The sequence below is a fragment of the Orcinus orca genome, chromosome 3, assembly GCF_937001465.1.
Source record: "Orcinus orca chromosome 3, mOrcOrc1.1, whole genome shotgun sequence".
Lineage (NCBI taxonomy): Eukaryota > Metazoa > Chordata > Mammalia > Artiodactyla > Delphinidae > Orcinus > Orcinus orca.
In genome coordinates, this window is record NC_064561.1 from 140069125 (window position 1) to 140645840 (window position 576716).

Genomic DNA, 576716 nt, shown 5'->3' on the forward strand with positions numbered 1-576716 from the left:
AGATCCTGAGGCCAGAAATTATATTCAAAAGAACTAAAAGGACAGCAGAGAGGCTGGATATATAGTAGGCAAGAGAGAGAGTGGAAGGAAATGAAGGAAGACAGGGCTAGGGGGTGCAGGTCTGGTAAGTACAACGGCTTTTATTTAAAAGCTCATTGGAACATTTCCAACAATTGAGAGAATGCTCTGTGGGGAACATATTAGCCTGGGGTTATGGTGAAGCCAGACACAGGAGTACCCGTAGTGCCTAGGCAAGAGATAATGGTGGTTTGGGTAAACATGACAACAGTGAAGATGCAGAGGAATGGATGGTTTCAAGATATATTTTGGAGATAACAATGTGAATGATGTGAGTGCTTGCTGGCAAAAAGAAAGGAGAGGGAGCTGATGACCCCCCATTTCTATAAGGGATGATAAAGAGATGAGTATTTGTGCCCACAGGGAGGCTTTGCAAGTCCCAGTTGGTCATCCCCCAAGTAGTGTGAGGAGTTTTGTTTAGGGGTAAGGGTGTGGCAAAGTTGGCTCTTGCACTGTGACACCAAACATCTTGGGATGGTAGCAGAGAGATTTCACCTCCCCTTCAGATTTCCACTGATTCTTGCCCACGCCCAATCTTTGTTTCCCTAACCCATTTCCTTCTGCCCTGCGTGTAAAGTGCTTATTTCCCCATTGTGATTTCCATGTTGTCGTGAAGCAGTGTGTTGTATATTTGATCGCTGGATTTTCTCATGTTATGGAATTTTTGAAACACTAAGGTTGTTCTTATACGACTGCAGAAATGTTGGACCAGGCCCAAGGAATGTGCTTTGTTTTCATGCAAAATGAGTGAGGGACTCTGATGTCCTACAGAAGAATGTTGTGCTGAGGTTTTATATATACCTTGACTAATTCTCGAAAAGGATTAGAGGTACATGGTTAATTGACAAGGACCTGTTTAAGAAAACATCAATGAGGCCAACAGGACAACTTTTTTAAGGGTCTGTGGCTACTACTGTGGTTCATACTCAAATATTAAGTGATATGTGTTGAATTATGTCCCTCTAAAAAAAAAAAAAGATATGCTGAGTTTTAACCCTCAGTACCTCAGAATGTGACCTTATATGGAGATAAGATTTTTACAGAGGTAATTAAGTTAAAATGAGGTCATTAGGAAGGACCCTAGTCCAATATGACTGGTGTCCTCATAAGAAGAAGAAATTTGAGCACAGGCATGCATAGAGAGAAAACGAGGTAAAGAGACAGAGGGAGAAGACTGCCGTCTACAAACCAAGAAGAGAGGCCAGGAACAGTTCTTCCCTCACAGCTCTCAGAGAGGGACTACCCTGATGACACCTTGATCTTGAACATCTGGCCTCTAAACCATGAGACAATAAATTTCAGTTATCTAAGGCACCCAGTTTGTGGTACTTTATTAAGGCAGCCCTAGCAGACTGATTTTGTTATGTCTGTATACTAAACATTCTAAAAGATAGGCCAACACTTGGGTAAATCAAATTCAGCCTCTTTAACCTAGTATATCTAGATCATTGCTAATATATAAAAGAAATGAGTTCACAGTGTTATTTTGCTGAATGAAATGAATCTAGATAAATAACTCACAGATTTTTATAAAACTAAGTGTTTATGTCTATTTGTCCTTTTGTCAGGGAACTGTGTTAATATGTGGGTGTGTCTCAGTCAGATAAGCCTTTCCTATTGTTTTGAGGAGCTTGGTTTCATCTAATGTAAAATTAATATATAATCACTATGTATGACTAAGTATATTTCTGGATATTCTATATTGTCATACAGATCATACAGTCAACATACTATATTGTTTTAATGTTTGTTACCTTATACTATTAAGATGAGTTTCTTCTTTTTATTTTTCTTTCTCATATTATTGTTTGATACAGCCTAGTGCCGTGGCTAAGTGTTCAGTCTTTATGTATACTGATTAGCCCTGCGAACTTAGGCAAATTCCTTAATCTCTTCATTCTTTGTCCTCCTTGAAGGGTTGCTATGAAGAAAAATAAATAAATGTAAAGTGATAAGAGCAAAGCCTCATGCATGATCATCACCCAGTCAATGTTACCTATTATTGTTGCTATGAGCCAAGCATTATTCTAAGGTCTTCAACTCTAATGGATGGTACAAATAAAAAACCTGTTTACAGATGGGGCAGCTGAAGCCACAGAGAGGCACAGTAATGAGCAAGTGGGGATCCAGAATTCACCTGAGTTGTTCAAAGGCCACTATCCTCACCCAAATACAGTAAGTGCTCGTGTGAAAAGTCTATTTTCTAGAGTTCCAAAATGTCCTGGTTGAATTTCTATTGGTAGAGCTTTAAATTCAAAAATTAACTTGGAAAGTTTATTTTGTATTTCTCTTATTATGAGTGAGGTTGAACACATTTTTCTCTGTTTTTGTTTTGTTTGCCACATGGACTTCTTTTTCTGTGAGCTCTTTTATGTTCATTTTTGCTCATTTTGCTATTAATTTATTAGTGTTTCCCCAAAAGTTACCATTATCTTTTGAGTGCACACCATGTAGTCCTTTGTTTCCATCATTCCACCAATTAAAAGTACCTGTTGCCTTCATGTAGCTAAAATCGGTGGTTATTTCCTAGACCTCATCTTATTTGCGCTCTCTGGACACAGCTGACCATTCCCTCCTACTAGCACTGACTCAGCCTCGCTCCCAGAAAGGGTTCAGCCAATCTCAAGGCCTTCAATACCATCTATAGGTTGATGAGTCTCCAATGTAGACCCTCTCTACCCTGAACTCCACTTCCACGAGCCAGCTGCTCACTATCTCATCTGGATGGTCAATCGGCATCTCAAAATCAATGTCTAAAATCCATCTTCCCTCGATACCCGTGCCTCTCAAGTTTTTTTTCTATTCTTCTAATTATGCGAGCAAACAATTTGGATTCGTGTTTGATTACTTTCTTTCTCTCAAAGTCTATATCTGATCTCTCAGCAAAACTCATTGAGTATTTCTTCCAATTATATCCAAAATATGACTTTTTTAATGATCATCTGTCTCCTGGGTTATTGCAAAATCATCTTAACTGGTCTTCTAACTTCCACCCTTGCTGCCTTTATACGTTATTCCAACATGGCAGCCAGAATGATCCTTTTAAAACATAAGTCGTTACGTCCCTTCTCTGCTCAAAACATTGCCGTAGCTTCCCATTTTATTTCCAATAGAAGGTCAATGTTTACAGTGGCTACAGATCTTATTGGATCACCCCTGGGCCTCCGCCTGGGCCCCATCTCACCCTCCTGGTTTGATTCTGGTTTACTTCACTCCAGCCGCACCACCCTGTGCTGTAATCCAACACACTGAGTATGTTTTCCCTCAAGGGGGTTTGGCTTGCTATTTTTCTGGAATGTTCTTATCCTTCACTTTCTTCACATATCTCTTCAACTATCCATTTATCAGTAATGCTTTCCTAGATTACCTTATTTAAACACAAACCCATCTGCCCCTACCTCCTCTAGATGGTAATGCTAGTTCCCATTCTCCATTTTTCTCTGTAGTGCTTGCAACTACCTAACATACTATATACTTTACCTGTTTATTCGTTTATTATCCCATGTGCCCACTTGAATATAAACTCCATGATGGCAAGAGTTCTCATTTTGTTCATTGCTGCATTCTCAGCGCCTCAAAACAGTGATGGGCTCCAAGTAGCTGCTCAAATATTCGTTGAACAAACCACTATGTGCACAAAGTGTTATCCTCATTTTCAACTTAGGAGATTGGGGCTTAGACAGTTCAAGTAACTTTCGCAAGGTCTTGCAAATGAACTCAGGATCCACGCTCAGGCACAGCAGACTCCAAAGCGCTCCCTCCTTGTTTGGTACTGTGCAGCCTCCCAGGAGGAGGGCTTTGTATTTACATTTTAATTTTGAGGAAATAGAGGACAGGGTAAATCTTCAGAGAATCTGGGTTCTGGTCCTAGCTTGGCCACTAAATGATGGTGAGATCCTGGGGAATAAATTTAAGTTTTTTTCATTCTCAATGATCACTTTAGTCATGAGTGGTCTGAAGATAAGAAAAGTGTCTATAATCACCAAAGTTTTTTCAAGCAAGCACAGCCTATGACCTGTGAGACTTACACCAGGCTTAACTGGATGATATACCCAATTCTGCTTTAGTTCTTAAGGTAAAAAACACAGAGAGATCCTAGGTTAGTTTTGTTTTCTTTGGTTTATCTCCTTTTGCTAAATGAGATGGTAACATTCCACAAAGGTTTCACTGTTTTTCTCTGCAGCTCGAGATACAACTTAAAAAAAAAATAACTTGTTCCAAATCCTTGCCAATGTTTGATAGGGTGGGTCTCTCTCTCTCTCTCTCTCTCTCTCTCTCTCTCTCTCTTTCTCTCTCTCTCTCTCTCTGAAACAAGACATAATTTCACATCACTGGCCTCAACAAAATTGCTGCATGTTTTAGAAAATCTGCAAATAATATATCATGGCTCGTCAAAAGAAAAAAGAGGTCTTTTAAAAAATTTGTTTAAAATCCAGGCATGCAAGCACAGCCCAGTAATTATAACTTGAAAACTTCTTTAAGAACGTTGTGGAAGTATAAAAAAACTGTAAGGGTGACTCATGTAGCAACAGATTAGTTGGTCTCTCAGCAGTTACTAGATTCTTCCTCTGTCCCCAGGTCTCCACTCTGCTAGTTAAAAACAAAGAGACTCTCACAGAGAAATCTGGGAACTGACAAGCTGGTTCCTGCCGCCTCTGGAGAGTGGCACTTGGAATATATTAGGTGAGTTATAAAGGAAATAAATCTCACCTGTAGTCTCTCCAGTCCTTTAATTAGAAAAGAAAAAGCAAAAGCAGAACAAGCTGTCCTAGGCCCCATGAACTATAGCTGGCAGAAACTAATGTTTGCTCTTGGAGCCTGTGCAAATGCTCAGGGGCCAGGTACGAAGCCAGATACAAATGAACACACACAGGATTACATAGCATCAAAGATCCTGCTGCAGTTATCACATTTTACCCCCAGAAACGTGGCTTCTTGTTCACTCTTTCCTATAGTCGATAGGGCCAAATGGGAGGCCCATTCCTCACTTCATTTTCTAGATTCTCTTTTGTGAGATTTATCCAGGGTAGGATTTCAGTTCTAGAATAATTTCTGGATGAACCTGCAGAGAAAATCCTCTCACTTGTCCACTCCAGGGACCCAGTAGGGTAGGGGGATACACACCACTTAAAATTAGGTTCTAAGCTTCTATTTACTCCCTGAAATTGTCACTGCTATCAATAACACAGAAGCTAAGGGTGCCAATAGTGTAGTTTTGTGGATAATTGGTCAATTCCTTTTGTTTTCTAGTGCATCAGGATCACTGGTTCACATCTTCAAAGTTCAGATTCGTAGGCATGCCCCTCAGAAAGTATGAGATATTTAGTCTTGTACAAGGCTCAGGAATCTGCAGTTACACAAGCTATCTAGGGGCTAGAGATCAAACCGGATGCACCCTTCTCCCAGACCCTGTGTTGGGTTGGAGGAGGGGGCGAGAATCACTAAAAACAAATCAAGAAGTCCCTCTCAGGCCTTTCTGAAGTTCAGTCTAGGTCCTCTCTCAAGAATATATGTCCCTGGGCTTCCCTGGTGGTGCAGTGGTTGAGAGTCCGCCTGCCGATGCTGGGGACGCGGGTTCGTGCCCCAGTCCAGGAGGATCCCACATTCCGCGGAGCGGCTGGGCCCATGAGCCATGGCCGCTGAGCCTGCGCGTCCGGAGCCTGTGCTCCACGACGGGAGAGGCCACAGCAGTGAGAGGCCCGCGTATCGCAAAAAAGAATATATCTCCCTGATCTTTCTTTTTTCTTGACTGGTACTTCCAACATTTGGGCACTTGCAATTTTTATCTCTGTCCCTTTCTCCACACCCAGCACTTCTGCAGAATGGGACAGACACCCCCAATTCCCCTTGCACCATCAAGACAAGCAAACATATTCTTTCCATTGTAAGACTTTTATTGAAAATTCTTATGGAGAACAAACTGGACACAGATGCAGGGAAATGAAAAACATCCTGAATTTTATCAAAGACCTTGTATGTCTTATAAAGCTCTAAGTCTGTTTGCCATCTGAAGGAACTGAAGAAACTTGGAGTTTTAGCCTTTAACTCTTATTCCTGAAACTAGAAATCCCCAGCCTTCCCTTCCTTCCTGCCCGACTTCTTGCTCCAACTTCGGTAAAGGCCTCGAGATCTCCAGTGTCTCATGGACCCCTGCCACCTGAATCCGTCATTCTCTTTGTTTCAACTGTTTGAGCAGTAAGACAAATACAACTAATGTTCATTTTCTTAGGAGACAAATTTCCTTAGCCAGAGGAGATTTTAAGTATTGGAAAAATAAGAACTACTGGGAAAAGATAATTTCTTTCAGAAACTGACCATTTCTGACAACTAGCACTTCTCTATATGGTTGTGAGCACAAGACCTCATGGGGACAGACCTTTATCTTCCCTACAAATTCTAACAGGTCCAGATTTTTTAAAGTTAACTCATTATTTCAAAGCTCAAACACACCCAGGGGGTTTAAACTGCCAGTTACTTGTTATGCCATACTGACCTCCTTCCTTCCTTCCACTCACAATTTTATTACTTTTTTTTTTGCATTCACATTGTGTCAGGCCCCAGAGGAACAGAGCTGAACAGGACAGAAAGGGTTCCTAACTTAATGGACAATTTAAAAATATACATAATTAAATACACAAAATATTTTTCATAATTATATGTACTTGAAAAAATAGGAAAATGGGATGGAGAGCGATTGACATACCACTTAACTAAGATATGCAGAAAGTAGAGTTTTAATTGGGAAATACTTATTTTAGAGCAAGGGCACTGCTAGAGAAGAGAAACCTGGGAATAGTTATAAAATGCAGGTAAAGACTTGTGGAAGTGGGGCTCATGGGAGGGAGAGGTGAGGGAGGGGAGAGAGGAGAAAAGATGTGGAATGAAACTCTCTCTTTTTTTAAACTTTCTTTTGCTTGGTTTGCAATGTCTCTTAGATTCCTGGTGATCATAATCTCATTCCCTCTGTAAATAAGCATCAAGCCCCAAATGATCAGCTCTTTAGTCTGGATTCTCCAGACTCCCAGCTCCATGTCCCCAGTGAAGAATGTCCACTGAGCTCTGCCCGGGGTCTGCTTACTCAGCTGTGCCCTGGTAACTCTCTCCAGATGATTAACTGGGTCAATTGTACGGTTCCCTGATTTATTTCCCCTCCATAACGGTTCACTGTCCTTTACCAACTGATATTCAATGTCTGAACATTATTATTTCACATGCTGTTCCTATTTTAAAAATTATTTCAGGCAGCAGAATAAATCTGGTCCATTGTGGCCATGAATAAAAATGAGTCCTCATATTAGTGTCAGGAGCCACAGACCTACTTTGCGCCTGGTCACACACAACTGATTCCACTTGAGATCTGTTCCCAAGCCTAGGATAGCATCTATGGGCTGGCTAGGGAACAAGGACTAATGTCTCTTACACTTTCCTTTATGGGGACAATAAATATAAAACATTCAAAAAGACCATGGTAGCAGAAGGATCAGAAGACATGGGCACTGAAATAACCCAAAAGCCAAGAGACACAAAGAAGGTGGCAATCAGAAACCATGTGGGAGAAGAAGTTACAGGTAAGAAAGAAGCATGGAAGAGAAAAGGGGAAAGAGAGCTGGCAGAGGGTAGCTTGAGTAGAAGCAGAGATAGAAACCAAACTGGAGGGAAGAGTCACAGGGTAGGCAGATTAGAGATTCTATTGTGTTCTACATGACCTTCCCATTTTCTATAAAGCTTGGCTATACTGCTTATGAGATCTTCCAATCCTCCCTTACTTTCTTCTGAATTTTGCCAGTAATGGTCATCACTTGAGGTAAACTGACCCCCAACTCTTAAACTCAAAAGAGTTTGAAGTCACCTGTTGGATTGCTGGTAATGGCAGTTGGTTGAAACATGAGGCAGGGTACCAGGTATGTATACACACTGGTTACCTGTTATAAAGCCATATAGTGGGGATCTGTGTAATGGGAGATATAAATACATGCCACTTCATTTCATTAATCATCCCTCCTTAGATCATTAATCATCCCTTTCTTTGATAATTCTATCAAAGAAAGAAAGAAAAAGCTGTTTCAGGACAAATAACAGGATATGATACTCAAAGTACATTCATTCTTCAGATGACAGCTTAAGCGTCCGTTCCTCAGAGATGCTTCACCTGATCCCTCACTCTAGGTCGGGTATCCTGTGATGTACTCTTACAGCACTCTATCCCTTTCCTCTGTGCACTTGTGACACTACGTAACTAGTATGTCTCTCCCCAACTAGACTGTAAGCAATAGAGGATAGGGAATCCATAAACACACTGAATTAACGAATGGATATTTTAGTGCTGTGGGAAAAGAGAATCCATGTAACAGAAACTGTTAGTTTTTACAAAAATCCATTTTGGTTTTTATCCTGGAGACAACTAACTATATATCTCAGGCTCCCTTTCCCATAGAAGTGGCCATGTGAGTGAGAGAAAGGGAAGTGGTCATTTCCAGGCATGGTCTATTAATGTCTCCCACATGCACTCTCTTCCCGATATTTTCTCCTCTTGAATGATTTTGATAATAATCCCTGACCTCCCTCCATTACTTTCCTTCCCTGTCCCCTCCCCTAGGGAATCCCCGGGAGCCACAAGGTGAAGATGGTGGAACCACAGTATGAAAGCAGCTTTGGTATCTGAATCACCACATGGAATGGAGTTACCACATGGTAAGAAGAACTGATTCTCAAGTGGAATCAGTTGTGTGTGACCAGGCACAAGGTAGGTCACATGTTGCTGTGATGTGCTTGACCTGCCCTTCACAGTTGTGTTTGAGTCTATGTACACTTGGGGAGCTATTTATTATAGCCTAGCCTACCCTATCACAATCCATATGCACAAAGGTAATGGAGAGATATTAGGATGAAAAATGCATCAAACATGGAAAGCAGGAATGCCCTTCCATAAGGAAACATTTGGAATTAGAAATTAGAGATGCCAAGGTCCAGGCAATGCCTGGATAGTAAGTTACAGACTCGCCAATGTCCAAGGGCTTTGAAACACCATCTTGCAGGGTACAGGTGAATCAATCTGGTGATTTCTTGAAGTTCCTTACAGCTTTATTATTCGATGTCTATCTACCATGGCTACTTGGAGGAAAATAATTCATCCTTGTTTACAAAGGGGTACATTGTTACAGCATCGAGAAATATGGCATCAGGCTCTCTGGAATAATTGAGCAATGTATTATCCTGTTGGATGAAGTTCTAGATTCCATGCCAACAGAGCTCTGTGGGGCTGACTTCATAAAAACAAGAGAAAAAAATACCCATGCATATCCCTCAAATATGTTTTCAAAACTAGCTTTGATAAAAATTCTTATGGTTTGAAGGACATAGGAGTCCACCAATCAAATAGGAAAGATCCATTCGATCTACCTGTGTCCAAATAAACCTTCATTTTATGTCAAACTTATTTGATGTCACTATGGAGTAAAATAATATACCATGCTCTGCTTTGGGAAACAAAAGGCCTATTCAGCCATTATTTATTCTTAGCAAGCAAATGACGAAATGCCTATGTATGTGATCTTTTAAAAACTACAAAACAACAAAAACAGCCTAAAAACTCTTGATGTCTGTCCTTTACATTAATTACTTAATTTAATTTGCCAATCTATTTTTCAGATCATGAAACCTTTTATTAGAGAAAGTAATGTCTTATGTTTAAAAAATACATGCTTTAAATTTGAAAAGGAATGGATGCTTGCATGGGTATAACTAAATCCCTTTGCTGTACACCTGTAGCTAACACATCATTGTTAATCAACTATACTCCAATATAAAAGAAAAATTAAAAAAAAACTACAGAACCTAAAAAAAAAAATACACGCTTTATATCAGGCAGTCAACAAATATCTCTAGCACAGCACACTGTGACCCCGTAGGCAAATGGGACATGGTCCCTGCCCTCACATAGTTTATAATCCTGTCACAGAAATGAATTATGAATCTAAAAACAGATAAGTGATGTTTAACTTGCAAATTAGAGGTAAGTATAAAATGAATAATATAAGAATTCAAAGGAAGGAAAGATAGATCCTGACCCAACTGAAAAAAGAGTTGCAGAGAGGACATTTTAAAAGATTTGGGATTTGAGATGGACTTTGACTTTGGATACATTATTTTATTGGTTAAGATTTAATTTTAGCTGCATGTAACAGAAAATTTAAATAAAGTAGCTTCAATAAGATAGTTTTTTCCTTCTCCCACATTAAGCAATATGGAGATAGGTAATCCAGGTCTGACAGTAGCCCAAGAATGTGTCAGTGCTAATGTTGCTGTGATGCGCTTGACCTGCCCTTCACAGTTGCAATGCATACGCTGCAGCTCCAGCCACCTTTTCCTCAGTGATAGGTCACTCACTGGGTATTTGGGTCAGTCTTATAAGGCCGGTATTATCATCTTTTTTAAAATGTACATTGGAAAATACCATGGGGTAGTTAAATATTTTTCTCAAGAAAATACAGAGTGCAGCAGCAGCCTTGGGAATCACACTGACGTAGTTTGCTTTCAGACACCATGCTGTTAACCATTGCACTATATAGTCCTCCTAGGTACTAGCCTTGGCAAAGATGACATGGGCCCAAGGTGGTAGTGAGGGTAGAAGGTAGACTGAGGTAGAAACAGAAGTTTCCACTAAAGTTTCTACTTTTAACAGAAACATTGCCTAAAGGAGAAGTTTATAGTGCTTGTAATTAAACAAACAAAAAAAATCACACTGAGTTAAAAACCAGACCAGGAAGTAGTTGAAATACGATGTTCATTTACTTCAAAGCAAAAGAGGAAAATGGTAAAGAGGAGGAGGGGGAAAAACTGTGCAGGATACTCAAACTGTAGACCAAACACCTTTGCCATGTGGTTTAAATTTTCTCTGCAAGTTTCTTCTATCTGTCCCACCCAGTTCATAAGTATTCATCACCAAAAGTTTGGCCTTTGATTTTTTTTAATCATTGCTCTTTTCTTTTTTTCCCAGTTTATCCTGGATCTCAGGGAATTTCCTTTTGTCCATTTCTTATTTCCGTTTTTTCCTCGTCATCCTTCAACCTAGAGATCTCCCCAGCCTCTGGGAATCTCTTATTTTTATTTAATTAATTAACTTACAATTATTTATCTTATTGAGATATAATCGACATTTAATATGACGTTAGTTTCAGGTGTACAACATAATGATTTGCTATTTGGATATGTTGTGAAATGATCACCACAGTAAAGTCTAGTTAGCGTCTATCACCACACATAGTTACACAATTTTTTTTCTTGTAATGAGAATTTTTAAGATGTACTCTCTTTGCACCTTTCAAATATACGGTACAGCATTGTTAACTATAGTCACATGTTGTGCATTATATCCTCAGAGAATCTGTCTTTGAGCTACTGCAGAATTTGAAGGTTTTAATTTGGGGCTTTACAGCTGAGTAAGTGGCAATGGTTTATCTGTCCTCTAATTACAACCGTGTCTCTTCCCTGTGCATCTACTTGTGTCTTCTCCTGACATTTCTACTGGCAGACCACTGAAGTGCAGTCATTTTATTTTGGGTGGGAGTGGGAAGGCATTTGACTCATCCAGGCCATGAAGTTTGGTATTTTATGTTCTTAGTGTGCATAGGAATACAGGTATAATCTCGTATGTATATGTTTTTGTAGGCTTCAAGAATGTCAAATCCAGACAAGATATATGCTTTATCAGATAATTTCTGTTAGGACTGTTAACTTGTGCTAAAGAAGCTAAAGTTCAGTTTCTTGATTAACATGTCCCTAATATGGCACCCAAAATGCCTCATGATCTTGAACCTGCTTCCCTCTCCAAGTTCATGTTTCAGCATGCTGCTCTCTTCCCGGCCTCCCCAGTTACTACGAACCACTCAGACCAAACTCTAGAGTTGGTTTCTTGAAGGAATCTAGTCTATCTACCCTGTGGCCTTGCACATGCTTGTCTTTGCATCCTGCAATGCCCTTCCTCACCTTATTTTCCTTCCATCCTCTCGGTGATCCATTTCCCTGGACCCCTTGCTTGTCATAACCATTCTGGGTTTGTTGCTGCTTAGTTGAGGCCCTTTGGCATCCTGCCAATTATTTCTATGATGCCATATTGACATTGATTCCATATTTGTTTCCCCAGTAGACTGTAAGCTCTTGGAGGAAGACTGCATTTGAACTTTGTATACCTAATCAAGCATAATGCCTGACACCTGAATGGGCTATGAAGCTGTTAACAATGAAATATGATGGGATGTGTCCATTAGCTGCATGCAGGGGGAGCCCAAGGTGTTGATTTCAAATTTTATTCAGGGATAAAGTTTACTGAATCAAAACATAAGTCTCTTTCAAGAAAAATCCTGAATACCAATGGAAAAAAATACACTTATTCCTATTTCAATTATTTTCAAACTTGATCCTGACAATTTCATCGTCCTTAATCTCATGGAGGAGTCATTTTGATTCTGAAAATCATTATGCTTTGAAGTCAGACCTATCACTGCTTCAAATTCATCTACTGTTATAAAAGAATAGAAAGAAAATTTGGTAAAGTAATAGAAAAAAACCCTCAGACTAACATGCAGTCTTTATATGGCTTTTTGCTAAAGATTACAAAACTCCAAAACTATGTCTTTCTGATAGGAATTCAGCAGTGCATTTGAAGGAAAACTCATACTGAGAGTACTTTCAAAATTCAAATTTGACATTTTTGTGAGATCTAACACCACAAAGAAGAGAGATTCTGTCAAATAAAAAAGCCAATTTGGCTTTTCTATCCTTTTATTCACTATTTTCTAGTCTTCTTTTCTACTTGTCACCTCATTTAACTTATTGAGAAAAGACAGGGCACTTAGCTGAAGAACTGTGCCCTCCAAAATAATTCACAATTTCTACAGCTAGAGTACTTTCTGACCTCAGTAGGAAGCAAAGATCTGTAACTGGGCCATTAAGGGAGATGAATGATTATTTAATGTATTTTAAAGGGTTGCTGGTTGGCAACCTCACATAGATGCTTTCAAAACTGGAGCATTGGCAGACTTGGAGAATAGTAGCTCCAGGTCATAGCAAAATGAAGTTGCTACTGAATTCCCTTGAATCATAGTCTTTTGACACATTTGGAGATGTTACTGTAGCAACAGATTATGTCACCTGAAGTTCAGAACATTTGAAAATGTCAGAAGAAATGAGTAATCCTTACCGGGAGAAGTAAAGCAGGTAGCTACGCCTCTTACCAGAAAGTGACAGTGGTAACTACAGCACTAATTACCCCTGTCTTTTATTAAAGAAATATAAATGGTTATGGCATTTGCTATTAATGAGCACGCATAGACAACCTGTAAGAATCACATTTTAGGCGTTCCTCTCATCTTTATAAAGCACACAGTAAGTCAAATTTGGGCATTCTTCTTTTTTTTAATATTTATTTTTATTTATTTATTTGGTTGCACCAGGTCCTAGTAGCGGCAAATGGGCTCCTTAGTTGTGGCTCCAGGGCTCCTTAGTTGTGGCTCCAGGGCTCCTTAGTTGCAGCTCGCAAACTCCTTAGTTGTGGCATGCGAACTCTTAGCTGTGGCATGCATGTGGGATCTAGTTCCTTGACGACGGATCGAACCCAGCCCCCCTGCATTGGGAGTGTGGAGTCTTATCCAGTGCGCCACCAGGGAAGTCCCTGGACATTCTTCTTACTTTAAAAAATGGCAAGTAATCTTTTTTCTTTTTTTGGTCTCTACTGGATTACTTTTTAAAAACTTGTTTGGCTGCCAAGACATATGCTGTAATTTTAATGTGTCAGTATTTTAAGAGGTGGAAATTATTCTGCAAACTATCTTTTGTTGGAAAGGTAAGGTGTATTAAGATAAATTTCATTAAACTGTGGTGGATGATTTTCACTACAAAGTGTGTAAGATAACTAAAAGGGATGTTTAAAGTGCTATGACAGTCTTAAAAACAAAGTTACTAAAGGTGATAGACATATATATGTATGAATATATACATACACATACACATTTATATACTTATAGACCGAAAAAGGAAAATTTGTTTTCAAAGTAGGTTGCCTTTATTTATGTGAATATGTTCTCTTAAATTCATAGGTTCAAAGCCAATGATGCATTCTTAATGCAATTCTACTTCCGTTTTTTAAGTTTCGTAATCTATCACTTACAGGTAGCTCTCAAATGGAAAGTAGAAATTCAGCTTCTTTGAAAAAGTTGGACTGGTAAGTGCAAGGTATTTCTGGAGGCCACAAAGCAATTGTTCATTAGCACCTAAGGAGAACATCAGTAAGTCTGATCACTAATTGCATATTTTGTCAAGCCAAACTTTTGTCCCAGGGACAAAAATTTTAAACCTGTATATCATTTTTAAGCAATTAAGTCCTAGTTTCCTGGACCATGGTGATTTGTTATGTCTAGACCTGCTTGTAGCATTCTGAATTAAGTGATCACTGCTTTCATGGAAAAATAAGGATACCTGCTGAAAAATGTCCTTCCAGATTTTGACTTAGGCCAACCAGTAAAGACAGAAAGGAGAAAAACATTCCACAGGGTTAGGTTCACATATGACTCAAAAGCTAACAACTTCAGTCTTGGAATCAGATGTGAATAATGCTTGTTGTGTTTTTTCCTGCAGCAAAGCCATTTTCTCCACCCTCTATTGCCAACTTCCCACCCCTAAGACCAGGTTAGTTGTCCCGTCTGTGAGCATTCATAGACCCTTTGCAGGTCTGATGTGGTCTTCTTAACCTGTGCTGTAATTGTCTGATAACTTGCCCCCAGCACGTCCTGGCACTTACGACAATTCAATGATTGATTTATTAAATACCTTATTTCCTCAGTTCTAATATGTACATTTTAATATCACTGATGTGTCTTGAAATCAATGATGTCTTGTCATTGCTGTTGACCTGAGGACCATGATTGTAATTGAAACAAAAGTTGTTTACGCAGAGCAATAGAGTATAATTTGGTTTTAGTGAAACATTTATTCATTGTTTGAGGAATAATCACAATTTTCTCTGTTCTTGCAGAGTAACCGCTGATTGCGTCTATGGCCTTGCTCCTTCAGCATATGGCCTGCAGACAGCAGCACATCATCACCTGAGCGCTTGTGAGGAATGCAGACTCTCAGGCCGCACCCCAGACCTCCTGAATCAGAATCTGCATTTCAAAGAGATCCCAACTACATATGCCCATTAAACTTTGAAAAGCATTGCTTTATGGGACCTATTCTTAGGAAGATATCCACAAGGAGAGGAGGCTGTATCACATGTTTGCTGTAGTGATACATGGAAGAGAATTCTCCCTTCTCCCATGCTGGAAACTGCAGCCAAAGGCAGGGAAATGGCTGCAAGCCCTCAGGTTACAAGGAAGAAAATTCAAAACCAAAATAGGCTGGTATCAGTGATTTATATGTAGAACATGCCTTCCTTTAAGGCACTGCCATACTCTTTAGTTAGAAGCCATGCTTTCTTTTTCAGTGATATTTACATTAATGTTCTATCTTCGAACTCCTGGTTTTGTGCATTTCAGTGACACGTGGTATTTCTTCCCTCTAAAGATCACTTTCTGAGTGTAGGGGCAGGGTCTTGGCTGAGTCCCTGGCCCTATCTCTAACACCCAGTGCCATGTGTCTGGCAAATAGTGAGCACACAATAGCTATTTATAAGAAGGAGAGGAATTTATACTTTTTAAACCTTTTTCTTTCTTTGAAAAAAATGTCATAAATGTTCCTGAGGTTTACTGTTTCAAATCACTCAATCCTGTGAACCAGATGGGTATAATAGTTTGTGTGTCTCAAATATAAACTGGGTCCAGGAGAAACATTAAATAGAATATGATTTGTACAGGTTCAGCATAGGACTTATACGGAGTACGGGACAGAGATCAGAACCTGAGTTACAGTTCTGGGCTCACAACTTTATGCAAAGTTCTACCTGAAGCCTCTTTGATTCCTCATCCTTCTAAGGAATTGGACCACCTGAGGTCTGCAAGATGAGCTCTGTGTCTTTTTCCAGGTCAAGCCCAGGTGGGTTGCTTGGCCTTCTAAAGCTCCCATTGTCCATCCCCATCCTACTTGGTGTGTTTCCTTGTTTGTGCATAAGTTTGAACTCACAGTGAGATAAAAGTATACTTGAGAAGGTAAGGGTCATGTTTTTGTCCATATTGTGTTCAGTAACACCTACAAGCTTGCAGGGCAACTAGTTGAAAATTAAATGCATAACTGAATTGAATAAAATTGAAGAGCTAAATAGAAAATTTGACCCATCTTTTTTGCTCTGTTTCTAAAAGTTTTAATCTTAGCATATTTAGCTTTAAGATTTTTTGATTCTGACACTGAAGAAGGTTTTCTGTCTTTGAACAAGATAGCCTTTCTTTCTTTTTTTTTCTTCTCTGTCTTTTAACTTTTTACAGACTGTGGGAAATAATGACAACTTTATTTCTAGAATTTTCCAAAGATCAAATAGTCCATTTATGCTCATAAAGATGAAGCCGAGCTGGGGAGACATCTGAAAATAATATCAGAATTGAACTTAAGTTTTATTCAGATGAACAAGTCAATATTCCATAAAGATTAGTCATACAGGGCTTCCCTGGTGGTGCAGTGGTTGAGAGTCCGCCTGCTGATGCAGGGGACACGGGTTCGTGCCCCGGTCCGGGAAGATCCCACATACCGCGGAGTGGCTAGGCCCGTGAGCCATGGCCGCTGAGCCTGCGCGTCTGGAGCCTGTGCTCCGCAACGGGAGAGGCCACAACAGTGAGAGGCCCACGTACCCCAACCCACCCCCCAAAAAAAGATTAGTCATACAGGTGTTGGTTATGACTTGAATTCTCCACAACTCTACTTAGTAGTATTTTATGATCATTTTCTTTAAAATGATGACTTCATTTTCATTTGTTTTGTGAATTACATACTTTTCAGTAAATCGATTGGGCTAGAACTGGTATGAAAGGGACTGAAAAATGTACATCTAGAATGAATATAGATAGCAGGCAGAGTCTCCTTCAACTCCCAATTTTGGCTTTGATTCTGTGCTCCCATTTCTGACTTTGATTAGAGCTCAGAGGTGCTGTTTTATTGTCCTCCAGATGTAATTGCCACAGATAAGTTTGGGGCACTCGAAGGAAGTCTAAAGTAATGGGTGTTTCAGGATTGGGTTGAAAACCCCGTTTTAGCTGATTTTTATCCTCACCTTCTTAGAAATTGACTATTAAAACTCTGTTAGTAATTACCCACTATTCATGATAGAATATGTAGGATATGATCTATTTCCAGACAAATGTAAATTAACATGCATTTCGGTATTTTCAAAAGAAGGTTTTCGGAATATGCAAATATCCTTAAAAAACACTGAAGGGCTACAGAGTAGTCAGAGTATTTCATCTTTGCCTCTTCTCTATGCCACTTGTTCATCTGGATTTTTTTTTTCTCACCTCACTCTTTTTTATTTTTATTTATTTTTATTTTTTTGCGGTACGTGGGCCTCTCACTGTTGTGGCCTCTCCCGTTGCGGAGCACAGGCTCCGGACGCGCAGGCTCAGCGGCCATGGCTCACGGGCCCAGCTGCTCCGCGGCATGTGGGATCTTCCCAGACCGAGGCACGAACACATGTCCCCTGCATCGGCAGGCGGACTCTCAACCACTGCGCCACCAGGGAAGCCCTCACCTCACTCTTATTTTAAAAAATGTTATTGGCTTCTTACTTCAGTCTTTTTCCTTTGCTGGGCTTACACTTCTTATTTCTTTGTCAACTAGTTTGCCTAAAGTCTTGTAGCCTAGGCCTGAAAGCATGTGCTCATTGCTAGATAAGTTTCTGTCCTCAGAGAAGTCACTTCTGAAGGCATACTTCTTCTCCAGATACCATCTACTAAAAATTTCAAGAAAGATGTATGAAAAAGAATTAGAAAGGCCAGAGTAGCAGCACTAGAAAGGATCTTAAAAATCAAATAGTCCAGAAGTTGCAAACTGATGACCCTCAGGCCCACACATTATTTTGTTTAAGAGCTTTATTGAAATATGATTTACATACCTTAAAATTCACTTGACCCACATTATTTTCTAAGGGATTTGGTTTCAACGCTCACAGAATCTAAATTTTTGGTTTATGTTGGAAAATTAAAGCATTCAGGAACACAGGGTCTGAATTTGCATAAGAACGAATTGCATTGGCTGGAGTTGAGTTCATTTTTTTTTTTCTAGATGGGACATAAATTCTCCAGTTTGACAGTTTCCTCTGTGCCTTTTTGTCTTATACTCAGTGTGCTTCATTCGTTAAGTAGCCATCAGGATTCTGTGGGCACTACTCCTGTGACACTGGTAGGTTTAGTCCAATCCCCATTTAATAAATAAATGCACTTGGGCAAGAGAGGTAAAGGGAGTTGCCCAAGTAAACTAAAAACAGTTTATCCATTTGGCACCTACCATAAGTTACTTTAGAAATATTTAGTTCAACAGGTTTTAATTATAATTCTTCTGACAAAAAAGAATTCATGTAAATTGCTTTCAAGAACCACTAATGAATTTCAATCTGCAGTCTGAAAAACATTGCCCAAAATAATGCCAAGGTATCTGAATTCATCACAACAGATCCTCAAAATATTCTAATAAACGTAAGTCTTTAAGGATTAATTTGGGGTCAAAGGTAGGTAGTATATGAGTAATAATAGCATAACAACTAACATTTATAGAGTACCTATTATGTGTAAGACATGACTAAGAGGTGAGATTAAGGGAGAAGACTTGAAAAGAGTACATAACAAGATAGGATTAAAAAGTCACCCTATTATATTTGTGTGATTTAATTTTTAGGACATTAATAGAAAAGTGGGCTCTTTATTTGGCTTAAATTTGCATGGAAATTAAAACTTCCAGAACTGGGCTGTCCAATATCTTAGTCACTAGCCATATGTAGCTATTTAAATTTTTATTTAAATTAATCAAAATCAAATAAAATTAAAAATTCATTTTCTTTGTCACACTGGCCACATTTCAAATACCCAACAAGCTGTGTGTGGCTAGTAGCTATCATTTGGACAATACAAATATAAAGCTTTTCCATTATCACAGAAAGTTGTTTTGGACAGCACTGCTCTAGAACAGTAATATCTTTTGAGGCATTTGAATCATGTTTGGGCAAAGATTTAAATTGCCACGTGCCACTATTTACAATAACCAAGACATGGAAGCAACCTAAATGTCCATCGACAGAGGAATAGATAAAGAAGATGCAGTACATATATACAATGGAATACTACTCAGCCATTAAAAAGAATGAAATAATTGTCACTTGCAGCAACGTGGATAGACCTAGAGATTATCATACTAAGTGAAGTAAGTCAGACAGAGAAAGACAAATATCATATGCTATCACTCATATGTGGAATCTAATTTTTTAAAAAGATGAAACAAATGAACTTGTTTGCAAAACAGAAACAGACTTACAGATATTGAAAACAAACTGATGGTTACCAAAGGGGAAATGTCGTGGCGGGGCAGCGGGGGGATATAAATCAGGAGCTTGGTATGAACATACACACACTACTGTATATAAGATAGATAACCAACAAGAACCTACTGTATAGCACAGGGAACTCTACTCAATATTCTGTAATAATTTATATGGGATAAGAATCTGAAAAAGAATAAATATGTATATGTATAACTGAATCACTTTGCTGTACACCTGAAACTAACACAACGTTCTAAATCAACTATATGCCAATAAAATTTAAATTAAAAAATAAAAATTGCCATGTGCCAGCTGTATACAAATTAACCCATGCATGTTCTATAGTCTTTTATAAAATCCAGTAAGTGGTAGCTGTCATCAGCCAGCCAATATCCATTTCCTTTAGAGAAGTTTAAAAGGAAACTAATGTGCACTATGAGTTGGCTGTGGAGTTATCTTAAATTGGTTTCTTTAAGCCTATATTTCAATCTTTCTTCCACCTTAAATGCAAGCGTTTGACATGACTAACATTAATGTCAAGCAATTCTCATTTCATGAGAAGTAATTAGGGCAAAGTCAAGTGTTGATAACTTTCATGGAATTTTCCCATGAAGCTTAATATATAATCTGCAAGACAATGCAAGCCTCTCTGTCTATCAAAATACTGAATCTCTTGCAGTAGGTTCTGAAGGTGAAAGATAAAGTGGCAGGTAGATACATGCCTGTCTCACTGTGATTTTCAAGTCCCCATTGGCTTGCTAAAGGAGAAAACACTACTTTGGCGCTAAAGTCAGGAACTGAAGAAATGATCTTATAGCTACTCTAATTCATCTACCTAACGCAAGTGACACAGGACAACTGATCCATCTTACCATCTTATCCCTAGTATGTTATCCTGATTTGGAGAACAAGGAGCTAGATGTTCTTAAATTCTGCAAAGTTTCTCTGACTCCGACTTCAGACTCAAAGCCTTTTCTCTCTTCATCCCCACTGGAATCTAGTCAGAACTCACAGCCCCAGACCAATGTTTTCTGCCTTTCTGACTACAGCTCGCAGAAAGAAATACCTCCTACTTTGGGATCAAGCAAAAGCACACACCTGGAGCAGCAGTTTCACAAACAATATTTATCTTTAATACTGAGTGCCTTCTGATATTTTCTATTTTTTCTACTTGGTGTTATTATTTTAAATGACACCATAAATTGCTTTCTGGTTGAGACCCATAAATTGCTTTCGTGACCACTAACGGGTTGCCAGCTGCAGTTTAAAAAATATTGCCCTGAGCAATGCTGGAATCGTCTTTATCCATTCCTGGATATGAAGCCTCCTTGAAATTTGGCTAAACTATGCATAAACGTGATAGCTCATGCAGATAGGTTGGTCTTTCTGAAACATGAATGGAAATACTTTTTTGCTGCTGCACTTTTGACCTGAGCTTTCCCCAATGATTTGTTGGGGCTGATGTGTCCACCTGCCAGAAGTTCAAAAGCTCTTCTCAAAATGGGCTTATTAATGTTTCCACTTGCCAGAAGCAAGTTCACAGGCCTTTCCCGAACTAGCTCATTATGACTTGGGAGATAAATGGGTTCACCTTTCGTAGAGAGCTATTACCATGAATTATTTTTTTCTCTCCTTATAATCTCTTCCAGTACAGTTGTGGTAAAATTATAAAAACAAAAGTTGATTTTTTTTTTTACAGGCATGGGAAACATACCATCTGAAAGATTCTGTAGAATATGATGCAAGGAAAATATACTAGCTGAATGATTTTAGGGAATAAAATTCTTTCTACAATCATTTGTATTCCAATACTCTGTAGCAAAAAATATATTGATTTAATAACAATATCCATATTAAAATTATTCCCAAAGCTCAGTCACTGTCTGGTTTATTTCCAATAATTTTTACAACAAATTTTCAACAAAGAAAAATGTTTTACAGGTCTTTGTATTTCTCTATTATATTGTTACCTTATTTGTCTATAGTACCTCGTGGTCTATAACATCTCTTTCTTATTATGTTGATTAATATTACCAATTCATAATAATAATAGTCTTACAACAACCCCAAGGCCTCAAAGGGCAGGTGTTTTTGTTTCTATCATGGAGTAGAAGAAAGTCAGGGATTGACCACAGCAAATAAAGTTCCTAAACTTTGCTAATTACCAGGTGGGTGATCCTGGACAAGTTACTTGATTTCCCTGTTAAATATGCAGGATGTTCTATAATTTAAAGGACATAATTTAAATTAAATTGCCAAGCTCTGCAATGGGAGCATGGTAGGTCCTGAGATGTTTGTTGTGTTAAATCTGAATGTGGGGCAAGTGTGTTTTTAAAGCTTCACAGCCTGCTGTCTTTCCCTTTTTCAAGACGGCCTCTATCTTCTTTAAGTGGAATTTGTAACATACTTAATTTAATGAAGAAAGAAAATCCAGAAACCTAAGTCAACATATAAGTTAAGAAAATGAGAAATCAATAAAAACTCTACATTAGGAAGTAGGAGAAGTTAAGAAAGATTATTTCCTCAGTCTCCATTGTTTTGGGTGATGTGGTTTTCGAGTTTACTGAACTCAGATTGGCTTCGAACTGTTGTCTTGGTTTGCATTCTACTGAGAATAGATGGCCAAGAGAGCCAGGAACGAGGATCATGGAAAGAAAAATAACATGTCTATTGCTTCCCCAAATATATCATTGATTCCTGAACAAAGAAAAAGGAAAGTATATCTCATTAAAATAAAAGCCCAGGGCTTCCCTGGTGGTGCAGTGGTTGAGAATCTGCCTGCCAATGCAGGGGACACGGGTTCGAGCCCTGGTCTGGGAGGATCCCACATGCCGCGGAGCAACTAGGCCCCTGAGCCACAACTACTGAGCCTGCGTGTCTGGAGCCTGTCCTCCACAACAAGAGAGGCCATGACAGTGAGAGGCCCGCGCACCGCGATGAAGAGTGGCCCCCGCTAGCCGCAGCTAGAGAAAGCCCACGCACAGAAACGAAGACCCAGCACAGCCAAAAATAAATTAAAACAAACAAATAAACAAACCCAGATGGGGTTTTTAACAAATTAACGTGTACCTACTTCATCCTGGGCACGTTGCTATGTGCTCTTACATAATGGTGATGGTGATTATGAAGGTGATGGTGGATGCAACTAATAGTTATTGAGTTATTACTATATCCCAGGCAGTCTCCTAAATGCGTATGATATTAAATAAGTTAAATTCCCCCAATAATTTATGAATGGCCACTATTTTTATCCCATTTTACTGATGAGCAAATTGAGGCAGAGAAAAGTTAAGTATCTTGTCCAAGTTACAGACGTATATTTGTACTAGTGTATTTATATGTCTATATTCACTGGTAGGACACAGAAGAAACTTAAATAATGAGGCGAATGGAATGTTTCCTTCTGTAATTGAAGAACTTAATAATTCTATTTTCATACCTCTTTCATTAGGATGTAGTTTTGTTCATTTCTGAGAGATAGGACTTTTTAGAGTCAGGAAAAAAGGTACATTTTTTTTTTTTTCTGCTCTTGATCTTAATATCTTACAACCAAAACTCTGAGACACGCTTTATCATGCCTAGGCTAAAGACATCAAATACATTTTAAAATATCCTTGAATAATAAAATAGTTGTCTTTTTGACAGTTTTATCACAATTCAGGTCTCAGTTAAGCTACTCTGATTTAATTGATCCCCTTCCTATAATTCAAAGTAATAAAGGCAAACATTTGGCTTTTGTCTTTTACACACTGCATATTGCTGACATCCATGATACTGAATATAAAGCTCTTCACTTAGCACTATTGTCTTAAGAGATCAGACACAGCCAAATCCAACATCCAGATATGAACATGTTGCATAAAATCATAAGACATATTTTGTTTCTAGAAGTTTGTCTGTGAAATGGAATGAACTTATATAAAAGAACAAAGAAGACATAGTATAGATAACCCCTCCCTCACCCGTAAATATTTTCTGAAGGAGATTGATTTCTAGTCAAATACGTTCAGCTCCTTTCACTGCCTCACCGTCTTTTTTGTCTTAGATCTTTCTCTTAACTTCTCCTTAAACTTCCTTGCCTCAAAAATTTAGCACTTGACATGCGATAGTGATCACGCTGGCAGAAATGACTGGTGTGCTGAAAAAATGTCATGAAGGACATGATGGGGTGCTCATCTGAGGGATGGATTTTAACCTTTTTGTTGAGACGTTCTTTCTAATCACCGGTGAGGATAGAGGGAAAATGATATTAAGAGATTCATCATTTGTTTTTCTGCTTAGGAATGTTCACAGAGTGAAAGCTGTCTTGCCTCCCAGTTTACTTCTTCCTGATAGGATCAGTGTCCTTAGGGAGAGGCCAGAGGAGGGTGTGATCTCTTGGCAATCATGTTATCTGTCTGGAAAACCTCTTTTCCCTTTGCTTCACTTCCAACTTTACTTTGTTAAGACAACTGTGTGAAGTGACCACTGGACTATTTTACAGCTCTTCCTAAGACTTGAAACAGGTTCAGTTTTCCTTGGAGTCAGCTTTGTTTGGAGCAAGTACACAGGGAAATTTTTGTTAAGTAGCTGTCAAATCCAGTGAATTAGACTGACCCTCTAGTTGAGAACACAAGAATTGGTTGACTGTCTCATTCAGATGAATACCTAAATTCACAGGGAAGTCTAGCTATTGTACAACTAAATTAATTAATCTAATAATGGTCAAGGAACTATCTTTCTACTTCCCTCCCTTCCTTCTTTCCCTCCTTCTTTCTAATCAATAGTCAGAGCAGGGTGGAATATGGCTAATGAGAGAAATTGGCACAGAGTTGAGAAGACAAGATTGATAGACTCTTAGGTATTAATTTTGTAATGGAGCTTTAAAATTATCTTATTTTAACTTCACCAGGGTGATCATAGCCATCGTCCTCTGACTTGAAAGAAATAAATTTTCTTTCCCCAGGAATATACCAAATTAAATTCTGGTAAATCAGAAGCATATGCTAACACAGCTGATCATATTTTGAATAATTAAATGCAAAACTTGAATAAATATTAAAAGTTAAGTGACATGACACCAGTTTCCCTAGGCTTAAGTGAAATGATATCCTAGTGGATATAATAAAATGTGTTGTTACTTGTCAAAAAAGCTAAGAAAAAAAGAAAAGAAAAATACAAAATAACCTCTAAAATTTATCCTCTAATCTAAAATTTCTCTCTTTTCTCTGTAGCCTGTAGAAGAATGAAATAGATCTGTATGCAGAAAAATATTCATATAAATAATTAATAAATGAAAAAAGTGAGCCAGACAGTATACATAGTGTCAATTCAGCTTTTTAATAAAAACAAATACATGTTTGAATATCTATAAATAGTGTATAGAAGGATTCCTCATCAGACATGTCTCATGTAAGAATTCAGGTCCTCTCAGCCTCACTCATCTCTTGTTCTAGGTTCTGCTGGATGGATGTCCTGAGATGCAGTTTATAAGGCTTTTTAGAGGATGATCCTGAGAGATTAGCAATCAGCAACACTTAGCTGCCCCCAAGGAGATAATGCCCTCCTGTGAGAAATCCCTCTTTCCCAACTTTGTCCTCATTCCTGTCCCATGGACCGCACACCTTAATAAAGAAGAATGCATGCACCCTTGTCTAAGACACATACACAAACACACACACACAACCTTAGGAGTGGCTACGTAGAAGAATGAGATTAGGGGTGAGGGATTTTGCACCTTTCTTTTTCTGTACTATTTTCACTTTTGTTTTGATGAGCAGATACTACTTTCCTTTTTCTTAGAAGCTTAACATACATGTATTATCTCATTGTCCCCATGAGTCAGGAGTATGGGCACAGCTTAACTAAGTCCTGGGCAATCAAGACGTCCTGGACTTTGTCCTGTCTGGAGCTTGGGGTCTTCTTCCAAGCTCACATGACTGACGGCAAAATTCAACAGAGCTCAGGTCCTGTTTTCTTGCTGACTGTCACCTATCTGGGGTTCAATCTCAGCTCCTAGAGGCTGCCTGCATTTCCTCCATATGTGGCCCTTTCCACATGTGAAACTTTCCAAGTTCATCAGATAAAGGAGGTTTTAAGGGAAACTATTTTCTATTTCTAAACATATTCCTGGATTAAGAAAAACTTCCATGCTAATATTGCTCATTTTGTATGTTATTCAATGGTTTTCAAATGTCATCACCCAACCCAATCTACTTCTTATTGCCCTTAGCCAAAACAGACTTAAAAAAAAAAAAATCACAGGAGCCTGTATCTACTCCTTGACCTGCCTTTATAGTCAGTGACTTAGGACATATATAAAAATGAACGATTGTTCTTGAAGCTTGAAACTATACCAGGAAAAAGAAACAGAAACAGGTAAAAAATGTCATCATTTTGGTCTAGTTTCCTTTTGTTGAAATGAAATAGTTTTATTAGATCTTTCCTGGCTCCTATTGGATCAGTGGTTGGTAGTGACTCCAAACTTTGAAGCAAAGGGAAAATTCTATGAGTACTTTCCACATCTTCCAAAACTTAAATGTCTCCAAATGTGAATAAATCTTATGAAACATAGTCAATTACTATCCTTTAAACCTTGTCTTGATCATCATTAAATATCTCTAGGCTTTATGAACTAAAATGATCCTTTGATTCTGTCATCAACTATTGGAAAGCAATCATTTTCAAAACTCTTTGTTAGTAAGAGATTCCAGGAAAAGAATTTTACTTACCATATGTCACCCAGACACATGGGTGTTCTCTATCATTTAGAGCCACACTGTCCAATAGAGTCTCTGTAATGATGGAAATGTTCTATATCTGCCCAGTGCGTTACAGGAGCCCCTAGCCACCTAGACTACCGAGCACCTGAGGTATGCAAATGAAAATTTTTTTTTTTTTTTTTTTTTTTTTTGCGGTACGCGGGCCTCTCACTGTTGTGGCCTCTCCCGTTGCGGAGCACAGGCTCCGGACGCGCAGGCTCAGCGGCCATGGCTCACGGGCCCAGCTGCTCCGCGGCCTGTGGGATCTTCCCGGACCGGGGCACGAACCCGTGTGCCCTGCATCGGCAGGCGGACTCTCAACCACTGTGTCACCAGGGAAGCCCAAGTGAAATAAATTTTAAATTTTATTTAATTTTATTTAAATTTAGAGAGCCACATATGGCAACTGGCTACCATATTGGATAGCGCAAACTTAAAGCAATAGTTTTCAAACTGTGTACCCCATTTGGTTTGGGCTCATAGGTTATTTTAAAAGTCCATAAATCCATAAATGCAGTGAACACACTATTAAGTGTATAGGCTTAGAATAGTGAGGCAAACATTATGACCTTGGGCAAATTACTTAGCCTTTCTGGGCCTCAATTCTACTTTTACTAAATTTGGAATAACAATAAAGATGCCAATTCATAGAAATGTTGTGAAATTAATTAGATAATACTTGTGAACACTTAACATAGTGACTAGATTTTAAGAAAGAACTGATGAAGCCAAAGTGGTGAAAAAACTTTTGGGATGCATGTAAATTTGTTTTGAATTTTAAGAATTTTCATTTAAAAGAGTTACTGATCTACAAAAGATTTTTGTCAATTTGTATTTTCTCCATCGATAAATATAATAACTAAAACTTCTAGGTATAGGGACATTTTTTTAATATTAAAGTTGTAATTATAAGGAATGAATATACTGAAAAAATGCACTGTCTAGAGATTTTTATGTTGGAAAATAACAAAAAGTCAGGTCTTTTTTTTTTTTTTTAATGATTGTAAATATGTCACTGACTTTGGGGCATTGAAACAGACCTAAGAACAAACATAAGATTCAATTAATTTTATTGGCACATTTTCTGTTGATTGTCCAGTTGATACACATAAATCTCTGAGATAAAAGGTAAGTCAAAAATGTATAGTTTTCAACTTCCTTCTGTTAAGTGTGTAATTCTTTTTTATATATTGTTGGATTTGACTTGCTAGTATATATTATTGAGGACTTTTGCATCTATGTTCATGAAACATATTGGTCTGTTATTTTCCTTTCTTGTGATGTCATTGTCTGGTTTTGATATTGTGGTAATGTTGGCCTCATGGAATGAGTTATGATGTATTCCCTTTACTTCTGTCTTCTGGAAGACATAGTAGAGAACTGGTATAATTTCTTCCTTAAATGTTGATAGAATTCACCAGTGAACCAATCTGGGCTTTGTGGTTTTTGAAGGTTATTAATTGTCATTTCAATTTCTTTAATAGATACAGGCCTATCAGATTGTCTATTTCTTCTTGCATGAGTTTTGGCAGACTGACTTTTAAGGAATTGGCCAATTTTACCTAGGATATAAAATCTGTGCACAGAATTGTTCACAAAATTCCTTTTTATCCTTTTAACGTCCATGAGATCTGTAGTGATATTCCCTCTTTCATTTCTGATACTAGTAATTTGTGTTTGCTCTTTTTTTTTCGTGGTTAGTTTGGCTATAATCTTATCAAAATTGCTGGTGAAATCACTGGTCTTTTCTTTTTTTCTTTTCTAATATATGCATACATGTTATTCTATTATATACATTTAATATCATCAGTGTCCCTCTATACAGTGTTTCACTGCATCTCACAAATTTTGATAAATAATATTTTATTTTCATTTAGTTCAAAATATTTAAAAATTTCTCTTGAGAATTCTTCTTTGATCTGTTATTTTAAAGTGCATTTTTTTAATCTCCAATATTTGGGAATTTCCCAGCTATCTTTCTGTTATTGATCTAGTTTAACTCCACTGTCGTCTGAGAGCAGACATTGTATGATTTCTATTCTTTTAAATTTGTTAAGGTGTATCTTATGGCACAGAATGTGGTCTATCTTGGTGAATGTTGCAAGTGAGCTTGACAAGAATGTATATTCTGTTGTTGTATGAATGGATGTCTATTGTACCTAGTTATTGATGGTGTTGTTGAGTTCAACGATGTCCTTGCTGATTTTCTGTTGGCTCGTTCTGTCCATTTTTGACAGAGGGGTGTTGAAATTTCCAACCATAATAGTGGATTCATCTGTTTCTTCTTGTAGTTCTAGCAGTTTTTGCCTCACATGTTTTGACACTCTGTTTTTAGTTACAGACACAATAAAAATTGTTATGCCTCCTTGGAAAATTGAACCCTTTATCATTATGTAATGTCCCTCCTTATCCCTGATAACTTTCTTTGCTCTGAAGTCTGCTCTGTCTGAAATTAGTATAGTTACTCCTGTTTTCTTTTGATTATTGTTAGCATGATATATCTATCTCCACCCATTTATTTTTAACCTATGTGTATCTTTATATCTAAAGTGGGTTTTCTTGTAGATCACATAGAGGTGTGTCTTGCTTTTTGATCGACTCTGACAATCTCTGTCTTTTAATCAGTATATAAAGACCATTAATGTTTGAAGTGATTATTGATATAGTTGGATAAATATCCTTTTGTTACTGTTTTCTATTTGTTGTCCTTTATTTTCCCTATTTTTGTCTTCTACTTTTCTTCTGTCTTTTGTGGTTTTAAGTGAGCATTTTATATGATTCTGTTTTCTTTTCTTAGTGTATTAGTTATACCTCTTTTTAACTTTTTTTAGAACCCTAGAGTTTACAATGTATATTTACAACTATTCCAAGTCTACTTTCAAATAACACCATACCACTTTACAGGTAGTGCTATTATTTTGAACAAACATTTATCGGTTAGATCAATTAAGAATAAGAAAAATAGAAGTTTTATGTCACCTTCATTTATTCTTTCTTTGATACTCTTCCTTTATGTATTTCTGGGTTTCTGACCTATATCATTTTCCTTCTCTCTGAAGAACTTCTTTAAACATTTCTTGCAAGATAGGTCTACACTAGCAACAAATTGTTTCAAATTTTTGTTTATCTGAGAAAATTTTTATTTCTCTTTCACTTTTGAATGATAATTTCACAGGGTGCAGAATTCTAGGTTGGTGGGTTTTTTTCTCTCAGTACTTTAAATACTTCATTCTACCCTCTTCGTGCTTACATGGTTTCTGAGGAGAAATTGGATGTAAATTTTTATCTTTGCTCCTCTGTTGATAAGGTGACTGAGTCCTCCCAGAGTTTTTAACTCTCAGAATTGTCTACACTGAGCCGCCAGGTATTTGTCAATTACAGGGTAGGTTTTCTTGCCCTGACACTGGTTTCCAATGAAGGTTTCTGCTCATGAGTTTCTGCTCCAGCAAGTTGTGATTCTCTGTATTCACCTGTCTTCCCAATTCTGTGAGCAGCAGTTTATCTTGTGACCTTATGTCTCTGATGGACCTAAAAAGAGTTGTTGATTTTTTAGTTTGTTCAGATTTTTACTTGTTAAAATGGAGTGATTGCTTCTAAGCTCCTTACATTCCGGACTGGAAAACCATGATTTCTTTTTAATTAACTAATTTTATTTTATTTTGGCTGTATTGGGTCTTCGTTTCTGTGCGAGGGCTTTCTCTAGTTGCGGGAAGCGGGGGCCACTCTTCATCGCGGTACGCGGGCCTCTCACTATCGCGGCCTCGTTTGTTGCGGAGCACAGGCTCCAGACGCGCAGGCTCAGTAGTTGTGGCTCACGGGCCCAGTTGCTCCGCAGCATGTGGGATCCTCCCAGACCAGGGCCTGAACCCGTGTCCCCTGCATTAGCAGGCAGATTCTCAATCACTGCGCCACCAGGGAAGCCCTCTTTTTAATTTTTTACTTCCACAATTTCCAAACAGATTGTAAGTTCTCTGTCAGGAATTTAATAGATTTCATTCACAGCTGTATCCCATGAACCTGGAGGAGTGTGTGGCACATAATATATTCTCAATAAATATTTATTGGATTAATGAATGAATGGATGATTGAATGAACAGTGGCAAATCTTCTACTGTCTTTATATATCTACTCTAACCCATTTCACAAAGAGTATTCAACACGTTTGTTGTTCTATATTTTATTATGAGATGTACTTGCTTCTAGCATCTAATCAGACTTAAATCCCTTAAAAGTTTTTATAGTTATTTTTTCACTGCTTGTATCTGTCTTCCCTCACACTTGTCTTCCTTTTATATATGCCTTTTAATGGATTTTATCCACCACTTTCCATATTCTACTTTCTCTGCATATTTCTTAGAGTATATTCATATTTCATCTATCACATTTCCACACTTAAAAATATTTTTTTCGGGCTTCCCTGGTGGCGCAGTGGTTGAGAGTCCGCAAGCCGATGCAGGGGACGCAGGTTCGTGCCCCGGTCTGGGAGGATCCCACATGCTGCGGAGCGGCTGGGCCCGTGAGCCATGGCCACTGAGCCTGTGCGTCCGGAGCCTGTGCTCCGCGGCGGGAGAGGCCACAGCAGTGAGAGGCCCGCATACCGCAAAAAAAAAAAAAAAAAAAAAAAAAAAATTTTTTTCCACTGTTCATCTCACATAACTCTAGAAAAAAATCCTTTGGTAGTCTGAAAGAGTACACATTCGAATATATTGGGACTGCTTCTTGGGGGGGTGTCAAAGTGAGACACTAAGTATCCGGTAAGAGTTTCCTTCTGAGTTAAGCCATCAGTCACACATGGAACTCCCTGACATCAATGCATTATATGACTAGGAAAGCACCCACCACCCTGCACACACATAAAGGAATATAAAGCAGTAAATTGTTTTGAAATTCTCTTAATAGTCAATGACTTACACCAATTTTCCATCCAGAGGATACTCTGTCTCTTGACTCTAGATAGCTAAATAAGTGAAAAGGCTCTATACATTCCAGAAAAGGTAATCTTTATCTTTGACATGGTAGACTACTAAATAGCAGCTTGTCATTTGAAACTTTTAAATCTCAAATGTGCTAAACATTATGTAATACAGGTTTCAGTTTCATTTTATAATTAACTTTTCCTTTAAGTAGTTATTCAAGTTTAAGGTTGTCAGATTTAGCAAATAAAATCATGGGAGTACTCAGTTACATTTGAATTTCAGAGAAACAATAAATAGTTTTTTAGTATATTTATGTCCGATGCAATATTTGGTACAAACATATACTAAGAAAGATTAATTGTTGTTTTCTCTGGAATACAGATTTACCTCGGTGTCCTGTATTTTATCTTGTAGATCTACTCAAGTTATGCATATGGTAGGTAGATGTTTGGGGAATTGATGCTCTTTGTTTTGTTTAGATCAAGAGTTTGATTCCATTTGTGTTAAGAATATTGTTGATGAAAGGATGAGATAAATTACACGGAAGCCAAAGAAATAAGTCAGAATTGCAGCAAGAAGAATTTTAATTAGGCTTAAGGAAATCTATTTTTGACTCAACAGATACTCGGTTTTGGATATCTTGGAATAGAAACTTTTTCTCAACCTAACTTTTTCAAGATCCCAGATCCTCTGAAACATTACTGACTGTAAACTCTAAGACATCTTAGGAAAGCAGATTGAATCTGTATGAAAACTTTAGATTGTTAATAATTTACTGCTTATGTCTCAGAGGAATAAATAGTTGAAAGAAACTGAAAGCAGCTTTCAGTAATCTTTGTTTATAGCTGAAGACCCTAAAAGAAGTGTTCAAGAGAAAATGGCTCAATAATTAGAAAATAATTTTGAATTTAGGATTTCACCAGATGGTTTTCCATTTGAAAGTAGACTGTAAGCTTCCAGATGGCAGGTCTTTATCTTCTGCACCTTTGAATCACCCATAGTACCTTGCAAAGCAGGTGCTCAGCAAATACTTTCCAACTGAGAGATTAAAATCCAAAATTTATATGGAAGGAAGCATCTACCCTTGATCACAATGTGTGCCGTAATAGCAGATCTTCCAGCAATAAATATGGATAGTTTGGTACCCTATTTGTAGTACTGATGAGCTGTCAAATCATCTTAGAACTTCTTTTGTTGGTATGTCCCAAGTTTTATTGTCTTTTCACTGATGTCATCTAACAGCCTTGTTTTTCTGGTACTTCTTTGAACACTTTGATATCCTCCTGCTTTCCTCTAGCTGTTTCCACCATTCATTATGTTCCTTTTGCCTTTCTGATTTATCACTCCCATTTCCTGCTTGTGTTCCCAGAGTAGTGTTTACTCCATTAGAGGGATTTCCTTGTGGACGGCTCTGCCCAGAATATGTGATGCAATATGTACAATGGAGAGAGTTTGTTCAACAGGTCACATATCTTTTTTCCTGTACCTTCAATTAAACATATTTATTACCAACTAGTGTTTCTTAAGTACTCCCATGCTCAGCACATTTTATCAGTAACTGAACTGGTCAAAGTAAGACAGTCTTTCCAGAATCTTATGTTGCTTACAAAAGACTACTTTGACAGTTAATCTTTAAAGAGGTATTTCCTTTGTTTCTTTCTTCCACCAACTCTCTCCTTAAAGCACAAAGCCTTAACCCTCCCCTCAAATCTTTTTATAAATTTTATTTATATCTTTGAACAGGTAATGCAAGTGTATGTTATAAAATTCAAAAGGTGCAGATAATTTGGAGAAAAAGTAAGTACCCAGCCCCCAGTCCAGCCACTGTGCAAATCACCTGGCAAGGAAACACTGTTAGTATGGGAATCCTTCCATAGATGAGCTACACTCATACAAGTATAAGAATTTTTTAAGGCAAAATGTAGTACGCTTTAAACACTGTATTGACAATTGCTTTTAAAAATAATATTTATGAGGAATATAATCCATTTTAGTACATATCAAGCTTTCCCTTTTTAAAAACGACTGTGTAATATCCCATTTTATAGCTATATAGTGATTTATTTTACCAGGCTCCTGTTGATGAATATTTAGAATATTTTCCCCAACTTTTGCTATTACATACAATGCTGCAGTAAATACCCTTAAACCTATGGTATTTCACATATGCTTAATAGTTAAAGGATACATTCCCAGATGTTAAAATGTTGGGTCAAAGTCAAAATCTCAACTAGACTGCTTTAGTCGTTATTGTGCAAGAATATTCTCAAATCAGTTTTGGTTGTTGTCATTGATCACAAATTCGTGACGTAGACTATCTCTATATACTGATCCTTCCCACCTGGTGCACCTTATTGTGGCTATTATTTACATTCCAAATACCTGTAGAATTCAATCAAAATTTACATGTTCTGAGAAAGCTTACCATTCAAAGGAAACGTAAGGTGAACTTGTATGGAAATGTAAAGAGTGACAGGCAAGTTGTTTTCTTTTAATTTTTGATTTACTGAAATTTACAAATTGAAAATTTTATGTAAAGGGTTTGCCTTAAATGAGAATTTTATGCAAAGATTTTTTTTTCATAGGGACCCTTGAAGAGGTCACTTGGAAGGTATTTTAGACTCTGAGATGTAGAACCTCAGAGATCGATTACAAATCACATTTGGGCAGGTCAGTCCTAACACTGCTTCAAAATACACAGCCATATAAATCCTTTAATCCCATTACAAGGAGAAATTCTCATTTTGTTTCTCTTTTTGCCTCTCTTTGTGAATGGCTTGCCCAATTCACAGAGGCCTCCCTAGGTGCTGCAGAGAATCTTTTCTCCCTTGTATTCTGAGGATTGTTTAGATCCTTGACCTACAGCTTAGACTCTCCTACCACTCAGATAAATCAGCCCTGTGCCGACTTCCAGCAGTGAAACAGGAATGGAAACATTTTACGTGAATGATTCTCCATAAGCGAGATTGCATTAATCCAGGCAAAACATCATTTCTCTCTTTCCATGCTCAGGGAATGGATAGGAGGCAAGACTTTGTATTACCCACGTTTAAGCCTATTCTCTAGATTTTGATTTACAGTATTCAATTGAAGTAGGTCCTCTGGGGGCTCAGAGCTTCCTCGTGACATTTCCTAAGTGCGTGTGTCATGTGATTAAAAAATTATAGGCCCAAAGTGTGACTGGTTTCACAAAGTTGTACTAGTTGCTGTCACAGGCCTCTCGTGCTGATATTCGCATATCACGTGCAGATAGAAATATGATGAAACTTACACTAAGACTTCCTCTTCAAGGGAAATCCAAATTTGCGTAAGTTTGGTGGCTTCCAGAAGGCCAAAGACTGAGAAGCACCTCATTTGCTCTCACTCAGAATGAAAGAGATATTGAGCCACTCTCAGTTATGTGGTCTTACTGGATGAACTTTTGGGGAAATGGGAACAGGTGATTATGCAGTCTTCAAAGGGCATTACTATGGAATATGGCAATAGATATACCTCAGAAGATACAAGCTCAGTTGCCCAAATAACTCCCAATAACACTCCTTTACTCTTTCCCTTAGAAATCTTCATCATTGTAATTTGCAAAAATTACTGAGTTTAGAATTGACACCTTCATATTCATGCACAGTTCTGGCTAAGGAAATATAATTAACTGAGACTACCTGGTAACTGAGACATCGTCAACATCCATCAGGTAGCATTCCTTCACTTACTCAGATTATTGGCTATAGAGCCACTCATTGAGGTAATTCTAGACAGTTTACCTAAAATATGCTTTGTATCAAATACAGTACTGACTTCTTAGGATTGTTTGGAAGATTAAATGAGATAGCATGTTGCTAAAGCTTTTAGATTCACAGAGCTGTCCAATACAAATATAATGCTAGTCACAAATGTGAGCTGCATAGATAATTTCAAAGTTTCTTGTAGTTCAGTTTAAAAAGTATGAAGGAACAATTGAAAATAATTTCAATAATATTTTCCTTAATCTAATGTACCAAAAACATTATCAATTTGACACTTAATCATTATAAATTTTTTCTAACATCTTTATTGGAGGATAATTGCTTTGCAATGTTGTGTTAGTTTCTGCTGTTTAACAAAGTGAATCAGCTATATGTATACATATATCCCCATATCTCATCCCTCTTGCGTCTTCCTACCACCCTCCCTATCCCACCCCTCTAGGTGGTCACAAAGCACCGAGCTGATCTCCCTGTGCTATGAGGCTGCTTCCCACTAGCTATCTATTTTACATCTGGTAGTTTATATATGTCCATGCCACTCTCTCACTTCATCCCAGCTTACCCTTCCCCCTCCCTATGTCCTCAAGTCTCTACGTCTGTGTCATTATTCCTGTCTTGCCCCTAGGTTCGTTAGAACCCTTTTTTTTTTTTTTTAGTTTCCATATATATGTGTTAGCATACGGTTTTGTTTTTTTTTTTTCTGACTTACTTCACTTTCTACACTCTCTATGACAGAATCTAGGTCCATCCACCTCACTACAAATAACTCAACTTCGTTTCTTTTTATGGCTGAATAATATTCCATTGTATATATATATGTATATATACATATATATATATGTATATATATGTGTGTGTGCCACAACTTCTTTATCCACTCATCTATCGATGGACACTTAGGTTGCTTCCACATCCTGGCTATTGTAAGTAGCCCTGCAGTGAACATTGTGGTACATGACTCTTTTTGAATAATGGTTTTCTCAGGGTATATGCAAAGTAGTGGGATTGCTATGTCATATTCTGGTTCTATTTTTAGTTTTTTAGGGAACCTCCATACTGTTCTCCATAGTGGCTGTATCAATTTACATTCCCCAAAACAGTGCAAGAGGGTTCCCTTTTCTCCACACCCTCTCCAGCAATTATTGTTTGTAGATTTTTTGATGATGCCCATTCTGCCATTCTGACCAGTGTGAGGTGATATCTCATTGTAGTTTTGATTTGCATTTCTCAAATGGTTACTGATGTAGAGCATCCTTTCGTGTGTTTGTTGGCAGTCTGTATATCTTCTTTGGAGAAATGTCTATTTAGGTCTTCTGCCCATTTTTGGATTGGGTTGTTTGTTTTTTTGATATTGAGCTGCATGAGCTGATTGTATACTTTGGAGATTAATCCTTTGTTAGTTGCTTCATTTGCAAATATTTTCTCCCATTCTGAGGGTTGTCTTTTAATCTTGTTTACGGTTTCCTTTGCTGTGCAAAAGCATTTTAGTTTCATTAGGTCCCATTTGTTTATTGTTGTTTTTATTTCCATTTCTCTAGGAGGTGGGTCAAAAAGGATCTTGCTGTGATTTATGTCAGAGTTCTCTGCCTATGTTTTCCTCGAAGAGTTTTATAGTGTCTAGTCTTACATTTAGGTCTTTAATCCATTTTGAGTTTATTTGTGTGTATGGTGTTAGGGAGTGTTCTAATTTCATTCTTTTACATGTAGCTGTCCAGTTTTCCCAACACCACTTATTGAAGAGGCTGTCTTTTCTCCATTGTATATTCTTGCCTCCTTTATCAAAAATAAGGTGACCATAGGTGCATGGGTTTATCTCTGGGCTTTCCATCCTGTTCCATTGATCTATATTTCTGTTTCCTTCATTTCTTTTTCATTTATTTCTGATCTGATCTTTATGATTTCTTTCCTTCTGCTAACTTTGAGACTCTTTATTCTTCTTTCTCTAATTGCTTTAGGTGTAAGGTTAGGTTGTTTATTTGAGATTTTTCCTTTTTTCTTGAGGTAGGATTGTATTGCTATAAACTTCCCTCTCAGAACTGCTTTTACTACATCCCATAGGTTTTGGGTCTTCGTGTTTTCATTGTCATTTATTTCTAGGTAATCTTTGATTTCCTCTTTGATTTCTTCAGTTATCTCTTGGTTATTTAGTAGTGTACTGTTTAGCTGCCATGTGTTTGTATTTTTTACAGTTTTTTTCCTGTAATTGATATCTAGTCTCATAGTGTTGTGGCCAGAAAAGATACTTTATACGATTTCAATTTTCTTAAATTTACCAAGGCTTGATTTGTGACCCAAGATATGATCTCTCCTGGAGAGTTTTCCATGAGCACTTGAGAAGAAAGGGTATTCTGTTGTTTTTGGATGGAGTGTCCTATAAATATCAATCAAGTCACTCTTGTTTAATGTGTCATTTAAAGTTTGTGTTTCCTTATTTATGTTCATTTTGGATGATCTGTCCATTGATGAAAGTGGGGTGTTAAAATCCCCTACTGTGACTTGTGTTACTGTCGATTTCCCCTTTTATGGCCGTTAGCATTTGCCTTATGTTGAGGTGCTCCTATGTTGGGTGCATAAATATTTACAGTTGTTATATCTTCTTCTTGGATTGATCCCTTGATCATTATGTAGTGCCTTTCTTTGTCTCTTGTAATAGTCTTTATTTTTAAAGTCTATTTTGTCTGATATGAGAATTGCTACTCCAGCTTTCTTTTGATTTCCATTTACATGGAATATCTTTTTCCATCCCCTCACTTTCAGTCTGTATGTGTTCCTAGGTCTGAAGTGGGTCTCTTGTAGACAGCATATATAGAGGCCTTGTTTTTGTATCCATTCAGCAAATCTATGTCTTTTGGTTGGAGCATTTAATCCATTTACATTTAATGTAATTATCGATATGTATGTTCCTATTACCTTTTCCTTAATTGTTTTGTGTTTGCTTTTGTAGGTCTTTTCCTTCTTTTGTGTTTCCACCTAGAGAAGTTCCTTTAGCATTTGTTGTAAAGCTGGTTTGGTGGTGCTGAACTCTCTTAACTTTTGCTTGACTTTAAAGGTTTTAATTTCTCCGTTGAACCTGAATGAGATCCTTGCTGTGTAGAGAATTCTTGGTTGTAGGTTCTTCCCATTCATCACTTTAAATATGTCCTGCCACTCCCTTCTTGCTTGCAGAGTTTCTGCTGAAAGATCAGCTGTTAACCTTAGTGGGATTCCCTTGTATGTTATTTGTTGCTTTTCCCTTGCTGCTTTTAATATTTTTTCTTTGTATTTAATTTTGATAGTTTGATTAATACGTGTCTTGGTATGTTCTCCTTGGACTTATCCTGTATGGGACTCTTGGTGCTTCCTGGACTTGACTGACTATTTCCTTTCCCATGGTGGAGAAGTTTTCAACTATAATCTCTTCAAATATTTTCTCAGAGTCTTTTTTCTCTCTTCTTCTTCTGGGACTCTATAATCCAAATGTTGGTGCATTTAATATTGTCCCACAGGTCTGTAAGAATGTCCTCACTTCTTTTCATTCTTTATTTTTCATTCTGCTCTGCATTAGTTATTTCCACTATTTTATCTTCCAGGTCACTTATCCGTTTTTCTGCCTCAGTTATTCTGCTACTGATTCCTTCTAGAGAATTTTTAATTTCATTTATTGTGTTGTTCATCATTGTTCATTTGCTCTTTAGTTCTTCTAGGTCCTTGTTAAATGTTTCTTGTATTTTCTCTATTCTATTTCCAAGATTTTGGTTCATCTTTACTATCATTAGTCTGAATTCTTTTTCAGGTAAACTGCCAATTTCCTCTTCATTTGTTTGTTCTGGTGAGGTTTTTTTTCTTTTTTTTTTTTTTTGTGGTACGTGGGCCTCTCCCTGTTGTGGCCTCTCCCATTGCGGAGCACAGGCTCCGGACATGCAGGCTCAGCGGCCATGGCTCATGGCGGATCTTCCTGGACCAGGGCACGAACCCGTATCCCCTGCATCGGCAGGCGGACTCTCAACCACTGTGCCACCAGGGAAGCCCTAGGTCTGGTGAGTTTTTACCTTGATCCTTCATCTGCTGCATATTTCTGTGTCTTCTCATTTTGTTTAACTTACTGTGTTTGGGGTCTCCTTTTCGCAGGCTGCAGGTTCATAGTTCCTATTGTTTTTGGTGTCTGCCCCCAGTGGGTGTGGTTGGTTCAGTGGTTTTCGTAGGCTCCCTGGTGGAGGGGATTGGTGCCTGTGTTCTGGTGGGTGGAGCTGGATCTTGTCTTTCTGATGGGTGGGGCTGCCTCTGGTGGTGTGTTTTGGGGTGTCTGTGAACTTATTATGATTTTTGGAAGTCTCTCTGCTAATGGGTGGGGTTGCATTCCTGTCTTGCTAGGTGTTTGGCATGGGGTATCCAGCACTGGAACTTGCGGGCCGTTGGGTGGAGTGGTCTTAGCATTGAGACGGGGATCTCTGGGAGAGCTCTCGTCAATTGATATTACATGGGGCCAGGAGGTCTCTGGTCCTGAACTTGGCTCTCCCACCTCAGAGCCTCAGGCCTGATACCAGGCTGGAGCACCAAGACTCTGTCAGCCACATGGCTCAGAAGAAAAGGGAGAAAATAAGAAAGATAAAAAAAAAATTAATAATAAATTTTTAAAAATTATTAAAATAAAAAAATAATAATTAAAAAAGAAGAGAGCAACCAAACCAAAAAAAAAAAAATCCACCAATGATAACAAGCACTAAAAACTATACTAAGATAAACATAAAAATCAGAAACAAATCAGTCAGAGACAGAAACCCCAAGTCTACAGGTGCTCCCAAAGTCCACCACCTCAGTTTTGGGATGATTAGTTGTCTATTCAGGTATTCCACGGATGCAGGTACATCAAGTTGATTGTGGGGATTTAATCCACTGCTCCTGAGGCTGCTGGGAGAGATTTCCCTTTCCTTCTTTGTTCTCACAGCTCCCAGGGGCTCAGCTTTGGATTTGGCCCTGCCTCTGCATGTAGGTCACTGGAGGGCATCTGTTCTTCACACAGACAGGACGGGGTTAAAGGAGCAGCTGATTAGGGGGCTCTTGCTCATTCAGGCCAGGGAGGAGGGAGGCGTACGGCTCTTGCTCGTTCAGCCCGGGGTGGTGGGGGAAGGAGGGGTACGGTAATTATAATTGGAAGGCGGGGCGAGTCTGCATCAGCCGAGATCGGCATTACGTTGCAACAGCCTGAGGTGCACCTTATGTTCTCCCGGGGAGCTTTTCCCTGGATTTCTGGACCCTGGCAGTGGCGGGTCGCACAGGCTGCCAGGGGTGGTGGTGGGGTGGATAGTGAGGTGTGTCTGCACATAGGATTCTTGGTGGCAGCGGCAGCAGCATCAGCGTTTCATGCCTGTCTCTGAGATCCGAGCTGATAGCCACGGCTGGCACTCAACTCTGGAGCTCATTTAGGCGGTGTTCTGCCTTCTGTGTGCAGACAGGGAAGGAATCCCCTCTCCTTGCTCGCCCCGAAACAATGGTCTCTTGACTCTTAGGCAGGTCCAGACCTTTTCCCGGACTCCCTCCCGGCTAGCTGTGGCACACTAGCCCTCTTCAGGGTGTGTTCACGCAGCCAACCCCAGTCCTCTCCCTGGGATCCGACTTCCAAAGCCGGGAGTCTCAGCTCCCTGCCCCCACCCATCCCAGTGGGTGAGCAGACAAGCCTCTCAGGCTGGTGAGTGCTGGTTGGCACTGATCCTCTGTGTGGGAATCTCTTCACTTTGCCCTCTGCACCCCTGTAGCTGTACTCTCCTCTGTGGCTCCGAAGCTTGCCCCCTGCACATCCCCCGTCTCCACCAGTGAAGGGGCTTCCTAGTGTGTGGAAACCTTTCCTCCTTTACAGCTCCCTCCCAGTGGTGCAGGTCCTGTCCCTATTCTTTTGTCTCTGTTTTTTCTTTTTTCTTTTGCCCTACCCAGGTACGTGGGAATTTTCTTGTCTTTTGGAAAGTCTGAGGTCTTCTGCCAGTATTTAGTAGGTGTTCTGTAGGAGTTGTTCCACATGTAGATGTATTTTTGATGTATATGTGGGGAGGAAGGTGATCTCCACATCTTACTCCTCTGCCATCTTGAAGGTCCCCCTCATATTTTCATATTAACACATTACTGACTGGGGGATTTTTTCAGAAACTAACGCCTGTTACCGGCGATTTGTTATGCAAGTGAATATTGAAAGGTCTCTTTTCAATAATGTTCAGGTAACAAAAGACATATTATACATCTCTGGTCAACAATGAGTTAAAAGTTTATTAAATTGTCATTTTTGTAAGATGGCCAACCATGAAAATATTCTAAATCCAAGTTATGGCTTCATATTTCAGAGAGGTAGAACATGGCCATTTTGGCTGTGTCACAATTGTTTCAGCATTTTTGGATTCCCTTAATCAAAAACTTAGGCTTTCATTTAGGCCGCCACAAGGTTGTTGGCTAAGATTGCAGAATTTCTCAGCTGTTCTGTCAGAGTGGAATCCATGAAAAGAAAGGGCCTTTTTTCTCTGCCTTTGTGCTTAATCGAGTTTCCCTTGCTCACAGCGTGCCTCGTGCAGAGACCTCACACCCAGCCCTTCAGCGCAGAGTCCCTGGTGCAAAATGGCTGTGCTGACATCTCCCTTTATAAAATTTTTAATGAAATATTTCACATTCTTTCTTTCATACTAAGTCTTTGAAATCTGGTGGGCATTTTACATTTATGTTACATTTCAATTTAGATTGACTACATTCCAGGAATTCAGTAGCCACATGTGGATAAAGGCTAAGGTATTAAACAGTGCAGTCTTAGAATGATGACCAACATTCCATAAATATTAGCTATTTTAGGTCTTATTAATATCCTTTTTCTCTTCTACTGGATAATTTTTGACTCTACTCAGCATTTATTAACTTCTTTTTTGCATTATATCTACTTTTTTTCCTTCTAGAAAGAATGTTCATTGAAAAGCACTTTTGTTTTCTGTAGAGGTTCATTCAGTGTATATCCATTGAGAATCCACCATATTCTAAGCACCCCGTACTCTATTTTCCAGATTTGCATTTCCCATAATATGTGACAGAGTGTCTTTCCCATGGTAGACACCCAATATATATCTGGTGCAAGAATTTCCTAGTTTTGCATACTCATACACATTTTCTGAGTATTATTTTTCAATAAAATTTATGTTTTTTTATAGATTTTTCTTTTTAATTAATAAACAATGGTCTTAAACGGTGACAGTATTTGCTTTGATTGAGTATGAGAATTTAGTCATAGATCTTTCTTTGTTATTATGCAATCAGAGTGATTGCTGCACTGATGGTTTCTTACAAGTTCTGCATTGCCACTGGGAAGAACAAACGTGACACTAATTTATGAATTTTCTGTTAGAAATAAATAAACAAAATTGGACATTTTTATGTAGTGCTTTAAATGATTAACCAAAATAACATGAAAGTTCTGGACACATTGTAAAAGCCATAAAAATGTTAGATGTTGCTAATATTGTTATTGATGGTCTACAGCAGTTTTTGCCATCTGTTTCATAGAATGTTGACCCATGACTAGATGTTTGGGAGAAACCAATGAGGATGTAGACCCTTCCTACACCATGGGATTTTCTTTGTCATTCTGTCAAGGGTCAGATTGAAACAATCTGTCCTGAAAGTGTGCCCGTAAAGCCAATGGTTTCAACAAATATACTCTCATGGAAGGTTTTCCAAATTGTTATACCACAACCCCAATAATTTAGCTAACCCTTCTATAAAAGCCCCCCAGGATTTAACTTGGCTCCCTCCACCTGCATTTACTCCATATGACAGGTGGAGAAAGAAAAGTATTTGAGCAAAAATCTGAGGACAGATTTGAAGGTGTTTAACAAGAGATGTTGAACAAGATTACAGAAATCACATCTGAGAGGCAACACACTAAATGTGTTTTCAACCTCAGAGTCAAATGGCAACTTGGTTATTTTGCTTGTTATTTAGATAGTTTCTGACCCCCACTTTGGATAATTCAGTTCAGATCTTCACTGGTAAGATTTTAAAGTTTAAATTTTTGAATGCTGGATTTAAAGTTTAAATTTTTGAATGCTGGTGTACAAAGTCTGAAGGAAAAAGAAAATAAATGTTTTAACTCAAATATACTGACATCTTCATGATTTCACAAATGTGCAGAAGAACCAAAATTTTTAAAAAGGTTTTTCTTAATGTCATTTTCATGGATTTTCACAATGTTTAATAGCTATAAATCTCAAAGTAGTAGATATTTTTTGATAAGGCATAATCACTATCTACAGTTTCTTTATGTGATATCTTTTTGTATTATACATGTGCAAAATAGAAGATTTTGATCAGATAAAAGCAGGCAAAAAGGAAAATTACTATGTACTCTTACGAATAAAATATTTTCTCACCATAATACAAATGCTCAAGGAATATCATAATTCTTTTAGTTTACTATGGGGACCTTTAATGTGCTTTTTGTTCTATCCAAGAGCACATGGGGCATTTACCAAAACTGAATACATACTGGACCAGAAATCAAGTCTCAACAAATTATGAAGGATTGAAGTCATAAAGAGTTAATTCTAAGGCATAATAAAGCTAGAAATAGGTAACAATATAATATCTCTCAAATTTAAAAAAATTAAGCAATACACTTTTAAATAATGCATTGGTCAAAGAATAAATACCCCAGAGAAAACTGAAAAATATTTTGAGCTGAATGATAGTGAAGATGTGACATATCAAAAATTGTGAGGGCTTCCCTGGTGGCGCAGTGGTTGAGAGTCCACCTGCTGATGCAGGGGACACGGGTTCGTGCCCTGGTCCGGGAGGATCCCACATGCCGCGGAGTGGCTGGGCCTGTGAGCCATGGCCACTGAGCCTGTGCGTCTGGAGCCTGTGCTCACATCGGAAGAGGCCACAACAGTGAGAGGCCCGCCTCCCACAAAAAAAAAAAAACAAAAAAAAAATTGTGAGATAATGATAAAATACTCTTAGAGGGAAATGTGGAGCCTTAAAAGCATATACTAAAAAAGAAGAGTTAAAGTACCCAAATGTTCTAAATATACAACTCATAAGGATAGAAAAAAAGTAATCGAATTAAGTCCAAAGAAAGTAGAAGGAAGAAAATAATAAACATAAGAACAGAATTGAATGAAAACAAATAAAACTACAATAGAGAAAGTAAAGTTTTTTAAAAATTTAGTTCTTTGAAAAGCTAAAAAAAGTGTAAAAATCTGGCAAGACTGATAGAAAATAAGAAGGAAAGACACAAGAAACATCCTACAAACATTAAAATGTTAGTAAAGGATGTTATGAATGACTTTAACACTTCAACAAAATTTTGAAAATTTAAGTGAAATGGACATATTCCTTAAAAAACAAATTACAAAACTAAAGGAAAGATCATTGAAATAATCTTATAATTATCAAATATGTTAAATACATACTTTAAAATCTCCCAAAGAAAGTCCAGGCTCAGTTGGCTTTACTAGGGAATTATTTTAACATTTAAGAAAGAAGGAATATTTATCTTACACAAACTATTTCTGAGAATATAAAAAGGAATAGTCTCAACTTGTTTTATGATGTAGACAGAGATGCAAAATTCCTAACAAAATATTAGCAACTCAAATTCAATTATATATGCAACAAGTTGGGTTCTTCTCAATGCAAAAAAAAAATTGTTTTAAAATTTAATAACCAGCTGGTATAATTTACCACATTAACAACAAAAGGACAATAATCAGATGGTCATCTGAATAGATGAAAAAAAAAAGCATTTGATAAAATCTAACAGCCGTTCATGATAAAAATAAAAGAAAGCAAAACTCTTAGCATACTTGGAACAGAAGTATCTCTAGAAATCTTGCAGCAAACACCATCCTTGATGTTGAATTATTAAAATCTTTTACCCTATGATAGGGGACAAAACAAGGTACTCATTATTATCACTTCTATTCAGCATTGTATTAGTAGTCCTAACTAGTGTAGTAAAGCTAGGCAAAGAAATAAAAGAAGGAAAAAATAAAAAGTCTTTAGTCACTCTGTGATAGCTGATATCACAGATATATCAGCTATCAGATATCTGAAAATCTATTAAAAATTATGAACATGTATTTCATAACCCGTGTCCCCTCCATCGGCATGCAGACTCTCAACCACTGCACCACCAGGGAAGCCCAGTGCCTTGGTTTTAAATGCAGACTTTCTACTTAGCATTTGTATGACATTAGGAAAGTTCTTGGAAAGTCAAGTTACTCATCAATTAAATCTGGAAATTATATATTATTTACCCTTTTTTTGAGTTAGAATAATGAATGGGAGATACACAGAACTGTACCTGTTATATGTAAATATGGAATAATTATAAAATTTCTTCCTTATTCTTTCCTGTCCATTTGGGTAATCCTTGTAGTCCTAAAAGGTATTTTTCATCCCAGCTCCACTCCTCTTTAATAGCCTTCCTCAGACTCTTCCTCTTTATTAGCTAACTGTGGTAGTTCCCTTCCTTTCAGCTTTTAAAAATTAACATAGATGAAGGGAGTCTATTGTCTGATTGTCTATTTCTTTCAAACTGCTTGTATTAATTTCCCCTTTCACTGAGAAGTAGCTGTATGGTCCTTTAATGTGAAATTCACTTGTTTCCTCATTTTTTTTCTAAAAGTTAACATGGTCCTCCCAAAGCTTTGTGTGATTTTTATCTCCCTTGGTATTTGAGCAGTATTTTCACCAGTTCAGAATGAGTTCTGCTGTTACCTATCTTCCCTTCTACATGGAAGCTCAGTGGGAAAAAAATGTAAGGCTCCTAATTTGACTTTGAAATACCAAATGGCCCCTGACAACCCAGCCACTCATTGTCTCGATGTCTTGATAAGCCTTGTTGTCTCCACTTGAGAATAGACTGACTTCCTTAGACTCATGGTTCCAAGACATATTTCTCACAAATAACCATTCCTCTCAGCAACATGAGTTGGTGGGCAGAGAAAAACATATTGGTTGTGCAATGAGACATCAAAGCAAGAATATTCCAGGTGATTCAGTAAACAGTATATGACAAATGAGTCTTAAGATGACTCTGTATTTTAAAGCTGATCTTCGTAGTGTTTTTAAAAGAGAAATATAGAAGAGAACATTCTTCGCCTAATTATAATTTGTCTGTAGCTTGGTGTTATCGCTGTGGGTGTTTGCAACAATGGATCCACGCTTCCTTTGCTGCCAGCCCCTGGGATATTTGGCTTCTTATACCAAAGCTCTTCTTGAGGACACACAAGTAAAGTGCCTTGAGGAGCACATGCGCCCATTTAAGAAATCCGTGGAAATATTTATTTTTAAGTCAAAATATATTTTGTTCAAATACTCAAACTAGTTATTTTCAAATAAGCAAAATGGAAAAGATAATGGCTACACTTGATTAAGTATGAAAAGCAAAAAAGAAAAGAAAGATGAGCTAAAAATATGAGTTTTAGGAACTGGGATTCATTTCTCAGAGGGATCTGACTCAACTGTTTAATTGTCAAAGAAAAAAAAATTGTATTTAAGTTCGTTTGTCCATATCTGACAGGGATCTTTAAAAGCTGTTTCAAAGTAAACTTTACATTGAGCAAATTTCAGAAACAGTCTTGTGAAATATATTTAAGGAAGTATGGAATGAGGCTATTTTCTTTTGGTGTAAAACAGTACTTTGCTGCCTAAACAAGTGTTATTTTCTGAGATACTGAAAGTTGTCTTGCTTTATCAACAAATACACCTTCATCTGTTTAGCCCTCTTTGAAGTGCAGATGGGAAACACCCCAGAGTGACATTAAAAGACAAAGTCTGCTGCTTGTAAGCAAGGTTTGCATGAGGTAATGGAATAAAAATATAGCTGGGTTGGGGGGCGGGGGGAGAGATCCCAGAGTACCTTGTAACATTGCTTAGTTATTAATAACTGCAATTCTTCAACTTTATAAGTAACATTTCCTGTTCTTCCGATACATCTCTAAGGTAGATATTAGGAATCACAATTTACAGATGAGAAAACTGAGAGACCGAGTAGAAAGATGACTTCCTAGTAAGCATCAGAGGAGGATTTGAACCTAAGACTCGCTGACTCTGATAGGCCTTCTCTTTCCACTCTGCCATGCTTCCTCCATATTATATGCACTATTATATGCAGTAATATACCCTCTGTATCATCTAAATTATTCACAAATTCTTTTAGATAAACGCCTCCCTCTGCTGCCTCCGCAGACCCTAGATCTGGACGGAGCCAATGGAGCTTCTTCAGTGACATAATCAGAGTCGGCCATGTTTGAGGGAAAATGGTCCTCCAGCCTCAGAGGGACAGCAGGGAGGGGGCTTCAGGCAATCAGAAGATGGAGCTCTGCCTGGTCTGGCCATCATTCCTGCTTCAGCTTCTGTTTAGAAAGGAATGGGGAAATGCAAGGGTCACAGTCAGACAGCCAGGCACCAGTATAGCCTTTTGAGTCAGCACAAACCCTGAATGACCATGTGCTTATGTACTCAACTTCCCATAAAGTTCTGCGTGCTCACTTATACATCCGTTGTGTGTGGGCAGTTGCTTTGCTCAAGTTATGTTTTTTACTTGTAGTCAGATTCCATTTGAGTCACCACAGTGCTTTATCTATCCTACCATAATACAACTTTGAATTAATACAACCAATCTTCCAGAAGGCTGCCATCCAAATATTAGAAGGGAAATTGGATTATTGTTGGTTTTCTTCTTTTCTTTTTTTTTTAACTTGAGTGCCAATGGCATACTGACTCTTAAATTCAACAAAAGTACACTCTATATTAGTGATGACTAATTTTTCAAGAGTAACCAGATTTCAGACCTTATTCTATCCTACAGAAATGTTAACAAGAGTCAGATGGAAAATGTTGGCAGGTTTAAAGATTAGTACAAAAAGAGATGCACTGTTGTTTTTAAAAATTCCTTCCCTTAAACACAATTATATCACCAGCAAAATAGTCCAGCAAGTTGTTTGAAAGAGATAAGGAACAGAAGAGGAATATTAATTCAACATAACTTTGAGTCCAAAAATTGAGTGCTGAAGTTTTTCAAATCTTCAGAGAGTAATTTGAGACATCATTAAACTGAGGAATAGAGGCTGCTTCTCTGTCATTTACCTTGTCTCAGTTGCAAGAATTTCCCAATTTATCAGGTCCTACCGCTCATTATATTGATACTTTTCTCATTATTTTAGTTGTGGCTGCCTTGCTTTGGTGAGGTCTTAATTTGAAACAAATGATTTTTTTAATTTGTGAAGTGGGGAGTGCACTCTTGTCTCCCCCTTCAAGTGTTTATTTGTGAATTTATGTTTGCTTTCACTTGGAGATGCAATACTGGGATAACCCCAGTGTTAGAGGGAGAAGTGGAATGAGCAGAACTCAATTGCTATTTCCAGAGCTTCAAGGAAGTGTTTTTTTCTTTTAACTGAGTTCCCATTTTCCATGCAAACTGTAAAAACACACAAAATGTCCAAATAGGAAGGCTTTTCGACTCTTGCATCGAGTCTCAGAGAAAACACTTTGTTAAACTGACTTTCACGACCTGACAATAACAGGTCAAATGACAAAACGACGTCACTCCAAATATAGCTTCTATCAAAATTCTGACCTGATAAGAAGATTCCTGGTTATCACAGATGGCCCACGTGGAGACAGAGAATCAGTCAAGCTTCTCAGAATCTGCTGCTGTAGCATTTGATGCGTTTGCATCTTTAGCAATTATGACCCTGCTAGTGCATCAGTCTTGCCATGAAGAAGTACAGATATCAGTTGTTATGTCCCCACTACCCATTCCCAACCTAATCTTGACACTACTTCAGTAGATCCAGAGCGGGACTTGGAAGACCTGTTTTAAAGACACCTGAAAGTAATTCTGGTCGTCAGCCCGTTTGGATTTTGGCTTGATCTCTCATTAGCCATGTGATTCTGGATTACAGTACTCTCATTTCTTCATCTGGATTACATGTGCTAATGCAGGTTAAGTAATAAATTATTATATTAGCATATGTAAATATAATTTAAAGGTAGCTTTAAACAGTCATTTGGTTTATGATTTTAAAGTCTCATCAACTTTACTCCTAGCATTTGTAGTAACAGTTGCTCTCAGGTTTACAGAATGAGTGTGGTTAGTTATCCTCAGAACTAGGAAAATAATGAACTATTTCCCATCCACAATGTAGTGGAGGGGGAAACTTCTCCAGGGATTTCCGTCTTGTCCCTACACTTAATATCTAATGATGCACAAGATTGCATTTTTCACTAGAGCCCAGTGGTTAAGCACATAGACTAAACTCACGGTGCCTGGGGTTTTGTTCCGATTCTTCCACTCTCTATGTATTGACCTAGTATGAGTTATTTAACCAGATATTCTGCTTGAACAGATACCCTGTATGTACCGTTGTATCCTCAGAAATCATTAAGGTAGCCAAATCTACTGCTTGCTATAAGTCAGTATATTGTAATATCTATTACAGTTAAGACCCAATGGTTAATATTTACTATTAGTTACCATGACAGATATGCTCCTTCTTAATATTTTCCACCATTTAATACAGTTTTCAAGCTCCTTACAGATGATGAGAGTGCTAGTTTTTCTCTCTTTGGCCCCTTCCTGAGTCCCAGCTCTAGCCATTCTTCACCCTTCTCTGTCCTGCCCTGGAGGCTGCCCACTGTAGACTGGATCCCCGTGGCTCCTGTGCCCTCTGCTGCCTTTTAGGTTTGGCCGAAGGGAGGTGTCAGCAGGAAATCAGAGTGTCTCCTGTAGGAGCCACAGCTCTTGTCATGCAGCCACACCCACCTCCCCCATTTCCATCTCTGACAGCATTTGGTAACTGTTTTTCTCATCTAATTGCTTTAGCTCCAGGGCTGGTAATGGCTTCCTGCTGGCTCTAGTTACTGGTTTATTCATCATGTATTACTAGTTCCCTAACCGTACTCACATCTTTGTATATGTTCCTTTCACTAATACGTTGGGATAAACCTTTAGAGTGTGCCACCTGTTTCCTCCTGAGATTGATAAACAACAAACATTGTCTTTTATTCAAAGCACTGGCTTTGCATCCTCCTGGACACAGAAGAGAAGGAGATGCTAGTGCATTTTCCCTTTCTAACTTTGTCTCATCCAGCATAGTCATGTGAGTGGTAGCAACGACAACAGCTTGGGGCAACCTGCCTTACCCGTTCCCCTGGAAACAGCTTCCTTCGAAATGTAAGAACACACAAAATTCGGAGGTGCAGTGGATGGCGTGTGGGTGAGGTAACGGGGGGGAAAATGGTTAATGGATGCTGTAGCTTTCTGTCCACAAAGAGGAGAACTCATCACCTGCCATCTTCCATGACACTTCCATTTCTCACAACGTGACCATCACTGAAACATGAAAGAACCTGCAAAGATATACTTATTGCCATTCTGCAGACATATGTTGATTGGGTCTTCATTCAGAGGAGTATTTTCTCTGTTATCTCCTAAATAAGTCTTGTGTCGTCTCCTATATATTACTATGCTTATAATGTTATGTCAATGTACTGCTTTAGCATCTTTAAAGAATTACTTTTATATACTAATAAAGATTATTTTTTCTGGTAGGGAATTTAAAAGTGAGCTGTCTTTTTCATGTAAATTCTAAAATACCTCAGGCCAGTAATTATGTTTAGGCTATTTTACATGCATTAAAACATATCACAGTGACATAATCTTTATGTATGTTCAATTCCCTTCCAAGTATATATGAGATCTTGTGCTGCATTAGCTGATCCATATGCAAGTGTGTACTTCAGCTCCAGGTGTGGGTGTGGAGGCATAATCCATTCCCAACACAGGGTGAACATCTGCCCATGAAAGTTACGAGTATGAGCATTGCAGCTACAAGAAGTAGCAAGAACAAACCACATGGACAGTTGATGGAAAAATGTTTTTGAGAAATAATAGTATAGGCAAAGAGGACATTAGATATTTGAGGAAAAGTAGTGGGAAAGTTAAAATTAACTAGGACAAACGTATGGACAGATTTGACCGCTGTTCTCTACAGTTTGCAGTAACAAATGTGGTAACAAGTGAGGCCAGCTCTAACAGAGAAATTAGTAACCGGTGTATAACAATCACTACTTATTTCCTTTAGCAAACACATACTGGTGCCTCAAAGAGGCAAAGGAACAACACCAAGAAATTTGATACTGTATTCTTTAGGCAACAGGGAGCTATTAACTGTTTTGGATCAATGGAGCAACAGGATCTGTGTACTTTATAATTATTTGGAATGGTGTGTAGGATTTATTGATCGAGGCTGATGTGGATGGGGAGATCAGTTAGGGAACTGCTGCAGTGATCCAGGCATGAGGTAATGAGTGCCTGAATGAAGCAGTATGGATGAAATTAACTGTAGGGATGAAAAAGGGTGGACCGTGTGAAAGAAGAATTAACCAAATGTGAAGCTGTATGTGGTACCTTGGGTCTACGGAGAGGAAGAGGCCAAAATATTTCTGGGATATTTTAGTCTCTGTGCTTGGAACAATGCACAAAAAAGAAAAAGGAAATGATGAAAAGAGGTTAGGAGAAGGAGGAGATAGTGAAGATGTTTTAAACCAGCTGATTCTGAGAGGTTGGCAATATTTGTTGCCTATGAAACAGTTAGAAGTTCTGATGGGAAATTTGAAAAAGGATTTGGAGCTATAGATGTCAACCTGAGAGTCATATGCCTCGAGGGGATATTTTAAGCCAGAAGTGCTGTTGAAATCACCAGAGAAGAGAATAAGGTACAGGAAAAGAAATGAGGTAAGGGTGGAAGAAAAAACTTTGGAGACTGCTTATCATTTGAGGACTTGAGAAAATGTAAGTGCAAAGAGCTTACATTCCATTTTAAGCTTCAGAAGTGCTTCCTCCTGCATTTCCTAATTTGACCAACAAGATAACCCTGAGAGGGCAAATGGTATTAACCCCGAGAAAGGAATGTCCAGGTATCTGAAGTGACTTGCCTAGGGTTCTCCAGGAAGTAGCAGGCAGAATCAAAACACCAATCCAGGTCTTGCCATGCCACCTTCATCTTAAAAGGGGCTTTTCCTATGGTACTTCTGGAAGCCTCTGGAAGTTGCTGCAAAACTCCATCCTGAAGCCCTTCCTGAGTGGAGGTGGCCTGAGAAGAGAGGAGAATCCAGGGAGGCAGAGCTGGTGCCACTTCAGCCAGGGGAGCTCTGCTTACACACCAAACTTTACCCTAATATTTCATCTGTGTGTGAGGGTCAGCCAAAATCAGAGCAAAAACCACAGGTTCAACTATTCCTCGATGTCAGCGAGCTCTTTCTAAGAGGAACTCACCTCCTCAGTAAGATTCACATTATTCTGTGAAAACTTTTTATTTTACCTCAGGAGAGGTATTCACTGACCAGAAAAAAGAAAAAGAGGAAGGGAATTTTTTGTATTATCTGTGCTTCTTGTATGGTGCTGTTTTAAAGCAGTATTTGGAAGGTGGCTTCACGTCTGAGTGGTAGGATATTAGATTTTTCTTTTTTTCTTTTTTTTTCTTTTTTTCGGTACGCGGGTCTCTCACTGTTGTGGCCTCTCCTGTTGCGGAGCACAGGCTCCGGACGCGCAGGCTCAGCGGTCATGGCTCACGGGCCCAGCCGCTCTGCGGCATGTGGGATCTTCGCGGACCGGGGCACGAACCCGCGTCCCCTGCATCGGCAGGCGGACTCCCAACCACTGCGCCACCAGGGAAGCGCAGGCTATTAGATTTTTCTAAGAGGACATAGCATGGCCTCCTAATATTTGGAAAGAGTTTTCTTGTCCCTTTTAGCACCTAACTTACCAAGCAGCAACTTCAATATTGAAGCAGAGAGAATTTATGGATATAGGCATCATGCATCCCCAAAGGATTTTCAATAGAATAACAAACACAAACACACATAGGATCATTTAAGTCGCTTCCCTGGAATGCATAAAATGCATCTTGAATTTTACCAGATTTGCCACTTTTCCTTTTGTGTGTGTGTGTGCCTTATGCATTCTTAGAATTTAGCTTACTCTTAACTCCTGTGAGGGATGGAGGTGGAACTCTTGTTAATGAATTCAGAAATCAGCATGGGGAGCAAGTTTGGAGTCTATGAAGACCTAGACTTAAAACATATTCCATTGCATTTAAAAGTTAATAGGGCTCTGCTCCACAACGGGAGAGGCTGCAACGGTGAGAGGCCCACGTACTGCAAAAAAAAAAAAAAAAAAAGTAGGGGACTTAGAATTTGATCCTGGATCAACTTTACTACAAACCTGCTATACCAGGTGATATCCAAAGAGAATCTGAGATCGGTGAACACATGGGGAAAAGCATGTCTACTTGATTGTCCTCTGTGTCATTCAGGGTTCGATTAGAGAAGAGCTAGGAGTTGTAATAAGGGGATTATTAGAAGGATTAGATGTAAGTCAGTTGAAGGAGCTTATTTCACAGTCTATGTGAAGCTGTGTCTGGTGCTGAAGCCTAGAGGCTAGAGGGTGGGCAGCAGAGAAGGGCAGAGGGACATGAAGTTGGGGAAGTGAGGTCAAGCTGAGCCTGAACCCACAAGGATGGACTGGAACCTGAGTTAGACTCTTCACCTCCAAGCCTCCAACTTTGATGATCGGGGTGTGCTGCAGGAGCGGCTGTTGACCTTCACAAAGCTGGGCATGAATGAATGTGCATACTGTCAAATAATTCGAACATACATGGTTTATTAGATCACCCTCCCTGACCTTGAAGCAGGAAACTTGGCAGGAGCCGAAGGAGTTGTAAGCCCAGCTGTCCTTGTCTCCTAACCAGAAAAGCTAGCAGGAAGCAACACTAGGGTGCCCTTCTCGGACTTCTTGAGGATAGAGTAAGGTAGCTGCTCCTTTACACGACCTTCCAGATCTCACACAAGACACTCCGTGTGTCTCATGCTAACATGGATCTTGTAGCAACAGGCAAGTAATACAAAGTAGGCTGTGTATTATGTACCATTTCTTGCTCCCTTTCTGGAATGCTATCCCCTTGTTTCTTACAAACACGTTTTAGAACGCAAGTAAGAGTAGAATTATTATATAGGAAGTAAATAGTTTGCAATTATTTGATAGTTCAACTATTTTATTATTCTTATTATTAAAATAGGATGTTTCACAGCTCACCTAGCCTTCCCACCCAAATGAATGTGCATGCTGTCAAACAATTTGAACACATGGTTTATTAGTCAGATCACCCTCCCTAATAAATGCATCCTTCCCCTGTCAATACTAATGTTATGCATTTTTTTAACAACGCAATGTAAAATAATTGTGGAAAACAAAATTGAATGAAAAATCTCAGAAATTCCAGTGGGATAGATTTTACTCAGTTAATCTTCTTTGGAGTCAGTTAATTATCATAGAGCACTAGCCAAATTAATGCCTTCTGTTTACATCTTCCACTATATATTCATTCTTTTGTCTACTTGTTTTTGGTGTGTGTGCCCGTGTCTTTGACTTTTTTGGTTTTAAGGAGGTGAAAAGAATTAGGTTAATCATAAAGTTCAAAAAGCACTATCATCATCTGTCCAGATGTGGCTTTCTTTTCTTCACTTATTTCATTTGTTTATTATTTAATAATTTAAGGAATATCCACAAATCTGCCACTCAAAACAGAAATGAAGACATTACCAATAACATACTTCTACTTACGTCCTCCTTTATCTCATCCTCTGTCTTCCCATCATAGGTATCCATTGCCCTGAATTTTGTATTTGACATTGCCTTAAAAAAGGTAGGTATGTATGTAGGTACTCACACATATATGTCCACATACACTTACATGTTTGTGTATGTGTACAGTCTTGCCACACACCCTCAGACATTGCACACATATACATACCTAAAATATTTTGTTGTGTTTTCCTTATTCTGAACTTTATAAAAATGAAATCATAGTGTCTCCTAGAATGTGCTTTTCTTATACAGTATGTTATTAAAGTTTAACTATGTTGTACAAAAGGCCATGAATTCAGTCATTGTCATTGCTGCATGACATTCCATTGCGTGACTAACCCATACTTCATTTTTCCATGCCCATGCTGGGGTGCATTCCATACAGTTTCTTTTGGGAATATACTTAGCAGTAGACACACCGTGTTACAGAATATGCCACACTTTGACTTTGTAAGATAAATTAAGTTGTTTTTCAAAGTGGTTGTACCATTTTTCACTCCCACCAGGAAAATATCAATATATCAGATTCCCTTATTTACATTCTATCCAACATTTGAAAGAGTCACACTTCATACTTTTTGTCATTTGAATGAATGTGAAATAGTCTGTCATTGTGGTATTTGATATGAGTAATAATGAGGTTAACCATATCTTTACATATATATGTTGCCTTACATAGTTGTTACTTGCTCATGTCTTTTGCCTATTCTGGTATTGGGTAGTTAGTATTTTTGTTATTGAAATGTGTAAGATATTCATGATACTGATCCCTTGATAAGCATAATGAAAATAGCTCTTCCAGTTTATACTTGCATTTTAACTCTAGTTTCACTTTTTCAATGAAGTTTTTAACTTTAATGAAACCATACATACCAATCATTCTATAGTTACTATTTTTGTCTTGTTTCAAAAAAATCATTCCCTACTCCACAGCCAAAAACCTTCTCCTAAAAATTTTAAAGTTTGCATTTGATATCTAAATTCATAATCCACTAGGAAATTATTTCTATGTATTTTTCAGGAAAATAAAGATAAGTAACAGTAGGTGCTGGCAAGCATGTGGTGAAAAGGGAACTCTTATACATTGTTGGTGAGACTGCAAATTGGTCCAATCACAATGGAAAACGATACAGAGATTCCTCAAAAAATTAAAAATAACTCTTCCATATGATTTAGCAATTCCTGTTCTGCATATATACCCCCAAATGAAAACAGGATTTTGATAAGGTGTATCTACTCCATGTTTATCACAGCATCATTCACAATAGCTAAGACACGGAAACAATCCAAATGCCCATCAACAGATGAATAGATAAGAAAAGATGTGGTTACATATACAAATGGAATATTATTTGGCCACCAGAAAGGAAGATATCCTCGCCTTTGTGACATCATGTATGGACCTTGAGCATATTATGCTAATCAAGATAAGTTAGACAAAGACAAGGACTATAAGATGTTACTTACATGTGGAATCTAAAAAAGGTAAACCTGTAGAAAAGAGGACAATGGTGGTCACCAGGGGATGGGGGCGTGAGGAAAAGAGTAATGGAGTTTAAGGGTACAAACTTGTAACAAGTAATAAATGTCATAGAGATCTAATGCACAGTGTAATAAATAGAGACAATAATATAGTACTATAATTACATAATGAGACAAATATTACTACATCAGCAATCATATTGCAGTATATAAATGTATCAAAGTAAAAAAAAGAAAAAAAGCTAAAATTTTCCAGCTTCCCTCTTCATTTATTAATGGTTTCTCCTTTCCCTACTGATCTCTTATGCCATTTTTTTGTATCAAAGTTAAATGTATGTGTCGTTCTGTGGGTCTGTTCTATTCCATTGTTCAGTTTGTGGCTGGTGCAGGTATAGACAAAGTCTTAATCATTATAGCTTCATATTAAGTCTTCTTTAACCAGGATAGCAATTTGTCCTTCCTCCCCCTTCTTCTTCTTTAACAGTGTCTTAGTTAATTTGAATCTTTTGCATTTCAATATAAATAAATCAGCTTTTCAATTTTCACCAGATAAATGAGATTTTTTTTAAACGAGATTGCATCGATTCTCTAATCAGTTTGGAGAGCATTAAAATCTTTATGCAGGTAAGTCTTTGTATCTACAAACAGGAGCTATTGTTTCATTTGCTCAGGTCTTCTTGATATCATTCAGGAAAAAGTATGTATAATTTTCTGCATAGAGATATTTCATATCTTTTGTTAGATTTTAGATATAATTTTTATAATTTTAAGATATTTATAATTTTTGTTTTCTGAATTGTGTGTTTTAAATTACATTTTCTAGTTTATTTGTGAAATGCAATTGACTTAAGATTTGAAAAGTGGATTCTATGCCTTGCATCCTTACCAATCTCATTATTCATAATATTTATAATAATATTCTATTCATTTATCTCTGGATTTATACATAGAGAATTATAATGTTTGTTTTTCTGGTCTTATTGGACTGGTTAGAACTTCCTATAAAATGTTGAATGTAAATGACAATAGTGAGCATTCTCATTTTTGTTCCCAATTTTAAAAGGAATGCTTCTGATATTTTCTTATTTAGAATGAGATCTATTCTAAGTTTTCTATAGATATATATTATCAGGTTAAAGAAATTATCTTAGCTTACTGACTTCTTTTTGAATTAAGAATGGGTATTGAGTTTTGTAAAATCCTTTGTCACTCATCTATTTAGATGATCATATTTTCCTTTAATCTGATAATAGTTTACATAATGCTTATAGATTTTCTAAAAACCATCCTTTTTTCATAGAGTAATCCTAATCTGGATATTATGTATTATCTTTTTATATATTGTTGAGTTCTATTTGTAAATATCTTGTTTAGGAGTTTTGCACCTATATTCATGAGAAACTGGATATTATAATTTTCCTGTCTCATTCTATCCTTATCTCATTTTGTATCAAGGTTATATTGACCTTGTATAGAATAGAATCAGCCAGGGATTCCTCCCTCACTTTTTATTCTCCAGAAAATGTACTCAAATTTGGAATGATTCTTCCTTAAAAGTTTGGTGGAACTTGTAAAACTTTTGGGGTCTCTTTCTTCTATATGTAAATATGTTTTACTACTGGTTCAAGCTTTTAATAGTGGTATGAATATATTTTTCTGAGGTTCTCTTGGCAAGTTATTTTTTAAGATTTCTTTTGCTATTGGTTAAATTTTATAATTTATTGACATGAAAGTTTTGATGCTATATATTTTGATCTTGGCCTTATCCTTTATCATATCCCCTTTAATATCTGGTGTATTATTTATTCATGTTTTTTTCCCCTATATAGCTCTCTCCTTTCTGATCAATCTCAGATAAAGTTTATTTCAAACCAAACTTAGTTCTTTTGACGCTTCCTATTGTACCTTTATATTCTATCTCATTGATACTTGCCCTTATCTGTATTATATCCATCTTCCTGCTGTCTTTGAGTTTATTGGGCTACATTTTTTATAAACTTTAGTTTTAGAAAAAAACTCACGACTTCTCAATTTTTTTTCTTTTGTAATATAATCATTTAAAAGCTAAACAGACCTCAAACTTGCTTTTACTCTTTCCCACAGTTTTAAAAAGTAGATTTTTGGTTGCCCTTCAGTTCTAGGCTTCTTTTTGTTTGTTTTTATTTTTTAATATCCACTAACATTTCTTCTTTGACCCATGGATTAAATAGCAATGTGTTCTCTAAATTCTCAATACATGGCAATATTTTTCATTCGCCTTTTTGTTATTGCTTCTTAATTACACTTACTAGAGAAGCTGTTCTGGGTAATACCTATTCTTTGAAATGAGTTGAGACTTGCTTTATGAGCTCATACACAATCAGTTTAAAAAATACCGTTAAGTCCCCTACATACGAACGAGTTTTGTTCTGGGAACGCGTTGGTAAGTCTAATTTGTTCACAAGACCAACAAAGTTGCTTAGGTACCCAACAAACACAATCAGCTACATAGTACTGTACTGTATTAAGTTTATAATACCTTTCACACACATAATGCATAAAAAAAACACAAAAAATAAAGAAAACATTTTTAATCTTACAGTACAGTACTTTGAAAAGTACATTAGTACTAGTTACATCACCACTGTTTTTTATGCTTTCTTCCTGACATCCTGGGCTTGAAATAAAGATACTGTACTACTGTACTCTATACAGTACTGCACAGTAAAGTACACAAAAGCACAACCACTTGTAGAGGATGCACACACGTGACAATGTACACCAGACACATGACCTAACTTATGTGATTGGACTTGTGAACACACATTCACATCTTGGAAAGTTTGCAACTTGAAGGTTCATATGTCCTTGAGCAGGGCATGTATAGAGCTCTTAGTTCAAGCATGTTACAAGCTTGTCAGATGTGTTCTATTTTTCTTTTTATTGATTTTGTTGCCTGCTTGCTATGAATAATAATTGAGTGGAGCTGTTTTGAGCTCATTTTGTTGATTGATTGGTCAAAATTTCATGTGCTTTTGTTTTTACTACCTACATTTTAAAGCTATTTTGTTATAGCTATTTTTGTTTACACTTGTTTATATCTTCCTAGTGAATTAAGCTTTTATTATTATCATCATTTTATAGTCACCCTCTATATCCCAGTGATTCTACTTTTTTTAAAAAGATATTTGGTCTATGAGTAGTATAGCTACTCCAGCTTACTTTTGGTTATTATTTGCCTGATTTAGCTGTTCACTCTTTGTACTTTGTCCCATTAGTTTCCTTATCCTTTAGTAATATTTTCTATAAACATACAACTGGATTAAAAATCATCCTATCTGGTAATCTTTTAATTTGATAGTTTTATGTTTATAAATATGCTATGTTTATACATGTTGTATTTATGTATGTGTCTCTAATTGGTCATTTTAGGTATATTTATTGTGATTATTGGAAAATCTGGATCATCATTAGCTTTAAGCCCCCTGACCCCCAGCCCCGTCTTTGGCTCCTAGATGTTCCACCTCAGGCTCACTTCCTCCAAAAGTCTTATTTCCTAACACCTAGGAGCAGTCTTCAGCTGCTCTGGGTTCCATTCACATTAGGTTGTTTGTTCCTGACAGGGGAGAGTTTCCTGGCGACCTGTCTCGTATACTGTGAGACAGCAATCATCGCAGAGTCTATCGTGTCCACAACCTAGTTGCTGCAACAGGAGAACCCCCTGGAGCGTCTAGTCATTCATGATAAGAAACCAGAATCCCTGCTTGCTCTTTAAAATATCTGTGAGCCGTTGCCCGTCGCTATAGAAGTCGTAAAATACAATATCCTTTTCTTCTTGAAACTGGTGAGAAGGCAGGTAATCCAGGTTCTGTTTTGAACCAGGTTTGTTTTGCTCCACGGCAGCAGCCAAAACACTGAGACACTGAGGTTTCAGCAAAGAGAAGTTTTATTCATTCCCAAGGCATCCAAGCAAGGGGGAGGCTGCCTGCCCGGAGGAGAAGAGCTGGGGGTATTTATAGAATAAGGAGTAAAGCCGCAGGGCAGTTTGAGGCATTGGTGAGGGGGGGGCGTCAGGGACGTGGAGAAAGGTGATTGGGAAAAAGCAAGATGGGTTCCACCTCTTTTTTTTTTAACATCTTTATTGGAGTATAATTGCTTTACAATGGTGTGTTAGTTTCTGCTTTATAACAAAGTGAATCAGTTATACATATACATATGTTCCCATAGCTCTTCCCTCTTGCGTATCCCTCCCTCCCACCCTCCCTATCCCACCCCTCCAGGCGGTCACAAAGCACCGAGCTGATCTCCCTGTGCTACGCGGCTGCTTCCCACTAGCTAGCTACCTTACGTTTGGTAGTGTATACATGTCCATGCCTCTCTCTCGCTTTGTCACAGCTTACCCTTCCCCCTCCCCATATCCTCAAGTCCGTTCTCTAGTAGGTCTGTGTCTTTATTCCTGTCTTACCCCTAGGTTCTTCATGACCGTTTTTTTTTTTCTTTGATTCCATATATATGTGTTAGCATACGGTATTTGTTTTTCTCTTTCTGACTTACTTCACACTGTATGACAGACTCTAGGTCCATCCACCTCACTACAAATAACTCAATTTCGTTTCTTTTTATGGCTGAGTAATATTCCATTGTATATATGTGCCACATCTTCTTTATCCATTAGGAATGTAAAGCAGAGGAGGAAAATTAGAACTTATAAGTTAGAGAGATCACTGCATTTAGTAAAGATCTGTGAAATTAGCTAGTAAGATGAATTCCTTAGCCTCAAGCTCTGTCTTGTGGCTGCCCCTGATTTCGAACTTTTTATAGATAGAAAACAAAGCTAAACTAACAGAAGATAGTAGAGGGTGGGACTTAATCATAAATGACTTCAGTTGAGCTGCCCATGTTTGAATATAGTATTACATAAAGTAAAATCTATTGAAAACTGTGACAAAAAATTTAATTTATTTGGTTAAGATGCCCTTTCAGAAAGCTTGTTCCCCAGCCAGGTTCATTTTGCCAAAAGGTAGCAGCCAAAATGGTGAGACGCCAAGGTTTGCAATAAAGAAAAAAGAGAGGGTTTATTCGCAAGGCAGCCAAAGGAGGAGACGAGAGAACAAATCTCAAGTTCACCTCCCTGGAGGTGAGGGGCTGCGGGTATTTATCGACTGAGGAGTAAAACTGCAGGGCAGTCTGAGGCGTGGGGAGCATGGGGGGCGTGGGGAAAGGTGATTGGGGAAAGGTGTGATAATCATCCTTCTTGGCAGGTGTAAATAATCTACAGGTCCCCGGCAAGTTCAGAAGGTCATGGAGAGGACACGTGCACATGCCCAGTTGGAGGGTTGGTGGTCCTATCCAGTCTTAACCAGTTCAGCTCAAATTAGACATAGCTAACTCCAAGTTCCTGGAAAATAACTCAGGCAAATGTCTTGTTTAGGCTCCCTGCGGCTTGGAGGACATGCAAGTCTTAAAACAACCTTGATTAGTGAAGACAGGTGAAATGGATTTGACTAATTACAGTTTCAGTTCCCATAAACAAACAAACCCAAGCCAATCTTTGAAAAGAAAGTTAGAGGCACTAGGAAGCAGAAGTTCTGCGGGACGTGTTCTAGCGTACATGGTGGCAGATACCTCTAGGTTCCAGAGATGACATTGCAAGTGATACAGCAAATGTATCCAATGATTGAGGGCAATGGAATTGGAGAAAAAAGTTGGGAATCTCTACTGGGGCAATTCTTTTTTTATTTTTATTTTATTTTATTTTGGCCATGCAACATGTGGGATCTTAGTTCCCTGACCAGGGATCGAACCTGTGCCCCCTGCATTGGGGGTGCAGTGTCTTAACCACTGCGCCTCCAGGGAAGTCCCCACTGGGGCAATTCTATAATATGTTTTGGGCACGGTTTCTGAAGTGTAGCTCCTAACTAATTCTTCAGTCCCAAGAAATCCTTTAGCAACCTAATATTTTTGCATAAATGTCATTTTTAGAGTTGGTTTCTGTTTTTAAAACTTGGACCCTTTCAGATACTATAACGCAGCACCTGTTTATGATCCTCGGCTCTACCACTGATGCAATGAAATAAAGGCTGCGTTCTCACTGGGCATTTCCTCCATCTTGAAGCCATCTGGAAGTTTTTCTTAAGATGAAGACGAGGGCAGGATAGGGGCTATCGGGCCACAGAAAACAGGAAGTGCCGTTGAAGGGGGAAAACGTCTTGATAATATACAACCTTGTCATTTGCTGCTTCATTTCAGGAGTATACTATGATGATTATGATATTTAAAACTTTTCCAGATAATTCTTTTAATGGAATGAAAGAGTAATCATATAGACTAGTAGACAAGTTGCTTAGTTGATACCAAGAATGAGAATTAATTTCAATGGCCTGGTATAAGTTTCCACCTTAACTTCTAATGGCAAAACATTAATTCTTTTTAGCAATAAACATTTGGGATCAAATATAAATAAATAGCTGGTCAAGAATCAGAAAACTATTCAACCAGTTATTTTCAAAATCATTTTTATTATACATGTCTATCTAATTTACTTTTTATTATATGTTCTTTTCCTTTACAAACTTGGAACAGTCCTAGACAGCATTTGATCAAGCCCTGTTTCCCTCTGTTTTACTGCATAACCTGGACCCAGGAAAATTAAATGAATTGTTCCAATACCAGCATCTGGAGCCTCAAAGTATTTTCAGAAATTCCACCTAATTTATTCTCTTATCACTAAAAAAAGCAACATAAAAGTTTATTTTGCTTCCATTTCTCAGATGAAGTGTCCCCATTTAACAATAAACTGTCCCCATTTGTTCATCTTGCCTAATAATTTTCTTGATTTTGGAAAAATATTTTGAATGATTTTAATTTACATTGTTCCTTAGCTTATTACCTATTGTTTCTGCAATCTCTCATTTTTTTCAGAAGCCATTTAAAATCAAGCTCATTGAGCCATGTGCACAGTTAGAGAAGTGATTTACATTTGTTTTCAACTCTGTGGGCCATGCAATTCCACAGAATAGTTTGAAAAAAAGCTAAAAAATATTTGTCCTTAAAAATTTCAAAAAACCCAGGGTCTGTCTAGTTCAATAAACATTTTATTTGACATTCCAAAGCCTTGAAAGTTTTATGGCAGAGCATTTAAAAATTGTGTAAAATGACAAAACGTGTGGACTTTTAAGTTACCACTACCTTTTGGTGGGGGAGGGGTTACGATAGGTATAATATAGCAAAATATTATAATTCTTCTAAACGTTAACATTTTGTATTTTACCTGAAAGAATTAGTTAAATAAAATAACAATGCACGTAATGAGACATGTTTAATAAGCTATAATGAGTTATGATGAGACATGTTTAATTCTCTGAAGCGAATTATGTTTTAAGGCCATTTTGCACCACAGTTACTTGAGGATGACACTTTTACTTTTAACTGCATTCTAAATATATTTTAAAGTTTCAACAAAACCATTTAATCTTATTAAAAATCTTTTTTTTTAAAATACAGACCATCTTCTCTTAGAGTTATATATTACACAGATGATTAAATAATAAACTCTTACAATTTAATTTTAAACAAAATTATTTGAATCAGTTTTGTGCTCTTTTTTTAAAAATTTACTTTATTTATTTATTTTTGGCTGAGTTGGGTCTTCGTTGCTGTGCAAGGGCTTTCTCTAGCTGTGGTGAGCGAGAGCTACTCTTCATTGCGGTGTGCAGGCTTCTCATTGCAGTGGCTTCTCTTGTCGCAGAGCATGGGCTCTAGGTGCGCGGGCTTCAGTAGTTGTGGCTCTCGGGCTCTAGAGAGCAGGCTCAGTAGTTGTGGTGCACGGGCTTAGTTGCTCTGCAGCACGTGGGATCTTCCCGGACCAGGGCTCGAACCTGTGTCCCCTGCATTGGCAGGCGGATTCTTAACCACTGCGCCACCAGGGAAGCCCTGTGCTCTCTTTTATATGTATATACTTTTGACACATTATATTTGGAAGAAATTCTCGACTGCCTGCTAAACTGTCTTCACATCTATTTTTAAGCAAAGTTACCATATCAAGAGTAAGTAGGAATGATTGAAATCCACAAACAATATTCATAACTAGACTTCTGAATTTTCAAATATTGGAAGATTTCCTATTTTCTTTCCCTTGGAATTTTCATTAATGTAGAATTATTTTCTTATGTTAAAGTATCAATTTTGCTAGATTTCTTTCATATAAATAATATTATTATTAGGTTTTGGGGGCTTCCATTATTTCCCAGTAATTTTATATGGAACAGGGCATCACATGAGATCAGTGGAGATTATTTTTAAAAATAAAATAAAAGTAAAATACCTTCATATATAATTATAAAATAAATTATTGTGGAAAGTTTGGAAGAAACAGGAAAGTTTAAAGAATATAAAATCTAATTTAATATAACCATTGTTCATGCTTCTTTTCCTTCTAATATTTATATTATACATAATGGGATATATATGTGTACATATATATCTTTTAATACTATTAGGGTTATATACATGTATATGGGTATATATATACACATTTTCTTTTACACTATTAGGATTATATACATATATTTTTCCACTTCACATATACTCTTGGCATTCATATTATTAGAAATTTCATTAAAACATGATTTTAATGGTCATACTGAATTCCAGAGTATGGCTATTCCAAAATTTATTTGGTTATTTTCCTATTGCTGAACATTTATGTCTTCAGTTTTTGACTCTTTGAAGTAATACTGTGATGCAAGCATTGCATACTTCTCAATATTTTCAGGGTATGGAATCACTGAAGCAAAGCCTATGAATCATTTAAAGACTCGATATACTGCTAAATTGCTTTTGAGAAAGGTTTACTTGTAACAAAGCACGTCATTACTAGGGTAGCTAACATGACACGATGGAGAGGTGAGACATTGAACCAAAGCATCACAAAATGTGTCTCTTTACTGTTGAATCATCCCTTTTGGCCTTGCTATGTCCCATGAATGAGCTGGTTCATCCCCAGGTGGAGACAATAGCTTTCCCTATTTATCTTGCAGAAATAATTAAAGGATTAACTTAGGGAATAAAAGATTCAATTGTAGTAAATGTTCTATCAACACCTGGCATTATAAGTTTTCATATTTTTTCTTATTAGTTTTTCTTCTTAGCAGAGTATAGACTTCACAAAACTTTATTTACTATTGTAGTTGGAATGACAGTAACACGTGATGCCAAAGATCAACTAAAATTATGAAATTGTGTCCAGATTAAAAGTTTTGGCTCCTGAAGTCTTATTTTGCAAGGCAGAGATGGTTAATTACTAATAAATAAATATGTTGGCAATAACTAATGATAAACACATGTGACACAGCAACAAAGGGAATAGAGACATTTTCTGTGGGCTGTTTTCAATAGAATCGTATAATCTGGTTCTGTATGTTTTTGATGTTTTGCCCAAGATGAAAACATGTATTTAGTACTATTGACATCAGACTTTTGAAACACAGCTGCAAGCATAGCATTGTTTATAATTTCAATGAAACCTAAAGTACATTTCCTTTCTGCAAAGGAAGATGGTGAGTGACAAGGGTGGGTTGGGATTTCACTCTTTAGTTTCCCAGATTTCTCTGGGTTCACTCAAAATTGCCAGATAAGCTCTGTGTGTGTGTGTGCGTGTGTGTGTGTGTGTGTGTGTGTGTGTGTGTAAGGGAAACAGGAATTCCTTTCGGAAGAGTGACAATCAATCTTAGTTGAATGCTAGTTTAGGGCAGATGTTCTTAGCAGAAATCTGTTGCAGTAGATTATAAATGCTGTCTGGTTGCCAGAACTCGGGCTCACATTTTTTTTCTTTTTTCTTTTTTTTTTTTTGTCTTAATTTCAAAATGCTGATCCTGTTTCAGAAGGAAAGAAATAAAACCCAGTCTCCCAACCTCTCCCCACTTCCCTTCCTCCCACCCCATCCTTTAGTGAAGAGGGAACAAACTTTATTGTTCTTATTATCCATGAACTTGTGCATTTAGGTGAACTGAGTCTTCTTTAAATCTAATAAAATTTCTTCACAACCACAGTAAATCTTGGAAATCTAATCAAAGCTATGAAAAGTAAGGGATGTCACAAAACCCTTTCAGAAAATGTATGCACTAAGACTGTATATTTAGTTCTGATTTAGCAGGCATGCAAATTTTTTACAATAAAAGCTTTTTAAGGCCCATCTTCCCACCATCAATTTTGTTTTTATATCACTTTTGGACCTTAAAATTAACAGTATGCTGGTGTGGGTATGTGTTTCAGTTTTTGATAAGTCCTTTTCTTTGAAAGAAGTATTTTTATGTCACATGTTTACCCCTAGAATTGAAGTTACTTTGCCATAAGAATGGCTAGCCTCATGCATAGTACACTGTTTAGCTTTTATGATGACTTTATGGAAAAATCATTAAAATTCATTTTTTGAAGCATGTATTTTGATTTGTGGAAGGATTTGATCTAAATAATCGCAGCATCTCCTTTTCTGCACAGGGTAGGAACAAGCCTCTTGAAATTATGATGCATTTTGTGAAAACAAATATGCTTTTTATTTTTGAATCATCTCATTGTTTGAAAATATAAACTGTCATTTTATGTCCTAATATAAAATCTGCAAGGAAATGTTTTGCTTCCGTTTTTAGGCATGGGAAAAATGATGCTATTCTCAGTAGAATAACAGTGAAGTTTTACAGAATATCTCAGCACAGAATTCTATACGTCACTTTTTTTCTTGCAACTCCTCCCACTAAATTGTGAACCAATTGTTACTTCAACAAAAATTTATACTTGAACAAATATACTTCAATTGTGTATCTGTTCAGCCTGAAGAAGTCAGTTAAGTCTCAGGATTCCTGAAGAAGGAAAAGTAGCAGAGTTGTCTTTACAATAATATGTGCAAAAGATTATTTACCAAAAACAAACAAACAAACTTGACAGCGTTTCAGCCTTAATATTATGAAGCATTCTGAGACATTGGAGTTAATTAAATGTAGCTAAATGCTGTTTTCAGATGTTCTTAAGAGAGACGGGAGAGTCTATGGATAGTTTCAGAAATGGAAATGGGTTGTCCCTCTCTCAGATTTTCCATGTGTTGCTTCCAAACATAAGCCAGCAGCAGTATGTGTTGAGTTCCCATTGGAGGGATAGTGAGAGGTAGGGAAACGCTCGTGCAAGACAGTGGTGCGTCTCCTGTGACTTGTAAACCCTGCCAATCAACACCGCCTCATGCTTCAAAGCAAAGAAAACTTTCTCTTCTGTGCATTTCAACTATGGTGCACCATTTACTGTGAAAATAAATACCAAACTTAGCTAGAAATACAGTCAGACTTTCAGCAAGGAGATACTGAAAATCATCTCTACCTCTCAGTATCCCAGGTATTGTCTCTCATGAGGCTAAAAAGTATGCCTCTCTGGTTTTCTGAATATTAAGTCTCAATGTTAAAAATACTGATGAAAAAATTCCTTTATTATGTCATTACATAAAATATGTTAGGTATTTTTTTAGAATAAACATCCACAGAAAATTCTTATTCTAGTATTAACATAAACCAAGCCAGACACACTCTCGAAGTTTGCAGAACTAGAAACTTGATAGGTGTCTGATTGTTACTTGAATATGAAGGAATGAAAGTTCCAATCATGAAATAACCATCAACAAATTGCTATACCAATCACTTTCTTTTTATTTATTTCTTTGGACAGTGAGTTGATTAAAAAGGAGAAAATGCAGTGCTTAGAATATTAGAATAGCCTAAATAGTATAAGTAAGGTTGGGGACTGTGTGATAATTATATATAGTTAAACTACCCTTGGGAATTCCTTTAAATCAACGGTAGGAAGGTTATAAACAGTGACATTCCATTAAAGGAAGAGGGGTGCTCTCCCTAGGAAGCAAGAGGGAATGAGACCCTCTGCAGGTGATGACCGTCCCTCATGTGTTCATTGGGTGGAATGGCCAACTGCATGCCCCACAGTATTTACATTATTTCCTTATTTCAAAAACAATTTTCTTCTAGCCTGTGCAGTTGAGTCTGTGTAAGTCAAGTGTGTTTCTAATGGCAGTCCAGTGAATTACTTTTCATTATAGGTATGTGTTTCCCATCAGCGTGGCTTTTGTCTTTGTTCCTACACTCCTCCAGCTTTCACATTCAGACCCACGCTTTTAGAATGTAGTTTACCTTTAGTTACTTCATTTTGTTAATTTTCTCTTTTTACTTAGATTATAAAGTTCTTATAAGATAGTCTGCATCAGATGTTTCCATAAGGTAGTTTTTGTCCAATAAATGCTGTTTTCCAGGCAGATTAGCCCTCAAATATTTGGTGGGGTACTATTAAGAAAGTATACCTTATTTACCTCTTAAATGCATCTTGCTTTGTTTGGCATTTCAGTATTCTATTATTCCCTTTTCTCTCTCTTTCCTGTCACCACACTTTTCAAATCCCAGAAGTCCCGATCTTAGAGATTCATTCACTCAACAGATATCTACTGAGTGGCTTTTAAGTGTCAGGAACTGTGCAAAGCACTGATCAAGGGGCATAACTAATTATTTTATATTGTTTCCAATGCATGTAATTGTTAAACAATGGTCAGAAAGGTGCCCTTTTGCTTCTTATTTTAGACCTGTAGAATTCATGGAAAATGAGTTAAAGCCTGTGCCAGATTCAGTCCATATGTACCTAAACTCCTGTGGGAAAATCAGGGGTCATCTTTGCACCTCTGCTCACTGGGTGGGTGTGAGGGGAGGAGGGGGGGAAGTTGTTACGAGACATCTGCATCCACAAGGATGGAGAGTTGCCAAATGCGTCGCTGGGTTCCCGCAGAGGCCAAGGTGAGCAGGAAACATGTTGCAAGAGTGACGCAGGGGAAGCGTGCTGGAGCTGCTCAACTCCCTCACTTGACACAGAGCTGCAGAATTAATGGCCAACACCATCAAGATAGAGTTTTAATGACCTTGAGGAACCCTTATAAAGTCAAAGGGATTCTGCCTTCCAGATTGAAACTGTCCTTAGTAAATAGAATCCTCACCCTCCCTGATAGGCTAAGGGTAGAGAAGTGTCAGTCCAGGAGAAGTTGGAATCAAGCCAACCAAACTTTTGATTTATTCTAGTGACTAGCAGAGTTTTCTACTATGAAATATGATTTCAGACATGCAAAGAAGGCCCAAGTCCACCCCCTAACAGTTTGCAAATGAGGAAATTTTACTATCAGGCTGGCCTATGAACTCGTATTTGCCATTTTCATTGTTTAGAGTTCCAATTTGAAATGCAAATATTTATGCACGCATGAGTTACCAGATTTGCTTTCTTTAGGACTGGGAGACCTAGGACTGAGAGGAAATCGAAAGAAAGGAGGAGGGAGAGAAAGGAGAGAGATGTGAGCTAAGAGAGGACAGGAAGGGGAGCTGGAGAACGTTAATGAAGACAAATTCAGACTGCACGAGTTTAAGAAAATCTGTGTCAAGAACAACTTAATGCGGGCTTCCCTGGTGGCGCAGTGGTTGAGAGTCCGTCTGCCGATGCGGGGGACGCGGGTTTGTGCCCCGGTCCGGGAAGATCCCACATGCCGCGGAGTGGCTGGGCCCGTGAGCCATGGCCGCTGAGCCTGCACATCTGGAGCCTGTGCTCTGCAACTGGAGAGGCCACAACAGTGAGGGGCCCGCGTACCGCAAAAAAAAAAAAAAAGAACAACTTAATACAAAGCTATCAAACATGGAAGTGTCACTTTAACCTCCCTTAGCATATGTAAAATAGGTATCTTCATGATTGAGAACATTGTGATTTCAAGTTTCCTTTAAAGTTAAAAATCTTGGAAGCATCACTAACGTAAATGGTAGAGATTTATTGGGACTCAAACTCTCAAGAAGGCCAGAGATGCTGCCAAAAGAAACCCATGTTCCATGCTAACCAATATGCTCAACCAAACAGTCATTGTGATTAGCTTGGTTTAACCCACGTGACACACTCCTTTACCAAATCTTAGCCAGCAATCATTGCTGCAAGTTCTATGCTTTAATTTTTGTGTTTAAAAAATATGTAACCCTAATTGGCATTGGTGTGTAGGGAGGGTTTATTTTACTTGATTATCTCAAATCCGTTATGCCTTTCATTACTGCTACTTTTATTTTGGTGGCTTCACTAAGTACAGTGAAGGTGTAAGGGAGGTAAAGTGATTGCGGGGCTACCATTTACCTTCATTCATTCGTTTACTCATTCAATAATTCATCAAGTATCTTAGTTCACTGTGTGAGATGTCAAGAATTTAATGAGGGGCACATCTAGGCAGACTTGCTCATAAAGTTTGTAGTTGCAGGGGACACTGCATTTAATCAGATAATTATTAACTTAGAACCATCTACAGGGGACTCTTGGCCTCGCTTTGGGGATCAGGTTGATTCTTATATTTCTGTGTCTGCACTCTCAGAAAATGGCAAGTTTTGCTCGGGAACCATCCCCAACTTTTATTTCATTTTTTAGCAAGGCAGTTATTGTAAATAGGAAGAAGAGCCTATCCTGATACTTAAAAGAGTACCATTTATTTCATGTTTTTAATAAAAGCCAGTAGCCCAGCTATATTAATAACTCTGATACAATAAAACAACTTGAATTAAATAAAAACAAACATTGGGGCATAACATTTTTTCCCTTTTGGACACTCTAAGTTTGCATTTCTGTGAATATGTCAGAATGTTCTGGATGCCCTAATTACCACATAGCCACCAATAAACTGATTGGTTTTTTTAAAACATAGAACAAATTTATTCATCAATTCCATAAAAAATTCCGGACCCAACTAGAAATATTTCCTACTGAAGGAGCTGGACTCTGAAGCAGAGAGTTCTTGACATGAGAAATCGTGTTCCTTTAAAAAATAATCTGTGATCACTTTTCCCTTTCTGTGACATTCTGATGCCATTTACTCTTCCATTTCCTTTTGTTCTTTCTCGGCACTATGTGTGACTAGTGCAATTCAGATGGGCCTGTAGCCATGGAAACTATAGAAGGCAGAAATATAAGTCTATTCACTCGGGACCATCGTTCACATCACCCATACCTGTCAATTTCTTGGTCACTGATATACTGAAATATACTTTATCCAAAATTTAAAATGGAAATTGTTGTTTTTTATTTTGTCACCTTCCTGCTTGATTTTTAAAATGGAAAATAGTGGTGTTTTATGAATTATTAATGTACCCAGGCTGCCTCGGGGTTACTAAGGGGAAGATGTCATATTCAGAGATAAATTCAGGTTGTGATTTCCATGAAAATGTTGAAGAACTGCACAAAACATATCTAAGAGTTATATATTTGTGGAACTACTTACTCCTGGGATACAGAGCTGTCTTGGGAAGAGTTCATTTAATAAACACTCTATACAAATTAAAGCACTTGGAAAAGCCATTCATGAGCAGGAGATCATTATCTTTAATGTCATTTGATAATAAGAAATTTACTACCAAGCAGTCACTTTGAAAACTGTTGTTTTAGCTTTCATGGAAACCAAAGGTGTACATTATCAGATAGGAACTCTTCTGTTCTTATTCCATTTTAATTAGATTCTCCTCCCATCTTGGCCAATTATCTTTGTCTCTTTTCTAAAAGAATATTTTTGTTCACTCCCATTGAAAATTGCTTTGATTTCTAGTTTGTAGAGTCATAGAGTATTGGAATCGGAAGGGTCCCACCAATGACCCAATTCAACAAATGCATTGTACGGCAGCGACAGAGCTCTAGCCTCACATGTAACGGCCTCCTCCACGTCTCCTCTTTGATCACAGGCAAGACACACATAATCTGTCCCAGAGTGAACTCTTACATTCTCCAAACCTGCTCCTCCCACAGTGTTTCCAGTCAAAAAACTGTCATGAGCGTGTACTCAATTGCTCAGGCCAAAACTCCTGAGGCCATTCATGACTCTTGTTTTTCCCTCTCAGCCTCACATCCTATCCATCAACCAGTCTCAGTTCAAGTCTCAGCTCCAAACTTGGATGGCGTCCTTAAGGACGCCATTGCTGACTCCCATCCCCCAACTCATTCTCTCTTCACTAGAACCTGTTTTTCTCTGGGGAACTCTTCACCATCTGAAATTGCACTGTATATTAATTGGCTAAATCCCTGTCACTACACTGTATTGCAAAGTCCTTGAGGGCAGGGACTGTGCATACTTGTTCATCACTGTATCTCTAACTGCAGAACTGCTGATGCACAGAATATGCTCAATAAATTATAACTGAAGGACTGAATAATTGCATTAGCCGAGTCATTGAGCAGCTATTTTTTTTTTTTTTTTTTTTTTTTTTTGCGGTACGTGGACCTCTCACTGTTGTGGCCTCTCCTGTTGCGGAGCACAGGCTCCGGAGGCGCAGGGTCAGTGGCCATGGCTCACGGGCCCAGCCACTCTGTGGCATGTGGGATCTTCCCAGACCGGGGCACGAACCCGTGTCCCCTGCACCGGCAGGTGGACTCTCAACCACTGCGCCACCAGGGAAGCCCTGAGCAGCTGTTTTATATGACTATTTAGTAGCAAAGCTGGCAAGAGAATCTCAAAATTCTTTTTTTTCTAATGGTTTCCTCACTCTAACAAGCTGCCTCTCATTGTTCTCTCATTTTGCTCTTACCCCCTCAATATTCTGCTTAAAATATAACTTTTTGCTTTCAAATATAAAGAATAATCATGCATTTATAGAGTTAATCTTATGGAGCTTCACAGATTGCTTGTTTTTTCTGAATGCTACCCTATCTTCACAAGATCTAATGATACCATGTTTTCCTGTTCATATCAAGCCTAGTTATATCCCCTTTCCCTAAAGGGGAATGAATATTTCTGATATTGCAAACCAGTGTCCTTTGTTCTATATCCAGTCCACTGATATATTTTTGGATGGGACAATTAAGATATTGCAAACCAGGGCTGTGTATTATTTTAAGCTTGCAGTCCTCTTCCTTGAGTTCATTCAAGTTATTGGCAGAGTTCAGTTCCTTGTATTGTAGGACTGAGGTCCCTGTTTTCTTGCTAGCTATTGCCTAGGAATTGCCCTCAGCTCTCAGGGGCCAATCGTTTCTATAGTCAGTTCACAACTTTGCTGTTGTGGAATTCCAAGCCACCAGAAGAACATACCCTTGACTTCCTCCTCTGCAACTAGCCTGGAAAAAATCCTCTTTTTTTTTTTTTTTGCGGTACGCAGGCCTCTCACTGCTGTGGCCTCTCCCGTTGCAGAGCACAGGCTCCGGATGTGCAGGCTCAGCGGCCATGGCTCACGGGCCCAGCCACTCTGCGGCATGTGGGATCTTCCCGGACCGGCGCACAAACCCGTGTCCCCTGCATCGGCAGGCAGACTCTCAACCACTGCGCCACCAGGGAAGTCCAAAACCCTCTTTTTTAAAGAGTTCAACTGATTAGGCCAGGCCCACCTTAGATATTTTCCCTCTTGCCCTACAACATAACAATCATGAAAGTCATGCCTCATTATATTCATAGGTTCCTCTCACACTCAGGAGGATTATATGCAACATGTACACCAGGGGTGGGACTCTTAGGGACCATCTTAGAATTCTACCTAAGACTTTACAATTTCCAATAAGAGTCAGAGGTGCTAAGGGTATACAGAGAAATAAATAGGTCAATAGAATCAAAATCCAAGCACTGATCACAATCAAAACCTTTTCAGACTGGGATGTTTCCCTTTCCCTCAGCATTTCCACTAAATATGTCTCATGAGACGCTACTTGATTTAACAAAAACATTCCATGCACCCATTCATTTGGAAAATTTGTAAACTGGTCTTTGTTCTTAATTGCATGACCTTTCAGAGCCTTTCATAGTCCTGCAGAATCTTTAAAAAGAAGCATTTCCCAAACTTATCTGACCAAGGGACATGTTTTCATGCCAGAGTGTTGGTTGATATCTGGTTGGCCTACTGCATGGCTATGCTGGCTGTTTACTGCCAGGATTCTTCCTGATTAATCAAATTTTCTTTCTAACTGGGGGGTGCCTGTAGGGCACCTAAGTGTTTTTAATACCACTCCTGCTCCAGAGCTGTAGTTCTCAACTTCAAATTAGCATCAGCTAGAGAGCTTGTAGAAATAACTAATGCCTGGGTCCTAACTTCAGAAATTGGAATATAGCTCTCTCATATATGTGTAAGCTGAGGCCAATACTCTAGGAATATGTTTTAATGTTTCAAGTATTTAAGAATAATGGTCATACCTATGCTTGTTGAGGATATTCTACATATTAGGTATTATGCTACATGATTTGAATCAATGGCATTTTATTTAATCTTTACCAAAATCCTATGCAGTCAAGATCATTACACTGATTTTACAGAAGAGAAAATTTAAGATTTGAGAAGTTGTTACTTGTCCAAGGTCTCACGGGGTGGGAACAGGATTTGAAACTAGTTTGTCCTGTCTCCAAAACCCATGCATCTATTTAATCATTCTGCTATATTTCTTATAAATTGGGCTTTTGTGAAAAGAACATAATATAAAACGTGCAGCAATTTCAAAAGAGCTCCTCCCTCTCTGGACCTGTGGTTACATGATGACAGGAAAAGAAAAGCACCCTGCCAGAATTTGGCATTATCGCTCATTGAAGCAGGAAGTCCCAGTCTTGCTGAGTTGAGAGCATGGAGCTACCACAGGATAGAGAGAATGGATGGAACTTGGGCCAGGAACTGAGCTTGCCCACTATACATTTCCAACTGGTTCAAGCCTGCTTCCTTCTACTACCATGTTGAGCTAGTACACAGTCACTTTCTAGGCAAATTACATTATGCACCTCCTGCCAGGGAGAGCCAGCTATTCCATTGTCTGTAAAAAGAGTATCTTTTAATTTCTGTCCACTCTATCGCGGGAGGGCACATGCTGATGGAGGTCTGGGGTGTAACCGTTAGGCACTAAGACGTGGCAACATACAAGGCATCAAGGATAAATTAATTTCATGCTTATTGAATTTTTTTCATGTTCCTTTTAAGAGACTTAGTAATTGAACACATCACCAGTTTCAGCAAGCCGAGGCCCAGATACTAGATTAATATTTGTGCTTTGAAAGTGCCTTTCTTTCAGACATCCTTTGGTACGTCACACACATCCTGTCTCAGGAAGATGTAGGGTCCTGAGGCCTCTGAATAACAGGTAATGGTAACAAAATCACAAGCAGTATTTCAGGATGATGGACTGAGAAAAAGAAGCCCTGGACTCCATTCCCGCTGTTTGCAATAATTCACTGTGATCCCTTGAGCAAATACGTAGAATAGAATTACAGTTGTCTTCTACCTTGTAGAAGCATGGTGAACAAAATAGACTGGAGGCGATCTTGGCTAACCTAAAAAAAGTAGGTGTTGGTGATCCAATCAGAATCAACAGGCATTTTGTTGAACATCAGGACACCGTGAGGTTAGTAAAATTAAATAAGAACCGATCTCCATTTCCACGAAACTCAATATCTAGGTCAAGCAAGATAAATAAGTGGGATATCTGGGAGAACTGTATAAACTCTATTATAAAAAAATGCAGATACAAAGTGCGTTGGGGAGGGAGTGTAGTTGATATCAGAGCTTTAAATCCTAAATCCAACATTTACTTGAATGAGTAAATAGTAAATGACTTAACTCAGGTAAGCCTCAGGTAGTATCAATCAATGGGCCATAGTAATATCAATCTTCAGGAATGTAGTAAAGGCAAAGTAAAAAGTAAGCTAAGGAGTGTGAAAAAAATACTCTGGAAAGTGGAAAGCTCTTTATAGATGCTGGTTGTTGCTATAATCATTGATTCTTGGACCTAGAAATGAGGGATTCAGGGAGCCTTCAGATAAGAAGGGATATTGGCAAGATAGATGTCAATATCCCACTGATTATTGTTTGTTGTTTACCTGAAATTCAAATGTAACTAGGTGTTCTCTGTTTTATCTGGCAAGCCTATCTGGAACTTACTTGGGGCCCAGCATTGGGCGAGTCACCCAGGCTGTGTGAGCCAGGCTGCGTGCACTGGGTATTATTCTGTTCCTACCCTCCTACCACTTCCCACTCCATACCCCAGCATCAGGCCAGTTTCTTTTTTAACAGCCTGTATTGCTGACTCATGCTGGGCTTGCAGTCACAGGGCCAATGAGTAGGCAAGAATGTACTTTGTCACTCACTGAGAGAGAGAGCTGCAAATGCCCTTGGAAAGGAGCCTGCACAGCTACCTGGATCACATTCCAAAGGAATTAGCACGGTCCAGTGTGAGTTCCCGCTGAACTTGGGAAAGCCCCTCTGAAGGAATCTGACACTTTAAACTCAGGGTAAACTAAGCTGTTACCTTATCTGGATTATTTGCAAGCAAATTTTGTTACTACCTGAAGCTTGTGACTTTGTTTTGTTTTATGTTTTTTATTCTCTGGATAAAAGTATCAGCCCCAGAAGGTTGGTGTTTTTGTGTGTCTGATTTTTGTTTTAGTTGTGTTTGATTTTACTCTCCAGTTAAAAGTACGGTGTCAGTAACCTCTGGATTTGGGGGAAGATGACCAGAAGCAGTGAAGACACCATCTCTTTATACTGGCGTGGAGGGGCTTGGGTCCAGGCAGCCATTGGTGCACGTGGTCCCAGGGGGACCAGATTTTGGAGCTGCCTGTTTTGGCAATTATGTTGCTTTTATTTAGCTCAGTTGTTACAGAGCAATAAAAACAACCACAAAGTTTCTAAGGATGCTTCCATGCGGGCTGTATATAAGTGTGAGAAAATGACAATTGTCCTCATGACTTTTATTATATTTTTAAATTTGAGGCACAGCATTAAGAGAAGTCTCGATGGAGCCCAATGACGAAAGGCCCCCCTCACTTCACAAAGCCAGCCCTTGATGCTCCCACTGAGAAGAAATGAAGTAACTAAAAGTAACTACAATATGTTCAGTAGCTTTCCCTAACGAACAGCAATCCAGAAGGCCTGACCATTCCCCACAGCGCCACTTCTCCAAATTTGCTGCAAATACCATTAGGAAAGTTCAAAACGGGAACATTGTCTGGAAGAAACTATTTGACACTGCAAAAATCACTTCTTTCAAACTCTGGGAAGTTTCAGGAGATACTGTGTGCTAAGGGAGTTTTATTTGTTGAGCTCTGTAACAATGGGCTCATAATTAAGTGCTTTCTGCCAGACATCTGCCACGGCTGAGAAAACATATCTTAAAAGCATCAGGGTATGTGCCTGTTCTTTCAAGAACAGGAGTCTGAGTGATTTATGCTGGTTGCGACCTTGACCATGAGAACAGTTAGAGAGAAAGCAGCTTAGCCTGGAAAATGGCTCACATCAAAACCCGTGAAGGTCAAGAACATTGTCAACAGCATAAGCTTTTGCAATGTTGTTTTCAAGTCTCTCAGCCTTAGGACTTTAGGGGCAGAGTAGGGTGATGATTTAAACACCGGAAATACAAATTTCACTAATATGCACAGCACTATAGGCTTATAAGGAATTACGAACATGAGTTTACACATTTTAGGTGGTAGCCTAGTTTTAAGTTGGTTAATCTAATGTACTTTATTGAAGTACAGAGAAGGCTTATTTTCCAGATTCCCTTTAGATTGTTTCTGTGCATATGTGAGTGCACGTGCGTGCACTCTCTCACACACACACACACACACACCCCTACCTCTTTTCTAAAAACAAAGTACTAATCAACAAAGGAAACTTTGAAAATGGAAACATGTCTCCAGGGTTCTCGATTTCGTTTGTTCTAACTTTGTTCCCTTAATACTTCACTAAAAATAGGAACATTTAGGTCTAACAATAATAGTGTAGCTTTATCACTGGAAAAAAGTAGGAATCATAGTTAGTCATACCAAAGAGGGGTAGCCTCCCTGCCTCAGTAAGTGTAGGACTAAGTAGATTCTCAACTGTTCTTTCTCTGGAAACCCTAGAAAATTATATGCTTTCTGATACCTTCTATAAAGTGGTTTTTGAGCTTCTGGCCTAAAGCTGGTTCCCTGGAAGGGAAGATAGTAAATACAAGAATAATTACAAGAGTCTGAGTGGAAGGTATGGGGCCAACTGACCCATGACTAATAGGAGGCACAGTCCAAGATACATTTAGGGGCTCAGGAAAATGTTTAATTTTAATTAAAAAAAATCAGAACTAAAAAACGCATATCATCATAATAATAGATACATAATGATGAGTCCAGCTCAGATTACAATTTTCTTTATACCAATGCAGTAATGAAATAGAATTTTTAGGATTTTCGTATGGAGGAAAGAGGCTAACAAGGCAAAAATGCTGAGAGCCCACAGGAGCCATTCAGCAGATCTGGAAAGGCTCCACAGATTAGGAATTGGTCAAACCCTATGGTGGCTTAGAGGAAGGAGGCAATTTATGGCTGGGGAGAAGCAGAAGAGTCTCAACAAGGGAGGTGACAAGGGAACCAGGCTGTGAAGCATGGATAGACCCTTACTTGTGATGACACAGGAAAGACATTCCTGGCAGAAGAAGGATATAAGCAGAGACTTGGAAGTATAGCATGGACCAATAGTTTCTTAGAAAACAGAGTATGCTTCTTTTAATTTTCTTTGAGTACAGAGCATAAAGGGCATTATAAAATGGTGTGTGTGACTTAGTTGGTTTGCTTAGGATGATGTTTCAATTTTTTCCATCTTATTCAGTTCTATCCTTAAATGATGCATCACTAGGCTTAATGCAAAAGTATTCAATCAGGTCTTTGAAAATTTTTCAAATATATTAAACAGGCACCTCCTTTGAACTAGGTGACTAAAGATGCAAAACAAATCAACATGATAGGAAAAAGATTATCCCTTTCCTTGTCCCTCCCCCCATCTTTTGTCTGCTCCTTCTGTTTACTTGATTTTCACAAAACTCAGGTTGTCGATATGACCTTACATTTTTTAATAGCACTAAAACTCACAATATAAGGATAATTTTTAAAAAGATGACTGACAAGAAATGAATTATGGGACTTTCCACGTTAAATCAGAAGTTTATACTCCTTCAGAGCTTGTTTAAACACTTCATTCTACTTTTAAAAAATCTTGGAGTGGGCATTTAGCCAAAAATAATGTATTTCCCTTTATCTTTTGAATGAGGTACTTCTTAGTGGAAATTTACTGTGGATGTACTCCTACTGCCTATATGAGACATCAGGTAATCTTGACAAATGGGAAAAAAGTACCTTTTTTTCCTTTTTCTTTTTTTTTTATTAACTGAGATACCTTCATACCTCAACAGAGAAGTCTTAATAAGCTGGACTCTGAGGGGCTTTACTTCTCTTTGTCCATTCTCCACTCAAATCGTATATTCAGCTGGACACTTATGGGCTGGGTGCACTGCAGAGAGGTAAACCACAGGGGCCAGTGTTTCCCCTACAGGCAAACAGATTCAAATTAATGTTCCAGTTTCTGGCCTATTCTTGGGAAGGAACAAAGAGGTTGGAGGGAGAGGGGCAGAGATGTTTTCTAGAGGCCAAACATCAGAACCATAGCTTAATGTGAGCCTTCTCTGAGCCAAGTACTCTGCTATGAGTTTTACATACATTTCATTTAAATGCTCACCACAAACCTGCAGGATAAATATTGTTGTCTCATTTTTTGGTGGAAGAATGAAAGTATTTGAATTATTGCCAATTAAATGGTACAGAAAATACACACTACAGAAGTTCAGAAGATAGGGAAAAAGTCACTGGAATACGGTTGCCCAGCATGGTCCCAGGGTAGAGCTTGAAATATGTGTATCATTTGGACTAAAGAGAGCAAGAAAGGGGTATTTCAAAATATGAGTTAGGGATCAAAGGGAACCTTGGGGTTCTAATAATCAGGGATTTGGGTTTCTATAGGGGAAAAAATGGAAGAGAAGGCTAGTCAGTTTGGGGACACGTTAAGAGCATGACTTAGGTCAGTTTCTGGAAGCAAAGTCTAAAGCAGGGATTCAGGCCCACGGGTTTTATGAAGGGTGTGCTATCAAGAGGAAGGGAGCAGGGTAGGAGGATTCACCACAGGAAGGCGCTCATCACAAATGTGGCCTTGAGCTTGGAGCCTGGGGAGCACGGGTTTGGCCTCACCTTGAAGCAAACGGCAGCAGCCTTTGCCTCCCTGTACACTTTTCGTTGTGGGCTGCCCTGAGAAGTGGGACCCACTTCTAGGGCTCGCATTGGTCAGAAAGCCATTCTCCAGAGAAGGGGTACCTGCCAACAAGCAGCAGACAGCAAGTACTCAGTAGCTGAGGACGGGCACACAGCTTTCTAACGGGGATTGGGTGGGACCCCAACGATGTTCACTCCGGAGGGACTCAAATGCCACGGTGTGGAGTTTGAGGTTTTCCTCACTGAGCACCAGGAGGCTATTAAAAGAGGCCAAGGGGGAGATTTCCAGGTCACAACACTATTCCGGGATGAGTAATATGGAGTGTTAGGAAGAATGGATTAGAAGGCTGAGTGAATAAAAGGACGAAGACCCTTTCGCAGACAATAATGACGATAATATCTAACATTTATTGATCATCGAGTGCTTTATGTGTATTATCTCAGTTCCCAAAATATTCTCCCAAATCTTACTTTATTGCAGTTGGGGAAAATGAGGTTCTGAAAGGTTAAGTCACTTGCTCAAGTCCCAAGGCTGGTCAGTGGTGGAGCCAGAGTGATCACTGCTTTGCATGGCTTGCCAGTAGGTAGAACTCAGTAACCGTGTGTGAGAAAGGAGGCCATTTATACTAGCTTCCTATGTGCACTGTAACACATTACCACAGATCTGGTGTCCTAAAACAACAGAAAAGTATTCTCTCATAGTTCTAGAGAACAGAAATCAGAAATGAGTATAACTTGTCTAAAATCAAAGCGTCAGCAGGTGGCCCTTTTCAGCCTACCACATTGTGGAAAAAAGTCAAAGATTCTGGAAGTCCTATGACCAGGAGAAGAGTGGCATTAATGAAAAACAAACAAAAAAAAAGAGGACAAGAAAGAGATTGGATTAGAGACAGAAATGGAGGAGTCTGGTTTGGGGTATACTGAGTCTGAAGTGTTGGCAGAGCACCCAAGTAGACAAATCCAAAAGGGAATTAGAAGTCTGTGTCTGGAGCTGGGAGAGCAGAGATGTAGGTTCAGCATCATGAGGAGAAAGGGATGGGTGAGGCTGAGAAAGTCACCATTACCACCCAGAGCACTGCCTGAAGCATGAGGGCTGGCCTCTCTTCTCCATGCAGTGTGCCCTGCCTGCTTGCTTTTCTTCTCATCTAGGTGCAAGACAGCACTTACCCAGGGCTACACTTCAAGTGTTCCTGTATTCCTGCCAATCACTTCTTTCACTTGATTCACAGCTTCGCTATACACAGCACGGATCCATGGCACCTCTTTCTTTCAGATCCCAATCTAGTTCATCTTCGTCCCCTTCCCCTTTCACTGTGCATCCACCTCTGTCATGTCCAATCCTTTCCTTGTCTTTTCTGTTCTTCTTTGTATAATGGCTCTCTAATTATAGGCTTTATTTTCCTTACCTGGTTGCCTATCAAGGAAATGCTGTCTTATCACTTACGCTGTAGAGTTCTTCCCCCATTTCCTGTACCAAAGCTGGAATATGGGTTCATCCATTTCCCACTCCTTGTTCTCTCAGACCATTGAAATACAACTATCACCCAAAAGTTCTTCATTTGAGACCTATAAGGACTATTTGTAGCCTTACCACTCTTTACTTCCACACTCTCTTCTGCTGTGTATGTCTTTCCAGATCTGTCTCCAGCTTCCTCTAGGATTTTAACAGAGAAATTCCACTTGTCCATTCCACCCCAGTGACATTCCTTTTCAACATCACTACTTTGCTTCTTTATTCCTTTCAAAGCATTTCTCATCCATTACATCTCCACTCTCCATTCATGCCAGTACAGATTCCAGTCTTTAAGTGCTGTATCTTACCTACTAAAAACATCTGATTGTATTCGATCTCTACTCAGCTAGAACATAATGATATGAATTACATTCCTTCAGTGGTCCAGATTCAGTATTCAGTACTATGGGATATGAGATGAATCTGACACAGTCCTTGTGTTTAGCAAGTTCACAGCCAAGTAGACAAGTTAAGTACACAAATAACTATCATGTGCATAGAGTATGTTTCAATGAAAAGAGAGGGCTAAATGGTGAGAAACTTCAGAGGATAAATAAATTACGTGAATGAAGGAGACATCAGGGAAGGCTCAAGCGAGAAGGTGGCCTTTGAGTTAGGTAGGATATAGTCATGGAAAGGGAGGGAAAAGGATATTCCAAAGTGAGGAAGTATCATAAAGAAAAGCAAGGATTGCAGCAGGACTCAACTATTTTAGTTTTGCTGGAATCCATGTGCTTAGGCTGCCATAACAAATTACCATAGACTGGGTATCTTACAACAGAAGCTTATTTTCCCACCATTCTGGAGGCTGAGAAGTCCAAGATCAAGGTGCCAGCGGCTTCGGTTCCTGGTGAGGGCCCTCCTTGTGACTTGCCAATGGCTGCCTTCTTGTTACATCTTCACATAGAAGAGAGAGAGAGGGATCTCTCTTTTCCTCTTTTTATAAAGTCACTAATTCCATCACAAGGGCCCCACCCTAATGACCTCATCTAACCTTGATTACCTCCCAAAAACCTCATCACCAAATACCATTACATTGGTAGTTAGGGCTTCAATATATGAATTTTGTGGGAGACACAATTTGTCTCATAGCACCATGGTACAAAAAAGGAAGTAAACTGGAGAAGTAGGAGAGCTAGATTGAGGTTACATTATAGAAAGCATTAAAGTTAAGGCTAAAGAATTTTTCTCTTACTTGATAAGAAATGTGGAATCATTAAGGCTTTTTGAGCAGGGGAGTGCCATTATTCACTCCTCAATTAATTCAGTAAGCACTTATCATGTGCCTGCTATGTTTAAGGTACTAGCCCTAGTACGAATGGCTGCAGCTCTATAATATGATTTTAATTTTAATGAGCTCAATTTTAGTGGAAAGACAGCATATATGTAGAGTTAATATGCAAGTATATATTATTAATGAGAGTTATTAATGAAGTGTAGTTTTACCCTAAGGATGTCAACAGTGCTGAAAAAGTAAGAATCTCTTTCAGAGCTGTGTTTGAAGCATTAATGTGGCAACTGCTGTTAGGAAAGTTTGGAAGGGTCAAAGAATGTAGGCAGAGAGTTAAGTTTGGCTTTTACTAAGCAGTAATCTAGGTGGGAAGTAATCAAGACCCAAAAAAGAGGGATAGCTCTTGTAAATGGCTGTGAGAGACACTGAAGAGACACATGATTTGGCAACTACCTAAATTGAAGTGAGGAGGGAATAACCAATGGAGTTTATAAGATTATTCTGAGGTTTTTCCGGCTGCCTAGTTAACGAATAGTGTCACTAATGGAAATGAGAAGGTTGAAAGCTGGTATTTAGTTTACAAATTGAATTGGGATTTGAACTTGAGTGTGTAGTGACACAGGATATCTAGACATGGGTGTTGAAATGTAGCACTGGAGCTTAGGATAGTAATCAAGACCAGAGGTGCAGATTCAGGAGGTATCATCTAGAAAAGATTGATTAAGCCATGGGAGAAGATGTGATCATGAAGCTAGAACAGGAGTCAAGGGCAGAGCTTGGGAAACACCTACATTTATTGACCTGGAAGAGAAGCCAGAAAGAAATTAGGTAAAAGGCAGCCGAAGAGATAAGAGTGTGTCACAGAGTCATACCTAAAGAGTATGTCACAGAGAGGGGAGCTTTTATATGGAGGGTGATCAAAGGAGAAAGATCGAGATCAAAGAGGTTGAGGACAGAGCATAGGTCGCTGTCTTTGCTTACTTTGTGCTTATGGGTTACCTTTGAAACGATAGTTCCAGCAAGTTGTGATAGATTGTGTTCTGAGGAGTTTCTAAGTGCCAAAAGCTGGAGGAATAAAACTCTCTTCAACATTTTGATAGCAGGAAGGGATGGGTGAGAAAAGATCAAAGCTTGATTTATCTGAGAATAATAATAAAGAGTTGAGTACTTAGAACAGAGCAGACTTTCTTATAAGTGTGTTATATGAATTTTCTCATAGAAGTCTCATTAATTCTATGAGGTAGATTATTTTTGTTACCTCCATATGACTTATCATACAACTGAGAATCAGGGAGGGCAAGCAACTTACCCAAGACAACATAGCTAGTGACTAACTGACAGAGTTGGGGCTCAAGTTCATGTAAGACTTACTCCAAAATTCTGGGTCAGGAGAAAGAATTGTACTCCTGTGCAAACTGTCTAGTATGTCTGCAGATTTAGGGAAAGAGAGAGAAAAGGATTGCGAAAGACAAAGCAGAGAGGATGGTCCCAGAGATGGTTAGCCACTTCCAAGCTGTCTTTATAACAACACAGACTCGGGACTCCCCTGCTTCTTTGACCCCCCTCCATGTCTGCTGTGCCATCTTCCAGTCTGGCATCGCTGCAACTTTCTTGTTTTTCAATTCCCACTTTCCATTTTTTTTGAGAAATTATACAAAACATGCAGACTCCATCCACTGCATAGTCAGGAATTAGCTATTTCCCCTCTATCTTCCAGAAATCTTTCTTGTCATCTCTTGTGGGTTACCTCATTGATTCCCCACAATAGGCACTGAAAAACTTTATTTTCAAGAAAGGAACAAATGTATACTCTCTACCTCATCTAATAAATACCACATACTATTACCAGATTAACTTTCCTAGAGAATAATATCAACACCCTCTTTGGAAACCTGAAACGTTTCCCCATTACCTATGAGATTTCTGTTCAAATTCCTCAGCGTGTCATTTAAAGCCCTCTTAAGTTTGACCTAAATCTTTTTATTCCTTCTATTTACTACTCCCCGCCACATAAACCGTCTAGAATACTCATTATTTCTGGAACTCTGGCTGTTTTTTCTTCTTTGGGTCTTTGATTTTGCCCTTCCCTTAGTCTCGGATGCCGTTCTGTCATTTTCATTCATTGAAATGCTGACTACCCTTCCACTCCAAAGTCAAATGTAACCTCTTTGAGAAGCTTGATTATCTCAATAAGGAAACTATCACTTCCTCTTCTGAGCTCAAAATCTAACAGGCAAAACACAGATATTATTGCCACAGAACTTCCATACCCTTGCCTTTACACTCAGTTGGAATAATAAGCCTGCTTCAAAGGGTCACAGAGAAAGTGACATAGGGTAACATCCAAATGCCCTTACCATTTATATATTCCAAAGTATTTTGAGAGTATATGGTAGGCTTAATTTATTCTTCAATTCCCAGTAGAACTGACCACAGTGACTTGTCATTAGCCAACTCAGTAATGATTTTTTGAATCAAAGAATGAATGATGCGTTTAGATGTAGAGTCATGGTGATGAAAATAATATGGTTATTATTGTTGAGGTTGATTCTGTTTTGGAGTGTGGAGGAATTCCCCCCCACCGACCACCCAAACTGTGTAACACTTTCTACTGTAATGCATGGTAGGGTTTTCTATGAATTCTGCCAATTGCTTGTATATAAGTAGTAACAAGTTATATCAGCATTTATATGATAAAGACATAAGTCACTTGACATGTTTCTGATAAGAAAAATCTAGAGAAAATTTGAACCCCAAACTCAAAAAAGGCCATAATGTCCTATCATGTCAAGGTTTGTAAATTTTAAAAATTCATAAATAGTCATATTTGACTCAAAATTTTATGAACTGTAACATATTGAAAATGAATCTGAATAAAAATACAATAGTTCGGTTTTAATTTTTATCTCCCAAGACCTTTTTTATTCTAAAAGTGGATAACGTTGGTACCTTAAACAAATTAAATTGGGTTTTGCTAATTTCCTTCTACAAAAGTGTGCCAAATGATTTAATTTTGAACCAAAATTATTGTGTAATTACATTCAGTGTTCAAAGTGCATATGGGTGAGTTATATAAATTCCAAGATGATTACTTTATTTCCATCAAATTATTTTTTCCGTGGTCTCTTTAGAGGAAATGAATACAAATGATTAAACTAATTACAATCAAACATCAACTAACTAGAACCTAAAACTGGATAATATTTGCTGCAATCAGCTTTTATGAGAAAGAAGCAAATACCAAGAAAATAGGTTGGGAATAATTTATCCTCCCTGGCCATGCAAATTCCATGGTGTGTCCTGAGTCCTATACCAGTTCCTTCTTTATTGCTGTAATTATTTCATCTTCAATTCTGTTTTCTTCAATAACAAATATTTACTGAAGGCACTCTAGGCCATGTACCATAAATCCATGCTGAAAAATTAGTATTTGTAATAAGCACTCTCAAATACTGCAAGGACCTCAAAAAGACATTAAATTATATTCAGTGTACTATACTTACAAAGGCTAGAATATGGATTGTGGCCAGTGTTAGAAAGCACCGCTCAGCTCGCCGGCTGCACGGAGTGTAATTGACTAATGGCCCCAGCTGCTGCCCCTCTGCATCCACCATGCTTCCCAAAGGCTGCTCCCAGCCAATGACTGAGCATGGCTGGAGTACCAGTGCAAGATCATTCCTGTGAACTTAGGACTCTGTTGGGCATCTTTAGCTCAGGTTTCCCTACGGGTCTCTCTGTAGAATGATGCACTTCCAACATACTCTTCCTTCCTTCTCTCTCTCTTATCCAGGTCAGACTTTAATTGCCGTTTGAGGACTCTTCTGCATTCTCTGGTCCCTCCCTTCTAACCTCCACAGGCTTTTCCGTAAACCTCTTACACATCTCTACCAACTTGGCATCCGAATCACTGGAAACTTGAAATAACACATTGACTGACATGTGTTGAGGCTTTCAAAGCCTTACTACTTCAAGTGCAACAGAACTTCCACTTCCCCTGAGACCTACTGAATTAGAATCTGCCTTTTAGCAAGATATTAGGTAACTCCTATGCACAGTTAAGTTTGAGCAGCATTGGTCTAAAACAATGGGCCAATCCAAACAGGTTAACCATGTAAATGGATTTCCTTATCTTTGTAATACCAACTTGCCATAGGGATATATACATAACCAGAACATGTGTATCATCTGATTTAATTAATATTTGTCACAGAGAATTTGAATGAAGGCAGAAAGATCACACTCTATTTTCTTGTTAAGAATCCAATTCTCAGTTCTACAAGGCCAGATGTGCAGCTTCACTCTGTTAATTTGTCCCTGGTTTTATTTGCAGACTCACCACAAATAGATAATGATCACCGCCAGCTCGTCCTTCAGCATGTTACTTCCATGTGCCAGTATGATACTTCAGAGATTTCTCTATTTTCCGTATATTCATACTAAACTGTGGTAAAGATGATTGGTTGCCTACATCAACACCTACTCTCCCCCTCTTCCTTAAGGACAAAATCCAAATTTTTGCTTCTCACATTGTCATCAGCTAAAAAAAAAACAACCCACAAAAAAGAACACAAACAAAAACAACATTTTGCAATTGTACTGACTGCTGGTATGTGAGGTAAGCGGACGTGTTGTACAGGATTTCCAGAAAGCGTGCTTAAAAGGGAGGGGCAAACCCTACTTCTCATCTTCCTTCTTCCTGCTATCTGGAATGCATATACGATAGCTAGATTTCCAAAAGCTGTCTTGGATTATGAGGCAATGTATCAACAGGAGCAAAATAGGAGGAGCCTGAATTCTCATGACCTTGGAACTGGCCATATCAGCCCTAGACTGCATCCTTAGGAATTTTTAATCTGAGATGAAAATAAATTTCTATTGTTTTAAAACCACTATTACCTTGGTTTTTCTATAACATGCAGTTAATTCTAACATAAATCATACAACTAGTAGCAAGCACATGCAATGACTGAATAGACATTTTACATTTTGCGTTTGAAAAATATAGATGGAAATTTTGGTAAGGGAAGATAGAAAAACAAATAGGGGGCAGTGCTGTGGAATTTAATCGTGTTTTTCTATAACCTTTGTCTTGCTTTAGGGAAAATAAACATGTTTTAATTAATACTTTCTGCTGTAAAATGTCCTGCAGTATCAACAGGAACATTCTCTTATTTAAGTTAGTGTGCATGTGCTCTATTGAAAAATAAATCACCGTAAGAGGAAAGCAATGATTTATATTCATTCGTTCATTTATTTATTCATTAATGTATTCATTTAAACAAACATAAAGTGCCTATTTTGTATCAGGTACTATTCAAAGCATTGCAAATTTGAAAAAATAAATAGGGCAAAGTTCTTTAGGTTTAGGAGATATCTTAGACACATATAGAGATTATTAATACTTTGTGGAAAATGCAGCAACTCTAAATACAAAGACTGTGGATGTGTAGCCTTAGATGCGAGTTAAAGGTATATAGGAATTAGCCAGGAAGACAGGCTAGTCTGAGGGAACAGTATCAATAAGGGACAGAAGTCCTATGTGCAGAGACCTACAAGTATTTTTATGTAATAGATGAAGCTGAAGAGGTCAGCTGGACTGAGTGTTTTTTCTGCCATTCTACAGAAGGTGGACTTTACATCACAGGGAATCAGGAACCCCTGAAAGCCTCTAAATCAGGGAAGTGACACTGTCAGATTTGTGTTTTATTAAAAATGCTCTGTTGTCACATGGTGGCTACGGGTTTGAGGAAGACAGCACTGGAAGCAAGCAGTAAGAGGTTATTATAGTAGTCTAGTCGAAATATAATGATAGTCTGCACCCAGGCAGTGGGGAAAGGGCTGTGGAAATAGGGAACACAGACTGAAGACCTATACAGCAACTGAAATCATCAGGGGTCAGTAACTGATGTGCTGTAGGAGGTGAGGGATGAGGAAGAATTAAGAATCAATCAGTGATTTCTGAATTGAGTGATGGCTAGAGGATGGTGCCTCCAATTGTTAGTTATGAAAAATAAACTCCCAAATCTCTATGTGCAACCCAGGATTTACACCTGAGCACAGGCTCTGTAGCTACCCTTTGAAGGTTAAAATCCTGAGTCTACTCCTTCTGACTATGGGCAAGGTATTTAACCTCTTTGTTTTGTTTTTTCACTTATAAAATGTTTGTTGTAAAATATAAATTGAGTTAATACATGTAAAAGTACTTAGAACAATATCTGGTACAAAGTGCTCCATAAATAGTGGTACAGTAAGAATCTCATGCATCCAGAGTGAACTGGTTACCTAGGAATCTATATAAGGAGAAGTTGTTTTGTGCATAGAATCCTGGAGAAAATCTGTATTTATAGGGTTTCAAGGAAGAAAAGTCCATGCCAGATTTGAAGAAGAAAATTATTAGAGAAAGAGGAGAAAAAACAGAGGGGTTGAGTATAAAGAACCCAAGTAAGTAATCTTCAAGAAGAAAGTGATCTACAATGTCCAATATGGTAGAGAGACCAGTAAGATAGCAATAGGCACATGCTGACTATTGTACAAGAAGGAGATGCATGATGAACTTAAAGCAAGTTTAGGGGAGTGGCAGGGCTGAAACCTGGTGGCAGAGAGTTGAGAATAAAAAAATAAAGAAATAAAAATAGTAAATAGAAACTAGTCTTTTGAGGAGCTGAAGCAGGTAGGAAGTCAACTGAATAAGCAGGATTTGAGGTCAAGGGAGGGCTGTTTTACAGACTAAAGAGAAATAAGGACTCCTGGGAGGGAGAGCAAATTACAGTGGCAGGAGGGTGGGGGAAATAGAATGAAACACGTAGAGGGAGCAGGTCTCTGCAAGAGATACCTCATGTTCTTACAATTAAGGAAAGAAAGAGAAGAAGGGAATACTTTTTGATGCTTCTAGGTGTGAGAGGAGGGCGTCAAGACTGAAGAACTTCATGCCTAATGGCCACGATTCTTTTTCCCTGGTGTAGAATGTAAGTTGCCTGGCCAGCCATCGGTACTTCTATTGCTCGATCACGCAAGACACCCTAACGGAGAACTTAGCGTGTGCTAGATTCTGTTGGAAACACCAACTTTTGCAATGCAAACTGTTGACCTGTGAGGAAATTTTCAATCTAGCTGGTGCCAAGATATGTATGTATAAAAAGTGACCCACCATGGAAGGCAGAATATGACCACTGCCAAGTAAGTCCAGCACGTAGTAAGTACTCCTGAGATTCCGTGGAGAGGAAAATTAATGTGGGCTCCCTTCTTCCTTCCTTCCTTCCTTCTTCCTCCTTCTGTTGGGACTTTGGAAAGTTGATAGGCTTCAGTGAAATAGAAAAGAGGTGAGCTAGGGACAGATGGCAAAAATCAGTGTAAGGAGAAGATGTAGCATTTTCCAAGTAGAAAATTCTTAGAATAATCTGAAAACTATAGTGGAGGCATGAGTATTTTGCAAGAAGACTAAGAAGTTCAGAATGATTCCGAGGAGATGGAGGCTGGCGTGGATATTGCTATGAAGTCAATCCAAGCAGAAAAGGATGCTTAGCAATGGTGTTACCTGAAGGTTCTGATCTCCTAACGCTGTCACTTTAAAGGAAGTGACCGGTCCCTGGAGAGTGACTGATGAAACAGGATATGGTCACTTTTGGTTTGGAGTCCCTTCTGGTGTGTGAGGAAGTCCAGGAAAGGACGGTCGTGTACTACATTCTTAGTTTTCATCAAACCCAGCCATGTTGACTGAGGAAATTCCAGAGTGGAGTTGGGTTCTGTAGCACTGAGCAATCGGCCTTCAAGCATGCAGAAATATTTATATGCACACCCACTCCTCTCATGCTACTATCACCAGCACAGCTACGGACGCCCCAACACAGATGCATTAGAGTGTTAGTGACGCATCAGGGCTCCTGTTAGCTCGTGATCAGGTTTTTTGCCTGTGGATTTGTGCCTCTTGTTTTTCTATCAAAGAAATTTCAAATATCTCCATTCTCAAAGCCAGGGCTACAACTAGTAAATAATAGATGAACATCCATCTGAACAGACAGCAATACACTCTTGATCCCTGAGTCAAGCTTTAGGCTGAGCATAAAGTTGTCATAAGCTCCCAGGGTGTCTCAACCAACTTTAGAGTCCTAGGAGACTGGGCAGGGGGATGAGGACCCCAGTTTCTCTGCAGAATGCTGGCTTCTGGACAGGTGTTTGGGATGGGAGTGAATGAGTGGGTGAGAAAAGGACTTATACCCAGCAAAGATTATTGGTATTGTATTAGTGATACATCAGAGCAGAGGAGGTGGACAGTTCCCTTGTTTTCCATTATTACGTGGGCTTAAGAATTTACTCTGTGTAAAAGAAATGGGCTGCAACAGGAAAAAGCTGCCAGTACAGGAGGTTTTTTAGAAGCTCTATTGAGACATTTATTGGCATTGGTTTTGAATGCAAAATGCCTGAATTATAATTCTAGTTATAGGCAATGCGCTTAACCTCGGGCGTATGCGTCTTTGTGCATATGTGGAGAGTGAGGTTACTCTGGAAGGAGATGTGATTTCCCCAGCCAAGATGGCTCATTTATTTTGATAGCTGCGAACGCTCAAAAGAGAATGGGCATAGCCTCTGGTTGCAGGTGTTCCCAAACCAGAGCAGATTGGCGGGGGCTGGATGATGGAAAACCTGTAGACTTCCTCTCCAAATAGAAGCTGGGAAATCATCCAACACGTCCCACTTTCCTGAGAGGAAGCAAGATGTGGGGACAGGAAGGCTGTGTCAATAAAGCAGTAAGGCAAAGGCTTTTGTGATTGTTTTCGCATCATAGCTATTCTGCAGCCAAGCTTATGAAATTTTGATTCTGACCAATTGTAATGTGCTGATATTCTTCAACGAAATAGAAGAGGAACTGAGCTTGTGGTCCTTTCCCGTGAAATCTTCTGTAAAACAACACAGAAAGGAAACTTCAGAACGGGAGCCGCCCTTGTCACATCAAGAGCGCTAATTAGGGCATCCAAGATCCTGCTGCCACGTCACAACCGCCCAGAGAAAGGAGGATGTGCGCTTCTCAGGAGGGGTTTCCTGCTTGGGCTGGTAGCCTCAGCTCTGCGGCCCTCCTGACCTTGATTTAAGAAATAATCCATTCCACGGTTCCAGAGTTGTGGCCCCAAGCATCATGGAGATGATGCTTCCCAAAGACTCTAAGGTTGGTTGCCTTTACCGTCACCAGCCCAGCCCCTGTTCCCCCAAACACACAATCTCATTTCTGACACGTTCTTTTGGGTGATGATTCAGTTCATTCAGCACAGTCCTTCCCAACTGCATCGTCCCCTCTGCTTCTTCCTCTGATTGTAATACGGCCTCACACATCCCCCACCTCATCATCCCTCTTAGCACAGCTACTAATGGGACCGAGAATTATTCTGCTTCCCACAGCTCCTGCGGCTTAACTCTGGGCCCAGGTCTAAGAGGGGAGACATGTCAGGATGGTGGAAAGAAGGCTCTCGGGCTGGGGACTCAAACCTAATGCAATGATACCTGAATCACTTTGACTAAACCCCTGAATCAAAATAGCCTGGTCTCTGTAGCAAGTTATAGTTCCTTATTTTAAGAATCAAGGATTTAGTGCCATGTTGCTTCAGAAGGAAAGCTTTGTGTGCTGGTAGAAGTATGGAAAAACTGTATAGTCTGTCCACTGCATTAGGCAAAGCTATGGAAGGAACATATTGGGTGAAAACTAAGAAGAAAACTGGTGAAGGGTTTTTAGAGGACTTGTAGAGCTGCCACATCTTTTATTTTCTCCTAGTCCTTCATCTATCAACAAATTTCTATTGCACACAAAGTATATGCCAGACATGGTTCTGAGTAATGGGGATACCAGACAAAGCAATATCAGACCAAAAAAAAAGGGGGTTTGTTAGAATAGAGCTTGTATTCTGGTTCAACACATAGAGCATACACATCCCTATTTTCTAGGGATAGCCCTGGTTTCCTCCTACTGTTTCACATAATTATTACTACTTCACCTTTTCACTCCCAAATTTCTGTTTGTTCAGTAATTTATATGGGCATGCTAAGGCACATGCTGGGAGCTTGTGAAGCACTTCGCCCACGAGATGAGCTGGGCTTGGGGAAAATGCTTAGCAAAGTAAACAAGCACAGAAACAAAGTAATTACCACTCAAAAGTGCTCTAGTAGAAAGTACAAGTTGCTGAGAGCACTTACCTAGATCTTAGAAAAATAGCAGCAGTTGGCTGGAAGATAAGGGGAAAAAGGTAAAGGGGTGGGATGAAAACATATTAGAATTAATTACTATTTTTTTTGCTAAGTGGAATAGACAGAAAACACAGTAAGTGCCACTAAGCAAAAAGCAATGAAGGAAAATGATGTGTTTGGGGAAGTGTATGCAGTGCAAAGCCCAAATAATCTGAATATGACAAGAAACCAGAGTTTGCTAAAAGGATAGCATATGGCTGATTTAAATATATTTTTAATATATGCTTTTAAATATCTTCTGTTCTTTTTCACACTCTGGACCCCATCTCTGCCTTATGTACACTCAGAGCTGAAGAATGGAAATTATAGGTATATGTGTATACATTTTATGCATATGTTTATACATTTTAAGTATATATTCCATATTTATATATATTCCATTCTTCAGCTGTGTGATAATCTAAGGTATGGGATGCTTTATGTAAGAGAGACCCAGAGAGTACGGACTTCTCCTGAGTGCTTTCTGAATGTCCCCCTTTATTTTTATTTTTCCCTTCCCATTTCCTTCCTGATTTACTTTCCTTCTGTAAGAGAATTTTTGTTTTTTCCCGTTTTCAATTAGGAGTATATATTCCTTTAATTTTTAAAATTATTTTTTAATTTGTTTCAGCTTTATTGAGGCTTAATTGACAAAATTGTAAGATATTTAAAGTGTACATCATGGTTATTTTTTATACAACTTTTAAAGGTTACTGTCCATTTACGGTTATTACAAAATATTGGCACATTCCCTGTGTTGTACAGTACAACCTTCAGCCCATCTTACACCCAGTAATTTGCACCTCCCACCTCCCCACCCCTACTTTGCCCCTCCCCCCACTGGTAGCCACTAGTTTGTTCTCCAAATCTGAGTCTGTCTCTTTATTGTTATATTCACTAGCTCATGGTATTTTTTAGATTCCACATATAAGTGATATCATACAGTATTTGTCTCATTTTTTTCTCTTTTTAGAAATAGCTAAACGACATTAACCAGTCCCGTCGCTGATGGAGAAGGCCTTTGTATTGCTTTCCAGACAATGAATGTGAGGGGATTGATATGCAGAATCTCCAAGTCTATGCTCTCAAAACTTTCCCTTAATTGGCCACAGGCTGCTAGCTGGACATGAACTTGGCACAGAGCTCCCCACTTCTCCTTCCTTGACGTGAGGGGAAGAGCAGTGTGACATGTTAAGCCATTGGGATGTAGGGAGCGTTTCTTACAGCAGCCAAATTGATTACTTTAAATCATACCCCTTCACTTCCTCTTCACCTTTTCCAGTGAAGTTCTGCAACATCTGAAAAGGTGCATGTGGACAGTTAGAGATTTATTCTAGTCATTCTCCCATACATTCTTTTCTTACTCTGGAACCGGCCTAGGTAGATGAAGGAGGCCTAGGTCTTCGGTTTGCATTGTTCTTCAGTGTTCAGTTTCAGTTGTGACTCCTCAGCTGACCTGGTCATTCTATCACCCAGGTCTTCTTCCCACATTTGTCAGAGAAACAAAACATCTTGTGCGAAGATAGCAACTTCTACTCCTTCCATATTGTTCGCATTTTATGAGCCCAATTAATGGAAGGAGCAATGAGTTGGAATTTGTTTCTTGGCCTTTCTCACAAATTGGGTGCAGCTTGGGGAGCCCCCTGAATCTCTCTGGTTTGGCTCTACCCACCCCCCTCCCTCCATTACACACTCTCCTACTAAAGATGTCTCTGCTTTGAGGCAGAAGCCAGAATTTGTTCACTTGTTATACAAACTTGGAGCCTCAGAGACCAGAAAATTCTTGGGATCCAGAAATAAATAAAACAAAAATCATTCTCTTTAAGGAGGCTGAAATCTGGTGGCAGAGAAAAACATGTCAACCACATATTATAACAGGTGTTTTGATGGAAATACAGACTGCTAGTAAGACAGAGGGCATGCCTAACTCTATCCAGCGTTCTCAGGAAAGGCTTCACAGAGTACTTGGCATCTCGGCTGGTTTCACAGGATAAGGCTTCAACTGGTGGAACAAGGAGATGAAGAGGGCAAGTTAGGCACGTGACACCTTAAATTCAACGAAAACAGAAACAAGCATGTCACATACAGAGAACTCTGGGGAATGCGTTAATTGTTGGCGCATAATGTCTGTACAGATTGAAGAAATGGGTAGGTCTAGATTGAAAGACTTTGGGAAGCAGCCTAAGGAACCCCAGCTTTATTTGGGGGGCAGGTCTTTACATAGTGCAGCTGTCGCGATAAGCCCATGATTTTGTTTGTAGTCTTGTTATGGTTGACAGCATTTTGTCATTTAAGCTGTGTGTGTCTAGGGCTTTCTGAGGTCCCTTTGAAGCTTCCTTAGCTATGATTTCATGTTTGGTGAGTCAGAGGGAACCAGTAGGATGAGGAAGTACTGAACAATGGGACTGGGGCTAACCATTCTCCCAGGTTGAAGGCAGCTGATAAGGTCAGAGGGTGGGGTCTCCCTCACCATCCTGCACTGGTTGGGCAGAGGCAGGGCTCAGGACAAGCCCTGCTCTTCTTTGGAAGAGCAGCAGTGTTGAAGGCTCTCAGACACAGGGACACTGTCTTCCCCTCTTAATACCATCATCAGAACCAGCATCTACTTAAATGCCATGTACACAGCAGGTGCTCCACATATACGTATTGTTGACAACTACACTGACCTTCCTCAAAACCCTTATTAAAGGAATAAGAAAAAGGTGTAATCTTCACAACTAGGACCCCCCCCCCCCCCGCCCAACCAAAATATGTTAGCATAACATGTGTGTCTGTTAACTTTTAGAGGTATAACAAGTACTTTCTTCTCCAATAATGTACTTGGGTCTATACATTTTGGAAATATATAATAACGGACCTACAACAGAAGAGCTGGAAGGAAGCTGAGAGTTCACCTAATTCCTTATTTTTATAGATAATAAAACAAAACCCCAGAGATATTTTGCCAGGTACTAAAAATCTAATAGGATTTTAACATAGATGAAACTCATTCCGGTAAATTTATATCTGTTTCCAATAAAATCAAAGATTCTTATAGCCACACAGCATTGTTTTACCTTTAAAAATATCGTCAATAAGAATCTCAGGATTCTTCTTGGTTCATTATTATTTTCCTCAGTTAAGAAGTTTTCTACTAGACTGAAGCTCTATCAAAGGAAGACATTTGCTCTTCTGAATAGTATGTAGCACATGGTCTGTGTCCAGAAATTCTTGTCAAATGAGACTTAGTCATACCTTCTCCAATTCCTGCAAAATTCTAATACTTCTATTAGCTAAACATTAGAGATAATCTTGAAGCACGTTATTGAAGGAAGAAACAAGCCATGTCTACAATATCACTATCAAATAACTACTTCAGAAACAATCTTTCACATTGTCTGGAAGCTTTAACCCAGTGGATTATTAAGAGAAACTTCTAGTCTACCTATGCTGATTCTTGTGGACTTTGTCATGCTTTTGCCATGGCTGGTGATCGTTTGCATTTATAGGAAACATTAGGATGACCAGAGAAAGCTGCTTATGGGTTTCTTTCCATTCTGAGTGTTTAGATCCTTTTATGCTGACCCTAGAATGGAAAACAGTTCTCTTAAATAAGCTTGGCCCTCAGGCATTCTATAAAACATTGTAAACGTCCTAAAATCTGTGAGCCAGTGCATCTCAAAGGGGTGGTACCAGAAGATGAAGGATGCTCACTAGTTGGGAGCCATGGCAAATAAGGTTGAGTATAATTTGAAAAATGATATTAAATAAAACACAAAACCTACTAATCTACTGATTTCTGCAATACATACTACAGAAAGTCAAGCTTAAAAGAATCTAGGCTGGTTGGGAGAAGCGAAAATTAGACTAGAGATGGGGGTGGTGGGTGTAGGCAATAGTATGTGAGTCCACTAAAGTCCAGGGTAGGAATTGGCTTCCAGGCAGAGCCCATAGGAGAGATCAAAACTGTCACTCCTATGCTAAGTCTGCTAAGTCTTGTTCGTACCTCCCAGCTCCTGCTGACTGCTATTTATAACAGGTTCAGCTGGAGAATGTGATCCGTCTTCAAGGATAAGATCAGGATGGCTTGGGAAATAGCTGTCGCATTGTTGACTTTCTCATGACCTTCCCTCCCATGTCACCCAGCAGGTGCTTTCAGAAGAGTTAGCCCAGGGAGCAGGGGTTTGGGGGTGGGAAGTCCCCAGACAACAACCGTTAAGTATGATTTTCTCAGTTGATAAACTTGGAACAGGATCTCATGGAAGGAACCCTGCCTTCACGTCCAGGAAATACTGCGTGTCACGTGCTGACCACAACCTCTTGCTCCATCCCTGTTCGAGGAACATGTGAAGCTAAACTCTTGCAAGTTTTCCAGATTCGCAGGGTTCACCTCCAATGACTTAGGTAGAGTAAACGCAAAGCTTTAGGTCAGATACGTCTGTCACAATAACTTTTGTCATTCCACATACTGCAGAAATAATTGGGAAGGGTGGGTGCAGCCCTCACAGGAGAACAGAACAGAAGGCAAAGTCTTGTTTTGGAACCAAAGTTTAAGACTGTTGTTGGGAGGAGCGGTGATGGTGAGAGGTGGGGAACAATGACTTTTTGTTTATAAAACTCATTTTTGTAACTTTGCTGTTTGAGTAGAATAGATTCAAAGTGTTTCCTTTCTGATTAGTACTCCTGAAACCTTGCTGAGTCATTTCTATTAATCATATCACTTTTTTTTCCCCAGGAAATAAAGTAATATCTTGACAAATAAAAAAGCTGCTTGTAAACAAGCATTTGCTAAACAGCACAATGGTATCAAATTCCACCTGGAGTTCACAGAATGTTTTGAATTTTACTTGGGGGTAGGGTCAACCTTCCTTTTTGGTGGAAACTATTATGTAATAATAATATCAGCTATGGTTTATGAAGTTCACACTTTGCACGAGGCACTATGTTAAGCACTTTACATTCTCTAATTAAAGTCTCATAACAAACTTATGAGGAAGGAAATATTATTATTCCCACTTTGCCAATAAAGAAACTAGCTGAGAGAAGTTCTGTAACTTGCTCGATATCATGGAGATATTAAGTGGCTTGGGATGGTGGTGTGCAGAGCAGGTTAGGGGGAGATAAAATCCAAACCCAAACCTATTACTAGACTTTCTACTTTTGATTTACATCCTTCTTGAAGGCGATAATCCCTGGGAGACATAAAATTTTAAGCTGTTATCAGCTTAGTGCGAATGAGTTTCAAATTCTTTTCTGAAGGTTATGAAAAGCAAAAAGGATCCCTAGGAGATCAAGAAGGCAGGGAGGGCACATATAGAGGGAAAATACAGCCTGGAGTTGAGATTTAGGTTGGTGGTGAGAGAGAGGGTACTTGGGGTGGGGAGTTCTCCAAGACAAACTGCTAGCTTGATACCTTTGCTTACAGCCAATGCTTAGTGGATGATTTCTGAGTTTATTGTTGACAGAACCCTAAAAAAATGGATAAAATAAAGTTGCTATGATATGTTTAAACTTATATGCAATTTCTTTGTCCTAAGTAATCATCAGTTTCCTAGTCTAAAATAAATGCCGAATTTTGGAGTACTTAGCTGGTAAGAACAAGTTGCAGAGGCATTGTGGTGAGGGCTAATTTGATTAGTCCACGTTAGGGGGAACTTGCTCCCAGAATTCTGGCATGCAAATTTGTAGGTACATCACTGGTGGTGGAGTTTGATGTGACGTTAGGTAGCATGTGAGCAGACATTTAAAAAAATAGTGATGTACTTTATTGTTATCTTTAGTTTACAACTATGGCAAGCGACCTATATTTGTCAAGTTTTCTTTCAAAGTCAATTTATTTTGGTTAAAATTCCAAGTCAATGTTAACTAAAAAATAGTAAATAAGTTATAGTATAGGTGGTTTGCACCTATGGACCTACGGCAAACAATGTGAATGTGGTATGCAGTAAGCGCATAAAAAATGCTCAGCCAATTCTACTGAATTAAATGTGACTTCCAAGGCCCTATGGATTTGGAACCATGAATAGAAGGTCAACCGTAAAGCTATATATGGATATTCAAACTCACAGGGGTCAGTGCCCCTAACCCCCTCATTATTCAAGGGTCAACTGTATTTCTTTTGACATTATAGAAGTAAGCTTTCTTGTAAAGTCTCTTTGCTTCTACTGAGAGTTTTGAGGAAAACTGGAAGGAAAAATTAATATCAATCCCCAAATAAAAGATACCATGCCTGTTCAAAAGCAGGTTTTGCTATAGAGCAGGAATCAGGAGATAACTGTGGGTGGCAGCTTTGGTGTAGAGGTGTCCTGTCTTCATGAATGAAATTACTTCCAGGTTTAGCTGCTGTAAGGCATCGGCTCCGTGTTTTGGTATGAACTCCTGGCAGACTGTAGTGTTTGGGAGGTCAGGGGCCTGCCGATCTCTCAAAGGATGACTGTGACGTCTACTATTGGAAAAGTCACACAACATTTTGATTTTGATCTTGAATGTCCAGTCTCCCGGGTTGGATTTTAGCCAGTTGAAATCAGGCATATACAGTCTTGGGTTTTGCATGGGAATTACTGTAATGGTTATAAATGAAAACGAAATCATTCAACCGTCTTAAGTCAAACAAAAATAATAATAATAAAAGAAACATACTGGCCTTGGGCAAAAAAAATTACTTTCTGAATCCTTCAAAATTATCTCTAATGAAGTACTCTAAGGTAAACTAATATTTTAAATGAGCCAGATGTATAGTATCAAACATATAATTTGAAAATAAAACAGTACTTTAGCTGTTGGCCTTATTTTTACACGTTTATTTTGCTTTTGCATATTACATAAGCACCAACTAAGAGAAGTCGAATAAGTATGTCATCTGTGTTAAGAGGAATGAAGGTATTTTAAATGCCTGTATCCATTTAATTGCCCACAGTCTCATCTCCAAGGGATCTGGAGCAGTAGATTTTCTCAGGGGGTTATTAAATTTCTGTTTTTTCGTATAATGGTGGTTGCTTCAGAGATGGATATTTTTTGACAGCTCGGAATAATAAACCATCCCAATCCACAGAGGCATAGCATCTCGGACCTGCTTAGCAAGCTCCCCGTACAACCTCTTCAATTTACAGAGGAGGAAACTGAGGCCAGAAACATACCCAAAGGCATTCAGCTAAAACGAAGCAGCTTATTAGCCATGCAATGAACTTTGAAAATTAGAACTGTCATATTGCTGAAATAGAACTCCTTTACTTTGCTGGATTTATTCATCTTCTGAAAAGAAAAAAGAGCCTGGTGAGAAAAGGTAGCCTTCAGAATCCGAGAGAATCCTCTTTCTTGCATATATGGTGTAAGCCTTCCATGCCTCAGTTTCCTGATTCCTGTAGGGATTTTTTAAAAAAATCATAGAATTGAAGACAGGATTGAATGAGTTCACATAAATATATAAAGCTCAGAGCACAGCATCTCTCAAGAAGTTAGTTCTATTTCCTCTGCACTTTTAGGGTGTACATAAGAAAGGATTATTTTTAAGGTCTAAGAAAAGGATTAAGGAGAATTTGGAAAGTGGCTTTCTTTCTTATTGGCAATTAAAACATTATAAGTGAAGGCAATTTTACAAGGAAAAAAATGATCAAATAAATTTTAAAACTCTATCCATAAGCATATTTTCCATAGTTATAATTAATATCACATATTATTTAGTTTTACTTTTTTATACATGACTTTCTATATATTTCCATATTGCCTCCTAGCCACACTTTTCTAGCTTTTGACTGCCCAGGAGAAGAACTGACTGCTCTCTTTGATCCCCTGAACACAATACATGCTTTCATTTTATCATTTTTGTCCTTAGGTACGCATAGGTTAAATGTCTACATTTAGAAGCTCTCCACGGAGGGAGAAAGCCTGATGACAGAGAGAGAAAGCCTGATTTGTTCCTCTACCTCCAGTGATTAGCATACTGCTAAACCTGTATAGGTACCCAATAAGAATTCCTTGACTGAAAGAAAATGTCCAGGGGAGCATACCACGCTACCCTAATTTCTTTTAACTTCTATCATACTTTACATATGAAGATCAAGTTGTCTCAACAGCCTCTTTTAAAGACATGTACCCTCCTCAGTGTTGTGCTAATTCTTGGTTGTCAGTAGGTAAATACTTCTAATATGCTCAACCTATTTCTTCAATCTTCATTCCATCAGTAAAATTTGCTCTTGACATTAATGGGGTGTAGTATTGACCATCACTGAATGTTAATACATTTTTACATGGAAAAGAGCAATGTCTGACATTTTGGAGAGCCTATATTACCCTGTTCCTTGAAGTAAAAAAGTTTTAAGAACTTAGAAAGTTTAAGTGGAACTAAGGTAGAAAACAATAACAGGAAAATTAAGGTGAAAATACAAAGGAAAAAAATTACAACATTAACTCCAACTACAGAAAGTAATCCCACATGGTGAGGACGTACTACATGCTTTAATCTACATTGTCTCATGAATTTCTGATTTCCTGAAGGAAAGACAATCAAGCTATTTTCTCTCTGGACCCATTTAAAAAAAATTATACTTAAAACAGGGACGGGGACAAGCTGCTCTGAAAAGTAGTACAATAATGGTAGATTTCTGTGTTTTGTTATTTGTGAATTTTCAGATGTATAAAGTGAAGTCAAGTCTTCCCTGAAATGGAGAAAATATCATGGGGTCATCAGGAGACAGGGTTGTCCTGGAAACCAATCCTTTTTTAAATTGTGAAACTGACAAACCTAACACGCCAAAGACTAAGTCCTAAATCTGAAGATTGACAGTTTGCAGAGCCATGCAGTATATATTTAGCCACAAGGTCATCTGTTTCCCAGATGACATCAGCAAGAGGTTTGCCTGTTTCAGCTGAGACTGACAAAGATGAATTTACGTCACAATAGCAGGTACAAGTATGAGGAAGTTTGAGGAAATACATGCCTAGTTGTGACAGGATTGCTGAGAAGTCCTGGGCTTAGCCTAAGAGAGGCAAAGACACATGCAGCCCAGTTGGCAAATATCGCATTTATTCCTGGTGATACCGCCACAGATATACAGGAAATCATTATAAAATTAGCAAAAAAAAAAAAAAAAATGTTCTTTAATTGTTTCCATTGGATGTGTGTGCTGAAAACGCCTTGCTTTTCACAACTCAGTGAAAAGGTGTTCATATTCCTTTACTAAACATTTACTAACTACGAATGCCATGGAAACATTTAGGCTGGTTTTCATGATATGGCACAGACTTGATTAGGGGACATTTTATCGAGAGAACTAGAAGCCTCGCTGGGAAAGCAAAGGCATATTATCTCTGTTTCTTTATATAATGTCAACTGACTTGAAAGAGTTTTTCCAGACTTGACAGTTTTTTGTTTTCTTTGCTTGCGTACTTGCTTTGGGGTCATTCTTTTTTGTTTCTACAGAAGGAGGAGACATTTAAGCAAATGATTAAAGTGAGGAAGCAGTGTTTGTGAAAGTGTGCCCTATAATTACTCCAAACAGAGGGACCCATAACAAAGGCCAAAACCCAGAATTGGAGCAAGTTTGAATGTAGTAAGTACTTTATTGAGTGTGATGGGAAACTAACAGGGGATTTTGAGCAAAGGCAAATATTTGAGCAGATATTAAAAAATTTTTGAGCAATATTTCTGAATGTTACCTTTTCTCCCAAATTTCCATTAGTGACTGGGCTAGGCTGGTGAAATTTGGGGATTTGTAAAATGACAAAGTGGTTTGGAAACCTTAGATCTTGATTCTTTTATCTATTTGATGTGGGGGGCTCCTGTCACACTTGTGGGGGCAGCTGCGTGAGGGTCTGAAGCACAGTCATGATATTTGCTCACCAGGGTAACTGAACTGAATTCAACACAATCCCAGAGTCTCAGCAACAAGTTTGTTTCTGGAAACAGTGAGAAGTCTGTCACCTGTGGCCTAGCGTACTCTGCGACAGCAGCTCTTATGAAAGAGCTGCAAGGTTTGGATCACCTTCCTTCTGCACCAAGGGGAAGATGAGCCCCAGAATAAGGGCTCGTCTTTTATTCCTAAAGATATAGACAGAAGCTGCAGCTGTTGCAGCTGGTTTCCTTGCCCAGTGTTGAACCGATGTGCTTGAAAATTGAAGTCTCTGTGAACTGGATTCTAACTGAAATCCAAGAAAACCTGACCTTGGAATAATGTTGTGTTTTATAAAAAAATTTGAAAGCCAGAAGATTTAGAGAGTTGAAGCTGAAAGCTGGTTTGCTGTCCAGTTTCTTGTTTCCAGTGACATTATTTCACACTAATATATTGTTATCATGAGCCATTCTGAAATTTCATTACAGATACAGTACAGTGATTTATAGATATAGAATTCTAATACAGAATATATATTTGTCATGCAGAATATACAGAGTAGAAACAAGCTTTACAATAAAGAATGTCTGTTGATGGGTAAATTTGCGATACAACCCAACTTCCTGTTTAGAACTGTAACTGATGGATTGTGTGAAGGCCTGGTCTTCTACTACCCCGTGATGTGTGGGTATGTGTGTGGCGGGGAAAGGGTGAGGGGAGAATGTTGTCAATGTCCATGCAAGGAGAGGCTGTGACAATCTCACATGGAGTTTGCCTCAGGTCACACTTCCTTGTGCATGATTCTGTTTACTCTTGCAGGCAAAATGGATGTCATTTTGAAATGCCGATTGTGGATGTAAAGTCACATTCAAATGTCTCTCCTATAATAGTTATTCTGCCTTCTAGTTAATACAGTAATAATCTCAACTACAGGACCAGCTGTGTCCCTACTCTTTCCCCCACCCCAAACAGACTCACTTGAGATTGAAGTTATGAAACAGATTGGATTATTTGGTGGGGTAAAGTGGTTTAAAAGACAGGATATGAATGTAGTATAAAGTACAGTATTCTAAGCCAAAATAATTCTGGCTATGTTATGTTCCTTTCAAAGATCTTTCGAAGAGAAATATTGATTTATTCTGCTACAAATTTATGATTTTACCAGTTGTTCTAGTTGAATACTGGCATTTTCATGTTTCAATCTCATACACTGGTCTTAGGGTTTGTGGTCAGAGTGGAGAATGACAAGGAAGCATTATTTAATCTTAAGCTATATAATGCTATAAGAACTTACTATACCTAAGAATATTAAGTTTCATAGCTTTGAGGACAAAAATAGCTACCAAGAAAATATTTTTAAAGTAGAATTTTCATGAGCTTTACTGTCAGGCAAAAACCCTAATACCTGAGATAGATATTTCTAGGTTGAATTCAACCCCTATAAAATGACTAAAGTGAACTTCATGGGATGCTTCTTCAAATGTCTTAAAAGTTAATATTATAGGAATATTACTAATTTTCTGGCTTAAAATTTTCCACAAGTGTTTCTGAAGCAATGTTAGAATAAAGTAAATCAGGGCAAGTTAACTAGCTAAAAATGTACCCATTTTAGCCCTGTATTGACTAAGTGGCCTTGAAATAATCAGTAATCTGTCTTGGTGCATGCAAAGGACTTTTATGCAAGAAAAAGTACTAGTCTGTTTTATTATCCCATATCTAATAGACACAGAGAAAGCATCATTATCACCTCCCTTTGGTGTTATATACAATTGACAACAGAAATTCCATGTGAGTGTGCTTGGACACACACAGATATAGTGTAGACATAGCATACAGTAGGACACACCTGGAGACCATGAAGTCTCATGTGAAGAAGCTATTCCTTAAGCATCTCTGAGGAACTGGTGGGATGAAAAACCATGTGTCTATCAGGAAGACCTGATAGCTCACCAGTGCCCAGCCTTCATCAGAAGCCCTCTATGGTGGCATTCATTCAACCAAGAAGCTCTCCAGCCCCATACCACCCTACATGCACTAACTACTTCTGGCTCTAAGTGACAGCTTTTAGAATAGTCCTGAATCATCGAAGCCCCCAAAGGGCCATTTACTAATCCAGATTTTCCCCAACTGCATATACTATCACTTGGGCCTTTTGGCTTGTAGCCTGACCATTCCCAAGGCTTCCCAGAACCATCTTATTGACAGGCAATAGCAGAACCTGTTATTCTATTTGTGTCTTAGGTGCTAAGAAGGGGACTACTCTAACTGTGAATCAGAGGTCTGAGAGTGAGGAGAAAAAGCCATCTTACCTATTTTTCCCCCCCAGTTATTTTTCTTCAAAATAGAAAGAGCTACCATTTTCCTTATCACAGAATATAAAAATTTTCATCATAAAAAAACAAATCCATAATCCCAATGATAACCATATTTTGCTACATATAACATTTGGTAAATATAACCCTTTTATTTACTTCACTCTGTATGACAGGCTCTAGATGCATCCACGTCTCTACAAATGACCCAAGTTAGTTCCTTTTTATGGCTGAGTAATATTCCATTGTATATATGTACCACATCTTCTTTATCCATTCATCTGTTGATGGGCATTTAGGTTGCTTCCATGACCTGGCTATTATAAATAGTGCTGCAATGAACATTGGGGTGCATGTGTCTTTTTGAACTGTGGTTTTCTCTGGGCATATGCCCAGTAGTGGGATTGCTGGGTCGTATGGTAATTCTAGTTTTAGTTCTTTAAGGAACCTCCACACTGTTCTCCATAGTGGCTGTATCAATTTACATTCCCACTAACAGTGCAAGAGGGTTCTCTTTTCTCCACACCCTCTCCAGCATTTGTTGTTTGTAGATTTTCTGATGATCCCCATTCTAACTTGTGTGAGGTGATACCTCATTGTAGTTTTGATTTGCATTTCCTAATAATTAGTGATGTTGAGCAGCTTTTCATGTGCTTCTTGGCCATCTGTATGTCTTCCTTGGAGAAATGTCTATTTAGGTCTTCTGCCCATTTTTGGATTGGGTTGCTTGTGTTTTTAATATTGACCTGCATGAGCTGTTTATATATTTTGGAAATTAATCCTTTGTTCGATGATTCATTTGCAAATATTTTCTCCCATTCTGAGGGTTGTTTTTTCTCTTGTTTATGGTTTCCTTTGCTGTGCAAAAGCTTTGAAGTCTCATTAGGTCCCATTTGTTTATTTTTGTTTTTATTTCCATTTCTCTAGGAGGTGGATCAAAAAATATCTTGCTGTTATTTATGTCAAAGAGTGTTCTTCCTATGTTTTCCTCTAAGAGTTTTATAGTGCCTGGACTTACATTTAGGTCTCTAATCCATTTTGAGTTTATTTTTGTGTACGGTGTTAGGGAGTGTTCTAATTTCATTCTTTTACATGTAGTTGTCCAGTTTTCCCAGCACCACTTATTGAAGAGACTGTCTTTTCTCCATTGTATATCCTTACCTCCTTTGTCATAGATTAGCCGACCATAGGTGTGTGGGTCTATCTCTGGGCTTTCTATCCTGTTCCATTGATCTATATTTCTGTTTTTGTGCCAGTACCATATTGTCTTGATTACTGTAGCTTTGTAGTATAGTCTGAAGTCAGGGTGTCTGATTCCTCCAGCTCCATTTTTTTCCTCTCAAGACTGCTTTGGCTATTCGGGGTCTTTTGTGTCTCCATACAAATTTTCAGATTTTTTGTTCTAGTTCTGTAAAAACTGCCATTGGTAATTTGATAGGGATTGCATTGAACCTGTAGCTTGCTTTGGGTAGGATAGTCATTTTCACAATATTGATTCTTCCAATGCAAGAACATGGTATGTCTCTCCATCTGTTGGTATCATCTTCAATTTCTTTCATCAGTGTCATAGTTTTCTGCATACAGGTCTTTTGTCTCCCTAGGTAGGTTTATTCCTAGGTATTTTATTCTTTTTGTTGCAATGGTAATGGGAGTATTTCCTTAATTTCTCTTTCAGATTTTTCATCATTAGTGTATAGAAATGCAAAAGATTTCTGTGCATTAATTTTGTATCCTGCAACTTTACCAAATTCATTGATTAGCTCTAGTAGTTTTCTGGTGGCATCTTTAGTATTCACAGATGAACCAGTTTGCAGAGCAGAAATTGAGGCACAGGGCTTCCCTGGTGGTGCAGTGGTTGAGAGTTTGCCTGCCGATGCAGAGGACATGGGTTCGTGCCCTGGTCTGGGAAGATCCCACATGCCGCGGAGAGGCTAGGCCTGTGAGCCATGGCCGCTGAGCCTGCGCATCCGGAGCCTGTGCTCCGCAATGGGAGAGGCCACAACAGTGAGAGGCCTGCATACCACAAAAAAAAAAAAAAAGAAATTGAGGCACAGAAGTAGAAAAAACGAGGGGACACCAAGGGGGGAAATCGGTGGGGGGTGGGGTGGTGGTGTGATGAACTAGGAGACTGGGATTGACATGTATACACTGATGTGTATAAAATGGATAACTAATAAGAAAAAATATATATATATATGTAACCCTTTTAATGTTTTCCTATGCAATTACATTATGTTTATATAATTTAAAAACTTTAATGGCAACGACTCATTTCTATTTAATCATCTTTTAAATTTGGTGGTGTATTATGAGCCCCTTTACATGTCAAGAAAAGTTTACTGGCTACAGAGTGTCCTTCATGGGAATATACCACCATTTATGTAAGAAATTTCTTACTGTTGGGTATTTAGTTGACAGTTTGTATTTTATTTTATTATAAGCAACATTGAAGTGAAAGTTCTAAAAGATCCATGTTTTCAATTGTCTATTTCCTTCCTATATATTCCTAGAAGTGGGTCTCTCTGGTTAAAATATGTTATTTTAAGGCTTTTGAGGTGTATTACAAAATTGCCCTCAAGAAAGGACATGTGTGTTTATCCTCCCACCAATAGTGAATGAGTGTGGGAGGTTCCCTTTTTGAGTCAGCCTTCAACATGTCATGAATTTCTTTCCATTGCGTCATGACAGAATATAAACTCAATGGAGTTAGGGTAGATTTGAGAAGGAAAAAATATTCTCAAGAGAAGTTGGGACTTTTGTGGCCCTCTGTGAGTCACATATGTGAACCTTCCTTCTTTCCTGTGGAAGGAAGGAACCTTCCTTCCTTCCTTCCACAAGAGCAGGCAGTGTTAGGGCCATGTGTGGCATGCTAATGCTGTCTGGCGTATGTTTACAACTTCACTGGGGTTTGATGTGGATCCAGGAGGAAGTAGGTGAGTCCCATAGTGTTTACCAGATGCAGCATGAGAAAATAATCCCCGTCCTGCAAAGTGGGTTCCAATAGTCAAAGCTGTGTGAGAGGGCCAAGGGGATTGAGAATCCTTCCTCTAGCTCATGCTTTAAGGACGTTAAATAAATGCTCTGAGATAGTCTACAAAATAAGGCATGAATAAGCAGGAACTGGCTTCTTGATCTAACGCTCCTTGTCAGTGCTCTAGGAAGAAAAATATATATAAATTGAAAAGGTTAAATGAAAAAAAGAAATGGAAACATATTACACTGTTGGCAGGAATATATTTCCGATAAAATGACAAAATGTGGGAGCTTCATCCTTCTTTGAGTCTCCTGATCAGTAAACATTATAAAATCAAATTCCTGTAATAGGCTAATCATTCTGAGATTTCAGTTTTGCTCCATCATTTATGTTCTCCTGTAACTCCACCGTCGCTGAGTTGAAAATCAGTTAGGAGGAGGCTTGTCAAAGGCAATTGTTCCTACATTCTGTTTCTCATCTTTTTAGAAAGACCTCTGTACAATAGGCTATTTTTCATTTCTGATCGTGGCCAGCTTGACTGGCCTGTTGTGTATGGATCTTACCCTAAGTGTGATGAGAGGCCACTGGAGCATCGCAGGCAGGTACGTCTCTATTGTCCTTTTCTTCTGGGCTGGTGGAAATAGTGCGTCTCTCTCACCTTCATCAGCCCAACATACATGAGGCAACCAGACCCCTTAGAACTTCCCTTGGTAGCTTAAGGAATTAAACTAAACTAAACTAAAATATAGTGACGCAGGTTGATCAAATGTCTAATACTCATTCTGTTGTTTCGCCACCCACAAAGGTTGGGGGGAGGAATCCCACCACTAATATCCACCAAGTGGACCCTCCAGCTCCAGAGCCTGTTCTGAGGTGTCCTTGTCTGGCCTTGCCAATTTCTCATCCAGCTGCCACGATCTGTTCCTATTGTTAATTTCTGTGACTCTTGTTCCTTTTATCTCTTCCTGCTTCCATGGTTTACTACCACATCCTGCTGTTCAAATTCCTATCATTGCTTGGGCCTTTCTATATTATCTCAGATGAGCTGCTTGGCTGCATATATTTTTGGACCCACGGTGAGACCCCCGTTATACATCATTGTGGTGGAAATGCATAACCATAAATTTTTTCTCTCTGGGATAGAATGACATTTATTCTTGTTAACGATTTTACTCTTTGTACTCCTCTCTATTATTTTTGGAGTGTTAAGCAAGGTGAGAATAGTTGTGTATGACCCATTAAATAATAAGATGCAAATAATTTAACACCAAAAAATTGGGGGAGAGAATTTCAATATCTAAAATGAATGATAACTTTTCTATGATGCAGTGCTTTCTCTTCAGATATTAAACATCCTGCTTCACTTTAATACTCAGTAGTAATAATGGGCTGATAGAAATTGATCAGATCCAAAATTGAATCATCTTGTGTTTATCCAAAAGATAAAAAGAAAATATTAATCAATTATACTTATTTGGAACAAGTTCTATTTACATGAACCTCTCACAATGATAGGACACTACTAGCAAAATACTTGCCCATCCCTAGGACCAGGTGCTTAAAGATCTAACCTATGTCAGCAACAGGAAGATAGCAGACCATCTCTTTTTTTAGATCCAGACACTATACTCGAATAGTTAACCAAAAACTATTAAAATGTTTGAGCCCTAGTAATATACCTTCAGAAAAAGGAGGAGTACAGGTGGGGCTAAAAGAGAAAGGATCTTATGTCTATACCGCCTCTGAAAGAGTTTGGAGATATAAAACCAAGTAATTTGAATAGAGCCTCTTTATTTGTAAGATTTACCCAGTAGAATTTACTAAGAAGTAGTATAGTGTCATGACTGAGGGCACAGAGTCTGTAGCCAGACTGTCTCAATTTGAACACAAAGTCAGCCACTTACCTGAGTGATCTTGAACAAATTGTTCAACATTTCCTTGCTTCAGTTTTGTCCACTATACAATGGAAATCACGAGACCTACTTCCTCAGGGCTGTTATGAATATGCAATGAGGAAATGCATCTGAAATGCTTAGAATAATACCTAGACCAGATTGCGTACTTGATAATGGCATCGTTATGATCATCATTACCAGATTTTACCTTAAGAAAGGCATAGGGAGGCCCAAGATATTGTAGAAAAAAATTTTCATCACCTGCCAGAGTAGAGAATTCTTCCTATGGGATTCCAGAACAAGGAAAGGTACTGAAATAATCTATTAAAGTATCTACTATTATTTTTATAATAAACTGTATTTTTTTTAATTATCATAGAGTAAAATGGGTATTTTCTTTTATGAATGTTAACACATGTATAGATTTGTGTAACTGCCACCACAATCAGAAGACAGAACTCTCTTCTGATTATATCACCACAAAACATTCCCCTGTGCTGCCCCTTTGCAACCGAACCCTCCTCCATCCCTAACTCCTGACAACCACTGATCTGTTTCCTATCATAATAGTTTGATTTTGACAATGTCAGATGAGTGAAATCATATATTATGTCAACTTTTGAGATCAACTACTTTCACTCCATATAATGACTTGGAGATTCTTCCATGGTGTTGTGTGTAACAATATTTTGTTCCTTTTTATTGCTGAGTATTCCATGTACCTCAATTTGTATATCCATTCCCCCCTTCAAGGACATTTGTAGACAGAGCTGCTACAAACATTTGTGTACAAGTTTGAGTTAATCTAAGGTTTTATTTCATTTCTGTTGGATCCCGTATTGGCAACTTACACTTTAGTTGGAGGAGTAGAAACCTCAGTAGTCAGAGAAGTGATCCAAGTCAGTAAGTGGATTTCAACCATATTAGTGATACCCCAAAACATACTCCAATAATATAAGAAAATCTGTTAAATTCATGGATATTTTAAATAGAAAAACTTAATTGAAAAGTGGTTATCTGATATTTTTCTTCCTTAATATCATGAAAAGTGTATGTTTATTGTCCATTTTGAGTTGTTTCTTGTTTGTCTTTTCAAACGCAGGATTTTTATCTAGAATTTCTAAAGGTTGAACATTGTATTGAAGTTCTGATTCAGTAATGCAACTGTCTTCTAAGTTTAATAATGCCCTTTTCCTTTTCCAGTTCTGAAAGCAAGACTATTTTTAATGTTTTCACCAGGATCATCAAAATAACCTTTCACAAAAACAACTTTTGACTAAGGTTATTGCTCGTCTCTTTGCTGAGAGTTGAGAAATCAAATAAAATTGTCCGTGTGTTAGGAAACTAAAATTGAATACGACAAGAAGTCCAAATATTAGTGTTTTTTCCTGTTGGGCTAAATAAAGCTCCTGCTGATTCTTCACTGTTTCCTATAACATGTTAGAACCAGAGTTAAACAGTTAAAAACTCTTTCCCCTGATAGGCTGTCAGTTTAGTTTCCATCATTATTCATTCTGCTCTAAAAGAAAATTCATCACAAATTGTTTTAGTCTCTCAGAACATTTTACTGGCAAACGAAGTCAACAGTTAATGGGTTCTCATTCAAAACAGAACAACAGCAATACCAACCAGTGTGTATCTAAAAACAGTAAGAAACACTGTCTAGATTTTGAAGATAAAAACTAGCTAGGAGAAGGCAGGTTGGGAGGTGGGGTAGGCTTGGCCTGCTTTAGAACATCTTCAGTGTCCCCATGGATCTGAGCAGAATTTATCAGACAACTGATAGAAGGAAAACCATTCTGTTTCATAGGTTCAGCTTATGTCCTAACTACCATCCTATCGTGGGAATTTTATTATGTGTAGATGAATTCCCTGGTGGAAGCCATGTCTGATTTGCTCACATAAAGAATTCCTTACAGAAAAATGTAAACAGAAAAAATTAAAAAGGTGCAGGGAAAAGAGATTTTTCTCTAATCCTTTAGGATCTTTTCTACAAATAACCCTGGAAAACTTACTTGATGATGGCAGTTTGCTTTGTGAGCAGTAATTTTCATGGCAAAAGATTTGATTGTCTTTTAGGATATTTTCATCAAGCTGTGATAAACCAGGAAGTTCCCCTTCTCCATGTTAGGAAACTGTCTGGATGGTTATCACGTTGAAATTGCACAGTTATATCACCCGAGGACTTTATTGTTGTATTTCTCTTCCATATTTTGAGTGAGTTCTGTAAACGCTACATTGATAACTAGTTTCTCATCCATAGGAACTCAAAACTGTCTATGTTGCCAAACTTAAATATACAGAAATAGACTGAAAGTGGGCTGTGTAGCACAAATAATCATTAAGGATTGAAAATTGTGGTTTCTTGACTGGGCTGTGCTGTCAGTTTTGGAAACTTGGACCTCAGTTTTCCACAAAGCAAGTTTTAAAGTTAGTTAAACGTTGGTTTCAATCCTACCATTGCCATCTAATAACTGTGATTTGGGGGTAAGTTATTTAACTAATATAATCCTTACTTTCTTTACCTTTGAAATGATGAAAATTGTCCTTAGTATGCCTACCTAATAAAATAGAGGCAATGCATGTGAGAGCACTTAGAGAACTTTCAGGTCCTGTACAAATATATGGTATCGTTTACAACCAAAGCTACGCTGAAAGGGAAGAGACTGACTTGGGCCTTAGCCACACTTCAGTGCTAGGATCTATGGTGATGTCATGGAAATGGCTGACATTTTAGATTGTTGTTATTTGGATACTTCTGCAAATAAACTCTGTTTTTTCTGAAAGCTATGCTCAAGTTCTAGAATCATTTTTGCTGCCAAGTGGTTAGAGACAGCTTGGGACATAAACTCAGCCTTTGGAGGTTGCACTCACTTTTACACGCACAAGTCCATCTTCCACAAATATTGTATACCAAGGTAAGCTTGTTCACAGAGCAGGTTCTGGCCTAATATTTCTTACACCAGAAAATATTTACATTCTCTCTGGCCAGACCAACTCAAGGATCAGCATCTGTGGCCTGCACAATTGAATGGGACCCTTGAGATGAGATGTATGAGGCTTTTGTGTGTGTGTGTGTGGTACGCGGGCCTCTCACTGCTGTGACCTCTCCCGTTGCGGAGCACAGGCTCCGGACGCGCAGGCTCAGCGGCCATGGCTCACGGGCCCAGATGCTCCGCGGCATGTGGGATCCTCCCGGACCAGGGCACGAACCCGTGTCCCCCGCATCGGCAGGCGGACTCTCAACCACTGCACCACCAGGGAAGCCCTATGAGCCTTCTTTATCCTAGTAAGGTGAGCGATTCTTTGTTTGCAATTTGGAGCATGGTTCCTTTTTGTGTCAAGTCCTGAAATCCCTGTAGGACCATGGAAGGACTTCCTAAGCCATTAAGTAAGAAGGCAATGGTAGTCAGACACCAAACAAGCCTGGCTAGAGATGGCCTAGGGTCTGCCCTATTTGGGATTTATCACAGACACAGGGCTATAGGTCAGGGATCGAAAATTAGTGATGTGGAATTCAGGCAGGAGCTCAGGATAAGCTTTCAGCAGGGCCAGGCAGAACACAAGGAATGCTCTGAAGGAGCACTGGTTCTTTTTAATCTTGATAAGTTTAGACATGCTCTCTTGGTCATTTTCCTGAGCGCCACTGCTGGTCTTAACTGATTAAGATCAGCTGGGGCAGACCTGAGTTTCCTAATGGGGTTGGAATATTCTCATTCCCACAAGTTTCCTTGCTCTCTACCAAGAAGACAGACTGTGTTCTCTAGAAGGATTTTGAGCTTTAGATTTTAAGGTTGTCAACTCCCAGGGTGAAGAGTGTGGGTGGTCAGAAGAGACCTCTCCTCGGCTGTGGTCTCCAACTCCATCTCCAGACCTCAACTACATGGCTCTGCTAGAGTCGGGACCATGAGGACCCTAACAATTTCCACAGCAGGTGTAACCATCCTGCTGATGAGAATGCAAATGATGGACTCCTGTCAGCAGGGTCCTTCACTGTATACTCACACTTGCACCATTCACTTCTCATATCTCAGTTTGTTCTGAAGAAAACAACCAGCCTTCATTTCCATTGCTAAAACCTGAAATTAAATAGTTCCCTTTCAAAATATAATGTTCTTCATTTTTGTCTGCCAAATTCACACTCATGGCAGGCACTGAATTCTATATGATTAATTAATTGGAGTTGGAGGTGGGGTGAAAAGATTGCTTGTAGAGAACTCTTCAAAATTCATCCCTGGGTTATACACACTGAGTAATTTTGCCTTTTCTGTATCTAGGTCTAAAGTAGGAAGACTTCAAAGATTTCTTTTCAGTGTGTAGATTATGCAAGTGACTTTTCTTCACTCTTCTTATTAGGTTTATTTTTTCCATTTCTTTTTTCTTGAACCCTAACTTAGTAAGAGGTAAAGGTAATCAAGTAGCAGAGGAAATAAGCCATTCATTTTTCTGTCAGCAGCATTGTGGAAAGTTTTGATAGAGAACAGCAAAACTAACAACTAAGTTTAGATGTTTGAGTTACTTGGGAGTTTTTTTCTTTCTATTTGTTAATGTGATAATTCCACCTAGGGATTAACAGAATGCAAAAATAGCAGTATAAAAATGTACATAGGTGGAACAAATATCTTGATGATGCTAATTGGAATAAAGGGGAAAAAAGATGAAACAATAGCTTGTGCCTGTGTGTGTATTTGAGAAAAACCAATGAGATAAAGTGACAAGGTGATTATATTTGCAGCAAGAAAATTGACATGAGTCCTATCTCTTCCAGTTACTAACAATTTAACCATGGACAAATGAAGACACTTAATTTCTCTAAACCTGAGTTGACTCATAGTAAAATGGAGCCCCCAATCCTTAGCTGTATAACCAGGTTACTGTGAAAACATGGGATAAAATAAATGAAAACATTATTAAAACTCAAAGCCATGAGAACGTGCCTTCAAGCATTGTCATGCCTCTGTAGAAAGTGACTTATCCTATTTAGAGGAAACACACAGGACATATACATGAATAAAACAACATCTCATGTCTATTTTAAATGCTCATCAGCCCCCCTTCACATGATTAGAATTTAACTAACCCCCAATCAATCAATGGACCCTTGGGTTTTACTTCTGACTTTCCCATTAATTCGTTGGGTAAACGTTGGCAAGATTTTTGAACCTTCCCCACCACTCCCCACCCCAGGATTGTTAAGACTGTTTACCCAACATCCCCCAAGTTTTCTGACTCCCAGTCTTGCCTTTAGTGAGTGGGAAGAGTGCTATCAACCACATACAGAACTAGATACCTGTCTTAGACTGTGTTCCCTGAGAAAGCAGATGCTGAGACAAGGACTTGAGCCTAAGTAGCTTCTTTGGAGGGTGATCCCAAATAGGGGGATGGAGAAATGAGACAGAAAAGGGCAAGAAGTCAATACAGAGTGCAGTAATGAGCAGATTAACACTGCAGACAGCTGGGGCTCAATCCCTCTGGGGACATTTGGGACACTGTGGAACATATGGGCAGAGTTGTCCCATTTAAGAAGAGAGGAAAGTGGATTATATTTTTCTCCAAATCTTTTTCTTCATCAGCTGAGGATTATTCTTGAGACAGCACCTCTGAACTGCTGTGCACATTGGTCAAGCATATTGGAGAAATCCTGCAGGGACGCATCACAGGTGTCTACACAAGGGAGTCATCAGTGTGCATGGGGAGGGTGGGTGCCAAGGAGATGTGGGTGGGGCCATGGCAGCACATGCTACATGTAGCCATGTGACTACAATTGCCACATGCCAATCCCTGTGGCAGGCAGGGAGATGCACGGCACAGATCCCCCCAAGGGGGGAAAGCTGCTTAGCTCAGGAATGGCTAGCTAACAGCCTCCTGCTGTTAGTGTCTTCTGGATCTTCCTTAGGTTTAGAGCTGAGTTACTGCTCTGCTTGGGGTGACCCTCCAGCTAATGACTGAGAGTCAACTGGTGGTACAAGGGCCTGTCCATCCTGCCCAAAGTAGGACTCCTCTAATGGGTGATCTTTGCTCCACAGCCCCCCATGGTAGAGGCTTTCTTAGGGTCACTGCAGCCTGACAACTCCCTCTGCCCATCATGCTTCATCCCCTTTTCCTTCTCAGGTGTTACTACCTAGTAAACCTTCTGCTGTCTCATGTTTACTCTATCTTGGTGTCTGCTTCCTGGAGAACCCAACTTGTGACAAATACCTAATTCTAAAGGGAGGTTTGGAAAATGTCAACCTCTGGTCTCAAACCAAAGAAGAATCTACCTTATATAGGTGGACAGGAAAGTTGGACTGAAAAGACTTTCTCTACAGTAGGACTAGACAAGACAAAGATTCTCCCAAGCATATCAGAAGTCAATCAGGCAAAAATAAAGTCAATGAAAACAAGAAAATAATGGACATACAATGAATGGTAGGCAGACTCAGGAGGGTTGGTAGACATTGAATAAATACTTGAAGGGGATGATGGAATTTCCCTGTCTAATCATTTTTAAAAAGAATAGATTGTTTATTCCATTGAGGTGGTTGTCACTTCCAAATCCTTATTATAGATAGTGTTATTTTTATTTTTTTGAAGTTTTGCAGATGACTGTATCTCTTAAAGAAAATAGCAGAAATATTCAGGACTAAATTGCATTAGTCGCTAGATTTATACACATGACATTATAATAGTGGGGAAGACTGGAGCAAAAATCTGTAGTTAGATTTAGCTGCTTGAAAAGAAGGGGAGGAAAGGGAAATCATATGTTTGAGAGTCTTTTGTGTACCAGAAACTCTAGCAGGTGTTTTCTTTATCATTCACCAAATATTTTTTTGAGAACTCTCTTTTTGCCAGGCACAGTTCTAGATATTGAGATACATCAGGAATGAAACTACAATTTCCTGCCACTGAGATGACATTCTGGAGGGAGAGAAATAGATGATAAATATTAAAGTGAAATAAATAGCCATCATCAGAAAATCTACAAACAATAAATGCTGGAGAGGGTGTGGAGAAAAGGGAACCCTCTTGCACTGCTGGTGGGAATGTAAGTTGGTGCAGCCACTATGGAGAACAGTATGGAGGTTCCTTAAAAAACTAAAAGTAGAATTACCATATGACCCAGCAATCCTACTCTTGGGCATATACCCAGAGAAAACCATAATTCAAAAAGATACAAGCACCCCAATGTTCATTGCAGCACTATTTACAGCAGCCAGGGCATGGAAGCAACCTAAGTGTCCATCAACAGAGGAATGGATAAAGAAGATCTGGTACATATACATACAATGGGATATTGCTCAGCAATAAAAAAAAAATGCCATTTGCAGCAACATGGATGGACCTAGAGATTGTCATACTGAGTGAAGTAAGTCAGACACAGAAAGACAAATGTCATATGATATTGCTTATATGCGGAATCTAAAAAAAGGGGGGGTATAAATGAACTTATTTACAAAACAGAAATAGAGTCACAGATGGAGAAAACAAACTTATGGGTACCAGAGGATAAGAGTGTGGAGGGATGAATTGGGAGATTGGGACTGACATATACACACACTACTATATATAAAATAGATAACTAATAATAACCTGCTGTATAGCACAGGGAACTCTACTCAATACACTGTAATGGCCTACATGAGAAAAGGATCTTTAAAAAAAAAAGAGTGGATATATGTATATGAATAACTGATTCACTTTGCTGTATACCTGAAGCTAACACAACATTGTAAATCAACTATATGTCAATACAAATTTTTTTTTAAAAAGTGAAATATATGATAAAGTGTCTCAGAATGTGATACACAATATGTAAAAATAAAAAGAACAGGGAAATCCAGAGTTCCCAGTAGGGTGTGGGTTGCATGTAAATAATGTGGATAGGGTAGGCCTTATTGACAAGATGACATTTGAGCAAAGACTTGAATGAGGTAAGGGAATTAGCCACCTGGATACTTGCAGAAAGAGAATTCTAGGCCCAGGTAGGAGGCAGTGCAAAGCCCTAAACAGTGTCAGAGGGAAACAGAGAGGCCAGGAGAGGAATGGAGGCTTATACAAACCAAATCCCTCTCCAAACTCTCCTAGCCAGTGGCCTCAGGTTCTTATTCAAATCTGTCTGCCTCCCAAACTCATCCTCTGTTGACCCTGCTTCTGACAGTGCGTAAAGGGGAGGAAAACCACCGCACTTCCATCTTTCCAAAGACTAGTCCTTTCCCTTCTAACCACAAACCAGTGCAGTTTGATGAGAAAATTGTCTGGCTGCAACGCATGCTCACACTCACAGAGGTAAATATAGATTGTCTTTGCTATACCAGAATATACATAAATACAGTGAAGCAGATTGGAAAGCGGAGTTTGAAAAGTATCACCGGCAATCACATTGCATTTGTGGTATTATTTGTTCCGTTTTCCTAGAACACTCAGTAAATGGTAAATGGTTAAGCGTGACTTCAGCAGGTCTCTAGGAAACCGAACAGCTTACCTGAGAGTCATTTTTACTGAAACAGTTGGAAGAACTGACTGGTCGTTTTGACATAGTGGAGACCAGCCTAACTCTCAGGACAATCCTCTTGGAGCACCCCAGCTCTGGCAGAATATTTGAAGTGACATATTTCATAATTGCTCCCAGTAAATAAATGTTTACTCCTTCTGTAGAAACCAATTTCAGTGCCTTTTACTGAAACTAGCAACACCTCAGCTTACTTGCTCAGAATTGTTCAAAAGATATACACGTTATTAAGTTTAATTAGAAATACATCGGTTGACCACCCTTATCCGAGTGGAATTTTTATACCAAAATGGACAGCTCCACATCCCCATGCATATCCCACCATCTGACTGTCTTGGACCTCTTTTTGACCATCTCTCATCCTTTTCTTTTTTTCCCCTAAAGAACTCTAGAATGCAATATCTCCTAAAGAACATCTGTAGAATTAGAAATGAATTAGAGGGAGGATGTCAGCAGCTCCTTGCAATGAGAATGACACTGAAAAGCATCTAGTTGTGATCCACATCTTATATAATAGATGCTATGGATTTTTTAAATGAGATTCTTTTATGCATGAAGTGCAATTTTTGGAGTTCCTTAGAAAATAGGTACTGTGTACTTTAAAATTGCACTATGTAATCTATGGAACAAAGATAAAACCATCTAGTGTTTCCAAAGCATTGCTTCCCAGGGATGTTCAAATGTGCTAAAGATATGAACTCATTGATCATCCTACTCTCCTTTTAGTAGTAAGAGTCAGATGTTATTGTCCTGATTTCATAGACAAGGACCCAGTGCCAACCTCTGGCTGTTCAGAGAGAGAGAGGTGTCTAGGGATTAAATCTCTATCACCACACATGTTGATTTCCTTAGTTTTAAATAAAGGCTTGTCTCCTTTACATTTCAACACTGTAATTTCTTTTGTCTTTTGGAAAGCATACAAATACACACATGTTTACACACACAATTTTTTCCTGACTGCAAAACAAAAATTTGCTGTTGAGGTCACTCTCGTGCTGAAACTTAAAACAGTTTTGTAAAAATGAATGAAGGTCATTTTTACCTTGAGCTTTGCAAAAAATTAAAAATTGATAATATCCAGTGCTGACAATGGTATAGGGAAATAGGTACTTCGATCCTTGGTTGATGTGAAAATGAATTGCCACAAAACTTTTGGAAGGTTAACTGGAAGTTCCTATTAAATGAATATATTACTATACTTTTGCTTTGAGGAATCTATTCTACAGAAATAAATGCACCAGATACATGCACAAACATGTTAATTTTAGCATTATTTATAGTGGCCCAAAGCAAACAAACAAACCAAGAAAGCATAGGAAAAATGCAGTTTCTCATCAATGGTTGAATGATTCAATACTTTCTAATTCTAATGAATCTAATGATTCATAGTTTCTAATTAAATAGAATTTTAATGTAACCATTAAAAGAACAAGTTAGTTCTATGAGCATTTACCTGGAGGGAAAGCCATGGAAACTAAATGAAAAAATCAAATTGAGGATAATATATATATAACAATCTGCTTTTAAATCTGAAAAAAATACTCATATATAAGGAAATATGTATTTGTCTACATATTTACATGCATGGAGAAAACTACAGAAGGATAAACCCTAAATAGTTAATAATGACAAGCTTTGTGTATCCTTGTGCTGGTGGAGCTAAGAAGGAGAGGAAGAGTGAATGGGGGGAGCCAGGGAGATTTGGGATTTTATTTTGATCAACCTCTCTGCTTAAGTTGGACTACTTGTGAAGTTTAAAATAAATATCTCACAAAAAAAATTTTAACGAAGAAAGTCATGACACAGAATGATGAGGTAGAAGGATAGAGATCTGAGAGTCAGCCAGATGGCGTTGCCCCTGTTTTGCTACATGCTGCGGTGTAACCTCCAATACATCACTAACTCCTCTGATTATCCATTTCCTCATATGAAATGCAGATAATACGTAAAGCATAAGGCACATTGCAGGCAGGTAGTAGGCACAGAACAGATGTTATCTATTACTACAGAGGAAGAAAGTTTTCCAGGTGGGAGTAGAAAGAAGCAGGGGATAAAGGTTGGGCAGAATGGGAAGTAGATTCTCCTGGGATCTCTAGGTCAATTCACAGAATTAGGACTTTGTTTCTACTGTCTCAAAACAGAGCCCTCTGGGACACACGGACGGACTCATTATTTGTGAATGACTGTGTTTCTCTCAGCAGCCTTAGGATCTCAGGCTGGAAGCTGAGAGGAAGTGATGGATGTTACTTCTTTTTTTTTTTTTTTTTTTTTTTTTTGCGGTACGCGGGCCTCTCACCGTTGTGGCCTCTCCCGTTGCGGAGCACAGGCTCCGGACGCGCAGGCTCAGTAGCCATGGCTCACGGGCCCAGCCGCTCCGCGGCATGTGGGATCTTCCCGGACCGGGGCACAAACCCGTGTCCTCTGCATCGACAGGTGGACTCTCAACCACTGCGCTACCAGGGAAGCCCTGGATGTTACTTCTGAAGGGTCACCTTTTCACCAACCATGAGAATCAAATGGCAAACTGTTAGTCTTTCTGGAAATCAAGACTTACACTGAAAGATTTTTGTCTCTAACTGGAAAGAAGGGACAGTCATGCTGCTTCTAGGATTACAATGCATGTCAGGAAGCAGAGAAAAGAGGGACAAGGGCTGGGGGGATGGGGAGATAGAAATCCTATGTGTCAGCCAACAGAAATGATTAAATTGGGCAAATATCACTGTTAACCAGCTGTGAGTAAATTACTGCGAGAAGAAATGTATTCCAGCCCTGATGGGTCTGCCTTGATGCCTTATAGTTTTATTCTTAAAAGCTACCAGTCTCAAGATAAAACCCAAGGCAGAGATAAAACCAAAGTTTTGGATAAAGAAAATGCAGTGGCCTCACTGCAGAAGTGAAAGGAGTCAGCCTCGAAGAGTAAGCCAGTCCGAGTGAAGGTTACTAGAAGGTAATGCGTCTAAGACTGTACCAGAAGCTAGAAGAGACAAGGAAGTATCTTTCCCTAAGACTTTCAGAGAGAGCATGGCCCTGCCAACACTTGATTTTGGACGTGTAGCCTCCAGAAATGCGAGAGAATAAATTGCTGTTGTTATAAGCCACCCAGTTTGTGGTACTCTGTTAAGAGAGCCCTAAGAAACTCATATAGATTTTGGTGGGACTCCAGGGACTCAAAAACCCTAGATAAGGTGTCCTAATCCACTTGGGCTGCTACAACAGAATACCATAGACTAGGTGGCTTATGAATAACAAATTTATTTCTCATAGTTCTGGAGGTTGGGAAGTCCAAGATCAAGGAGCCAGTATTCCCAGCAGATTCGGTGTCTGGTGAGAGCCCGCTTCCTGGTTCATAGAAAGCTGTCCTCTTGCTGTGTCCTCACATGACAGAAGGGGCCAGGAAGCTCTCTGGGGTCTCTTTTAAAAGAGCACTAATCCCACTCATGAGGGCTGCTATATCTTCATGACCTAATCTCCTCCCAAATGCTACACCTCTAATATCACATTGGGCATTAGGATTTAGCATATTAACTTGAGGGGGACACAAATGTTCAGTCTAGAGCATATCGCCTCTCCTTTTGTGGTAAAATTTTAGGATTTATGTTTGGAGAGGCTGGTTATTGGTTTAAGAAAAACATCAAGATTCCACCGCTTATTCTAGACAGAGCATGGACACCATCATTCTAAAACCCCCTGCACAGAGCAGGTAGGAGAACGGACACTATCATATATTTAAATTCCTGTTTTGTTGATGCTAAGCTGTGGATGGTATGGAATAATTTTCAGTGCATTAACTTATACATTTATATATTTAAATATTGGAGATCACAAGATAAACTTGATTAAGGATCTGGTAATTCTCCCTAGTTGAACTTGGTGTCCTGTGCAGTTCTGTTGACTTTCTTCTGGGTGAGCCATGGAGGTTTCTTGTCTGATGTGGTTCTATGATGGAAGGCATCTGGCTCATGTCAAGGCCTCTAATACTATTTTCAGATAGCTTTTAGTCTTGGGTTCAGTACATACTGAAAATACTTTTTATAAATAGTGTTTATGGAGACGGTGCTTACCTTCAACGTGTTCTGTAAAATATGGCATCTTTCCCTAGTTGCTTATCTTGAGAATGGCATTTTTGTCTTTTCTTGAAGTTTACAGTAGCATAAGTTTTGTGTTTTCTTTGCCTGCTGTGTTCTTTTCCACTAGTTGCCTTTAGATTCTCTTCCTTGACCAAATGCCTCGTGTAGCATCGTGACACTTCCTGTGTGACACCACTAAACACCTTATAGCATCTTCAGCTCAATTCATATTCATATCTACTATACCTATAGTAAAAGACATTCTGGCTTTATTAAGCCATCTTGCCATTCCCCACTGTAATAAATAAACAGAATAACTGTTTGTTCTTATTAAATTGTCAGATATTTTGACTGACCCTTATACCACACATAGAGACTATTATATACTGCATTATTTGTCCATAAGATTAATGCTTTGAATTCCCTTAATTTCCCATGAAATAATGTTTCAGGTAAGCTGAAAACTCTTATTTATTGAAACAGAAATACCTGCAGACGTAAGCCTAACATGTGATCAACTGACAGGGCAGTAAAATGTAACAAAAAATCTTAATATCAACAGGGTTATCAGTCACCCTACATCATAGGGAAAATATGCCTACGCATTTATAACCTATACCTGGAAAATTTTTTCAATAGCAAATTTCCATTTTCCACTTACTGTATAAAATCTTGTTAGCATGTCCTTTTGCCAAGTAAAACTGAGTCATTATTACAAAGTGTTTGTAGTAAAAATGATTTGATGTTTGCAAGGAACAACATTCACGCTTTTTTTTTTAAGTCTTTATTGAATTTGTTACAATATTACTTCTGTTTTATGTTTTGCTTTTTTGGCTGAGAGGCATGTGGGATCTTAGCCCCCCACCAGGGATCAAACCTGCACCTCCTGCATTGGAAGGTGAAGTCTTCACCACTGGACTGCCAGGGAAGTCCCAACATTCAGGCTTTTAGAAAGCAGAGCTACTTAATGAAGTGGGTTTGTTTAAAATCTTTTTAGAATTTATAGTATACTCATAATACCTAAATGTTTAAAGCAATATAGGACAAGACAATGATTAAGGATCAGTATCAATTAGGGAACACTTCCTTAAACAGAATTGAAGCCAAATTTGACAGAAGTGACAAAGTAGTTTGGCAAAGAGGAGAGGAGAAGTCTAAGGAAAAAAGAGACCAGGATTTTCAGCTTAGTGATAATACATTAATAACTTGGGTAACTCACATAAACTATCTGAACCCAGCTTCCCCAGTGAAAAAAATGGATGGGTGGAGTTTATGACTTCTACAGTTTAAACCTGTTGATAGTTTATGGAGATGGACTGAAAGACAAAAGTGGCAAAAATGATTTTACTGGAGAAGTCATTACTATTCATTTTAACCTTTGTCTTGAAAATAGAGGGAAAGATATACATTTTTATTGCTGATGATCAAATATTTAATTTAATAGTATTACAGTTGGTTTATTGTGACAATTTAGCTAAGCTATAATCTTTCCCATAATCTCCTCCCCTGAATTGTTCTAGTTGTATTTGAGTGTTTATTTCCTCACCCAAAAAAGAGAGAAATTTTATGTTTTCTTTCCAGTTCTATTAAAAAAAATGATTATAAAATAATGAGGGGTAGTGCTGGATCACCATTCTACCTTTTGGGGCATTTTCTTATACTTAATTCCAGTGACCTCCCTTACTGACAAAAAAAATAAAGTGTCTCACATGGGCAGCACTGTTTTCTCCCCCTTCCATTCTGCTATGCAGTCCATGTGAGCTAAGAGTGACTTTGGAGGGATAAGTGGAAACACAGCCAACACAATGGAGGAGAGTAAGAGGCCAGAGTGTGAAGCACGTTAGGTTGTTTCCAAGAACAACTAACCCTGAAAATCACTCACATTTTCAATTGCATCTGCTTAATGAGCTGTTAAGCAGATAATATGGGGGAGGTGTCCCAATACTAGGTTAATCCTTTTCTCTCTTTTTCTCTTCTTTTCCTTTTCAATATTTTCCATGGTTGGAGGAAATGTCTTGGTGGCTATAACTCCAAAATTCAAAATTCTGATAATCATGAATTTTTAATATTGCTTTTCACTTTTCTGTCTTTCTCTACTGAGCATGACAATATATTGAATCTTTTAAAGGACAGTCATGGAAATAACTCCTGTGTGGAAAAAAGAACTTTGGAATAGGAAATCTGGTTCATAGACTATGTCTGCCACATTTTCATGTGGGATGCTAAGTATGTCATTTAAATTCTTTGAGCTTCAATTTACTCATCTGTGCATGGATGGTAATAATCCATACTTCATAGGGTTGATGTGGGAAATAACATGATACCATATGTAATAGAAGAGACAGGCATTAAACTCAAAGTAGGTGCTCATCCGTGATGGCTGAATGTCCATCCCAGAGGTCACCTGCAGGTGTATTCTGCTATGTGCAATTTCAGTGGAAGATACATGAATTTCAGAGTAAGCAGTGCCAAGTCACTGATGTATTTCCAACATTTAAATAGAAATGCTAAGTGCTACCTTTAGCAGAGATTTATCAGAAATTGCAAATTTTGTTGTGGAATAAGAATCTGTTCCTATAACTTTAAGATGAAGTCTCCACTTCCGCTCTCCCTAAAGATACAAATATATTTGAGATATTATTGTTCTTCAAGGTCTCAAATGTACAAGTACACCCCAATTAATTCATTGCTTTAAAACCCTGGCATTTTAACTAGTCAATTCTCCTTTTAGTCTCTCATGACCTCAAAGGCACTGAAAGCCTGGATTACTGGAAAGCACTGATCTTTCTCTAGAAATACAACACTACAGCACCATCTGAGGAGGACTGCCCACGTGAGAGTTCTCAGGGCCCTAAGCTCTTGCCTCTCTGAGGTTCTCATGCAGCTCCCCTGAAGGCCTAGGGCCCCCATTTAGCACCTCCTCTGGGAGTCCTCCTCATTACCGTCTGCATTGCCTGACTCTTCTGGCTTTTCATTCCACCCCTGTGTTCCTATCCTCACATCCCAATACATCAGCCCATCAGACACAATAATGACTACTAATGGAAGACTGCAAGGGAAGGGGTTCACGCTCATCATCTGTGTGCTAGAAACCAAGTCAGGTATCCACCTATGTCATTTAATTTCAAGAGTTTAGATATTCATGGACTTCCTGGAAATATGGCTTTATGGCTGTCTAAGAGTGACTGTAAAATACAATTTTGGGCTCAGTGGGGTTGCTTCTGGTTGGGAGAACTTATATGCCACTTGGCATCTCATGGTAGTATGGAAAGATGCTGACTCCACCCAAGGGTGGGCTAGTGCTGGCTAACGTGGTGCCCACTCAAAATGTGGGTGTAGCCTTAAACGACTGAGCCCTCCCTGCCTCTGAATCTACCCACAGCTCCTCACTGCTGTCGCTTGACATGAAAGGTGAAAGGAAGGAATATGCCTAGTGTGGGTACGTAAGGGGAAGAGAATGTTAAATATGGCTTTAATATTGCCTTCTAAGAACTGCTCATAATTATTTAACGTCTTCTCTTAGAAAGTGATTTCTACACACAGAACTGGTCTCTCTAATCCTGTTGCTTCTTGCTGTGTTGTCTGTACCTCACTGACGATCTTAGCATCAATGCTGCATCAATCCACCAGAACAGAACCATGACGGCTAATGGAGGAGAGCACAGGAGAGGATGACGGCATCAACACCAAAACCAAGTCACTTCCATTTGATACAGCCTCTTTCAAGGACTTCAGCACTTTCTGCATAGGTCACCTCACTTGTCTTTACTGCATTCCCAGTGACAGGAGGACAACTACAATTATATAATTCTACCTTAAAAGGAATGCAGCCACAACGCAGAGACTGTGACTTGTTCAAAGTCAGTCAACTTCAGGAATAGAATCCACAGCTTCTGTTTATCGTTGGTGCATATTAAGGTACCTTCTGATGACACAATGAGGACTGTAAGCACTCATATTTAAGGAACAGGAGAACTGAAATAACTTCGATTCCACCCTGACTTGTGTCCAGCCTACAGTCACTTACTTCCCATGTCCTTCCATAACAAAACACAACTTGACCCTGATGATAAAGAACCTAATTATGCCGGGCTGGAAAGGATCCGTGGCTATAATCACATTGGAATAACCCAACTGGGAAAAGGACAGAAAAGCATGTAATAGAGGGCACTATATCAAACAAACAAATTGCAAATGTTTTTAACAATGATGAACTGAGGTCAATGATTTTCAAAGAAAAACACTGAACATGAGCTGCTCAATATATTGATGTCATTGAGACCAAAAGAAAAAAAATGTTCAGAAAATCCTAAAATGTTGTTTTATCTATATCATTAGTCACACTGAACTCTTAGCCTCCCCGAACTTCTGAATTCAGGCATCCCTATTGACCCAAGAGTTAGATTAAGAATAAAGTGTGTTGTTAAAAGTATAGAAACATTCTAAATATTGGAGCTTACCCCTTTAAACATCAAAATGATTGTAAATATATATATATTTTTGGGGGGGATGAAAACTTACCAAAAAGTACAATACAAAAGAGGACACAAAGCAGAATCTCACATCTTCTGGATGAAATTCTATCACTGTTACCAACATATATGACCCTGGCAACAGCAGACAGTGATGCCTTGAGGGGATGTTGCAGTGTGTAGGGTCACCTTCCTTTCTCTGAAATGTCCCAGACTGGAGTGTTTTTAAGTTATTAAATGTGCTTTTTAAATTTCTCCTGCTTGCTCCTGTGCTGTCATTTCATATCACAACCTTCTTGCTACTGTCATCACCTGAATCTAATAATCCCAATCTCTACCTCGTCCACATGCTACCCACCACTACTTCTTGAAAAGTATATGAGCTTTCAGGCGTAAATAATTGGTAGCATAGACAGACGAGAAGACGCTTTATAAAGGCAGCATCCTAAGAATGTGGTTCTTAACATTTGCAAACCATGGAAACATGGGAGAAGCTAAAAAAAGTTGTAAACACTCTCCCCACATTTACATCTGCATGTGATCTGTCAGCAGAGTTTGTGAAATATATCCACAGAAACAGAGTGCATAAACCCAACCTGGAAACATGAAAATTTTCTTAAGCACTTTGTGGGGATTTTTCCACCAAAGGGTGCTCCTACTTACCTATGCTTCTCTGGGCATCAAAATATTTCCTACCTCTAATAATCAGTTTAGACATCACTGGTGGTAGGAAGCAATCAACAAATACCTGTTAAATGAATATTCATCTATAATATTAAGATTAAAATTACTTGATATTAAAAGTTAACATGAGATGTTATAAATGCAATAAAAGAATTGGGCATGTCTGAGCCCACACAATAGAATGAAAAAAAATACACAGCTGACCCAATCATAAACACTTATAAAATAATTGATAGCTATTATGTATGATTTCTGAATTGAATTTTAATTCTATTTGTGGTGAAGGGCTATTGTGATTTGCTCTGGAGTCCTTTTTTCATTCCTCATTCAGATTTGTCTTCCTCCTTCTATCCATGCTTTTTTGGAGTGACCAATTCCTCCTGCAGAGACAATATTGCTTCTACCTGGGACTCACAGTTCTCTGAATCTCCAATTGCTCGGAGGTCAGAGTTAAGTTATAATCTTTGTTACCTACATTTCTAAGATCTAATTGATGAGGCCAAGTGAATGACTTGGAGGGGCTGTCTCAAGGCTTACCAAGGAGTAGGAGAACATGGTGGGCATAATCCAATATGACTGAGGGCAATACGAGTGTTAAGTTGCCTGAAACTTCATTGGCTACAGCAAGTCACAAGACAGTGCCCAAATTCAAAAAGGGTGAATATTGCAGTCCCACCCCATTCTAGGAAGTAAGAGGGCTGGATGATTTGTGAACAGCACAGAAGACCTTAACACAGCTTGGATGCATGGGTGTTCTAATTCCCATTGTGGTTACTCACAGACTTTTTTTTTTTTTTTTTTTTTTTGCCGTACGCGGGCCTCTCACTGCTGTGGCCTCTCCCGTTGCGGAGCACAGGCTCCGGACACGCAGGTTCAGTGGCCATGGCTCACGGGCCCAACCGCTCCGCGGCATGTGGGATCTTCCCGGACCAGGGCGCGAACCCATGTCCCCTGCATCGGCAGGCGGACTCTCAACCACTGCGCCACCAGGGAAGCCCTCTCACAGACCTTTGATTTTTACACTATTTCCTAGATAGAAGAGGTTGCTGGAAAATTGATTTTTGAATAATTAGGTGTTTGTGTGCTTGCTCAACGGGGTCCTGGAGATATCATCTTTGTCATCAGATGTGCTTCTGAAACATTTCACCTGGACATCATAACTGTTTAGGGTCTAACTCCCTCACTTGACAGTTTGTTAAGTCCTATGAATAAATTTTCCCCTTTAACTTTTTCCACATGACAGAAGAGATCATAAATGTCTTTCTTTCTTTTTCCACTCTGCCTAAGAATGTGGTGTCTTGGCGATTTTACTGACTACTTTGTGGAGGTTTTCTGATCCTGTAGTTGCGTCTTTCTTAAGGAGCTTGGTGGTTATTTGGGGAAATAATTGGAGACTTAGGAGACTTTTCTAATGGATGAACCTACGTGGATGACTTGGAGGGGCTGTCTCAAGGCTTACCAATGTGTAGGAGGAGATGGTAGGCATAATCCAATATGACTGAGGGCGATACAAGTATAAGTTGTCTGAAGAACATTTAAAAACAATGATAAAACCAACAAAAATTCTGTCTGTTTTTTACTCTCAGAGCTCACTAGCAAATCTAACCAAAGTCAGTGAAAGCAATATTCTTTTGGACTGGACCCCTTCCACTGCCACACTTCCCCCATATTCCCCCATATGATAATTTAAGTATCAACTTCAGCAACAGTACTGCTTAAAATTTTTGCCTTAATGCTTTCTCACCATTAAGTTTAATATTAACTGTAGGTTTTTAGTTGTTACTAATTTAGGTAATTTCTCTCTATTCCTAGTTTGCTGAGTATTTTTACCATGAATTGGTATCAATGCTTTTCATGCTTTTATTATTATAATGAATGATTTTTCTACTTTAGCCTATTGATGTGATGCATTAATTTTTGTACTTTTTAGATGTGACTAACATTTAACTCAGTTGACTTTGAGTAAAGCAGATTATTCTTCACAGTGTTGGTAGGCCTCACCCAAACAGTTGAAGGTCCTAAGGGAAAAGACTGAGGTCCAGAGAAGAGGAAGGAATTTAGCCTCCAGACTGCCTCTGGACTCAGAACTGTAACAGTACTCCAGCCCACCACTCTGCCATGCTAATTTTGGACTTGCAAGCCCCTATAATCATGTGAGCTAATGTCTTAAAATAAATACCTCCCTCTTTCTCTCTCTCCTGTTAGCTCTATTTGTCTGGAGAACCCTAACTAATACCGATGGATTTGAATAGGCTGAAAATAAGATTACTAGTTCAAAGTTACTGTAATAATTCAGGAAATAATGAGGGCTGGATTATAACATGGTAGTGAGGCTAGAGAACAACAAATAATTTGTAGAGATACATTGAGGTAGAACTGATAGCTCTTCCTGACCTTTTGGCTGTGAGAGTATGAAGGAGATAAAATACTTGAATAATTCTATTATTTGTTTGGGGACTGGTAGTATCTCTAAATGAAATAAAGATAAATGGAGGAGAAGGATAGCTTGGAGGGAGGAAAAAAAACATAAATGCTTTTCAGTTATTTTAAGTTTGAGCTCCCTGTGTAATATCTAGGAAGATATCCTGTAGGAAGATAGGAAGTTTTAGGTTACTTTTAGAAGTATCATTGCCTGGTGATGGTTGAAATTATAGATGAGAATGAGATGACTCAGGAAAACAGACTAAGTGAGAGTAGGATGGGGGCCTGGAGCCTGGAGAATCCATTTTACTTGGCAGAAGTAGAGGAATAATTTCTATTAAGTTTCTGGGCCATGCATTCTATTGCATTGAGATACTTCTCTAGGTATGTTGAGCTGCACATTCCTTGCTCTGTCTTTCTACAAGGACCATGAAGCAAGTGTTGGACAGCCTCTGCATTAGGCTTCAGGAAACTGTCTGTCCCATGACAGTCGTTTGTGAATAGCTACTAACAAAATCAACCCTTGTGCCACCTTGAAAAAGCACTGAGGAAACAATCATAAAGTAAGCACTATTTGTTTTTGTTTCGTGGTTGTTCATAGAAAGAATCTCCCACTAATAAAGCGTTTTAATGGGAGGAGACTGAGGCACATGGCTGCAAGGACACACATTGTTGTGTGTGATTGAAGATGAATGAGGAGGGAGAGGTTTAAGTGAGAATACAATTCATAAAACTTAGCTTCTGCGTAGATAACGCTCATCACATGCCTCAAGATAGTTCCTTGAGGGAGGTCAGAGTGTATGTGACTTCAGTCTTTCTTCAGCTCGGTGTCGATCTAGTTCACTGTCAGGACTATATTCTTGTCGGCAAGCACAAGATGAAAGACTCTCAGAACAGCTTTTATTTCATAGATGCTCATGTCACATAAAATCTCAAACTGACCCAATGTACTCAACAAAGTCATTTATTACCTAAAATGTACTTGTACTGCCTGAAACATAACAAATAAAGCCTGAACATGCCCTAGAAAAATCAGAGTAGCTTAGATCAGGACTAACTGGCTCCAAGGACTTCTTAGTATATTCAACAAGGAGACTTCAACAAACACCTGTACATTCTGAGAAAGAGAGAGGAGAGAGAAAAGGTGACAGAGAGAAGAGTTTTTCTTCACTTAGAAAAATTATTACTAATACTTTTATGAAAACTATGAAAAAATTAAAAATAATTGTAAAAACTTAAAAGCAAAAGAACATTACAATATTTATAAAGATATAACGAATATGTAACTATCATAAAGATTTTGCTGTATGTCACTTAACATTTTTTAAATCAATAAATAGATAGTTTACTAATCATATTAATAACAATGATGGGTCAAAGAATCAGTAATTCAGCCAATCTGGCAAATATGGATGAAAATGAAATGAGGCCTTTTTTCCCCCTCCCTCTCATACCCTAACAGGTTTTTTTCTTTTTTAACATCTTTATCGGAGTATAATTGCTTGACACTGGTGTGTTAGTGTCTGCCTTATAACAAAGTGAATCAGTTATACATATACATATATCCCCATATCTCCTCCCTCTTGTGTCTCCCTCCCACCTTCCCTATCCCTCCCCTCTAGGTGGACACAAAGCACCGAGCTGATCTCCCTGTGCTATGGGGCTGCTTCCCACTAGCTATCTATTATACATTTGGTAGTGTATATATGTCAATGCTACTCTCCCACTTGGTCCGAGCTTACCCTTCCCCCTCCCCGTGTCCTCAAGGCCATTCTCTACATCTGCGTCTTTATTCCTGTCTTGCCCCTAGGTTCATCAGAACCATTTATTTTTTTAGATTCCAAATACATGTGTTAGCATACGGTATTTGTTTTTCTCTTTCTGACTTACTTCACTCTGTATGACAGACTCTAGGTCCATCCACCTCACTACAAATAACTCAATTTCATTTCATTTTATGGCTGAGTAATATTCCATTGTATATATGTGCCACATCTTCTTTATACATTCATCTGTCGATGGACACTTAGGTTGCTTCCATGTCCTGGCTATTGTACATAGTGCTGCAAAGAACATTGTAGTACATGACTCTTTGAATTATTCTTTTCTCAAGGTAGATGCCCAGTAGTGGGATTGCTGGGTCATATGCTAGTTCTATTTTTAGTTTTTTAAGGAACCTCCGTACTGTTCTCCATAGTGGCTGTATCAATTTACTTTCCCACCAACAGTGCAAGAGGGTTCCCTTTTCTCCAAACACTCTCAAGCATTTATTGTTTGTAGATTTTTTAATGATGGTCATTCTGACCAGTGTGAGGTGATACCTCATTGTAGTTTTGATTTGTATTTCTCAAATGATTAGTAATGTTGAGCATTCTTTCAGTGTTTGTTGGCAATCTGTATATCTTCTTTGGAGAAATGTCTATTTAGGTCTTCTGCCCATTTTTGGATTGGGTTGTTTGTTTTTTGGATATTGAACTGCATGGGCTGCTTACATATTTTGGAGATTAATCCTTTGTCAGTTGCTTCATTTGCAAATATTTTCTCGCATTCTGAGGGTTGTCTTTTCATCTTGTTTATGGTTTCCTTTGCTAGGCAAAAGCTTTTAAGTTTCATTAGGTCCCATTTGTTTATTTTTGTTTTTATTTCCATTTCTCTAGGAGGTGGGTCAAAAAGGATCTTGCTGTGATTTATGTCATACAGTGTTCTGCCTCTGTTTCCCTCTAAGAGTTTTATAGTGTCTGGCCTTACATTTAGGTCTTTAATCCATTTTGAGTTTATTTTTGTGTATGGTGTTATGGAGTACTCTAATTTCATTCTTCTACATGTAGCTGTCCAGCTTTCCCAGCACCACTTATTGAAGAGGCTGTCTTTTCTCCATTGTATATTCTTGCCTCCTTTATCAAAGTTAAGGTGACCATAGGTGTGTGGGTTTATCTCTGGGCTTTCTATCCTGTTCCATTGATCTGTATTTCTGTTTTTGTGCTGGTACCATACTGTCTTGATTACTGTAGCTTTGTAGTATAGTCTGAAGTCAGGGAGCCTGATTCCTCTAGCTCCGTTTTTATTTCTCAAGATTGCTTTGGCTATTCAGGGTCTTTTGTGTTTACATACAAATTGTAAAATTTTTTGTTCTAGTTCTGTAAAAAAAGCCATTGGTAGTTTGATAGAGATTGCATTGAATCTGTAGATTGCTTTGGGTAGTATAGTCATTTTCACAACATTGATTCTTCCAATCAAAGAACATGGTATATCTCTCCATCTGTCTCTATCGTCCTTAATTTCTTTTATCAGTGTCTTAGAGTTTTTTGCATACAGGTCTTTTGTCACCTTAGATAGCTTTATTCCTAGGTATTTTATTCTTTTTGTTGCAATGGTAAATGGGAGTATTTCCTTAATTTATCTTTCAGATTTTTCATCATTAGTGTATAGGAATGCCAGAGATTTCTGTGCATTAATTTTGTATCCTGCTACTTTACCAAATTCACTGATTAGCTCTACTAGTTTTCTGGTAGCATCTTTGAGATTCTCTATGTATAGTATCATGTCACCTGCAAACAGTGACAGTTTTACTTCTTTTCTGATTTGGATTCCTTTTATTTCTTTTTCTTCTCCAATTGCTCTGGGTAAAACTTCCAAAACTATGTTGAATTAACAGTGGTGAGAGTAGGCAACCTTGTCTTGTTCCTGATCTTAGTGGAAATGGTTTCAGTTTTTCACCATTGAGAACAATGTTGGCTGCGGTTTGTCATATATGGCCTTTATTATGTTGAGGTAGGTTCCCTCTATGCCTACTTTCTGGAGAGCTTTTATCATAAATAGGTGTTGAATTTTGTCAAAAGCGTTTTTTGCATCTGTTGAGATGATCATATAGTATTTATCCTTCAATTTGTTAATACGGTGTATCCCGTTGATTTGCATATATTTAATAATCCTTGCATTCCTCGGATAAACTCCACCTCATCATGGTGTATGATCCTTTTAATGTGCTGTTGGATTCTGTTTGCTAGTATTTTGTTGAGGATTTTTGCATCTATGTTCATCAGTGATATTGGCCTGTAGTTTTCTTCTTTTGTGACATCTTTGTCTGGTTTTGGTATCAGGGTGATGGTGGCCTCATGGAATGAGTTTGACAGTGTTCCTCCCACTGCTATATTTTAGAAGAGTTTGAGAAGGATAGGTATTAGCTCTTCTCTAAATGTTTGATAGAATTCACCTGGGAAACCATCTGGTCCTGGGCTCTTGTTTGTTTGGAAGATTTTTAGTCACAGTTTCAATTTCAGTGCTTGTGATTCGTCTGTTTACATTTTCTATTTCTTCCTGGTTCAGTCTTGGAAGGTTGTGCTTTTCTAAGAATATGTCCATTTCTTCCAGATTGTCCATTTTATTGGCATATAGTTGCTTGTAGTAATCTCTCATGATCCTTTGTATTTCTGCAGTGTCAGTTGTTACTTCTCTTTCATTTCTAATTCTGTTGATTTGAGTCTTCTCCTTTTTTTTCTTGATGAGTCTGTCTATGGTTTATCAATTTTGTTTATCTTCTCAAAGAACCAGCTTTTAGTTTTACTGATCTTTGCTATTGTTTCCTTCATTTCTTTTTCATTTATTTCTGATCTGATCTTTATGATTTCTTTCCTTCTGCTAAATTTGGGGGTTTTGTTCTTCTTTCTCTAATTGCTTTAGGTGTAAAGTTAGGTTGTTTATTTGAGATTTTTCCTTTTTTCTTGAGGTAGGATTGTATTGCTATAAACTTCCCTCTTAGAACTTCTTTTGCCACATCCCATAGGTTTTGAGTCGTCATGTTTTCATTGTCATTTGTTTCTAGGTATTTCTTGATTTCTTCAGTGATCTCTTAGTTATTTAGTAGCATATTGTTTAACCTCCGTGTGTTTGTATTTTTTACAGTTTTTTTTTCCTGTAATTGATATCTAGTTCATAGCGTTGTGGTTGGAAACGATACTTGATATGATTTCAGTTTTCTTAAATTTACCAAGGCTTTATTTGTGACCCAAGATATGGTCTATCCTGGAGAATCTTCCATGAGCACTTGAGAAGAAAGTGTATTCTGATGTTTTTGGATGGAATGTCCTATAAATACCAACTAAATCCATCTTGTTTAATGTGTCATTTAAAGCTTGTGTTTCCTTATTTATTTTCATTTTGGATGATCTGTCCATAGGTGAAAGTGGGGTGTTAAAGTCCCCTACTATTATTGTGTTACTCTCGATTTCACCTTTTATGGCTGTTAACATTTGCCTTATGTTTTGAGGTGCTCCTGTGTTGAGTGCATAAATATTTACCATTGTTATATCTTCTTTTTGGATTGATCCCTTGATCATTAAGTAGTGTCCTTCTTTGTCTCTTGTAGCATTCTTTATTTTAAAGTCTATTTTGTCTGATATGAGAATTGCTACTCCATCTTTCTTTTGAATTCCATTTGCATGGAATATCTTTTCCCATCCCCTCACTTTCAGTCTGTATGTGTCTCTAGGTCTGAAGTGGGTCTCTTGTAGACAGCATATATACAGGTTTTGCTTTTGTACCCATTCAGCCAGTCTATGTCTTTTGATTGGAGCATTTAATCCACTTAAGTTTAAGGTAATTATCCATACGTATGTTCCTATTACCATTTTCTTCATTGTTTTGGGTTTGTTATTGTTGGTCTTTTCCTTCTCTTGTCTTTCCTGCCTAGAGAAGTTCCTTTAGCATTTATTGTAAAGCTGGTTTGGTGGTGCTGAATTCTCTTTACTTTTGCTTGTCTGTAAAGGTTTTCATTTCTCCATCACGTCTGAATGAGATCCTTGCTGTGTAGAGAATTCTTGGTTGTAGGTTTTTCCCTTTCATCACTTTAAATATGTCCAGCCACTGCCTTCTGGCTTGCAGAGTTTCTGCTGAAAGATCAGCTGTTACCCTTTCGGGGATTCCCTTTTATGTTATTTGTTGCTTTTCCCTTGCTGCATTTAATATTTTTTCTTTTTATTTAATTTTTGATTGTTTGATTAATATATGTCTCAGTGTGTTTCTCTTTGGGCTTATCATGTGTCATATTCTCTGTGCTTCCTGGACTTGATTTACTATTACCTATCTCATGTTAGGGGAGTTTTTGACTGTAATCTCTTCAAATATTTTCTCAGACCCTTTATTTTTCTCTTCTTCTTCTGGGACCCCTACAATTCGAATATTGGTGCATTTAATGTTGTCCTGGAGGTCTCTGAGACTGTCCTCAATTCTTTTTGTTCTTTTTTCTTTATTCTGCTCCCTGGCAGTTATTTCCACCATTTTGTCTTCCAGCTCACTTATCTGTTCTTCTGCCTCAGTTATTCTGCTATTGATTCCTTCTAGAGTATTTTTAATTTCAGTTATTGTGATGTTCATCCCTGTTTGTTTGCTCTTTAGTTCTTCTACATCCTTGTTAAATGTTTCTTGTATTTTCTCCATTCTGTTTCCAAGATTTTGGATCATCTTTACTGTCATTACTCTGAATTCTTTTTCAGGTACGTTGCCTATTTTGTCTTCATTTATTTGGTCTTGTAGGTTTTTACCTTGCTCTTTTGTCTGTAACACATTTGTCTTTTTTTTTTTTTTAATGGGTGATGCTGTATTCCTCTTTTACTTGTTGTTTGGCCTGAGATGTCCAGCACTGTAGTTTGCAGGCAGTTGGATAGAGCTGGGTGTTGGTGCTGAGATGAGGACCTCCTGGAGGTCTCACTCTGATTAATATTCCCTGGGGTCTGAGGTTGTCTGTTAGTCTAGTGGTTTGGACTCGGAGCTCCCACCACAGGATCTCAGGCCTTATCTCCGGCCTGGGAAACAAAATCCCACAGGCTGGTTGCTGGGGGTTCCTCCTATCCCCTTAGGTGTCCATTGTCCCTCACTGGTGCCTGGTAGGTGCCCTAGTTGTGTGGAGACACGAATTCCGTGTCCTCCTAGTCTGCCATCTTGACTCCGCCCTTGTCACTTAATTTTTAATTGAAATATTTTAACACAAGTTATAGATAGCATAAAGTTTTAGTCATAAATATGTCAATTTGCATCCCCCAAATGAGTATTTCTTAACATACCCAGAATACCATTATCACACTTAACAAAATCATAATTTATTTCTACCATCTTATTCCCAGTTCATATTTGATTTCAGATTTCATATTCTCCCATTTTTCTCCAAATTTATTTAATAGCTGCTTTATTTAGACCAGAATCCAATTAAGTACCAAGAGGTACATTTAGCTGTTATCTTTTGACATTAAATTTTTAAAAAATTTTCCAATGATATTAAGAAGTTATTCCCAAATAATATTAAGAAGTAATGGTCTCCAAAAAGAAAAGACTGACTTCCTACAAAAGTTTAAAAGTGACTCTGTGTGAACATTCTTTGGGACCATTAATACATGGATTTGTATAATTGTTTCCAAACCTGGTTTGTCATCACCAGCACCTGAGAAGGTTTGGAAAACTATAGATTCAGGGCTCCAGGACAGATCTACTGAATTAGAATCTCCATGTTAAGCAACCTGTCCATTTAGGGAAAATATTAGTCTAACTCATTTGAAAGAACCAATTCCAGCATGGACTCTTTGTATTATACTTAGGGTTGTAATTCCATTACCAATTACAACTTCCTAATATTTGGTGAACTTTTGTTTATGACATTTTCATAGCCACAGAATATTTGATAAGGAAACAAAGATTAAAATCCAGGGTCTTGTCCAATTGGAATTACCATATTGTTAACTAGAGGAATTTCATATAATATTTTCTATGGCGTGTTGAAATTAATATTGTCACAGTGAAATTTTATTATACTGACTTTATTTCTAAAGGTCATAATGGTTATGTGTTAGAAGTTGGGAATCAGTAAAATAATTTATGATGAAAACATTTGTATAATCCTTTAGAATAAATATAGCTACAATATATGATTACCTGTTCCTCTGCAGTACCATGAAAAATTAATTCAGGTCCTTCATTCTCCAAACTCTTGAAACATTTGACTTTTAGTATGTTTTGATGAATGTCTTGGGAATTTGTGTCTCTTGTTAGGGACAACTCTATTGCTATTCTTCTAGTGTTTTTCTAGAGATCCATTGATTTATCAATTACAGGTATTATATTTTTCCATTCTATTGCATACAGAGAATATTGATTTATAATGTTCTAATAAAAATGATTAATTTTACCACTTCTCCAATACTTCTAGTACTTAACTATTTAATTCTACTTACCTCCTTCCTGCTTTTGTGTTACTGTTGCCATTCATTTTAGTTCAACACGTACTTTAAACTCCACCACACATCATAGTTACTTTTAAAATTGAATATTCATTTATATTTACTCACATATTTACCCTGTCTTCATTTGTTCTGGTATTTCCATGGTTCCATCTTGGGATCATTTTTCTCTTGCCTGAAGAATTCCCATACTGTTTTTTATCCTATTTATCCCCTGCAATGAATTTTCTCAGTTTTTATTTGTCTAAAGTTTGATGTTTTTCACCTTTATTTTAAAATAAAATTTTGCTTGTTATGGAATTCTATGTTGGCGATTAATTTCTTTTAGCACATGAAGACGTATTCTGGTGTCCATCATCTCTTTTGAGGCATCAGCTATCAGTCTTATTTTTGTTTCTTTGAAAATAATGTGTATTTCTTAAGTTCAGTTTTTGGAAAATTCTCTTTCCTGTCAATCTAGGACTTCAGTTATAGATATAATTAATGTTTTAAGTAAGTTATATAAGTATCTTACATTCTTAACCATTTTTTCAATTATTTTTCTCTCTGTGTGTTTTATTTATGTATTTTTCTATTGACCTTTCAGTTCACTAATTGTTTCCATTTCTAATGTGATATTGGACACATCCATTGATTTATCAATTTCAGGTATTCTCCCATTCTACAGAATTCATTAAATATTTTTTTCTTCCTTATTCCTTTGCTTCTTTTTTTCTTCTTTCCTACCCTCCCTTCCTTTTTTTTCTTTTATTATTTATAATTCTCTGGAGAAATTTTCTGTCCTCTACTCTCCTATGTCCATCTTTTCTTCTTGAACATATTACACAAAGTTTTAAAAAGTCCTTGTTTGCTAACTTCATGAATTAGCTAACTCCATGAAAATGAATTGTGCCTGTGTTTGTATGGACACACTTATCTCAAATATTGTTTAACTCTTTTCCACAGGAGTCCTAATCACTAAGTAATTTTTCAAAAGCCTTGAAAACAGAGAGTAAATAAAAACAAGGTGTTTAATTGTCTTAAAAAATATAGTTTGATATACAAAACCTATACAGTAGGGAAGAAATGCAGCCTTCAGTTGAAGTTACTAAATTACATGCTACTCTCTCCCAGGCAGAATTGATTACTATTTTAAAGATTGATGAAGTTTTATGAATTTTCAGAATCACAAGGAGAGTGGCTCTGGTGTTCTCTTATCCACAAGTATCTCACCTGAAAAGTAGTGGTGGAACATTCCCAGCAGAGAGCACAGACAAAACTGGGAGTGAAATGACCAGGTCTAGTAGATAATGAACGTGTCCCTCCAGAGCAAATTGGAGGGAACAGAAAGGAAAACAGTGATTTTAAAAATAAATTTTTTACCCTCTTGGTAAAGCTCAGGCAGAGGATTGGTGATGAGGTAAAAGTGACTGTGTTACTCCCCTACAGCAGTATCAGAATGTCTGGCAGGGAGAGAGAGGCAGCAGGGGTATTTTGATAACAACATCCAATATGACAATAACTTGGATTACTTGTAAACTTGATAGGTGATATATTTCAAAACATCAAATATCACTAAAGAAATGATATTTTATGCATATTAAAATGTATTTTGCAGAGGGTAAGCCCTCCTGTTTTAGTTAATACAGAGGTCAACAGTTTGTAAGTGACCAATCAGTAAGATAGGACAATTATAAAGGCTCCTACAAAAAGTGAGCTATAGTACCACTGGTCTTTTTTTTTTTTTTAATTTTATTTGAGTCTTTTTATTTTCTTAACATGCACACTTTTAATCCACCATACAGCAATTTATGTTAACAGATGACTCTATTAATAAGCCAAAGATAGAGTTGAAGACAATAACCAAGGTAAATTCATTGTAAAAAGAGGTAATGATTTACTGATTATATCTAAAGAAGAAAGTGAAATAAATTAATTGTTCTGCTCATATAATTGTGAAAAACATTTGTTTCTTGAGCATCCTCCTCAATGAATATGACAAAGAGCTTTACAAAAGAGATTGTTTAATTAATTGTATCATATATGAAACATAGTCTCTTCTTTCTCACAGGATAATGCCCATGCATTCTAGAATTGCAAAAAAATGATAAAATGAGATAGGTATGTTATTAAGAATCAATAGCTTCATGACTCATGAGAATAGAAATTCTGATCCTTGTTTAATAAGTGCAGAAGGCTTATCACCCAAAATACTTCACTGTGTAGGCCCACCTGCTTTGAAGTGTAATGTGTGTGTGACCAAATAGGGTTGCATTTGGAGGGGGAAAAAAAAAAAAACAGCAGTTCAGATGATTATGATATATCCCAAACAGTACCCGCCCCAGCTAAGAATCAATGCTATGGGATATTTTTTGTTATCATATTTGAAGTCTAAGGTGTTTGTTTTCTTTAATTGTGCCATTTTGTTATTTCTAACTTCAATTCCCTGTTCTTTTTTTTATTGAAGTATATTTGATTTACAATGTTTTGTTAGTTTCTGGTGTACAGCAAAGCAATTCAGTTATACATATATTCTTTTTCATATTATTTTCCTTTATGAATTATTACAGAATGTTGAGTATAGTTCCCTGTGAATTTCTTGTTAAATCTGTATTTATCATATTCCATACATCAAGAAAATTTCAAAGATCTTTACTTTTTCATCAGCAGTGGCCCTTCTACTTCTACTTTATTGAAACATCCAGAGCTAATGATGAGATGAGTGGATAACCTGGGCTGGTGGGTGACAGTAGAGGGTATAACCTGGGTGATGATTTGTAGCTTACACAACAGAAGACTCTGGACCATGTCTGGCTCACTGCCTGATATTCAGGGCCTCGGCAATGCTCATCATATAAAAGCACCCAATAAATATTTGTTGACTTACATCGATGAACAAATGAATGAGCCTTCAGATTTCAAGACAGGAAAGACATTACTCTCTGAAACAGAATCCATTGAATCAACATAAAACTAATCATATTATCTATTTCTCAATATCTTCCTAGGCTTTGTGCTTCCCACGACAATTATAAGTGTAGTTGTTGAGACAAATTTGACAACCAGGCCTCACCAGTCAGCCTAGGGAAATCTCCCCAGGTTTCATTTAGGAGATCTCATTCTGAAATATAACCAAAATAGGATGAATGATACTGATTAGCTGTCATATATAAATGCAAAGTGTGTTATACTGGTAATCTTTCATGTTGATTAAAAATTCTGAGCAACTTTTCATTCACAGAATACTGAGAGCTTATTATATCCCTGATGCATGCAAGGCACTGACGTTACAAAGATAAGCAGTACTGATAAAGTCCCTGTTGCGTGGAGTTTGTCTGCTGAGTGAAACAAACATTAAACAATCACATAGTAAGTATATGATCGCAAATTGTGATAAATGCTACAAAAGACAATTTTACCCAAAAGAGGAAAAATAATGTCAAAGAGATAAAGCATCATGGTAACTTTGAAACTGATGGGAGGCCAGAGGGATTAGAGAACAGGACCCAGAGGCAGAGAGGAGACAGATGCAAATGGAGAGTTGGGTAGCACAAGCGCTGCCAAAAGGAATGCCAACAGATATTCATAGAGGGAGCATTAGATGGTAGGTCCTGGCTCCTTCCGCTCCTGGCCACCCCTTCCTGAGAGAAACCCAAAGGAGATGCAGGCACAGAACAAAGGCAGGCAAAGGAACACTTTATTGCTTAGCAAGACTGAGTCAAAGAATCATTTCGCCCAGGATAATTCAGTCCTATTGACCTAGAACCAAAATAGATGAAAAAGCCTTTCTATGTATGTTTACCCTAAATGACAAATTTTGATTTCACAGGTTTTACCAATTTAGTGCAAGGAAAACCATTATGACCAAAGAGAAGAAACAAAGGGAACACTAATCTACTTTGAGGTGGGCAATACCCAAGGGTGGTAAGAGCTCTAATCTGCTTCTTTAAAAATCTGTGTCCTCATTTCATTATCATTTATTTCCACAGACAGAATTCCTTTGCAAGCAGCAGAGGGAGAGGAGATAAAATGCATGACTGGGGCAAAGAAGTACCATTTTTCAGATTTAGCATCTCTTTGGGGTAATTTGCTCTGTATTTGAGAAAATTTCTTACAATACCTGTAAAAATGCATTGAACATTAATTGTGGTAAGATACAGTATGTGAATAGGAAAACTATTTTCATGATTAGCAACCAATATTAAGAAGGAGGTAAATAATTATGTAGACATGAAACTGTATCCTATAAAATTTACACTATTATCATTCTGTATGTTTTGTTAACTGTATTTTGTTGCGTCTATACTGTGCTTATGAAAGCATTGTCTATCTTGGCACACATGTAAGAGGAGTTCAAGTAAAATCTACAAATTTTGTCATGCAAGTTGTGTGATAGCTAAAAATCACATTAAATGGCCTGCTGACCTAATAAATCAGCACATGTTTGTGTGTAGCTTTATTCATCTGGGATCACATTTTTCCAGTGTGATTTGTGGGGGAGGGGAAGAAGGATACTCTAGGATGTCCTTCTAGTCTTACTTTCTCTTCATCAACTTTGATCTTCATTACTTCAGTTGAACTTATTAATGATTTGAGGGCTTCCCTGGTGGCGCAGTGGTTGAGAATCTGCCTGCTAATGCAGGGGACATGGGTTCGAGCCCTGGTCTGGGAGGATCCCACATGCCACGGAGCAACTAGGCCCATGAGCCACAACTACTGAGCCTGCGCATCTGGAGCCTGTGCTCCACAACAAGAGAGGCCGCGATAGTGAGAGGCCCATGCACCGCGATGAAGAGTGGCCCCCGCTCGCCGCAACTAGAGAAAAGCCCTCGCACAGAAACGAAGACCCAACGCAGCCAAAAATAAATAAATTAATTAATGATTTGATGCTCGATGTTTAAAGCCTAATTGCTAGCAATTTAAAATAACATGTCCATTAATTAAAGATGCTTCAAAAAATGTCAGTGATTTGTTTCTTTGAAACAATAACTTAAAATAATACCTATAAAATTCTAGAAAAGTGAAATTGGAAATTATTGCCCAACAGAAACTTCATACCTTGGCCTCCTATTATGTGCATCAGGACTATACCAGAATATCTGAGGAGAGGGACTGAGATCCAGTTCTCTCGTTCCTGTTAGTGTTGCCTGTGCCCAGGCTTGGTGTGATTCAAAAGCAGCAAAGGAAGGAGAGACAGTTCTTGCAAGTCTACAGGAATGAAGAATGTCCTATCCTTACTCAGTTCAAGAGGAGTTGGAAGCCCCAGCATGTCACAAAACAAATTCATCCTGAAGTTTGTGTTTACTGCTCTTCTTTTGTGTCCCCAGGGTGATTACTGTGAATGGGCTGTGGCCCTTCCAGGACACTCAGGATTGAGACATTGCCAAAAATATGGCTCCTTTTAATATACAAGGAGATAAGAAACGTGTGTAAACTCACATCCCATTATTCAACAAGACATTCCGTTTCATCAGTTTCAATTTTATGATTCATTATACCAGAGGTTAGCATCTATAAAAGCAGAGTTTTGAATTATCAGTCGGGTTTAGTTCATGCTGCGAGTTTTCTCAACAGCATCCTAGGGGATTCCCCTACAAAACTAGTGTTGTATAGTTCCAAAATTAGACCAGACCAGAAGTTACACTCCAAAGCTAAAACAATGTGGAACAACTATTTTGGATTAAATTGCTTAAAAGTGATCGTCCCACTTCCTTTTTTCTCCTTCTGATAATAATGTTTTGGGGCTACCCCTAAGCTGATGGGAGCTCTTGTCCTCTGAGGCAGCCAAAAATGACATAGCATACAAAGAATGACATAGCAATGTGAGACTCTCCAAAGATTCCGCAGTGTCGCGAGGCATTGGAAATATGAACATTACAGTTGAAAAAACTGTGATGCAAAACCCAAGTTGTTGCAGTCATACTGAAAGTTTTTCAATAACTGCATTCAAATTTAAATTTTAAATGATTCAAATTAAGTGAACAACCCATTTGCTTGGTGCACTGGCACAGTTCAAGTGTTCAATAACTGTCTGCCCAGTTGGTCACCCTTCTGGACAGCGCAGTGGGTGGCACAGAGCCACCAAGGAATGGGATCCAGAGCAATAGTGGAGGCCAAGGGCTGAGGCCCCAGTGCAGCCATGGGAGGAAACCATGGTTGCGTTGGTTGGTAGTGGCGGAACCTGGCAGTGGTGGGTCAAAAGTTGAAGGAAAGGGAGGAAAAGTGGACAAAGCAAATTTCTCGGATATTGAAACTGCAGGGAAGGAGAGACATCATATGGTAGCGACAGTGGCAGTGGGTGCAGTCTTTTCTGAAAGATGAAGTGTGTTAGGAATATTGTCTCAGGGGAAGGAACAGTCCTGGACGAGATTACAGTAAAGGAGATTCACTGATGCCATCTTGGAGGCTGTTTTTCTCTGAAATCTCTGTTTAAAGCCACATGTGATAATGAAGGTCATAGCAATAAAGTTTACTGAGTGTGAAAAAAATAAAAAAGAAAATATGAGTATCATGTTTCCATATAATTCCATACAATTACTATTACGAGGTCATTTATTTTAACCTTAGATTAGGAAAAAGAAAATCGGCATGTAATTTAGCTATTCAATAATAAATTTTTAAAGTAACTTAAGCAGTAAATGAAATCAAATCCTTAAAGAATCACTATAGGTGGGCATCTTAGTCAGCTCAGGCTGCTATAACAAAAGGCCATAAACTGTGTGGTTTGTCGACTGCAGAGGCTGGGATTCTGAGATCATGGTGTCAGCGTGGTTGGGTTCTGGCGAGAGCTCTCTTCCAGGCTGCAGACGGCTGACTTTCCCACGGTGTCTTCACACAGCAGAAAAGGAGCAAACCAGCTCTCTGGCCTCTTCTTATAAGGGCTCTAATCCCATTCGTGAAGGCTCTACCATCACAACCTGATCACCTCCCAAAGACCCCACCTCCAAATACCATCTCATTGGGAATTAGATTTCAACATATGGATCTGGGGAGAGGACACAATTATTCAGTCCCTAATAGTGGAGAAGAAAGCTTTATGCAAGAATATGAACAGTTTAATGAGTCTATTAACTTATTTTTCCCTCACTTTCAATTTTCAACTTATTAGAACCTATGCTAGCTAGCCACCAGTGAACAGCCATAGTCTGAAAGTTCACAAGGCTTTTCGGTTTGATTTCAGTTTTGCCTTGTGCCGTGACTGCCAGGCCAGTGGCCTTCAGTGAGGATAAGCTTTGACTACCAGATCACTTGATACGATTAAGTACATTCCCCTTTCATTCCACAGCGACCATTACTAGGGCGGATGTGAAACTCCCTTTTGATACCTATCACTCTCCTCTGATTAGTTCCACACATTCCCCTCTTGGTAACTCCATTTTCCCATTTGTAAAATGGGGGTAAATAGATCTGGTATGAGGATTGGGTAGAAAAATACCTATAAAGCACTTGGTACTGAGTCTGGCCCTTGATGAGGGCCTGCTGAATACATTGTTCACTTTGCCATATTTATCATTTAGAAAGTTTTTAACTCAAGAAGCTGTAGAAGTTACAGCATAAGAAACACTTCTTTTCCCTCTGGTCCCGTACCCCATCAACCACCACATGAAGTGATGAGACAAGAAACTCAGACCCCACTGTAATGAAAGGGACCCTAGACATTATATCCCAGAAATCTGGGTCCACTTCTGACATGGATACAGCATTAGTATGTGCCAGGTACTGTTCTAAGAACCTAACATACATTAACTCAGCTTGTCACAACGACCCAAGGTAGATGCTATTATTACCCCATCTTACTGATGGGTAAACTGATGCAAAAAATGTTAAGCAATTTGCCACAAATTACACACGTTTGACAAGCTATGGGGTCAGAATTTGAACCCAGACAGACACCTCCAAGTCTGTGCTTCATAGCCTTTTAGCCCTCTTAGCTTCAGTTTTCTCAGTGTTAAAATGAGAGTAATAATCCTGCACTAGAACTGAAAAAGTCTAGACAAATGGAACGGGTAATTGCTAGTAAGCTACTTAGCCAAAGAGCATCACTGTCTGTGCAATGAAACGGTGTGGCTGAAGTAATATCATTAAAGACGTGTTGCTAAGATTATTCCAAGTGCCAAATACCAACAAAAATATTTTTTCAGTGAATCTCAGTATTATGTCCTGAAAGAGAGCTTGAAAATAACTTATCATCTTTTGAAAGGATTATTTGAATACTTACAATCCTTTCCCTTGTCAGTTAGGGGTAATATTTTTTCATGACATATAAGGAAGTCCTCACAAGTTCAAAAATGACTGTAGCAACACATGTTTAAATGGGCGTGTAAAAGTATGTGCTGTTCTCTGAACAGTAAACTCAAATATTAGGGTGAGTTTATTTTGCCTCCTGGGTCAGTGTAATTGCCTATTGATTCTTAGAAGCCCCCTCCCCCAAAAAGAGTGACATTCACTACCTTTGCTCTTCAATTTCTGAACAGAATTATAGCTTAAATGGAAAAATGACTTCGTTTTTCAGTTAGCACCTTTCAGAGACAGGGCCAAGACATTTCCTAATTACTTGTGCATAACTGGTACTCAGTAAACATTTTTGGATGAAAAGCTTAACCCTGTGTAAATAGTTCCTGCTTCATTAGACAGATTTGTATTGCATTCCTGATCAAGCATCTGATAGTCAATATTTGCATTTATATCTTCTTACTTTCCACCACTGATTTTACTAGCTTAACCAAATCATTAATAAATAAGGGAATCCCCAAAAGTCTTGCCATACCTAAAATACTTTTGAGTTGTATCAATATTCTGTAAATCATTGACAAGTCCAGTTAATCCCAGTATAACTCATGACATGTCCGTGTAGCCACTGCCATTTCTGTAGTACTTGGTTGGCATAGTTTCAAGCAAAGATGGTAAAAATCAAATCTGCTTGGGACAGCAAGCATTAATTTAGAGTTTCCTCATCTCTGTTTATCTACTCAGCTCATAGACCGGGTTCTGAGTAGACAAGTAGGTGAAGAAGACCCTCATTCATCTCTTTGTCCCAAACCCAGTTTTATGGACGTTTATGAAAAAGCAATTGATTATCAAGCCCTGCATAGGACTATACACCAACGCCTGTGCTCAGGAGTATGTTTAAAAGATGCATGGAAATAAATCAATCACGTCTATTAGTACAGACATATCTCCTTGAGAAGGGCATGAACATAATTCGTGCAAGCTCTTATGCATGCGCTGCGCACAGCTGCCATTAACGCTTCGCGGCTGCTCTCACCATCACGTGTGTGCTGATACTGTTCAGCTAACCCACATCTATTTAGTTCCTTTTCATGTTTCTCCCTCTAACCATAATTACCTCCTAACTATCTTGTCCTGCTTCCTGGATTATCTCCCTCCCATTTATCCTCCCGAAGGCTGTCGGAAAGAATTTTCCAAACTGTCAATCTGATCATGTCACTTCCAATTAGAATCCTTCAATGGCTGCCCATTTGCCCTCAGGATAAAACCCAAACTCCTTTGCATGATCTGCTGCCTGTCTATTTCTCTGGTCTCATCTCATTCTCTCGCTTACTGTAACTAAACTACAGTATTTGCAACACCTTACCTGGTCCACACACTCCTTAGTGCCTCTGCCATGTTCCTCCCTCAGTCAAAATCATTCTCCTCTTTCTCCACATATTATCTGGCGAATTCTTCATGGTTACCTCGTACCAGAGATCTTCCCTGCTGACCTCCTCCAGCTCTCGAAGGGATCCTAAAGTACCAGCTCTTACCTCCCAGGTCACTTGCAAATCCTGTAATGAAATGATCAATGGGCTTCCCTGGTGGCACCGTGGTTAAGAATACACCTGCCAATGCAGGAGACATGGGTTCGAGCCTTGGTCTGGGAAAAGCCCACATGTCGCAGAGCAACTAAGCCCGTGAGCCACAACTACTGAGCCCGTGTGCCACAAGTACTGAAGCCCGTGTGCCTAGAGCCCGTGCTCCACAAGAGAAGCCACCACAGTGAGAAGCCCGCGCACTGCAATGAAGAGTAGCTTCCACCCACCGCTAGTAAAGAAAGCCCATGGGCAGCAACGAAGACCCAAGGCAGCCAAAAATAAATAAGTTAATTAATTTTTTTAAAAAAAGAAATGATCAGTGTTCATCTCTGAACCTCCCGTTAAATTTTCAGATGCCCGAGGGCAGGTAGGGTTTTCTAATTCCAATGTCTATTACAGACCTGGCACATAGCAAGTGTTTAATAGATTATAAATTAACAAACATTCAAAGTGCTGAGCCCAAATTGCACAACTGCATATCTGAGAAGTACCCAAGCAAAAGGTAAACTATTCTCTCTCTGGAATCCTTAACACTCAAAGCCTAAAACAGCTGATAGTTATTCATCTCCTGTTCCACGTGGTTTCTATAGTCGGTGGGCAGCGTGGACAGACACAGGACTTATCACCAGTTTATCTGTTAGATCCTTACCCTGCAACTTAAATAGTGTTCAGATCAGCTTGGTTTCCTGCCTGTATTGTTTTACACAAGGAAGTACACACACATAAAGTGTGGGCACGACCCATAAATAGTGTGCATTACCAAATGGCCTTTTACATTAAAGAAAAGATCACATTCTTTTCAAAGGTCATGATTATAAGAGCAGTGTTCTAGTTTTCAGGCACTTAACATTATCCATTTAGTTGAATTAGATTCTTTTTGGTGACTCAGATTGGGAGTCTTAATTTTAACTGTTTGCTTAATAGTGTCAGTGCTTCTGTGGTCTCAGCCTGACTTGGGGGTTAATACCTGGACTAAGCAGGTGACTGAATAACGCAGTTGGCAGCCACCACCTCCTGACTCCTGAGGCACCACTAGGGACACACAGGTAGCATTTATGGAAGCTGTCTCTGACTTGTCTTCACAGCTGCAGGCAGATCCAAAACAAATACACAGAAACTACAACTCAGCGGGAGTCTGGACACCAAAGGGGAAGAGGGCAAGGGCCAGTGCTTTGTGCTAGTGACAGTCACACGCCGGAAGTCCTGAGCAACACAGGGCTACGTGATGGCGGAAGTCAGTTGCTCAATAGACACAAGGGCTTCTTAGCCAGTATGTGTGCTTCCTAGAGGGCTGGATCTGCACTATTCCTTTAAGAGTCTGTGGCCTTAAAGATCAGGTATTGGGATTAGACCCAATTTTGTCCTTAAAGAGATATGTGAACATTTTCCAGATGCAGAATGGAGCAATGGTGTGATCTGTTCCCTCTGACTTTGCTAATTACAGTGGACTCACATTTCCCCCCATCTCAGACAATGCAAGGCTAACTTTGAGTTGTACTTCCTGCTCTTTGTCTCCAAAGATTAGGAAACACATAGTGTGCACCAGAAATCAAGCTAATTATTTTCTAGGCAATACTAAGAGAGATCCAGAGTTCTCAGTTTTACATCCAAGAATATCCTTTGCATCTCTACTACTCAAAATAAATGACTTCTCCTCCTGGGGCAAATCCTGTTTCTAGTTTTCTAACTACCGCAAGGTAAACCTTTCTCCCTGGTAGAAACTAAATAAGAGATGTGGCTCCCAAGGAAGTTTGCTTAGAGATTAAAGATAAAGATACGCAAACAGTCACGTTTCTCCAAAATGGAGACTTAGGCTTCCCTGGAAAAAGGTCTCAGCATCTGGCAGGTGAGCTGCTTGCTGACTGATCATTACCATTTAGTCAAAAACAACTTCTGTCGTGGTAAAGCCAGGAGGAGATCTCTGCAGCTGCTTAGTAGTTTTCCTTTCTCTGCCTCATGTTTAATGATGAGTTATGTCTTTTAGATAGTCGGTATTTGTGGGCTGGAAGATATTTGTCCTTTAAGAAGAAGTTTGAGTGCTAAGGACTTTTCTGGTCAAGTTCTGGAAAAACCCTGTTCCCCTGGCTTGACCCCTCCTTAAAGGGGATGGTTCCCTGCCAGATGCTGTCATCCTGGCTCGCCCAGACACCGGCTTCCTGAAGAGGAGCAGGGTGAAAATGACCCCTTCGCTAAAGTTAAAAAAGGGTAAGAAGGCCCTCTAGGGCAGGGGTGGCCGACCCCCGGATCACAGACGGGTAGTGGTCCATGGCCTGTTAGGAGCCAGGCCGCACAGCAGGAGGTGAGCGACAGGCGAGCCAGGGAAGCTTCATCTGTATTTACAGCCGCTCCCCATCGCTCGCATTACCGCCTGAACTCCGCCTCCTGTCAGACGAGCGGCGGCATTAGATTCTCTTAGGAGTGCAATCCCTACTATGAACTGCGCATGCGAGGGATCTAGGTTGCGAGCTCCTGATGAGAATCTAACGCCTGATGATCTGAGGTAGGGCTGAGGCAGTGATGCTAGTGCTGGGGAGCAGCTGCAAATACAGATTATCGTTAGCAGAGAGGTTTGACTGCACAGAGACCATAATAAATCAACTGCTTGCAGACTCACATCAAAACCCTATCAGTGAGTGGCAAGTGACGACAATTAAGTTGCATCTGGTGGCAGGCTTTACAGTGGCAAGTGAGTTGATGTACTTCAGTTGTACAGCTGCCGCTGGTGGCAGGCTTTAAGTCAGAATCCGACACTTATTTTAGCCTGCACACGGCCCACCCATTATTTTATTTACCACTTCCATCTGTACCTCTTTCCTGCACTGTGCACTTGTCTCAGTCACTGTTTTGGTAATCCCACAAGCTAACCCTAGCCAAAATGAGTAAAAAAACAAACGTTGCTGGAGAGCTTCTTTGAAAAGGGGGAAAGACCCAATGATGAAATAGCAGAAGACTCTAAGACTGCCAACAAAAAGAAAGCTGCATTTAAAAGAAAATACCAAGAGTCCTACTTAAATTACAGGTTCATTGAAACAGGTGATTCACATTCTCCAAGCCTGCTTTTTATAATATGTGGCAACCGGCTATCCAACGAAGCCATGGAACCTTCAAAACTGCTTCGCCACATGGAGATGAAGCACCCTGCATTAAAAGACAAGCCTTTGGAGTTTTTCAAAAGAAAAAAACGTCAACACGAAGAGCAGAAGCAATTATCGAAGGCCACCACTTCATCAAACATATCTGCACTGACAGCATCATTCTTAGTGGCTATCCACATTGCTAAAGCTAAGAAGCCCTTTACTATTAGTGAAGAGTTGATCCTGCCTGCTACTAAAGACATTTGTTGTGAACTTTTAGAAGAGGCTGCAGTTCAAAAGGCGGCATGTGTTCCTCTTTCAGCTAGCACCATAAGTAGATGAATTGATGAAACATCAGAAGATACTGAGGTGCGATTGTTAGGATTAATGAGTCACTGTAGTACGCAATCCAGGTTGACGAGTCTACTGATGTTGACAACAAGGCAACAATGCTTGTTTTTGTGCGATATATTTTTCAGGAGGCTGTGCATGAGGATACGTTATGTGCACTTTTGTTGCCAACCAACACCACAGCTGCAGAACTATTCAAGTCTTTGAATGATTACATATCAGGAAAATTGAATTGGTCATTTTGTGTCGGTATATTCATGGACGGAGCAGCTGCCATGACTGGATGGCTTTCTGGTTTCATTACTCGGAACAAAGACGTCGCTTCTGAATGTGGGTCTATGCACTGTGTCATCCATAGAGAAATGCTGGCTAGCCGAAAAATGTCACCTGAACTAAAAAGCGTTTTGCAGGATGTGATTAAAATTATCGACCATGGGCTTCCCTGGTGGCGCAGTGGTTGAGAGTCCACCTGCCGATGCAGGGGACGCAGGTTCGTGCCCTGGTCCGGGAAGATCCCACATGCCTCGGAGCGGCTGGGCCCGTGCGCCATGGCCACTAAGCCTGCACGTCTGGAGCCTGTGCTCCGTGACGGGAGAGGCCACAACAGTGAGAGGCCTGAGTACGGCAAAAATAAATAAATAAATAAATAAAATAAAATAAAATAATAAATAAAATTATCAACCACATTAAAGTACATGCCCTTAACTCAGGTCTGTTCGTGCAGCTCCATGAGGAGATGGACGCAGAGCACACACGTCTTCTCTTATACACAGAAGTGAGGTGGCTTTCTAAAGGTAGGTCACTGGCCAGAGTTTCTGAGTTACAAGAGCTGCTCCAGAGATTTCATTTAGAAAAACAGTCACCACTGGCAGCACATTTCAGTGACACAGAATGGGTCGCAAAACTTGCTTACTTGTGTGACAGATTCAACCTGCTCAACAAACTCAATCTGTCACTTCACGGGAGAACAACAACTGTGTTCAAGTCAGCAGATAACGTGGCTGCATTCAAAGCCAAACTGGAATTATGGGGGAGAAAGGTGAACATTGGGATTTTGACATGTTTCAAACATTAGCAGAGATTTTGAAAGAGACTGAGCCAGGGCATTCTTCCTCCCAGCTGGTGCGTGATCACCTATCTCGGCTTTCAAAAGAGTTTGAGCATTACTCCCCAACTATTACTTTCTAGATCAACCACTAAATTGATCTAGAACTGACAACTTCCCCCGAACTGCGAAGGAATGGATCCGCAACCCATCTGTGAATAAGCCAGGTGAATCAACTTTGTCTGTGCTAGAAGAGGATCAACTGCTTGAGATCGCAAATGACGGTGGCCTTAAAAGTATGTTTGAGACAACTTCAAATCTCCATACGTTCTGGATTCAAGTCAAGGTGGAATATCCTGAGATTGTCGCAAAGGCACTGAAAAGCCTGCTTCCATTTCCAGCATCCTGTCTTTGTGAAGCAGGGTTTTCTGCAGTGACAGCAACCAAAACGAGATCACGGAGTAGACTGGATATAAGCAACGCGCTTCGGGTGTCATTGTCTCCCATCACCCCAGATGGGACCATCTAGTTGTAGGAAAACAAGCTCAGGGCTCCCACTGATTCTGCATTATGGTGAGTTGTATAATTATTTTATTATATATTACAATGTAATAATAATAGAAATGAAGTGCACAATAAATGTAATGTGCTTGAATCATCCCCAAACCATCCCACGCCCCTGGTCTGTGGAACAATTGTCTTCCATGAAACCGGTCCCTGGTGCCAAAAAGGTTGGGGACTGCTGCTCTAGGATACCAAATATAAAACTAAACAAAACTGTGATATTAGCTCCAAAGCCAGCTTATGCTTTCTTTGGACCCAGCAAAGTGGAAGAGTAAGACCAGGGATCCACCAATCAGTACTTGGAATATTGGAATTCCAACACTGAGAGGCCAAAGCAAATCTTTGGGCCATATGTAAGAATAGTTGCAATATTTTTACTAGTTGCTTATAACAGTGTTGTCAAAGAGGTGTTCCTGGCCACTTCTATCAGAACCACTAGAAAAAGTTTATAAAAATACCTGTTGCTGAATCAATCTCTGGGGACAGCATCAGGAAGCAGCATTTTCTGTAATTACATAAGAAATTCTTATGAACAATCTTTCTCCAAAACCCTTATTTATATACCATATACCATTACATTTTTAGTTATGTAAAATAAGCTGCTATAATTTTTTTCCGAGGAAGACATTTTGCAGGATTAGGGTGTGAAACACTGAGACTACATTTACCTAATTCCTCTCAAAATATTAGTTTGTAGTCTTTGAAGCATTTGGGCAATTTTGTCTTGAGACATTTTTCATTTTTATTAGACTTTATGGGGAAAACAAACTACCAAAAAAAAGCTATTTGCTTGTTTATCTAAGGAGAAATTGGTAGTACTAAATTGATCTAGAACTGACAACTTCAGAAAGCACAAATAATAAATATACTGGGCTACCAGTTAAACCCTTGAAATGGTCCCCATGTATAGACTCAGCTAATCATTGGTTATTAAAACACACTGAATCAATAGGACTTATCAATTTTGATATTATATAAACATATATTTGAGATTATATAGGCAGTAACATTAACTATAGCAAAAAAAAAATCAAATATGAAATGATGAATTAGCACTCTATTTAAATGTGGGCTCTCTCTTGATATTTAAATTTACGGGGCTTTTTTTGGGGGTGGAATCTTAAGAATGGTAGGTAAGCAAAGAACTAGTGAATATTGAAAACTAACCATCTTGTCCTCAATTTGGCTCAACTTGAAAGTTATTATCCATAAAATCGTAGATGGCTTAGGGATCACTAATTTCATCTATTACAAGCCAAGAAAATGGAATCATTTGGGAGACCCAAATCTACAGAAGTTTTATTGACTAAGGTCATCGCTGCACTTTGTGTAACAGCAGGGCATATTCTGGGGCAGGCAGACTGCCCAATCCCTTTGCTTAGAATCTGTAAGAATAAACTTCTTCCCCACCACTTAAGATTTTTTTGTTAGGCAAACATTATAAACTAAGGAAGACAGTGAATAAAAGCATATGACATGATCAGAACCAGCTGACAAAAAAACTATGGTTTCCAACAACCTACTGCTTATTCTACAAGATACCAACAATAAGACTGGTTAGTTTTACTGATTTAATTGGTTCCCATCATATAGACACAGCTGAAGTTTAAACCACTAGAACAGTGCCAATCAGGTCTTAGGAAGAAGTAGGAAATTATAGGAGGGGTTGTTCTTTGGATTTTAAGTTAATATAACATATAGATTGAAAAACTGACCTGTGACTATAAATTATACCATATTTAAGGGCATTATATATTATAATAAATATATACCTGTCATATTATACTTAGATCAAGAGAAATTCCCTTATTAAATATGTATCACCTATAGTTTAGTTTTTATCAGCACGACTTGAAGTTGATAAAATATAAAAGAATATCCTCATAAAAGATTTATATGATTCTCCAGACTCAATAAGAATTGATAAGACTCAAGAAGAATTGATTGGTGAGATGGGGAGAAGGAACCTAGCTTAACCCTTTCTGAAGTCTTTTTAAAAGTGTCCTATACTAGGATGAACTTATTTGTCTCTTGCACATAGAGAGGGCAGCTTTTAAAATTTGGGGAAAAGAATTAGTAAACCCATTTGACCACAGATCCATGCCTTGTTCTTATTCAATAAACTCTGTCACTAGTAAAAGTTATATATATATATATATATATATATATATATATATATATATATAAAATAAATATAGATATAGATGTATAATATCTGTCTGACCCTGTCTCCTTCTTCTACGTTGGCTCCGAATTTGGAAGAGAAAGATGGACATGTATTATATTACTCCCTATCCCATCCTATCCTCCACCCTCATGCCAAAATCCATCATAATTGAGTTCTGGAAATTCCAGATCCTCTGCTCAGCTGCTCTAGTACAGAGTTTTCCTGATCTAGATATCCTTACCTCTGGATTCCTTAGATTCTGGCATTCTCTACTTCTAATCTTTGTTCATTCCCTCCTCAGAAGCTCCTATAGCTAGACTACCCTTAGGCTCTATTTCTTTTAGACTCCTGAAACGACTGTCCATACAGGCTTCAACTACACTACCTATTTGAGTAACAAACATCTGGCCTAATAAACCAAATCTCTTTCACCCTTCTCTCCTAGGATCCTAGAATTATTTTGTCACTCCTTGGTGATAAAACTTTACCTCTCTTATACTAATTAATAAAAATCCTTTAACAACAAGTTAAAATGAGGTCCTTAGGGTGAGCACTAATCCAATATGACTGGTGTCCTTATTAAAAAAGGAGAAATTTAAAGACAGACATGAACACAGGGAGAGCACCATATGTATACCGAGGCAGAGATCATGGTGATCTTTCTACAAGTCAAGGAACGCCAAAGATTGCCAGCAAAACACCAGAAGCTAGGGAGAGGCCTGGAACGGCATCTTCCTCATAGCTCACAGAAGGAACCAACCCTGTCAACATCTTGGTCTCAGACTTTTAGCTTCTAAAACTGTGGGACAATATATTTATTTGTTTAAGCCACCTGGTTTGGGATACTTTGTTATGGCAACCTTAGCAAACTAATACGTGTGGACTTTAAGCCTCTTAATCGGATGATTGGTGAGTAATAACTGTGCTCTTTATTGCATGTCATTTAGTGAAAGAATCTATAATGTTATAATATTACTTAATATTTGATAAATCATGGGATCTTAGAGCCAGAAAAGACATGGGAAGAATCTCTCTTTTACCCTATATGCATCCACCAATTCACTCAAACCCATCCACTGAAAAAGCTGTTTGTCTTTAATGTTATTACAGAAAGGACAAAAAAGCCACTTTTTATGTGTCAGTTATGTGCCTGTTATGTGCTATGAATGTTAAATTATTTATTTAACAAATATGTACTGAGCGCTCAGTATATCCCAGCATTGTATTAGACACTGGGGATAGAGCAGGAAACAAGATAGATATTGTCGCTAATTTCATGGAACATATAGTCAGTCTAATGAAGGAATCAAACAATGAATATGCAGATATAAAAATGTATTATCACAGTTGTGAAAAATATTAAGAAAACATTTAGTGTGCTATGATGCAATGTAACAGGAACCTAATTAGGACTTGTGGATCAAGCAAGACATCCTTGAAGTTGTGGCATTGAGCTAGGTTCAGTAGGCGTAGCGAGGGAAAGGGAGTCACTGTAGAAAATGGGAAGTCTTTATAAGGTTAGAAGCAATGAGAAGCTGTGATAAGATTTTGTTTTTAAGAGATATTCTGACTGCTATAATAAGAAAAGCTTTAAAAGGGTCAAGAATGGAAGTAAGAATAGCAAGTTAGGATGCTGTCATGGTATCTAAACAAAGATAATGTCCTGGACAAGGATGGTGGTAATAGTAACAAAGAAGCAGAAGGATTCCACGTATATTTTTGAGGTAGAATCAACATGATTCTCAGTGTGAGAATGAGAAAGAGATATAAAGGATGATATCAAAATTCTAGTAGAAGAAGGGTTGATGGGGGGCCCATCTACTGAAATGGTAAACACTTAAAAGGGACAGATTTTTAAGATAAAAGTTATACTTCATGTTCTATTTTATTTATTTAATCTTCACAGGAGCTCTGAAATTTAGAAATTAGTATCACCTGGTTTATTGATGAAATAGGTACTTCATGATATCCTTGAATAACATATCCCAAAGTCCTATATTCTTCTAGCTCTGTGACTTAAGACCAAATTCATTTATCCAACACTGAGTGAGCATTTATCTTGTGCCAGGTATTCTATAAGAATGTCTCAGCCCCAGCCTTCTAATCGAGGAGACAATATATACATAGACAGAATTATAACTCAGTGTAGTGACTACAATATTAGAGATACACAAGGAATATTTGGAAACTTGGAGAGAATACTTACATTAGCCAAGAAGCAGGAGTGAGAATGAGAGAAAGCTTCCTAGGTTATATCTGTGTTGAGGCTTAAAAGTCATGCTTAGGAATTACATAAAATGATCAGGGCTAGACTAGATGATATAGAGACAGGGATTGAGCAACCAGCATGATTAATAAAATACACAAAATTTTGTAGCTTGGAAAAAAAGATAATTGCTATACCAGGAAGATCTTTTAAGGAATGTGAAAGAGCTTGGAGTTTATCATTTAATGGATGACAAGGGAATATTGCTGGGTTCTCAGCAGAGAAATGCCATTGTCAAACATCCAATTTTAGACATATTCTGTTGGTTGTGTTGAAGATGGACTTGAGCGTACTAAGGCTAGAGAGAGGAAAACCAATTCAGACATGACTACACTAGTAGGTAGAGTGATGATAAGTCCCAATTAGGTTGATGGTTGTTCATATGGAGAGAAGCAAATGGACTGGAATCTAATTAAAAGGCAAAATTGATAGGAAATGTTGATGCACAGGAAATGTTGATGCATAGGAAATATTGAAGACAAGGAAGAGGAGAGAGTTAAGGATGAACCCAGATGTCTAGTGCAGATAGCTAGGTGGCAGTTAAAAGAAGAAAAGCCAAATAGGGAAGAAAACAAGTGTTTAAAATCAAACTTTTTGAGGTCAAAGTTCTAGATGAGATAGAACTAAAAATAGATCTGAGACTTCTAAGATTAGTGATTTTTTTCCTAAAGAAAAGCCTAGAAAATAGCCGTTTGTCCATTTTTAAGGCTCAGCTAAGACTTGTAGTGAATAAGAAAGCAGAATTTCTTTATTTTTTCTTTTTCATGTATTCCTATGAGAGCAGACAGATTGATAAAATTCTGTAGGTGGTTAAATTTTTGGTCCTCCTGTATAAGGTTGAGGGATTTCATTGTATATGACTCATCAACAAAGTTATGAAGTTGATATGTAACAAGAGCTGTCTTTATCTGTGAAAGATAAGATCCTGGAGGAAAATAGATGTTTTCTTCGTTCTCTTCCCAGCAAGAAAATTATTTGGGTGTCCTATCACTTAATCCAGCCAGGAAACAAAGATCTTTCTTTACAACAAATGGATCACATCCTGAGTTTACTCCTTAGTGCCAAAGAGCTTTATAAGATTCTGGAGAACAGACCACAACTCAAAGACAGATGGTCTACAGACCAGACATATTTATAGAATTTTGTCTTTAGAGAAGAAAGAGAGTTGATACAAATCTTATTATGGGCAAACACAAGTGAAAAAATTTAAAAATGATATATTCCAAGTATAATTCTTTCTGTGCAATTACTGTCCAACACATCCAGAATGTTACTAGAAAAATACACAATACAACTTTAAATAAAAAACAGACATTCTCTAGGAAAGTATAGAATACAAGTTAAAATGGAATGTTTTGTGACTTTTATATACAAGGCATGTATTTTTATACAGCATACTGCTTGGAAAAAACTCCACGCCATGTAAAATTGATTTACATAAAAATATTAAAATTGGAATATATGATTCTAGAATCTAGAAAATAAAATATTTTCTAAATATGGCAAAAACCTACTCTGTTTTAAATCTCTTCCATATTAATTAAATAAATTTAGTAATATAAAAGATGCCCTGGATTTGTTAAGAGGGAGGTCATTGAAGTTTTTTGTTGCACCAAGATCCAAGGAGGTACATTGAGATTCATTCTAAGTCAATATTGACTTGAACTTGTTAATGGAAAACTGCTTATTAAGAAAAAAGTCGTGTCTAATTATTTCCCAAGAGTAATATTCAGCCAGCCGACGTGAATAATGGCACTGGCCACTTGTATTTATGGCTTTAGTGATCAAGCCACAGTATACATTACTACACTTCAGTCCTTGATAGGTGGCCAAGAAGAAATTTACACTGCATCAAAGAGATGCTGTACAAAGGACCTGGCACCAGTCCTATATGCTGTTGCTATACATAAGCAATTTGTTAGAGTTTCTAGCTGTATTTCTGGTACGAACTAAATTCAATATCACAGTTTTGTTGTTGCTATTGTTTGATTTTTTGTTATTGCTTTATTTTGTATATTTGTGTGCGTGTTATTTTAAGTAAGGTTGGGATGTCTTCCCCCACAAAAGACAGATTATCTGAAAGAACACAACATGTGGTCGTTTCTTTTGGAGGGAGGGAGTTTGGTTTTTTTTTTCAAAATAACGTAGTAGTCTTCTCCCAGTACCTAATGAATAATGATTAAGCCCCCTGATTTTGCCTACACATTAAGATCAGCTACTGAATTGGTGATTTTCCTAAGACAGATGATACAAATGCTAGTTTATGTGGGCAGCATCTTTCATCACTTTCTTTCAAATTGTATTAGGTTTGGCGAGTTTTGATATTAAAAAAAAATAAGTTGTTTTAATGTAACTAAGTTTTAGCCCTAGCATTTCATTTCCTCTATTTTCCAGTGTCTTTCTTATCAGACTTTGTGTATATACAAAGATGTATTTATATTTTGGTCAGTGCAATAATAGTATAGTAATATGCTGTTAAATGCTATGAATTTCTCCTTTGTAACATACTGATTTACTGATTCCTTATATATTTGGTTGTGATAAAAGACAGTTTCCCGTGGATGTGTGGTATTTATTTGTTTAAATCCAAATAAATTGGAATTTTAAAAAAGGGAAAAACTACAGGTCAATTTATGAAAGAGTTGACACTGTTGGGAAACTTTCCTTTAAAACAAATTATATTTAAGGACCAAATCTAATCTTAAATAAATTATTAGTTCTAATAAATAATAATATTTTTATACTTTATGAAATAGGGGCCATACAAAAATTGATATGGTTGACAGTGTTGGCCTATTTGAGGGTAAAGTACTTTGAGTTTTTACCTTTTTCTGAATTTTTCTTGAACTTGAGCTTAAAATCTAATCTCTTCTGTTCCCTTTTTCTCCTATGTAATTCTATTTCTCAAGTATCTAATAAAGGCTAGTAAGTCTTATGTTTTGAGTAAAAATTAAAATTATTTTACAAGTTCAAATAATTAAAGTGAAACTGAATCCAGAGAGGAAAATATATTTTGCATAAATCTGTTAGTTGATACTACTCTGGGAAACAAAAACCGCACCCCTTCATCTTCAAGCCCTAGACACACACTCACGTGCATGCGCACACCACACCATCTCAACCGCGTGAGACCGGAGAGTTGAGAGAAGCAACAGCACTGGGGAGCTTCTGGAACACGGGCAATATTGCATTTTGCAAACATCTGCCTCTTGAACTTGTGCATGGAAGGTATGATTAGAAATTCATGGTGCTAACTAAAGGTACTGAGGAACTGGAATCTAAGGAAAAAGGTGTGGAGGAAACTGTATCTTTCAGTTTGGGACTTAGGAAGAGTGGTCAAGAGGACACCAATAGTCCAGTTTGCTCGAGCCAGGAAAACCAGTGCTGTGATGAGATGAAAATTGAATACATTTAGAGTCATCTGATTTTACACTTGACTTTCTGTCTAAAAAGAGGGAAAGGAACAGAGGAGATGTTATCTTTGATTTTAAAAACTGTTTGTTTTTTTTTTTTTGAAAGCCTTGGTGTTTACAGTAAAAGACCTTTTTCCTTGGGGTGCCAAATTAAAATCTTATGTCATATGCTAAAAAGTATCCTTCAGACAGAGACCCTAAAACTCCCCTTCCTCAGGCGAATAACTGGAGGTTTTACTTTGACAACAAATACCCCAATGTACCAGACTCCAAAGATGTAGCAGCTGATCCCAGGAAGACAAAGAGCTCGTTAGGAAAGAAATGCTAGAGATAGCCTAGGGTGGAATTGCAGTACCACCTTTTGTCTTAACAGTTAAAGGCTAGGAGGAGTTTCAACCACTTCCCTGTAGAAATTTGGGGAACTCCAGGTTTGCCTAGGGAAAAGACCACCCAACAAAACTTTCATAATTCCATAGCCTCCTCCTTTCTTTTTCTTTTTCTTTTTTTTTTTTGCGGTACGCAGGCCTCTCACTGCTGTGGTCTCTCCCATTGCGGAGCACAGGCTCCAGATGCGGAGGCTCAGCGGCCATGGCTCATGGGCCCAGCCGCTCCGCAGCATGTGGGATCCTCCTGGACCGGGGCACGAACCCGTATCCCCTGCATCGGGGTTCGTATTCCCTGCATCGGCAGGTGGACTCTCAACCACTGCGCCACCAGGGAAGCCCCTTCTCCTTTCTTTATCTACCCTTTTCTGTCTTGAGTACGATCCTCTTCCTTTTAAGGATCAGTCGTTTCTTACATCCTGCGAAAAACAAAAGGACCCTAGAGAGAGGGAAACATAAAAAGGATGGCTTGGGGCCTTGAGTTTTCTAGCCAGTTCAACACAGGTTTAACCGAGATTTGGAGCAGCAAGAAGTCACCTTTTGACATAGTGTACCAGGGCTTTTCAGTCCTAAAGTAGTTTATAAAAGCAAGTCTAGCTAATAAATTCTTGGTGTATAGCTTGGTTCTCTGTGGTAAAGAGTGAGGTAAAAATTATTGTAATCAATAGTTCAACTATTTACTCAAATACTTTCTTTCCTTCTGGGAAATGTTAGGGTGAAGAATAGTCTTGTAGGAAGATTCTGATTCCAGGAATCCCTCTGCTGTTTTTGATAAAGAAGGATGAAGTTGCTCTTCTATGATGTAATTTGTACTAGTGGCTCTTTTCTCTGCAGCTGGGGTAGAAGGGGTTGGAGAGGGTAAGGAAACAGAGACCACGTGTGTATATATATATGTATGTGTGTGTATATATACACGTATATATGTATGGAAAATAATGGAGAAAACAAATGAAACCCCTGTAATGTATCCTAGAGTTTGATTGTAATGCAATTCTCTCCTTCAATTTCAGTAGCTCTATTAGTTTGCTGGGGCTGCTATGCAAATTAGTACAAATTAGGTGGCTTCAACAACAGAAATTTACTGTCTCACACAGTTCTGAAGGCTAGACATTTGAGATCAAGGTGTGGGCAGGATTGGTTCCTTCTGAGAGCTCTGAGGGACAATCTGCTCCATGCCTCTCTCTTGGTTTCTGGGAGCCTCACGTGTTCCTTGGCTTGCAGCTGGTGTTTTCCCCACCTTCACAGTCTCTTCTCCATTGTAGGTCACATTCACAGGTGCTGGGGGTTAGGATTGCGATATCTTTTGGTGGGATACAATTCAACTTGTAACAGTAGTACAGAGATTTTTATTTTACTTTATGCTAATACAAGTATTAAAAATATAAGAGAAATAAGATTCAAAAGGGAGAATATGAACCGAGTCTACCATTGAAATATCCCATCCTGTGTTTTAAAACTCCTAGGAAGTTAAAGGGTATGGTGTCGTTACAAAAAGCCCCATGGGAAAATGAAAAAGCTAAACTAAGACTTACTGGAAACCAAACTCATTCAAAGTAGTAATTGCTGCTTTCTGATTCAAGAGTATATAACATCTATTCCCATCACAAAAGATTGTTCAACCTACTTGCCTCTGCCTTGAGGAGGAGAGCCAGATATTGAGAAAGAAAAGCATTAGGGAGAGAGTTAATGTTATCTCTGTATCTTAGGAAAACTGGGTCCAATGCAATATGAAAGTTTTATTAAAAATCTGTTAATAATTTCAAGATGGTGACAGCAGAGCGTTACACCAAGCATGGGACCACTGTAGACATGAGCACTCTGTGACTGCATGTGGTCCACACCCATGAAGCCAGTCCTGTTTCCTGCTCTGGGGCATGGGTGTATCTGGTGGGTATAGCCTGGAATAGCAAAGTTTCAAGAACTGGGTCAACTCTACTGGAACATAGTGGCTACCTGGAGCATTGGGTTTGAATGCCTAGGAAGCTGAAACATGCACCATAATCCATTAGCAATATCCACCACGAGCATGGGATGTGTTTTCCATCCCTAGAAATGATATCTGACTTTAGGAAGGATATATTTTTAAATCTACTTTATTGATGTATAAATAACATAACAATATATCACACATTTTAAAGGTATCGTTCTCTTACCTTTGACAAACATACCTTTGTATAATCACCGACCCATTCAAGACATAAGAATATTTGCATTTCCCCAGAAAAGTTCCTCATGCCCCTTTGTTTGTAATCAATCTCTCTCTCCACCCCGAGATGACCACTGACCTATTTTTCATCACTTTGAATGATTTTGCCTGGTATAGAATATCATATAAAAACAATCATACAAGCTGTACTGTTCGGTGTGGTTTGGTCAGCATAATTGTGAGATTTATCCGTGTTGTGGCCTGAATTAGTAGTTCATTTTACGTTATTGCTTAATAGAATTTATTGTTAGAATATACCATAATTCGTCTATCCGTTCACCAGTTGTTATACATTTGGGTTATTTCTAATTTGAGGTTATTATGGATAAAGCTGGTATGAACATTTGTGCACACATCTTTTTATTAATATATGTCCCAGTTCTCATGGATTAATATCAAATAGTAGAACTGCTGGGTAAATGCATGTTTTAACTTTATAAGAAATAGTGGTTGCACCATTTTGTACTCCCACCAGTAATATGTAAATGCTCTAGGTGCTCTGTATTCTTGACAACAATAGATACTGATGGTCTTTTTAATATTAGCCATTGTAGTGGGTATGTAGTGTGGTGTTCCATTGTAGTTTGAATTCCCTGGTAACTAATAATGTGGAGAAATTTTTTCATGTGCCCATTAAGCATTTGTTGTAAAATATCTGTTCAAGTCTTTGACCTAATTTTTTAATATAGACTATGCTTTAGGCTAGTTTTCAGTTCACAGCAAAATAGAGCAGAATGTTGTCACATACGCCCTCTCCGAACACACACAGCCTCCCTCACCATCAACATTCCATACCAGTGTGGTACATTTGTTACAATCAATGAACTAACATTGTCATTATCAACCAGAATCCATAGTTTACTTTAGATTTCACTTTTGATGTTCTATGGGTTGTGCCTTGCTCTGTGGGTTTTCACAAATGTGTAATAACATGTACCCATTAAAGTATCATACAGAATAGTTCTACTGCCCTAAAAATCTGCAGTGCTCCATCTTTTCACCCCTTCCTCCCCACAAACCCCTGGCAACCGCTGATCATTTTCATGTCTCCATAGTTTTGTCCTTTTTCAGAATGTCATATAGTTGGAATCACACAGTAAGTTAAGTACCCATTTCAGAGTGACTTCTTTCACTTAGTAATAGGCATTTAAGGTCCCTCCATGTCTTTTCATGGCTTGACAGCTCATTTCTTCTTAGCACTGAGTAACATTCCATTATATGGATAGACCACAGTCTGGTATAGTTTGAAGAACATCTTGAAGATGTTCTATTGAAGAACACCTTGGTTGCTTCCACATTTTTTTTTTTACATCTTTATTAGATTATAATTGCTTTACAATGGTGTGTTAGTTTCTGCTTTATAACAAAGTGAATCAGTTATACATATGTTCCCATATCTCTTCCCTCTTGCGTCTCCCTCCCTCCCACCCTCCCTATCCCACCCCTCCAGGTGGTCACAAAGCACCGAGCTGATCTCCCTGTGCTATGCGGCTGCTTCCCACTAGCTATCTACCTTACGTTTGGTAGTGTATATATGTCCATGCTTCTCTCTCGCTTTGTCACAGCTTACCCTTCCCCCTCCCCATATCCTCAAGTCCATTTTCTAGTAGGTCTGTGTCTTTATTCCTGTCTTAACCCTAGGTTCTTCATGACATTTTTTTTTCTTAAATTCCATATATATGTGTTAGCATACGGTATTTGTCTTTCTCTTTCTGACTTACTTCACTCTGTATGACAGACTCTAGGTCTATCCACCTCATTACAAATAGCTCAATTTCATTTCTTTTTATGGCTGAGTAATATTCCATTGTATATATGTGCCACATCTTCTTTATCCATTCATCTGATGATGGACACTTAGGTTGCTTCCATCTCCTGGCTATTGTAAATAGAGCTGCAATGAACATTTTGGTACATGACTCTTTTTGAATTATGGTTTTCTCAGGGTATATGCCCACATTTTGGAAATTATGAATAAAGCTGCTATAAGCATCCATGGGCAAGTATTTTTGTGGACATAAGTTTTCAGCTCATTTGGTTTTTATTCATTTAAAAAATTAGGTTGTTTGTCTTTTTACTCAGTTTTACCTAAAAGAAATATTTAACTTGACTTGAAAACTTTTTTCTTATTAACCCTGGTAAGATAAACAGTGATTACAAAAAATCAAATTCAATGAATAACATATGTTAAAAAATTTCTCTAAAGTAACAACGAGTTTCTAATTGCAACTAACAAATTAATGATGACAGCTAGGTATACAATACTCTAGTAATAGGATCCTTTCAGACTCCTGGTGAAATGTGACAAATATTCTTTCCATACTCTACAGCTTAAAGTGTAATTTCTACTTACTAGCCTTCATAGACTCAATATAGAATTTTTAAAATGTAAAAGCTCATGCACTCCTAATAAAATTATTGCTGCACCATGGGGATCAATCAAAGTAGAGATTGGCCTTGGCATGAGAGCAGATTTTTGGAGGACCCCTGCTGTTCTAGTTTTTACCCCTCTAGATCCTGGATTATTGGTATATTATTTACCTATTTCTGTGTAATATTATAAATTATATATAATCTTATAAATGTGCAACAAATGTTTCTACATAAGAAACTATCTCAAAACCAAGTAGCTTAATAACTGTCTATTTAGCTCATAAATCTTAGAGTCAGCAATTTGGGCTAGGCTTAGCTGGATGGTTCTTCTGCTGTTAGCTGGGAGGGCACCTACGTCTTTGGTCAGTTGCCAGTCAGGCTAATCTGAGATGGCCTGAACTGAGATCATCTCAAATCCATTTGGTTTCTCATCCTCCATCAGTGTGTCTTGGACTCGTCCTTATGATTCCAGAGCATGTTTCTGGGAGAGAGAACAGATGTGCATAAGACTTGTTTAGGCCTAGGTTTATAATTTGTATAACATAATTTTTACTGCATTCTATTGCTGAAACCATGTACCAAGGTCAGCCCAAATTCGGGAAGTGAAAAAAAAGAGACTACCTCTTAATTAGAAGGACCACAAGTCATATTGCAAAGGGGTGTGGATGTAGAGAAGAAAGGGTGACCATTTTTGCGCGCAATCTACTATAATGACTAATTCAGGGGGGAAAGGGCCAGGAGAGGCTCTGAGTCAACTCAGGTTCTAGGAGGGTGTTAGGGGAGCTTGAAGCAGCAACTCTTTACCAACTTCTATGGAAATATTTCAGTATTTTAACAAGCAGTATAGCCACATGGGTAAGCACAGACCAGATATTAGCCCTGAAAAGAACATTACAATTTTGTGTTTTAAAAACTGAAAACACAATCAGGTGAATACACGCATTATGTCTACTTTCTTCATTACTTACACCCAGAGAAATCTTAACAGTTGGGCTAGTGACACCTAAACTATTTAACTTCAGTCATGGATCCTAGGAGAAAAGCACCAACCTTTTTAAGATTAATATTGTTAAAGTAAAACTATTAACATAGCTAATATTATATTATTCCAGAAAATGAAATACTGCATCTAGTTACTGTAATCTGCCTGCCACTGGAAATATGGAGCATGAGTGGGAATCATACCACTTGATCAACTTAGTTTACTTATTACTTTGTGGAAATATAAACGTTTAAACCATGATCCAACTCCTAGTTCTGTTTCTTTTAGACAACACAAAGCCATCTGTTCTCAGATAAAAAAAAAAAAAAAAAAAAAAACTTTAGTCTTGTTACTATGTTGGGTTTTTTACTCCAAAATATCATTCTTCCAGTAAGTAACATAGTAATAGAATTCTTCCAAACTGCTGCTGAAATGTGACCCATCTTCTTTCCACACTGTATAGCCTAAAGTATAATTTCTACTTACTGGCTTTTGTGGACTCAGTGCAGAATTTGTTTAATGTAAAAGCTCGTGCTCTTCTCCAAATGAAGGTATTGCTGAAGCAACTTCTCCCCTCCACAGCTCACCTGCACAGGTGTCCCTGACCATCACAATGCTAGACCTGTGTGTAGATAAAGGGAGAGCCAGGGTTGAATAGGTCAATAACTGTGTGGTAATAGAGGCCAATCAATAAGTTTCTCCTCCAGTCGCTAAACCATAATTTGTTCATAGGAATAGACACCTGAAAGTAAAGAAATGGTAACTCTCTAGTTTTTAAGTCTGAACTTTTGGTCCTCACTCACCACTTCCCACCCAGCACAGTACTCTGCATCCGGTAGTGACTAAGCAATGACAGTCAGACTGGTCATATCTACAGCCATGTCCAAAGCAGGAATCTGGCCCACCTGCACAATACAACACCACTGGTAGATTCAGGGTCTCTGAGCTCTTCCCAAATTGGAAATCATCAGATGAAGATAGTACCATGGCACAAGGAGCTAAGGGCCAAAGGGTGTCTTTATACTTTGAATTACACTCAACATACAAACCAAAGATGGCTATTAGCTTAGGGCCAGAGAAGCAGTATCTAAAATATACTTTAAATAGTTTATAAGAAATTAGGCTGCAGGCAACACACATACACACCCATACTTGCTCACGTATACACAGCAAAAGCAATGGAAAATATGAAATTATGACCCACCACACAGGCATTTCATGACGGTCTGAATGGTCAGTGATATTTCCCATGGCAAGTACAGAAAGATGAGTGAAAATATCTCAGGGCAATTGCAGTTTTTGACCTCTCTAAACGCTGTGAGTAAGCCATGTTTGCACACTGCTGCTGACCACTTTTCTCAGATGAAAGTCCCATGGTCAGCGAGGCTCACGTGAGAGGGAATCAAGAGGAACCACTTGCCCAGCACAGCTCCTGTGGTGACCTCACTTGCGGAGATGTGGCCGAGGTGAGGCAAACCCACAGAAGTGTGCAGTCCTATGTTCCAGAGTCAGAGGTCTCCCTGCAGCAGAAACTCAAAGTGAAATTTCTAGTCCCTCAGTATCTTTTCCAGGTGAAAATAGCAACAGGGACATTCCACTCCCATTAAGAATCCTGAGGTTATTTTCTTGTCTTAATCACTAACACAGGATTTCACAGTTAGGAATTTACAGTTATCATAAAGGAACTTGAAGTAGAGGGAGTGGATACTGCATATCATCACATTTACAAAAATTCTAGTGAAAACTTGTTAACTCCTTACAGTTGGGAAACAGTTTTATGGAGTGCCTGTTACGCACGCAGGGGTATGCTAGAGTCTTTGCATACATTATCTTGTTTACTATGTTTACTAGAGTCTGAGGAAGTTGGTACTATTGTCCCAGTCGTTAAATAAGAGGAAAGGAAGCTCAGGTTAAGTAATTTGCTTTGACCGTAGAGCTAATAAGTAGCAGGGTGAAGCTATCACCTGGGTGTGCATGTTGTATCTCTACTCACACTCCACTACCCCTCACTGTTCTCTGCAGGACAGTCTAAGGGTAGGGATAGGTGACTCTGAATTCATTCCACCCCATAAATGTTTCTTTTCCACTTACCGAAAGCCAGTCTCAGAAGATCATCTGAGCAACAAGAATTTTCATTCATCACTGGTGGGAGTGCAAATGGTACAGCCACTTTGAAGACAGTTTGCCAGTTTCTTACAGAATGGAACATACTCACACCATATGAGTCAACATTTGGACCTCTTGGTATTCACCCAAATAAGTTGAAGACTTAGGTCCACGCAAAAACCTGTGCATAGGTGCCTATAGCAGCTTTCTTCATAGTTGCCCAAATGTGGAAGCAATGAAGATGCCTTTCAGTAGGTGAATAGATAAACTGTGGTACATCCAGGCAATGGAATATTATTCAGCATTAAAAAGAAATGAGTTCTCAAGCAATGAAAAGACATGAAGGAAACTTAAATGCACAATGTTAAGTGAAAGATAGTCTGAAAAGGCTACATATTTTATGATTCCAACTATATGACATTCTGGAAAAAAGTAAAACTATAGAGACAAGAAAATGACTAGTGGCCGTCTGGCTTTGGCACATGGGGAGTGGGGAATGGGGGAGGGGGAATGAAGCAGGTGAAGCACTAGAGATTTTTAAGGCAGTGAAACTCTCTGTATGATTCCGTGACATTATATATTGTCAAAGCATATGAAATGTACAACCAGAAGAGTGAATCCTAAGGTGAACCATGGACTTAAATTAATAATTTAAGTATCAATATTTTCTTGTCAATTGCAACAAATATACCATGCTACCAATAGTAGGGGAGACTGGGGAGGGGGGAGGTTGTGGCTGGCAGGAGGAACTATGTACCTTCCAGTTTTTTATAAACCTAAAACTGCTCAAAAACAAATTTTATTAATTCCAAAAAAAAGTGGACTCTCAACCACTGCACCACCAGGAAAGCCCTACAAGTATTTCTTAAAGGCCTCTTATGTGTCAGAATCTGTTGTTAATGGCAGAGAGTCCTGATTATGTCACTGCTCCCAAGTACTTAAAATATAATTGGGAAGATCATGTACACCCATCAAACCGTCAAGTAATAACCCAAGGATTCACACAGTTAAGTGCACAGATGAACGGAATAGATGGAAAATGCTATGACCTTTCAGAGAAGAAAACATTCAGCACGTGGTTAAGAAGGTAAATTTAACTCTCCGCTTAATACTGACTCAAGGAGGAAAGGGGGATGGAGGCTATGCCTGGCTGTGGATAAAGAGAGAGGAGATGAAGAAGAATCATTGTCAGTGGGAGGAGAAACCCCAGCAGTGGGAGTTCATAGAATCTGAGTCAGAGAAACGAAGGTCTGAGTGTGGAGTTTCCAGTGGGAAGTGGTATTTGGGGGCATGGGTATCTTCCTAATCATCATGTTTCTGAACCCCACCTGACTGAAGCTGCCCCTGTCATTCTAGTATGTTCCTGGGCAGAGTCTCCAGTTGACGAAAATAAAAACTAGAACCTTCATAGTCATCGCTTCTGGGAACACCAGCCTGGCTCACTAACCCAGGTGTTGCCTGTTGCAGCTAAGGATGAGTGGCATGAAGGGAGCACTGCATATACTTGCATCTCGGTGTGTCCCTTTGGTCCTCAAACCCCACCTCATGCTCACCCTCCTGAGAAGCCACACAGAAAGAGAGGCAAAGAGAGGGGGACGGAGTAAACACTTGAGTGAGACTTTGGGTGGAACTGTTTATCTACTCTCTCCAACAAAAAACAATCACAGAGCTTCCCTGGTGGCGCAGTGGTTGAGAGTCCGCCTGTTGATGCAGGGGACACGGGTTCGTGCCCCGGTCCGGGAAGATCCCACATGCTGCGGAGCGGCTGGGTCCGTGAGCCACAATTACTGAGCCTGCGAGTCCAGAGCCTGTGCTCCGCAATGGGAGAAGCCACAACAGTTAGAGGCCCACGTACCGCAAAAAAAAAAAAAAAAAAAAAAAAAAAAAAAAAAATTAAAAAAAAAAAATCACAAACAAGTTCTTTTTAATACTGGTCTAGACCAGGTTTTGCAACATTGCAGCTTGCCGATTGCAGTGATAACTGCCTGAGAACAATTAAGCAGACACCAAACATTTCTATCAGGGGAATCTTTTGTCCTAGTCATAAACAGCCATGAGGTTACTTCTTTCTGGAAAAACCTCTTTGGCTGGTTCCATCCCACCTAAGGCGCTAACTTGGTTTGTTCCCACACATTCTGGGTGCGTGAAGCAGCGTGAGCCAGAAGTGGTCCCTCGGATCTCTGAAGGTCCGCAGAGGGGCGTTTTGCAGCTGGCTGCTGTGGTAACTGCGTCCGGTCACTGATTAAAGGCGGTAGCTATGACTCAGCCTGCAAGGCACGGCACCCATCACTCATGATCTGAATTTGCCTTCTGGAAATCCTCTTTTTCCCCAGCTTGGCTATTTGCAGATTGACTCTCTAAATAGCCTTTCTCAGGGGAAGCAATTTCTTCTTAATCTTTAGATCAAAGCACAAATCTGAAAGAGGTCTTATTTTTGAAATCACTAATTTCATATCCTGAATGATCCCTTTATCCACAACAACCCACAATAGTTGTCCAACTGCTCAGCATCTTTCTTTCTGGCTCTTCCATGGTGGATGTATTCATTTAGGAAGGCTTCCTTCAGGCTGGGTCTTCTTGCCCTTCTCTCCTTGCATTCCCATCATCACACCTTAGAATGGTAAGGCTTGCTGTCAGTAAAAGCACTCCCTGTTCCCCCGCATGGCTGAGTCAGTGCAGCCCTGAGAGGAAGCTTGAAGGAGGCTGTTAAAATCTATTCATAGATGAAAGCCACGTTCCTGCCACAGTGAGAGGTTGCTAATGACGCATGTATACAACGGGAGTGACTTAGGAGGAGGGGGAAGCTGGAGGGGGCGGGGGGAGAGCAGAAAGGCCGTGGACATAGGATCCAAGAACCACGGCAAAGCTTGATGTGGGCTCTGTCACCTTTTGGTAAGGACAGAATTCTAAGGATACACATTGCTAGCACTAGCTGCTCTGACACAGATTCCATGTCCTTTGTCAGATTTCTCATGCGGAGCGGTGCCCCCGTATATTTTATACACACACACACACACACACACACACACACAAATACCACTGAACTGCTCAGCTCCATGACAGCTGCGAGATTTCTGACCAGCTACTGAGGACTCCTGTAAGCATGTGCGGATAAAGGAGAGAGGAGGGCACGGAAGGTGGAGAGGGGAAGACAGTCCTTCATCCTTCATCCATTCAGTTGGGATACACTATGTACCAGACTCTGTTCTAGGTGTGAAGAGGTAAATAACACAGTCTGTGTCCCGAAAGAGATTGTAGCATATTAGAATTTAGAGAGTTGTTCAAGATACATTAAAAAACAAAACAAAACAAAAAAACCCTCAGAATGTTACTGCTGATACATGGAAAAAAGATCAGGGCTTCCCTGGTGGCGCCTGGAAGAGTCCGCCTGCCGATGCAGGGGACACGGGTTCGTGCCCCGGTCCGGGAAGATCCCATATACCGTGGAGCGGCTGGGCCCGTGAGCCATGACCGCTGGGCCTGCGCGTCCGGAGCCTGTGCTCCGCAATGGGAGAGGCTACAACAGTGAGAGTCCCGCATACCACAAAAAAAACCAACCAAACAAACAAACAAAAAACCCAAAAAAGATCAAAAACTTTAGGGCTGTTTGCCACATAAGACTAACATCTTGAATAACGCAATATGCAGGAAAATAGTCCATGGAGTTCATGGAAAGGCAGATTCTGTATTATGCCATCCATCATCAACCATTTATTCAGAGCCTACTACTGCCAGCAGTTATGTTAGCTGCTGGTATGTAACAGATGCCAAGTGTCTCTTGCCCCCTCTTCAGAATCTCTGAGAGCACTGGAAGCACCTGTGAGGATATGGAGACCATTGTGGTCTGAGTAGATGAGTTTGCTACACAGAAAAGTCCTGTTTCCTCAAAAGTGACAGATGATGAGTTTCCTTAACTGGGATCCTATAAGCCATGCCAGGAAAACATACCAAGGACTCGGGAAGGCAAAGTAGCAGAAGGCCCACTGACCTTGATCGAGTCGGGTTTTGGTCATAGCTCCATCACGATTAGGATTCATTCAGGGCACTCATTCTCCTCGTCTGGAGATTAGACTTGATAACCTCTAATATCTCTATCCAATTCAAAAGTTATGATTTTATACTAAGTTAAGATTCCTAATTCCCCAATTTAGTAACTCTTTAATACACTATTGAAAGGTAATATAATCCTCACCTGGCACTTTTCCGTGATATTGGCAGCCTCTTCTTCAACTCCCATCACAGTCCTGACTCCACTCCCTTCCTCAAGCCCATTTTTCTAGTATGTCAGGGTTCTGCTGAGGGAGTAGCCCTCTCTTAACTCATGTTAAAGCTTGAAAAAGGAAGATAGTGTGGGATAGTGGCGGAAGTGCCAACTGTAGAACAAGGCCTCGATCCTTCCAACTTTCTCTGTGATTTTGAGAAAGTCAGTTCACTTCTGTGGGCCTCCGTTTCCCTATCTGTGATTTCCCCCACCTACATCCTATACACACATGCCAGTCTGTGTTAGAAACACATGTATCATGAGCAAGAGATAAATCTGCCAGGTTTGGGGATTATTGGCTAAAAATGCCTCCTCTATCTCAATAAATATGAGGTTCAGAAAGATAGCTCAGGGGGGTTAATTCAAATGCAGATTCTAATCCCCATGTTGACTGAATTAGAATTTCAGGGGATAGGGAATTGGCATCATAATTTTAAAAGCTTAGTCAGTAAATCTGATGCACACCAAAAATTAAAAACTTCTGCAGATAGGCATTTGCCTTCATTGATTATATTGGCAGCAATTAACAGTGCCTCTGAATCTTCTCAGGACACTCACAGAAAATGACACCAGTTATGTGACTCGCTGGGGCCAACAGAGAAAGCTGCTGTTCCTAGAAGCTGTATGGGGTAAGGACATAGGAGGGCGTGGCTCCTGTGCCCCAGGCCCTGCCTGTCCCCCAAACTGACGCCCTGACCGTTTCAGACCACCCTTCACGCATTTTCAGGGTGTGCAGAGGCATACGGGTTGGGAAGCCCTGGTGTCACACTGGCGGTGTAGCCAGGGCACGGTGTGGAGGGGATGGGACACAGGAAAATGTGCCAAGTCTCACCCTGGCAGGACTCTGGGAGAGAGCGGACTGGAGGCCAGAGTGGGGGATTCTGCCACATGTGGAAACCGCATCCAGACCCACAGAGCTGGATGGAAAGAGTAAAATAACAAAGTGGGCTGGGTAGACTAGGGTTTAATAAAAACTCTAAAAGCATCACCAACTATAATTCTGCATATTTCTAGCCCCAGTTATATGCCCATTTTATGGGAGGACCCTGTGCCAGTGAGCTGAGAAGCAGCTTCATCCAACCCACAAACACCTACCCTGTGCCAAACACCCTCTTCAGAAACAAAGCAGGATGTTCACACAGGGCAGGAAGTATTCCCACAGGCTTCCTGCATCGCCTGGGGGTTTCTACAGGCCCTATCTTGGCCCAAGGGCCTGCTTTTCAGCAATGGCACCTTCCCTCTTTCCTTCACATTATCTGCTTGTCCAAGTCTGAGCTTGGCCAATTCACCTACAGCAGTCGTATCTGAGGGGCAGCCCACGAATGAGCTCATCATTGCAGTTTCCACAGATTCCAGGAGGGCTTTTGTCTGTTCTTTTGCAACCACATGAACATAAAGTGCATGAATGTCTGAAAAATATGTTTGGGTGCATCTGTGCCCCTCTGGGCAAGGCACAGATTTGGGACACTTTATACTAGAAGATGCTCTGATCTAAGAAATGATATGTTTCTGCATGGCTAAAAAATGCATTATCTGTGTGCACTGAAGAGCCCTTTTTAATCCTTAATTATTATCATTAAACACAAGTGTAAGTGCTCTGGAATTTCATACCAGGATGGGATCTGTGAACTAGCACTTCAATTTCCCTGAAGGGTTGACTGAGGGCAGCAGGGAGCAGGCCCACTGAGACTTGGGCATAACCACAGAGCACTCCTTTGAGAGAAATTATTTGAAATTATTTTAGCACCAACTGGTTGGATATTGAAACTTTGTAAACCCTCTGGTTGCAGGCATTGGTGTTCTTCTGGTTCCATAGGTTTAGCTAGGTGACTCGTTGACCGAGGTTACCATAGTCATCCTTGCAAAACCACTAAAGGGAATTCCCCAAATTTTCCTAACCTACCGGGCATCCTTTAAAGGCATAAAATAAAAGCTGTTGAAATAGGTTCTTTGACTTCTTGTATAATCACTTCACTCATGCAATAAACCAAAGCTGGGGCTGTTTGCATTGCTTATGGCACTATTCTGCTTCAAGTCCATGTTTTTGCCGAACCTGCCATGCCATCCTTGCATTGGACTCCTGCTTTAGGCTTAAGTCTGTGCTAGATGCTGTGGGAGTTTCAGAAAAATAGAGTCCCTACCATGGAGGAGCTTATAGCCTAAGAGCAAAACAAACATTGTCTGGAGCAGTATAGGAAAAGGATCAGAGGCACCAGATTCGTGTCAGGCAGATTGGGTTCAAATTCCTGTTCCCCCACTTTCAGGTTGTCTGAACCTGGGTGCCAGATGTTACCTCCTGAGTTTCTATTTTCTCCACCACAAACTGAGGATAATAATAACTACCTTGAAGGGTAGTTATGAGAATTGAAGTAGTGCTCAAAATGCATTTAGAGCAGAGCCTGATTCCATAGTGGGGGCTCACTACATGGGAGCAAAGATGATGACAATGAAACAACAGTAAACAATAGAGTACTTAGAAGCAAAATAATAAAATATAGACTATAGACTGATAGGAATTTGGAAAAGGGAGAGCCCGTTGGGGTTGAAGCAATCAAAAATGTTTTATGGCGGGCTTCCCTGGTGGCGCAGTGGTTGAGAGTCCGCCTGCCGATGCAGGGGACATGGGTTCGTGCCCCGGTCCGGGAAGATCCCACATGCCGTGGAGCAGCTGGGCCCGTGAGCCATGGCCGCTGAGCCTGCGCTTCCGGAGCCTGTGCTCCGCAACGGGAGAGGCCACGACAGTGAGAGGCCCGCGTACCACAAAAAAAAAAAAAAAAAAAATGTTTTATGGCGGGCTGCCCTGGTGGCGCAGTGGTTGAGAGTCCGCCTGTCGATGCAGGGGACGTGGGTTCGTGCCCTGGTCCGGGATGATCCCACGTGCCGCGGAGTGGCTGGGCCCGTGAGCCATGGCTGCTGAGCCTGCGCATCTGGAGCCTGTGCTCCGCAGCCTGCGCTCCGCAGTGGGAGAGGCCGCAGCAGTGAGAGGCCCGCGTACCGCAAAAAAAAAAAAAAAAAATGTTTTATGGTAAAGATGGACCAAAGTTGAGCCTGAAAGGATATGTAGAATTCAGATGGGAGAGGTTAAAAGAGTTGACACTCCGACTGAGCAAAACAACTATAGCTAATAAAGGCTTTCAAAGTGGTCAGCATGACATGTTGTGGTATTCCAGTCAAGGCTTCCAATTTCAATATATGACTTTGTCGTGTGATTAAGGCAATCCAGATAGCTCCCAAGAATATGTGCCATTGGAGAGGCATCCAGACTTAATTTCCCAGTGGCCTCTCCTAATTGTTTGATTCTATTATGTTTCCAGGGGTAACACCCTCTGATATTGCAAGCAGTACACTTTAAAATTGAAGGATACAGACGGGATTAAGTTTGCTAATCCACTGACTTTAAACTAGGGAGATTCTCATGGGTTATCTAGGTGGGCCCGATGTAATTACAAAAGTTCTTACGTATGAAAGACGGAGGCAGAAGAGGAGGTCAGAGTGTTGTAATGTGAGAAAGACTCAACTCACCATGGCTGACTTTAAAGATGGAGGAAGGGACCCATGTGCCAAGTGATGGGGATGGATTCTAGAAGGATTTTAGAAGCTAGAAAAGGCAAGAAAACTGATCCTCTCCTACAGTCTCCAGAAAGAAGGCTGACAACATTGTGATTTTAGCCTAATGAGACCCTGCTGGACAGCTGGCCTCCAGAACTTTAAAATAAGAAATTTGCGTTGTTTTAAGCTACCAAATTTTGGTAATTTGTTACAGCAGTGATAGAAAATTAATACATCAGGGAAAGGTTATTGATGCAGATAGTACAAATCTTCATTGCATGTTTAAATTTCAGCTACCATATTTAAATTTCTAAGAGCTCTTTCTCATACCAAGAAGTTTTTTGTTTCAAACCATCCTATTCTTGCTTTATCTGTATAATAAAAACCAGACAAAGGGAATACTATCTTTAATTTATTTTAAACAAAATAACCCTCAATCTAGAATTCTATATGCAGTTAAAATACCTTTCAGCATTCAGGGCGAAGCAAACATTTTTGGCAGATACTGGTGGTGTTTACCATTCACAGACCCTGTAAAGTTTAATGAGAATTACTAATAGATATACTTTTTTTTTTTTTTTGCAGTACACGGGCCTCTCACTGCTGTGGTCTCTCCCATTGCGGAGCACAGGCTCCGGACGCGTAGGCTCAGCGGCCATGGCTCACAGGCCCAGCCGCTCCACCGCATGTGGGATCTTCCCGCACCGCGGCACGAACCCGTGTCCCCTGCATCGGCAGGCGGACTCTCAACCACTGCGCCACCAGGGAAGCCCATAGATATACTTTTGAATGAAGGAAATTGAGCACAGAAGCAAATAATGAAGTGCAAATAATAATGGTAATTTTTTTTTAATGGTCAACATGTGGAAAAATCAAAATAATCATTAATTGTTTAAAACCACAAAAATAGTAACAACTAACTTTGGAGGTATAGCTAGAAAGTGGTATGGAAATAGTGGACAACAATATCATGTAATTCAGAAGATAAGTGGTTAAAGCTTTCTAAAATCTCTTACATTATTTGGGAGGAGGGTAGAAGTGTTGATTAGTTTGAGACTAAGTCAAGTATTCATATTAAAATGTGCAGGTAATACTTAAAGGAATAGAACATTACAGTAGTGACAGATCTTCCAATAGTTTTCTGCATCCACCCCTGCTTCAAATGTGCGGTAGTTATTAGACATGCCACTAGGTCTTGTTACTTAATGTATAATAAAGAAATTCATATATTACTGTATTGTTTTTTAAAAATTCTTGATAACTAAATTTCTATACAGTTGGCTTCCTTTGTAATCCTATGTAGATTATTTTATGCATTTAAAAACATCTTTCTGAGAAGAGGTCCATAGGCTTCCTCAGACTATATAGTGCAATTCATGGCACAAAAAGTTACAGAACACTTACATGAGAGCCTCTCATTAGCCTTTTTCATCCAAGCTGCTATCAGAAAAGTAGGGATTCTTTCTTTTTTGCCTTATAAAATTGTAAAGCTTCAATGGCTTAAATCCACATTCACAGAGACTGGCTACTAAAAGAAATAAGAGAGGACTCTTCATATAAGCGATATCACACGATATTTTTTACATATATATATATATATAAAACTGACTCACTTTGCTGTACTGCAGAAAGTAACACAGCATTGTAAATCAAGTATCTTCCAACTAAAAAAAATAAGAAAGGATTTCTCTGGTCAGATTGAGATATCTGCCATGAGCCGTAAGCATAATTAGGCTAATGCTTCTCTTTTTGTCAAATGGAGAAAATCATAACCATATTGTGTCAGAAAATTCAGAGCACACAGTCTTAAAACCTGTTTTTTTTTCTCATCTTATCCAAGATTATATTATCACATAGAGAACTTTAGGGTAATGATTGTAAATGATTTAAAATATGGGCTTTAGATTAAATAGATGAGGACTTGAATCCTGAACTCACTACTTACTAGTTCTGGATGGTTGGGAAGTTATTTTTCAATTCTATCAATGCTCAGTTTTCTCATCTTTAAAATAGTGATAATAAAAATTGCATCACAATTTTGTTGGGCAAATTAAAGGACACTGTATATGTAAAGCATGCAGCACATTACTTGGCTCATAAATATTATTACGTGTATTCATGCAAATTTTGCATTCAAACTAAATAGATATGCAACAAGCTAGTCATGCGTATCTGGGAATAAGTGACCTAACACTAGGCGAATCACAACTAAATAACATTGAGACATTATCCTCCCATTTTTGTTTATTTTCTTCTATTCCTCTGATGGAGTTTAAGTCCTACTAGTGGATTGATATATGAACATCTTAACTTCTGTTTCTGGTTGGTTTTATCATGTTGAATAATGGAGGTTATTTATCTAGTCAATAGAAATGAAGTTGTAAACGTGTTTCTACTTTACCACTCCACTACCTCCATCACCTTGATAGAGTGCTGAAAGCTTCTTCTGAAATGATTTACTTGGTTTTAGGCAGTTTGATAGACACCGGAAACACACTCATTTTCATTTCAAGTTCAGAGGAAATTGTGTCTCTGCTTTGATCCTTTTTTGACTTCATAGATTTAGACAGCTGCTAGGTTAGCCTTTTTATGGTGCAGATGAAGAAGCTAGGACCATGTCAAGCACAGCTTAATTAGCTTTACATATGTTGTCACAAACAATACATTCAATTCAGTAAGACATGAAACCTGGTGGTCTGCCCCCAAAACAATAAAAAAGCCTCTTTATTTAAAAAAATTTTTTTTAAACATCTTTATTGGAGTATAATTGCTTTGCAATAGTGTGTTAGTTTCTACTTTATAACAAAGTGAATCAGCTATACATATACATATATCCCCATATCCCCTCCCTCTTTCATGTCCCTCCCACCCTCCTTATCCCACCCCTCTAGGTGGTCACAAAGCACGAGCTGATCTCCCTGTGCTATGCGGCTGCTTCCCACTAGCTATCGATTTTACATTAGATAGTGTATATATGTCCATGCCACTCTCTCACTTCGTCCCAGCTTACACTTCCCCCTCCCCGTGTCCTCAAATCCATTCTCTATGTCTGCATAAAAAGCCTTCTTTAGATCTACCTTTCATGAAGTAGGCATTAAGGAATAATTTCAAGAGGAGTCTCCAAGTAGACAATGACCATTAGTTTAATAGAAAATTGTACTATCTGCCAGTGATGGACATTAATAACCTTAAAGTTGGAATGATCCTGACAGAAGGTAGAACAACTCCTATTTTTTTTAATGAAGAACAGGATTTATTTGATCAAGAAAGAAGAAATCATGTGTTCCCCCTACTTCATACTTTTCCTCAAAGTTATTTTCCATTTGATGTCAATTGTGATACTCTATTAATTAAATTTCTACTCAAAGACAATTACCAGATGCTATCGTTTTCTGATGAGCTCTCAGTAACAGGAGAACCAGACAGTCGTGAGATTCTGGTCCTTTATTGGTTGGGGCTGTCAGTAGAAGGGAAGTGCAGTATTTACTATTTAAAGTATTTATGTTTGAAAACGTACCTCATATTTCTTAATGAAAAATGACAATAAGCCGTAATAAATACTGACATAGATAAACGAGAGAGGTTGCAGAATTATTTTAAGAGCTCAGTGCTTAAGACAAAAAGACATGCCAATAGACACCTCAAAGTCCTTTTTCTTTTGAGCATCTGTGATTTAGTAAATAAATGCCAGAGAAAAAGCGTTGCAGCTTAATACATACAGCAAAGGCGTTAGCATCTTACTTAGGCTTCCTCCTGTCACCTGATACACTATGCAAAAGCCAGATAAATATTATCCTGTAGTTGTAGAAACAAGAATGAACAGCATGCTTGGGATATCACTTCATAGTCCTCATGGGGATATTGTGTCACCATTGCACCACCTCTCAATCATTTTTTCCTTCTGAATCATTTCAATTCAATTTATGAAAATCACACATGCGTGCAATCTGAAGCAGTGTGCAGCTTTTCACTGTTAAAGCCTTTCCTTGGCAGGGGAGAGACAGCTGCTGATAGTGGCTTTCCAGACAGCTATTCAGCAGCCTTCAACAGCAGGAGGAAATCAAGTTGAGGAACTAAGTGAGACCAATGACTTCAAGCATAGAAATTGAAAGGAATTCAGCAGAGTGATAAGACGCTAACTCTGGGCAGCAATGGAAGTCCATGGGCTGCATTTGATTCTAAGCAGGACTGGTGATTCTGAAGAACACTGAAGAGCAATCTATTGCAGCTGACCTCAGTAAATCCTCTTTCATTTATTTAATTCCCCACGTCTCACAAAGCTGAATTCTTACTCTATTGAAAACTGAGAAAATTCGTAATTCAAAGACTGGCCACAGAAAAGGAGATGCACTGCAGTTAGAGGCACCATTATGGTGAGTGGTAGTAGCAATCAACAGAAGGCAAATATAGAATGTCATGCTCTATGGAGAAATTAGTTCCCTAGTAGCTCATTTCTTGATGTTTTCTATGCATCTTCTGCACCATAGTGACTTTAGGCTAGTAAAGGGATCCTTGGTCTTATTCCTCGCTGAGGAGCCCCGGCTATGGAGGCAACTGGCTTCCATCCCAGATTAAACTTGAATAAACTCTCAAAGCCTTAGTTTTCTCATCTGTAAAAGGAGGATAATAAGGTTATATCTATTTCATTAACTAATCCCCTGGAAGGTGCTTAACACCGTACTGTGTCATTTATAAACATTCAATATATGTTTACTATTACTATAAGTGCTGCTTTGGTGGTGATTATGCCATGCAAAGGAGCAGTAAGAATCAATAATATTTTAGCAGCTATTATGTTTCAGACAGTGAGCTAAGAATTTTACATGCATTGTGTTAGCTCCCTTCAGAACTCATGGCAAAACACAGCAAAATCTGTGTTGAGGGGCTGAGATCTGAGAAAGTCGATCTCCTGCAATTGGTTAGATGCAGTTAATAACCAATGAAATGTGGAAAACTTGCCCATTTTAGAATTACTTTAGGAGCCCATAAAAGGAAAGCTGTTAGAGATGCAACTCTTCCTACCAGGGACCAAGAATAGAATAGGACTACTCAAAAAGGCACAGTTTCATCTTAGAGTTTCAAAAAACAGCAACTTTTAAATGTAAAATATCAGATTAAGGCATTTTAAATCAGAGAAAAGCCAACTTTGAAAGTTGTAGGTTTATCAACAGATCTTGGATTTCTGAAGAATTGCTAGACCAGATGATGAAACTCATTAATAATCAGTTTCTCAAACACATGGGTGTTCATAAAGCACAAAAGGAAAAGTACATGCAGCTCAGCTGAATCTCATTCTTCCTCTGTTCAAGGCATCGTAGCAGTATATAAGCACACAATCAAGACTCAATCTAAGTCAGAGTTAAAAGTCTCTCAGATGCACGTTGGAAAGGTGCTGACCTTTTTTTTTTTTAATGTTGTTTAAATATTGTTATAAGAAAAAGGGGGAAAGAAATGAGAAAAATACTGCCTTGACAAGATTTTTCCATATAGCCCATAAATTATAGGGTTTTATTAGGGGTAACAGATTCCATTTTTTAATGTCAATATCAGTGAGAGACATGTGTCAGTTTTTGCACCTTATTGGTCATTACTTCTTTAGAAAAGATGTTAATATAATTGTGAAAACAGATAGAACTAAGAAAACGGGAAAGTTGAAACCTTTAGGGAAGGTAAAATTGGGTTGGGTTCATCTGTGAGGAGTGAAAATGTTATATAGGGGAATTGAGAGTCTAGAAACTGTACAAAGATAACTTTATAGGAGGTAGGGAAAAGTTTCATGAAAACAAACAAAGGAGTTAAAAGGAGCCAAAAAGAAATGTATCAACTTGCAAATTCTATGTAACAATAATGCTAGTAACCAGGTAAGTTCCTTGCAAAACTACTTTTTGGGTAAGCAGATCCCTAATGATGTGATCTATCATGTGAGTAAGAAACAAATTCAAGTTGAAGCTAAATGTAAGTAGCTTCTGGGCATTCCTTCACCTGCCTGCCCCTTGCTCCAGGGAGCAGGGCTAATGCCACTGGTAGAGGGGGTTTAGGTGGCGTTACTCAATGGTTTCTAGTCAGGGTTCCCGGAGGTAGACTGAGATTGGCATACACAAGAAATTGTGAGAAGCTGCTAGTTGAGATATTACTGATTCTTTATTTTTAAAGTGAAGAACATAGATAACATATTAAGTTAACGTGATTGTACAAGATTCAAATAATACAAAAATATGCAGTATATGTTCCTCACCTCCTACCTCAAACTTAATCCCTTTCCTGAACATACGTGCGAGTTCACAGCTTCGTGTTTTCCTTTTTGATTCCTGGGATTTAGGTAAGGCTTTTCCCACCCAAAGAAAAATAAATTCTCTTATACTGTCTTCTAAAACTTTTATAATTTTATTTGTAAACCTAGGTTTTAATCCATACATGATATATTTTTACATATGGTGTGAGGGAGAACTTTCTTTTTGAACAATCGATAGCCAATTGTTCCAACATAAGTTATAGAATGGTCTGTCTTTTCTCCAATGACGAGAAAGGCCACTTTGATCATTGAAGTAATAATCATAGTTGGGCCTGTTATTGGACTTTATTTTGTTCTCTTGGCCTACTTACCTATTTATGTGCCCTTACCTACGACTCATAGTTATTATAATTTTATCATATGTTTTCCCTCTGTAAGGCAAGTTCCCTTAGTTGCTACTTTTTAGGGGAAACACATATTCTTGTATACCTCTATCAGATGAAATCAAGAAGCACCTTCAAGTTTTATTTTCTAAAAACTCCCATGGAGTTTTTATTAATTTTTTAGATTACTCGTGGTAAATCTGATATTTTATGATTGCTTATTCTCATCAAGTAATGTGGATTCTCCCCAGTACATTCAAGCCTAATTTTTATGCTCTTAAGTGTTATAGATTTTATTGAGTAAAATTTTTTTATTTTTTCTTACCAGACTGCAGTAGGTTTAATAGTGGCCCCAAAAGATATGTCCAAGTTGTAACCCCCGGAACATGCAAAGGTGACCTTCTTTGGAAAAAAAGATCTTTGCACATGTAACTGTGGATCTTGAGATGAGACCACCTTGGATTTAGGGTGGGCCCTACATCCTCCTTATAAAAAGAGGGGAGAAGACCACGTGAAGACAGAGGCAGAGATTCAAGTCCTGCGAGCCACAAGCCAACGACACCAAGCGGCACCAGCAGCCACTAGAAGCAGGGAACGGATTCTCCCTCAGAGCCTCCACACTTCTGGCTTCCAGCACCGTGAACGTAAGTTTATGCTGCTGCAAGCCACCATTTGTGGCGATTTGTTACAGAGGCCCTAGGACACAAATGCACCAAGCAATAGGTGTTTTCCCACAAGCTTCCTTATACTGTCACGGTATCAGAAACTCAACAGGTTGGAGCTTCTGTCAGAGCTGAGAGAGCAGCTCTCCTGGGGGGAGGGGAACAAATCCCCTAGAACCATCCCAGGGTGATGTAGGACACAAGCCACCAAGCATGCCTGTCCTCCTCTCCCAGCACTGGAGCCAGAGGGCAGATGTCAGGAGTTTCTATAACCTGGGTGCCTCAGTTTACCCATCACTGCAACTCAGCACAGAACCCGATCTTCTAGGGCTTACTTGCCCTTATAAAAGCAACAGATAGCCAGAGGCCAAGCAGTGCTTGCTTCTGCCTTCTTGCCACAGAGCGGGCCAGCCATGCTTCTCCACCCTGCAGTCAACCATTAGTTCTGTGGATGTCCTGGAGCCAGCGCAGCACTTCTGACAAGCCAGTGCCTTTCCGGGCACTGATTTCTACGTGGTGGTATTCCGCTTGGCACAGGCAATGAGGTCCAGGAGCCTGATTAACGACTTCATTTCTTCTATGGTCATGTAACAGGGCAGGTCAATTTTATTGAAGAGAATCAGAACCGATGCTTCTTCAAGTTGTTCTGCCGAAAGGAGACCCAGGAGCTGTGCAGAGGATGCGGAGAGCTGGGTGGGGTTAGAGGCATCCACCATGAACAGGAGAGAATGACAGTTTCCATAGTAACTGGACCAGATGGGGCCCATGCACCACCCCCCAGCTCCTGGATGGTGATCTTTCTCTGAGCCGCCATGTCCAGTTAGGTTGGTACCCACCGTGGGCCGCGTCGGGGGAGGATCGCCCAGGTTGCCCTTCCCATCCTGGGAGCTCAGCTGTGTAAGGCAGTCAAGGTCTCCATAGTGAGGTGGATGGACCTATAGTCTGTCACACAGAGTGAGGTAAGTCAGAAAGAGAAAAACAAATACTGTATGCTAACACATATATATGGAATCTAAAAAACAAAAAAAGTTCTGAAGAACCTAGTGGCAGTGCAGGAATAAAGACACAGACGAAGAGAATGGACTTGAGGACACGGGGAGGGGGAAGGGTAAGCTGGGACGAAGTGAGAGAGTGGCATGGACATATATACACTACCAAACGTGAAATAGATAGCTAGTAGGAAGCAGCGGCATAGCACAGGGAGATCAGCTCGGTGCTTTGTGACCACCTAGAGGGGTGGAATAGGGAGGGTGGGAGGGAGGGAGACGCAAGAGGGAGGGGATATGGGGATATATGTATATGTATAACTGATTCACTTTGTTATAAAGCAGAAACTAACACACCATTGTAAAGCAATTATACTCCAATAAAGGTGCTGAAAAAAAAAAAGGTCTCCGAGCGGGGCCAGGGAGTAAGCACTGGTGGACCCCACCCCGGGCGCCCCCCACCCTGCTCACCGCCAGTGCCCCCCGGATCGCTGTACCCCCTACCCTGCACGGAAGGATCGTCTGCAAGCGTTTCACCAACAGCATCTTCCCCAGGCCCATGACACCGAGCCTGCTTATTTTTTTATAATATCCTCTCCAAGGTATTTAGAAGTTCTGCTATTTTAATGGAAATATCTTTATTGAATTTCTTTCATTTTATACATGCATGATGGTTGGTTTTAAAATGTTACACCAATCAAAGAAAATGAATATTCTTAGAATTACATTGTTAATAATTCATTAGTTTACAATAATGTATATTGTAAAACAAGAAGAAAAACAGAAACAAAGATTAAACTTTACAGAATGAAAAACAGCCTCTTGCCTCATCCACTCCCAGTCCAGAAACACTGTCATGTCCCTTTTCAATGTTTGGGTTCTTAGTTTTTCTAGTACTTTCCACCATAACTTTAAGTAATAGGCTTTTGGCTTTGTTTCTTGGCTTACCAACGTTAGACACTACCACACATTACCTCCTGCTTTAAGGATGATATAATTCGGCCTCCTGTTTCATGTGGGTACCTGAGAGCTGGTTCATCTACTGGTGAATGCCTGCTGCTTATAACACTGACTCTGGTGGTGATTATGGCCGGCATAGCATGTCTTGCTGGGGTATTCTGAGGACCCTTCTTCTGGGTGTTGCGGCTTCATTTCTTCCTGGGGTCACTGGCTACCTAGAGCACCAACTCTCCTGTGTCCTCTGCTCATTCTCATTGTTTTAGCCCACGGGAAAGTTCTACTGCTCGTACAAAGACTAACACAAATGATGGTCCTTTCCATCACCCCTGGGAACCCTCCTGCTCTCTTTATTGACTGGATTTTTAATTTGGAGCATTCCCAAAGCCACTGGCCAATCAACCCTTGCAGTGTATTGGGCTATGATGCCCTCCAGTCTTGCATCTCTGTCATTCCAATCCTGTTTGATTTCTCTATTTCAGAAACTTCTTAAGATTACCTAGTATGCTAGGAAGATTATTTTCTAACAGTTCAGTTAATGAGTTTTCCTTTTAAATATATAGATTTTTTTTTCTTTATTCCAAGGTATTTGAGGAGGGAAGAGAATAGATGCATGTACACCCAGACAGCCATCTTAATCCAATCTTAAATAATATTTTAATATTTTTTCCCTTTACAACATGACAGCAGGAGAACCTCTGGAGTCTCCTGAATGGCTGGGATAAGGTGTCAGGAGAACTCTGATGTGTATAACCAGGCCTCAGCTAAACACCTCTGCTTCCATTTACAGTTGTACAGCTTTCAGTGCCCTTTATTCATTGACACTAATGGTTTAGTTTAGACTTACAACTGACCATTGCTGAAAGACAAAAAGCTCAAGAACTTTGATCTTGGAACATAAAAGTTAAGGACAGACATAAAGGTAATACCAATTCTATACATTTGCATCAATGATCTTTGCCTTATCTGTAAGTTAGAACAGACATTTTGTATAATATGAAGATGGCTCTACAACTTCCAAAACACTTTTGTTGTTGTTGTTGTTGCAGTACGCGGGCCTCTCACTGTGGTGGCCTCTCCCGTTGCGGAGCACAGGCTCTGGACGCACAGGCTCAGCGGCCATGGCTCACGGGCCCAGCCGCTCCGCGGCATGTGGGATCTTCCCAGACCGGGGCACGAACCTGCGTCCCCTGCATCGGCAGGCAGACTCTCAACCACTGCGCCACCAGGAAAGCCCCAAAAGACATTTTTAAAGCAAAATATATTATTGTTATATCCAATTTGGGAATAAAGACTAGCCACATCAAAATGGGCTGTATGTAAAGAAATGCTCGCCATGGCACTTTAAAACCTTCTCTCTGATATGGTATTTTAAATACAAAACATAAATATAAACTTCCAAAATTAAAAAAAAAAATTCTCAGTTGATTTCGTAACAGTTATGAAAGCAAATTTTGTCTATTTTTGATTGCTAAAACATGTTAAATTTCAACCTACATTTTCGTACGTATTGTCACTAAACCAACATCATCTGTCATTTGAAAGTTTGTCTGAAATGTATTTTTTATGAAATAATTTATTTCAAGTAAATTAAATTGTGTGCCTTCACATGGTCAGTGTGAAAAGTTGCAATTCGCTTTTTTTCTTCCAGTTTTGTGGAGATATAATTGACATACAGCACTGTGTAAATTTCAGGTTTACAGCATAATTTGACTTACATAAATCATGAAATGATCATCACAATCAGTTTAGTGGGCATCGATCATCTCACGTAGATACAAAATTGAAGAAATAGAAAAAAAATTGTGTGTGATGAGAGCTCTTGGAATTTACTCTCCTAACAACTTTCAAACGTAACATACATCAGTGCTCTCTATGTTTATCACGTTGTACATTACACCCTAGGATTTACTTACAACTGGAAGTTTGTGGTACCTTTGACTGCCTTCCTTCAGTCCCAACTGCCCTGCCTCTAGTAATCACATATCCGATCTATTTTCCTATGAGTTTATTTGTTTTTCGGTTTTGGAGTATAATTGACCCTACAACACTATGTTAATTCCTGTTACACAACGTAGTGATTTTTTTCTGTAGATTTCAGAATGATCACCACAATAATTCTAGTTACGAACTTTACCATACAAAAACATTACTTAGTTGTTGACTATATTCCCCATACTGTATATTTCATCCCCATGATTCATTTATTTTGCAACTGGAAAATAATCCTCAGTCTCCCTTAGCTATTGCTTTCCTCCCCCTAACCCCCTCTCCTCTGGCAACCACCTGTTTATCCTCTGTATTTAAAACTCTATTTCTGTTTTACGTATGTTCATTTGTTTTCTTTTGTAGATTTCACATAAGTGAAAGCCTACAGTGTTTGTCTTTCTCTGACGTATTTCATTGAGCATAATTCCCTCTAGGTCCATCCATGTTGTTGCAAATGGCAATATTTCATTCTTTTTATGGATGAATAATATTCCAGTGTACATATATATGACATCTTCTTTATCCATTCATCTATTGTTGTGCACTTTGGTTGCTTCCATATCTGGGCTATTGTAAATAATGCTGCAGTGAACATAGGGGTGCATATATCCTTTCTAATTAGTGTTTTTGTTTTCTTCAGATAAATACCCAAGAGTGGAAATGTTGGATCATACGGTAATTCTATTTTTAATTTTTTGAGGAATTTCCATTCTGTTTTGTATAGTGGCTGCACCAATTTACATTCCCACCAACAGTACCTGAGGGTTCAGTTCCCTTTTCTTCACATCCTCTTCAACACTTGTTACTTGTTGTCTTTTTGATGCTAGCCATTCTGACAAGTATGAGGTTATATCTGATTGTGGCTTTGATTTGCATTTCCCTGATTATTAGTGATGTTGAGTATCTTTTCACGTGCCTGTTGGCTATCTGTTTGTCTTCTTTGGAAAAATGTCTATTCAGATTCTCTGCCCATTTTCTAATAGAGTTGTTTTTGTTTTTGACGTTCAGTTGTATGAGTTCTTTGTATATTTTGGATATTAGCCACTTATCAGATATATTGTTTGCAAATATCTTCTCTCATTCAGTAGGTGAGCTTTGTTTTGTTGATAGCAATTTGCTTGCATAGAATATGGATATTACTAAAAATTACAGTAAAGTGAAATTTATTTTTTCAGTTATACTTCTGTCTATATCTAAAGTAAAAGATCTTATATCTTTTAATCATATATATTAAGTAAAAGATTTTTCTTAATACCATTTCTTATTCAATACCCTGCAAAAATGATGAAAAGACTAAAAAATGCTAAGAGGGTTCAGAACATTAGACGTTGCCATGAATGTGATTCTTAAGTCAAAAAAGTTGAGAAATGACTCCTTAAAGTAACCCTCAGGAGTATCTTCTACATTAGAGGAGAATAATGAAATTCCATTAGTGGTTGTCATTTGGAGAGGGATGCTCATTACAATGATTTTACTTACTTTACTTTTTTGACATTTAAATTAATCCCACTGGTAAGTACTTTAAAAAATTCACATAAGCTCCTAAATATCTAGTTATGATCAATCTAAACTGACTGGAAAACACATGTAAAATAATAATCAATGACTCAGCATTGACCCAGAAAATATAAAGTTATGTTTAAGTTGTTCTGATGAAAATTTATTGAATTTTACCAACAGTGATGGCTGGTATCTATGAGTTTTTTCTTCTGACAAGTTTGTTAATTTAGTAAAATGCATCCAACACAGTTATGCAGTATTGGTTAGGATAAATTTCTCCCTTTCTGATTACCATAGCCTAGTAACATCATGTAGATACACTTTGTGTTGGTGTAAATTCCATAATGATCATGTAAGAGAGAGAAATAATGTCCTAAAAACAATGCACCAGTCATTCAGGAAATGGAAACCCACGTGAGGCAACTTCTTTCAAAATGGGTAGATTGTGACTAAGAGTTCGAAAGTTGGTCTTATGGAGAGCAGGGGCATTTTTTTTTCTCTATATTTGCAGGGCAGATGACAGTCACATGTGCTAAACACTTCACTGAGCATACCCAAGGTGGTTTGCAACTGTAAGCATGTTAATTATATTTCCAGCTATTTCTATGGCATTCCAGGAAGCATATCAGAATTTAAATGGGTAAGAGTCCTCCTGGATTTTATTACAGGGAGAATTTTAACCAATTCTTATACATAAGAGAAGAAAATTTTAAAAAATATTTTATCACTTCAACTATTATTAATTAGAATAACAATATATACTAAACCTAACCAACCACGGTCATGCACCAGTCTGCTGAGATGCCAGAACAGAGAACAGCAGCCTAGGACACCACAAAGTATGCCCTTGAAGATTTGAGATACTTGATGTTTAGTTCGTCAGGGCTGCTGTTCAAAGTGCCCAAACTAGGTGGCTTAAAGAACAGAACTGTATTGTCTCAGTTCTGGAGGAGGTCCAAAATCAAGGTGTTGGCAGGGTTGCTTCTTTCTGGAGGACTCTGAGGGACAGATCTGTTCTAGGCCTCTCTTGGGGTTGTAGATGGTCTTCTCCCTGTGTCTTTTCACAGCATTTGTCCCTCTATGCATGTCTGTCTTTGTGTCCAAGTTTCCCCTTTTTATAAAGACACCAGTCATTGGATTAGGGCCCATCCTAATGACCTCATTTTAACTTGATTACCTGTGTAAAGATTGTCTCCCAATAAGGCCACATCCTAATGTTCTGGGCATTATGACTCCAACATAATTTTTAGGATGGTCAACCCGTAACATTTGGAGCCAAAAATATGCTTGGAATAATAAAATTAGTCTCTGAGAAGATGGCAACATCTTGACTACACAGCTGTTTGCATCTCCCAGCCAACACCAACCAAGCAAGAGGATGAAGAAGCTTGCACAAGGAATAATTCTCACAGTGAATAGCTGACATTACACACACAATCTCCAATTATGAAAGATCTAGAAATAAATATGGGAATTGGGAGTGAGAAAGTTGGTTTGGGGAAAGATGTTGAAGTCAAACCTTAATCGATTTGATAAATGTAGAGAATTTCCTTAAGTTATTTTTCGATGCCAGGCTCCCTTTGACCCAGGACCTCTCAGTACCCATTCCTCCCCAGACTGCCGCCAAAAGTGTAAATGCTAGCTGCACCTGTGTTTGCATATTTATAACTGCCATTCTTGTAATCTTCACAGTTTTTCATAATGAAAAATAGTTTTCATTCACATGTTTTTTTCCCATGCATTTTCTCTTCACCCTCTAAAACTGGGTGAAGAGAAAATTTTGATTAAAAATAATATAAAATACAGTACATCAAACATAGAAGCTGGTAAATTCAGAAGATTATAGGTTCTAAATATAAGGATACTTCCTTTTGGGAAATACTCTAACACTATTTCTTTTCAAGGATTGCACACACATACACTTTTTTTAAATGGAGGTAGCAAGGCTGTAGCTTGACATGATGTCCAGGAGCAGCTATACAGTTTGTGGGACCCAGTGTGACATGAAAATACAGGGCCCCTCGTTCACAAATTCTTAAGAATGGAAATATCAAAACAGTAGAGCATTAAACCAAGTGCAGGCCCTTCGAAGCACGGGGTCCTCCCTAAGCTCTTATACCCAAAGAATAATTTCACTTCGGTAGACTTTTCTCATTATATAATATAGACGATTATCTTAGAATTTAGGGAGGGACTAATAATTATTAGATAACTTAATGAAAAATTTGAAGCTTACATGAAGGGCAGGATGTGACCTCACGTTTGTACTCTTATCAGCGACTTTACTGTTGCTCTCTGTTTCCTTGTTCTCTCTTGCCTGCTCTCGGTCCTCTTATCTCCCTTCCCCCATCTAGCCACAGTAAGGAGTGGAAGCATGATCTCATGGGTCTGTGTACTTATGAGAGCATTGGTTTGTATTTTATTTTACTTTCTAAAGAAGTTGAGTCAATAAAAGAAAATAAACTCTGTATAGCAGTTCACAGAAATGGGTTTGACATACGTTACGAGCTTTGCTTTAGTCACCTTAAAGATTTTAGACAAAAACAACGTTTCATGAGTAACAATTGTGTCTTTGTACAAGTGAAGTGGGACTTGTTAGTGGGATGGAGATAGGAAGCCAAATGGCTTGGATGATTTTTTGTTTAAATTTATACTTATTTTGTTAACGTCATGATGTTGGGTCACATAGAGATGCAGAGATTTGACCTCTAGAATTCCTTGAGAACTTGTTAAGCTAAACGCAAACCTCTTGGGTCACAGTCAGCCGGTCTGTCACTGTATCTGTTTGCCCTGGGGTCTTCTCTAAGCTGCAGCTCTTATTGGCAGCTGTCCCAAGGGTATTGGGAAAAGACTCTGCCCTTTCCGTGGTGTCACTTTCCTGTGGGATTGTATCTATTTAGCGGATGTGGAATAGCCCTGGAGAGGTAGGTAAAGAGGTGTGGGGAAAAAAAGATTGATGTATATAGTAACTGAATTTTAATAAGACTATTCAATATGAGATATTTGTATGATTTAAGAGTACTCGCATATATGGGTTCAGAAAAGTAAACTAATCTGATTTTGTTTCTATTTCAGGTGATATGAATGAGAATTTCTTTCAAATGTTTACTCTCTGGGACTGCGTTACTATAAAGTGTGCATCTTAGGGAGGAGAGCAGGGAAGAGACTTCTTGCAAAGAGGGGATGGGGAGGTCCCTCTGTTCTCTCTCAAGCTCCGGGTGGTTCCCAGGTGACAGGCACATCTTGAGGATAAGGAATTTGTGACTTCTCTGTCCCTGCTGCAGCATCATCTTCTAACACAGACTACACTGGGCTTTAACTGCCTCAACCAACAAATGAAAAACGTGCTACCTGTCTTGCATGGATCAAACGACAGGATGTATATGAAAGTGATAAATCATCATCTATGTCATAAATACAAATAATGGAATTTTGTTGCATGTAGCTAAATCAAATATTGATAACAACATATAGTACATACCCTAATGGGAAGGTAAGTATTAAAATATTTTCTGATTCTCTGTCAATTTTGGCCCAAGACCTCCGGTACCCTTTCATCCACCAGGCTGCCCTAAGAGCTAAAAATGATAGAAGCGTCACTGTCCCCACATTTATAACTGCCATTCCTGTTGCCTTCAGGATGTGAAACACAATTATACCATGTAAGGTTCACAGTCCTGACTAATTCCATCCCCTCCGAAATCACTGCAAAACATTATTTTATCTTTTTTTAAAATTTTATTTTGTATTAGAGTTGATTTACAACGCTGTGTAGCTACTGAGAAGAGGCCAGCACTTGTCTCTGGTACCATGAACTTAAGCCTGGGTCCTGAGGATGTGGGGAATGGGAGAATGGTGCTGTGATAGATACTGAAAGGATTGTTTCCACCAAACCCTCTGGAAGGGCATTTAGAGCAATGTTTTCCACTCATGTTCTGAAGTTTAAGACCAAAGCTGGAGGAAAGATTCTTTTGTTTTCACATGGAACACAGATTGGATTTAGCCCCTGAAGGACGCCAGCCTTCTCAGCCTCGTCTGCCATCAAGATGACTTTCCAATTTCAGTAGCAGCCAAAACGTGTGGCACAAACGGCCAGAGGCTGGTGGGAGCACACGGTGGACCCGACGTCCCAGCAGACAAGGCCAAAGGGGCGTAAGGCAAGAGGGTACTGTGAGAGGAGCCAGGCCACACAGCCACTGCCAGACCTTGTCCTTGGCCATGTGTGTGAGGATTCAGGGGCTCTCCAAGAAATGCCCTAATGATACCCTGATGCACGCGGAAGTCCCCTGGGAGTGGATGGGAACATCCGCTGAGGTGGAGTTTCTTTCTTTTAGGGTCATAGCATTTACAACCCCTAGGCTTGTGAAACCTGAGGAAGCATGGGTTGTACCCATGTTGTCACTCAGTGAATTAGAGTCCCTTCAGGATTGAAGGGACTCTCCTTTAGTAAATGAGGCTACTTAAGCGAGTTGCACACTTTTAGGCTATTAGTGGGAGGTATCTGGCATGAGGAAGGGCATTGCCCTGTATGTTTCTTTCCGACACCAATTATCCTGTTTTCTCCCGCCAACTTCTGCTCTGTACATGCATCAAAAAAACAATACAAAATGGTCATATATACCTTTTGCCCATTATTTGAAACTAATGTTTCTAACAATCATCACAAGTTGCACATTAACATTTTCTCAAAATATGACTCTGATGAAACTTGTTTTCTTTTGAAGTACTCAACCCACTGATAGAGCTTTGAGTGTTTTGGGATAAAAATAGACAAAAAGATGTTTTTCATCTATGTTATGGGAGCATTTAGGAGACACCTACCCCCAAGAACTTGGGAATAGGGGAAAGAAGACTGCCTTTGGGCTATTAAACTAGTAAAGCCCACACAACCACTTCTGAAAAACAACCCAAGAATTTGTCTGCAATCATGTATCTGTATAACTTAGACTGCAATCAGAATGAGTAGGAAATTTCTCAGGGCTCAGGGATCCAGGGCTACAACAGGAATGTAATTTAATAAGCAACAACCTAACCAATTGTGTCAAACCCCATTTGGGGGAAGACAGCAAACAGCTCTCTAGCTTCCTGAATGTTTAGCCAGCCTTGGGTTTAAAATTCTCTTTTAATTCTTCCAACATCCTGGTTAGGCAGGCATTATCATACCCATTTTACAGATGAGGAGACAAGAGGCTGTGAGAGATTATTTCACTCCCCCAAGTTGCTTTTTCTAAGTGACAGATCCAGAATGTTTTTTTTTTTTCCGGATGCGCAGGCTCAGCAGCCATGGCTCATGGGCCCAGCCGCTCCACGGCATGTGGGATCTTCCCAGACCGGGGCGCGAATCCGCATCCCCTGCATCGGCAGGCGGACTCTCAACCACTGCGCCACCAGGGAAGACCCGATCCAGAATTTTGATTCAAGTCTGTCTAAATCAGAGAACCTGGGTTACCAACTGTTAAGGCTATCTGTATCAGAATCCCCTAAACAAGAATTCTGGGTCACCCCCGTTATAATTCATTTGATCTTGGGGTAGAAAGAACATGGGAGATTAAAGAATTTAACTTTTCAAAGCTCAGTAAGACATTCTGCTGCTCATTAAGGCTTGGGAACCACTAACCCACAGGTTGAAAATATAAACTGTACCCATTCGAGCACGATTTAGGTGAGTAGTACCTGTCCAGCCTGGAAGGGGTCTACATTTGCAACAGATATGAACATTTATAGAGATGTAAATTATGATACCCCCAACACTACGAAACACTCCTGCTCAATTATGAATTCCCTTTGTTCTGCTTTTGGTTCACGAAACGTTATGAAAATGTGACTGCCCAAGTAGTTTGTCTTCCAGGAAAGAGTACTGACCTGCCACTCCAAACATTTCAGCACTTTTATTGAGCTAATCCAGCAGTCTCTCTGAGTGTGGTTATTGTGAATTCCCAATATTCACACAATCTGTGTGACAAAAGATCAGCCTGTAACTTTGAGAGCCAGACCCTGGACCTCAATGCATCCAAAAAAAACAAGTGCCACCTTGAGTGTGTATCTGGGGGCAGCCCTGCTCTCTGAGGGCACGGGCAGGCTTTCCACTTATCCCTGCCACTGCTGGTGTTAGAATTTGGTGGGGAGAAAGGTCATCCACCCTACTGCAAACAAATGAACATAAAGAAATATTTACAAATTGGTAAACACTCAGTAAACTGGATAGCCTTCACTCAAATAAGTGCAGTGCAGTTGATTAAGTTGCTGCGTACTAAAATGCAGTCTTATCTTACTTAGCCTGGCTCCCTGAGTTATCCCCATTGTGACAAGAGTGCTAGATGGGGAGACACAGGCTTACAGAAAAGTTCTTAGTTAATTGTCATAGATGGACGTCACACAGAGTGTGATTTTGTTAGTGTTTTACCAATTTAACTCTAAAATGACTATATTATTTTCTCTATCTTTAAGTTATTGGGCATGGGGTATCTCACCATTGCCTCATGTACTAAAAAATGGTATATTAATGATTTGAGACTATTTGCCCTAACACTAAGAGGTGAAGTCCTACCAACATTAAGTTTTGTAGAAATTTTAACAATATTAAATTGTAGGTGATAAATGGGCTAGAAGGGTAATTGTTAGAAACTGTAGTTATGGGTAGTATTTACCAGGGCTAATGACGAGACCTTTATTCTTGCCTGTCTTTGGTGGAATCACTTAGATATGTTTTGGTGTTGACAACAACAATAACCAAAATCACAAAACCATGTTAAGTGTTTGCAAGTGTGGAAAACCATGTTAAGTGTTTGCAAGTGTGGAAAACCATGTTAAGTGTTTGCAAGTGTGGAAAACCATCAGATCCTTCAGGCAAAGCAAATGCTTCACGAGCAAAGAAGAAACCAATTACATAGTATTTTCAAGAGGTGGTTTCAACTACATACAGAGAGTCGGGATGAGCAGAAGATGCACAAGCAGCTATTTCTTTTCTTGACGCACCTGCTCAGAAGCTTCCCCGGCAACGCACACCTGGGAGGCCAGCTTTGTCCCATGATCCATCCTTGCATTCCTCCCTTGGAGCAAGGTCTTAGGAGCCAGGGTTGTGGAGTTGGTAGGGATGAAGGGGCAGGGTTGGAAGGGAGAGGGAAGCCGAGCATTGACGACTGTCATTGGGAACTAGGGTGACTGCCAAGTACCAAATCACCTGAGATTTTCCCATTTGAATGAGGATTTGGGGGGGATTGGAAGTGTTTTTACTATGCGCCTACCTTCTGCCTTTTTAAAAGAAATCCATGTAGCTAATAGAATTTTTAAAATATATTTCCAGAAAGGAGAAGCTATGATGCACGTTACTTATAGAGCATTAGGATACAATCTCTAGACTCGCATTGTACAGCTGAACATTCTCTCGTCAGTCTAATAAAATGCAGAACATCCAGTAAAGATTTTTTAACTCAGTTTTCCTGATGAATGATATTCTTTTAGTATCACCAAGTTCAAGAAGCATGATATAAAAAATGTTGGCAAACTACTGCCGAGAGGTCCAGGTCTAACCTGTGGCCTACCTTTGTAAATAAAGTTTTATTAGAACACAGCCATGCCTATTTGTTCAATATTGTCTGTGTGGCTGCTTTGTTGCTACAGTGGCAGAGCTGTGAGAAAGACTGTAGGACCCACAACAGTCTGAAGTATTTACTATTTGGCCCTTTATAGAGAACATTAAGTCCTTAATATGAAGAAATTATTTTTAAAAATGGAGGTATGAAATACACCTTCTCCACAAAATCCCACACATTCTTTCTTATCCCTTTTACCATAAAGCTGAAAACAGTATAGCAAGAAATTGTTGCTAGCACTGAAACCTAGGGGCTCAGAAGAAATGCCACACTAATGCAAGGAAGAATTTTAAGATTGTGATGACCAGTTTGTTCTTTTAATTAATTTGTTTCACATTAATTTACAAGGTTGAAGGATTCAAAAATGCTTCATGCTAGTTTTATGGGACACATTTTGAACTCTTAGCTTTACATCCAGTGTTTATTATTTCTAAGAAAGTGTTCAGGAAATTGTAATAAGGGAGCATTCAGGGGATAAAGAAGACACTGGTTAGAAATTGTTCAACTGAGGTATCTGTATTCCCATGTCCATAGCAGCAATATTCACAATAGTCAAGACATAGAAACAGCCTAAGTGTCTGTCAATGGATGAGTGGATAAAGAAGATGTGGTGTATATATATAATGGCATATTATTCAGCCTTAAAAAAGGAAATCCTGTCATTTGCAACAACTTGGATGAAACTGGAGGACGTTATGCTGAGTGAAATGAGCCAGACAGAGAAAGATAAAATACTGCATGGTATCACTTATATGTGGAATTAAAAAAAAAGTCAACTTACATAAATAGAGTGGAAAAGTGGTTGTCAGGGTCTGGGGGTGGTGAAAAGAGGGAGAGGTTTGTAAAGGGCACAAACTTTCAGTTATAAAATGAATAAGGTCTGAGGATCTAACGTATACTATGGAGAGTATCATTGTTAATACTGTATTATATAATTGAGATTTGCTAAAAGAGTAGAACTTAAATGCTTCTCTCTCTCTCTCACACACACACATACAAAAGGTAAATGTGTGAGGTGATGGATGTGTTAATTAACTAGATGGGCGAATCCTTTCACAATGTATATGTATATAAAATCATACTGTACACTTTAAATATCTTATAATTTTATTTGTCAATTATATCTCATTAAAGCTGCCAGTGGAGGAAATTGTTCAACTGATTTTAAAGAAATAGGATTCAAATTCTTATTCCACAAGTGTAAGTACTTCACCTTAAGAATTTAAAAAATAGATTTTTCCTGGTGAATTTGGACCCTTCCATTCTTGATCTAGACTTTAAATGACACCAAAGTCACAGGAGAAAAAATCGCTTTAATAATGTGCAGAGTTTCATTCATTCAACAAAGGTACACTGAGCATCAACGAGGCATCAGGCCCTATCCTGGGCACTTGAGCTGTAACTTCAGGCAGAGACTGTCCCCTGTGAAAAGGGGAAATGCACCTGCCCTATCTGACTGGGAGATGGTCAGGAATTAGCCATGATCTGCAAAGGGATGGCCTGTCAACATACTTTCCTGCTTGTAAGCTCAGATATCTACCACCCAGAAAGATTTTTAAGAGGATCTGTGAGTTAATGTTTACCAACTGCTTTAATATCCTAGGATTAAAAAGGGCACATCAGAAAGAAGTGGCCGTGCTGGAACTTGGAGGGCATTCAAAAATCCAGCCTGGCAAGTCTCATGGTTTGTTTTCAACATTTACTTAACCTCCTTCTGCTATCAAGAAACCCGAGAGTGCTCTGAGGAAGTTTATATCGAAGGAAATGAAGAAAATGTACATTGTTTTTGAGTTGTTTTGTTAAGGCTTCTGGATAGCAAGAGTGTGTGTTTTATAATTATGAACGTTTGCCAGCCTGTAGAGATGTCCTAGGTGTCATTATTTGAGCCAACCAAGATGGGATATCACACAGAGCCTCCTTAGAAAAGTAAATATTGTTAGAACACTTGAAATAATCTTAAGTCTGTCCTTGAAATAGCTATAAATGAACTTGGCCTCTGTTCAACATAGGCCAGTGAAGAGAACATGCCCCGGGGGAAATGTTTTTGTCCACTCTGGAATGGCCAGCTGTCACTGAGTGCACAGAATTGCCGGATCTGTGGGGATAAGCAAACAGTTCTGTTTTCTTCGCAGAAACTCATTTCCCTGTGCTTCATATCAACAATTGTGAGCTATATTTACAAAGGGGTTTGTATGCAAAAGAAGTACCCGCTAGGGGAGGGGCAAGTATTTACACCAGCTTGTCTTGGGAGCCGCCCCCCAAGCTTGCTTTTTATAGAACCAGGTGATAACACAATTCAAAGTGCTGGTTTGAGAGGCAAGTGTCTACTGGCACAAAAATGTTCTTTAATTAGTATTTATCTCAGAGCCAGGGTGACATAAGTTGCTAATTATGCTGATACAAGAACAGATTGAGATATTCTTGTATGTAAAAGAGAGAGGGGTAATAGGCACGCTTTTTGGATTTGGAGTATATGTGGCTTCAGTTGACCCTAAATTAGCTTGGATCCTGTCTGGCCTGCATTTAAAATAACCTTTCTAGTAGTTAAGGAGACTGTGCTAGCTTTGGTCTTGAACAGTAGAAATTTCAAATTGTATGCTACATATCACCTCCGAGCTTCATAAAGGTTGTTTTTTACCCCAACCTTGATTAATGGAACTTTTACACATATCTCAGGAGCTGATTATCTCTATAAGTGCTAAAATAAGTAATTTTTTAAATAAATTCTAAAAGAAATATCTTTTATTTCTACTGGAGTTCAAATAATATTTCATTAGAAATCTCCCTTGTATATTAAATGACTTAAAATATCTGCACTGCGGGCTTCCCTGGTGGTGCAGTGTTTGAGAGTCCGCCTGCCGATGCGGGGGACGCAGGTTCGTGCCCCGGTCTGGGAAGATCCCACATGCCGCGGAGCAGCTGGGCCCGTGAGCCATGGCCGCTGAGCCTGCGCGTCCGGAGCCTGTGCTCCGCAAGAGGAGAGGCCACAACAGTGAGAGGCCCGCGTACCACAAAAAAACAAACAAACAAAAAAAAACACACAAAAAAAATCTGCACTGCTTATAACAGAGTCTGTTACATACTAAGAACTCAATTAGCTATATATACACTTTTTTTCAGATATATAAAGGAGGATTATTTATAATATGGTTTTTAATAAAGGAGAGTCTAGACCACATTGTCAGTTTCTCATGGCCAATAATCATAGCTAATGCTTGCACACCATTTGTTATGTTCTCTTCCCTATTCTAAACACTTACCGTATAGTAATTCATTTAATTCTCAGGCAGCCCTGTGAGGTGGGTACCAGTAGTACCCCCATTTGCTCTGATGGGGACTCAGAGGCACTGAGTGTCGGGGAATGCCTGGGCTCACTAACTAGTAAGCAGCACAGCTGAGATAGGAACCCAGAGTGTCTGGGTCCAGAGTCTGTGCACTTTGTATTTTGTCCTTCCAGTCAACGTATTCAGGTACTAGAATAAAGCCATGCCCTGTAAATTCTCTCTTTTCCAGCACTCTGTTAAACACTTCTTATTGCTTTGATATGATTATGGGAGGTGTTTATTATGGTGAATCCACAGTAAGATCCTGAATGCCATTTCCTGCGTAATATTTACTGTGATATTCGCATTTGAGAGGGTAATCAATAGAGAGCACGATAGAATTGATTTATTAAATGTTTTATGAACTAGGACTCTCTACTCCTTTAGGCATGCCAGATCGTGCTGATATGTTAGGAGAATAGGATAGTTGGGAAGCTCGCTTTCAGACAATTTTAACCTCACAAGGAACACATCAGAGTTGATGACTGCTGACGAGGAATCTTGCTGGCCTCAGTAGTACTGCATGTTTATTCTCAGAACTGTCTGATCATTGGTGTATTTCTGGAATCTTCTCATATAAGAATTCTTTTCCTACTCATTTCTCTCCTATTAAGGACATTTCTGTTTAATTTCTAAAAACTTAGGTGACTGAGACCTGTAACATGTCCACTGATTATTTTGAAGTACGTAACAGATTTTTGTTTGCCATGTTTGCACTGTCTGCACCGTCTATGCATTTTATATTCTTCTCTGCCAACTTCAGAACAGAGTGTATGCCCCAAAACAACACTCATCCAGCCAATTTTTATTATTTGGAGATAAAACTATTGTTTAACAGCAAAGGAGAAAGCTTTCACATTATTTGGTTATTTCTATTTGTAGTTTACTTCAGTTACAAGATTTACTTACAAAGCACCTCAGGGTCAAGTCTCTTTGTACACAAAACGAGGTATGTGCCAGCCATACAATACCAGACTAAGTTGATCTGGTTTCTCAATTTTATATTATTATGGTGGTAGATTAAAATGTTCTAAAAAGGGCAATGAAATGTTATATAGGCTGTGGGAAAGGATTATGTTAGGATAATTAATTACCACTAATTTTAATAGTATTTGTCCTTTTCTGAGTTTAGGATAGACATCTAACCTACACTGCAGATTCATATGCATGGATCTTGGGCCACAAGCTTTTATTTATAAGAACATTTAACATTTCAATTTCTATTTTTAGCCATAATCCCACTGGACTGGCAGGAGTTTTAGACTAAAAGTTCTGTTCATGGATTTCCTCACCTTCATTCCTACTCGAGCACCAACCTGGACACCATGGACAGCCGTTTTATATTAGGGGTCTTCTGTTTCCAGTAGTGCTAAGGGGGAGCCCAAGCAGCCCCTCACCTCAAACTTCCTACTTTTTCCATGACCCTGAGGAGAAGAACCACCTTTTAATTTGATGAGGAAACTATCCTCATTTCTTTGGATCAAGAGATTTCGCACCCCATTTCGCAATCCTTTTTATTTTCAAGAAAATATTTTTCTTTGCAAAACTTTATAAGTATCCAGAAAAGCTTAGCCTTTTGGAAAGCCAAAGTCATTTCCAACTTGAACTGCAGGTGGGGAAGGTGAGGGAAAGGTTATGAATGGAAAGGAGAACGTCCAAGAAAAACAACATGGGATAACATTTCCAATGTTCTGCATGCTGGTGTTGAGTGGAGTGCAAGGGTTCAGAGCATAGACTCCGAAGTTGGACTGTCTGGGTTGAGTCTCAGTTCTTCCACTTATTAATTGAATTGCCTTGAGTAAGTTACTAAAAATCTCTCTGTGCCTCAGTTTCTTCAGCTGTAAAATGGGGATGATGCTAATAGTACCTAGCTTGCACGATTATTGTGATCATTATACGGGAGATAAAAGACTTAAAGTGCTGAGAACAGTGCCTAGCACAAAGTAAGTGGCATAGTGCCATTAACTGCTATTATTATGAACAATATTATTATTAGGAAAAAGTTCTTACTCTTTCCTTGCTCATTATTGCCTACGTAAACAAAACCTCAACATATAAAGGTTGAACTGTGAGTTTGGTGCATGTTACATTTTGTATGCTTTTAAACCATGTGTAAATGGAATATGATTCGTTCTGAGGCTCCAGGAAAATTTAAGGTTCAGGAAACAGCAGGAGCTCTCAGTTGAAGGCTCAAGGCTGTCACATTTGACAAATCTTTAATTCTTCTCATCAAGGAACAGAGAACAGTCTTCTTATTACCTCTCATGAGGAAATGTAGTTTACTGGAAGCAAAGCTTTGAGAAACAAGTCTTCAAGAATAACATCACAATCACATGCACACACTGAGCTTTATTGAATGGACAAGGGCATAAATACATTCCGTCTTATACAAGAATTAGCCAAAGTGATACATTTTGTGTTATTTAATGGACTTGCTTCAATAAAAATTTCAGATATCACTTGAGTATTTTGTGGCTTTTAGGCACAAGGCATTGTAGAAAAGATAATCATTTATTAGGAAAATGATTTTGCTTTATGGCTTTCAATCAGATATTTATAGATTTCTTTTTTCATTAAAATAATTTTATTTATTTTTATATATTTTATAAACACTTCATTGAGTGTTTTTAACAATTCTATTTTTTAATTCTAAAAGTTCTATTTGTTTTATTTTAAAAATTTACCTGCTCATTTTCCCCCCAGTTTTATAGAAATGTAATTGACATAACATTGTATCAGTTTAAGGTGTACTACATAATGATTTGGTATGTATATATTGCAAAATGATTACCCCAGTAAATTTAGTTAACATCCATCACCTCATATGGCTATAATTTTCCCTTGTGATGAGAAATTTTAAGATCTACTCTTAGCAGCTTTTACATATACAGTACAGTGTTGTTAAATATAGTCACCATGCTACATCATCACCATGTACATTACATCCCCAGAACTTATAATTGGAAATTTGTACCTTTTGACTGCCTTCACTGGATTTCCCCCACACTTACCTCCTGCCTGTGGCAACTACCATAAAATTTTCGTATTACTTAATATTTCACAGCATTGTGGGTAAATAGTAGCAAAGCGTTAAAAGCAGAACATAACCAGGAAATCATTTATTGGAAGTCAGAATATTATAAATTAGCCTACCATACAAGTAGGCATGATTGCTTAGCATGAATTGACCGGTCATAAACAGGGAACAAACTGCTAGCTTGTGTAACCGATTAATCCAGCTTCAAGTACAGAGACAATGTCAGGGAGTGTCATAGTAGCCGCCATTTACTGAGCATCTATCACTTCAACAACTTCGCTGCAGCCACCAAACCACCAGCCCGTCTGCCCTGGATTATGACAAAGGATTCTCAACTTGTCGCCAGCAGCCGGAATGACCCTAACAATCAGCTCATGGTCATTTCCGGTGACTCCTCAACTCACTGAAAGTAAGAGCCTAGGCCCTAAGTGATGTGCACCTCCCTCCACAGTGCCTCTGACCTGCCTCTCCACAGGTGCTCCTTCCTCGCAGAAGCCAAGGGCCTGCCCCCCCCACCCCAAGGTGGGACTCGGCCCTTGCTGAGCTTGCCACCTGGGGTGCCCTTTACCTACACATTTACATAGCTCACTGTCTCACTCATCAGGTCTTTCCTCAAATGTCACCTTACATGAGGCCTTCTCCAGCCATCCTATAGGACCCTTTAGACTCCCTTTTCCTATCTACCTTCTGTGCTTTACGTTTTTCTCTGAATACCTACCACGATCTATCATATTTTGTATTTTCAGGGAACCTCCACAGGGATATTTATTTCTCAGTATTGTTCACTCCTGTCTGTCCAGCCCCAGGAATATAGTAGGTACATAATAAATATCTGTCTAATGAATGAATGCTTATTCCACATTTGGGACTGTGTCAAGTCCCTTACAGGGAATATCTTTAATATAACTACAGTCTTAAGAGCTTGGAGTCACGGGAGAAATGCCACAAACAGACTTATGTTTTATTAGGATCGTACCAGGTGCTGGGATAAGTTGGGAAGCTGTTGTAATCATCCAGGGCAAAGAGGTTCGTGGTTTGAAGCAGAGTGGCTGCTGTGGAGGCGGTGAGAAGTGGTCAGATCTCAGTAAAAACTCTTGGGAAACGAGAACTCTGAACTAGAGAAGGTAAACATCTTGTTCAAGTTACCTAGTTACCAATGGCAGATGCTGGGTTTGCATAAGACAAACTGGCTCTTATCCACTGGGCTCGGCTGTTTCTTACACCACAGACTGTGGAAGACAGTGAGGCTTCAGGGTGAATCCCACCTGTGGCAAACAATTCAGTTTAGCACTTGGCTCTCAGCAAAATGTTATTATGTCCAGAATATGTTTGCAGACTAAATGCCATATATGAAGCATCCGTTACATAAGTAGATAGTAGCTGCTTGATAAAATATAGCTACCCAGGCATCAAACATTTTGTGTAGCTATAACCTAGGTTGTCTGTTTTGTTTATACTGAAATAACTTATTAGATGACAGTTTTAAGGTTTGCTTTTTCTTTTTTTTTGCTGGACAGCTCAATGAGAATATTAACACATACATCCCAATCTCTGCCTTAGGAATATTTTAAAGAAAATGAGGAAGAGGGAATTATTAAGAATAAGAGACAACAGATACTATGCTGAGAGTAGCATAAATCTCCATAAATAATTTCTTTAGAATTTTATGTATCTTAACTAAAGGATCTGACTTTCTGGATTCAGTTTGTAATTAATTTGATAACCTGAACCAATCCTGTGAGTTGCCCTGACAACCAATTTTAGTAACATAAAGAAGTGCTAGAGGGCTTCCCTGGTGGCGCAGTGGTTTGAGAGTACGCCTGCCGAAGCAGGGGACACGGGTTCGTGCCCCGGTCCGGGAGGATCCCACATGCCGCGGAGCGGCTGGGCCCGTGAGCCATGGCCGCTGAGCCTGCGCGTCCGGAGCCTGTTGTGCTCCGCAACGGGAGAGGCCACAACAGTGAGACGCCCGCGTACAGCAAAAAAAAAAAAAAAAAAAAGAAGTGCTAGCTGTTAATTGGTATTCAGAGTTAGTAGCTGGTGTCTCTGCTCTGTCTCCATGGCAACCTAGCTGTCATGTTCTCACCTCTAGCAAGGTGGTGAGATTTCATGTGTGTCTTAATCCACATGTCCATAGTCTCTGGCACAGTGTTTTACTTAACATCTATAAATGTGATCACTTTTGAGCTATTAGCGCTATTGTTAAAAAACAGTTGCTCCACTGAATTAATTTCATCCTTCTCCATCCTCCATACCTTCCAAGCTTCTGTTTTGGTGATTGTGTGAATTAGTGTCTGAACAGAGAAAATTCTGCATAACTGCATGTGTGTATGGAATATGGATGTTTTAAATATGTAAAATAGGGCAAACTTGAGTAAATAAAGAATACTTTTTCAAGAGTGTTTAGCTGAGGCTAGGGGTAATGAATACTGATTTGAGGGATAACTGCCAAATTAGAGAAATAAGGTCTAATGTTTTCTGTACTGAGAAAATATTCTCACATTTGTGGTTGGATAATGCAGAGATACCTCATATATCCATTTTCTAGCAATTTCCTATTAAATAGAAAGTAGGGTTCCTCTCCATTTCTCTCCCCATTTTTTTCCTACTTAAACAGCAGCAGTCACCTCTTTTCATTTTTGACTTTCACTAGTTTTTCTTTGCAACCCTCAAAATTAAGTAGAATTATTTCCTAATCATAATTGGTCAGCTAATTAGTCATAGACTTCCTCATCATTACAAATACACTGATACTATGATGGAGGCAAGGAAAATGGTCTGGACAAAATGTATAACAATTAATCTTCTTATAGAGGTATCATACATACTAGAAATAAAGCTAATTAATATTCATTCAACACTGGTTTTAAATTCTGGGTTTTTCTTTTACTGCCCATATGGCCCTTGGGGAAAGCAAAAACAAAAAAAATAAAAATAAAAACAAGTTAAAAAACCTCTTTTTAATTTTTCTTATCTGTAAATTAGGGCCAGTCGTACTCAGTGATGTGCTCATAAGTATTTAGACAACCAGCTCTCTAGGAGAAGGAGGATTTGTAGAATTTAGCAATTTCCATGGTGTAAATAGTCCCACCATGGTTGATTTCGAGCTTCCAGCATGGTGTCATTGAACATGGAACTGGATAGAGATGCTTACAATTGCCACTCACAAGCCAGGGAGTACCAGCCCCAGCATATCACTGTTTCTTCAGCTTGTTATAAGGCTTAAATCACCTATCCTGAGTAAAATACTGGGTATATAACAAGCTCCAAAGATCTTAGTTCTTTCTCCTCTGAATGACGTGCCTTCGTCATTTCTCCCTATTCAAACAAACAAAAATTGAGATACAGTTCACATACCATGCACTTCATTCATTCAATTCTCCGTTTCTTTTAATATGTCTGCTGCTGGCCACCATGTACACCTAACATTTCTTGTGAAAAATCAATTTACATGTGTGGTGGTTTTAAAATATTCCCACAAATTCTTTGATATGTCTCCCTTAAAAATGTGGGATCTAATTCACCTTCCCTTGAGTGTAGACTGTACTTAATGACTCTAAAATATGGTGGAAGTGACAGTAAATGGCTTCCAAGACAAGGTCATAAAAGGCGTTGTGATTTTTCTCCTTGCTCTCTCCTTTGAGACTCTTACCTTGGAAGAAGGTAACTGTCATGCCAATGAGAACACTCAGCCCAGTGCCCTATGCCTATGCCCTATGCCCTGTGGAGATATCTATGTTCCTAGAAACGGAGGCCTCCAGCCAACAACCATGCAGTGAGCCATCCTGGAAATTGATTCTGCAGCCCAAGGCAAATCTTCAAACAATTGAAGTTCTGACTGACATCTGGACTGCAAACTCACAAGAGGTTCTGAGCCAGAATTACCTAAGTAGGCTGCTTCCTAATTCCTGACAGAAACTGTGAGTTAATAAGTGCTTATTGTTTTAAGCTGCTAACTTGAGTAATTTGTTACACAGCAGTAGATAACTAATGCAGCATAATTTATACTTGTCCAGAAGCCTAAGAGTTAAGTTCATTAGCCTTAGGTCTTAATTATAAGGTGTACTGAGCATGTAGGAGAACACGTTAATATTCCAAAGCATTGACAGAAGAGCTTACAATGCCATCAGGAGGGGAGTTGCTATTTAGAGTCACTATTAATGACTTATGTATTGGGTATTAATGGCTCATCACTATTAAGAAGCTTCTGTGATGTGTAGGTATTTCAAGTGGTATTCGTTAATGAGCCATTTGATCAGCCATAATCTGGGAAGCCTGTGGGAAGATGCGCTTATACATATATAACCAGAAGGTGGACTTCATTAGGTTCCTGGAAGCACATGAGGTTAATTAACTGGTGAAATCCATTCAAATTCCTGGAAGCTGAGACAGCAAACTTCAGGACTGTTACTGAGACCATTACAGGGGTCATTTGTGCAAGAAAGATGATATATTCCTTTTGATAAGTATCTCCTTTTATGCTTTTCAATCAATAGTTAAGTGGAAATATCCTTGGTGCACTGTTTCACTTAAAACTTTAAGTGGATTTTTTTTTATAGTAAGACCTAGGAAAAAGAGAGAGAAAATAAAAATTTTAAACAAAGAATATCTGACCTATATATTGAGTCTCATACTTTAGACAGTAGATTATATGCTTCACATATGTTTTACTTTTGAACAGTGCAAGATTGATGGCAAGCCTTCACATAATTACAGAGTGCGAACATTACCTCTTCAGACTTCTGTATTTTAAGTTAATATGACTGAAGTGGCACAGTAGTGGCTCTAATGACCCCAAAGACTGATATTTTGGAAGAAAAATTTCTAATGAGTCCTAATTCTTTGGATCACTAAGTATAGTATGCTAAAGAAATGCTAATTGCACATTATGCATTAAACATATGCAGTGTGAACAGAAGTACACAGATGCACTTGCTAGAGATTTATTCATACTTGGGGGAAAAAAAGAAACAAGAAGACAAAAGACGTTTTACATTTTTTCATGATGTCCTCTTCAGTGTGTTTAGTTCAAAGGTGCTGCACAAATTCCTAATAAAGATAAGATGAATTGAGATGAGATAAAACTAAAAAATTCCTTAGCAAATTAGGTTATTTCTCAACTCTTTGTGGTAGACTGAACAAACCACAAGTAGACTATCTGGTCGTATGACTACTCATATGTAAGGGTGACTTTTTTGAAGTCTGAAGTCAAGTCACTCGTTTTCATTTCCTGCTTTGTTGCAATTTGTTTTAAAAATTGCTGCTAAAAAGCAACAGCTGGTTCTGTTTTCAAACTTTTTAAAAATTGAAACATGAGGACTTAATTCAAGCATTTGTTGTATTGAGGGCTAGGTAACAGCCTGATGAAGAATTATGTTTTTTAAATAAATTAACCAATGAGGAGTTAGATGATAGACATACGAAGCAAAAACTTGCTGGGGATAAACAGGATGCCGACTTCTGGAGGGACAAGCTACTTGAGAGTTACAAAACTAGGGTTACAACCCTCATTCCCTAACTCTGTCTCACTTGCCTTTTCCAAATAGTACATAGCTTCTGTACAACAGAGCACCTGAAGAGACAATTTACCTGGAGGTGATCTTATGGCCGTGTAAGACTACATGAACAAATTGTCTTTTTCCACTATTGCTTTCATCCAGAATACTCTAGACAGACCATTTCTGAAGCTGGTCTAACTTCTCAAACCTTCCAGTCACACTTGCGTGAAGTTCAGTCTTCCCTCATCACCAGCATAAACTGTCCCACTTCTAATACGCTTTGAATATTTCTGATAACTAGAAAGATACAATGTTTTCATTTAACTCCTCTCTGCTGATACTTCATTTCCTTACATGTGCATCTATTTCAGCAAGGTCAATCAAACTATAAAGAAAAAAAAGCCTAAATGAGATAGTTTAAATGGCTACTTTGTGCATAAAATTGTGATGAAATAAAGTTTGTAAACAGTTAATATTAAGGAAAAATAGTCATCTCTGAATTGAAGAACATTTTCAATCTAACATTTTAATTTGTAGAAATATTCTAACCAAGATTATATATTTGACTCAAAATTTTATTTTCACATACTCTTGATTATGATACCCCAAATCATAAAATACCATGAACATTTTTTGGGTGCCCATAGTGTATGTGATAAGGTGGGAATTTCTGTGCAAATATAAAGAAGAGTAGATGCAGTCCTTGAATTCAAGGAGCTCACAGGTTAATAAGCAGTGCAGCCCCTTATTTGAGGGCTGAATGCCTTTTGCTGACAAATAAACCATCTCAAGTTCCTTTTTATAGGAATCTTTTGAACATCTTCCCTATTACTTTTACTTCTTGCTCTGTCTTATACTCTGGAAACACAGAACATTCATACACAAGCTCAATATACATTGACTGCCCACCATGTCTGAGGCACTTGGCTTTGCCCTGGCTTTGGGATGTAAGATATCATTACCTTCCAGGAACTCTCAATCTATTTGTTTCCCAGAATCAGCTTGAGGAGGGACATTTGGCTGTAGCATGTGTTGGGTCCCTGTACACAGACGATGTCCCATAATCCTCAGCATTGTTGGGGGATAGCTAACTAGGGCATGTGATTCTTGAAGGGAAGACAGGCATGTTACTTAGAAAGTTACAGTTTTATAGTAATAATTCTATGAAAGGCAGGTGTAAACTACAGTTAGAGAAAGAAAGAGGAAACTCTAGTTCACCCATGAGGATTTGGTAGAGGGTTTCCAGAGGAGATGAATCACTTTGGGGAAGTGAACAAGAAACGTGGAAGACTTCTGGAGAGATGCTATTTGAGTTGGGACATGAAGGATGAAACACAATTTGCCAAAACGAGAACAGGGGAAAGGATATATCAGGCATATATACATCAAGAGAGGGTACATAAAGTCAGGCATTTAGGTAACAGTGCATCTGAAGAGTAGGAGATGTTCTAGGAACATGACTAGACTGTGAAATTGTCTGTGGGTCATAGAGAGGATTTAATGGGTGGAGGGAAAGGAGCGTTGTTGAAATATAGGGCGTGAACAATACATGGAGATGAGATTATGAAGACATGTGAGCCATATTGTATGATGGCTGTTCAAGATTTTCAGCAGTAGAGTGACATGATCATATTTATTTTTATAGGAAGATACTACATTTGGGTGTAGGTGAGCAGCATCATGGATGGGACCACATTGTGACCTTGCTTTCTGGAGGACCACTTAGGAGATTACAAGCATCTAGATATTTTGCTTCTTTAGTAGAGGTGGCAGAACACATGGCCCCCAAATTGACATGTTACAGATATACACAGATGAATATTTCTCTGGATATGAATGTCAAATTACTTTTGAAGGGACTCTGACTTGCCCAGTTTGAATCCAGTGTCCACTCTTGGAACAATTACTTGTGGCCAAGAAATAGGGTTACATGGTAGGGAAGATGGCAACTGGAATCCTACCTCTGTGGAACAGCAAGGGGGCTCCCAGGGGAGGGGACATTGTAATCTGAGAAGACAACTCAGTAGGTTTCCACTAGGGTGTACAGGTGAAAAATTCAACTTGGGGCAAAATGTCCAAGCTCTTTATGGTTGTTATTTTACCTGGTTTGGCATCAGGTGCAATCAGAACAGACAGACACAGATTGCTTTCAGGTATTTAAAGATGCAGTAGCCTTGGTGATAATGTTTAGCTCCCCATCTAAGGTGAAAGATAATATCTTCTGGAAATAGAGAAATAGATGGTTTCCAGGAAGTTTTCATCCCATAGTTTAAAAAACAATTGTTTTCCTTCTGCTTCTCCTTAGGAGTGAGGGGGTACCCCACCTTCCTCAAAGTATAACTAAAATCTGCAGCTTGGAATAGCCACTGGGAAATAAATTTAAGAGATTTACTTCATAAACTACTAGTTTGTTTTGTTTTGTTTTGTTCTGCGGTACGCGGGCCTCTCACTGTTGTGGCCTCTCCCATTGCGGAGCACAGGCTCTGGACGCGCAGGCTCAGCGGCCATGGTTCACGGGCCCAGCCGCTCCGCCGCACGTGGGATCTTCCCAGACCGGGGCACGAACCCGTGTCCCCTGCATCGGCAGGCGGACTCCCAACCACTGCGCCACCGGGGAAGCCCACTACTAGTTTTTTTATACAGCTTTTTAACGTCTACACAGATATTGAGTTTATGCAGATATCAGGAGCTTGATTTGAGTTGGGTTTGCTTAAAAGTCTACAAACCTAGATTCCTAGAGCCAAAGTGAATACGTCTTAGCTGGGTGTATTGTTCCTTTTATCCTCTGACCCTGCTAAATAGTTCCAGTAATGAGTTTCCCACACAGTTTATCTAGCTTGTGAATTGATGTGGATTATCACTGTATTTTTTAAATCCTAGGTTTATTTCCCTCATTGTCTCAGAGGAATTTTGGTTTGCATCCATTTTACCTTCTTGCACACCTGGGCGATATATTTTGAAAAACAGGCTAAATAAAGACAATTAAGATAAATATTTATCCCATTCCACGCCTAAATAACCACAGAATACATTCCAGAGACAAAATGTGAAAGGTGTTTGGATCCTTGGAAAAACGTCTTAAGCTTTCAGACTTCAGTTTCTTCAAATGAAAATTCACATGTAAAATAAGGAGTTCTAACAATTTAACACAGGTGTAACTTTGGACATTTTAGACAAGACTATGCTCTTCTATGTGTAAATAGCATGGGTGGGTAACCCCTAGCGTACAGGGCGTGAAGGGAATGAAGCTATTTTTGCCTGGTATGCTCTAGAAGACTCCTAAAGCCACAAATGGAGTGTCAGTCATCCCTTATCATAAGAGACTCTCCAGAAAAAAGTTTACACTCTTTCCAGAGACAAGGCCAGAACAAAGAGCACATCGAAGCAGTGACTGTGGAACGACACTGATGTCCAGAGAAAATAAAGAGTCATAGAGCACATAATTAAAGCCCCAGAGCACACAGGAGTCTAGACAGCAAGAGTCAACATTTACAGAAAAGCCTGCAGGAAGCCTGGTGGCACTACCAGTTGGTCGATACTCGGATACTTCCAGACTGTGTTTAAACAAGGGCATAATCAACGTCTGAGACCAAGGAAATCAGAATCAGGCAGGAAGCAGGTGTTCCAATGCAAATAGCATACTCCAGCTAAAACGTGGGACCCAGGCTGGACTAGAATGCTTTCGGCAAGTACTTTACTGGTATTGTAACCCACTGTAAATCTTTATAGTTCATTGGATAGTAGCTTGTAGAGTAACTTGTATAGTGATTCAATTGTAGGATCTAGGCTCAGTGATTCTCCACTAGTCCAATTGCCTTCCTTGAAAATTCACAGGTTAATTTGTAAGGACTTACGAAGGATGACTGGATAAGGAGACTGGCTCACCCCTTGCTTGCATTCTTGCATGTGCTGTGGGCAGAAACAACAACCTTCTGTGCCTAGCGGAGTACCTGGCACTTGTTTGGTGCTCAAGTGAACAGATACAATATTCAATCTCCCTAAACGTTTTTCTAGGTTAGAGAACATTTTTTTTTTTTTTTTTTTACTGCTTCTAGGCTGAGAAGGGCCCATCACCTGCACCTGAGTATTTGGACAGGTGTGATGACCTGAGGATAGATGCAGAGTTGATACTCTAGGAGTTTCAAAGCTCCAGATAGTGAGACATTATTATTTAGAAGCGTGATTAGGGTTGAAAAATGATTGGATTACAGGAAAATCTATGGGAGCTGAAAAACGACAGGTCCCCATGAAACTGAAGGTTAGTTCAGGAAAGTTCTAAGGGCTAAATTTGGAGATGCCTGATAATTGGTGCAGCAGAGGAAATAAGGGTCAATCTGGAGTTAGTGGAAAGGTCTGTTGCCCAGACACACAGAAAGAACATGGCTTGGAGACTGTGAGAGTTGACTGGGTCGCTCTTACAGTGAACACTGTAAGTCCCAGTAAGATTGAGCAAACCAGTAAAGTCAGAGCCAACAAAGGGTCCTCTGATGGGAAGAGTTGGTGGATGGCTGGGGAAGAGAGGGCAGCAAGGAATAAGGAGGCCTGAAGAGAGTAAGCGTCGCCTTGGAGGTCAATCAAGTTATGTTAATGATGAGCTAGAGGCAGTGTGCTGTCAATAGGTGACAGGGATTAACAATAAGGGAAAGTCTGTAGGAGGCACATGTTAACCACTTTATACAATCATTTCATTTAATCCTTACAACAGCTGGAAAAGTATACTAGTACCATGACAGATGAGGCAACTGAGGGGTATCAAGTCCCTAAAAGGTGCAATGTAGAAAGAATAACCCAGAAGAAGTAAGATAAACTATAGCCATTTGGGTCACGTTTGTTAGGGTATATTGATCAAGCTTCTGCCAAGAACCACTCTCAAATGGGGGAAGGTTCAGAGATGTGGACAGACTTTCATGAAACCAATGGAAGATAGTGTGAAACCCTGGAGGGAGCAGCAGAAAGGAGCATTTATCACTCAGAGCCTAAATAGACAAAAGGAGGGTGGGGTTCCTGGAATCTGGACATCTCCTTGTGTGGAGAGGGCTGCCTGAGAGGGGCTCTGGCCTCTGGGAGCATGAGGCAGCCAACCTGCAATGACTGGACAGGAAGGGAGCCTGAGGGCTAAAGACCTTATCCTCACATTTCTCCCTCCTTGATCTCTCGCTAATGCCCCCTGGCCCCAATGCCTGCAATCACCAGGAAGCCCGAGGGCAGGGGAACCTGCTAAAGGAATCCATACATGCATGTCCCTCTCAGGACAGAGAGGGTCTGGAGGAGAAAACCGGAGACACCCAGCCCTGAGAGGAAATCTCTTCTGACAGCATAGGTCCATGGTTAGAAACTTTCCAGAGCATAAGAACAGTCTGAGTTTTTTGTTTTTGTTTTTTAAATGCAGATACCTGGACTTGCTTCCCACTCACCGGAGGTTCTGAATTATTAGGTCTGGGATAGGACTCATGAGTGTGCTTCTTCAACAGTGCAAGGTATTCAGCAGGTATTCATTGGATCACACTGTGAGAAATATCTCCTTAAATAGAGAATGAGGGTCCTGTCTTCGTAAACTGCCTTTGGGAGCCAACTTTCATGTCAAGGTCTTTGCGGGGAATTCCTGGGAGAGTAGACATCCTGTAACATGGTGATCGATCGATCTATCAATCTACCTATGAATAAAGACTTTGCGAATATAGTCACAATCGAGTCTGAGTTCCCACTCCATCACTTAAAGTATATGATCTTATCTTCTCTAAGCCTCAGTTTCCTTATCTCAACAATGGAATGACAGGACCTAATTGATAGTAGCAATGAGAAGTGTGTGATTAAATGTAAAAAAATTAAATAACTTTAGCACAAACTTTGGCACAGAGTGAATATACAACAAATGGTGTCTATGTTATTATTATAAACTGTTTAATTTGTGGTGCTTTGTCAGAATCCATGCTCTACACTAGCGTTAGATACACTATACAGGGTCCAAAGCAGTAGTATGGAACAGGCGACATGCATTTTACTGATGTTTAATAATGCAGATAATGAGTTAGTTTTCGTACCTCACAGCTTTAGATGTAAACCTAAGAGAGAAATGGCAAGATATACACGGAGACCTAGTTCACTTTTCTTTGCTTATTATTTATTCAAAGTCATTGGAAAAACACTCCCAGCAGGCTTTAATAAGTTGGGGAATGGTGAAAAGTCTTTTCAGGGGAAAAAAAAAAAACTTTAAAATTTATTCCTGAAATATTTTGTATTAAAGTTGATTGCTTAACCTAGGAATGCTCAGAACTAGGGTCCTGCTCACATTTGTGTGTGGAAAATAAAACACTGTTTCCCCTTTCTCAGTGAACAATGAGTCTCCTTGTCTTGTTTGAGTTCAGGTGGCCCACACAGTGGAAGTCTTTAAATCTCTTCCAAGCTCCTCCGCAGCACCTCCCCACCAAGCTTCAGTCTCAGAAACTGCTAGAACATCCCTTCAAAGCATCCTTTGGAGCCCCTCCAGCTGGGGAACTGCAGGACACAAAAATCCTAGCTTTGGATAAAGTGTGTGCTACTAGGAGACCTCCCACCCTGAAAGCAGCCCGTGTGTCACAGTGACAAGATGGACAGGAGTACGAAATGAAGGAGCCCTATTTTGAAGGGGAGAGGGCTTTTCTCCCTTTAGAGAGTAGGGCTGAGCAGCCTGGGTTGGGCAATGGACCAGGCAGGGAGGTGGGAATCTATAGGATTCATCACCCATGTAAAGAAAGACAGTAAAAACAAAGTTGTCAAAGATTTGTAACATTTCCAGAGATAAAAGGAAAAATATGGTGTTTAGAAGCTATTGTGAACTAATTTAAGAGGAAAAGAAAAATGAGATTGCAAAGCTGAATTATTTTGTCTTTCGGCCATGATTTAAAGCAATGGTTCTCAACTAGGGGTGAATTTGTTCCTGAAGGGGCATCTGGCAATGTCTGGAGATGTTGGTTCTCAACTTGGCAGGCAAGATGCTATGACATACTGTGCATAGAGGCCAGGGATGCTGCTAAACAGCCTACAGTGCTCAGGACAGCATCCCCCCTCACCCCAACAAAGAACGATCAACTTTACGTTTTCTGTAGGGCTGAGATGGAGAAATACTGATTGAGAGTATTTCTAAGCATTTTAAGTCCATTTCAAGTCTTAGTGAGCTTCAGAATTCTGAGTCTCTAGATAAGTTTTGATTAACGTAGTTACATGTATTAGGAAGAGTATTGTCACGGTTTTGTGTCGCCCAACGTTGAGTTATTTAAGCCATTGTTTACTAACTGCCACGTTATCTAGAGGGAAATTTGCTAGCTAATGTCCAAGTCCATTCTTATAGTAGTATAATTTTAAGAGGAAGAAACGGAAGAAGTTTCACTGGGAGTAGCTAAACTAACTTAGTGTTTAGATTCCTCAGACCCTCTCCTTGTGGGAGGAAGGAGAGCCGTGGTACAATCCTGCAGCACAAACAGGAGAAAACGCTTATTATTTTATTTTTTGTTTAGGTTGGGAACTCTTTTTTATGTCTTTTTTTTTAACATCTTTATTGGAGTATAATTGCTTTAAAATGGTATGTTAGTTTCTGCTGTATAACAAAGTGAATCAGCTATACGTATACATATATCCCCATATCCCCTCCCTCTTGCATCTCCCTCCCACCCTCCCTATCCCACCCCTCTAGGTGGTCACAAAGCACCGAGCTGATCTCCCTGTGCTATGTGGCTGCTTCCCACTAGCTATCTATTTTACATTTGGTAGCGTATACATGTCCATGCCACTGTCTCACTTCATCCCAGCTTACCCTTCCCCCTTCCCGTGTCCTCAAGTCCATTTTCTACATATGCGTCCCTATTCCTGTCCTGCCTGTAGGTTCTTCAGAACCATTTTTTTTTTGTTTTTTGTTTTAGATCCCATATATATGTGTTAGCATATGGTATTTGTTATTCACTTTCTGACTTACTTCACTCTGTATGACAGTCTCTAGGTTCATCCACCTCACTACAGATAACTCAATTTCGTTTCTTTTTATGGCTGAGTAATATTCCATTCTATATATGTGCCACATCTTTATCCATTTATCTGTCGACATACACTTAGGTTGCTTCCATGACCTGGTTATTGTAAATAGAGCTGCAATGAACATTGTGGTACATGACTCTTTTTGAATTATGATTTTCTTAGGGTATACGTCCATTATTGGGATTGCTGGGTCATATGGTAGTTCTATTTTTAGCTTTTTAAGGAACCTCCATACTGTTCTCCATAGTGGCTGTGTCAATTTACATTCCCACCAACAATGCAAGAGGGTTCCCTTTTCTCCACACCCTCTCCAGCATTTATTGTTTGTAGATTTCTTGGTGATGGCCATTCTGACTGGTGTGAGGTGATACAATATTGTAATTTTGATTTGCATTTCTCTAATTATTAGTGATGTTGAGCATCCTTTCATGTGTTTGTTGGCAATCTGTATATCTTCATTAGAGAAATGTCTATTCAGGTCTTCTGCCCATTTTTGGATTGGGTTGTTTGTTTTTTTGATATTGAGCTGCTTGTATATTTTGGAGATTAATCCTTTGTCAGTTACTTCGTTTGCAAACATTTTCTCCCATTCTGAGGGTTGTCTTTTCAACTTGTTTATGGTTTTCTTTGCTGTGCAAAGCTTTTAAGTTTCGTTAGGTCCCATTTGTTTATTTTTGTTTTTATTTCCATTTCTCTAGGAGATGGGTCAAAAAGGATCTTGCTGTGATTTATGTCATAGAGTGTCTGCCTGTGTTTTCCTCTAAGAGTTTGATAGTGTCTGACCTTACATTTAGGTCTTTTTTTTTTTTTTTTTTTTTGCAGTACGCGGGCCTCTCACTGTTTTGGCCTCCCCCGTTGCAGAGCACAGGCTCCAGACACGCAGCCTCAGCGGCCATGGCTCCCAGGCCCAGCCGCTCTGCGGCATGTGGGATCCTCCCAGACCAGGGCAAGAACCTGTGTCCCCTGCATCAGCAGGCGGACTCTCAACCACTGTGCCACCAGGAAAGCCCTACATTTAGGTCTTTAACCCATTTGGAGTTTATTTTGGTATATGGTGTTAGGAAGTGTACTAATTTCATTCTTTTACTTGTAGCTATCCAGTTTTCCCAGCACCATTTACTGAAGAGGCTGTCTTTTCTCCATTGTATATTCTTGCCTCCTTTATGAAAGATAAGGTGACCATATGTGTGGGGGTTTATCTCTGGGCTTTCTGTCCTGTTCCAATGATCTGTATTTCTGTTTTTGTGCAAGTACCATACTGTCTTGATTACTGTAGCTGTGTAGTATAGTCTGAAGTCAGGGAGCGTGATTCCTCCAGCTCTGTTTTTCTTTCTCAAGATTGCTTTGGCTATTCAGGGTCTTTTGTGTTTCCATACATATTGTGAAATTTTTTGTTCTAGTTCTGTGAAAAATGCCATTGGTAGTTTGATAGGGATTGCATTGAATCTGTAGATTGCTTTGGGTAGTAGAGTCATTTTCACAATGTTGATTCCTCTAATCCAAGAACATTGTATATCTCTCCATCTATTTGTATCATCTTTAATTTCTTTCATCAGTGTCTTATAATTTTCTGCATACAGGTCTTTTGTCTCCTTAGGTAGGTTTATTCCTAGATATTTTGTTCTTTTTGTTGCAATGGTAAATGGGAGTGTTTCCTTCATTTCTCTTTCAGATTTTTTACCATTAGTGTATAGGAATGCAAGAGATTTCTGTGCATTAATTTTGTATCCTGCTACTTTACCAAATTCATTGATTAGCTCTAGCAGTTTTCTGGTAGCATCTTTAGGATTCTCTGTATACAGGATCATGTCATCTGCAAACAGTGACAGTTTTACTTCTTCTTTTCCTATTTGGCTTCCTTTTATTAATTTTTCTTCTCTGATTGCTGTGGCTGAAACTTCCAAAACTATGTTGAATAATAGTGGTGAGAGTGGGCAACCTTGTCTTGTTCCTGATCTTAGTGGAAATGGTTTCAGTTTTTCACCATTGAGAAACATGTTGCCTGTGGGTTTGTCATATATGGCCATTATTATGTTGTGGTAAGTTCCCTCAATGTCTACTTTCTGTAGGGTTTTTATCATAAATTGGTGTTGAATTTTGTCGAAAGCTTTTTCTGCATATGTTGAGATGATCATGTGGTATTTATCCTGCAATTTGTTAATATGGTTTATCACATTGATAGATTTGCGTATTTTGAAGAATCCTTGCATTCCTGGGATAAACCCACTTGATCATGGTGTATGATCCTTTTAATGTGCTGTTGGATTCTGTTTGCTAGTATTTTGTTGAGGATTTTCACATCTATGCTCATCAGTGATATTGGTCTGTAGTTTTGTGTGTGTGTGTGACATCTTTGTCTGTTTTTGGTATCAGGGTGATGGTGGCCTCGTAGAATGGGTTTGGTAGCATTCCTCACTCTGCTATACTTTGTAAGAGTTTGAGAAGGATAGGTGTTAGCACTTCTCTAAATGTTTGATAGAATTCAACTGTGAGGACATCTGGCCCTGGGCTTTTGTTTTTTGGAAGATTTTTAATCACAGTTTCACTTTCAGTGCTTCTGATTGGTCTGTTCATATTTTGTATTTCTTCCTATTCAGCCTTGGCAGTTTGTGCATTTCTAAGAAGCTGTCCATTTCTTCCAGGTTGTCCATTTTATTGGCATAGAGTTGCTTGTAGTAATCTCTCATGATCTTTTTTATTTCTGCAGTGTCAGTTGTTACTTCTCCTTTTTCATTTCTAATTCTATTGATTTGAGTCTTCTCCCTTTTTTTCTTGATGAGTCTGACTAATGGTTTATCTATTTTGTTTATCTTCTCAAAGAACCAGATTTTAGTTTTACTGATCTTTACTATTGTTTCCTTCATTTCTTTTTCATTTATTTCTGATCTGATTTTTATGATTTCTTTCCTTCTGCTAACTTTGGGGTTTTTTTGTTCTTCTTTCTCTAATTGCTTTAGGTGCAAGGTAAGGTTGTTTATTCGAGATGATTCCTGCTTCTTAAGGTGGGCTTGTATTGCTATAAACCTCCCTCTTAGAACTGCTTTTGCTGCATCCCATAGGTTTTGGGTCGTTGTGTCTCCATTGTCATTTGTTTCTAGGTATTTTTTGATTTCCTCTTTGATTTCTTCAGTGATCACTTCGTTATTAAGTAGTGTATTGTTTAGCCTCCATGTGTTTGTATTTTTTACAGATCTTTTCCTGTAATTGATATCTAGTCCTATGGCGTTGTGGTCAGAAAAGATACTTGATACAATTTCAATTTTCTTAAATTTACCAAGGCTTGATTTGTGACCGAAGATATGATCTATCCTGGAGGATGTTCCATGAGCACTTGAGAAAAATGTGTATTCTGTTGTTTTTGGATGGAGTGTCCTATAAATATCAAATAAGTCCATCTTGTTTAATGTATCATTTAAAGCTTGGGTTTCCTTATTTATTTTCATTTTGGATGATCTGTCCATTGGTGAAAGTGGGGTGTTTAAGTCCCCTACTATTATTGTGTTACTGTTGACTTCCCCTTTTATGGCTGTTAGCACTTGCCTTATGTATTGAGGTGCTCCTATGTTGGGTGCATAAATATTTACAATTGTTATATCTTCTTCTTGGATTGATCCGTTGATCATTATGTAGTGTCCCTCTTTGTCTCTTGTAATAGTCTTTATTTAAAGTCTATTTTGTCTGATATGAGAATTGTTACTCCCAACTTTCTTGTGAATTCTATTTGCAGGGAATATCTTTTTCCATCCCCTCACTTTCAGTCTGTATGTCACTAGGTCTGAAGTGGGTCTCTTGTAGACAGCAAATATATGGGTCTTGTTTTTGTATCCATTCATCCAGTCTATATCTTTCGGTTGGAGCATTTAATCCATTTACATTTAAGGTAATTATCAATATGTATGTTCATATTACAATTGAGAAAATGCTTAGTTTTAAAATTAATTCTATTTTAAGCACTACATGAGGTCATTTAGAATAACTAAATTAATATTTAATTAGCTTGTTTTTATAACAAGCTAGGGTTATTAAAGTAATCTGTATTGCCAATTCTCTGTAAGGGTAAGATAGGATTCTTTTATAATCAATATTTTGGTTTTCTTTCATAATGTTCTGTAAATGGCTTTTTTTTTCTTCTTGCGGGAAACTTTCCACTTTAGGAAATACTTTCTTATATGAACTTAGTTGAAGTTTACTTACTTTGGCCACTATGCATTCCTTGAGCTATTGACACCACGTTCACATTTTTACACTTGAACTGCACTGCCCCTTGCAGAGTCAAGTTGGTAGGAAAAACCCTCCCAGCCTTTTGATGATATTGTGAATCTTGCAAAATGGGCTCCATCTCTTATTGAAGTATTTGGAGAAAGGAAGGGAAAGCAGAGGAGGAAAATTAGAACTTATTAGAGAGATCACTGAACTTAGTAAAGATCCTTGAAATTAGCTACATAATATGACTTCCTTAACCTCAAGCTCTGTGTTGTGACTGCCCCTGAATTCCAACACTTTAGAAATAGAAAACAAAGCTAAACTAACAAACAGAAGAAAGATAGTAGAGGGTAGGACTTAATTATAAATGACTTCGATTGAGCTGCCCTTACTTGAATATAGTATTACAAAAAGTATCAATATTCTATTGAAAACTGTGAACCAAAAATTTTAATTTACTTGGTTAAGATGCCCTTTTAGAAAGCCTGTTCCCCAGTCACGTTCATTTTGCCGAAAGGTAGCAGCCAAAATGCTGAGATGCCAAGGTTTGCAGCAAAGAGAAAAGAGAGGGTTTATTCTCAAGGCAGCCAAGCAAGGAGACAGGAGAACAAATCTCAAGTCTGCTTCCCTGGAGGCCAGAGGGCTGGGGGTATTTATGGACTAAGGAATAAAGCAGCAGGGCACTCTGAGGCGTAGAGGGCATGGGGAAAGGTGACTGGGGAAAGGTGTGATAATCATCCTTCTGCCCAGGTGTAACTAACCTACAAGCCCCTACACATTCAAAAGGTCACAGAGAGGACACACAAGAATGCCCAGTTGGAGGGTCGGTGGTCCTATTCAGTCTTAACCAGCTCAGCTCAAACTAGACACAGCTGACTCCAAGTTCCTAGAAAATAACTTGGGCAAACATCTTGTTTAGGCTCTGTGCCTCTTGGAGGACATGCAAGTCTTAAAATGACCTTGATTAGTGAAGGCAGGTAAAATGGATTTGACTAATTATAGTTTCAAGCTCTCATCTAGGTAATATGCTCTCCATTCCCCCACTTGGGGAAAATAAAATGTATATACATATACATACATATATATTCATATGCATATTAATGTATATACATTATAATGTATGTATGTATTAATACATATATACACAGATATGTATACACATACATATATATTTAAATTTTTAAACATTCTTTTTACATCTAGATGCTATCCTAATACAAAGCAAATTGGTTGGTTGACCTTTTCAGCTATGTAGAAAGTGACAGACTGACAATCAGAAAAAAAAAGACAAATCCAAAATGGCTAAATCAATTTTTTTTTTGCGCTTTCAATAGACATCGACTGGCTCTAAGTCTTTAAAAGGCAGGACAAGACTGGTGATGAACATGTGGACCTTGGCAGGCTCCCTCTGTGCCCTCTGGGTTTCCAGCAACTCTTCAGGGATTGCATTTTCCTTTTTCCCCATCCTACCCCATTACCTTCTATTTCGAGCTTAAAAGATCAAGCCTGTCTTCTTAGATTTCAAATTTTGCCTGCCTGGGATTCATTTCTTGGCCGTTGTACTCGAGAATTCCATTTCAAAACTTCATCAGTGCTTTTCCTTCTCTTCGCTGACCTTTAAAGAATAATTATGAACTCAACATTCCCTGAGCGTCTCAGGCTATACTGTGGTTTACTCTTTTTCACAAGGATGTGCAGAAAGTGTACACTTGACAAGAGACTTCACACTCACTTCTGAATGCCTTTTTCTGGGGCCTCCTTTGAGAGTGTTTCTCTCAAAAGAACACTCAGTAGTGTCAATTCCAGAATACATGAGAGAAATTGACTCTTTGCTCAAGCACATATGAGCCTCTGGAACATCCCTAGACTAGATTAGAGTAAAACGACTAGTAAAGGATAGTTTTATTACTTGGTGTATTTTTCATATTTTCTACTATATTCATAGAAATGGAAATGAAGCTTAACTTAAGAAAATCAATCACAAACTACCATGAAGAAAAAAAAGTCTATATTTTTTAACTTTTTGTGATTTTAAACCCAGCCTTCCAGAGTAAAGGTGAATTTTCAATTCTATATTGTAGCAATTTAAAAGATTAATTTGATTTTCTGTGGTAACAGGACAAGAAAAAGCATATATAACTAAAATCACGCCTCAGGGCCACACTGTTTTCAAATAACAGAAAAGTAGCAAGACAGTCAGTAGACTAGAATCCGTTTCCCTCCTCTCACTCATCCATTTGTGGGAAAGCTCCAAAAAGATGAAGACATAAAAATCAGGCAGATGAAAAAAAAAAAAAAAAAAAGGAAGAGAAACTAAAAGGAGACCAGGTGATCTATGAACATATTATCTATGGTTCCTCAATAGCTCTGTTGATCGTGGATGTACATAAAGTGTGCAGAGGGAAAACAGAGGGAGTGTGTTCTTTTAAAACACAGTACAGATTGTGTGATGAGAGTTGCCATTAAAAGGAATTATCGTTAATAACTAGGAAGTTGTTATTTACTAGGGAGACACTAAAATGTGGGACGAGTGACACTCCAGACTCTGAGGGGAAAGTGGGTTCTACTGTACCATAAAGCTCCAATTCCCACAACGTAGCCTCCAGCCTTACCCCCTCCCCTACTTGCTTCCTTTCACCAGCTCCGTTCTAAATTCTTTGATACCAAACACTGCATGTCTAGTTGTAGACCTGTTCAGCTGTGTTTCTCCCCCCCCACCACCCCCCATGCTGACATTAGCCTGTTTTCTCCCAGTTCTGAGTTTCATTTAGATTTTCTACTGCATAAAAGATGAGAAAATGATCCACCTGTGGGTTACGTGGAATGAGGCAGATTAGAAATGAATGAACCAGAAACATTTCAAAATAAAATAATAGTAAAGGCTGTACTTTTAACACACATCCAGAAACTCTGAACGTATCATACAACTGAAGAATCACAACAACAGATCAAAAATATGTCCAGAAATCAGAATGTTCTGGTGGACTTTATAGATGATTTGATACAATTGTTCTCAGCCTTTCAGGTCTAAGATCCCTTGGGGAACCTCAGGAAAGACAGGGAAATTCTATTTTAAAGAAAGTGTAAGCATGACAGATGCAATGATGTGCATACAATTTTAGCAGATTAATGGAGGCCTTGAAGCCCATTCAAGGTTCCCAGGATAAGGGCTTCTGAACTCTTCTAACCCCTTCACTCATGTGTGAACGACAAAGGTGCAGTCAAGTCCAACACCAGAGCAAGCTTGTAGCATAAGCAGGCTCCAGATTCCCGATTCAAGTACCTCCACCGTGCCATGAGTCTCTCTATAGAGATCTGAGGTCAGGGGATACTGGTAATTCCTATAGTGGCTGTACTGATAGAATAGTGTGCTCCAAAATTCATGTCTACTTGGAATTTCAGAATGTGATCTTATTTGGAATAAGCATCTCTTCAGCTGTAATTAGTTAAATTAAGATGAAGTCATGACGGCTTAATGAGGGGTCTAAATCTGAACGACAGGTCCTTAAGAGAAAGCCATGTGCAAACAGAGACACACAGGAAAGAAGGACATGTGACGACCGTCACTGCGATCTGGCATGCCATTTAAGGACTGTAGTGAGGCAGAGATACACCAAGGAATGCCTAGTCTTGCTGGCAACCACCAGATGCTAGGACAGAGCCGTAGAATAGATTCTCCCCTAGAACTTCCAGAAGGAACCAATGCTGCTGACACCTTGATTTCAGACTTACAGTCGCCACAACTATAAGAGAATACATTTCTGTTATTTTAAGAAACCAGTTGGTGATCATTTGTTAGGGCAGCCCTAGGAAACCAATACAGTAGCTTACTGCTAGTTGTTTATACCTTTATTAACATTATTTTAAAAAGCCTTCATATTTTGTTCCTGTTACTGACCCACTGAGCCTCTATCCATTCTCTTTTCAGACTAGCTGACCTGGATTCTGACGTTGGACATACCAATGCTCTTCCCTATCCTTCTAAGTTTTCTTCATGAGCCGTGATGAGTTATGCTGAGAAAAATGCTTGGATCTACATTTATATAACGTTGCTCTTGTTGCTTTTCAAAAGTGGACCATGTTTTCCCATGCTGGGATAGCTGCTGTTGACCTTGCAATAGGGTAATAAAAAATCCAATGAGGATTTAAAAGGAAGTTCCATTTAAAGTATGTAGGATAATGGAAGTTTGCTTCACGCAAACAATGAAGAAACCTTAGAAGATAATGTTGTTGACTTCCCATACTCTAAAGTACTCTTTGACTTAGGAAGATAACTCAGACTTTACCAAGGATAAGCTGTCTGGAAATAACTGCCCCAAAAGACCTCTAAAATAAGTGAACTGGCTTAAATCAAACCTTTCCCAATCCCGTTTATTAAATACATTTAGCCGCCATTATAGACTGCTCATGTTGCTAGAACCCTAGATTGATCCACGCTTGGAGATACTGTCTTTATGCTGCTGTCAGAGTATTTTCAGAAATCCAGCCACACTTAGGAAAAAAAGGGTTCACTGCTGTTTTTACCCCTAACTCATTGCCCTCAGCAGACTGTGTACTTAAAGAGAAAAGCTACTTTACTCTTGAGAAATCTCCAGTGCCAGGTTATTGTGAGAAGCAGGCTGAGTGTGTGGTCTGAAATAGTATTTCCAGTTCTGCCTATTTTCATTTCCAAGAAACGCTTGGAAGTAAATACCCTTGATTTTGTTAGGAAGGGGTGACTCTCCAATGTTTTGGGTATCGTGCCTTAATTTTAGGCTGCACATTGAACTAGCTTCTATTTTTGGACCCCCTTCTGATTTCCTGATATGTTTGCTACAAATTGAATAGATCATTCTGAGCCTCTGTTTCTTCACTAGCAAAATGGGAAAGAATAACACATTGATGAATCGTGAGGGTGAGTTGAACATGAATATCCATCGGATTTCTTTTTATAAGCGTCTTGCAAGTTGATAGCAAAAAAAAAAAAAAAAGATTCAGCCCTTTAAAAGGCATCTCATCTCCTTAAGGGGGTACTGGTGAGTTTTAGGAAGAGACTATATAAAATAGTTGGAGTTGTCGGTGTTCAAGTATAAATATGGACTTAGGAAACTAAGACAGGAATCTGTAGAGCTGCACTGAAAGCTCAGCTCTGCACTGCTTAATCATATAGGAAACATGCTCTATGACCCAGAATAGCTTAACACATATGATGCCAGCTGGATAGGGGTGCAGGACAGTGAAACCGGGAGAACTGAATAGAAGGTGGCCTTTTATGGGAAAAATATAAGAGAAAGAGTAAGTCTAGGAATTAAAAATGTGGAGCAGAGGAAAGCTGTGAAAGGAATCATAGATAATCAGACCAAGAAGTCAGGATTACTTGGTAGCAGGCCGTGTTCTGAATGTGCCATGGCGACAAATAATCCCAGAGATGGATGTGTCATAGGCTGGAGAGGGGAGACAGTGAGAAGACAGGATTTCTTTATGGTAGACCTTGGTTTAAATCCCAGGTCTGTGGCTTATTAACTCTGCAATATTTACTCGTCTGAGCCTTGTCTATAAAATGTGGATAATAACTGTCTTTTAGGGCTGCTGTGACTATCTTAGGTAATATATGCATCTAGGTGCCAAGAAGAATGCATTAAGTAAGAGCTGTTAATCCACCTAATAAGGAAATAAAAAGGGGGACAACTAAGAGGAAAAGTTTTCTATTATTTACTTTCAACCCTCTCCTCCAAGGGGCAAAATGATAGGGGAGGGGGTCTCAGTCTGATCGCAGGCACCTAGGTCACATGGACCTATGAGCGTTCCTTACTAGTTTCTAGACGTAGCCTGCCAAAACCTCATAAATAGAGCTGTGTTGTTCAAGACTGTAGCCACTAGCCACATGTGGTTATTTAAACTGGGATTAACTAAAAATAAAAACATATTTCTTTGGTTTTACTAGCTACATTTCAAGTGATCAATAGTGACATGTGGCTATATATTAAAATATATGTAGATATACGTGTGTGTGTGTACTTCCATCATCACAGAGAGTTCTATTGTTTGCACATACTTGATACAGTGGATGATGTGGGCAAAAAGGTGTAACCATAGGAGAAGTCAAAGTCATGGAGAGAAGGAGGGAGAGAAGCTGGAATAGGAAGATAAAGCTTCTGCTGAGAGAAGCCTCACTCTTTTTAAAACCTGTCCGGGTTAAAGGCAGGGAAGCAGGGAAATTAAGATCAATAAGGTGGGTAAACCTTAAGCTGTGATGCCCAAGGCCTAGGATGAAAGGATCTCAGCTACCTTTGAAATCCATCCTAGGAATGGTACTTTGTCCTCTGATACCAAACAAATAGCCTATTCCATGGTGACCTATATGGAGACCTGTTTACCTAGAGTGACTAACGTGGTGTCACCGAGAACTACAGAAGAGTAAAACAGATATAATCATGGCAAATAGATCTTCTTAAACGGATTGTACAATTCAAGGAAGGATAGAAACCAAAAGAACACTGTCAAGAGTGAGGTTTTTCTACGAATCTTAAGTGCGTAAATCAAAGTCCTGAGAGAACAAGAAGAATTCGCTACGAGTTTCCCTAGTACCTAACATGCTGTGAATAAATCTATGAGTAGATGGATGAATGGAAAAACAAATCCCAGAAACCTGAAGCTGGAACCGCAGTAGCATGGCCACACCTGAAAGAGAAATTAAATGTGCTGTGTGTTTTGGGGGTTAGCACTTGTGGTCTGAGGCTGACAGCAACCAGAGTCACAGCTAACATTTGTGAGCACTGACCACATACCAGGCACTGGGCTAGGACCTTGAAAGTACCCTGTCATATTCGGTCCCCACAATCCAGGTGTTATTATCCCCATTTTATAGATTAGAAAACTGAGTCTTAGGAAAGTCTAGCCCTCTGTTAAATTTAAATATAAATGGCCAAATTAAGGTTCTTAGTATTCTCTTTGTAATGGGCAGATATCCAGGTAAGATAAAGATCAATAATGGACCAAGAGTAAAGGAGGAAGGGAAGGGAAAGCAATTTTTTTTTTTTTTTTTTTCCGGTACGCGGGCCTCTCACCGTTGTGGCCTCTCCCGTTGCGGAGCACAGGCTCCGGATGCGCAGGCTCAGCGGCCATGGCTCACGGGCCCAGCCGCTCCACGGCATGTGGGATCTTCCCGGACCGGGGCACGAACCTGCGTACCCTGCATCGGCAGGCGGACTCTCAACCACTGCGCCACCAGGGAAGCCCAGGAAGCAATTTTTAAAATACTGTATATTCCTTCTATCCTCTCTGCTTTACCTTTTATGCAAAAAACTTCAACTAAAAATATATAAATGAAAGATGAAAATGAAGAGAACATGGGCCCTCATTTTCGATGTTTGGGCAGAGCCCCTTGGAGCTGATCTGAGAGTTCAAATCAGTTCCAAGGGTCTTCCAGTCAGATAAGCTGAAAGTAGGAATGTGCCAGATGGGATCCTGAAGTAGAGGTGGTCCTGGAGGCTGTTCCTTTCTGCAGTGACTTATTTGATGATTTTATTCCTTTATGAATGATGTCTTGACAGATGGTTTTTACTGAGTATTGCAGAGGATTATCTTCTCAAAAAGCACAATCTCAGTCCCCAATCTATACTTAACATTTTGTCAAACTACTATCTTCCACGGTTTACAGAATTGAACATATACAGATGAAGCCACATGTTCTGACTCATAAAATAACTTTCTACTTTGATAATTTTCACATACATGCTTACAAACAATATTTTGATAGCACTCCTGAAATGCTGACTGAGTTTTGACAAAGTTTTGTAGCTGGAAAAATAGGGAGGGGGTTGAGAACATATGAAAGATTTCAGCCTAAGCCCCTTATGCAGGGACTTATGTGGAGCCAGGAAAAGGCTGTGAATGGTCCTGGGGATCGTAGAGGTCAAGGATGGAGAATGAGTAAGTGTTGGAGACGAGAGCCAAGGTTGGTCTGATGTGCAGCCCATTCTCTTACTCACTTCCTTAGATCCCTGACATGTGTGGAGAAGAAAGCATTAACTAAAAAGGCCCAAGTAAGAAAGAATGCCTAAACAAATGGAAACTCCTTAAAGGGAAACTTTATAAAAAAAGCTTTCATGACAATTAAGTCACCATAGTTTCACAGAACAGAAATAAGAAAATCCCCAGCAACCACGAATGATGGTGGCTGTACCAGAGCAATGAGCCATTAATAAGAACTTGAAGAAACCTGAAAGTCCTTGGATCTAATAAGACACCTTCAGAGTTTTGGTCTTCGTACCTGTTCAGATATAAGGAGAAAAGGAAAGGGAAGGCAATAAAGCATGCAAGAAGGGAAAATATGGTTGTGTAGTCATGCAAAGTTCTTGAAAGGGGTGTTGATAAAAACCTAGAGCTGAATTCCAATGGGGAACAGAAATGGATCTTGTGCAACCTGTGGTTCCCTACCATCCCTCTGTCTGAACACGCAGCTCTAAGACTAAGAGGATGCTGTCTCCGATGATGTCCCCAGCCTCTGCCTTAGCTCACTTACCTTCCGGAGCAATTCTTCCCTGGGCTTCGCACTTTTGGCTAGAGAATGTAATAACAATAGCAAATATTTACAGTTAAATCACTGTAGGCCAGACACTATGCTAAGGAACTTTACTTGTATGGTCTCATTTAATATCATCACAACAACACTCTGAAATGAATAACCTAATTGTCCACATTTAACAGTCCAGAAGACTGAAGTTCAGAGAGGGTAAGTAAGTTGCCCAAGTTCACACAGCTGGTGGGAAACCTAGGACTTGAATCCAGCCCCCTGCATGATCCTGTAATGCCTGGAAAGAAGTATTTTGTTGCAGAGATGAAAAGTAATGACATATAAACAATTCTTCTGAGACTCTTTTACTCAGTATCCCCTTGCCATGGTCATCCTTCCATGTTGATAGACAACATCATCCATGACTCCAACCATGTCTCCTTCAGTCAGCTGTTCACAGGTTGCATTTAGAACCTTCCAGATGAAGCCTGCCTCTGTTCATAGTAATGATTTAAATTGAAACAAGTACGTCCAGAATCTTCTCTGAAAATTAGCCTTTGGGCATTCTCCTTACTAGTGTCTTCAGTTTTAATTTTTTTAATTTGGAGACCTAACAGCATAAGGACACAGTTCTTAGGATTGGAAATATTCCTCATAGGAGTTCCTTCTGTTGGAGGATGTCCCTGTAAAACTAGGAGCTGATCAGGGCTATGCTCTAGCTCCTGCGTGTCTGTACCATGCTTCTGGGGCAGAGGGGTAGTTTGCTGCCACATTTTGTCTCTTGAAAGGATGGGCGAATGGAGAATTTTGGGAGAGCACTGGGGACTCCATGAGGACAGAAACCCTTTGGTGCTCCCAGCACAGAGGAAGCACTGTTGGTGGCTGCACACTTAGGATGACAGGCCCAGTCCTAGACGCTGAGAGCTCCAACACTGTCCTCGCCCTTGAGAGGCTCCCTGCCTGATGGGGAGTCGTGCTGAGTCCCCACTGCACGAGGGCACTATGTGAGCACCTAGCTCAGGGAAGGCTTCTCAGAAAGTTCCATCCACACTGAGACCTAAGGATTGAGTAAAAGTTACCCAGGGATTATAGGAAAGCACCCTTGAAGACAGCGCTTCTCAAAATTGAAAGCCCCTAGGGAGATTTCAGAAAAAGAATAGTGATGCCTGAGGCCCATGCTTGGAGATTTCTGATGTAATGGGCCTGAGTGTGGGCTGAGCACACACACACACAAAAAAGTGCCCCCACGTGACTTTAACTTGCAGCCAGAGCTGAGCATCTGGCCTGGTGGCTTTCAACACTGGCTGTACTTCTTTAAAGTCACCTGAGAAGATTTCCGAGTCCATCCCCAGAGATTTCCAAGCAGTTTGTCTGGGACACGGTATCTCAAAAGACTCTCCAGGGTTGAGAATCACTGCAGTAGGTATTAGTAGCAGCACGTACAAGGGCCAGAAACAGAACACACGGCTGGTTCTGTGGCTGGGCCATAAGGAGGCGAAGTAGGCTTTACAGGATGGGGAGGGCCTAGATTAGGAAGACACTTGTTAGCCAAACGATGACATTTAACCTTTGGGGGATGATAGGTAGTGAGTGAGAGGTTTAAGAAAGTGACATAAAATTTGCTTTCAAAAGACTAGATGCAAGATGGAAGGCAAGGAGCGCATTTGGTTGGAAGTAATCCACGGGCAGAATGGTGGAGGCGTGGGATGTGGGATACAAGACCCAGATATTTTTGTCTCAAATCTCTTTACTTCCAGAGGGAGATGGAAAAGCAACTTTTCTTTTCTGTTCTTACTCAAATGCTTTACAGAAAAGAAAAGCATCATTCATCAGAATCTACAGAATTGCTACTTGGGGAAGGAGGAGAGAGGGTAAGAAAGAGGCTGTCTGGAAAGTTCCTGAAGATGGGGAGCCCACAGTTCTTCAGAACAGTCCAGTGACCTCTGTGGAGAAATGGACAATCGGACTTCACTCTTCAGACAAGGCAGGGCGAAGACTGCAATTTAGTTGCAGGAACTAAATTCAGGAACTGTATTAATCGTTCCCCTGGTACGTGCTGAGCCCTAATGAATATCCCGGTCCACTCTGGCATTTACTCTTTTATAAACTTGGTTCCTGGTGTTTTTCCTTGGGATTATCTAGGAAAGGAAGAGGCTATGGGGAGAGGATGCTCATGGTCCTTTATCTTTCTCAGGTGACTGTACCTGCTGGGAAAATGGCCCCAAGCCTGGCATGATTCAGAATTCTGAGAAAGGACTAGGCAGCCGCTCATAGGAAAATGATGACTTATCATCACTCAGCAAACATGTCATAAGAATAGAGCCTGAGGAACACCTGCACACATCCTGAACACATCCTTCATGCAGGTGCTCCCTTCCCGGTAAGCCTGCTGAAATCAGCATAAATCAGCACGAGACGCATTGTGAGTTCTCTCCCTCCCTCAAGTTACAGATGAGAAATGTCACAGCAGCTTGGCTCTGACAGTGACTGATGCCACTGAAATGTGCCTTGGGGCTCTTTTAAAGCCCTCTTCCTATGATATTAATATTGAGTAATTAAATATCAAACTATTTCAATAACTAGCTTCTTAAAATTGGGAAATTTTCATCAGTGTGAAGATGATTCTGCAGATAAAAGAATCATTGTGGGGCTTCCCTGGTGGCGCAGTGGTTGAGAGTCCGCCTGCCGATGCAGGGTACACGGGTTCGTGCCCCGGTCTGGGAGGATCCCGCATGCCGCGGAGCGGCTGGGCCCGTGAGCCATGGCCGCTGAGCCTGCGCGTCCAGAGCCTGTGCTCCGCAACGGGAGAGGCCACAACAGTGAGAGGCCCGCGTACAGCAAAAAAAAAAAAAAAAAAAAAAAAAAAAAGAATCATTGTGGCTTTCAGATGTAGGATTCACTGTGGCCTAAGGGAGGTCAATAGAAAATCAAGAAGGACCCTCAGGATATAACTTTAAATAGAGCACAATCTATAAAAACATCAACTCACTAGGTTTTACACCTGAAACTAATATTGTAAATCAACTATATGCAATTGAAATAATAATTTTTTAAAAATATTTCAACAAATGGTTTCTGTCCTCATAGGCTTAACTGTCTGTGTGTACTAATACAACTGTACATAATTTAGCATGTTCTTCAAAATAAAAATAAAATAGTCTTATATAATGGGGAAAAAAAAGAAGGACCCTCAGGGTTCAGAGCATCAGAAATCTAGTCTCCATTTTCCAGATGGGGTAAGACCCACTAGCTCTTTACATTAAACTGTCAGCATGGCTCTTAAGTTTTTACACTTACCTTAAACTCCTTCTATTAGGTCAAAACACAGGGAGGAGTGGCTAGCCCTTTTAGTTTCTCTCTTAAAAATAATTGACGCCATTTACTGAGCTTCTATTTGCCGCGTGCTTTGAAAACATTACTTCAGTGAATCTTTCCAACGGTTCTGCAGAGTGGCAGCATTATTTCCAGTCTTTTTTGCTGTGTGTGAGGCTTGGAGAACTTGAGTGCCTTCCCCAGTGGAGCGTCCCAATTAGTTGCAAAGCTGGGTTGGGAATCCACGTCTACCTGGCTTTCCTCTTTTATCTATTATTCTCCTATAGCACCTCAGTAATTCTTCTCTCCAGGAAACCAAGTCCCTGGAGGCCAAGGCCAGAATACGATTTAAGTCATACTGTACAGTTCACAGAATCAACCCCTTCCCCAGGACCCAGCTTTGTGGGACGAAGTCTCCCACATTCAGTCATCTCTTTTTTTGATTTGTTGGCTATTTAATGACCAACTCTTTAGACCCAAGCACTGGGAGAGAGTGATGAATACATTAGGGTCCCAGCTCTCATGGAGTGTGGTGTCTCATAGGGTAAAAAAGACAATAAAGGAATAAATATTTGCAATACATGCAGAGCGATAAGTGCTGTGAATACAATAGAGGAAGTGGGAATGGTAGAAAGTGATTTGGGTCAGGGGAGGTAAACCGGGTGGTCAGAGAAGGCTTCTCTAATGAGTGATATTTGAGGTGGGAAGAGAATGATGAGAAGGAACGAGTCATGCCAAGATTTGGGGAAAGAGCATTCCAAGCACAAGGAACAGCTTGCACAAAGGCGGGGAGGCTGGAAAGAGCCTATGACCTCACACTCTCCCCTCAGAGAGACAGACATTTCTTGAATACTTAATATAAAGCAGTCATTGTGTTACTGCACAATGATATAGGCTTGCATAATTCTAAACCATTTCCTATGTGAAATCTGCTAAGTTTATCATACTAATAACTATGACATATGAAGGAGTTGGATTCTAGGAAGAAAGTAGACAATTTGTGGCTAGCATTTCTGAGTGATGTCTACATTACTGTCCCTGTTATGTCCCTTTCTATACATTATCTCATTAAGCCTCATTTAATAGTAGTGACCTTTTTTTTTTTATTTTAGAGATGAAGAAATAAGTCTTAGAGAGGTGGTATCAATTTGGTAGGGCTGCCATAACAAAGTCCACAGACTGTGTAGCTTAAGCAACAGAAATGTATTTTCTCATGGTTCTGGAGGCTAGAAGTCTGAGATCAAAGTATTGGCAGAGTTAGTTTCTTCTGAGAACTCTCTTGGGCTTTTAGATGGGCCTTCCTCTGGCTGTATCTTCACATTGTCCTCCTCCATACGTGTCTGTGTCCATATTTCCTCTTCTCATTAGGACACTGCTTATATTGGATTAGGGCTACCCTAATGACCTCATTTTAACTTAGTTACCTCTTTAAGGACCCTGTGTCCAAATATAGTCACATTCTGAGGTACTGGGTGTAAGGACTTCAACATATGAATCTGGGGGTTGGGAGGACATAATTCAGCCCATAGCAGAGGTTAAAATGAGTCTCTCAAGATCAAACAGAGAGTAAGAGATTCATCCAGGATGTGAAGGATGCCTCCTTTCCACTTTGTGAGCCTTAGGATGACTGTATGTAGTAGCACTTGTGCTGCATCCCTGGCTGGTGTCGGTCTTGAACACCTGCTGTGCACGGACTCTGCTGTGGGCACTGAGTGCAAGGGGCCAGCAGAGTTCCTCAGCTCCCTCTCTGGATGAAGCTGCTGTGTCATGGAGGAGAGAGATCACAAACAGGTAAACAAACACACAACAAGATAATTACAAAAATATATCAAGCACCATAAAGGAAACAAACAGGACAATGTGATAAAACATGACTGGGTGGGAGTGGGAATCTCCTTTTGAGAGGAGGGTCACTGACATACTCTCTAAGAAAGTAATCTTGACGCTGAGACCTGACAAGGGAAGGTATCAGCCCCCTGGCAGGTTAGAGATGAGTGGTCCTGAGGCGGAGAGAAGACCTCCTTCTAGGTAGGTCACGTTCCCACGCTGCTTAGCATGGTTACGACAGGAAACTTGTCTTTGCAAAGCAGAGGGTGATGCATTGGAGTAGAAGAAGCTGGGAATGGCTGGAGTAAGAGAGTAGGAATCAGAAGGCCTGGGTTTCAATCTGCTTCGGCACCTACTGCTGTAGGATTTGGAAGGTCACTCTCTCCAGGTGAGCCTCAGCTTCCTCCTATGCGAAGCAGTAACAGCACAGAGCACCCACCCTGCCTAGGCCCAGAGCTTACTGCTATGCACGGGTGAGATCACTCCCACAACGGTGCTCCTCAGACTGAAGAGTACCACGTGAATACACGCAGGGCCCCCGGGAGACCTGCAGCCACAGTTCTAATGTACACACCTATCTGTATATTTTCCCCTCCAACTTTTACCTGAGTGCAATCCCCGCTCAAGTCCTCCTATTGCATGAAGTGATTAAACTCATCTGCCACAGTAGAACACACGCGAAAGTAAGTAGGCACCTCCCTCCATTCATTAAACACTTCGAGTGAAGTTCGTTATTGTCTGGTGATCGAAAGGCTCACAGATTGCGCTGTATTCCCTTTGAGAATTCAAGCATGACCAGGCACACCCTGATCGGCCAGCATGCGGTCTGGCCGGTTTTACTTACAGGAAGGTCCCCAGAGCCAGATGAGAGAAGTGTGAGTGGAGAACTTTCTGTGGGTGTCCACTTTTCAGAGCTAAGACTCCCAAGGTACAGGGAAACAGTTCTCACCCCTTGACAAACTGGGTACTTTTCTATAATGGGGAACTCCAGAACTGGGAGAAAATACATTTCTATTGTGTAAGCCACACAGTCTGCGGACTTTGTAATGGCAGCCCCAGCAAACTGATAACAACCTAAGACTTGTTTCCACATTTCTAAAATAAAATAATAATGGTCTACTATTAAATGAGGATTAACAAGATAATGTATAGAAAGGGACACAACACAGTGACAGTAACATAGACATCACTCAGAAATATTAGCCACAAATTGTCTACTTTCTTCCTAGAATCCAGCTCCTTCATGTGTCACAGTTACCAGTATGATAATCTTAGCATATTTCACATAGGAAATGGCTTAGAATTATTCACACCTATATCATTTTTAAATAACACGACTGCCTTATATTAAGCATTCAAGAAATGTTTATTGTGTGAATAATGAATATATGAACTTATAAGCATAATTGACATACTGATCTCTATCTCTTGGTAAGTAGTTCCTTAACATATAAAGGCATCTATCTAAAGCAGAGGGAAAATCCCATTACAATAGACACAGCAAATCCACATCATCACCTTATATATACATCTAGTTGTGAGCCAAACCATTCATCTATGAGAAGAAATTAATTTCTAATTCCTTTCTGGAGCAAGATTATACCATGAATCAAGTCTTCCTTTGTCTAAATCCTACTTCTTTCTCCCAGGAGAAAATCTCAACCCTTAGATGTTTCAAAGACAGTCCTTCACAAACAGACTAACTAAGAAGCAGGGCATTTCCCATCCCCCTACTTCCAGGAAGAGGTTCCTGCTTTTCAAAGGTTTGCTCCATCTAATGCCAGCAAACCACCTCCAGACACCCATGCCCTGCATTTCCTGTTGGTAATGTCCGTCGGAGTATCTGGTCAACATAGATGAGAGAAAACACACACACACACACAGACACACACTCACACACACACTTGCTCACACGCTCAAATACCTATTTGTCAGTGGAAGGAAACTTGAGGGTTGGAAACGCCCCTTAATTTATGGTAAGCACAAATTGCTATTATTAGCTTATCTTTATCATCATTTGAGAATATTTCCATGGGGCAGTTTCTATCTACCTGGATACCCTACGTCGCCTTATGCACACACCTCTAGATTTAGAAACTCTTTGCCAGTTCCCTGTCTAACTAAAGCAAATTTGAATTTCCTAAAACCACATTAATTAGAAGTACCTGCAAGAGAAGGTGATCAGCTACAATCCGTGTGCTCATAGAACCCCTCCCGACCCTTTTTTTTTCCCATAAGGAGAGGAAGAACTGGCTAGAAGGGAGGAAGTACTTTATTTTTTCTTGGCAATTGACAGCACGTAGGTTTACAGTGTACCCAGCCAAGTTGCTATTTTCTTTCAGTAAATGCTGAAGTTAGATTCCAATGTACTGAAGGAATATAGGAACCATTTGGTTATTTTTTTAATTCCTTATCACACATGATAGCTTTCACATATCGTCCTGCACAGATGTACATATATTCACTGGGCAAGTCATCGTCAGTTCTGAAGATGCAAAAAGCTGGTTTCACTTATTTATTTTGTTTGGTTTGTTGTGTTAGCATCAGATTATTAAAGATACATGTTCTTATTTCCTTTGTTCGTATTTTATTAGAACACTAATGACTATTATTACTATTATTACCACTCTTTATAATAACATCTTCCCTTTAAATGCAGCCTTTCATCCTGAAATATCCCAAAGCTGTTTACAACCTATTAAACAAATTAGACATGGGCCTCACCTCACTCTCCCTGAAAAGGTACCCACTTCCTGCAGTGAAACCCAGCAGCTCTATTAGTACATGCCTAGCCCAGCCTGGGATGGCATTAAAGACAGAAAGGGCAGGAGAAGCAATATTCAAGCCACCCAGCCACTAGCCAAGGCACTAACAGGCCCTAAGAGACAAGCAGAACAAAGGCCATTTCTGAACTGTGGACCTTGACCAAAGGCCTACAGAGCTGAGGAGATGACCTGTCTTATCTTCTGGACGCAGGCCTAAAGGAGTTAAGAGAGACAACTCAGGAAATATGGTATTTCTGCTAATGTTAAAGGGAAAAAAGTTCCCGAAGTTTTATGAGAAAGTATCTTTAAGTTAGAGAGTTAACACTATCCAGGCGTTTAACCTTTGAGATCATCTGAACTGAATCCAAATTCCTGTTTTTTCATGTTCCCTTTATTATTCACCGTCTGTGATGAGAATATTGAGATCTGCTTGAATCCCATCCAATTGTATGTGTTGTTTTTTGTCCCCCAGACTGTTGATCTGACCACCATTAACCTTTTTGACTTTTAAATTCAACCACACTGCCTTTTTTCTGCAAGACCACACACAGAGAGCCTCCTGGACTTGGAAGAATTTTAGTGGAAGGCATGTATATTAATCATCTCTTTCTCCGACATTTCTCTGCTCCTCTGAATTGGGAGAAAAGTGGACTTCTTTGTCACAGATGCATTTTTGAGAGTCTGGGTGGAACGCAGTAGTAATCCATAGCAACCCATCTATGAATATTCTCACTTCTTCCAAGCAAGGCCCCACAGCCTTGGCCCAGCCCGTATCCTACCATCACACGTGACAGACCCAGAGAGGACCAAATCCCCTAGATTCCAAATGATGCTAACCGTGCCCACTCCCTCCATATCCAACTCCTCTTCTGCTCAACCCTTTGTCATGGAACACCTTCTCTAGGGGAGAGGACCTCAGCTAGATTTCAGTTTTCATATCAAGTCTGGGGAAAACTTTTCTGGACTGCATTGATAGTGTAGCTTAGTTGGAATACCATGGATTACGGACCTGAGCTTTACAAAATAAAGCAAGCAACACTCCTTTGAAATCTGATTTATCCTTCCAGTCATCTTTGATAATGACTCTCAATGAAGTCTTCAATCCATTTTGGTATGCTACTAAATGTTTTATAAAACTAGAAAAACACTGACATCAGAATTTGTTCTTTAGGATATTTATTTTTGAGTTGGGGAGGGAAAGTCCAAGGGAAAGCCAATTTAGAGCTGATGAATACACTTTGCACTTAGCTATTTCTACGGAACCTGGAAAGTTCCAGGTAGCCTGATTTTTCTACATGCAAATTAAAAATTAGCTGTCATAAAGAAGAGGTGACTATATCATGCACCAAAATTCAAATTCCTTTTTACATCATTTAATCATGGTATTATCCTGTGTAATATGCAGAATAGTTTAAAGGATTATGTCTGCACAGAAGTCTATGGAAAACTCATTATGAATTTTGAGGGTGACAGTATTAGTGCAGTTAAATATAACTTCAACTGACTTGATTATAGATTGCCGTGGACTATGTTAACGAAACTTTAGAGCTATCCAAGTGTGTTTAGAATCTAAAATCTTTAGGGTTTTATACCAGAGAATTTCTACTTATGAGTTAGATTTGATGATGTGGAAAGATATGCATCTGCATTTGTAATTCTATTTTGCCTGGGAAAAGGAAGGCAATGAAACATTTAAAAATAATTTGCTAATTCTAAGTCCCCCAAAAGCTCCCTCAGATTATAGAGCCCATAGATTGGTATCACTGGACTTTCCATATTCAGAACTCTGGCAGACTAGAAAAAAGTTAGAGGCATCATCCCTTGGTACCTGACACCAAAGTATGGCTTTGATTAGCTGAATGACCCTAGAATCTTCTCTTGGAAATGGAAAATATTCCAAGATTTCTGTTCTTATCCAGATGTTGGAGTGAATATGTGGAGTTGTCAGCCTATAAGAGTAAAACATATTCATGAGTGCTTTTTACCCTACAACTTCCTGGCTTTGCAGTCACAACTGCCGCATCTCATCCATTTGGACAGAGGAAAAGTGTGTAAGCCAGAGCTGGCTGGGCCACAATGCACACACCTTCTCACTTTGTTGACTCAGTGCTACAGGTGTGCTATGATTCTTTCGGCTCTTCACCTGGCTACTCACTTGATTACAGACACCCATGAAGTTGGATGGTAAGGATTCTCCCTGAGGAAAGTTTGCTCTGACAGAAATATGGCATCTGTATAACATCAATTGAGACACTGAAGGTAAAAGGACAAATAATACCAGAGAAAGATGGGAAAGTGCTTGGGAGAAAATGGTGGGATTTAAAATTTTCCCCGAATATGGTGGCTAGGCAGCACTATTTACAATAGCCAGGACATGGAAACAACCTAAATGTCCATCAACAGAAGAATGGATAAAGAAGATGTGGTACATATATACAATGAAATATTACTTAGCCATAAAAAAGACAAAATAATGCCATTTACAGCAACATGGATGGACCTAGAGGTTGTCATACTGAGTGAAGTAAGTCAAACAGAGAAAGACAAATATCATATGATATCACTTATATGTGGAATCTTAAAAAAGGGTACAAATGAACTTATTTACAAAACAGAAGTACAGTCACAGATGTAGAAAACAAACTTATGGTTACCAGGGGATAAGGTGGGGAGGTATAAATTGGGAGATTGGGACTGATATATATACATTACTGTATATAAAATAGATAACTAATAAGAAACCACTGTATAGCACAGGGAACTCTACTCAGTACTCTGTAATGGCCTATATGGGAAAAGAATCTAAAAAAAGAGTGGATATATGTATATGTATAACTGATTCACTTTGCTGTACACCTGAAACTAATACAACGTTGTAAATCAAACTATACTCCAATAAAATATTTTTTTAATTAAAAAAATCAAATATAACCCCCCAAAATAAAAATTTCCCAGAATATTATATTCTCTCTTCCCATTTTTAAATTTAAATAAACATGTATCATCAAAAATTAACAGAGGAAATTAGTTTCAATAGAATAAATTAGATTTTTCTCTGTTTTAAATAGGGGGCAAAATAGAGGGCCTCTTGCCTGTGGTATTCTGTGCTGAAAGATGAGGGAGATTTTAAAGAATCATCTTGGAAAATCTGGGTAGAGTCCCTATCTTGGGTTTCTTTATATGTGATTCATATATAAAATAGGACTACTGGGGTAGCAGAGAGCTGTAGTAAACATCAAATCAACTTGCTAGAGGAAAAACTTTTCAACCAAGCTAGAGAAACAATTCTATCAATCTTCGTTGTACAAACGAAGCTCTGGGCTTTGAGGAAAGTAAGTTATTTTCTGCTAGAAATCAGATGTTTAAATGAGTCCCTAGTGCTGGGAAGGATGGGAGGGATAATGGAACACTCATACTAAAAAGTAAAAGGTAAAAGGTCAGATAGTTTGCGTCAGGATTCAAAGCCAGAACCTAGAAGAACTGGTACTGTAGATTGGGAGTCTGGGATTGACATGTACACACTGACATCTTTAAAATAGGTAACAACAAGGACCTACTGTATAGCACAGGGAACGCTGTTCAATATTCTGTAATAACCTAAATGAGAAAAGAATATGAAAAATAATAGATACATGTATACGTATAACTGAGTCACTTTGCTGTACATTTGAAACTAACAAAACATTGTTAATCAACTATGCTCCAATATAAAATAAAAATTTAAAAAGAAAGAAAGAAAAAAAAAAAGAAAGAATAAATAGGTGAGTTTCCTTGATGGCCTCTCAGGTAGGAAACAGCATCTTGCTTTAACTGCCAGTAAAGCAAGAGGAAGCATAGGTCAGAGGAAATAAATGTGCCTGAGAATCAGAAAGAAGTATAAATGGATGACACAGAAATCCAGAAAACCCTCCGGGGATACGTTATCTGTGTTTCCACATGATCTCAGACTTTGAAATTGGATAAAGACTTAGATTAAGTCATGAGGTAGCTCACGGAGCCATTGATGAAAACATACCTGAGGTAAAAGTGATACACGGAATGTACATGTGAAGAATATTGTCTGGCTGAATGTTGTTATAAGATTCCTTTGAAAACTTTTTAAAATGGTGAAACAGCCAGTACACACAGGTAATGATCATAAACGGAGGAGCAATTGAAGAGTAATTTTTAATTTCTTTATTGTTTTATTTATGGAAAATTGCCAAATAAAAGTGCTGTTACAATTGGTTTCTGGATTGAAAACCAATTATTTTTAGAGAAGAATCTCTGTTCTAAAATAAGCCAAACATTCATTGAGAAAACCATTAAATAAAAACTTGATTTAGTCAAAAGTGTAAAATAAAGCAAATTCCTACCCATTGTTCTTTGAGAATCTAACAAAGTAACCATAAACCTATATACAGATGTTGCAGAATAATATATTAAATGTTTCGTTTTGTAATGAAAATTGGAGTTTATTATTAGATACAAGTTTTCCCCAAATACGTATGTAAAATTAGAATGTCAGTACCCTACACAAAGTTAAGATAAATCATCAAGGTTTTGGGTCCACTATTATAACTGCTTCTTCTGGGTAGAGAAGGTCTAACTGATATTGTAGATGGACACGTAAGATTCTCATGCAAGGAAATGATTTATCCCTATTAATCACCCAGGGCTAAGGGCAGAGGAAATGTCACCTACGATGGGCAGAAGAGGGAGATTGTGTGGGAGTGTGGGGTTTCTAGACTCTATATTATGAGAACAAAGATTTCCTTTTGGTCGAGGAGAGAAAGCTCTACCTACCACCTGGTCTTCGGACAGAAACTCCGAGCCTGACACTAACAGTGTTGAAATTCCAAACTTTCAGTAAAAATATGTTCAACAGCATAGCTGGGCATTTGGATCGTTAAAGGTAGAGATAGCTTCCGTTCTAGGAGCAAGTTGGTACTGATAGAGGACGTATCCAGGAAAAGCCATTTGCCTTACTGCATAAGGTGATCTGGAAATCTCTGGGACCACAGAGTTCTAGAGCCATAATAGCGGTGTGGGATTGATGGGATAATCTACAAGTCATTTTCAGTCCCCCTCCCATACTTTATCCAGGGCTAATCAATACCATTACCCAAACACAACTTCATGGGTCCACCCTTTGCAAGTCCCCTTTGAGTCTCACCTGGATCAGTATCACAGCTCTTAACTGCTCACCCTACTTCCAATCTTGCAGCTGCAATCTGCATTCTACATATAGATGAATCTACATATAGATGAATCCTTAAAGCTATTAATCAAATCATGCCACTTCCCTACTTACAGAGCTCCAGTGATTTCCCATCAAGAGAGCACTAAAACTCAAATTGCCAGCAGGCGCCACAGGACCCATTCCTGCTCTCTCCCTCTCTTTCAGCCTCACTCATGCACTCCAGCCAACATGGCTTTCTTTCTGATCACTCAGACTTCAGCTCAAATACCCTCTGCCCTCAGAAAGCCCTGCCCTGACTACCTTGTCACTGCTCATCACATCACCCGAACAAAATTCTGGCTTAGTGCTTACATTTTCCTTGTCATTTATTTATTTGATGTTTGTTTATTGATCAGTCTGTTGGTTTGTTCGGTTATTGGCTATTTCTCCTAACTGGAAAGCAAGCTCTGTGAAAGCAGGTCATCATCTCTACCCCCAGTTCCTGGAACCATGCCTGGCACGTAGTGAATAAGAGCTCTGTAAATATCAGTTGATATTTACTGTGAGAATTCCTCAGGGATTGCCGGACGTTGCTCCAGAAGAGAAATCCTGCAAGACTCCTGCCATTTTGACAAAGTAGAGGAACCAGAATCATAACTGTTTAAACTCCAAAATAAATGTCTCTTTATTTTGTATTCCAGTCTGATGAAGCGGAACATGCTAGTTAATCATACTATACAAAAATTATTTTCAAATGTTTAAAGTTATAACATTTTTTATTCTCTTTTCCTTGATAGATAATGTGGACCCATCATATCAAATTCCTTTCTACTTAACACTCAAAGCCCTAGTCCATTGTCATCTCTGCCCATATCTCCTTCTGACAAGTAGTCGCTTCCCATTCTGAACTCCTGAAATACTCCATACATTACACTTTTACAGCAATGATTGCAGTACCTTGTACGTGTTTGTTTGCAAGTCTACCTTCCCTATTACCACTGAGTTCATAGAAGGTAGGTGGCCCACACTATTCACATCTATATTCTAGCGCCCAGAATTGAACCCATTACCTGGTAGTTATTTTTTATATGAATTCAAAATGAATCAATAAAGAAAGGAAGACTGATACTTATAACAGGAAATATAAATTTGGGGGCTTTAAACATGTTTTATTTTGAGATCCTCTCAAAAAGGAAGATATAGAGTTTATTAAACTCTTTTGTAGTAGGCTTTGCAAAAGCATTATTCAGAAAATGTATTTTATTTCATATCATTTCATTTTAAATGCAATGTTAACTAACTTGTATATGATTCATTTTATTTACTTGCTCAGTTGCATTTAAATTGGTTAACGTTAATCGAACTAGTTTAATAATATAATTCTGGCCAAATCTGAATATAAAACATTTGAAGCAATGATTCCAATATATTTTGGGAAGAAAATCTGAACAGCAAGGAGCCAGCTAATCCAACAATGTATTTCAGGGAAAAATTTCAGTCTGGCCAGAGATCTGTGCTCTTTCTTTTTATTGTATCATGTATATTCCCAGGAATATTAATCTCTGGAGTCAGTTCTGATTTCAACCATGGACAGAGTTTCAAATCATGAGATTTCTGGAAGAGATTAATTTCTAATTCCTCTAGTCTGGATAGCATGTTGCTAGCAGATTTCAATGACAGACTGATGCACTCTCAGCCTCTTTAGAGGAGCAACTCTAGATGGTTAAAGGTCTCAAGCCCTTTGGAAATTTAACCGTCCCATGTGAATTACTTTTGTTTTTTTTCCTAAAGCAGACTGTCAAATGTACCTAACTCTGGATGGTGATGAGTGAGAAGAAAACCCAAGGTTGGCCAAAAGGAGCAGTTGCTTCTTTCATCTTCCAAGATACCAGCTGTCTCTACTCTTCATTACCAGGAGTGTCCCTAATGCATGTACAACTGCAGCCACCGTGATATCTATGTGCCTCTGTCTCCTTAATTCAACACTGAGCTTTGTGAAGACATACATTATTTCCTAATCACCTCTGTACCCCTAGCTCCTAGCCATGCACGTGGCACACAGCTGATGCCTAAATATATATATATATATTGCACTGAACAAAAGTGGGAGCTGGTGGTCTCCCAAGGTTTCCAGATGTCTCTCTTCCCTGCCACTGCAGGATCCTCTAGTAACATCTCTCATTTCTTCTCTCTCCCCTTGGCTGTTCTTGGGCTTTAGGTAGTTGGAGAGCTCTAACACTTGCTAAAGACTGAGAATAATACCGAGTTATGTGGAGAGAAAAAAAAGCCCACTTGTTAAAAAGGGCCCATCTTTGATGAATAATACAAGAGAAACAGTTATGATAAAAAATAATAGTGACTCAACCAAGAGGTTTGTCTTTTAAATGAGTAGGTACTTGAGCGAGATAAACAAACATTGCCATTGGCAAGAGAGCCTGCTTCCTGTTGCTAGGCAGAAATCAAGTTGGCTTTACTCAGATGGCAGTTTAAGTTTCTTAGCTGCTTCAGATGCTATTCCAGATAAGCTGAAAGAAAAGAGCATGGACTGATGGAGAAGTGGGCCGCCCCCAACACACTTAATATGTCTGCTGTGGTTGTTATCTGATAATCTTGGAGAAACTCTCTTGGAGAAACTGAGTTACCCATAACAGGAAACAAAATGAGATCAAACAGGATAGAGAACCAGAGCAACGGTAAGAAAGAGCTTGATTACATTGTGATTAAACGACTAAGACAGGGTTGACCTGTCAGACAGTGAACAAAGCCGGTAAAGAATGATCAGGGCCATGTGAAGCACAGCCTCATGGCAAACTCAGGCAGGTTCTCCAAGAATAATGAAAGGAAGCACTTAAAGCAACTTAAGAGGCCCTGTGCTTGAGTGGAAAACGGCACTGTTTTGGAATCAGACACACCTATCTTTGGGATCCTAGTTCTATCCAGCTAAGAAGTTTCTTAACTACTCAGGGAAATAATGATTCATTCCTTAACAACCAAAGGCAAGTTCCTTAATCTCTCTTTGCCTTCGTTTTCTCAACTCTAAACAAAAGCTTGGTTATCAACTTTCTTCCTTGAAAAGTGCATACAGTAATATTTTTTGCATGTGCTTCTAAGAGGTTCACTCTGCAGCCCATTTGGAGCCTTGCGAGTAAAAACACCTACTAAAAATATTTTGACCCCGAGATAGATTTTCTATTTCCCAGAACTTTTCTAAATGGAAGCGTGATGATAAGAAATTTGATTATTTATCAGTTGGAATTTTCTTGTAACTAGTGTCTCTATGCTTCAATGCACATTAATAGTTATTATGATGGTAAACTGTCATCAATATTACGCAGAGCATGGTCCCAAATTAATTTTTTGTGTGTCAGAGTTACCGTGGTCGCTTATTTAAAAATCTAGAACTCTACCTTTGGAAATTCTGACCCAGAAGGCTTGGAGAGTATCCAGGAATCTGCATTTTTAACATAATAATCCTGACCTTAGTTCTTATATAAAGTTTAAGAAAAGATAAAATTTTAATTCTAACCCATCTGGGTTTATCATTACAGGCAATACCCATTTGTTTGCTTTTCTGCATTTTACACTCTACTCATTTGAAGTCACATCATAAACCAAAACTTGATGTCCCACCATTTTGACTAGTTCGTTTGAAAGATACCCTTCAATGCCAGAGTAACATATATCATAATGGTATGTGGAACAACTGAATCTAATGTTCTCCAGGCACAAGGTAGTCAAAACATGTGCCTTAATGTTCACGCACCAGAGTTCATATATTTTGTTAGTTGGGGGCTCTTAGAGATCCGCAGAGCACATCAAGAGGTGGGAGCAAAGAATAAAAGCAATAAAGAAGACAGTTTACAAAAGCCACACAAAGACTGTACAAGTCTAGCAGTATGGGACCACTGATATAAGGGCAAATAACCACAAACAGCTCCAGAGTTTCCAAGGCCTCAGTACGTCTATGGCAGAGGAGTATAATCAAAGTCTATGTTGATTACTTAAGTCATTCAAAAGTTGAAAATATGCACAGACTAGTTTGTTCAAGAAGGAAGTCAGGTGCACAATATACTTTAGAAAACTTTCTCTCCAAAATTTGTCAATATAAAACATTTTATTGGGGCTTCCCTGGTGGCGCAGTGGTTGGGAGTCCACCTGCCGATGCAGGGGACACGGGTTCGTGCCCCGGTCCGGGAAGATCCCACATGCCGCGGAGTGGCTGGGCCCGTGAGCCATGGCCGCTGAGCCTGCGCGTCCGGAGTCTGTGCTCCGCAACGGGAGAGGCCACAACAGTGAGAGGCCCGCGTACCGCAAAACAAACAAACAAACAAAAAACATTTTATTGTTCAGCTCTCAAGAAAAATGCTACTTTCTGAAATTATTTGGTTCTTTTTTGTTTTTCTAAATTAATTAATTTATTTTTTTGCGGTACTCGGGCCTCTCACTGTTGTGGCCTCTCCCGTTGCTGAGCACAGGCTCCGGACGCGCAGGCTCAGAGGCCACGGCCCACGGGCCCAGCTGCTCCGCGGCATGCGGGATCCTCCCGGACCGCGGCACGAACCCGCGTCCCCTGCATTAGCAGGCGGAACCCCAAGCACTGCGCCACCAGGGAAGCCCTGAAATTATTTGTTTTCTAAATATGAAAGTATATGTTATTCCTTACCATCAAGACCTAACTGAGGATACTATAACAATTAAGCAGTCTCACTACAAACTCTGGCCCTGCTTTTAAATTGCAGCAGGAAAGATGTAGGAAGCTACCCAGAGAGGTGGATGTTTTTGATGGCAGAAAGCAAAACTAGGAGAGATCCATTTTCATCCTATTTGAAAAAGTAGGTTGTCTTCACCAAATTTTCCTGTCATAAAAATACATATACATAGCCTGCCATGAAGGAAATTTTATAGTAACTGATCAATAAAGAAGCTTTAGACCTAATCCCAATGCAGGAGAATTGACAGAAGCATCAAATAGAAGAACACAGAACTTCAGGGAGAAAAGCAGCAATGAGGAGGAAGAAAACCCCTCCACTTAAGGTTCGGATTCGTTGTAATGGCTCAGTAACTGCCTGCAGTTAATGACAAACTCTGGCTCAGCTTAGGGCAGGTTCAAGGGGAGCAACTTTAGAGTCACTGCAGACACTCGATGGATTCTCTCCACAAGAAACAACGTAAACCCCAGGGATAAACGCTTGATAATTTTTCTAAAGAAAGTGACACCAAAGCTGCCTTCGGGGTCATATATAATTAGTGTGCCATTGAAGAGACTTGAACAAGCCCTACTCAGGAGATTTTCTTTTCTTCACTCTGTGCCCTTGCTTTTGCCTCTTTTCCTTTCACAAAAGCCAAGAACAATGGAGAGATAATGGGTCCCCATTTAAGAAAGTGAAAACAGGAGTTTAATATGCACCCCTCAGGTAATCCTTGAGTACTGGTGCCTTTCCAAACTGCAAAGCAAAGAATGATGGTGGGTAGTAATTACTGCTTCTGTTGGATGATTAAAAGTTCAAACAGAGCACATAAAAAGTAAATATAAGGAATCAGAAAGAGATTATTCTGTACTTGGATCGAATTACCTGCCATTGGCACATGAACTGTGTTTTCTTGTGACATTCATTCTGGCGAAAGCGTGATCTGTGGCTGCCAGCTAGGTGTGCTGGATGGTTCCAAAGGAACAGAAGGCATGAATGAATTTGTTTTTTAGGCCATGGAGGCTAGTGTCTGCTCCGATGCTGCTGTGTTCAAGTGTTCTTCCACACAACATTAAATATGTTATTTAAACACCTAACCTGTGAAACTGGAGGTCTTGGAGGATTTGAGGAGAAACAAATTGAAACAGTCTCAGAAACATTAATAAAACCCAGAAGGGAAGTATAGCCAGTGTGGGGTGAGAAGGAAACATAGACAATAGGAAGAGTGGAAAATGAATGAATTTTCCCATTAAACTCCCCCCAACCAGATCAGGGCTTGATTGAGTTTAAATTTTCACTAAGTATGATTTCACACAGGGTATATCCACCAGACTTTTGACACAATGATCTGAAGATGGCCCTGCTCCAGGGAGGGATGTTAAAACTCTCCTGGCTATTGTGCAGGCATCTGGGAGCTAATTGACATGCAATGGAACCACCACTGTCATCCCCATCTCCTGGTTGTTTTCTTCACTGTGCGGACCTTATGAGCAGACCCCCAAGTAGGAGAGTACATGAACCATAGTGAAATGCCTTCAAATGAAGTACCTGAAGCTAAGAAATTGTTCTTTAATTCTCTGACTCTTTAGGTCCCACCTTCTCACCAGAGCCCTCTGTGGTTCAAGAGACACTCCTTTTAGAGTCCAGACTCTCTCTGATCATGTAACAGAAAAGTGGATTCGTGACAAATTCTTTCATTTTATGCAAATGTTCTTATTTCTAACCTATCATGCCAGCCTGAAAGCCTGCCCACGAAAGGAACTTGCAGAGGAAGAGGAACTGGAAAGTTGTTCTCTGATTCATGACTCCAGCTCCAGCTGTACTTATGATAACGGGTCCAGGCTGAATGCTCTCGGGAAAATGTGTATTTGGGGGAGGAAGATGCCTGGACAGTTTACAGAGATTTCCTGTGCTGCCATGAGCAATTGGTGACTTAATGAACCTATTTATAGGTACATTACAGGTCCTTTGTCATTTCAGAAATCAATGAAGTAATTTCCAAAGGAAGTTAGAGTGGTCTATGGCTATCAGCTGTCCCTACTTAATTTATCAAAAAGAGAAAAAAAGGATTCATCCATTAGGGTAAACTGGAAATGGAACAATTTGCCAGAAGGAAAACTTAGCTTTGATAGGATTGAATGAAAAGTTATATGAAGGAAGACACTACCTAAAACAAAAAAGTATAGGGCTTCTAGTGGTTAAAAGTCTTTTTTAAAAAAAATTATTAAAACATTCTTTATGTCTCTACCATTCTAATGAAAAGAGTTACAATTTATCGAGGACTTGTTGCATTGCCAGACCCCTCTAAATACTTGGTATGCTTTACCTCTTTCAATCTTTATACCCATCCCATATTTTACAGATAAGGAGAATGAGGCTCTAAGAGATGTAATAATTGTAATTATTACAGAGGGGTGAATAACTTGCTCAGTCACATAGCCAGGTAAAGGGGCAGAACTGGCTTGGCACCTAATTCTATCTTACTCCAAACCTGTGCTCTTAATCACTATACCATATTTCCAACAGTCTGTTATTCAACAGCTGGGGTAAATAGGTATGATCTGATCTTCTGATAAATTCATTTCACTCTGTGTTTGAATATAAATTCACATACACACACACCCAATTTACTTATTCATCCCTTCAACCAGATACTTATTCATCACATACCTTGTGTCACACCCATGCTAAGGCCAGGAGACCTAAAGACAAAAACATAAGGACTCTCTTCACACTGAGTTTATAGCAGGGAGACAGAAAAAAAAAACAAAAAAACACCTTTATAACACAGTGTGTGAGGTCATTAAGGAAAGTACAAGGTGAGGAAAGCAGAGGAGAAGTGGGGCGCTATTCTCCAAATACAGCATTGGAAGACTTCCCTGCTCATGTCAAATTACCAATGCTTTTTCCAAAGCTACTGATCTCAGTTCAAATTTAAGATAACAGCAAAGGAATTGAGGTTGTTTATTTAGTTTTAGGAAAACTCCCATCTGGGTTTCTGCAGAGCGCACCGGAAAGGGTGTATTTCAAGACAAGGGAAATCTCCTTCTCCCAAATTTAGAACCTCTAGGAAACTGTGTTCTTAATTTAGAAACCAACTTCAAACTTTGGTGCTTGCAGAGCAGGTGGGTTGAGGTAAAGCACAAGCTTGGAGCCACTCATAGAGTTCATTTTCTTCTTTCCATTTTTTTGGCAATCCTTAGAATTAGGCCCCAAAAGACTTGCAAACAATCATTTTCATATTGTTTGCACATAATAGACTACATGTCTCCTTGGTTGGCAAATGTGAATTTCTCTTCAAAATTAAAGCTTTCAATATAATAAGAAATGACTTTCAAAAGCTGTAATATTCCTTCTGTGAAAGCCCTGTTGAATAGTCTCTGTTCCTGGCTGAAAAAGGAAAAGGTCTTGTAAATAAAATGTGAGAAAAATGGTAAGGATAGATAGCAGGCTAGAAGGGTGAGGTGACTGCTAAATGTTATTAGGATGCACCCTGATACGGGTTGTATATTTTACACCGTGCGTGCATGTATCTCAATCAATCCTCATAAGAGTCTTATGAAATAAGCCGGGTCAGTTTTTCTTCCCTGCCTTCCAGTTGAGGAAGTAGAGCCTCTAAAATTATCATAACCTTCCTGGAGATTGTCTAGCTAATAAAGAGGACCAGAAACTGAACACAGCTCTACCTGAATCTGAGTTCAGTGCTCTCCACTATGTGGTGTGAAAAATTATAACTGGAAATACATGTCTAGCTCCTTGACATTAAAATAAAAATCACTTCTAATGATGTTAATGGGGTAATGTATAAGGGAAGTGTTATATTTTATTCATTTAATAAATATTGATTGAAGGCAGGTCATTGTGCTAGGAGCAATAACAGAAACCCAAAGATGAACAATGCTATACCCCTCCTTTACCCAGGAAGATCATGTGTATGTACCCATGTGTACATGAAAACCCGTCTTCTCTAAATATGGTCTGAAGTGTATTCTGGAACAAAAATTATGAAATACACACAGCTCCCATTCTTGAGATGCTTCAGGCAGCAGATACTAGGCTTAGCCGAACATACTCAGTGATAAAAGATTGATATAGGATCCTGATTACACTTAAGTGTATGACCCTATTCATTGCTTTGAAATAAGCTTTATGTCACAACTGCCTTTAGACTCGCTAGGTCTGGTGGTCAAGGCTGTTGTATTAGACTTTCTAAACTGTGTTCAGTTATCACGCATCAGATTCAGCCAATACTGTCACATCCTGACATTTGCTGTCAAGATGGAGCTCATAATTAAGCTGCTGGAATTGGCAACTTTATAATGAATCTCTTGATGGAACTTTGGTGAATTTGACATTTCATTTTTTGTTTACAGACATGAGCTGTGGTATCAAAATACTAAGTAATACAGAGACAGCTGCAAAATAGAATACTATTCTTACATGTCAGACCACAAAGTGACTGCTTCCCCTCCTTGTGGCTGCAGGTGAAGACTCTCCTTACATACAAGTCTGTAAACCTCTCTCTGTGCTTGCACCTCACTCTACCTGCAGGCTTCACACCAATCCTTGGCCCTAGTTAGAGAATTTGTTCTTTCCTAGTCCCCAGGAACACACAGTTTTTGAACATCTATTTCATTGCCTTTTAAATATGCCCTTTCCTCCTCAGAACACATTTTTCCCCTTGAATTTGTGTTCCTTTGTGGAGTTCAGACATATCCATCATCTTATCAGTCAGAATCTTGTATAGGACTTGAAATATATTCCCCTAGGTAAAATATAATTTGGTGAAAGTGCTTTTTATTATTTCCAGTTTAACAGTTCTGAATTCTCTCCTTGACTTTTAAAACACTCATGCATTTCTAATTCCTTAAAGTTATAGACAGGTACAATTCTCAGATAATCAGTGAGCCATTGTCATCAATCACTTTTAAAATCACCAGAGTAATTATGCAGAATAAAAAAAAAGATTAAAAGGTGGTTTTCTCGTCATCCCTTCTTAAGTTAACCTTACCCTAGCCCTACCCTAAAGATTACTTTATGATAATATGTATTCTATCAAGGTAAGCAACTTATATTCCTATGACCTATCAAATATTAAGACCCTTGTTCAGTCTAAAAGTGATGTCATTTCGTCCATGCCACTTGCAAAGCTTTGTTTTTAAAGAGCTATTGTTGTACTATGAACTATATTGTTTCACACACGGTTCCATTGTCTGGGATATGGACTCCATATCTGTAGGTAAAGACTGAGAAGGAAAAGGGCAAGGCCTATTTATTCTCATTGTGTATAAACTTATGACTCTGGAGAGAAACTGTCACCAGCCCATAGTTACAAAGGGTAAGCAGCTGATCCTCCTACTAGTACTGGGTGGGAAATACATTAAAAAAAATAAAATTATGTACATATATATATGATATCTGTAAAGCTTATCCTATATCCTTCCCAGAGGACATGAAGATGGAATAGAGCTTTGTTTTATTTGAATACAGAAGAGTTCAAAGCAAGTCTTAAAATCTTTCCAGAGAATTGCATCAAGATTATTTGTACTATCTTTGCAAATGTCTTTCAATAGCTAGCATGTGACTCACATTTTCAAACTGAAATATATATATTTAAACATATACATGATATATGTATACAGATATTTAAAAATACATCCATATGTAATTCTTAAAATTAACATACGTTTGAGTGATTATACCAATGGCTAGACTGAGATACCCCTGATATGCATATTCATGATTTTGTTTTCTGTTCTTTAGGGACTGCCAGATTGGTCATTACAGATTACAATGAAATTTTTTTTTTTTTTTTTTTTTTTTCTTTTTGCAGTACGCGGGCCTCTCACTGTTGTGGCCTCTCCTCTTGCGGAGCACAGGCTCCGGACGCGCAGGCTCAGCGGCCATGGCTCACGGGCCCAGCTGCTCCACGGCCTGTGGGATCTTCCCGGACCGGGGCGCGAACCCGTGTCCCCTGCATCGGCAGGCGGACTCTCAACCACTGCGCCACCAGGGAAGCCCTACAATGAACAATTTTTGTGCTTAAAGTTTTGGGTCTTTTATTAATTATTTATTTATTTGATTTGAACCAAAAGAATTATCGGTTCAACATGGTGACTTCCTTTGGGGCTCCCGCTTCAAGCTGCTGTGTCACTTCTCAGTAGAGTTGCAGTGTTTTACACTCCCAGCCTTCTCCCCACCTTCACCTTGCCTGTTACCACGACCTGCAACTGCTACTAAATGCCATGGTCTCCCCACTGAAAGGCCAGTTAAAGTGGATGATACGTGTGTTTTATGACATTTTAATTAAATTAGCATCTGCCTCAATCTAAGCATGTGACACTTCATGAAAGGAACTCTTAATCTTAAGCAGCATGGAGCCCTTTGTAGAGGGAAATACATAGTCCATGAAGAAGGGAAAAAACTGCAGCAGGTTTCAAGCCAGGGAACCTGGGGCCCTGCACCCTTCTGCGTTAGCTGCTGCATTATGCAAGGGGCCCTTATTCTCTTTCTGCCTGGGGACTGACATGGGCAAGATGGAGGGATGACCCTCCTCTGTTATTATTACTAACATGGATATGTCACAGCAGGTCAGTTATACAAAGCCTGCTGAGGGCATTTTCAGACCAGGCCTAACTCCCACAGAGAAGATGATAAGGTGCCTTAAACCAAAATGGATGAACTGCTAGGAAAGAGGTCATTTTAACCTATTTAGATTACCCTGGAAATAAGAGACCAATGTATTTCAAAGACGAATGATATTATTTATCCTCATATTCAATGTGATGTGTTTACTTACATCCACTGAGAATTCATTGGCTAGATTTTCACCTTCCTCATGCAAGAGGTCATAAAAGACAACTTGATAATCTAACTCAGTGACAAATGCCCACAGAATTCTACTCGTCTGGCTAAAACTTCTCTGCAGAGCTCTCGTTTTTGCTCTCAGAAGTACAAATGCAACTGGTCTTCTACCTGTGCATAGGTTGTTGCTATACTTATACTTGTTTTCTCATAGGATGCTCACACAGGCAGAGCGGGAGCTAAATAGGGCTCTGATAGGGCTTCCTCATCCTGAGCCCATTTTCAGAGCACACTGCATTCATAAATAGACTGCAAGGCTTTGGGCTTCTGAGGTCACTGTGCTTCACACAATTGTTCTCTGCAGGGCTACGTGAAAGACAGTGCCTGGGCTGAGGCCTGGAGTTCCTGGAAGCTGGGTTTCTCAGCATTGAAGGGCTATCTCTTCTCAAACAAAAGCACAGCCAGGCTGTGGACGGTGACCTTGGTCATTGTTCTTGGGGCCTATGACTTCAGAAGTGGAGGTTACTCCTGAAATGAAAGGACTGACCTCTGAGCGGATACCATCTTGCTCTCGGGACACTTATATAAAGAGCAAATTGATATGTGTAATGGGCTAAATGCTTGGTAAACTTTCCTCTATTAAAAAGGAATGCAAATTAAAGTATTATCCGAATACCTTTCCCTCCCACTGCCTTGACACTCCTCAGGCTTAATTAATCCTCACAGATGTCAGTGAGAGAAGGTGGGTCAAGTGTAGTGATGACCGGTTGGCAACCAATGTTTTGTAAGATGTGTGGGGAAGGTGAGAACAAAAATCTAATATTCGGCAGTTGGATGAGAAGGTCTGAGGCGGTAACAGGAAGGAAGATGATGAGGAGAGCATTAGGAATTTGCTGATTTGTAGATGTGAATACAGTATGTTGCCATGTGGATATAGGTAAAGAGAGTTTGCTGTGGCAACTAAGAGATAACAGAGCATCTTCAGTGTCACATTAAAAATGTGAGGTTTTTTGGGCTTCCCTGGTGGCACAGTGGTTGAGGGTCCGCCTGCCGATTCAGGGGACACGGGTTCGTGCCCCGGTCCGGGAAGATCCCACGTGCCGCGGAGTGGCTGGGCCCGTGAGCCATGGTCGCTGAGCCTGCATGTCCGGAGCCTGTGCTCCGCAACGGGAGAGGCCACAACAGTGAGAGGCCCGCATATCGAAAAATTAAAAAAAAAAAAAAAAGTGAGGCTTTTTAAAATTGGCTTCCCTTTTATTCTGAATGGCCTACTGCAATTTTATAAAATCCATGAAAATTTTCTGAAATAAATACTCTGAGAGTATTTCCATGGAAGCTATAAGTTAAAAAATAAAAAACCTTTTAAGTGGAAAAAAAGAAAAAAAAACTCCCAAATAAACGATTTCAGTCCTGCTCTCTAGGGCTCAGTAATGTATAGAAACTCTCAAAATGTAGGTAGGTCTCCTTTTGGGAAAGAGTGGACAGGTAGAGGAAACTAAGGATCTGATAAACAATCACTTTAAAAATGGGTACCAATATATTTCAGACTCTTTCTTATCTATGCAGAAGGGCATGAAGGCTTTACAGGCTGTGAAGTACTTAAAGAATTGCCATTAACTATTTCAGATATACAGTGTGATTTAAGGTAATATAATGAATTACTGTGTATCCAACATTCAGACAAGGAATAAGACATTACTATGCTACTTGCTTGCCTCTGCCTCTCTCTGGCTGCATTTCCATCCCTCTTTGCAAAGATATCCACTATGTATTGCTTTTAAATTTATTTGAAGTTAAACCACTAACTAAGCACTATAATGTCCTAAACAGTACCAAATGTTGACAACTTATTTTTTACACAGTTTCTGATGACAGCAGGGATGCTAATATGTCCTCGTTACAGATATAGCTGAATCTACTCTTACCTGCCAAACACAAGAAATGTTTGAAAGCATGATATAATTCAAAGCAATGCTTTTAATATTGTTTTCAATAGATAGTCTTAGGAATATGGGCAGGAAATTAAAAGTATCTATATGGTTGTTTAAATAAGAGTCAATATTTTCATTTGAAAATAATTCTACTGATGTTTGAACTTTTACAAAAAAGGATTTAGGTCACATAGGATTGTAACTGAGTTGCTGTGCTTGCACTGGCCCTGCCTATATTTACACAGAGCCATATTCTTTCTATTACAGTCTCTGTCTCTGCCCTGGGCCACACTGTTGGTATAGAACAGACACACATACATTACTCACACGCAGAGGAAATAACCTCAGAGGCAATATCCTGAATCCTCAAAACCACCTGTCATTTCATTTAAATCAATATCAACTGATTATTTGACTAAACAGACCTAGGATTGGATTAAACTGATAGATCAATGATCAAAATGGACCAACTAGAGTTTCTTGCTCCAACAAAACAGAAACTGATAAAAATGAAAATGATGAAATTGCTAAGGTTATTGTTGTTATTAAGCCAACTCTGACTTCTTCTGGGCTTGGTGTTTATTTCCAAAGCTAAACTAAGGATCTCCTTACTTTACATAACCTATAAGAACCACGCCACCATTTGGCTTTCTGTAACGTTCCACAGTCATATACACATCCCGAAATTTGGGAGCAGTCTTGGGGTTCATCTGAAGATGCTAACGTAGGCCAGAGAAGTTGGAGAGACATTTGAATGAGGTGGGACCTTGGTGCTCCCTGGTATCCTGAAGAGAGCAATTCGCTCCTCTGTTTGTGTCCCCAGGCACCTGGTCTTAGGTCTGGTGCAGTGACTCCTGATATAGTCCTATAACTCGAAGAATTAGCAATCTTCAGCTCTAAAATGACCTAAAATATGTGGAACTGATTTAAAAATTCTAGAGAGGCTCTTGTGCAGCAGTGAAAGTGACAGTGTAGAAGTTACTTGGTAAACTTTCCACTGTTTCCCTTTGCATTCCCCAATACTGGGTCCCCCATCCACTTGAGACTCCTGGTCATCTAGAGAGAAAGTGGAGGGTAGGGGGGCTGCTGGGCAGCACCCAACTTGCAGATCTGGTGGTTGATTTGTCCACCTGGGAAAAAGAGATTTCACAAGGACTGAAGATGCTATTACCTATTTTGGAGTTAAGGAATTATTCTAGATCTTAACCATCCCACCTCATCACAGAAACTTACCCCACTCCTGTCTGAATTTGTGCAGCGGACTGCAGCATAAATATTTTCTAAGAATCCCTTGAGAACCTGCTAAGATACTCCAAGACGCAAGTAATTTAGGTTGTAATGCAAAGTTGAGATACTGATATATAAGAGAGAATACAGGCAGCCACTCAGCCTTTATTCTGCTATGCTTTAAAAAAATGTTCTAGATATATTTCTCACCAGAGTTTATCAGACTTTAGTCTGTCTTAACAACTCAGAGCTCCCATGAGTACCTGACATGTTATATTGGGTTGGGCAAAAAGTTCGTTTGGGTTTTTCCTTAAGACAGGAGTTAAAAAAATAAAATTCTCCTACTTTCCAATAAACTTGAGTCTATTTTTCTATGCTAATTTATTTTAAAATAACGAATCTACCACAATTGGTGGAAACACACTAGGTGGTGACGGTGCTCTGGCTTGCTCAAGGAGAAATCTCATACCAGTCTGGAAGATTGAAGAGAATAAAGAAGCAACTGGACTCTGAGGGAGACGTAAGGCATTCCTACCTCTACCATCTGGGAATGAGGCAGGAGAGAAAAACACAAAAGTAAACAATGACTTGTTCATTCTTACAGGGCTTCAGATCCATTTCTAAAGATCTCTAGAGAGATACAGAGAAATGTTTCCTTCCTAGCAACCTCTCACTACCCTTTCAGACTGGAAGCCTTTCTGCTGAGCTAGCGCAAGGCTCTGCTGTAACATAAAGGCTTCTCTCCCTGCACTGTTCTCCAGGGAAATGGCATAGAGCTGCCCACCTTTCAAGTCATTCCAGGCTAAGGTTAATCAAATACTCAAGTCTTTCTTAGCCAAGTTAATAAATACCTCTTGATATTTGCTGGTTTCTCAAGATGGTCACCCTCCGTTCCCACAATCATCTTCCAAGGTAGGATTTTAGGGACTAAGTAAATTAAAGCCTATGACTCAGAAAAGTCACTTTTATCATTTTGTCATTTATCTCAGGACATTTAAATAGCCCTAGACATACCATGAAGAAGACTGTCTCTTTTCTCTTGATTCCCTTTCCTTGAATAAAGCTTTTTCTCCCTTTGTCTTTGCGGGGCCTCAGAGATGATCATTTTTCGATCCTTCATGTTTTTGCAGCAGTAGTAAATATCAGAGATAATCAAATCAAGCATGCTATGACACAAACCAGATGTTAAACCCACCAAAACCCCTAGATGACTTTTTATCTCCTATTGTTGATGCTATAGATATAGTCCAATCTTTATTTTTATTTCTCTTTTCTTTGGGCTTTATTTTCAAAATTCAGTAAAGCCTTATAATAAATATTCTATTTCATTTTATTATAAAATGATTTTTTAAAAATTACTTGAATTTGGATTAATTTTGTCCATTGCTTGAATTGAGTTGCTAGATTTTATAACGCCTCTTACATTTTAACTTGACCTAACTTATTACTACACTCAGTATATAGATGCCACTTTAAATGTGACCCTAGATCAGGAAAATAAGGTGATTTCCTCAGGGTCAAACCCATACAACCAAATATGATAAATAAGATGAGCCTTCTGCAGAGGTTGTCTTATAGTTTGCATGCATACCACCTAGGCATTTCCTTAAAACCTAGGTTTTCAGGCCCCAAGTCAGAGATTCTAATTTAGAATTTCTGGTGTGCACCTTGTGACTCTACATTTTTTAACAACCACCTCAAATGACTGTGATGATGATATCACATGTGACACAATTTGAGCTAATTCAAGGAATAGGGTGTCCCATTAGACAAAGCAGGAAGAGTAGGAGGTCCCAGAAACCTAACCAAGACTTGAGACGTGAAAGGAGCCATAGCCTAAACAAGGATGAGAAATTAACATACTTGTTCACATGATGGAGAAGCAAACTGTGAGGCAGGCCCTCTGTACGGAGACAATAGGAGAGAAAATCAAAGCACAGGAATTCGTGATCCCACACTGTTCAGAGAGAGAATATCTTGACACCCATGATTTCATGGCGGTTGTCTCCCTATTGTGGAGACATATGCATCCAGCTTTCTGTGGCTTAATGGCAGTCTCCGCTAAATAATCTAGTTTTCTAAGCGAACGTTTGATAATAATTTGGCGACCTGTTTTGACGCTTTACAAGGGAGAGAAAGCCAACACAAATGCCTTGGTCTATTTAACAGTTTTTAAATAATGCATTGACATTTTTACACATTGGTATCTTGTGAATATGATTAGCACAAGTCAGCTCATCTGAGTCTAAACAGCATTAAGCAGAGTAACAATCAAGTTTCTGGCCCTTCAAAAAAGTAGACAGTTAACTCTACACCAGGGTAACTCCATCCATGTGCTCGCCTCCTACACAGACCTGACAGAGTGCAGGGGAATGTCCACTGTCTGAAAGATGGCTCCACCGCTCACTCTGTATCAATAAACCAACCTCTTTGAATGCATGTACCCCTTTTGTAAGTGGAGATAATAATATTCAGTGCAAAAGGTTGTAGAAATAATCAAACAAGCTAATAAATCAGAAGTTATTTTACATAGTATGTTTTAATTTCCATTAAAATTTTTCCTAATATTCCCCCAGCTTAGCAACGAGCTAAGCTTGCACTTTATTACTTTTATGTAATTTAACATTATTAGTTATTATTTAAAACCTCAGATACCATATATGTACCTGAGTGCCTGTGTGTGGGATAAAACAAAAAATTAAAAGTGGTTATCTTGAGTGGTGTATGAAATTTTCTTTTGTTTTTCTGTACTTCTCAAACTGACATATACAATATTTAATGTTTTTAAAATTACCATTAAGTGTCATTAATCTAATTAAATGATTCTTGAACTTGACTGCACACCAGGATCATCTGGGGAGCTTTTAAAAATTCCACTGCCTAGATATCCCCAGAGAAATTAATCAGAAACTCCAATGGCAGGAGCCAGGCATCTGTATGTTTTTAAGGTGATTGCATTTTGCAGCCAAAGTTAAGAACCTCCGATCTATTTCTAATGTACTTATTCCTTATTCAGTTCCTTAAAGAGTCAGGGGATGACACCTTATGAAAGTTTGTCATATCTTGAGATTTAAATATTTTTCCCAAATGTCTTAAAAGTCATTTATTAAATCTTGCTACAAATGAAAATGGCTGAATTCTCCATGATCAATATTTAATATAATTTCCAAATCTCAAGTTTCACTTATTCTGCTTAGCTAATATTTTTTAAAAAGGAATCTGAATCTCTGAAAATATGGATATAGGATGCTATGTCCCACATAGAAATTGAAGAAGCTCAGATGGCCAATTCTTTGGGAGAGCTCCTGAGGACCTACTAAGGTATCAGACTGGATGGTTGATCATATCAGCTTGGAGAGGGAAGGACCCACTAAGACGTCAGAAAGCCTTACGGTGGGAAGATACTTGAAGAGACACCAATAGCAGGTCATTGGCTGAAAAACTGAGAGACAGATGTCATGGCATCAGGAGACTGACAAAATTAAACAATGTTATACAGTTGATTAGCAACAGCAAGAGCCAGCAATGGTCACAGAAGACCTCTCAGAGGAAGGGTAGAAGAGCAAGGTGGGGACTCTATTGGCAGAAAATAGTAAACATCCAGGAATGCAGATGGTTGACTTAGGGAGATTGGAATTGGGTAACCAGAGCAGGACTCCAATATTGGCAAGGAGGATTCTTTGGTCCTGGGTCTCAAGGTATTTTAGAATTTAGTTGTTTTTTTTTTTTTTTTTTTTTTTTGCAATACGCGGGCCTCTCACTGTTGTGGCCTCTCCCATTGCGGAGCACAGGCTCCGGACATGCAGGCTCAGCGGCCATGGGTCACGGGCCCAGCCGCTCTGCAGCATGTGGGATCTTCCCAGACCGGGGCACGAACCCATGTCCCCTGCATCGGCAGGCGGACTTTCAACCACTGCGCCACCAGGGAAGCCCTTTTTTTTTTTTTTTTAAATTCAGGTTTCTAGTTGCTGAAATAGAAAAGACAAAAGCCATGAAAATGGAACGGCTTTACAAGGTTCAGATTGGACTAGAAGCTCCACAGGCTTCTTAAGTTCTGCCTGAAAGAACAAGCCATGCCATCCCTAGGGCAAAGTTCCTCTTCTTATGGAAGCAAAGCAGGCCCCCTCTGGGAATTGTAAGGATACAGAGAAGGCCATTTCAGAATCTATGGAGAGTGCATGCAGCTTGCAAGGATGCTGAACGCGGGAGGAAGGCATTGCTCACCTGCGACCTCCCAGCTGGGACCTTAGAAATCACCCTGGAAGTGGTGTTTTCCCCCAGCGTGTCTGATCAGTCACACCCCATATCAAATCAATCACCAACTTCTGGCAATTCTAACTCAATAGTATTGTTTAAAAATATCCCATTAACTGAATCCCTCTATAATTTCCCTAATTGAGGCTGACCTAATCGCTCGCATTGATTACTACCTCAACCCCTTAATTGGTCTCTCTGCTTCCTCAAATCCATTGTAGGCTAAGAGAGATTTCTGAGCATGACCAGTGTTTTTCTGGTTTCTTTTTTTGCATGCTGTTTATCTCTATTTTCCCATAAACATTTTTCTCAGAGTAGTTCTGGGACCAGGGATGGTCCATATGGGCTCATGAATAAGTCTAGTTGACTTTTGGTTCTGCTATGTGTAGAAAGAAACATGTCTTTCTTCTGCTGTAGCTATCTCCTTGCAAATCACCATGTCTTCTGGATATTACACGTCCCCTCTGGGTACTGCTACATCTGCTGGAACCCGAAGAGTACCCCCAGTTCACTGTTTCTATCTCTTTCCCCAAATATCTGCAGATACCCTGAAGCCTCAAGGCATGGTTGTCTGCACTCAGGGAGGGGTTACAACTTGTGCTAGGGTCAGAGAAAAAATTAATTTAGTAATGCAGAATAGGGTCATTATTCTTTTGCAGTGTTTGCAGACAAAAGTCACAAGTCCAATCCCAAGCTAGTTTCCCTCTTATCCATTACGGCTGCCACCCAAAACTCCCATTCCATTCCCCAGGGAAAGAAGACAGGCACCTCTTTCTGAATATGAGGTAACTACCAGGGCATGGGTGGTGGGCCAATAGGAATCCACAAGCCACCTGGTCAGTGATGACTCTTTGAGACCTTTCACTGCCTGACTTGTTCTAATTTTTTTGTGGGAGCTGTGGGCAGTGGTGGCAAGGTGGTAATTGGAGAAGAAAGTTTCGATTTTCACAGAGCTGGCATGAGAATTTTGAATAGGCACCTGGAGGTTTATCTTATTTATAAATTCCTTTTTTCCCAGATGTAGACATTTTTGAAAATATGAAAATAACCCGGTCCTGGCAGTGGTACATATGTGGTACCCAAAGAGTAGCTCTTAGGCAGGTGGAGGGGGGGAACTCCTGCAGCTTTCCAGATCTTGATCTCATAGGTCTGGATTTCAAAATCCTTATATGTAGCAAAATGTTAAAGACATCCTTGTTTACTTGTGATCAGCCTGGGGGTTAAATAGGGAGGCGTCAATCACTTAATGAACCTCAGGTTGAAAGTTTTAAAAACGCTGTTTCCTAACACAGATTCTTTGGGTTTCTATCCTTTGGTTTATTTCAGTTCACTTCCTTTCGGTTATGCCCTGGTATTTAGTAGAATGTGTTTGGACATTCAACCTAGTCATGGCTCTACTAAGGAATGTTAAGGAAAATGATATCCATAGCTAGAACAGGTTGCTAAAGAAGAATCAATTACCACTCCCCCTAAAAGCCACATCTCTAGGGGGAAAATGGATATTTAAAGACAAAAGGAGGACAGCAAGGGTCAGTGCCCCCTCATACAGGAAGCCATTCCTTCCAGAGCATGAACTCTATTTCATCACAGAAGGTGGTGATTGAGCCTACAGAATTGAAGTCCCTTGGGAAATAGTGACAGAGGTGTGGGGATCGCTGGAAAGTCTCAGAGGGACCTTGAAGATTCTCAGGGCTTTGCGTGGAAGTAGCTGACTGTTATTTGAGCTCAACAGTGCAGTTCCTTCATCTGAAATCAAAGACTGACTCAATCCAACTGCACAGAGTGAGAGAGAAAAATGGAAAGAAGTGACCCAAGAGACTTTACAGCCGTCTCCTGACCTAAGCCATTGATTTATTGTGAGTCTTGGAAAGGGCGTGCAATTCTGTAATCATTCGGGAAATGTTTGATGCATAAACAGTTTCCAGCATCTTCAGGAACAGTCTGATGCTTAGGCCTTGAGAAAAATATCTCCTGTACAACCTTGGAGTTGCCCTCAGGTTGCAGCTGAGTTCACCGGCAGAAAGCCCTTTGATCTGTATCTTGAGAACCGGTATGCCAAATGCACACTGCACTGCTTCCATTTTCTGTCTGGGGCATCTACTGCCTCTTGCTTTCCTTTCTCTTAGGCAGGTGGAGGGGGCCTCATGCCCCCTCGGCCTCATGCAATATGGTGCTATCCACTTGCTTTCTTAGAGGGCTAAATTGTTTCTTATTACTTTGCTTTGAGCACACTCCCAGTGAGATTATAAAGTTTAGAGGAAATAAAATAGTACATGAGAGACCCAAGTGAGTCTGCCCATTCTACGACTATCTCCTCTAAAACAGAATCAAGAGGAGATCCTTCCAAAGGACATAATATACATTTGCGGTTTTTTGTGGGTTTTTTTTTTTTTTTTTTTGCGGTACGCGGGCCTCTCGCCTCTCCCGCTGCAGAGCACAGGCTCCGGACGCGCAGGCTTAGCGGCCATGGCTCACGGGCCCGGCCACTCCGCGGCATGTGGGATCCTCCCGGACCGGGGTACGAACCCGTGTCCCCTGCACCGGCAGGCGGACTCTCAACCACTGCGCCACCAGGGAAGCCCTGTTTTTATTTTTAAATACTTTTTCTAAGTATCTGAGGTATTTTCATACCTATTGCTTCAATTACACTCCAGCAATATTCCCTCTGGATTGTCTACGTCAGCATAAAAATAGACTCATTACTTCCACCTTAAAACAATAATGTGACCCTATTGCCCTTTAATCTATTTCCATTTGCAACGATCCATTCTCTCTTGACCCAATACAGTCTCCTTTCACCCTGACCACACCAAGGCTACCAATGACCTCCATGTTGATGGCTCCAGCGGTCATTTCTCAGTCCTCATCTTACTTGACCTATCAACAGCATGTGGCACTGTGGACCATTCAGTCCTTGAAACACTTTCCTTATGTGGCTTTCAGGATATCATTCATTCTTGATTTTTCTTGTACCTCATGGGTCACTGTTTCTCTGTCACTTTTGCTGCTTCTTCCTCATTTTCCTGACCACCAGATATGGGAGTAAATCAAGACTCAGGCTTCACACTTCTTTTCTGCTTGATTTCATCCAATCTCATGACCTTACTTACCATTCATACAGGATTGATGCCCACACGTCTTTTTCCAGTACTCATCTCCCCCGATTCCTCATTTGTACAGCCAGCTGCTTACTGGATCTCCCGGTTTAAATGTCTAATGAGCATCTCAAACTTATGTCCAAAAGCAAACTTCTGTTTCTAACCACCATATTTTTTTTCTCCAACATCATACCCCATATTGGTAATGGAAATTCCATCTTTCCAGACACTCAGACCAAAGTCCATCAGAAAATTATCTGGCTCTACTTTTCAAAATATGCTCAGAATCCTGCCGTGTCTCACAACCTGTGCTGCTGCCACTCTGGTCCAAGCCATCTTTATCTCTTCCCAGCACTATTGCAATAGTCCCTAACTGACCTCCATGCTTCACTCCTGCCCCCTTACCTTAACATCTATTTTTCAGTTGTGATATAATTCACATATCATACAATTCATCCTTTTAAAGTGTGCAATTCAGTGGCTTTGAGCATATTCTCAAAGTTTTGCAAGAATAACCACTATCTGATTCCAGAACATTTTCATCACTCCAAAAAGAAACCTCCTACCTGTCACTTCCCATACTCCACCCAACCACCAGCCCACAGCAACCACTAATCTACTTTCTGTCCCTATGAGTTTGCCTGCTCTGTTCATTTCATATAAATGGATTCATACCATATGTGCCTTGTATGTCTGGCTTCTTTCACTTACCCCAAATTTTCAACATTCATCCAGGTTGCAGCAGGAATCAATCCTTCATTCCTTTTTCTGGCTAATAGTCCGTTGTATGGATATACCATATTTTACTTATCCATTCTTTGACTGATGGGCGTTTGGCTGTTTCCACTTTTCAGCTATTGGGGATAGCGCTGCTAGAAACATTTGCGTGCAAGTTTTTGCGTGCAAGTATGTTTTCACTTCTCTTAGGTATATACCTAGGAGTGGAATTTCTGGGTCATATGGTAACTCTATGTTTAACCTTTTAATGAACTGTTGAACAACTTTCTAAAGTGACTGCACCATTTTACATTCCCATCAGTAATGTAGGAGGCTACTACTGTAAATTCTTAACACAGCAGCTAGAGCTGTGGTATCCAATAAGGTAGTCACTAGCCATATATGGCTACTGAGCATTTGAAATGTGTGTAGTCCAAATTGTGATATGCATGAAAATACATATGCCTGATTTCTAAGACTCGGTATGAAAAAAGAATGCAAAATAGCTCACTGATGATAGTTCATACTTATTACACATTGAAAGTATAATATTTTGATATACTAGGTTAATTATTCAAATAATTTTACCTGCAATTGTTACTTCTTAGTGTGACTAGTAAAACCTCTAAAGTTACATAAGTAACTCATCATATTTCTATAGTATAGTAATATAGCAGTGAGCTAGAATAATCCTTAAAGCATAGTACGCTTCACTCTTCAACTCAAAACCCTCCAATGGCTTTTCGTCTCACTCAGAATAAAGTCCAAAATCCTCATTACAGTCTGTAAGGCCCTAATGGTCTGGGCTGTTACCATCTCCTACTACTGTCTTCCTCGCTAACTTTCTCTCGCCACACTAGCCTCCTCAGTGCCTTTGCACTTGCGACTTCCTCTGTGTGTCATGTTATTCCCCAAGATATACACTTGGCTTGCATCTATATTTTTGTCAGGATTCAGCAAAAAATATTACCTTGTCAGTGAGGGCTTCCTGGCCACCCTATTATTTATATACCCTATTCCACACTGCCTTCTCTATCCCTTTTCCCTACCTTATTTTTCTTCATATTTGTTTATACCACTTTATAAATATTAATTTATTAATTGATTTTCTTTCCCAAGAATATAATAAGCTCCAGCACAGGGTGTTTGGCACGTTGTTCACTACTGAATCTTCAGCGCTGAAAACAGTATCTGGAACATAATAGATTTTCCAAAGATATCTGTTGTACAAAATATGAATAAGCAATAACTTATACAGTTATATGGAATTAGTGGTTTTCATTATTATGATTTTAGAGATGAAAAACTGAAGCTCCAACAAGTTCAAGTGACTTGTGCAAAACTATCCAGTTTAATTGGATGGGTTTTGGACCAGGAAAATCAAGTCTTGGATTTGCAAATTGATGATCTAATCATTGGACATGATGGGTTCTCATGAATCCTTATAACCTTGAGTCCTGACTGTTTACTACAGCCCAGGTACTATTCTTTTTTTTTTTTTTTTTGTGGTACACAGGCCTCTCACTGTTGTGGCCTCTCCCATTGCAGAGCACAGGCTCCGGATACGCAGGCTCAGAGGCCATGGCTCATGGGCCCAGCCGCTCTGCGGCATGTGGGATCTTCCCGGACCGGGGCACGAACCCCCATCCCCTGCATCGGCAGGCGGACCCCCAACCACCACGCCACCAGGGAGGCCCCAATGTGTGCTTCTTGAATGTTTGTTCTCTATTATTCTAACTCCCCTGACTCCTGAACATTGTCAACAAATGCAACTTAACTCACTTGTAGGTTCAGTTCCACATTAGAATGTGCACTTTGATGTCTGCTCCTAGACGGACTCTGAGGCGGCAACTGTCCCTATGCCAGGTGACATGCTTGCCCCAGTCAAGGTGTTGGAGAGAAAGGGACTTAAACTTCAGAGTGCCCTGAGCTCGGCCAACCAGCAATTGACAGCTAAGACATTAGGCCTGCCCTTACCTTTCAGCTCATTCAAATGCAAACTTTGAAAACGCCTTTGCTGGTTGGTCACAGATGGATGGATCACTCCACAACATGAATGACTTTCTACAAGCTAAAGGTTTGCTTCTGCAAGAGCCTGTACAAGGCAGACTACTCCAGAGAAGGCAGAAAACTTTCCCAAGGCCGTTCAAACAATAGGCGCATTTGCAACTAAAGTTTTTCACCCACCATTTGAACCAAAGGTTTCATAGTCATACTTTCTGGTTTTACTAGGCGCTAGAACACAACACGAAACCTAAGGAGTGTACATCAAATTGAAAAGAGAAAAATTGTAATTCAGGAAAGCAGAATCAAGACTTGAAGAATAAACTGAATTATTAGTATTTTCCCCTACTGTTCATTGAATAGTCAAGTTGACAATACTTATTGTGTCCACAGAGCTTTATTGTAACTAGGGTATTGGGAACTGGGAATGCACGTTATCTTAGAAGCAATCTCACAAATGCTGGCTAGATTCCCAGACATCCACCGAAGCTCATTTAACTCATGATGTAAGTAATTGTGAATGAGGGAAAGTAATGCTGGAGAATATATATTTCTTTTAAATATAATAAAGACTTAAACATCTCCAGAATCTAAAATCTCTGAAACACTGGTAATCTAAATGTTTAAAAGATAAAATCGGTGACAAAACGGTTGAGTTAATGTTTTAGAGTATGGGAGAGATTCTGTTTGGGACACTGGCCACTTCCAAGGACTCTAGAGGCTGAGGTTTTATGTCCTTATTGTACCTGATTTTGCCTCCAATTCAGAAGTATTCTTTCTCTGATAAAAATGTCTCAACCATGAACATTAATCTCTTGTCCATCAGCTATATTAGGTGTTTTCTTCAGGTCTACCCTATCGTTTCTTACTTTGACTTTCAAGATTCCTTTTTCAAGTTCTCAGAATCTGTTGGCTTAGGCTTGAGACCATACTGTAACCAAGGAGTCAGGGATTGAATCACCCTATTTCCTGCTGGTCCCAAGTTTCCTCCCTCCAGCAGGGCCTTCCAGTCGATTACTGTAGTCTTACACTCTTTGGCCCTCACCCCATCAAGGTCAAGGCTAAGCTCTCTTTAGTTCCTGGCCTTAACAAATGAATTTCACTTCTCTGAGCCTCAACAGTCTCATCTGTTAAGAAAGCATTATAAAATGCAACATAATGTTTGTCAAGTCGTGAAAAACTACAGGTACATAGATAGAAGGGGTTCAATAAATGCTAGTTTTCCTCTCTCACCTCTTTCCTAACCTCCACCACGGAAACCCAGGAAACGGAGGAAGCTGACACTCGGGTGGGAAACACTGCCACAGGAAAGAGAGCCTAAGAGGCCTGTTTCCCCAGGAGGGCCCAGGTGCTCTTCCTCCCTCTGCCGGCAGCAGGAGAAAGGTCCTGGGCCTGTGGGTAGGATTCAGCGCTGCCACGTAGGATCGTGCAGATTGACCCATACTAGGATGACTGCCAAGGGGGACAAATGGGTGCTGAAATCTGCTTGCCAGAACCAATATCTTAGCTCAGGACTGCGGTCAGTCTGAAGGAAGGGAAGCCTTTTGTCAAAATGGTTTGCCCGGAAAGATACCTTTTGGCAACTTCTCTGCCTGGAGAGGACATTCTTTTCAAGGACAAAAAGACAGCATGGTCAAGTGTTTAAAGAAGACTTGTGGGAGAAAGGCTGACTGTCACTGGTGCTTGGAACTGTCCCTATCCCACAAGGAAAAAGGAATTTTCACTTTATAGGAGGAGGAAGGATGAGGTCAGTGCTCATTCATCTTTGCTGTGGAATGAATAATTCTATGACAGGTATTTGTAAATAGGGACTAATTAGTATAAATTACCACATATAGGAAGTATTTTTTTAATCAATAGTTATATTTTAAACTCTTGACTTTTCATAAGTTAGATCCAAATTCATAGAAGAAACACTCTATACCATTTCCATACGTAGAACTGGAAGCCACAAGTTTTTTAATTAATCTTTTAATTTTGAGATAACTATAGATTCACGTACACTTGTAAGAAATCATTCAGAGGGACTGTGTGTTATCCTTTACCCAGTTTCCCCCAGTGGTAAACCTTATAAAACTGTACTACAATATCACCATCTGGATGCTGACACTATTAGAGTCAAGATACAGAGCATTTCCATCATCACAAGGACCACTCACCTTGCCACTTAATACCTACACCCTCGCCCCTCCTTAAACTCTAGCAACCACTAATTGTTCTCCATTTCTATAATTTCATCTTTCAAGATTATTATATAAATGGAGTCATACAATATAGGTATTTTGGGATTGGTTTTTGGTTTTGTTTAACTTAGCATAAAGAGATTGATCATGGAATTTGATCAAGGTTGTTGTATTGATCAACAGTTTGTTTCTTTTTATTGCTGAGTAGTATTCCAGGGTATGGACAGACCTCAGATTGACCATTCACCCACTGAAGGGCCTGTGGGCTGTTACCAGGTTTCGGCTATTACAAATAGACATTTGCTGCTAAGAGCATTTGTGTATAGGTTGTTGTGTGAGCATATATCATCATTTCTCTGAGATAAATGCTCAGGAATGCTAGGTCCTATAGTAAGTGCATGTCTGGATTTTTAAGAAACTACCATTCTTTTTTCCAGAGTGGCTTAACTTTCCCACTGAAAATGTATGAGTGATCCACTTTCTCCACACCATTGTCAGCATAAATTTTGTCACTATGTTATGTTTTAGCCTTCTAAAAGGTATGTGGTGATATCTCATGGTGGTTTTAATTTGCATTTCTCTAATGACTAATGACATTTAAGATCCAGGTCCACAAAAGACCTTCCAGGGCAGCCTCCTGTCCAGACAGTAGTTAGTAAAGAAGGCCCAGGCTGTTCAGCATGGGAGATTGTTTGCATAGAAGGTAGGCAATTCTTTGAGATGTTACTCAAATTCATAGATCTCTGGGATCATTATTTATACAATACACTCAGGGTAACCTAGATCTTAAAGTTTAGATTGCAAACACTCTTTATACTGTCAAAACCCTTGGAATTTTCTGAGTTTAAGGAAAAGTTGTTTCAAATATATAAAAGTACTGGAAGCAGAAGCATATGTTATGTTGGCTTTAGTAAGAATTTATTAGTAGTTGTGACGAGAGAGATGATTAGGCTCTTGGGTTTCATACACACTATCTTGGTGGAATGGGTAGTTTATTTCAGAGTTACTAGGACAAGAGGTGATATGTGTCTCTCCCACAAGACTGCAAGTTCCCATAGAGCAGGGGCTGTGTTGCATTCTTCAGGGCCTGACCTATAGTTAATAGTCAATATGTTTGTTGAATAAATCAATAAAAAACAAATGTTTTTGCCCTACAATAACTGATCTCTCCAGAAATTAAACAAAAAGGAAGGCCACTTCCATTGCAGAGACTGGCATTTCTTTAAGAGAATTAAAGAATATACTCAGAATACATCTCTGGGGCACTTCCTAGGAAAGAGTCATTGTCTATTACATCAACTCCTACAGTCAGAATGATTCATCAATAAAGAATTGCAGGCCAGAACTTTCCCTGAAAGTGAAAGGAATGTTGTTTGATAAACATAGATGAAGATCAAGCCAGACTCCTCCTTCTTTAACCACTTTTTCTTTTCCTTTCTTATTGTTGACCCTGGACATTTTCCAGGCCCACAGCTGCACCCTCTACAGAAATGCATTCACATTTCTCACACGGTTATGGATCTATTGATCGGGCCAGCAGAGGCTGGTATGCTGTTCAGGCTCAGCAAATGCCAAGTGCATCCTTTGAGCTTTACCAGGAAACCAAATGCCAGCCGGAGTTTTGGCTGTGAATTTAACAACTGACCCTGCTGGTGGTGGGGGGAAGGGGGAAGAACAGATTGAGAATTTCTATCTGAAGTTCCCTTCTTACACCTCCCCACCCTTACCACACATCATCACTCCTCCTGCTGGGTCCCTGTGTTGCTAGAGGTGATGACGGTAGAATCCATGCCTCTCAAAATGTGCTTACTTTATAAAGGAGAAATTATTCACCAGGTATCCATTGCCCCCATCCTCTAGCAATCCCCTAGAAATTATATGCAAAGTGATAACTATTTGTGCACCTGTAAATTTTCTAAGGATAAGGTCTTGGGAGTTTCATCACATTTTTAAAGGAGCTAAAAATCTATATAAATGTGTTGCACAAGTAGTTGATGTAGAGATAAAGATGGTAGAAAGGGATGGCAATGTTGCCAATGGATCTAAGTCAATCTGGTTCCTCTTGGCAGGTATGAGAAGGCTCCAGTGGTTGGATGCTGAGCTGTTTATAGGTCTTCTTGTCATAATCTTGCTACCGGATGAACAGTATAATAAAAACAAATCTCAAAGAATTTTGCTACACATACAAACATGCATTAACAAGCAGGACTTGAGAAGCCTAGGAAGAATGTGCCATCTTCCAAAAGGAAAGGGCAGGGGAAGAAATGGTTGAGAATCTAATTGGATTGGAAGTGCTTGGAGGGCTATGTGCCAGGCCATAGTACATGCCTAGTGAATACAAACATATGCCTAACCGTGCACCATGTAAAAGGAAGGGGCCAACATCTCAAAAGGACAAAAAGATTCCTCCCTTTTTCCCCTGCACTTTGACCAATATAAAATTTTGTAGCCCAAGTATCAATGAATAATGTTACTCAGAACCCCACAGAGTCCCTATCTACTGATAAGATTAAAAAGTTAAGGCCAGGTGAAATATGGCAGAGATGAAGAGAGGGATTATAAGTGACAGACATATTAAGTCAGAAGAATTTGATTAAGTATAATAGATTGAATTTACAAAACAATCTAGAAGGCAAGATACCTATATTTTACTCTTTCAGTAGCAGGCAAAGTATATATCAAAACACAGCTAAGTGAAAGATGGGCAAAAAAGACGGGAATGCTTCAGTTGATACTGTAAATAGTTTTATTCCAGTGGATAACTTTATGATTGGACAATGACATAATGAAGTTTGGGTGGTATCATGGGACAATGAATTCAGGGGAAGACTTCAAAATCCAGATACTTGGGGCATAAGGATATAAGGTTTGGAAAGACTGGAAGAACCAGAGAGTAGAAGATTCCTCACAGAGGTAATTGTTTGCAGTGAGAGGAGGTTCAGAGACCACATGTCCATAGACATAATGGGCCTTAAAATGAATTTAAAAGGGAGAGGACAGGCCTGCAGTGAGAACATGGAGTTATTCTCTAGGGTGGAGCCTCAGTAATGGAATGTTAAGCTGTGTGGTCCACATTCCTCCAGGCATGATTACCCATACATTAATAGGGGAGGAAAAATAATTGTCCCTCTACCATTCTGAATTCTTAGCTGAGAGCCCTGTAATAAAAGACAGATTAACATGAGAGAAACAGAAGTATATTAACACATATACCTCATGTATACATGGGAGATGCCCAGGGGAAAATGAGTAACTCCCCAAGGTGGCTTAGAATCCAGGCATAAATACCATCTTAATAGGGCAAAGGGAGGGAGGATGTAGGCCTCTTAGAGGGGAGTAAATGATTTTTAGAAAAGATGAATGGGCACTTAGAAGGGCAGATGGGAGATGTGCCAGTTTGTGACCAAGTTTGTCAGGGTGAATGTCCACTTCTAGCCTCCCCTCCTGGGACAAGAGTCAATCTTCCCTGGTTGACGAAACTCCCAGGGAGGAGGTTTATGACAGTTCAGGTTTGTTTGGAGGATCTGTCTTTAGGCAGTTAAGGGAGTTCAGAGAAAGCCTGTTCCTGCATTTGTTGTTTTTCCCACAGCTCAAAATGATCAACATGCCAAAGTGGCGTATTTTAGGGGGGCGTATCTTGAACTTCTACAATCATATTTTGGGGGTGCATATTCGGCTACCCTTCACATTCTCCTTTAGTCCAGACTGATTCAGACCGTGTGTGTTATCACACAAAGGCTCTAATTCAAACCTGAATTTCTGAGAAGGGGAGACTGCATGAGGGTAAAGGCCAGGGAAACTGGGTTGAAGACCCTGATGAGAACTAAGTTCCTCTTGGGCCTGTTGACCTTGCTTAGTGTCGCAGTTAATCTCATCCAGCATAAGAGCATAGAAACCACAAACATAATAGTGTAATTTGTTTTCTATACTCATCTGAATTTGAGCAAGCACAATAGACCTGAAAAGTAGATCAACTCTCCCTGTTCTTTAAGTAACCTCTCAGTGAGCAATGGGATAGACACCGAGTGCTCCTTTTTTTCATCTGTGGCCTTGGAAATACAAAACTAGATTCTGAGCTCAACTTTCACAAAATACTCACAGCATTAAAAAAAAAAAAGTTGGCAAAGCAGGGGAAAAATAAAAGTATTATAATATCTTTCCTTCATATTATGGATCCAGTGGCTGAAAATTATGCATGCATAGTCCTGTGTAGCTGTGTCCCCATGTACAGTCAGGTAATTCTGTATCAACAGTTAGGTTGACTAACAGCAAACAATGCTGAATGTGTAATTAATTAGAAAAAAAACAGAAAATTATTGTTCTAGGAATACATCCTTAGAAAGCATTACAAAAGCTTTTATAAATAAGTTAAGTGTTGTAACACTAGGGATCCTGGAGCAAATTCAAACTTCAGAATTCATTAGAAATTGTTCTTTTATGTTCAACTGGAGAAGAATATTTTGATATCAAGATAATATAGCACAGTCATGATCAATTTATCTCTCACCAGCTCTTTTCTCTCCCAACTTTCCTAATTTTAAAATTCATAAATATTAATACTTCAAGAGGAGGGTAACACATCTGTTTCTTATTCACTTACATTCTATTTGTTGTGATGTTTAATATGAGCTATTAGAAGTTCCAGATTCTTTTAAGCTTTTATGGAGGACATTAAGGTTTCTTTTTTCCTTTGAATAAGGGTGGAGAATTTTACCAAGAATAAAAACAATTCAAATCTCCAAAGATTCTAGTTTAATTTGAAGTTCAAAGTCAAAAACTTCAAGTGGATTTTGCGAGTTGCCACAGTGCATCTTTCCAGCATTCCATTTGAGGACCTCAAGAGGCCCTATTTTCCAGCCCATCGATACATTGTGGTATTTGTTTGTTTTTAATATGAAGATTATGTTTTAATGAACCCTGTGATTTTATTGAACAGTGGCAATCTTTCTAAAATTAAGTCTGAAAACTCAGACCTCAGAGCTAAGTTTTAGAAAGTGACTTCTTGAACCAGTCTGGAGATAAATTAACTTTAACTTTGCAAAAAGTCTAAGTGCTACTGATTCTCAGTGCATTAATCAATGTAAAATGGATTTAGCAACTCTAATGTAACCAACAAAACAAAACAACAAAAAAACAGTGTTGGGCTTCCCTGAGAGTCCGCCTGCCGATGCAGCGGACACGGGTTTGTGCCCCGGTCTGGGAAGATCCCACATGCCATGGAGCGGCTGGGCCCGTGAGCCATGGCCGCTGAGCCTGCCTGTCTGGAGCCTGTGCTCCGCAACGGGAGAGGCCACAGCAGTGAGGGGCCCACGTACCATAAAAACAAAAAACAAAAAACAAAAAACCAGAGTGTATTTTTTGTTTCTAATTTAGGCAAAGCAGAGTAAGTCCTAGGATTGGAGAGCCAAAGGCAAACGTTATCCAACATTTTACTCATTTCTTAAACTGATTCATCATCTTCTAGTCTTTTTACCCCTCAGCCACCAATTGATAGATGACTTATAGGACACTGTCTCATATTTCTTAATAATATTTAAAATTAGCCCACTATTTACACATCAGATGCCCATAAGAAGTTTGAAGAATGAATAGGTAAGTGAATATTAATCTTTTGAAAGTAAGTGGATGTGAATTCAAAGGTAGAATATGTTTCACTGCACTTATATCTCTACTCAAATCTCTTCTTGGTTCAGTCTTCTACGATTATTTCATTAAAATAATGTAGTGATTCATGAACATGCTTTGCCTCTTTTCAAAGGGATACATCTCTTACGTAGAGTCCACCTAGATTCTGTAGAGCTTTGAAGTTGAAGACAGAGTGCTAATAACAAAGTTGTAATGAAGTCAAATGATGGAGAGATGATTTGAGCGGTGGTGCTAATGACTCAGCAGGTGGAAGACTTGGAGAGATGACCTGTACAGAATGGAGGTTGGGAAGTTATGATGGACATAACGGCTAATATGCTTAAGAGTGCTTGTTCTGTGCCAAGCAGTGTTCTAAGTGCTTTACATGTATTAATTTATATAATCTTTACAACAATCCTATGAAGTTACTATTATTATCCTCTATTTCTGATGAATAAACTGAAGCATGGAAAGGTTCATTGACATGTCCAAGGTCATGCAGCCAGCAAAAAGTGGGACTGGAATTAAATCCCAGCAATCTGGGTCAAGGCTCTGCACTTATCCTCTGCACCATGCTACCCCTCATTTGCTACAGGAGAGGTATTTAAGGAAGGAGAAGTTAGATTTGTCAAGTACAGAGAATTCAGTTTTCCAAACGCCTAGGGAAAAAAAGGCAAAGGCAGTTTCCTGTGATCCCTTTCTTTCATGGGCTCTTTCACCAAAAATTCTCTTATATAAATGGACAGACAGAGGGATAGAGTTTATTCAGCCTGTCAAAAATTACATAAAAGTTGATTTTCCAACTTTTATGTAATTTAAGTATTCCAAAAAGCTTAAACACAAAGTCAGTTTTAAACCAAAAGAATTCATTATTCCCAAGTAGCAGCAACAGGATGATAAAGAAAGCTTTATGATGAAACTGCCATAAAAGAAAAACTCCAAACAGATGCTTGTGAGAACAGTGACTACAGTTCCCAATCAACACAACTGCATGAGAAATGAAGTCATTGAAACGATGTCTGTGTATCGTAGGAAATAGGGGAGCTGGCTTTTGTTTTTGATGGGGCTGCTATTTTAGTGTAGTAAAGAGCAATCTGAATTCTGGGGAAATGTCACAGGAACTCCCAAGATGGTCCGGATGTAGCTTCCATCTTGAGGATGGAAGGTAACTGCTCTTCCAGGGACAGAATGGCATCTGTCTGTGCTCTGTCTCCCGCCCTCTATCCTTGTGAAATGATGAACTCAGAGGCAACTAAGCCATACTTTGAATCACCATTTCTTGCCTCATCTAAATTAAGCTTGTCTTGGAGCATTTCTAGAAATAGTCTGGTCATGCTTGGTTTTATTTTTTGGTTCAATGAAAACACAGAATACGTTTGCTTTAAAGGAATGTCCCAGCATAGGCCTCTAGGTAAAGATGCAGGACCCAGTGGGGACATTTGGTAATTCTGTGGCAAATGATTTGGCACCTTGGAATCTAAACAATCCCCACCAGTATTTCCTGTCTGCAGTCAGCAGCCCATACACCGCACCCACCCACTTCCCCAAGTGAAAACTGTCAGAGGTAATCACTTAACTTTCCTCTGGCTCACACTTTCCTGAAGTAAAAGTATGCTATTAATTTCAAGGGTGAGAAAGCATCAGTTCACTGATGCTTTTGAAACAATTACTACACACCTACCTGGATCATGCCCTAAATTGCTGAATGTAATTAAGACAACATCCATTGAAGTGGGCTTGATTCTTATAATCCAATGCTCAAGAAACTAGCAAACTCCTGGTGACATAGCACGGACCAATTGTGCCATTGCTCCCAGCTTGAAAGGTATAAACCCAAATTCATCAAACACATTCTAATAGCATGGATGCAATATGTATTGTTTTCAAGGTCATTCATCCAAGGAAGCATCTGGTATATATTAGAATATTTAGTATGATGTTTTATACAATTCTATGAAAAGGTACATTATTCTAAAAAAAATAATAATCACCCCAAACAAGACTTAAGGACAGCGAAGACAGTAGTATGTATAGAAGGATGCTTTTTATTCCCCCCAAGGACAGAAGCCACACCTTATCCTTCTATATGTTAATGCTCGCTTCCTGTTTTAAAAAGGCATTCATGCCTCATTCCCATTTGCATAATTAAACTACCTTTTGACAAGAATAGTTGGAAAGGGTAATATTCTTTTCCTTGAGATTGTAGTGGAATTTAAAAAATAGAAATTTTAATGGGAGAGAAAATAGAACATTGTAGCCCATAGCAAGTACTTACTGAATGAGTGAATGAGGAAATGGATAAATGAATAGATGAGAAGATGAATAAATGAAGGGTTTTTCAGCACACCGTTGTAAGAGCCTGAGAGAGGACAGGTACAACTTTCCTCAAAGAGAAATCCTTGAGTTAGTTGTGAAGTAGATGGCTTGAGGTACAATCAAGTAAAACTACCCTTAGCAACAAAACCTCCAAAAAGCTACAGCTAAGGTATCTCTCTCGCTCTGGTCTTCATCTATAAAAATGGGAATAAGACCTCAGAAAGTAGTCAGGATCAAATGAGTTCACCGGCTTAAGCCACCTAACACAGAATTGGCACACAGAAGGTAGCCAGTCAAATGAATGACCTTCACACCACACTTTTCCTTCCCCAGCAAGGAGGGGAAGATGCTCTCCAGCAGCTCATCCACAGTTGAGTCAGGAATGGTCAGTTCACCAAGAATGCAGACTCCTGTGGTTTAACCACACCAACTCATTTATCCACTTTCCATTGAGTTTAATGGAAATTAATAGCTAAGTCATCAAAGTGGGTCTCCTCCTTGAAGCTCCAGAAAAGAACATTATGCTTATTTGATGTAACTTATAAATGAGATTTCTGGATTCTTTTAATTCCTCCCTCATGGCAGACCAAAAATAATTGAGCGATCATTTCGTATTCATATCTTCTGATGGTGCTTGCGTGCGGGGAAAGGAGTTATGTGCACAGCTCCATGTGTGCTGTTAAATATACACAGACAACTATATATATAAAATAGATAACTAATAAGCACCTGTAGAGCACAGGGAACTCTAACTCAGTAGTCTATGATAACCTATATGGGAGAAGAGTCTAAAAAAGAGTGGATGTATGTACATGTATAACTGTTTCACTTTGCTGTACACCTGAAGCTAACACAACATTGTACATCGGCTATACTCCAATAAAATTTTTTTAAAAACCCAACAACACTGGAGATCTTTCTGGTTTCTAACATTCACTGTGACATTTCTACTTCAACCATGTTTTCAGTTTTCAGTTCTTCGGGTGAGACCTGTGTATAGTGGCGACCAGGATGATGTGTGTGTATGTGTGAGGAAGGAGAGAGGGAGGGAAGCTGGAGAGTGGATTCTCTGAGCATCATAAACTCGGGCAGATAAGTGGGGGGGGGGGCATCACCACAGGTGAGAGGACCTTGGAGGTCCCTTCTCAAATGCATCTCCCCACTGAATATAAATCAAGTGGACACTTGTTTTTTGTTACTAAGCTTCTTTTTTAAAACGTAAAGCACACCTGCTTTTTGACTTAGCACAACACATGTAAATGCTCTCTTCTCCAGCCCCCTCATTTTACTTGTGAGGAAACAGAGGCCTTGAGAGGCAGAATGCCTTGCCTCTGCCCCACGGCTTATTAGTGGGAAGAGGTTGAACTAGAACTCAGGTATCCTGATTGCCAATCCAGTACTTTGCCACAGCTTCCTCTATGTATGCCAACCTGACCAAATTACTGGCATAATTTGATTCTGTGGCTTCTGAACATAGAGCCAGGCATGCTGAAAGTGGTGGCGAGCATTCCACAAATGATAGCACACACTCCAATTACACACTGCTCTTTTCAAGGCCACCAATGGTCTTCATGTTGCTCAATCCAATGATCAACCTCCATCTCCATCTTAATAGAACTTTCAGCCACAGGGGAACTAACTAGTTGATCACCTCCTCCTTCGGTAAGCATTTTCTGCATCTTGGTTCCAGCACACCACACTCTCCTGACTTACCTGCAACCCCTCAGTCTCTTTTCCTGACTCCCCTTCTGCTTCCTGAGCTCCAAAAGTTGGAGTTCCCCAAGCTTAGTCTTCGACCTCCTCTCTCCTCTGCCTATACTCACTTGCTGATGGTATCATCCAGTCCCATCAACAACTATATATTGATAACTTTCAAATGTATGCCTTCAGCACCAATCTCTCCCTTAAACTCAAGACCTGTATATAACTGTTTATTTGACGTCTCCACTAGGATACTTATTGGGCACATCAGAGTTAAATATCCAAAACTGAAACCTTGACCTGTATCTCTCTCAGTGATCTCTATCTCAGAAATGGTATATTTAGTCAACAGCTCAGATAAAAAAATGTCTGGTGGCCTTGAGCACCTCTAATCGACTCTACCTATCCACACCACCACCCCAAACATCCTGAAACTAACAATGTCTTACACCCTCACCACGGTCAACAGAGGCTGGGCCACCATCATGTCTCCCTGGAACAGAACAATCTTATCTGCCAGGGCTTCCTCTTTCTCACCATGGTTTATTTTTCACATAGCAAAGTGATTCTTTAAAATTCAACTCAAATCATTTCACTTATCTGCTTAAAACTAAACTCTTATACTTTCCCATCACTCCTAGGGAAAACAAAAGACTTTTTTACCACAGCCTGCAATGCTCTACCTTATCAAAACCCTGGCTTCCTCCCTGAGCTCATGAGCTGCACATGTCCTCCTCACCCACCGAGATTCAGTAACATGGGCTGGCTTATTGCTCCTCAAATATGTCAGACATGTTCTCGCCTCATCTTGACAAGAAAGTGCATTATTAAAAATCAACAGTTCAGGTAGGTAGAGGGGGTAAAAATTAGAAATCAAGACAACAGGATTACCCTCAGAGTGCAGTGTTAACAAATTGGCATGATTAGACTTGATGATTAGTTGGATGTGAGGGATAAAGGAAAGAAGGAACCAAAGTGATTCTTGGGTTTGATGTGGTCACCTGGGATGGTGGTCATGCTCAGTCCACCTGCTTGGGTTTAACTAGGCTGAGTAGGAGCTAAGAGCACCCACCAGTCTAAGGAATATTACTAACCACACAGAAGTGTAAATACTGGGAAAATAGTGATCTATTTTCAAATAGTTAAGCAATTTTCAACATTAAGAGCTCGAGCTGCCTTCATTTGTTAGAATATATAAACAGGATTTTTTAATCTCAAAAAAGCGTTTTCAATTTTGCTGAACAAAATTAAGCTATGTTGAATTAAAAAAAAAAGACAATAATAACAAAGGCAAGGCGATTGTGCCTCAGGTGTTTCCATTAGATACAGCTGCTGCTATGCATTTACTGATTTCTGGCAATTGAAGGAAGATTCTAAAGATGTAATTATCTATTCTTTGCTTTACTATTGATGTGGGGGTGGAGAGTAGTTAGTATCTAAAGGAGCCACTTTTCTATCATGAGTCACGGATATGCTTGAGCAAGGACTGAAAAATAAATGTTTATTAAAATCCAAAGTCATCCTTTAGAAACTTTTTTGATGGGTTTGCAGCCTTGAGTATGCTTTGATATCAGTAGACAGTAAAAATGTAATCTTGCAACTGAGAAAGTTTATGAGCAACAGTTTGAAGGGCATGGGTCCAAAAGACCCAGCTGGTAATGGAAATGAGAGTCTTTGGACTATAGTCTAAGTTCTCATCCTGACTTGGGGAGCAGGTGAGGAAAAGCAGGGTTGGGCTGGCAGATCTTCCTGGGCCCTCCTTTAGACCTTCCCCAAAACCACTTTCACCACTTTAGTTTTTCCTTCCTTTGTCCACATCAACACCTAACTGACTGAACTTTCCCTAGGGAATCTGTAATCTTCCTCCCTGCCTCCACCAGACAAGATGAAAAAAGTTCCATCTAAAAAATAAGGGGTGGAGGAGGGATAAATCAGGAGTTTGGGTCTAACATATACACACTACTGTATATAAAATAGATAAGCAACAAGGACCTACTGTAGAGCACAGGGAACTCTAATCAATATTTTTTAATAACCTATAAGGGAAAAGAATCTGAAGAAGTATATACATTCTTTTATATACATATATGTGTGTGTGTATATATATGTATAACTGAATCACTTTGCTGTATACCTGAAACTAACACATTGTAAATCAACTATACTTCAATTAAAAAATTAAAAAAATAAAACTAAAAAATACTGCATTTTTGAAATTCAATGAGTTTTTTATGATAAGGTGAAATTTACACATAGTAAAATGTACACATCTAAAGTGTAAGTCTCTTTTATATATGTGTACACACCTATGGCCAGTATCCAGATCAAGATATAAAGTATTTCTACCATCACCAAAGTTGTCCTTTTGCTATTCCCATTAATATCTCCCTATTTCTGCATTAATTACTATACTAACTTCTATTAGCATAGATTGGTTTCGCCTGTTCCCAAAATGTGCATAAATAAAACCCTATAGTATGCAAGCTTTTTTAGGTCTGCTTCTTTTGCTCAATCTCATTTTTAAGATTAATCCATGTTGCTTCATGCATCTCAATTTCATTCTTTTATTGCTGTCTTATAATTCATTGTAGAATTCTACCACAATTTGTTTCTCCACTTTCCTGTGATAGACATTTGTGTTATTTCAGTTTTGTGAATAAAACTGCTATGAAAATTGTGTCTTTGTGAGAATGTATGTCCTTATTTTCTTGAGGACTAGGATTTCAGCCTAGGTTAAATATTTTGCACATGGACATCTACATTAGTTTCCTATTGCTCTTGTAACAATACCATGAACTTAGTGGCTTAAAACAACACAAACTTATAGTCCTGGAGGTCAGAAGTCTGAGTTGGGTTTTACTGGATGAAAAATCAAGTGTCATCAGGGCTGTGTTTCTTCTGGAGGCCCTGGGTAGAATCTATTTTCTTACCTTTTCTGGCTACTAGAGGCTGCCCACATTCCTATGGTTGTGATCTCATTCTTTCATCTTCAAAGCTAGTCAGACTTTAAAATAAAGACTATTACAAGACACAAAGAAGGCCACTATATACTGATCAAGGGATTAATCCAAGAATAAGATATAACAATTGTAAATAGCTAAGCACGGAACATAGGAGCACCTCAATACATAAGGCAAATTTTAACAGCCATAAAAGGGGAAATCAACAGCAACACAATAACAGTAGGGGACTTTAACACTCCACATATACCAATGAGAAAATAAATCATCCAAAGAGAAAATAAATAAGGAAACACAAGCTTTAAATGACACAATAGACTGGATAGATTTAATTGATATTTATAGAACATTCCACCCGAGAGTGGCAGAATACACTTTCTTCTCAAGTGCACATGGAACGTTTTCCAGGATAGATCACATCTTGGGTCACAAATCAAGCCTCGGTAAATTTAAGAAAATTAAAATCATATCAGGCATCATTTCTGACCACAGTGCTATGAGACTAGATATCCATTACAAGAAAAAAACTGTAACAAATACAAACACATGGAGGCTCAACAATATGCTACTAAACAACCAAGAGATCACTGAAGAAATCAGAGGAAATCAAAAAATACCTAGAAACAAATGACAATGAAAACATGACGCCCCAAAACCTATGGGATGCAGCAAAAGCAGTTCTAAGAGTAAAGTTTATAGCAATACAATCCTACCTCAAGAAACAAGAAAAATCTCAAATAAACAACCTAACCTTACACCTAAAGCAATTAAATAAAGAAGAACAAAAACCCCCCAAAGTCATTAGAAGGAAAGAAACCATAAAGATCAGATGAGAAATAAATGAAAAAGAAACGAAGGAAACAATAGCAAAGATCAATAAAACTAAAAGCTGGTTCTTTGAGAAGATAAATATAATTGATAAACCATTAGCCAGACTCATCAGGAAAAAAAGGGAGAACACTCAACTCAACAGAATTAGAAATGAAAAAGGAGAAGTAACAACTGACACTGCAGAAATGCAAAGGATCATGAGAGAATACTACAAGCAACTATATGCCAATAAAATGGAAAACCTGGAAAAAAAGGACAAAATCTTAGAAAAGCATAACCTTGCAAGACTGAACCAGGAAGAAATAGAAAATATGAACAGACCAATCACAAGCACTGAAACTGGAACTGTGATTAAAAATCTTCCAACAAAAAAAAGCCCAGGGCCAGATGGCTTCACAAGCGAATTCTATCAAACATTTAGAGAGGAACTAACACCTATCCTTCTCAAACTCTTCAAAAATATAGCACAGGGAGAAGCACTCCCAAGCTCACTCTATGAGGCCACCATCACCCTGATACTAAAACCAGACAAAGATGTCACAAAAAAAGAAAATTACAGGTCAATATCACTGATAAACATAGATGCAAAAATCCTCAACAAAATACTAGCAAACAGAATCCAACAGCAAATTAAAAGCATCATACACCATGATCAAGTGGGTTTTATCCCAGCAATGCAAAGATTCTTCAATATATGCAAATCAACCAATGTGATACACCATATTAACAAACTGAAGGATAAAAACCATATGGTAATCTCAATAGATGCAGAAAAAACTTTTGACAAAATTCAACACCAATTTATGATAAAAACTCTCCAGAGAGTGGGCATAGAGGGAACCTACCTCAACATAATAAAAGCCATATATGACAAACCACAGCCAATGTCATTCTCGATAGTGAAAAACTGAAAGCATTTCCTCTAAAATCAGGAACAAGACAAGGTTGCTCACTCTCACCACTATTATTCAACACAGTTTTGGAAGTTTTAGTCACAGCAATGACGAGAAAAAGAAATAAAAGGAATACAAATCAGAAAAGAAGTAGAACTGTCACTGTTTGCAGATGACATGACACTATACATAGGAAATCCTAAAGATGCCACTAGAAAACTACTAGAGCTCATTAATGAATTTGGTAAAGTAGCAGAATACAAAATTAATGCACAGAAATCTCTTGCATTCCTATACATGAATGATGAAAAATGAGAAAGAGAAATCAAGGAAACAATCCCATTTACCATTTCAACAAAAAGAATAAAATACCTAGGAATAAACCTACCTAAGGAGACAAAAGACCTGAATGCAGAAAACTATAAGATACTGATGAAAGAAAGCAAAGACGGTACAAACAGTTGGAAAGATATACCATGTTCTTGGATTAGAAGAATCAACATTGTGAAAATGACTATACTACCCAAAGCAATCTACAGATACAATGCAATCCCCATCAAATTACCAATGGCATTTTTCACAGAACTAGAACCCAAAATTTAACAATTTGTATGGAAACACAAAAGACCCTGAATAGCCAAAGCAATCTTGAGAAAGAAAAATGGAGCTGGAGGAATCAGACTCTCTGACTTCAGACTATACTACAAAGCTACAGTAATCAAGACAGTATGGTACTGTCATAAAAACAGAAATATAGATCAATGGAACAGGATAGAAAGCCCAGAGGTAAACCCACACACATATGGTCACCTTATCTTTTACAAAGGAGGCAGGAATATACAATGGAGAAGAGACACCCTCTTCAATAAGTGGAGTGGGGAAAACTGGACAGTTACATGTAAAAGTATGAAATCAGAACACTTCCTAACACCATACACAAAAATAAACTCAAAATGGATTAAAGACCTGAATATAAGGGCAGACAGTATAAAACTCTTAGAGGAAAACATAGGCAGAACACTCTATGACATAAATCACAGCAAGATCCTTTTTGACCCACCTCCTAGAGTAATGGAAATAAAATAAAAAATAAACAAATGGGACCTAATGAAACTTAAAAGCTTTTGCACAGCAAAGGAAACCATAAACAAGATGAAAAGAAAACCCTCAGAATGGGAGAAAACATTTTCAAACAAAGCAACAGACAAAGGATTAATCTCCAAAATATACAAGCAGCTCATGCAGCTCAGTATCGAAAAAAACAGACAACCCAATCCAAAAATGGATGGAAGACCTAAATAGACATTTCTCCAAAGAAGACATACCGATTCCCAACAAACACATGAAAAGATGCTCAACATCACTAATCATTAGAGAAATGCAAATCAAAACTACAATGAGATAACACCTCACACCAGTCAGAATGGCCATCACCAAAAAATCTACAAACAATAAATTCTGGAGAGGGTGTGGAGAAAAGGAAACCCTGTTGCACTGTTGATGGGAATGTAAATTGATACAGCCAATGTGGAGAGCAGTTGGATGTGCCTTAACAAACTAAAAATAGAACTACCATATGACCCAGCAATCCCACTACTGGGCATATGCCCTGAGAAAACCGTAATTCAAAAAGATACATATACCAAAATGTTCATTGCAGCAGTATTTACAATTGCTAGGACATGGAAGCAACCTAAATGTCCATCAACAGATGAATGGATAAAGAAGATGTGGCACATATATACAATGGAATATTACTCAGCCATAAAAGGAAATGAAATTGAGTTATTTGTAGTGAGGTGGATGGACCTAGAGACTGTCATACAGAGTGAAGTAAGTCAGAAAGCGAAAAACAAATACCATATGCTAACACATATATATGGAATGTAAAAAAAAAAAAAAGGTTCTGAAGAGCCTAGGGGCAGGACAGGAATAAAGATGCAGACATAGAGAATGGACTTGAGGACACAGGGAGGGAGAAGGGTAAGCTGGGAATAAGTGAGAGAGTGGCATGGACATCTATACACTACCAAATGTAAAATGGATGGCTAGTGGGAAACTGCTGCATAACACATGGAGATCAGCTTGATGCTTTGTGACCACCTAGAGGGGTGGGATAGGGAGGATGTGAGGGAGGCTCAAGAGGGAGGGGATATGGGGACATATGTATACTTATAGCTGACTCGCTTTGTTGTACAAGAGAAACTAACACAACACTGTAAAGCAATTATACTCCAATAAAGATATAAAAAATAAATAAGGAAAGAAAATTTAAAAAAACAAAATACTAGTCAAACTAAGTGCTCCTCAGGCTGCTTCTCTCTGGTTCTCCTACTATTGCCTCCCTCTTCTACTTTTAAGGCCCCTTCTGATTACATGGGGCCCACCTGGAGAATCCAGGCTCATCCCCCTTTGCTAATCATGCCAGCTGATTAAGAAACTTAATTCCATCTGTAACCTTAATTGCCCTTTGCAATGGAGCCTAACATATTCACAGGTTTTGGGAATTAAAATATGGACTTTTCTGAAGATCAACAAACTCCACCTACCACAACATCTAATGGTTTCAGCACCATTTGTTGAATACTATCTTTCCTTTATTGAATTGCTTTTGTGCCTCTGAGTCAAAAACAGTTGACTATATTTGCACGAACGTACTAGGATTTTAATTTACATTTTCCTGATAAACAGTAATATAAAAGCACTTTTTCATATGCTTATTGACCATTCAGATATCTTCTTTTGTAAAATACCTGTTCAAGTCTTTTTCTCATTCTTTTTTCCCTTATGGTTGCTTGTCTTTTCCTTACTGATTTATAGGAGTTTTCAACTGATTCTGTATACAAGTTCTTCATTAGGTATTCATATTTAAATACTTTCTTCCAGTCTGTGGCTTGCCCTTTTACTTTTTTAATGATGTCTTCTGATGAGCAGAAGTTTTAATTTTGATGAAGTCGAAGTTTTTTTGTTTGTTTGGGGGTTTTTTTGGCCACGCCGTGCGGCCTTAGGGATCTTACTTCCCCGACCAGGGACTGAACCCGAGCCCTCGGCAGTGAAAGCGTGGAGTCCTAACCACTGGACCACCAGGGAATTCCCCCCAAGATATTTTTTTTTTTCCTATGTGGTTAGTATTTTGTGTAGGTGTGTGTGTATGTCCTGTTTAAGGAATCTTTGCCTTCCTTAAGGACTTGAAGATATTTTCCTATGTTTTCCTCTAGCGCAGTACTGTTCAATAGAACTATAAAGTGAATCACAAACATGAGCTACTATGTGATTTTAAATTTCCTAGTAGTCACATTAAACCAAAGTAAAAAGGAACAGATGAATTAATTTGAATAACTTATTTTGTTTAAACCAACATATCAAAATATTACTTAAAAATCTAATCAATATAAACATTCTTAATGAGCTAGTTTATATTCTTGGTTTGTAGTAAGTCTTTGAAATCTATTTCTAGATTTCACTAGCCACATTTGCAGTGTTCAGTAACTACATGTGATCAGTGGCTGCAGTATTAGATAGCATAATTAGAAGCTTGCTTGTTTTAGCTTTTAAATTAAGGCCTATGATCCACCTTAAAATAAGTTTTGTATATGCTGTGAAAGAGGTGCCAAAATTCACTTTTTAATATAGATAGTTGCTCCAACACCATTTATTGAAAAGACTTTCCTATCCTCATTGAATTACATTGGCTACTTTCCTGAAAATCAAGTCATTGTACATGCTGTATCCTCTATCTTGTGCCTTTGATCGATTTCTCTCTCCTGATGGCAATAGAAGGTCGTTCTTAACTACTTCAGATTACAGTAAATCTTAAAATTGGGTAGTGTAACTCCTCCAATTTCATTCTTCTTCAAGTTTGCCTTAGCTGGCCTATGTCTTTTGCATTTTCACATATACTTTAGAATCAGCTTGTCAGTTTTTACATAAAGCCTTCTCAGATTTTCACTGGCAGGAAACATTATTCTTTGAATTTTGATAATCAGCAATTTATTATTACAATTAATTAGCAATGCAAATTAATTTCATATAACTCCAAATGTCTAAGGACTAAGTATGGAGCTATTTAGAAAAAGAGGGGCAACCTGCACTAGTTGCCCACTGGTCAAAAAGGCATGTAGTTACAGGAATCAAAGGCTTTTTTATGAGTGATCTTAATCAGCTATACTCTTTTGACCTATAATGCCAGAAGAGAACACATGGAGATGATCATTGCCAAAACAAGAGAGAACGAGGATGGAGAAAACGCTCAAAGGAAAGCTGATGTATACCAGATTACATAGGACTTTCAAAACAGTCTTTCAAGAAACTTACATTTTTTCTTCATTTTCAGAAAAGTCATAAAGATAATATTCTATAATAAATATTAACACAAACATTCCCTCCTATATATATTTATATATGTATGAATATATATATATAAATATGCATGTATTATATGTATGTATCACCAATAAGCCTAATTCATTTTATTACCATAGACATTTCATTACCATAGACTCTTAAGTTCTTAGAGGTGAATATATGAAGCATAAGAAAGTAGCTTACATAAATTGCTGTCACAGAAAATAAATGATAGAACTGAAAATAGTTCCTATTGAATAGTAAGCCATTACAGTAAAACATAGTTTATTCTCTATGCTGCCAAATAACACTTTAATTCACTAAGAATCCTATATATTTAGAGAACGATGATAACTCAAAATAATATTGATCTTGAGAGAATAAAGGATCCTTTCATGTGTATATTCATTCATTCAACACACTAAATATCTCTTAAGAGTCAGGCACTTTGCTTGGTTGACTTGCTGCTAAGAAACTGGACATCAGAGGAGGATTCTTGTTAATTCAGTGTCAAGCATATTTGAATTTATTTTCCTTGAAAACTGATAATCCAAGTATGCTACGTATTACTGCTCTGTTACCCAGATTCCTCTAATAACTGCTTGGTTCAGATCACACACCAGAAGAATCTCTCTTTGTGGAAATGAAGGACTTGTTAAGAATTTGTAGAGACTGACTGTATACCTTTGGAAGGCAGGAGCTAAGAATAAGAGGAAAAAAAAATCTTCTCCCTCTCTGATTCTGGCTTAGTTCTAAATCTGAAGTCCAGCCCTGAATGCCACCCCTAGAAGGGAATGTGATTCTCCAAAATCGTGCCTCTCAAAATATATATAACTAAGCATCACCAGATGTTTGTTCACAAGTCTATTCTGGTCTCACTCCCAGAAATTCCTACTCATAAGTCTGGGGTGGGACCCGAGAATCTACATCTTTAATAAATGCTGCTTATGATTCTTTCCCCCAAATTATAAGTCTTCACTGAGTATTGGCTGTGACCAAGATACTGAAGGAACTGGGCCAGGCCAGTGGAGCCACTGGAGTATGATAAGCTCCTTCCTGTCATGGGGCTTATTTCTAGGAGAGGAGACAGGGCAGAGGGGAAGGGGAAGGGCACAACCCTCAGTGTACTGAGCCCCCCTGCTGTGTCAGGGGCTCTGGGCTTGGGGTTCTTATACATGTAGAACTACTACCAAATAGGCAGCAGGCAGAGATGCCTAAAACCAAGGGGCTGGAGCAGGCAGTGAGCGCTGAATCCCAGGAGGAAGAGAGGGTGAGCTCAGAGGGGCAGAGGCAGTAAAAAAAGGATTTCCTGCAGGAGCTGAACTTGGAACTGGCTCCAGATGAACGGTGGAATGGAAAGAATGGACCATCAAGTCAAATTTTACGACACAATTCTGCTTCTCTTTTCCTTCTGCTTTCTCCACAGTTTCCTTTCCCAGCGATGGAACACTCAGGAATGACTTGCTCTGCCCCATTGCTTCTGGTGAATTTAAAAGAGTTTAAGAAATTTTGCAGTAAGTTTTGAGTCAGTGGGCAAGGTGAGTGTCTTGCTCAGGCATAGCACATGGTTTCTCTGGAAATTTTTCCAAAGTTTTTTTTTGCTTTCTGTTTGTTGTTTGTTTGTTTTCCTGAGGGAGGCTGCATAGGAGATCTGCTGTTTGTGCCATGTGAGCCACCAACTTGGAAAGAGAAGGCAAAGTAAGGTAAAAGCAGCGATGCTCGTTTCCTGCAGCTGCAAGAACAGAAACGGCCAGCATTTTTCCAAATAGAAGCAGCTAAGCCTCAGGAGTAGAATGAAGAATTCTTTGTGGTGGGCTTTGCTTGCAAAGAGAGAATAATGCTGAAATAACATTGTGCTCTTGAGAAAAATTTCCACCAGTTGTGAATCCCAACAATTTATAATAGAAGGTATGTGCAACCGCAGAGTGGAAAGAACACACACACACAAATAGTGAAGCTTGCATTGACAAAACCAGTCATACCTTTCTGACTTAGCCTGTGAAATAGCTCCCTGGTAAATGCATTTGTCCTGACAGATTTTATTAAATAATAATAAATGACAGGCACTTGCAGGGTACTGTTTATTTCCAACCTATTTCAGGGAAACCATAAGTCAGGTACCTCTGGGTTAATGTGACATCACCTTTCAGCGATGCCTGGTGCCACAGCTCAATGATAGTTTGAGGTGTATGGACAGAGAAGAGAATGATTGAAGCGGAGTTGCCAGTGTATTTTAAGCAGGCATGTCTAATAACCTCACTGGCATTTTACCAAGGTTGTTTATTCTCCTAATCATTCAGTAACCCAGACATTTGCCTTCTTTTCCTTCTTCCTATATAAACAGTTGTGATGAGAACATTTTTTATGCCTTTCCAACTTCAAAATGAAATGCAGTATTTTAAGTATTAGCCAGGGGTTAAACTTAATGAGTTGGGATAGTTTCTAGCTCCATATTCCTTTACCTCCTCAAGTCTGAGGTCCACGAGTGAGAAGTTTTTCTTTTAAAATCTTTTTAACGCAATGTGACAGTCAGAAATGAGACTGTAGTCATATAAGAAGCTAATTAAAATGGGAAATAGACTGACAGCGTCACATCACGTTTCCCTGTGCTCTCTGCCATCTGGTGGATCTCAAATGACACTGATTAGCATGGCAGTAAAGACTGATCAGTAAAGACTGATCAGTAAAGACTCATCCCTGCCTACCCTGAGCTGCAACTTTAAATCCATATACAGTACAGAGCACAGCAAACTGAAAGGAAAGCAGAGTTCCATTAAGTATCACTAAAAGCTTTAGGCCTGGCACCCATAACGCAAATCTTCCGTGGATCTCACTTTTCTCTGATGTCAAGTGGGCAACATCTTACACACTTAACAACAATCCTGAACCACAATGTCTCTGAGGTACTTCCTACCCATAGAATCATTGTTACAATGGTAGTGAAGATGACAGTCTGTAATCTCACCTCAGTCACCTGACGGCAAAAAAATTTAGTAAGTTCAATCTCCATCAACACCTGCTGTTCTATTTTTACGCTGCACATATGAAATGCAGAGACTATGGAGTACAGTCTTAAGTCAATTGATTGTAGATGTTAATCACAACTACAAAATGTCTTCATGGCAAAATCTAGACTACTCTTTGACCAAACAACTGGGCAGAATAGCCTAGACAAGTTGACACAGAAAATTTAACCGTCATAGACCTGTTGGGACCACCCGAGCAGACTTCAGGGTGCTCATTCCATACAGCCTCCTCATGTCCGGTTCCCCTCTGCACAGCCTCCCCATCTCAGGCACCCTGTCCCTCAATTTCCTGCCACTTCGGCCGCTGCTCTCTCCAGTACCTGCTTCTGGTCAGTGTGGCCTCTGTGTCTGCTCGGTCTTCATCTCCCAGTCCTATGGTTGGAAAGGTAGACAACTGGAATAAACGTAGGAATCACCATGCTTGTTTCCCTTTCTCAGGGATCACAGACATGTCCCATATATTGTCCAATGCCTAAAAACAGCTCATATATTGAACTCAGTTATATAATTGTTTTTTTTTTTTTTGCGGTACGCGGGCCTCTCACTGTTGTGGCCTCTCCCGTTGTGGAGCACAGGCTCCGGACGCGCAGGCTCAGCGGCCATGGCTCACGGGCCCAGCCGCTCCGTGGCATGCGGGACCCCCCCGGACCGGGGCACGAACCCGTGTACCCTGCATCGGCAGGTGGACTCCCAACCACTGCGCCACCAGGGAAGCCCCTGACATTTTCAATTTACTGAGAAGTCCTAATTGGTTTGAAGATAGGAATGTCTGCTACAACTATCCCAACATAGCACAAATGCAATCAAATTGCTGAAAGTTTGGAGATTATTCAATATTATAGGTCTTCTTAGAAATGGTTATCAAAAGAATGAATTAGGAAAATAATGAATAACAACTATTTATGCTGCATAAAAGATTGTATTAGCAGCTCTGGGTAATGTCATGTCTCTAAAAGTTTACAGCATTTCAACAAATGGTGTTCAAACAACTGGACAGCCACAAGCAAAAGAATGAATCTAGACACAGACCTTATTTTTTTACAAAAATTAACTCGAAATGAACCACAGAACTAAATGTAAACACAAAACTATAAAATTTTAGAAGATAACATAGGAGAAAACCTAGATGACCTTGGGTATGACACTGACTTTTTACGTAGAAAACCAAAGGCATAATACATGATATAAATAATTGATAAGCTGGACCTCATTAAAATTAAAACTGCTCTACCAAAGGCAATGTCAAGAGAATAAGACAAGCCATACACAGAGAGAAAAGACACAAGTGATAAAGGACTGTTAGTCAAACTATACAAAGAACTCTTAAAACTCCACACTAAGAAAACAACCCAATTTAAAAAATGGGCCAAAGATTTTAACAGACACCTCACCAAAGAAGATATATAGATGGCAAAAATGCATTTGGAAAGATGCACCACATCCATCTTGTCACTAGAAAAATGCAAACTGAAACCAACTGCAATGAAATACCATTATACACCTACCAGAATGGCCAAAATCTGAAACACTGACTACACTAAATGCTAGTGCGGGTGTGGAGCAACAGGGACTCTCATTTATTGCTTGTGGGAATAAAAAAATAGTATAGCCACCTTGGAAAAAACGGTCTGGCCACTTTGGAAGTTTAACAACTTTTATAAAACTAAACATATCATATGATCCAGCAGTTGTGCTCTTTGGCATTTACCCAAAGGAGCTGAAAACTTATGCCCACACAAAAACTAGTACACAGATGTTTATAGAAGTTTTATTTATAATTCCCAAAACTCGGAAGCAACCAAGATGACCGTCAGTAAATAAATGGACAAACTGTGCTACATCCAGATAATGGAATGTTATTCAGTACTAAAAATAAATGAACTGTCAAGCCGTGAAAAGACATAGAGAAACCTGAAATGTATGTTATTAAGTGAAAGAAGCCAACCTAAAAAGCTACGTACTCTGTGATTCCAACTATATGACATTCTGAAGAGGCAAACTGTGGAGACAGTAAAAAGATCACTGGCTAACAGGGTTTGGGGGTAAGGGGAGGATTTTTAGGGCATAGCACAGAGGATTTTTAGGGCAGTGAAAATACTCTGTATAATATTATAATGATGGATACATGTCATTATATATTTGTCTACACCCACAGAATGCACAACGCCAAGACTGAACCCTAAGGTAAGTTATGGACTTTGAGTGATTATGATGTGTCAATGTAGTTTCATCACTTGCAACAAATGTACCACTCTCTTGGGGGATGCTGATAATGGGGGAGGTTATGCATGTGTGGGGTGAGGACGTATATGAGGAACATCTGTACCGTCCTCTCAATTTTGCTGTGAACCTACAACTGCTCTGAAAAAGTAGTCTTTAAAAAAAAGTTTATAGAGTAAGATAGGAGTCAGGAGATTCAACCGTGCTAAGTGCTATACTCAATTTTACAAAATGTCATACATCAAGCAAACACTGTGTCCTTGTGCTTTTAGAACACCCAAATGTCTTAGAACATAATGCTTGTCCATGGGAGCAGATGCGTATCATATTTCATCAGTGGACAACATTCAGACGGGTTGCGTGAGTTCACATTTTAGCAAGCATTCATATAAAGGAGAATTTAGAAAATCATGGAGATGACTGGTCTAAGCATGGCAAACCTGATAAATAATTATTCAATCTCTTCAAATTGTTTTACTGTGAGTCTTTCCAGGCTCTCTTTGAAGGAGTACCACACTAATATTTAAATAAATTCTATAAAATCCATCCAGGACATGAATTAAAAGGAAAATTTAAAAGGTGGTGGTGGTGGTGGGGAAGCTGTATCTTAAGACCTAATCAGACCTGTTATTTTTACTTGCAATGGACTTTGTTGATTTATTAATTTATTTACAAATCTTTATTAAGTCCTTACTGTTTGCCAGAAACGGGATTGTGGATTGGTGATAAAACAGTAACAAGGTATACAAGGTCAGTTGTGATGAGAAAGGACGTTCAGGGCCTAAAGCTAGTCATCCCATCACCTGCATTGCCACTGAGCCAGAAAGCCTTCAGAGCCAGGTGGTCTGGTTGTATCCGGACAGGACTAGGAAAAAGGGCAATTTCCAGCTGCTGGAGATCCAACATATCCCATAGATATCCCATCTTAAAAACATATGGAATAATAGCTGAAGTCCAATTATTACCTGGGTGGAGAGCTGAGAGAATCAATCCAGTAGTTCATCCAGCTGGAAGGGCAGAAGTTGAGGAATGGCCGATGCAAGGAGGTAAAGTATAGCTGTCTCAGAATCTTGGTATGGAAGATGTTAATAATGCATGTTTGCTCTCCTTTGCTAGGCTAGGCTCATGTTCTTAAAAATAGCAAAACAAACCAATGAAGATAGAGGTTTACCAAAAAAAAATCTTGATTCTACTGCTACAAGGAATAGCAGTCTGGTAGGCAAAGCATGACATCTAGGGCCACAATATCTAAAACACTACTCTTGACAGGTCGTGGTCCAGAACCACCATCTGTATCAAGGATTTGTAAACAAGAGCAGAGGAATTTTCCATAATGCAGTTAGGGATTGTTGACAAGGACTCCAGGATCCAGTGGTCATCAGGGTTGTAGGCTATCGCTATTGAGGATGCCTTTCTTCAGAGAGTAAGACCCCAGACAAGAGTGAATTTTCGGGAACACACTTCGGGCACTGAGGGGATTTCTGCACTGGATACAGTTTCAAAACTAATACTTAAACATAAGAACAAGAAAAGACTATTGTTATAAGAATTGAAACAAGGTGGTATCAAAGTCATAGGAGTATGTCAGAACCAGGCTTCAAGGTCAAAGCTAGGTCTCTGAGCTCCAAGCTGGAACTCTGTAAATACCTCTAGCTATAGGTCAGAGACAGGGAAAGCCAGCAAACTGTCAAATCCAGAGTCAAGAAAACCAGGCTGGTCCTGTCAAAGGATCCTCTTCATTGACTTGGAATTGACTGTTTAATTTAAACGACCAGATTAGTTGACTTAAACATTAATTGATTTTACCAGAATATCTTTGTTCCACACCACCAAGGCTTTGATCTTCAGAGTACCCCCAACAGGGTAAGTTTCAAACATGGTCATCTATTTTACGGTGTTTTTCCAATGAAAGATTCCACCCTTCAGATTTGTGATGAGATATATACTACTACAGATCATTAACTTATAACAACCATGAAGATAAAATTTAGCTCATCATTTTTAGCTCTACTGTCTTAAGGTCCATAGAGAAGACAGCAAAAATTTCCCCAAATGAAAATAACAGGTGTATTAACTGACATGAGAAACTTGTGCCCCTCTGTTCCACCCAGTGTAATTTCTCCTGTTCTAATGTCTTCTCCAATTGTCCCTATTTATCCTACCCCCATCTATTGAGTGCAAGCAAGTGCTTTCTCCTTTCTGCTTTCCCTAAATTCCTGAACACATAGATTAGAGCATTTATTATATTTGAGAATAATAATAACATTAATAATAACCAGTGTTATTATTACGTCAAGCTCTCTCTAGAATGGAATTCTTTGAAAGGAGAGACTTGATCATATTTTTGCATCCTCAGGTTTTAACATTGTGCCAAACGCACAGTTGTTATGTAAGAATGTTTGTCAAACAAATCAATGACTGAATATTCATTTTCTTCCTTAATTTTTCTAAAGAACTGTAGAATACTATTGAAAGAAAAAGTAGAGTATGAACTTATGTTTCCCTTGAACATTGTACTGCCTTTGAATACTTTCCTTTACCCATTGTATCCCTTATCACCAAGGACTCCAGCAGAAATATCATCGTTTGGAGAACAGATCACTGACAACGTTATTCCTCTGCAAAGGAAGAAACTTCTTTAATCTGCAAGAGTTTTACTCTGTACCTTTGATGTGAAAATTTCACCATCTATTTCCGGGAAAGCTTGTTATGTTATATAAGGATATAAAGAAAGAAATGAAGAGAGGCTACGTCTCAACTTTTGCAATCTACAGATTTCAGCTTCAAAGCAAAAACGACAGATTAATTTCTCAAGTCTTGAGTTTGACTTGGAAGAAAAACAACATTCAGATCTTATTTGCATCTGATGGCTCAGTTTTATAAACGGCAAAGCTGTAAGCTCGTGCACAGAACTCCGCCTGGGCCTGACATCTGTGCTCATGCTGCACCCTAAAAGGGTTGAGGAACTTTCTACCTAGATCTGCTATTTGAAAGGTGTCACTCTGAAATGTGTCACCGCATTCTAGCATGTGAATAAACCCTCAGCCAGAACCCTGCAATCCTTTGCTGTCTGGGACAACTCACCCTCTAGTAATTGCAATCTTTGTAATGTTAGTCTCTCTCCTGCATAAGGTCATAGCTCAGAATGATCCGTCTCTTCCTTGATAGCTCCTGATTTGTTCCCTTCCTTAGCACCAGGTAGCCATGCTCTTCTTCATCCTACTGTATTGCATTTTTGCATTCCCTTGTCCTTCCCTGAGCATAACTTGGAGCAAAGTGGATGTAAGGTAATACTGACAGGTGAGAAATCATGCCACCATCTCTCACAGGAATTATACCATTTTGCAACCTGAAAGGTTAAGATTAGGAAAACCAATCATTCCAAGTGACATCTTATATAAAAGACACATCTAATTTTATCATGTTGCCAATTTTTATGCAGATGATTAAATCTGTGAATTTTTCCACTGAAGAATAGACACATTATAACCAGCCCCTTCCATCCAAGTTTCTTCAAATTATGTACATTTCATACAGTATGTGTATTTCATATAGTACATACACATATATAAATCAGATCTCAGACTCTCTCTATCTATCTATCTAGATAGATAGATACACCTCAGATATCAGACTATACAAATATGTAGTCATCATGTAGCTTCTTTACCGTTCCTTGGCAAATATCTTACTCTACAAGTCATATCATTTCTGCTTTAGCATGGGCAAGTTGGGGTTAAGCCTTGACCTAAAACCAGTCACGGACCACTTATTTACTTCTTTTTATCATTCTATCAATGAAAAACAAATAAATTGATTTAGGAGAAAGAAATTCTTCTTATAAAATATTTGATATTTTTGTGATTTTAGGTTGGCTGCTCTAACTTTAATTCATCCTTCAAAAATTTTAATGGGGTTGGTAGGTGAGCCACAGTATAACTGCACAACAACTTCCAAATTTAGAAAATGCACCACAGGTTGAGAAACACACTGGGAGGTTAAGGAAATTGTATGGCATCAAGTAACTACAGAATTAGGATGAAAACTAATGTTTCTTTGTTCTCAAGGCTGAGTCTTTTGGCTAAAGCAGTTCTCAAATGCTGTCCAGCTGACCACCTGCATCAGAATAACTTGGGAGCTTTTAAGAATCAGATTTCTATAGCCAACCACCAAGAGATTTTGCTTCAGAACATCATTTGTGGGGCCTGGAAATCTACATTTTAAAAGTTTTCCAGATGATTCTAATGTGCAGCTAGATTTGGAACCAGTAAGCAGAAACTTGTTGGTTCCATTCATGTAACCTTGCAATAGAAGACACTGCATCGTAGATGTCAGCTACAGATCAGGGATCTTCAGAATTTAGCAAGAAACAGATAAATAGGTTGGTTCCAAGAGTCTCAATGAACAGTAGAAACACCAAGTAATGGTTTTGTCATGGGGGTAATTGACTTAGCCCCTGATAATTTCCACTAAGCCAAAGAAACACACAGTCTAAGTAAAAACATGTTCTTCTTGTGCAAAAGAACCTCACAGGACTAGTTTCCTGACTACTGGCTCCTCCATCCCAGCCCTTTAAGGAGCCCCATGTCTCAGCAGTTAATATATTGAAATTCTGAAGCTTCCATGATCATCCCTGCTATGCTTTTATTTCAGAGTAAACCAACTTAGAGGAATATCAACAATTGGGAAACTATTAGAAAGATAGGGAAGGCTTCACTCAGAACATAGCTATTCAATGTATGTTGAAAATATTGTATATTCTCTAATTGTCAGGTGCATTATGTCCATAAGATGATGTTTGTTAGCCGAATTTCTTAAAGTTTTGGTAACCTTAATAATTCTTTGTCTGTTAAATCTCTCATTTCAAAGAGATATGTTTGAAACCTCCTATTATTACAGAGATTTGTCCATTTTTCTTTGCAATAATCTCAAATTTTGTTTTATATATCTTGAGGATAGGTTGTTCAAAGCACATACATTCAAGAATATTCTGCTTTCTTGGCAACTTGTTTCATGATCATGTAACAAACCTTTCTATCCCTGATAATGTTTTTTCCTTAAGGTCTATCTAAGCATTATTAGTATTTCTTAGAATTGTCTGATGTTTGGGGTTTTTTTTATTTCTCTACTTTTGGTCTTTCTTGGTCATTATATTTTAAGTGTGTGTTTTATAAGTGGTATATGGCTGAATTTATTAAAACCTAATTTTTGTAACTATTGTCTTTTAACTGATGAGTTTAGTTCATTCATGCTTATGATATGAATGGATTTAATTATTTTCATCTTATTTTGTGCCTTTTTCTTTGTGGATTTTCTTTGCCTTTTTCTCCTTTCCTATCTTTTACTAAATTGATCAAGTTTTCTATGTCATTCTTTTTTTCCTCTATTATACATCCCATTCCTATTCTTTGCTGGTTACTTAATACTTCATTTCAGAAAGTTTAAAAATTGCTTTTTGTGTGTGTGTGTGTGTGTGGTATGCGGGCCTCTCACTGTTGTGGCCTCTCCCGTTGCGGAGCACAGGCTCCAGATACGCAGGCTCAGTGGCCATGGCTCATGGGGCCCAGCCACTCCGCGGCATGTGGGATCTTCCCAGACTGGGGCACGAACCCGTGTTCCCTGCATCGGCAGGCGGACTCTCAACCACTGCACCACCAGGGAAGCCCACTATCTTTCTTATGTCCTAAGACTGACAAAGACTTTTTAGAAAGAAAGCCAAGTATCTCCCTGGAGCAAGGTGTTGAATATTCTGATAAGTGAAAGTCACAATATACTGATACAGACAACAGTACTTTAGAATCGAGTCAATTGTGTGCCTTCATTTGATGGTGGTGGAAAAAGAGACAGGGAGATAGATACCTTGGGGACCTTCCAAGTGCAGGAAGGAAAGCACTAGGGGCTTAAGTTTCCGCAGTCTACTTGGGGGGCTCCCTGAAGACTAAGGTTGCTCTCCACATGCCTTAGGTTGGATCTTCCTCCGCCACCCATGCACAGGAAGGGACACTGAAGAAGCACAAGTAACTCTCCATCGACTTCCTGTACATTCCTTAGATCCTGTGAGAGGCGGGCAGGATGGAGGCCCCGGTGGGAACAGACATGGCAGCAAAGTGTGATTTTCTTAAGGCACGAACACACTCTTTTCTCGGAAGTTTGATTATTCTCCACAAAGTCTCCAGCAGGTTCCTCGCCCCCCTGTCAAGTAACTGGACTCACTGTTCTCTTTTGAAATTCATGTTATTTCCAAGTCCTCTGTGTTCTGGTTCTCCTGTAGCTCTTCATTAGTGTTTCACTCAATTTTCCCCCCTGGCTGTCCCTGCCCTGCAGATGGGCCCAGCAGTCTGTCCAGCCTCAGGGATGTGAGCACGTTGATATCTCTGCTGTTCCTGCGGCAGCAGATCCATGATGGTCTCCGCCAGGCACTCTGTCTCCATGGAGCACCGACCTCTGGGAAGGATCCTAACCAGCTGGGTTCTGGTAGCTGGCTGTCTCTGTGAGGTCGAGATAGTAACCAAGTCAGAGTTGGGGATGGGGGACAGAATTCAGGGCTCTCATACGGACTTACTCAAGAGTTTATTAGGATGCCTTCAATTGCAGGAATCAGAAAACCCAGCTAAAAGCGGCATAAGCAAGAAGGGTAGCCATTGATTTGTGGTCTCAAAAAAGTCCCTGGAAGAGCTACTTTCAAGTGATACTTAATCTCTTGGCTTAAAATACATAACAAATACTCAGGGTTTTTTTTTCCCCTCTGTTTAGCTGCAGTTCTTCTGTATTATTTTATTTGGGCAGGACCTCACGTTATGGTCCTGAGATGGCTGCCAACAACTCCCTGAGCTAAATCTTTACCATTTGTATCTGCAGTGGAGAAAGATCATTCTTGACTCAGCAACTCCAAGGAGAAGTTCTGGGGCCGTTAATGTCGCCTGCCCAGTACTGGTTCAATCACTCCAAGCTAGCGGACAGAATGATCGGTTTAGTCCATCAGACGATGCTCCCCTGTACAGTCAACTTCCCTGGAACAACATAGATCCAAATTGCAAGAATCAAGAGATGCTGGGCAGGAAAAAATCTGGTGTTGGCAGAAGCAGCAAAAGGGCCACTCTGCCCAGATATACTTGTCAATCTCTTAGCAACTCTGAGATCTCACAATTCACCTCCTTTTTTTTTTTTTTTGCGGTACGCGGGCCTCTCACTGTTGTGGCCTCTCCCGTTGCGGAGCACAGGCTCCGGACGTGCAGGCTCAGCGGCCATGGCTCACGGGCCCAGTGCTCCGCGGCATGTGGGATCTTCCCGGACCGGGGCACGAACCCGTGTCCCCTGCAGTGGCAGGCGGACTCTCAACAACTGTGCCACCAGGGAAGCCCTCACCTCCTTTTTATTTCTGATTTTTAACCTCAACCAGGCAGACCTCTTTGTGATTTCTCTGAAAAAGTTACCAGCATGACTAAGTCTTTTCAGTCAATGCTTCTCCTCTCTGGCTGCTGTCTCTACCTACTTCTCCAGGAAAAAAGGAGTCACATCAGAAATGGCATGAGATGCCTTTAAATGTATACGCCTTATCAGTGTCTGGGAGGCATTCTTTTGGTCAAAGAGTCTTTATGGGTAAATATATGTGCATTAAAGTTACTGTCTGTGATTTAAGGACTGTAAGATGGCATCTTTGTGTTGTTTAGAATATTTCTTTGATTTAGAGAAAATAGCTTTACTGTTATAACCTTGGGTATGCTTACTAATAAATACTGGAAAAAGATGATACTTCAAATCAAGTAATAGCTTGTACTTCCTAATTGGAGGTTTATAATTTTCTGGAGCATAGAATACTCTAAAAATAATATCCAGGAGCATTCACTCTGTAGTTGTACTATCTTTATGTAAAATAGTTTACAGAGAGAGAGAGAGAGAGCGAGAGAGAGAGAGAGAGACACTGGCAAGAGAGAGATTTTGACTCACGCCTATATAGGTCTTATATTCTCAAACCAAACACGTAAATCTTGCTAGAGTCATTTCAGACTAAATCAGATGAGGTTTAGCGACCATGCAAGCCATAATTCTATCACTAGAGCAAAATATTGCTGATCACCACCTTAGGTTCACGCCATGCACACAGAGAACGAGACCCTTTAATGCAGAAAGCGGCCTCCAGCGCTAGATGACAGTCACACACTGCATGCTGTGGTACCAGTCCCAGAGGGATAAATGTACAGGGTGGGCACAGGGTGAAGGAACTACCAAACCTCTGCAGTCCAGACAATGAATATTCTATAAATCTGAGAGTCCTTTTCTCTATCCACTTGTTTTCAACAGGTGTCAAAATCCCTCTGAGAAGAAAGCATGGCAACATGAACGAAGAGAGATACATGGGAGTAAAACTGGTAAACATCCATCGGCTTGAGTTTACCATGTCTCAAGTGCGTACAACTTCCAAGCACACTTGTACCTCAGCCAAGGCTACCCGAGGCAGAGCCCAGCCCCTTAAGGACTTGTGACACAATCTGTGTCCTTCACTCAGCTCTGGTTCAGCCTTCCCGCTTTATAAATCCTGTGTGCGTGTCATCACAGGAGCTCTGGCTTCCTGCTGGAGAAAGCCCTGGTGACCCCAGCATTCATCAGCTCTCTCTCCTCGCCGGGGCTCTGACTGCTGCCGAGTCTGCAGCTTGGCCCAGACTCAAAGTGTTAGTTCTTTGGAGGGTCTCAGGCCAAAGTCTCAGCTGGAGAGGAAATGTTGAGCAGCGTCTTTTGTCGCAGATAAGATGTAAGGAGTCCAGATGTGTGATTAAAAGAAGCTCACAGGAAGCTGGGCTGGAGCTTTCTGATGATTGTTTAAAAGGCTTTTACTTCGTCATCTGAGTCAAAAAATTAGACACATAAAAAAGTAAAGGACAGCTATGTGACTCAAGTTGTAAAGGCAAGTCCATTGGTTTTGAGGCTGGAGGGCTAGACAAATAGAAGAGGAAAAGGTTGAAGTGGGAATAAAAGATAGTTACTCAGAATGAATTACCCCAGACCCAAGTTGATCCATCAGTCTCTAAGAAGCTCACAACAGCTCTCAGGGAATTCTCTGACATCGTGAGTCCTGTTGCCAAAGATACCACATTTAAAAAGGAAACCCTATACCTTCTTCTTTATATTTTCGGGGGAGGGGGTTTATGATTTAGGCTTAGGGAAATAAACTTCTGAAAAAGGATTAGTCCCTCAAATAGACAAACCAATAAATACACTCTAGCAGGAATTTGAAAATCTAGTAGCAGAAAGTTAGAGTCTAACCCATGGGGAGTTTTACATGAATACATGTAGCCAAAGACTAGAAAAAATTTAATGTTTTTCTTAAATTGTCTGCCAGCAACATAAAAGGCCATAATTCTAAAAGCAATATTTAATGAGTGTAGACTCAGTTTTCTGTGTTGTCATAGGCAGGGTGTGGTGGGAGAACGAGTGAATGTAAAGTCAGGAATCCTGGAATCTGAGGTTGGAGCTACCACTTAGGAGTTGTTAAGTCCTGTGAAAGCCACCTTCCTGCCTGATAATTGTTTTGTTTGTTTGTTTGTTTTTCCACTTGTCAAATAAAGAGTTTGAATTAGATGTTCTTTAAGAAATATTCTGGCTCTAAGTTTTAGCAACTTCAAGAGATCAAGCCAGAACAAATAATTACACTGCAGTTTTTTGTGGTTGGGGAGATTCCCCTGCCAGATTATCTGTACAGACACCAGCTCTTTTAAACATCCCAAATGCGTGATACCTTGAGTAGGGCTTTATTTTGGTAGAATACAACTCTATCATTTCCCACTTCTTGTGCTTTTTGCCTTCTTGCCTCTGTTCTCGTGGCTTTAAACTTGTTCCCACTAAATAGGAATGTAGAGGAGACATGTTATATGCAGCATAAGAAAAACGTAATTGTTGAAATTCTCTAAGGTAAGCTTTATGACTCCCATTTTACAGATGAAGAAACTAAGACCAAAGTTAACTGGCCTAAAGTCACAGTGCTAATAAATGGGAAAGCTGAGGTAGAAACTCAGGAATTGCTTCAAAGTCTATGTCCTCTTCCAGAGACCAGCTGCCCCAGATGAGTGTCCTTAGGAAATGGGCTGTAAGGCGGTTTTAAAATATCGTGATTCCCTGTCTGCTGAGCTACACTCCCGACTCCTGCCTCCACAGCAAGTGCAGGCTAGGCAGTGCAGGCTAACAGGGCTCAGGGTTCTTGGCTACATGATAGGCAAATTGGCTGTCAACCTATAGAGATTTGGGGCAGGGCTGAGTCCCACATATTCCCTTGTGTGAGACCTGAAATACCATTCAAATAAGTCAACCATTTCTTCAGGTATGAATATATATTTTGCTTAGAAATGCAATTTTTGTTCTCTTATTGGCTACTTGCTTACTCGATGTAAGTCAGTTTGCACAGTAGCCAGGTAGAATCTTATGATTGAAATTAACTGCCACCTGGAATCAAATTCTACCTTTTTTTTTTTTTTTGCAGTACGCGGGCCTCTCACTCTCGTGGCCTCTCCTGTTGAGGAGCACAGGCTCCGGACGTGCAGGCTCAGCGGCCATGGCTCATGGGCCCAGCCGCTCCGTGGCATGTGGGATCTTCCCAGACCGGGGCATGAACCCGTGTCCCCTGTATCGGCAGGCAGACTCTCAACCACTACGCCGCCAGGGAAGCCCTCTATTTTTCTTATATTCAGCCATCTCTAGATTTGAAAAACACATCTCTCAGAGTAAGGACACGGTTGCCAGGTGCCTTGTGCAAATTTCCTGGTTGCCTTTCAGTGAATTCCAACTATTTCAGTTCTCAGTGGTGGGGGAGGGAGATGAAGATGAACAAAGTGTGTTTATTACAAGGAAGACCGTCACTTCCTTTAGGCAGGGTCACAGCAGAAGCTCTGCGCCACCTCCAGTGAGGAAATCTAAGCATCTGTGTCACCCGTTGGTTTGCTTTTCTGGATTATCCCCTCCCCCTGCCAAAAAAAAAAGAAGATGCAACAAGGACATGTATGTTAACTCTTTTAAAAAGAATGTGGAGGAAATGTGTACAATGTGGGAAAATAATTTCACCTCCAGAAAAGATAGAAAGACATGGAAAAATTTTGGGATAATCGCTGCTTCAATTTGCATCCCTGTGATAACTGAATTTAATCCTCTGCCTTTTGTCATAAGGGAAAAGCAAGAAACAAAAATAAACATGATTATTAAAGTGACACCTTCCTGATATTAAAGAATAACTGCATTTTCCCAAAAGAAAAAATGGCCTCAGTTATTTAACAGGATATATATTTTAACCTGAAGAGAAACTATAGTTTTAGAAATATAAAGCAATGGCACCTATGTGTGGGTGAAAATTAAATAGACAAGAGTGCCCTGAGACGAAGGCATGGTACCTAAGGACATTCGTTTACTAGTAGCTCCAGTACTTAGGAGGATTGCATGGGGTGAACAGCAAATCTGCTAACACAAAAATCCACTTCCTCACTTGGAGTCAGGAGCCCCATTCAGTTAGTTTCCTCTTCTATGTGATGCAACGATGCCCCAGCCCAGGGCTGCGGAGAAGCATAATTAGATTGTCTCCACCATGGACACTGACATTCTGAGAGGAAGGCATCTCAAGAACAGGGATTATTTCATAATTAGGATAAATCCCAGCATGAAAAACATGGACTTTCAGATAATGCTTTAATGACTGAAAAGAACTGTGGTTCGTTTTCGAAAAGACCTGCAATTGTTAAGCTCGACATTCTGAGCTCTAGAGCAACACTCTCAGAAGGAGTTCTCTCTCCAGCCCACCTGGCTGGAGTTGGCCTCACCATGCTCGCTGGGCCCTGAGATGGCTCTCACGTGGGGCTCTTTGTGTGTTGACTACCCCTTAGAAACATGCTTGTGGGCTGCACCAGGGCTTCCTGCTAGGCAGCTTCCAGAACACCTTTCACAGTCGTATACCAGGAACTTTGGAAATGATGCATCAGGAGCACCTGCTCTATGCAAGACATCCCAGGACCATTAGTGAGCACGGCTGTGGTGACCAGGATAGCTTAGTGCACAAAGGCATAGATCTCCGTACATTAAAATTCACAAATTAATAAAGCCACACATACTTATATTGTTCAGGGTCTGTCTACCTACCTATCCATCTATCTATCTTTGTAGAGTGCAACTCTATCTTTTCCCTCTGCTTATGGTTTTTGCCTTTTTGCCTGTTTCCATGGCTTTAAGCATGATGCTTCCATTAAATGAGACCGTAGAGGGAGGACGTTGATTTATTTGAACTAATCTTTCAGTATCTTTGGGGGATAAATTGGGTGTGCATATTTTACACTGTATGCACACTCAGAGTATTCTTTTCCTCCCTTTCTCTGTGTGTGTGTGTATACACATGGGGGGAGAGGGAGGGTGCAGTGTGGTAACATTTTAATAATGAGGCTGTCTTCAGAGGTAGTAAGTTCCCATTAATTAAGGTTCAAGTGTAAACGAGTTGGTTACTTAGTAAAGATGCTTCAAAGGGAAATTTATTAGCAAGTGAAGTTCATTCATACATGTGTCCACAGCACTTTTTAGTCCTTAATATGTATTAAGTACAAGGTTATATTATGGAGGATGCTGACTAAATTAGTTGACATGTAAGAATTCCAATTCTCTAAGGTATGCCCTGACCCTGTCTCTGTCTCATTTATAATTGTACCTAGTTACAGATATTAATGAAATTAAGGGCTCACATATCCTTATTAATAAGAAAATGAGCATTCAATTCAAATATAGGTATATACAGAGTGTAGTGTCATTATCTAATTTGTAAAGGCACAAAATACATTTAGATTAAAGTTCATGGCTAACATAATTTAATTGTAGTTAAAATCTCTATTTTAAATAGTCTTTATTATTTTTGAAATTTTGATTATCTGCTTATGAAATCTCATTAATTGATGTTTTTGGTTTCAGCTCTGCCATTTTCTGCCCTTCCCCCTTCACAGGCCTGCATTATCAGTATTATCTTAAGTTCCCAGTTGTCTGTTTGCAGTGATTCATTTTGTTACAACTGGATAATACTACCTAGAAACATGTTTAGCTGGGCCCAAGGAAATTGTACTATGTTCCAACATGTGGAAGACAAATGAACAGACGGGATCTGCACTGCCAACCCCTGCAGTGGACCTAGGCTTCCTGCACCTCTCTCCCAATCAGGTGGCTAATGGGCCAGCAACCACGGTAGTCACACAGGTCCAGCTTCTAGAAGGGGCCCACCTGTGGCACAATGCTTTGCTGTTGCAGTCCTGAAATTATTAATAATTTTAACTTTGAACTTGCGTTTTGTCTGCTGCTATTGTGGGTGGGTTTACCTTAAAAAGAAAAAAAGTAAGAGGAAGTGGTTTGGGAATTTTGAGAAGAGATGTAATCATCTCAAAGATTTGGGGCGGGGGGTGGGAGTGAAGGGCACTGGGAATGGATTAGGGCAGTAGAGTAGGGCTGCCTGGCCAGGTCAGGGCTCCTTTGGGATTCGTGATCATAAATTGGTCATTATGTTTGGGTGATTTTTCTCTAGCCATATTCATCCACACAGTTACAAGAGGGAAGCAGTTGAAACCTTAAATTTGAACAGGGTTGAAAGTTTATAGGCAAATATAACAGAGAGCAGCTAGGAGCATGTGAGAGACTATGAAACCTAACTTGCACGAGAAAGAAAGTGATGACCTCATGGGAGGAGGTGAACATGTGATGTGGATTGAGGGCCTGATGGGCTTGAGGAAAGGCTTCAGGCAGCAAAAGCTAGAATAAGTTAGGTGGGAAGACAAGAAATGCTGGTTAAGGGTGAGGGGGAGGGTAGAAAATTGAAATCAAGACTTCAGAGGAGGCACAGCTATCGGTCATCACAAGATCTGGGACGTGGATACATTGCTGGGCTGGAAGAGAGAAATGAATCACAGGTGAAGAGGTCCCGACACAGAGCCCAGGGAGCTGAGGAATGCACTTCCATGAAGTTCCCCTAAAGCAGTGACAGCAGTATTGGAGGAATGAAGAGAGGAGAATTAAAATCTAACATGGGTCATAATAACCAGGAGGAACAGTGGTTGTACATTTCAAAGGAATGTACAACCTGGCTGGCTTGTGCAGAGGGGAACCATCACCCGAACACTGGCACATGTACACAGCGGGCAGAAGTCCCCTTCAGACTGAAACGTGAAAGGAATTTCAGGGAATCCTGGAGTCGGAGGTGGGGGGAGGAGAGTAAATGTTCTTTATCAAGGAATGAGAAGTAAGTGGAAAGGGAAGAAAACTAAAGTCTTTAAAAAGTCATTTTAAATGTCTCATTAATTCCCTCAAAGGTTAGGTCTGTCACAGTACTAGTTACAGTCAGGAAACTATGGGTCCCTCACGTTAGCTTGCTTTGTCAGCCTAACTTGCTTTTCTCCGTATTGTATTCTGTTGAATCACATGTCACCAGGTTGAGATACCATCGGAATCATTAGCAATATGCGATCACTTTACATGCAATAGTTTTAATCTGGTCACATCGTCAGAGTCCAAATGTGAAGAAGAAAAAGGTTGCATTGTGCTCATTTAGCAAAGCATTTCTTGGGTGCCTTCTCTGCGTACAGCACTGACTAAATGATGAGGAATGTGAAAACTGACCAGATACTATTCCTGTCCCAAGAACTTCCTAGAATTTGGATAGTAAAATGGTATCATAGCAACTGGAAGCGCTTGTATCTTCCAAGAGTCCAACAGGGAGAGAAAAGGAGTAGCATTTTTCTGGCAGAAGTTTCTCATGCCCAATCTCTAACTGATCCAGCTCCTCTGATGGGGAAGCCAAAACCCATACCTGTTGGAGTTCATGTGCATCTCAAAGTGGCAAAAATGGCCCCAGTTTGGAGTCTGGTAGAGTTGGGTTTGGATTTCAGAGCCCCAGGTGAGTCTGAGATGATCACAGTTGTCAAGACAACAAGACAATGGTGCCAGCAGACAGATACTGCATTGAGCCAGCCGCTAAGTTTTAAGAGCAAATGGAATGAAGAAAATCTAGGGACTGTCATAGAATGGATCCCGTAGAGAACTGCTTCTTAACACTACCATGCCCAACTTTATGCAAGAATTTAATCCTTCTGTAATTTATAATGCCAAGTCGTTGTATTCCGAGGCTGTGTTCTCATGCATTTGCTTCACTGTGTCTATCTTCAGGACTGATATTCAAACTGAAACTTTAGGCAAGAATCTACATCCTCTGCTAAGACAACCCCAAGAAACACGTCTACCCAGCTGTTCTGGATCACTGGCCACATTGCCGAGATTACCTGCATTTTCTGGAAAAAGTATTTATTTATCTACAACAGATGCCCATTTTTGCTACACAGCATAAAATTGAACCCAATGGACCATTATATAGGGTCACTAAAATATCGAAATATTATAGGTTTATTATTTTTAACTAGCTTCTTTAATAAAATCTCATAATTAACTTAGTTAGGATGCTTTATGCTTTTATTTACAGTTTATCAGAAATGCTTTCCTTCTCTCCCCCAACCTCACTATTAACTGAAATTGATCATAATTATGGATGTTATTTTCATTGAAAAATCATAGATTTAGGGCTAGAAAGAACCTTAGAAATTATGACACTGGACTAAGTGACTTATCAAAATCATGCAGTTCGTGGCAGAACCAGATTTTGAAATATAAGGCTTGGTATAAGAAGAGCCCCCAAATATCCTCTAGGTCATTATTTTTCTTCACTAAATCTCTGATATTAATACCCTTGTATAAACAACCCTTTCACTAAAAATTAAATACAGAAATATATTTCAGACTATTTGGGAGTTCTGATTGGTCACAGAATGTGATCATTTTCCTTTAATTGTATTTGAAGATATTTTTCTGTTCATCTTATTGTTTTTAGTTTTAGCCAGTGTCACTATTTTTTTAAAAACCCCTGAAAGCAAAGTTAGTTTTGGCGGCATTCGGAAAACCAAGGTTGCTTTGAGTTATACGTGGACTTCTTGATGTTTTTATCAATTTAAATAAAAGTCCTACAGCTCCCTTTAGATAACTTTTACGAGGTCATTGTATATGGATGAGTCATCACACTGCTACTAGAAAATGACTTTAGGAATAAGCCATACAGAGATATGAAAGAGCCTTGTGTCTCACTATGACAGTTATGCAAGTGGGAAGAATAGCCTTGAATCCAAAGAAAGGAATAGCATGCACCAGAACATTTCAGCAACCAAACAGAATATTTCTATTAACTATCTAGTTTTGTAATGATATTATTTATTTACTTCCTGGTAAAGAGATTTGCCAAAATAATCTTAATTAATATGAATATGCCCATAGCTACCCAGAATCTTGGCTGTTCGGCCAGTACCATCCCTAATGAGGCAGATGTCAAATTCAGACTCAAATCCCTGTAGCACTTGGCTTTGGAAGTGAGTTTATTATTCAGGACTAAAAGTCCATTTCAGACAATAGGCATACATGGGTAATAGTTTATTTTGTTACTAGATATGTCTCTGGATAATGTATTTTTGTTATTTAGTTTGGGAATATTCAATACCAGAATCCATACACATCAGATTTTCACTGTTGCAGTCATCATTTCTGGGTCATTGAAAAGAACTGGATGCTTTAATAGAACAAAGGACAATGGTTTTATTTTTGTCAAACAATCTATTAAAATTTTTAAAACTGCTGCTTCTCACGTTCTTCTTGGTCAATTTCTTAAACAATGCACCAAAATGAAACTTGAAAAGTCTTTTGTTGGCACTTGATTTCTACGTGATAGAGTCATTTGCCATTGTCATTATGTAAGACAAAGTTTCCACTAGGTTACAGTAAAGGATACTTATAAGATGTCTTATTTGTTGATCAACGCTATGAGTTAGCTAAGGCAGGCTCCTGTCACCTCCATTTCACTGCTAAAGAAAGGAAAGTTCAGGAGTGATGTGATCTGATCTATATGCCATAACTAGTTCATGTCTCTTTAGAATTAAGCCTTATAAAATTTAGACAGTTCATTGATATATGTGAATATTTTGACCTATATCTCTAGAGCTCTATTTATACAAACAAATCAAGAGCTGCAATCTATCTTTATTTTTAACTTCCTAATTTGGTCATCCTCTTGGGAACCGGTATCAAGAGCTCTCAAATACCCCTTAATTCTTAGGAGCATCATTTTATACTTCCAGGGAAGACCTCAAGTTTCAGTGCTATTAACCCTTAACTCCTGGAGGAGAGAATGTCATGGTAACAGGGGTTTAACAGAGCGCTTCCCAAGGAGACAATCAGTTCACAAGGGCTTGAGCAAACTCAAGATCATTCCAAGGACCAGGACCATGATCATGGCATTGCCCTTGTCCTGGATATGATTAATCTATGACCCATTCACAACTTCTTTGAAACCCCTTCAGAGCTCAAGCCTATTATATCACAAGTCCTTAGAAGGTTATTGCCAGAAAGACCTTGGAAGTCATCCAGTCTAACACCATTTTATAAAAGTAGAACTCTAAGATAGACATTGATGGGTAAGAGACATTAAGTCAGCATCTCACAGTGAGTTCTCCTTGACCCCAGGCTGGTTTGCAGGTTCAGCTTCCAGAACTGTAATTTTGTCTTCAGTAATCATAACTAGCCTTGTCAGTGCTCTCATATTAATTTACAGAAAGCTTTGGGCTAGAACCCCATAGTGAACTTGCAAAATGAGTCTCATAATCATTATTTTATGGATGAGGAAACAGAGGCATGGATATTAAAGAATCTACTGGAGGCAACTCAGTCAGTAAATGGTAGAGATAAGCTATGACGTGTTCTTTCCATGTGGCACAATCCATTCCAATTAGTGACTATTGACCATAAACACTAATCTACCTGAAAAAGTCCTTTTTTCAAGATCATGATTCTGATTACAATCATCATCATTCAATCGTTTATTTGGCACTTATTATTGACCAACTAGAGTTCACCCTTGAACAACGCAGGGGTAAGGGGCACTGACCCTCTCTGCAGTCAAAAATTTGCATATAATTTATAGTTGGCCCTCCGAACCCTCTGCATCCATAGATTCAACCAGCTGTGGATTGTGTGGTATTATAGTATTTACTGCTGAAAAATATCCACGTATAAGTATATCCATGCAGTTCAAACCCATGTTGTTCAAGGATCAACTGTTATGCTAAGTATAGATATTCATTAGTTTAGCTTTCATGTTTTAAACTATAAACCTTAAACACAGTTGAGTCTCATTATTCACTGGAGTTATGTTCTATAAAATCTCTACAAACACTGAATTAGCAAATACTGAATCATTGCACCACAGAGGAAATACAGGGTTAGGTTTCCTGCAAGTCTGCTGCTCACATTTTCATCAATAGATCAATACATAACATTATTTTATGTTTGTTTCCATTTAAAGACACCTTATTTAATATAAATTGATTCATTACCATTGAACTCAGCCAAAAGCACCATACTCTTACCTGAATGAAGCTTTTCTAGCGCATGTACCTGTCGTGTAAGGCACAACCCAGCCTTGTTTTCTTAGGGGCCCTAGACAGCACCTCAGCCCCACACCCAGGGACCATTTTAAACAGCAAAACTATCAACAACAACAACAAAAACCCACAAAAACAAAAATTCAAAAACTGTGACCCTAAATAGATCCTAAAAAGGATACTGGTTTATAGTATGAGTGCTGAAACAAGAAGGCATCACCTTGTTTGACCTCAGCTGGGAATGTGTGTATCAAGTGACAACTCTTTTACCATTCTGCACATGTGCACCTCCATGAATGACCCACTGAAGCACTAAGTATTGATTTGAGGGTTATAAATAAACCATAGCACGTGGGTGAGTTCGCAAATATGGAATCCACGAATAATGACGAACAAATGCAATTAAACTATGTATTACATTTACTATAATTATTAAAATAAATAATTAATAAATTCAAATAAAAATACCATAAAAATAAATTTAAAAGAATTGGAGACAGAGTGTAGATTCTCACAAAGTATGTGGAAAATAATAATTAATAAATAAACCTATGATAAGCAAAAAAAAAGAAAAATTTTATCAAATATCCATTTGTTTAAATTATTAAATCTGATCCCTGTCCTTAGGGAGCTTGCAATCTAGTCCGAAAGGTAAAGAGCAAATTGATAAACAAACCAAAAATATATAATTTGTATATAGGAAAAGGCATGAGGGAGTATAACTCAGGGGGCCCTTTTACCCTGGGTGGTCAGCATTAACTGAACTTTTGCCTCCAAACTGGGCACAGGAAGTTACCAATAAGAATGTCAATGCAGGAAACATCTGGAGTTTCTGCTCTGCCACTCTTCCCTCTCTTCCTTATCACCTAGGGAGAAAAGAAGCACCCCATAGCTCATCCTGAAGGAGAACTTCTGCCAGGGATACTTATATATACAGACATCAAGACCCCTGAAATGACCTCGTGTCCTCACCCCTCACTTGCACGCGTAAACACCACTCTATTATAAATGTTCACTCGGGCCATTCACAGGAGGGGCATAGAACAATGTGAAATTCAGTTTTCCATCTATCAAGTAAGAGGTGCTGAAATGGATTTTTACACAAATGAAAAGTACTAATAATCAGGTAAAACTGGTTCAAGGGTTTTCTAAGAAACATCTCAGATCTTTATCACAGAAGCAGTTAATACCCATTAGAGTTGGAATGGGCTTTAGAAATATTTTATTCCAGTCACCTCATCTTAGAGAGATAGGAACTGAAGCACATTTGCTCAGAGTTATAGAGATAATTACTTGCAGAGTCTGGATAAAATAGATCAGTTTTAGATGACAAATTCACTGGAAAGAAGATATATATTTATGTGTGCCAGACTTAATAAATTTTTAGTGTTTGATAAAAGTTGAATTGTTATACCATATATATACATATACATATATATATATGGTATGTTTAAATGTAAAATGAATGTATTTTTAAAACTGAATGCATTTTTTTAAATGTTTAACTGCTGATTCATTCCTTACTAATAAGCAATCTGACACTTTCTATCTACACACACATCTATCTGATGAGAAAGTTTTAATTCAAGCAAAGATCCCTTTACTTACCTAACCTGACTGCCATAGGCCATGCAACTTAAAATTGTATCAGGCTTCCTCAAAATTAACTTTAAGCATAGAGCCAATAATGTACAATAAGGTTAAAAAATTAAACGTCTAAAAAGTCATCTGTATTGGTTTTTATCCTTAATAAAAGTATTTACATTCTCCATGGACTGATTATAGATCAAAACTGTTCAATTTAAGAACTAACGAGCTTAAAATGCTTTAAGCATGGCAATAAATAAATAATTAACCCCTTATAAGCAAATAAAAAGACAAATAAACTGAGAAAAACAATAGCAATAGACCCCAGATGATTAATAGCCCTAGTATAAAAATAACTTCTAGATATGGGAAAGGAGATATACCCATAGAAAAGTGGGCGAGATAGATGAATAAAAAAAAGAAATACAAATGGCTGTTAACCATATGAAAATATGATCATTCTTACCAATAGGAGATAATCAAAATTAAAACTACAATACACTGAGAAACCATTTTCACCTACCAGATTGGCAAAATTTTACGTGTGGGGAAATAGGCACTTTTGAAAATCGTTTGTGGCAATGCAAAATGATAATACCCCTATGGAAGGAAATTTGACAGTGTCTTCCAAAACTACATAGGCATTTACTCTTTGACCAGCAATCTCATTTCTAAGATTCCTTCCTAAGTATTGATACTATGGCAAAAAAAAAAAAAAAAAAAAGGGATGTTTACTAAGCTTTTCATGGCAGCCTTGTTCACAATAGCAAAAGACTAGGAATTACCCAAATGGCTGTCAGTGGGCATACTAGTTTCCTAGTGTTGTCACAACAAATTCCCACAAAGTGGGAGGCTTAAAACAACAGAAACTTACTGTGTCACAGTTCTGGAGGCTAGAAATCTGAAATCAAGGTGTTACCAGGGCCATGCTCCCTCTCAAACCTGTAGGGAGGAATCCTTCCTTGCTTCTTTTAGCTGCTGGTCTTTGACAGCAACCCTTGGTGCTCCTTGGCTTAGAGATACATCAATCCAATCTTTACCTCCATTATCACATGGCCATCTTCTCCCTGTGTGTCCCTCTCCCCCTCTTGTAAGAACACCAGTCATACTGGATTAGAGTCCAAGTAATGTATGAGTATGACCTCATCTTAACTTGATTACCTCTGCAAAGACTATTTCTAAATAAGGTCACATTCACGAGTACCAGGGGTTAGGACTTGAACATATCTTTCTTTTTGTGAGGACACAATTCAACTTATAATAATAATGGATAGATTGAATAAACTCTGGTACATGAACACAATGGAAATCTATATACCTATCATAAGAATGATTAATATAGCTACATACTACTATGGAATATTCTCTAGAATATATTGTTAAGTAAAAATAGCAAAGTGAAAAAAAAGTGTGAAGTCTATGCTACTATTTAACTATGTCAGGATATGCTTATTTAATTAAAACACAAAACAATAATCATAATAATAATAGAGCTATGAGGGAATAATATGAAAGAGAGAGAAATAGAAGCTTCCATGGATATCAGTTGTTTTGTGGATTTGATTTCAGCACCACGTAGATATTTTGCATAATTAAAAAACAAACCCTAAACATCAAAAGCAAAATGTACTAAATGAATCTGCCTTTCCAGTTGGTGGAAGTGACATAGGAACTATTCCAAATAAAACACAGTATTTTGAAAGTACATCTCTTAGCACAAAGAAAAGTGTGAAAAAAAAATCTTAAACTGTTTTTCAGTGACCATACTGTTGATGGTAGTATTAAGCCTGTTAGGTATGTCATATACATAATAAGTAAATAAATTGAGTGACTAGGTGGGTGTTATTGAAAACCAGAATTTAGGTCTGGGAGAAAGGTAATAAAAATAAGATTAAGGTTAAGTAAAAATGTAGTGTGATGACAGTACTGTGGTTACATTTAAAAGAGGGTTTTGGGTTTTTTTTTGCCTTTTAGAGACAAACACTGAAATATATACAGATGAAATAATATCATATCTGGGATTTATTTCAAAACAATCAGGAAGGTGGAAAGGGAAATAGGAGAGAATCAAAATTAAAAATGGGGTATAAAAGAAACAAACGACTACTAGTAGATAATTGTTGAGCTGGGTTATGGGTATGTGGGGAATTCATTATACCGCTGTCTCTACTTTTGTACATATTTGAAATTTTCCAAAATATATTTTCTTATATGTACTGTATTTATTATATATGTAAAACATAAGTATATATGTTATAAATATGAATATGCATATGTTGATTCTAAGTATTTATACATTCATATATACACATAAGTAAATGTACCTAGTAAGAACAATAAAAATGTATAGGTTTTTGATTGATCCAGTTGCCCTGTCATTCAACTTATTGACATTGAATTAGCGTTGCCTTTTGAGCAATCACCACCTGCCCTATGGACAGCAGTGTCAATCATAGTCATCAAATAAAGCACCCTCACCTTCCCTTTGGGACACTTACCTATATATATGGGAATTCCACAGGAAAACAATAGTAACTCTAGCAATTCCCGGTTTTCTAGTTAATTTCTCAGCCCCAACCACTCCAGATCTCCTGATTCCCAGCATGATGTAGATGTGGCAATCACAGCAGTACGTGGATTGTGGGTGTTCTCTTGCTGAATTTGTGCAGCAAAGTTGAAATATGTCACCTTTGACACCAGTTTCTTTCCCAGGCAATACCAGATGCCTTGTAGGTTTGATCTAATTAGATGTTGTATCTTTTTACTTTGATCCTTTACTCACCAGATTAATTTTCACACCAGTGGTAAAGTTCAATGATGCTAAAGTACGATGATGAATCAGATATATCACCCCTTCTCCTCTAGGAAGGGATGAGTAAGGATGTGGAGAAGGAAACTGGGTGTGGGTGTCACTCTAGTGAAAGCCCTTCCATGGTAGACATGAGGCCAGAAATACAGAGGCTCCACCCTCACACTTCTGTAAACCCTCTCACCTCTTTTCTTCAAGGCCAACACTTCGGTTATTACTGAGTCTGCTTTCTCATCTTCAAATTACACTTTTATTTTGTTTTAGATATATGTATGTGTATGTACATTTATGCACATTTATTCATGTCAGGGTCTAGGTGTTTATAAACTTTAGTAGAATGGATATGTTTGTTTTGCCTTGACCTATGTATAAAGGATAAATTCCTGTTGGTTGTTCTCTGCCTTCCATAGGCTTCTCCATTCAGGTTGGTTGTCCTATCCTAGGTTTCCCCCTTGAGCTTCAGAATAGGGCTCTTGAAAGAAAAGAAAAAGCTCCAATCATTATGGCTGCCTTCCTATGAGCCCTTAACATTTATTGTTCTTTCTAAGAGTGTTAATACTAAGAACAGTTTCTTTTAAAAGTTGCATTAAAAATAAAAGAATGGTCAACATGGAAAAAGAAAAAAAGAACAGTTTCTTCTTCTAGTGAGTCTGGGATGCTAAGTTACTGCCAAGACCCTCACCAGGAGAATCTCTGGACCAGAGCCAAGAAGGCCAATGGAATGTACTAGAAAGCAAAAGTAGGTTGTCGGTGTCAGGAACAACCCATTAGGTTTTAAATTTAAAATAAGTGTTTTGTATTTTACACATACCTTCAACAATTTACGTTCTTTGTGGTTAAAATTTTAAACTCTTGGATTTGGTTACTGTGGCACTGAGAGCTTATCCCATGTCCAACTGTGTGAAACAAAGGCTTGGCCAAGTATCCTTCTATAAAACCCACACTGAAGCTGAACGGTTATTAGATTCATATAACTATATTTTCTATTAGAGCTAAGGCATGCCCCAAGTAAATTTGCTTGCAGTACTATGTATAGCAAATGAGAAATTTGCAAGCAAAGCATTGAGGTACTGGATATTTTGTGGCTGTACATTTTAGGACTTAATTCAAGAAAATATTATTCATAATATGATATTTCAATGCTAGGATGCCTGGAAAATATAAAACTGAGAAGCTTTTACATTTATGTTATGTTTAAGCTCAGCACTATTCTGGAAAAATGTCTTTCTCATTTGTCCAAATTCATTTCGATTCTTGTTTACCCTTTGCAGTTGACAAAACTGGGTATTGGCAGCTACTAGAGGTATCTGGTTTGTGTTCCCATTACAAATGGAGTCATCCTGTAAGTCATGAGCAACATGTACGGTTCCCAATAGTGTAAAAATGTTAGGTTCTTGGTTACAGTGTAAAACAATCCATATTATAACTGGGTACTAATTGTGAGATTATAGTCATTCAACTGTAGTAATGTAGATAAACAGCCAGACATTTCAGATTAAAGATTAGAAAGTGGTTCATTCCCTACTTGTGTAACCATTTCTCAGAAAAAAAAGTTATTAGCTTAGAATATTTTGCAAGCTATCTAGAGATGAAAATAAAGATATAGAGATGTATTTACTAAAGATAACAGATATGGAAAAATATAGAGGAGCCCTCAAGTATGATTTTTTTCCAACATATGTCTCCTAAGGCCACTTTTCACATGAATATTCTACAATTCTGAGGTAATTAACTCTTGATTGGGAAGGAGTAAATTTAACAAACAAAATTCACCCGATTTTATCCTTGACCTCTACCTGTAACCCTTCCCATTACAGTTAATATCAATAACAACATAACACTTCAGGCTTAAACGTTGGTGTTATTTGACCCACGTTTTCATTACCCAGTCATCTTATTGGACACTAAGTACTACTGATTCTACATCTACAGTGTCATTCATATCTACTCCGTCTTTTCCAGGTTTATAATCAAGGCCCTAGTCCAAGGGTTCACTGCCTCTCACCTAGCCTTTTGAAGCAGCCTGTCAATTGCTGTCTGTGATTTCCCTTTTGTCCCTGTAGTCTCTGCTTCTCATTGCTGCTGAGTTAATATTCCTAAAAAAGAAACAACTTCAATCTTGCCACGCACATGACCTAAGTAACAGACGGTCTTGGCACTGTCCAACTCCAGAGCCCAGTAAACTAGGCCTTCTCCAATATTATCACTGCCTTTGACAGCTCCTTTTACATTTCTTTAATACACCCAGCTCTTCAGGTACATCAGAGTTACTTCCATCCAAAGAACACATACTGTACTGTCCCGTCTCTGAATCTCAATTCTGTTGCTTTTGGTCTCTTTGAAGCAGCAACTGAAATTCTTAAAAACCATTCTTACTCTTATGCCATCATCCTAATAGGTAGCACTAACCAATATAAGCATCTTTCCTTCTCGCTTAGATCATCTGCTGCTTAGAATCATTCGGGACTTAGGTCCAGAATAAACTACTGTGACTTGATCTGGCACTCGTGATAAAATTATTTGCCTTTTATCAGTTAATAGTTTAATGGAAGTTTGAATTAAAATAGGTGGTGGACATGGACTAGATTTCATTGTGTTTGGGAGGAAAGAAAAATAGAAATTAAGATAAAGTCAAAGACATTTTCCCAACTTATAGAGAACTGAATCTGGTTCCCATACCACAGCGAGAATCTATGTGGACACAGGCATAATCAAATCTATCACATAAAATGTAGAACAAGAAAGATGAATTACTCCCTGGTTGATCAGAGAAGAGAAGAAGAAATGTTGACCTCGACTGTTTGAGGATTCTTGCTCAGCTTTCTTTGGTACCGCACTGTGGTCTGAGAAAAAACACTATCAGTGAATCCAGAAACTGAGGCTCTTGTCCTGGCTCTGTAACTGAGTTAATATGGGATCTCCAGCACATCTTCTCTCTGCATCTTTTTATGAAACAGATGGACCAGCTCTCTGAGTCCTTACCACCCTGATCAGTTGTATTATGATTTATGGGTTCTATAAAAACTGCATCTCCCTTTTATGCAAACACGTTGAATACCACGCAAGACACAAAGAATGTTTACAGACGTTCGTGTTAAAATATCTGACAGGAATTTCCCCTTGATCTCTCTTTCATGACACTGAGTTTAGGCGATCATCAAATGCCTGAGTTATTATGGAAGTGAACAGCAGATTGACAGTTTCTTCCCAGGCCATCCCTCCCCCTTCTCACTCTAATCAGAATCTTTCTCCCACCCTTAGTCATGAAGGGTACAACCCTCTTAAACACCAGTGTATCTGACAAGGAAAATGGTTTTAGCTTGTAGTGTCTAAAATCCAACATTGCTTAGGTACAATATTCGCTACATGTTATTGCAAGTGGGAGGTAATTCAAAAGGCAGATTTTTCTCAGAAACAGAATTTCTGTGCCTTAAAACCAATGGATTTGATAATGCCTTTAGTCCAAGGAAGCTTAAAACACTGGGTTCCCATCAAGCTATTATTACCTACTCTGTTTCCATTTTGCTCTCAGTAGTCTGATAATTGGTATAAAAGGAAAACAACAGGAATACTTAGGACTGAAACCATTCACTCAACCATGGAGGTAATTTCGTAACTTTCACTTAGCAAACACTTTCCACAGTAGCAGTATGTACTCTCATTGTCATTAACAATACCTTACATCCACTGAGTTCCCTAAAGATTGTTAATGACACACTCTCTAGTAATTGCTATACCTATCTACTTTTCATTCAGGTAATGCAGCCTGTTTGTCAGTTTAATTGAATAGGCCCATGAACAACTTTATTTTCTCCCATCTTTTAAAATGTGAAAAGAAAAAAAGAGAAAATATCTATCTGTAGACATCCTAATTACCAAGTGATTCCTAAACCACTGAGAGGAGATTGCTCCCCAGCTTCAATGTTTGCACTTTTGAGCAGGTTTGAATCTCTTTTCTGAAGACTTTGCTGGCTCCACCTGTAGGTGTGCTGTGACTTGCCTCTGTTTAGGTAAAAACATTCAGGGTCCTTGATTTCCAAACAGAAAAACAACACTGCTGCTTCACTGTTGAAAGCACGCGTGTTTCTTTACAGTTAACAATAAACCTCAAAATAGCTGCCCTCAGTCATTCTCCAGAGAACTCCTGTCAAACGTGGATTTCAGATTAATGATATTCAAGAGACATCATTTGAGCAGTATTTATGCCAAGTTCTAATAAGGAATGCACTTGGACTACATTAGCTTAATTCCCTTCCCAACTGCCTCCAGTGCCAACAGACCAGCTGTCTCCTTCAAAGGTTGCTCCTACTGTGCCGCCACCGCATTAGACACCACTGTCGCTTCTAGCAGTGACTACTATCCCCTTCTGGGTATCACCAGCTCCTACTGGGTACCACCCACTCCACTGGGTACTACTGCAGATGCCACCATTGGAAATGCTGATATAACGAAAGTATAACACCAAATGGCACTCTGTGCTTTGGAATCTACTAGATGCCAAAAAGTTTCTTAGATCATCATGAAAACGGTATTCTGATGGATATCTCCCACTCATTTGCCAGACATGTTTCAAAGTCAGCAGTAAATTTCATGTGGGCTCAAACATGCTACACTGTCATTTTAAATGTAAACTACCTCGTCTCCTTTTTTAGAAGCAGAACAATATTATAAATTCAAATATAGGTAAATGTCCATAGTTTTGTTTGTTTTTTTTTTCATTTGCAGGAGAAACGCTGAAGAGGCTTGCTCAGAGTCAAAATAAACAGATTCTTATGCGTGTTATTTGAGAGTATCAATGTATAATTTACAGAAAGTTAAATAAATGACTCTCCTATAAATAGAAAATCTACACATGCAAAAAATTTAATAATGAGGAAAATAGTAATATGGCAAACCTACTCCAAAGGCATTTGAGGAACTGGATATTTATAAACATTTAAAAAAAAAGAAAAGAAAGAAAAAAGGGAAAGAAAAGAGGGGGGAACGGGGGAAGGAGAGAAAGAAAGATGAAGGGAAGGGAAGGGAAAGGAAGGAAGGAATGAAAGGAGAAAGGAAGGAAGGGAGATTGTTGGGTTAAATAAAAACTACTAATGGCCTATAGGGCAAAGACAAAATAAACTTTGAGGTTATCTTTCCTACTGGACATAAATATACAATTAACATGTTTTGGGACCAAATTAAATAGTAAATAACGAGTTAAACACAAGAGCATGCTGCTAGAGAATTAAATAATCACCTGGTAAGCTTGTTAAACAGGGCCCCAGTAACAATGGATATGCCCCCCTCATTTTTTGCCTTAGTTTTAGGTTTTGGATAATATTTATCTAATAGTCTCCCATTTTGGTCATAAATAAGTGACAAAGAGTATTCTTGATTACACACACAAAGAAGGCCAGTCTCATATTTTGGCTATTTCCATATGCAGAGTAAGAAGACTTAATTACTCCTGTGAGCCTCCTTGAATTTGCTCAGCGAAGCTGGAGCTATTTGGTATTGTGCAACTACTGAGGCCAGAGGATTAACTTCTTCCTGGACATTTCTATAAAGAATCTCATATTTGACTTTCAAATACTTCCAGTTATTTGCTCTTCTACCCAAGGAGAGGAAGCCAAGCCCATGAAACGTTTTTCACCTGCTTCCCTTGCCTCAAAGTTCCTAAAAGAAGCCAAGGTCCCTCGCCTACCAGGAAGTGACCTTCCGCATCACCCGTGAAACTGGACCCCTGTGAGCCAGTTACCAGGCCTGTTCTCCTCAGAGGACTTTGTAGGCATTAACTTCATATATCAAAGCAATGCTTATCACTTAATGATGAGCTTCTCATAGCTGATTAAATGAGTATTCCTCTGTAATATGACACACCAACTGTAGCACTTGCACAATCAATTTGTCTATTTATATCCTGGTAAATAGGAGAGCAGATTCTTACTGAACCAAGGAAAATAAATATATTACTGTGAAAAGTAGTGAGGCCCAGAATTTGTTCCAGAATTCTGAGGAATCAGTGAGAATCAGATAGGATTATTTTTTAATGTTTCACTTCAGTTACAAAAGCATGGTCTACTAAATTGAGGATTAGCAATAAATAAAGAAGAAAGGCGAGGTGCTTCCTTATGTACCAATCGGAAAATAGAACATTAAAACAACATCAATAATGTTTAAAGAAATAATCTCAGTTAATTTTTCTCCATCAGTTTATTCAGTTTGATGTGAGTAATTCTTGTTGTGCTAGAGCTTGGGTCAGCAGTCTGTTTTAATGGGATCATTTCTTTCGACTAAAAAAACTCAATTTGCTGGTATGTTCAGAAAGCTATCTTAAAAAATTCAGCCATCAGCTTTAAGCCTATACCCACATTTCTTTTTCACTGAGATATCAATAGTTAGGAATATTAGGTACAGTCCTTTTTACAGGACTCTGAGAGTATCCTATGTGGTTGAAAAACAAATTGTAACCTGAAGCATATAGCAGAGTCTTCAGACAAGCATCAGTGAAAAAGCAGAAACCACTTGTTGATGAGACTGAACGGCTGTAGTTTGTTTGCTACAGTAACTAATGACAATAACATGGAAGAAAGTAAGATTCTCTGCTGGGCTGCAAAGCACAGCTCTCTGATCTGGGCCTGAGCCATATTTCCAGTGAGGAGAACATCACAGACAGTGAGGATAATGTTCCATGGCCCTCCAAATCCATTCTGTAAGGTCTACAATCTTTGGAACATTTATATTAATAATATGTTATCTACAAAATCCATGGCGGGGAAGGCCAAGTTTCTCTTTTGATTTACAGCTCTCCCCATGCAGCTCTTACAATAGTGTTGAGCTAATTAAAAACTATTGAGCCTACCAAACTAGTGATTTTTCTCATCCCTCTTTTTACAGGTGAAATGACAATTCCCTGCAATTTTCCAGGGGCCTGCAGGGAAATATCAAAGACAGTTTTAATGTCAAAGGCTATTTGAGAATTTTACTTTTCCAAATTTAGGATCTGATCTTAGGAAGGCAAAATCAAAATGATTTTGAGAGGATATTTGGTCAGTTGGTTACAATAGAAGGATGGGTACCTGATAACAATAAGTGGTTGTAGCTTAACTACCTGTTAAAATGACAGGATGACATTTTAAAATACACACAGAAAAAGTAACACAATTGTAAATAATTCTAGCTTATTTTAGAATTGAGAAACTTTAGCTATTTATCTTTTTTAATAATTAGGAAGATAAGGCCAACACAAAGTAAGAACATTTCTCTTGAGAATCCTCATCTCTGCTATATAGGCAGATTACACAGTAGGTCAAGTATGGCTTTACCATCCCTTGTTAAGAAAAGACCAAATACTTCCCATTTTAACAAGGAGAAAATCTAACCTATTTTTAATCAATATATTGTTTGACAGTAAAAGATTCACAAGCTTCTTAAAACATTATTTAGCGGAAGAGCCCATCAAAATAGAGCCTGCTTGAACAGAAGTGCCAAAGCTAAACACACCTTTCCTTGTCATTGTGTGTTAAAGTGATGATTCCTGAACTAACTCTGCATAAACACAGGCAGTATTGGCAACTACCTCCTCTTCCCTTCTTACCTGTTCCTCCTTTCTTGAAAGGTCTCCTTGAAGACGTAGTTGGCCTTTGGAAGGTAACTAAATCTCTCCAGGGGTCAGATATGCCCAGTCTCCAGTTTTACAATAGATTTCTCCAAGGTCTAGGGTCTTATAACCCCTGCAAATGTAAACATACAGCTCCAGAATTAGCCTAGGAGTTTATCTCATGATATAACCCCTGTCTCTTGAGGAGATAGGTTACATTATTCTTTCAGAAGGGAACAGTTAACAAAGTAAATGCCTACCTCAATTCCCCATGAACTTTGAATGTGCTTTGTTGTATAAATTGTGTGAAATTTTATAGTTATTTTATCATCTCTTAAGGGCTATGTACTCTGTTATACTTAATAATAAATCAGGTTCTTTCTTTCCATGGTGGTGTGAAGAGATCTCTCTTTGTTGGCAGTATTTTTACTTTTCTAACATTTTGCATGTTCAACTTTTGTCCTTCTCTTTGCTCTTGCATATTCTGGATCAACTTGATATTTTATTCTAACAAAAATTTGCCATCTTTTTCCCTTGATAAACAAAAACAAACATTACCTTACATATACAGCTGAAGGTCTTTACCATTATTATTCCTTGAATAACCTTATCCACTAAGGATACTTAGTACATATATGTAAAATCTTAATATATTAATATATATAATCATATTTAATGTATAAAACATATATTATATATAATCATATATAAAAACTTGAAGGAAAGGCATGTGTGTGTGTATATATAGATTTCAATATTTTAAATTAAATTGGACTAGATGTCATATCAAGATGATCCATTATATAATACTGATATAACTACTATTGATATAAGAATGTTAGACAAAAATTTAAAAGACCAAAATACAAAATAATTTTTAAAAATAGAAAAGAAAATTTAAGGGAAAAATATTTGTTAGACTTATGTATCCTTGAGCAGTGCTATCAATGCCCCAGTATTATATTAAAAGATATGCTCCCCCATCCTACCTCTCTGTCTTACTTCCAAATTTGAGATAATTTTTGTTAATAAGGGTTATCTGTAAAGAATCCTCTTCACCTACCCTGTGTCCAAATTTCCTAGCATCCTTTTGACTCTGCCCAATAGTTAATAACCATATACAGGATCCAGATCACTGTCCCATGGGTAGGGAAGAGGCAATGTAGAGACAATGAAAAGAACATGAATTTCAACACGTTTTGAATTTACAGGAGTGAATCCTTGACACATCCAAGTCTCAGCTTCCTCCTACATAAAAGATCATTTTGATACATACATTTTGATATTTTAATAATTGGCATGGTAGGTGCTCAATAAGTGGAAATCGCTATTCCATATCCCACAATGATGTTTCATCAACATCATTACTATTATGATTGTTATTGTGCAGAGGATGTGGTTATTATCCTTAAGGAGAATACCATTCAGAAGCGGGAAATAAAGCCATTAAATATGTATCACTGATTCTTATAATATATAATAATTGGAGAAGCAGATAAAAGACTAACCAGGGCTCAGAGGAGAGAATAATCATTCTTAAAAGATGGATTTTCCCTTTTAAACAATTATGAGTTTTCAAAAACTTTTTCTTTCATACAGCAAGTGTTGAGGTTGTAAATAAAGGACTAATAAATGTAATAATATTTCGAAGATGAACAGTGGTTTATGGTTGTCTATGAGTAAGACTTTTAATCACTCGACTCCAGCAGTGCTACGCAGGGAAGAGAAAGAGCTAGTGAGGAGGAAAGGACCAAAATGAGCTCCCCTGCACTGCCTGGGAACAGCAGGACAGGAGGATGGCATCAGTGGAGAGCGAGTGGCGTCAGCCCAAGGAGGGAGAGAGAGTCCCTGAAAGGGGAGACATCAGAACAATCCCAGCAGACGTTACCCTCTTTTGCTCAGCAGGTATATATGGAGAGCCCACTGTGCCAGCTCCTTTAATGATGATAAAGCCACTGAAATTCTGGGGGCTAGAGACCTTCCAGCTGTACTGTGTGTGAAACTGACAGTGGACTCTGGTTAAAAATGGGGTCAGTAATAGCAATGGTGGGGGAAATAGAAAATAATATTGAGCACCTATTATTCAGAAACTAGGTCGTCTGTGCTAGAAACTGAAAGGAACAGCATCCCCTCATCCCTGCCTCTGAAGTAACTGGGGAAGGAAGACAGTGCTGGTCCTTGCTAGAGGCACCCTCCAAAGGAGAATGATGGTCTGGCGGAGGCGGCAGAGAAAAGGCATTCCTGGCTGCTTCTGAGATTCAGTGTGAAGAGCTGCCATGTAACGCAAAGAAGCAAGGTGACCTCCCAGTTTTCCATGTCCACTTGGAAGGACTAAAGCGGCCATGCCACAGGTAGGATAACTGCTTTTGCAGAGCGAGGGCTCAGAGGAATTCTCTCTGCCTCTACATAGTGGATCCACATCATGCTGAATATTTTAATAAAACTAGTAATAATAACTGATATTTATTAAACACTATAGGCCAGGCATGGTGGTAAGAATTTTACTGACATTTTTTGTTTTTAATTTTTAACATAATCTTTTGAAATGGACACTTGCTCATCAATGTTAGAGTTATTAAGGCTCAATTTGTTCATGGCCACAGAGCTAAGTCAAAGCCAGAGTGAGAATCCAATTGCACGTATGTTTAACTTTGAAGTCCATGATTTGTGCATGACATTTACTATGGTTTTGTTAAATGAACTTCTCCAAGTAATGCTAGATATTATTTTTCCTCTATTTCAGATATTCCCAAGAAGGAAAGGAAGGTTGTAGGAGAGACTGATGAAGGTACCATGTGGTCCAACAATATTCTATAACACTACATATCTGGGGACTTTCATGAACATTTTTATGAATGGAAGTGCTGCCTATGGCTATTTCTACACACAAGAACAGATATTCACATATACACAGAAGTGAAGCTCATTTATGTAACTCTTCATACAACTTGTGCATTAGGCTATTTATTGACTTTGTATGATTGACCCATGCTTATGTGGTAGGGTTAAAAATTATGATAACAGCTAGAGCCAGGAGTTCTCTTACAGAGGTAACAGGATGTTTTTTAGAAGGGGACACCTTAATAAGGTTCTTGGGACAAAAGTTGGATCATTAGACGACTAGGTACCAAGAGGGAGACCTAAACACTGCTGTGTTAGAAATAAACAAGATTTGGGAGTGAAAAGAAACAAAGAGAAGTACATGAGAGTTAAGAGAAAGAAAATATGCAAATAACATGGTAGAATGCTGAAGGATTTCTCATAACAGGAACAGCTAAGATTCAGTTTTAAGTTACTTTGGTTTGTGGGTCTCAACATCAACCCCTGCACTTTTCTCCCAATTTTCAGTCGAGTCTGCTACCTCCCCTTTGTTGTTCTTGGGCATGTGCGTGCATGTGCGTGTGCATGCGTGTGTTTGTGTACTAGCAAAAGACTGAAGTTCTATGAGATACTCTATAAACTGTATTAACCCAGAGGAAGCAAGAACTCAGCACCACCAATGGTCCTGATAGTGGAGTCCCTGAGAAGCCCAATAATGGAATGAAAATCAGTCAACCTCGTCTTTAGGGTCAGGGTGACTCCTGCTGATAGACTCACAAAGAGATTCATGACAGAGCTGGTAGGCCGAAACAGAAGGCAACAGTGTTGAGTGTTAAGACTTTGCATGAATGAAAAGAGACAGCTGGAAGAAATACAACAGATTTTCATGAGAATAAAATTTATCTTGCAACCTCATCAGTATCCTTCAATATTTAACCAAAAAGTATATTAATTATGAAGGGGAGCAGACTTCTGCGCCTGCATGGGGATATTGATGAAGATCGTCAGGCAATCAACAGCACAGCAAAATAAATCTATACATTTTATGTTCTACATGAGCATGTAAATGTCTTTGATCTGTAGGGCTTCCCTGGTGGCGCAGTGGTTGAGAGTCCGCCTGCCGATGCAGGGGACATGGGTTCGTGCCCTGGGCCGGGAAGATCCCACATGCCGGAGCGGCTGGGCCCGTAAGCCATGGCCGCTGAGCCTGCGCATCCGGAGCCTGTGCTCCGCAACGGGAGAGGCCACAACAGTGAGAGGCCCGCGTATCGCAAAAAAAAAAAAAAAAAAAAAGTCTTTAATCTGTAGCTGATTAACATTTTTGAAGAGAATGGCAGAGTAGAGGCAGTGATGAAGCCATTTGTGGTTCTGGTTTCACTGACATTTGACCTTATTCTAGAATCACAACCTGGCCTGCTTATACCATCACTCACTAGAATAAACACAGGTTGGAAAATTCCATGAAAGCTGGCAACACCCCAAAAACACTTCCCTCACTGTATAGAATGGCAGTTCTATTAAAGATATAAGCAGGACTATGTGGACAGCATAGTTGTGCTGTTTGGATAGCCGTAACTCCAGTAATACAATCGGGCACAAGGCATGGGGCCACTTTTACCATGTTCCCCAACCTTCAGAAATCACTGTGCTCGGTAATCTATAAAGTAGGCCACTTTTCATCAAGCATCGCTTGCTGGTTCCATTATCTAACACATCTAACATGAAGAAGGACCTACCTTGCTTCATTATGGACTTTCCTGCAATATGAAGGTTAAAAGAAGTGACTTGATTTGAACAGTGTGGAACTTAAATATTGTACGTGCACTCAGATTTTTTGGTAATATTTGGGTCTAATTTTTTTTCATTTATCTTTTTAAAAAATTCTTATTAGAGTGTGGTTAATGGGTCTAATGTTTTACGCTAGAGGAATAATAGTTCATTATCTACAATATAGCTGCTCTTATTACATTGTATGTGTTTTATTACTGTTCTGGTGGACACCTTGAATTATGTAAATAGCTCTAAGAATATATTTAGCTGAGAACCACCCATAATTCTTTTTCTCCATCATCGAAACGTCATAATTATGACTTAACAGGGACTTCGATGTCTTTGCTCTAAACTATTACTGACTTTCTGAAAGTGATTCTCTTTGCCCCTCCTCTTTTTCCCTCTCTTTTCATCTTCTTTATCTCCTCTTTCATGAGGGATGACAGTTGAAAGCTGATAACTATTGGATTATACAGAAACAGAGTGTTATTGTTCTTCTCATTTTAAAACTACAAGTATCTTCAGCTCTAATTATCTAAGTCTTTATTTAGAAAGTCTATGACTTATTTTAAGTGGTAACATTTTTTTCATCTACCTTTCTTATGTATCATAATGAAGCAGAGGGTGACTGAGACAGCCTCTGATGGGTGTTTCCTTGCAACTGTGATCTCATTTCTCGATGACACATAGGACATGGTACTCAAATTGTGTACCCCTCACCAACCCACTGGATCAGAATCTGGGGGTAACCTCTGTGCCTTATTTTTTAAATACCATTTTTTCAAAGATTGGAAAAGTTCTACTAAGTAAAGTTGTCATTTCAGAGCCCAAAGCAGCCTGGTGTAGATTCTGAAGTTCTGTGAGCACAGGAGTCTCCTTTTCTGCTAGTCAGTGACTGTCCTTCCCACAGTATGCCAGGGCATATTAACCACTGGCTCTCTGGAGGGAAAAACAATCTAATTTGCTGCATTTGCCAGTTTCCACATGGTAAAGACTATTGACGAGGCTGATTTCAAGCTACCAACATGATGTCACTGAACATGGAACTGGGATCAGTGTGTAGTAACACATCATTATATTTGCCCCACACAGAGACAGTAAGTAGAAATAACCTCAAAAACATAGATAATAGTAAAATGTAGTAAAACAATTAGAAAGGGATGAGTTTTTAGTACTTATTGCCCTTATCTTTAACTTACTTAATTGTAGGTTAATATAGTTCAATTTTTAATTATGAAAGTCTTTAAAAACTGACTCACAAATTCTTGCAAAGTTAACAATTGGTTCTTGCAAGTTGGTGCCAGCCAGCTTCAGCTCACCACTGACTCTCTTCCTCTCTCTCAGTGTCTGTTCTTTCCCAATACTCAGTGACTGAGGATGGGAGAAGGATTAGCAAATAAATATTTATTGGGCACCTAATGTTTGAGGCACTGTGCTTAGTTATTCAGAGATCTTAACAAAAATAGGATGCTATCATTGTGCATTTACTCTAGGCCATGTCCAGCACTAGGCATTTTTTACATATTACCTCATTCCATACTTAAAACATCTATGAAGTGGGTGTTAATAGGCACCTTACTAATAAGGTACCTAAGGCTCATAGAGGAAAGAAACTTCCCTAGGACTATACCATCTAGTAAGCGTGGATTAACCTAATAAATCAGGATTAACATACAGGTGGCTTAGACGTCACATTCTGACTGTGTTATTTACCCTCATAGTAAATTTGTGAGGCAGGTTTTACTATTGCGTTCTACAGGTGAGGTTTAGAAACATTAAGGAATGTTTTCAAGAGCACAAGGAGGACGGTCCCCTTTCAAAGCCCATCATTTGTCCACCACAACGTATTCTCTGCCTCAACCTCAACATGCTCCTCTTGTTGACAATGTAAGTTTTGATTTACTGAGTTCGCTTTAAGTTTCAGAATTAAGGAGTTACCTTCCCAACAAAAGGATCTGTATATTAAAACAAGTCAAAGGCAGTGCTCAAGACAAAACAATAGATCTATAACCATAAATGTCAAGCAACAGTAATGAGCCAGAAGAGATCAGATTTTCAACTGCCTGGTTTGAATAGCATGCCCTTCGCTGGCCAAATCCCAGAATCCAGAGGAATGAAATGGGTCAGGCCTGAGTCACTGCCCTACCTCTGAGGCAGGGACTAAGGAGCTGGTTACTAGGAACGGGTAGGCAAGAGTGGGCAAAGTAACATTATATTTAAAAATGGTAATGGGAAGATTTTCCGAACAGCCCAAAACAATAACTACATGGTCCATTATAATAAATTTTATTCTTTTAATGACTTCAATATTTTTCATGCCTGGTAGCCTGATTATTGGTCAAGCCAGTTACCTTATTTGATACTGTCAAGGCTTTAACCACAGAGAGAATAAAAGTATTAAAACTGGCATACTTCATATGAAGACCACTCTATTATTATATAATTCCCCCTGTATTTCCACAATTTGAAGTTTCAAGTAGAGGATTCATTAATAAGTTAGACAAACAGAAGGACACACTTGGCAGAACCCCTCTCCTAAAGTCCATTTAATGCCTGAGCATAGTGTGTTACCATTACATGTCCACACATGGGAGGGATGATTCTGAAATGCGGAGGGTGGCCTCCAGCTTCCAGACTGAGAGCCTTGAAATAGTCCAAGCACTTTCAGCCATGGTGCCTCTCATAGATCCTCTGAATAGAGACCGGATTAAACTGGAGACTAGGAGGAAAGAACTCTTTGTCCTAAAGGTCCATCAATGCCAAAGAGTGAGACAAATGTTTCCTAGTAATGAGAGTAGGACCAGTAAGAAAATACATACATTCAAACTTACATTCGTCACATAGTATTAATATGATGTAAAATATAGGTATGTACGCTTACCTCACTGGTGTAAAAATAAAGTGCATAAACTCATTCCATTCCTTCAATTAGAAGTATAACCACATCTTTCTCATGGTAACTTCAATAGCTTTTTCACCTACATAGTAACTAGTAGCTTTCTGATCATCATGTAGATAGAAAGTGTGGAAGACAAAACTAGGGAGGAAAACAGAGGACAAGAAAATGGTCCTTCACAGTAAACGGGGTAAGCTCTAATGCCTGGGACCCTTTCCGTGGTGAAAATCTTGACCTCCACTGTCAGCATGTCATAGGTCTTCATTTTGCAGACTTCCCAGGGATTAAAGATGGCAAAAATAGTGCAATTCACACTTAGCACAAAGAACCTAAAAAAATTGTCCTCAATTTCCATCTCTTCCATTGTTATTTACCCCTTTCCTGGTGCTCCTGAACTTGGAAGAAAAAGATAAGCAGAAAAGCCCCACATGGGCTGTGTACACAGCACCTGTAGAGATTCACACCTTTTAGAGGGAGAGGTCACCATCTGTAGGCATGAAGACCAGATGTGACCATACCCATCAGGAAAAAAGGCATAGTACACTGGAGTCAGGATCTTCATTTTTGGTTTGGCCAATCAGATGCACGTGCAGGACATGTTGAAGAGCAAAGTGAGGAAGAGACCACATTCCTGAGGTTCCTGTACTTCTTGCTTCGATACAATCATGGAGGAGCTGGGATTTTTTACAACAATATTAGCAAAGGTCTCAGTAACTAGTATGTAGTCCCATGAGTGTCAAGAGGAGAGGAGAGTATGAGCACCTATTTTTGTCTCAGGAAAGCTCCTTGAAGACTAGAGGATAATTAAGGGGAGATCACAATGTCTAGTGAAGTCTACCTTCGGTTTGAAGGCTCGGCTCATAAGGGTGGTTTCCCTTACCCTCAAAACAACACGTTTGCATGCACATGGTGCATGCACATCTACACACACACACAGACACACACGTCACACTCAGGGTAGAGAGACAGGGATCCCCCTGTTTGTCCCAGAAAGGAGAAGCTCTTTACAAATTCTTTACTCATATAACTGACACTCAGTACAAGTTCATTGCTTGAAAACTTTCCCAAATAGAAGCCAAAATTGTGGCCAAAAGGCTAGAACTGTAAACCACATGTTCCCCTTCCATGAAAGAACTTTTTTTGCATAATTAAAATGGAACGAGGAATTTGAAAATTAAAAAAATTCCTGAAACATAACTGTTTCACAATTATTGGGCATTCTCATATGTTTTGTTTTCACCAACAAAACCCTGGATTTATAAGCTAAACTGAAATTAGATGAGATTCTGAGATCTCAATTTGGGTGGCCACCCCTGTGAGAGATACGTGTACATCTGTGTGGAATGTGTGAAAGGGGCTGGGTGGGCCTATAGAGATTGATTTGATGGACAGGGCAAGTCACTCATTCCTTATGTGTCCCTTGGTGCTATTTGAGTTGAATCAGACTTCCTTGACTCACAATGATGTTTTCAAGGGAGCTATCATTTTAGTGACAGGCTTCAGTAGTTCTTTTCAGTATGGTGAAATTTTGCATGCTTATTAAGCACCAAAGTCTTCTCCAGATTTTTCTTAGGGAGCTAGGACAAACAAACTGGAAATACTTGAAGAAAAAGTTAAGAAAAAAATACTAAAATAAATAGATTTCATATAGTATTATACAATACAGTGTTAATGAACTTTTTATGCTACCCATGAGAGTGATTTTTGTGCTAAGCAAAAAAACGTTCAGAGGTTTAGTTTTGTTTAAAAAATAAATACTTATTAAAGTTTTAGATTTAAAAATCTAGTTATTTCTTAAGCTTTTAAGTTTAGCCAAATGTTATTACTCTATGTCTAGCAAATTTAATAAAAAAACACTTTGAAAGTGTTCCCATTTTAAAAACTTAGTTCAAAAAATTTTAACTGCATTTTATATTTCACTTCCTTTTCAGGTGCTTTCTTCTCTGAAATAAATAAAATTCCCTTGAATATTAAATTTTTCTTATAAATCTAACCAACTTTAAAACATTGTGGAACTTAATTTTTTTATGTCTCAAAACAGTACATAAAATAAGATTTCCTCTTAAGATCACAAATCTTAATTAGTAACTCAATTATGGATTTTAATTTTAATTTACAAGGCTGTTGTTGTAATGGGCCAAAATTCTATTAAAAAGTTGGGCTTGCCTGGTGGTGCAGTGGTTGGGAGTCCACCTGCCAGTGCAGGGGACGTGGGTTCGGGTCCTGGTCTGGGAAGATCCCACAAGCCACAACTACTGAGCCCGCGTGTCGCAACTACTGAAGCCCATGCGCCCGGAGCCCGTGCTCAGTAGCAAGAGAAGCCACCGCAGTGAGAGGCCTGCGCACCGCAATGAGGAGTGGCCCCCGCTCGCCGCAACCGGAGGGAGCCCGCGCACAGCAGTGAGGACCCAATGCAGTCAAAAATAAAATAATAAATAAATAAGTTTAAAAAAAAGTAATTAAAATTATTTATTCATTGTTTTTACACAAAAATATTTATAATGTAGTCTAGATTCTCCTGAACACTTTCATACTCAGTCTTAAATCTTCACGTGGTTGAGAGACAACTCCACGAAGTCAATTAACATCCAAGTTAACAAGGATTACTTTGCACCAATGGTTTTAGCCAACATCTGGGGACATACAGCACAGCTCTTCTCCCTGATCACTGAGGAAACTATGTAAAATCAGGAATCGTCTCCTTAGCAGTACTTGAGGGTATCAACAACCAGAAAGCTTAGCTGGAACAGTGCCTGGAATCTCGTCACCAGCCCTGAACTCTTTGACAGTTACTATGCACTGACTCCATACTTGAAAAGCATGTAAATGGGGCTGCTACACAGCCCACCACCATATATTCAGGTTGTAAACATCAATTAATTCTGATATCAACCAAATGTCAATCTCCAGTTTACGAGGTGTATTTTTTTTGGCTCAAATGACATGTAAATGCCTGACAATGAAGACCCTTGAGTTTAATGGGATTCTGAATTCTCATAAATTAGTTTCCTTAGTGTAGTTTAGTCCTACATGGACAGTATTCTCTGCTAACACAAACCTATTCTAATATATTTCTGGCCTTCTCTTTGACCTTTGGACAAGCCATTTTTACCACTTAGTGACATAATTTCTATCTCTGTGAAGGAGGCATCACTACTCATCACCAACCTCATAGTATTGTTCGAATTAATAAATAATGTCCCAGATAATTCCTATCAAGAGGATTCAATGCAATAATAACATACTGTGAGCTATGTTAACAAGCCTCTTATGTGAAAAGATGCTCAACATCACTAATTATCAGAGAAATGAAAATCAAAGCTCACACTGGTCAGAGTGGCCATCATTAAAAAGTCTACAAATAATAAATGCTAGAGAGTGTGTGGAGAAAAGGGAACCCTAACCCTACACTGTTGGTGGGAATGTAAATTGGTGCAGCCACTATGGAGAACAGTACGGAGGTTCCTTAAAAAACTAAAACTAGAGCTGCCATATGATCTGGCAATCGCACTCTTGGGCATATATCCAGAGAACACCACAATTCGAAAACATACATGCACCCCAGTGTTCATAACAGCACTATTTACAATAGCCAAGACATGGAAGCAACCTAAATATCCATGGACAGATGAATGGATAAAGAAGGTGTGGTATATATGTACAATGGAATACTGCTCAGCCATGAAAAAGAATGAAATAATGGCATTTGCAGCAACATAGGTGATGCTAGAGATTATCAGACTAAGTGAAGTAAGTCAGACAAAGACAAATACCATATGACATCACTTATATGTGGAATCTAAAAAAAACAAAAAAAGATACAAATGAACTTATTTCCAAAATGAAAAGAGATTCACCAACAGAGAAAACAAACTTATGGTTACCAAAGGGAAAAGCGGGGTGGGGAGAGGGATAAATTAGGAGGTTGACATGTATACACTACTATATAAAAAATAGATAACCAACAAGGACTTACTATATAGCAGAAGGCTATTTTATAATAACCTATAAGGGAAAATAACCCAAAAAAAGAATAGACATATATGTGTGTATATATATATATAACTGGATTGCTGTGCTGTATACCTGAAACCAACATGATATTGTAAATCAACTATACTTCAATTTAAAAAAAATTTTTTTAAAAAGCCTCTTGTGAGAGGCTCAAGTCTAATTGGAAGGACACTGGACAGTGTTTGAATCACTGTTCAGCCACTTATTAGTGACGGAACTTGGAAGAGTCCCTTAATTTTTCTGACCTCTTGACCTGGGGGTCACCCGGCCTGCTTCATAGGAATGTTATGAGGATCAGAAGATAGAATGGATGTGAATGGGCTTGTGATGAGTGGAGTGCCATACTAGCGGGTGCTCTATGTTACTAACGATAGTGAACTTGTGCATTCTGCATCTTTATAGATGACTTCCCATAGCATTGGTCCCAGTGCTCCAAATGGGTCTGGAAATGTGTAGTCAGGCCTCTAGATTGTGGTATCAGAAAGATAAATACCATATTCACACGTATTACTAGTCTGCACTTCTTATTTTACTGATGTTTCCAAAAGGTCAAAAATAGAGAATTCCGGTACATACAAGATCACATCTATAGTTCATATTTGTCTTCCCTGGAATAAAAGACTGAGGCAACTTTACAGCTTGTAAGGGAATGTTGTGCACAAGTGTCTGAGCTAACATCTTGTCTTCAAAAAAAAGAAAACAAAAAATAACAGCTCATGTATGCTTAGTTTCTACCCTGATCTCTGATTCAAATCAAGGTTTCAGAGAAAAGATCAAAAGGAAAATGAGAAATGCTAACTAAAATTTAATGTAAAGCCAATAGGAACCTTTTGTTTCTGGGAGCACTTTTTAAAAAAGACAATCTTGGACTAAAGAACATTTAAGTACTAAAAGATAGGAATGAATAAGAGTAACAAAGGCTAATGGTGGAGAATTTTCAAAGGGGCACCAAAGCAGCTGTGTTGAGTGGAAGAAGTCCATGGACATGAATTTGGGTATCCAGCTTGACAGTATGATACATCATAAGAAACTAAATACAGATTCTGCCACTTTACAAAATTATATTTGGGTTGGGTTGTATTTCTTTGATTACAGCATCACTTAAATATTCCCCTAGCAAATCACATTGCCTGAAACAAAATAATATCACGATTAAAACCTGATGGCTCATCTTTGTCATGAAGAGATTTTTAGGTTTTCCATCTATCCCCTTATATTGGTGTGGTCAACAAGATTCACAGTCTGAAATGAGTTTAAAGAGACAGTAATAAAATGCCTAAATTCTAATTCCCAGCTTTAATACTAATGTTCAGGAGAATAAACTTGATTTTTACCAAAACAATAACAGATGATATTCTTAAAAAGAAAACAATCATCCTTTGAATTAACAGATTAAAATCAGCAGGCAAATCAGAATTTTAAAATATGAATACACAAGTACTCAGAAAGTTTATGGGACTCATGTTATTGGCTTCCCAGGATTGTAGCAGAAAATCAAGCATCATGATGCTGACTATAAATTTCAATGCATTACTTAAAGATAATATAACAGGAAGGAGAAATTATTCACTCCTTTAGGCATTATTCAGGACTTAGAGTACTATGTGTTTTGTCTATTTGGGGTCTTACAACTTATAATTTACAAGTACACATAAAAACCAATTAAGGGTCCAAGAAAAAAAAAAGGTAAAAACAATAAAAGGATTAGAAGACAAGCCCCTTAAGTAAACATTTAAGAAATTTTAGTTATTTACCTTGGATACAAAAGAACTGTCTTCAGTTATTTGAATGAAGAAGAGTGACTAGAGGGTTCCATTTCCTCCAGGCCTAAGAAAAAGGAAATAAGGAAGAAAGGGAGGTTAGCTATGAGGAAGAACTATCTGACTATAAATGTTCTTAGACACCAACTAAGATTACCACCACGGGAAGGCGTGGGCTAGGTTCATCAAGGATCTTTACTTTCAGGAAAGAAACCATCTATCAGGGAGTTTATCATGTAAAGCCAGGCCATATTTTTCCTGAAATCTTTTTCCAACTGCATGCATCCTTGAAAGAAATATTGTTCTTTCATAGGAAAATGTTCTTAACCACGCTTCTCCCACTCTTTTACACCACCCACTAAGAAGCTACTTTATAGCCAAATAATGTGTATCAGAGTATGATTAAAGTTTCATGAGTCTTAAATGGTCCCCTCTCTTAGGGATGAATAATCAAAGAAAAAAAGTACTAGTAATGAGTCAGAAACAAACTTCTCCTTGGAAGGATGTTCAGTAAATTTAATCATTTCTAATGCATATAATGAGGCTTTAATTTCCATTTCTAGAATTCAGTTGTTACTAGGAAATTGTCTTGTCTCCTGAATAAACCTCAGCAAGGTAGACATTTTCAAAGGCCACAGGGGAAGCTTGAGAGAAGGAAGGCTGGCAGCATAATTCTGTCATCAAGGCCACAGCCTGTTCTTTGGGATTATGAATGCCAGCTTGATATGACAGTGCACTCCACCCACTCTTAACCATACCAGCCTCCATGTCAATGTTGAACATATGGTCTTTCAGGGGAAGCTGTCTGCTCCGTCCCCAATGCTTCCGCTGTCTCCAAAGAACATCATGTTCTTAGAGAAAAGAAGAAAGTCATTCTTAAATTCTAGTACCCCAAAACGATTAGGCTGTGCTTACAAGCCTGGCACCAGAACCATTCCAAAACCAATCCAGAACTAACTTTTAGTTGGCAGGAGTCTATTTTTGTGGAGGTATCACCAGTAGCTACCCAGAATATCAGTCTCTCCAAATGTGTCACTCAGTCCATGGATCATATATAATTGGATCGACCAAGAGTCACAGTCAGAAAGATTTTAGAAGCATTGTATTGCTGTGTGTGTGTGTGTGTGCGCGCATGTGTGTGTGCATGTAGACACTAAGAATTCAGATAACTATAAATGAATTGTGGGGCTGCATGGCATGGGGCCAATAGGAGCTTTGAATGAGGGCTCTTATATTGAGTGAGAGATAAGGATTTATCTTTAAGAAGTTGGGCAATAAAGGTCAGCCCTTCTCTCCAGAGAGAATACTAGAGGGAATGGATGTATGTTCTAGTTATAGAGAATCAAGGACCACAAGCTTTGCCCAATACTTACTGAAGGTGGAGGAGGGAGGACAGGAAGTAGGGATGGTTAGGAGATTCACCAAAGAGAAATCATTTTGAGAACAGTAAGATGTGCTGTCAGTGAACTGATACTTCTATCCTAGAATGGTGAAATTTATGAACTAAAAAAGCCTAACACACAGAAAAAGAGCTGTATTTCTAAGAGTGAGGTAAAGTCTAAGGATAGGTGAAATGTTATGAAAGACCTGTCACTGGTAATAGATCATAACCTCAGTCAGGTGATTGCTGGAGAGAAGCTGAAGAGCCTTGCCTTAGTATGACAGGAGCAAGTAATACAGGGATGCAGATTCTTCAGGTCACAACTTGGAAATGCAATATACAATGATGGCCTTGATGAGTCAGCAATGCCCTTTCAGAGCACACCTATCATACCCCTGAGGTTTCTTGCTCTGCAAAGAAAAACTATTTAACCTGTTATGAAATTTTTCAAATTTATACAAGATTTTAGAAAATTGTATAATACATTTCCTGCACCAATCACAAAGCCTAAAAGTTCTCTACTCATGGCCAAACTTGTTATATCTATAGCTCCCATCCCTCAACCCACCCTGGATTTTGAAGAAAATTCCAAGCATATTATCCTTTATCCTTTTATCTATAAATATTTCCGTATATATCTCTGAAAAGTAGAGGTTCTTTTTTAATATTTAAAAATATTAACATTTAATGTCACATTTAAAAACATTAACAACAATTGAAGAAGGAGGATTTTGAGGTAAGTGAAAGTAAGCTTCCCCAAAATTCCTGGAAAGGACTGAGCCGGACTATTAAATACGACCATTAGTATGACCTTCTTTTACCCCAGGTTGATGGAGTCTGGGAGTGAGAGTATAGGAAGATTTAGTAAGAGGACTCAGGTGTTTGATTTATGTATCCTGTTCTGAAAATGCATTAGAAGTAACGGAATGAATCCTGTTCTGAAAATGCATTAGAAGTAACGGAATGAATTTATCTTTAATCAAGAAGAAATAGCATCTCTTGGTTTTCCACGTGTAAAAGGAAACCAATTTCTGTTTTTGCTTTAGTATAGAACTTTTTCTATTGGCCCAGTGAGAAATAGAAACTGATAGATAAGCAAGACTGATAGATAAGCAAAGACTGTATTGCCATTATCTATAAAATAATGATAGGTATAATCAGTATTTATGTTTCTGCATATTAATGCAACCCTCTGAAATAAGCTGAGTATGATATACTAAAAAAAATGTGTCCCCATAAGATCACTTAGCTATGTTCATGTTACAGGACCTGTCATATCTGGTAAGTTTGCTGTTCTATTAGGCAGAATGTAATAAACATCAGACCTATGAAAAGTCAACCCAACTGTATTAGCTGGTTTGGGCCGCCATTACAAAATGTCACAGACTGGGTAACTTAAACACAAACATTAATTTTCTCACAGTTCTGGAGGCTGGAAGTCCAAGATCAAGGTGTTGTCAGGGTTGGTTTCTGGTGAGACCACTCTCCTTGGCCTGCAGGTGGCCATCTTCTTGCCCTCACAAGGCCCTTTCTCTTTGGATGTGCATTCTTGGTCTCTTCCTCTTCTAATTAGGGACATCGGTCCTAAGGCCCACCCCCTCCATGACCTCATTTAACTTTAATTACCTCCTTAAAACCCCATCTACAAATACAGTCACTTTGGGGGTCAGGGCTTCAACATATGAACTTTGGAGGGACACAATTCAGTCCATAACACCAGCTAATCCTAAAGCTCTATAGGAAATAATCTGTTTATTATCCCTGTAAAATGATGATCAATCATTCACTTAAAACATGAGATCTAATGCTTTATTTTTCCTCTTGCAGTTTCAACCTCTAATTATATATTTAAATGTTTTCCTTTAAAGTTTTGAGGTTATACTTATGGATTTAGTTATGCATGAATACATTTTATCTACATAATTTAAACACAGATGTTGACTGATATCAAGAAACATTATGTAATCTTAGTACCTCATTTGGCCACACTTTTTCTACCGGTCATAAATTGTTCTCGTTCCCTGTAGGGGCAGCCCTTTGGTATACATGTTTCTTACCAAGTGCTTCCACTTTTCTTTCCCCACCTACCCAGCCCAAGGATAGTCAATCCATAAGTTGGCCAGCAATTTACAAAGAAAATTGGTATGGCAGCATGGTCCCTGGAGCTTCCCTGTCTTTATAATGTGTAATAGGAAACATTGTAAGAATGAGGCAGTTAGCAGAGAAGCTAAGCTAGCAGGGCCTACAGAGCAGAGGCATGAGTCATGTGGCCTTAGGAAGCTGTGAGAAGGCAGATGGAAGACAGAGCACAGGTGCTGTTGAGGAGGGTGAGAAACCCCAGAATAGCTCTAGTTTTTTACACCTTTCCTGTTCAAGTTCCAGATCTGGTATGTTCTTAAATAACACTCTTTTTTTTTTTTTTTTTCTAGAAGTAACTTGAGCAGATCTCTCTTCTTACAATCAGCAGTGTCTAACAGAGAAAGAAACACATCATAAAATATTCTCCTTCCCTAATGGAATATTGAAAAGCCAAATGACTCTTGGCTCTTTTAATCATGTCTGTCATGTGTTTTCCATTTTGCCAGCACAAGCATCCAAAGTCTGCTCTGTCTTTATCCGTGAATATTAAAGGATGCCAATTCACACAGAGCTCCCAAAATGTGAAGTTTGCTTTGGCGGCACCTTCTCCAACCCCTTCACAATCCTCCAGGCTTTTAGTCAGTATTTTCTCCCTGACCCCATCGACCATGCCTGTGGGTTGCCCCCTGTCTACCCAAGGCTTCCATCTTCGGACAAAGATTTAAAATTGGGCTTTTCCTACACTTTAAAGTTCACATATATTTTCTAACAGGGGACTGTTCCCTTCTTAGCTGTGACATGAAAAAATTGACCAAGAAATTCCATTTGTGCTAATTTATAAAAGTTTAAAACTTTTAATACTATACCTCCCCCAAGAATATTATCATTTTTTTCAGGGAAAAAAAGGAATGGGTATGTGGCAGTGAAACCTGAGCCATCCCTCTTCCAAAGACCCAACGGCAGTTCTAGTGAAGCAGGGTTCTAGTAGCCTAGCTGGTAATACATCTATTTGCTGAAATGTCAGAACTTCTTGACCTCTAAGATCCTTCTGAATGTTATGGTTTTATAATGTATATGTTTCTATACATCAGAATAAGGGAAATAAGGAGGGGAAATTTATCTGAGGGTATTTTCCCAATTATCTCCTTTCACTGTAAAAATCGATTTTAGAACTTACAAGAGAGTCAGTTCTTGTGTCAGTTTATCAGGTGTTCAGCTATATTTTGGCCCAAAACAATTTTCTAAATTAGATAATCGTCATCAATAGCTTCATCTCTGTCATCCTTGTTGTCACTGTCATCTCATCACTGAACAGTGTACCACGAACAGGGGGTAGTGGATTGTAGAGGTTCATGGGTTCTGAGAGCCTATTGCGCAGGATTGATTCTGGGCTCTACCACTTACTGTGACCTTGGAAAAATTACTTAGTCTCTCTGTTTTTTCATTTCTATCTATAAAATAGGGATGATTATAATAATATTACCTACTTCATAGGGCTGTTTTAAGGATTAAGCAAGATAATATAAATATAGCATCTAAAAGTGTGCCTGACAGATAATGGATATGGTATGCATTAAGATGTCATCATCATACCATCTTATAATTAATAGTACTTGACAATTTTCAAAGCCTTTTAACATAGATTAAGTGATTTGGTTTTCACAACTCCCCTGGAAGTGGGTAGGAAAATTATAATTATCTTATGGATAAGAAAAACTAAGGCTTGAAGAATCTGTTAGCTGTATCTAAAGCTCCATTTAAAACAGTCCTGTCTCCCAGTATTCCCCAAAGTATGAACCCCTGGAAGGGCTTCAGAAGATCAGCCAGGTGGGCCTGCTATAAGCATTACCATGATTTAGGCAGTGGGGTAATCTTAGAGAAAATGGTCTTTCCCCTCTGGTCTGTTTAATTGCCACTCAGCAACACTTAACGAATCCTAGTGGGCACCACCAGCATTGTGGCCGCTTATCTCCCCCATGGCTACCATCCTCATTTGTCCTGCTTCACCACTTTTTGCAAGGGCTCTAACTGGCTCCCCCTTCCCTTTCCAACAGCAGGATTGTGCTGCCCTGGAAACAGCTGACTGAAAGACTACAAGAGTCCTGTGTTCCAGCCAAAACATTAACATAATTTATACACTTAACACAATTCTATATATTTTTAGAGTGCTCTCCTATTTGTAACCATAACAGAAACAAATCAATTTTAAGCCAGTTTACTCATGGATATCTACTTTCTACTATGTTTATTTTCCAAACATTTTAAATGTTATGTTGCTTTTATTCCCATTGCAAAATGGATTTTTTTTCCCTTTAATGATTTGTTACTAGGGTTTATTATTCTATATATATTTTTTAAATGTAACCAATTACCTTAGGTCAATAATCTAATCCAAGTTAAGTGAAGCAAAGACTTTTATCAGGACCTAAAATGTATACCTGTCCTTAACCATTCAATGCTGCAACTACTCTGACATAATAATGTATCCTTTGGCTTCCTAAAAAAATACTGCAGTATAGCAGTGGTAACTGTATCCTTAATGCTTATTGTAAGTTTTTTACTTGACCTCAGCAAGATTTCATGAGTTGACAGGCTGGTATTAATTTACATAGCTCTTCAAACATCTTTTAAATGTTCATGATGGAAAATTAAAGCAAGTTAAAAATATCACTTTTAAGAAATAATTAGAATTTACACTTAATTTAAGTATGTTTACAGTTCCCAGGAATGTCAGAAGTGCAATACACTTTACACCTGAGTTTGCAATTTGACTAAACTATTCATCTCATCAGTATAATACTCCAGTCACTGGAACGTCAACTCAAACACCACCACACTGGGCAATTCTATAGAACTTGGTGCAGATAGATACCTAAATTTAATGTGCTGCCAGTAAAACCTGCCGTGTTGAATCAACTGTGTTCCTGGGATAATCAACTTCTAGATAATACGTTATAGCCCAATCCAACCAACTCCAGCCAACATGTTTGCCTTGAACATTTTTCTCTTCTGATAGGGCTGAAAGAAAGGAAATAATAAAAATGGAAATCATCAGGAAGCTAAAAGACAGATATTTAAGTATCTGAAGATAACTTTAGAGAAGAGCCCAAAACCAAATAATAAATGTAATCTTACTTAGAGTCAAATGGGCAATCATATTTTCAGGACAGTAAGCAGAGACAGTATGTACTGGGCATCTAATGTACAGCATGGTAAGCATAGTTAACAATACTGTATTATGTACTTGAAAGTTGCTAAGAGAGTAAATCTATAGATCTTAAATGTTCTCACTACGAGGAAAAAAATAGTAGTTACATAACCTTATTATAGTAATCATTTCACAATATACATGTGTTTGAAATTACTATGTTGTACTTAAACTTACACAAAGTTATATGTTAATTATTATATCTCAATAAAACTGGGTGGAAAAAAAAAGAGGTTGTTTATCAAAATGTATGTACTTCTTTGCTAGAAATGGATTCCAGGAGCCTAGGTGGTGGTTTATACTGAAGGTAATTCCAACAGGGAAGTAGAGGAGTGAGATAGGAAAAAAAAAAAAACAGGTGAAAAAGGATTTTCACAAAGCAAGATTCCACTGTTGGTAACTAGAGGTTAACCCTTCTAGAGAAGGCTGTGAGCCAGTGTAGAAACATGCCTCAGACTTATCTCACCTGAGGGTGATGGAGCTGGGTTATTTGTATACCAATCTCTGTCAGTCACAAACCAAAGGCTGTTTCCAGGCAGGACATTAATTCTCTGCCTCTCCCAGCCTAGCCTGTGGGCAGCAAAGTGAGCTCTAGAAAGTGGAAAAAGCCCCTAGGTAGAGAAATGCATTTGAATTTGGTCAGAGTGCACTGAACAGATAAAGGTGAGGGGATATGGGCAGAGTACTGACAGTGTCTAATCGAGTGCCTCTTTTTTTCTTTTTTTAACCTTTTTAAGTTTTTTTTTTATGGAAGTATAGTTATCTACATTATTATATAAGTTACAGGTGTGCAACAGTGTTTCATAATCTTAAAGGTTATACTCTATTTGTATTTATTATAAAATATTGGCTATGTTCCCCATGTTGTACAATATATCCTTGTAGCTTATTTCATACCTAGTAGTTTGGACCTCTTAACCCTCTATATTAGAGCCTCTGCCCTTCCCTCTCCCCGCTGGTAACCATTAGTTTGTTCTCTATATCGGTGAGTCTGCTTCTTTTTTGTTATTGTCACCAGTTATGGTTATTTTGTTTTTGTCACCAGTTTGTTGCATTTTTCAGATTCCACATATTAGTGATATCATTGGAAGGCATTGTGCTAAGCGAAATAATCTAGCATCTTTTTTTTTAATGACACCTTTGAGATAATTCTCTGGCTATTTCCTTCTCGAGAGAGTCACTCCAGTTTCTTGACATTATGACATTTGGTATTACCTAATGCCTCACTGAAAGGCTAGTTTAGTCGCTTTAAAGTTTGCCATAAACTCATAGATATGCTAAAAAGGCACTTTTTGAGTGGAGATATGGGAAGACCCAGATCAGAATCAAAAATGAAGTTTTCCAAACCACATACGACAGCTCTGTTTTGAAAGTAATTTGCACCCTCCCTATATAGGGAAGCAATGTTCTATGTTAAGTCTATTTGCATACTACAGGCAGGTTTAGTCAGGAAGAAGATAAAAATTATTAAAGGGCTCAAATGTAAACAGTCTGTCACAGTTCTAGCCTTAGTGCTGATCAGGGAATATGTGATTTTAGAGCAGTTTCAATTCTATTGTAGTAAACTTGACGTCATTACAAGTTTCAACTAAAGTAGTTATTTTGTTCATAGATGTGGCATAAGCTACCATTCTAAGCAAATTTTTTCTTCATCAATAGAAATACTTTAGTATTTATAAATGGAGCAGTATTGATAGCCTACATATAAAGCCGTGATTTATTTCCAGAGAAATAACTACAGTTCCGAGAGCAACATGCAATAATTCAAGGACATTAGCAACTTAGCGTGGCATTTTGTTTTCATAGTGTTGTCATGGTCTTAAAAACGCTAAAGGCTAAGCATAAGGTACAGAAAGTTGATAAACTTTTAGAAAAACACAAAAAGCCCTAGTATTAAGTTAAAATTTTACTCCTCTTTCTGTATTGAACTTCATAATATACTCTTTTGGCTCTATGTCTATTCAACAGAGGTAAGGGTGCTTGTTAAATGTTTTAAATTTTACTTCCTGACATAATGCATAAACAAACAGGAACATCAAAGACATATACAGCCAAGTGAAAATGCTCTGCTATTTGCTGCAGAGTAAATGGCTTTAAGTGGGAGATCGGATGGCTATAAGACAGGATGGAGGGAAAGAATAAGACAGGATGGAGGGACAGAAAACAATACGACAGGATGGAGGGACAGAAAAGAATCCACTTTTAAATGATTTTATTACTAATCCATTCAGTACCAAGACTAAGGCAGAATCACCAAAAACTTCTAAAATCTCACGTTTACTGGAGTAGATTCTACTGGAAATTCTTGCCTAAAAATATCCTTCCCGAGACAGGCAAGCCAGCATCTTGGCAGAAAGTCATGGTGATGGCGGATGACATACTCCTGCTCTAGAGGCCAGGCTCTCATTCCGTGTGACCTTTGAAGAACTCAGTGCTTCCCGGTTATAAATGTCATTGGGGGAGTTCCATCATGCCAGGCATAGAAACATCTCGGGAAATCTTCTTCTCAAAAGACTTTCTATTGTATTATTTTTATTTTTTGGCTACTCGTAAAATGAACAAGAAAAAAATAATATTATGGTAAAGAAAAGGAGAAATAAAGTGATTCTTGGGATAAATTTAGGTTCGGTACAGGCTTTTTCTTCATCAATAAAAGCACCATCAATTATGAACAGATGATTTTATAAGGCCCATATATATAAACAAAGATGCTTTCCTGTGCACAAAGCTTGCACATAAAAATTTTACTAGCTCAAATTATTTGTCCCGTCGTGTATTCATTTCCTATTGCTACTGTAACAAATTACCACAAACTTAATGGCTTAGAACAATGATTTTATAGTACGGGTGGTCAGAAGCTCAAAATAGATCTCACTGGGCTAAAATCAAGGTGTTGGCATGGCTGGGTTCCTTCTGGAAGTTTTAGGGGAGAATTTGTTCCTCCATCTTCAAAGCCAGAGAGTAGCATCTTTCAATATTTCTAACTCTGATCTACTTGCTTCCAGTCTTGCAATGACCCTTGTGACTACACCCTGATAATCCAGTATAATCATCTCAAGATTCTTAATCTAATTAATCCACAAAGTCCCTTTTGCTTTGTAATTTAACATGTTCATAGGTTCCAAGTATTAGGATGTGGCCATCTTTGGGGGTGCCATTATTCTGTCTACCACACACAGATGCTACATAGAGGAAACGAAGTAAGTCAATGTTTATACAGCCATTATTCCTGCTCTGGCAACCAAAGGATGCAAAATGTAAAATAGAAATAGTAATAACAGCAATATTAATTATCATTTATAGAGTGTCTAATAGAGTGCAGTCATTTTACAATGTCTTATTAATCATCACAGTAGCCTCTTAGAGTAAGGATTATGACACTCTTCTTACAGGTAAAAACGTTAAGCTCAATGAAGTTAAGAGCGTCACAGACCTAGTAATTTTAGGCTAGGATTTTAAATTAAACCACACCAGCACTTTAGTCTGAGTCTTTTCGGCTCCTAAGCCAGGCTTCTCTCTGCAGTTTCCGGTGTGTTTGTATGCAGTTTGTTACTCTACAATCACACTGCAGAGAGGACCACAGCCTGCTTCTTTACTGTGTGGATAAAGGGCTTCTCAGAAGACGTCATCACTCACGCCTACCATGAAATGCTTCCTTCAGCTCATAGTTGCAGTCTACTCTATAGAGCCCAGCACTGTCTGGAAATAGCCGTGATTTGTATGTCTTCTCTAACGATGTCCCTGTTTCTAATGTGACTGGAGAGGTGTGGAGAAGCCACGTCGAGCATAGAGAAGATATAGTTTGCTCTTAATGAACCTGAAATGTAACTCACGTGTCCAAAATATGAACTAGTCCACACCTAAGCTTAAGCAGGAATGGTCCTTGCAAATATTCTTTCACATAAAAGCTCTGACTTTTGGATCTGAGAGCCTGAATTTAGGTCCTGCCTTTGTCACTTTGTCACCCAATTTCTTTTAATTCTGCTCTTTCCCACCTCAGATACATTACACAAGCTGTTTCTTCTGCCTGATATTATTTTCCTCCACTATACACCTGGTCAACTCCTATATATCCGTCAGATCTCAGCACAAACATCACTACTCTCCATTCTCCAACAGACCATGCATCCTTCCCCGCCAGGTCCTGGAACGCCACTCCCTTACCTTTTTGTTAATTACTGATCATCCTTTAAAATTCACCTCAAAAGTCACCTCCATGTTCTATCTTCTCCTAGCATACTGTGCTTCTCTTTAATAGCCCTTACCACAATTCTACTAAATGGTTATCCCCTTTCTTGTGTGGTGTCCAATTTCCCCACTAGAATGAGTGTGCCTTGAGTGGGGAAGCCGCATTCAGTTGTTTGCCCAGCATAATGTTTAGGCAAGCACCAGGGCCCTCATTTAATAATGCTGAATGGATGTTGTACGTAAGCACTTACCATTGTTCTGTCCAGGCTAAGTGCTCAATTTATCACATCTTTTAGAATAATGGATCTTTCTATAAAACTAGCACAATCAACAGAAATCCTTATGTATTAGTCTTTCAATTATTTATCTTGACCAATACTTCTCCACCACTTACTCTGGGCAGGATACCATGCTAAGAAGGGCATCAGGGGGAAAAATAAATGAGAAACAGTCCCACATCCTAGGAGCTTATCAGGAGTGAAAAGACAATGAGTAAATAAATAGCTTTAATCCAAGGTAACGTATGTGAAGAATCGTAAGACAGGTCCAAAATTTACCTGAAAATTTCTTTCTTCTAAGCCTCCAGAAATTACGGAAGCTTAGAAGAAAGGAAATACATGACTTGGGGATGGGAAAGACTTAATGGAAGACGTGGATTTTGGTGGCTAGATAGACATTTTAGGGAGCAAATCAAGTATGAATGTAAGTAATATATTTCAAGAAAAGAGATGAATATGAATAAGGTACAGAGGAATACATGATTTATAACAGCACAGGTAAACTGCATTAATCTATCGGGTGACTGTTTTCCAAAGTATCCAAAATTTGCTGATAGATTATTTGTTAGAATGAGTCTGTCATGTAGATATAAACATTAACCAGAATTATCTCCTTATTGAAATAAATGTATGTACATTCTGAGCATATACATACCATATCCTTAGACAAATCTGTGCTTGACATTTCACCTTTAATTCATAGAGCACCTGGAACATTTCTTATGTTTTCAAATGAGAGAAGAATCCAGAGATTATATGTCCTACCTATCTGGATAGCTTTAGGTTTTGCGGTGGATTAAAGATGACCACATAGTTCTTTGAGACTCTTCTCATTGAATTCTGAGGTTCATGTCCCTGGCCCTTGAATCGAGGTTGGCTCTGTGACTGCTTTTACTCAAAGAATATGGCAGAAGAGATGTTACATCAGTTTCCAGGCCAGGCTTTGTGACACTGGCAACTTCCACTTCTTGCTTCCTGGAAGCCTTGCTTTGGGAAAAGCCAGCCACTGTGTGGGAAATCCAGCTGCTGAGACCATCACATTGTCAAGAAGTTGGACCTGGGTATTTTGAGAGTCCACATGGGGAGAGAAGGCCAGCCAGAGCCAGGCATTCTAGCCATCTCAAGCCAGGTTCTAGACATGTGAGTGAAAAAAAAGCCATCTTGGATGTGGACAAGGCCCAAGGATCACAGCCAGAACTGAGGCCGCAAAGTGCCCTGTCCAAGCCAACTCCAGCCCACTGAGTCACTGGCGGAGGCCCCAGCTCTCATGGGGGTGAGGGTGGAGAGGAGCCTCCCCTGCCATCCCTGCCTGATTTCCTGAGCCACGAAACTGCATCAGCAAACGATTTCCGTTTCCACCACTAAGTTCTGGGGGTAGTTTGTACACAGCAACAGATAACCAGAGATGGGTATTTTCACTGGGGTTAGCTGTAAGATAGATTTGTTTTTTTACAAACACACTAGAACTTACTTTTCAAAATATTAGTATTCAAAGCCATCACTTTGGAAGAATATTTACTTATTTTATGAATTTTCCATGCTGAAAACACTTTTGAAATTTTCTTCACAAAAGCATTTTATGAGCCAAGAAAAAAGAGGATAGGGGTTTCCCTGGTGGCACAGTGGTTGAGAGTCCGCCTGCCGATGCAGGGGACACAGGTTCGTGCCCCGGTCCGGAGCCTGTGCTCCGCAATGGAAGAGACCACAACAGTGAGAGGCCCGCATACCGCAAAAAAAAAAAAAAAAAAGAGGAGACGAGGGGGAGAAGGAGTTGGGGGGAGGCTAAGAGGGAAGAAGGAATGCAGGAAGGGAGGGAGGAAGGGAGGGAAAATCATGCTTGTTATTGGATAATCACATCTCAATTGGAGCTCACGTAAAGCAATTATTACCACATTCTCTAGACTTAGCTCTGGACAACTTTTCCTTCTTTTCCCTTTTTTTCCTGTTTCCTTCACATTTTCAAAACCAGTCCTCAAAGCCCGAAGAGCTGTCACCACTGAAAGTGTTGCAAAGAAAGTGCTAGTTACTCTCAAGGCAATTCAAAGGGACGAGCTGTTGAAATATGTGGCGCATTTTCTGGATGCCAGCATCCCCAAGGTGTCTGTTTTAAAGGACACAGACTCACGTGGAGGCACACGATCCTGCGAGATTAAAGAAAAATCGGTGGCACCATAAAGGGCCGCTAGAGCTGAACACAACGTAACCGGTACGACTATCAGATTGGTTTGCTGAACTCATTCCTGCTGCAACGTCAAAAAGCCTCGGTGCCACCATGCAGCTGATTTATCTTTTACATTTATCCTGAATCTCTTCCACGATTTGCAAAAAGAGAAGATTCAGTTTCACATAGTGAGGCTGTTAGAAATAGTACTGTTCCTTACCAGGTGCTTTTGAGTTTTTATTGTGTAAAGAGAATTCTAATACTCACTGAAAAAGGCCAATCTGTAGAAACGATAAATGTCTTTAAACTACCAAGCATGTAATCGATACATAGCAGGCTCTGAATATCATATATGCTTTCAGACTAATGATCAGCCATGGAAGCCTATTATTACTCTGCTTTTCTGACTGTTCTTGGTTTTTATTTAAGAAAAAGCCATAACCACCTCCTAAATAGCTTGACCTCTTTTACCAGGAGGTCTACAGAACATGTTTACAGGACATATACAAGATGAAACCTAATTGAAACATCAAGGAACTAATTAGAAATTTAGAAAATATTTAAGTTAAAGAGAAATAAAGTTAATTATTATATAGTTTGCCCAAAGAAAATTAAAGGCAGCATCATTTACTTATTGCCTTGTTTGACAGTGGAATAAAAAAGAGAGATATGATATGAAAATAATGCTGCTGGCATGATGAATAAGGCTATAATGTCTAGACTACAGGACAACGGTGCTATGATAAAGTACAGTCATTACTTGGTATTATGAAAATGGCTTTTGGGTAACTTTCTTTATACACCAACATTACAATCATGTCCTAAACAAACTAAATGAACCACTACCAGATATTTCTAGTGCTATCTCCTATTAGGCATGATAAACCAAACTTCTCTCTTTTATATTCTTCCAGAGCACCTGGTTGAGAGCTCTGAACTTGACAAATTCTGTCTCCTCTGAAATTTTAAGTAGCAATAAGCACTTCAGTTATTTTCACAAAAAGACACATATGGCTCTATGCTGAAATCCTGTAGGCAGCCACAGAAAACCTCATATTTTAAAAAAGAAGAAAATTTAAAAGATTAACACAAGGTGATCGCTAACAGTTTAGATCTGGCAATGCCACCTACAAAACTAGGGAAGATTCCCAATGTGCTTTCAACAGCTTCTCCATCTTCTTCATTGTGAGAAGAAAACTTGAAGTCTGTAGAACAGATGCTGCTCACCCTAGGATGCCAGCTATAATTGACCACCAAGGGAACTGTCCAAATGATGGGCCAGCCTGTATTATTAATGTCATTCCCCTTTTCTAGCAAGCAACTCTTTGAAAACAAAGCAATTTCTTCAAGACTACAGATTTTAATAATATAACCCTAGTTCTGCGGCACATAACTCCAGGAGAGTGTTGGCATAGGGCAGCTGGCAATGAAAATGAGGAATTCTGCTGTGTTGTGTGGTTGATAAAATATGTACAACACATGCTTTCTGCTGGCCAGAAGCTTCCCTGACCTATCAGTCAGGAATTTAATAGCTGCTGTAAATGAATTAGCAAATTCGAAACCAAATGTAGGAGTAGCCTTCTGCCAACTCTGGTTCAATCGTTACAATTTGGAAATCTGATAGAGGGAGAAAAAGAATAAAAACAAATGATTTCTTAATCTTCATAAGCCGTACCAATACTTCCCAAAGACATGAATATGAAGCACATACTATGTTCAACACTCCCAAGGGTAGTGAATCTATATCACAGCTTCTCATGTTATCACATGTTGTTGATTACTTTTTAGTACTTTTACCATTTCATTATCTCTTAAGGTGAATATCTTTACTGCTAGAGTTACTCTGTATTTTCACCTCCAGGATTTCACCTTTAGACCTAAGAGATAAAAAACTTAATTTTGAAAAAGAAACTTTGGCAACACTGAGCCCACTTCCCCTCACGGCACTCATTAGTGGTACCGAATACTAGCAGCAAGGGGCAGCGGAGAATGTACATCCCATCTCCACCAACAGAACACTCACTTCCAGTTCACTCATTTTTGCTGCCTGTCTGGCCCTCGAGGCATCTGGGGCCCCGACTCACAAGCTCTCCGATCTTGCTGATGCAAAGAAACAACCAATTTCCATAGTCTTTGGAAACTTTGTGTTTTCATTGTTTCTAAAATAAATTACAAATTAGTACAAGCAGAACAGATTTATAGATTTAACAAAAAGAATTGAAAATAGTTCAACAGTAGCAATCAAAGAAACAAACAAAAATACAATATAGCCACTTAGCATGACTGAAGGAGCAGAAACAAACTCCCTACCTTATCTTTCATGAAAGGAGTGCACTCATATACTGCTACCATCAGTGTAATTTGGAATAATCATTTGGAAAGATATTTTGCATGACAAGAAAAGTTCATTTATTCATTCACTCTTTCACAACTTTGTTGTTGTTGAATTACAACATGCCAGAAACTGTTCCAGGTGTATGGACAACAAAGAGAATTAGGAAATAATTGTCAATCAGAAGTAGCAAACAACAAGAATGAGAAAAAAATTACTAAAAGAAACAAAGTTACATACAAAAGGTTCTAGGGAATTGGGGAAAGCTATACAGAAAAGGTGAGATTTGGGGCTGGGTTGTGTGTTATTTATTCATTCATTTGTGCATTCATTAAGCAAGCATTTCTTGAGTTCCTTCCGTAAGTCAGGAGCTATTGTAGGCACCGGAGTTACATCAGTGAACACAGACAAAAATCCCTACAATAAATAATGTAAATAAGCAACACACGTATAATAGGTTGATAATAATTGTTAAGGGGGAAAAGTAAAGAAGGATGGGGACTGTGAGGAATATGGAGAGGTTGACATTTCAGGCAGGGTGTCCAGGGAAGGCCTCATATTAAGGCCACATTTGATAAAAAGTCTAAAGGAAGTGAAGGATTGAGCCACACAAATCCATCCGGGCAGAACATTCCAGGTCAAAAGGACTGTGTGTGTAAAGGCTCTGAGGGGAGAACGGGCTTGTGGAGGAATGGGAATGAGGTGGAAGCAGGAGCGTACGCAAGCTAGGGGGCAATGGGCAGCCAGGCTACAGTGGTCATGTAAGTACTTTGCTTTTTCTTTGAGTGGGAGGTCTGGTCACTGGAGGGTTTTAGCAGAGGAGTGACAGGTCATGTTTTTGTTTTAATCAGTTTGCTCTGCTCAAAAACAAAGAGGAGTGGAAATAGGGAGAGTGGTTAAGAGTACCAACTAGAAGAGATATAGTAATGGTTCTGACAAGGGTGGAAGCAGTAGAGGAAATGAGCAATGGTCATATTCAGGATAGATTTTGAAAGCAATGCTGACAGAATTTGCCAATGGATGGTGGGGTCAGGGTTCCTCAAGACCACCTCCAGTTTCTATGATTTGCTAGGACTCATAGAACTCAGCAGATAGTTGTACTTGCAGCTGTGAGTTATTACAGCAAAAGGATACAAAACAAAATCAGCAAAGGAAAAAGGCACATGAGAAGAATGGAGGAAACCTGGCGCAAGCTTCCAGAGTCCTTTCCCCGTGGACTCACATGGAAGGTGTTTAATTCTTCCAGCATTGAATTGTGACAATGTGTGTGAAATACTGTCTACCAGGAAGTTCATTAGAGACTCAGTACTCAAAGTTGTTACTGGGGTCTGGCCACATAGGTACCATCTGACTAACTGTACAAAAATTCCAGACTCCCAGAGAAAAGCAAGTGTCCAATATGAATACTATTTGTACAAATAATTTAGGTACAACGAACCACCCTTATTGGTTAGGGAATGGTGGAAAACCTCCAGAAATTTATGTTACTGACACCAGCCAACGGCTAACCATGAAAGCTACCCTTTGAAGGATAGCAGTCACAGGAAGGCTACGTTAATTCTTCTATGCACAGGTAGAATATGAGATGTGAGATAAAGAGCTGTTCAGGAAGAGAAATGGAGAGCATGGGGGTATTCTAGGCAGTGAGAGATGTGATGGAGAAGAAGAGATTTACTTGGTATCTCATCCTTAACTTAAATAGGTACAATAAAATGACCTGGAGATATAACAGTGATTCCAGCAGACAGCTCCCTCTCCTTGTGGAGCTTCTTTGCATTTTAATAGGATAGCCAGATACTAATCATATGATCCTCACATCTCTCATTACCTTACTGACCCAGGAGTAGTCTGCCCAGGAAGAACAGACAGCATCACGACGAAAGACCCGGGGGTGGCAAGTAATATGGTCTTATTCTACACCTGAAAGAAGGCCAGTGAACAAAAGAAGAGTAAACAGGAGGATGGACTTGGAAGGGAGTTGTTCACACTGCCTGAGGTCTTAATTTTGCCAACTGTTGATTAACTATTTATTTATTGACATCTCTGCCAAGGACTGGCCCTTTTTCATTCATTCATTCAATAAGTACATATTGAGCATTTACCAATGCTGGTTATGTGCTTGGCAACGAGAATAGTTCCTGACACCATGGTGTTTGCAGTCCAAGAGAAGAGAGGCTGTCACTTGGCCTTTTTGTCTTCTCATAGATTTGCCCTTCCTCTCCACTCTCATTGCCCTCAACTAAATCTCTCACAAACCTATATCACCGTGGGATCCTCTCAGTGATCTTTACTCCCTCCTAACTCATCCTGTAGTCTAAAACCAGATTAGGTTTCTTAAAATATGATTCCAAGATGATTTCTAATGCTTAAGAATTTTAAATATTTTTTCTACTTCTTAGATAATATTCCAAGATCAAAAAATCAGAAACTAGCATTTAAGACCCTTCTACATGAATGTACACACACACACACTAGACCTCCCCCAAAGAGCTTGCTCATTTCTATCATTCTGCCTTCTTTTTTTTTTACATCTTTATTGGAGTATAACTGTTTACAACGGTGTGTTAGTTTCTGCTGTATAACAAAGTGAATCAGCTATACATATACATATATCACCATATCTCCTCCCTCTTGCATCTCCCTCCCACCCTCCCTATCCCACCCCTCTAGGTGTTCACAAAGCACCCAGCTGATTCCCTTGTGCTATGCGGCTGCTTCCCACTAGCTATCTATTTGACATTTGGTAGTGTATATATGTCCATGCCACTCTCTCACTTCATCCCAGCTTACCCTTCCCCCTCCCCATATCACTCTGCCTTCTAATCACATTCTTCCCACCAGAAAAATTTCTCTTGGGACCATTCATTCAGGTGGTCCTAGGTCTTTTGTGGGACATCTACTGTGCCACTTCCTCCACAAGTCATTAACTGTTTGTTCTACCCTACACTGCCCTTCTCCTTTCTACAACGTATAATATCTGCAAAACACAGGCACTCTTTCTCTGTGCATACTTCCAGCCTAGATCCCTGCCTTATCCATATGTATTAGTTATCTACTACTGCATACAAAATTACCTCAAAAATACTGGCTTAAAATAACAATAAACACTGGTTATCTCTCATAGCTTCTGTGAGTCAGGAAGTTGGGAGCAGCTTAGCTACATGGTTCTGGCTCAGGGTCTTTCATGAGGATACAATCAAAATGTTGGCTGGATTTTCATCTGAAGGCTTGACTGAGGTTGGAGAATCTGCTTCCAACAGGAGGCATTCATTTGGCTGGCAAGTTGGAGCTGGTTAATGGCAGAAGACCTTACTTCCTCCCTCATGAGATTTCCGTGGGGCTACTTGTATGTTCTTATCACACAGCATCTGGATTCCTCCAGAGCAAGTGATGCAGATAGTAAAAGACAGAAGCTACCACACATTTGTGATCTAACCTTACAGAAGTCAGTGTCACTTCCATAATATCCTACTTGTCTCATAGATCAATAATACCCAGTATGGGAAAAGACTACACAAGGGCATGGATACCAGGAAGCAAGAGTTCCTGGGGGCCATCCTGGGGGCCACCACACCATATCTGATTAAATTTTACTGCCTAGGGTTTATTTTCTGTGCAAAAGTGCATTACTTTAAGCAAATCAAACACGAAACAAGTGAAAATGTTAACAAAATGAATAATGACTTCAAGCTTTTACATAAGGACTTATCACTCTTCAAAAGTATGTTTTTACATTGAAAGCACACCAGATTGTCAGGATAGCCTCCACTCCACAGTATTAAGTAGGAATTGTAAGCACCCTTGTTTTCCATCTCTTAGTCCAAAGCCTCAGTTTCTTAATAAAAAGATAACTCCAACCCCTTAGCATCACATACATATTTCTTCTTGCTCTTCTCCTTCACTGATCCTCATATATATCCCCTCCTCTCCCCCACCCTTCCACTTCAGTCCTGACTTTCCAACTCTGAAGAACAGCCTATCGTATGTGTAGGCAGGGCAAGTAGCCTGTGTGGATTAATGAAACTCAGGATCTCCTTCCCCCACTGAAATATTTTCTCCATCTGTTCACTAATGCCTAACATTTTGCAATTAACAGGTTCCTATTTTTTTCCTCTGACATGTGGTTTCTTGTCTCCAGTTTAAAATACCAATATTCTTTGTAAAAGGAATATATTACAACTTTAACAGCTGTCTGCTCATGAGTATGAGTTTTTCTGCATATATCTCCTGAAAACAAGTTTTCAGATGCGGTAAGAAGGAAAAGAACACTCAGGGGAGGCAATCCATCATAGGGCAAAGTCAGGGTAGAGAAAGAGGAACGTCATGGAATGGAAGGACGCACTTCCTCACAATTCTGTCCAGAGCCAACTCTTTGCTGAGACTTTACCAAGGGTAGAAAAGCAAAGACCTCTAACCTCATCCTCATACCAACCAAGCTCACTACATAAAACCATATTTCCTTTGTGTACCATCTGTCAAAGGCCATCAAAATGAGGAAATGGAGATAATCTCTTTAAAAAAAAAAGGAAAAGAAAAAGAAATGACTGGTGAATATAAGCCACAAAGATGACAATGCAGAGCTGGGAATGCACTACTTGCAGGGTGACTGGCTTGTTAAATCTTGAGCTAAAGCTTGTTTATTTTAACAATGACTTTGGTCTGTAAGCCCTTAGCCCTGTTATTTATTCATAACCTTGCAGGGGTCTTGGATTCCTAATTTGCAAGTATAAAAATGAGAAGCAATTTGCACATGCCAGGTGTCTGGACAAATGCTCTCTATTATCTGCATAAACCAGATGCTCCATGATTTGAACCAAGTTGAACAAAACACACACTGTTCATTCCCAAGCCAGCCTCACACTCCTACAGAGACCCTGGGTTGTGCAAAGACTATTCTGTAGCTTTTATCAATTATGGAAAAAACACTGTCAAAAAATAACGGCTTTTCTTGATGATGTGCTTCTGACCGTAATGGTTGGACTGTCTAGTAGAATTTAATGGCCTCAGACGCTTCTTATGATGCTTAATACATGCCTTTAGGAAGACAGACTTAGAATACAGACATCAAAGCCAGGTTTACCCACCACATCAAAACAGACCTTTTCTATTTTATTTGAACTGATTGCCAGGAAAAAGAGAACTAGCAGTTATTAACACACCTGCCATAGAAGAAGGAGCTCAAGGCACGTTATTTCATTTCCACAACTGATTTAGGTGATAAAATATCCAATCTGATTTGATCATGATATTCTATTAACTAAATTAGACTGTGTTTGGCTCATATTTTTATTTAGAAGAATAGGCTGTTCTGACAGCAGAAATTGAAACAGAATTCAGTTCCCCCATGACTGAATGCATTCACAGCCTTACCTTTTTTATAGTGCATTTGCACTCTCACGCTCATCCACAAGAAATAGTGCCTACGGGCCTTAGACCTCTCTGCAGGGCAAGGGATGCTGCAGAGTTGTGAAGGGACACAAGGCAGAGCAAGCCTGGAAGAGAAAGATCAGAAGTGTCTGATTAGTCCCACACACAACACACATGCAGTCACTCCAGCATGGAGGAGAATCCACCGCTGGGTACAGCTAGGGGATACCAACAATTTTCAGAATCTGGAGAGGGGCGCTCAGATGGATATCAAGATGTCCAAGCAGGACAGGAAGGCATGAGAGAAACAGGATAAGAGTATTCAGACCAGATCCCAGCACACTGAGCTCTGGGCCAGACAGGAGGAGCCATGTGAAGAGGCAGGAGTCAGAAAGCCCCTGTGCTGGAGGAGAAGGGTCAAAGCATAAACCAGGAGAGCAGAAATCACCACTGAGAATCTCAAAGACATGAATGACGTCACAGAATAGCCTCTGTCACCCCGACAACACTGATCAACTTGTGTGCCTGTTCAAACAGATCCACCAGTTAGGATGGAGTGGGTGACATGGACCCTCACCACCTTAGAGCCTTCAAATGGAGCTTGGCAATGGTGCTCTGGGAGGTCTGCATCAAATAGAATAAACTTTAAAGAGGGATGTTTCCTAGTGGTAATCACGATTTACTAACACAGAGCTCTCCCGCTGCTGAAGAGTGACGTGTTACAAGTTCATTCTAGGAATACCAACATATTGATGTCCTCCCTGGGCACATCTGGTAAACAGCTGCTTACACCTGTGTCATTTTATTTTATGTCAATGCTGGAACATATGCTGCTCTGGACCAGACCTTCCCAAACTTTAATGTGTCCAGAAATCATTTGAGGTTCTTGGTAAAATCCGGATTCTGGTTCAACAGGTCTGGGTGGACCTGAGTATCCTCATCTCCAACAAACTCTCAAGTGATGCTGATATTGCTAGTCCTGGGACCACACTTTAAATAGCAAGGCCCCAGATTAAGGATAGGGCCCTTAGTTGTTGTTTTCTATCAACACCTGTTACACATAAAAATTCAATAACAAGCCACACAAAAACTGGCATCTGGAAGAACACAGATCCTTATTTTCTTGGTGATTTATATACTTGGATAATTGTTTCCACTAAAATCCTAATTTAAGCCTTCCTTCATATTGCAAGTAAACATTTATCTTTTTGCTTACTCTGGTCATGTCTTCAGATACCAAAATTCTAAGCCTATGCAAAATGGCTAAGAACATAGATTCTAGAACCAGACTGACTACTGCTACCTGCGTGACCTTGGGCAAATTGCTTAACTTCTCTGAGTCTCAGAGTAAAGATAAAATGAAGATAATCATAGTACTTCCAAGGGATGTTATAAAATGTCTTATTCTTAAATGCATTTATAGAAGTGCATGGTACCTGGCAATTATTATTTAGTATTTGTTAAATTAAAATTAATACATATATACAAAATGTAAAACTTAGTATTTGTACAAAATCTACCACATAAATAGCCTGATTTCATGCTTTACATATGATCTTTTAAAAACCCTATAAAGGATTTTTCATCTCCATTTGACATATTGGAAAATGAGAAGAACAGAGAGGTATAAAAAGAGATCCTCGATCCTGGAATCCAGATTACTTGAAATCCTCAGAGGAGAGAATAAGATAGAACTCAACCGGTCGAAGCACAGATACACACTGATAGAGCATCCATGTCCCACAGGGACTAGCATTAAAGGTGGAATAATTTAGACTTTGATTAATTTACTGGAGTCTGACTTGACTAATGACTTTGAACTGTCTTATAGGGACTCTAGGGAGATACCACATCCTTCTGGGCAGAAATGAGGTTTCTCCTAAAGTAAGCAGATGCTGCCACTCTTAATAATCCTAGGAAAATTTGAAACGTAGGGCAGAAATTAAAAACTAGGGAGGCAGGTCCTGAGATGAGGTGGGGAGAAAAACGCTCCTCCTCTTTTTGTAGTTGAGAATCATTATGCTTGGACTCCCACGTCTGGAGAGGCCTGGGGCTCTGCCAGTCTTTCTGAGTGAGCTGTGCCTGGAACACAGAGACAGGCTGGTAGTGAGATAGCGCACCAACCCAGAAAGAGAGCATTATGAGTTATTCTTGGTGTTGAACTTCCTTTCCACTACTGCAAGCCTTTAATAAAGACACACCAATACTTACAGCCTGATCTCTGTCTTACATGAGGAGTCGAGAGGAAGGTTTTACATTCAGGGTTGGGAAATAAGAGGCAAGAGTAATGCTGGCAGCAGCAAGGGTCAGGAGAGAAGAGCCATGTCCCACTGAGAGTGACCTGGTGAGCACAGTGGCAGCTGGTGAAGACACAGGGACATGGCTAGAAGAATACAAAGGTCCACCCTTGGAACCATGCAGACTAGCCAAGGAACGTATTTGTGCAACACTAATTTCCAGCAAAAAAAAAAAAAAAGCCAGAGGTTTATCATTTCATCATGAATTGGGTTAGGCATGCATGAAATCAGGGAAAATATCAGGACTAGACGTTGAGTTTCCCCACCTCCAGGCTCCTACTGTTTCCAGTACATCACAAGACAATCATGTCCTGAAGGATGATCTTACATACATTATCATCTTTATGAAAACTCCCAGAAGTTGTATTGATTTTCCATATTTTAATCTAGATGTTCAGCATAGCCGAGAATTTCAAAGGTTATCAAGCCGTTGTTTTGTTTTGTTTGTATGAGTGTTTGTTTTCAAATACAAGTCACAACCAACGTTGACTAAATTGCTCCTGATCAAAAAGAAAAAGAAACTCATTCTACATAGTTATATGGCCAGGAACCAGTTTTAATGAACAACCAGAGCATTTGTAAATTACTCTGGTGGAATTACATGGGTATCTCAAAGAATATACAAGAATAATTTCTAGTATGACAGGAAAGCACTGGATAAAGCCAAGTAACATCGTCTCAGCTGGCCACTCATTACCTGTGACACCTTGGAAGAGCTATTGATCCTGTCAGAGCCTCTCAAGCTCTTCAAGGGGATAATAAGCCCTGGTTTGTTTACCTCAGGGGGGCCTCTGGCCCATGGCACGCCTCTGTGAGAGTTAGAAGAAGATGTCCCCTCTGAGCTAATCCAGCCTGCTGCAGGCTCACAATTTAGTGTTCATTGTATGGACCAGGTTGGAGGCCCCATATGTCCCCTCAACCAGGGCTCATGTGCTGCAAGCCAACTTGCACATTCATGCACCTTGTCCATGGCCTATCTCACAAGATGATGGTGAGGATGAAATGAAGGTACTTTGCTAAATGTAAAGTGCTCCATAAATGTAAGCGAATGCATAGGCTTAAATGTAATCAAAAGTTGCCTTTCAAACCAGAAATTTAGAAAGATTCCATGCATGAGGATTCCTCAAAAATTCTAAATCAAGAGACACAAATTATAAGGTATGCACCATATATATCAGGAACAGAGCATTTAGCAGGCCTGTGGTTCTTAGCCAGAATGAAGAGCCAGGGGCACCTGAAATCTATTTAAACAGACAGATTCAGGGTCTTACCTCTGGAGGCTTCTGAATCAGGCGGTCTGAGAGTCTTAACATTCTTATGTATAAAGGTCCTTGGATTTTCTTTGATGTGCACCTCTGTTTGAGCATCACAAGCTCAGAGAATTTAAGCCTAGCAGCTAATTCAGGTATTTTAAAGCCACACTCACTTCTTTTTTTGCCTGAATTATCCAGAGAGCTTCAAATGAAAACATATGGCATAAAAAATAATAAACAACTAAAGAAGATGCTATGTTCTCCATCAAAAAAAAAAAATCACTCGGATATTGCTCAGTAAGTTGATGGCTCATAAGATATTTATAGAATGCACATTCCGAAGTACATAGCACATGGCACAAAGTATCTCTGTACTGTCCCATCCACTGCGTTACAAGTGCAAAAATCCCAATCTTGTTCCCCCCATGCTGAGTCTGCTGACATGCAACGGAAATCTCAGACAAGTATGCGCACATCCAGTGAGGTTATCATGAATCAGATCAAAGTAAATAATCAAACGCAAAGGCAATAATTTAAACACAAATATTTCTGTAGTTTGAACCACTGTAAGTTAAATCCTTTATCCTTTTATTTTATTTTGCGTTACGCGGGCCTCTCACTGTTGTGGCCTCTCCCGTTGCGGCGCACAGGCTCTGGACGCGCAGGCTCAGCGGCCATGGCTCACGGGCCCAGCCGCTCCGCGGCATGTGGGATCTTCCCGCACCGGGGCACGAACCTGCGTCCCCTGCATCGGCAGGCAGACTCTCAACCACTGCGCCACCAGGGAAGCCCTAAATCCTTTATTAAAGCACAAACACTTTCTACTTTCCACTTAGATTCTAGTAAGGTACTTAGCCATAGTCTTCCATCTCCTCAGCTGCTCTCTATTCCAGGAATTAAAGAAGAGATAGCACTTAGTACCTCTTTTAAGGTACCGTTAACACCATCGGCAGGGAAAGCTATACAATTCTGCACAAAATTAAAAGAACTCATTTCAATCTACAAAGAATAAGCCAGCGAATTTCCCCAGGCTGACATATTAAAGTATTGCATCTAGGATATAAGTACTCTACTTTTACTAATTCTCTGGAATTATGTTTAATTATCACAGAAAAGTAAAAGGGGGGGGGGAACAGACAAATAGCCAGGGAATCTGGGTTTTGAATTGACATGTCACTGTACCCAACCTCACTAAACAGTCATTGCCTTTAGACTATTGACACACTAATCAACAAAGAAATTAGTTTGGAATCTGATCGTAAAATATTTGAAAAAAAAAGTAATCCATACAAGATTGATTCACTCTGGCATGTGGAGACGTTTTATATAATAGATTTGTAAAGTAACAATTAATAGCCAACGACAAGATTAGAAAAATGATTTTCTGGTTGCCATGACAATTCAGAGAGCGTACTACCACCCACTCTGACAGCAACACTTAAATAATGAACATAAAGATAGATAGTGGAGCCCACATAGAAGTGGGTGTCAAAAGCTAAGAAGTTAAACTGCAGATACTGTAGAGGTGATGGAACCCTTAGTAGAGTGACATAGGAAGTGACCACTGTGTAATGGGAAATTTTCCTGAGGTAGAGCTCAGTCTGCTAAAATCCAGATGGTTCATGAATGCCTACACTCTACCCTAGGCTAGTGAAGACTAAATTGTCATTCCTATGTCAGCAAGCAGTCACAGTTGACAATTTTGCAGAGTGCTTATCAAAGGAGACAGAAAGTTTTAGGCCCTACCCATCATGTAAATGAATAGTAGTAGGTAGGTAGAACACATATTCCAAGCTATTAAAAGAAAAGCTAACAAAAAATGTTCTATTTTAAATTGTAAAATTATTAGAAATGAATATAGTACCTCTTAATGTAATGAAGGGACAGGCCTACCTACCAGGAGCACACAATATACAGGTAAATTAGAGATATAAAGTACCTTTCGTTGAACATAAAAAAATTATTTTAAGGGCTTCCCTGGTGGCGCAGTGGTTGAGAGTCCGCCTGCCGATGCAGGGGACACGGGTTTGTGCCCCGGTGCGGGAAGATCCCACATGCCGCGGAGCGGCTGGGCCCGTGAGCCATGGCCGCTGAGCCTGCGCGTCCGGAGCCTGTGCTCCGCAATGGGAGAGGCCACAACAGTGAGAGGCCCACGTACCGCAAAAAAAAAAAAAAAAATTATTTTAAGATGTATCATTACTTTTATATGAAAAAATACTGCTAGCTGTATCAATTTAAAACATCTAACATCAGATATATTAATTACAGTGTGGAAAATTATATCTTAGAAGTGATGAAACATGGTATATATCACTGCATTCATCTGTAACCATTCTTGTATAGTATAAGTTAGTTCATTCATTCATTCACTTAGTCAATGAATATTTTTAGTACTTCCAACGTGCCAGGTACCTGTGCAAAGTGCCAATTTTATATTATTGGTCAATAGTATGGTTGTTTTTATGAAGCTTGAGAGAAGAATCTCATTGAGTGGACCCCCTGACAACTGTGAAAAAGATCCTGGGGTTCAAAATGAACACATTATGCAAGTAACTCAATAAAGCATGTTTCTGGCTGGTGTGTCATGATACACTTACATGTAATAAGAATAACATATTTTTCAGGTTATAAATGTCAGTGTTAAAGCCTAAGGTTCATATGTACTTATCATTTATCTCCAACTTACATATTATCAGCCAAAAGTTTACTTATAAATTAATGTGTTTCCTATAAAACAATATGACAACTTTGGGATGGGGCTCAGGCCAGGTCATAAATGCCATTTAATTCACAACTAGGTAAATTATCATTCATGCTCTAGTTTCATTTCACACCACAATAGACCCCTCTGACACAGGTCAGCTTCTCCGTCCTCACTATCCCAGAGCATCTGCAGTCCCCTCATAACCTCCTCCTAGTGGTGATGGCCAAACGCCTCCCAGTTGCTTGTGAACATCTTGGAGAAGCTCTAGGGATCCACATTGATGCTTATCAGAGTAACAACAGCGTTTCTTGTGCAGGCTGGAGGTGTCAGTTAAAGCAGATGTAGAGACATCCCAAAGGGGCATCTACTACCAAGTTCAGGATGTTCCTAAATGGGGTGTATATATTTTCAGTGCGAGACAATCCAGATTAAACTGGACAATGAGCTGGATTCTATGTTCAGGCCCATCCCAGGTATAAACACTCTTTGCCTCAACACAAGAAAGGTGGGGAGAATGTAATTCTTCCCTGACCTTGCGAAATGAACACGTACCCTTTTACTGAAAGCCAGAAATATGGAGTCAGAGGACTGAGCAGCTGCGAGGATTCCTAGCAACAGGGCTTCAGGCAAAATCCTTAAACTTTCTGAGCCTAAAATAAAAACGTTAATCTTTATTTTCATAAAAAGTTTTACAATATAATAAGTTGTTATTGGGATAATATAGGTCATGGGAATAGGGGTGTTCACCTTCGCATATGCTTAAAATTTTTCATAATATGCTGTTGGGAAAGAGAGAAAATATGGTTTAAAAAGCTGTGATCCTCTGGCTGGGGTAAGATCTTTACCGCGAAGTATCTCTAGTATCAAGAACTATGAAGGTTCTGAGGTTTTACTTTCCTGCAAGCTAACAGAGCAGGTGCTCACGTCCCCTGGATGCTGTAAGAAGACATGACTCCTGACTCAGAGACTAAAGACTTTATCACCCACAGGGTACCAGCAGGTGTGCCAGCTCCCCAAGCCCCACTGACCACAGGATGACAAAAAGAGGGCCAGGTGATGCCTGCCCAGGCTGCAGGCTATGCTACAGCAGAGGAAGCCCAAGCTCGGAAACCTGACTCTCTTCTAGCAGGCAGTAAGCCCACCTGACTTTTGCCCCAGAGGGAGGCAAGGTCTTCGTTTCAATGGGCTGTGAACATACCTGAGCTTTGCTCCAGCAGGAGACACCATCCCTATCTACCAAGGCTATTTGCTCTGCAACACAGTTGAAGAGCTAGTCTGAAGCAAAGACCTCTGCTTGCAAGCCACGCAGGAACATACTGTCTCCAAATCCTTCGTATATACAAAATAAAGATTAAAAAATCTACTAAGCAGTATAGCAACAGCAGCTTCCATTTAAGCTAGTGCTCACTGCAGACATTGTGTTAGGTGTCTGACACTGATTAGAACGTTTAATTGGCACAAAAAATTCCTAAGAGGCAGCTACTTCTCCTATCCTCATTTTTCAAATGAAGAAAATGAAGCCATAACTCAAGTAAGTCGTGAAACTAGAAGCCATAATATTACTAAACAAGGGAACTAGAATTTGAACACAAACAAGCCCTATGCTTCTAATCGCCATGCTTAACTCTTTTAAAATCTACACTATATATGTCTATCCCTACATATACCTCATCACTTTGCGGTTAATTGTCCATGTGTCTGTCTTCCCCGCTAGACTACATTCTTAAGGTCAGGAGGGACATTTTTGGTTCTTTTATTTTTAAAGCCTAACAGTACATGGCTAGTATATACTAGATATTCAAACAATGATGGTTGAAAAATAAATGTTTTTAATTAACCTTCAGGAAATTATTCTCAGAATAAGGAGAAGGTACTTCTTGTGCTTTTTGGTACTCTATTCTGAGGATAACATGTATTTTCAGATGAATATTCATGATATGCTCTAAAATAAGCAAAACACTTTTATTCTTGAGATAAACTCCAGATTGGGGCATCTATGACATAATTTAAAATGCTCTTTCTGGACAAAATGTTTAAGTCTTATTCTGGAAACATCTTAAGCTAAATTTCTAAGGTATTTAATATGTGAATTTATGACACCTCTATTAGGACAGAGTAGCTGCATATTAGTGCAGCAAGGACACTTGGAAGTCACCTAGTCCACTGCTTAAAAAGAAATGAAGAGAAGAACCATTTTATGCAAATGTTCTAAGAAAGTCCAATATATAAAGGAGATCAAAGTGGAGATTCTAGTTAAAGTAGAAGTAGAAATATAGACCCCACCTAAATATTTTCTCGTTCCCTACTGAGTGGTCTTTGAGGGTTACCAGGGATCCCTAATGTTTCTGAGGGACACAGTTTAGATCAGCTGATCTAGTCCATTCTTCTCATTTTTGAGTTATAATCCTTAAGACCTACAGTAGCTCATCTAAAATCTCTAGTTATGTAGTGGTTGCTCATCTAAAACCTCTAGTTATTTAGTGGCTACTCCCTACCTAAGAATTCAGATTTTCAAACTCTCAGTCTAGTGTTCATTCTACTCCATTGCCCCTTAATTATTACAGAAATTTATTACTATTACAGTCTCAGTTTTACTATAAATAATATTATTATAAATGAAGATAACTAAAGCCAAAGTTACGTTACTGAGCAGAGCCCAGTGGGGCTCCTGAGCACAAAGCCTTTCTCTGTCCCCCATTTCTTTGATTATAGGAAATAGACTTCATTCAGCCTCACTGACCTTCCCTAAGTTCCAAAAGGCAAATTCAAGCAGTTGTTAATTAGAGAAGGGAGGGGATGTGAGACAAAGGAGAAACAAACAGTCAAGAGAAACAGTAGTGCAGCCTTGGGGAAAGGTCCTGGTTCCCCATCAATGGGCACACATGGCAATATCTTTGAGCTGTTTTGCAGATACTGAAACCCTCTCCAGGTAGAAAAAGTTAACGATTAACTACAGTATTCTGCCCACAAGCACGTAGAGCCCAGACCAGTCGGAATCAGAAGCTTGATGATGCTGACTCCCACTTACCTCACCACCAGCCAGTCAGAAAAGTGTCCATGAGCTGATCACAATCTCTTTGAACCATTACTATAAAAACTTCTCACTGCCCTCTACAAGGGGCACAGTTTTTGGAGGTGCTAGCCTGCTGTATTCCCTCTTTGCCTGGCAAAGAAATAAAGCTACTCTTTCTCTTTCCTCCGAAACTGTCTGCATATTTCTGTTCAGCATTGGTGCACAGAGAGCCAAATGCTGACACGAAAACACCAATGCTGAGAGTAGCCTGTACTAACTTACCTTTCAGAAGAAATATGTCAAGAGGCCTACATCCAATCTTCTTTCTCCACTGATATGACATAACGTCTAAAGGTCAGCACCTTTCAGAGATGGGCATTTCCTTTTTTTAGTGCAGGAAGTGGGTTGGTCTACCTTTTTGTCCCCTAAGGTGACTAGAAATTTGATGCCTTTATAGCAAAATTATGAGATTTGCTTTGATAATACTTAGGATGTTAACTCTTGGAAGTGAAATTCCTACTAATGCTGTGACTTTAAAGTAAAGATTTTCATCAGATACAATCTAAACAAGAAAACTGTCTGCCAGCACACCTCTCCCAACCTCTTTCCTCTAAAGGGCTCTTGTTTAAGCCTACAACTGCATTAATCTGTCTGAAAGGGGTAACATCCTTGACCTATCATCAGTCCCAGAGGTAAAGTGTTAATGGTTTGTCTTAATTCAAATTCCCATTCTACCCACCTTTTCTTACAAAATCATGATAAACCTCTAAGAGCTGTGAACACATTAGCACCATTTTTTGGTGACATTACCTCAGAGCTGACTGTGACACACTGAGGTATTGTTGAGAACTGTGGTCCTGGGAATGGATTTCCAAATTTCTCATGGCTACAGAGCCTGAAACCTATGTAGTGACTCAGTGAGTCCCACAAAAAAAAAAAAAAAAATGTGCTTGGATACACATATATAGAAACAATACTCTTGCTTTACTGGACTGAGTACTCAGTCTGCCAAAACATACTCTGCACATTATTTATTTTGTATGGGATTTCCTCAGAAAGGTAAGATCAATATCACTATACCATGTGAGTGAAGAATACGTGACAGTTCAACATGCCTAGAGTAATATCCATACTCTATGATAAATATACATTGCCTTGAATTCAATTGATTTGAATAGGTCCCATCAATATGATCACCACAAAGGCAAAGCAAATCACTTGGCCTCCATTTGTACCCACAGAGTTATTGCCCTTGGAGTACTTTACTCTCATTGATCTATTAAATTAATTGACAAATTTTTTTAAGCCTGTATTATATGTCAGATACTGCCTGGCATGGAGATATTATGGGGAATGAGTCAAATACCAAACTCTTTCCAGAGCCACTGAGAAAGAAAGTCAAGAAAACAGGCATGCAGGGGACACGGGTTCGTGCCCCGGTCCGGGAAGATTCCCACATGCCGCGGAGCAGCTGGGCCCGTGAGCCATGGCTGCTGAGCCTGCGTGTCCGGAGCCTGTGCTCCGCAACGGGAGAGGCCACAACAGTGAGAGGCCCGCATACAGCAAAAAAACAAACAAACAAAAGACAAAAAAAACAGGCAAATACAACATATTTGAGAAAGGAGAAACTACTGATTCTAAGTGCTAACTAAGGAGAACTGATGATTCCTGGGGAGGTGTAAAGAAGGGAGATCTGACTTAGACACGGGAAACCAGGGAAGGCTTCACAGAGAAAATAATCTAAGTTGAGACCAGAATCACCTGATAATCTGGCCTTTGTGCATGTTTCTCCAACTGCCAGCACTCTCTTCTCTTCACTCTTCATTGACCCAGTTTAAATGTCATTTTTTCAGGGGATAATTATTCTCCTAAACTAGCTTCTTGTACTTTCACTTTTAGAACATTACTGACACTTTTCATTATCTCTTCAAGTCTCTCTCTGCAATCAGCCTGGAGATCCATGAGGGTAAGAACTACATTTATTTTGTTGTAAATTATTTAGGTTTGGGGTTGGGCAGTTAAGAGAATGAAAAAGCAGCGGTTCCTTTTTTAGATTGTGGATCTTCAAATTGATAATTCTGCCTTTTACATTTACATTTCCTGAAAGTTAGGGTTGGCTTGTAAAAAGTTGTTAAATAACACGCTAACTGTGAAATGTCAACCCTCACTCTACACTTTCCCTGTTCAGAGCATCACATGAAGACTTCATTGGGTTTTATAGTGGTTTTCTGATTTTGGTAGTCCATTGAAAAGGGGAGTTTGAAAGTTGTGGTATACGGTTAATGATTGCCTGCCCATGTCCTGCCTGAAATACCACGATTGTTTATGAAAAGTATCATTTAAAAAGCTGGATACAGTTTGGCATGGGAAAAAAAAGAGAATTGAGAATATTGGCAAGGAAATGGTTAAGCTGATGGACTAATCTGAATACGAATCCTTCTGCTACCACTACCAGATAGCAATTACTGAGCACTTTAGAGGGCTTATAAACAGGGTAAAAATGAGGGATTGAGAGACTCTAGGTCTCAGTGTTGCTGAAGAACACATGTGGGGAAAGGTGAGTGAACACGAGATCTGGAAGGACATCCTGATGTGTTGAATTTAAAGATGACAGTTAAAGGTAAAGAAGTTAAAAAACAAACCTGGAGCCATAAAAAGCCCCCAGGATAGTCACAGGTGTGGGTTGGCTAAAATGAGGAGGAGGTGAGATAGTAGTGATGTCAGGAAGAGACTGAGAAACTGTATATTGATTGAGTTATCCACTTAGATACAAGTTTGGAAGAGAAGGAATACTGTAAATTAAAGCAAAGAGGAGGGGCATAAAAATCACATAACAAGATGGTATCAGTTTCAAATTAGTAGAGGTTTTGTACAGAACTAAAGGAACACACTGGCTTGAAAGCAAAGCTGGGGTATGAGGACTATACCCAAACCTCCTCTGCTGGGTTGAATGGTGGCCTTCAAAAAGATACGTCCATGTCCTAATTCTCAGAACCTGTATTACCTTATTTGAAAAAGATGTAATTAAGTTAAAAATCTTGAGATGAGATCATCTGGATTATACAAACCAATGAGAAAAAATAGAAATAACCTGGCAGAAAAATAGGCAACACTCATAAACACAAGAGATACAAGAAAGGCCAATAGTTATATTAAAAAGTACTCACATCAATAGAAATGAGATAAATGCAAAGATAATTATATGGCAAAATTAAATATGGCACAATTTTAAAGTCTCATAATTTTGAACATTAGCCAAATGTGGACCATAGAAAATCTTATACTCTGTTGGTGGGAGTATAAATTGGTTAACCACTGGAAAATAATTTGGCTGTATCTTGGGACTTGCCTGCTGGGCCAGTGCTTAAGACTCTGCGTTTCCACTACAGGGGGCATGGGTTTGATCCCTGGTGGGGAAAACTGAGATTCCACATGCCACGTGGTGCAGCCAAAATAATAATAATAATTTTTTTAAGTTGTCTGTATCTAAAGTTAGATATTGCATGCGCTTCTAGAAATTCTTCATAAGCTTCTAGAAATTCTACTTCTAGAGAAACTTGCACATGTCCCAGGAGATAAGGCAAGAACGTTTGTAATATCATAATTAAATAAAGAAGAGAAAGGATTCAATGGTATATCTACACCATTGAATACTACACAGCAGTGAAAGTAAATACACAACTACAAATACTACAACTACACCCATCCATGGGTTGGTTGGTTGTTTGTTTTGCTCAACTGCTACCTTCTTTACAAGGCCCTTCAGGAACAATCCTTCTAAGACTGCCATCTACCTTTACCTCAGCACTCTGGATTCTTCTAATCCTGCTCTATGTTTCCTTATCAGAAATAGAGATTATTTCTTAATATTTAGGTGAGAACCATTTCCTTCCGTTTTTGAGAATAATTCTCTAAACTCATTTGCAGTACTGGCACTCTTCCCCAAATCAAAGTTTTAACAAGGGAGATGCAAGCAGAATAATCATGAAAACACAAAGCAATACAGTAAGATAAGCTTCTAACATTTGATTTAATTTACTTATTTATTACATCTATTGTTTATCACCTGTCTCCTCCCAGTAGAATGTAAGCTCTAGGAGAGGAGGAATCCTTATTTGGTTTGTGTGATGCACACCGGGCACATGGCAGAGGACCTGGCATATAGTCTGCACTCAATAAATATTTGTTGAATGAATGAATGTATGAATATGGGTTGATCTTTGAAATGTAACATTTAGCAAAAAGAATAAAAAAGCAAGTCAAGGAAGAATATCAAATAATTATAATCAAACAAAACTAAATATGTTTTTTGAGAATACAAATTTATGTGGTAAATCTAAAAAGAAAAGCAAGGGTACAATTAAAAGAAATTCAGGAAAGTAGTAATCTCTGTGTACAAGGCAGGGGTTGATACCAAGAAGTACACAGAGGGCTTTCATTATGTTCATAATATTCTAGATGGGAGCAATGGAGTTTGTTTCATTACTATGCTTCACAATGTGTTTATATTATATGTATTCTTTTGAATCTTTCAAGTGATACCTAAGCTTTTTCATACATAAAAGGAAAAAAATAGAAGTTAGCAGTAAAAATGACATGGGGAAGGAAGAGAATAGAACAGAATAGAACATATTAGAGTAAATCATAAGCAAAAAGTCTTAGTAGTAATTATTGTTTGTAATGTTCTCACTTCAGTTGTGTGGGACTTTCAGTTATGTGTGTGCATATGTATTATGTCAGGAGGTAGAACAGACTGTATTTAGCACTGTGGTCAAAAATGTTTAAATCCACTTTTCTAGGGGATCCTAGTCCTATCTGCTTGAGCCTGTCAGCCCGTAGAATTAAACACTGTGTGTGAGGAAAACAGGATATGTCAACTGCTAAGGACTAGCTCTATGCTAGCATGCATCCAGGTATTCATATGGGGAGAAAAACAATCAGTTAGTTAAACTCACTTCCATTAACTGTATAGCTCAAGCTCTGAAATTCAGGGTCTTAGTATTTTGCCCAAGATGTTTCTCAGCTTCTCTGGTAAACCTGCCTTTCCATTGATTTTAATTCAATATTGAGAGAATCAATTGGATCAATCTATCTAAATAAATGTCTTCTTGGTTAGGCTCACTAACTTCTGGTAATAAAAAAAAATTGAGTGCTATTCCACTATCCTCACTGAGAACGATCCCTGAAGAGTTTTATCAGACACTAAACATACACACACACACACACACACACACACACACACACACAAATTAATAAAAATGATTACAGGCAATGTTACCAGCCCAGAACCTGAAAATGGAGAAATGTAGGAAGGATTTCTTAGCTATACACAGAGACTGATATGAAGTCATGGATCTTCACTGATAGAAAAATGATAAAATATTACCTTTTAGCCTTTTGTGTGAATCAGAAAATAGGAGCTACCACATTTCATTATATCCACCACTCCATCAGTTGCAAGATGTACCGTTATAGTATGTATAAACAAAGAAGAAAAACACTGCAATTTAACTATGTAACACCACGTAAGTTACATTCTGATTTTAGAGATTTAAATACAGTAGAAGAAGAATAAACATACATTTCCATCTGTCCTTATTTTTAATCTATCACCCACCCAACATACATTGCCACAGATCATAAAGGAATACCTAGGCTCTAGAATAACCTTAGAGATGATTCTGTCAGTTTTTAAGCTTTCTCAGAGAACAACAGCTGTGGCTAAATCTTACAGGCTCACCAAAACTCCTTAATGGAGTAAAAATTTAATAAAGGTTTCATTATAATCATCACTTAATATTTAGTGAAAAGGGACTACAAGACAATCAGAAGCATGATTTAGGACTAGGTTCTGTTTATCAAAGAATAGTTAGAACTCCGGGGCACTTCTAAAATACTGTAAATCCTGGTATCACAGTGAACAATCCTGAGATGTCCTCATTTCAAATATTCCTAAGTCTTAATGCACCAGTGGTGAGTATAATAAACAAGGCTTTCATCGGTCACATAGTATCTGGGATCTACATAAGCCTGTTTAATTGTAGTAGAGATCTCTTATTTTTATGACTGTATAAGTTACTGTCTCATGTAGCTATGACAGATACTAAATTTTATTCATTTGCATTCAATTTACTAATAGAATGTCCATTTACATAAACATAGGAAAGTAAATGAAGGCTCTGTGGGTTGTAATTTAGTTCAGTACTTTGCACACATTTTTCAAATTAATGCATTAATTTGCTATCTTTTAATCATATTGCCCAAATCTCAGCTGTTTGGGGTTCTTAAAGTAAAAAGTAATCCTTCTGACTAAACATATTTTGGTTTAAACTTTCCTGAGAGGAAATTAGTACGTGACTCACTTCAAAGATAGAGATTACAATAGGGTGGCCCTTAAGTGAGTTGAGCCTTTTCTTCATGTAATAGTTGAAGAGGTCAAAGCTATTAACATTTTTTGTAACTTAAGCCAGGCACATTTGGAAGGGCATCTCAAACTGTTGTCACATTGCTCAAGCAGCAGTTGGAAGCTCAAACGCACTAGAGTTTAAAATCCTTTCTGATCTGTGATCTCTTACAAATCCCAACTATTGAGGAGTCAGCAAAAGACATACCAGAATGCCTTCTTTTTCCCTTCTTTCACTGTCCTGTTCTTTGCCAGAACAAAAGAATGTATGAGACATAAAGAGAACAGTGTACTAGAGGGCCATGTAGAAATACCAAATTTCTGTCACATTTCTAAATATTCAGCTGGTTAGATACGATGAGTTTTTCCTCAGTAAAATCCATTGGTGTACAATCCGAGGAGCAATGAAAAGCAATAAATATACGAAGTGTTAAGAGGTCAAATTTCAATAGCCAAAGACAAGTATGTCAAGTTTTATTTAATGTATTTAATTTATTTAATTCTGACAAGTATGTCAGAATTAATTTGACAGGGCAACTTTGATCTTTTTTTCAAAGTCAGATTGACATTGGGCCAAATTCTCATGAGAGAAATTTATTATAATTTGTTAATGTGTCATCAGATAGCCTGCATGAATTGAAATATGAATTGAAAATATGCTTTTGTTGGGTCATTTGCACTATATTACTTTATTAATAGTTTGCATGCTGGTCTAGATGCCACATTGGAAATGTTGGTCTTTACAAACAAGTTCTTTTGGGGGACTGATCTTAGTTGACAGAGCCAAAAAATAGAATATTTCCCGGACCTGAAATAAATTGTCTTAAAGGCAAATTAAAATTTAAATAAGGTATTAAAGTAATTCGCTCTATTTTTAACTTCATTTTCCTTATTTCATTTTAGAGCATTTTAATTGATATGACTGCTAAATAGTTATGCAATTAAACTAAAATTGGTGTACAAGTTAAAAATTATAATACTTTGCTTTAATAGTTTTCCCAAATTATTTTCATAGCTCCAAGATTATATCTTTTCTTGTTCCTTTCATTCGTATCCAGACCCGACTAGGAAGAAATTACATGGAAATCTTCCACTCCTTTGATAAGTAACTATTGAAATCATTACAATTCTGCTTGAAATCATTACAGTTCTGCCTTAAACCTATTAGAGAAGTATTGTGTGCAGTTCTAATAAATGGTGATGATCTAAGTGAAGAAGTCAAGAATAAATGAGTGCCATAGATGTTTTATCATTAGTGGTTCAAGTTTATTCTATTTATAATATCCACAAAGTATAATATTATATTGCATTATAAACTGCCAGTGAGGGAATATTAACTGTTATGAGAAAATACAAATATACCAGCTCAACTAAAACTGACTGAATAAATACATGCTAGGTTCTATATACATGTGCATACACTTTTATCTTCAGAATATTTCTCTACTTGTACAAATTAAATCTCAAACACTCTTATTTAAAGATGGTTAAATGCAGTCAGTGAGGTCAGGTTGCCAAAAGCAGATATGAAGATGTTAATTCCCAGGAGGGCCTCAGACAGCCCCTTGATTATGTTACCACTGTGAACGTGCACTGTACCACTGAAATTGTTTCAGAGCCTGGCAAATATTCCTGTACTTGGCCATTTAAAATATTTTACTCGGAGAATGCGAAAACAATCTTTTATTCATTCTGTATGCAAACTAGTGCTCATTACAGGATTCTATTCTTTTTAACTTTCAATCAATAGGAAAATAAAAGAAAGAATAAAACGTAAAGTGAATGAAAATTTTACAATTAGGTTTTATAAGAGTATAAGAGCCCTTTTTATTTTAATCTTCCTATTTTTTTTTTTAATGCAATGATCTCTATTCCTATGGAGAAGATACCTGACTACCAAAAAGGAGAAGGAGAAGAAGCAGGGAGAAAGAGAGAGCTCCTCTGTAGTTCCCAGAGGCACCAGGGAAGGAAGGTGGTAGAGTACCAGATTGCCCTGGAGAACTTTGGAAAATGACAGAGACCAGCACACATACCCAACCCCAGAACACTCCAGCTCTGACTGTTCTATCCTGAACTACGGCAAATTAGCTGCTACTGAGGCAAGAGAGAGAGATGCTGTAAAGAAATTCAGATTAATGGTCGTCATCTTACCCACTGATGGCACAAGACAATATGTTCCCAAGTAATTAAACAATAATTTCATTATGATCATATTTTGTTATTTCTTCAGTAAGTAAACATTTTACTTTACACATTGACAAGGTTAGGTTTGGAAGACCTACATAGCTTAATAGAGTCTTATAAAGTTTGAAGAATCTTCATAAAAGCACAATAAAAGGACACAGTAGGCCATCAACGAATATTTTTGATTTTACAGTTTACTTGGAATTAGGTCACATCACACCAGTCAAGTGTTAGGTACGTCTACTGTGAAAAACATCACCTACCCAAAGAAGAGTATTTGGTCAGCTACAGTAAATTGTGTTAATGACCCCAGTGACTCAGGCTTGACTGCAAGCCAAAGGTGAGTAGATTTTCCTCCCAAGCTACTCTGATCAATCCTTTAATTATGGTAATAATGTTATTTATAACATGTCACCACCAAATGACCCTGGGGCTTGGGCATGGTTAAGAACAAGCCTAAAAAAGGACAATAGGCAGTAAATATGTCATCCAGTCTGATAAAATTCCAATCAGGTACTGTGACAAAAGTGCAATAGGGAGAGTAAAACAGTTATTTACAGACTGACATCCGTGAAAGTTGGTGTCTTCAAATGGTGATATGTTCAATGTGAAAGACTGAGCAGGCACACAGTTTAAGCTTCCTAAAAGCCTTCATAGCAATGACTCTAAGTAAAATGACCCAATTCTTCAAAATAGGTAAATACTTTGAAATACATATTTACCTGGTCCAGGATCATGCTAGCAGGAACTTTTACAAAAAAAAAAAAAAAAAAAGGCTGGGCTGGGCTTCCCTGGTGGCACAGTGGTTAAGAATCCGCCTGCCAATGTAGGGGACATGGGTTCAAGCCCTGGTCTGGGAAGATCCCACATGCCTCGGAGCAACTAAGCCTGTGTGCCACAACTACTGAGCCTGCGCTCTAGAGCCCACGAGCCGCAACTACTGAAGCCCGCACGCCTAGAGCCCATGCTCCGCAAAGAGAAGCCACCACAGTGAGAATCCCGCGCACAGCAACAAAGAGTAGCCCCTGCTCGCTGCAACTAGAGAAAGCCACGTGCAGCAACAAACACCCAATGCAGCCAAAAATAAATAATAAATACATTTATAAAAAAAAAATAGGCCAACATCAGTCAGTGTTGTAAATTTCAAGAACTGAAGCACTTAAAAAAATATGAGCACAGTACAATCATGATGATGATGATGATGACACAGACAACACTTTTTTTTTTTTTTTTTTTGTGGTACGCGGGCCTCTCACTGTTGTGGCCTCCCCTGTTGCGGAGCACAGGCTCTGGACGCGCAGGCTCAGCGGCCATGGCTCACCGGCCCAGCCGCTCCGTGGCATGTGGGATCTTCCCGGACCAGGGCACGAACCCGTTCCCCTGCATCAGCAGGCGGACTCTCAAACACTGCGCCACCAGGGAAGCCCCAGACAACACTTATTGAATCTAACTATATGCCAGATACTTTAAATGCCTTACATTCATTATCTCAATTAATTCTGAACCTTCTAATGAGATATATACTATTACTACCCCTGTGGTATTGGTGATGACCCCTGGGCCTAAAGTGAATACGTAGGTTGCCCATAGTTAGTTAGTTTCCACTGAAACCTGCACTCAAAAGCAGATCTATTTCCTTGCGTAGCAATCACACATACAAATTGTGGCACACAAGTTATCAGTAATTATGTTCCCTTTGGTGGTCACTGTGAAATAGTGAACAAGCTCACACCCTTGGTGTTAATTTAGAATATGGCAATTTCCCCTTATCAACCAAGAGTATGAACTAAGTCCCAAGGAACCCAGAGCACTGTGTTAGGCAGGAAAAAATTACAGTGGGAATAGAAGATGGGATTTGCTGTTTTTTAAGTTCTCACAATACAGTCAGAAAAAGAAGTAAGGACCAGCATAAAAATACATGCATTTAATTACCAGTGAGAGAAACAGGAAAATGATGATAAAAATACCAAGACACTAAGAAGAATAAAGAAAGAAGATACCAGAATCATCAGGGGGACTAAAATCAAGGAAGACCAATAAAGCTCTTCTTTATAAAACAGCCTTTAACGATGAATGGATAAAGAATATGTGGTATATATATATACAATGGAATATTACTCAGCCATCAAAAAGAATGAAATAATGCCATTTGCAGCAACATGGATGGACCTAGAGATTATCATACTAAGCGAAGTAAGTCAGGAAGAGAAAGACAAATACCATATGATATCACTTATATATGGAATCTAAATACAATAAAAATCAACATATCTACAAAACAAAAACAGACTCACAGATTTAGAGAACAGACTTGTGGTTGCCGGGAGCAGGGCGGGTGGTGAGGATTGGGAGTTTGGGATTAGCAGAGGCAAACTATTATTTATAGGATGGAAAAACAACACAGGGAATTATATTCAATATCCTGTGACAAACCATAAGGGAACAGATTATGAAAAAGAATATATATATGTATAATGAGTCACTTTTCTCTACAAAGGAAAGTAACACATTGTAAATCAACTATACTTCAATAATTTTTTTTTTTTTTTTTTGTGGTACACGGGCCTCTCACTGCTGTGGCCTCTCCTGTTGTGGAGCACAGGCTCCGGACGCACAGGCTCAACGGCCATGGCTCACGGGCCCAGCCGCTCCGCGGCATGTGGGATCTTCCCGGACCGGGGCACAAACCTGTGTCCCCTGCATCGGCAGGCAGACTCTCAACCACTGCGCCACCAGGGAAGCCCTCAGTAAAATTTTTAAAAAATAAAATAAAATAGCCTTTATTTCCTCTTGATTCCTGCTTTAATTCTTTCAGCTTCTGCATGAAGCCTTGGTGCTTATTCCTGAATCTCTAAATACAAAAGCTTTTCATCATGAAGTCACAAAGACATTCTGATGAGATGAAGAAAGAAAAGAATGGGAGGTTTTTTTTGTTAATATGCCTCTCTATCCCCCTTACCCTGCACTCACCTTTTGTTAAGAGGCTCCTATCAAAACTTACCACTCATTTTGGTACTTATCATTCTCCATTGTTGTAATTCCAGTACCAAAGAAGAGTTGACAACATTATGTAACCAAAATTCTGCCCTTAATTTCACCATTGGATATGGACTTGGATGTGATTTTGTTTAGGCTGGTTCTGTTGGAACTTATTGTCTCCATTGCAAGGAAAGAAATCTGTTTATTCCTCCCACCTCATTTCTCTCTTCTTTGGAGAATCAGTAAAAATCCCTAAACTGTGGTCATTCACTTAAACAAGTGAATATGGAAAGACCCTCTTAACCACTGCGTTACTTTTTACTACATAATTTCTATAGCAACTGGTTTTATTTATGCTGATAGGGCTAAAAACTGTTTAAAAAAAAAGACTAAAATGCTCCATATGCATTTTATAGTCACAAGGCCTCCCCAGATCTAGAACCTTATTACTGAATTTGTAAGTGTTGAGGTCCAATGTTTTACAAAAAAAATGTGGGCTTTATATCTATAGTTGGACCCATAATTTCCAGGATCTCTATTTGACTTCTCAAAACAAAAGAGGAAAGCATTACCACATACCTATCTCAAAGAAAAAAAAAAAATCAATGCTGCTCTTTGATGAAAATTCATGTTATTTATTATGCAATAGTTAAGATCAGGGTGTACCTATAGACATCATTTAATAAACACCCTAAACAATTGGTTTAAACTTCATAGATAAGTGCTCATAATGCTTGGTTTTTGTCCATTTGGTAAGGTCAAGGAGTTTATGGAAGTGCTGTAATGCCGATGTGATTTACTTAATAAAGATGAAACCTATCATTATCCAGGGATCTGCTGCACTGTGGGTGTGGGGAGGGAAGAGCAGAATTGCCTACTGCTTTGTCCTGGCAAGCAGAGTCAGCAGTAAGTAGTGTGCCTGTTTACTGGACATCTTCATTGTGGACCTGGCAGGGCCCAGGCACCTAGTGACAAATGCAGGACTCAGGCTGGATCCTGCCCAAATTTGGGGAATCTTTTGGACCAACTTGCCCTGACAGCTTTCAAGCAATCTCACAGGTTGGACCATCCTCACTGAGCTCACCCTCATTTACTGAATCTCTGCTCAGGGTTGAAATCATGCTTCTGGCCTCCAATGGGCCCTCTAGAAATGCCAAAGTTCTGGCACACTTCAAGGAAAGAGGCAACTCTCTATGAATCTCTGTATTCACTGAAGACAGACTACAAATGACATGATTTGAAGAAAAGAAAGAAAAAAAAAAGAGGAAAAAGACATGGTTTTGAATAACAACATTCAAGGCTAGGTGTGTTGGCCACAAATTCCTGACACCCCTCGCATTGAGAGATGGAATTTATTCCCCCTCCTCTTGAATCTGGGTAGTTTGTGACAAATCTGGCCATCATTCACAGAAGCCCAATCTCGTCACATGGAGAGCCCATGTGCAGAAAGAGATGTCATCATCACCCAGATGTCCCTGCCATTCAGCAGACTTGGGAGCGAGCCATTTAGGCATTCCAGGCTTACTTGCCATCTTACTGCAGCAACATGAGCAGCTCCAAACAAGACCAGCAGAAAAAAAAGGCTCTCATTGTTTTACGCAACAGAGTTTGGGGATGGCTTTTTACAGAGCAAAAGATAACTGAAATAGAGAAGTAGCATCTCTGAAAAACATCTTTCTTCCCTTGCATGGACATACTACTGAAATCATTAAAATGAATTGTTCAACATAATAAATGACAAAGCCAAAGACAAATAAGTCATGGGTCCAATATTTCCTCAGAGTTTGAAGAACCTGAATGTCTCACCAGTAACCCCTTTTGTTGTTGATTATTCTTCTTACATTATATTTTGTTTATTAATCTTGACCTGAGTTTGCAAAAGGACAATTTTGGGCCAAAATTTTTTTTTATTATTGAAAACTAATAATATTTGTTCTCTTTCTTTCAACTTTTCTTCAAATAATAATTTATAAGTTCAATTATCATAATATTTAATATAATTTTATTTTTTGTCGTAAGAAACCATTTTATTTACTTTTTTAACATCTTTATTGGAGTATAATTTACAATGTTGTGTTAGTTTCTGCTGTATAACAAAGTGAATCAGCTATATGTATACATATATCCCCATATCCCCTCCTTCCTGCATCTCCATCCCACCCTCCCTATCCCATCCCTCTAGGTGGTCACAAAGCACCAAGCTGATCTCCCTGTGCTACGCGGCTGCTTCCCACTAGCTATTTATTTTATATTTGGTAGTGTATATATGTCCATGCCACTGTCTTACTTCATCCCAGCTTACCCTTCCTGCTCACCGTGTCCTCAAGTCCATTCTCTACATCTGCATCTTTATTCCTGTCCTGCCCCTAGGTTCGTCAGAACCATTTTTTTTTTTTTGATTCCATATATAGGTGTTAGCATACGGTGTTTGCTTTTCTTTTTCTGACTTACTTCACTCTGTATAACAGACTCTATGGCCGTCCACCTCACTACAAATAATGCAATTTTGCTTCTTTATATGGCTGAGTAATATTCCATTGTATATATGTGCCACATCTTCTTTATCCATTCATCTGGCAATGGACACTTAGGTTACTTCCATGTCCTGGCTATTGTAAATAGTACTGCAATGAACATTGTGGTACATGACTATTTTTTTTTTAACATCTTTTTTGGAGTATCATTGCTTTACAATGGTGAGTTAGTTTCTATCCCACCCCTCTAGGTGGTCACAAAGGACCAAGCTGATCTCCGTGTGCTCTGCAGCTGCTTTCCACTAGCTGTTTTATATTTGGTAGTGTATATATGTCCATGCCACTATCTCACTTCAACCCAGCTTACCCTTCCCCCTCACCGTGTCCTCAAGTCCATTCTATACATCTGCATCTTTATTCCTGTCCTGCCCCTAGGTTCTTCAGAACCATTATTTTTTTCAGATTCCATATATATGTGTTAGCGTATGGTATTTGTTTTTCTCTTTCTGACTTACTTCAATCTGTATGACAGTCTCTAGATCCATCCACATCATTAAAAATAACTCAATTTCCTTTCTTTTTATGGCATTCCATTGTATATATGTGCCATATCTTCTTTAACCATTCATCTGTTGATCTGTTGGTCACTTAGGTTGCTTCCATGTCCTGGCTATTATAAATAGAGCGGCAATGAACATTGTGGTACATGACTCGTTTTCAATTATGGTTTTCTCAGGGGTATATGCCCAGCAGTGGGTTTGCTGGGTTGTATGGTAGTTCTATTTTTAGTTTTTTAAGGAACCTCCATACTGTTCTCCATAGTGACTGTATCAATTTACATTCCCACCAATAGTGCAAGAGGGTTCTCTTTTCTACACTCCCTCTCCAGCATTTATTGTTTGTAGATTTTTTGATGATGGCCATTCTGACCGGTGTGAGGTGATACCTCATTGTAGTTTTGATTTGCATTTCTCTAATGATTAGTGATGTTGAGCATCCTTTCATGTGTTTGTTGGCAATCTATACATCTACTTTGGAGAAATGTCTATTTAGTTCTTCTGCCCATTTTTGGATTGGGTTGTTTGTTTTTTTGATACTGAGCTGCATGAGCTGCTTGTAAATTTTGGAGATTAATCCTTTGTCAGTTGCTTCATTTGCAAATATTTTCTCCCATTCTGAGGTTTGTCTTTTCGTCTTGTTTATGATTTCCTTTGCTGTGCAAAAGTTTTAAGTTTCATTAGGTCCCATTTGTTTATTTTTGTTTTTATTTCCATTTCTCTAGGAGGTGGGTCAAAAGGGATCTTGCTGTGATTTATGTCATAGAGTGTTCTGCCTATGTTTTCCTCTAAGAGTTTTATAGTGTCTGGCCAACATTCAGGTCTTTAATCCATTTTGAGTTTATTTTTGTGTACGGTGTTAGGGAGTGTTGTAATTTCATTCTTTTACATGTAGCTGTCCAGTTTCCCCAGCATCACCTATTGAAGAGGCTCTCTTTTCTCCATTGTATACTCTTGCCTTCTTTATCAAAGATAAGGTGACCATATGTGCATGGGTTTATCTCTGGGCTTTCTATCCTGTTCCATTGAACTATATTTCTGTTTTTGTGCTGGTATCATACTATTTTGATTACTGTAGCTTTGTAGTATAGTCTGAAGTCAGGGAGCCTGATTCCTCCAGCTCCATTTTTCGTTCTCAAGATTGCTTTGGTATTCGGGGTCTTTTGTGTTTCCATACAAATTGCAAAACTTTTTGTTCTAATTCTGTGAAAAATGCCATAGGTAGTTTGATAGGGATTGCATTGAATCTGTAGACTGCTTTGGGTACTATAGCCATTTTCACAATGTTGATTCTTCCAATCCTAGAACATGGTATATCTCTCCATCTGTTTGTATCATCTTTAATTTCTTTCATCAATGCTTATAGTTTTCTGCATACAGGTCTTTTCTCTCCTTAGGTGGGTTTATTCCTAGGTATTTTATTCTTTTTGTTGCAGTGGTAAATGGAAGTGTTTCCTTAATTTCTCTTTCAGATTTTTCATCATTAGTGTGTAGGAATGAAAGAGATTTCTGTGCATTAATTTTGTATCCTGCAACTTTACCAAATTCAATGGTTAGCTCTAGTAGTTTTCTGGTAGCATCTTTAGGATTCTCTATGTATAGTATCATGTCATCTGCAAACAGTGACAGTTTTACTTCTTCTTTTCCGATTTGTATTCCTTTTCTTTTTCTTCTCTGATCACTGTGGTTAAAACTTCCAAAACTATGTTGAATAATAGTGGTGAGAGTGGGCAACCTTGTCTTGTTCCTGATCTTAGTGGAAATGGTTTCAGCTATTCACCATTGAGAACGATGTTGGCTGTGGGTTTGTGATATATGGCCTTTATTATGTTGAGATAGTTTCCCTCTATGTCTACTTTCTGGAGAGTTTTTATCATAAATGGGTGTTGAATTTTGTTGAAAGCTTTTTCTGCATCTATTGAGATTACCATATGGTTTTAATCCTTCAATTTGTTAATATGGTGTTTCACATTGATTGATTTGCATATTCTGAAGAATCCTTGCATTCCTGGGATAAACCCCTCTTGATCATGGTGTGTGTTCCTCTAATGTGCTGTTGGATTCTGTTTGCTAGTATTTTGTTGAGGATTTTTGCATCTATGTTCATAAGTGATATTGGCCTGTAGTTTTCTTTTTTTGTGTCATCTTTTGTTTCAGTTTCAGGTTGATGGTGGCCTCGTAGAACGACTTTGGGAGTGTCCTACCTCTGCTATATTTTGGAAGAGTTTGAGAAGGATAGGTGTTAGCTCTTCTCTAAAAGTTTGATAGAATTCGCCTGTGAAGCCATCTGGTCCTGGGCTTTTGTTTGTTGGAAGACTTTTAATCACTGTCTCAATTTCAGTGCTGTGATTGGTCTGTTTATATTTTCTATTTCTTCATGGTTCAGTCACAGCAGGTTGTGCTTTTCTAAGAATTTGTCCATTTCTTCCAGGTTGTCCATTTTATTGGCATAGAGTTGCTTGTAGTAATCTTTCATGATCCTTTGTATTTTTTCAGTGTCAGTTGTTACTTCTCCTTTTTCATTTCTAATTCTATTGATTTGAGTCTTCTCCCTTTCTTCTTGATGAGTCTGCCTAATGGTTTATCAATTTTGTTTATTTTCTCAAAGAGCCAGCTTTTAGTTTTATTGACCTTTGCTATTGTTTCCTTCATTTCTTTTTCATTTATTTCTGATCTGATCTTTATGATTTCTTTCCTTCTGCTAACTTTGGGGTTTCTTTGTTCTTCTTTCTCTAATTGCTTTAGGTGTAAAGTTAGGTTGTTTATTTGAGATTTTTCCTGTTTCTTCAGGTAGAATTGTATTGCAATAAACTTCCCTCTTAGAACGGCTTTTGCTACATCCCATAGGTTTTGGGTTGTCGTGTTTTCATTGTCATTTGTTTCTAGGTGTTTTTTGATTTCCTGTTTGATTTCTTCAGTGATCTCTTGGCTATTTAGTAGTGTATTGTTTTGCCTCCATGTGTTTGTATTTTTTACAGTTTTTTTTCTGTAATTGATATCTAGTCTCATAGCATTGTGCTCGGAAAAGATACTTGATACAATTTCAATTTTCCTAAAAATACCAAGGCTTGTTTTGTGACTCAAGATATGATCTATCCTGGAAAACGTTCCATGAGTACTTGAAAAGAAAGTGTATTCTGTTGTTTGTGGATGGAATGTCCTTTAAATATCAATTAAGTCCATCTTGTTAATGTATCATTTAAAGCTCGTGTTTCCTTATTTATTTTCATTTGCATGATCTGTCCATTGGTAAAAGTGGGGTGTTATCGTCCCCTACTATGATTGTGTTACTGTCAATATCCCCTTTTAAGGCTCTTAGCATTTGCCTTATGTATTGAGGTGCTCCTATGTTGGATGTGTAAGTTTTTACAATGGTTATATCTTCTTCTTGGATTGATCCCTTGATCATTATGTAGTGCCCTTCTTTGTCTCTTGTAATAGTCTTTATTTTAAAGTCTATTTGGTCTGATATGAGAATTGCTACTCCAGCTTTCTTTTGATCTCCATTTGCATGGAATATCTTTTTCCATTCCCTCACTTTCAGTCTGTACGTGTCTCTAGGTCTGAAGTGGGTCTCCTGTAGACAGCATATATATGGGTCTTGTTTTTGTACCCATTCAGCCAGTCTATGTCTTTTGATTGGAGCATTTAATCCATTTACATTTAAGATAATTATCAATATGTATGTTCCTATTACCATTTTTCTTGTTTTGGGTTTCTTTTTGTAGGTCTTTCCTTCCTTTATGTTTCCTGCCTAGAGAAGCTCCTTTAGCATTTGTTGTAAAGCTGGTTTGGTGGTGCTGAATAATCTTAACTTTTGTTTGTCTGTAAAGGTTTTAATTTCTCCGTCAAATCTGAATGAGATCCTTGCTGGGTAGAGTAATCTTGGCTGTAGGTTTTTCTCCTTCATCACTTTAAATATGTCCTGCCACTCCCTTCTGGCTTGCAGAGTTTCTGCTGAAAGATCAGCTGTTAACCTTATGGGGATTCCCTTGTGTGTTATTCGTTGTTTTTCCCTTGCTGCTTTGAATATGTTTTCTTTGTATTTAATTTTTGACAGTTTGTTTAATATGAGTCTTGGCATGTTTCTCCTTGGATTTATCCTGTATGGGACTCTCTGTGCTTCCTGGACTTGATTGACTATTTCCTTTCCCATGTTAGGGAAGTTTTCAACTATAATCTCTTCAAATATTTCCTCAGACCCTTTCTTTTCCTCTTCTTCTATGGGACCCCTGTAATTCAAACATTGGTGCATTTAATGTTGTCCCAGAGGTCTCTGAGACTGTCCTCAATGCTTTTCATTCTTTTTTCTTTAGTCTGCTCTCTGGCAGTTATTTCCACCATTTTATCTTCCTGTCACTTATCCGTTCTTCTGCCTCAGTTATTCTGCTATTGATTGCTTCTAGAGAATTTTTAATTTCATTTATTGTGTATTCATCATTCATTGTTTACTCTTTAGTTCTTCTAGGTCCTTGTTAAACGTTTCTTGTATTTTCTCCATTCTATTTCCCAGATTTTGGCTCATCTTTACTATCATTACTCTGAATTCTTTTTCAGGTAGACTGCCTATTTCATCTTCATTTGTTTGGTGGGATTTTACCTTGCTCCTTCATCTGCTGCATATTTCTCTGTCTTCCCTTTTTTGTTTAACTTACTGTGTTTGGGGTCTTCTTTTCCCAGGCTGCAGGTTCATAGTTCCATTTGTTTATGCTGTCTGCCCCCAGTGGGTGTGGTTGGTTCAGTAGCTTGTGTAGGCTTCCTGGTAGAGGGGACTGGTGCCTGTCTTCTGGTGGGTGGGGCTGGATCTTGTCTTTCTGTTGGGCAGGGCCACATCCAGTGGTGTGTTTTAGGGTGTCTGTGAACTTAGTATCATTGTAGGCAGCCTCTGTGTGAATGGGTAGGGTCGTGTTCCTGTCTTGCTAGTTTTTTGGCATGGGGCATCCAGCACTGGAGTCTGCTGGCTGTTGGGTGGAGCTGGGCCTTAGTGTTGAGACTGAGATCTCTCGAAGAGGTCTCACCAATTGGTATTATGTGAGACTGTAAGGTCTCTGGTGGTCCAATGTCCTGAACTCACCTCTCCGACCTCAGATGCTCAGGCCTGACACCAGGCCAGAGCACCAAGACCCTGTCAGCCACATGGCTCAGAAGAAAAGGGAGAAAAAAAGAAAGAAAACTAAATAAAATTTTAAAAATAATAAAAAAAAAGAGGAGAGCAACCAAACCAATAAACAAATTCACCACTGAAAACAGGCACTAAAACTATACAATGATAAACATAAAAATCAGAAACAAATCAGTTGCAAACGGCAAACCCCAAGTCTACAGTTGCTTCCAAAGTCCACCACCTCAATTTTGGGATGATTCATTGTCTATTCAGGTACTCCACAGATGCAGGGTACATCAAGTTGATTGTGGAGCTTTAATCCGCTGCTTCTGAGGCTGCTGGGAGAGATTTCCCTTTCTCTTCTTTGTTCTCACAGCTCCCGGGGCTCAGCTTTGGATTTGTCCCCGCCTCTGCGTGTAGGTCATCTGAAGGCATCTGTTCTTCACTCAGACAGGACGGGGTTAAAGTAGCAGCTGATTAGGGGGCTCTGGCTCACTCAGGCCAGGGGGAGGAAGGGGTAATGAAAGTGGGGTGAGCCTGCGGTGGCAGAGGGCAGCATGATGTTGCAACAGCCAGAGGTGTGCCGTGTGTTCTCCCGGGGAAGTTGTCCCTGGATCATGGGACCCTGGCCATGGAGGTCTGCACAGCCTCCTGGGAGGGGAGGTGTGGACAGTGACCTGTGCTCCAAGATAGGCTTCTTGGTGGCTGCAGTAGCAGGCTTAGCGTTTCATGCCTGTCTCTGGTGTCCGCGCTGATAGCCATGGCTCACGCCCGTCTCTGGAACTCATTCAGGTGGTGCTCTGTATCCCCTCTCCTCACGCACGAGGAAACAATGGTCTCTTGCCTCTTTGGCAGCTCCAGACTTTTTCCCGGACTCCCTACGGGCTGTGGCGCACTAGATCCCTTCAGGCTGTGTTCACGCCGCCAACCCCAGTCCTCTCCCTGCGCTCCAACCGAAGCCCGAGCCTCAGCTCCCAGCCCCCGCCCATCCCGGCAGGTGAGCAGACAAGCCTCTCAGCTGGTGAGTGCTGGTCAGCACCGATCCTCTGTGCGGGAATCTCTCCGCTTTGCCCTCCACATCCCTGTTGCTGTGCTCTCCTCTGTGGCTCCGAAGCTTCCCTTCAGCCACCCCCTGTCTCCACCAGTGAAGGAGCTTCCTAGTGTGTGGAAAATTTTCCTCCTTCACAGCTCCCTCCCAGAGGTGCAGGTCCCATCCCTATTCATTTGTGTCTGTTTTTTCTTTCTCCTTTTCCCCTATGCAGGTCTGTGGGGGAGTTTCTTGCCTTTTGGGAAGTCTGATGTCTTCTGCCAGCATTCAGTAGGTGTTCTGTAAGAGTTGTTCCACCTGTAGTTGTATTTCTGATGTATTTGTGGGGAGGAAGGTGATCTCCACGTCTTACTCCTCTGCCATCTTGAAGGTACCCCCTCAGGTTAAAATTTTTTAATAGCTTTTAATCCATTGGACTACTAGGAAACAAAATAGCTATAAATTAGAAAATAAAATTAAAACGTATTTTGGTGATGTCTCAAGAGCTGCACCTCCCTGAAGCAACGTAACTTTTTCTTCAAAAATATACTCTATTGCTTTTGCATACTGTGAAAGGTGAATTGCTTTTAGATATTCACTAGAGGGAAAAGGCACATGTATATATGCAATTTTCTTCTTGAGTGACTCTGCGTTAGATCACGTACTAAAAGGTTGAGCTAGGAACTTTCCTTGGTATATGATCAGACTCAAGAATCCTCTTTGCTCCTTTTCTTCCTGTAGATCTGGGCCTTGTACATGACTCTGCTTCAGGCTTTGAGAGTTCCTAAATAAATTCTATGTATCTAATTTCAGTAACACAGATCTAAATCTGTGGCCCATGTTCACTGTATAATTTAACTCATGTGTATATTTTTTTAACTTTAAATTCAGCATCCTCTTTCAGTAATTCAGAAACTTGAAAATACATGTCAAAATTTTAAAAAATCAATTGAAATCTAAAAGTGTCTCTAAACATTTATATTAGTATATACTCCTAGCACTTGTGATATACGCATTATTTTACCATTGACTATTTATAGATTTAGAGACAGCAGAACTCATTGTGCTGTCACTAAGTAGAACTTATGTTACTCTTCATTTCAGTAGATGGGAGTAGAAGTATTTTTGCTTATGTCCTTGGTCACCATTTCTCCATTTTTTTCATTCCAGCTATATCTTTGGCATCAGATTGTCTAAAGACACCCCAACCCACAGAGCAAGATGCTCTGGAATACCTCTGTGCCTTACCTGGTATATTGCTCAGATGGTTTCCACACAAGCTCTTATATCTGCCCTGGCCTTTTCCAGAGGTTTATGACAACCACAAAAGAGAAGGTAGGTGGTAGTGTTTCTTCTCTCCTCTCATGAAATTGTCCTGTGAAACCAGTTTTGTCCATGAGAAAACAGAAGCTCAGAGTTTAGTTATGTACCAAGATCCCAAAGGTACTAAGTGAGAACTGGGACTTGAACCCATGTCTGCTTGACTCTAAACCCCATTCTACAACAAAAATAATAGCTAGTAACAAACATATCACTTTCCTCATTCCAGCAAGTATTCCAAAAACATGATAGTGTTTTGAGAAGCTGGAGCTACTGACTCTTCAAATACATATTTGGCCTCAAATACATATACCTTTTGGCTTAAGACAATATGAATTGGGTTGCTATCTCTTGCAACCATGAGGATCCTGATTAATACAATAATGAAATCATGATACTGAAGCATCAGGTAAATAAAAAACATACCCATAATAAGACAGTTGAAGCAGCCTGCTATAAAGGATAATGGTTTTATAGGTGCATTGTAGATTGGAAAGCAGCTGGGACAAGAGAATAGCCAAGATATTTTTGGAAATTCTTATTTTCAGCACCGTGGCAACTCAAAGACTCATAAAAACATAGATTTTTGTTATTGTGAAAAATAATATTTTACTATACACTTTCCACCTTTTAAGAGTTACTTGTATATTTCTCAAGTAATTATCCATGGGCATGAAAAAATATGCTCCTAAATTTGAATTGCATTTACTCATAGCTTTTACCTTTATTGTTCTTATTTGTGTAATGTTTTTTTTTTGTTGTTTGTTTGTTTTGTGTGTGGTACGTGGGCCTCTCACTGTTGTGGCCTCTCCCGTTGCAGAGCACAGGCTCCGGACGCACAGGCTCAGCGGCCATGGCTCACGGGCCTAGCCGCTCCGTGGCATGTGGGATCCTCACGGACTGGGGCACGAACCCATGTCCCCTGCATCGGCAGGCAGACTCTCAACCACTGCGCCACCAGGGAAGCCCTGTGTAATGTGTTTTATATTTTTAAAAATCATGCTTTAAAATCTTTTTCCTACTACTTGTCCACATTATATGCATCCTAAAGTTGGAAAAATTGAAGTAGTGTATAGCTTAGAAAATCTGGATTTCAGAGTCAGGAAGCAAACATTGTGTTTCTTTCCTAAGGAATACCTGTTTATTTCTTTTTGTATCATCATATTTGTAAATTTATCTTTTTCTTAAAAGTTAAATCAGTTGGGCGTCAAGCCATTAGTTAGCTCATACAACAATCTATACATTACAAGTAAGGGTGGTCATATTTCAAAATCTGCTCATGATCTGGTGATGGATAAGAATGATGACTTGGACTCAGTTCAATGTTGTTTTACTCTTGTTTACTCCAAAAGTAGCTAATAAAGAATGCAAAGAATGAACAGAGGGCAAAGATGTGAGTAGGTATGAGCCCCATTGCTTCCTTTGTTTTCTCATGGGAGCATGTCCGATGCTGGTGGTCTTGACATCCTAGAGGGAGGCTGTCCTCAAGGTCAGATGAGTACAGCACTGCTCTCCTTTATATCCTGGGCATTTCAACATCCAGACATAACTTAAAAGGTATTAGATCTACTACTTAGCATGCTACCCAGGCTGCATACCCAGGCTCCAAGGCTTGAAATGTTTGCCATGCCAGCACCAGCCAATCTCCCCTTACCTATACCTCAGGGCTCAAGAATGCTTTATTTACGTTTACCAAAGGACTCTGTTATGGGCAGGTCTGGCCAAGACCTTCCATCTCAAATAAGCAGTTATTTCTCCTTCTTCAGATACTGATTATCAAGAAAAAGTAGTAAAAATGGATTACTACAAACTAGAGCATATCAGTTTTCTCTTAAATATTCTTTTGCATTTTGCATCACCCCTAGTATCCTTAACTTGGTGGATATGAAGGCAAACATAAGATTAGATCCCAGGATTCATCAAATAAACAGTAGATATTACTCTATGTTCCCCTTTATTTGATTGGAACATTGCTGTTTCTTTAAATACCAGGTGAAATTGCTTTTTGTCCATAAAAAGATGGAAGGACACATTCTTGTGTTTGCTGCTCAAGAAGGTTTAATGGCAGTGTTTTTAGTAGTAACCACAAAACCTGGACCACAACCCAAAAGATGAAAATGTTTAAGAAGCATTACTTTAGATATATACTATATTCCAAACACAAGGCTCATTTGTCTGGCTTATGAGCAAGGCTCAATATTGAGTTCCTATCCAAGGGAATTTTGCCAAAGACTAGGATTTGGGACTCATAAATCCAGCGGAGCTAACCTACTTAGACTGAAATTCTATCTCTCAGGGCTGAGGGGTTTTGAATAGGTTAATCCAACAAAGCAATTTTCACAAATACCAGCGGTTTCGCTTCAATGTATATAGCTTCATGTGAGTTTGAAACAGTGTCAAACTGTACGTAAATGAAACCGGGTACCAAAACCTGAAATAGGAACATTTTGATCAAATATGATTTAAAGAGTTCATGCAATGAAGAGAAATTTGACATTCAGTTCAATCTTTGAGATGTCCTGAACAATATGTAATTATCACTCCACCACCATATACGAACCTAGCCCGAAAGAACATAATGGAATATAAACACATTTCTAAAACTGTTCATGTGCATACTTGCAATCTAACAGACATTTTGATTGATAACGAACATAAAATCTGCCTTACAAATGAGAACACTGTAACCAGTTCTAGTTTGAATAAGGGAGGTGTATGATCTCCCAGACTTATGGCAAAAATGGTGGTGACTTGAAGCACTATGATTACAGTAGGTGATAAAAATGACCCCTAGATTACTCCTAGGACTAAAACAAATCAGAAAGGTGACACCAATGAAAAAAAGTTAATTGGTCTATTGAGAAAACCATTATGCCTACAGGGGTTGAACTTTATGTGGGAAAGGGAATACAATACATTAGTTACCACCAAATGTTTCTGTCCTTGGATTGATTTTGGAGTAAACAAATACAGGTCCAAATCTCAACTCTACAATTTACAGCTATGTGATCCTCAGAAGTTATCCTCTCTGAGCCAGCACTTCTTCTTGGATATATAAAATGTGCATAGAAATCTGTGGGTTTCGGTAAGGAGTTCATTAGACAGAATATGAAAAGCCTAAATCTGTGCCTGGTCTATTAGAGGTGTTCATTACATAGAAGCTATTATTTCTTTTCTTACTCTTTTATTTTAACCTTGCAGCATTAGACATGATACAAAAGGTAAACAGTGTTCAGGTCAATATATTTTTGTAATCTTATTCTAACTTTGAAAAAATACTATTCAATGATTCCATTTAGAACCTGAGCCTATAAATTAAACTTCAGTCATCCCCACCCAGGCATCCAACCACATAGGTCCTGCACACTTATTCCAAAAATGCTGTCCTTATGGGCTCCTACAGCTCCCTGGACCTTGGAAAATGCCCTATTTATCTCTTCCGTATTCAAACATTCCTCCCAGATCAGTTGCTCTCACCAGAACAAAAGCAGTTTCATTGGGCTTTCTGCCAAATGCCTGAGCAAGCAGGACTTCCCTTCCTAGCGTGAGAGCCAACCACAGGTGAGCAAGCCAAACTCCGCTCAAGGGCCGCGTGATGGTTCTGGATTTTCCACTGCAAATGTCCTACACTTGTCACTGAGGGCATTGCTAGGCTTCATCTCAGCTTACTTACGGGATCAAAATGAAATCTTCAGCTGTCTAAATTATGCTGGGGACAACTTAGTAGAAAATATAATTACAATGCAGCATTTTAAAGTGACACAGACTTAAAGAAATATTGCACAGTTTAGGCTGGATGCTAGGATCTTTTATGGTAATAAATTAATTCTTGAGGATAAGTTATTTTCTATGTGTAAGTTGCTGTGTTCCATGCCAATGGTTATCCATAAGTGAACTATAACAAACTGCACAGTGGAGTCTGACTATCGGGGTTCAGATCCTGCATCCGCTGAATATCATACATGAAATAGGTAAGAAACTTCTTTCCAAATCTGACTTATCATCTATAAAATCAAGATATTAATAGTACTGACCCCTTAGGATTATCGAAGGCATTTAAATGAAATGATATATAGAGAGAGTATTTGGTAGAGTTACCATGCATCAGGAAACATAGGAATTACTTCATACTTCCTTAATAATGTTATTAATTATTATTGGAATAATAATTTAATAAATAGCATCTTAGTACATGAATTTGTACTACAATGTTCAAAGTGCTGCTGCAAACTTAGCCAAGGTGAGTTAAGACTATAAGGATGTACGGACAGAAAGTGTCACTTAAAACAGGAGTTTCTGAAAGGTACTAGGGTTGTGGCACAACCTCACAGACCAAACTACAAACCACACTGTGTTAGCTGCCTTGGGCTGCTATCACAGCACACTGTACATTGAGTGGGTTAAACAACAGACATTTATTTCTCACGGAGGTCCAAGATCAAGGTGCTGGCAAATGTGGTTTTTGGTGAGGGTCAAGAACTTGGTGACTTACAGAGCGCCACTTTCTCACTGTGTCTTCACATGGCAGAAAGTGAGTGAGCTCTGGTCGCTATTCTTCTTAAGCGAACACTAATTCCGTCTTGAAGCCAGAGCCCTCATGATACATTTAAACCTAATTACTTCCCAAAGGCCCCACCTCCAAATACCATCACATGAGGGTTTAGGGCTTCAACATGAAGGAACTTCGGAGGAACACAAACATTCAGCCCATACTACATCTGCTGAAAAGTACATTTTCCCTGAATTTTTTCTGTAGCAACTGTTGGGCAGCAGCAGAGTGAAATAAACAAGCTAAAGAGTTGTTCATCATTTTCTTAAGCTAAGCATGAGGAGTTTACGCAAATAAAATAAAGGTAGATATGGAGACAAAAAGCAACGCTGAAAAAGGGAGAGGGGAAAAAAACACAGCTAGGAGAGAGACTTTTTGTACATTAAGAAACACAGTAGGGGGCTTCCCTGGTGGCGCAGTGGTTGAGAGTCCGCCTGCCGATGCAGGGGACACGGGTTCGTGCCCCGGTCCGGGAAGATCCCACATGCCGCGGAGCGGCTGGGCCCGTGAGCCATGGCCGCTGAGCCTGCGCGCCCGGAGCCTGTGCTCCGCAATGGGAGAGGCCACAACAGTGAGAGGCCCAGGTACCGCAAAAAAAAAAAAAAAAAAGAAAAAAAAAGAAACACAGTAGGCTTCAATATGACTTGCTAGGTAAAAGCTCAGACTTAAAAGAGTCTTTTCGGGCTTCCCTCGTGGCGCAGTGGTTGAGAGTCTGCCTGCTGATGTAGGGGACGTGGGTTCGTGCCCCGATCCGGGAAGATCCCACATGCTGCGGAGCGGCTGGGCCCATGAGCCATGGCCGCTGAGCCTGCGCATCTGGAGCCTGAGCTCCGCAACGGGAGAGGCCACAACAGTGAGAGGCCCCCGTACCGCAAAAAAAATAAAGAAGAGTCCTTTCAGGCAGACACCTCACAGAGTGGGGTGGATAAAATTTGATTTATCCATCGAATGGAGTATCTGAATCCTTTGTTCATTACCTTAGTATCAGATAATTATATTTGGATATTTGTAAAGATACATTTATAACAATTTATAACATTTATAACAATCAAATTAAATACAACGTATCCAAGTCTGACAGATTCCAGAAAGGTTTGCCTCTCCCTTTTCACCAAATCTGATCTGCCTGAAATTCTCTCACATCAGAACTGTTCTACTTAGACAAAGGCTTTAAGCACTGTTAAAGGCACCTTAAGAAATATACTCAAAACCAAGAACCTACTGTATAGCACAGGGAACTCTACTCAATACTCTGTAATGACCTATATGGGAACAGAATCTAAAAAAGAGTGGATATATGTATATGTATAACTGATTCACTTTGCTGTACAGCAGAAACTAACACAACATTGTAAATCAACTACACTCCAATAAAAATTAATTAAAAAAAGAAATATACTCAAACCCAGGTTCTGCCACCTATTGGCTCTGTGACCGGGGACAGTGCACTGAATTGTTTATGCTATGGTGAACTCATCTGCATAATGAGGTTGTGAATACCTACTTCAAAGGGCTGTGAGAATTTCTCAAAATCCATGCATAGAAGACAATCTGCAAACTCTGAAGGGGCACTGGGTTAAGCACAAATGCCTGCAGAATAGCTGATACTTTTAAACTGTTGCCATTCTCTTATGCAGAGGTGATGCCCTACATGGCAGATTCTTCCATCAGAGCAGTTTTCAATTGAATTTGCCAACTTGAGAGGAGAGCAGGAAGCATTAAGAAGCAGGAGGTTAACAAGGGGGAAACAGGGACAAAAGGTCCCATCATGAAAACAAATTTCACTAGTTCAAGGTTGTGAGCTGGTAAAGTATGCTTTGCTCTCACATGTAAACCTGAAACAAACAAGTTGGTGAATAGAGATAATTTCATATACATTCTCTACATTATGGCTTTGTTTTTTTATTGCAGCTTCTAAGGCAAGTTCTCAGTGGGATAGATTAGATTCGAGGATATTTTCCTCTGGGGCTGGATCCTTGTGATAGGTAGAGAAGAAGAAAGAGTGCAGAGAAAAATTAGACTTGGATGAAGTCGAGAGGGGACAAGATGCCATCGAATTTGGAAGGGCACAGAGCTCCCATTAGGGTAATATTTTCAAAATGAATGGCCACCTATTTTTAACTGACTAAATACATCAGGGGAAATCCATGGGTTGTTTCCATTTTTACTTATCACGAACTCAATCCAGATCTAGTTCAAGCTTTATCTTTTGGAAACCTTAAAAAAAATAATGTGGCCCAGTGTGAATTTTTATGTTATCTTCTCCCAGAACCATAAAACACGATTGATATATTGAAATTCATATGAAGTTTATCAGCCTTGGATTGACTTTGAGTGATTTAATTTTATTATTTTTAATGTATTAATTGAAGTTATTATTTTTAAAAATATACTCACAGAAATAATAATAAGTAGAAGGCTCCTGTAGTCTGGGACACAATTATTAAAGTCACTTTGGATCATGATAAAAGTTGTGCGTCTCTCACTACTCCTGGAGTTATTCTTTATTTTCTGTATGTTTTGGAAAATTTAAGCTGCAGAACTAGGTTATTCTTGCATACCATCCTGGACCAGAGAGCATTAGGTCTCCTGCTTACACATTTTCATCAGCTGAGAGGCTTGATTGGAGTAATTGAGATTCAAAAAGCTACGAAATTACATAAAGAATCTGTAGCCCATATGATATATACCACAAAAAGAGGTAAGGGGTGGAACGTGGGGATATAAGGGAGATGATGGAATAAAGTCAGGAATTTTAGGCATTTCCAGAAGAATTATCCATGATAGTGGGCAGGCGATATAAAGTACCATTCCCATCCACCAAAGGAAGTTGGTAATACAGAAGTTCCTATACATAGTAGCATTCCACTTAAGATTTCAATGTATTATCACAAGCATTTACTAAGAATCTTTCTGGCACAATCCAGGGCACTTCAAGAGAGTGGAACACAGCTTCTCAAAATAGCCATGTTGCTAGTTGAAAATACGTACCAATGAAAGTGTTCATGACCAACCACATCACAGATGTATAGGTAGTATAGAGTTAAATTAAAGGACATCATTTTTTTAATTAGCCAAAACTTTCTTTGAACGAACTTGCACTAAGATTTAATGGTAAGAAGAATCTGAGTGTTCTTATTAGGAAGCTGAATACATAGAGGAATTCCCAGCCATAAAATTGCAGCATATATAGGGAATGTTGTTCTTTGGAAGTGCCTGACAGTTATTCCAACCAAAGCAAAGATATTAGGATAGAATGAGCAGTTATCTCTCTTCTGATGTTAAGTATTTAAGACTATGGCAAGGAATTGAACAGAAGAATTTAAGGAGAAGAAAGTTTCTACCACTTGGAACATGGAATATTAAGGAACTAAGTATTAGTGATGATCAACATATTCATGGAAGAGATTTTTAAAGCCTGGCAAGATGAGTAGAGTCAGACGTTGCATCTCACTGCACAGATACAGAGAACAGAAGAGGCTGGAGCCTGTGGGAGCCCAAGGCAAAGTGACCATGACCTCTGTACAAAGGTGCCTTACCTCTTCAGTGGTAGGAGTGGTCAAGAAGCTAAGGGAGCAATGCTATATGGAAGAGGGTGGCTTTTGAGGTGACTAATTCAACTTGGTAGGTGGAGAGTTGCCAGGGATGTGTTAATAGAAACAGACTTGGTGCATGGACTTGGAAATGTGTTAGATTGTTACCACTGATTTAATACCTTAAGGTAAAAATACATATTTGGATAGTCTTACAAAAAGGGGGAACTTCATTGCACATGATTATATGTTATATAGCGCACTTATCTCTTTGATTTTTAAGATTCTCCATGAGACAGCATGACTGCAAGCATATGATGAAAATGTTTTCTGTGGGATGATACAGTTGTTATATTTCTTGGTCAATTTGGAACAAACATACAAGAAATACTCAACAGCAACTACCTCAAGAAAATAGAGGGTGGAGTGAGAGATGAATTTTACTTTTAATCTTTTAATAGAATTGAGTGTTATTTATCATAAGTATAATTTTATTAAAAATTACTTAATTAGGAAACAATTATTTATACGATATCCTTTCAGTTTTGATGCAATATACAAGCACAAGCAATATTCTAAGACAAAATATTTATGTAAATTGCTGTATTTTCCAAATTCTTTGAAATGAACCTTTACTAATTTTATAATCAGAAAAAAAAGTTAATTTTAAGTTATAAAAGAAAGTTCTTTTTCTAAAACCACCTTATTGAGGTATGCTTGATATACAAAAAGCTGCACATATTAAATGTATATAATTTCATGAGTTTAGAAATAAGCATACACCTGTGAAACCATTACCACAATGTATGCCATAAATATATCCATCACCTCCAAAAGTTTTCTCTCATCCTTAAAAGAAAGTTATTGTATCATTTATTCTAATTAGCAGCTATTTATATTTTTTCCATTAATCATTAAAACATACTCCATCTTTGACTTTATTTTGATGTCATACCAATGGAAAGAGTATTTTGATTTTAGATCAATGGCAGAATATTCTGTGAAATAAAAGATGGATTTAAATAACCTATCTTATCCTAATAGAGTTGAAAGTTATTGGAAATAGGCCTTTGATTCTGTGTTTTAAGTATTCCACACCCACTCTCTTTTTAGACATTAAATTCTATTCAAGTTATTCTGCATAAACACAGCTAGAATCTATATGCCAGATTTCATTACAGCTTCCAAGATAGCAGTGTGGGCATAGTGTAAATTCAAGGATACCAGAGAAAATTTCTCCACTGGTTATATAAATAAGCATTAAGGGACATTATTTGGTTTCATTCTCTAATAGATTTAGTACCTTTACATACATTTTTCATATAAATAAATGCATGCATAATTTAAATAAAGTAAACCTCATCATACACAAAAAGCCAAACCAGTATTTGATATCATATTAATAAATATAATTTGATCCTCCCTGATTTTAACCAAGCCCCTTGCTTTCTTTCCTAACTTTACCCAATCTTGCTGATATGTTCCGCCAAGAAGAAGGAATCATCAGGGTTAAGGACTAAAATCTTGAGAATGTTTCCAGGAGCCCAAATTCCTCCTCTAAGGTGTGGTTCAATTCTTCTTTGCATACCTAGGGAGGATTTAATCACTGCATACCTAGGGAGGATTTAATACCTAGGGAGGATTTAATCCCTTGCTGATGACATAATAACAGCTCCCTGAGCACTATTCTATATACTCTGTTGGGTCGGTAAAATCTCTAAGACTTCACTCCACGGGTCAACATCTGGTTTGTTTGCGGTCATGTCTGCACACTGTCCTAAAGTGTAGGACAGCTTACACCCTTCTGAGAAAAACAAAAATTCAAATGTAAACAAAGGTACATCAGTTATACTGTTCTTGGGATCTATGGCCAAGTCCACCTTGCCTTCCCTTTATAAAATGAAATAGGGTCTAGATTAGTCAAGGTCCTCTGAGAAACAGAACCAATAGGAGATAAGTGTATATATATATATATATATATATATATATATATATATATATATATATATCGTATTGAAGAGCCAGACGCTTGGCTAGGTAACTAATTGCCTTTTTACTTTTCAACTAAAAGACTGGAGTAAGAGTTATATCCACCTACTTGTTTTGTTTCTGAAAGTTAGAGAGACTTGCAAATCTCAAGAAAGAAAAATACCTTGCCAACTGCCTTGTCTTAAAGCATAGTGCCTAACAGTATGACCTGGGATTTTGGAGTTTCCCATTATAAAGTTAATTGAATGACTGTCAGTCTTACTCTATAACAGGGCTCTTCATGGCTACTACATCACAACATCCACAAATTAGACTTGGATTCTATAACTGGCATTCTTGCTAGAAAGGTATTTCCGTAACGTGCTATAATGGATGTACAAACTGTTCAAATTTAAGATTAGGAAATACAGCAGAAAGAAGTCTCTTTTAATATGGTTATAGTCTAATTTTTAATATGGAAAAACACAATAACCAGAATTCTTTAATATCTGTGGAATTCCCACAAACAATTGCTCAGTTTAAAGATTTGGGGGAAACAGTGACACAGAACTGCCTTTTTTATTTGAAATAACTCAAGTTGCCAAAGATGTTATCAAAGGACTGCATTTGTTGACTGTTCATTTCTCAGATTATAATACTTGCTGTAGGCATAATTAAAATATATTGAATAAGCTACTTTAAATATAGAAAAAATATTAAATATTGCATTCAACAATGTGCTAGATAAATTTTAAAATATTTATCACCTAGGCCAATCAACCTCCTTCTCATAAAAAGACCTGTGACTTACAATTTATTGTATTATGTCAAATAGTATAATTTATAGATAGATCCTGATAAAGTAATAATTCTCACATTAAAATCTGGATTTGCTTGTACAGTGTGAAACTCATTTACTTTTAAAGATATAATCAGATATCAGTGATACTATCCAGATCAAAGAGAGGACAATTTAATCTTAGCCTCAAATATATCCTGTAAATTTCATATCAAATTCTGTCATTACTGTCAAAATTTAGCACAACTGCAGAAAAATTCAGCTTTGTGACTCCCCAGATAAGCACTATATACCTAATACATTACTCTGGCTCTGCAGAACTAAGTGTCAAAGGACATTTGCAGCTGTTATTTCACTAATAAGTCAATAGCCTCAAGATGATGACATTTAAAACACAGTTGAATTATCAAGATGGAGACTTATCCAGAACGAATGAGATGAACCAAAATGGTTATGGGCTTTGGAGTCAGAAAGACTATGGTTCTCATGCTGGTATCACCACCTTTTTAGCTGCAAGACCTCAAAGGAGTTAATTACATTTTCTGACCACAGCTTCCCTCTTTAGAAAATGAGGAAGCTAACTCTTACTTTGTAGGATGTTGGGAGAGTTAAGTGAAACAAGGCAGGTAATTCACCTCGCACAGAAGCTGGAATTTAGAAGTTCTCAATAGATGGTGACTCTTCTGTGTGGAAGACGATGGAGTGGCTGGCGGTAGTGAGCGAGCAGGCAGCTGGCCAGGTGCAGAATTGGGGCTAGCTCTCCCGCCTCCGTGCGGGGCTCTGTCCCCCACAGTGGGTACTCCACTCACAGTGCGGGTCAGAGCTGCAGAGCAGCAACCTTGTGTTAAGGTCAGGCAGCCCTGCAACCTGGCCCGGCACCAAGCATTGGAGATCTCTTGGATCATGCCACACCAGCCTTGGGGCGTTTCCGTACTGACATGTGCTCTCAGCCATCCGTGGTCAGCCAGGGCATGCCTGTGGAATTCTTATTCCTGTAATAGTTGACTAATGGCAAAGCAGGCTCCATTTGTCAAGCTACAGTGAAAAAAAATGCCAGTCATGCTCCAGCTTGTAGGGTAGCCTCAGACTCCGGAGGTGAGCTGCCCCTCGGGGCACACCGGCTTCCATCTCTTCTCCCTTCCAGCCACCTGGCAAATTCTTACCCATCCTCCATAGGTAACACAAATGCTACCTTCTCTCTACAGCCTTCCCTGACCTCTGCGTCAGGGACACTTGTGCTAACTCCACCCGTGAGCTCATATGATACTGCAAGCAGCTCTATTATATGGCAATTTTCATGCAGTCTTCTAATTATCTGCTTACATAACTGTCAGCCTCTGCAATCGTTATTAACTTTTTTTTTTTTTTACATCAACCTCTTTAAGGATTGTTTTAAATCTTGGCTTTTTCTCACCAGTTAAAGTGTACACACACACACACACACAACCCCTAGGAGAATTAACAGGCATCTTAAAAGAGTCATTCATTCTTAGGAATCTGTGGAGCCAGTGTTAGGAACTCCCATTCAAGTTCTCGTGCATCTTTATTTATGTTCTCCTTGTAAATCACAGTGACTAGCACAATGTAGGCACTTGATAAATGAATGAATGAATGAGTGAACAAATAACAGTCTACCTAAGAGAATGGCAAGATTTTTTCCTAAAAATAGATGCAGAGAATCCACAATTATCTCAGAGAAAAACAGATGTTAGAGAGTCTCTGAAGAAGTTTTGATCAACTCTTGCAAGGCTTTCTAGACCCATTGACCTAATCCTGTTTTGATTCTCTTTCTAATGCTGCTGTATGGTAAAGACCATGGGTAGAGAGCAAAATTAGTTACACTCAGATTCTGAAATATAAGCTACAGCAATTTTTCACAGGGGCACAGGTTAAAGAAGGGAGATTACTTCCCCCTTTGGTCCTCTGTTTCTATTACATACCATTCAAAGGCAAATGGAGATTAATGTGTTTTGCCTTTTTGGAAAAATGGTGAAACTTCATCTGCTAGTCTCTCCTTACAGATGTGTCCCATCTGTTGCTGTTACATGGGATTATAGCTACAGACTCCCACTGAAGGTGGCAAGAACCCAGGAGAAGCCTACCCAGGGGTTGCAGTAAAACGTTGGGGCATGCGGGGATATGGAAGGCATTTAGTTCAGCTTCATAATAACATCCAGTAGCTCACTACCTGTGAACAGAGCTCTTTCTCTCTCACACTGACAGGAGAGGCTCTCAAAGGCTGAGCATTGAACCTGGCTTCCAACTGGAGAAGGGGCTTTTCAACCTAGAAAAAAAAATCCCTCTTTTGGCATTTCTATGGCATTGCTTTAAAGCACAGAATTTCTTTCTTCTTCAGTTTTTCTTTGTCACAACACAGCTGTTTGAATAAGCCTCAATTTGTTTAAGAAAAAAATGAGAAGGAAAGAAAGAGATAATACAGATTTTCCTTTGATGGCGAACTTCCCCTCCTCCCAGGGGCCACTGGCAAACTCTTAACCTCTGCTGCTTCTGGAGGAACGCCCGTTCCTGAGAACGCTCCCCAGCCGTCCTGTGAGCAGCTAGAGGTCTCTAGTGGAAACCTGGAGCAAGCACAGCTTCCATCAGGCAGGGCAGGCTGGGAGGGCTCTGACCCAGCACACTGGCCAAGGAGAACTGATCACAGCAGCCACTTTCCAAAGGCAACAATACATGGGTTGGCTCGAGTTCCATCAGCCACAGGTCCCCAACTTCAAGGATTCTTGAGAATTTCGAGAGTTGATTGGGATCAGACTTTGAAGAGGGAACAAGAGATGTAGCCAATCCTTGCTTCTTTCTCCTTCTTGCCTGCCTAGACACTGTTTCTAGCTAGCAAGGTTAGAGTTCCGAAGAGCCCTGAGTATGTTACAAATGTGAGATGTATTCTGCCATAAACTGGGGGCGGTGTGAGACTATGTAAGTTAGCACAAACTTGTCAAGAGCAGGAGGTCTGTAAATATCCAAGCTCCGTGACAGCAGCATAAGGATGGGAATCGTTCCTCACACACAAGATGCCCAAGGGTTAGAGTCCCCTTCTCAGGCACCACAGCATTTTCAGATCTTTTCCTTTCTCCTTTTTTCACATAGGGGAGAGCTATACATGATTCTTTGCACAGAGAAGAGATAATCAAGGATAGAGAAAACCATTACTGGGCTTCATTTTTTTATATGTTTGTATGAAGAATTTAATTTCAGTGAGAACGGTGCTCCTAATAAATAGTCAGTGGTAGCTTTTAAACCTAGGCAGGCTGTTTGGAAAGACATTCTGTGCTATTGAACAATTTAGGAAACTTTCTGTTTTGCAGCCCTGGGAATAGAATGTGATTTACTGTAGTACAAAATGTAAGCTGGAAACTTTCGCCACACAGGTTTCTGGTAAAGTCACAGTGAGGAAAGCTGGGGTAATTTGGAAAATGGGTGGTTTGATCTTGCCAGTTTCGACTGTGCTCAGCAAATCCAAAACCTGCTCCAGGCAGCTGCCTCTAACAGTGGACGGCTGTGGGCCTCTGAAAGTATGGACGTGGGTTTTTATCACCTCCATTGGCAAGGTTGAGGTGTATCATAATGATGCATACAAAGTCAGCATATTTTAAAGCTTAAAATAGGAAATCAAACAATATGCTGAAATAGGTAAAGGGAAACATTAGTGAAATGGGAAGATTTTTATAGTAACAACAACAACAAATACCTCTAAGGATCGTTTCTAAGCCTCAGAAGGTTCAGATTCTTTTAAGCTGTCCCCTTAGCCACCTCTACAATACTGTGGAGCTCTTTACTTCTGCTGCTAAGAAATCTTGCCATTGCTTATTGAACGTCTATATTTCCTGCTGGAATATATACTCTGTTATGTGTGGGAATGGCAGCCCTTTGTCTGGGATTCCTGGTACAGTGTAACACTTATCAAATATTTGCGAATTACATTCATAATTAACAGATGAATGTAACACAATGATTTGTTTTCAAAAAGGATACCATTCATTACAATACATAGGCCCCAAAGAAATCTGACCAGCTTTCTATATACTAGATTGACGTTGTTTTTTACACTGGTGGAACCTAAGGCTAGAAACAAAAGGAAAATGGGTTAGAGTCAAACTATTTCATGGAAAGAGAAAGAAACTAAAAAGAAAAGCTCCAGGAAATGCCCTCACTCTTTGAACGGTCATATCTCATCTGTTCATCCCAGAGGCCCTCAGAGGGAGATGATTATTATACCCACTTCACAGAAGAGGAAAGGTGAAGGGGTTTTTAAGAAGCAAGGGCAGCTTTCATCCAGCCCCTGGAATCCAAATAACAAACAATCATCAGGCTTCATTTCAGGAGCGGGAGGGGACAGTCTAAATCTGACAACTGTATTCTTAACAGGGAACAGTTGGGGATGGAAGTGTGGAATAAAGTTGTATGGAATAGTGAGGGAATAGAAGGCCTAGTTCCAAGCAAAGAGAAGCATGGAGTGGAATGTGTAAGAGAAGGCAACTGTCCTAAATTTTTGCTTCAGTACAAGATCTCCCTGGCTATACCCCGGAAACCTGTGGGAAACCGCCTCCATATTTAGGAGACTACCTATTGATGGTCCCACCAAATCCCAGTAATCAGCAATTCCAAAACGAATAAAGACCTGTTAAAACATGAAAATAGTTACAAATATATCCTGGTGCTGTTTGAAGGCAGACTTGCCCTTCTCAGGAAGATGCTTCCACAGATAACTCTGGGTCAGAGCCCAGGTGCTGGGAACGAAGCAAAGGCTTTACAGCTCTCAGACCAGAAGACTTGGCCTGGCCAGGACCTACAGGGCCTCACAGGAACTGGCTCCCCTCTGCCTCGTCTCCTCTACTCTTCTCCACATTTGATCTGCTTTAGCCACGCCAGCTTCCCCACTGTTCTTAGAGCTTCCTCATACATCACATCTTCATCCAAATACGCACTTGGCTAACCCCTCTCTTCCAAGAGTTCCCTTCCTGGGGAAGCCTATCTAAAATTGCATGCGCTCACACGTCACGCTGCTTCACTCTCCCTGACCGGAACATTTCATAATCTCTCACCTGCTTTACCGCTTTCTCCTTAGCTCTCATCACTACCTAACGTGAGAAGTTTACTAGTTACATTGATACCGTCTCTCTCCCTTACTGGGGCATAAGCTTATCAGGGCAGGCACTTGTTTCGATTTTATTAGGTGTGTACCTCACACGGTGCCCAGCCCATAGCAAGTACTAAGAGATGCTGTCTGAGCAGGTAGATGGAATGCAGAGGGACTTGTCATCTTTCCTTCTCAAAGTCCAGAGAAGCAGGCATAGAGGCTGAATTATATCATTGTTGTCCTACAGGTTGCAGCAGTCAGGCAGCAATCTTCCCAGGTTCTGAGCCTGGAGGTTTTAAGACAGAGGCTGACACTTCCAGGACAAATGAGAGGGCGCATGAGAAGTGTGTTCTTTGCAGAAACTTCCTTTGTGCAATTCCTCTCTTCAAAGCAGACTCAGGCTCTCTCAGAGAGCTCAGTTATTCTGTCTGGCTGGATTCTTTCTCACAGATGCCACATGTGGCCAGAGAGAGCCCCACAGCTTCTTTCCAGTCCACACCTGCTTCTCAGGAACGGCCACTGCAAGCCCCAGGGTAAGGAGGGTAGGATACGTTCGTGACATTTCCGGTCCCTCTTGGAGGAGGGAAGATATGCAGTGGGCTGGTGCAGTTAGAAGGATGCCTCTCTTGGCAAGGATGGAGTAAGACCACAGACCAGACTGCCTGCCGAGAATAAGAAAACTCTAAGCGTGTGCTCATGTTCTCAGGGAGGCCTCTTCTTTCAGACACGTCTCAAAAACATAACGTCACTTTTACCTTTGAAAGCATACATTTCACCATCTATGTTACCAGCTCACCTCTTTCGAGGGCTTCTGGTGGATAACAGGATCCCAGAGTGACACAACTTTGATATTAATTATCAGCCATTTTCCTATCAATGGATTTCTTTATAGCAGCTTTCGTTTATTTGGAAAAACAAAAAGAAAAAGCCAAAGGTTTTTCAAGGGAAATTGCTATAGTTTAAACGGAGAGACACAGTTATTTATTAGAACACTTTTTCTTAATTCTACTAAATCATACTTAGGCCTAGCCTAGACACTAATTTTTGAAGAAAACAAATGCATGTTTTTCACATTTAAGTCATTCCTTAAATGGTAAGGAACATAAAAGTGATTTTCCTAGCGCCTAGGAATTATTTCCTTTGCAACAAGTGCATGATAAACATTTGCTTAATGCATATATTTTTAAATGCCTAAGTTTACCTCAATACTACAAAGCCTTTCAAAGTTTGAACTTTAGAAAGTTATTCACCCAGCTTCCCGAAATGTGTCCTAATGTCTAGGGGGAGGCGCAAGCCTGGCCCCCCTCAGGCCTCGGTACATACCTGCATGTGGCAACTGGCACACCTTAATGCTCAGTTCCTCTGTGTTCTTCTACACTAGAAGGCAAGCTCCTCAAGTCTCATTTATCAATTCTTCCCCTAGCACCTTGCTTGGTGCCTGGCAAACAGTGCATGCTCAGTAAATTCATTCATTCACTCATTCATTCATTCACCACTTAAGGGCCAGGTACAGGTCAGTCACTCTCCAGACACTGAGGATATAGTGATGGATGGACAAGACTGCTGGCCACTCCTAGGGTCTCCCCTCACAGAGCTCATTGCACAGAGACTGGAGTAGGGGAAAGCAATTAAACAATTATTCACACAATTACCAAAAGGGTGAAGTGAGTTAAGATACACAATTTAGAAGACCAGTGAGGGGAGCGGTGTAGTCTAAGGATCTGGCAAGGCTCCCCAGATGAAGTGACATTTATACTAAGACAGAAAGGATGAATCAGAATTAGCCAGAAACAGCAATGGGGAAGAGTGTTTCAGGCAGAGGAAAAAGCATATGACAAGATCTGGTGTTTGCAAGTTCCTGACACATACTAGGCTTCAAGATTCAGCAATGAGAAATTCAAATCCCCAGAAATTCTCGGGAATTCCCAAATTATATTTTTAAAACAATACTGAGTGACCACAATACTAAGCAGTGAACAATAAACAGTGAATCATTTTTCAGTGATAGAGTTCCAGCTAGTGGTTTCAAAGGCATTCTGTAACTTCATCCCCACAAAGCGGAACAATCTTTGGAGCGCTATACCAACAGGGCTTAATGAAATTTTCAAAGAATACCTTTAAGACATGAGGTCTGCCTGTTGAGAAACAAAAATAAAGAGCGTAAAGAGAGAGAGAGGGACTTGCCAAAGACATCAGTACTACAACTGTCACTAGACTTGAGGTTTCAAATGGCTCCTTGTTAAGCCACTGTACACTTCTCTCTTGAAATAACATTGAGGTGCAACAGGGGCTAAGCAGTTCTGCCACTGACATAAAGTGTCTAATTGAAGAGCACGAGATGAAAACCACCTTAAGTCTAGGTTTTTAAGTCCATTGGTTTGGTGTTTGAAATCATAAAATATTTTGCCAAGTGCTAAAGAAGGACTTCCCAGGAAGCTTCAGATAATGTTCGTGTTTAGGACATTAAAAGGCTGTCTGAATAATTCACCCACTTAGATACTCTCCCAGATAAACAGAAAATGCCCCCACTTTCAAATACTTTTATACAGATTCAGCAAACTCTCTTGGGAAACAATTCTAACAGTTAACAGCCTTTGCTGTGAAGAAATGTGGTATTTATATTAAGTGATATATATGTCACTAAAATTGCAGTCTAAGCCCATTCCACCTATTTGGGCAGGGAGACTAGGGACAAATAAAAGTCCACATCCTGCCAGTGACAGGTAATGGGTTTGGGCCTCAGGGTTGCCTAGTGTTCACTGAGACCCCTGGTCCCCAGTGGCTTCATTTTAAGAGCTGCAAATGAATGAGCCTGGGTCTTAGCCGATATTAATGCCAGTCTAGCAAAGCCATGAGGAGACACGTTAGGACTGACCACACAGTGCTGGAGAGGAAGGCCTTTCCTGACAGCCACTAGCCTGGAGATTGCAGGTAACTCACCCCAAGTGGATGTGGAAATGCCAGCAAACCTTTCTTAGAATCATAAGGGAGAGAATAAATAACAGCACTCTGTTCCTTCCCCATATCCCAGAATTTCTTAGGGATGTTAAGAGAAGAGTAGGAAAAAAATTTAAGTAATGAGGCAAAGCATCTAAGGTGATTCATATGGGTATGTAGGCATGTGTGCACGTGTACATGTGCTTACATAAGTGTGCGTGTGTGTGTGTGTTCATGTGTATTCACATCTGTGTGTATGCATTGGCATATATCATGTGTTTGAGTAATTACGTATCTATATATGGGTACCCGTGCTTGTGTGTGTATATCTGTATGTATAAGTGGTGGTAAGTGTATTTGAGTGTATACATGTTTGTTTATGTATGTGCATATGTGTGTTTGTATGTATGTAATCTGTGTATGTGTATGTATGTGTATATGTATGTACGTTTGGCAGGGAAGCCAAAGATTTGGAATCTGAAAAGGCAAACTAAACAGCACTGACAACAGACCGAACTAACTGAAGGGAAGACTGAGTGATGTAGGCCTCCATGTTCCAGTCCTCAGGAAGAAAGTTTGCAGAATTCTTGGAAGGATATGTGGAGTTACACCATGCAAAGTCTATTTTTCTAGAATAAAGAGCTATTGCTTAATCTCCTTGAACTAAGCAATACAGCCTCTGCCTTCCCCACAGTTAATGACATTGCATTAGCACATGTGGGACCCACCCACTAGACCTTTAACTCCATGGCAGGCGTGAGCGTGATCTGAGATGGAAGAAACTCAGTGCAGGATGCGAAGTCAAAGAATTTCGTAAACTTATCCTCACCACCACAATTCTGAGGAATGTGTATGATTATTTTTACTTTTCCAAATTTCCAAGATAAAAAAGGAGACACAGAATAGCCAAAGATGTTTCATAGATTTATGATTATATTCACTCTTCAATATCAGTAGTAAATGAATGGACTGACCAAGCACATTTTATGTTGAAATTGTATTCCTCTTTGAAGCCAAACATTTTTGGAACTGAGATACACCAAACTGTAATGATACTATATATAATTGCAACTTAATGTTTATCATGGTATCGCTGTTAAAATTCAAATTACTCTACGAAGGGACATGTTAATATAATAGTTATTGAGCACCTACCACATGTTGGGAAGTCCAAGTGTAAACACGGTCCCTGCCCTTAAGGAGACATGGGTCAGGTGAGGACACAGAACAGTGAGTAGAGTATTACTGTGTAACAAGCTGAAGAAGCCTTTTGCTTGTGCAAAGTGCCAGGGGAACAGAAAACAGGAAGTGGGCAAGACTGCTTGGGAGCATGGAGAAGGTGTACAGAAGACGTGCTCTTCCACCCATGTCTTTCTTAAAGAATGGATAAGAAACTTCATAGGCAAAAGGAATGGAGTCTTCTACACAGGGTATCAAAAACATACATATACAATTTCATATATATACATCTCCAATTACATATATATATTCAGTTTTATATATATAACTGGAACTGTTACTATAGAGACAGAGAGAAGGGAAAACAGCTTGATACTATGCAGAAAATCAGTAGTATATATCACATAGAGAGCAATTGATATATATGATATAAATGTATAAAATATATAATACAACTGACATACACACACACACACATATATATGTATCCAATTATTCTTTATAATACTATCTTCTCTTCAATTACAGATATTTCTATGTTGAGTTTCTTCAAGGTTTTTAATTATTCCCCATATCTACCCCTACCCCAAGTTGAGGAGAAAAATAAAATATTAATAGGCTCCTTAGTAATGGGAGTATTCTATACCAAAAATGTTTAGCAGGAACCATAAAGCACTTGTAGCTTTTAAGTTGGTACATCTCAGGGTTACCCACCAAAAAGCCAGCCCCTGCATTTATTTCAAATCTACCAATAAATCTTAACAAACATTTTGTTGAGAACTCAGGTGAACCATTTGTCATTTCTCTGAGTCCCTAAATTGATCTACATATGAAGAGGGAAAGTGTCCTTGCCAAATATTTTGATCTACCTCAAATTAAACTGAACTGCAATCTTTGGGAATTTGAGGGCCACTTCAAGCTGTCAGCAAGCAACATCCTCGTTAAGGAAAAAAAAACAACATAAAAATGCAACTCGCATGTTCGTGGAGAAATAGGGGGCTCAGATTAACAGCAGGGTCTCCCATCTGCCAGATCACATAGAGCACCAAGGAGTCTGGGATGGCTCTGGAGGTAATCAGGTAGCAAGACCGTACAGGTCAAGAAGGGGGCAGATGGGGCGTTTGATGCCTTCACCCTCACACGTTCTCGCTCAGTCTTTGCACTTGAAAATGCAGTACCTTTCACAGTTGGAAAGGAAAGCTATGCCAGTGACAAAACTGGAACACTGAGGGGAAATTAATAACACTTGGCACTTCCAGTTTCCTGGGAGGATGTGCCATCCATATTAAGCAAGCATGACACGATTTAACAGCACAGCCTGGATGAGCTCAGGCTGTTCATTTAAAGTTGCAGGTACTGCAGGGAAGAGTCCATCTGATAGGGAGACCCAGGTAGCCACTGTAAAGGCTGCTGGGAAGAGGGGAGATGGAGGAAGGTGCTCTTTTAAGGAACTCACAGCCTAAAACCAGGAAGGCTTACAAAGATTCTCCCACCATACACTCATGGGAATTTTGAATGTTATTTTTTTTATAGGTCTTTATTGGAGTATAACTGCTTTACAATACTGTGTTAGTTTCTGTTGTACAACAAAGTGAATCAGCCACATGCATACATATATCCCCGCATCCCCTCCCTCTTGAGCCTCCCTCCCACCCTCCCTATCCCACCCCTCTAGGTGTTATTTTATGCCAGGAAATTTTTGCAGAATTGAAATCACATTAGAGGTAGAGCTGTGCTGGAATTAACAGGCCCAGAAAGCACTGAAGTAGGTGATGCTGCTTTGTATAACCTGGGCATTGAGCAAATACACAAGAAGAGCCTTAGGACTCCACGGTGCAACGTGGTTGTTACTCTCACAAGCTTTGATGTGAGGCAGACCTAGGTTTTCCATTTCGGCTCTGTCCCTTGTTAGCTGTGGGAACTTGGGCAAGTTAATTCTTCTCTTTGAACCTCAGTTTCCTCAACCATCAAAAAGAAATTATTACACTTACCTCATAGGGAGGTTGGGAGAATTAAATTGTGCAGCATATATAGAGAACCTGGTCTAGTGGCTGGCAGATGGCAGTGAATGAAAAGTCAAACTAGATGTGTAGCAATAGTCTTCCATTTTGCTGTGTTCAGATTATTTTACTTCTGACGTGATAGCAGATGTACCAGTACTAGAAGTGGTCATAGGAGCAGTACTTACTATTCATAGTATTAACAGTCTAACTGTTACATTACGTACTTACCTATCATATTGAGTACTGACCATACTGAGATGTTGTACACTGTGCTTTATATAAATGATTATTTATACAACCACAAATAATAAGAGGTTACTTTCCCTTTGTGTGTTCGGATGAACTCACAGAGATGAAGGGACTTGTTTGAGGTCACACAGAGCTAGTAAGATGCTGAGCTCAAATTTAAACCCAGGTCTGTCTTACTCTAAAGCCTAGAATTTTCATTATGTGATCCCTAAATAGTAGGTAAACACAGCTTGGGTTAGTATTGCTTCTGACCAAGGGAGCTCAGAAATGTTGTACGAAAGAGACGGTATTTGAGTAGAATCTTAGAGGATGGAGACCTTTGCAAGGTGGGGAAGGGCATCCCAGGCAGAAAGAACTATCTAAGCAACTAACAAAGGCCTGACCATATTTAGCATGGGCCAGCCGTGGAGGTCTGGGCCCATCAGCGGGAGGCGAAACATGGGCCTTCAAAAGAAGTGCCACAGCCAAATGACCATAGAAGAGAATGAAATAATGCCACTTGCAACAACATGAATGGACCTAGAGACTATCATACTGAGTGAAGCAATTCAGACAGAGAAAGACAAGTATCATTGACATCACTTATACGTGCAATCTAAAATATAATACAAATGAATCTATATACAAAACAGAAACAGATTCACAGACATAGAGAACAAACTTATGGTTACCAAAGGGGAAAGGGGGTGTGTGTGGAAGGAGAGATAAATTAGGAGTTTGGGATTAACAGATACACACTACTATATATAAAATAGATAAATATCAATAACAAGGACGTACTGTATAGCACAGGGAACTATATTCAATATCTTTTAATAACATATAATGGAAAAGAATCTGAAAAAGAATATACATATATATATACACATATATAACTGAAGCACTTTGCTGCACACTTGAAACATTGTGAATCAACTATACTTCAATAAGAAAAAAAAAAAATCAAAAAACTGCCACAGCTACCACCAGAGAGTCATGGGATGTTGAATGTTGAATGTAACTCTTTCTGTTGCCCTGGAATTTTGGCAGAGATGCAAAGGCCAAGAACAAAACAGCAGATACCACATATCTGCAAAGTCTAAAGTAGGGTGCTAAGCTATCTCAAAAAGATTAGAAGAGAACTGGCCCCAAGCCAGTGCTACCAGGATCAGGTGATCACTTCCTCCAGCTATATAAAAGATTGAGGTTGAAAAAAATCAACAGAGAAAATTTCTTTGGAAAAAGATGCTGAGTATTTTACTTCTCCTTGGATGAAGGTAGGGAAGAGCTGCAGCCTCACTTCAGACTTAGCTTAACAGGTTGAAAAGTGACTAAAGGGAGAGCTTGACATTCATCTCCAGGATTCTGGGGGACACAGGGACTGGTGTTTGGGGTTTAGAACACATTTAAAGGTGAAAGACTGGACAGTGAAAAAGAGGGAAGAAAGACTTTGCTCTTTCTTAACAAAGAAAAGGAGAGCTGTGTGGGATGGCAGTGTTTCTTCATCTATGACTTGGCAAAGGGGTTTACTTCCCTGTTTCTAGATGTGAATCCCATGGCGGGAAAAGAAAAACATTCTGACTCAATCCAAAACAGACCCTCTCCAAGAGGACATTGTGCTCCCTGTAGTGAGGTGGCCCTTGAGAAGCCCAAGGGATGCGGTAGACAATTGAAAGTGACCAGCAACTGATAATTATTACTCATAAAATTTACTGCAGCCTGAGATCATGAGCAAAGGAACTCCAAGGATCCCACAAATGTATCCCCCAAAGAAAAATTCAACAGTCATGAGTTCCTCATCCACAGGGTAGAAACACAGGTGACGACTAGACTAGCCTCGCTTACCTTCTCTCTACTTGCTAACTGCCCTTTCTGATAACTCCATGGCCAAGACCTCCTTTAAAACTGGACTGAACTCTTTAATTCTTGAAACTAACTGGAGTCTTTTTATTATTTAAGAGTGACTGGGAAAGATATCTCATCCAGGCATGGGGTACAAGGGCTTTACGAAGTCTACATTAAGGAGTGGGTACGAAAGTGTAAAGTTGCTTTCAGGCTTGTATTCTACTGAGACCAGCTAATAGAATAAAAAATCAATTAGAATTGTGGCAGTAACAATAATAACAATAATCATAAGTCCGTGCAAATTCTTAACCTGCCATGTATTCTTCCTCATCTTTCGGCCTCGTCTCTTCATCAAGCTACGTGGGCTCTGGGTTTGACTTTTGTCCTCAGTCTCTTTCTTGTTATGTGCTAGGACCTGGTGTGCCACACAGACTTTCTCCTTCATCACCCCTCAAACTGGTTTGGTTTTGCCACATCAACACTAATGCTGACTGCTTGAATGGCACGAAGTAGGAAGTGTTTTTAGGTGGGGGGATAATCTGTGATCAAATCTGAAACCTAGGTTGGGTGCTTATTTTGAAGGGATACGAATGCCATGGTAATAAGTTCAAACTTTTTTTTTCCTTTGCAGATCTAAGGAGATTCCGAAGGCTTTTAATTTGAGCAATGATACCATCATATTCTGGGATTTTCATCTTTGATCATTTGGGGCAGCAACTGTGATGAATAGATTGAATAAGGAAGAAACTAGAAATAGGAAAACCAATGAAGAGGTAAACCTGAAATAAATAATCTATAGAATTAGTGAGAGAAGAATTAAAATTCTCCAATGACCCACCTAAAGGCAGGTACTGAAGTGCAGTAAGCATGTAAATAGTTAAGGGACAGAATGATAAATCAGGTGGGATAATCACCTGAAAATAAATAAAGATTTTGATGTGAGCTGCAGACTATGTATTGATTGATAAATTAGTATTCTAGTGTTTGTAACTATCACAAATTTCATTTTCATGCATTATTCTGGAATCCTGGATTATAAATTTCAATGAGATTTTCTGTCTCGTGGACTTAATTCAGACTGTATGGATCTTCCTGCAAGGTTAGGAAAAGAGAAAATGGCTTCATGTCTCCTATCTGCTGTCCTTAGACCAAAAGGAAAGCATCTTCCCCTCTCCTTCCCAAGTACTTTTATATCTAAATGGCAAATATGTATTTAATGAATCAGTCTTTTTTTTTATTAAGCGAAAAGCTATTTGTATTTCACTCCCAGCCCCACCTGGAATGATTCTTTATTTTACATTAGCTTTAACTTTGGTCTTATTATTTTCACAAACATTTTCAAAACTTCTTTGAAAATAAAGTTAAATGCTTGAGCCAAGTGCAATTCCCTAGGAAATATCAAAGGAAAAGCTGGACTTACTGAGAACAATTTTCCATTGTAATACCCCAAAGTAACAATAACATTTTTGTGAGAGAAAGAGCACGATAATATTCTGTGCCAATTTATATACCCTGCCTTCTCCTGTAATTAATGTGCCATCCGTTCCTGCTTCAGTCCCTAAGAGCCATCTGGTCACACACTCAACACCTTTTCACCTTGTTTCTCCAGACATAAATGCCGGAGGGTTCAGCTTAGCACCTATTTTATTTTGGACGTACTCTGTCTTTTTATTCTTTCCAAATCTCCATATATAACATCAGTCTTTGTTAGGATCATTTCCTTGTAAATTCAGGGAGTAATTAAAAGACTAGTATTAATATTAACACCATTTACTGATTGCCTATCATATGCCAGGTATCATGTTCAGGATGTTCCTACACTATCTCAATTTATCTGCACAATAAACCCAGGATATAGAAATAGTATTTCCATTTTACAAATGATAAAACAAGCTCAAAGAGATTTAGTAATCTGCCCAATGTCCTACAACTAGTGAGAAACCTAGCCGGGATTAAATCCAAACTAGGACTCTGAAGTACTGAGCTATTTTGCCTCGCTTGCCTACAGAAATCACCAGGATTTTCTGTACTTATGGTGCCGATCTGACCACAGGGATAAATTCAAGTGTCTGGGCTGAAACTGTTCACTCCTAATAAGGATTTTATTAAATGATTCCATAAATTAGACAAGAAAAGTTTTAGAAACTTATTCGTGAGAAGAAAAATGTTGCTACACTTTGAAGAAAAAGTCATTTGAGTTAGAATCTTCAAAACAACCCCAAAGTAACCTAGAGAGGCAGTTCTGAGGTGAGACTGACCCAACCAAACTGAGAAACAGGTGTGACCTAGCTAAGGTTAAGGACTGCAGTCTACCCCAACTCTCTGAGTCAGTTCATAGGATATAGGTTATTAATGCTAGGTAGTCAATTTCTAATTCTTATGATTTAAAGCAAATTAAATCAACACTACAGATTATTCTTTCTCTAGTGATAAAATGCTACTTAGTGTACTAAACCTTTCTGCTACAGCATTGCATGGGGCACAGCAGGATAAGAAAATCAACAGGTAATTCACCCCATCAGGTTAGTACTAACTTTCAACATACGTTCCCACTAGATATTTTTGCTAGGCTAAAGATATTATAACATTAACAAATTTGAGCTTTATAGCCTATGACAAGCTCTATTTTGTTCACTGATGCATGAGTTTGAGAAGCCAGAAAACCTTCCAAAAGTTAAGAACAGAAATCAATGGGAGAACGAAGGCACCAGATAACCTAAGCACTGAAATGCCACTCCTGAATCCTGGGAGTCAGTCATACCTTCCATCTTTGAAATCAGAGCAATAATTAGCTCATTGACTGGGCGTTGGAAACACTAAATCCCCTTCCTGACACTGACTCATTTTGTGTCCTGCACTAGTCACATAACCTTGTTGAACCTCACTTTCTTCACTTGCAAAATGGAAATAATAATATGTATGGTACAGGGGTGTTGTGGAGTTTAATTAGTGTTTCTAAAATACTTTGAGATGATCAGATGAAAGGTGTACTTGAAATTTACAACATTAATTATTATTATTATTATTATTTTTTTAACATCTTTATTGGGGTATAATTGCTTTACAATGGTGTGTTAGTTTCTGCTTTATAACAAAGTGAATCAGTCATACATAAACATATGTTCCCTAATTATTATTTTTATTGTACATAACCATTTCAAAATATAAGAAGCTGGGCTTCCCTGGTGGCGCAGTGGTTGAGAGTCTGCCTGCCAATGCAGGGGACACGGGTTCGTGCCCTGGTCCGGGCGGATCCCACATGCCGCGGAGCGGCTGGGCCCGTGAGCCATGGCCGTTGAGCCTGCGCGTCCGGAGCCTGTGCTCCTCAACGGGAGAGGCCACAGTGGTAAGAGGCCCGCGTATCGCAAAAAAAAAAAAAAAAAAAAAAATACAAGAAGCTATTGGATGTTGTTTTACCATCACTTAACAAATATTATAGCGCAAGCCTGTTTCTGAAAACCATGCTCTTATGGTCGATATGACTTGCTCATTCATAGATTATTCCCAAAGAAATTGAATTGGGAATAATATGCAAAATAGGATAAGTAACAGGAATAGAGAAAGGCATAACAGGTAAGTATTGGCTTGACCAGTTATAGTAGACACACCTGACAGTTGAAGTAAACACAATAGTAGAAGGGATGTTTGAAGGAAACAAAGATATAGCTTGATTTCAAAACAACATAATGGTGCTTGTATCTGAAGTGTGTTTTTCTTCTTAGAAACTCAAAGCAATTTACCAATATTATCTCCTTAATACACATAAGGAAGACAGCAAAGAGGAGTCCAACTTAAAGATGAATAGATGGAGACTTAGTGACTAAGTGGCTTGCCCAAAGTCACCGAGTCCATTGCTAGCAGGAGGATTTAGGCTGTCCTTTTCCTGGACCAGGTCAGAGTTTGCTAGAGATGGGGGCTGAGACTAGAAATCAGATGTTTTGTATCTAATAATTGTCTGATATTACCACTCCTCAAATAAATGGGTATAGTCTGAGGATAAAGGCATCTTACAAAAGAATCCTCTACAATATCTAAATAAAAGCTCTATTAACACTTAGAGGTTCTTAGCAAGGTTGAGTAGGTCTCTCCTAGTTTAACAGTACCTTGTAAAGCATACTTCTTATTCCACTGTTTAATTACTGCAATTTCTATTTCCATCAGGGATGGTGCATATTTCAAAGGAGTTTTATTTTTTAAGGTGCATTTCAGGACACTGGGAAAAATTAGTCTCCTGCAGAGGGTGACTGAACTTTAGAACATGTTTAGTACGTCATTTATTTCATATCAGGAAATTTTCAAAATCTTTGATTCCAGCCTGTCTCAGGAACCATCACTATGTACTCACCTCAGATAATTCAGACCTTAAAACTCTCTTTCCACATATGTCTACTTTTTGGCTTCATAAACATCCTAAATACAATTTTCACCCAAACTTACAGGATATAGAATGTGGGAGAAATACCATTGATATTAGACTTGAGTGTCTTAGAATATCTGAGACCACTCAACTGTCAAAAATGCCATTATCAGTTTTTATTTTATGTTAACTTGACTGGGGTTGTTAGCAGAAGTCTTTTAGGTAATTAGGATCCATCACTTTGCTTATCCATCACTTCGCTTATTAATAACATTTTGATGATATTTCTGCATATTGGGCAAGTATTTCTCACTGATGTGATATTTTTAAGTTTAAGGCATTCCACCCTGCTCTTTCTTTTAATAAAGGCATACTGTAAATTGTTTCCTGTAGAGACTCACAAAATAAACTATAAATACAATGGATGAAAAAAGAGGGGAAGCATAAAGTGCCAACTTATTGAAAACCGACCAGAAAAACAGTATATGAAAAACTTCTCTAATAGGATCAAACACACTTGTTTGAGAAAAAAATTAATTGATGAGGGATTTGATAAGGTCTAAGAAATTGTCACATTAAGGATGTGTTTACACACTTGCAAGTTGATGCAAATAATAACTCTTATAATTCCTTCTATTTAATTATGATTTAATTGGCATTTATTATTGAATAAACCTGTGAATAAAATTGTGTTGAGTGACAATGTCTTTCACCAGGAATCAGTTACAAATTTTTGAATCTTCTTTTTTCGTTTCTTTTCCTTTCTTTGTTTAGCAACTAGATCCAAAATTGTTGTTGTCTTTGATCTAGAACAGTCTTACAGTCCTATTTTACCTGCTTGGCTGTTTGTGACTCACTCCACTTGGATTCACAAGATTCTGATTAAGTAGTGGGGCAAGTTTCTACCCTGCATTATTTATCTCACAACCTCCAGCTTCAAGACTTGCATCAACTCTCTGGGCCAAACAATACAACACACAGAAGCTCGTAAAGAGTTCTTTTCAAATAAACTCAGCTTCAAAATAAACCAGCACCCATGCTAGTCTGCAACAGTCCTTCCTCTAATGCCCAGACACATCATCAAACAGTCTAGTTATGATATAACCCAGAGTTAATAATCCAATAGCTTGATTTCCCTGGAGATAAGTAAAAAGTATCTTCATGTGACTTGGATTTTCCCAGCAATATTCAGGAACCTAGGAAAGGTATAGCATTGTAGGCTTTTAAAACAATGTTTCCATGGATAAATTTTCTTGGCCAAAAGGATAAGACTTAATTGTCAAACACTAAGAATCTTCCTTCCCTCTGCCAATTGGCATTGCTTTGGGTTTTTGTGTAACAATGTCCATGCCAGTTAGATTTCCTTCCCACTCATAATTCCATCTTGGGGTGAGGGAAGAGAGAATGGCAATGCTTATATCTGCAGAGGAAAAATATTATACTTGTGGAGAGACCCAATTTAAAAACACAACTTGTAGGAGAAAAACTAGATGACATTGGGTATGGTGGTGATTTTTTTAGATATTACATCATAGTCATGATTCATGAAAGAAATAATAAGCTGCAAAAACAGTGAGAAAATAAGCCACACACTGGGAAAAAATATTTGCAATAGACACATCTGAAAACTGTTATCCAAAATATACAAAGAACTTTTAAAACTCAACAATAAGAAAACAGAGAACCCAACTGAAAATGCCCCAAATACCTCAACAGACATCTCACCAGAGAAAATATACAGATGACAAATAAGCATATGAAAAGATGCTCTGCATCATACATCATCAGGGAAATGCAAATTAAAGCAATGAGATACCACTAACACTTATTAGGACAGCCAAAATCCGGAACACTGACAACACCAAATGATAGTGAGGATGTGGAGCAACAGGAATGCTCATTCACTGCTCATGGGAATAAAAAATGGTACAGCCACTTTGGAAGACAGTTTTGCAGTTTCTTGTAAAACTAAATATATCTCACCAGACAAACCAGCAATTATGGTTCCTTGGTATTTACCAAAGGAGTTGAAAACTTATATCTACACAAAAACCTACACACACGTTTATAGCAGTTTTATTCATAATTGCCAAAACTTGGAAGCAATTAATATGTCCTTCAATAGGTAAATGGATAAATTAACTGTGGTACATTTCATTCTAGACAAAGGAATATTATTCAGTGCTAAAAAGAAATAAGCTATAAAGCCATGAAAAAGAGGGAACTGAAACGCATATTACTAAACAGAAGAATCCAATTTTAAAAGGCTATCTACTGTATGATTCCAACCATATGACATCCTGGAAAAGGTATAACTATGGAGACAGTGAAAAGGTCAGTGGTTTCCAGGGCTTGTGGGCGAAGGGAGGGATGACTAGGCAGAGCACAGAGGATCTTTAGGGCAGCAAAAATACTCTCTATGCTATTAGAATGAAGAATACATGTCAATATACATTCTGTTTAAACCCCTAAAATGTACACCACCAATACTGAACCCTAAGGTAAACTACAGACTTCAGGTGCTTAGGATGTGTCAACGTAGGTTCATCAGTTGCATTGCTGTATTTGTATGCACTGCTCTGGTGAGGGATATTGATGATAAGGGAGGCGGTGCACGTGTGGAGGAATGGAGTACATGGAAAATCTCCGTACCTTCCTCTCAATTTTGCTGTGAACCTAAAACTGTTCTGAAGAAAACAAGTCTTTAAAAACATACACATCACACACACTCATGTGCATGCACACTTATCCAGTTTAAAGTTAGAGAATCCAGTGGTTGAGAGCAGCATATATAAAAGCCAGAACTCGGGCTTCCCTGGTGGCGCAGTGTTTGGGAGTCCGCCTGCCGATGCAGGGGACACGGGTTCGTGCCCCGGTCCGGGAAGATCCCACATGCCGCGGAGCGGCTGGGGCCATGAGCCATGGCCGCTGAGTCTGCATGTCTGGAGCCTGTGCTCCGCAATGGGAGAGGCCACAATGGTGAGAGGCCCGTGTACCGCAAAAAAAAAAAAAAAGCCAGAACTCAGTCCACAGTTATGATGGTAAGAAACCAAAAAGTGCCATGCTAGATAAAATCAGCACAAGCATGCTGCTGTGTTGGTAAAATCCTTTGTGAAACATGATGTTCTGTTTTATTTATCTGCCTGAAAAAGTTACCCCAATATAATTTTAAGGGCCCTCATGTAAAGTCTTAAACGTGATCTGTTCTACCTGCAAAATGTTGCATGGACTGCTTCTGGGAGCTACAGCTAAGATATTTAAAAGTTATAAGTCAAGAGATCTCTCCTTGCAGGTGATGAAACCTACCATATCGCAGTGTAAGGAGCCAGGGGCTCCTCCTTTCAGGAGGTAGACTGGAATTGCACTGGAATGTGTTTCCATTAAAGAACAATGGTGGATTCCATCCTGGTGGGACCACAGCATGCCCTACAGAGGGGCCTCCTTGGCGCCAGCCCTTGTAGAGTCAATATGGCCCCTCCAGGTCTCTAGGATACAAGTTACATAAAGCTTCATTCTTAGTGTTTCTCTCATTTCTTTAGTTTTCAAACATGAATAGGGCCAGAGTCACAGCATGACTGCCTCTTTAGTTACAAACGTCCCCTTCCTGTTGAGGAGGACTGCTTAGTGGTGCAGGCTGGAGATCACACCCAGGTCTACACTAACTCAGCACCTCAAAAGCCAAGCAGAAGGAATCACAGACCAACCTCTCCTCACTCCCTGTAAATCTGCTTCTTCGGCTCAGCTGGGTATCTGGTGGACTGAGTCATGTAATTACCCCATGGGAAACAGCCCCATGAAGGTGGTACTGCATTTAAATACCATGAATGGATCCTGTAAGCTCCATTATTTATTTTAATAAAACATGGCTGTGCTTATTTAGTGTTTGTATTTGTTTTAACGTAATCAAAATTATATGGACTCTAATTTTCAATGAATGCATCTTAATCATACAGAAAGGTATAATTAATTGGTTAGTCAAGGAAGCCTTCAGTTCTCACACACATTCTGCCCCTCTTGTCTCCCTCATTTCCTCCCACTCTGCTATTTTAGGCCATGAAGGCATTTAAATTATTTTAGGCTTTTTTCTTTTTCTCTCAGCAAATATCAGCTGGGACTTTTATGGTCCTCCTACAAAGGGAGAACAAAGGATTGACCATTCTATCATTTGTACTCAATTAAATACCCTAATATGAAGCTCTCTTGTAAATGTCCATTTAGGTTTATCAAATATAAAATGACAAAGCTTATAGCTCATTCCATCCACACACTGCAGAGGCTTCTTCTAAGACCCGTTGCTGCATGTGTTCATGATTTACTGTTACGTGGGTAGGAGCTTTCACTCTCTGAGGACTTCTTGGCTTTGATATTAAATCATGATCAGACACACACCCTGAGTGACATTTTTCTCTTCTTAATTCCCACATAAAACTCCCACTGAAGTGATGAAGAAGACTCAAGTGTGTGGGAGACTGACTTGGTATTTGCAAAGGTTCTTAACCAACAAGGAGGAATTGCATTTTGTCTGCTCACAATGCACCAATGCGTGTAATCATCTCCCCTCCTGGCATTGACAGCCCAACTTCAGTTCAGAAACTAGAATGATAAGTATTGCACATGCTCCAGAATATAGGCCTTCAGCCTCTATTAAAAGCATTTGGTTCTTCTAGAATTTAACAGCACAACTCTATTCACATAGAGTTAATATGTTAAGCTCAATATGGCAAAATCCTAAGCAGCTTGAAAACTCAGTGGTAGGAGTTGAAGTCAGCCTGCGCAGCTGACAAGTGACTCAATACTGAAGTTTCATTGTCTTTGCTGTTTGCCAGTAACTGGAAGCAGGTACTTATCTGGGCCTCACCACGCTGGTTCACCAGCATTTTTCAGCTGGGAAAGTAACTTCGTGAACTACAGTGGCTGTGCTAGATGAAAATAGGTGTATTATCATTGGCATTTTGGACAAGCCTTTGGCATTTTATTGCCCTGGTATGGCACTCAAGAGCATTATACAGAAAGATCAGCCAAGATGATGAAATGTTGGCCTTCCTCCAAAATTTCAAGTGGTTTACACCCAGTATCGGCTAGGAAGGCATTTGTTCACACATAGGTTGACATTCTCAGCTTAGAAAAGCCTGGGAACTTACCTTCTTTCGCTCACTCACACTCCTATACGCGTTTACAAATGCAAAACTTAACGTCTAAAACACTGTTTCCAACAGGAGTATAAATCATGAACTAAACTCAGACTAAAACTTAGTGATTTATGTGATTGAATAAGATTCAACATTTAAATTTTTAGTCATGAAACACTGGAGGTTTTGCAACATGAGTACCAATGTATTTTTAGTTGAACTCTCAATTTTTCTGTTCTGTCATTAATATTTTAGAACAAATAAAATCCACAGGTAATCACCACAAATTATTATTAGTATTATTTTTTTCTTTTTGCGGTATGCGGGCCTCTCACTGTTGTGGCCTCTCCCGTTGCGGAGCACAGGCTCCGGATGCGCAGGCTCAGTGGCCATGGCTCACGGGCCCAGCTGCTCTGCGGCATGTGGGATCTTCCCAGACCGGGGCACGAACCCGTATCCCCTGCATCGGCAGGCCGACTCTCAACCACTGTGCCACCAGGGAAGCCCCACAAATTATTTTAATCTTTCCACCAACGCTCTCTCCCCACAAGCTCCCTACCAAACCACTAATAGGTAGAAGAATGACTATGTGTTTTACCCCCTTTATTTTTCTCTCCTCCCAATAACTGACTATGAACAGGGAAAGAAACCAGCAGTGAATGGGAGGAGCCCTGAGATAACTGATCACCTGAATAATCAAGAATAAGCAATAGGCCTCAGAAGGAAACAGCTTTCCTGTGGTGAATGAGGAAGATGCTTTGTTCTACACAACCCTCTTGATTAGAAGGACCTCTGTTCTATGAAACAATCAGCCTGGCAACCCATTAAGTGTTACGGTATTGGGGACCACTTCAGGCCATCAGTAGCTTTGGGCAAACCACTTGACATTTTGGAGCTTCAGTTTCTTCACCAGCAAGGGACTCAGTTTATTTATTTTTAAGCACCTAATATACCTGAATTCTTGATCACAACATTTGGCTGCCATTTATACAATGACTTTGCTACGGCACTTCACTGGAAGAGCTGGGGAATTAAATTCTCATATTTTCCTCTTTGATTATCTACTTTTGGGAAAATGTCTTATTTGCAAATCCATTGGTGAAGCAAAGATGGTGCTTATGCCTCCCTATGCCCTTTTCAGAAGGAGAAGCGCACTTTCCTTCCAGTCTTTCCACACTACTGAGTTCCCTCATGGCTTTTAGAATTAGCACAGAATATCTGTAATATCAGAAATACGTAGAAATGTATTTACCGCCACCAATAAATGACTGGATAGCACTGTCATTCCCTACCATTCCAGTGGCATGGCCCTATAGAAACAACCATATATTATGTTTTGATGTGTTTTTTAGTGTGAAGGAAGTCAGGAAGATAATTCTTAGTCTTTACCAACCTAGAAATTCCTTGATGTTCCTTGCTGTGTTCAAGGCTCACAAAGGGAAAAACTGCTTCTATACTAACGGACAAGGAAAGAACCTCTCTACCTACTCTACCTCAGCCTCATTCACAAACAATTCATGACCATCTAACTACTTTTCAAAGCAGTCTTCTTCTTTAACCTGACATTACATTTATCGTACCATTAAACAATGGCCGTCTGGATCCTTTGAAGTCCTGATAAGACATTCTTATCTCCTATCACCAAAGTCTTAACATTTTCAGAATAAATCATATTTCCAGTAAGGAAAGAAAATTCATTGCAGGAGACTATTACCATAACGGAGTTGGTCCCCTGGCACCAAGGATAAGGTACTAACTAATTGGAGCAGATCAGAGGATCTCAGAACTGTAACAGCTGTTACTTATTTACACAAACCTTATGCCTTTAGCTCTGGCCAGCTTATTCTGTGGCCAAATAAAAACAAGTTCTAGACAACACAGGTCGATTCATGTTCAGTGTTCTGGGAGCCTTGGCTTCATTTCTACCTTGACCCTCACACCTACACTGGTCTTGCATTCACCTGACTTGAGGACCCTGGATTTATTACAGAACTTTGGCCCCATACACATACGTATCTCTTGGATACATTCTCTGATGTTAACCCTCACCTCTGGACACAACTGGACACTCAAACTCAAGTTTTATTCTAACTCAGATCACAGAGGAAGTGCCTTTCCTGATCTAATTCCAGCCCCAGAGCCAATGCCAGTGGCATGTCCTTTGTTTTATGCTTTGACGATATCTGACTGGGCCTATTGCAGGGGGATTGGCCCCTGTTCAACGGTCAACAGAATATGAGGCTGATCAGCCCAGAAAGGCTATGGCTGGACATTGGGCTAGACCTACGGAATCAATACAACAGGACCGAAAAAAATGCAGTCTGGCTGGGGATTTATGAACCAGTTCTGTCAATTCACCTAGTGTGCATTTGGCATATTGTTAAAAAGAAGATAGAAGGAAGGGAAGGGAAGGGAAGGGAAGGGAAGGGAAGGGAAGAAGAAAAAAAGAGAAAAGAAAAGGAAAGGAAAGAGAAGCTATCCCAAAGATAAACAGATTCATATCTGCTCCTTTACTCAATATTTACCAATCCAGAAATCATCCCATATTAGTGGTTCTCAACTTTTGTTATACATTGGAATCACCTGAAAAGCTTGAAAAAATACTTAGGCCTGGTCCCCTCCTGCAGATTCTCATTTAATTTTATTTTAGGGAGGGGCCCACATACAGGAATATTTAAATGTTCAGCTTTAGAATTCAGTGCTTCTCGAAATTTAGTGTACATAAGAATTACCTGGTTATTTTGTTAAAATGCAGATACTGGTACAGCAGGTCTCTGGTGGAGCCTGAGACTCTGTGGGTGTAACAAGCTCCCAGGTGTTGCTGATGCTGTTGGTTCATGAACAACACTGAGCAGGAAGATGGAAACTAATCGCTAACACCTGAGAAGCAACTCACCACATTTGCTAAGTTGATTTTTCTACCTGCATTTGGTTAGTGCACAACAAAAGCCAGTGGAGACCTACCTTCTCCATTTCTCATTGCAGTTCTACAAGTTCACTTCAAAGGACGTGCAAGTTGCAATGTTTAGACTCAACCCATCCATAATTACCGATACCTCCCTTCTTCCCAAGAGCCATCCTAAGTGCTCCCCATATCACTAGGCTGAGAAAATCCACAGCAACAAACCCTCTCACAGTTTCTCTACACACAGAAAGTCCATCAAAGCCAAATGGAAACAAACCACACATATTGTGCAAAAGACTATGGGAAAATGCAAAGAAATACAAGGCATTGCCCCATCCTTCCTCCTCACCTGTTGACAAGGTCTGTATAGAAAAACAGAGCCTACAATTCAGAGCAGAAGTGCTCAGGGTCAAATAAGTGGTACTGGAAGGGAGTGCTATACGAGAAGAGAGGTGAAAAAGATGTCCCCGTAGGCTGGGCAATTAGGGATAGGGTGGGGGAGTGTAGGGGTGTCTCATACAGGAGAATTTATACCACTCAAGACAGATGGGGAGGGTGCAAGAGGGGAGGGTTCCAGAACCATTCCAGGGAGAGTTAACGTGGTTCTACCATAGGACAGAGGGAGGAGAACAAAGGTGGGGACCAAGGACAGTGAGAAAACCACTTCAACTAGGACAGAAAGAAAAATCAGAAATTACTAAATTCTAATCATTTGCGGCCAATGAATTCTTTAGACTGGAACTTTGAAACATGATGTCAAGTTGAAGGATAATGGTTGGACCACGAATACTCACAGCTTTTAAGACTATACATATCAGAGTTACTATATAATAGCAATACCTAATAGTCATTATGCACTTCCTGTGTGCCAGGCATGCATGGTTCCAAGTCCTTTACATATAAAGACCTATTTAATTCTCACAACAAATCTACAAAATAGGAACTATTAGCATCATCACTGGAACATAACCTACATAAAAACAGGAGTTTTGTATATTTTGTTCACATTTGTAACTCTCAGTGTCAAAATAGCAACTGAATCAACAAATCCTGGTTCTGCAGATGAGAATTCGGAGCACAGGGAGATTAAATAACGTGTATAAAGTGATAGAGTCAACAGGCAGCAGAGTGGGGACTCAACCTCAGGTGCCTTAGCTTTGGTACCCACGGCTCTACCATCATACAGCAGGCCTCCAGTTTAAGAGAAGACCTCTCAGATTCCATTATCTTTACCAGGTCAAGTCTAGTTCTTGCCTCCATTGGTTAAGCTACAACTAATTTTTTTTAAATGTGATGAGAATTTGAGTGTGGAGGATATCCTATCCGGGTCTAGATAGAAAAAGCAGTGTCCTTGAGCATACATAAGTTGTCTCATTTTTGCAATGACATTGAATGCCAAGTGTAATTGATCCCCTGAAGCTTTAGCAAGGTTCTCCATGGGTCCAAATCACACAGCTAGTACCTCACTTTGAGAACATGAATTCAAGTCCACAGATTCTGCTTCTGGTAATATTTTACCCTAAACTTGTCTCTTTAAGATATAAAGTCTTCTCTCTTTAGTTCCTGATGACTTGCTTATTTACTTAAAACTAAGATACTACATCTTTTCATCCCTCTCTCAGTATACATGTATTGTGTGCCTGTTACCGTTATGAGACATGAGGGAACAGAAAATCCCTAGCCCTAAAGGGCCCAAAGTCTAGGCTGAAGGACAGATATAAAAACAAACAACAACAAATGAGATGGGGGCCCCATAGACCTATACCTGAGGCCCATGGAATAAAAGCAAGAATTCTTCTTGAAGGATCTGGGAAGGTTTTTCAGAAGAAGATCTCATATATAGCATGTCCAATGATGCCTTCATGACAACAATTTGGGGGCCACATGTGGCTGCCCTCTTTTTCTCTGCTCCCTCTACCCTATGTTCTGCTCATACACTTTAGAGTCCTCCAGCTGTCTTACTCCTCAGTGCCTCTGCTCATCCTGGATGCCCTCCAGTTCCTTGCCTGCCTGGATCAGATCTACTCCCTCTTTTACAGACTCATCTTTTACAAACTTCATCTCTTTAATGGAGGCTCTTCTGACCATCACCCATCACTCCTTCCTTTGCATCTGAACTATATTCCATCTCATGCTTATAGCTACAAAATACTTACAATATTTGATTTCTCCTAAATTGCTACATGTTGGTCTCCCTCTAGTAGACTATTAGTTTCCTACAGTCAGAGACCGCATCTTCAGAGACAGTATCTTAATTATCTTTTTAGCCTCTGTGGCTAGACTGTGACTATCCCAGACTGTTCTTTTAGAGGTGATAATTTTCAGTGGCTCATTTGTCCACCAGTTTCCAAATACACATGTGGATCAGTTGTACTTGACTGAAGAGTATGTCATAACAACAGTAAAGAATCTGTGCCTGTGATTAACTACAGGGTTGTAATAGTAAATGAAACATTTATAGGCAGTGAGGTCAGAGGTGAACATAGAGTGATAAAGAGATAAACAGTAATCATTCTTGACATTTATATAGCCATTTTATTACCCAAAATTCTTTCACATATCTTATCTTCCTTTATCTTTATAATAATGATATAAAGTAAAAAGGAAACCTCTACAGTTTATGGAAGGTGAAACTGAGATATAGGAGATTGACATCTATTATCTGTTTATGATCAAATAAAGACTCAAACTGGGTATCTTGACTCTAGATCTATGGCCTTATACTATGACATGAATGACGGTCTGATGCATTTGTGCATTTTTGATGCATTCATTCATTTAATACACATGACATATGAAAGGTACCATACTGGTTCTGGTCCTTGAGTACAAACAAATAAAATAAAAAGTTATAACAGTGCAAGTAAAAATATAAGCAGGTAACTACACAATTACACCTCAGTGTGATGAATGTTAATGTCATGGACTGAATGTTTGTACTCCTCTTGCCACAAAAATTCACATGCTAAAACCTAATCCCCAATGTGATGGTATTTGGAGATGGGGGCTTTGGGGGAGAACTAGGTCATAAGAGTGGAACCTTCAAGAATGGGATTAGTGCCCTTATAAAAAAGGACGAAGAGAGCGCCCTTTCCCCTTCAGCCATGTGAAGACACAGCAAGAAGACAACTGTCTATGAACCAGAAGAGGGCCCTCACTAGACACTGAATCAGCTGGCACCTTGATCTTAGCCTTCCCAACCTACAGAACTGTGAGAAATGAATTTCTGTTGTTTATAAGCCACACAGTCTATGGTATTAATATTACAGCAGTCAAAATGGACTAAGATAGCTACATAAAGGCTTGTTTAAAGTGTCGTAGGGACTCACGGAAGCATTTAATGAGCCAGGGAGTTAGGCAAGGAGACTTGGGATTGGGGGTGGTAAAAGAGGGAATTTGGTCAGCAAAGGCTTCCTTGGGGAAAAAATGCTTGAAGAACATGTCTTAGTTAGCTGAGAAAGGAATTAGGAAGAGGGGGAAGATCATTTGGGACAGAAACAGGAGAATGTGTAAACGTACAGAGTCATAACAAAGAATGGCATAATCTTTCTGTAAGTTACCTCCATAGCTACTGAAATTGCTACTTGCCCCAAAAGATTAACTCTAGTGTCCATATCCTTCTTCACTGGAAGACTTATTGTTCGTGCTGTTTGGAAGTTGTCAGCAGCCAGCTTTTACCTGTGAGCCCCTTCAAGAACTGTCTCAGCTGCAGAGCCCTCTCATCCAAAGTCATGCCATTTTTCCGTGAATACCCACATCCAGTACTGGATCAATGCAGGAATACACAGTCCTGAACATCATGGCCCAACTCAAGATACCTATGAAGGACCATTTTAGCTCCAAGGGTCTCTGTGTTTCTGGCTGAGGCTATAGTTATGCTTGCGTTTCAGCTCAGCTTTTCATTTTGCCCAATCCTGTTTCCTTCCCCATCCCTTCTACAGGTGTCAGTCCATGAGCTCTCATTAATAAATATAGCAAGTTCTAATCTCCATCTCAGAGACTGCTTCCTGGGAAACCTCACCCTGTGATAGTTGGTACCAGGTGTGCTCTAAGAATGTAGGAAGAAAGACAGGGTTTTGGAGCTCGATCACTTACTGCTTTGCTTGACAATGAGAACTTCTTCCCTGATGGCACAGGAAGCACAGACAGCCCTGGTACTAGGTGAAGGAACAACTGTTCATGTTTTCACTGGTGAACTGAGATGGTATAAAGGTGGATGAGATGCACTAGCCAGTGCTATATATTGCATTTGTATAAAAAGGTAATAGAAACTATAAAAACAATGGAATTGTATTGTTATATTCTAAGCTTCTTTTCTGGAAGAAAGATAACAAAAGCTGAGAGAAGTTAACAAGTGATAAAAAGCAATTGTGAACATTCACAGAAAGATAGACAAGATGACAAGCCAGAGGGCTATGTACCAGATGAAGGAACAAGATAAAACCCCAGAAAAACAATTAAATGAAGTGGAGATAGGCAACCTTCCAGAAAAAGAATTCAGAATAATGATAGTGAAGATGATCCAGGACCTCGGAAAAAGAATGGAGGCAAAGATCGAGAAGATGCAAGAAATGTTTAACAAAGATCTAGAAGAATTAAAGAACAAACAAACAGAGATGAACAATACAATAATTGAAATGAAAACTACACTAGAAGGAATCAATAGCAGAATAACTGAGGCAGAAGAACAGATAAGTGACCTGGAAGACAGAAAGGTGGAATTCACTGCTGCAGAACAGAATAAAGAAAAAATGAAAAGAAATGAAGGCAGCCTAAGAGACCACTGGGACAACATTAAATGCAACAACATTCACATTATAGGGGTCCCAGAAGGAGAAGAGAGAGAGAAAGGACCCGAGAAAATATTTGAAGAGATTATAGTTGAAAAATTCCCTGACATGGGAAAGGAAATAGCCACCCAAGTCCAGGAAGTGCAGAGAGTCCCAAACAGGATAAACCCAAGGAGAAACATGCCAAGACACATAGTAATCAAATGGCAAAAATTAAAGACAAAGAAAAATTATTGAAAGCAGCAAGGGAAAAATGACAAATAACATACAAGGGAATTCCCATAAGGTTAACAGCTCATTTCTCAGCAGAAACTCTACAAGCCAGAAGGGAGTGGCATGATATACTTAAAGTGATGAAAGGGAAGAACTTACAACCAAGATTACTCTACCCTGCAAGGATCTCATTCAGATTCAATGGAGAAATCAAAACCTTTACAGACAAGCAAAAGCTAAGAGAATTCAGCACCACCAAACCAGCTCTACAACAAATGCTAAAGGAACTTCTCTAAGTGGGAAACACAAGAGAAGAAAAGGACCTACAAAAACAAACCCAAAACAATTAAGAAAATGGTAATAGGAACATACATATAGATAATTACCTTAAACGTGAATGGATTAAATGCTCCAACCAAGAGACACAGGCTTCCTGAATGGATACAGAAACAACACCCATATATATGCTGTATACAAGAGACCCACTTCACACCTAGAGACACATTCAGACTGAAAGTGAGGGGATGGAAAAAAGATATTCCATGCAAATGGAAATCAAAAGAAAGCTGGAGTAGCAATACTCATATCAAATAAAATAGACTTTAAAATAAAGAATGTTACAAGAGACAAGGAAGGACACTACATAATGATCAAGGGATCAGTCCAAGAAGAAGATACAACAATTATAAATATATATGCACCCATAGGAGCACCTCAATACATAAGGCAATTGCTAACAGCTATAAAACAGGAAATCGACAATAACACAATAAGAGTGGGGGACTTTAACACCTCACGTACACCAATGGACAGATCATCCAAAATGAAAATAAATAAGGAAACAGAAGCTTTAAATAACACAACAGACCGGATAGAGAAAATTGATATTTATAGGACACTCCATCCAAAAGCAGCAGATTACACTTTCTTCTCAAGTGCGCACAGAACATTCTCCAGGATAGATCACATCTTGGGTCACAAATCAGGCCTCAGTAAATTTAAGAAAATTGAAATCATATCAAGCATCTTTTCTGACCACAATGCTATGAGATTAGAAATCAATTACAGGGAAAAAAACGTAAAAGAACACAAACACATGGAGGCTAAACAATAAGTTACAAAATAACCAAGAGATCACTGAAGAAATCAAAGAGGAAATCAAAAAATACCTAGAGACAAATGATAATGAAAACACGACGATCCAAAACCTATGGGATGCAGCAAAAGCAGTTCTAAAAGGGAAGTTGATAGTTATGCAAGCCTACCTCAAGAAACAAGAAACATCTCAAATTAACAGTCTAACCTTACACCTAAAGGAACTAGAGAAAGAAGAACAAACAAAATCCAAGTTAGCAGAAGGAAAGAAATCATAAAGATCAGAGAAGAAATAAATGAAACAGAAACAGAGAAAACAATAGCAAAGATCAATAAAACTAAAAGCTGATTCTTCAAGAAGATAAACAAAATTGATAAACCATTAGCCAGACTCATCACGAAGAAGAGGGAGAGGACTAAAATCAATAAAATTAGAAATGAAAAAGGAGAAGTTACAATAGACACCGCAGAAATACAAAGCATCCTAAGAGACTACTACAAGCAACTCTATGCCAGAAAAATGGACAACCTGGAAGAAATGGACAAATTCTTAGAAAGGTATAACCTTCCAAGACTGAACCAGGAAGAAATAGAAAATATGAACAGACAAACCACAAGGAATGAAATTGAAACTGTTATTAAAAATCTTCCAACAAACAGAAGTCCAGGACCAGATGGCTTCACAGGTGAATTCTATCAAACATTTCGAGACGAGCTAACACCCATCCTTCTCAAACTCTTCCAAAAAATCGCAGAGGAAGGAACACTCCCAAACTCATTCTACAAGGCCACCATCACCCTGATACCAAAACCAGACAAAGATACTACAAAAAAAGAAAATACAGACCAATATCATTGATGAATATAGATGCAAAAATCCTCAACAAAATACTAGCAAACAGAATCCAACAATACATTAAAAGGATCATACACCATGATCAAGTGGGATTTATCCCAGAGATGCAAGGATTCTTCAATATATGCAAATCAATCAATGTGATACACCACATTAACAAACTGAAGAAGAAAAACCACATGATCATCTCAATAGATGCAGAAAAAGCTTTTGATAAAATTCAACACCTATTTATGATAAAAAATCTCCAGAAAGTGGGCACAGAGGGAACCTACCTCAACATAATAAAGGCCATATATGACAAACCCACAGCAAACATCATTCTCAATGGTGAAAAACTGAAAGCATTTCCTCTAAGATCAGGAACAAAACAAGGATGCCCACTCTCGCCGCTATTATTCAACATAGTTTTAGAGGTCCTAGCCATGGCAATCAGAGAAGAACAATAAATAAAAGCAATACAAATTGGAAAAAAAGAAGTAAAACTGTCACTGTTTGCAGATAACATGATACTATACACAGAGAATCCTAAAGATGCTACTAGAAAACTACTAGAGCTAATCAATGAATTTGGTAAAGTTGCAGGATACAAAATTAATGCACAGAAATCTCTTGCATTCCTATACACTAATGATGAAAAATCTGAAAGAGAAATTAAGGAAACACTTCCACTTACCATTGCAACAAAAAGAATAAAATATCTAGGAATAAACCTACCTAGGGAGACAAAAGACCTGTATGCAGAAAACTATGACACTGATGAAAGAAATTAAAGATGATACAAATAGATGGAGAGATATACCATGTTCTTGCATTGGAAGAATCAATATTGTGAAAATGACTCTACTACACAAAGCAATCTACAGATTCAATGCAATCCCTATCAAATTACCAATGGCATTTTTTTACAGAACTAGAACAAAAAATCTTAAAATTTATATGAATACATAAAAGTCTCCGAATAGCCAAAGCAGTCTTCAGGGAAAAAAACGGAGCTGGAGGAATCAGACTCCCTGACTTCAGATGATACTACAAAGCTAGTAATCAAGACAATATGGTACTGGAACAAAAACAGAAATATAGATCAATGGAACAGGATAGAAAACCCAGAGATAAACCCATGCACCTATGTTCAACTAATCTATGACAAAGGAGGCAAGGATATACAATGGAGAAAAGATAGTCTCTTCAATAAGTGGTGCTGGGAAAACTGGACAGCTACATGTAAAAGAATGAAATTAGAACACTCCCTAACACCGTACACAAAAATAAACTCAAAATGGATTAGAGACCTAAATTAAGAGTGGACACCATAAAACGCTTAGAAGAAAACATAGGGAGAACACTCTGACATAAATCTCAGCAAGATGTTTTTTGATCCACTTCCTAGAGTAATGAAATTTAAAACAAAAATAAACAAATGGGACCTAATTAAACTTAAAAGCTTTTGCAAAACAAAGGAAACTACAAACAAGACAAAAAGACAACCCTCAGAATGGGAAACAATATTTGCAAATGAATCAACAGACAAAGGATTAATCTTCAAAATCTTCAAAAACAGCTCATGCAGCTCAATATTAAAAAAACAGACAACCCAATCAAAAAATTGGCAGAAGACCTAAATAGACATTTCTCCAAAGAGGACATACAGATGGGCAAGAAGCACATGAAAAGCTGCTCAACATCACTAATTATTAGAGAAATGCAAATCAAAACTATAATGAGATATCACCTCACACAAGTCAGAATGGCCATCATCAAAAAATCTACAAACAATAAATGCTGGAGAGGGTGTGGAGAAAAGGGAACACTCTTGCACTGCTGGTGGGAATGTAAATTGATACAGCCACTATGGGGAACAGTATGGAGGTTCCTTAAAAAAACTAAAAATAGAATTACCATATGACCCAGCAATCCCACTACTGGGCATATACCCAGAGGAAGCCATAATTCAAAAAGACACATGCCCCCCAATGTTCATTGCAGCACTATTTACAATAGCCAGGTCATGGAAGCAACCTAAATGCCCACTGACAGACGAATGGATAAAGAGGATGTGGTACATATATACAATGGAATATTACTCAGCCATAAAAAAGAACGAAATTGGGTCATTTGTAGAGACGTAGATGAATCTAGAGACTGTCATACAGAGTGAAGTAAGTCAGAAAGAGAAAAATAAATATTGCATATTAATGCATATATGTGGAACCTAGAAAAATGGTACAAATGAACCAGTTTGCAGGGCAGAAATTGGGACACAGATGTAGAGAACAAACGTATGGACACCAAGCAGGGAAAACAGCAGGGGCCTGGGGTGGTGGTGTGATGAATTGGGAGATTGGGATTGACATGTATACACTGATGTGTATAAAATGGATGACTAATAAGAACCTGCTGTATAAAAAAAAAAAATAAAATTTTTTAAAAAGTGCAATTGTGAAAGTAGAGAGCCTTCTTGGTAGCAGACAAAAAGGATCTCATTTTCTGCTGCAGGAAGGCACAGAAATCCGAGGACCAGGTCTAGAATATAATCATCAAAGGAGCCAAACTCTGAACAAGGTTAAACTCCTAATCAAGACAGATCTTCTATGTTAAGATTAGGGCCCTGGCTAGGAAAAATGGGACACTGACACATTGAATAATTATCTAAGTGGATGCCCACAAAAATCCAAAATCCTTAGATTCCCCAAAACCCCATAGACTGCAGAAGTGCCTGTTCCCCACCCACCATCAAAAGCTAACATCCCTCTCCTCTTGCAAGAGGAAAATGCAGAGGCCTTCCCTCTGCAAGACAATGTATGCCTCCCTCAGGATACACACCTGCCTCCCATTCTGGTCAGTTGACTAATAGCTAAGATATTTTTTTAAATTGCCACTTTTATTTGTTTTTCAAGTGAAGTATATTTGATTTACAATATTATATTAATTTCAGGTATACAGTATTTTCATGGATTATACTCCATGAAAAGCTGTTACAAGATAATGGCTATAATTCTCTGTGCTGTACAATATATCCCTGATGCTTATCAATTTTATACACAGTAGTCTGTATCTGTTAATCCCATACCCTTAACTTGTCCCTCTTCCTTTCCCTCTCCCCACTGGTAACCACTGGTCTGTTTTCTATATCTGTGAGTCTGTTTCTATTTTGCTATATACATTTGTGTGCATTACTTTTTAGATTCCACATATAAGTGATATCATACAGTAATTATCTTCCTCTGTCTGACTTATTTCACTAAGCATAATATTCTCTAGGTCCATTTACGTTGCTGCAAATTTCATTCTCTTTTGTGGCTAATATTCCATTATATAAATATACCACATCATCTTTAAGGTTAAGTTGCAGCATAAGCAAGCAAGAGACATATCAAGCCTAATAAGGGAAGAAGGAAAGTATACATTCCCAGCATACAGGATGTAGAATCCTGGCAAGGACTCCAAGAGATAGTGCAGTCTCTCTTCTCTGTACCTGGCCATCTATTTAGTGTAGAAAGAGACGTGGCCCAAAGTTGGAATACATATATGAACTCATGGGCAGTAGCAAATTGCTTGGCTATTAGGGCCTGGAAAGAGAAAAATAGGAAGATCAGAGACAAGGAAATCTAGGGTAGAAGTATGTGAATTAATATGAGAGCATGCACAAATTATAAAAATTTATATCACATGATCACACCCACCAGCAGCATCCAACACAGAGCAAGTACTAAAGAACCATGTGGCCAAAATGACTCAGCTTGTTAACATCAGTCAGCCTTTGTCATTGTCCATCCCAAAGCTCTGTTCATTCTGGGTGTATGAATAGAGTAGCTGAGGTGGTAAGAATGAAGGCTATACATATGTCCAAGAGCATGGATTTCCCCTTACCAAGGCTAATTTAGCTATGGCTGCCACTGAAGGTCCAACCTGCCAGAAACAGAAGACCAATACTGACTCCCGGTTGTGACGTCATCCTTTGAGGAAGCCAACTTGCCACTAGGTTTGCCTTTCTTGCTAGTAGGGGCTTAGCCAGCATCACTATCCAAGGGTTTACGGAGCGTCTGATCCACTGGTGTGGGATTTCGTATAACATTGCATCAGGGGAGCTCATGATAGAGAAAACAGATGTGAAAGTTGGCCCATAATCATAGGATCCTCTGGGTGTATCATATACTTCACTACACAGAAGCTAGTAGCCTGAGAGAGCACTGGAATATCTCTCTGAAGGCACAGCTGAAGTTCCAGCTCAGTGCCAATGATTTATCAGGATGGAGTGTCATCCTCTAGGACTAGTATGCTCTTTGAATCAAAGGGCTTCATATGGTACTATATCCCCAAAAGGAGAAACACATGGTTATAAGAAAAAAAAATAGCTATAAGAAAAATACATGGTTATAGGAAAAAAAGTGGTCCCACCTCTCATCTTTCCCAGTGACCTGCTTGAATAATTTGTTCATCCCTTCTCTGCAGCTCTGGATTCTGTGGGTTTACAGATCCTAGTCTTAAAAAGAGAACATTTTTGCTAATGGTAATAAACCCTCTGACTACAGCTTGGGCATTCAGGCTCCTTGTGGCAAGGAACCATTAAGGTTCCTTGCCACAAGGAGCTGGCAAGAAAAGGAGTCATTGTTTTGGCAGGGCAGCTGACCAGTCATCAGGTAGTAGGGCTGCCATTACACAATGGGGCATGGAGGAATAAGTCTGGCACCCAGGTGATCCAGTTGGGCATCTCTTGGTCCTTCCTTCCCAACTATAATGGCAAATGGACAAGCACAGCAATCCTGATTTGAGAAGGGCATGGTGACTGGGACTGAGACTACTCAAGGCTGAGGGTATCAGTTATGCCATCAGGTAAGCAACTGAGACAGACAGAGATGGAAGATGAGAGAGGAAACTCTAGAATCAATAGTGGAGGAGGGAGGCAATGAGTATAAGTCGTGACCTTGAGACCAGCTGTAGCATTGGGCTATAGTCAGCCCACTAACTTCCTGTCCTCAGTTTACCCCAAGAAAAGTTTAAAAGCATCCTGAAGAGCTGCTTCCTAAACGTATATTGAGAAGTAATCTGAATGGAGCAAAGAGTAGACTGTGGTAGACACCACCCAGATCCATCCAGATATTCCTTCAATAAGAGATTCTTGTCCCAGCCATTTGGAATGCCGCCAGCAGACAGCCGTCAGCTGTCAGCCCCTTCAGGGTTGCCTTAACTGCAGAGAGAGCTCTCACTCGAGGTTATTCCCATGCGAGGTTGCCCACATCTGATGACTGATTGATACAGGAGTACAAAGGCCTGGTCACCTCAGTCAAACTCAGGACAAATCTGAAGGGCCATTCTAGTTCCAGAGATCCCTGTGGAGTTGACCAAGGCTTTTGTTGGGTCTGTGTCTCAGCTTAACATCTTCTTCTTCCCAATCCTGTTCCCTTTCCCAGCCTTCCAGGTGTCTTGGTCCCAAGGACACTCCATAATAAATATTCCATACTCTAAACTCCATCTCAGAGTTTCTCAATGTACCCTAACCTGCAACAGATGAGAATGACTGTAGAGAGAAATAACAAATTCTGAGTCATTTGCCTACTGGAGAAAGAAAATACTTTTTATTTCTGAAAGCAATATGACAGTAGGGTGTTAAGAAGCCAAGAATAGCTTTTTTTTTTTTTTGCGGTAAGCGGGCCTCTCACTGTTGTGGTCTCTCCCGTTGCAGAGCACAGGCTCCGGACACGCAGGCTCAGCGGCCATGGCTCACGGGCCCAGCTGCTCCGCGGCTGTGGGATCTTCCCGGACCGGGGCACGAACCCACGTCCCCTGCATCGGCAGGCGGACTCTCAACCACTGTGCCACCAGGGAAACCCTAAGAATAGCTTTTTAATGGAAGTGAGGAGGGAGTGAAGCTGTCCAAGCTTTGCATTCCTCTCCACTAGAAGTTCTGTCAAGATGTAAGGAATGAGGAGTGGCACGTGGGGTAGCAGGAAAGAGAAGAACCGGCCATGTGACCAGCCCTGTATATGGTGCAGACCTATTTACTGGTTGTCATGAAGAAAGATGCCCTATAATGGTTTCTGGGTTTCTGCTCAACCAAGATCTACATAAAGCTTTTACTTGAGATGGAGGAGAGGCTCAGGGAGGCTACCCTGGGTCAACTCCAGAGCAACCCTGCCATTTAGATAGAAAAGACATAGGCATATCCTTTCCTCCATGCTGACAGCTCTCAGAGGCAGCACGTGACCCCAAAGACCCCAGAGACCCAGAGAATCACAGGATCATGAATAAGCAAACACAGGAAAGAGTGCAGCCACCAATGCCTTAATAGAGATTGTAACTGGCCAAATTTCCAGCTCAAATGACCATAATCTTGGCAGACAAGTAGAATTCTGAGGACAGAAGGAAACCTTCAAATGTTTATGTAATTTTCTACAAGGGAAGAGTTTGCTGATTCTAGGAAGGGCGGGCCCCCCAAGGCTAGCTGTCCAGCTCCGGTGATTACTCTGAGCCTTAACGCTTTGGAAATTCACCTTTAAAATTTCTTGTCTGAGATTTAATGCACAATGGGCAATTCATTCATTTCCTCCCAGAGGACCTAGCACATGTGAGTGTCTCCTGAGAAAGGCAATTATCACCTCAAGGTGGTCTGCCTGAAATGCTTCTCTAATACTGATTTAGAGGAAATCAGCCCATGTGACTGTCTCAGGAGGCTAATCACAAGATTGAGAAACAAGCATCATGAGGAATTTTCACAATATACTTCTCAGTGAAGCACACACAACTTCAAAACCCAGAAAGTGACTTGCTAAATTCTCTGGTTTTCATTTCTTTCCAGTTGCAATTTCCAGACTACCAGAATTTCTATCATTTTGTTATTATCATCTTTAAACTTATTTCTTTGAGGCCTGAAATCTTGTTTACTTTATATCATAAATGCACAGAGCTATCCATACTCAGATGGCTCCTAGAAAAGGCATATTCATGATTTGTAAGATGGTCTCTTTGGAAGCTATATTTATACTGAAAAGGGACACTGAAATGTTGGGTGAGGGATGGAGAGAATATGGCTCCCAGTGTTTTCCTCTCTGGAGGCAGTGATCCTATTGTTGTGTATCCTCTTTCTGCAGGATGTAAGCAATCGGCCTTTACTACAATTTTCCATCTCAAAATTGAATGCTTGCTTTCCAGCTATGTTTTGCAATAGAAATAATATGAAAGATGAAAGTGGTAATGTTTGTGAGATGTTCTAAGGTCATTTTTTAAAAGTCTTCAGATATTGTTTCTTTATGGGGACTAAAGTCAGTTTCTCCTGAAGGACATTTCACATCCATAGAAGCAAATGGAAAGGTGAAGTCATGGGGGAGTTGATATATTGGCGATAAATCAAATAAGGCTGGACTACACATGTTAGGGAAATATCAAAAGCCAGGAGCTTAGCTACAGAAGCTTGTTACATACCTATGTAGGCGGGAAGCACACCAGTAGCAAAGGGCATCCTGGCAGAAAGCAGGAGAGCAGTGTTGAATGTCATGTTATAGAACAAAGGGAAGCACTCAAGTTAAGAAATATAATAATCGTGGAAATGAAAACTGAACAAGGTGAGCCAAGAGCAGTTCTGAGGAAGTTGAGCTGTAGGTGAAAGCATCCAGGTTGGGAAAACAAGAAAAACAAATCTCAGAGAGGAGGAAGAGGTAGAGAGCAGTTTAGGTAAATATTAGTCAAGTCAGGCGAATGAGCTCTGCCTGGGAACAAGGGCTGCTGTTCATCTACCCACGTGCTGAGTTCACGCCAACGAGGATATAATGTGGAAACCTGCCTTTCATGCAAGTCAGCTGCCCACAGCCATTGCAAACAATGCTAAGTCCCAGTGAGGGGCAAAGAAATACCATTCAGCTGTCTTTGGGAAAAAGAGTGGTTATTTTTGTAAAAAAACAAAATCTATAGTGTGAAGTGGTAGAGATGGAAAAAATATGCCTTAACCTGAATTTGACTCCTAGCCAATTATATGAGAGGCAAAAAACCCATGTGATGCTGACACTTCCTGCAAGATGTTATTCAATTGTTTTGTAATTTTCACCTGATGGTATGAATTCTTTCTTTCCCACTGCATCTCACTGCAACTCATATTTCCTCTTATCTATCTTGCTGCCACAACCAGAAATAAGGCTCAGAAAACAGGGGCCCTCATGGTTTCTCCAAATCCTATCTTGTTGCTGTTCTCTTGGGCATCAGAGGCGGCCGACCCGGAAGAAGGCAGCTAAGGACAGGAAAGAGATGCAGTGTTAGAACCTCAAAGGCTCAAACAAAATTCTTCCCATTTTAAATGACTGAGATCTATAAAGACGTAGTAATTTTCCATTGCACCAAGGCTCATGGTAATAAATTGGTGATTACAGAGAGGAACAAAATTAATGATTTTCAACTTTGGGTTCTATATTCTCCTTAGTTAACCCCTGGGCTTGACCTAACTGGAATATCTCTTATGGAAATGAAAGCATGATGAGACTAATGTCAGAGAATACTTGGTATCCACTAAACTAAATCCATTAATGACACATTAGTGTTATAGGTTCAAGGACACTAAGAAAGATATGTTTTTGTTCCAAAACAGTAGTGTCATTGTGCCTTTATATTTTTGTCCAGATTTCTGTTCCATTGTTACCTGGAACAAAGATCATGGTAGGTAAGGTGATTCACAGACTTATAAAGATATTTTGATATGCCTGGGTCAGGAATTTACAAATTAAGTGCTTAAGCTGATTGGTGTAAAGTTTAAAAAAAACAAAAAGTTGAAAACAAAGAATGGCAAAGTCTGGACTCTGAGATTTGTTGTTTCATGTTCTACATGGCATATAAAAGTGATTTTACTTCCCCCTCCTAGATATGGCACCCAGCTGGTCCTGTGTTAAGAATCTTAAGCATGTTAACCAGTCCACACATCAAAGAAATAATTATTCAGTATTACAGAGCTCCTTCCCACTGACTCAGCAAGCTAATCACCACCTCCTATCTCACTACCCAGTTACTACCATGTTAAAGGCAAAGAGATTAAAGAGCAAAGCATCCCAAAAGTTGACCACCAATGATTCCACTCTCTGGAAATATGCCACATAAAAATATGTCAAATGTCACAAGCTTTCTGATCCAATTTCAACAGGTAATAACTTGAGCAGTTTTCGATGAAGTTATGCTCCTTAGTTTTCCAAAATATCTCAGAACAGAGTGTCTCATTAGTTTTGTAGAGTTTTCAAAGATGTATTTTAGTTTTCTGTCTCCTTGAAATTAGAATGGAGTTCTCTCTTAAAAGTCATATCCTTCTTTCTTTATTAAGAAAGCCTAATTATTGCTCAAATCCTTGGATTGAGGATTCACCAGGAATTAATGAAAAACAAAATCCTTCCGCTTAAACCTAAAACCTGATTCTGATTGGGCACCACAATTGCATTCAAAACAATAATCATTCGCGCGTAAAATAAAAGCTTAGTTTTAATCAAGGGATCAGTTTAATGGAGAGTAATTAATTAAACTACCACACGTAGAAGAAAAGGAAAGAATTACTCGGGGTATTGATTTAACCTCAGACCTTACTCTCTATAGCAAAAGGATGGAAAACCAATTGCCAAGGGGAAAACAGAATCATTCTATCTTCAAAACCAATTCTCACTGGCTGAAGTAATCAGCATTACAAGAGAAGTATGTTTGGCTTTACCACTGTATTTCAGCTCCTAAATAGTACATGCTCCACATATTTTGGAAGTCTGGATGTCATTCTAGATGGTCCCTTTGTCAGGATACCAGTTGTATTTATGTTGTAAGTGGTGATATTCCCAAATAATTTATTCATGACTATATATATGTATATATACACACTATATATATATAATATACACACATAATATGTATAGTACATTAATATATATTTATAATATATTTATATATATAAATCTAAAATGACCAAAAGGACTATTATTAGCCTACTGAATTAAATAACAATGAATTATATATATAATATGAATGATCCACTTATTCAACAAATATTTATGTAATATCAGATGTTAGAATCTCTCTATCTTCAGTGATAGATTATACACCTGCCAAGAGCAAAATACATGCAGCTTACAAGGCTGAAGTTAGCACATGTTTTTTTAGTCTTCTGAGATTGAATTTAAAGCAGTTTAACTGTGTTTGAAATGAGATATCTCTGAACAAGGTTTGGTCTCCTCCATGGACCAATGGTTATTAGCAAATTTCTAAATTGAACCTTTGGAGTAAACATTGTAAAGAACATCATCAGAAGGAAAGCTAATGGATTGTGACTCCATTCTCCCAGGAAAGTAGTAAAGGGTCCTGAAAATAACTGTAACCCTCACATTGGGCAAAAATATCTTCCTGGCAGAGACTCAAAGGTTTTCCAATTGGGTCATTAAGAAAATACTTAGATCAAAAGTTGCCACTGAAACTGTTCTTCAGAAGAGTTCTGATGTCAAGCAGAAGAAATGGACCCTGTAATGTTTGATGCTTTGGGACTTAAAAATAGCAAGACTGAAGTACAAGAGCATGTTGCAGGGGAAGAATTCTATAATACGTTTGAACCAGATGACCTGCTATGTCTTCACCGTCTCTCGTTGCTGTGATTCAACTCTACTGCAGTTAAGAACACCATCAAAATAAAGCCATGTGGGAACATGACCAACAGTAACAACAAGAATAATAATACTCTGAGCTCCTTCCTTAGATGAAAGGCTCCACGTTTTTACAAAGCACTTTGCAAACATTATCTTTTTCATTCTCACAACACTCCAGGTGTGTAGAAGGTAAGTATTATTATCCCATTTTGCAAATGGAGAAGCTGAGGTTAATGGAGTTTGACTTGCCCATGGCCACAAAACAAAACAAACCAGCAAGGGAATCTAATCCACCGACACTCTAGCAGTAAGCTGCTAGAAAACCAGACGCCCTGATGAAATACTGGGGATCCAGATAAAGTTTGCCCCCTGTATGTAGCAATGATAAAAACAAGAAAAATGGAATAAAATCACAATTCTATGTAAAGGAATTAGAGCAAGATGATATGAGGTTTAACAAAGGTTAAAACATGTGGAAAGAAAATGAATTAGGGCACCCTCCTGAGTGATGGCTTTATAGAGGATGAAAAGAAGAGGCAAGAAAGAGTCAGGCTTTTGAATTATGTGACATTATTTAGAGAAAGTTAAGAAGAAAATAAACAGAAGGAAAGCCAACTGCCTGCTATTTCATTACGATGTAATCAGACTAACTGGAATTCTATCACTCTAAATATCCGTCTCTATATTTTCAAACAGTAGTCACCGTGCATGATACCAGTTCTGCACTTCAGCCTTAGAGCAAATACCTGCACTATCTAACCACAAAACAAAACAGTTCCTGAACTATAAATGAATGAGCAAATGAATGGATAGATAAAATAATTTTTAAAAGAAAGAACCTATATGGCTCATCCACATCTTTGGGGCGTGATTAAGACTTGCTGATATAGATAATAGCTAAATCAGACTTAATTCATTGTTCAAAAGGACAGGAAAGGACTAATGGAAGAAAAATGTCAAGAATGAAGGGGACTGTCATTGTAGGAGGGCCAACGTTTTCTAGATTGCCTCAGGCAGCAGTATTTCTAAACTGCAGCTAAGCTCGTGCTAGGCATGCACTCCACACTGCAGCTCCCCCTGAACAAATTGAAGGCACTTGTCCTTTCAATCATTGTGAGCATGTTATCCGTACCCTTTGGGCACCAACTATCAAGGCCTGTGCTTCGAGGAGCCACGGAGAGCCTTCGTCCTCTGGATTTAAGACTGTTGAGTCAGAAGCAGGGATGGGCGGAAGGAAGAGATAGCCTGGCAGAGTCTCGTAAGCATCTGTGCACCATCTGTGCACTAAAAGGGACAGCTACATTAGCCTCTCCTTCTTTTCCCCTTGGATGTATGGGGATTCACTGTCTGTGGTTAGATATCTGCCTTCTCAGATGGGAATGGCTAAAATAGGAAAAAGTTGACTAAGTAAACAGAGTAAGGGCCACTGCAATTTCTGAGGAATTAATGTTCATTTTTTTTACGAAAAGTTTTTACCACATGTTGATTTTATATTTTTTTCTGTTTCCACTCATAATGTATTAGTCTTTTTTTTTTTTTTTTTTTTGTGATACGCGGGTCTCTCACTGTTGCGGCCTCTCCCGTTGTGGAGCACAGGCTCCGGACGCGCAGGCTCAGCGGCCATGGCTCACGGGCCCAGCCGCTCCGCGGCATGTGGGATCTTCCCGGACCGGGGCACGAACCCGTGTCCCCCTGCATCGGCAGGCGGACTCTCAACCACTGCGCCACCAGGGAAGCCCTGTATTAGTCTTTAGAATCAGCAAACGTGTAAAAACAAAGACAATAAGCCTAATACCATTCTGTGTACATAGGACACCATCACTCAACAGACCAATGCATTCTTATTATTGGCACAGCAACAGTACATCCTACGGTGGTAAGAAGTGTGAGAGCTTCAAGAAGTCCTGAACCTCTGCTCCCTCTTGGACTTCACACTTTCAATCTGTAGGCACTACATTGCCCAATTTATTAATTCTTTTAAGTCCAGCTTTCATCCTGATCCAGGTAGTTATTGCCTTTACCACTTGTCTATACAATAAATATATATTTTATAATTATATAAACATTTGTTTCTATATTGTATATATTTAGATATTTTACCATGTGTTGTATATCAGCACATATATACATTTATTGTATACACACAGATTTATTAAGAATTACATTTGTCATTGTGGTGAACGCTGTGGTGAATTCTGCTTCTTTGCCCTCTCTTCCTCAGGGCTGATTCCCAAGAGCACTACCTAACGGATGCCCTAAACACTTACCTCCCTCTCAGAACCTGCTTTCCAATGATTTCTCCCAACATGCAACAATGATATTAATCAGTGTTTCACACTGAAAACTCAAAGTGATAAGATAATAAATACATTAGTTCAAAGGCTGGACATAACAAGGATGCCATCGTAATGCCTGGATTTTGAGAGATGTAGGGTGGTCTTAAACCTTCAAAATGAATTCCATATTTTTCAGAAATCAGCACATAGGATTTTAGGGATCCTATTTGGAAATAAACCCAAATGTTATTTTCATGTTCTTGGTAAGAAAACTGAATTCAGTACTAAGTTACTCTTACCTGCACTCCATCATGAGGGTTGCTTACTAACAGATAAAAATGTGGGGTAGTAGAAGAAGACCTAGGCTTAAATACCAATGACTCTACTTGTGACACAACCTTGGGCAAATCATTTAACCTCTCTGAGTCTCATTCCCTCATCTGTCACACAAAAATTTATAACAAAATGGAATACGTTATGTAATCTGTCCAGCTCAATGCTTGGCACATTTATGTTAGCTAAACAAATGTTTGGTTTCTTTTGACCTTGAAGAGTAGCGTTACCTTTTAACTTCACAATAAGGTTCACATTACAGTAAGACTATAGGGGAATACAAAGAAGATTGATATATATGTATGGTGTCACAAGATATTTCTAAAAATCTAGAAGGTATGGAAACTTCATTGAAACTTTGTCAGATGTCCCAGACTCATGCTTTCTACCTTCTATTTGTCCTCACCATATCTTCTAAAACTTGATTATTCCCTAAGAGACTCATGGATGTTAATTTCCTTCTTCATTTTAATCAAGGCCCCATGACAGATAACTAGCTTCTAGTGCCTATCAGAAGTGAGTCCCTCATATTCATTCATTCTGCTAGAGATCTTTTGACTTATGGAATAATTTTAGTAACAATGCTCTGAGAAACATATTTGGACATTGAACTTTATTCTCCTTCAAACATAATCTCAGTTTCTTCAAACTTAACCAACTTGACGGATTTCATTATTAAGCACTCAAATCTCACTGACCCATGCCCCCATTAGCTGATATCCCTTCAAGGCCCTTCCATTTCTCCTCCCATCTGTCTCCCAGGAGCATCTACAGAGAGTCTTACGTGCTCTCACAGGCTCTCTCTACCAGTCCTCTCCTATTCTCCAGGACCCCTCATGGTGGCCCTAGAAGCCTCTTGAGAGTGCCACCTATGACTGCTGTTCCCGCCATCCCCCCATGATAACCTTGACACCTGGGCCAGGGAGCCTCTTCTGAGATCCACAAAGCAAACACTTAAGTAGCCCACACCACCCTGCGTCCCCTGGAGTCTTCAGGGCACTGAAGCTGTGCCATGCTGGGAGCTGTGGAAGATGAGGCTGGAGAGCCGGGCAGGAGGGAGGTCCTGTTTACTCTGCTAAGAAGCTTGGGATGAGCCTGTAGTCAGCAGGGAGTCAGCTAAGGGTTTAGACAGGAGCTTAACGCATATATTTGTATTTTAGCAACATCACTACCCGACATATAGAGGATGAAACGGAGGGAAACCGCAGTTGCTGAGTCAAGAGAATGATTCTGAGGATTCTGTAATGGTACAAGGAAGAGAGAGTGGAGGCCTCAGCCTAGGCAGTGGCAGTGTCCCTGTGCTGTGCAGAAGGAGGGCTAACCTCTCTGGGCTGCGCTTACTAGCCTTCCATGTCGGCTGCTTTCCAATTAGCTTGGGCCACTGGTAGTTACTGTCAGGAGATCGGGAAGCGGGAGGAAAGGAAAATCCGGCGTATTTCACCCTCCCTCTGTGGGTCTCAGGTGACACCTCCAGCAGCTGCTGCATCTCCTCCTTGGCACGTGCACAGGCCCTAATTCTGGCTTCTGCCCAAGGATCCCGCCCTGGGCTCTGGGAACCCCACTTCCTCCTTTTGTCCCTGCAGCCCAGGGTTGATTGTGGCTTCCTGCTGTGGCTAACATCTGAGTTGCTGCTTTGTCTCCTGTTTGGCTTCTCATCTCTTCCACCATCTGTATAACTGATTTGCTGTATAAAACCTCTCTTTTAAAATATCTGGAGAGGTTTTTCTTCTGGTTGAACTCTGACTGATACAGGAGGAGATGCATTTGAGAAATATTTTGGTGGCAGAATCATTGGGACTTTATGAAGATTTCTCATATCACTTAACTCAAAATTGTTCTCACTCTTTTGCACATCCCTGAACTGAAGCTTATTGTATTGATTCCTTAGCTAGCTGGCTATTTGCAGTATGGCAGAGATGGGAAGTGGCCAAACTCCATGTGACAAGAATAAAAGATCAAAAACAACGGGTGCTGCATGGGTAGGGCAGACAAGTCTTCTCAGGGGGCTCACCTTCCACAGGAATCATCCACTGTCTGGTCCCCCAGGCTTCAGACTGCCAGCCTCTACAAATGGGAATGTGAACCCGACCCAACGGGATGCCCCGGACATCAGTACTTGATTTAGAACATGCTACATGAAGACCTAACAGAACAAAGTTAAGGTACTATTTTGTTGGATGGAATCAGGACAAGGAATAGAAGGCACAAATGGCCAGGAAGGAAAAGGGCAAGGTGATGATGGTGAACACAAAGATACCCAGGCTACAGAGGACGGCACAGCGTGAATGAAGACAGTGTCTGGCCTGGCCAGAAAGAGGCCTGGAAACAAGGGGGCACAGATGCCCTGTGTGATGCTGAAGGTGCCGCGTTGCCTACATAGTACAGGAAGGACACCAGAGAGGAGCCACCTCTCTCCTAGAGAACTGGTCAGTTTGCAGCTAATAAAGGCTTGCTGGGGGTTGGCCAGACTGACGGGCATTTTATTTTATTTTTTCATTAAGTAAACTTTTTTATTTCAGAATATTTTCAGGTTTAGAGAGAAGTTGCAAAGAGAGTACAGAGTCCCCATATATCCCTCACCCATTTTCCCCTACTGTCACTGTCTTACGTTACTATGGTACATTTGTCACCAACATTGAAACCGACATTAGTACATGACCACTACTAAACTCTGCAGTTTACTTGAATTTCACTATTCTTTCCTAATATCTGGTCCCCTGCCCCCGAGGATCCTACTATATTACATCTAGGGGCATTTTATTTTTATTTCCAATCTATCTTAATACTTACAGAGAAAAATACTTGCCCTCATTTATTTTATTAAAGGGGTACTCTAATAAACAAACAAACAACAACAGCAACAAATCATTAAAACGTTTCCAAACTTCAGTACACTTCCTCAAAGAGGACTAGGGTCAATTCTCTTCCTTAGGACCGTGTACTTGGGCATAGAACACAGGAGCCAAACTACATGGGTTCAAATTCCAGTCCACCCCTTTCTTTCTGGGCAACCTCTGGAAAGTACATAAGCGATTAATCCTTCTTGGCTCTAGTTTCCTCATCTATAAAATGGAAATAGTGATAATAGAGGTGGGATATGGGAATTAAAGTTAACAGTACCTACACTTACAACAGTGCCCGGGTACAGAGTAAGCACTGACTTGATCTTGGTTGTTATTACTATTGCTATATGATTCCAGAGTATTCTATATATCTCTTTTCTTGACACTCATCTTGCTTTTAATTACGTGTTTCACATCTGCATTTACTTGTAGACTATGATCTTCATGAGTTCAAAGACATTCCTGTCTAACTCAAAGTAGATGCTCAGGAAATAATCACTTAATTGTTTTACATGCTGAATGCAGAGCCATCAACCAACCACATGAAATGTAACAGCTTGAAGGAAGAGAAAGTGAACAAGATAAAGTTAGATAGATAACGGAGACACACACACACACACACACACACACACACGTCAAACGGGGGCAAAATACTAACATTTTGTTTCTTGGCCATTGGTATATGATACCGTGTCCTTGCTCATATTTAAACCCAATTTTTCCTCATGTGCTACAATATACTAAAAGAGAATGTATTTTTCTGAGGTTAACAGTTAAGTTCAGAAGGACACCACCCTTTCGAGCATTGGTAATAAAGAATGGCAGAGGGAATTCTGGATGTAATTCCCAGCTATTGCTTTCTGGTGAAATTGGCATTAGGAGTACACAAGAAATGAACCAGTGTGCTACTCAAATGACTTCAATATTCAAGTTTCTTGACAAATGCCCGGAAAAACTGAGTGTGCTTCATGTACAGATGCACACTTGGGCACTGGGAACCCCGGGCACAGATGTCTGTAAAGCCGTGTATATTTCTGCCATAAATGCAGCTTTAAAATGTGCTCCACCCCTATCCAGACCTCCAGACAAGGAAGTTGTTAAATGCATTTTTTTTCTTTCCTGTAAGTTGCCTTCGCTTTTGAAATATTGCAAAGTGGCTGTCCCACAGGGTGGAGGTGGAATCAGCAGCTGCAGTGCCTCTTACTCCGTCATCTCTTTGGTATGTTGCTTCCTTTCACTCTCATGTTGGGAAAGATCCCACCCATCCTTTGCATTCCTCCTGAGCAAGTTGTGTCAAGGAAAGGCGAGAGAGGAAGCTATTCCCATCCTCCAGGGTGTAATCAAAAAGGAAGGTTTTAATTAGTTTCTCAGGATGTTCTCAGTTTCTGCACAGAACAGCCCTTCCCTTTTTTGCATCAGAGCTCTTCTTGGATTATTCAAGAAACACACACAGACTCACACACATGGAGAACAGGCTTGTGGTTGCCAAAGGGGTGGGGGGAGGGGGAGGGATGAATTGGGAGTTTGAGATTAGCAGATGTAAAGTATTAGACAGAGAATGGATAAACAACAAGGTCCTACTGTATAGCACAGGGAAATATATTCAATATCCTGTGATAAACCATAACGGAAAAGAATATGAAAAAAATGTATATGTATAATTGAATTATAATTGAATCATTTTGCTGTACAGCAGAAATTAACACAACATTGTAAAGCAACTATACTTCAATAAAAATAAATTTTAAAAAAGGAAACACAATGTTTTGCTCTCTCAGGGTTAAACTCTGCGTATATAATGTAACAAAGAGCCATGTAGCCTGTCTTTCCTAGCACTTATCAAGTTGTAATTTGTATAATTAGTTGATTTGTGACCATCTCTCCCATTATGCTGAGGATTCCATGAAAGCAGTGGCATGTCTGATTTTGGTCTCCCTTATATCCTGAGCACAAAGCAGTGTGTCTAGCACATACTAGGCACTCAACAAATGGTTGAACAATAGAGAAAAACCCTATGATCACCTCAATAGATGCAGAGAAAGCTTTCGACAAAATTCGACACCCATTTATGATAAAAATTCTCCAAGAAAGTAGGCATAGAGGGAACTTTCCTCAACGTAATAAAGGCCATATACGACAAACCCACAGCCAACATCATCCTCAATGGTGAAACACGGAAACCATTTCCACCAAGATCAGGAACAAGACAAGATTGTCCACTCTCACGACTATTATTCAACATACTTTTGGAAGTTTTAGCCATAGCAATCAGAGAAGAAAAGAAACAAAAGGAATCCAAACTGGAAAAGAAGAAGTAAAGCTGTCACTGTTTGCAGATGACATGATACTATACATAGAGAATTCTAAAGATACTACCAGAAAATTACTAGACCTAATCAATGAATCTGGTAAAGTTGCAGGATACAAAATTAATGCACAGAAATCTCTGGCATTCCTATATACTAATGATGAAAAATCTGAAAGTGAAATTAAGAAAACACTCCCATCTACCATTGCAACAAAAATAATACAATATCTAGGAATAAACCTACCTAAGGAGACAAAAGACCTATATGCAGAAAATTATAAGACACTGATGAAAGAAATTAAAGATGATACAAATAGATGGAGAGATATACCATGTTCTTGGATTGGAAAAATCAACATTGTGAAAATGACTCTACTACCCAAAGCAATCTACAGATTCAATGCAATCCCTATCAAACTACCACTGGCATTTTTCACAGAACTAGAACAAAAAATTTCACAATTTGTATGGAAACACAAAAGAACCCGAATAGCCAAAGCAATCTTGAGAAAGAAAAACGGAGCTGGAGGAATCAGGCTCCCTGACTTCAGACTATACTACAAAGCTACAGTAATCAAGACAGCATGGCACTGGCACAGAAACAGAAATATAGATCAGTGGAACAGGATAGAAAGCCCAGAGATAAACCCACACACATATGGTCACCTTATCTTTGATAAAGGAGGCAAGAATACATAGTGGAGAAATGACAGCCTCTTCAATAAGTGGTGCTGGGAAAACTGGACAGCTACATGTAAAAGAATGAAATTAGAACACTCCCTAACACCATACACAAAAATAAACTCAAAATGGGTTAAAGACCTAAATGTAAGGCCAGACACCATCAAACTCTTAGAGGAAAACATAGGCAGAGTACTCTATGATATAAATCACAGGAAGGTCCTTTTTGACCCACCTCCTAGAGAAATGGAAACAAAACCAAAAATAAACAGATGGGACCTAATAAAACTTAAAAGCTTTTGCACAGCAAAGGAAACCATAAACAAGACCAAAAGACAATCCTCAGAATGGGAGAAAATATTTGCAAATGAAGCAACTGACAAAGGATTAATCTCCAAAATTTACAAGCAGCTCAACATTAAAAAGACAAACAACCCAATCCAAAAATGGGTAGAAGCCCTAAATAGACATTTCTCCAAAGAAGATATACAGACTGCCAACAGACACATGAAAGAATGCTCAACATCATTAATCATTAGAGAAATGCAAATCAAAACTACAATCAGATATCATCTCACACCAGTCAGAATGGCCATCATCAAGAAATCTACAAACAATAAATGCTGGAGAGGATGTGGAGAAAAGGGAACACTCTTGCACTGCTGGTGGGAATGTAAATCGATATAGCCACTATGGAGAACAGTATGGAAGTTCCTTAAAAAACTACAAATAGAACTACCATATGACCCAGCAATCCCACTACTGGGCATATACCCTGAGAAAACCATAATTCAAAAAGAGTCATGTACCAAAATGTTCATTGCAGCTCTATTTACAATAGCCAGGAGATGGAAGCAACCTAAGTGTCCATCATCAGATGAATGGATAAAGAAGATGTGGCACATATATACAATGGAATATTACTCAGCCATAAAAAGAAACAAAATTGAGTTATTTGTAGTGATGTGGATGGACCTAGAGTCTGTCATACAGAGTGAAGTAAGTCAGAAAGAGAAAAACAAATACCATATGCTAACACATATATATAGAATCTAAGAAAAAAAAAATAAAAAGGTCATGAAGAACCTAGGGGTAAGATGGGAATAAAAACACAGACCTACTAGAGAATGGACTTGAGGTTATGGGGAGGGGGAAGGGTAAGCTGTGACAAAGTGAGAGAGTGGCATGGACATATATACACTACCAAACGTAAAATAGATAGCTAGTGGGAAGCAGCCGCATAGCACAGGGAGATCAGCTCCGTGCTTTGTGACCACCTAGAGGGGTGGGATAGAGCGGGTGGGAGGGAGATGCAAGAGGGAGGAGATGTGGGGATATATATATATGTATAACTGATTCACTTTGTTTTAAAGCAGAAACTAACACACCATTGTAAAGCAATTATACTCCAATAAAGATGTTAAAAAAAAAAGGTTGAAAAATAAAATAATAAACATGTGATTGAAGAAGCTTCCACTAGAGCAAACAAAACAGCCCTGAAGCATACATTGCTCTCAGAGACTGCTTCCTCACAAGGATCCTAGAAGGAGAATGGTTGATGATATAGTCTTTTCCATGTACCAGATACTTTTGTAAGTGCATCACATTTGTTGTATCCAATAAGTCAAATAATTCTCCTAACAATATTATGAGCTAGATTCTGTCATTATCCCCATTTTACAGATGAGAAATCTGATACAGAGAGAGAGAGAGCAGGTGAGTGAAATTTCTCAAGGTCAAACAGCAGCTAGTGCAGAGCCTGGAAGAAAACACAGCCCAGTTGGCTCCAGAAACTATGCACCAACTCTCTATGGGATCTTGCCTCCTGGGACACTCTGTAGACAGTGCTTTGGAGCCACAGAGCACAAGTGGCATAAAGTTATCATAGTTCAAACTGGCAAAAAAAAATCAATTCAGGTCTGGACAGATTTGGATAAATTTATAACCCATCTTCTTCAGTCAGGGCTGTCCACACACTTCAGATTTAACAAGGTGAAAGATTGTGTTATATATATTTTACCACAATAAAAAATATATTTTAAGAATGGATCATAGACATAAAACCTAAATCTGTAAAACTCAAAGAAGAAAACAAAGAAAGCTTAAAAAAAAAAAGGATTGTGCAACATCAATGGCAAAAATAAATAGATGCAAAAATTCTCTCTTGAATGCCTTTAATATCAAGTACACTCACAGATATTTAGTGAGTCAAAAATCTGCCTCTTCTTCCTAAAATATCATCTTAAGAATAGTTATTACGTGAAGATACAAATTAACTGTCTACTTCACTCCGAAGACTCCATGGAATCCCAAATGACCAAAGAATAGAGGTTAAATCCCATCGAATTAAGATTTCTGTATGAGGAAATGTCCACACAGTACTACAAAACATATATTCCAATTCCAAATGGGGTTTCAGACACAAAGAAATGGGCAGGAAAACATTTCTCTCACCTCTGAATTTCCACCACACACCATGCCATTTTTCTTGTTCTTGACATTTCATGCATTGTATTCTAATGGCCATGCACTTGTCTTATCTCCCCGCAAAAACTGTAAAGTCCTTACAACAGGAACTGTGTCTCGCAGTAAAAGGCAATGTGCTGGAAAGAAAAGAACACGATTTTTATTAGTAAGTGAAATTACCATTTACTATTTGTACAACCTTGAGCAAATTATTTAACTTCTCCCATCCTTGTTTTATTCATCTATAAAATGAGGTTAATAATCGCATAGAGAATTATTAGCTAGACTTTTAAAAGGGTATTTGAAGCTTTAGTTAAACATAGCAGATTGTAACATATATGGTTTATTCCAGAAACACATTAAAATTTCAGTGATAAACAAAAACTTCTTAAACTGATAAGGGTAAAGAAAGCAAGGGAAAAGAGATAAGAGAGAGAGAGAAAAAAAGAACATATGTATAGAAAGCAATGGACTGATTTGTGGTAACTGATTAGCCAGACCAGCAAACAGGGAAACTCTTCAGCAAATAAAGTCACTACGAAGGTTCATTTGCACTTCAGGATCTCAGAAGGCTCAGGCTTTGGAGGCAGGAGGAACTCTGCAAGTGAGTGTTGGTGGGGTGAAAACAACACTGATTGGAAGTCTTTGCAAGGAGAGTGAAACCCTGGAAACATTCTGTTCCCCACATACCCAGGTGTCTACCTGGCTTAACTATGAATAATGTTTATGTAAACCTAGCAATGTACAGACTGAATATTAATCTGACCAAAAAGCATAATTTAGATTATAAAAACAGAGAAAGTAGAAGTATGTGTTTGGGGTGAGAGGAGGTATTTAAGGAAATTAAACCATTGTCTTCCATTGTAGAATGTTCATAGGCAATATCTAAATGTGACAAATAAATAAATAGCAGTACAGTGTATAGCATTATGCAAAACTATGGAGGCAAATACCAGAAGATTAAAGGATTAAAAGTGGTTCCCTGCAGGAGATGAGAACTGAGATGGGCTAGGTGAGACAGGGGCTGGTGTTGTGCATTATAAGCCTTGAGGAATGATTTGACTGTTATATCTATGCACATTTTTGTTTTGTTGTTTTAACATTTATTTTTCTTTTATTTTTTTATTAATTTTTATTGGAGTATGGTTGCTTTACAATGTTGTGTTAGCCTCCACTGTACAACAAAATGAGTTAGCCATATACATACAGATATCCCCTCCCTTTTGGACTTCCCTCCCATTTAGGTTACCACAGTGCCGTAGGTAGAGCTCCCTGTGCTATACAGTATGTTCCCATCAGTTGTCTATTTTATCTATGTACATTTTCTAATCATAAAAAGTATTTTTCAAAAAATGAGCGCTGGGGGACTTCCCTGGTTGCTCAGTGGTTAAGAATCCGCCTGCCAATGCAGGGGACACGGGTTCGAGTCCTGGTCCAGGAAGATCCCACATGCCGCAGAGCAACTAAGCCCTCTAGCCACAACTACTGAGGCTGCGCTCTAGAGCCCACGAGCCACAACTACTGAAACCCGTGTGCCTAGAGCCCATGCTCCGCAGCAAGAGAAGCCACTTCATTGAGAAGCCCGCGCACCGCAACGAAGAGCAGCCCCGGCTCGTCGCAACTGGAGAAAGCCCGCGTGCAGCAACAAAGACCCAATGTAGCCAAAAATAAATTAATTAATTAGTTTTTTTTAAAAGTTATATATATTAAAAAAAAGTGAGTGCTGGGCTACAGAAGGCAGTCAATAAACATCAGTGGCAGCTCTCTTAATCCCTGTTCATTTTTCTTTTCCCCACATATTTATTTACGTTCATATTTATTGCCCTGTAGGTTCTCATTCAATGTTTACTAAGGAACTAAGCAAGTACCAAATCACCAACGTACCAAATCACCAAAAAAATCTTCGGAAGGGAATAAAGGATGGCATGCATTCACTGCCTTAGATTTTACAATATACCGTCACCCAGGAACCAAGTGTTCATCAGTTAACGATTAGTCTTCTTACGGGAGGGACAGAGAAAGAAGCTGCTATGTATAAGAAATCAGGTACCTGTTCCAAAGGCGTGGCCTGTGAAATATGAGAATTATGTTCAACTTGAAAAAACTCCTTTAAAATATTATCAGCTACCTAAAACTGACAGGTAGATTAACCTGACAGCGTCAATCCTTAAAACAACCTTCGCTATCACCGCGGTTACTTGGGTCCGCATTTCCCTGCACCCATTCCCCGCCCCCCATAAGCATGGTGCTGATTGGTTTATCACTGGTATTGATCAGGTGACATAATCCCTGAGTCTGGGCATATTTACTCTTGGGAAGCCTGATACACAATAGCATATTCACAGATGTATTCAGAATTTATGCAGCACGAACAAGCAACTATCACTTTTCAGAACCAGTTTCACATTTTGGCTTTGTATTTAGTACTGTCTTCTCTCAGGGGTTTTCCATCCCTGTAGTTCTCTCCTCCAGCATCCTTTCATTAGGATGAATGAGGACAAAGAGATTAGGGTAGAAAGAAAAGCAGAGATCCACATGGGCAAGTCGTTTATTCCCACGGTCCACTCAACTGTTTCATTTATTTCAGGACTCCTGCCTGCCACGGTCACAACTTCTTTACTGAAGCACAGATCAGTGGGGGTCAACGGTCTGGACCTCAACCAAGGAGAAATGCCATGGTACCATTACTTTGTTTGCATGTTTGCTTATTTGTTGAAATGCATGAAAGAAAAATAGCATGAGGAGACCATACAGCAGATCTTTTCTTTTCCAAAAGAATTACTTCTGAAAAATCCAGATGACGTGCACTTTTGAAGAATTTTTCCAGTTTTATTTCCAGTAGTAACAATACATTAAACTCTCACTCCCAACAGCCTCACATGCTGCTTACCAGAGCTGGTGATTTATGATAAAAAAAAAAAAAATTCCCTCAGAAATACAAAACCCAGTCAAACAACAAAGATTCAGATTAAACTCAAGCCAAAACAACAGATGCCTGGCACCACGTACTAAACACCACCAAACAGAGGCTCCCATGGAATGCATGAAGGAGGGAATTCCAGAGACACTGAGTCAGCCAGAGACATGGGAGCCAATTTGCCACTCTTGGGCATGGCAAGGGATATGGGAAAATCCCAGGTGAAGAGTTCAAGTTTTGCCAAATCTATTTTCTTATTGAAAATCTTCAATAATAGAGTGTTTCTAATATTGGCATAATTATCTAAACACTGGGTTATATTGTTTAATAAGAATTAAATGTCCACTTGAAACTAGTATTGTAAATCTACATACTTAAAAAAAATTTTGAAAAAGAGGGTAAGAATGGCAGTCCAAAAGAGACTAGAGGATTTGCAATTATAGAAAAATGTTGGTGGATATGAGCTGTGAATTAACCTAAGCCAATTCTGCTGTTCACAACTGTGAGGTTCTTTTGGGGAGGTATGTCCTATAGTAACAGGTACGTGAGTGTTCTTGGTCTCCTTCCTTCAACCTTGCTACCATGTATGATAGCAAGTCTCAAGCTGAATTCTGCTATACAAACATTAATCATCAAGCAGTCACAAAAAGAATCATCCAACCGGTACTATAAGCATTATATAGTTCCAGCTTTCTAAACTGTTAGGTGCTTGGACCACATCCTGTATGAAAAGTTCCCTAAAACAAATGCAACAGTATTTTAGAGGCAGGATTTAGCTAAATTCAGGCAAATAAGCACTCTGAATCAGCAAGCTAACTGGAGACTGGCAGAGATAAGCCTTGGTACCATGCTGAAGGGCACAGACTACACGGTTCTCTACATTTTTATGTCTCATCCATGCAAGAATGAGGATTGTTTCTTTAATATTTCTAGCCAGTCCACATATCCAAAGACCACTAATTTCATGAATGGAAACCTATTTCTAATATTTGCTATGCCACTTTACAAACTGACATTCGTTGGGCAGCTGACTTTCTTACGACAGCTAACCATGGAGCAGAATCTTCTAATTACAGGCTAACTGATAAACCATGTACTGGGTTGAAGAGTGTCCCTTCAAAATTCATGTCCACCAGAAATTTGTGAATGTGACTTTATTTGGAAACAGGATCTTTGCAGATATAATCAAGTTAAGATGGGGTCATGTTGGATTAGAGCCAACTTATAAGGACTGGTACCCTTATAAGAAGAGGGAAATTTGGAGACAACCACATACAGAGACAAGAACACTTTGTGAAGACTGAGGCAGAGATTAGACTGATGCATCTAGAAGCCAAACAATATCAAGGACTGTGGGCAACCACTCGAAGCCAGTAGGGAGGAAGGGAGTATATTCTCTCTCAGAGCCTCCAGAAGGAATCAGCCTTGCTGACACCTCAGTTTTGGTCTTCTAGCTTCCGGGACTGTAAGAGAATAATTTTCTGCTGTTTTAAGCCTGTGTGTGGCAATTTGTTACAATAGTCTTAGGAAACTAATATACCGTGAAATACGCATTTCCAACAAGGGGTACTAACCACACCAGGGAGCAGATTGAAACTATTATATATATCACATTATATATATCACATTATATATATCACAATGTCAATCATGAAGTATTTCAAAGTAGATTATAGGCAACATCAAATATGCTAGTAGCATTGATATATATTTATATATTTTTATATATAAATATTTTAAATATATATATATTTTTTAAACACTTATATTTTGAACAGCTCTATTAAGCAGCTAAGGGTACACGGAAGATGTGGATCATCTTTACATCCTTAAGCCTCAGATGCATCCATGTCTTCTTAGACTTAGAAGACAGAATGGTTTCTATCTCTTCTTTTCCAAAGAGTGCTGGAGCCTTCATAGGGCGTAGCTCATTCACAGGTATAGTTTGCCATTGATCAACAGACACCATTTGCGCTGCTAAAAGAAGCCAAACCCAATATACAAAACATCACCAGAAGTTCTATTTTTTGAGATGAAAAGATGAAGATTTATTTGAAAAAATCCTTTGTGATATCTTTTCTCTACTGCAGGAACACCATAGAATGAAATAAGCAGCATCAATCCGTGGATAGAAAATGAGGAATACAATTTATTGTAACTTACCTGCATTATTTATAGTTTCTCAGCACATACACATTTTCATTTAAATCCTCCTATTTTTGTGCCAATTCAATCTTTGCTCTTACATCATCCTAAGTATAAGACCCAGTTCTGAAATTTGTTATCTGTATGACCTGGAGAAAGCTGTACGATATCATACAAACAGTGATGATGTGCACCTCCTAAGCTTATCGTGAGGATTCAATGAGACCACGTATGTCATATGTGAATTTCATGCAGCGCACAACGTGAGATAAATATCTGCTTCTTTTCTCCATTGACAGATATCTTAAATTTCTGGTCAGATCTCATTTGTTTCCATATGGAGCCCACCATTTTCTGTTATGGGATCTAAGACAAATGAAGGCATGAGTGAAAGGCACGGAGGCTCACTCTCTCCTTCAGATTTGCCTACAGACTCCACAGCGCTGTGGAGTAAGAATGGGCGAGCCCCCAGCCCTGGAACAGGCAGGGCCCTGCAGGGTGGGAGGGCAGTGCACTGCTTGCTCCCTCGCCTTCCTCTGCAGAGGGACAATGGCTGGAAGAATATTCGGTTGGAATCGCTTCAGGACAAGCTCAGTTCCAACCCTACACCACCACCACCGCAACAGCACGCCCGCACCTCCACTCTTAGGACTAAAACTAGAATGAGCTGAACGTGCCGCAAAAGTGGGGCTCCACAGTGCAAGTTAATGATCACGGCACTACCCTGCTTCAGTGGAGAACGTAGGAACCTGAGAAAATGGGTTGCAATCCAGGAGCTACCTTTTACCACCTGTGTCATCTTAAGAAACACATTTGAAGTTCCTCAGATTCAACTTCTCACCTGAAAAAATGGAGCACTTATTTCCCCTGTTGTTGACTTGCAGAGAAGATTAAAGATAATATGCACAAAGTACTTTGCCCAGTGCCTGACTCATATTTGGCTCTCAACAAGCAATAAATCTCCCCCCTCTCTGACCCGGTACGTACTCTAATCCGTGTGCCTTTCCTCCTCTTCTACTCTCATAGAAATATCATTCTTCACTCAAAGGCTGGCTTCCTACAACTTCTCTGTTTCTTTATCCCTCCTGCTCAGTGAACCCCTCCTACACCACTTCTTCTGGTCTCATCTGTGATGGTATTTAGAGATCCCAGGCTTTTGAGCCTTACTATCTCTAAGATCTCCATAAATGCTCTTAGATTCTCACTGCCACCCTCCAATATACGTCTTACTTTCCTTAGCTTACATTAAAAAAATCAAGGCTAGGAGATATTAAACTTGCCAAGTTAATAAGTGAGTGAATCAAAATTCAAACCCAGTGTGTCTAACTCCACAGTCCCCACACTGCATTGTCTACAAGGCTTACTTTGTCCATACTACCTTTCATGTTACGTCACATTTTAGGTACGTGATCCACATGCCAACTAATAATATGCATGAGGACAGGCTCAGCACAATGTTTAACCCACAGTAAATGCCAAATAAACGCTAATGATTGTTATATATAATCACTAATTAACTAGTTGATGATGATTAAATAATAGTGAATGTATTCATTATCCTATAGACATTTCCAGGCCAAAGAAAATCCTGAAACAAGGAAAGGCTGACTTCCTATTTCTTCAGGAGAGAAGAATTTTTAAAGATTATAGATTAAACCAGAATTGTTATAAAACCAGATGTTTGAAAGAAAACTAGGAAAACATGGGTCCATTCCAGAAGTGTAACAAGGCTCTTCATCAGCATAGCCTTCAGGAATGTTTCTAAAGGTGGTATGTTGATGTGTTGATGTGAGAATTGTTAAGGCTGTGATGAAAAGACATTAAAGGAAGAAGGGTGAAAGCAAGACCATGAGCCAGGTAGAGACGGCACCCCATGTAATCAAGGGGTGGCCCATTTTTATACACTTGCTCACCTCTCCAATCAACAGAGAAGGTCCCGTCCCATCCTCACTAACCGTATGTTAGAATCCAGCTACTGAGTTAGAGTGACACAAGAGTAAATCTGTAGTGATGAGAGTCAGATTCCTTCAACCCTGGTTATAATGAAAGATTTCTTATTATCCATCAATTTCAGCAAGGCTGTTCTGAGCTGACTTTGTTATCTGTATCCTGACAATGTGGCTTCATCTCTGAATGCAAGTAGAGATTGCTAATTTTTCCCCATCGGTTTTAAAGACCAAGTGACCAGCAATGGAGGAAAGTAAGATCTCTGCCTCAGATCTTACAGAGGAGCCCCACTGGGTCAGTGCCCAGGACTCCTGCCATCTCAATTAAGAAAAGCCCGAAGTAGTGTCAATGCTCATGTGAGGAAGGAGCTAGTTACTCTGATAAAAATCTTACCACTGATCTCCTGAGGATGGAAAAGTACGATGTAATGTGGCTGGCAGAGCTACTGATGCTGAGCGCTCGTAGGTGGCCGTTATTGTTTTGTTTCTGCACTGGAGGAGGTAAACGCATGCTTGCCTTTACATCTGGCACTCAGCCCCCTCCCAGGGAAGGACTTATGACTCCTGCCAGCACTGGACTTGCTTCTGACCATATTTTATTAATCTGGATGGTCTTGCATCCAAGTCACAAGTACTTGACTCGGAGAGCTGAGACACAGCCAGGTGCAGGGTGCTCACACACCCACCCTCACTTTGGTGTGTGCTGACCACAGCCTTAAATAGCCTTGACTTTCATCCCATGGGGAGCAATATGCAGCATTCTGTAACGTGGTCACAACTGGAGTTCCCCAGACTTCCAAAGTTCAGAAATCCAATAACATGAAAACTAATTCCTGGCAAGCATGAATGTTAAAAACAAGAAAATGAAATCTCAAAAACCTACCATGACCTAATCACCATCATTTCATAAAATAAGGACATTTTAACAACAAAAAAGGTAGGAAGTTCATGATCTCAGAATAAAGGATAGTCTCTTAAATTACTAATTGAATATTATACCAAAAATAATTTTTAAAAAGGGTTCAGATTACCCTTATGAAACTGCAAACCAGTGAAAATACAAAAACCACAGAGTGGTATGCTTCTCATATTCTGGGAAATCCTTGAATATTATTCAGTGAGTGATCCTGGATGAGGGTATCTTATCCATCACACACATTTAAGGTGTACATATAGGAGTTTTGTTGTGGAGTTCATAAAATTGAGTATTTGGGTTTGTAATGAAACCCTGGAGAGAGATTTGTCTCCTACAGGCTGAGACCACAGCTGACTGCAGCCCTCTCACGTGCCTCCAGCCACAGTGCTCATTTCCGCCTTGAAACTCTCCTGTGGAGCCAGGATTAGCCATACTACTCAGCACCTTGTGCCACCTCTGATATTGGAGGCTTACAGTATTTACCCACTTTGCATTCCATACATATTTTCTGGATGAGTAGAATCTCTGAGATTCTTCTATAAACAAGAGCAAGAAAGTCCCTGGCAAAATATAAGGCTGAAATATAAATATGGCAGCCTCTGTAATATGATTAGTAATTTCAAATACTTACATGGGCAGGAAGATAACATGGATATAGAAATTTTGTATAAGCCAGTCTTTCCACCACCCTTCCACTCAAGCCCTTCTTCCTTTGAAGTCCAGCCTCTGTCGTCAGAAGCCTTTCTGTCTATCCCAACTTTCAGTGATTTTTCCCTCCTCTGAGTTTCTGGAATAGCTACTACCTCTTCTCTTCTCTCTCAAAGCAATAATTTAAGCTTTTTATAGCCACAATGAGAACTAAATAATAGACCTTTTCCCTTCCTGTCTCCATTTCTCTATACACTAAGCAAGATATTCTCACCCCTACCTTCTACATACCAGGAAAATCCTACTCATTCCTCAAGGTCAGATCAGCAGAGTTTCTTCCTCCTTTTTTATACCTGCCTGGTCTCTCTTCCCTTCTATGCCAGTTAATTACTTCCTCCTCCATGCCTCCATGTAAATTTTTCCATGGAGCAAAAATAGCACTTACAGTACTGTGAAACTGTTGAGATTAAAACTCAAATGGGCCACTAATACTGCCTGACATCTTCTTTTGTTGTTCAATCCATTCCACAATAACAAATTAAACTGTCTCCTCTTCCTTCAAATCTCTGAAACAGTCTCGTTCCTTCTGGTATTTAGCATATGAACTTGCCTCTTAGTTTAAAGAGAAGTTAGAGACTACCAGATGAGAATTCCCACACACCCAACAGTTTCCCTAATAGTAAATACACAAAACAACACACACTGAACCCTTACTATCCTCCTGTCTTGTTACAGTGGAGGATGTGCCCCTTCTTCTATCTAAGGTTAATCTCTTTGGATACCATCATTTTTCATCTTCTCATGAGCTATATATATTTGTCATCCCTTTTTTCTTCCCTTGTTTAATCAAACTCTCAATGGGGTTCTTTCATTAGGCTCTTGCTATGGTCTGAATGTTTGTGTCCCCCGCAAAAGTCATATGTTGAAATCCTAATCTCAGTGTGATGGTATTAGGAGGTGGGGCCTTTGGGAGGTGTTTAGGTCATGAGCATGGAATGGACAAAGACAGCTCTTAAACATATATAAATCTCTTCCATTTCAAAAACAAAAATATTGATCCTCGCTCAACCGTTCATTCCTCCATTCCTACCCCAGTTCCTCAGCATCTCTTTCAGACCTTTTACAGCTGAACAGTTACAGGGTTGCCTATACCTGCTGTCACCATTTCCTCATCTCCCACATACTCAATCTACTTCATTCTGGCATGGAGTGGCCTTTCCATACCTCCTTCCCATCACCTTCTAACCATGTGCCCTCTCCGTAGGATTGCAAAATTCAGCAAATAAAACTATAGGATGCCCAGTTAAATTTGAATTTCAGATAAACAATTTTTAGCGGATACTTAGATGTAATATGGGACACACTTACATGAAAAAAGTATTTGTTATTTATCTGAATTTCAAATTAGGTGACCTGTGTTTTACTCAGCAGCCCTACCTCTTCTATATAGTACAAGCTAACCATTCTGGATGTCTTCTGGTCCTTTGAATTTGGAGTGTTTTTCATTGTCACAGGACTTTTACAGTTGTTGGTTGTACTCATTTCCTACAGCTGCTGTAACAAAGACCCACAAACTAGGTGGCTTAAAACAAGAGAAATTGATTGTCTCACAATTCGGGAGGTTAGACGTCTGAAGTCAAGGTATCGGCAAGGTTATGCTCACTCTGGAACCTCTAAGGAAGGATCCTTTATTTTGCATCTTCCTTCTGGTAGCTGCAGATAACCCTTGGCTTGTCGCAGCATAACTTCAATCTCTGGTTCAGTCTTCACATGGCCATCTTCTCTCTCTGTGTCTTCTCCTCTTCTTATAAGGACACCAGTCAGATTGAATTAACAACCCACCCTTCTCCAGTACGACCTCATCTTAATTTAATTAATTCCATTGGCAATGACTATACTTCCAAGTACAATCACATTCTGACATACTGGGGGTTCTGACTTCAACATATATTCTAGGGGGACACACGTCAACCCATTACCCTAGTCCTTCTGTTAGGAATATGCTGTTTTCTCCTATTTCCCTAGGCACACCTACTCACTTCTACTCAATCTTTAGATGTCAATTAACAATTCTGATTTTTTTGACTAAATCTTATCCTCCAATTTTGTACTTTTATAGGACCAGGTACTTCTCTTCACTGCACTTTTAGATTCTATATGATGAGTCTACATGCACCTGGTTGATAATTTGACAAATGTGTATGTTCTCCACTGGACTGTACACTCCACAAAGGCAAGAATGAGGTCTATTTGACTCATTATACATCCTTGGCTCTGAGCATAGTGCCTTATACTGAGTAGGTAGGTGCTTAATGAAGACTTGTCCTATGAATGAAGAAATCAATGCATGAACTATTTTACAGAACAAATGACTTGAGGGCAGAACAGAATCTTTATATTCACAAAGCCTGGTAGAGATCTGACAGGAAATCAGTGTTCAATAAGAGATTTCTGAATAAGTAACTAGTTGCTATCATCCCTACTCTTTTGTTGTTTTTATCCTGAAAAGAATATCAAAAAGACAATTACCCAGCCAAGTCAAAGAATATATGTTTACTAAATGCATAAAATACCTAATTCATTTTCCACTGAATTTGTTTTTTTTAATTGAGGTATAATTGACATATAACATTATGTTAGCTTAGAGTACAACATAATGATTCGATATTTATACACATTATGAAATTTGTATATATTCTGAACTGAGTTTCTTAGATAGATTCAGATTTTGTTCCCAAAAGACCATATTTGACCTGTGTTTGAATACCAAAAGTTGACTCAATTTTGAACATTTATAGGACAACTTATGGCCAAAAAATTAGTTAAAACATGTGTACTAAGCTTTGTAATATTTTTCAATTTTATAAGGTTATACTAAGTTTCTGAAACGGCAAATATAAAAATGTCTCCAGATATCTGGACTTTTACTTTCTCTCTTATAAGTTATGAAATGACAGACAGTGTCAGAGTACCAAAAAGGATACTTCTAAGGCATTCTTAGGACTGTATGGGTGCTTAAAAAAGCAAAACCAGGTCCACAAACTAAGAAGCTTTTGAGATTAGATCCAGAGCAAAGCTTATTCATTGTTTCCATCCTCCTCTGCTAACATCTTAGAGTAGGTAATAGATCTCTATGTCTGAGTCAGTGGAACCTCTTAGCCATATATTTTAATAATGGTGAACAAGAGGAGTTTTCCAAGTCTGCATGGAGAGAGAGGAAGAATATTGAAAACCCACGTAGCGTTAAGATTCCACTAGTTTGGATTTCAGTTTGCTTCCACTGGCTCTTGTGTTCATTAGGAACCTATCCTTCATTGCTTTTTGGGTGGCATAGAACTGAATTAAATTAAAATAGTGTCTTCTAAGAATTTGTGCAGTTTGAGTCAATCTGTGCTAGAAGTTGAACTTGTAAACAGAAGATGTAATCCATTTTTCCCTGAAAGGACTAAAGTAGACTAAATATTTCTAGTGTAGTCTGAGTGTCTAATATGCTCCAGAGCTCTTGATTTCAAGTATGTTTAATAGATACTTCCTAGATTCATGTTATTTATGATAACATGTTATTGCACGCTCAGTAATTTAATGGGTGAGTTGGAAAAACCCCAGTTTTTCCTCCTGTGCTTTTTATTCTTACACTACTACTATATTCACAACACTTCTGACACAAGATGTATGGGTTTTCCCCCCACTATCAAGCAATTCTGTGACACCAGCTGAGTATCCTACAAAGTAACTCAACTCTGATACTATTTACCAGGAGATAGCATCGGATTCCACAGGTTAAGCATGCCATCCCAGGAGACTGCCCCCCACTTCAGATGCCAATCGCAAGCAGTAGGTCCCTAAGTTACCCACAACTTCTGTCTGATTTGGCTACAAATCAGAGGTTCCCATGTCACTCCTCAAGTTTGGTTAATTTGCTCAAGCAGCTCACAAAACTCTGAGAAACACCTATGTTTACCAGCTTATTAAAGGATATAGTAAAGGATACAGATGAAGAACAAGATGAAGATATACATAAGGTGAAGCCTAGGAGGGTCCTGAGTGCAGGAGCTCCTGTCCCTGTGGAGTTGGGGTGCATCACCCTCCCAGACAGTGGATGTGTTCACCAACCTGGAAACTCCTGAATCCATACTTTTGGGATTTTATGGAGGCTTCCTCACATGGGCATGATCAATTATTAACTCCATTTCCAACCCTTCTCCCCTCTCTAGAAACGGAGGTGAAGGTGGGAGAAAGGGCTAAAAATTCCAAGCTTCTAATTTTAGCTTGGTCTTTCTGATGACCGGGCCCCATCCAGGAACCATCCAAGAGCCCACCCAGAGTCCCCTCATTAGAACAAAAGATGCTCCCAGAGCTCATCACTTAGGGATTTACAAGGGTTTTAGGAGCTCTGGGTCCAAAATCATAGGCACAGACCAATATATCCATGTTCTATTACCTCATAATGAAGAAGTAAATTTTAAATGGATCTTCTTATCTAAGTATCTACCCTTATAATGGAATTAGCCCAGTCATTTTATCCCCCTACAAGTATTTTAGTGATGAGTCAGGGTTGCTTTCAAAGGCCTCACTTAAGGAACACTCTAGAATTTGCTTTTTCTAAATGGGTCTTTAAATAATATTCATGCTCTAAAACAAATTTTGTTGCTTTGTCCATAGTTTCAGGCATACTTTTTTATAGTTAATCTAGCTCATTGATTTATAAATGTGTTCAATAAATTCCATGAGTACAAATTGTTTTCAGACAAACAAAATAAGTTACTTCAACCCTGTTTTCCCTTTGTTTATAAACAAGGGGTTTTAACTGTAAAGGCATTTAAAGTTTTAAAATCAGATGAAGTAAACATTATCCAAGCTATATCGACAGGGGAAAAAAGAAATATTCAATGATATTTGTTTTAAAATCTGACTTCTGTCTAGAGAGCCACTGGGTGAAGGCTGGGGTGGTGATGGCTGCTCTCAGCTGGGTATTATTGGTAACCGGCATAGTCCCCCGCAGAGAGCCTGGGCCCAATAAGTATTTGTTGAAAGAATGTGTAAATCAAAGTGCAAATATCAGCAAATGTTAGACCTTCCTGAATTAGAGCCTCTAAGAAGATAAAAACTTTAGCAGACATACAGGCAATACTATTTAATAAGGCCTTCTAAGGAAAGATGATGTCTTCATTTTAAATATTGTTCTACTCATTTCTATTTTTGGATAAAAATAAGAAGTTATTAGGTTGGAGAATAAAAAAGGGTATGACTAATCTCAAGGATGCAGAGATAGTCCTAAAGAGTTTTATGATGAGATCAAGTTGTAAACTCACTTTCTCGGGTTATGTATGCTATCTAAGATAGTATAAAATGCTGCAAATGGATACAGAGCTGAAGACGGCATTCAACTCTTGCCAAGGTGAAGAAAAATGGCAACAAGAACCCAACTAATACCTATTTACCAAAGCATAGTAACCCAGTGCTGTCCAGGACACTAATCTTGCTCACTGTTTTACCAGCATCACAATACAATGACTTCAGGTTAAATTCAAACACAACGAGCATTCCCATCCATGAGCAGTATCAGCAAGCTATGAATGAAGCTAGATCCTCTTCAGATTGTTACAGAAGCCTAGATAAAAGCCTACAGCTACCTGGATAGAACCACTATTCCTCAATTCTCCTCAGACAGGACTCTAGGGAGGGCCTCATGGTTCTCTTAATGCTGACTTTTTCACTAATGCATAAACATGGGCCTCTCACATGAAGCATCTGAAGGTATAGTATGTTTGAACACTAAGCAGAGGCATTGTCTCTGACACAAGACTAATGAATTTGATACAGACATGGGTTTGCTCTCTTGTAGAGATATGAACAGATGACAAGAAAGCTAAGTGGTTATTTGAGAGCCTTCTCTGAAATAAAGGCAGAATTCTCTAGTTTTCTGAGCTCAGATGAAGAAGGCTTCGAACATATGCTTTGCTTCTAACCCTTTAATTTTACTGGAAATATTGATCATTAAATGCTATATTGTTTTAAAGCAGCTATTAGGAAGCAACGTATAGATGAGGTCATCAAGTCTGTGAGTCACAGGATAAACAGAATAGAAAGGAAAGACTGGGGAAGCACTACTGGAATGAGAAAGTGTGGACTAGGCAGTGAAAGAGAATTGGAGTCATGGTTCTACCACTTCCTAGTTCAATGGCCAACAGCTAATTGTTTAACTGTCTGACTTTTCATTTCTGACTTTTCATTTGTATGTCTATCAAATGCAGGTAAAACTACCTACTGAGAGTAGTTACACGGTATAAATAAGGTTAAGTATGCCTGTTGCCTGACATACAGAACAGGGATCTACCCATGCAAAAAGGAATGCTGTTGATGAAGCAGGCAAATGTGCAGTGTTTGTGGACTCAATGTCTGTAACAGTTCCTGAGAATGGAAAGAGTTGTAAAATGAACCATTTCAGCAGATTCACCAGCAACTGGTTTTCAACTTCTAAAAACTATACTTTGTTATGTACTCATGAAAGTTTCTAAAACTATTAGCAAGCCAGCTGGCAACTGTGGGGATGAGGAGTTGGTAAGAAAAGGCTTTTGTATCTACACCTTCATCTTTTTCCAGCTGTTTCGTTACCAGTAACAATGAGTTCCTCATATTCCTTTTGTCTGTGTTTACATTTATCAGTGTTGAACTGACACCAAATGGAGCTGATAGGAGTACGGTTTTTCCTCATACTCTGTCCTATGTGCACAGATACACACAGACACAGACACATAACCCCCTCGGAGACATACAGTCAGACACACACACAGCTGCTACCGATGAGACTGTCTTACCCAACACATAATTTCATTTAAATTATAAGGAGCTACATGCAGCTCAATAACAAAAAAACAAACAAACAAATCCAAAAATAGGCAGAAGACCTAAATAGACATTTCTCCAAAGAAGATATACAGATTGCCAACAAACACATGAAAAGATGCTCAACATCACTAATCATTAGAGAAATGCATATCAAAACTACAGTGGGGTATCACCTCACACCAGTCAGAATGGCCATCATCAAAAATTCTACAAACAACAAATGCTGGAGAGGGTGTGGAGAAAAGGGAACCCTCTTGCACTGCTGGTGGGAATGTCAATTGATACAGCCACTATGGAGAACAGTATGGAGGTTCCTTAAAAAACAAAAAATAGAATTACCATATGACCCAGCAATCCCACTACTGGGCATATACCCAGAGAAAACCATAATTCAAAAAGACACATGCACCCCAATGTTCACTGCAGCACTATTTACAATAGCCAGGTCATGGAAGCAACCTAAATGCCCATTGACAGATGAATGGATAAAGAAGATGTGTTACATATATACAATGGAATACTACTCAGCCATAAAAAGAAATGAAACTGAGTTATTTGTAGTGAGGTGGATGGACCTAGAGACTGTCATACAGAGTGAAGTAAGTCAGAAAGAGAAAAACAAATATCATATATTAACACATATGTGGAACCTAGAAAAATGGTACAGATGAACTGGTTTGCAGGGCAAAAATTGAGACACAGATGTAGAGAACAAACGTATGGACACCAAGGGGGGAAGTGGTGTGATGAATTGGAAGATTGGGATTGACATGTATACACTGATGTGTATAAAATAGATAACTAATAAGAACCTGCTGGATAAAAAAATTAAAAAAAAAGAGTGATGGAAATATCCTACAACTGGATTATAGTGATGTTGCACAATTCTGATTTACCAAAAATCATTGTTTATATGTGGGTGAATTTTATGTTATAAAAATTATGTGTTAAAAAAAAGCCATTATGTTGTATACCTAAAACTAATACAATGTTATATGTCAATTATATCTCAGTTTTAAAAGATTTTTAAAATAAAGTTTTTTTTACCAAAAAAAAAAAGGAATATCAGATATACTTGATTTTAAAAATCTTACAGATCAAATCCTAAAATACATTTATGACAAATTTTTGGTATCCAGATACACTTTTGCTTCTACTTGACATTAGATTTTGCTGCTTTATACACAGATGCACATTAGACATCCTGCAATTTACTTGATTTAACTTAATAATTTTTTTTAGCTATCAGGACTGTCGACATGAAAATGTTCTGTTCAAAACTGGATACTTGGCAACTCATTTTAATAAGATAATAGATGTCTATCTATATTCTATAGCTGAGTAGTAGGCAGACTATTGTAAGGAGGGGAAAAAAACCCTACATTTCACCTATGATACAAGACAGTGAAAATTTGGCAGGAAAACAAAGAAGGCAGAGTACTCTCCTTATTTAGGGAATAGAGGCAATGGAATGAGGTGGAGCCCGATGACAGTAACCGAGTGAGCAATGCTGCCGACAGCGATTCTCACGCGAGTCATGCGCACCATACAGACCATGACTGGAGGGCACCACCTGAACCACAAAGCTTCCATACTTGCATGGTGAGAAAGAATCAAGATGTGAGGGCAGCACTTTAAAACACTAGTACAAAGGTTCAAGAAGGAAACAAATTTAGTCAAATGCCATGTATTGTATCTGACCCATGATTTTACAAACCTCTAAGGAAAGTCCTGTTCCTGCAGTTGACTGCCATTGTATGTACACGGAGACAAGGGCAGCATGCTTGCGAATATTCTGGAGAAAATATTTTCCTATTGACATATATTCTGTCAAGGATGCCCTGAAAATCTCTCACTGGCTGCTATTCTGTGTACCCTCAACCCAGGGATTTCAGGGCATGCAGCGATTATATCCCCAGCACTATGCATCCTACCTTGGCCTGGAGCATTACTCTATATACAAGTTTGCTCTCTAACGCTACAGGGGGAAATTTACTCCACCTTCATTCAGTTCTTATGTTACAGTGAAAACTCCAGTGTTGACAGTGAATACAGGAAAGACTGGCAACTGTGAATGATCGTATAGACCAAGCAGCAGTTATGGGCCAAAATCAACACACTGGGAGGATTAAATGAGATAATGTCTGTGAAAGTGCTTATAAACTAGAGCACACCGACAAGTGTTCCAATGATACAGTTGGTGACACTTCATAGATACAAATGCAAATTTTTGCATCCACGTTCCAATAAATCCATTGTATGAGTGTCAGATGAGAGACCTGGCTGGAGAGCACTTCAGTAGAAAGCAGGAGTCTGACTTGGCTGCTGGAAAGACTTAGGTAATCTGCAATTATAGGTTGGCAGATCACATCTGGCTACAGTGTTTACTTCTGGGAGCTGCATCTTAAGAACATATCTGCAAACTGAATCCCAGCCCCCTCACAGAAGAGAGGGACCAAGTTAATAGATTGGAAACCCTGTCACATGAGGAATGGTTGAAAGAGATGGAAATAAATACCTCTCCTCAAATATTTGAAGAGAAGAGAGTTAGAGTGAAGTACCAGGCAGATTTCAGCTCAATCCAAGAAAAAACTTTCTAAGCACGAGCATGTTTCAGGGTAAACTTTCAATTTCAAGGAGCCTAACACTGTAACAATATAGTAGTACAGACAAGGAAAAAGAAAAAACAGAAAAGCATCACTACCCTACCCTAGGTAGACGAAATGTTAACATTTGGCATGTGTCCTTTCGGTTTTTATATATGTGTGTGTCTCTGCTGTTTCACGCAAACACTCACAAACACACACACATGCTTGCACAAGAGGGTCATATAACGCATGTGATCTGCAACCTGAAATTTTTTATTTGAGTTAACATGATAATCTTTCTATACCTTGAGATGTACCTTTTAAAATAATTGTATAGTATTTCCTTACATTATTGTATCACTATATTTTTAAACATCCTTTTTTGAACATTCAGGGTTTTTTCTAATTTTTCATTATTATAAGAAGCACTGTGTAGAGTGTTCTTATATCTCAACTTTGATCAACCATTGACAATTTTTCTGGATAATTCCCCAGAAGTTCATATCAAAAGATATGAGCTATTTAAGACTTTGGATACAGATTGCCAAATTGCTCTCTAAAAGATTCCATCAATTTTCATTTCCAGTTGTGGGTGTTCTTTGAACTAAAAAAAGGGACTGAAGTGTTAATCACCTTTTCGAGAAATTTTGGAAAATTTTCTTGAATTTGCATGATGGTTGATATAATACCTAATCACTAAATATTATATCACAAAATATCAAACAGCTAAAAATATGATCCATGACTCTTCTTTGAGTTTGTATCTGTTTGTTCAGGTAACAAAGTATTGAATATTAGTCTCATTATTCCAGCATCTCTTCTAGATCCCTAAAGTTTCAACACTGTAATCATCTGAGAGTAGGATTCAGGTTAGATTGCCTGTGTATCTGAAGGTACCATTGAACACTTCATAAAGACAACTCAAGTATAAAACAAATCTTCATAAAACAAGTCTCCACACAGATTCTGATTGACCTGAATACACTGTTAATAATAGTTATGAAAATTAATGAAAATTTATATCATCATATGTGTATCACAGTAGATAATAAATGAGCACATGTTGAATAAATAAATGGATGACTAAATTAGTATTATTACCTGAGATGTGGCAATCTATGTTCACGTGATCGCATTTTTTGAAAGTAAAAATTTCTCTAGTGTATAAAATGAGATGAAATGTATTAGTATTTGATTACATTCCATAAGAAGCTAAGGTGGTTGTTTAGGTATCTGAGCAAATTTGAAAGACACTGATTTAACTATTTACTAATAGGCAAACAAAAGTTGTCCCTCTAGTTCCTTTAAGAGATAATGAATGTTAATAGATTTTAAAGATGCAAGGAACCAACTCATTTGAAGGGATAAAAGTAGATAAAAAAGGTTGTAGTCTCAAGGAAATGAAATTGAAAAGAGATCTTTTGCTTACGCAGTATCTATGATATCAATGAATGTATGTAGATAAGGAATGCTCACTCTTTTTTCCTTAAAATCAAATTAATTGACTTCTATTTCTGGATTTACTTTCCTTCCTGAAACATCCAGAAAAACTAGATAAAATACTTGAAATAATGATTTTCAAGACACTGGACACTAGGCAGCACAGGTCAGTGATTCCTAAGAGAGGGGAAACAAGCAAGATGAGCCCAGCTCAGTATCTTAAGAGTGTTTCCAGGCCGTACGTGATACAGGTCGAGAGCCTGGGAGCCCTTATGTTGCAGAGATACTGCAGAGAACCCAGGGAGACGAAGAGGCCAGAGTCACAGAACAGAGTGCCAGAGAGGAGACAGCTGCATAGAGAGCCCTGGAGATCTGTAACCCTCACTCGTGTATTCTGCAGAGTAATGATAAGCACCAAGTCTGAAGAAAGAATCATCCAAAAGGATTAGACGGACCGGTACTTGATGCTCACACAGGTTGAGAAGAGATGCTTCTCCACAGGGCACAGTTGGAGTATTCAGAAGGGTCTTGCCTCTGTATCGAGAAATAATTAGTCCTGGTCTCAATGCTGCCCCAGTCAACCTAACACATCTTAAAATCTACACTCACCCCCGAAACAATCAAATTTTTCCAAGTAACAAAGCTCAAGGTTTATAGAAATATGACAGTATATAGCACTCAATAAGGTAAAATTCACAAAATATGATATCCAACTAAAGATTACCAGGAACGAAAGAAGAAAGAAAACATGACCAATAACGAGGGTGAAAAATAATCAAAATCAACCTAGAACTGACACAGATGATAGAATTAGAAGACAAAACAAAATTAAAAGAGTAATTATAGCTGATTGTTTATGTTTAAACCAGTAAGTAGTGACATGGAAGATACAGAATGAGTCCCAAAATTCTAGAGGTGAAAACTATAATGCATAAGAAAAAAATATACACTGGAGAGAACTAATAGCAATTAGTCATTATAGAAGAAATATATTACGAAACTTGAAGACAGCAATGGAAACTATCCAGTCTGAAAATCAGGTAGAAAAATATTTGTATTAATTGAAAAGACTATCAGTGAATTTGGGGCAATTCTTAGTAGCCTAATATAATGTAATCAGAGTCCCCAGAGGGAGGTAAGAGAAAAGAGGCAGAAAAAAATGAAAGAAATAATGATTTTTTTAATCTACAAATTTTATATAAATATTTCTGTTATTGATTTCTAATTTAATTCCACTGTGGTCAGAGAGCATGCTTTGTGTGACTCAAACCTTTTATATTTATTGAGACATATTATGGCTTACCCAGAGTAGGACTTTGTTGGACTCTAAAAGGATATATGCTCTGCTCTTTTGGGGTATAGTGTTCTACAATATGTCAATCAGGTCAAGTCTATTTTTGGTGGCTTCAAGTTATCTACTTGTACATGACATGATCTCTTTGTGAAAATCCAACAGAATCTACAAGAAAGCTACTAGAACTAATATGTGAATTCAGGAAGGTTGAATTATACAACATCAATATAAACAAAAAGCATATTTCTATATACTAGTAATGAACAATAAGATATTTAAACTAAAAAACAATACTATCTACAATAACATCAAAAATATGAAATACTTAAAGATAAATTGGACTAAAGATGTATGAGACCTATACACTGAAAACTGCAAAACACTGCTGAGAGAAATTTTACGAGACCTAAACAAATGGAGAGATATCTTATTCATAAGTTATAGTACTCAGTATTGTTAAAATGCCAATTCTCAAATATCTATAGGTTCAATGCAATCTTATCAGGCATGTCTGTAGAAGTAGATAAGTTGATTCTAAAATTCATATGGAAATGCCATATGGAAATTCACATGGGAATGCCAAAGGATCTAGAACAATCAAACCACCTTTGAAAAAGAACAAAGTTGGAAGACTAAAACTGACTGAGTTCAACACTTATTATAAAGCTATAATAAAAAAGACAGTGTGGTATTGGCATCTAAATGGCCAAATAAATCAATGAAACAGAACAGAGAGTCTGGAAATATGTTTGTTCATATATACATGGACAAATGATTTTTGATCGAGGTGCAAAGGCAATTCTGTGGAGAAGGAACAGTCTTTTCAACAAATGATGCTTGAACAATCGGATATCCATATGCAAAAAGATACATAAAATAAACTTTGATAAATATCTTTCATCAAAAAACAATTAATTCAAAATGGATCATAGACCTATTTTTAAACCTAAAACTATGCAACTTCTAGAAGAAAAAAGGAGAAAATCTTTGTGATGTCTGTGACCTTTGATTAGTGAAAATTTGTTAGATATACACCAAAAACAAAATCTATAAAAGAAAAAAATAATTTTGACCTCTTCAAAGTTAAAAACCGCTACTCTTTGAAAGATTCTGACATGAGACTGAAAACAAAAGCCATAGATTTACAGGCGATATTTGAAGATCACATTTCTGATAACGGATATTTCATCTACAAGGGCTTCTGTAGTGTCCAGTTAAGAATATGATTTCTGGGGACTTCTCTGGTGTTCCAGTGGTAAAGAATCCACCTTGTATTTGTCTATGCTAACACATATATATGGAATTTAAGAAAAAAAAATGTCATGAAGAACCTAGCACTGAGACAGGAATAAAGACACAGACCTACTAGAGAATGGACTTGAGGATATGGGGGGGGGGGAAGGGTAAACTGTGACAAAGTGAGAGAGTGACATGGACATATATGCAACACCAAATGTAAAATAGATAGCTAGTGGGAAGCAGCCGCATAGCACAGGGAGATCAGCTCGGTGCTTTGTGACCGCTTGGAGGGGTGGGATAGGGAGGATGGGAGGGAGGGAGACGCAAGAGGGAAGAGATATGAGAACATATGTATATGTATAACTGATTCACTTTGTTATAAAGCAGAAACTAACACACCATTGTAAAGCAAATTATACTCCAATAAAGATGTAAAAAAAAAAAAAAAAGAATCCACCTTGTAATATAGAGGACACAGGTTCGATCCCTGGTCAGGGAACTAAGATCCCACATGCCGCGGGGCAACTAACCCGCATGCCGTGACTACTGAGCTTGCGTGCCTCAACTAGAGAGCCTGTGGGCTGCAAACTGCAGAGCCCATGCACCACAACTGGAGAAGAGAAAACCTACATGTCACAACTAGAGAGAAGCCCACATGCCTCAGTGAAAGATCCCGCATGCCTCAACGAAGATCCCGCGTGCCACAACTAAGACCCAAAGCAGCCAAAAATTAAAATAAAATAAATAAATAAATAAATATATTTTTTTAAAAAAAAGGATATGATTTCTGGAGTTAGGCTGCCTAGGTGGCATTGTTACTAGTTGCTATATAATCCTTTACAGGTTTTTAACCTTCTAAATGATTCAGTTTTCTTATATGTACAAAGAGGAAATTTAGAATACCAACCTCAAAGATTGTTGTGAGGATTAAATGCATTAATTAATGTAGGGCTCACAGACTAGTACCTAGCACTGAGAGAACGCTTAATGAGAGAGAGAGAGAGAACAAACCTGTAACTGTTTACGTCTACAATATTGGAAAGATTAGAATTATAACCATCTCTAGTGGTGGTTGTACTTTTAAACATTGGCCTAAGAATTAGTTTCTCTCAAAATGTAAGTAAGAAAGCCTATTGTACTGACTCATTGGACACAAATGAAATCTGCGTCCAAGAAGCACATTTTGTCTTACAAGAGTTAAAGAAAACAAATAGGGTCAAAAATTCTATTTTCTGCCATAACCACTGTTTTTCTGGGTGGCTGAGAAATCACATAAGGCCCTCCTAGCAAAAGGAGAATAAATCTCTACCTTCAAATGAAGTTTAACCTAGGGTGTACGAGATCATACCTTGGTCTCAGAAAACAGATGTGTCAGGAAATGAATCCTGAACAGGAAAGCAAAATGTGACTCCATGATTTTCTGCTTTTCCTAAGAGTTGACCAAAATACACTGTTATCTGTGCCAAAAAAACAGAAAAAATTCACACCAAATAAGATGTTGGATTGATCAACCTCTTAAACAATCTATTGACTTTCCTATTAACGAAAGAGACCACAGATTTTTAAATGGCCTCTATGGTTACTGATTTTTAAAATTCTCCATAGAGAATATTCACAGTGCTTTAGAGTTCGCCCTACTGAAGCTGCAGGGAAGTGACGGCTCACAGCATGATACTCACCAGGTCCCGAGCCCACCTCACACATCCACCTCCAGGGTCCCTTTCAATTGAGCAGCAACATCACGTATCATGGAAGAATTATCACTAGAGTGGGTCTCCCCAGTTGTCTCTGTAGTTAATGGGTTTCTAATAGCACAAACACATTCATTTTGAGAAGCAGAGCTATAAGTTGGATGTAAACCAAGGAGAAGTTTAAAGGGAAGTAACAGAAGTCTATGTCACTTCTAGAGTCAATTTGGGAGAAGTATTAGACTGTCTTGGAAAAAGTGTATTTCCATATGCAACTGACTGATTTTTTTTTTTTTTTTTTTTTTTTTTTTTTTTGCAGTATGTGGGCCTTTCACTGCTGTGGCTTCTCCCGCCGTGGAGCACAGGCTCCGGACGCACATGCCCAACGGCCATGGCTCACGGGCCCAGCCGCTCCGCAGCACGCGGGATCCTCCCGGACCGGGGCACGAACCTGCGTCCCCCGCATCGGCAGGCGGACTCCCAACCACTGTGCCACCAGGGAAGCCCGCAACTGACTGATTTTCAGCATGGCTACTGAATTTCAGCATAAGGCACTCTAGGGCTCAAAAGTGAAGACTGCCTCATACACTTCTGCACTGGAAGGCAATCCTCACCTTTATTCCCAAACTGTTCTTCACAAATCTCTCTTATTTCTTATGGGTTAGTCCAGATATATCTCTTTAAAGAATAAATGGAAACATTTTCAGCGACAGAGAATTTGTGTATCTCTTGTTTATCTTGGAAAACTGGTATTACAATTTCCAAGCAAACACAAAGTACCCCTTGCCCTCTTTGGGACCATTCCATACTACGCTCTTAAAAGCATTTACAACAGTTTGGAGACGGGATGGTGAGCTTTATAGCTCAGACATGTAGAGGAAGCACTCTCCTTTGGCATATAAAAGGTCTAGACACAGACGTATGACCTCAGTTGTAACAGCAGCCTGGCTCTGCTGGGAAGTTTTTCTTCAGCAGAAACTGTCCTGTAGATGACACAAAATCCCAAACCAAGCCCAGCAGTGTGAATGGCAAAGCAACCACGTTCTTTTAGCTCAGATCTGGCATGTACTCATTCAAAACTGCAACATACCAAATGTTTCTCATTTATCCATTAGATCGATAAACATTGATCAAGCACCTACTCAGTGCGAGGCACTATTATACAGCAATGAACAGCAGGACGCCAACTCTCAAGGAGCTCAGGATCTATGGCAGTGATTTTTAAGGGTGGGGCTTTTTCTGACTGATGGGGGTTTGTCTTATTTCTGAAGGTCTTTAAGAAAAAGAGAGAGAGAGAGAGAGAGAGAGAGATGGAAATCAATGTACCAGGTTTATAGCTTAGATCTCCAGGGAATGTTGGTGGGTCTTCAGACTTGCTCCACTCTGTCCATTCTCTATTTGAGAAATGCTCAAGATAGTGAAGACAGGGAAGGGGCAGCACCAGGCCTCTTTAAAAATCTGCATGTGGGGGCTTCCCTGGTGGCGCAGTGGTTGAGAGTCCGCCTGCCGATGCAGGGGACGTGGGTTCGTGCCCCGGTCCGGGAAGATCCCACATGCCGCGGAGCGGCTGGGCCCGTGAGCCATGGCCGCTGAGCCTGCGCGTCCGGAGCCTGTGCTCCGCAACGGGAGAGGCCACAACAGTGAGAGGCCCGCGTACCGCAAAAAATAAAACAAAACAAAATAAAAAAAAAAAAAAAAAAAAAAAAAAAAAAAAAAAATCTGCATGTGGGAGAGACCCTACCCCTCCTTTGCATAAATACGCACAGAAGCCCTGTCCAGCTATAAGCATCCAGCCTCCGCTTATTCGGGTGTGAGGACTGAAGTCAGCATCGCAGTGTCTCTGGTATTTTGAATTGGCAAAGATGGCCAGGGAAACCCCACAGAGGTTTCACAGTTGCATGACTATTGCCAATGAAGTGACTCACTCGCCTCAGAATGCGTTGCTAACTGTGAGGTCAACTTCAGAGCAGGCCACAGCAGTCAGCTAGAGCACCAAGGGTGGGAGATGAATTCTTCAAACATAAGAGAGAATCTTTCCAGTCAAACAGTAAAAGAGAAGTATAGCTACAGAAAATATATTGGACTTTTACCACAATTTATGAACAGAACCAACTTTAGGCGAGTTCATACTGATTTTAGGAGATTGAATAAAAATAAACATATTTATTTTTTCTGCTAGGGATATAAGTAAGTTTATAGAAAAATAGCAAACAGAGGGGCTTCCCCGGTGGCGCGGTGGTTGAGGGTCCGCCTGCCGATGCAGGGGGCGCAGGTTCGTGCCCCGGTCCGGGAGGGTCCCGCGTGCCGCGGAGTCTGCGCGTCCGGAGCCTGTGCTCCGCAATGGGAGAGGCCGCAGCGGTGAGGGGCCCGCGTACGGCAAAAAAAAAAAAAAAAAAAAAAAATAGCAGACAGAGACTATAAAAGAAACTGAATGACCTTATGTAGGAATTTTGATCTTCTCTAGTGATGCCCTAACATGCTATTTTTTTTCTGCCATTCTAGTGAGTGAAATGTCCACTAACCAGTTCCATGTGCTTTATCAGGGCCATCGTTAAGATCTGCCCTTCAGGAATTTCACCTTACTAATTCTTCTGAATCATCAAAAACAAATGTTCAATGCTGCTTTGGGATCAATCCAATTTTACTGACTACTGGATGACTCTCTTCACGGAAAATCAAGGCAGAATTTGACCAAAGACTGGACGAGGAGGACTCTTTCCCAGCTTCATTTTTGAGTTGCTTCTTTAATTGACAAGTTATAACTTTGGATAACCAAGATACAGAAAGGTTTTATGATAGAATATTTTTAAAAGAAGAGTGAAAATAATGTTTCTTGAGTTGCCAGATTGGGGGTGACAGGCTAGTGAACACTAGGGACAGACACCTTAAAAACAATTAATGGTAATGACCTCTTTTATGGGAAGTCTGCCTTCCCTAACCCCACCCTGTTGGTAAAGGCCCTTTGCCTACTAAGCAGCATTACTGAGTGAGGACACAGAAAAGTGCTGACTCTATTCTCCACCCACTACAAGGTAGATTTCATGTAGGCAGAACTTTTGACTGTGTTATTCACAGCCATATACCCAATATCAGGAATAATGCATTAACACACAGTCCACACACAAGACATATCTGTGAATGCACTGAACAGATTAAGTGGCACTTTCTTCCTCAATAGGGATATTGTGATTCGATTTGCCAAAGAAGCTTAACTTCTGTCTAATTAATGGCTCTTTAGTATTTGAAGGACGCACAGACCCAAGCTGCTTTGACACAGGGTTTTTCTGATAATTTATATATTTCTTTTTGGTCAAGTGTATGTAGGATTATTATAACCAAGCTTGGTATGGGAAGTAGTGAAGTCCAAGCCATAAGCACTGCTTGGGAATTTTACATTGAATTTAGCAGGTCACCAAAGGTGGTGAGGTCAGAGGCAAAATCTGAGGGAAGGTCTTTAAATAAAAAGTCTAAGCTAGAAGGAGAGTCAGCAAAAACCAAAACTGAGTCAGGATGTGGGTTGAAAAGTGAAGCTGGGTAACATCATTATTGAAGTCCCAGGTCAGGTGGGTTCAGGACAAGAGAGGACTTCTGGTTGCTTCCCTCCTGATAGTAGGAGGGGAGAGCAGAAGCCAGTCACTAAAGATGGGGAGGGGAGATAGGGATCCAGGTAAAATAATTAGTGGGTAGGAGCTGACATAAAATAACTCTGTGGTTATAAGTTGAGCCTTCCTTTCTCATGGTGACTGGGGCTTGGAAAAAAATGGTCATGCATAAATTTCAAGTTTTCTATTAGAAATAAATTGCTTTAGAAATAGTGTATTCCACCAAAGTAAATAATTTTATGGACTAAAATAAACATTAAACACACACACACACAAAAACCCTCTAAATTCTATAAGGTGAGTGTTATCTTTCCTTTCTAGTTTTTGGCTATTACTAAGAGTGACCACCAAAACCAAAATTAATTTGGAGGCAGAAGTCTTCAGCAGTTGAATAATCAGTTTGGGGACTTCCAACTAAAAGTTCCTAGTACATTATTTAGGCTGCCAGCTTATTTACTCCCTGTATGAAATCTTTCCTCTTCATTGGATCAAGCAAGACCTCTATTCAGCTGTGTATTCTTTTTTTTTTTTTTTCAGTTCACTGAACAACTCTCAAATCTTCTTTCTTTCTAAAATTTTGAGGCAGTAAGTCAAAGAAAAGGGGAATAAATGAGAACTATGTAGACTCTCTTGTATACATCTGTAGTAATTCTACTAATTAGGGAATACCTTTTCAATTAAAAACTACAAAGTAGTCCAAATCAAAATTTTGCTCTCCTCCCCTCCTCAACCCCCATGAGGGCCTTTTCAAACAGCATCTATTTGAGGTACCTACTTATAGCTACTTGTCAGTTAACAATTCTTAGTTGGTCCCCCTTAGTAACATTTCTGCTCTAGGTAGCTGGAAATATATCTTTAAGCACATAATTAGTGAGTTGAACACTATACGAAGCAGCAAATTAAACAAGAAGTCATTTCAGCAAGCTTAATTATTTTTTTAACGATTTTTTTTTAACTCCACATTTGTTTATTTATTTATTTTTGGCTGTGTTGGATCTTCGTTTCTGTGCAAGGGCTTTCTCTAGTTGCGGCGAGCGGGGGCCACTCTTTCATCGCGGTGCGCGGGCCTCTCACTATCGCGGCCTCTCTTGTTGCGGAGCACAGGATCCAGACGTGCAGGCTCAGTAGTTGTGGCTCACGGGCCTAGTTGCTCCGTGACATGTGGGATCTTCCCAGACCAGAGCTCGAACCCGTGTCCCCTGCATTAGCAGGCAGATTCTCAACCACTGCGCCACCAGGGAAGTCCCCAAGCTGAATTATTTTTTACAGTTCTTGCAAATAATATAGATCTCCTGGATACAGTTTTTAAAAATTAAAGTAAATAGCCATGCATTTAACCTACTGTCCTTTCTGATCAAGAATAGCTAGTATTATGCTATAGTCCACTCTCTGGTTTTTATTTTTCATTCCCCTAAAAATTTACACCTTTCTTAAAGATTCGATAGCAATTTTTTCTCCAAACTTAACCTATAACATTTTGAAATATTTTTGAGTTAATCTTCGACCTTCACTCATGGAGTGAGGAAAATAATCAAGAAATAGTATGAGGCTGTCTTAAGACGTGGAAAAATGACATTTTCTTCTTATTTTCTGAGCAACGGAACACAGTCTGTAACATTTTCAAAGCTTTCTTTTCCACACAGCAGGCTCCAGACTAATATTTCTAATATATATATTCAACAGAAAACAGAATCACTCATAAAAGGATTTTTCAAAACTCTATTTTCTGGGCTTCCCTGGTGGCGCAGTGGTTGAGGGTCTGCCTGCTGATGCAGGGGACACGGGTTTGTGCCCCGGTCCGGGAAGATCCCACATGCCGCGGAGCGGCTGGGCCCGTGAGCCATGGCCACTGAGCCTGCACGTCCAGAGCCTGTGCTCCACAACAGGAGAGGCCACAACAGTGAGAGGCCCGCATACCGCAAAAAAAAAAAAAAAAAAAACCTCTATTTTCTAATAGCCAGTGTTTTGTTTTTCTATTCCTGGGAATGACAACTGCTCAAGTTTCTTAAGATTCCTCTGGCTTTTGCCAATACATTTATTTCATTTAATGATGGGCATGCAGGAAAAAAAGTTTGGTTCATACTGTAACTGCAAAACCACACACAGCTTTTTTTTTTTTTTTTTTTGGCTGCGTTGGGTCTCCGTTGCTGCGTGCGGGCTTTCTTCTAGTTGTGGCGAGCGGGGGCTGCTCTTCATTCTCTGCGCTGCAGTGCGCGGGCTTCTCTTGCTGCAGAGCATGGGCTCTTGGCACGCGGGCTTCAGTAGTTGTGGCTCGTGGGCTCAGAAGTTGTGGCTTGCGGGCTCAGTGGTTGTGGCTCCTGGGCTCTGGAGTGCAGGCTCAGTTGTGGCACACAGGCTTAGTTGATCCACGACATTTGGGATCTTCCCAGATCAGGGCTCGAACCCATGATCCCTGCATTGGCAGTGGATTCTTAACCACTGCACCACCAGGGAAGTCCTGCAAGTTATGTTTTTATATGACTGAAAGTCAGCAAAATTTTAAAAAACAATAAATTTACTTACTATTGTACATATCTAAGTATTCTGTTGATGGATCAACAATGTTTTGATGAGTAATGAAGTAAAAATATGTACAATTCATAAACTAGTACATATTTTTAATAGATTTATTTTTCTTGCCTTTATTTCAACAGGCTCACTAATTATGTTGCTTATTCAAGATTTTTTTACATAATGTATGTTCTATTGACATCAATAGAAAGGATTAAAAATATAAACATGATAATTTCCAAAATGTGAATGTATTTTTGTCAAAATTACATATGAAAATAAATATAAATAAATGAAGTATTTTTCATATATATCTTCAAAAATAGTTATTTCACTTTTTAAATATTCAAAATTATGAGATAAAACACGTTACAGTAAATGAATATCAAAATTTTAAGTTATTAGTTTAATAAAGACTTTAATTTTGAAAATTTTTAATTTATTCTTATGAAGTATTTTTATAAAAATAAGACTATTTGAAATTTAGTGCTCAACCTCCACTTAGTTGCTAATGTAAAGAACTGGCTTCACCATGTTACAGCTAGACCTATAAGAGTAGCATGAATTATTATTATTTTTTTTATTACTACTATTATCTATAGTATGCACAAGTCCAGAGACCAAATGTGTTAGAATTTTGGGTTTAATGATAACCTTTTACAAGAATCCTCAGGTATATTGCTCCTTGGCTTTGGGGCATTTTTCTCTGGAAATAATATTTATTGAGGGCTTCCTGTGCTCATGCCCTGGGCAAGTCTTTTATATGTTTTATCTCATTAATTAACCTAACCCAATGATGGTGCTGTTATTATCCCCATTTACAGAGGAGGCACAGAAAGGTCAGGAACCTTGCTCAGGGTCACACAGCTGATAAGTGGTGGTGTCAGGGTTTGAGCTCTGGTATTCTGACTCCAGGTGCTTAGTAATTAAATTAGTATAGTGCCTCTCTGGCAAAAAGCAAGGCTGGCCCTTTTTATAGGGTTTTTTTTTTAATTAATTAATTTATTTTTGCTGCGTTGGGTCTTCGTTGCTGCACGCAGGCTTTCTCCAGTTGCCGTGAGCAGGGGCTACTCTTTGTTGTGGTGTGCAGGCTTCTCATTGTGGTGGCTTCTCTTGTTGCAGAGCACGGGCTCTAGGTGTTCAGGCTTCAGTAGTTGTGGCATGCAGGCTCAGTAGTTGTGGCACACGGGCTTAGTTGCTCTGCGGCATGTGGGATCTTCCCCAGGGCTCGAACTCGTGTCCCCTGCGTTGGCATCCTTCCTACTTTGAAGGAGTGTCCATATTCAACACAGCAGTGGCAGAATCCACCAGTTTTTGTGGCTTTGGAGTACTTTTTCTTTCAAGGAAATAGGTTAAGAGGTGTGGAAAAGCATTTATTTGGGCCACAAGAACATTTGTACAGGTGCTGAGCTCCAGACCCTAAGTGAAAGAGTTGCCTGTGAGTTTTAAAATCATTCTGAATGTGGATCTAGGACATGCAGGGTTCTCAAAAGCTTAAGGGCTCCACAGCAGAAACACCTTTAACTCAAGCCCAAGGGCATTACTATCCATTACCCATCACACTGTCTCCTACATAGCAGGGTATAATTAATGTTGCAGTTGTTGCAGAAGTTGGTGTCCAATTATACAGGTGTGGGATGAAGAACAAATAAGTAAGTAAAGCACAGTGTTAGTGTTTGAAGGCTGCTGATGGGGAGGTTTAATAATTCCAGAAAAATCAGTATTGTGAAAAAAGAGGTTGAATTTATCTCTAAACATTGTAAATTTGAAGTATTGGTAGAATTCCTCTGAGGAAGTCTGTTAAGCAACTGGACATCTTGGGCTAAATCAAAATAAACTGATTAATAAGGGCTGAAATACCAAGAATCATGCCTAGTTTTTTTGAAAAGTTTTAAAAATCCCAAAGAATAATGCAAAGGATACCCAATCTAATGATGGCAGAGTAAAGTGGGCATTTACTTCTTCTATTCCACAGAATGAGAACTAAAAATCAAAATTAAAATTCCATTTTTGGTAAAAATGGAAACATAAAAGTCTCTAAAAATACAGGGTAGGTTTGGGGGCTGTTCACACATGGGAATAAAGCAAGGTCACATGAAGGAAGAATCAGGTAGAGGAAATCATGGCAGTAGGACTCAGGAAAAAAAAAATAAATAAAAACAGTTTTTTAAAAGAGAGGAATATAACCTGTGTCCTGATTGCTAAAGCCTTTGTTTTTAACAGCAGGATGGTGTTATACACACTGGGGGAAGAGGTAAATAAGGGTGGAGCTAAAAAAATGATCACACAAACAAGCAATATTTTCAGGAAGCTGTCTCTGTACCAACAAAGCAGAAGAGAGAACTCACATCATAAACAATGCCAAGGCTGGGAAAAGTAATTCCTATATAAACTCCCCACAAGTTCACGGATCGTTAGGAAGTCCCAAGTAGCCTGGAATATAGTGCCAATTCCACGTGAATTTTCTGTCAATACCTGACCCAGAAAAACTTTACTTCCTTTATAAATGAATAGTGAACATAGAAGACCAGCACAGTATCTATACAAAAATCCTACAGGAATGGAGAAAGAAAAATATGAAACAAAAGTCAAATAAAGAAGAGCCACCAGAAAAAAAATCACAGGACAGATAAAAATTATCACAAAATATTCCATCAGGAATTGTTCCCCAGAGTTAATTAATTAATTATCCTTATAAAAAAGACGAAACAAAAATATACGTGTTTCAGGATGAGATGCTGACACTAAAGGAAACAAAACGTGAACTGAAGGGCTCAGAAAAGAAGAAACAAAATATTAAAATGAAGATAAAATTGGAAGAAATCTGACAGAATAAATAGCGTTAAAAACACAAGGACAGAAGTAGATATTGATGTGAAACAAGAAAAATAAAAAGTAAATCATAATAGTTTAAAATTTGAGAGAAAATGACAAGAAGGATAGATAAAGGAGATTCAACGTATACATAATTGGAATGCCCAAAGAAGAAATCTGGAAATTAAACACGATAAATTTGTTTTAAAAATTCAAGAAAACATTTCTAAAAATAAGGAAGACTTTAAAAAATTAAATATTGATATAGCACATCATTTTGGGAATACTGACCCAGCAAAGTCCACATGAGTCTTATCCCAGTTAAAAGGAGTTCAAATATAAAGAAACATCCCTTTGGGCAGTCAAAAAATAATCAAATGATTATTAAATACATGAAAAGTTGCCTCCTTCTCTTACAATAAGAAATACAAATTAGAATTGCACCGACATATAATTTTCTACTTATAAGATGAGGGAAAAAAATTGGATAATGTATCCCATTGGTGATTGTGTATAGAAACAGGCACACTTACATATGACTAGCCAAAGTGTAAATCAGCATGACCCTATTATAAGAAACTTGGCTATATCTATACAAACTTCAAATGCATGGCACCTACACACAGCAATTCCTCTTTCAGAAATTTATCCTATAAATATATCTTACAAATTTGAAATAACATAGTATAAGTTATTCTTTGCTGCATTATTTGTAAGAGAAAAGAATTAGAAATAACATGCATACACACACACACACATACACATCCATACAACAGAATACTATACAGTCTTCAAAATGAATGAGGAAGCTCTTTATATACTTAATATGGAATCATCTTCAAGGTACACTGTGAAGCAAAAAAAATTAGGGAGTGGAACAACTAGAAAGTACACTATTATTTAAGAGAAAAATAATAAAAGGAGATATTGCTTGTGTACATGAGTGTGCTATATCTATTCTTGTGAATCCCTGGAAGAATACATAAAACAACCAATAACACGAGTGGCCTCTGGAGACAGGAGCAGGGACAGAGTAGAAGAATAAATAAACGTGAGATACAAAATTCTGAAATGACATTAAAACTCTTATATGCATTTACATGCTATTCAGGTCTGGAAACTGAAACCTGACTCCAGGATCTGAACTTTCACCCTTTATTTCCCTCATAATTATTATCCTGGCTGAAACAGAGTAATGCCTGTCTCCGGATATTGATTTGATATTGATTATGTACCACACTGAGTTTTCATCTAACCTAGAATAGATGCACAGTAAATCTTAGTTCATCCTCCCACATGGATGTGGCAGTTATGTACATTAAAAAGAAACTAAACTTATGAATTTGTCAATTGCCACCTGGATGTTGGGTGAAGTGTATACTAATCCATCATGAAAGTACATGGGAAATAGAACCTGAAAAAAACTAGGAAGCATGTGTGTGTACATGTACGTAAATTTGGGGGTATAGTTTGTTGACTAGATTTAACCATAACACACGTTACAACACCTTTTTGAGTTTCCTAGTTTAGCCAATTACACCAAAAAATTTCCATCAACACGTGATATTTTTCCTGACCTCTGTGTCATGTTCAAATTAGTTTCATTTTAAAGATGAGGAATTGAGGCTCAAATATTTTAACTGATTGCCCAAAATCACACAACTTGAGGCAGAGGCCAGTTCTTGTCACTCTAAGTCAAGGTTTCTTTTGACCAAACTCCAGTTGTCTAAATGCAATATACCAGTAATAATATTCGTCTGTCACAGTTAATACTACTGACCCAAACAAAGTATGAATTAGGAAGAAAGTTTGTTTATGACTTGATCATTCGCCAAACTCACCTCATTAGAATTTATCTGGAGGCAAATTTTCACCCTCACAGACCTTCTGGACTCAGAGTATATGAGGTCATGAAACCCACACTCCTCAATTTACACGAGTGGTAGTGATTCATCCAGATTGAGTCATTATCTCCCTCCCCAGACCGTCTAATGACCAATTTCACACATGAGAAATAACTGGGCAAGCTACAGTTAAGGATTATTTCTCTACAGGAGAAATAGGAGATAAAATGAGTTTCTTAAGGGACAAATCCTTGGACGTTTGACTCATTTGCAAGAAAGGAAAGGTATATTTTTCTACATATTCCATCAGTACCCAATTCAACAAATAAAGCCACAAACACAGCACACCCACTCTTTGGTAATGCATATATGAATTCTTATTTTGGTGTCTTTTGACTTAAGAGGGAACTAAGAAGGGGGTCTGATCTATTTCAGGTCCCAAATTAAATATAACCAATTTAAAATTAATCAACACAGTATTTATAAATACTGTGTTGAGCTGGTAACTCTTCCAGTTGAGCTGGTAACACTTCCTCCCAGTCGCCCACTCTCTGAAGTGTTGCAAGCTAACCTTTAGGCCTAAAAATAGGGCAGCCTTGCTGAGTCACTAATAAATTTCAGCCCTACACCTCCCAAGAAGATAAAATGCTCTTCAACAATACTTAACACCTCATCTTCCTGAGCCCACCTTCTGGTAATGAAACCAGACCAAATCCATGATGGTTCCAGAAAGCTATTTTTGGCATATTAGACCACTGCCAGTGACTTAGAGGCACCCACTCCCTTTGGTAGAGAGAAGGGACTTCCCACCATACAGAAGTATAAATGAGATTACCTACCTTATCTCCATCAGTCACCAGATTCCCCTTATTACTGGTTTATTTTGATAAGAGCCTTCATGCTTATGGTTAGTCAGAGATCCAGACAGACTCACTAAGTTGGGAAGAGACTCAGATGTCACAAAACCCAGGTTTCTCATTGTACACCTGAAGAAAGCAACAAACATAGGACTGTCAGAAACAGTCTCATATGCAGCTAGTTAAAAAAAAAAAATTAACTCCAGAGTTCCAGTTGTTATTATCCTATAATTTCTCAACAGCATGGCAAGATGAAATCCAGTGAATAATATAAAATGACTTTATATAGGAGGTTTGGATTAACATATACACACTATTATATATAAAATAGATAACCAACAAGGACCTACTCTATAGCACAGGGAACTATACTCAGTATTTTGTAATAACCTATAAGGGAAGAGAATCTGAAGAAGAATATATATACATATGTGTAACTGAATCTCTCTGCTGTACACCTGAAACCAACACAATATTGTAAATCAATTATGCTTTAATAAAAAAATAAAATGGCTTTATATTCACACATTCATTCATTCATTCAATAAATATTCAGCACCAATTTGTGCAAGTTCCTGTACTAGGTGCTGAGGATACCACAAGGAACACAACTGACATGGTTTCTGCCTTCTCAGGACTTAGTTTAATAGGTCACCAAGACAATAAGAAAGGCAATTATGGTAGTATGATATTATATAAGAGGGAAGTTCAGGAGTGTTGCAAGAGACTATGGGCAGAAAAACTGGTAGAGAAGGAGAGGGAGAAGATTCCTAACCTGGATTCAGACATCAAGGAAGATTTTCTGGAGGAAGCTAACACCTAAGCTAAGACCTGAATGATGAGTTAAGTGTTAACTTGGTAACGAGGATGGGAGTAAAAAGTATGAGTATCCCAAGCAAAATGCAAAGACCCAGAAATAAGTGAAATAAAGCAGGTCAGATGAACCAAAAACCATTCAGTCTGACAGGAGCCCAGATGAGCCAGGACAGCATGGTGAGCCACGGGTTGGAGACATAAGCAAGGGTCAGATCATAAAATGCAATTATTATACGCTGCATTAGGGAGTTTGGACTTTTGTCTAAGAGCTTTGAAACCCAATAAAGAATTTTAGCATCTGAGAAAGATTACTGAGGTTACAGTATATGTGGGAGAAGAATTAGAAGAGACAAGACTTAAGGCAAAGATGCCAGTTATGGAGGGTCTGCTCAGGCACCAGGGCAAGTAATGCGGTAGTCTGGATTTAAAATAGTGAACACATTTCAGAAATATTTATGCAGCTGAATGAACAGAATTGTGTTCTTACCAGGGTAAACAAGAACGTACCGAAGGGCTTATCCCTCTCCACATTTGCCTTGCTCCACAGTCCATAAATCTGAGAGATCACAGATCAAGCCAGCAATAAAGCTCCCAGAATAAACCACCCACCCTCTACTGCTGCCAGGTTGGAGTCTTCTGGATTTATAGGATGAAGGCTAACAAAAGCCTTCCTCTCTCACTAGCATTCAGCCTACAGATATTTATTGACGGTCTGCTATGTTTCAAGCATTAGTCTAGGTCTTGGGAGTAGAAATAAAAAGGACACAGTACACATACTTAAAGACTCCTGTATCGTAGGGGAGACAGATATGTAAACAGGCCGTCATAAAACAATGTCATAAGTGAAGTAACAGTGACTGTAAGTATGCAGAAGCACATAATTCAACTAAGGAAATCATTAAAGCCTTCATGGTGGCTTCGTAGAAGGCTTCTAGGGTTGATTCATAAAAAATAAGTAGGAACAGGTAGAAGAGAGGAGGAGAAGGAAAAGGTGGCATTAATAAAGGCCTGAAAGTGAAGAGTAGCATGGTTTCTGGATGAGAGATACAAGCAATAACATGCAGCTAAAGCATGAAGTGAGAGACAGAGTGTTGTAAGATAAAGCTTAAGAGGTTCATAAGAAAGGTCTGGTGGGACATGGTAAGGACCTTAGATTTATTTTATCCACCAGAAATTGGAGAGTTGTTGAAAATAGAAAAAAAAAAGAATAGAATCAGATTTATGTTTCAGATACTGATACTGTGGTATCTTTACAGAGAATGGGATTTGAAAGGCCATATCCAAAAGCAAAGATGCAGGTTAGGAGGCTCTTGAAGTAACCACAAAAAGAAATGATGAAAATCTCACCAGAGCTGATAATAAGGATGGAGAACAAAATGAATGCAAGAACTTCTTAGAAGAAAGCATTGACAGAATCTTGTAATACAGTAAGTCCCCAACATACGAACCTTCAAAGATGCAAATGTGTGTTCATGTGTCCAATCACGTAAGTTAGTTCAAGTATCTGGTGTACATTGTCACGTGCGTGCATCCTCTATAAGTAGTTGTGTTTTTGTGTACTTTACTGTACAGTACCATATAGAGTATAGTATCTTTATTTCAAGCCTAGGATGTCTGAAAGAAGCGTAAAAGCAGCGGTGATGTAGCTGGTACTGCTAAGAAGCGCCAAGAGATAACGAAAGTGAAAATAATTGAGGGAGTGGAGCGACAAGAGGAAGTAACTGAAGAACCAAAGAGATTCACGACACAGGAAATGGCAAGGGGATTTCTTTATCTGAGGGGGCACTGTTAGTTTTTGAGGCACAGGACCTGAACATAGAATGGTACACGAAGGTTGCAAAAGCCATTCAGAATGCAATCCAGTGCTACCATGTCATCTATGACGAGAAAGAAAGAGCTACTACCCAGACATCACTGGACCGTTTTTTCAAGAGGGTAGATAGAATTGATTCCAGCAAGGAACCCGAACCTGTGCCAACAACGTCAGGCATGAATGAAATTGCAGTTTGCCCTCCGTCTCCTATTGCTGACGATCCTTTAGCTCTACCATGTCCCGCCTCCTCTCCCTCCTCCGGTCAGTAACTCTTCTTGCCTGTTCACTCGATGCTACCCCTTGTATGCCAGCTGTTATGCTGTACTACTGTACTTTTCACGGTACTATACTGTAAGATTTAAAATGCTTTATTTTTTGTGTTTGTTTTTATATATTATTTGTGTGCAAAGTATTATAAACCTATTACAGTACGGTACTATACAGCCAGTTGTGTTAGTTGGGTACCTAGGCTAACTTTGTTGGACTTACGAACGCACTTTCAGAACGGGACTTGTTTGTATTTGCATGTAGGGGACTTACTGTAGGTTGGATTGGAGTTGGTAAGAGAGCAGAAGAAAAAGGGTGATTAGTTTCTAACTTGGGGAAATGGGTGGGTCCTACAACTGAGATAGAGAATACTGAAGATGAGTTCACTTTGCGTATTGAGTTAGAAGTGTCTAGGTAACATATACATGGAGATCTAACATGTTGATATATATGTGTGTGTGAGAGTCCAGATCATCAAAATTATACAGAATTTGGAGTTATCAGCATATAGCTGGTAATAAAAATGTTAAGAATAAATGGAATCATCTATTTGCTTGTCTAATGGATCAAATGTATATTAAGTATTTTGTATGCACATAGGAACATTACATAGAGTGAGAAGAACCAGGATGAGAACAGAACCCTGACAGCTAAAAAGACTAACATTCAAGAAGTGAAAGAAGGCAGAAGATTCTACAAGTGAAACAGAGGAGAAACCATCAGACAGTTTCAAGGAGAACCAAATAGTGTGGGTATCATAGAAGTCAAGACAGTAGAAATAAGGATCAACAATTCCCATAAGGACTAAAAACGATCTTTGATTTGATGCTATAATATTTTTAGGTGATACTACTGAGAACAATGTCACTAGAAGCGGTCACTGACAGAAGTAGGCCATTCAAGTCAGCCTCTGTGTACACCAATGGTCAACTACCTTAGAGCTTCCAGATGCTGGTCCCCGGTCCCCTACAACTGAGAAAGTAAATTGGGTCAAATGTAACAGTTATTAAATGCCTTCTTCAGAAAAAAACATGTGCTTGAGCTAGATGATCTTTGGTATTCCTTAAAATTCAGAGATTCTTTAATTGTTGAAATACATAATCTTCCTATATTCGTCCTATTGCAAATCAAAGTAACCCTATTTTTAAATCTAGTTGGTGCATGAGGAAGAATTAGGAAAGTAAGTTCAGCTACTGAGTGAATCTATAGTATTTGGTTTTCATCATTTTAATACCAGTGGGAGGAGTATGCATAGCAAGGGATACCAGTCCCATCTCAAAAATGTTTTTCTGAATCTATACAGTTCCTGTGTTTAGAGAACGAGAGTTCAGATAATAAGGGATATCTGTATCATATTATGTCTTAAATGTTGTCTTGTGCAATGCAGAAGCTTAAATTAAGAATTTCATTTTTCCTTTGAAGCCAGTCAAAGCAAAGGAACTCTCCAAAATAATGTCGAGAAAACACAGACTCTTCTATAACATGGAACGAGTGCTGGACCAGGAGTCAAGAGAACGAGTACTCCAGCCAACAGTAATCTGCTTGGTGGTCTTAGGGAACCCAGTTAACTCTCTGGATTTCTCATCTGTAAAATCTAGTTGGACCAGATAACTTCTCAGAGGCCTCCCAACCATTAGTCTATCTGCTTATAGGCATGATTACACACTATGCCTTGCTATGACCATTGATATACAAATCCATTATCTCAAAGGATATTCCAAGAGTTCCAAGAAGGCATGTGGTTTACCCCTGGCTTTGGAAAGTCCTATATTCCTTCCAAATAGGAAAGCAAAGTGAGAGGTGAAACTTCCGTTTTCCTGCAAGATGAGAAAACTCATTTATGAGTCTGAGTCAATAAGTGTCAGTCTCATAATAAACACCCTCCTAGGAATTAACTTCAACCAGAAAAATCAAAGGTCCCCAGAGGAACACAGAACCTTTATCAAAGTTTTGCTCTTAAATACCTACCAAGTTGCTGTTACATTGTTTGAAATGCATATCTCATTAAATCACAAACTTTTTGCTGAGCCCAAGAGAGATTTTCACGAGTGAAACTGCAATGTTCTGACAGCCCTCTCTGAAGGAGACCTCAGAGAGTTTCAAATAATTAAAGCATTCACACTTCAGAAGCAGGAAATAGAGTGAAAGGCTTTCAAACATATCTTGTTTTTGCAAGCTTAGCGAAAGGTTGACACAAAGCAATGGAAGAACAAAAGAGATAATTATCTAGAAACACTTGGACATGAAATTTTAAAAATCCAATCATCTAGCTCCTGAAAATTCTATTTTAAACTTTCATTTTCTTTTAAAAGTAACATAAGTACATTAAAAAATACTGAAAAATAGAAAACAAGGGGCAAGTTTTATCTTCCCTTTCCCCCAAATCAAATAAATGACATGAAGGAAGGCAAGGAAACAAAAGAAAAATTTTATGTACTTGAAAATACACTGAGGATGTACGTAATAATAGATAGATACCATTTATTGAACACATATTTTGTGCCTGGGACTGGAAAAAAAAATCATAAACCTTTGTAGATACAATCAAAACTGTCCTAAGATCAAGTCAACTTAGGGCTTCAGTGACTCCCCAAAATGTAAAAGAAAGATTAAGAGTAGAAGTAAGAAAACACAACGTGCATCTATTAGGAGTTCTTTAAGATAGAAAGCACTGGAAAATGGCACTATTCAAGCACAAAAGGGTGGTTAATTTTCTATAACTAATTTAAGGAATATCTGTCAGATTAGGAAATATACTGAGTACCAGTAAAAAGAAATAAATATAAATCCACACCTAGACACACCCACAATTAAACTTCAGAACACCAAAGATAAACAGATTTTTAAAGTAACCTGAGATCAAAGGCAGACAACCTTTAAAGGAACAAGAATTAGACTGATGGCAGGCTTCCCAAGAACAGTCACAGGCAAAGTGATATTTCAAAGTGCTGAGAGAAAATAACTGGCAACTTAGAATGGTCCGCCTGGCTAAACTGGCATTTAAGGGTGAAGGGGAAAATCAAGATATTTTCTAAAAATAAAGGAAGGAAGAAAGGAAGGAAGGAGGGAAGGAGGAAGGGAAGGAGGGAGGGAGGGAAAAGAGACACTAATTACTAAATGACCTTCTGTGAAAAAAGTATTTTAAAAATTTAAAAATATTTTTAAAGATTAAAAGAAGGAAATTTAACACAAAGAAGGAATGAGATCCTAGAACAAAGATGAACAAGGACATTAGCAAACATTTTGATAAATCTAAGCATGCATTTGAATGCATAAAAATAAAATGACAACTAATTTGGGGGATCAAAAATTTAGCAATTCCAAAATCCTTAAAATAACATAAAATACAAAAGTGGTGATAGAGTTAAAATATTCAGAGAAGGTACTGATTATTTCTAAGAAACAGAAAACTTCCAAATCATTGTCACATGTGTAGGAGGGAGGGATGGAATAAAGGAAACTCAGTTAATCCAGTAAAATATTGGAAGGGAGGGAGGATCAAATAAAAAGCCTAAAAATATGAATAAGATAATATGAATAATAACTAACAATTAGGGCATTTATGTGCCAGGCACCACTCTAAGTGTTTTACAAATATCAATTCCTTTATTCTTCACAGTAACTCAGTCAAGAGTCCTATGATATTATTACTGTTATTTTACAGATGAGAAAAGTGAAGTATAGGGAGGTTAAATAATTTGATCAACAGCTAAAACTAGTAAGTGACAGAGTAGAAAGATAAAAAGTATACACTAAAGTCTATACTAGTAATTACTATTTTATGCTGCTTTTAAACATGAATCCAAATATACTAGCAATCGCAATAAATGAACTACATGCATTAAACTCACAAGCTAATCACAGACTCTCAGAATATATTTTTTGAAGGTCAGGAGATACAAAGATACTTGTAAAGACAACAGACAAATCTTAGTAAAGACTATTCAAGAACAGAGAATGGATAAAGAAAAGGTGACACATATACAAGATAAATTTCAGACAAACTATTAGAACTTACAACGGTTTCAGCAAGTTTGCTAGATGGATAAAAAGCATCAATATACAAAATCAATTGCCTTCGTCCCTATATAACCATTGGAAGTCATTTGAAGTCATTTGAAATACACTTTTTAAAAATATACTACTTCCAATCAACTGCCAAACTATGAAGTGTCTAGAAATAAATATAATAAAATATCCATTATTTTTTAAACATCTTTACTGGAGTATAATTGCTTTACAATGGTGTGTTAGTTTCTGGTGTATAACAAAGTGAATCAGCTATACATATACATACATCCCCACATCTCCTCCCTCTTGCGTCTCCCTCCTACACTCCGTATCCCACCCCTCTAGGTGGACACAAAGCACCGAGCTGATCTCCCTGTGCTATGCAGCTGCTTCCCACTAGCTATCTATTTGACATTTGGTAGTGTATATATGTCCATGCAACTCTCTCACTTCGTCTCAGCTTCCCCTTCCCCCTCCCTGTGTCCCCAAGTCCATTCTCTATGTCTGCGTCTTTATTCCTGTCCGGCCCCTAGGTTCTTCAGAACCATATTTTTTTCTTTTCTTTTTTTTAAAGAAGATGTTGGGGGTAGAAGTTTATTAATTTATTTATTTATTTTTGCTGTGTTGGGTCTTCGTTTCTGTGTGAGGGCTTTCTCTAGTGGCAGCAAGCAGGGGCCACACTTCATCGCGGTGCGCGGGCCTCTCGCTATCGCGGCCTCTCTTGTTGCAGAGCACAGGCTCCAGATGAGCAGGCTCAGCAGTTGTGGCTCACAGGCCCAGTCACTCCACGGCATGTGGGATCCTCCCAGACCAGGGTTCGAACCCGTGTTCCCTGCATTAGCAGGCAGATTCTCAACCACTGCGTCACCAGGGAAGCCCTCTTTTTTAGATTCCGTATATATGTGTTAGCATAGGGAATTTTTTTTCTCTCTCTGACTTATCTCACTCTGTATGACAGACTCTAGGCCCATCCACCTCACTACAAATAACTCAATTTCGTTTCTTTTTATGGATGAGTAATATTCCATTGTATATATGTGCCACATCTTCTTTATCCATTCATCTGTCGATGGACACTTAGGTTGCTTCCATGTCCTGGCCATCGTAAGCAGAGCTGCAGTGAACACTGTGGTACATGACTCTTCTTGAATTATGGTTTTCTCAGGGTATATGCCCAGTAGTGGCATTGCTGGGTCGTATGGTAGTTCTATTTTTAGTTTTTTGAAGAACCTCCATACTGTTCTCCATAGTGGCTGTATCAATTTACATTCCCAACAACACTGCAAGTGGGTTCCCATTTCTCCACACCCTCTCCGGCATTTATTGTTTGTAGATTTTTTGATGATGGCCATTCTGACTGCTGTGAGGTGATACCTCATTGTAGTCTTGATTTGCATTTCTCTAATGATTAGTGATGTTGAGCATCCTTTCATGTGTTTGTTGGCAATCTGTATATCTTCTTTGGAGAAATGTCGATTTAGGTCTTCTGCCCACTTTTGGATTGGGTTGTTTGTTTTTTCAATATTGAGCTGCATGAGCTGCTTGTAAATTTTGGAGATAAATCCTTTGTCAGTTGCTTTGTTTGCAAATATTTTCTCCCATTCTGAGGTTTGTCTTTTTGTCTTGTTTTATGGTTTCCTTTGCTGTGCAAAAGCTTTTAAGTTTCATTAGGTCCCATTTGTTTATTTTTGGTTTTATTTCCATTTCTCTAGGAGGTGGGTCAAAAACGATATTGCTGCGATTTATGTCATAGACTGTTTTGCCTATGTTTTCCTCTAAGAGGTTTAGAGTGTCTGGCCTTACATTTAGGTCTTTAATCCATTTTGAGTTTATTTTTGTGTATGGTGTTAGGGAGTGTTCTAAGTTCATTCTTTTACATGTAGCTGTCCAGTTTTCCCAGCACCACTTGTTGAAGAGGCTGTTTTTTCTCCATTGTATATTCTTGCCTCCTTTATCAAAGATAAGGTGACCATATGTGCATGGGTTTATCTCTGGGCTTTCTATCCTGTTCCACTGATCTATATTTCTGTTTTTCTGCCAGTATCATACTGTCCTGATTACTGTAGCTTTGTAGTATAGTCTGAAGTCAGGGAGACTGATTCCTCCAGCTCCATTTTTCTTTCTCAAGATTGCTTTGGCTATTCGGGGTCTTTTGTGTTTCCATACAAATTGTGAAATTTTTTGTTCTAATTCTATGAAAAATGCCAGTGGTAGTTTGATAGGGATTGCATTGAATCTGTAGATTGCTTTGGGTAGTAGAGTCATTTTCACAAGGTTGATTCCTCCAATCCTAGAACATGGTATATCTCTCCATCTGTTTGTATCATTTTTAATTTCTTTCATCAGTGCCTTATAGTTTTCTGCATACAGGTCTTTTGTCTCCTTAGGTAGGTTTATTCCTAGGTATTTTACTCTTTTTGTTTCAGTGGTAAATGGGAGTGTTTACTTAATTTCTCTTTCAGATTTTTCATCATTAGTGTATAGGAATGCAAGAGATTTCTGTGCATTAATTTTGCCTCCTGCTACTTTACCAAATTCATTGATTAGCTCTAGTAGTCTTCTGGTAGCGTCTTTAGGATTCTCTATGTATAGTATCATGTCATCTGCAAACAGTGACAGTTTTACTTCTTCCTTTCCAATTTGGATTCCCTTTATTTCTTTTTCTTCTCTGATTGCTGTGGCTAAAACTTCCAAAGCTATGTTGAATAATAATGGTGAGAGTGGGCAACCTTGTCTTGTTCCTGATCTTAGTGGAAATTGTTTCAGTTTTTCACCATTGAGAATGATGTTGGCTGTGGGTTTGTCATATATGGCCTTTATTATGTTGAGAAAAGTTCCCTCTATGCCTACTTTCTGCAGGGTTTTTATCATAAATGGGTGTTGAATTTGTCGAAAGCTTTTTCTGCACCTATTGCGATGATCATATGGTTTTAATCCTTCAATTTGTTAATATGGTGTATCACATTGATTGATTTGCATATATTGAAGAATCCTTGTATTCCTGGGATAAACCCCACTTGATCATGGTGTATGATCCTTTTAATGTGCTGTTGGATTCTGTTTGCTAGTATTTTGTTGAGGATTTTTGCATCTATGTTCATCAGTGATATTGGCCTATAGTTTTCTTTTTTTGTGGCATCTATGTCTAGTTTTGGTATCTGGGTGATGTTCGCCTCGTAGAATGAGTTTGGGAGTGTTCCTCCCTCTGCTATATTTTGTAAGACTTTGAGAAGAATAGGTGTTAGCTCTTCTCTAAATGTTTGATAGAATTAGCCTGTGAAGCCATCTGGTCCTGGGCTTTTGTTTGTTGGAAGACTTTTAATCACAGTTTCAATTTCAGTTCTTGTGATTGTTCTGTTTATATTTTCTATTTCTTCCTGGATCAGTCTCAGAAGGTTTTGCTTTTCTAAGAATTTGTCCGTTTCTTCCAGGTTGTCCATTTTATTGGCATAGTGTTGCTTGTAGTAATCTCTCATGATCTGTTGTATTTCTTCAGTGTCAGTTGTTACTTCTCCTTTTTCATTTCTAATTCTATTGATCTGAGTCTTCTCCCTTTTTTTCTTGATGAGTCCTGGATAGTTAGTCCCCTTATTTCAAAGATCCTCCCAGCTCTAATACTCCATTACCCAAAGCCTTCAGTAATATTTTACAATTACAATATTTTTCTTTTTGACTCATCCTCCTGATTCCTTTCTCATAAGAGTCTCAAGGCAAAGCTCCTTTGATCCATGTAGATTTTGATCTAGTTTCAAAAGGAGTTTATGCCTTTAGACTGAGGATTAGCCTGGGGATCCATCCCTACATTAACATACCATTTAGAGGACCAAGAACATTTCAGGTTTTCTTTAATTCTTAAAATCCTGTATTGGATGTACAATATTTCCATGGGACAGACTATTCTATTGTGGTTCTTGGGTTATACACTAGTGTTACCTCAGGTAAATGGCAGGGTAGCCAAAACCAGTAACTATTGGAATCAGTACAGTTGATGATTCAGTACATCAATCAATTGTACTTTTGTACAAATCTCCAGTACTTTTGATTCTATTCTTTGGACTGGTTCATAATCTCTTCTTGATATTCTAGCCAGATGGGGGAGAAAAAATCAAATTTTAAAATGGTTAACCATCTCTTTGACTTCCTTAGAGGGGATCACACAAAAAAGTAATTTTTTTCAATATAACATAATACATATAATTAAATAATTAACTATGATTAATATATAATCATTCCTGATGTCCATGGCAAACATACAAGGGAAGAGAGTAGACGCCTATTATATTGCCTGGAAAGAACTGCCAAGAAGACAAGATCTATGGCTTTTGTGCTTCACAACATGAAGTCAGCATGTTAGCATGAATTAAATTATGTAATAAACCCATTGCAGTTTTTTTTAAGGCAACAAATTTCTCTTTAAAACATAATACTTCAAGGAAATAACGATTAAACAAATATATGTAATACATTATAAATCACCCAATGAAAATTTCCTGTGATTTTTAAAGTTAGATGAAAAATGAAATAAGTATCTTGGAGGAATATGCAGTGATGCATCTAATTACTTATTACAACTTTACATTAGGTAGGCTTTACCTGTGTCTTTTCCAGTTTAGATTTCTGATACACTAGACTCTATCAATTTTTTTTAAAAAATGGCAGTATTCCCTCTAAAAGTCCCCCCAGTGAGCAAAGCTTTCTGTTTGATGATGAAGTTAGCAAAACCTCTCTGAAATTTATATTATTCTATGCATTGGTCCCAAAACAGTGCTGATTTTTGTTTTCAAATTCTGCAAGAGAACAACTCCTCCAGTTTTTATTTGCAGTTTCCTCCGAACCTAGGACTCTGACATAAATCCAGGGCAGCTGAGCTAATGACAGAGTGACAGCCCATATTGTATTCATACTCACCCACTCTCCCCACCCTACTGCTGATGAAAGTCGAGTGCACCAGATATCATCTTGGCCCTTTATGCAAACGCACTTCTTGTGGTTCTTCCTTCCAATCTGTCAGATATGCCCAGGCATGTCCCAAGAGCCCAGAGAATACAGATTAGACTGAAAATAAGCTATTTGACTAAAGAAGGGTCTCCAACCTCTGCCTCCCAATTTCCAGCACTGGAGCCTTATGATTCCCACCTTTGGCTTCAGGATGCCTCAGTTTTTAGAACTACTCCTGCTTCATATCACAGAGGCACTTGTGCAGCAGCTTCAAGAATAGCATCTCAAGCCTAACTGCTAGTTGCTCTCAGCCTTTGTGCAGGGCCATGCTCCTGCAGCCAAGTCCCTATATTTTTACTGAGCTCAGGAAGCTGGACCTCAGGCCCTGCCTTAATAACCCCTATGGGGGTCTCTGCGCCCCCAGAAACTGTGTCTATAAGCATCTCTCCCACCTCAGTGAGCTCATCACACGGAGACCTGACCCTTCCTAGGATGGTCTTGTTCAGTACCTATAAAATTTTGAGCTTTCCTTCTGATATCATCCTTCATGCAACAGCAGGAAACCAGGTTGGGTCCTATTTTGGACAGCTGTGAAATCCCAAGAGAGAAGCTCAGACTTGATTCAGTGGACAGTGGTGAGCCAGGCTAAATGCTTGAGCAGGAATGCAACACAAGAAAGATGAGGAAGTACAGAGGCCTGCCTCCTGTGCAGCCCAGGGATCACACACTTATTGCTACGATTGCCTTATCACCCACACTATCACTTATAGGGCTCTTTCTGCTCTACCCTTTCAACCCTGAAAGTGAAACAGAAAGAAGCGTTCTTGAGAGCTGGCTATTCTTAGTCTCACCAAGTCTTCTCTTCTTTTTTGTGTCACTTTACATCTTCAAAACAAAAACAAAAAAACAATTTTGCTGCTGTTGAGCCCAGAATAAAAAAATTGTGATGCTCATCCTGTACTTAGAAAATATCCAGAATACTACTGAAACCATCTTGGGCATTCTCATTTATCTTAAGTTTGAGTTAATGTTTGAGTTCCAAAACAACTCGAGATGCACTTAGTAGGATGTTTTCCACTTCTTACTTAACCCACATGGGCTTTAAGGACAACAGAATCCAAGCATTGCTTATCCCTTCACACTTCGGTAGGCCAAATGTGATCTGAAAAGAGCTACTTGATATCCAAAGAAAAACTTTCTACTTTTTGAGTTTTTTTTTTCTCCCCCTTAAGAGGTAATAAGAATTCTAATGCAAACCAACTCAGAATTCTCCAAGTCTAATCAGAAACTTTAGCCACAAATATTCAACTCAGTGTGTTTCTTTGTTTGCTAGTAATGTGCCCATCTCCCTTGTACATGTTAAGAGACATTTCGTCTCCTTGGTGTAATTCCCACCCTTAAATCTGGATGTCCATTTTCATGGCCACAGCAAAGTTCAGCTAAGCCAGAGCACAATGGGCTTCAAGAGATACTGTTAGCACATGGATGCGGGCGTAGATTTTACCCTAGGTCCAAAACAGTAAAAGCAACAACTGTGGAGGCGCCCAGGGAAGAATAGAGAAGGCTGAAACTCACTGAAGGAAGGCCATTTAAAAAAAAAGGGGCAGACTTAAAGTATAGCAGATAATATTGAGGGCTCCTAAGAAACCCTAGAAATATCAGACACAGAGACATATGTTTATGAATGGATAGGAGTTTAGCAGCTATGCAACATTCCTGGTTGCCTTTTTCTCTGCCTTTTTCGTTCATAGGCGTCTTCAGAACACTGAGTGCCAAGGACTAGCTTGGATAGTGGGAGAGGGTAAAGGCCAAGTATCTGACCACATATGGTACAGGTGTTCATTTTTAAAGGCTGATGAACACCAGAGTAAAAATATACCTTTTTAGAAGCAAACAATGGAATGTGAAAACATGGGTTTGAGTACTAGCCCTATAAATGTACTGGCTGAGAAAGCAGAGAGATTCACTAAACAACTCAAACACAGTTTCCTCAAGTGGTTAGAGGAGAGAACATCACTGACTTCACAGAATAGTCTAAGAACATATCATTCTGGAGATTTTCACCAGTCCCTTCCATGCATGTGCCTCCTTTTTCCATTGAAATCAGAGACCTACAGATATTCTCTCCCTGCCACTTTTACTAGCAAGGACTGAGTGATCTCAAACAGATTTCGAAATTGTAAAATGCAAAACAAGTTTTTAAAAGGAAGACATTGCATTATTGAGAGAGATCTGATCACTGGGTGGGAAGATGAAGTGAAGTCCCCCAGGGAGACAGCGATAAGACAGAGAACATCCAGGCCAGCATGGTCTCTCTCACTCACCAGGTGAAAGTCCACCTGGCTCAGGGATGTGACACTACCCTGGAGGCTGTTCCAGAGCAACCATGAGCCTACAGATGTGTGAAGTTAGGTCATCCAAAGAGCCACCCAGCCTGCTTATCTGCATTGCTAGCTTGGCTTTATAAAGGACCTGGCCTTTTGGAAGTCTCTGGACAAGGAGTTACCCAGCCAGGTTTCTACAAATTGCAATAAAGCTGGTCCCTACCCAGACTCTTCTAGACCAAATTATCACCTTGAATTTCTAGAAAAGTAATTCAGTCATTAAGAGTAGAGAGAGTTAAGCCCCCTGCAGAAAACAGATGGCCCACTCAAAGTGGGGAATATGAGGAGAGTTTAATAAAGAACATTGTTGGGCTTCCCTGGTGGCTCAGTGGTTGACAGTCCGCCTGCCGATGCAGGGGACACGGGTTCGTGCCCTGGTCCGGGAAGATCCCACATGCCACGGAGCGGCTGGGCCGGTGAGCGGTGGCCGCTGAGCCTGCGCGTCCGGAGCCTGTGCTCCGCAACGGGAGAGGCCACAGCAGTGAGAGGCCCGTGTGCCGCAAAAAAACAAAAACAAAAAAACATTGTTAAGTTTTGGTAGAGAAACCGAAGTAAGCTGGGGGTTGGGGAGGGAGAGAGAATTACTGACCTTAAGCCTGAAGGTTTGCCAAAGCCCTTAAGGGTCCCCAGAAGTAAAGAAATCTGTGTGGATAGGGTCTTCTCACAAGACACAGCCAGATGAGGTGACACCTTCCCATCCTGAGGGGAATAAATGCCCCACCCCCACCCCACTCTTCCCTTGCATCCTATATCTTGCCACTGGCTAACCCAACTGGAAGCCAGACGACAAAGGGATCCCCTGCTGTGATGCATGTAGGCCTCTCAGGGCACAAAGCAACATGAAGAACGGACCCAGAGGTCAAAGAGAAGATTTTCCAGTGGCTTGTTGTTCTGGGTCGACTTGTGTCCTCTCAAGAGATATGCTGAAGTCTGAATCTCCCAGTATCTCAGAATGTGACCTTATTAGCAAATACAGTCTTTATAGAAATAATCAAGTTAAAATTAGGTCATTACACATTAATCCAGTATGACTGGTGTCCTTATAAAAAGTGGCAATTCGGACACAGAGACAGACACTCACATGTGGAGACACACAGGGAGAAGACAGTGATGAGACTGGAGTGATGCATCTGTAAGCTGAGGAACGCCAGAAGACACCAGAAGGTAAACAAGGCCAGGGAGGCCTCTCCCCTAGAGCTGTCAGAGAGCAAGGTCCTCCTGACACCTTGATTTGGGATGTCTAGCCCCCAGAACTGTGAGAAAGTTTGTTTTTCTTAAGCCACACAGTTTTTGATATGCTCCCAGCAGCCCTGGGAGACGAACACACTTGCTAAGGTATAGCTGACCCTTGACTGAACAGCCTTTATCTCTGAGTAGATGTTAGCTTCAAAATGGACCTCAGAGGAGATTATCTCCAACCCTTTCATTTTACAAATAAGATAATTGAGACGTAAGATTTGCTCACAATTATAAAACTGGTAACCACGATAAAACAGCAGAGTCCCAGGAAAGCTCTCAGTCTGCCCCACATTGATGGGGGTCAGGGACACCATTCTCAACCTAGCTGGAGTGACACTCTGCAATCCTCCTAGGATATCATCTAAGCTAAAGGATTCTCCAGAATGACGGACACGTGGCATCCTTTCCACAACTGCCATCTCTGCAGCATGTAAATGGGCACCGAGCTGAAGAACACAGTTCAAATTGAATTGTAGTGAAAATTTGCCTTTGTTCTTTTTACTGCTCAAGAAAAATATCTAATAGCCCTAAGATCACCCTAACCCTCTAGGACAAAGTTTTTTCCTTCTCTGTGAATTAGCCATAAAGAAAAAGTTACCCAAACACAGTTCATTGTTTAAAGATTGACCGCTCCACACATCCTAAAGAAATGATAAGAAACTACCCAGTCAGCAACGCAGACATAAAAAAATAAAATAAAATAAAAAAAGGAGAGAAAGAAAGCGAGTTCCACCCAGAACAAATAGATTTCCTATAGCTCTGTGATGTTTCTTATCTAGACGAAGGCTTTGTTTTCTTGTCAATCAACCCCAGCAGACCATCCGAGGCTTGGCCACACCTTGGGCTGGGGAATGCTCAGGAAGGAATGTGGGAAGCTAGAGGGGAGAGGCAGTTTCCTGATGGGTCAGCTGCTAGCAAGTATCTGGACCCTGGGAAAGTCTTGATGGAGGAATTCCTCTCCTTGGAGAGGAACTGGAACAGCAGAAACAATGCCGTGATCCGCTGGTGGTGACTCCCAGGTCACAGCTTGAGGAACGCAGGCCACCGGCAGCGGGTTATGTCACATGTCCCAGGCTCTCAGCAGCGTGTGGTTTACTCCCCTGGTTCAATCCAGCGGCCAAGACACAGTACTTATCTCAAGGCAAGTTCCCTGTGAGGGAGACAATTTGCTTCACACAAGATTAAAGCATAAGAATAATGAAAAAGGCAAACCAGCTAAGAAAAGTCCCCTTAGGACCTCCAGATTGCCATCTTCTTGGTTGATAGTTCTTCCAAAGGAAAGGTATGTTTTGACTACCAACATGATCCCTGTATGTGCAGTTTGATTCATCTGCAGAGATGTGAGTACTTGAGAAGGTGTCCTCCCACGTAAAGCAGCTCAGGGACTATATAACAATTAATTACAGGGCCACTTCCCATGCTTCTCACCCCGGTGTGCCCATGCCCTTTAAGGACAGCATGCCAGGAGACACATGGAGACTGTCCTCCTTGGCCAGAGCGCCACTGAGAGTAACACATTTAGTGGCGGCTAAAATAGTTTACTTCTGTATCAGTTTTTCTCCCATACAGAAAAATTTCTTCTCTGACTTCCAAAATTAAGCTATCGGTGAGGAAGCATTTAACAATTATAAGTTTCCTCCAGTTAGATCAGTGCAGAGGAGAGCCAAAATAAACCAAGAAAAATCAATAAAAGTGCACTATTCCGAACAAGATTTCCTACTTCTTAAGAGACTAGCTGGACAGCGGCTGTTACCGTAATTTATTTGCCTTATTTTCTCTTTCCCTTAGAGATGAGTGGGACACTTAGCTCTTCCTAAGCATTTTGGAGGCCTCCATGGCCTTCAAATCTGGTGCACTGGTGACCTCTAGAGGCCACAATTTTGGTCTAGGCACTATGTTAACAGTGAAAAATCCTTTGCTCTGGGGAGGTAAATACATTATCAATTTTATAGCTGCTAAATGGCTTTTAGCTCTTAAGCATAAAAAAGATTCAAGCAATTATCTTCCTTCAGGTAAAATCTCCAAGGTGTCAAATGATCCATTTTCCTTTAAATGATAGAGAAGTTTGCTGTTGATGAAAATCTAAGAAAAGATGGACTTTTTTCTCTCCCAAGATGGAACTCATTTTCCAAAGGATTCCAACTTGGCCGGAACATTAGATCCTGGCTTAGGTGGATGTCTTCAGCTATCTTTTGCCTGTTCCCCACGCCTCAGTGTCCTGCCCAATTCTCAACACAAGAACTTGAGAATGTTAGAAAAAGTATTCAAAGAAGTTAGTCTTGAATCCCTCTAAGCTGACAGGGCTTGGCATTTCCCAAAGTTGAGTGGAACCACCAGCCATGCTTCTCCACATTCTCTCTCATCAGAAGAACAATTCAATCAGCTGAGTTGGGGCTGGGGAGGCACTCAGGGCCATAGATATTGGGTGGAGGCAAAATTGTACAAAGGGGCACTAATGTCCCTTAGGGCTTCCCTGAGGTCCTAGGACGGGGCTGCCTTTCCATTCTCACACAAAGCCAGGACCCTGACTCACTTCCTCTCTCACGCAGTAACATCCACTCCAGGCTACATATCAATGGGGACAGAGATCAGCCTAAGACCTCAAATGCAGTGTAAGACCATTTAGGAGTAGGTCACAACATCAGTGAATAAAAAGTACTTTTATTTAAAACCATCTGCATTCTGGGCACTTTGTCAGGTACTTATTATCTGTCATCTCTCATATTCACAACAGCCCTGCCTGGCAAATATTATTCTCTTCATTCTACTGTTAATAAACTGAAACTCAGAGAGCTCAGCTTGGCAAAATAACACTGGAAGTTCACTTGTACATGTGCTCTTTCCAGGGTATCACAAAGCTTCTATCATCATCAAATGTTAGAGCAGAAAAGGACCACTGCACTCATAGTTTAATCAATTCACTTTATAAATGAAGACATGGAAGAAGTAAAATGATGGACCTGAGGCCACGCACGTAAGTGGCAGACCTGGAACTAACAGCAGGAATTTAAATTCCCCATCCAGTGCTTGGGTCACTACGGAACCCATAATAATTCCCTTCTTGCCTTTGCAGGAGCTATAGAGGATCACTATGAGATCAGGATAAATACTGGAAAGTAATTCTCCTGTAACATCCATTCTCCCATTTACCTTATCCTGGATTTCCACAGGGGAGAGCTCTTTCTGAGAACCCCCAGGGAACCCTAAGAGGCCCCTACCTCTGAACCCAAGGCCTCCCTCGCCGTCTTCTTCTCAGTGCAGGAGCCCTTACGTACATCGATATGGAAAGAATGGGCTCTCCAGGGCAGAAGTGAAAGTCCATCAGAAGAATAAAGAACAGCAAGCCTTAAAATTCAAGATTAGGAGAGAGATGATGGTAGAGATTGGAAACCCACATGGCATTTCTACAGCTGGAAATTTTCTTCTTCCCTAAGAAACTGCTCATCATGACTTCTGGAAAGCCCCCTTAATTTCTCAGCAGGTCAGTTTCTGCTGCTAATATCATGTTTAAGTTCTGTAAAAAGATATTCTTATCCTGTTAAGGTTTACGAATAAATGATAAAAGTGTGGCATACTTTAAATTGGACTGTTCTACTGATAAAGGATAGAATAAGAACACAAAACTATACAATCCATTTATGACACGAGAATGGGTATTCAATCAATTTTACTTCTATGTCTCCTTTCTACTGCTCAATTCTTGCCCCGTCCATCAAGTTAGCACTTCTGAGACTCGTATCGGCAAAATGTTGTTAGCAGATCTAGTGAAGACTTGTTACATCAAGAGGCTAAAGCTAGTAACAAAATAGTTGTTTGAAGACTACCTGGTAATTTCAATGATCTCTGTTAGCACGGTCCCATCATGGTTGATGACTGAGTTTTCAGTGACTCATCTTTGCAGTAAAAGGAAGGGGTTTCTGGGAACCACCCAGACCTTCAAGGACAGTTGTTCAAGAGTGACAAGAAATCAGGGGCTTCCTACCTGGTCTAAGGAACTCGACAAATTGAATCTTGTTAGTTTGACCTTTAGGAATCATTGCTGACAGTCAGTTAGGAAAATTCCCATGTTGGTTGGCCAATGAGCTAGAGTTTTAGTAATCCCTATAAAAATACAGGGAGACGAACAGCCATGTACCATGAGGGGTCGCCCGGCTATAGCACTGCGATGGAGTAGAAGAAACAGAGTTAAAGAGCTCTGATGCTTTAAGGCTTCCCCTGAGTTTTGGCGTCTAACCTGCCTTGTTCCACTTTCAAGGCCAGCAGGTGGACTGGCATTACAACAGTCACTAATTAGAAAAGCCCTTTTAACCTTCCCCTCCATCCTTTTGCCAACGTGGAGCAGTTCATAACAGAACTGCAGCGGGGCTCCCAGCTAGCAGGAGACTGAAAACGTTTTCTTGAGGATTTTGTGCTGCTCACGTTTTCTAGTTCCTTACCTGAGGAAGAATGGTTAGTATAGTGTTATGAGTGGGTTTTCAAATTTAGCTATTATTTCTGCAATAGCCACTTACTGAGTTATGTCTAGGGCTGAACGGACTGCTATCTAATCTCTCACCACTGCAGCGGGGAAGTCTGGGCACACCGAAATCTCTCACACCATGCCGTAAAGCAAACACATCCTTCTTAGTAAGTGAATGCCTCATAACCATTAAAAGCAGAGGGAAAGAGACCTTTCAGCTGAGAAGTGCTACAGGCAGTAAAGTAGAGAAGAGAGAAGAAGCACTTAAAAGTTTTTGAGATAATTGTCTGGATAAATATGAAATGCAAAATTATCTAGGCTCAAGAGCAGAAGTTATTTATTCTTAAAACAGTCTTTTAAAGAACTAAATGCCACTGGTTCTGAGCTTGAGAGATAACTTTGAAAGTAGGTAGATTTCCACCTTAAAGAATGTTGCTAAAACCCATCTAATCCACCACCTGCCTCATTTCCTTCCTTAGTTCTTAGGGGTGAAAAGAGAGCTCCACTATATTCTCCAAGCCAATGACACATTCCTGTTTTCAGAGATGTTGAAGTATCAAAATAAATATGTACCTTAAAACTTAATACTGTAATAAGAAGTCTGAAGATAGGGACTCTGTGGTACCTTCAATGATGATAATACGAAACTGGCTCCTTTTGTTCTTCTGTTTCATGGGGCTTGTGTTCTCATGGTCACAAGATGGCTGCTATAGCACCAGGCATCATGTCTACATTTGAAGGAGGAAAACGGAAGGAGGACAGGATAGCAGTGACACAACTGCAATTTTATCTGGAAAGCAAATCCTTTCCAGAAACCTCCTAGCATGATCTCTCTTTCATTGTCCATAACATAGTCCTATGACCTCATATACTGCAAGGAAAGCTGGAAAATGTAGTAGCTGCAAAGTAGAATGCAATTTCTGACTAGTTTAACCTTATCTCAAATCAGGAAATGAACCTATATAATGACTATTCCAAACAAAATCAAGGTTTATTAGCAAGACAGGAGGCAGGAAATAGCTTTGGGAATGTTTAGGAGGCAACTAGCTATGTCTGCTACATACTGTAAAAAAGGAAAAGAAAAAAGACATTCTTTTAAAAATTTAGCTACTTTTCTTAAATTAGCAGTTAGAGAAAATCTGTGGTTTTAGACCAGAGAAAAAATCATCAGGGGTCTAATAGAGACTGGGCCATTTATAAAAGTTATTGACTTTTTTCAGTGATCTAGAACTCACTAACATACTGCTACACAGATGCTATAAATTTCAGACTTTTAATTTCAAATCTGTTATTATGTGCTTCATCCCCCTTCCCTATCAAATGCTGGATATTTTCAATAGCATCTCTGCCTATAAGATATCAATGAGATTAATCAGTTTTTCTGTTTGATATTTTATCAAATTAGGGCTAATTTTTTGGTATGATTAAAGGCTAGCAACTTCAAAAGCCTCATTTAATGGATTATTTCCATTTCTGATATGGCTAATGCATAGGCTAAAAGAGGAAAACTACTGGGGAAGTTCTACCTTTTCATGGCCCTGAATGTGTTGTTACCTATCCAATATGTGGATGCTTTTATCAGCACACAATTAGCATAAGGTGTATACCCTTCTCCTCCTGCAATAAGTAATTAGTAATGAAGAATAATGAACTCCTCTGACACCTCCTGTGGAGTTTATTAAATGAATGCTAAACCTAAAGTAATACGAAATCCCCTACAAGTAGCCAATCCTGGCATGTGACTGGATTCAGAATAATATTGGAACAAGAGCACTGAGCTCCATTCTACTTTTTGTTAACAGCTCTTTAGGAGTCAATCTTCACCAAGAGTCCCTCAGGGGAAAGAAGGAACCCTATTATTGTTCGACCTGAGTAGTCTGTAACGCACCAGGATTTTATGTAAACCTGACATGAGAAAAATACAAGCCAGCTAGTGAATTAAAGAGTCTCCAAGCATAGGCGACAGGATGAACTTTGAGGCCAGGTGGTCAGGATTTGTCATGGCTCCCCTACTTACGTGCTGTATGACTTTCGTCACTTACTTATTCTCCAAGTTTCGTATGGCCTAGCACATTTCCTACCCAGGGTAGATTCAGCAAGCGGCTGATACCAACATCCAGGCTCCTTCTCAAGGTCAAACTTAGAAGGTAGGAATGTGATTTGGGGTTACCCAGCAAGCTGCTGACGCCCCCCAAGAAAACACATCACCTGCCATGTGACAAGTCCTAGGACCCAGTGACCCACGCCTTTGGTTTACAATGAGGTGGCACTTCCCACAGATCCTAAGGTCTCTAAGGGCAAACGTTTTTATTAACCTTTGCAGCTATTTTTATTTCTAGCGTCGATCTTCTTCTGTTTTAATACATTAGGGACTACATAAATGTTTATAGAAAGAATTACACTAATTTCATTTAAATGCAAAGAGTCCTTGAGTTTATATCTATTTACGGGAGAAAAAAAAAAACAAAACTATCAGGTCCCTTTCAAAAGGAACAGGGAAGGGAGAGGAAATGAGAATAGGTCCCAAATAGTAAGCGACTGTCACAGAGGGCCTTTGTTGGATTACCTGGAGACAGAAGAAGCATGAACCTAGGACACCAACAAGGCAGAAGCACCAAAAGAAGTTTTAGGAGATAATTTTATAGCTTCAGGAAAAAAATAATCACAACAACAAAATGTAGTCATCATGGAAAAGATCAGAACTTACTTTTCAATACGGTAATGTATTCTTTTAAATTAAAATAAGGAGGAGGTGTGTCTTACAATGTTTTCAGACTTTTAAGGCCCCCAAAGATTTCAGTCTGGTCTTACTGGAGGCATGGGAAAAACCTGACAAACACTACCTGCCCCAGGGGCTCAGGTTAATATCAGCAGAGGTAAATACATTGATAGTATGCATCATCGCACAGCAACTGTGGTTCATGCCAACATGTTTGCTCCAGGTAGAGATTTAGACATGGCTATAAACTCAAAGGACTACAGGGCTGAAACAGACATTTCCGTTCATCTTCTCAACACCACCTTCCTCCCTTCTACCTTCCTGGTAGAATCCCAGTTGTGTTCAGATATACACCTTCCTCCAGGTACAGTTCAGTGGTTTTCAGTGTATTCACAAAGTTGTGCAAACATTTACCCAATGCCAGAACATTTCCATCATCCCCAAAGAAACTCCACACCCGCAAGCAGTTGCTCCCTATTCCCTCCTCCAAGGCCCTGGTAACCGCTAATATACTGTCTCTCTATATTTACATTTTCTTGATATTTAATATAAACAGAATAAAAAAAAATGTGATCTTTTGTGACTGGCCTCTTTCACTTAGCATAGTGTTTTCAACATTCTTCTATGTTGTAATATGTATTGATACTTTATTCCTTTATATTGACAAATCATATTCCACTGTATGGATATACCACATTTGATTTATCTATTTATCAGTTAAATAACATTTGGGTTATTTCTACTTTTGGACTATTATGAATAATGCTGTTGCAAATGTTTGTGTAGAAGTTTTGTGAATACATAGGTGTTTACTTCTCTTGGGAATTTTGTTTTTACTCGGAGTGAGGCTGGGCATTATGGGAAACTTTTGAGCAGCATAATAATTTACATTTTAAAAGGACTATCTTGAATCCTATGTTAAGAATAGGTTGTAATTGGGAAAGGATGGAAGCAGGGATCAGTTTGAAGCTGTTACAGTCAGCCAAGTGAGAGTGACTTAGCCCAAGATTGCAGCAGTGGTAGTGGTAAGAGCCTATAAATATACTGAAAGTAGAGGTAACTAGATTCCCAGATGGAGGTGACATGGAGTGTGAGGTTAGTAAAACAAAGTATCAAGAAAGACTCCAAGGTTTCTGTCCTGAAGAACAAGAAAAGTGGAGGTGTCATTTACTGAAAGGAGAAATATTGGGGTAGGAACAGGTTGAGGGAGATCAAAACTTTGGAGTTAGTTGTTCAATAGATACCCAAGGAGAGATGTGGGGATATCCAGTGAGATCTAGAGTTTGGAGAGGAATATGGGCTGAAGATATAAGTTTCAGAAGTTCAGTGTACAATGGTATTTAAAATATAAACATCTCAGATTCTTTTAAACCAGGTAACATTCCTACCTCCCTCTCTTCAATACTCTGTGGGTCCAACCGCTAGCTTCTCTGACAAATTCCCCAGCTGTGCAGGGAAATACCCACAAAGCATCATCCTATATATCCTAGGGCACAAATGATTGCATGGGCAGCAAAAAAAAAGCTGTGGCCTTTTGTCTTGCCCAGTGCAGAAGGTATCTTATCCTTTCTACAAACCTTTTGCAGTGCCAGCCCTGGTCAGCACTCAATATTGCTAGCTGTAACCTTATCTCATTGGACTCTTTCCATGTCTACCAGCCTGTTAGCTCTTGGAGGGCAGGAACTGTCTTACAGTCTGTGCATTCGTTTTCTATTGCTATTGTAACAAACTGCCACAAATTTAGTGGCTTAAAATGACACAAAATTATTGTCTTACCTTTCTGGAGGTCAGAAGCACAAAATCAGTCTCACTGAGCTAAAGGTGAGAGGTCAACGGGGTTAGGTTGCTTTCTAGAGGTTCCAGGGGAGAATCCATTTCCTTGTCTTTCTCAGCTTCTGGACACTACCTGCACTCCGGCTCATGGCCTCATTTTTTTCCATCTTCAAAGCCAACAACGTGGGGTGAGATCTTTTTACGTTGCCATCTCATTGGTCCTCCTCCTTCTGATTTCTTTTTCCACTAATAAGCACCCTTGTGATCACACTGGGCCCACCTGAGTAATCCAGGATACTTTCCCCATTTCAAAATCAGATGATCAGCAACCTTAATTCCCCTTTGCCACGTAACCTTTTTACCATTTCCCGGGAACAGGATGTGGAAATCTTTGGGGCAAATCTTTTTCTGTATACCATGGTCTGGAATCGATAGCTCTGAGCACAATGCTTAGTGCATTCCAGCGCTCAATGAATGCAAATGAATGAATGAATTAATTAATTAATATAGGCACTCTCAGTGGCTACAGCTGGCTGTTTTCCTCCAAACTCAGAAAATAGCCTACTATTAAGGAGCACACCTGCTCAGTCTATTTTTAGTGGGACTCGGGAGAAGAGAGAGAGATGTAAAGCAGTTTTTGAATAGTTTAAAATTAGCATCTCGGTAATTTAGGATACCTTACAAATTAGGTATCAGTAGATGAAAGGAGTAGAAAACCTTAAGGGAAGAAAACATTCGATACCTAATCTTCTACCAATATAAAGCAAGTAGATAATAAAAATGAACATATACATATTCATACATTTATAGCTGAATATATATATAGCTGAATCACTTCGCTGTACACCAAAAACTAACACAACACTGTAAATCAACTATACTTCAATTTTAAAAAAACAAAAAAGAAAAAAAATCTTACCTGTAGCTTATTGTATGAAGCCTACTCTTTACTTATGGGCTTGTGATACTAAGTAATCCAGAGAATTGACTTCAAAACAGTTTAATCCTCTGACCAACACTAACACTACAAATAATTTTCAAGTGTTTTGCCATGATTCTATATAAGTACCACAGCCAGATCATCAAAGCAGTGAGAACAAATCAGCAAAATGCCTTCATCCACCTCTACCTCCCACACAGAACTCTGTCTTCCCCCATTACACTCTATTTGTATTATTTGACTATCTGTTTTTCCTATTAGTCCTCAGTTCCCTGTGAATAGTGCTCATTTGCCTCTCTAACTCATTATTGTAACCCCAGTGCTTGGTACAAGGTAGGCATTCAATCAACCATCAGCGAATGACTTTGTTGAATTACTATGCACAAAGCACACATTGAATCAGAGGCAGTTTTTCATCATTACTGTATTCATCCTTAGATCTTAAGGACTCAAGCTCGCTTAGGTTTCTCTTGGAACTTCTGCCCTTTGACTCATGCTTCAGACTCTGACCTCTAGATTGTCTTGAATTTGTCAGTTAATCAGCAAACTGTTCTGTGTCCCACACAGTGGAATAAGAACACTGCGTATCACCACTTTGATTGTGTTACTGACAAAGTCACAGAAGTAGAAATTTGTCTTCAGTGTATCTTCAGGTTGAATCTTGACAAAAGAAACATGTTGTGGGTGTTATCTGAGAACATGTTGTAAGCAAAGTTTATAAGTTGGGTTTATTTGATTTTTATTTCATTTTTCAAACCTAACTTCCTTGAATTTGTGAGTAATCTTGTGCAATTATGAAAATGTGATTCATCCTGGGAATCAATTCCAAATACATTATCCTTTCAAAGATGGGCTGTTTGTCATGATGGTGAACAGATTTTCAAGCAGTGGTTCATGGAACCACAGAATGTCCTAGGGGTTACTGAAAAGTCTATTTATGGAAAACATGAAACGTATGTTATCAAAACCCACCCCAACATAGCATAAAGAGCTTTGGTTCTAGAGGATGAAAAAGGTTTAAAAATTTTTTAAAAGTCAGTGCACATTAAAAGGAAAGAAAATACTCTGTGGAAGTGAACTCTCTTACCACTGAATTCTGCTTATCACCAACTCCAATTCCAACCTGCATCCGAGTTACAGCCTAAGATAACAGAACACTGAGCAAGTACGGAGTATAGTGATTTGGTCCACAATCTTACATTCCTCCAGACTATACTTATACGGGGAACAATACTCTATGAACTGAAGGTTTGAGAGCATGGACCCTGGAACCAGACTTTCTGAGTCTGATTCTCAGTTTGGCCAGTTATTAGCTGTGCGACCTTGACAAAAGTTTTTTTAACTCTCTACCTCAGTGTTCTCTACTATAAAATGGAATATGACAATAAAAGAAACCATTTCAATGAATTGTGGCAAGGATTAAATACATTAAATACATTAATATATGGAAAAATCGAAGTGCAGGGCTTGGCACAGGGTGCTATTATTATTACTACTATCTGGATCTCCCCATAATTGCTTAACGCCTTTTCTCTCTCTCTACATGGTCTCCTCCAGTCCCATGCCTGTATGTGCCAGCTAGGCTACATAAGACTCCCAAGTGCATAGCACCATCCCGGGCTGCTCCTCTGAGCCTCAGGTGCATATAGCTGAAGTCCGCCTGACACAGCCCCGTGGATGGCTTAAAAGAATCTCAGGGGCTTCCCTGGGGGCGCAGTGGTTGAGAGTCCGCCTGCCGATGCAGGGGACACGGGTTCGTGCTCCGGTCCGGGAAGATCCCACATGACGCGGAGTGGCTGGGCCCGTGAGCCATGGCCGCTGAGCCTGCGCGTCTGGAGCCTGTGCTCCGCAACGGGAGAGGCCACAACAGTGAGAGGCCCGCGTACCGCAAAAAAAAAAAAAAAAGAATCGCGGACTTCACAGGCCTAAAAGCCCACTGTTGACATCCCCACAAAGCAGCTCTGCTCCAAGTCTTCCATAGTAACTAGCACTGCCATATACTCCATTGCTCAGGACAAAATCCTTAGAACAATGTTTTGTCCCTACAGTCAAATAATCCTGTCTGCATTACCTATGAAATACATCCTAAAGATATACAGGTTTCTTTTCTATGTCCATGGCTTCCACCCTAGTCCAAGAAGCTCCAGCCTTTCACCTGGACTACCACAGCAGAGCTTTTAACAGATCTTGCACATCCACGTGTGCCCCCTGTAATCCATTTTCCACCGTCATGGCTTACTATCAGCCTCTGAATCCAATCAGAGCTCCTCGCTGGGGCCTAGAAGAGCCCAAATGATTTGACTCCCGTCTACTTGACCAACCTCAAATCCCACCACTGGTCTCTGTCCCTGCCAGAACAAGCCAAGCTCCCTACTGGCTCAAGGCCTTTGCGTTTGCTTTTTCCTCTACCTGAGAGGTTCTTCCCTCAGAACTTTGTGTGGTTGATTATTCCTTTCCATTAATCTCTCACCTCAAAGTTTCTTCCCCAGAGGTCTCCATTCCCATCCCTGCAGCTGTTCATTAGATTAGCTTGTTAGATTACACCATTTTATTTACTGTGCCACATTCATTATTAGCTAAAATTAGCCTGCTTATTTTGGGAGTATCTATTATTGACTGGTCTATATTGGACATATAATAGGCCCTGTGGCAGAATATGTCCTAATCCCCAAAGATGTCTATGTCCTAAATCCTCAAACCTGTGAATACATTACCTTACATAGCAAACGGGAATTTTCAGATGTGTTTAAGTTAAAAATCTTGAGATAGCTAATCTAGAGATTAGCCTGGATCATCCCTAGATTCTGGGATGGCCCAATGTAATTATAAGTATCCTGATAAAAGGACCACAAGGGTTCTAAAAGAAGAGAGATAGGAGATGTGACAATAGAGCAGAAGACAGAGGGATGCCCTTTGGAGATGGAGGAATGGGACATACACCATGCAATGCAGGCAGCCTCTAGAAGCTGAAAAAGGCAAGGAAATAGGTTCTCGTCTAGAGCCTCCAAAAGGACGTAGCCCTGCTGACACCTTGATTTTAGCTCCATAAAACCAATTTTAGAGTTTTCACCTCCAGAACCAGTAAGATAATAAATTTGTGTAATTTGTTTGTGGTAATTTGTTACAGCAGCAATAGGAAATGAACACAGGCCCTCAAATATGTCTGCTGGAAGAACAAAAGGGTTCTGAGTGTTGGGGACAAAGCAGGGAAGAAAAAAATAGCAGACATACATTTCTGCCCTCATAGAGATTATAATCTAGTAGACAAAAAATAATAAATAAATAATAAAAATATATTTTGTGGTAAAGTAGAAGGTAATAAGTACTAGGGGAAAAATAAATCAGGGAAAAGAGATAGGAAAAGCTGGCTGGAAGTTACTGCAATTTTGTTTTTGTTTTTTGTTTTCAATGAACTTTATTAGTTTCTTCTCAAAAGTCAATTCAGAAAACATAACAGCAGGGCTTGGCTGGTGGCGCAGTGGTTGAGAGTCCGCCTGTCGATGCAGGGGACATGGGTTCGTGCCCCGGTCCGGGAAGATCCCACGTGCCGCGGAGCGGCTGGGCCCGTGAGCCATGGCCGCTGAGCCATGGCCGCTGAGCCTGTGCGTCCGGAGCCTGCGCGTCCGGAGCCTGTGCTCCGCAACGGGAGAGGCCACAGCAGTGAGAGGCCCATGTACCGCAAAAAAAAAAAAACAAAAAAAACATAACACCAAAAGAAGTATTATCTTTACCGAAAAGATAAGAAGTAAAATTCCTGATGAAAATGATCACCTGTTAATTTACATATTCAAAGGTTTTTACTGACTTTTATTTAACATGACATATTTTTGTCTCTTCTTATTAAAATGTCCAAGAATAAAAATCTGAATTACTGTTAATAGTCAGTGAGTTAGTGAAACTTTAAAAACTCTAGGTAAATTATAACAAAAGTGCATTGCTGCATCTGTCATCAATTCCTTGGAGGTAGTATGTTTTTAAGTCTTGACTTCCTTTAACCAACCTTATAGTTAGATATTTAGTACAATTCTCTGGAAGGATTTCACACTTTTTCAGAGATCCCTACCCAATATATATATTTTTAAACATCTTTATTGGAGTATAATTGTTTTACAATGGTATGTTAGTTTCTGCTTTATAACAAAGTGAATCAGTTATACATATGCAATTTTAACTTCAGTAAAAGGGGATGGTCTCAGTGAGAAGCAGAGAGCTTAAACACTCGGAGGAGGGGAGGGACCACAATGCAGACAAGGGGGAAGAGGATCCTAGGCTGAGGGAAGAGCTAGTGATGACTCAGAAGGGAGGGTGCCTGATGTGTTAAAGGAGCAGCATGGAGGCCAGTGAGGCTGGAACAGAGGAGCGAAGGGGGAGTAACTGAACTGGGGTCAGAGAGGTGAGTGGGCGAGAGCAGGTTACATAAGCCATTGCAAGTACAGGGGCTATTACTCCAAGTGAGAGGGGAGCCTTTTGAACAAAGAAATGCCATCACCTGATTTACGTTTTGAAAGGACCATTTGAGCTGAAGCAAGGTTGAATACTGTCCTGGGTGGGACAGGGAAGGAAGCAGGGGCATCAGTTAGGAGGCTTGACCTTGTTCCCAGTGAGGGAGGAAGGCCCCTGGACCACACGCTGGCAGTGGAGGCAGCCCTGCCTGGAACAAATTTACCCGCTGCTGGCCAACCTCTTCTCATTCTGAAGACCCAGCTAAGTGTTAGCTCCTCTTGTTTTTTCCCCCAAATTTCTACTTTTCCTTCATTCCCAAAATTACAGAGATCTTTTATCTACACCTCTGTATCTCCATAACATCCTCAGCTATCTTTATTATTTAAAAGGTTCATTTTGAAATAGTTTTAGACTCATGAGAAGTCACAAGAATAGTAAAGAGAGTTCCACTATATTCTTCACCCAGCTTCCCCTGATGATAACATCTTACATAAGCATGGTACATTATCAAAACCAGGAAACTAATACTGGTAAATATTCTTAACTACAGACATTACTCGGATATTGTCAATTTTTACATGCCTCTTACGTGTGCTTCTACAAAAATTTATCTCAAGTATGGATATGTGTAGCCACTACCACAATCAAGGTACAGAACTTGCCCATCACCACAAAGAAACTCCCTCTTGCTACTCCTTTATAGTTAGACTCTGTCCCCAGGCATAACTCCAACCAACTACTGTCCTGTTCTCCATCATTATAATTTTGCCGTCATAAGAATTTCACATAAATGGAATCATCGAGTATGTGATCTTTTAAGACTTACTTATTTCATTCAGCAAACCCTGGAGATATATCCAAGTTGTTGTGTGCATCAATAGTTCATTCCCCTTAATTGCTGAATAGTATTCCATTGCATGGATGTACCACAGTTTGCCTATCCAAACACCCATAGAAAAACATTTGGGTTGTTTCCAGTTTTGGATATTATAAATAATCCTTCTATGAACATTTATGAATAGGTTTTTTGAAAACATAAGTTTTCATGCTCTAGGATAAATATCTAGGAGGGTAGCTGCTGGATCATATGTTAAGTAAATGTATAACATTATAAAAAAACCTGCCAAACTGTTTTCCAGAATGGTTGTTTCACTTTTCACTCTCACCACCAATGTATGAGAGATACATCTGCTCTGGATGCTTGACAAAAGTTGATATTATCAGTATTTTAAAATTTTAGCCTTTTTAATAGGTGTGTGGTGATATCTCATTACAGCTTCAATTAGCAAATTCCCTAATGACGAATTATGTTGAACATCTTTTCATGGCCTTATTGGCCATCAGTATATCCTCTCTAGTGACGTGTCTGTTCCATATATTTTGCCCATTTTCTAATTGGATTGTTTGTCTTCCTGCTATTGAGTTTAGGGAGTTCTTTATATATTCTGGCTACAAATCTTTTACCAGATAATGTGATTTGTAAATATTACTCCTCAACTCTGACTTGTCCTTTCAGTCTCTTAGCAGAATCATTCTCAGAGCAAAAGTTTCTAATGTTCACAGAGTCCAATTTGTTGATTTTTCTTTTATGGATTGGTTTTTGGTGTCGTGTCTAAAACTCTGCTTAGCCTTAAATCATGAAGATTTTCTCTTATGTCTTCTAAACGTTTTATAAATGTACACATTACATTTAGATTCATGATCAACTTTGAGCTAATTATTGTATAAGGTATGAGTTTTAAGTTGACGTTCATTTTTGTGCCAATGGATATGCAATTGTTCTAATGCCATCTGTTAAAGCCTGCCCTTTCTTTACTGAATTGCTTTTGCACCTCTGGGTCACACTTGTATATTCTATTTCTAGAGTTTTGACTTTGTTCTATATCACGCTGTATTTTAATTGTTGAATTCCTTGTCTCTCTCACGGGACTGGAACCTAAGGACTGTGTTTTTCTCAATTCTGCTTCCAGGGCATTTGACACAATGTCTCATAGTGAACACAGAGTGAAGAAAATTTGCTAAATGAATGAAAGAAATATGGCTCCTTTGGTTGATTTTTTTTTTTTTTTTTGGCTGCGTTGGGTCTTTGTTGCTGCACTGCAGGCTTTCTCTAGTTGTGGCGAGCGGGGGCTACTCTTTGTTGCGGTGTGCAGGCTTCTCATTGTGGTGGCTTCTCTTGTTGTGGAGCTCGGGCTTTAGGCGCACGGGCTTCAGTAGTTGTGGTGCACGGGCTTAGTTGCTCCGAGGCATGTGGGATCTTCATGGACCAGGGCTCGAACCCATGTCCCCTGCAATGGCAGGCGGACTTCTAACACTTGCGCCACCAGGGAAGCCCTTTGGTTGGTTTTTATAAGTGATGATCTACCTAGTCAGCTTACATTTTGAGAGGAAATAAAAACCATTTTCACTGAGTTATCTGTTATCCTCTCCAACATTTATTTGGTATCCATCTGTTCACATCAATTAATAGCGTTTTGAAGCAATCAAGATATTACTATATTTCATGAAATATGTGGACAAATGAACTTACTCTAGGAGAAGTACAATATGAGATATGGTCCTTGTTCTTAAAGAACTTGCATCTCACAACACAGCATGGTGGTAACAGGCAAGGACTTCATGGTCAGTCAAAGCTGAGATGAGTCCTACATAGCAGGTACTAGCTGTGTGACCTTGGGCAGGTTATTCAATTCATAAGACCTCAGTTATTCAATATGTGCAGTGGTGATGATCACAGTTTTTTGAGGTGGGCCTGACGAGGCTTCAGCAAAATGAATCAAGAAAAATGTCCCTGTTCCATCTTGCAACCTAAGTCAAAATTATAAATCAATTTTCAAAACCACTTCATGGTCAGTGGTCCTTCTAGTTTCTAGCTAAGTCACAAAATCTGATATAAATAAGCATGGGGCATTTTCAAATCAGCAGTAAGTGCACTTTTCAGAATTGCATCAGCGGACATAGAAGTATTTACACAATAAGAAGAGAAAGTTGCGGACTTGGCAGGCCACATTTTGATTACGGAGGACTGGCTATCTCAAAAAGTTAAATAAAACTTCCTTTTGCTCTCAGGAAACCATTCATGCTTTGCAATAGAAATGGCACTTGTGTGAATATGATACTCTTTGCAATCATTAATCCCATCTCTTTAAATATCTTAATGGGCCCTAGTGAATTTTCTAACAGGTCTATGCTTTCTATGAAGACATCACCCTAAGTGCTAACTATAAACAAACAAGTACATAAACATTTGGTGTATTAACACATTTTCACCCTTCATAAACACCCCATATGTTTCATCATTTCTGTATATACTTATACAGAAATCTCTTCTGGCAATAGTTAGTAGTGGACGAAACGAGAGTAAAATAGAGTTCTGATGCCTCAAAGCTTTCACTGCGATGTGCTCATGGGTTATAGGTGAGTGGAGAGGGCAACTCTTTGCTGGCTTCTAAGATAGTTCCTGAGCAGCTGAGATGTCTGTGTTCTAATCCCAGGCCTTCTACTGGGAAGTCCACGAGCATCTTCAAACATTGCACCTTTCTATTAAGAAAATCCACGTCATATCCAGACAGTATCTCCTGGGTGACATTTTTGAAAACACTATTTATAAGACCCACTGGAGGCCAGTGTGTCAACTGCCAATTCCTCAAAAATATTACCCCAAAAACCTGTGGCTGAAGCAAAGACAAGTTTATTGCTTACTGCAGTAAGGAGGACCACTACCTTGAGAGAGCTCTGCAGCATCCTGGAGGGGAGCAGAAAAAGACAAGACAAAAGATACTTATGAGGTTTGAGGTCTGGTTTAGGTGAATTTTTCATTGGTGGAAGGTGGGGTGAGGGAGCTTGACTAGGGTTGGACAAAGGTCATGACAACATTGTTAGGACAGGTGGAGTGAGGTGAGATTTGGGAGGAAGTCTTGAGGAGTGGTCAGTTCTTAGGTGAACCTCATAGAGAGATCTAGTGTGCTGAGAAGGGATAAGGAAGCTAGCTGAGTGCTCCACTGTTCAGAAAAATGGATTTTTCAGAAGTTCTTGAAATAAGTAATAAAGTTATTTGTAATATCGTCTTCCTAGACAAGAATTCTTGGAATAATATTGTCTTGTTAATGAAGTGATAGTTGGCTGTGTAGTTACAGCTGGGTTTGGTTCTCAGGAGGCTGACTGATGCACATGTGATTTGGTATGTGAACCTCTCAGCCTCCCAGTCTCAGCACTGACACCCTCTGGGTCAGAGATTTTCTTTATTGATTCTTTCCTTTAAGTTAAGGTATTGATGTCTCGAGGATGCACCTCTTTAAATATGACTTCCCTTGAGTGGTAGGAAAACACACTGTTAACAGTATAAAAATTAATCGGTAATTATAGATTATTTAATGATGAAATTATAATCATAAGTCATTCCCCTGAAAGGCCCTGCAGGAAAGAGGCAAGGAAATAAGTTCTTTGAAGAAGAAGAGATGGAGAGCTGACTTCTGGGCTGGAACTCAGGCCACTGCCTCAGGAGGATGGGCTACTGCCCTGAAGGATACTAGGGGCTAAGGAAACCATGGCAACTGGCATGAACTAGAATATGGATATGGGAAATGTACTGGAAAGGTTACCTTCTCATCTTGTCTCACCAAGAAATACTCTGTGGCTACTATTTAGGTTCTCAGGAAATTCTTCCCTAAAAGTCACTTCCTTTGCTCTTATAAAAGCACCTCCTGGGGTTTCCCCACAGTAACCCCTGAAAGATCACGTGTGTACCGTTATCTCATGTATACCTATTTTCATTATGATAGAATTTTGTTGAAGTTCAAACTATATAGAAATCAGATAAATTAAATACATACATATAAGCCTGTTTGTATAACCCAAGTTTACTTTTATCCTCTCTTCTAGATTATCAGTTTGTTTCCCTATTTTACTCCCCTTCTAGTAAAAAGGCTCTCTTAATTCCTTATTGTCTTTTCTATGTAGTATTTTTTTGTTTACATCACATCTATTTTTCTCTTCATTTCTCTTTTATGCTTCCAGTGAAATAAAGATATATAGATATAGCTATAGCTATTATACATATATATAGTTTTTCAATATGGCCCCAGGTCAACTCCCTTAAATTCAAGATGAAACTCTTTCATGGCTACTATTCTCTAGAATAAATCCATTGACAAGGGTTTTCTCCCTATTCTGCTTAAACTACAACTCCACTCACCTAGGTTAAGGCTCTAACAGGCATCTGTTAACCTTCACCCATCCCAGACTCTCCTCTATCTCACTTGGGAATTCTCTTCCTTTTTAAAGATTATTAGGAAAGTTGATTTCCTCATCTCTCAAATTTTGCCTACCTCATTTTCAGTTCCTGTCTTTCTCATTCCCTTCTGAATCTACTATTCCCCAAAAGTTTTCATTTATCTTCCATTTTTATAAGTATTTTCTCACCCACCACCACCACAAACGCTTCCAGCATCACCAACACACTAGGTTATCAGAGTTTTCTTCTGTTAGCATGTAAAAAACAAACCCCTAACTGGCACAGATCATCTTCCTTAAAATATTAATACTCTTGAGCTAGGTACCTGAAGATACATATATGTAAAGTTGTTTTTTTCTCATAACAGAGATGGCACACTAGTAGATTAATGAACGAAGTAAATAAAAATTTTGCCATTTCCTGGTATTTTGCTTCATAAGGAATTCATCCCAAAATACCAAAAAGGTAGGAAGGGCCACACAAGGCTTCTACAAGCCATGTCAAGGGTGCAGGAATTTAATCTAAAATCAATTTGAAACCATTAAAATGTTTCAACTTGGTGATGATTATTTGCATTTTGAAAAGCTACAGTGTAGTGAATAGATTAAAGAAACTCAAGAGTGAGTATAGGGAGAAATACTAGAAGGCTACTCTGGTAGTCAAAGTGAGAGAAAATGGTAGCTTGGGTTTCAATGGTGGCAGGGAGGATAGAAAGAGGCCAAGGGATTAGAGATAATTCGTGGTTGTTAATAAGACCTTGTGATTGTATACTGGATGTGAGAAAGAGGGAACTGTTCGGGTGGACCCTCAGTTTTCTGACTTACATAGCATGCAGTGGAAGCACCACCACTCACTTAGGTGGGAAGCACTAGAACTTCATTGTCCAAAATGAAGTAGTCCAGTAACCGTCTAAAGGGAGTCTCATCCCACATATCAGTCACATTTAAATTACTTAAAATTAAATAAAATTTAAAATTCAATTCCTCAGTTATGTTAGTCTCATTTCAAGTGCTAATTAGCCACTGGCTACCAAATTGGCCAGTGTGGATATAGAACATTTCCATTACTGTAGACATTGCTATTGGGCAACACTATGCTGGAAGAGAGCCATGTAATAGTGATGGCCAGGAGCTGTCACTCTGGTTACTTACCTTTTTAAGGTCCTTTTACTAATGATTATACCTAATGCCAAGAAACTCACATGTACACTCTTCAGCCAAACACACCAGCTCACTTTTGTGTGCTGTTTCCATAACCAAATGCCCAAATGCTGTGTAAGGGCATGCTCAGTGACCTCACCCATACAGAGTTTAGTCAAAACATGTTAACTGGAGGAAAGGGAAGCAAGAGATCATCACTGTGGGCTGTTGGTCCTCAGTGATACTGAATGCTTTAGTCTGAGTTTCCTCAAAGGCATATCCCAATAAAATAATTTTGTGAAAAATCACTTATTTTGGAGACGATACCAAGAAGCTCAGGGGAGGAGTGAGGAAGTGAGAGAGAAAATAATAGAAAACCAGTAAAGTGTGCATTAATGGGTGGGTTATTGCTGTGGGCCATGGATCGAGCCTGCTGGGGACCTTTGGAAGACGGTGAGAAACACAGCTCAAAATTCTCCTTCCAAGAGGTGAGGAAACTGGGATATTCATCTACAAACTCCAATTTCATTTTGATTAAGGGTTGTTCCCGGGGTATTAAATCCCCAACATTCCCAACTTTCCTGAAGTACTGCTTTGGGTGTAGAGAAAGCACTCAGACAGAGAGGCAGAGGAAGTCATTGGCATACATAGGAACCCTCTGCAAGTGACTTTGGGACAGGCAAGAATATGTGGGACAGGCACCAACAGCATCCGCCCTTCTGCTTCACCCTTTTCCACCTTGGGAAAGCATTTCCTTTAGTGTTTCCTTCAGCGGTCCAGTAACGGTTAAAGAGAGTCTCATCCCACAACTCATATAAGCCAAGGGAGAACACAAACCCAAAGGAATTTGCACAGAGGTTCCCCAGCTACATGTAGATATGGAGGGACAATCATGAATTCAGTTTTAGACATACAGAGTTTGAGTTCTCCTTGAATCATCCAAGTGGAGATGTACGTAGGCACTGGATATTTAAGCCTGGCGCTCAGATGAAAGGTTGGGAGAAAAAGGAAAAAAACAGGCATCTATACATCATCTACACATAGGTGTGTTTGAAGCCATGGAAATGGATGATATTGCCTAGAGAGAGACTATGCAGTGAATGAGAAGGAGGTCTAGGATTGAAGTTAAGGAATTGTCTAAGTCAATGCCTAGGTAGAGGAAGATGAGCCTGAGAACAAGAGATGAGGCAGAGCAGGAGCTGCCAGAGAAGAAGGAAAACAATCCGGGCAGCAAGAGGTCAATGGAGGCAGGGAAGTGAGTGTCCCAAGTTCTTCACAGATTGAAACCAACAAAAGAACATCACAGTAAAAACTGCACTACACGGCACTGAGATATGGGTGATTATCAGAAGTAACTTACTCATTTTAATTGAAATCTCCTAAAGTTGGAATTGAGGTTGGTGTCATTTTCTTTGTTCACAGACTTAAATGGTGCACATAAAATGGAATCCAATTCAATACTGAGATGCTTATCACATTAATGCAAATTGGGAGCTGACAGAGTGATTGCAGAAAATTAGGGTTTTTTTCCCTCAGGAGAACTAACAAATGGAAGTATCAAGTAATCCATCAGATCTCCATACATAGTGTTCTCTGAATTTCCTTCCATAAGAACACTTTGAATGCAATAATTTAAACTTTACTGTCCTGTAGAAAATTTGATTTAAAAAATAATGTTAGCAACAGTATGGCAGAGAAAATGATTATGTAAGATTCTCAAGTGTTTACAATAAAAATATAAATTAGATCAAGCATGAGTCAGACAAATTACAAACAATCAGCTAAATCCAATGAATACGAGGAGAGAATATCTCCTAAATATAAAACATGCAACCCTAGGCAGCTCACACACCGGACTAAGCACTGAGAGAGCTGCGAAATCAACTAGAAACAAAAGCTTTCTGTATTCTGAGGGTGAGTAGAAAATACATCATGAGACCTTTAACAGAGTGTTCTAGTCTGTTACTTCTGAAGATGTCTTTGTGCTGTGTGGATCTGAGATAGAACTCTTCTTCTAGCCAAAGCCCTCCTTGAAATGTGTGTGTGTGTGTGAGAGAGAGAGAGAAAGAAACCAATGTACTAATTAACAAGTATAAGTACACCTATAAGCAGTTTCATCAGAGTTTTAATAATATCAGGTCCTAAGCAGGTAACAAATGAATCAGACACACACAAGAGGAAAAACAGAAACAAAAAAAACACACAAATACAGTGCAAATGACAATACACAATTCCTTACTTCATGAAAAGACCTCTCACGATAGTCCTCTAGCTGACAGAACACTAACACAGAGCCCAGAACGAGGGGATGGAGTTTAGAGCAGCTTCTCACACTCTAATGTGCCTATGAATCACCTGGGGGTCTCTTTAAAACTGCAGATTCTGATTCAGTAGGTCTAGGGTGGGGCCTGATATTCAATGTACAGTAAGCCCAGGTGTTGCTGATGTTTGCTGGTCTTTGGACCATATTCTGAGTAACAAGGTTGGGACGAAACCTAGAAGTGGAAGTTTTACCCCAACCAGAGTAAAAGGCGGGGGGTAGCTATCTGAGATGAAAATGGGGAAGAAGACTCAAGGCCAACAGAGCAGGAGGAGACTAAGGAACATCACCATATGCAGGTGGCCAGAGACAGAACAAGCAGCAGGTGTCTAATGGAGGGACCATCCTCTCCTCATGGGAGGGTGGGAAGATTCTGAGCAGCAACCTAGAACGGAATCAGCTTCATAAGCTCCAATATATGAACCGCAGACGCGTAACATAGACCTAAAAGACCCAACGACGTCAGGACAAGCAGAGTGCGGTTACTCTTTATTTAGACAACAGCTGAGACTTCAAAAAGTTTAGGGACTTCCCTGGCGGTCCAGTGGTAAAGAATCCGCCTTACAATGCAGGGAATGTGGGTTCGATCCCTGGTCAGGGAACTAAGATCCCACATGCCGCGGGGCAACTAAGCCAGCGCACCACAACTACTGAGCTCGCACGCCTCAACTAGAGACCCTGCGTGCCGCAAACTACAGAGCCCATGCGTCCGGGAGCCTGCGCACCACAACTAGAGAGAAAACCCTCACACCACAACTAGAGAGAAGCCCGTGCACCACAACGAAAGATCCCCCATGCCTCAACGAAGATCCCTCATGCTGCAACTAAGACCCGATGCAGCCCAAAATAAATAAAATACATAAATAATAAATCTTTAAAAAAATAAAAAGTTTAAATCAAGACAAAGAAACTCACCTTCAGAACACAGTAGCTTAGGGTGGATATAAAGTTACAGAAATAGTTGCCCAGCTCATTGGAATAGACACAGTGCACTGTACCAACAACTACTAATAGCAACGTAATGAAAATCCATATCTTGCCTTAGTTATCAGTAGAAGACATCCCTTGGCTTAGGTTAGTGGCTCTTTGTAATATTGGCAATGTTTCAACCCCTTTTTTTATCCTGCAGGGCTGAGGCATAGTACCCACCAGTGCCATCAAAGAAGCAGGGGGCTTCCCTGGTGGCGCAGTGGTTGAGAGTCCGCCTGCCGATGCAGGGGACACGGGTTCGTGCCCCAGTTTGGGAAGATCCCACATGCCGCGGAGCGGCTGGGCCCATGAGCCATAGCCGCTGAGCCTGTGCGTCCGGAGCCTGTGCTCCGCAATGGGAGAGGCCACAACAGTGAAAGGTCCGCGTACTGCAAAAAAAAAAAAAAAGAAGCAGGGACTGGAATGGCTCTTCACACCATAAAGTACAATTCTTTGCATTCTAAGTAATACTTTTAAATTCAGAGCGCTCAAGCACTGTCAATGGAGCCTGCTAGAGAAATGACTCTCTATATTTGCTTAAAATCCATGCTATTCGTATTTAAGTCCCCACTGTAAGGATAAGTTCCTAGACCTTCCACTTCCCCCAGCTCCCTATATGCTCAAGATCAAGGCAAGAATTCCTGACGGTTATTTTCAAGTCCCCTTCCACACAGGGCTACTTGCCTGTGCAAGAAGCTGTCAACAACCTCTGTACATTTATGAAGCTTAGTGTAAGGGTAAATCAAAGGTCAACTCCTCTGGTTTAGGTTCCCAGGTGTAGCACCTGCCTCCTCTGCCTAGGCTCGAGGTATACTTTAGGAATATGTCTGCATGTGTATCCATAAAATGTGCATAGTATTTTTTAATGTTTTCTCATTTTATATAAATGGTATTAAATATCTTGAGATAGTGCTGACCAGCAACACTGAAACAGTATAAAACAGTGAATTTACCATTAATGTAAATTAAAAATATATGCACACTCTATCAAGCATTGTCCTTACGTAGGGGCTCAGGCTGATGGACCATGTACCATCTAGAACCATCACCGGCTACCTCAGTAGGAGAAGGAAGTGAGGTGAATCATGCCCTGGCTCTCAAAGGCTTCCACTCAGAAATGACGCACATTGATTACATAGATGTTTCATTGCCAAAACAAGTCACATGGCCATGCCCAATCTCAAGGGAGCCTACCTAGAAGGGGGAAACCAGAGTACAATGGAGCGTCCTAATGACAACCACACACACGAAATTTCAGTTCAGATTTTATAACACAAATAAAAGTATGAACATCAACCACATTAGAATGGGTGCCTATAAGATTGAGGGGGAAGGGAACGGACGTGGAATTGAGGATAGAAGAGAATAAACAAACAGCAAATAAGAGCAGGTATTATTATTCTCATCGTACAGATGAATAACTTGATCATCAGACCCTTACAGTGCCATCATAATTCCAGCTAATCACTGACAGAGAGGAGCGCACATCTTCTGATTCCACACCTCAGTCCTGGTCCTGTAAGTGTCTAGGTCTCAGGGCTACATATTTTGGCAGATAAATAAAAACTACTTAATTGATAACAGCTTCCTATCTATGGGATGATTTGACCAGGATGCTCCACTATTTCTAGATTGGCATTGATTTATCTCACTTGATACTTCAAGAGCACACCACATACCTAAAGTCAAGCTCATTTTATCCCTCTCTAAGCAGTGTTTTTGGAAAAAGCAAGGAGCTGAAAAATCAAACGAATCTGAGTTAGAAGCTTGGCCTTGTCATGCACCAACTTTATGACTTTTGACAAGTAATTTAATCCAAGTATCAATATCCTAATTTGCAAAGCAAGGGTAAGAGTGTCTAATTTAAAGGGGTTGTAAAGATTAATGAAGAAAAGGACACATCACAGAGCTTGGCACATGAAAGTATTTTAAACATTTAATTTATAAGGCAACTTACACTGAACTAATAACCTGTGTCTTTCTGCTCCAGTCTACTCATTATTCGATATTTCCTCTATTTTGTTCACACTATTACTAGTTAAGGTTTACCTTAACTAGTTGTCTAGTTTTCTAAAAAGTTCACCACAAATATAATGAGCCAAAGTGAAGATCAGTTATTGAGGCCTTTAGGCTGATGTTTTAAGTTTAATAGCTCTAGAAAAAGAACTGTAGCAAGTAGGTGCACCTTTGAGAAACATCCTGTGATATTGCTTAAATGTGAGACAAAACCCAAATAATAGGTGAATAATCCCTGAAGCTACTCAATTTTCATTTAATTTGTCCATAGGAATTCCCTCCTATCCATTCATCCAGCATAATGAATAAAGGTGTCTTTCTGTTTGCTTAAATATGACCTAATGTAACCTAATGTATCTTCTAGAGATCAAAGAAAATTTTAAGAAAAATTCAATGTTTAAAAATGATGGTTTTTTATTACAATCTTACTATATATTTATGCATCTGCAAATGACATATTGTTACATTTTATATGATTTTGAAATGTGAGCTAATATAAATGGTGTCACTGTATACATTTTTCTATGACTTGCTCTTCACTCAACAGGGTTTTTGAGGATCAGTCATACTGACGTGTGAATCAGTAGTTCATGCTTTTTCACTACTGTATGATTTCCCTTCATAAATATACCATAACTTAGTTATCCATGCTCCACTTTCAGAATAGTGATTACCCTGGAGTAATAGGGGATAAAACAGGGGAGAGGCCCAGAGTGAGGCGGAATGGGACATGTAGCAAACATTTACTATTTCTAAGTTGAGTGAATGTTCATTTCTTATTCTGATAGATAGATAGATTTATATTTATAAAATATTTTATAATTTCCAAAACTGGTGAAGGAGGATGTTACTCTTTGTTATCTGACTCAAGATACCCGACCATTTCATGAAGAATAAAGTTTCACTTTATATTGGCATGAATGTCACTGCGTGTTTATTTTATTTTAATTGTCTTTTTTTTTTTTTTGCGGTAAGCAGGCCTCTCACTGTTGTGGCCTCTCCCGTTGCAGAGCACAGGCTGCGGACGCGCAGGCTCAGTGGCCATGGCTCATGGGCCCAGCTGCTCTGTGGCATGTGGGATCTTCCCGGACCGGGGCACGAACCCGTGTGCCCTGCATCGGCAGGCAGACTCTCAACCACTGCACCACCAGGGAAGCCCTTAATTGTGTCTTTTTAAAGAGTGACCCAAAGTATTCCTTTAGCCTTCTTTCCCTACATCATCCCAACCAAATGTGAGAACCACATGTGAAGGTCATCTGTAGCACACTGACATCTGAAAATTGTTCTCTTTACCCCAATAAATTTTCAACCTGCTTACTCTAATTATAGCAAGCCGAGGCACTGAATGGCCACAAATTCATTCTTCAATAAATACCACTGATTTAACACTAGCTGCCAGATAAAGACTGAAATACAGAGGAAATATACAACATTTATAAGAGTTTCACAAACAAAAAGCTACACATCAAAATGAGAGATAGTCGACAAAACAACAGGAGGGAAATAATTGATATCAATCGAGGGACAACATTCATTCATTTAATTAATTATTAAAGATTTATCAAGTACAATACTTACCATGTGCCAAGCACTGAGCTAAGGGCTGAGCTCACAAAAGTAAATTTGACTCAGGCCCTGCCCTCAATAAGTTTACAATCTAATGCTTATTCTTTAATAGTGCTTCACAAGTATTTCCACTACAGAATTAACTGGATCATATTGAATAGCCTGTCTTGAGGTAGTTGCCTCCACAGGGTAAGTTCTATATCTTACTGTCCAGTACCTAGCACAGTAGCTGATGCAGGAAAGGTCTCAGCAAATATTTATTAAGCAAATCATAAATGAAAACTGCATTGCCCTAGAAATATATAACTCATGGTTATCTTTCATTTTTTCTTCCTTGCAAGATACTTTATTTCTAGTGTTTGCCTTCAGAGCCCAAATATCTTAAAATCACAGTTTTCACCCCCATCGCTCATACTGCCAATGCCTCCACCCTGCACACACACACACACACACACACACACACACACACACACACACACACACAGAGAGAGAGAGAGAGAGAGACAGAGAGAGACAGAGAGAGAGAGAGAGAGAAAGAGAAAGAGAGAAAAGAATTTTAAAATTCCAATCATAACCATTCAGAGTCATTAATGAGAAACTGGACTTTAACAATCGAATCTTGGAAAACATTCCAGGGAATTACTTGCTTCGCTGCCTGACCCTGAAGACAGCCTACTGTCCCAGCATTCTTGAACACAGATTTGAGAGCACTAACAGAGAGTCTGCGTCTTTGCTCACTGCACAAATCGACTTGGACAGTGCAGCAGACAGACGACTTTTGTACAGTTGAGGAGGTCAAAGAAATTAGCAAGAAGGGCAGTTGCTTAGAGGAAGCAAAGCAGAGGCAAGGGTTTGGAGAACCAGGCTGGAATGTAGCACCCTGGGACAAGAAAGAATAACGAGATTGGAAAACTGAGCTGCTGCCTTGTTCAAGCATATGGTAAAGGAGAAAGGAGATTCTAACTGTTTAGTATCTTATGGAATGTGTGCAAGTGATGCGTAGAAGCCTTGCCCTTAGCTGGTAGGCTACCTCCTATGGGCCTCCAAATAGCCGTGTCCACATTACCTCTCAAATAGATCACTGAATCAAACTTGTAGGAGTTGTTATATAGAATGAGAAAAAACCTGTTCAATCAAAGGCGTGGTTTTCTCTCCTTTTCTATTTCTGGAAGTGACCTAAGTGCAGTTCTCAAAGTCTACTTGCTTCCCACACTTTTTCTATCAGTCCTGTTTCTTTGTTTCCTCCTTGTTAATTCAGCAGGTATTACTTAAAGCCCTTGGACACACCAGGCCCTGAGTAAAGGTGGTGCAGCTGTTCTCATCCTGGAGTTACAGAAGACGGAGGATGACCAGGTTATTTCAAAGCAACGTGATTAGGATGGCATTAGGAGAAATTAGCAAGCACAGTGGAAGGGCTTAGAAGGCACCAGCTCTGTGGGAGGGTAGTGGACACCGGCAAGGGAAGACTGTCACAAGTCCCTGCCACTGATCACTCTGAACTGTCACCGGTCTCCTTGAAAATATTTTGATACTTCACCTGGTTTTGGAAGTAAGTGCTAAAATCAGTTTGAGAAGACATAGGTGGAAGGAGTCGGGGAACCACAGCACAAAGCTGTCTCCCTTTATCAACAGGCTACACAAATGCGCAATTACAAACGTTCTGATGTCTGTATTTGATAATCCATGTGGAAACCAACTCCAGCTGAGTTTGATTCCTTTGTTCTCTTACCCCCAAACATAAATCAAAGTATTAATGGCCTTAAAACTGACCTAAGTGGCAAAAAAAAGGCCTTAAAAAATATTTTTGTCTCTCCACAAATCCCCTCATTTACTATTTTAAAGGAGGCCTTTCCTTCCCCTTTCTTCCCCTGAAGAAATGAAGGACTCTAAGAGATTGAAATGTCCTTTGCCTAATGAGTTACAGAGAGATGAACCTTTAAATAAGCATGTGTCATAGATCACCTGAGCTGTGGCATTAAGAGAAAAGTTAACTTCTAAAAGGAGTGTGCGATTAAAAAAAAGAAAGAGGGCTTCCCTGGTGGCGCAGTGGTTGAGAGTCCGCCTGCCAATGCAGGGGACACGGGTTCGTGCCCCGGTCCGGGAAGATCCTACGTGCCACGGAGCAGCTGGGCCCGTGAGCCATGGCCGCTGAGCCTGCGCGTCCGGAGCCTGTGCTGCGCAATGGGAGAGGCCACAACAGTGAGAGGCCCGCGTACCGCAAAAAAAAAAAGAAAGAAAGAAAGAAAGAAAAAAAGGATCTGTAATTTTTCCATGCAGACAATAGATATTTCTGAGGAAAAGAGCATGGGGTTAGTAAGGTTAGTTTGTACTCTAACTGTCCAGAGTCTGCTCACACTGTCTCTCCCACTCAATCTCAAAGAGCTCTAACTAACCTGAAGTCAGTACTAAAATTTGACCGCATATACTTTGGTTTCCACACCTCTAGACAAGCTTCCTGGGAAGAATCCAAGTTGGAATGGAGTCAAGGAGAAAAACAATTTGAGGCCAAAACACATTATTACTGCTTTTTTTTTTTTTTTTTTTTGGAAAACATTATCACAAGACTAAAATCAACCAAATCTAAAAGAATGTTTTAATAGTCCCAATGCCAGGGGAAGAGTTGCTCACTCTGGCTAATGGGGAAAAATTCCTGGTTCCAAGGGATCAGATGTAGAGTCTGGCCCAGGCTGACCTCAGAATCATTCTTCCAACGTACAAGCCATTAAAAGAAAATAGAACTCACAAACTTTCACTGACTGGGAGATGTGCAATGCTTTTCACTTTCTGCAGTAAAAATATAAATTAAAAATGTAAGGAGGTGTCAGTTTACCTCTCTCTAGGTTGCTTCTGGGTTGGAGCACAGATTTCACTTAACATATTTGTTCTATGTCTACTTAAGAGTTCCAAGATTGAGGAGATATTTTAAAAATCATCTCCTACATGTTTCATTGACATTCTGGAAGGTGATTTTTATTCGGTTAAGAACTGTTTTGTCCTTCGGGATGTTCACTGAGGAGAGACTGCTATGGATGTTTGGAGCAGAATGCAACCAGCCATCACTTCAGAAAGCATGAGCAGTTTCTCTCCTGATAAGGATCTGCAGTGACACTTGACTATCTTGCATTTGACTCAAGGATACTGCCTATTCAATTCACTCTCCTAAAGTCCCAGTTTTCTTACCTAAATTTTGGCAACCACAAAAAAATCTTTTATCTTCTCCCACTTTAACCCCTCCTAGGAAATACACACACAGGAGATTTACACAACAAGAATACATTGAAAGCATTTGAAGGTTAGAGTCTTTTCAACATTTCACCTGAGCCTCTCCCCAGTAGACTAGGGAAGCCACCACTCTAGCTATCATTTGCCTTCCCTATTCATTCTGGTGAAACTGGAGGTCAAAACTGAGCTCTGTTTTATACCGGTAACAATCTTCGTCTCACCTTAGTGTTGACAGATGTTTTAGAAACACCTCTTCAACTTGTTAGGAAATTCCTTTCTCCTGAGCTCTTGCTGACAAGTTAAAGCCAAGCAGTATTCTTTGTTTCTTTTCAATTTAGGCAACAGGTAAAATAACTTTCTTTGTGCCTAGCAGGGATAATTTATCTTCGTCATTGCACAAAACCTTCTACACTTGAACAGCCTGCAGTATGACTATAAAGGAAACAAGCAGAAGGGCAAAGCAGAAATGTCCTAAGGAAAGATTGTCACTTTTCCTTCCAAAACATGCAATAGTAGAGCGTTTGTGAAATAAAAACATAAATAGTTTAAAAATAAGAAAACATTATCTATAATGCTAAGGCCTTATTTATCATACTGCTCAGAGCAGACAACGTGTAAAATCAATGCTATTGTTGCAATCATGGTAAAACCTCCTGAAGACGTTGATGAAAGAAGAAAGCCCTCTGTATTCCTCATTTCACCCTCTGAAGAGTCACCTTGATGACACTAAAAGGAAAAGACAGATACAAGAATAACAAAGAGGGCCTCATTCCACCTGCATCAGTCACCTGGGACAAAAGGAAAGTGAGAGAGAAAAAAAACAGATTAAATAGCACGAGATAAGCTGAATCCCAGAAAAATAGGAATGTGGAGATGCAGAGCTGCTTAGAATAAAAACGGAGACCATTCCAGGTGAAATAAAGAGGTCCTCAATTTAGAGCAGCATTTTCTATTTCATGATATATAGCCTAAAATATTGATTATAGTCAAAGCTAGATTCAGAAAAATTGTTCATATGAATTTCTTATGGTGCCAGTAGGATTATACTTTGACACTGTGCTGATTCTGTAACTCACTCATCCAGCAGACATGGATTGAGCTGTGGAATTAAAGGAAATCAAAGGGCCGAGTGCCAGGCACTGTGCTAGGCACTAGAAATCCAAAGATGCACAAGAGAAAGGCACTACCCATTGGGGAGAGGAATTCTGAAATCCAGCCACCCTGTATGTAATGATTCCAAAGGATATCCCAAAGCAATGATTCCTAAACTTTAACGTCCACATGAATTACTTAACGATCCTGTTCGAAGAACCTTATTCAGAAGATTCTGACAAGACCCCCAAGTAATGTTGATGTTACTGTCTTTGGGCTCCACTTTGAGTAGCAGGCCCCAAATCACAGTTGATTTCAGCTATTTCAGCAACAACGGATGACACGGGGATGAGAGGGAGCAATTATCTGACTGTGCTTTTGCTGTGCATGCTACCTGGGCAGCAACACTGAGGTCTCTGTGGCCCATGATTCTGTACAGACAGAAGACGGTGAGTGGCTAACTTTCCACCTCCTCTCAAGTTTGAGGAAATCTACTAAATTGGCAGCAACACAAAACCAGTTTAGTAATGAGAACGTTTCCTCTTGATTGGAAAACTTGCTAATGGCTAGAGTTTGTTTTAAAGTAGATAATAGAATTTCCTTACCTGAGATTCTAAGGAAAAAGTATATAAATTTTTTTCATCTGTCCTGAAGACTGCAATAGTGATCTGGCATTTCAAAGACTCAGCCTGCGCTGGGAGTCTATACAAAAGAAAGCAGATGAAAGCAGATTTCAATATTTGTTCAATACATTCCTATTACAACCATAAAAAGTGTTGACCTTCGATCAAATTGAGTTTGAAGATAGATGGCATACTTAACCAAGATCCTTCCTCTCAAGGTTTATGCCTTAAAGAGAAAAATAATCTAAGAATCTAGTATCTTGACTAAAGTACCAAGACAATAACTAGATATGAGAATTAACTTTCTGAAGAAATGTGCTTATTTAAATGTTTATTTAAAGCCGAAAGGGAAAAATATAATCAAAGGAAATCCTTGAGCTTTTCCCCTTACTGCTTTTAAGCTGAAAAGAAATGCACATCTATTAATGTCTGCTATGGACTCAACCCCTTCCTATCTACAATAGGATCTCAGTCATTACCCATTATTTCCCATCATCCTTTCTAGGAAACTGTCACACACTAACAGTTCTTTCTTATCAACCTAAAAGCAAGCTCATTGTGGTTCTATCTTAACAAAAGAAACATTTCTACCTTGTCTCCAGACCCACCACCCCCGACCACACCCAGGACTGCTGCATCTCTCCTTTCTCAGCCACCTGTCTTGAAAGGATCATCCACACAGGTATCTTAATTTTCTTCCCCTTTTTTATTTTTATTTTTTTTTAAAGCAGCAGAACACTGCTTTTCAAGAGAAATCTTATGTGAGATCCTAAGACAAAAAATAACAAGAGCACAACTTCTCTGGTTGGAAGAGGGGTTGGAGAGCACAGAATCCTCCCACTCAGTCTTCTACTCCTGCTTACCCAGTAGGTCCCTGAAACGCCTCTAAAAGATCTGAGGCTCTGCAGACCACCCCTTAACTCAATGATCCCTGCCTCCTTCTCTCTCCAGTCCAAGGAAATTGGTAAGAACACCTGGCAGCTCTTAAAATCAATAGGCGCTTTCCAGTCTATGTGTTACCTGATTCTCCCAAGTATGTGATGCTATGGTCAAGTGTGGAACTATTTACAGCTCCCACGTATTTGGTTCTCTCTCTTCAGTGCACATTCTGTTTCCTCTGTTCTAATCCTCCACTGGCTTTCCATCTCGCCTAGATTAAAAACCCTAATGGTTTTCATTACCGATAAGCCCCTACTCAGTCTGCAAGCCACCTCTGTCGTCTCTGACGTTACTGCCTTATGCCCTCTCACTATGTTCTAGCTATTGTTTTCTATTGCGTGTTTTTCAAAAGCATGGATCTAGAGGAAGTGCCTAAACGACTCCCTGAAAACTTGCTTTCTCATTTAATATGCAAATATACTTTTGTTTGAAATTAAAATATGAGACAGTCTCTGGTCTCTGTCTAGACTGGAAATGGTACCAGTGTGGCAGATCTTCCAAACTTAGTTAAATCCTACTGCAGTGAGAAAAAAGTCAAAGTTAACAAGGATTTATTGAGTACTTCTATGTGGGAGACATGAGAGAGACATGAGAGAAGAACTCAACATGCTTTCCTAACTAAAAATGATTATGGTTGAGTTAATGGTTGACAATTCAAACTGATGTGTGTTATATTTAATTACATGCTAAGAAAGGGAGAAAAATGTTGAAAGAACCTGTCAGTCTTTTATTTTCCCTTAAATTTGAGTTCCTGATATACTTCATTTTTCAGCAAAGCTATTCTTCTGCTTCAAAGAGGGGGAAGTGAGTACTGGATCCTCACTTTCATTCCAATATTCACAATTCTGGACACTGATTTTATTTTTATTTTATTAACTTTATATTGGTTAAAATTAAGTTGGCAAAAAAATAAGTTGGCAGTATTCACATGATACTGAAAATCGTAAAATTCTAGCTCACCTCCAACCCCTATTCTTTTTATTCTTACATTTTAAGTTAAATTCTCCACCAAATGAATCCAATGGAATGGTAATTGTATTTGTTTAAACAGAAGTAAGTCCAAGTCACTCTGAACATAAAAACAAGATGCTGCGAACACGTCTGATGCATAACATCACAGGCATTCCTTTCTAAACCTAGATTTTAAGGATCAGAAAGAAGTTAAGTCTCTATGTACTTTCTAGGCCTGTAAGTTAACGCTTGAGTGGTCAGTGCCCTTGGGGAGCTTGTGGTTTCCCGAATCACATGTAGTTCCAGACTTCCAGCTATACTGATACTCTTCCCTCTGCTAACCCATGGGAAAATGTGCTGTCAAAAGTAAATCAATTTAGCAGCTTTGTAATGTGCTCAGTACTTGTAATATTGACTATAAAACTCCTCCAGTCGTACCAAAACTTCAAAACAAGTGTAGCATTTCATGGGTTGGATCTCAGATACAGTGGACCCCTCTGGTTATATCATTCCCAGATAACCGTACATTATTCTGGCTTTAAATATAGCCATGACCTCATAATAGCTTCCTTGGATGTCTTTGTCACTTTCACCACTGAAAGGAGTGTCAGATCTCTAGGCCTATTTTTTTTAGTCCTTTTTATTCTTTCATTTTGTTTGACTGTTTTTACATATAGTGTTTCTTTTCAGTCGGGAACTAAGAGTCTTGACATTTCTCCCTTGAACTACTCTGTGGTTTTCTCTTCCAAAAATGGTATAAAGACTTTGTCTAGCACATATGAAAAGTGAGCAAGCTTAGGTCATCCTACCAGGTTCCACATGGCTTCATGTTTGGCTACAGCACAATTTCTGTCTTCAGCTCCTGCTTCCCCTGCCCCTTTCACTGGGTCTGCTGATGTTCTAGATCTGTAATGCATCCCCACCAACTTCCTGGGTCAATCAACATTCAAACCACAGGACGGAGTTCACCAACAATCTTAGTCTACCAGCAAGTGGGTCAAGAATTGGTCCTTCTCTTCCAAGCATTTCACACTCGAGTTGCTTTGAAGAGCTCTAGGTTTCCACAGACCCAGCCACTAGCCATCTATCCCAACCCTCCGAGGCTTGACTGCAGTCATCCGTTCCTACGCCTGGCTCTCTAACCTCCTCCTAGCCCTGGGCCTTGCCATAAACTACAGGTTACTCGACAGGACTCTGACACACAGCCTAGTTCTTGCCTCCCTTTCTCTGGAGGGCTGGACCTTGTTCACTGTACCTCTAGCTACTTCAAAGACCCCAGGTAAAAGTAAAGGAGCTGTTACAGTGGAGGATTCCTGGACTGAATGTCAATATTATGACACAGTATGAGTGTGTTTTGTGTTTGGTAATTGCAATCATTGTTGCTTTTGTTGTGGTCATCCATTTACAATGCTTGCTGTCAGTTTATTTATCTCTTGTAAAAATAAAATACAGTGTGTGTGTGTGAAAAAAAAGAAACAGTGAATATATTTTCTAAAACCTTTAGGCTTGTAATCATGGTGCAGCAAATAAAATTTAATGTCAATTTGAAAAAAAAAAAAAAGGGACCCCAGCTATAAATGGACTGATTGCATTAGAACATGCCACCGAACATTAGAACATGCATGTGAGATGCAGTGTTTAGCCTCAGGATGGGACATGACACACACTTATTTTTTTTTTGTTATTTCTAGTAGTTTTTTTTTTTTAACATCTTTATTGGAGTATAATTGCTTTACAGTGTTGTGTTAATTTCTGCTGTATAACAAAGTGAATCAGCTATATGCATACATATACCCCCAAATCCCCTGCCTCTTGCGTCTCCCTCCCACCCTCATCCCACCCCTCTAGGTGGTCGCACAACACCGAGCTGATCTCCCTGTGCTAGGCAGCTGCTTCCCATGACACACACTTTTAAAGCAAACAGAAAGCACAATGTGTGGTTGCCATTCCTGTTGCTTTAGGCTCTGCTGACCAAGAAGCTTTAGTACCCATGGGAGGAATACTTTCTCAAGGGGACACAAGGATGATTATATTAAATTAGAAGTTGAGAAAACTGCTTGCATATCTTGGGCTTCTCTGGTATTGGGATAATGAATAAAAATAAAAAAGTTTGCATTTTTTACTGATACTGACTCTCTAGGGGAAACAGATTGACTATAACACAATGCGGATATGGGAAGAATGTGGATGGAAACCAGAGGGGGGTTTTAATACTAACCTACAGTGAAAAAAAATTATAACCAATCCCAAAAAGCCACACTGGCTCTACTACCAGGGGTTAGATGCTCATGGAATCAAAGTTCCTGAGTAAGTCAAAGAAATATTAAGTGAGTAGGAGAGAAAAGAAATCATATATATGACCTAGTATCATAAGTGTCTACCTATATTCTTTTCCTTGCTATGCCAGGCTTACGTTTACATATTTCCACAAACTTTCCTTTTCCTTTACAATTTTATACTGAGCATGTTGGTAATAACTTTTCAGTTTAGTCCATAAGTTACAGAACATGGGCATGTGATTGTGACAGAAGCAGAGGAAGGCTGGGCATTTCCTGGGATCCTAAACTAGGAGCTGCATGCCTCAATTGAGGAGGTCCTGGGTTTCCTCATTTTGGAGAGGAAGTCACTCTACGTTGGTTTTCAAGGGTTACCTTTTATATGAGAGGCTGGAATCGATGTTTGCATATGAAAATATAAAGGAAGGATATCCAAAGGGGTAGCCTAAGTAAAATATTGCCATATATTTGGCCACTACGTGTTCTTATGTTTGGGGAATTCTCTACTGTAAGTCTTTGGAAGATGCAGGGCCTGCCTTCCACTATAGAAGCTCAAAAAATTCACCCTGGAATTTGAATTGAGACCTAGAGACACATGGAAGGGAGAACCAGGACAGCGACAATGAGATTGAGCACTGCCCATTCTGATGGTTACTACAGGCACATGTTGTAGCACTCAGCACTCAGTGGAGATGGTAGAAGTTCTGCCAAGTAGTTTGCGGTATGTTTTGGGTTGACTCTGAACCCAGTTCTTCAGTCTTCTTTGTGATTATGTAAAACACCTTATTATCTTTTTGTAAATCTATTTTCTGCTTAAATCCACCAAAGTCAGGTTCTGTTGAAACCAAAAGATCTATCTTGTCATTCTCCTGAGTCCCAGCAAAACTCCACTTTATTTGAAATAACTGACTTGGGTACTTTGTCAATTACTTCCTAGAGACTAAGTACCTATTTTCTGTTTCTTGTGGTTTTAATATCACCAACGATTGAACTGCCCTTCTCCTTCCCCACCCCCTCCCCCCAAAATCATTCTTTCCCCAAATAATGCCCTAAATAATCATCCTCTGATTATATTTAGATTGTAAAAGAAGCATAGTGTACAGTAACACTGAAATTATATGCCTTACTGGAGTTCTGAGTTTGTTTTGTTCATAACAGATGCTGGGGCTCCTTTACGTAAAGAACTATGCATCTCCCGAAAACATGCAGAATGTTATGAAATACACATTAGTTACTGAAAATGTAATAGTGACATCTCTTAAAGAAAGTAAACAAGTAAGATTCAATTTCAGAGTGAAGAGTGAGTGGGTCTTAGACTGGAACCATGCAGTATCAAATTTACTTTGTGTAATAAATGGTATTATTAAGAACAATATATATAGATTTTAAAGCTTTCTGCATATGTTATGATGAATATTTGTATATTAAGCTAAAAGGCTATAAGTCAGTATGCAGTATAACTTGCATGGATGGATGAATGCATAGCTTTTATAAAAAAGCAACTTTTCTGGAGAGCTAAAGGTTATCCCTTTAACTTCCAACACACGTTTAACTCTTTTTGATGAAACAAAACTTTAAAAAATATATTATTACAACTTTCCTGCCTTCCTAGTAAGATTACATGACACAGAATGTAAACTTTTCTTTATGAAAAGGATCATGTTTATGAACATCAATTATTAAACCACGCTCAAGGGCTATTAAGGGCTAAAATAAATACAAGGCTGCTTGCTACAATCTGTTGAACTTCTTTTACTTCACTTTAATGCCTTGAATGTGGCATAAAACCCAAAACTCTTACATGCCCTTCAAGCCCCTTATGATGGAGTCCCTCCCTACATCTGTAAGACCCCCAAAACCAAGCTGCCTCGTGCTAACTCTACTCTGAGCATTTTCTCTAAGCTCTTTCACGCCCCAGACACCTATGCTGTTTGCTCTGCTGAAACCCTCTTCCTCCCAGGTTTCACCTGGCAACTTCTGCTCATCCCGCCAGCCATACCTCAAATGTTAACTTCCTCAGAAGATATTCCCCTACCCCAGAGCCTAGCACAGGGCACTGTATGTAGTAGACTTTTAGTAAGTGTTTATGGAATTAATGAATAAAATATTTAAAAAGTACATTCCACAAACATTCTAGAATAAGAGTACAATAGGACTTTTTTGTTTTGGTAGCAGCATTTAAAATCTAAATATTCCTAAAAACTAAAATGAATACCTAAGGAATAGAATTAATGGGGAAAAGATATAAAGTAAATTAAAAATATAGCTAGTAATTAATTAAACAAGGTATGTGCAGACATCAAGATTCCTTTTCCTCCTACTATCAAGATAACATCCTGACTTGGACTTCCCTGGTGGCGCAGTGGTTAAAAATCCACCTGCTAATGCAGGGGACATGGGTTTGAGCCCCGGCCCGGGAAGATCCCACATGCCACGGAGCAACAAAGCCCGTGAGCCACAACTACTGAGCCCACCTGCCACAACTACTGAAGCCTGCTTGCCCAGAGCCCATGCTCTGCAACAAGAGAAGCCACCAAAATGAGAAGTCCGTGCACCTCAACAAAGAGTAGCCCCTGCTTACCACAACTAGAGAAAGCCCGCGCACACAGCAATGAAGACTCAATGCAGCCAAAAATGAAATAAATTTTAAAAAAGAAGATAACATACTGACTTAAACTGCTATGCAGAAATCACCCAGAGGAAAGGAAACAATCAAATCTGCTTCTTACTTAGGGTGATTTAATAGGGCTTAGAGGTTATCTATGGGTATCAGAGATCCATGCTATACCCCATCTCCCATTTCTATGAAATTTTTCCTCTAATTTTTATTCTAAAAAGGGAGAGAAAACATGTAATATTACAAGACGGTGATATCCAGGTGCAATTGTGTAATTCCAAATAGATGGCAAAATTGGGGGATATTTATTGTATACTATATGAGAGCCAAGAAAACATGGGTGTGGAGGTCATAAGACCTCAGTTGTAGTCCCATTTCTTCCAACTTGCTGGATGAACTCTATGATCAGTGTTCATTTCCCCCAAAATCATTCCTTATTGCACCTATATGTATGTGGCACAGGGCTAGGCTCTGTGTGTGTATTTGTTTATGTGTTGGAAGTGAGGCCAGATACTAGGGAGAAATCATATATATGCATACGTGTGAAATAGTCTTTTCCCTTAAGTAGTTAGTAACCATTATGGAAAATTTGAAGCAATCATAGAAAAAGCGGGCACATGAACAAAAGCTAAATTGTGTCCTTCAGACTCCAAGCGTAGTAGGAGTTCAAAGAAGGGACAAATGAACTGTGGGCTGGGGTTTCTAAGGAAGCTCTTTGCAGCGGGTGAGGACAACGAGCTCATGAATATGTCAAATGTTGTTGCAAAGGACTGAAGACACTCATATAAGCTTTCACTAAAAATTAAATCCCCTCTTTCCAAGAGGTTAGATTCTTTTTCCAAATGAGCAGCTTCTGGAAACATACAAGAGTTCCTGAAGGAGGAAGGCACTTGTCTAGCCAGGCAATTTCGTGGAATCAGCCTGGGGATGAATGAGTTGCAGATGTCACTGCAGCTGCTCTTCACATCGTGGAGAGGAAGGGAGAAGAAGCAGATCTCGGAAGCGGCTGAGATCTGGTAGGCAGCAAAAGGAGGAGAGTGAGTGTGAACCTGGCAGACATCAATGCTGTGCATGGACAGAGCAGTGAGGAGGCTGGCCAGTGTGGAATACAGAGTGGTGCTGGGGGACGGTGAAGAGACGATGGGAAAGGCATGTGACAGCATGAACTTCATCCAATTAAATCAAAAGAGTAGGGCTTCCCTGGTGGCGCAGTGGTTGAGAGTCCGCCTGCCGATGCAGGGGACACGGGTTCGTGCCCCGGTCCAGGAAGATCCCACATGCTGCGGAGCAGCTGGGCCCGTGAGCCATGGCCGCTGAGCCTGCGCATCCGGAGCCTGTGCTCCACAACGGGAGAGGCCACAACAGTGAGAGGCCCGCGTACCACCAAAAAAAAAAAAAAAAAAAAAAAAAAATCAAAAGAGTAGCCAGAACTCCTAGAAGAAAAGACTGATTCTAAGGCTGAGGTAGGAAAAGTGCAAGATGAGCCCTGAACTCCTTCCTGCACTAGGAGGTGAGGAACCGCTCTAAACACGATGAGGGTGTGTCAAACACGTCCAGGAACCTGCCCGAAATAGTCTGGAACAATTTGAACATCAAAAACAGTATCATTAGTAATGTATTATAACTACTTGAATGAAACAAAACTCCTGAGTCTATACTGATACAAAGGAACAAATGAATACAAAAATATATGGAGGGAAGAGAAAATTCTTCCTTGCTGTATAATGCCAACTAATAAACAGAAAATTTGATGAACCTAGAAAATCATTAATGAATAGGATTAGTAGGTGAAAGTTTGATTTAAAAAAAAGGATATTTATATAGTTTCAAAGTATCCCCCAGAATTACTTATTAATTACAAAAAGGAAAACAGCAACTTGACACAGGAAACCTCTTGAAGATATTTCACCTCAACCAAGGAATCAAAACTAACACCAATACTGGGACTCATTGATATTACGTGACTCTTGAAATGATGTACTGAAAAGGACACAACAGCCTTTCACTGATATTCCTGCCCAAAATGCACTGTCTGATGTATCGTGAGCAAATGTCAGAACTGTTTCAGGTGAAAGGAGACCAAAGAGACACAAGAACTAGAGGCATACGTTGTGCTGAACTGGATCCTGAACCAAGAAAAAACATCTATAAAGAACATTACTGGGCCAATTGAGAACATTTGAGGATGTGTACGGATACTAGTATTATATCATATCAATGTTAAATTTCCTGACATCAATAGCTCTACTGTGGTTACATAAGACAATGTCCTTGTTCTTGGTAATTGTACACTTAAGCATTTAAGAGTAAAAGGGAATGATGTCTTCCATGTATTCTTAGAAAAAATATCTTAATATTATAAATTATATGTGCGTGTGTATGTGGGTGTGTAGAGAGAGAAAGAGAATGGCTGAAAATTTAAATCATGTCAAAATAAAAAGTCAGACAAAAAAGAAAAGCCAAACAAAGTGTTGCTTAATTATACCTTTGGAATGTGATAGGTCATTTATATGGATATAAAAACAAAAACCAGTATCTAAACTCCAAGTTTCCTCTTCACATAATAGAAAATTGTGTTATTTCGTTGGAAATCAACTGAAGAAAATGGCAAAAACGCAGGGAATAAAGGAGTTCAAATTTACAACAGCATGGTTTAGCCAAAAGTATTTACTTGATTTGAAAACTTGATGGCCGGGGCATGAGGAAGTCACCCTCTGTTTAACCAGTTCAGAGGAAGCAGACCTGGCCCAGGTGAATAGACCCAGTGTTCCCCACATACTGGTTTCTCATCACATCACATGCTTCATCTTTGGTTACTTTTTGATGCTTCTGCCTAAGGGTAAATTAAATGAGATTTTTCTGTCACAGAGGGTTTGGGCCTCTAATACCTACAATCTTCAGATCCAGCCTTACCACTAAGCCCACAAGAATAACATCTGGCAATTCTGAGCATTTATGGGCTTTAGAATTATTCTTCTGCCCAAGGTCAAGTTTCCATATATCCTGAGTGAGCTCCTCAGCTACCCACATGCCCTCTCATTTGTGGCTTCCTCCTTGATTCTTCATCATGACTCCTTATGCTGAGACTTTGGGCTGAGTTTCTGCCCCATTTCCTTACTGCTCTCTAAGAATCCACGCCTTCTGTCTAGGACCGTGACAATCTATTAGTTCTGCCAACTCCCTTCTTATCCAAATAACCAGATTCTTTTCCCTTAGTCCTTTCCCTGGGAAAATTCTTCAACCTAGAAAGTCTTTCCTGGAACTATGACTCTGTAACCCCCTGACTCTTAGGAGTTTTTGATCTGTAGGTGTTTGTGAACTCAGGTTAGAGTATGGTACCTCTCTATGAGACAACAATATCCCTCCTGGGATAATCTGGAAACTTCTAGAATGATCTGGAATTTTCACATGTAAGTTTTATAAAGGGAATTACTCTATTACTGAATCCAGAATAAAAGAAATTACAGAATATATCTAAGTTGGTTCATTTTGATAGGAGACATTAGCAGTAAGGACTCCTCCTAGGTAAGAATTTTATCTTTTTCTTGCTACTGTGAATGGGATTTTTCACTACCATTTTATGATCTAACTAGTTACCATTTGTTAAGCTTATATCCTGACACACTACTTAATTTTTTTATTTCTTGAGTCGTCATTATTATTGAGTTAGTTTTATTGTAGATTCCCTGGGATTGTAGATTTTCCAGGGATTCAAATCATCTCCAAACAAATTGTTTTACCTCTTTTCTAATTCTATGCCTATCATTGAGTTCTCTTGTCTAAATCATTGGTTAATTCCTCCAGTTCAGTGTTATATATCAGTAGAGATACTGAACAATTGGGAGAAAATATTTGCAAGTTAAATCACAGATAAAGTGGCACTACCCCCCAAAATACAAAAAAAAAAAAAAAAAACTTTAAAAATTAGTGGAAAAAAACCCAATAGAAAATGGGCAAAGACACAAGCAAACAATTTACCCTTAAACATAGAAAAGTTTGTCCAAACTCACCCATAAGACAACAAATGCAAATTAAAGCTACACCAAGATACTGCTTCTCACCTATTTGGCAAATTTTTTTAAAGTATAATAACACACTCCATTGGCAAAGCTGCAGAGAAATAAGCCCTCTCTTACATTGCTTGTTGGAATGAAAACTGGTACTATCTTTATGTAGGGGAATTGGGCAGTATCTAACAAAACTACACATCTATTCCCTTGGGATATAGAATTCCCACTATTGAGTAATTTACCCTGCAGATATACCTCCAACAATCTTAAAATACTTGTACACAAGAATATTCCTGGCAGCACTGTTTGTTACTACAAAATATTGGAAGCAACACGCCCAAACAAACGAGGTTAGTTGAATAAGCTGTGGTATATCTACACAGTAGAGGACAAAGCAACTATACAAGGAATGAACCAGAGCTCTACAAAGTGAGATGGAATGCTAAGAGAGCTCCCTTTTACTAAGAAATAAGGGAGAATAAGGTATATGATCACTTGTGCAAAAAACAAAAGAGAGGAAGTTAAGGCAGAGGCTAGTGTGATTGGTTACCTGGAAAAGATGGCTGAGGATGGAGTGGAAGGTATGGAGTATGGAGTGGAAGGACGGGGGTGAACAATGACCCTTCTCTGTGTATACTTGTTGGTACCATTCTGACTTTTGGAACATTAGTATTTTACATCCTCAAAAACGAAAAAGAATGAAAGCAAAAGGAAATAAGAAAGGACAGAGAAAAGAACTCTAAAATGGAGTACAAAGACAAAACAAAGTGTATCTCAAAAGAATAACCCAACCAAGCTGAGTAACCTAAGGAACTTTTGCATATAGGATTTAGAGAAAATGCCCTCAGGCTAAAGAAAAATTTTAAACAAATATTGAATTCTAGTTAGTAGGTTTCTCTTCCAGAGGCATGGGTTAGCAATTCTGAAACTATTTTCTTTGTGTTCTAGGATTAGAAAATAAGTTACTATAGTGTGGATAATAAGAGGCAGATTTCTCACTGTTGGAAAGGGGAGTTACAAATATGGAAAGGGATAAAGCTGGAATGAAAGAAAGGTAGAAAGGCGAAATGAACCCTGTGGTACTGGACTAGAAATGGAGATATCAGTGCAAAGTCATGAGTTTTATGTATAAATAAGAGAAAGACAGACAGACACACAGACAGAGGGGAAAGATAGAAAAATAGATATAAGTGTGTGAAAGGGTGTAGAAGGAATTATGCTCCAGTATAAAAGAGCACATCTCTATAGATAAATGGTCAATTCTGAGGCTGAGGCAGGGAGATTACAAAATGAACTTGAAACATCTTGTTGCTCAAGAAAGTAAAGAACTAAAGAAACATGAGAACATACCAAAAGGATACAGGAGCCAGTATGAAAGACTCCCACTTGCCAAAGCTGACATAATTTGAATATCACAATAAATAATAGTATTGAATAAGGCAATAATCTATGAGTTCATCTGCTATAAACAAACTAATGGGAGAAAATAAATCTCTTCTTTAGAGTAAAAAGGCAGTTAACAAGTATGGAAGAAATTGTAAAATTATAAAAGTACTATTTAGCAATCAAAATAATAATTGATTCAGCTAAGAATCTCCAGTGAGTGCTAAAACTCATGGTGAAATTTTGAGAAGTAACAGGATATTTACTTAGTTTCAAAGTAACTCCCCAGAGATATTTATCGATTACATAAGGGAAAGTCATAACTTCACAGTAGGGAAACCTGGCAGACAGCACTTTAACTAAGTTATCAAAGTTAATATTGGCAGCAATGGGACAAATCAATGTCATGCACCTCTTGATATGGTGCACTGGGAACAAAACATTACTTCTGTGGCGTTCCTGCCAAAAGTGTAAAACTAAGTCTAATCACCAGGAAACACCAGCAAACACAAACTGAGGGACAGTCTACAAAATACTTGGCCTATACTTTCTAGAAAACTAGGGGAAAAAAAAGCACAACTGTTCTGGATTAAAAGGAGCTAAGAGATACGAAAACTGAAATACAAAACATGTTCCTGGATTTTCTTTTACCAGAAAAAACACTTTTGGGACTATTGGCAAAATATGATTAAGGACTGCAGGTTTTATAATAATGTATTATAATGTACTCATGTTTAATGTTCTGACTTTGATAATTGTGTTCTGGTTAGGTAAAGTATTGTTCTTTTTAAATAAAATACAGGCTAAGCTAATGAGAGGTAAGGAAATAGCATATCTGCATTTTACTGGTGAATAGTTTAGGAAGAAAGCGTGTATACATAGATGATTGATGATGGTGATAAAGAGAGAGAAATAAAAATGTAAATGTTGACATTCGGAGAATCTAGATGAAGAATATATGATAAGTCTTTCTGCTATTCTCACAACTTTTCCGTAAATCTGAAAATATGTCACAATAATTTTTTTTAATTCAGCTTGGCTGGAAGGCAAGGGCATACATGCAGAACGCTCTTCCGTCCCCTCTGCTACCTAGAGAAGCATCTCCCACAGCCCAGCTGGCCTCCCTCCTACTCTGGCACTTTAGAAGCATCGACATAGGACTGGGAGCGAGGAAATTTAATATGAACTCAGCTTCTGTGTTCCTGGGGCAAGTCATTTATCATCTCCTGGCTTCAGAGGTCTGATGTGAAAGAAGGTTCAAACAGTATCTCTTAGCCAGTTATCAAATGTCTTTCGTAAATGTACTAAGTTCTGGAACTGCGAGAGTGAGCAAAACACCTGCTTTCATGCAAATAACAGTCTAATGCAGAAAACAGACCTAAAACAAATTATTTAGGCGTATAAAATTCTGGAAGAGAAAACATACATAAAACACGAACCAGAGATCTGGGAACATAAATCAAAGAGATCTGAGCCTTGGGAGATCAGGAAATGCTTTCCTAAACAAGTCACAATTAAGCCTGAATGAGACCTGAATGCAGGGGAGGGACTAGCTGGTGGAAAGAACCAGGTTGGGATGAAGAGCATTCCAGGAAGGCAAACTGTATGTGCAAGATTAAAGAGAGGAGATGGCTTGGCATCTCTAAGGAGTTGAAAGAAATCCAGATAGCCAAGGACTAGGGAGAGAGAAGTCTCAGGCTAGTGGTACAAGATTGGATGGAGAGGTGGGGGACCAGGCAGAGTGATGAAGACTCTCTCAAGAATATCCAAATACCATCCTAATCTATGATTCTATTTAAAAGATATTTATATACAGATGTTCGACTTTACAAAGGAATTAAAATTCCGTAAGTCTGTCATAATATGGCTCAGGACTTGAGTGTCTAATAGTTAGACACTCAAGTCCTGAGTTAGTGTCTAATCATAATAGTTACTCAGAGATAGTTGTTGAATGTCAAATATATTCATTATCCTATGGCTCTTGAGCCTAACAAGTACATCTGATAAAAACTTGCATATCATAGAGGGCCAGGAATTCATCATAAAATTACTACCCTCTCCATTAGAGGCTGGCACAAATAAATCTTGACACTGACAGAGACATTCATCAACCGTGACAGAAAGGGAAACAGTTCTCAGAATAGAGTGCTCCATGGCTTCAAAAATCACTTAAAGCTGTAGCCGACTAACGTCTGAAATGAACACTAAATAACTGTTCCTTGTCTGGAAGACTGACAATACCATCTAATATCCCCTGCCTGTAAGTTAGAAATGTAGATCAGTTCATGGAAAATTATACATATTATGATTTCTAAAACTTCTCTGGAACAATAAATTTCACTCCCTTTGGGGCTTATGTTACTTTGATTGCAAGAGAAGAGCATACGTTCACCATGAAGGGTCAAAAAGAAGTTCACGCTGTTATAAAATGGGAACAAAGTGAGTCAATAAAATGGGAACAAAGTGGGTCAACAGCTTTAAATCAGCCTAATCTAAAGCCATTGGGCTTTACTGCCTTTTAGTAAGAGCCTGTGTCTGGATTTTTGTCTTCTGCAAAGGCCAATAAGGCTGCTAATCTAATCTGCTATTGTGTTCCATCAGGGCAAAATCATAGCAAAAGCCCACTCATAGTGTCTACTCTCTCACCAAAAGGCAGCAACTGTGTGTGTGGCCACGGAGGAGGGTTTCATGTGGATTACAGCAAGGACCTCACCCTTCAGCAACCCGGGCTCGCTGGATGCACTTTATATAACACTTAGTATGGCTGAGTGTGGAGGGGACCTAATAAAAATGGTGTAGAATAGTCCTCTGGCCCAAGGGTCATGGCACAGTGGACATTCATCCTTGGGTAATGAGAGAAAAAATGTAGAGGCTCCTGGCACACTCCCTGCCTGGAGCTAGATAGGAAATAAGAGCAGAATCGCCATGAATGAGACTTGTGTTAGGTAATTCCTGCATGTCCTGCATAGAATCTAGCGCAGGAATTTGGCTCTAGATTCTAAGAGCTAGGAATCCAACCTATCTCTGATGGCAACTTTACCAAACACTATCTCTGAATCAAAGTCCAATTTCCTTAGCTAGGCATCCAAAGCCCTCTACAATCATCTGTTCTTTTCCAGGTCTAATTCCTCATTCTTTAACCAAACTAAGCACACTTTCTCAGTCCCGTTTCTCAGCATCCCCGTTCCTTTGGTATGAGACGCCCTCCTCGCATCTTGACATAACCCAACTAATTTCCAAGGTCCAGCTGAAAAGCACCTCTTCTGTAAAGCCTCTCCCAACGCCCATCCCTCCACCTCCTCAGCTTCTGCAATCCCTTACCTCTTCATTCTGCCCCTAATTTTTATTATTTTATTTTGTGTCCAGGTACGAGGCTAGTATTACTGCATTTAACCATCACAAAACTATCTCTACTTTGAGAAAGAGCAAAATGAAGCAAAGAAAAGTGAAAATTCTTGCCCAAACTAAATTACTCACGTGGGTAGCATGGGACATAGCAAATAATTACAGTGTGGAAAATGTATGACTTTTAAATGCAATATTTTCAATAAGTGAAAAATTGATACCACAATCTAGCTAGGACAGTTGGAGTATTTTTAACCTACTCCAGAAGTTAGCACCATGATAAATATGCTTCAGTGGAGTTTAGCTAGAATATCCATTCATTTCCCAAGTATAACATCATTTGTACATTTATAGGATTTCTTATTTTATAAGCAAAGCAAGAAGCTTGTAAAAGAAGCAGCTATGAAGGGGATGCCTTCATATTACTTTACTATTTAGAAAAATAAGTAACGCAGCCATGATGAATCTGAACTCTATGAAACCAAGGTCAAAGTTTCTCAACATTTTTTTCCTCCTCTTCTTTGAACTAGCAGGAAGGCAGTCTTTCCAGAACATGGACAAAGGCCATCTCTCTGATCTCAACATCCCCAAACCATTTTCTACAAACACGACTAATTACTGAGCTGAAGAAAAATCATCTGGAGGAAACTGGCAAGAGTGATGATGTACCACAGAAGGAACTGCAAAGTCAGCTCCTCTGGCTCCTCTGATAGAGAGAATGCAATACTAATTAGCACAGGAAAGAGCAAAGGCTGATATGGTGCGGCCACCCTTTGGCCGAGAAAATCAAGGGAATTTCTAAAATTACATGAGAAAAATGCACTAGGTAGTCCTCGTCTCCCACTGCCACTCCCTGCCAGGCCTGGAATACCCCTCCCAGAGCCAGCCTGGTATTTAAGCTTAGGTTTCCCTGAAAACAAAGGAACCAAGACTAGAACTCAGGAAATTCCACCCCTGACGTGGGCTAGGCTGAGAGCAGTTACTTAGAACACTGGGGGTAAGTGATGAGAACAAAGAAGGGGAAGACAGAATCCTACTTTTGAATTGCTAAGTGTGGACAATTCCTACATCATATGAAGGCAATTGGAGGCTTCACAACTGTCCAGCTGCATCAGATGTGGGGTGCAATCTGGCCCTCTCTCAAACCACTGCAGTAATAAACAGCATAGGTAATTCCTTCTGTTCAGCTAGTTAAGTCACACAAACATGGCTACGTCCAGCTGGGGGAGGGAGAGCATCCTTCGAGCTGAGGACATCAGTTGCATTGGAATTCTCCAGTATGTCTTGAATACCAGAAATTGTTATCTTTTCATAAGAAGAAAGTACATGTAAGAGAGTTTTGTGAGGCTTTTTCCTTATGTTGTTAACCCTGGGTGTGATACTGCCTAGTCGAGGGTAGCACTGCTGACATTTGGTGTCCAGCCCTGCCGTGATGTAGAGATGTCCTTTTTCCAACACTTTACAAGCCATAGCATCACTTTCCTCAGAAAAGTTCACAAATGGAGTTGTGGAGAAAAGTGACTTCTATCATGGTTCCTCTCGAAGTTGTAGCTGTCTCCCGACGGGTATTCACACATAGCACTAGTCTACCTGAGGCCCTGTGCTTTAGCATCAGTACCACTTCTACATTCCAGGAGGACCAAGAACCATTCTACTGTCATTTTTATGAGATCTCTACAGCCTATTCAGCAACAGCTCTCCTTGCTAAAGTTGATCTAACAGATCCCATCCAACATTTCTGAGTAATCTCCCAAGTGTCCCTTGACTATACCACCAAATTATGACTAAATCCTCCACCCATTTATGGCTTTTAAGTACATAGCTGATTGTCTAGGTGAAGCGTGCCCCTTCAAAGGAGAACCTTTAGAAAGTATTAACCAAGCCCATTAACTCTATCTATATCTCACCAAGTCAAGTCTCTGGAGAATAAAGCGTTAGTAAACTAAAAGTAGAACATGTTGGACTCCCCCTATAAAACTGTCCTCTGATGAGCTGTTGTGCATGTGAAAATGGCCTAGATGTTTTATTATGCATCTTGGAGATACACAAAGGAAAGTGGCATATACTTGCCTGTGAACTCTTTCAGATCAGATGCCATGAATTTGTTAGATCTTCAGTGGCAAGTACAGTGCATGACACATATAAAACAAGTAATAAGCATTAGAGTCTGAGTCTGTACACAAGAAAAAAATAAAAGAGAAAGTGTGAAATACCATGTTTCAGGAATACTGCTGTTAAAAACTGAATCGGTTTTAGAACACAAGGGTTGTTTTCAATGTTATTATATATATATAACACCAGTTTTAAGAAGAGCTGGAATAGGTCTAGATAATAAGGGAGAATGAATTATTAAGCCAGAGTGTCCAATCAGAAGGGTTTAATTACAGAGGAGCCTGGCAATTATGAGTGGCTTATGAGTGTCTAAGCAGCAATCATGAAAATGAAAGGACTCACGAAGTTGGCACATGACCAACAAACTTACACTTGGGAGTAGAACAACCGAGGTATCAACCAAACTCGATACAATGTTCCAGGTGTAATGAAAAATCTAAGACATTCAGACATGTCAAAACTGTAACAAGAACAGACCCCCTGAAAAAGCATTTTTAAAGAAAATAGCACATCAAGTTGAAGACCAAGCAGTCTCATAATTAACTATAATAGTATAAAAAGGATTGATACGGCTTATTTGAGTATAAATGTTATTATATTTTTTAAAATGTTTAATTACTGAACTAAACCTGCTGCTCATTTGTCCTAAGCCACCTTCTCCTAGATTCAGAATTACCAAAGCAAACTCTTGCTTTTCTCCTTTGGATTTGATTTGACTTTGACAAAGTTTTTAAGTGCACCAATTAATACATTAGAGATAGATATTTAAACCCTAGAAGACATAATTTATATTGAGATATTTCCCTATACCAGTAAGCATAATCTAAAATTTCCCCAACCAGATATTGGGCAAAATAGTTTACAAATCCATTTAATTAAAGAAAGTAAAAGACCACACACTGAGGAACAATTCTCACCAATTTTTCAACGAAGTATGTTCAAAGCTTGACTCAAAACTGCTCAAACACTAGGCTAATCCCTAAAACACTGCACAAACATAAGCCAGACCATAGTCATAAACAACAGAGTGCCATCAGATAAGTTACGTGCAGCATGGAGCGAAAGGACAAGACCCACAGATAAGAGACGCAAATTTGCTCTTATCTCAGTTCCCAAGAAATCTTTTGACAGGATGAATTGAAACTTTTTATTCTGACCCCTGGAAAAATAAGAATCACAAGACATTATGTCAGGAATAGAGCACATGGATTCTTTGAAAGCTCATGAGTAATCTATATGTTTATTATTTTCCTCATTTTAAAGAAAACCACATCTCATTTTACAGGATGCTAGAAACATTTACAGGAAACACTTTTTTTTTAAAAGAAAGTACCCATGGAGACCAAATGTGGTTACCTCACTCACTGCAATTCTATGCAAATAATATTTGGTAAATACTCAAAGCCAATACAGAGACATTTAACAGCAAAAATATATTTCTCATTTCAATCCAAATTCCATTTATCTTCTAAAGCTCCTAGGAGTTCTGTGGAAATGATTCTCATTAACACACTTTGACAGAGGAAGGGAAATTCCCATATATGGTGAATGAGCTGAAGTGATATCTGAAGGTTACAGAGTAAATCACTAGTGAAAATGTATCTAAGATGCAGGACTCTTACTTCTTAAATCTAATTTTTTGACCATCAGAATTTGAATTAATAGAAGCCAAACCAAATTCAAATACCAATAATTAAAAAGTTGAAAGCTAGGTAGAGAAATGAGAATGATTTCCAAACAATTAACCTAGGTTTTGGTGATAGGGAAAATATAATTCATTTAAAGTTGAGTATAAAGTCATCATTAATTTAAAAAACCAAGTTATAGTTAAAAAGGCACTGTCACCCCATGCCCTGCAATAGCAATCTGCACAGCTAAGCGGCATTGTGCTTTTAGCCGTGTACCTGGGTATAAATACATGTTTAACACTCTACTAAATAAATAATGGTGCATGCAGTTAGAAAAACAGAGCAGAACTGCAAAGAGTTCAATAAGTATTCTGTTTTTCTTCCAACATTAGCCACCATGTATCCCGCAAACATCAACAGAAATGATGGGTACGCTCACATTTAAACTCTGATGATAGTCCTTACAATCAAAGATAAATTTCAAAATCTATCAATTACAGGAAGTCCCCTACATATGAATGAGTTCCATTCCAAGAGCGCGTTCGTTAAGTCCAATTTGTTCATAAGTCCAACACGGGCAGCCTAGGTACCCAACTAACACAATCGACCTTATAGTACTGTACTGTAATAGGTTTATAATACTTTTCATACAAATTATACATAAAAAACAAATACAAAAAATAAAGAAAACATTTTTAATCTTACAGTACAGTACCTTGAAAAGTACAGTAGTACAGTACAACAACTGGCACACAGGGGCTGACATCAAGTGAACAGGCAAGAAGAGTTACTGACAGGAGGAGGGAGAGGAGGCAGGAGATGGTAGAGCTGAAGGATCATTAGCAATAGGAGACGAAGGGCAAGCTGCAATTTCACTCATGCCTGACGCTGATGGCATAGGTTCTGGTTCCTTGCTGGATTCAATTCTATCTACCCTCTTGAAAACACGATCCAGTGATGTCTGGGTATTAGCTCTTTTCTTCTCATCATAGATGACACAGTAGCACTGGATCGCATTCTGAACTTCTGCTGCAACTTTCATGTACCATGTTACATTCAGGTCTTATGCCACCAAGACTAACAGTGCCTCCTCAAATAAAGAAAATCCCCTTGCCACTTCCTGCGTCATGAATCTCTTTTGTTCTTCAGTTACTTCTTCCTCTTGTTGCTCCACTCTCTCAATTATTTTCACTTTTGTTTCCATCATAAAAGCATCACCGTTGCTTTTACGCTTGCTTCTGGACATCCTGAGCTTGAAATAAAGACACTGTACTACTGTACTCTATACAGTACTGTACAGTAGAGTACATAAAAGCACAACCACTCGTAGAGGATGCACACACATGACAATGTATGCCTAACACGTGAACAAACTTATATGACTGGACATGCAAGCGCACGTTCGCATCTTTGAAAGTTCACAACTTGAAGGTTCGTATGTAGGGGACTTACTGTACTAAAAAGAAAACAGATACACCATCATTATAGACTGGGTTCTGCTGGTCAACTACTTAAATGTTGGCACAGGGTGCCCTTCCTTTTGTTAGACACCAATCCCAATGCTTATTTGTCATCATGAAAATAGATGTTTCATTTTTGTGTCATCAAAATAAAGTCTCATTCAACTCATGAACATAAATACTATTGAATAGAAACTGCGTGAGGGAGTTGGATAGATGAATTTAGGATAAGATTGAAAGGACATTATCTGGTTTAAAAAAAGTATCCTTTAAACCATATTCATTGGAAATACAAATGAGAATTTGTGGTTAAAAGATATTCCCAGTATTTGTTTAGTTCTGCTAGAACCCTAGAACCAGACTGGAATCTACAAATGATTATCTGTGAAGGTCACCTACTCATAGGTGTGATGCAGAAAAGTTCATTGGCAGGTAGGCTAAGTTGAAAGCAGATACCCAGAACAATGAGGGTAATAAAACACAAAAGAAGAAACATATTTGATTGAACTCATTCAAGCATTTATAAGTCACTCCCTGTTGTAGCCAAAATTCTTATCTTCATCATTTCTTCTCCCACTACCATGTTTTTTTATACTTTTTATATCTGTTTCCTGAGTTATTGCAAACTTCTTGTTTCTCTCTTTCATTCTCCAATCCTACACATTACCTGTGGCCAGATTATTTTTTCTACAATCTGCTTTATTCATGTCACTCCTTTGCCCCAAATGGTCATTTTATTGAAGTACAGTTGTTTTACAATGTTGTGTCAATCTCTTCTGTACAGCAAAGTGACTCAGTTATACACATATATACGTTCTTTTTTTTAATATTCTTTTCTATTATGGTTTATCCCAGGAGATTGAATATAGTTCCCTGTGCTTTTTTTAAATCACCATTTTACAATCCCCAATGAGATAATGAATCTAAGCAATGGACATCAATGAATAATAAAATAATTAGGTAAACTATTTCTTTATAATAGATAAATAAGGCTTACAACACACAAATCTACTGATAAATCTTAAAATCACTGAAAGTGGGACAACTAGATATGTGCCCTCTGGTGTAATCCAATGGCAAAAGACACATCTTCTCTAACTAACTATACAGTAACACTTTTCTGCCAGCCCAAATATGACCTCACCTTTCCACACAGAGCATATTCCTTTGGACTCATTCCCACTTCTGTGAATTTATTCCTCTTATTTTCTTTACCTGCAACATCCTTCTCTTTCCTCATCATCTATTCTTCAACCCCTGCTCATCATTAAAGGTCCAAGTTCAATTTCTATATGAAGCCTTCCCTGAATTACACTTGTTTCCAGTGACCTATTTCCTCTCTAAAATCCTTTTTAAAAATTGTGCAACTAATTTCAGGCTTTATTATAGATAAAAGTAGAAAATTTGTGTAATTTTTTAATGTTGCCATATTTTTTATTGTCAATCTTAAGCTGCAATATCACATGAGTACCCAGGGTGGGAAGGATATGACAGATGTCAAAAAGAAAAGCTTTGGGAGGGGAAGTTATATAGCATCAGAAACTGAGTTTTCTTAAGCTTTTAATAAGCACCCTTTCAATTACATGCAAAAGAAATCTAACTCAAACTGGGTTTTGGAAAAATATTAATTCACATCACTGGGAAATCCAAGGGCTACATCTAGATTTAGGGGCTCTAAAAATGTCATCAAGACTCTCTCTCAATCTTATGGTTCCATTTATCTCCGTGTCTTGGGTTGATTTTCAGCCAAGTTTTCCCATACACTAGGAAAGATAACCACTGCCAGCACAAGTCTGTCTTTGGACTTACCATCCAAATGGAAGAAAGGTCTTCTCCTCTAGTGCCCACACATTAGGGAAAATTTTTATTGGCTGTGCTTGGTCACAAGTCTACTCCTGGACCAATCACTAGGCTGGTGTGCTGAGTTCTGGGATTGTCCAGCCTGGATTAATTGCCCATACAGCAGATACTTAGAGAGCAGTATTGTTGAGACAGGAGGAAGCTTTTGTTGTCTTAAATCATACAAGCAGCCATCAACTGCATCTGTTTGTAAAACTGGTCACTTCCAAATTCATAAAATAATTGCATTTATAATTTATGAAACCACTTCTGTGTAAGATGTCACTGTGGTCACTGCTCTATCTTTATGTCAATTTTCATAAAACATAAAAAGAAAAATGCAGTGGGAATAGGATACAGGCCTGTTAACATGAGCCAGCTGGTTTTTAACATTGGATTACTGTGATTTTGAGGGTAAATGGGAGATATTTTTCCTTAGTTTTAAAGCCCCCTTTGGTCTACTCAGTACCTTTTACTCAGGAAGATGAGAAAGAAACACACAAAGAATGTGCTAAATTTGAGTATTCAGGCACTGAAATATAAACAGTTTAAAACGATGATTTGAAATTACAGTAAGTATGAATTCCAAAACTGTAATTTCAGCTAACTTTATCTGTTATATAGGATAGGCCTCAATGTTAGCCAAATGTTTTAATAAAAAAACAATGAATACATGTAATTAGTAACACATACTCAAAATGCTTGAACATAAATAGAATCATGAACAGATTCCATGATGTTTTATATAACTTTTCAAAGCTTAATAGAATAATCTGGGTTTGGTTCTTATGTTTTTTTCTTAATTTAGTATACAAGGGAAGTCTGCCTTAGCATTGAACCTGATTGTGGCTGATAAGTAGAATAAATAAAACATTTTTTTCAAAAGGTGTACTTGTGAAATTCCAGAGGAATTTTTTGTGAAAAACAAAAGTCATTCTGCCAAAATTTAAAGTCGCAGTTTCTAGGACTGAGTTCATTTTCTTAACAAAGATCAGGGTTTCTCTTTTACAAAATGATGTGTGTCCTATTTACAGTCTGATCTTTAAAACAACTCCACATTAAAATATCAGGATCTAATTGGACTTCCTGTTAAAAATGTAAGCATTATTCACAGCTCTCTTAATCACTCCTTCCCCTGTTCTTATCACACCTCTAAGCTTCAGTAAGTCTCCCGTGTTATTCATCTAAACTTAGCTTTCCATCCATTGGACTGAGGAGTTCTTTGGGCCCTGGGCGTTGTGTGAGTTTTACTGAGTGAGGTCTAAGCACTTGTTCCCACAGAGATGGCCCAAAACAATGCAAGGAAGCCATGGCATAGTAGAGAATGTGTACCTTTCAGTTTAAGGTTCATGGGTCATCAGAGACCAAAATCACTTTCCTACGACCTAGTGACTTCAGCAAATGAAGCCTTATTTACCACACTGAGGGGGTATCTGGCCTTATTATTCTCAGTTTCCTTTCTGTGTTTAGATTAAGTTATAAACTCAAATCAGAATCAGATATGTTGCCCCTGGATCTTGCAAAAGGTGTGGTGAGTGGTATATATATATATGAAAAGAAGACAAAAAGCTTCACTTTTCTAGTCAAAATCATAGTGTGGGACTCTCTCACCAATAAAATTGAATGAGTTATAAAAATAGTACAGTGAAAAATGAATACCTCACCCTACAGAGTTCAGTGTTATATTCTAATAAACAGCACATGAACGATAAATAGTTTTACATTCAAGATTTTTTTAATTAAGGAGGAAAAATAACATTAACATAAAGATTCCCTCTCTTACACTTCAAACAGTAATCTATTATAAAAAAAAAAATTGACTTTGGCCTCTGTATTCCATCCAAACACACTCAGTCTATCTCATGACTGGCAAGTGACTAGACTCCATCCTCCCCCCTCAAAAATCAACTCGAGTAAAAGTTAACTGGATAGGAAGTTTTTAAGAGATAAATTCCTAGGGTTGACAAATGAATAGCCCTGCACAATAGAAAACTGTTACTTAGATTTTAGCCATCTGGCACGTAAGCATTTAAGATTCATTTTCTCCCCTTTTTCACGACACGTCTAGCCAGCTATCAGACCAAACTGTTTGAAGGATGTTATCTGGCCTCGCCAGCATTGTGACTCCTTGTCTAAGTTAGGCTCTTCTGCATACCAACTCACTAAGGCTTTTTCACCACTCTTGTTCCCCTGCAAATAAAACCAACCCGTCTGCTAGGCATTCGGTTAACACATTATGTACACATAATAAGATGTTGTGCACTCTGCACAGATGTATAAACCTAAAAAATAGCATTATCATAACATCTTCCAGTTCAGCTATTTTGAGGCTGCTGTACTGCCATATCACAAAGCCTTGCTATTTATACACCCCTGCATATGGAAGACTCATCCCTCCTGGTGAGACTGTAGCCCAATGTACGCAGCCTACAAAATTACAGGCCCCGAACTTCTATACACTCACCCTGGCTTGCTTATCTTCCTTGAATGCAAGCCAAGTTTATTAATAATTTTTTAAGTCAGAAAGAAAATGCAACAATTTTGACTTGACAAGAGGATGTAAAGAAACAAGATAAACAAGAAAAGCAGCCAATCTCAACCCAGAAGGTGAACCTCCCAGGCAGAGGCAGCTAGGGAAGCAGGGGGAGGGCTTGGTGTGCTAACCCTGCTGTGCCACAACTCCATGTGTGATGGCTGTGTTCCTTAGCTGGCCTCGCCGTTCACAAATGTACCGTGGAGCAGAGTGAATGCACATCCTGACTAGCAGCTGGAGAAAAGACATCCTCTAAAATTATTTTAAAGCATTCTTTAGGAAAATGATGAAGAAAATGTATTCAGTTAACTTTCTAGACTACATGAAGAATTTCTTTAAATGAATTTGGTAGGTTACGCTGAGCCATTTTAGACTGGATTCACTGGCAAACTTTACTTTTAGTAGACCACCAGTGTTAGAAGTATCAACGCTTTCATTTTCTACCTTTCCAGGAAGAGGAAGACAGAGAGATCGTGAGTACTAGTATCCCATCTCAAAAAGGCAGAGAGCAAATGGTCTGCAAAGCGAAATCCTTGGTTTAGATTTTATTTGGTCAAAGGACTCCAGAGAGAACGACTGCTCTTTAAGGCATGCCTTTGGCCAAGATGCCAAGGATAAGAGTTGGGAGAGCTATCTGGCTAGGAGGCCAGATCCTACCTATATCAGATGCCTGGCCTCTATTTCCACACATAGTCCCCAGGAGCACAGGGAAGGGAGAGGCAGTGCAATGAAGGCTCATAAATTTCCCCTTCGCCCAGTCCCCAGGGACCTCTCACAATCTTTGTGGGCCTGAAGCCTTATAATAGGAACAAATCAGAGCCAGGCATCTGTATCCTGTGGGGAAGTTACTCTACTATTCATGATGCAGCTACAAAGGTTTCTAGTTCTAGGTTTTTTATGCAACCCAATCCCTGTTCTCCAGACTACACGACTTCACTGGCAGAAGCACAGGTAAAAATCTCCAACATCTGTCACTTAAACAGGGTAAAATACCACCTGTTGCTTTTACCTGAAAGGGCACTTGTTACATAAGAATAGGTGTCAGCCATGAGAAGCCCCAGCATGTGGAGTCTCCCTTCCTCTGCATTCTCACCGTGGCACATAGCCACGCACCACCCTTTTCCCACCCATCACCACTGGACTGGCACCCGCTCAGAACTGGTGTTCTGACACAGAAGAGACAGACAGATCTATAGTTCAGGACCCAGGGACTCTGACAGTTTCTTTGTTTGGGGCACTTCCTGGCATATAAAACATTAGAAGGCTGCCACTCAAGAGGGTACCAGACCCCCGTTTCACTGCTCAGTTAAAGCGAGGGCTAGATTCAAATTGCTCCTGCAATTTCTGCCAAGGAGGGCACAGAGCACTGTCCTGCTGGCTGGACTTGAGGAAGCAGGGCAGTCGGGTGGGCTTGCCTTTGTAACATCGTTCCATATCAGAAGTTGATGTGTTGCCATGCCTTTTTTTTTTTTTTTTTTCGGTACGCGCGCCCCTCACTGCTGTGGCCTCTCCCGCCGCGGAGCACAGGCCCCGGACGCGCAGGCCCAGCAGCCACGGCCCACAGGTCCAGCCGCTCCGCGGCACGTGGGACCCTCCCGGACCGGGGCACGAACCCGCGTCCCCCGCATCGGCAGGCAGACCCTCAACCACTGCGCCACCAGGGAAGCCCGCCATGACTTTTTTTAAGCTATGTTCTCAGTATCTCTTTAGACAGAGAAACAATACTATTTCTCTGGTTACAAAGACCAATTAATTAGATTCAAGGGCAAAATGGACAAGTCATTATAGGCCATCAGAATGACAGAATATGATCTGTGTGTGTGTGTGTGTGTGTGTGTGTGTGTGTGTGTGCGTGTGTACATATTTTCCTTCCCACTTAGTTCTGTGTTATTTTTCAAGGTAAATATGTAGCTTAAACACATTTTCTTCAGTGCCATATCATTTGTCGAGATTCGTTTAAAGCAAACACATGGACAGAAATATTACTCAGCCGTAAAAAGAAACGAGTTATTTGTAGTGAGGTGGATGGACGTAGAGTCTGTCATACAGAGTGAAGTAAGTCAGAAAGAGAAAAACAAATACCGTATGCTAACACATATATATGGAATCTAAAAAAAAAGGTTCTGAAGAACCTAGGGGCAGGGCAGGAATAAAGACGCAGATGTAGAGAATGGACTTGAGGACACGGGGAGGGGGAAGGGTAAGCTGGGATGAAGTGGGAGAGTAGCACTGACATATATACAGTACCAAATGTAAAATATATAGCTAGTGGGAAGCAGCCTCATAGCACAGGGAGATCAGCTCGGTGCTTTGTGACCGCCTACAGGGGTGGAACAGGGAGGGTAGGAGGGAGACGCAAGAGGGAGGGGATATGGGGATAGATATATATATATATATATATATATATATATATATATATATAGCTGATTCACTTTGTTATACAGCAGAAACTAACACACCACTGTAAAGCCATTATAACATCCAATAAAGATGTTAAAAAATAAAAAAATAAAAAAACATGGCCAGAGAAAGGGTGCAATTTTGCTCCCATAAAGACTCACTAGAACAAGGCTAAAGAGAAGACAGATTCGCATTCATTCCTTGCCATTTGCAAATTGCAATTACTCATGCTTGCCTGGTCCCCAGTGAGTCACCAGCTGAACTCCAGGCACAGCAATACAACCTCTGCATTTACAGGGGGTTCTAGTGTGGCTCATGCAGAGGTCAGCAGACCGTCAAAAGTGACACTCTCCAACCACTGCTGCCTCTGAAATATACCTTGGGAACGTCTGTCTAGAAGGATTAAGGTCATTCTGATATCTTACAAAAAAACAACAACTCCATTTACCTCAAAAGATGAACAGTCTGTAACAAATACAGTTGAGGAATACGGATACCAAACTCAAATGCTGATTATTAGATGTGTAAAATAGGAAGCATAATATGCCATCTATTCCACCATGAGGAAGGCAGGAATTCATCCCACACTAACCTCTTAGCTGAGGCAAGCCACTTGGTTTCTAATTGGTTCATTTTTCCTTTTAAGACACAGAAATGCTGATTCTCTATCCTTCTAATCATAAAGTTACCATGTTGTAGCTCTGGAGACCTGTGAGATCACTGAGCTCAGACCCCACTGAGTGCAGCACAGGGCTGCAATTATGCCATCCAAGACAAACAGACATTTGTCTGTTTTCTAAGGCATCCAGGGAAAGACTTTGCAAACACTCTTAGTACTGTAATCTAGATCTCAGAACTTTGCCTCTGCTGACTAGAAAGTTGCCTTGTGCAACTGAAGCCCATTCTACTTGTGCTCCCAGGAGATCATGGAAAATAGCTGGTCATTACATAGGATGAAAATAATTTCTGAAATGGTGTCACAACCAGTTCAAGTGTGAAAAAAATTAACCAACTAACTGTTTTATCAAGTCAATAATCTCCCACAAGTATATGGCAAAACTTCTTTCCCTGATTTTCTTATTTAAGACTGAATTTATACTATACTCAACGTTGACTCAGCTGAGAAAATTAAGCAAAAACATAAATTTTTCTTAGTTTTATGTAAACATGTACAATTTATTATTGTTATTATTACTATATAGACCAAATATTTGAATTATGCCAACTCAGTGTAAGACATTCCTTTTTTTTAAAATTTATTACTTTTATTATTTTTTCTTTAATGTTTTTATTGGAGTATAATTGCTTTACAATGGTGTGTTAGTTTCTGCTTTATAACAAAGTGAATCATTTATACATATACATATATCCCCAAATCTCTTCCCTCTTGTGTCTCCCTACTTTCCACCGTCCCTATCCCACCCTTCTAGCTGTTCACAAAGCACCGAGCTGATCCCCCTGTGCTATGCGACTGCTTCCCACTAGCTATTTTACATTTCATAGTATATATGTCCATATATAAACTACCACTCTCTCACTTCGTCCCAGCTTACCCTTCCCCCTCCCCGTGTCCTCAAGTCCATTCTCTACTAGGTCTGCATCTTTATTCTCGTCTTGCCCCTAGGTTCTTCATGACCATTGTTTTTTTAGAGTCCATGTATACGTGTTAGCACACGGTATTTCTTTTTCTCTTTCTCACTTATTTCACTCTGTATGACAGCCTCTAGGTCCATCCACCAATTTCGTTTCTTTTTATGGCTGAGTAATATTCCATTGTATATATGTGCCACATCTTCTTTATCCATTCATCTGTCAATGGACACTTAGATTGCTTCCATGTCCTGGCAACTGTAAACAGAGCTGCAATGAACATTGTAGTACACGACTCTTTTTGTATGCTGTGGCCTCTCCCGTTGCGGAGCACAGGCTCCAGAAGCACAGGCTCAGCGGCCATGGCTCACAGGTCCAGCTGCTCTGCGGCATGTGGGATCTTCCCAGACCAGGGCACGAACCCGTGTCCCCTGCATCAGCAGGCAGAATCTCCACCACTGCGCCACCAGGGAAGACCTGTCTGCTAGTATTTTGTTGAGGAATTTTGCATGTATGTTTATCAGTGGTATTAGCCTGTAGTTTTCTTTCTTTGTGACATCCTTGTCTGGTTTTGGTATCAGGGTGATGGTGGCCTCGTAGAATGAGTTTGGGAGTGTTCCTCCCTCTGCTATATTTTGGAAGAGTTTGAGAAGGATAGGTGTTACCTCTTCTCTAAATGTTTGATAGAATTTGCCTGTGAAGCCATCTCTCCTGGGCTTTTGTTTGTTGCAAGATTTCTAATCACAGTTTCAACTTCAGTGCTTGTGATTGGTCTGTTCATATTTTCTATTTCTTCCTGGTTCAGTCTCGGAAGTTTGTGCATTTCTAACAATTTGTCCATTTCTTCCAGGTTGTCCATTTTATTGGCATAGAGTTGCTCGTAGTAATCTCTCATGATCCTTTGTATTTCGGCAGTGTCAGTTGTTACTTCCCCTTTTTCATTTCTAATTCTATTGATTTGAGTGTTCTCCCTTTTTTTCTTGATGAGTCTGCGTAATGGTTTATCAATTTTGTTTATCATCTCAAAGAACCAGCTTTTAGTTTTATTGATCTTTGCTATCGTTTCCTTTATTTCTTTTTCATTTATTTCTGATCTGATCTTTATGATTTCTTTCCTTCTGCTAACTTTGGAGTTTCTTTGTTCTTCTTTCTCTAACTGCTTTAGGCGTAAGGTTAGGTTGTGTATTTGAGATGTTTCTTGTTTCTTAAGGTAGGATTGTATTGCTATAAACTTCCCTCTTTGAACTGCTTTTGCTGCATCCCATAGGTTTTGGGTCATCATGTTTTCATTTTCATTTGTTTCTAGGTATTTTTGATTTCTTCTTTGATTTCTTCAGTGATCTCTTGGTTATTAAGTAGTGTATTGTTTAGCCTCCATGTGTTTGTATTTCTTACAGATTTTATCTTGTATTTGATATCTAGTCTCATAGCATTGTGGTCAGAAAAGATACTTGATACAATTTCAATTTTCTTAAATTTACCAAGGCTTGACTTGTGACCCAAGATATGATCTATCCTGGAGAATGTTCCATGAGCACTTGAGAAGAAAGAGTATTCTGTTGTTTTTGGATGGAATGTCCTATAAATATCAATTAAGTCCATCTTGTTTAATGTATCATTTAAAGCTTGGGTTTCCTTATTTATTTTCATTTTGGATGATCTGTCCATTGGTGAAAGTGGGGTGTTAAAGTCCCCTACTATGAATGTGTTACTATCGATTTCCCCTTTTATGGCTGGTAACATTTGCCTTATGTATTGAGGTGCTCCTATGTTGGGTGCATAAATATTTACGATTGTTATATCTTCTTCTTGGATTCATCCCTTGATCATTATGTAGTGTCCTCCTTTGTCTCTTGTAATAGTCTTTGTTTTAAAGTCTATTTTGATTGATATGAGAATTGCTACTCCAGCTTTCTTTTGATTTCCATTTGCATGGAATATCTTTTTCCATCCCCTCACTTTCAGTCTGTATGTATCCCTAGGTCTGAAGTGGGTCTCTTGTAGACAGCATATATATGGGTCTTGTTTTTGTATCCATTCAGCCAGTCTGTGTCTTTTGGTTAGAGCATTTAATCCATTTACATTTAAGGTAAGTATCAATATGTATGTTCCTACTACCATTTTCTTAATTGTTTTGGGTTTGTTATTGTAGGTCTTTTTCTTCTCGTGTTTCCTGCCTAGAGAAGTTCCTTTAACATTTGTTATAAAGCTGGTTTCGGGGTGCTGAATTCTCTTAGCTTTTGCTTGTCTGTAAAGATTTTAATTTCTCTGTCAAATCTGAATGAGATCCTTGCTGGATAGAGTAATCTTGGTTGTAGGTTTTTCCCTTTCATCACTTTAAATATGTCCTACCACTCCCTTCTGGCTTGCAGAGTTTCTGCTGAAACATCAGCTGTTAACCTTATGGGGATTCCCTTGTATGTTATTTGTTGTTTTTCCCTTGCTGCTTTTAATATTTTTTTCTTTGTATTTAATTTTTGATAGTTTGATTAATATGTGTCTTGGCATGTTTCTCCTTGGATTTATCCTGTATGGGACTCTCTGTGCTTCCTGGACTTGATTAACTATTTCCTTACCCATATTAGGGAAGTTTTCAATAGTAATCTCTTCAAATATTTTCTCGGTCCCTTTCTTTTTCTCTTCTTCTTCTGGGACCCCTATAATTCGAATGTTGGTGCATTTAATATTGTCCCAGAGGTCTGTGAGCCTGTCCTCAATTCTTTTCATTCTTTTTTCTTTATTCTGCTCTGCAGTAGTTATTTCCACTATTTTATCTTCCAGGTCACCTATCCATTCTTCTGTCTCAGTTATTCTGCTATTGATCCCTTGTAGAGAATTTTTAAATTCATTTATTGTGTTGTTCATGATTGTTGGTTTGCTCTTTAGTTCTTCTAGGTCCTTGTTAAACGTTTCTTGTATTTTCTCTATTCTATTTCCAAGATTTTAGATCATCTTTACTATCATTATTCTGAGTTCTTTTTCAGGTAGACTGCCTATTTCCTCTTCATTTGTTAGGTCTAGTGGGTTTTTACCTTGCTCCTTGATCTGCTGTGTGTTTCTCTGTCTTCTAATTTTGCTTATCTTACTGTGTTTGGGGTCTCCTTTTTGCAGGCTGCAGGTTTGTAGTTTCTGTTGTTGTTTTTGGTATCTGTCCCCAGTGGCTAAGGTTGTTTCTGTGGGTTGTGTAGGCTTCCCGGTGGAGGGAAGATCCAGCCTCATCTGGTGGATGAGGCTGATCTTGTCTTTCTGGTGGGCAGGTCCACGACTGGTGGCGTGCTTTGGGGTGTCTGTGGCCTTATTATGATTTTAGGCAGCCTCTCTGCTAATGGGTGGGGTTGTGTTCCTGTCTTGGTAGCTGTTTGGCATGGGATGTCCAACACTGTAGCTTGCTGGTCATTGAGTGGACCTGGATCTTGGCGTTGAGATGGAGATCTCTGGGAGATTTTCGATTTTTACCATTTGATATTACTTCAAGCTGGGAGGTCTCTGGTGGACCAGTGTCCTGAACTTGGCTCTCCCACCTCAGAGGCATAGCCCTGATGCCTGGCTGGAGCACCAAGAGCCTGTCATCCACATGGCTCAGAATAAAAGGGAGAGAAGAAGGAAGGAAGGAAGGGAGGGAGGGAGGGAGGGAGGAAGGAAGGATTAAATTAAATTTAAAAGTTATTAAAAACAAAAAAAAATTATTAAATTTTAAAGCAATTAAAAAAAAGAAAGAAAGAACAACCAAACCAAAAAAAAAAATCCACCAATGATAACAAGCGCTGAAAACAATACTAAAAAAAGAAAAAAAACCAGATAGAACCCTAGGACAAATGGTAAAAGCAAAGCTATACAGACAAAAATCACACACCGAAGGATACACATACACACTCCCAAAAAGAGAAAAAGGGAAATATATAAAAATATATCATTGCTCCAAAAGTCCACCTCCTCAATTTGGGATGAGTCATAGTCTATTCAGGTATTCCACAGATGCAGGATGCAGCAAGTTGACTGTGGAGATTTAATCTGTTGCTCCTGAGGCTGCTGGGAGAGATTTCCCTTTCTCTTCTTTGTTCGCACAGCTCCCAGGGGCTCAGCTTTGGATTTGGACCTGCCTCTGAGTGTAGGTCGCCTGAGAGCATCTGTCCTTCACTCAGACAGGACGGGGTTAAAGGAGCAGCTGATTAGGGGGCTCTGGCTCACTCAGTCTGGGGGGAGGGAGGGGTATGGAGTGCAGGGTGAGCCTGTGGCGGCAGAGGCCGGCAGGACGTTGCAACAGCCTGAGGCATGCCGCGTGCTCTCCCGGGAAAGTTGTCCCTGGATAACAGGACCCCGGCAGTGGCGGGCTGCACAGGCTCCCAGGAGGGGAGGCGTGGATAGTGACTTGTGCTCGCACACAGGCTTCTTGGTGGCTGCAGCAGCAGCCTAAGCATCTCATGCCTGTCTCTGGGGTCCATGCTGATAGCCATGGCTTGCGCCCATCTCTGGAGCTCCTTTAAGCGGCTCTCTTAATCCCCTCTCCTCACGCACCAGGAATCAAACAGGCAAGAAAAAGTCTCTTGCCTGTTCAGCAGGTCCAGACTTTTTCCTGGACTCCCTCCCAGCTAGCTGGGGTGCACTAGCCCTCTTCAGCCTGTGTTCATGCAGCCAACCCCAGTCCTCTCCCTGGGATGTGACCTCTGAAGCCTAAGCCTCAGCTCCGGGCCCGCACCCGTCCCAGCAGGTGAGCAGACAAGCCTCTCAGGCTGGTGAGTGCTGGTTGGCACCGACCCTCTGTGTGGGAATCTCTCTGCTTTGCCCTCCGCACCCCTGTTGCTGCGCTCTCCTCCATGGCTCCGAAGCTTCCCCCCTCCACCATCTGCACTCTCTGCCCACGAAGGGGCTTCCTAGTGTGTGTAAACCTTTCCTCCTTCATGGTTCCCTCCCACTGGTGCAGGTCCTGTCCCTATCCATTTCTCTCTCTTTATTCTTTTTTCTTTTGCCCTACCCAGGTACGTGGGGAGTTTCTTGGCTTTTGGGAGGTCTGAGGTCTTCTACCAGCGTTCAGTAGGTGTTCTGTAGGAGTTGTTCCACATGTAGATGTATTTCTGATGTATTTGTGGGGAGGAAAGTGATCTCCACGTCTTACTCTTCTGCAATCCTGAAGCTCCTCCCATTCCTTTGTTTCTGAATTTTTGAATTTTCTATTATTTATTTTTTTATACAGCAGGTTCTTATTAGTCATCAATTTTATCCACATCAGTGTATACATGTCAAACCCAATCAAACAATTCGTCACACCAACCACCCATCACTTTCTCCCCTTGGTGTCCATATGTTTGTTCTCTACATCAGTGTCTATATTTCTGCCCAGCAAACCAGTTCATCTGTACCATTTTTCTAGGTTCCACATATATGTGTGAATACAATATTTGTTTTTCTCTTTCTGACTTACTTCACTCTGTATGAAAGTCTCTAGATCCACCCACATCTCTACAAATACCAATTCCATTCCTTTTGATGGCTGAGTAATATTCCATTGTATGTATGTACCACAACTTCTTTATCCATTCGTCTGTCAATGGGCATTTAGGTTGTTTCCATGACCTGGCTATTGTAAATAGAGCTGCAATGAATATTGTGGTACATGTGTCTTTTTGAATTATGATTTTCTCTGGGTATATGCCCAGTACTGGGATTGCTGGGTCATATTATAATTCTATTTTTAATTTTCTAAGGAACCTCCATATTGTTCTTCATAGTGGCTGTATCAGTTTACATTCCCATCAACAGTGCAAGAGGGTTCCCTTTTCTCCACACCCTCTCCAGCATTTGTTGTTTGTAGATATTCTGATGATGCCCATTCTAACTGGTGTGAGGTGATACCTCATTGTAGTTTTGATTTGCATTTCTCTAATAATTAGTGATGTTGATGTTGATGTTTTCATGTGCTTCTCGGCCATCTGTATGTCTTCTTTGGAGAAATGTCTATTTGCGTCTTCTGCCTATTTTTTGATTGGGTTGCTTGTTTTTTTTAATATTGAGCTGCATGAGCTGTTTATGTATTTTGGAGATTAATCCTTTGTCCATTGATTCGTTTGCAAATATTTTCTCCCATCCTGAGGGTTGTTCTTTCATCTTATTCATAGTTTCCTTTGCTTTGCAAAAGCTTTTAAGTTTCATTATGTCCCACTTATTTATTTTTGTTTTTATTTCCATTACTCTAGGAGGTGGATCAAAAAAGATCTTGCTGTGATGTATGTCAGAGTGTTCTGCCTATGTTTTCCTCTAAGAGTTTTAGAGTCTCTAGTCTTACATTTAGGTCTCTAATCCATTTTGAGTTTCTTTTTGTGTATGGTGTTAGGGAGTGTTCTAATTTCATTCTTTCACATGTAGCTGTCCAGTGTTCCCAGCACCACTTGTTGAAGAGACTGTCTTTTCTCCATTTTATATTCTTGCCTCCTTTCTCATAGATTAGTTGACCAAGGTGTGTCATTTTATCTCAGGGTTTTCTATCCTGTTGCATTGATCTATATTTCTGTTTTTGTGCCAGTACCATATTGTCTTGATTACTGTAGCTTTGTATTATAGTCTGAAGTCAGGGAGTCTGATTTCCTCCAGCTATTTTTTTTCCCTCAAGACTGCTTTGGCTATTCGGGGTCTTTTGTGTCTCCATACAAATTTTAAGATTTTTTGTTCTAGTACTGTAAAAAATGCCACTGGTAATTTGATAGGGATTGCATTGAATCTGTAGATTGCTTTGGGTAGTATAGTCATTTTCACAATGTTGATTTTTCCAATCCAAGAACATGGTATATCTCTCCATCTGTTGGTGTCATCTTTGATTTTTTCATCAGTGTCTTACAGTTTTCTGAGTACAGGTCTTTTACCTCCTTAGGTAGGTTTATTCCTAGGTATCTTACTCTTTTTGTTGCAATGGTGAATGGGATTGTTTCCTTAATTTCTCTTTCTGATCTTTCATTGTTAGTGTATAGGAATGCAAGAGATTTCTGTGCATTAATTTTGTATCCTGCTACTTTACCAAATTCATTTATTAGCTCTAGTAGTTTCCTGGTGGCATCTTTACGATTCTCTATGTATAGTATCATGTTATCTGCAAACAGTGACAGTTTTACTTCTTCTTTTCCAATTTGTATTCCTTTTATTTCTTTTTGTCCTCTGCTGGCCATGGCTAGGACTTCCAAAACTATGTTGACTAATAGTGGTGAGAGTGGACATCGTTGTCTTGTTCCTGATCTTAGAGGAAATGCTTTCAGGTTTTCACCATTGAGAATGATGTTTGCTGTGGGTTTGTCATATATGGCCTTTATTATGTTTATTATATAGGTTCCCTCTATGCCCACTTTCTGGAGAGTTTTTATCATAAATGGTGTTGAATTTTGTCAAAAGCTTTTTCTGCATCTATTGAGATGATTATATGGTTTTTCTCCTTCAGTTTGTTAATATGGTGTATCACGTTGATTGATTTGCATATATGGAAGAATCCTTGCATCTCTGGGATAAATCCTACTTGATCATGGTGTATGACTGTTTTTGGATTCTCTTTGTTAGTATTTTGTTGAGGATTTTTCCATCTATGTTCATTAGTGATATTGGCCTGTAGTTTTCTTTTTTGTAGTATCTTTGTCTGGTTTTGGTATCAGGGTGATGGTGGCCTCGTAGAACGAGTTTGGGAGTGTTCCTCCCTCTGCAATTTTTTGGAAGAGTTTGAGAAGGATGGGTGTTAGCTCTTCTCTAAATGTTTGATAAAATTCACGTGTGACGCCATCTAGTCCTGGACTTTTGTTTTTTGGAAGATTTTCAATTTCACTACTTGTGATTGGTCTGTTCATATTTTCTATTTCTTCCTGGTTCAGTCTTGGAAGTTCATACCTTTCTAAGAATTTGTCCATTTTTTCCAGGTTGTCCATTTTATTGGCATAGAGTTACTTGTAGTAGTCTCTTAAGATGCTTTGTATTTCTGTGGTGTCCGTTGTAACTTCTCCTTTTTCATTTCTAATTTTATTGATTTAAGTCCTCTTCCTCTTTTTCCTGATGAGTCTGGCTAAAGGTTTATCAATTTGTTTATACTCTCAAAGACCCAGCTTTTAGTTTTATTGATCTTTGCTATTGTTTTCTTTGTTTCTATTTCATTTATTTCTGCTATGATCTTTATGATTTCTTTCCTTCTACTAACTTTGTGTTTTGCTTTTTCTCTAGTTCCTTTAGGTGTAAGGTTAGATTGTTTGAGATTTTTCTTGTTTTTTGAGGTAAGCTTGGTATAAACTTCCCTCTTAGAACTGCTTTTGCTGCATCCCATAGGTTTTAGATGGTCGTGGTTTTGTTGTAATTTGTCTCTAGGTATTTTTTTATTTTCCTTGTGATTTCTTCAATGATCTCTTGGTTATTTAGTAATGTATTGTTTAGCCTCCATGTGTTTGTGTTTTTACATTTTTTTCCCCCTGTAACTGATTTCTACTCTCACAGCGTTGTGGTCTGAAAAGATGCATGATATGATTTCAATTTTCTTATGTTTATTGAGGCTTGATTTGTGACCCAAGATGTGATCTATCCTGGAGAATGTTCTGTGTGCACTTGAGAAGAAAGTGTAATCTGCTGTTTTTGGATGGAATGTCCTATAAACATCAATTAAATCTATCTGGTGTATTGTGTCGCTTAAAGCTTGTGTTTCCTTATTAATTTTCTGTCTGGATGATCTGTCCATTGGTGTAAATGAGGTATTAATTTCCCCCACTATTACTGTGTTACTGTCAGTTTCCTCTTTTATAGCTGTTAGCAGTTGCCGTATGTATTGAGGTGCTCCTATATTGGGTGCATATATATTTATAATTGCTATATCTTCTTCTTGGATTGATCCCTTGATCATTATGTAGAGTCCTTCCTTGTCTCTTATAACATTCTTTATTTTAAAGTCTATTTTATCTGATATGAGTATTGCTACTCCAGCTTTCTTCTGATTTCCATTTGCATGGAATATCTTTTTCCATCCCCTCACTTTCAGTCTGTATGTGTCCCCAGGTCTGAAGTGGATCTGTTGTAGACAGCATATATATGGGTCTTGTGTTTGTATCCATTCAGCGATCCTGTGTCTTTTGGTTGGAACATTTAATCCATTTATGTTTAAGGCAATTATCAATATGTATGATCCTATTACCATTCTCTTAATTGTTATTGGTTTGTTTTTGTAGGTCCTTTTCTTCTCTTGTGTGTCCCACTTAGAGAAGTTCCTTTAGCATTTGTTGGAGAGCTGGTTTGGTGGTGCTGAATTCTCTTAGCTTTTGCTTGTCTGTAAAGCTTTTGATTTCTCCATCAAATATGAATGAGATCCTTGCCTGGCAGAGTAACCTTGGTTTAGGTTCTTCCCTTTCATCACTTTAAATATATCGTGCCACCCTTCTGGCTTTTAGAGTTTCTGCTGAGAAATCAGCTGTTAACTGTATGGAAGCTCTCTTGTATGTTATTTGTTGTTTTTCCCTTGTTGCTTTCAATAATTTTTCTTTGTCTTTAATTTTTGTCAATTTGATTACTATGTGTCTCAGTGTGTTTCTCTTTGGGTTTATCCTGCCTGGGACTCACTGCACTTCCTGGACTTGGGTGGCTCTTTCCTTTCCCATGTAAGGCATGTTTTTGACTATAATCTCTTCAAATATTTTCTCGGGTCCTTTCCCTCTCTCTTCTCCTTCTCAGACCCCTATAATGCAA

The 576716-nt window shown here is 39.2% G+C and overlaps 1 long non-coding RNA gene and 1 pseudogene across 1 annotated transcript; both read right to left on the bottom strand.

The window, feature by feature from the left end:
- Window positions 1-30866: 30866 nt before the first annotated feature.
- Window positions 30867-480058, bottom strand: LOC125963992 (uncharacterized). Its single transcript, XR_007476442.1, has 2 exons — window positions 479994-480058; window positions 30867-30904 (listed from the first exon to the last, which is right to left on the bottom strand). It is a non-coding gene; the product is annotated as an uncharacterized LOC125963992 (long non-coding RNA).
- Window positions 184609-184982, bottom strand: LOC101278574 (ADP-ribosylation factor-like protein 16; annotated as a pseudogene).
- Window positions 480059-576716: the final 96658 nt, after the last annotated feature.